This window comes from Triturus cristatus, chromosome 5_2 (assembly GCF_964204655.1).
Source record: "Triturus cristatus chromosome 5_2, aTriCri1.1, whole genome shotgun sequence".
Taxonomy (NCBI): domain Eukaryota; kingdom Metazoa; phylum Chordata; class Amphibia; order Caudata; family Salamandridae; genus Triturus; species Triturus cristatus.
In genome coordinates this window covers 17,750,776-18,327,491 of record NC_140588.1, presented here as the reverse complement: position 1 = coordinate 18,327,491, position 576,716 = coordinate 17,750,776, and the positions used below count along the sequence as shown (strand labels likewise).

The 576,716-nt window shown below is 48.3% G+C and overlaps 2 protein-coding genes across 3 annotated transcripts in view; both read left to right on the top strand.

The window, feature by feature from the left end:
• The window catches only part of MARCHF6 (membrane associated ring-CH-type finger 6), a 1,340,093-nt gene extending 1,226,776 nt beyond the window's left edge, over positions 1–113,317 (top strand). Inside the window, exons 25-26 of the mRNA XM_085606770.1 lie at positions 52,349–52,484; positions 112,954–113,317. Coding sequence (XP_085462896.1) covers positions 52,349–52,484; positions 112,954–113,044 — 227 coding nt within the window. The 3' untranslated portion in view covers positions 113,045–113,317. The remainder of the gene's footprint in view (positions 1–52,348; positions 52,485–112,953) is intronic.
• Positions 113,318–242,949: 129,632 nt separating this feature from the next.
• ROPN1L (rhophilin associated tail protein 1 like) lies at positions 242,950–559,027 on the top strand. 2 transcript variants are annotated; one of them, XM_085606573.1, is made up of 6 exons: positions 242,950–243,214; positions 393,963–394,086; positions 397,670–397,714; positions 415,726–415,887; positions 539,932–540,107; positions 558,774–559,027. In XM_085606573.1, exons 1-6 carry the CDS (start codon positions 243,084–243,086, stop codon positions 558,838–558,840), a joined length of 705 nt encoding a protein of 234 aa, XP_085462699.1. In that variant the 5' UTR covers positions 242,950–243,083; the 3' UTR covers positions 558,841–559,027. The 2 variants fall into 2 exon arrangements, with proteins under 2 accessions (XP_085462699.1, XP_085462700.1); XM_085606574.1 differs by lacking the exon at positions 397,670–397,714 and having other exon boundaries at positions 242,953–243,214.
• Positions 559,028–576,716: the final 17,689 nt, after the last annotated feature.

Here is a 576,716-nt window from a genome sequence, read left to right as displayed (position 1 = left end):
CCTTTAAGACGGTCTTTCTTGTAGCCATAACCTCGGCAAGGAGGGTGAGTGAGCTTCAAGCTCTTAGTTCTAAACCCCCGTTTTTAACATTACATGCTGATAGGATGGTACTCAGGACCAGGGCTGCTTTCCTACCTAAAGTAGTTACTCCGTTTTATTTGGGGCAGTCTATTACTCTCCCTGTTTTTTATCCACCTCGTAGTCCCTCCAAGGAGGAGGAAAGACTTCATTGTCTGGACCCAAAAAGAGCTGTGAGCTTTTACTTGGACAGAACGAAAGACTTTCGTTCGGACAATCAGCTCTTCGTGGGCTATGTTGGACATTCTAAAGGAAAAGCTGTGCACACGCGCACTCTGTCCAGATGTATCATCCTGACCATCAACATCTGCTATGCCCTGGCTGGTAAGGTTCCTCCCGAGGGTATTGGAGCTCATTCAACTAGAGCTAATTCTTCTACCTCTGCTTTGGCCAGGAGTGTTCCTGTGGCAGACATTTGTAAAGCCGCGACTTGGGCCTCCCTCTATACTTTCTCAAAGCATTATTGCTTAGACTCTGAGATGAGGAGGGAGGGCCACTTCGTGCGCTCTATCTTGCAAGACTTTTTGGTATAGGAAGGTGGACACCCTCCTCCGGGAGTGGGACTGCTGTGGGAATCTATTCACAAGGTGAGGAATCCACTGGCAGATGTATCCATCAGAAGAACAAGTTACTTACCTTCCGTAACGCTTTTTCTGGTGGATACAGTATCTGCCTGTGGATTCCTCACTGGCCCACCCGCCTCCCCGTTGTCCACCTTTGTATACCTTAAAAGATGTCTTGCTTGAGATGTTGTTATGCTTTGTAGCTTCTTTCTTTCTGGTACATTGGTAGGAAATGCTTGTTTTCTTTAGCTTTCCTTTTGTATATGTACTATGTATATTTGATTGTATATTGTATACTGTGTATACTTTGAATCTGTCGTTGGTCCACCTGTGCGCCTCGGAGGCACGGAAAAAATGTGTGGGACTGATGTCATCACACCGACGAGGCTCTCTTATGGCTCCGGTGACGTCATACGGAGTCGCGAGCAGAGCCGAGGTATTATGCCGTCCATGTCGGCGCAGAGAGCTGGGGAAAAAAGTTCAGTGGAATGCTGGCGCAGGGGATATTCACAAGGTGAGGAATCCACAGGCAGATACTGTATCCACCAGAAACAGCGTTACCGAAGGTAAGTAACTTGTTCTTCCCTTCATGTGCAGGCACCGCAACCAAGCTGACCGGTCTGCTGCTCCTGGGCTCCCACGGACTCTGAAAGGCTCAGCAACACAGGTGGTGGGCCTACAACTCCCTCAAGGCCTGCAATGTCTTCTGACCGGGTTTGAGGCCGGTATCCCTCGTCGGAACCGCAGGAACCAAACCCCTGTGCACCGCTTCGACTTGCCGTTGCAAAGGCTTTTTGGCTTCTTTCCTCCATGATCTTCAGGCTCCAAGTAGCCACAACCTCAAGCATCTCCTGTGACCAAGATCTTTGTCCTCACCGGATCGGTTGCATCGTGGGTCTGCATTTTTAATGAGCTGCTCGAGGTCCTCTTGCGACTCCAGTGCCTCCAACCTGTGGGTCCACTCGAGGGTCTTCTTTTGCTTCAGTGGGCTACCCTGATTGCTTGGGGCCTCCTCTGACTCCCCTGCTTGTGGTGAGTCCCTTGGACCTTCCTGGTCCCGGCACTGCACCTTTTTCGCTTGTCAAGTTTACAGTTGCCAAGGCTTGTTGGTTCTCCCAACGGACACCGACCCCTCAACTCTTGACATCCGACGTGGGACAGCTCGTGAACAGCTCCTGGTCTTCCACAGCGTCGTCTGGTCCACACAGCTGCAGCTCCAAGGTCACTGTCAATCCTTCTGCAGCACCCGACATCGGTAGGCATTCGTCTTCCGTGCCTCCTGGTCCCTCCTGAGTGGCATAGACTCTGTCACCTCTGCCTCCAGGTACTTCTCAACTTCAATCTACCTTTGGGTTCCACCGGACACTTTCACCTTCTTTGCCAGCTGCATCTTCCTGAAGTCCTCCATTGAGTTCGACTGCGGTTTCTGACGCCACTTCGCACCTATGCACCTGGCTTCTCTGATGTAGTTATCCTGGTTCCTATGGTATCCATGGGTGGGGTGTCTCTCCAACCTTCGGTCTTCCATGGGGTTTCTTCAAGGTTCACTGGGATGGGTCCTTCCGCTTTGTAATTGCAACCGCGACTTTCTCAGTAACTTGGATTGAGCATGCGGTCGTGTTCCCACTCTGCACACGGCCTCAGTGGGGTTCCTGGTTACTTCCCTCAGGTGGTTCCTTGGGTCCCCAGCACTTCTACGTCTTCTGGGTATAGTCTTAACTTCGGTCGTGGTTTGCATCCCACTGTTTTAGTATATGGTTTGGTCCCTCCCTGGTGACCACTGTTTATATTGTGCTACTTACCTGTTTCCTTGCAAAGTATTGTGTGCATTGTGTACATCTCCGGGTAGGAGATATTTGTATCTGTTACTGAGTGTCTTATAATAAATACCTATTTTTATAGTTACACTGTGTGGTTCTTTTTACTTAATCTATACCAATAGGATTACGAGCTGCTTCAGACTCCTTCTGGATTAAGCCTGAAGGCTGCTGTCCCAGCTATCAATTCAAGAGCTTTCCAAGGTTGTCTAAGACCACTAAAATCACCATATGGGTTGTCTGGATTAGTGCAGAGTGCTACACATGCATAAGTGAACACCATATACTAAGCCAGCCTCCTATATTGGTGTGCAGCGGTTGGGATTCAAGCTTGCATTGTTTTACCAGCTAATCTTGATGTGGATTAATTAAAAAACCATCACTAACATTAGGCATATATAATACAGCTTAGAATAAGTGAGTTCTACCGAACTTAGGGTTGGGTAGTTAAGGGTCTAGCACAACCCTTTCCCCAACCTTAGAGGCTTTAGTCTACACTAGGTTAGGTAGGTACATCACCACACTTAGGAACCATGTCTTTAGTTTGGGATGCTAGTGCACCCCAGTCTTCCAGATGCAGTGGTCTTAAGTTCCAGGAACTAAGGACCCTGTGTACTTCTAGGAAGTTAAAGACAAGTAGTAACCCTACCACTAAGCATCTCATAGAGTTGCTAATCCTTGATGATCTCCAGCACCCTGACAGGTTAGGGGAGCAGGACAAAGTGGGTGTGGATGCTCCCAAGGATGGAACAGGAGGGGGTAACCCCCACTAGCCCTAATTCTGACCATGATCAAGAGGAGTCTGAAGACTCCACCTTGATAAACTCTGATCCAGGGAATAGTGCAGATGGTACAGAAGGTGTCCCTAGAAGGTGGTCCCCCTTTATTCCTCCTGGGAGGGTTCAGAGCAGACAGAGGAGGTCTAGATCTTCCTCTGCTGAGTCCAATGCTTCAGGACAGTCCATAAGGACCTCAATCTCTAGTAAGAGAGAGGACTCCCTGGACCGGGAATACAAGCTGATCAAACTTGAGAAGGTGAGACTCCAGCTCAGGCGAGACCAGTTGGCCCTTGACAGGAAAGCCCTGGAAGTCCAAAAAGCTAGGAAAAATCTGGGACTAGAGTCCCATGGTGGCAGCCCTAGTGTCCCTTGTCAGTGAAACCTCTTTTGATACTAGGAACTTGAGCAGGCCAGCCCCTCCTTACCAGGAGAGGATTGACATCCAGAAATGGATCACTGCATTAGAGAGGGCCAGTTAAGTTCAAAGGGTCCCTCAAGGGCAATGGGGGTTATTCTGGGGCTCTCCGTTGCTAACAAAGGTAGAGATAAGTTCCTCACTGTTAGAGAAGAGGATGCTGACAATTACTCCTCAGTTCTTAAGAGTGAACTAATTGATGGGTTTGGCTTAACCACTGATGAGTATAGAATTAAGTTTAAAGACACACAGAAGGCACGTACCCAGGACTTGGTAGACTTCATTGATAGTGTTATTAAGGCTCTAGAAGGCTGGCTTCATGGAAACAAGGCAAAGGACTATGACGGATTGTACAATTTGATAATGAGGTAGCACATCCTTAATAAATGTCAATCAACTTTTGCACCAGTACCTGATGGACTCTGATCTGACCTCTCCCCAAGAATTGGGAAAGAAGGCAGACAAATGGGTCCGCACCAGGGTTAAGCAGAAAAACCATGGTAACGGAGGTGACCACTAGAAGCAATATTCTTCTAAATCCCAGGAAAAAGGTGGGAATAAGAGTAAAGATTTTAAAAAAGTGTCTTCACAAGGGCCCCAAAAACCTGCATCTGCGGGTGTGTCCTAAAATTCCAAGAAAAGCAAAAAGAAATCTTGGTGCTATTTATATAAGGAAAAGACCCAATGGCAAGGGATGCTGATTGTCCAAAGGCCAAGGAAACTTCTACTACCACTGCCCCTAAGGCACCTGCCCCCCCTCCACAAGTATAAGTGGTAGTACAGCATTCAAGGAACTAGTGGGGTTAACCTTGGGTGCTGAGATGGGTTTTGGCATAGTCAGAACTCCAGCTCAGGTTGTTTTGGTCTGTGATGGTGGCACTGACCCTGCCACCTTACTGGTAAGTCCTGCTAACTTGGGAAAGTACGGACAACAATCTTTGATCAATAGAAAGGAAGAAATGGCTTTCAGAGACAGAGGGGCTAGTGTCACCATTGTGACAGAGAAGTTTGTGTCCCCTGAACTAATCATACTTGGACAACAGTCCCAAGTTACGAAAGCTATCAATGTCAGGACTGATCCTTATTTGGCAGTTGTGAACCTCAGCTGGGGAGGGGAAACTGGCCCTAAAAGAGTTGTAGTATCTCCAGACATACCTGTAGATTGTTTGTTGGGCAATGATTTGGAAACTTCAGACTGGGCTGAAGTAGAGTTTAGAACTCATGCAGAAATGATGGGCATTTCTGCCAGTGTCTTTGCTGTCACCAGGACTCATTAACTAATAACAACAAACAAGGGAACCCTTACAGTAGACAGGGACCAAGCGTAGTAATGAGTTATCAGAGACAGTGGTACCTTTCAGAAATTAATACAAAGGTATAGCCACAATGCTGCAATCAGGATTGGGTCTAGATGTGTTCAATGCAAAAGATATTACAAGTTTATTAACAAGGATAAAAACACAATTGATCCAGAAAACATAAAGTGAGCTGAACGTGACAGGGTAACTGGAAATCAGCAGATTTCCTTACCTCAGGCATTAAGTTAAAAGGGACTAAGTGGTGAGAATAAACAGTCAAATTAGTCACAATAACAAAGACATCATAACATCCGCATAATTTACTAATACATATTGAAGTCAAGATGTGGGTGTCAACGACGTTTCGATCCCCAACATAGGTTATGGAATCATCATCAGGACTAGACGATCAAGGAATGCCTGAGAAGGTGCCTAGATAGGGCAGAGGAATGGGGAAGGAGGAGAACGAGGGGAATTGGGTGGGAGGGGGACGGGGGCAACAAGGGAGAGAGGAGAAGGGGGGGAAAAGGGGCGAAAAAACCCAAATTCAGTCAGGAAGCGACTGAGTACTGTGATGCGCTTACGACAAGGTGAATCGCACCATGCGGTAATTAGGAGGTGGCTAAGGCAATACCAAGGCGGCTACGTGGAGGAACGCGACTGGGACTAGGTAGTGAGTCCTGTCTGAATAAGTGAGGTTAAACAGAGGCGCTGACGCTTAAAATTGCGCAATATGTAGGGGGAGGTGCTTACGGTGAATAGTGAGCATAACTCCTGGAAAAGAAAGGAAATCCTAGTAACAGTCCTAGTAACAGATGGAGATTGGCAAGATTGCAGTAAAGCACGATGGGTCACGAACCAGAAGGCACGGGCCCGTCCAAAGTGGTTGGTGCTGCAGTGGCAGGGGTGAAAGAATACCTGAAAGGAAGTACAGGGGTGATTGAACCAGTGGGAACACGAGTGTGATGTGAGAGGCAGAGGTAGGGGAGGGCTTACCGGTGCGTTCCAGCAGGAGAGCACGGTTACAGAACCACACGGGTCGCAATGGAACCAGGGTGGTTGGAGGAGTAGGGTGAAAAAAAGGGAGGGGTGTCAGGGGTGGAGGTGGGCGAACGTGAGAGCCATGAATTGAGTAGGTACTCAACCGTTGAAAAAGATGAATAATTGGAGGTTCACAGGGGGCAACATCATGATGGCAATGCGGGAAATTACACCCGGGATTACCGACGTAGGAAGTGACGGGGGTCTAGAAAAAATGTTGAACAGGGGATTAGCAGAATGCAAGGACGGGCAAGAGACCGCCGAATGCGGGGGGACTGGTGTGCCCACTTGCTCACCTGCAATGTGATCTCCCAGCATGGGGGTCAGGGGCCGATGATACCTGGAGTCCTCGCACACTGGAATTAACCACAGGCCTGCCGTAGCGGTGGAAGAAGAAATAATCGTGTGGAAAGCTGCGCGTGCGTGAAAGAAATGCTAGGCTGTGGCTAGCTGGCTATGGCAGTCATCTTGGAAGAGGGACATGCAAAAGGAAACCGAGGAAGGAGATGCAGAGGAGTATTAAAGCAATGAAATGTAGGTTCGGCAGACCTATTAATAATACCAACAGAATTGGCAGAAGTCTATAATATTCCATTACAAAACATAGTGGATGGCATTTCTGGCAAACAACAATTTAATGGTACACATTGGGCAAAAAAGTGGTATATAAAGGTACTGTACATAAATAATGCAAAAAGGCATAGCTAGCAGCGTGCAATTAAGTGAAAGGTGGGATTTGAGCGTTAGCAATTACTGTAGGTTGCGTTGGGCAATTGGAACTTCCATAGACATGAAGTTCATATGGAACAGTCGAATTACAAAACATATCAGGCAGTATTAGGCACAACTTTGCATGGGGTAGGTACAGGCATTGTCAGGGTCCATACTGTGCAAATTACATTAGAAGGGAGACCAGTGTGGACCTAGGCAGACACGAAGAAGATCACAGTTCGAAGGCATGGTGTTCTGGCCACATACCCAACATGCGTACGAGTCATAGCTCTGTTTATAGTAAGTTGGTCCAGTCTTCCATGCGATTGAATCCAGTGTGGATGCTATAAGTACGCAAAATCCATTTAAATTTCTCCTTGTTGAGAATACCACTGATGTCCGCATTACGAGGAGGTTGTTGGATAACATTGATTTCTTGCCAGCATAGATCGTCCTCATTGTGGCCATGAGTGAAGAAGTGTTCGACTAATGGCGCATTGGGTGTGTGGCATCTCACGCAGCTGCGATGTTGGCATATCCTGAGTCTTATTTTTTGGGCGGTTTGCCCAATATAAATAAGATTACAAGGGCAAGTAATTGCATATATTACATTCTGGGTGTTGCAATTGAAAAAATTGGTTAATGTTACATCAATATCAACATCAATGTTACATCAATATTGGTATAGACAAAGTTCTTAGTATCGATTGTTAGATGACAAGCACTGCATCTCCCACATCTGTAGTGGCCCTGTGTAGGGGGAAGGCCCCACATCTCAGTGTCTGTGTAGTTTTCTTGGTGGTAAGTGCTGCTCTGACTAAATGGTCTCTTATATTCCCTACTTTTTTTAAAGGCAAACGGGGGTCGCTCAAATTTTAAATTACCAGCATTGAGTACCTGCCAGTGTTTCAAATTACATTTCTTGACTCTGTTGGGGGGGGGGAGAATGTGGTGACACATACAATTTTATCTTCATTATGTTTTAGGACACAGAAGAGTTTCACGGGGGCAATACCACGCGTGTTTCAAAGAATTCTTGACAAACAATCAATCAATTTAACTTTATTCGATTCATAGAAAGAATCCTAAAAGTTTGCAGTTCAATACAAATTTAAAAAGAGAAAGTTATTCAAATCATTAAAAACCATTTCAATTAAATACATTTACAACTTTAAGATGCATCAGTTAAAAACGTCCTTCTGGTAATCACAGACCTCAAAAACCTTGCCACTACCACACAAGTAAACAAATCCGGAAGCAGTTGTAAAAATATATAGGCCGGTCTACATTGTCTGAAGTTTAAGGATTTCAATAAAGGCTTGATAAAAATAGTCCTTAAATCAGAATAAAATGTACAAAAAAACAATACATGAATGGTTGATTGTCTGGAGATCTGGTCGCAAGGACAACATATTCATCGACGAGACCAATTGTTTCTATTAGGCAAACTAGGCAAGCGATGAAAAATAACCAGTCTGAAGCGTGTCAAAACAAATCTATGTTGGGCATTTAAAACACTGATTAAATACGGTTGTATCGTATAACAGGTCAATATCATTTGATTTTGTAGTGCGGTGGGCTTCACAAGTTCCAATGTTAATCTTTTTTCCTCCTGGTTGTTCAGACATACTCTCTTTAATGATTCTCTGGAAATATGCAGTAAAGATTCAAGCTTTGCATAGTATTCAGGGTGACAAATATCATGCATGAAATTTTTTACATATTTCAACCATGTTATTTTCATTGCATGATCAGCGCCACAGCAATCCTGTAAAATGGCTCTATTAAAACTTGTGTGATCCGATGTCCATAACTTGTGCCATAGGAGGACTGGCTGCACCCTAATCAGGTCCTCCAGGTAGGTTAAACCCAATTCTGCATGACAGGCAGCCCTAACAGATTTTTAAGGAACCAGTTTTCTACCAGCTGTAGAGACTCAACATCCACATGTCTCCACAATTCAGAACCGTACATAGCTTTTTTTTTTTTTTCCCCCCAAATATTTCACTCTTTTTAATACTCAATGCGGCCACTCACGTCATCTGGTATAACTCACGCACAAACAATGAAAAAAAAAATACACAGAAAAGGAAGGCAGCAGAATAAAAGCAATAAGAACACAGCAATATAACAACTTGTTTTACTTGATATAAAGTGAATTTGAGTACATCCTTTGTTCGATGCCTTTTCAGTGCAAGTGAACATAAAGGCAGCGGAGATATAAAAAGGGCATTCACGCCATTAAATCTACGCACCTCTTCTATTCTAATCACTAGACTATACAAGACCTGTTTCTAGAAAGCACATAACAGGGTATATGGCACTGCAGGAGACAGAGCGGCGGGATTGTATTCTCCCCACTCAGCCCTTGTCTAGGGATCCGGCTTGCCACTTTAGTCTGGGTGTGGATTTTGTTGGAGTGGAGGAGTACAGAGGGGCACTGACCTAGAAAGCTACATGAAGATCATCTGGTAGGCTGGTGGTGCCCATGAAAGGCTGATTTTTAATCAAGAACCTAACATGTAAAAGTTCACTGCCAGGCATGCCAGGAAAATGTACCAAATTTCCATCCTCCTGATGAACCTCTGTAGACTCAACTGAGCCCTCACCTGTGTCCAGCCTGTCTCCTCTGCACGAGTTACATGATACCTGGTAAGTGGCGCCCTGGGGGTAATGGGGGTAAGCTGGACAGGACTAGACGCTATAGTTCTGCCGGCATCAGCCGACTGTTTCGAGATTGTGATGTCAGAAATGTTTTACAAGGAGTGAAAAAGGACATGCAGTAGGGTACAGCACCATTTTTCACTGAAATTCCTCTTTTTTTAGTTTTGAAAAACAGACAAATAGAACATTAACTTTAACCTCAAGAATGTCAACTCTTTTTAAAGGGTTGACATTCCTCTTGGATTGCCATTGAAGAATAAAAACCTGCTTTTCATCTGAATCCACGAGGGCCCAGCAGTCTTTGGAAGGCAGTCTGCTTCAAGGCACGGAATAACTAAGCCATTCACTTCAGTCCGAGGCTTGGCAGCAGAGTTACATACAGGCACCTGCTGATACGCAGCTATCGAGACCTGCGACCAGAACAAGGCAATGTCATGGGAGGGGCGTTGTGACTGTTTGGTGCTCATTCCTAATTTGACAAAGTCACACAAAACAGCTGAACGCTCCTTCACTATGGGCCCTTCTGGGTATACTCTGCAGCCAAATCATACTAAATAAGAAACATTTATATTTTAAATTAGAATTATACAGTTTTCTTTAGTAATACAAAAAAATGATTGAATGCTGAATGGTTTGTAACAAAGTTTTTAGTGCTCCAGGTTCCACAATTTATTGTGGCTAATAAAGCACAAGAACATTTTTGATCATACAATGACACTCTGGTTTTCGTTACCCACAGAGTAAGCCAAGGGTAACAGTCGAGGTGCACATGCCACCCTCTCAACACCTCAGGCCCAGCTCAGGATTGGTTCTGGATTATTACACCAACTTGTTCGAGAACAGGCACTCTTGCAACATTTGTACTATGACCCAAACCTGGCTGTGGTGGTGAAGCGAGGTGCACTGTAATATGCACGGTATGTGTTTTGGGGTACTGAGATGCGCAAAATTTACTTGAAAGCATTACGCTGCAAATATATAGTATAAGAAAATAAACATTTTAAATTAAAGCAAAGCATGTGTAAACCTATACGAGTATACAGTGATTGGAATAACTATGACCGAAGGATGCGGACGGGATGCTGTGGAGTGGCTGGTCAAGATGGATCATGAAACACCAGTTTTCAGATTGGGCACGAAGCAGGCAAACCTAAAAGGATGCACAAAAGATAAAGTGTTGTTCAGGAGTCCCAAAAGGCACAACCGTGTCTGGCCGATGTTGGGCTTCCATGAGCTCCCACCTGGAAACAGGATCCTAAAAATAACGTAAAAATAAAGACTGAAGAACCACTTTGGTTTCAGAAAGGCCATGGCAATGATCAGCGAAAGGCGAAGTTGGGTTTATGGTTACACCAGACTGCTGATAAAAACAGCAGTGCCTCAGGTTAAACAAACGCTACCTGCAGCTTCAATAATCTAAATTTCCAACAAAGAAAATTAAAGAAACTCTGACAAGTTACAGCCACCTGTGTCGTACAGAGCTCTGGCAACAGTCCATAAAGCTTCTATCACTGTAGAGCGGAGATTATGAGTTCCCAGGCCACCTGTATGACCCTTTCCAAAGGACTGACGTGAAGGAATCAGCCCAGATATAGCATAGAAACAATTCTTCCAAACTTCTCCAAAGACAGCAACCACCATCCCGCCAATCATCCCACTGACACTGCGTGAACAGACTGTGACCTTTACAATGTTCCCCCTAGACATATCCCTTTGTCGCCACAGTCATCTGTGTGGTGGACTCCTATGTCCGGCTCCCAACAATCTGCAGCAGGCTGAGGAATATCTGCACGATGTCGGTGTAGATCTGCATAGCGCCGTAGATGTACTCCTCAGGGCTGATGGAGTTCTTCCCTTTGCCAAGCACCAGCTGGGTGTCATATACCAGGAACAGAGTAAACGCCACCGCGGCAATGCCGGCGTACACCATATGCAGCCAGTAAATGTATTTGAAAGCTAGAACAATGGCAGTTACGATTCCCGTCGTACATAGCTTTTGACCGGCATTTTGCGTTATAAATACTCAACATATCCCTAGGGAGTTTACGACCCAGTTTCCTGGAAAAGTTACTCAGACCGCAATTGATCTGAGGAACTGCATTCTTCTTAATTTTACTGCACTTTTCCAGTTACCATTACTATCAAACATTATTCCTAGATACGAAAAAGTTAGTGTTTGAGGTAAAGTCTTGTTTCCTATTAAAATGTTACGTCCCTTAGCTGACTTACGGCCAGCTTTCATTACAAACGTTTTACCTATGTTAGTTAAAAGACCCAGATTCTCCATAAAATTAACAAATTTATCTAAAAGATATTGAAATGCATTAGGTGTACGGGCCATAAGCACTGCATCATCAGCATACAGTAATAATGGTACTGGCCTGTTGCCAATTTGAGGCAGGTCCATACATGAGTCCACAAGGGTAGCACCCAGGCCATTGATATATAAATTAAATAAGAAAGGCACAAGCACACACCCCTGGTGGACCCCCTTTTTGATGTCTACTGGGCTTGTACATTCACCGTTCATACCATATCTGATCTTGGCAAAACTCATTGAATATAAATAACTAAGAAAGTTAATGATGGCACAGTCAACGCCCATGGAGGTCATAATAGACCAAAGTTTATCATGGACCACACAATCGAATGCGGTGGATAAGTCCACAAACGCCAAGAACAAATTACCCCCTTTTATTTGTGTGTATTTGCTCACAAACAGATTCAGGTTAATGGCCTGCTCTATGGTCCCAACACCCTGGCGGAAACCATATTGGAAGTCAGTCAAGATATTTTTACAGTCTGCCCACTCCTGTAGTCTGTCTAACACAATACGGCCCACCACCTTAACCAAAGAATCCAACAAGGAGATGGGTCTGTAGTGTGCGGGGCAGTTTCGAGCTCCTTTTTGAATATTGGTACAATATGTGATTCTGACCATGACGCTGGGAAACCAACTTCCCGAAAGGACTTAAAAACCAGGGTCACAAGGGGACCCCAGAGATCAATATTGTCCTTAAAGATATCAATCGGATTTCCCGTCAGTGCCGGGTGCCTTTCCTCCCTTGCTCGCTCTAAGGGCCCGTATCACCTCCTCCAGTGTGAAATTAAAATCAAAATATTGCTGTGAAAAAAAAAAGCCCAGTAGGGACAGCATTCGTCCCTATCATAGAGTTATCTTGTCTTTCTTCAGTTGGGCCCATATATAGTTTCGCAAAGTGGGCCATCCATTCTTGTTCTGTAATTGCTACCTCTATACTAGGCTTATCGTTGTCACAGAAAAATGGTGAATTTACCACACGCCAGAATAGTTTAGAGTCCTTGTTCTGGCTTGCCTCCTGCAGATGATCCCAGGCCTCCTCTTTCAAAATCATTTTGCGATGATTTAAAGCTTGCTTATAAGCCCGCCGGCAGTTCTGTACTACGGAGATATTCCTAGGTACCTCCTTCAAGGCCCGCTTTAACTTCCTGTGTGCAAGAGTGCACTCATAATCAAACCACCCGTGCTTTTTCGTGGCCCTACTAATCTGGTTAGTAGTCAACCCTGCACTAATTTCCTCCCTAATGTGACCAAAGGCCTTCACAACCGCGTTGGCATCCGCATTTTCGTCCAAACAGACCTCAAAAGCCCTACTCTGGTTTGTACATATTTTCTGTAGAAATCGAGATGGATCGACCATTGACCAGCGCAGGGCAAAGCCGTTTAGACGAGAGAGGGCTACATTTTCCGCTTCAAGGGTGGGTTGCCCTATGCCAGGCTCACCTTGAAAACTGATCTCCAGTGAGAAACTCTGTGGAAAGTGATCACTTAATGCGATGTTATGTAGTATAAAGTTTAAAACTAGGGCTGAGTAGCGATTGGAAAATAAAAGAAAATCAATAACACTCCTTCCTTGGCTACCATCAAATGTACAAGGTACAATGACCGGTCTGCCTCCAAATTCGTTGCGAAAACCTAGATCATATTTAAAAAGCAACTCATTGAGTTTCTCTCCGTACCCTGAATGAAAAAAATGGGTGACGTTGTCACCTTTTCCAGAAATCATACCACAAACTTTATTAGCGACAGATTGGCAAGGTTGAATGTTGAAGTCACCCCCCCAAAGCAGGATTTTTTCATTAGGACCCTTGTCCAGAATAGATTCCAAATCCTCATCAAGTTGACAGAGAGAATCTATTATGTCCAGGTCACGAGCATTATTGTAAAAATTAACTAATATCAAAGAAATGGAGGTTGTACACACGAACTGGACTATTTGATAAAACAACTTGGGTGGGTGTATGATAGCACTAGTTGAGGCCAGTTTATTAGATACGTAAACACAGAGGCCGCCCTTAGATCTTCCGTGGGTGGATGGAGTTGCTTTGGAGTGAAAGGTCTTATACCCATTAAGATGTATAGGGTTATTAGCCCAGGTTTCTTGCACCATCAAGATCTCAAAGGCTGTCATAAACTCCAACCATTCCGGATTACTGCATTTACTGCGTAGCCCCGCCACGTTCCAACTTACAATACTAAAGCTATTCCCTGGTGATGTTATCAAGGTCCTATTGTCATCAACAGTAGCAACAATATTATTTGCAGTTGGCATACATAGATCAATAGTATTGTGAGCCAAGTTGCCGGGAATGATTTTTTCTGCACTACACCTGTGGACACCCTGATCTTCACAGTTCCTGCTGGAAGCGTCATAATTATTACAGGGGGAGAGGCATTGAGAGGAGGACTGTTATTATATGGTGTAATTAAAGGTACACAGGGAATCATTATATTTAGCTGATGTAAGCTGTGTTTTTTTATAACCGAATTCATTACTATCACCTTCACCCTCCACATCTAAAAGGATATCAGCCGATGGCCCAGCACTGCACAAATTTCCGTCAACTTGTATGACATCGCAGGTATTTTGGTCATCTATCTGCTTGGGAGGAGCGGAGCTCAAAGTTAGCTCATGTGGGTGGCTTACAATGGGCTTACTCTGCACTACATGTCTAGGTGTCTGAGTCAATCTATCTCCTCCAGGGAAGAGAATTTGTCAAATCTATTGTGTAGTGGGATATTAGATTGAAGATGAATATTTGAGGGTGTTGGTCTCTGCTGTAATACTTGATGCTGGACATGAACTGTTGGAGGGTAGAAAAACCCTAGAGGAACTACGTTTATGCTTTTAGTTGTCACATGAACACTACCAAGTCTTCGCAAGATCACCCGTATTAAACTGGGCGATCTAAGTGTGAGAACTACACAATCGCCAGGTAGTGTTTTCTCCCTTGTCCCTACCCAGCCCACCCTTCTTACCATTTTGAACTCTGCAAACAGAGCTTCTGTAAGCCCAGTCTTTGTTCCAAGCCAACAGAGCGCCTTGTTCCTTGGTGCCTTCCAGGTTTCATTGGCTAGGGGAGTAAGAGAAGGTACATTTGCCAGTACTATTATGTATGGTGTGGCTTCTGGCGGCAAGTGCAATCTCGCCCCTTCCTTATTCTCACAATTCATGTGGGCTACATGAGGCCTAGGCAGTGGTTGGGAGCGGCTAGAGTTACTGTTTATTGAGGTTTCGGTGTATTTCATATTTATGATATTCTCATGCCCTTCAGGTACCCTTGCTAAGGCTTGAGAAATCTCTTCACGAGGGGCAAGAATTGTCCTTTCGTTATCCGATATAGGAGTAGGTATTACGATGGTGTTTGAATTATTCGCAGAACGTGCCCCTTGGTCTCTTCTCAATACATCCTCAATAGCAGAAACCCTATCCAATATTTTCTCGATGGGAACTTTAACTAGTGAAAATAAATTATCAACACCCAAACCCTCCCCTTTAGCATTAGCATCAGCCATATAAGAAGACACACTCTGAAGCACTTTTTGATCGTTCAACTTTAAGTTATTCAAGACCATGTCTATATGTTCTAGGCATTCGTTCATTTTAGCAAGATTAATGTCAATCTGATCTGTAAGCTGGTTTAGAGCATTGTCCAGAGCAGACTTGCCAACCTCGATAGACGCATTTAGAGGGATACCGGATATTAGGGGCAAGAGATCATCCGTCTGTGTGCTTATAGAGTTTGTTTGGATCAATGCAGGGTAAATATACTGCGGATCCTTTTGTACTTTACTCTTATGTATGTCCTTGCCTTTGCCCCGTTTACCCTTCGCTGTAAGGTCTTTTTTCGTCTGATCGCTCTGAAATTTGGAGGTTCGAGTCCTTAAGGCTATACTTGGCTCGTTGGAAGTGTCCATAGTGGGGGTCTGCGGTTCGTAAATAGATGTAGCCTGGGATGTCCCCTGCGGAGTAGCTGTCAAACAGGCTAAAGGGGTAGTTGAAGCAGCAATACCTAAAGAGGAGCACCTCTGCAGGGAAGAGGGATCTAAAGATAGCCTCCTCTCCGTAAGTTCAATTTCATGACTGATCAGTGATTCGGCCCTTATAATAAATGCATCCAGTGTCCCTTTCACCCCCACTGACCCCTTGCTTTTACTCATTGTATGAGGGAATAGGAGGATCAATAGAATGATCAATACCACCTCATCATAGATGGAAACAACATCCAGCTATGACAAAGGATATAATAGCACTGTGGTACCAGGCAAGAAAGGTCCTCGCTCCTTGGTCCTGTCCGTGCTGTCAGTTGTATGAGAGGGGGCCCTGCCCTGCCCTGTGTGAGAAGATGGCCTGATATATGATGTCACTAGTTCTAGTGTACACCCTGTATCAGTCCAAAGAACCCTTATGGTGATTGGTTGTAAAGTCAACCTTATAGACCAGCTATCCTAGTGGTAGCATGGACAAGAGCAGTCTTAGACTAAACTCTGTATGGCATGTGAAGCCAGCTGATATACCATTTGCAATCCCTTGAATACCAAATGAAAGGACACCACAACAGATATATTATAAAAATAGAATGTATTTATTCTAGTCAAAATACCCTCAGCACTCTTTATGAGATTCGAGGTAAGTACAACACAGTCTTATTTAAGCATACATAAGTCACACAGGTAAGTAATACAGTTAGGCCCTAGGGGCCACGCAAACCATATACTAAGTAAGTGGTAGAAGAACCACTGTCACGAACACAGGTTAGGTCTAGGCCTAGGGAATCGCTGGGTCTACACTATCCTATCAGTTGCTAGGCAGTGGGAGGCCCACGGGATTCAGGTGCAGAGTGGAAACACTCACGCGTAATGCGTTAAAGTCGATAGAAATAGTAGTATTTAGAAATTGAGTTTTAGGACACTTCGGAAGGAACTAGGAGTTAGAGACTTGGAAACTAGACACTTGGATAGTCAATACCCTTGTGAGCACCGGAGTACTCAAGTTACCTAGCCCACGGGCTGCGGGTGCATAGGTGTGAACTTGCGTCGGGTTTCGTCGTCGACTCTTATGGATGCCTGAAGAAAGATGCTGACAGGCAGTCAGTGAAGAGTGTCCGGTGGATTCCAAGGATGGAATCCGGAAGGAGGATACCTGCAAGCAGAGGGGACAGAGTCTAGATCACCAGCCAGGAGCCGGGAAGGAACCAGGAAGGAACCAGGCGATGTCGTGAAGATGCAGGTGAAGAGGTGAAACTTGTCGCAGCAGCCACGGGTACCAGGAGGCGTCGAGGACGACCAGAACCAGGAGTCGAGCTGTCCCACGAAGGCTCTTGCTGTCGGCGGCGTCGATGTCGAGTTGGGACACAACAAGTCTTGGCAAGCGCAACCCACGCAGAATGAAGGATTCGCTTCTGTTGCAGACCAAGAAGGTCTGAGGTGCTTCTCTTTCACAGGGAAGCAAGGGCCAGTCTGGAGGAGCCAAACCAGCGGTGAAAGTTCAAGGTTCGTCGTCACAAAGGCTACTAGCCAATGGGCAAGCAACCGGACAGACGTGTCGAGCAGGAAAATGCAGAAGGGCCCCACGCAGAACTCGTGGAGTGTGGAGGGCTGATCTTCGGTGCAGATGGTGCTCGGGGTTGGGGCTTCTCAATCCCCAGAGCACAACTTCGAGGGTGCCTCAGAAGCTGCGCTGGAAGCAAGTCGCCAATTTTCCCAGGTAGCCGGTCCCACGTCTCTCGTCGCCTCCACGGATCTCAGCTTTGCTGTGGATATGGATCAGGGTCGGAGAAGTCTGGAAGTCAAGGCGCTGGTCGGGCTCTGCAGGCGGTTCCTCGTAGAACTTCGGGCAAAGCAAACAGCAGGTCGCTTGATGGTGCCTGTTTGCACAGGGTGGTTACTCCTTGGCCACAAGGGAGATTCTTCAGTCTTCTTCCGTAGTCGAATGTCGAAGGTCCAGAGTTTCTGTTCAAGTTCAGTTATCAGGATAATCCAAAGTCCTAGGGACTCAGCTCCCACTCTTATACTAATCTGGGGGGCTGGGTTACCTGCTAGGTCCCTCCTATGGGTGGGACCAGGGAGGGGGGTGGTTACACCCCCTTCCCTTTGTCCAGTTTCGCGCCAGGACTGGGGCTGGAGTGCCCCAGCACCGGTTTGAACTGGAGTATGCATGGGACACCTTGTGTGCCCCAGGCATTGTCTCGTTTCATTCATCCCTCCCTGCCCCAATACACTAAGGCCTGTCTAGGGTGGTACTAGCACCTCCCAAGGCAGGAAACCTATTGTCCAAGCCTCCCTCGCTGGAAGGACTCCCAGCAGCAGGAGGTCAGACTTGTGTCTGTGGCAGCAGCATCCATTTTGTGATTCTGGGGCTCTGGTTAACTTTAACCGGGTAGTAGATCTTCAACATGTCTTCTCCCTCTAGAAGGGAGGAATACTATCCTTACCGCCAGAAATGGTGTGGGGGTAGTATTCCAAAGTGTTAGACACCTTACACGACATAATTTGATAAAGCCAAACCATAGTTACCATAACCACGAGGATTATAAGGCACTTTAAGAGTATAAGGGGACGCGCCTGTGACTGTTATTCATAGCAGGCAGACCTTGGCAGAGACGATAACGAGAGCGCCTGGTAAAGGGCTCCGCTTCTGTGTATGTTTTTGAAACCTAATCTGTCTTTAAATTGCTTATTTGCACATTGATTTTAAGCACTAATAATTTTGCACAGCCATTTGGTTAATGGTGATTTTAATTCATTTTTAATCACATCCAAGTCGCTCTTGCACAAACATTGATTAAACGCTGTTGATTGCACTGTACCTGACGATAGCCGCGTAGCGCTGTCGGTGTCTCCCCGGTCCACCACGGAACGTTCCGATTGAGTGGAGGGAGCAACACCCACCGGAAGGCTATCAGACTGCACTTCCGGCCAGTCAGTAGGGCAGTTAGCGCTCCAGACGCCAGCATATAAGGAATGAAAGGCGCGACGCGCAGCGGACGCGCCGCTGGCGCGCCGAAGGCGCTCCAAAGGCAAGCCCGTCTGCGCCCGTCCGCGCCAGGTCGCGGCCAGCGGCCAGTACCCCTAATAATGCAACTTCTGACCTCCATCCAAACATCCCGGTACTCATAAAATATTCCAAGACTGACCTCAAAACCATCGGACTTCAGTGCCTTCAAAGGAATCCTCATAGGATTTCATGTTCATTCCCAGCAGTCCTTGATGGTCCTGTCTCCTGCAGACACTGCAGATTCCAGTGCTCAGGTTATAATGATATCACCACGAAGGTACTACCTTCCCAACTAAAGCCTCTAAAAGTGTTACATAAACCTACACTAACTTGGAATTGCTTCCTGGCCAACGTGCGCTCATTACCCAAACATGCTATCAACATTTGGGATCTGTTGGCCTCTACCCTTCCCCATATTGGGTTTTTAACTGAGACGTGGACTAAGTCCCATTCTAATCCCGATATTGCTATCGCTCTACCCGAGGGCTATAGCATTCAAAGGCAAGACAGGCCTATCAGATCAGGCGGAGGTCTGGCAATAATATTTAAGGACCCTATTAAAGTAACAATCATTGAACAGCATTGCACTAACACGATGGAAATACTGATTTTCAGAATTGACATACATCCACAATTATGTTGGAAGGGTGCCTTGATTTATCGACCTCCGGGGCCTTTGTCCAACTTCTCATGTCGCCTACTGGAAGTAATTTCTCCGCATGTGATTTCCACTAATAATTTTCTACTACTCGGAGACTTTAACGTCCAGGGAGAAAATCTCAGCAATAAGGAAACTCATTCCTTAATAACAGACCTATCTACTTTAAATCTAAGTATAATAAACACCGATGTGACTCATCAGGCCGGGCACATGCTCGACCTTGTCTTTACCAACTCCCCGGATATCCGCTATAATGCGACGACCCCTCTTGAGTGGTCCGATCATTATCTGGTGGATTTTTCAGTCCTGAGTAAACAAGAATTAGGAGGTCATAAAACCAGACCCACCAGAGTATTCAGGCAGTGGCACAAAATCACTCCCCAAACTTTTCAGGATTCCTTTATCCCCCCACACTTTGATGGGTCGGAAGATATAGAGGACCAATTAACATCCTTGAATACCAACCTTATGGCAGCCATTAATCAGTTAGCTCCATCTAAATCACAACTAAACCCCCTCAAACGTGCGCAGGCCCCATGGTACTCACCTGCTCTGAAAACAGAGAAATCTCGGTGTAGAAAGCTCGAATGCATCTGGCGCCTCTCACACAATCAAACTGACAAAGACTTATTTAAAAATGCTCTGACAACCTATCACAAAAATTTGAAGCTTGCTCGAAAAACGCATATTGCGTCTGAGATTGACAACGCTGAAAATTCTTCCCGTACGCTCTATCAAATATTAAATACATTCACCAATCCCAAAGCTTGCAATGCCGACGTTGCTCCCTCACAACTCCTCTGTGATAACATAGCAAATTATTTAGTTCAGAAAATAGAAAAAATATACCAAAAAATTACCTCGACTACTGGGCTCTGCCCTAGTCAACCCCTTAGCTCTATCCCCGCTAAGGAGACATTACAAACTCTAGATACCTTCCCTACATGCACAATATTGGAAGCTGCCGCCCTTTTAAAAAGTACCAAATCTGGATCGCCTCTAGACCCCATGCCTGCCAAAATTGCAGCCACTCTGTCAACTTCTCTCGCTAGTCCTATTTGTGCAATCCTTAATAAATCCCTGGAGGAAGGTGTCCTTGCGGCCGAGTGGAAAGCAGCCCAGGTCATTCCCATTAAGAAAAACATGAAGCTGCCACCAGAGGACTTTACCAATTACAGACCTATTTCTCTACTTCCCCTCATCAGTAAACTTCTCGAAAAACATATTAACAAACATCTCTCTGAGTTTATTGAATCTACCCACTGTCTAGATCAATCACAGTCTGGTTTCCGTCCGAAACATAGTACTGAGACTACACTAGTGGAGGTCACTGACAACATCAGAATGGCAGCAGATAAGGGTCAGGCAGTGATGTTGGTCCTGCTCGACCTGTCGGCTGCCTTCGACACCATATCCCATCAAGTTCTTATCACGCGCCTGGAGGAGATTGGTGTAAGAGGCAAAGCACTGAGTTGGTTAACTGACTTCCTGACCAACAGGACGCAAACTATCAATCTGGGCCCCTATCGTTCGTCAACCACCGGTATCAGCAAGGGTGTCCCTCAGGGCTCCTGCTTAAGCCCTACATTATTTAATATTTATGTAGCCCCCTTAGCAGAACGCCTTAGACGGCTCGGGTTCTCCCCCATATCTTATGCCGATGACACACAACTTCTGCTGTCATTCGACAAAGCAAATCCACTTACCCAAGACATTTTTTTCTGAGGGCATGAAGGGCGTTGCGCATTGGATGAGGGAAAATTTTCTACAACTCAACACTGATAAATCAGAAATCATGCTGTTTGGAGAGGCAAAACTTAGATGGTCCCCTAGTTGGTGGCCAGAGGAATTGGGCTCTGCCCCGTCCCCTAAAGAGGTTGTAAAGGATTTGGGTGTGCGCTTGGACAACGATCTTACTCTTGAAGAACATGTAAACAGCACCGCTGTCACCTGCTTCCACACTCTCCGCATGCTGCGAAGGGTCTGTCCCTTTCTTCCTATTACCACTCGTAAAACCCTGGTCCAAGCATTGATAATTAGCAGACTAGACTACTGCAATGCTCTATTAATTGCAGCCAAAGAAAAATCTTTAAACAAATTGCAGGTGGTCCAGAATACTGCAGCTCGCTTAGTCAACAACGCACTTCCCAGGACCCCTTCAGCCCCCTTGCTTCGTGACCTTCATTGGCTCCCCATAAAAAAGAGAGTCAGATTTAAAATCTGCTGTATGGTTTTCAAATCCCTACACAACCTGGGTCCTGGCTATCTAGCACGGAAACTTGTAAGATATACTCCTACAAGACTGCTGAGATCCAGCCAACTTGCATACCTGCAAACCCCTCGCATTAAATTGGCGCGGATGGGAGGGAAGGCGTTCTCCCATCTGGCACCTCATTACTGGAATCTCCTCCCTCTACATCTACGTCAATGTACCAACCTAGTGGCCTTTAGGAAATTGTTGAAAACAGAACTTTTCTAATCGTACTCTCTTTATTGGTCAACCGGCAGTCCTAAGCGCTGAGATACCCCGTATGGGGTGATTCAGGCGCTATATAAAACCCATAAATAAATAAATAAATAAATGGTAGACGATATCATAGAACAGCTATAAGGACATGGTTCCGAAAGCTGCAGACATGCTCAGCTCATGCTAGAGCACCATCTCACATGTTACCAAGCACTCTGCCTTCAGGTTTGTTAAGGCCTGCCATAGGAGTGACTGAAAGGTTACCCGTGTGTCTATATATAAGGTAGGTATAGGAATACTACACCTAAGCAAGGGGTGATTACACGACCTTGCCCCAGCTGAGTGATCAGCCAGTTGTGTCATAATGGAAGACCAGCCAGGGGTGGCATAATACATGCTGCAGCCCCTGGTAGGTCTAGGGTACACCTATGCCCTGGGTACCTAAGGTACACTATACAGGGTCCAAAAAGGTGATCCTTATCAATTGGGTTATGTACCTAAAGCACATAGTGAATTTAGAGAGAGAACAGCTGGGCTGTGGGTCTGATTAGCAGGCCCACAGCCACATCTAAGTCGAAAACCAGTGAAGCAAGAGCAAAAAGTGGGGGTGAACATAGAAAGCAGACCCTACTCTCCTACACCCTGCCTCCTCCTGCCGCTGACAGGTACCTCCGGGCGCAGGATGGTGACTTTGCAGCGTGCACCGCTTGTGGTGCTGGATGCAATAATCCCTCAACAACTCCAGTGGCTCACTCCAATCCCGTCACCCTGGTGGCGGGGGCAGCGGCAGCGCTGCGGGTGAACAACAGCCAGACAAGGCCGAAAAAAGTTTTCCTTCTCCTTTTCCTTTCTCTTCAACAACTGGCCTCAAATTGTCCAATGCTGAGAATTTGTCAACATTATTGTAATCTTTACTTTAGTTTGCAATCTTTACTGCATCCAGTGCCACACTGCCGCCTCAGCTCCTCTTACTGCTCCTAATTATGTAATTAGCTCCTGTCAACTACCCAGGGAGCTTCTGTACCTTCTGTTTTGCTGTATAAACAGCCTCACTGCTTTCACCTTAAGCTTCAGGCCAGAATGTTTTCAGGCTGCACAATGCACAATGCTCACCACGCTCTTACCACCGGGGGACAGATGCAGCGCCAGCACCATTGAGCCTGCAGCCCTTCACCTTGCCTGCGGTCCTCCTTCCACAAATTTTTCGGATTTGGCAATAAGCCCGCAACTCTCAGGTCTGCAGAGACATTCTTACGGCAGCTCGTGCTTACAGCAGAGTGAAATACAGCCTAAGGATTATCCCTGTAACCGCGATAAATCACAACGGCGGCTCTCGGCAGCTCCGCGTTCTCAAGCGGTCACCATTCGAGCCTGCCCTGCGGTCTTTGCTGTGGTGGGTGGGGCATCGATCACCTGTGCTAACCAACCCTCCTGACGTCCAGAGCAATGAATTCTTGACAAGTTTGCAGGGATAGATAGGTTTTTAGCTTCCCTGAAGTAGTCCTCTTTGAGGAAACAATTGCGTCTAAAGCGCAACAATTGCGAGTAGGTTAAGGAATCTCGCAGTGCCCTCGGATGATGGCTATTGTTGGCTAACATGGTGTTTTTTCAGTTGTTTTGCAGTAAAGGGAGGTAAACAATCTGTCATTGTCCGCTATAATCATAAGATCAAGGAAGGCTACTTCCTTTCTGCTATGAGTCAAGGTGAATTTGAGGCCATTACAATGGGCATTGAGCCAACTTAGAAACTGAAAAAGGGACTCCTTATTACCTTCCCAAATCATGAAAATATCGTCTATGTACCTTTTCCACGTTAAAACGTTTGAGACAAATGGATTAAAGGGAGTCAGAATCTTTTGTGTTTCAAGCCAGTCCATATCTATAAAATGGCAAAGTTGGGCGCAAAAACTGCGCCCATGGACGTGTCCTTCACTTGTTGGTAGAAAGTGCCATCAAAGAGTAAGAAGTTATGTGAGAGGCAGATTTTCAATAAATGTACAATAAACGACGTAGGTACTGGGTCGGGACGTGGTCTCGAGTTAAGAACAGTACTAATAATATCAATGCCCTCTCTTGTGGGATGTTTGTATATAGCGACTCCACATCGAGAATGCAGAGTAAACAGTGTTCGGGATCATATGCAAGGTTCTCAACTAAATTAACCATCGCCATGGTGTCTTTTATATAGCATTGCGTGGTGGGAATAAACTCTTTGATAAAATGGTCAACATATCTGCCTAGTGGCTCCAGGACCGATCCACATCCCGATACAATAGGACGACCTGGTGGGGTCTCCAGTCTTTGTGTACCTTGGGGAGGGTGTAGATCACAGGTGTTCTAGGTGCTTTGACGTTGAGGTAAAAGAACTCTTTTTTACTAAGAAAATCTTTAACATGGTCCTCTTCAGTGATGTTGTGAATGAGGTTCTGGATATCCCTTGTGGGGTCAGATGCGAGTCTTAAGTAGTGGTCCGTTCTAGACAGCTGTCTCTGAATTTCGTGTTTGTAGGTCTCTGTGTCCTGGATTACGATCCCTCCCCCCCCCCCTTGTCTGCAGGTTTAAAAACCACTGTATCCTTCAGTTTGAGATTAGACAGGGCGTTTTTCTCTTGAAGTGGTAAATTATAGGGGATAAATAGATGTTCTTTCTCCAGGCCACTAATCTCTTTAAGGACCAGTTTTTCAAATGTCTGTATCTACTAGAGACATCTAGCCACAGATTCCTTAACTTAGAATATCCCCAGGCGTCAGACTGGATCCTGAAAAAACTTTGCAGCAGCACCTCTGCGTGCCGGGGGATGGCGCCACACGACACCGCCCTGACGTCGTCCACGTACGTGACGTCAACGAGGTCATATAAGTCCCTCCCAGCGCGCTGACATCAGTTTCCTTCTTTTCCGCGTGCAAAGCAGATCCGGAGTGAGCGGTTCCTCTGGCCTGTTTTCAGGCCTTGTCGACGCTTCGCGTCGGGGAACAGTGTGCAATGCCTTCGGGCTTTAAAACTTGTACTTCCTGTTTATGACAAATGCCCGGGACGGACCCGCATCTTATTTGTATGTGGTGTCTGGGCGAGCACCATGACTCCATGGACTGCAAGGAGTGCCAACACCTGAAGCCCAAGTCTCAGCGCTAGCGCCGTATGAAGCTTCTCTCCACGCGGTTGCCCAGGTCGGAGTCGTCTCGCCCCCCTGGCTTCTTCAACAGCAGGTCCCTCCAGCTGTCGTTTGGCGTCCGGGGCCGCCATTGGCCACTTGGTAAGTCGAGACGCTTGTCGCCAAGGTCTTCGACCTCCCTTTCTTCTTCTGTTGTTAGGATCTCTGGTTCCCGGAACGTTCCGGATGTGCGCTCCCAGCAGTCGACCTACCCACCCTTTCCGGGTGTGGGGGCGACTCTGGCCCAAATGGAGGCATACTCTGCACCTTTGCAAGCCTCCCTTGGGCCCTCGGGCGTCCTCGGGGCCTCCGCATCTTGTGGGCTCCAACGGTGTCGCCGATGGGTTCGCCCTCTGAGCCAATTGAGCCTCTACCCCCCAGGGACGTTGGAGATGTGGTACAGTTAGGGCGCGGCCCAGTTGTGTCCCCCTCTCCGGTCCACGTGGAGTCGTTAGGCCGCGGCCTGCCAGGGTCCCCCTCTATGACCCACGGCACCTCCGCCGCCCCGCATAGCCCCGCTGGGTTCCCTGCGGTGCCGCAGGTGGTTGCCGGTGCTCATAGCCCTGCTCTCAGCACACCCCAGGCTCCCGGTCAGGCGGTCGCCAGTCCAGAGTGGGGTACGGCGCCGTACCGGTGCCAGTGGCTCGTCTCCTCCTCCATTGCTTTCTCCGGAGTCGGAGCCTGTTCATATGCCCAGAGCCGGGCAGGCAGCCACCTGTCGGGAGCAGGGGTCGGCGCCGGGGGCTTGCCTCCTCGGCTCCGCCTCCATTGCTTTCTCTGGAGTCGGAGCCTGTTCATATGTCCCGGGTCAGGCAGGTAGCCACCTGTCCAGAGCCGGGGCCGGCGCCGTACCGGCGTCGGAGGCTCACCTCCTTGGCTCCGCCCCCGCTCCTTTCCACGGTGTCAGAGCCTGGCATGGATAAGGTGGAGTCGGCGCTGGGCCTGCACCGAAATCCTGCCTCCCCGGCGTCTGCTCCTTCCTCGGAAGGGCAGCTTATCATAGTCTCGGCGCCGGAGGGTACCGAGTCGACGCCAGACGTAGCCGAGTCGGCGTCTAATAATGCGGGGTTGGCGCCCACTCGCGTCGCTTCGGCGCCGTGTCGGCGCATAATTATGGACTCTTCGCCAGAGGCCTCGGGCGAGAGTTTGGCGCTGTCTTCTCATCCAACATCACCGGACGTACTGTTGCTGGTGCCCCCCCTTGGAATTTATTGAGCTTCCTTTGGAGCTCCCAGATCCGGCAGGCTCTTCGCCTCCCCCACATCCGGCAGGCTCTTCGCCTCCCCCACATTTCGCCTCCCCCACATCCGGCAGGCTCTTCGCCTCCCCCACATCCGGCAGGCTCTTCGCCTACCCCGGATCCGGCAGGCTCTTCGCCTACCCCGGATCCGGCAGGCTCTTCGCCTACCCCGGATCCGGCAGGCTCTTCGCCTACCCCGGATCCGGCAGGCTCTTCGCCTCCCCCAGATCCGGCAGGCTCTTCCCAGGAACAACGTTGGGATCCTCATTCTTCAATGGGACTCCCTTCTCTGGAACATTGGTCGCACCCTCACTGTCTGGGGAGGGTCCGTTTACAACCCTCCCCCACTGATGATGAGTTGTCCCCTCTACAGAGGGCAACCGAGGCCAGCGCGGCTTTTTTGAGGGTAGTCTCACTGGCCACCCACATTTCGAGCATGCAACCCCCTTCTGCCCCCTTATCTGTTGACCCCTTGCTTGAGGTCCTTCATTGGGGGTCTGGGACTGTGGAGCCGCTTCTACCTTTTGAGGCTTCCCTTTAAGATACCTGGGTCCGGCCGGCTTCAGGCGATCCGATGGCTGGTTCAGTGTTGCACCGCCACCGTCCGGCTCCGCATGATCCTGTCTGTCTTTTTGTACACCCTGATGTGCAAGGGTTTGTGTTGCAGACTGCTTTCCCCTCCTTGCCACCTCTAATGTTTCCTCCCTCTCGGGAGTCACGATGGCTAGAGTCATGGGGCAGGAACGTCTTTGCCTCCACTAGCGCGGCCCTAAGATCCTTGAATACAATGTGCGTTTTGGTAAGGGCTACTTCTGCACTGGGGGACTCTGCAGAGTCTTTGCATTCGGCCACCTCTGACGGTGCTCAGGTTGATCTCCTTCGCCTCCTACGGGATGGCCGCGACCTTGCCGAATTCACAATCCGCTCCGCTTTAGATACTGCGGATTCTTTGGGACGTGCTATGGCGTGCTGTGTTGCCTTAAGGCGTCGCGCTTGGTTACGAGACAGTGTCTTCCCCGAAAATAACCTGGAGCGACTGGTTGACTTGCCCTTTGAGGGGGATTTGCTGTTTGATGCTCATGCCAAGTTGGCAGTTCATCGCCTCCTTGCGGGCTTTCGTCTCCCCGCTTAGGTCGTCTTAGGCCTTTCTTCCATGCTGATACTTTTTCATTTCACATTCTTTAGCTGCGCTCTGTGTTTTACATGGGCGGTGAGCCTTACGTCTTCTTTTCCTGTAGTCAAGGATGATTACCCTTTTAGTGGCATCCCTTGGATGCGTTTTGCTTTGAGCTGCCGGTTGTTCCGTTCTCCACAGATTGCTGTGTCTGGTCCTCTGACTGTGGTGTTGAGCCTGTGGCTCAGTTCGGTAATGTCATACGGCTCGGAACTCATGTTCACGGGTTCGGTTCATTACTGCGCTCTTTTGGCCAGGCTTATTGCCCTAAGAGGTTTTCCCCATTGTTTGGGGTATGTATACTCCATGTGGGGTACTGGTATGCTATTATATAGCCTTGCTTATCCCACCTGGGCCTGGATACCCTGCGGGCTCCATGCATCGCTTGGTGATCCGTTATACGGCGTTCTATGTTTTTCCCTGGTGCCATATTCTGGCGCCATGGTTATCCTGCCTGTTGCCCGTTCCACCTCCTTGGGAGGTTTCTTGCTCTCCTCTTCAAAAACGGCTCCTACCTCACTGTACTAGGTATGCTCCAATATGGACATAATCATGCTCATGGCTTGTTCTGTCTCTACATATTTATATATTTATACTTCTACGTATACGTGCAGGTTGCTTTGGTATCCCTCTTACTGCATCGCCACCTCTTTTCAGGGCTGCAATGTGTGGGGGAGCTTTTTTGCCTTGTTGCAAGTTGCTCATAAAGTCCTCCTTGTTTCCGCTTACTGGGGTGATTTCCCACTTTGACCAATGCTCCACCTTTGGTGTTCCACACCGTACGTGCCTTTACTGGAGTGTTCTAAGGCTCCTTCCATTTGTTAACGCTGCGCCTGCGGGACAGCTCTTCTAATGATGGCTGTGGTCCCTGACTACTGCCTGCAAGTCTATATTGTGGGTTGTTTCTCGCTTTGGCTTCATACTGCCCGGTCGGGCACTCTTCAGCTTTTTGTGTAAATAGGGGCAAATTGCATTAATGTGCTTGAGCCTTCCCCTGGGTCCGAACTGCTTCTCCGATACCTCCGCCGACAGTTTGGACCCAGGAGAAGGCTCAAGCACATCGAGAAACAGGAATAATAACGCTACTTTTTTAGAGACGGACTAGGGACGACAAACAAATCGTGGCACGACCCGTACTCCCAGATGGTACAGCGCATCAGGAAACAGACAGACGAGACAAAGATATTACCAGTGGTAAGACCCCCTACGCAACTAACATCCAATATGGACTCCTCCACGACAAGGCATACACACAACAATCTTGACCATGACTATTCCCTTTTTTAACCTGTGCAGACACCAATTATCGGAAAAGGAGATTGCGTTACTTAGCTAAGGACTGTCCTTTGTCCATACTATTAAGCCCAACTATCTGGAGTTACAGATTGAACTCCTCAGGTTCTTTAGGAAAGGTACGCCTACAATCCTTCTTTCACGATAAACCACACTCCCCATTCACAGCACACACACCGTTTCAAAGCACCTGGAACACCTGTGATGTACACCCTCCCCAAGGTACACAAAGACACGGAGACCCCACCAGGTTGTCCTATTGTATCAGGATGTGGATCGGTCCTGGGGCCACTAGGCAGATATGTTGACCATTTTATCAAAGAGTTTGTTCCCACCATGCAGTGCTATATAACAGACACAATGGCCATGCTTAATTTAGTTGAGGACCTTGCATATGATCTTGAACACAGTTTACTATATACAAACATCCCACAGGAGGAGGGCATTGATCTTATTAGTACTGTTATTAACTCTAGACCACGTCCCGACCCAGTACCTACGTCGTTTATTGTACATTTATTGAAAATCTGCCTCGAACGTAACTTCTTGCTCTTTGATGGCACTTTCTACCAACAAGTCCATGGACTCAGTTTTTGCGACCAACTTTGCCATTCTGTACATGGACTGGCTTGAAGCACAAAAGATTCTGACTCCCTTTAATCCATTTGTCTCAAACGTTTTAACGTGGAAAAGGTACATAGACGATATTTTCATGATTTGGGAAGGTAATAATGAGTCCCTTTTTCAGTTTCTAAGTTGGCTCAATGCACATTGTAATGGCCTCAAATTCACCTGGACTCATAGCAGAAAGGAAGTAGCCTTCCTTGATCTCATGATTATAGCGGACAATGACCGATTGTATACCTCCCTTTACCGCAAACCAACTAAAAAACACCTTGCTAGCCTACAATAGCCATCATCTGAGGGCACTGCAAGATTCTTTACCCTACTCGCAATTCTTGCGCATTAGACGCAATTATTTTCTCAAAGAGGACTACTTCAGGGAAGCTAAAAACCTATCTAAAAATTTAACCAGCAGAGGGAATCCCCACAAACTTGTCAAGATTTATTTGAAACGCGCGTGGTATTGCCCGCGTGAAACTCTTCTGTGTCCTAAAACCAGAAATAATGAAGATAAAATTGTATGTGTCACCACATTTTCCCCCATCTCTAACAGAGTCAAGAAATGTATTTTGAAACAATGGCAGGTACTCAATGCTGGTAATTTAAAATGTGAGCGACCCCGTTTGCCTTTAAAAAAAGTAAGAACATAAGAGACCATTTAGTCAGAGCAGCCCTTACCTCCAAGAAAACCACACAGACACTAACTGAGATGTGAGGCCTTCCCCCTACACAGGGCCACTACAGATGTGGGAGATGCAGTGTTTGTCACCTAACAACCGATACTAAGAACTTTGTCTATACCAATATTGATGTAACATTAACCAATTTTTCCAATTGCAACACCCAGAATGTAATATATGTAATTACTTGTCCGTATAATCTTATTTATATTAGACAAACCACCCAAAAAATAAGAATCAGGATATGCCAACATCGCAGCCGTGTGAGATGCCACACACCCAATGCGCCATTAGTCAAACACTTCATCACTTATGGCCACAATGAGGACGATCTACGCTGGCAAGTAATCAATGTTATCCAACAACCTCCTCGTAATGCGGACATCAGTGGTATTCTCAACAAGGAGGAATTGAAAAGGATTTTGCGTACTAATAGCCTCCACACTGGATTGAATCGCATGGAAAACTGGACCAACTTACTATAGACAGAACTATGACTCATACGCATGTTGGGTATGTTGCCAGAACATCATGCCCTTGAACACTGACCTTCTTCGTGTCTGCCTAGGTCCACACTGGTCTCCCTTCTAATGTAATTTGCACAGTATGGACCCTGACAATGCCGGTACCTACCCCACGCAATGTTGTGCCTCATCTTGCCAGATATGTTTTGTAATTCGACTGTTCCATATGAGCTTCATGTCCATGGAAGTTCCAATTGCCCCATGCAACCTACAGTAATTGCTGACGCCCAAACCCCACTTTTCACTTAATTGCACGCTGCTAGCTATGCCTTTTTGCATTATTTATGTACACTACCTTTATATACCACTTTTTTGCCCAATCTGTACCATTAAATTGTTGTTTGCCAGAAATGCAATTCGCTATGTTTTGTAATGGAATATTATAGACTTCTTCCTATTCTGTTGTTATTGTCAATAGGTCTGCCAAACCCACATTTCATTGCTTTAATCCTCCTCTGCATCTCCATGCTCCGTTTTCTTTTGCATTTTCCTCTTCCAAGATGGCAGCCGTAGCCAGCTGGCCACATCACAGCATTTATTTCACGGACGCACATACGCGGCTTCCCACACGATTATTTCTTCTTTCACTGCTACGGCAGGCCGGTGGTTAATTCCCCTGTGTCAGGGCTCCAGATTTCATCGACCCCTGACGCCCATGCCAGGAGATCACATTGCAGGGGAGCAAGTGAGCATGCCAGTTCTCCCGCATTCAGCGGTCTCTTGCCCATCCTTGCATTCTGCTAATCCCCTGTTGAACATTTTTTCTAGACCCCCGCTACTTCCTTGTTCGGTAATCCCAGGTATAATTTCCCGCATTGCCATCATGATGTTGACCCCTGTGAACCTCCAATTATTCGCATGAGGTCATCTTTTTCAGCGGATGAGTACCTCCACAACTCATGGCTCTCACGTCCGCCCACCTCCACCCCTGACATCCCTCCCTTTATTTCACCCTACTCCTCCAACCACCCTGGTTCCATTGCGACCCATGTGGTACCGCGACCGTGCTCTCCCGCCGGAACGCACCGGTAAGTCCTCCCCTACCTCTGCCTCTCATGTCACACTCGTGTTCCCACCGGTTCCATCACCCTTGTACTTCCTTTCAGGTATTCTTGCACCCCTGTCACGGCAGCACCAACTACTTGGGGCCGTGCCTTCTGGTTCGTGACCCATTGTGCTTTACCGCGATCTCACCAAGCTCTGTCTGCTACTAGGACTTCCTTTCTTTTCCAGGGGTGATGCTCACTATTCACCGTAAGCATCTCCCCCTTCATATTGCGCAATTTTAAGCGTCAGTGCCTCTGGTTAACCTCACTTATTCAGACAGGACTCACTACCTAGTCCCAGTCACGTTCCTCCATGTAGCCGCCTTGGTATTGCCTTAGCCACCCCCTAATTACTGCATGGTGCGATTCACCTTGTCGTAAGCGCATCACAGTACTCAGTCGCTTCCTGACCTAAATTTTTTTTTTGCCCCTTTTCCCCCTTTCTCCTCTCTCCCTTGTCACCCCCGAACTCCCTCCCACCCCACCCCATTCCTCTCCTTCTCCCCTTCTCCTCCTTCCCCACTCCTCTGCCTTATCTATGTAACTTCTCAGGCATTCCTTGATCTTCTAGTCCTGATGATGATCCCATAACCTATGTTGGAGATCGAAACGTCGTCTACACCCACATATTGACTCCTATATGTATTAGTAAATTATGCAGAGCATATGATGTCTTTGTTATTGTGACTAATTTGACTGTTTATTCTCACCACTAGTCACTTTTAACTTAATGCCTGAGGTAAGGAAATCTTCTGATTTCCAGTTACCCCGCCACGTTTAGGTCACTAGGTTTTCTGTATCAATTGTGTTTTTATCCTTGTTAATAAACTTGTAATATCTTTTGCATTGAACACATCTAGACCCAATCCTGTTTGCAGCATTGTGGCTATACTTTCGTATTCATTTCTGAAAGGGACCACTGTCTCTGATAAGCCACCAGGACTCAGGCCAAACAGCTCAGCACTCAAGAGGCACTAGATCCTAGAAACATGGACCAGGTGCCATTTAAGAGAAGGAGCAGGAAGGGTAAGGAATTGCCCTCCTCTCAATCTCCCAGTGACGATCAATCTCATGAGGTAGATGATTTCAGCCCCTGTGAAGGGACTGCCCCAGAGGAACTTGGGCCTGACCAGGCAGAGTTATTTGGGGCAGGAGGCCCTTCTAAGGCAGACTTGAGTTTGGAGCAGCAGACCTGCCCCTCTCTTGAACCCCTCAGACAACAAGCTACTGATGAGGAAGGAGGAAATATCAGTGCAGTGGGTCCCATAGGATCTATTGGGAAGATGGACTCCCTTATTCTGAATTTGGAGGCCCCAAGACTGGTGCCAACAGGAGGTTAGTGATACCACAGAAGTTCAGGGGGTTTCTCCTCTCCCTAGCACATGGTATTCCTCTTGCAGGACACTTAGGGCAAAGCAAGACTTGGGACAGGCTTGTCCCTCATTTTCACTGGCTCCATATGTCGTCTGAAGAAACCATGAAGTTTTGTTGCTCCTGTGTCACTTGCCAAGCCAGTGGTAAGGCAGGCGGCACAACGGAGGCCCCTTCATTCCACTTCCAGTAGTTGGACTCCCCTTTGAAAGGGTGGGGATTGACATTGTTGGTCCCCTGAATCCTCCAACTGCATCTGGCACAGTTAAATACAAGTGGTGGTGGATCATGCCACTAGGTACCCAAAGGCCATTCCCCTTGGAACCAAAACAGCTCCTGTAGTGGCTAGGGCCCTCCTGGGAATCTTTACCAGGGTGGGCTTCCCTAAGGTGGTCTTAACAGACAGAGTTACAAAGTTCATGTCTAGTTATATCACTGCCATGTGGGAAGAGTGTGGAGTAAACTACAAGTTTATCACACTCTACCATCCACAATGCAATGGGCTTGTTGAAAGTTCAACAAGAGACTGAAGGGTATGATCATGAGACTCCCAGAAAAGCTTATGCGAAAATGGGATGGCTTACTACCATGCCTTCTCCTTGCCTACAGAGAGGTTCTCAGAATGGGGTTGGTTACAGCCCATTTGAACTCCTGTTTGGACTTCCAGTTAGGGGTCCATTGTGTCTTATTAAGGAAGGCTGGGAGCAATCTCTCAAACCTCCTAAACAGGACATTGAGGACTTTGTCCTTGGCCTGCGTTCACACATGGCTGAGTACATGAAGAAGGCCAGCAAAAACCTGGAGGCCAGTCAAGAACTCCAAAAAATGTGGCATGGCCAAAAGGCTGTCTTGACTGCTTACCAGCCAGGCCAGAAAGTGTGGGTGTTAGAGCCAGTGGCCACAGCAAATCTCCAAGACAAATGGAGTGGTCCCCACACTATCCTTGAGCAGAAGGGTGAGATCACCTACTTGTAGGACCTAGGCACTCCAAAAAGTCCCCACAGGGTACTTCATGTGAACTGCTTGAAGCCTTGTGTGGACATGGCTGACATGAGCTTGCTCATGGCAACTGATGAGGGACATGAGGAAGAGAGTGACCCTCTCCCTGATCTCCACTCTCAGAACCCTGTTGATGGGTCAGTTGATAGAGTAGCCTTGGCAGGCAGTCTCACTGACCAGCAGCACGCTGATTGCAGGAAGGTCCTCAATCAGTACAAACACAGATTCTCTCTGGCACTCAGCCAGGCCACCTAGTTTACCCATAAAGTGGACACAGATGGCAGCCGGCCTGTTAAGAGTAAAATCTACAGACAGGGATTGCATCAAGACAGAGGTCTAAAAGTGCTGGAATTGGGTGTCTTGGAGCCTTCAGATAGCCCCTGGGCTAGTCCAGTAGTCCTTGTGCCAAAACCTCACACCAAGGGTGGGAAAAGAGAAGAGGTTTTGTGTGGTCTACAGAGGCCTCTATGCAGTCACTAGGACTGATGCCCATCCTATTCAAATAGTACATTAACTTATGGCTTCAGTCATGTTTCTGAGTACATTTAAACTGACTGCTGGCTACTGGCAAATCAGAGTAGCTGAGGATTCCAAGCCAAAAACAGCATTTTCAATCCCTAGTGGGCATTATCAATTCATTGTGATGCCCTTTGGTCTGCAAACTGCACCTGCCACATTTCAGAGGTAAGTTAACAGAGTCATAACAGGCCTGGAAGCCTATAGTGCAGCATATCTAGATAATATTGCTGTCTATAGCTCCACTTGGGAGTATCACCTGGTCCAACTCCCGAATGTTCTGGAGGCCCTGCAGAAAGCAGGCCTCACGATCTAGGCAACCAAGTGCCAGATAGGGTATAGCACGGTTGTGTACTGGTGTCACCTAGTAGGTGGTGGCCAGGTTCAACTATTGGAGAGCAAAGTCCAGACCATTGTGGACTGGTTTGCTCCCACTACCCAAACTCTGGTCAGAGCTTTCTTGGGCCTCACTGGGTACTACTGAAGATTTGTCAAGGGATATGGGTCCATTGTGATTCACCTGAATGATCTCACATCAAAGAAAATGCCAAAGAAAGTTCAGTGGACAGTTAGCTGTCAAAAGGCTTTGATGACCTGAAGAAGGTAATGTGCACTGCTCCCATTCTGCAAAGTCCTGACTACTCTAAGACTTTCATTGTCCAGACAGATGCATCTGAGATAGGGATAGGGGCTGTGTTATCACAACGTAATGCAGAGGGCCAGCATAAACCAGTACCTTTTATCAGCAGAAGGTTGACCCCCAGGGAGAAATGTTGGTCAGCCATAGAGAGGGAGGCCTTTGCTGTGGTCTGGGCCCTGAAGAAGCGGTGGCCATACTTGTTTGACACTCACTTAATTTTTCAGACAGACCACAAGCCCCTCTTATGGCTTAAACAGATGAAGGGCGAAAACCCCGAACTTTTGAGGTGGTTCATTTCCCTACAGGGGATGGACTATATAGTGGAGCATAGACCTGGGAGTAACCATGGCAATGTAGATGGACTCTCCAGATATTTCTACTTAGAAAATGAAGACTCAACTGGGCAAGGTTAGTCTCATTTTGTTTCGTATGGGGGTGGTTGTGTAGGAAAGTAGGATCTGCTTTCATGGTCACCCCCACTTTTTCCTGGTGTCATTCTGGTTTTCTGACTAGTGTTAAAGGGGTCCTGCTAATCAGGACCTCAGTCACTGTGCTCTCTCGCTAAATTGGACTATGGTAAGTACTTTGGTACCTTCCTAATTGACTACTGGTGTACCCTTCTAAGTCCCTAGTATATGGTCCTAAGGTACCCAGGGCATAGGTACAGCAGGTGTCTCCCATGGGCTGCAGCATGTATTATGCCACCCATGAGAGACCATTCAAAATGACACAACAGGCCTGCTACAGCAGCCTGTGTAAGCTGGTGCTTGCACCACTTACTTAGATATAGGTTCACTATATCTATCTAAATCACTACACTTAAAAACCTACATATAGTGGACATCAAGTCAAGTACGAGATGTAGATCTATATTTTGGTTGCACCGAAACCGCTCATGTTTGGTATCAAACATGTTGGAATCCTACCCAAACACTGATTCCAGTATTGGATGGAGGAGCCCATGTACTTTAGGCTCCCCTAGGAAGCACCTTTGTATTCCTGGTACCTGCCTTTCAGGGTCTAACAGCAAGCTATTGCTGCTGCCAACCACAGACACAGTTCTGCCCTCCTGCTGCTGAGCCAGGTTCGAGCAGGGGAAGGTAGGACATTAGGTCTGCTGTTGTCTGGGAGGTGGTCATACCTCCCTGTAAGTGTATTGGGCTGGGGTGGGGGCACTTGTCAGCGCCACCAGACTGCTTTGAAGGGGACATTTGGTGCCCTCCTTGCATACTCCACTGGGAACCAGTTCAGGGAGCCGTTCGCTTCTGCTCTGGCGCGTAACCGTACAAAGGAGATAGGAAGATCCTCCCCTCTGTCCAGCCCCTCCTCTGGGAGGGACCCCTGAATCGTCCCAACCCTTTCCTATTGGGTACTTAAGGGCTTACCTGTGGTTGGCTCTTCAGATTCGTTGTGGGACAAGATTCAGATCCGAAATCACTTCTACTTGTACTGTCTGGGGCACTTTGTCCTTCATTGGATTTCGCTTTGGGAACAAAGACTGCATCTGGAAGACTCCAGCTGCTCCTGGTCTCATCGTCCTGCAAGTCTTCTGCGTTGTCTGTGCCTGTGCTGCATTCAATTTCTCCCAAGGTCTGTGGGCATCAAAGACATCCAAAGGAATTTCCCTAGGAGTGACAGAGTTACTCCCCTGCATCTGCAGGCACCGCAACTAAGCTGACCAGTCTGCTGCCCCTGACGTACTACAGACTCCAAAAGGCTCAGCAACACAGGTGGTGGTTCTGCAACGCCCTCTAGGCCTCACTGTCTTCTCAGCAAATTTGAAGTTGGTATCTCTCGTCAGAGCTGCTGGAGCAGTACCCCTGTGCGCCGCATTGACTTGCCGTTGCCAGAGATCTTCGGTGCCAAGAAGCTCCAGATTCTCCTGTTAGAAAGATCTTCGCCCTCATTTCATCTTCTGCACCGTGGGCCTTCATTCTTCTTGAGAATCTCAAAGTCCTCTTGAGACTCCTGTGCCTTCGGCCTGTGGGTCCTTTTGAGGGTCTTCTTTGGCTCCAATGTGCTCCCCTGCATGCTCAGGGCCTGCTCTGATTCTCCTGAACTTAGTGATTCCCTTGGACCTTGCTGGTCCCGACACTGCACCTGCTTCGCTTTCCTCGTCTGTTGCTGCTGCCAAGGCTTGTATGTGCTCCCGCCGGTCACTGACCCCTGACTCTCGACTTCCGAAGTGTGACAGCTCGTGAACCGTTCCTGGTCTTCCACAGCATCCCCTGGTCTTCACAGCTGAAGAGACAAGGTCACCTCCAACTCTCCTGCATCTTCGTTCATCGGTGGTCATTGGTCTTACATGCCTCCTGGTCACTCTCGAGTGGCATAGACTCTGTCCCCTCTGCTTGCAGGTACTCCTCTTCAAGAATCCATTCTTGGATCCCACCAGACTCGTTCACCTTCTTCCCCAGCGGCATCTTCACTGAAGTCCTCCATTGTGGTCTATGGCGGATTCCGACGTCACTTCACACCTATGCACCCGGCTTCCCTGATGTAGGTATTCTGGTTCCTGGGGTATCCAAGGGTTAGGTGACTCTCCAACCATCCATCTTCCATGGGTTTCTTCAGTGTCCTCCAAGAAGGGTCCTTCTTCTTGAAAACTGCAACTGCTACTTCCCCTTTGACTTGTATTGAGTACGCGGCCGTGTTTGCACTCTGCATACAGCCTCCATGGGTTTCTTGGGTACTTACCTTGGGTGGTTCCTTGGGTCCCGGCTCTTCTAAGTCTTCTGGATCCAGTCCCGACTTGGGTCGTGTTTCGCATTCCACTTTATTAGTATATGGCTTAGTCTCCCCCTGGAGTCCACTGTGTATTTTTGCTGCTTACTTGTTCTACTATTGAAGTATTGTGTGTATTGTGATTATATCTCCGGGTATGAGATGTACCAATGTGTTAGTGAGTGTTTATAATAAATAAATATTTTGTATAACTACACTGTGTGGTTCTTTTTCACGTACTCTACACTATATGATTAGTACTGGTAAAACAAGCTGCTTTACACTCCTGGACTAAGCCTGAAGGCTGCTCTCCACAGCTACCACTTAGAGTGCTTTCTATGATTGTCTAAGACCACTAAAATCACTATAAGGGTTGTCTGGATTAGTGCAGGGTGTTTCACTTAAATAAGGGTGCACCGTATACTAAGCTAGCCTCCTACCGACATGTTGTGCAAAGGATAACAACTTTTACCTGTTCCACCAAAAGCACACTCCACTAGAAAAATTGGTGCTTCTATGGCTTTTTTAGGAAAATTCCAATTGCTGATATTTCTAAAGCAGCAATATGGTCTACTCCACACACCCTCACAAAACATTATTTTGTGGATGTATCTGTACGCCAACAAGCAAATGTTGATCAGGCAGTACTTAAGACTCTTTTTCAGACAACTGCAATCCCCACAAGTTAACCACTACATAGGGAGAGGAACTGCTTTACAGTCTATGCATAGCATGTGTATCTACAGCACACATGCCTCGAACGGATTATGTTACTTACCCTGTAATCATCTGTTCTTGGCATGTAGTGATATAGATTCACATGCGCCATCCCTCCTCCCCAAATTTTTGTGTAGGTTGCAGTTCATACACTTTATTTCATACTAACACATGGCCATCTCAATGTTTACATACACAGCATTCTTACATTCTCACCAACCCACTACAAAACAATCTGAAGATGGCGTTGATGACCATGCACAGTATTCCCAGGAGGTGGAGACACATACCCTTGTGACTTGAAGAAAAGTTCTGGGAACAAAAACAACTTATCATCGAGTTCAACACTAGATGCCTGACTTATGAAAAGCATGTGAATCTACAGCACTACATGCCAAGAACAGATGCTTACAGGGTAAGTAACATAATCCTTTCCCTTTAGTGATGTTTTACAGATTATGGTTTGTTTCAGCTGATAGCCGGAAACCCTCTCTGTATCAGTGAGGAATTGGATGCTGCTAATGTGCTAAAATGTATTTTGAATTTGATGTTTTATGTCTTAATACAAGAAGCTTTGTTAGTATGCTAAAAGGAAGCATCTCTACGTGCTACATATACATGAGTGTGGTTATTCCAGTGATAGCCTTATTGTATAGTAGTATTGCATGAAATATCTGAAAGAGACAATTAGTTATAGATTCCTTACCTTAGAATTACCCCCAGACGTCAGACTGGATCCAGGGCATTTTTCATCAGCAGTACCCCTGCACGTCAAAAGGTGGCGTCGGTCGGCTCCATGTTAGTCATTGGCGTCGTGGTCACCGGGCTGACGTTGCGGTAGCTACTTAGACGCCACCCTCGCGCGCTAATGTCAGTTCTTTCTTTTTTTGCGCCAGCCAGCGCAGATCCCGAGAGAGTAGTACCTCCAGTCACTTTTTGGCTGACTTTTTACTTACTTTTGTCGATGCCATTTTTGAGTCTTCGACTCCTGGTACACGTCGGGGATGCCCGGTTTCAAGGCTTGCGGTTCCTGATGACTGTTGATGTCTGTGACGGATCCGCACAGCGTGTGCCTGTTCTGTCTGGAACCCGACCACGACTCTAAGTTGTGTTCCGACTGCCAGACCACGAATCCGAAGTCTTAGCGGGAGAGGTCCCGAAAGCTTCTCAAGGCCCGGCAGTCCGCTCCACTCCACGCCGCTCGAGGTCTCGGTCGCATGGGAGGTCGAGGGACCTGTCACGGAGCCACCACCACCACCACCACCAGTCCTCTTCCAAGTCTTCGCACTCCCCGGGTAAGTCGAAGCACAAGAAGAAGTCGAAGAAGCATCGTCACTCTTCGACTTCTCCCCTCTCCAAAGGATGCAGGTGGTGCCCCTCCCGCGGCTCCGCGTACGGAGCCCGCTGGGTCGACTCCAAGTTTTCCTCCCTTCCCGGGACCCGGTGTGACCCCTGCCCAGCTTCAGAGTTTTTACAAAGTGATGCATGCCATCTTTGGGCAGCCCGACTCCTTCGGCGCGCCTTTCGGGCCCCTCAAACTCGGCTGGGGGCCCTGAGCCTTCGACACCGGCGGCTTCGTTACCGCAGGGTCACCTTAGATCTAGGCCTGGATCCGGATCCGCGCCGGTCGACCTGACCACAACTCCCCCGTTGTCGATTCCACCAACACCACGTCCGCAGCTGACGCCGGTTGTGTCCCCAACCAGCGTCGACCCCGGCCTCCACCCCGACGTGGATACGGAGCCGGACCGACGTCGACCGACTCCGGTTCCGGCGCCGACGGTTACTTTTGTGCCCTTATTCCACCCTGGTTCTTTTAGGCCCGATTGGCAACCAGAGGAGGGTGAGGAGGACTAGAAGGGGTCTGGAGACCTTCTAACTGACCAGTTAGACTATGATTCGGACTGGCAAGAGGAGTTGGGGGATGCCAGTGGACTGGATACTTTTTTTTTTTTTTAAACCTTTTATTTTTCAATGAACATAACCGTACAGCTTGACATCCACATAACAGTTTACAGTAAATTGGAATGTGGCTTTCTATACATTCCTCTTATTTGCATTACAATTAACATGTATCACATATATTGCTCAAGGTTGCCTTTAGCACATATCCAAATATGATGCATTGATAGCCTAAAGAATACTGATAAGGAAAGAAAGAAAAAAGAAGGGAGAATAAAATAGAGGAAAGCAAGAAAATAAACGGCCAGCATAGGAATCCATTATCAATCAATAGCAGAACAGACATTGTTACTATAGCTCCAAACAGCCACAAACAGGGAGCACCAACTGTCTTGAAAGGCACTGCCAGGGCTCCAAAGGGACCCACACATATCACACAATATTTATGAGCCACCTGCAGGAGGTGAGTCTGTGCCCCCCGCCTCCTCTTGGAAGAGGAAGGTCTGAAGCAGACCCCAGATGTCCCTAGGTCTGGAGGCTATCGGCTGTGTCTCAGCATAGACAGACATTTGTTCCTGACAATATAAAATATCTGTTAACCACTCCTTTAACTTTGGGGCTCGTCCTCTACCCCACCGGCAAGCCACCCTATGCTTGGCTAGCAGTAGAGCTGTAGCACTGAATTCCTGTACTTTTTGGGTATTTGTGCAGTGTAACCCAACAGCGCTATCAGTGAATCTTTCATCAGCTTGCTATCTATCATTTTTTCGAGGGCCTCCTATATCTGCATCCAAAACTCCCACACCGCCGGGCACTCCCACGCCAAATGAAGAAATCCCGCCCCAGGCCTTCCACACCTGTCATTATCTGATAACTTCAATCTGTATTTTTTGGCAGGCGTATAATATAGACGCTGCAAAAAATTATAATGTATCACTTTTAATCTGCAGCTGGCAGAGATATGCCCAGTTTGTGTGCAGCAATACAACCATTGTTCATCCGACACTTCCCGTCCTAACTCCTCACTCCAATATGTACGTGCCGGGCTAATAACACCCTTTTGTTGTATACGTATGCATCGATATATACCCGATACCAGATGTTTACCGTCCGGAGAACTGAGCATGAAGTTGTGGGTGGTGTCCCACGTGCACTGGCAGGTTCATGAATGAGGCTGTTTAATGGAATAGGATTTGTGAGCCAATCTTCAGTAGCCACTTGTGTCATATATGCTGTAGTTCGTATCCAATGGTATGCATAATGGGCTTGCGCGCTTACATAGTAGACCTCGAAATCTGGTATATCAAAACTTCCTTGGTCATATGGCTTCGTAAGTACGGACCATTGAAGTCGTGACTGCTTACCTCCCCAGTGTAATCGAATCAGTTCAGTGCGCAGGGTTCTAAAGAAGAACGTCCCGGGATGGTAGGGAATATTAAGGAACAGGTAAAGGAATTGGGGAAGTACTATCATTTTGATAACGGAGGCTCTACCTGCAAACGATAGAGGTAAAGAGATCCAGCGCGTGACATTACTGGCTAGCCGTGTACTAGCCGTACCATAATTTAGTCGTATTTTTCTTCCTTATCTCTAGTCACCTGTATGCCGAGGTATCGGAGGTCAGAGTCGCACCACTCAAGGGGAAAATCCGGCTGGAACTTAGGAACCGCGGCTGTAAGAGGAAATATCTGCGATTTCTCCCAATTAATATTGACACCAGACAGTCTGCCAAAGACCAGAAACTCCCTTAGCAGGGGGTTGATATTGTGTTGGGGATCCCTAATGTATAATTTTACGTCATCGGCGTATAATGATATAAGGAGCTGACGCTGGTAACACCGAAATGCCTTATCCTGATGCTTCTGGCGTAACCGAGATGCCAGCGGTTCAATCGCTATAGCGAATAGTAGTGGAGATAACGGGCACCCCTGCCGGGTGCCCCGCGATATGGAAAATGCAGGGGACATGTGCCCATTTATCAACACCTTAGCAGTGGGTTGATGATACAACAATTGTATCCAGGAAATAAATAACTTAGGGAAACCCATCCTCTGTAACACACCGAATAAATAATCCCACTCCACTGAATGAAAAGCCTTGGTGGCATCTAAAAAAACGGCAGCGAGTGGGAATTCCGGTGCCACAGTCTATATCAGGGAAAACAGAGTGCATAAATTGTGTGTAGTGGACCTACCAGGGACGAAGCCGGACTGGTCAGGGAGAATAAGCTTGTCCATCAGAAGAGTCAGGCGATTGGCCAGAACTTTGGCTAAGATTTTTGTATCGTAGTTTATGAGCGACAACGGCCTGAAATAGTCGCAGGAGCTGTGGGGTTTACCTGGTTTCAAGAGGGACGTTATAAAAACTTCCCTCATCGAGGGTGTAAGTATCCCAACTTCTAGGGATTCCTCGAAGACTTCTTTAAGTACCGGCGCCATGATGTCTATGTAACTTTTATAAAATTCAGCGGGCAGGCCATCCAAACCAGACGCCTTCCCGTATTTCAAGGACATGATGGCATCCCTAATCTCATCAATCTCAGATGGGGCACTGAGGAATTCCCTATGCGCATCACTGAGCCAGCATAGCGCTACATCCCCCATGAATGCATCTAGGTCCACCGTGCCATGGCGCTGCGAGGTGTATACTGTGGCATAGTGTGAGGTGAACGCTTCGAGGATACCAAGAGTATCTTGGCAGAGCATACTCTCAGGCCTCTCTATTTCTAATATATGAGTGTTAAATCGCGGGCATCGTGTAATTTCGGCTAAAGCCTTCCCAGGACGCTCTCCCTCGCCGTACCTGCGAGCTACCCAGTAGCGTCCTTTGAATTTAACCTCCTGGGCAGCAGATTCTTCATACTCAGTTTTTCCCTGAAATCTTTTTGTATCTCACCTGTTTCTCCACTCGCCATTCGTTTTTCCAGCCTCTTCAAGTCCCGTTTGAGATTCCTAAGTGTTCTTTGTATGTCTCTCAATACTCCAAAACTTTTTGAAATACAATACCCCCTGATGGTGGCCTCAAATGCCTCCCAGATGACCTCCACGCTATCTACTGAGCCTTTATTACGAAGAAAAAAATCACGTATTTCCTCCCCAAGCTCAGAGTGAAAAACTATGTCCAGCAAGGCGTTCGTCTGCAATCGCCAAGTAGGTCTAGGCTTGTCATAACCAGGTAGGACAAGCGTAAGTCTTACAGGGCAGTGGTCTGAGTAGGTTCTGGCAAGATGTGTGACATTGCGAATGCCAGACACTAACCCCCTTGATAACGAGCAGTAATCTATCCTTGCCCATGTCCCAGTGCAAGATGTAAAATGAGTCCCTTCCGTCACCTGTGGGTGTGTGTGACACCACCCGTCTATCAATCCACCCTCTTCCATAATGTCCCGTAGCACTTCCTGAGACCTATTATAATGATGTATGGCAGCATTAGACCTATCCTGCGTAGGATTCAGGGCAACATTAAAATGCCCCCCCCAGATAATGTGAGTGGACCCCAGCGCTACGATTTTCCCCCACAGGGTAGTGAAGAATTCAGGCGTATCTACATTGGGGCCATAACAATTCGCTATCGTCACCGAGTCCCTGCCCAACCTCCCCCATGCAATCACATACCTCCCCTGTGGATCCTCCAGTGTACCAGCCAGTGCGAAGGGTGTCTGTTTTTTAACCAGTATGGCTGTGCCGCGTGCGTAGGAGGAGTAAGAAGAGAAAATTCTGGCACTCGCCCATTTGCTGGCAAATGTATTAGGGGATCGTGGATTTATGTGCGTCTCTTGAAGCATTGCCACTTGTCTAGATAGGCCAAAATCTGTCTGCATTTTCTTGGATCATTCAGCCCTCTAACATTCCAGGATAGTATCCTCAAGATCGATTTATCTTCCTGTGCTGACATGGCATCCTATTTCACGATATCGACTATCCTGCAACATTAAGTAGTGCAACATATGTCTAGGACATGAGTCACTTGTTCCTTCTATATAACAGATGGCAATGTTGTCAAAGCGGTGTACCGCCCCTACCCAACTTCCCCCCACCCACTGAAGAATCCCAATTATGCCAGCGTCAATCAGCCCCCCCCCCCTCCCTAGCAACAGAAACCCAGTTCAACATGTAACGTACCCAGCCCAGTAAGGAACGGGTCTAGAAAGAAACAAACAACCAAGGCAAAAGTAACCAATAGTGGGGGTACACCCATTAGGGGGAAAGTCTGCTGGGTGGCCCACGGGTACCTCTCGCCCATCTGGGAGACCTGCGCCATCTAGCAACTCCCCGCATAGGCAATGAGGGTGTCCGGCTATCCGTTGTGTCCGTGTCCTGGCCGACTGCACTACCACCATCATAAGTCCCAATTCACAATGTTGGCTGTGGACATCGTATGGTCTATTGTTCAGACATGTCAATGCTGTGATTATTGTGTAAATAGACAATTTCAGAGCGATCTTTCACCAATTCCTGAGGTGTTCATTCCACGTCCGACAGGTGCGCTTCTAAAGGGCCTTCGTGCTCGGATTGTGCATTCTTGCGTCTTTTGAGTGTCTTGAGAAAATCTTCCACCTGTTGCGGCTTCGTGTATATCGTTTGAGTACCCTGGTGAGTAACTCGGACGCGCGCTGGCTACAGTAGGGCATAGTCAATCTGAGCTTGCCTCAGCTTCTGTTTTACTGCAGTAAATTTACGCCGCTCCTCCTGCACATGCGTGGTGAAATCAGGGAACCTCGTAAAGGACACACCATTATAGCTTAATTGCTTTTTCTCCCTGGCCACACGCAAGACTGTGTCTCTGTAATTTAGTAGGCGCGCGATGATGGGCCTGGGCGCGCTTCCAGGGGGAGGTCGTGGGCCAAGGGTTCGATGAGCTCTTTCCACAATGAAGTGGAGGGATAGAGTTCTGCACCGATCACCGCGGTGAGCAGCTGTTCAACGTATTCCTCTATCTTGCCCGTGTTCGTGCTTTCTGGTATGCCCAATAAACGAACGTTGTTACGTCTGCTGCATGCTTCTATGTCTTCATTCTTGACAGCTATAATCTTCATCAGCTTATCCATCTGATTCAACGCGCTTTTCATTTGGGCCGCAGTGTCTTCGGCCTTCTAAATTCTTTGTTCCGCTTCTTTTAGGCGCGTTTCATGACCGACAATCTTGCGGGCAATGGCATCCATACAGGTAGAGTGTGTGCATCTTATCCGCCATAGTCGCGAAGCCCTGTCTCACTTCCGATAGGATCGATTTCACATCATTGCTGGGCTCCACGTGTTTATCTTGTAGCGTCTCTTCTACGCCGCTCTCCACCTCCGCTACCTGTTGACGAGTGCCCTTTTTTGCTTCAAAGGTGAGTCTCGGTTGGCACACGTCTGGCTTCCCCATCCTGCAGTAGGCAAACGTAGACAATTGTACTGGTAGGCTTGATACAGTTGGTAAGATGGTGGGGCGACCCTGCACCCAGATTCACTCTTGTCTATAATCTCCCGTTGCTGTAAAGCCAAGACCGTGTATTTATCGGCAGATCACAGCTGTGGATCCCCCATTTGTCCGCCCCTATGGCATCCAATAGGTATGCTTAAGCAGCGTTTCAGGCCCGTCTTGCGTCGTGCAATATATCGCTGCCTCTACCAACAAGGGTTCGAAGTTAATAAAAGAAATATTCTCTGCACTGTGCTGACGGGGCGCACCACTCCGCTTATGCCAGTTCTCCCAAGTCACAGTAAGCTCCAAGTGATTTTCGCGCCAACCGCCACCCACCGCCCGTGGCCACCACCTACTTCTCACCAATAAACAGGGCCACACAGTGCATGTCCTTCGTGCCTCTCTGGCAGTGTAGTGGCAGGATGTAAGTCCGACAAGGCGGTCTGGAGATCAGAGCAGTTCAGGACCCAAGTAATGAATGTTCCAATGCCCGTTAATATCAGAGCCTATTCTGCACTACCGGCCTCACCCACACCATCCAGAATGCTGCTCCTTCCCTCTGCATATAAATGGTTTCCCTGTGAGGTTCGTGCTCTTAGTAGTGCTGCCGAGACTTCCCTTCCACTGATGAGGTAACCGCCAATGAAGATCGCACCAGCTGCCGCCTGCCACTTATGGCTGCCGTATTCTCCACATCGTTAATTACGTTAATTTCTCGATTCCCCTAACGATCATTCTGGCAGTGTGGCGACGAAGTGCGTGCCCAGAATTACGATCAAGTCGGCAGGAGGCCCGTGCGAGGTCGCGCAGTATGCAGGGAGACTCACTGTTATGGTAGCTGCGGGTAGATGGCTCCCAGGCCTGTGCACCACATGGAAGCCGCGACACTCGCCTGCCCTCCGCAACCCAGTCACAGCACCAGGACTCCCCGAGGGCACACCCACTCAGCGTTATCCGAAGTCCGCAGCCTCCTCAGTTCTCAGCATTGACCGCTGCGACTAGCACCGATTGTGCTCTGGACTTCCAGTTTCCGCACCATATATTTGGCTAGTGCATAGCAAGGGCAGGATAGAGGATAATTAAAGGATTTTGTAGGCAGACTGCGGGAGCCTCACCAGATCGCAGCCATTCCGCTCGTGCACCACCTAGCGCCTCCCAGTGGACTGGATACTTCCCCAGACCTTGGTATGTTGTCTCCTCCTACCGTGGCTATGGAGGAGGGAGGTTCTTACTTACTAGGGGTGTTGCGTAGCGCAGCCAAGGCTCTCAACCTCGAGCTACCTTCTTATGGCGGTCAGGACTAATCTCAGACAGAGGTGTTCGAAAAAATAAAAAGGCAGCCGGGTTATGAGAGACTGCACTACCTAGGTCAGTCACGTTCGGTACAAATACTGCCCGCCTCAAGTGATCAACTGCCACTTGACCACAAATACAAACGTGCACATTGGGAGGATGAGACGCAATATATTTAGTGAACATTACAAAGCAAAATGAACAGCAATCAAAACAGTCCGTATTCTTCAGTTTGAAGTCTTTGTCTTTTATTTCAAGAGCGCTTGGTTTGCATCATCAAAGACAGCCAACGCGTTTTGCCCAAACAAAGGGCTCCTTCAGGGCAAAGAGTAATGTAGAATAGGTCACGCCTAGATGAGGCACCGACAAGCCATGGTCAGAGAAATGCGTCCCTGTTGGGACGAATTTGGGGCCTCAGGCTCAGTGGTCCGCCTATTATGACTTGGTTAACGCATAGGGTAAAGAGAATGTATCTTCAATAGTAATTTGTAAATGTATCCGGTGTTCAATCTCTCGAGCTGTGTCCGGCTTTCCTCCAAGTGTCAGCGGGGTAACCAACGTTGGTTATCCCGCAGAGACTTGGATGCCAGGCGGACCACTGAGCCTGAGACCCCAAATTCGTCCCAACACGGACGCATTTCTCTGACCACAGCTTGTCGGTGCCTCATCTAGTTGTGACCTATTCATCATTACTCTTTGCTCTGAAGAAGCCCTTTGTTTGGGCAAAACGCGTTGGCTGTCTTTGATGATACAAACCAAGCGCTATTGAAATAAAAGACAAAGACTTCAAACTAAAGAATGCGGACTGTTTTGTTTACTGTTCATTTTGCTTTGTTCTGTTTACTAAATATATTGCCTCTCATCCTCTTGACAGAGGTGCTTCAACTGGCTGCGAGCTCTTTGGAGCCCCTGCTGCCTTTCAATGAAGCCCTAACTGACATCCTTTTGGCACATGGTCCAGGCCCACGACAGGGGCACCTGTGGGCAGGATGATCGCCCGACACCATCCCCTGGCTCTGGGCGACCCCTCTTTTCTCTCCCAACACCCCTCCCCTGAGAGCTTGGTGGTCCAAGCCTCCACATCCAAAGGCACATTCCCAAACGCATCTACTGATAGGGAATCCAAACAGCTGGACCACCTTGGGAAGAAAATGTTTTCTTCCTCCAGCTTGGGACTGTGGTTGGTAAACACAGCATGTCTGTTGGGCCGTTATATCGACTCCATGTGGGATACGGTAGCGCAGGTGCTGCCCCAATGCCCGAAGGAGGCCCGGGCCGTACTCTCCTGTGCAGTTGCCGAGGGTAGAGACGCAGCCAGGTTTACCATTCGCTGTGTACTGGACACTGCTGACTCACTAGGTAGTGCGATTTCAACGTCGGTAGTCTTTAGACACTGCGCCTGGCTGAGGTCGACTGTTTTTTCAGGGGATGTCCAAGCTACCCTTATGGGCAGGCCCTTTGAGGGCCGTCACCTGTTCGGCGACAAGGCAGACAACGCGCTAGAGCTCTTTAAGGATATTCTGGCTACAACTAAGTCCTGGAGCCTCTCCACCTCCCACCCTGCGCAGTCTGCTTATCGCCCCTTTCATGGCTACGGAAGGGGTGCCCCGCCAGGTTCTGCCCAGAGCCACAGGCCAGCGCAAGCTGTTCAGCCCCTGCGCGGCCGGGGACTTGGGAACCACCGCCATGGGTCTGGGGGCCATCAAGCGGGCCAGTCCACCACAGCCCCCTCTGCAGCAGCCTCCAAACCCTCCTAGTCCGACCTTTCAGGGCCACCAATCGCCAGTGGGCGACAGCATTCGCCATCACCTTCCCCACTGGCACACCTTCACGTCGGACAGGTGGGTTTTGCAAATAGTCCGAAGAGGCTACTTCCTCCCCTTCGAGACTACCCCTCCATCCATGTCACCTCAGCACCATCACATGTCGGAGGATCATCTGGCCCTTCTCCTACAGGAAGTTGCAGCACTCTTGGCCAAGAGATCCATCAAGCGAGTTCTTGCCCCAGAAGTAAGTTGTGGTTGCTTTTCCCACTACCTTCTGGTGCCCAAGAAGGACAAAGGCCTGCCTTGGATCTCAGGAACATCAACCGCTTCCTCCGGAAGGAAAAGTTCAAAATGTTGATGCTAGCTCAGGGCCTGTCTGCCCTCTACCCTGGAGACTGGATGGTAGTGTTGGACTTGCAGGACGCTTATTTTCACATCCCGGTCCTGACGGCGTTACCTGCGGTTCACAGTGAGCCACGAGCACTTTCAGTTGACTGTGCTCCCCTTTGGCCTTACCAGCACCCCTCGGTTGTTCACGAAAGTGATGGCGGTGGCCGCAGTTTATCTGCGCAAATCAGGGGTTCCAGTCTTTCCCTATCTAGACGACTGCCTGTTGAAGGCGGGCTCACCCCAGGCTGTCGTCTCCACCTCCAGACTACGGCCAACCTGCTTTTGCTGGGGTTCACTGTCAACGTGCTGAAGTCACACCGGATTCCCTCTGAGAAGCTATTCTTCATCGGAGCGGTTCTGGACAAAACGCAGTTTTGGGTTTATCCTCCCGAGCAGCGAGTCCGGGATATTCGGGCTATGATTCCGATCGCTCAGCCTTTATCCCGGGTTTTGGTTACAATGACCCTGAGGCTGCTGGGCCTCATGGCCTCCTGCATCCTGCTGATGGATCATGCCAGGTAGCCTTTGCAGGCTCTGCAGTGGGACCTGAAGTTCCAGTGGGCACAGCATCAGGGGAATCTGTCCAATTGCGTTCAGATCTTGGAGGGCACTGCACATCGATTGCAGTGGTGGCTCACAAAGCAGTATTGGGTCAACGGCAGATTCCTCTCCCTTCCCCAACGAGAGCTCACAGTGGTGACAGATGCAGCACTGCTGGGATGGGGCTGCCACATGGGAGAGGCGGAGATCAGGGGCCTTTGGTCTCCGGCAGAGTCTGGGCTCCACATCAACCTTATGAGCTTTGGGCGATCCATCTTGAACTGAAAGCATTCCTTCCCCTCTGTCTGGGGAAGAGTGGTGCAGGTGTTCACGGACAACACCACCGCCATGTGGTACTGCAACAAACAGGGTGGGGTGATGTTGTGGGCCTTATGGCAAGAGGCTCTCCGTCTCTGGACATGGCTGAAACATCAGGGCATATCCCTGGTGGTTCAACACCTGGCAGGTTCACCGAACGCCAGGACAGACGAACTCAGCCACAGGTGCATGATGAATCACGAATGGCATCTTCACTCGGATGCGTCGCAAGGTCTCCTTCAGCAGTGGGGAGAGCCTTGGTAAGATCTGTTCACCATCGAAGAGAATGAGCAGTGTCAGCAATTCTGTGTGTTGGAATTTCCAAGGCGGCACTCGCTAGGCGACGCTTTTTGTCACGAGTGGAGTTGTGGTCTTCTGTACGCCTATACCACTTCTGCCCAGAGTACTGAAGATGATCAAGTGCGACTGGGCCCAAGTCATTCTTGTGGCTCCGGATTGGGCATGAAGAGTCTGGTATCCTGAGCTGTTACACATGGCCATCGATCCTCCGATCCAACTGCCTCTTCGGGAGGATCTTCTGTCACAGCAGCAGGAGATGGGCCTCCACCTCCTTACGTGGAGATTGAGCGGCGACAGTTGACAGTCTTCGACCTTCCTCCCGAAGTCTGTGATGTTATCTTGGCAGCTAAGTGTCTCTCTACTAAGATGGTTTACGCCTGCAGATGGAACAAATTTGTGGCATGGTGCGCAGCAAAGGCTGTGGATCCCCTTTCTGCCCCTCTTTCTGAGGTTCTCTTGTTACTCCTTTCTTTGTCCAGCAGGGCTCTGCTCTGGTCACACTTAAGGGCTATCTCTCAGCCATTTCAGCCTTTCTTAGGCTTCCTGATCAACCTTCTCTTTTCAGGTCCCCTGTTGTAAATCACTTCCTTAAGGGCGTTACTCATCTTTTTCCTCCTGTTTCCTTCATTGTGCCTCAGTGGGCCTTAAACTTGGTTCTTACCTACCTTAATGTGCGCTCCTTTTGAGCAGCTTCATAACTGTCCTCTCAGACTTCTTACTCTAAAGACTGCTTTTCTAGTTGCCATCACCTCTGCTTGCAGTGTGAGGGAGCTGCAAGCCCTTTCTTCAAAACCTCCTTTTCTGGCTGTTCATCCAGACAAGGTCGTCCTTAAAACCAGGCCTTCCTTTCTTCCAAAGGTGGTTACTTCTTTCCACATTGGTCAAACCATCACTTTGCCCACCTTCTTTCTGCCTTCGCATCCTTCTAAGGAGGAAGAGAGGCTACATCTGGATTCAAAACGTGTGTGTTCATTATATTTGGATTGCACCAAACACTTCCGGGTGGATGACCTGCTCTTTGTTGGCTACGTGGGTACCAAGAAAGGTAGGGCAGTGCACAAACGGACCATTTCTGCGTGGGTCGTTTTGTGCATTAAAGATTGCTATTCTTTGGCAAAGAAGGAACCTCTTGTGGGACTGTGCGCCCATTCCACCAGGGCGACGGCAGCTACCACTGCTTTGGGGCAGGAAGTCTCCCTCAATGACATCTATCAGGCAGCTATGTGGGCATCTCTGCACGCGTTCACGAAACACTACTGCCTGTACAGCCAGGTCCGGAGAGACGGCTTCTTTGGCCATTCTGTTCTCCAGGACTTTCTGGTGTGAACTTAGTTCGCAGACCCACCTCCAGGGTTGGGATTGCTGGGTATCTATTCTAAGGTAAGGAATGTATAACTAATTGTCTCTTTCAGTTGAACAAGTTACTTACCTTCGGTAACGATATTTCTGTAAGAGACGTATGTTAGTCTTAGATTCCTTACCGCCCCACCCATCCTCCCCATTCTGCGAACTGACTTCTATGGTCAGGGAATCCTTTTCAGGGCCCTAGTTCTGTGCACCAGTGGTCTGTGTCTTGCATGACTCTGCGCTTCTGGCGTGGAATGTCATGTAAAAGAACTGACGTCAGCGCACAGGGATGGTGTCTAAGTAGCTACCGCGACGTCTTCCCGGCGACCACAATGCCAAAGATGAACGCTGAGCCGACTGATGCCACCTTTTGCCGCGCAGGGGTACTGCTGACGAAAAATTCTTTGGATCCAGTCTGACGCCTGGGGGTAATTCTAAGGTAAAGAATCTATATCTAAACTGTCTCTTACAGATATATCGTTACCAAAGGTAAGTAACTTTTTTAACTGTTCGCTAGCATCATAATTTTTCTTTTTGTTGATTAAAACTGTGTTAGTTAAATGTTTGTCTTTTGTAGGTGTTGTTTCAGAAATGGAAAATCTAGTACAACGCCGCATTTATCCTTTTCTACTTATGGTGGTGTTTTTGATGGGAATCCTCTCCTTCCAAATCCGGCAGTTCAAACGCCTTTACGAACATATTAAAAATGACAAGTGAGTGCAGCGTTTTACCATATTTTCTCCTTTTTAATGTGCAGTTTCAAAATAGAATAAAATCACTTTATGTACAGTGAGATTAACGTTTAGGCTTTGGTAGCATTGAAGTGAAAAATTGGCTTTGGGTATAATATCTGTAGACTCCCTGCTTCATCTCAACTCTCACCAACCCTTCCAAGGTATTTACTATGAATGGTCTTTTTCTCTTGCATTTTCAGTTTGTACCAAACCATCTCATGTTGCCCAAATAATGAAAGAACTTGTAAAGTAATAACTTTTCTGATGCACACTTCTAATCGCTGATTCCTCATCTTGTGAATACCCCCAGGCGCTAGATTGGAGCCAAGATAATTTCTGTGCAGTTGCCTTGCACATCACTAGGTGACGGTATGCAGCTCTGCTTTGGGCCATCCCTACCCAGAAGTGCCATTGGGCCCCTACATAGTAGCCACTTCTGCTTGCCACATATTAGTTCCTTTATTTCTGTGCCTTCTGACATGGACCTAGAGCTCGCTCCCTCGATTTCTGTCCGGTCTGACAGGCCAAATATTTCAATATTTTCCGTAGGTTTTCCATTATGCAAGGGAAAAATCACCCCACCCACCAGTCCCCCCCCCCCCATACCCCAAAACAACAGGGTTTGAACTTTGTGGGGAATACCACAAAGAAATGTCAGTGACGGACCCTCTGAGTGCTCCTCAAAGGATTCAGCGTGATTCGACAAATGCTCTTGATGAATACGAAAGCAATCCGTGAGGTTAAGCTATATGTCGCAAATCGTCACTGAGAGGCTTGTAAAGTCTAGTTCTGTTCGAAGTCAGTGATGCGGATTCCTTCTCATTCCTGAAGTGGGTCCCACAACATTCTTCTTCCAAATTGAAGTCATCATGTAAGTGAAAGAAGAAGAAGCATACACATTCAAAACATAGCTCCTGCTTGCCCCACCACTCCCATCACTAAGATTCTTGTGGCCTCCAGTGTTACCTCCAAGTTGGAGTGTCGGACTCAAACTGATCGCGTATCAGCCTGAGCTCCCTGGTCCATCAGCGAAGACGCAGCAGGTCAGGCTTTCAAGGAGGCCATGCTGCGATTTTTTTTGGTACCCTTCCTGATCCCTCTAGAGTGCCTTCTATCCTTATGGTCAAAGGAGGCTTCCAGCCGGATAATCGCTGGAGGAGCCGTCCCAGGCGGTGCCTCTCAACCCCATCCAACGGTCAGCCTGACATATGATAGAGACTTCTAGCTACTGATTCCATACCTTTGAATTTCCCAGGTGTCAAGCTGGATCCAGTACATTTTTTCTGAGCAATACCCCTTGAGCGCACTGTTTGGTGGCTCCATTCGGCTCCGTGTGACGTCGTCCGCGTCGGTTAGGACACCATGGTACCTATATAGGCACCACCCAGATGCGCAGACGTCAGGTCTTTTCTTTCTGCACCAGGTAGGCGCCGATCCGGGAAGAGCTACCCCTCTGTCGCTTTTTAACAAGCCTTTTCTCAACTTTTAGTTGTATTAAAAAAAAAAAAAAATCCATTGTGTGCGGGATTGTATTCTAGACCTCCTGCTGAGTTGAGATCGAGCAGGGGAAGGTAGAACAATAGGTTTCCTTTCAGTGGAAGGTGTGACCACCCCAGACAGGATTTAGTGTATTTGGCTGGGGTGGGGGCACTTGCCAGCGCCACCAGACTGCTCTGAAGGGGACGTTTGGTGCCCTCCTTGCATACTCTATCTGATCGAGACTTCTAGCTGCAGATTCCTTACCTTTGAATTTCCCAGGCGTAAGGCTGGATCTGGAAACTTTTGCTGAGCAATACCCCTTGCACGCGCTGTTAGGTGGCTCCATTCGGCTCCGTGTGACATTGTCGGTAGTATCCGTTATGTTGCCATATAGGCGCCACGAAGGTGCGCGGACATCAGTTATATTCTTTATGCGCCGGTTAAGCGCCGATCCAGGAAGTACTTCCCGTCTGTTGCTTATTGGCAGATTTTTTCTGAACTATTCTCGAATTCGGGGGAAAAAATCCACTGTGTTCAAGGGATGTCTTTGAGGAAAACCTGTTTCAAACCACGCAATGCCTGCCACTGCATGATGTCTGTCACCGATCCCCACCTCGTCTGTCTCTGGTGTCTCGAGATTGACCACGACTCAGTCATGTTCGAACTGTTGGGCTATGGCTCCAAAGACCTTGCGGGAGCGGACTTTGAAGTTCCTTGCAGCCTGGCAGTCGACACCGTCCAGAAGGACTCTGTGGAGGTCCCGATCGAGGAAGAGGTCGTCGCTGGACCACTCCTGGAGCCCAAAGTCCTCTACGTTCCACTCGAGGTCTTCGGACACTCATGGAAGAGGCACAAGAAGAAGTAGTTGTCCAAATGGACTTTGTCTTCTTTTTTTGTGTTGTAATTTTTTTATGAATACTGAACAAACAAGCATAAAAGCGAGGTAGACTTGTGTATATGCAAATATTGGTTGCATTCACATGATCATCTCACTTCCGATGCAACATTAGATGGGCTCCCATAGCGTTCATATTTAGTTCCTACTAGTAACAACCATACTGTTTAAGCATTATGCTGGATAGGGATGGGGGGGGAGGGGTAAGAAGGGAGCCGAGGGGGGTATCTGAAAGAGACACGTTAGTGATAGATTTCTTACCTTCGAATATCCCCAGGCGTCAGACTGGATCCGGAAAGTTTTTGTCAGCAGTACCCCTGTGCGTCGGTAAGCGTCGTCGAGCGGCTCTGCATACATTGCTGGCGTCGTAGTCGCCGAGATGACATCGTCGCAGCTACATAGACGCGCGCCGACGTCAGTTCTTTCTTTTTCCGTGCCAGCAAACGCAGATCCGAGAGAGAGCGGTACTCCTAGTTAATACTTTAACTTGGTTTCTGAGAACTTGTTTCTCTTGTTTTGTCGAGTACTCGACTCCTGGTGCAGTAGGGATGCCCGTGTTTAAGTCCTGTAGGACCTGCTGTTCGAACATGTCGGTGGCGGACCCGCACGACGTGTGTCTCTTCTGCTTGGGGTACGCCCATGACCCCGAGGTGTGCCCCGATTGTCGGGCCATGTGCCAAAAGCTTTGCGGGAGCCTTCCCGAAAGTTATTGGAGGCCCGGCAATCGGTTCTGCACCGATCGAGGTCCCGCTCCTGTGGGAGGTTGAGGGACCGGTCGTGAAGCCGACATCATCTTCTGTCGCAACAATGGGGGACGGTCCTACACCCGAACCTGTCCAGCCTCCACCTCCTTGCGTGGAGATTGAGCAGCGACAGCTGATTCCATTTGACTTGCCTCCTGAAGTCTGTAATGTGATTCTGCCAGCCAGGCGTCCCTCCACTAAAACTGTATTCGCCTGTCGGTGGAAAAAATGTGTGGCATGGTGCACAGCGAAAGCTGTAGATCCTCTTTCTGCCCCTTTTTCTGAGGTCCTTTTGTTCCTTCTCTTTTTGGCCCAGAAGGGCTCTGCTTGGCGCACTATCAAGGGCTATCTTTCTGCTCTTACTGCCTTTCTTAGGCTGCTTGATCAGCCCTCTCTTTTCAAGTCCCCCGTTGTCAATAGATTTCTCAAAGGCATTACCCACCTTTTCCCTCCTATTCCTTTTGTGATGCCTCAAAGGGACTTGAACCTGGTTCTCACATACTTGATGTGCGCTCCCTTTGAGCCTCTTCATAACTGTCCTTTGCGGTTATTGACTTTGAAAACTGTCTTCCTGGTGGCCATCACCTCCGCTCGGTGGGTGAGTGAGTTCCAGGCTCTTTCCTGTAAACCTCCTTTCCTGGTGATTCATCCGGACAAGGTTGTGCTTCGACCACATCCCTCCTTTCTACCAAAAGTAGTCTCTGCCTTTCATCTCGGGCAAATTGTCACTCTGCCCACTTTCTTTCCGCCTCTGCACCCTTCAAGAGAAGAGGAGAGGCTTCACCGTCTGGACCCAAAACGTGCACTTTTGTTCTATCTCATCCGCACACAACAGTTCCGGGTGGATGACCAGCTCTTTGTTGGCTACGTGGGCGCCAAGAAAGGCCGGGCTGTGTGCAAGCAGACTATCTCCCGTTGGGTTGTCCTGTGCATTAAAGTCTGTTACTCTCTGGCTAAAAAGGAACCTCCGGTAGGACTGCGCGCCCACTCTACCAAAGCGACAGCAGCTACTACAGCATTGGGACGCGGTGTCCCCCTGCAGGACATTTGTCAGGCAGCCACTTGGGCCTCGCTGCATACTTTCACTAAGTACTATTGCCTTGACAGTCAAGTCCGGAGAGACGGCTTCTTTGGCTGTTCAATTCTCCGTGTCTTTCTGGTGTAATCTCACTTTGCAGACCCACCACCGGGGTTGGTATTGCTTGGGTATGTGTTCTAAGGTAAGGAATCTATCACTAGCGTATCTCTTTCAGATGCACAAGTTACTACTTGTGTAACAATATATCTGTAAAAGACATTAGTTAGTGATAGATTCCATACCGCCAGCCCATCCTCCCCGTTCTGCGAACTGTTCTCTAGGGTTCAAGTCATCCCTTTCAGGGCCCTAGTTCTATTGCACCAGTAGTCAGTCTCTGGCATGGCTCTGCGTTCCTGGCGCGGAAAAGTCATGTACAGGACTGACGTCAGCGCGCGTCGACGCGTCTAAGTAGCTCCGACGACGTCATCTCGGCATCTACGACGCCAGCGAAGTACGTGGAGCCGCACGACGACGCCTACCAACGCGCAGGGGTACTGCTGACAACCTTTCCGGATCCAGTCTGATGCCTGGTGATGTTCTAAGGTAAGGAATCTATCATTAACTAATGTCTCTTACAGATATATCGTTACACAAGTAAGTAACTTGTGCATTAACATGCCTGCATTCCTCCGCCAATTGACTCCTCCCCTTCCGTGGTGCATGTAACTACTGCCTCGCCAAGGTTCACATTCTGTTCCCTACTGTTTCCCCAGGGTGCCTGGGGGCGAGTGTGAGTTATTGAGACTGAGACAGCCGGAGACAAGGAAGCAGGGGCTGTGTGGGATGGACTTCATTTTCACCTCGAATGTTGTCCGTTGACGAAGGAGATAAGGAGCACCGACGCTCTAGGCACAGTTCTGCGAAGCTTCAGTCAGGGTCGACTGCACACCTCCCTCAATTTCCGGGAGCCGGAGAACCCCCTCTCAAATCAAAGAATCTGATAGTGACATCTAGCCGCAGATTCCTTAACTTAGATTATCCCCAGGTGTCAGACTGGATCCGGTAAACTTTTTTGCAGCAGCACCTTTGCGCGCCGGGGGGGGACGCCACACGACCCCGCCCTGACTTAGTCCACGTACATGATGTCAGCAAGGTCATATAAGTCCTCCCGGCTCGCTGACATCAGTTGCCTTCTTTTCCACGTGCAACGCGGATCCGGAGTGTGCGGTTCCTCTGACCTGTTTTCAGGCCTGCGCGTCCTCTGGCCTGTTTTCAGGCCCTTTTTCGACACTTCGCAAACAGTCAATCCTGTACTTGCTGTTCGCGCCAAATGTCCGCGACAGACCCGCATCTTATTTGTATGTGGTGTCTGGGCGAGCACCACGACTCCACGGACTGCGAAGTTTGCCAACACCTTAAGCCGAAGTCCCGGCGGGAGTGCCGGATGAAGTTTCTTTCGGCACGACTGTCCCGGTCGTATTCGTCTCGTCCCACGACCTCTTCAATGCAGTTTCGCCGTCGAATGCCCTCTGGGGCCCGAGGCCGTCATTCAGGACTGTCCCTAGCGTAGTCGTCTCATCCGACGACCTCTTCAATGCAGTTTCGCCGTCGAGGCAGTCATTCACCACTTCTTGGTAAGTTGCGGCGCAGGTCTCCTAGGTCCTCGACCTCCCTTTCTTCTGTTGTCAGGGGCACTGGTTCCCAGAATATTCTGGATGTGCGCCCCCGTCAGTTGCCCCCCCCCCCCTCTCTGCCCGGGGTGACTCGGGCCCAAATGGAGGCTTATGCCACGGCTTGGCAGGCCTCCCTTGGGTCCTCTCACATCCCTGGGGCGTCCTCGGGCCTCTGCTACCTGTGGGGTCCTCGACAGACTCGCCGGTGGGTTCGCCCCCGGCGTCAAATGAGCCTTTGCCCTCCAGGGATGTCGGAGATGTGATATCGTCAGGGCGTGGCCCATCTGTGTCCCAATCTACAATCCATATGGCGTCATCAGGGTGCGGCCCGGCTGGGTCCCCCTCTACGGCCCATTACACCCCTGCCGCACCGCATAGTCCCTGTGGCGTCGCAGGTGGTTGCTGGTGCTCAAAGCCTCGCTTTGTGCACACCTCGGCCTTCTGGGCAGGCGACCGCCTGTCCGTAGCCTGAGACGGCACCTTTCCGGCGTCCGCTTCTTTCTCCGGAGTCGGAGCCTGTTGCGGTTGAGGCTGAGGCGGTGCCAGTGCGGCCCTGGAGGTTTGCCCCCCTGGCTCCGGCACCTTCTCCTTCTTCGGAAGGTGAACTTGTTGCCTCCCCTGCTCTGCCTCCGCTTCTACCCTCGGAGTTGGAGCCGGTCCGGGTTGAGGCTGAGTCGGCGCCGGAGGCTTGCATGCCCGGCTCCGGCGCCTTCTCCTTCTTCAGAAGGGGAGCTTACCGTGGATTCTGGCCCGGATGGAGATGAGTCGACGCCGGACAAAGCTCGGTCGGCACCTACTAAAGTGGTTTTGGCGCTGCATCGACGCCAGGTTGTTGACTCTTCTCCGGAGGCGTCCGAAGAGAGTTTGGCATCACCCTCACGACCGGCGACGTCGGATGTATTTCTTACTGTGCCTCCCTTAGAGTATGTGGATCCGGCAGGGTCCCCACCTCCTCAAGAGCACCCGACAGGCTCCTCGCCTTCTCAAGAGCCTCATCAGGACCCCCATTCGTCCATGGGGCTCCCTTCAGTTGGGCATTGGTCACACCCTCTCTGTTTTGGGAGGGTTAGCTTACAGCCATCACCTACTGATTAGCTACTATCCCCTCCTCGGAGGGCTACTGATGCTGGTGCAGCTTTTCTCAGGATGGTCTCTTTGGCCACTCGGATTTTGAACATGCAGCACCCTTTGGCGCCCTTGTCTGTGGACCCTTTTCTTGATGTCCTTCACCGTGGGTCAGGGAGTGTGGAGCCGCTTCTGCCCTTTGAAGCTTCTCTTTATAATGCCCTTTTGGGCACCTGGGTTCGGCCAGCTTCTGGTGACCCGGTGGCTCGTTCGGTCTTGCACCACCACTGCCCTGCTCCACATGATCCGGTCTGCTTGTTTGTGCATCCCGACGTGCAGGGATTTGTTTTGCAAACTGCCTTCCCTTCCTTGCCTCGGCTATTGCGTCCTCCCTCCCGGGAGTCCAGATGGCTTGTCATGGGGTCGGAGCATCTTTGCCTCCACTAGTGCTGCGCTACAGTCAATAAATACAGTGTGTATCCTGGCTCGGGCTACCTCTGCCCTGTGGGACTCTGCAGAGTCTTTGCTCTCCACCAGCACGGAAGGCACTCGTGTTGACCTGCTTCATCTTCTCCGGGATGGCCATGACCTTGCTGAGTTTACGATCCGCTCCGCCTTGGATACTGCTGATTCCTTAGGCCGGGCTATGGCTGGTTCAGTCGCCCTATGGCGCCATGCTTGATTACGGGATAGCGTCTTCCCGGAAAATATACGGGAGAGTCCAGTTGATTTACCCTCTGATGGGGTTTTATTGTTGGATGCGCACGCCGACTCGGCTGTTCAGCGCCTCCTTGCGAGGTTTCGCCCCCCACCCCCTTAGGCCTGTGTTCCTCAGGCGTTTGTTCTGGGGTGATACCTTTAAATTTAGCATCCTTTTGATGCGTTGTGTTTTAGGCTGATAGTAAGCCACAGTTCTTCCTTTTGCATGGTCAGAGGTGATTACCCTTTCATTTCTCATCCTTTGGATGCATTATGCGTTTTCAACTGGCGGTTAACCTGCTGTGGCAGGGTTCCACAGATTGTTCCTCTGACTGTGGCTTACCCTTATGAACGTGTTCCCCATTGTTAGGGGAGTACATAGTCCATGTGGGGTACTTGTTTGCTGTTTTATAGCTCTGTTATGTCAACTGGGCCTACGAGTTCCTTTGGCCTCTAGGCGTTCTCTGGTGCTGTTCTCTGCCGTTGTACGGTGCTCAATGTGGTGCCTTGGCATCATCTTTACGTCATTGGTCATCTTGCTTCATTCTCCTCCCTCTGAGGTTTTCGGGGTGTTCATCATGCTTTAACGGCAGCTTCTTTCTGCCATTACGGTACCAGATGTGTTCCTTTGCAACAATGTCGCATACTCGGGGCTAGTTTAACCGTTTTTGCTATATATATCTATACAATTTCCATGAATACTCTTCTTCCTAACTCTTCACCTCTCTTAGAGGCTGCAAGGTCTGGTCCAAAGTCTCCATGTTTCAGGGACCTTTCCAGTGATGCATGCAGCATTACCAATAAGGCCCCTTTTTGCGTTCCGCTTGCTGGGGTGGTCCCACGGGTTTCCGCTGCTCCCTTCGTGTTCAGTTACTGAACGATTCTCTCTTCTGGACAAGGGTTACTTTCCTTCCAGTCAGAGGGTGTGGTCTAACATTCTGCGATTATTCCTCCGTTCTAAGCCTTAGTACTTTGGTGCCTCCGCTGCACCTTCCGTCGGCTGTGCTATTTTGTATCAGCTGGACATGCGGGACGGCTCTTCTAATGTCAGTCATCCTAGATCTACACCCTCCATTCTGTATTTCGTGTGTTGGTCATCACCTTGGTCTTACCGCGGGCTGGTCGAGCAGCCTTATGCGTCTTTTAACTACGCCACCTTATGGTCTCTGTAGCTGTTTGCTCTGCGCATGTTTCTGTGGTGGCCTGCATCAGCGAGCTTAAGATTGTTACTGTTCACCCCTGTTCCCCCTTTTGGGACTGGGTGTGCACTTGGCGTGTTTCTTGTCTCCGCCTGCAATTCCAGAAACATTGCTAATTTCAATCTCTTGACCTTTGGTTCTTGGCTGTAGGCTCTCCGGCCTTCCTTCCGTGGGCTAGCCTGGTAGGCTCTGGTTGCATCTCTTCATGTTTCTTCTCAACCTTTAGTCGGTGTTCACATAGTGCGCCATTACGCTGAGAGTGGTCCTTCTTTCTCTCTCTTTCTTTTGTTCTGGTATATGGCTGGTGCCGTTTCTACCTCTCATGCTTATACAGGTATGGTGCAGCACCATTTTGGCATTTTTGGGATGTCTTGCATCCCGTTATCTTTTGCTCTTTCGAGCTATTTGGGTTGCTGTCTGGCTGTTCCGCCACAGCCTTCTCCAATGTCTGTCACTCTGTTGCCAGCTCGAATGCTTGGCGCTTTCTGTTGTCCTGTCGCAGACCCACCTCCCCTTTGGGATATGGCTGTGGTATCTATTCTAAGTTAAGGAATCTGCGGCTAGATGTCTCTATCAGGTGTACGAGTTACTTACCTTCGGAAATGATGTATCTGGTAAAGACGTTGTCGCAGATTCCTTAACGCCTACCCAGCCTCCCCGTTCTGCGAGGACCTTGCCAAGTGGGGTTCACCGTTGGCCCCCCTTTTACAGTTGGCATTGTTTTTTTTCTCTCATAGTTGCTCACATTGTTGCGTCTCTGAGATTTGCCATAATACAGCTCACTCCCTCTCAGGGGTTTCTGTTACCATAATACAGTTGTCTCCCTCTCAAGGGTTTATTACCTGTAAAATGATGCCTTTTTGATTGACCTTCACCAGGAGATTCCTCTTCATTTCTTATTCTCTCCTGCTGCCTTCCCGCCTTCTCTATTGGCTCAGGGTTCTGGTCTCCTCTACAGTAGTCTTCTTGGGGATTTGTTCACCTCTGTTTCGGACCTCCATTACTATAGGGACAGTGCCAGACTTTTCATACCTTCCTGCCGTGCACTGTTCTCTCTGTGCTCCTTTCTTGCTGGATGGCACAGTTCTACATGGTACTAACAGTCTAATTTTGTCTGTTGTTCTGCATGGTAATAACAGTCTATTTCTGTCTGTTGAGATATTCTCCCCTTGTTGCACTTGGGAAGGGTCTTCGCTTAGCTTGCGAGGTTCTTTCTCACAGCTTTTTCACTTATATGGAGGCAGTGTCTAATTCTGTCTTTTACGATGGTGTCTTGCACCATCCTCCTTATTTATTTCTGGATTTTCATCCATCGCACTGTTCCCATACTTTAACAGTTTTTTTATTGGTGTCTCCGCGTTGTGTTGCGGAAAAGCTTCTCCGAAGAAAACGGACGTCAGCGCGGCCGGGAGGGACTTATATGATCTCGCTGACGTTACGTACGTGGACGACGTCGGGGCGGGGTCATGTGGCACCATCCCCCGGCACGCAGAGGTGCTGCTGCAAAAAGGTTTTCCGGATCCTGTCTGACGGCTGGGTATATTCTAAGTTAAGGAATCTGCAGCTAGACAACGTCTCTATCAGATGCATCTTTACAGAAGGTAAGTAACTCGTACGTTCTTCGAGTTCATGCGCTACGTATTTGAGTGAGATGACCCCTCTGGTGAGCCCTCGGGCCCCGCGGGGTCAGAAGTGGCCCATCGGATTCAATTAAATTTGCTGTGGCGGGTCTCAAAGATCTGATCACAGATCTGGTCAACACTGGTCATGCCACAGCAACCTCCCCCAGCGTCGGACTTAAAGTCGGTGCCTTCGGTGCCACCAGTGCCCATCGGTGGTACAAATCCCATCCTTATCCCCGACGACACTGAGTCGGAATGACATTGCTTGACACCAGTTCCGGCACCGATTGAACCCAGGGGTTCTATGTTGTCGCCTAAACACTTTGAGGATATGTTAGGCTTGGTAGAGAAATGGGAGGGGTCTATGGACCCTTTGGAACACTAGGATGACTGCATGGCAGTTGGACTGGTATTGGGAACTTGAGGAAGCCAGTGGACTGGATACTTCTCCAGATTCTGACATGCTCTCCCCGCTATAGAGGAAGGGGGCATCGTATACCATGGTGGTCAAGAGGGCAGCCGAGGTACTTAGATTCAGTTGCCCTCCTTGGAGGTCAGGACTAATCTCCTGACGGAAGTGCTTCAGCCAGGGGCTTACACCTCAGAATCCCGTTTGCCCTTTAATGAAGAACTAACTGATGTCCTTCTAGGCACATGGTCCAAGCCTAGCACAGGGTCTCCTGTGAATAGGACAATTGCACGCCACCATCGCCCAGCGCTGGGCGACCCAATGTTCCTCAGCCAACACCCCACCCCGGAAAGTTTAGTGGTGCAGTCGTCTACATCACAGGGTGCGTTCCCTTCCGCCCTTCCGGATAGGGAATCCAAGAGCCTGGATTCATTTGGGAAGAAAATGTTTTTTTCCTCCAGCCTGGCATTGCGGTCGGCGAATACCACATGCTTATTGGGCTGTTTCTCCCACTCCTTTTGGGAGAGGGTTGCACACGTGCTGCCACAAGTCCCAGAGGAGGCCTGGGCTGTGTACTCTCAGGCAGTTAAGGACGGGCGCGATGCAGCAAAATTCACTATAAGATGTGGCCTTGATACGAGGGATTCAATTTCCACTACAGTGGCCTTGAAACGTCACGCCTGGATTAGGACAACTGGCTTCTCGGTGATGTCCAGGCAAATTTGATGCGACCTATGCACATTCTTCCAGTGTCCAGCCGGACAGAGGAACATTTATTTGGAAAATTACAAAAGGTTTTAAACGAGATAAAGAAGCACGAAAGCAATGAAACAAGGGCACAATACCGTACCGAGTTTTCAACAAGGAAATGAGAAGAAGAAAAGAATAGCAGGCAAAATCTTTTGGGAGCAAACAAGGAGGCTTACAATAAAATAAAAAACTCAAGTGAGCTCAGACCAACAGAAACCACAATACATTTTACACAGTGGATAAATTGTGGTGCTGTTATGGAAAGTCGACGTTTCGATCCCTAGCTCCTAATACAGTGGGATCATCCTCAGGACTACAATTTAAAAAGTTGCCTGATATGAGTTATACGCCTATTGGAATGAACAAGGGAGAAAGGGGAGAAAAGGAAACATGGTCCACCGTTACAATAAGAAAAAGGAAGCATGTCAACATTTAAAGGCAATATACAAAAGCAACTGTGAGGTCCTAGGATGAAAACGTAGGGTTGTGACACATGCACTGACTGTTGATTAATGAACTAGCAACAGTGAGCAAGACAAAAGACTACGTATACATAGGAGAACCATTGGCGGTGACTTAAGCGCGAAAGGAATGAAGCGTTATGCTGGCCAACGACGAGTGAAAAAAACGGCGGTGGGAATTAGGCCGTGTTTGGACGGTCCTAGGAGCTTATTTGGACTAGTGAGGAAGCAGTTGTGAGGGGGTGAGGAGGGTGACGGCGTAATTGTGGATTGCTTGCCAGACAATTTATAGTGATTAAGGGTGGTGAATCTCTTGGCGTTATAGTAGTGATGGTGATCGTTGGTGGCTGACCTTCAATAGGGTAGTAGAGTACGAGGCGTCGTTGAGGTGGCGCGAGGCGTAAACACCGGTACTCGATCTTCAGTTGACCATCAGATGGCAGGGTGGTGATATTGGTGTTGCATGAGTATGCCTTTTTAAATAAGGAAGGAAAAATAGTTGGCCAACTGATTGATATGGCAAAAGCCACGGGTGAAAAGAAACGGAAATTTTATACCTTGGGGTGTTGAGGAGGCGCCGCTCGTGGTCAGGAGGGTGTCATAACCTGGCTGGAATCAAGGCAGAAAATGCTTCTGCAGCCACGGGAAGGGACGGAGGGCAGCAAGCGATGGCTACCGATATTTGGTTAGAGCTGTGGGGGAAGGAATCACGTTAGGGAAGGTGAATATGGGCCAATGATGTAGTATCATCTTCCTCAATTTGTTTGAAACCGGAGAGAACAAATTGAGGAAGACGATACTACATCATTGGCCCATTTTGAATGTAGGAAATCTAAATATAGATAAACCCTTGTTTGCATTCAAAAAGAATAAAAACCTGAAGGATCACCTGATCCGAGCCTCCCTACCTGTCTCTAAAAATGTTTCTACTCTCGATGCTGTCTGGGGTCTTTCCCCCGTCATTGGACATTTTAAATGTAATGGTTGTTGTTGGACTTGGCCCTTCTGGCAGGTTCACCCCTGAACTTTTTTTGCTTTTTACTGGTGACTTGGTGTGGTGATTTTTTGGTTTCTACGCACTTTCCCTGTGTCCCAGGGTAAAGTGCGTGCGCGCTCTGAGTGCATGTGGTGAGATAGGCCTGCCCTCCCATAGGAATGCATGGGGAATGTATGTGTCCCTAGTAGTTCCTGATGCGTGGGGTGTGCAGGCCCGAGTTTGGTATGTGCGGACTCGTGGGAGTGAATGCTGCGCGATGATGTGTGCGGCGTGCATGTACCTAGTGTGGAAGTGCCACTTCTAGAAGTGGGCACTTCTGTGTGCAGTGTGTCTGTCGCGTGATTGGCTGGTCATATCATGTGACGGGCTAGGGATTCCCCAGAGTCAGGATGAGTCACCCAGTGGTGAATGGGGAGATCAGCAGCTAGATGGGTGGGAGGAGTACACCTGGGTCCTGAATAGGGCAGGGTTTTCCACACACAATGCTGGCCCCGCCCCCTGTGGTGCGACTGACGACCCTAGCCCTGCCAGTGAATAGAGTGAGGGGCTGAGCACATCAAGGGTGCTCCCCAACCAGCTGCGACTGGTTTTCCCCCTCACCCTGAACCAAGAACAAAGACTTTTACTGTATAAAAAGGGGCTGTGTCCCCTTACAAGTTGTTCTCTTCCAGGATCCTATCTGAGGGGGGCTGCTGCTGCTGGAGGCCAGGAGGAACCGCCACTTAGGACTGCCTTCCTGCCTGGAGGGCCCAGTGAGCTGGCCCCTGGCCCAGCCTTGCCCCCCTGCCTACCTTCCTAGGGACTTTGCTGGACTTTGCACTTGTTGGTGTCCCTAAAGCGCCTGGGAGCTTTTGTTGATGTTTGGCGCTGAGAGCGCTTTTGCTTTGTTGCACATAGCGCTAGGGGCGCTTTGCTTGTGGCCCCCCTGCATCTGGAGACTTCACCAGTGCCTGCTTCGAGGCGCCTGGGGAGCGCTGTACCTATTTTGCTGAGTAGCGCCTGCCGTGTGACCGGCAGCGCGGCGCTACGACGATCTGCGAGGGAACCCCGACGTAGGGATTCCCCCGCTTCTGCCGGGTCTAAAGCGGGAGCCCACCCCGCATTGCAGCGCTCGTTGGCGGGTGCCCACCCCGCTTATATGTTGGTTTGAGGAACGGGAGCCTACCCCGTGTTGCCGGCATCAAAGCTTCCCGAGCCGCCGCGCTGCCCGCGGTGACCCGGAAGCCGTCTGGAAAGCCCTGAACGGGGGCGGGGACTGACTCGGAAGATCCAGGAAGCGGACGGGAGCCTACCCCGCGCTCCTGGGATAGCCATCGCCAAGAGGGAACCTTGGGATTCACCGCGGCAGCCCGGGTTAAGAGGCACGTCGGACCCAGCGATCGACCGCCCCTGACTGCACGGGGCTCCCTTGCCAGCGAGAGAAAGCCCCGACGGCGAAGAGAAAGGCCGAAGGGGAGCAGAGGGCCTCCCACCGTGACCGGAGCTGCCGTCCAAGTCCCGGTGAGTGGGGCCTGAAGGGGGGACCGTGTTAGCCCTCCCCAAGCACTGTGGGAGCCCGGTGAGGAGGGCTCCGTGGGGCCGTTGTTAGAGGGGGTGGCCGGCCCCCCCTCTCCTGCCAGTGGTTACTTCTTTTAGGGGGCAACACTGTTCAAGAGCGCCAGATCGCTCCAAAGCGGGGCCAATTGTTATTTAGAGTCCGTAGGGACTCCAATACCTGAAGGGGGCATTGTTCTTTGTTTCTGAGCGTGAGACGCTCCAACGTGCTGACAGTGGTTCCGAGCCCACGAGGCTCCAACGAGGCCAGCAGTGGTTGCGCAGAGCGCTCAGAGCGCTCCAACGTTGGGGGCATTTGTTTTGGGATTGAGTGGCCCCAGGTGGCAGCGGGCCACTCCCACCTTGCCCCTCAAAGCTGTTTAGAGCCTGCGAGGCTCAGGGGGCCACAAGTGTGACATATTAGAGCCCAGGAGAGGCTCCAACCCCCCCGCCATATTTGTTTAACAAGGCACAGTGGTGCCACTGCATCTCTCCAGTTGCCCAGCACTTAGTGGGCAACTGCAACGTTTAGGTTGTGGCCTCGGTGTTCTGGCTTGCGCAGCCTGCGCCGGCGCGCCCTGACTTTTCTGGACGCAGGGCGTCCTTGCCCCTACTAGGCCAGTTGGCCCAGGGACTGCCACAGTAGTGGCTAATGTGAGTTTGGGCGCCATTGTACCTTTTCTGCACCTCTGAATGTGTTTATGCGTCATGTGCTGTGCTTTACACCTCTGAATGTTATGCATCATGTGTTTATGTGCTTAGACCCCTACAGGTATTGTGATACTTAGGTGGTTGTTTTCTCCCTAGTACAGGTGGTGCTAGTGAGGTCCTGATTCCCTGCGCAATATTTGCCTAAGGTGGTTAGGGTTGCGTAGGTGGTACTTACCTGATACCAGTAGTTACTGGTTGGGTGCTACATGTTCTATTTTAGTGCTACAGTGATTGTAAGTGCTATGGTCTACAGTATTATTCCTATGTTCTAAAAAGTGCTAATTCCGGACAGTGGTCCATGTGGCCCTGTCCCCTGTACATATAATCCCTTGTAAATTCTGCCCGTGCCTGTTGGCACATTGTAGAGTGTGTGTTTTTATCTAATGTGTTGTGTATAATACAAAGGCTATTTTTATAGAATACCTTGTGTGGAGTTTCCTTTGTGGTGGGCCTTGGGTGTTGTTGCTGGGTGCGCGCGCAAACGCTTTACACATCGCCTCAGGGATAAGCCTGACTGCTCGTGCCAAGCTACCAAGGGGGTCAGCAGGGGTTATCTTTGGCGTGTAACTCCCCAGCCCTGACTAGAGTGGTGGTTTCTGTCTGGCTTTGGCGCAAGCCCTAGCCAACCAGAAATCCCATTTCTAACAGTTGTAATGTTTGTGCATTTACGGTTGAGGGTAAAAGCTTTACTTCTAAGGACATCACAGTACACAGCCATTCATTTTCCAACTGTAATACAGCGAATGTGATTTATCTCATCCATTGCCCATGTCAGAAAATCTATATTGGTCAAACCACACAAAGAGTTAAAACCAGGATCTGCCAACACAGAAGCCGCATCCGCTGCAGGACACCAAATGCCCCTCTTGTGGACCATTTCTCTGAGGCCAATCATAATGAGGACGACATCCGTTGGACAGTTCTTAAAGTCTTGAAATTACCCCAACGCGATGGAAATATGGCTCAGTTGTTGAACAGAGAAGAACTAAAATCAATCATCCTCTTTGACTCAATACGAAATGGCTTGAATAGAACAGAGGACTGGACAACGTTGCTCTAAAAAGCTCAACAGTTCTTTTACCAACATCTCATGGAACTTTGTCCCTTTCTTGCACTACCTTGAACCTGTTAATATGTACATGCAGTTCTACAGAACAGCCTCGCTTGTACTATTTTTTAATTTCAAATGTGTACAGTAAGATTCACAGAACTGTGCTACTCCGAATCACCATTTTGTCAATTATTGTAAGGATGTTTTTACAAATTCTGTACTCCTTAATCCTTTGCCCGAACGTTGCTTTTTTGCTTTCTCATGGTTTCATCAATTATTATGGTTCTGTCAATTCCTCAACTAATGAGCACAACCACCTCGTTCGCATACCTTACCCTCACAGTAGTTCACCACGTTTTCCCTGCACTTGCCCAAGCCATTTTGCTATATAGCTACCCATTCAACAATGGCCCCCACACTGGTCTGAGGCGTGACAACACAATTCCCCACTCCAAAATGGCCCCCGCACTTGCGCCGACATTCTCACTGAATACACAGTCCTTCCTCTATGTCCAATCAATCTCGTGGTCCCGCTATAGATAGCGTCCTCAAGCTCATTTCTCGCTCAAGGCTATCAACCCTTAACCTCAACAGTCCGGACGCCCACCCGTCCCGGTCTATCGAGACTCTTTTGAGGTAAGCCAGTCACTCCTGTGACAACTGAAGGCAATTTTCCAACCCTGCTATTCACCTTCCCTAACGTAATTCCTTCCCCCACAGCTCCAACCAAATATCGGTAGCCTTCCCGTGGCTGCAGAAGCATTTTCTGCCTTGATTCCAGCCAGGTTATCACACCCTCCTGACGCGACCACGAGCGGCGCCTCCTCCTCACCCCAAGGTATAAAATTTCCGTTTCTTTTCACCCGTGGCTTTTGCCATATCAATCAGTTGGCCAACTATTTTTCCTTCCTTATTTAAAAAGGCATACTCATGCAACACCAATATCACCACCCTGCCATCTGATGATCAACTGAAGATCGAGTACCGGTGTTCACGCCTCGCGCCACCTCGACGACGCCTCGTACTCTACTACCCTATTGAAGGTCAGCCACCAACGATCACCATCACTACTACTATAACGCCAAGAGATTCACCACCCTTAATCACTATAAATTGTCTGGCAAGCAATCCACAATTACGCCGTCACCCTCCTCACCCCCTCACAACTGCTTCCTCACTAGTCCAAATAAGCTCCTAGGACCGTCCAAACACGGCCTAATTCCCACCGCCGTTTTTTTCACTCGTCGTTGGCCAGCATAACGCTTCATTCCTTTCGCGCTTAAGCCACCGCCAATGGCTCTCTTATGTATACGTAGTCTTTTGTCTTGCTCACTGTTGCTAGTTCATTAATCAACAGTCAGTGCATGTGTCACAACCCTACGTTTTCATCCTAGGACCTCACAGTTGCTTTTGTATATTGCCTTTAAATGTTGACATGCTTCCTTTTTCTTATTGTAACGGTGGACCATATTTCCTTTTCTCCCTTGTTCATTCCAATAGGCGTATAACTCATATCAGGCAACTTTTTAAATTGTAGTCCTGAGGATGATCCCACTGTATTAGGAGCTAGGGATCGAAACGTCGACTTTCCATAACAGCACCACAATTTATCCACTGTGTAAAATGTATTGTGGTTTCTGTTGGTCTGAGCTTACTTGAGTTTTTTATTTTATTGTAAGCCTCCTTGTTTGCTCCCAAAAGTTTTTGCCTGCTATTCTTTTCTTCTTCTCATTTCCTTGTTGAAAACTCGGTACAGGATTGTGCCCTTGTTTCATTGCTTTCGTGTTTCGTTATCTCGTTTAAAACCTTTTGTAATTTTCCAAATAAATGTTCCTCTGTCCGGCTGGACACTGGAAGAATGTGCATAGGTCTTATCTAAGTCTATGTGAATATAGTTACATTATTTATGTTTAAGCTAAGGACCTTTGTTTTTTAAAAATACGCAATCACCCGAGGTCCAAAGCTACCTATATCGGGTACCCTTGTTACTTATACTGTCAGGCAAATTTGATGGACATGCCCTTTGATTGAACTCATTTTTTTGGGAAAAGGCAAATTCGGCCCTAGTGAGATTGAAGGACTGTCGATCTACAGCCAATTCCTTGGGCCTCTCTTCTACTCCTCGTGGCCAATCTAGCTTTTGCCCCTTTTGTGGCAATGGAACGGGGTTTCCAGCCACATCACCCCTATCCCAGCCACCGTCCTTCGCAGGCTTCCCAAGCCGTGCGGGGACGTGGACGCGGTTCATTCCGGCCTTTGAATGGAAGCCAGAAGTCGTCAGCTACCCTGCTCTCGGCAGCCACAGCCTCCAAGCACTTCTAGTCTGGTTCTGCAAGACCACACCACTCCAGTTGGCTGGAGACTCCATCGTCCCCTTCCCCCACTGGGGGTCCATAACATTGGACAAGTGGGTCTTGCAGATCATTCAGGAGGGCTATTCTCTGCCTTTCCTTTCTTTTCCTCCTCCCATTCTGCCAAATCAGGAACAGCTGACGGAGGATCATTTAAGATTGCTCCAGGAGGAAGTTACGGCTCTCTTGGCCGGGAAAGCTATAGAAAGGGTCCCGGTTTATTCGCTGTTATTCCCACTACTTTCTGATTCCGAAGAAGAACAAAGGGTTGTGGCCCATTTTAGATCTTCGGACCGTCCATCTCTTCCTCAAGAAGGAGAAATTAAAGATGCTTACTATAGCTCAGGTCTTATCTGCCCTAGACCAAGAAGACTGAATGGTAGCATTGGACCTGCAGGATGCTTATTTTCATATCCCCATCCTGCCGGGCCACAGGAGTTACCTGCAGTTCAAGGTAGGTGGCGAGCACTTTCAGTTCAGTTTTCCCCTTCGGCCTTACCAGTGCCCTTCGGGGGTTCACCAAGGTGATGGCGGTGGTCGCAGCTCATCTGCATAGGTTAGGGATGTCAGTCTTCCCCTACCTCGATGACAGGCTGTTGAAGGCGTCCTCGTCCCATGCTGTTGTCTCCCACCTTCAGACGACAGTGGACCTCCTGCATTCACTGAGGTTCTCTATAAAGGTCTCGAAGTCAGACCTGACTCCTTCTCAAACGCTCCCTTTCATCTTAGCTGTTCTGGACACAGTGCAGTTGCGGGCCTTTCCTCCCGAGCAGCGAGTCCAGGATATTCAGATTATGATTCCGATGTTTCAACCTCTGTCCTGGATTTCGGTGAGACTGACTCTGAGGCTGTTGGGCCTCATGGCCTCCTGCATCCTGTTGGTAAAGCATACCAGGTGGCGTATGCGGGCTTTGCAGTAGGACTTGAACTTCAAGTGGGCATGGTATAGGTGAAATCTCAATGATGTGGTTCAGATCTCGGAAGGAACTGCGAAAGATCTGCAGTGGTGATTGACGAACCCCGATTGGGTCAACGGCAGAACCCTCTCCCTTCCCCAACCAGATCTGAGTCGTGACAGATGTGTCACTTCTGGGATGGGGCGGCCATCTGGGAGAGGTGGAGATCAGGGGACACTGGACTCCGGCAGACCGGGATTCCACATCAATTTGTTGGAGCTCCAAGCCATTCAATTGGCCTTGAAAGTATTTCTTTGCTCTGTCAAGGGGAAGTTAGTGCAGGTGTTTACAGACAACACCACCGCCATTTGATACTGCAACAAGCAGGACGGAGTGGGGTCATGGACTTTTTGTTGAGAGGCCCTGCGTCTCTGGACATGGTTAGAACAGCAGGGCATAACCCTGATGGTTCGTCACCTAAAAGGTTCTCAGAATGCCATGGCGGACAAACTCAGCCGTCTATGCCTAGCGGATCACAAATGACGTCTCCAGTCGGAGGTGGCGCAAGGTCTCTTTTAGCGGTGGGGAGAACCTTGGTTAGATTTGTTGGCCTCTGAAGAGAACGTACAGTGTCCGCAATACTGCACGCTGGGGTTTCCAAGGCGGCTATGGCTCTGTGAGCTTTTCATCACGAGTGGAGCTCCGGCCTGCCATACTCCTTTCCGCCCATACCACTCCTGTCCAAGGTACTGAAGAAGTTCATGAGTGACTGGGCCCAAGTAATCCTTGTGGCTCTGGACTGTGCAAGGATAGTCTGGTATTCAGAGCTTCTGAAGATAAGCATGGATCTTCCGGTCAGGCTGCCCTTTCGGGAGGATCTTCTGTCGCAGCAGCAGGGCAGGGTCTTTAACCCAAACCTGTCAACTCTGTGCCTCCATGTGTGGAGATTGAGGGGCGGCAGTTGATGGCTTTTGACCTTCCTCCTGCAGTATGAATGTTATTTTGGCAGCCCTCCACTAAGACGATATACGCCAGCTGATGGCAGAAATTTTAATATTTTCCTGTACAGAAAGGTCTATTGACCCTCTTTCTGCTTCTCTTCACACTGTTCATTCTAACCCTTGCCCCACAGGGCTCTGCTTTTGGAAGACTCAAGGGTTATCTTTCTGCTCTGTCTGCTTTTTTGCTTTTGCCAGACCAGCCCTCTCTCTTTAGGGATCGAACTGTACATAGGTTGCTAAAAGGGCTGGCTCACTTGTTTCCACCCAGGCCCTTTGTTATCCTGCAGTGGCACCTTAATTTGGTCCTCACTTATCTTATGTGTGCTCCCTTCAAGCCGTTGCACAACTGTCCTCTTAGGCTGCTTACCATCAAGACATCCTTTTTAGTAGTAATTACATCTGCCCGGAGGGTGAGTGAGTTGCAGGCGTTCTCTTGCACGCCGCCCTACATAATGTCTTTTCTGGATAAAGTGGTGCTTTGCACCCGTGCTTTGTTCTTGCCAAAGGTTGTAACCCAATTCCATCTGGGTCAATCCATCACTCTGCCCATTTTCTTTGCTCCCCCGCATCCCTCTAAGGAAGAGGAGTGTCTCCACCGTCTGGACCCAAAAAGAGCTTTGTCGTTCTGCCTTGACCGCACAAAAGAGTTCTGGGTGCACAACCAACTCTTTGTGGGGTACATGGGAGCTGGGAAGGGCAGTGCAGAAAAAGACCATCTCTCATGGGTCGTTTGCTGCATTAAGATTTGCTATGCCCTGGCTAAGAAGCAGCCCCCTGAGGGATTAAGGGCCCATTCCACCAGGGGAAAGGCTGCGATTACGGCCTTGGCTCATGGTGTCCCAGTACTGGATATCTGTCAGGCAGCAACATGGGCATCTTTGTCCACGTTTGCCAAGCACTAATGCATAGAAAGTCAGGTCCACAGGGGCGGGCATTTTGCCTGTTCGATCCTACAGGACTTCATAGTTTGAGGAATTGGTCTGCACCCACTGCCGGGATAATCTGAAAAAAACAGTTAGTTATAGATTCCTTACCTTAGAATTACCCCCAGGCGTCAGACTGGATCCGGAAATTTTTTCGATAGCAGTAGCCCTGCGCATTGGAAGGTGGTGTCTGTTGACTCTGCGTCTGTCGTCGTGTTCGCGGGGCTGACGTTGCAGTAGCTACATAGACGCCGCCCTCACACGCCGACATCAGTTCTTTCTTTTTCCACGCCAGGAAGCACAGATCTGGAGAGTGCAGTACCCCTAGTCACATTTTGACTACGTTTTTTGCGACTTTTGTCGACTTCGTTTTTGAGTCTTCAACCGACTCCTGGTGCACAAGGGATGCCCGGTTTCAAGGCCTGTGGTTCCTGTACCCACTTATGTCGGTGCCTCTTCAGCTTGAAGCATGACCATGACCCCATGTCGTGCTCCGACTGTTGAACCATGGCCCCGAAGTCTTTGCGGGAGCGATCCTGAAAGCTCCTCGAGGCCCGGCAGTCTGCTCCCTGTTGCGCAAGGTCCCGGCCGCATGGAAGGTAGATGGATCGATCATGTAGTCATCATCACTCCTCTTTTAAGTATTCGCACTCTGGGTCAGGTAAGTCGAAGCACAAGAAGTCGTCGCAAAAGCATCGTCGCTCTTCGACTTCCCCTCGTCCGTCGGCTAAAGCGACGAAGGGTGCAGGTGGTCCCCCCCCCTTCAGGGTCGAATCCGGCCTTCCCTCCCTTCTGGGGACCGGGAACGAACCTTGCCCAGCTTTTACGAAGCCATGCATGCCATCTTTGGGCAGCCTGACTCTGCTAGCACGCCTTCGGGCCCCGCGGACTCGCTGGGTGGCCCTAGGCCTTCGGCCCCTTCGTCCTCGGCACCACAGGGCCCCCTTGGATCCAGGCCTGGATCCGGATCGGCGCAGGTAGACCTCGTTACGCCTCCACCAGCGCCTACTCCACCTGCACCACGTCCGCAGCCGACGCCGGCTGGACCCCCAGCTGGCGTCGAACCCGGCTTCTGCCCAAATGTGGACACGTAGCCGGACCGCCGTCGGCCAACACTGGATCCAGCGACAATGGAGACTTTTGTCCCTGTGTTCCACCCTGGCCATTTTCAGACAGATTGGCAGCCAGAGGAGGGTGTGGAAGACTGGGAGGTGTCTGGTGACCCTTTGACAGACCAGTTGGAGTACGATCCAGACTGGAGAGAGGAGCTGGGGGATACCAGTGATCTGGTACCTCCCCAGACCTAGGCATGTTGTCTACTCCTACCGTGGCTACGGAGGAGGGAGCGTCATACGCAGTGGTGTTACATAGGGCAGTCGAGGCTCTCCACCTCGAGCTACCTACGGTGGCAGTCAAGACTTGCCTCCTGACAGATGTGCTTCAGCCAGGAGCGAGCTCTTCGAAGCCCCTGCTGCCATTTAATGAAGCCCTCACGGACATCCTTTTGGGCACTTGGTCAAGGCCCAACACAGGGGCTCCTGTGGACAGGATGATTGCCACTGCCCAGCCGACCCCACTTTCCTCTCCCAACATCCCACCCCTGAGAGCTTAGTGGTTCAAGCCTCCACTACAAAAGGCACCTTCCCTACCACACCACCGGAAAGGGAATCCAAAAAGCTGGACCACCTTGGGAAGCTTGGGACTGCAGTCGGTAAACACTGCATGTCTGTTGGGCCGTTATACCCACTCTGTGTGGGATACGGTGGGGCAAGTGCTGCCACAGTGCCCAGAGGAGGCCTGGGCCATACTCTCCCGTGCAATCGCTGAGGTAAGAGACGCAGCAAAGTTTACGATCCGCTGTGGGCTGGATACCGCTGACGCACTTGGCAGGACGATTTTTACATCGGAAAGAAACACGTTAGTTATAGATTCCTTACCTTAGAATTACCCCCAGGCGTCAGACTGGATCCGGAAAGTTTTTTCATCAGCAGTACCTCTGTGCATCGGAAGGTGGAGTCGGTCAACTCCGCGTCCGTCATCGGCGTCGTGTTCGCCAGGATTACGTCGTGGCAGCTACTTAGACGCCCTCGCTCTCTGACGTCAGTTCTTTCTCTTTCCGTGCCAGCCAGCGCAGATCTGGGAAGAGCGGTACCTCAGTCATTTTTTTACTAACTTTTTCTCAACTTTTTTAGATGTCTTTTCTCGAGTCTTCGACTCCGTAAGTTGCACGACGGATGCCCGGTTTCAAGGCCTGCGGATCCTGCCATTGCATGATGTTGGTGACGGATCCGCACCGCCTGTGTCTATCTGAAAGAAACACGTTAGTTAGATTCTTCACCTTAGAATATCCCCAGGCGTCAGACTGGATCCGGAAGATTTTTCGTCAGCAATACCCCTTGCGCGTCGCTAGGCGTCGTCTGCGGCTCCGCGTCTGTCGTCGGCGTCGTGCGCCGGGATGACGTCGTCTGAGTACTTAGACGCCGCCCTCGCGCGCTGACGTCAGTTCTTCTTTTTTCCACGCCAGTAAGCGCCGATCCGGGAGAGCTACCCCTTTTAGTCTTTTTTGACTAAATCTTTTTGATCCTTTTTGATCCTGTCAATCGACATCTGGTGCCAGTAGGATGCCTGGGTTCAAGGCTTGTGATGATTGCCATCGACTGATGTCGGTGACCGATCACCACCGCCGGTGCCTTTACTGTTTAGGCTCCGACCACGACGCGGAGTCGTGCTCCGATTGCCAGGCCCTGACTTCGAAGGCTAGGCGGGAGCGGTCCCGCAAGCTTCTCGAGCTTTGCCACTCGGCTCCGCGTCGTGAGCGATCCCGGTCCAGGAGGAGGTCCAAGGATCGCTCGAGGAGCCGCAGCCGACGCCACCATCGATCGTCAGGCTCCAAGTCGTCGGGTAAGTCCAGACACTCTAAGAAGTCCAAGAGACGACATCGCTCTTCGGACTCCCCTCGCGCGACTCGGCCTAGGGTCCGGGTGGTTCCACCCCCGCGGCTCCGTCGGAGCCGCAGGCGCCGCGCAATTCCCCATACCCTCCAGTCCCTGGGACTGACGCGACGCCGGCGGAGGTCAGTGCCTTCCTCTCGGCCATGAGGAGGCTGGCCCCGCCGTCGACGCCCGCTGGCGCGCCTTCGGGCCCCGCGGACTCGACTGGGCGACCTTGCGGGCCGGCGGCTCCGGCGCCGTCGGAGACTCCGGTCCCGACGCCGCAGGTCCCCGCGGGGCCCATGCCTGGGCCCCCGTCGACGCCGGTTGACCTAGTCACGCCTCCTCCGCTGGCGCCGACGCCTGAACCACCGACGCCGCCGACGCCGGATGGCGTCGAACCCCAGTTTAGCCCTGTTCCGGACCCGACGCCGTTGCAGCGTCGACCGACGCCGCGTCCGGCGCCGCTTGAGCCTCATCAGCTCTACCGTCCGGCTCCGATCCTTCCTCCTGCGTATCAGGAATCGGATGACGGGGGCGACTGGGAGGGGTATGAAGACCCTATGGCTGTTCAGTCGCAGCTTTCACAGGACTGGGCAGAGGAACTGGGGGAGGCCAGTGGGCTGGACACCTCACTGGACACTGGATTCACTTCTCCTCCGACTGTGGCTTCGGAGGAGGGTGCAGCATTTTCTGTGGTGCTGCGCAAGGCGGCCGCGGCCCTTGGGCTTGAGCTGCCTGCCGTGGCTGTGAGGACTAACATCCTCACTGAGGTGCTTCAAACGGCCGCAAGCTCCACTGAGCCTCTGTTGCCGTTCAATGAGGCCCTCACTGACGTTCTCCAGGGCACCTGGTCCAAGCCCTCCACAGTCCCTCCTGTGGATAGGAACGTTGCCAGGCGCCACCGCCCTGCTCCGGGCGACCCCAGTTTCCTGTCTCAACACCCCACCCCCGAGAGTCTGGTTATCCAGGCCTCTACCTCCCAATCCTCCTTCCCGACCGCCCCGCCGGACCGGGATTCCAAGAGACTCGAGCAGTTTGGCAAGAAACTGTTCTCGTCCCTTAGTTTGGGCCTGCGGTCTTTGAACACCGCATGTCTCTTGGACCGTTATTCCCACTCCCTGTGGGATGCGGTGGAGGACGTGCTGCCCCTGTGTCCAGAGGAGGTCCAGACACGTCTTACCCAGGCTTTGGCTGATGGGAGGGATGCAGCACGGCACGCCATACGATGTGGGCTTGACACGACGGACTCGCTAGGTAGGGCGATTTCCACCACAGTGGCGCTTCGACCTCACGCCTGGATGCGGTCCACGTCATTTTCCGGGGATGTCCAGAACACCCTCACGGACATGCCCTTTGATGGCACTCGCCTGTTTGGTGAGAAGGCGGACAGTGCGCTGAACCGCTTTAAGGACTCCCGGGCTACGGCCAAGTCCTTGGGCCTCTCGGCTCCGCGGGCGCACACCTCCGCTTTTCGCCCCTTTCGTGGCCAAGGAAGGGGTGCCTCCTCACGTACGCCTAGCCACCAGCCGCAGAACCAACCTGCGCGCGGACGTGGTTTCCGCCGAGGCGGTTCTGGAGGACGACGAGGTCAGCCCACATCCACCCCGGCAGCATCCGCCTCAAAGCCTTCCTAGTCTGAGCTTTCAGGCCCATTCCACGCCAGTGGGCGGCAGAGTTCGCCATCACCTGCTCCACTGGCGGTCCATCACATCGGCAAGGTGGGTGCTGCAAATCGTCCGAAGGGGCTACTCCCTCCCCTTCGAGACGACCCCTCCAGCCATGCCACCGCAGCACCACCGTATCTCGGGGGATCATTTGAATCTTCTCCACGAGGAAGTTTCGGCCCTCTTGGCCAAGGGGGCCGTCGAGCGCGTTCCGAGCCCAGAAGTAGGTCGTGGTTGTTATTCCCACTACTTTCTGGTTCCCAAGAAGGGCAAAGGGGGCCTACGCCCTATCTTGGACCTCCGGAACGTCAATGCCTTCCTCCGGAAGGAAAGGTTCAAGATGTTAACTTTGGCTCAGGTTCTAGCTGCCCTAGACCCTGGAGACTGGATGGTAGCGTTGGACTAGCAGGACGCATATTTCCACATCCCCGTCCTGCCGGCCCACCGGCGTTACCTGCGGTTCACGGTGGGCCAAGAGCACTTTCAGTTTACCGTGCTCCCCTTCGGCCTCACCAGTGCCCCTCGGGTGTTCACGAAAGTGATGGCGGTGGTCGCAGCTCATCTGCGCAGATCAGGGGTTCCCGTCTTCCCCTATCTCGACGACTGGTTGTTGAAGGCAGGCTCGCCCCAGACAGTCGTCTCCCACCTCCAGACTACGGCGGATCTCCTGCATTTGCTGGGATTTTCCATCAACGTGCCGAAGTCACACTTGAGTCCCTCTCAGAAGCTCCTCTTCATCGGAGCGGTTCTCGATTCGGCGCAGTTCCGGGTCTATCCGCCGGAAAAGCGGGTCCGGGATATACAGTCCCTGATTCCCATCTTTCGGCCTCTATCCTGGGTTTCGGTCAGGCTAGTGTTGCGGCTTCTGGGGCTGATGGCCTCCTGCATCCTACTAGTGCATCACGCCAGGCGGCGCATGCGGGCTCTGCAGTGGGACCTGAAGTTTTAGTGGGCCCAGCATCACGGCAACCTGTCCGACCATGTCTTGATCTCGGAGGGCACTGCACAGCAGTTGCAGTGGTGGCTCACGGACCGCGATTGGGTCAAGGGCAAGAGCCTCTCCCTTCCCCAACCGGAGCATGTCGTAGTGACGGATGCGTCCCTCCTGGGATGGGGTGGCCATATGGGAGAGGCGGAGATCAGAGGCCTCTAGTCTCCGGCGGAGTCTCGTCTCCACATCAACCTGTTGGAGTTGAGAGCGATCCGACTTGCACTGAAAGCCTTCCTTCCCTCTGTCAGGGGAAGTGTCATGCAGGTGTTCACGGACAACACCACCGCCATGTGGTATTGCAACAAACAGGGCGGGGTGGGGTCGTGGACCCTTTGTCAGGAGGCTCTGCGCCTCTGGACATGGCTGGAACACCAGGGCGTCACCCTAGTGGTTCAACATCTGGCGGGCTCTCTGAACGCCAGAGCAGACGAACTCAGCCGCCGGTGCATGATGGATCACGAATGGCGTCTGAACCCCGAGGTGGCGCAAGGTCTCTTTCAGCAGTGGGGAGAGCCTTGGTTAGATCTATTCGCCACCGACGAGAACGCGCAATGTCAGCAGTACTGCGCGTTGGAATTTCCAAGGCGGCACTCGCTCGGCGACGCTTTTCGTCGCGAGTGGAGTTGCGGTCTGTTGTACGCCTTTCCGCCTATACCACTTCTGCCCAGAGTGCTGAAGAAGATCAAGCGCGACCGGGCCCAAGTCATCTTGGTGGCTCCGGATTGGGCACGAAGATACTGGTATCCCGAGCTACTCAGTATGTTGGCCGATCCTCCGATACGTCTGCCCCTTCGGGAGGATCTTCTGTCGCAGCAGCAGGGGACGGTCCTCCACCCGAACCTGTCCAGCCTCCACCTCCATGCGTGGAGATTGAGCGGTGGCAGTTGATGCCATTTGACTTGCCTCCTGAAGTCTGTGATATCATTCTGGCAGCCAGGCGTCCCTCCACAAAGACGGTATACGCCTGCCGGTGGAACAAATTTGTAGCATGGTGCACAGCAAAGGCTGTGGATCCCCTTTCCGCCCCTCTTTCTGAGGTTCTCCTCTTTCTTCTTTCTTTGGCCCAACAGGGCTCTGCCCTAGGCACCTTGAAAGGTTATCTTGCTGCCATTTCTGCCTTCTTGAGGCTTCCTGATCAGCCTTCTCTTTTCAAGTCCCCTGTAGTTACTCGCTTTACTCACTCGTTTCCTCCTGTCCCTTTCGTAATGCCTCAGTGGGACTTGAATCTGGTTCTCACATTTCTCATGTGTGCTCCCTTTGAGCCTCTTCATAATTGTCCTCTTCGTCTGCTGACGCTTAAGACTGCTTTTCTGGTAGCCATCACCTCGGCTAGACGGGTGAGCGAGCTCCAGGCTTTATCTTCAAAGCCTCCTTTTCTCTCTGTTCATCCGGACAAGGTTGTCCTTTGGCCTCGTCCCTCCTTTCTTCCGAAAGTGGTGACTCCATTTCATCTTGGGCAGTCTGTCACCTTGCCCACCTTCTTTCCGCCTCCGCATCCTTCCAAAGAGGAAGAGAGGCTCCACCGTCTGGACCCCAAACGTGCGCTCTCCTTTTATCTGGACTGCACAAAGCAGTTCCGGGTGGACGACCAACTTTTTGTTGGATACGTGGGTGCCAAGAAGGGGAAAGCTGTGCACAAACGGATCATCTCTCGGTGGGTCGTTTTGTGCATCAAAATTTGCCATTCATTGGCGAAAAAGGACCCTCCTGTTGGGCTGCGCGCCCATTCTACTCGGGCCACAGCGGCTACTACGGCTTTGGGACGAGGAGTCCCTTTGCAGGACATCTGTGAGGCGGCAACGTGGGCTTCGCTACACACGTTTGCTAGACATTATTGCCTTGACAGCCAAGTCCGGAGGGATGGCTTCTTCGGCCGTTCTGTCCTCCAGGACTTTCTGGTGTGATCTTGGTTCGCAGACCCACCACCGGGGATGGTATTGCTTGGGTATCTATTCTAAGGTGAGGAATCTAACTAACGTGTTTCTTTCAGATGAACAAGTTACTTACATCGTTACCGAAGGTATCTGTAAGAAACATTAGTTAGTTAGATTCCTCACCGACCCACCCATCCTCCCCGTTCTGCGAACTGACATCTAGGGTTAAGGTTATCCTTTTCAGGCCCCTAGAACTTTTTGGCACCAGTGTCGGTCTCTTGCATGGCTCTGCGTTCCTGGCGCGGAAAGCTATGTACAAGAACTGACATCAGCGCGCGAGGGCGGCGTCTAAGTACTCCGACGACGTCATCCCGGCGCACGACGCCGATGACGGACGCGGAGCCGCAGACGACGCCTAGCGACGCACAAGAGGTATTGCTGACGAAAAATCTTCCGGATCCAGTCTGACGCCTGGGGATATTCTAAGGTGAGGAATCTAACTAACTAATGTTTCTTACAGATACATAGTTTCCGAAGGTAAGTAACTTGTTCTTTTTGCCTGGAGCGCGACCACGACCCCAAGTCGTGGTCCGACTGCCGACTGCCAGTTGTTGATGCCGAAGGCTTTGCAGGAGCGGTCCCGAAAGCTGCTTGAACATCGCCATTCCGGCTCAAAGTCATTGAAGTCTTCGCACTCGTGGTCGGGTAAGTCGAAGCACAAGAAGTCGAAGAAGCATCGTCGCTCTTCGACTTCTCCTCGTCGGTCGGCCGATCTGACGAGGCGCGTGGGTGGTGCCATCCCCGCGGCTCCGCGCAGAGCCCGAAGGGTCGACTCCGAGCTTCCCTCCCTTTCTGGGACCAGGAGCGACCCCCGCCCATCTTCGTACGTTCTAAGAGGCGATGGATGCCATCTTTGGGCGGACTGACCCCGCCGGCGCACATTCGGGCCCCGCGGACTCAGTTGGTTGGCCTAGGTGTTTGCTGCCAGCTTCTCTGGTGCCGCAGGCCTCCCTTGGATCCAGGCCTGGATCCGGATCGGCGCCGGTTGACCTTATTACACCTCCACCGGTGCGGCTTCAGTACTGTGCCCGACACCGGTCGGCCCCCCGGCTGGCGTCGACCCCAGCCTCCTTTGCGACGTGGGCACGTACCCGGACCGGCGATGCCGGAACTGGCACCGGGTGGGGTTTTCATGCCCCTGTTCACTCCTGGGGCCCTTTTCCAACCACAGTGGCACCCAGAGGAAGTTGAGGAGGACTGGAAGGGGTCAGGTGACCCTTTAACTGACCAGCTTGAGCCTGAGCAGGACTGGAGAGATGAACTGGGGGATGCCAGTGGTCTTGACACTTCACCCGACCTTGGTATGTTGTCTTCTCCTACCGTGGCTACGGAGGAGGGAGCGTCATGCGCTGTGGTGTTGTGGAGGGCGGGCGAGGCTCTCAACCTCGAGCTTCCTACAGTGGTGGTCAGGACTAACCCCCTGACTGAGGTGCTTCAACCGGTGGCGAGCTCTTCGGAGCCCCTGCTTCCGTTTAATGAGGCCCTCACTGACGTCCTTTTGGGCACGTGGACCAGGCCCAACACAGGGGTTCCCGTGTGTGAGAAGTTGGCCTGATATATGATGTCACTAGTTCTAGTGTACACCTTGTATCAGTCCAAACAACCCTTATGGTGATTGGTTGTAAAGTCAACCTTATAGACCAGCTATCCTAGTGGTAGCATGGACAAGAGCAGTCTTAGGCTAAACTCTGTATGGCATGTGAAGCCAGCTGTTCTACCATTTGCAATCCCTTGAATACCAAATGAAAGGACACCACAACAGATATATATAAAAATAGGATGTATTTATTCTAGTCAAAATACCCTCAGCACTCTTTATGAGATTCGAGGTAAGTACAACACAGTCTTATTTAAGCATACATAAGTCACACAGGTAAGTAATACAGTTAGGCCCTAGGGGCCACGCAAACCATATACTAAGTAAGTGGTATAAGAACCACTGTCACGAACACAGGTTAGGCCTAGGCCTAGGGAATCGCTGGGGCTACACTATACTACCAGTTGCTAGGCAGTGGGAGGCCCACGGGATTCAGGTGCAGAGTGGAAACACTCACGCGTAATGCGTTAAAGTCTATAGAAATAGTGATGTTTAGGAATTAAGAGTTTTAGGACACTTCGGAAAGAGCTAGGAGTTAGAGACTTGGAAACTAGACCCTAGGATAGTCAATACCCTTGTGAGTACCGGAGTACTCAGTTTACCTAGCCCACGGGCTGCGGGTGCATAGGTGTGAACTTGCGTCGGGTTTCGTCGACGACTCCAAGGATGCCTGAAGAAAAGGTGCTGACAGGCAGTCAGTGAAGAGTGTCTGGTGGATTCCGAGGTTGGAATCAAGAAGGAGGGTACCTGCAAGCAGAAGGGACAGAGTCTAGGTCACCAGCCAGGAGCCGGGAAGGGACCAGGAAGGAACCAGGCGATGTCGTGAAGATGCAGGTGAGGAGGTGAAGCTTGTCGCAGCAGCCACGGGTACCAGGAGGCGTCGAGGACGACCAGAACCAGGAGGCGAGCTGTCCCACGAGGGCTCTTGCTGTTGGCGGCGTCGTCGTCGAGTTCGGACCCAACAAGCCTTGGCAAGCGCAACCCACGCAGGATGAAGGATTCGCTTCTGTTGCAGACCAGGAAGGCCTGAGGTGCTTCTCTTTCGCAGGGAAGCAGGGACCAGTCTGGAGGAGCCAAACCAGTGGTGGAAAGTTAAGGATTCGTCATCACTGAGGCTACTAGCCAACGGGCCAGTAACCGAACAGACGCGTCGAGCAGGGAAATGCAGAAGGGCCCCACGCAGAACTCGTGGAGTGTGGAGGGCTGATCTTCGGTACAGATGGTGCTCGGGGTTGGGGCTTCTCAATCCCCAGAGCACAACTTCGAGGATGCCTCAGAAGCTGCGCTGGAAGCTAGTAGCCAATTTTCCCAGGTAGCCGGTCCCACGTCTCTCGTCCCCTCCACGGATCTCAGCTTTGATGTGGATCAGGGTCGGAGAAGTCTGGAAGTCAAGGCGCTGGTCGGGCTCTGCAGGCAGTTCCCCGTAGAACTTGGGCAAAGCAAACGGCAGGTCGCTTGTTGGTGCCTGTTTGCACAGGGTGGCCTCTCCTTGGCCACAAGGGAGATTCTTCAGTCTTCGTCCGTAGTCGAATGTCGAAGGTCCAGAGTTTCTGTTCAAGTTGCAGTTATCAGGATAATCCAAAGTCCTAGGGACTCAGCTCCCACTCTTATACTAATCTGGGGGGCTGGGTTACCTACTAGGTCCCTCCTATGGGTGGGACCAGGGAGGGGGGTGGTTACACCCCCTTCCCTTTGTCCAGTTTCGCGCCAGGACTGGGGCTGGAGTGCCCCAGCACCGGTTTGAACCGGACTATGCATGGGACACCTTGTGTGCCCCAGGCAGTGTCTCGTTTCTTTCATCCCTCCCTGCCCCAATACACTAAGTCCTGTCTAGGGTGGTGCTAGCACCTCCCAAGGCAGGAAACCTATTGTCCAAGCCTCCCTCGCTGGAAGGACTCCCAGCAGCAGGAGGTCAGACTTGTGTCTGTGGCAGCAGCATCCATTTTGAGATGCTGGGGCTCTGGTTAACTTTAACCGGGTAGTAGGTCTTCAACATGTCTTCTCCCTCTAGAAGGGAGGAATACTATCCTCATCGCCAGAAATGGTGTGGGGGTAGTATTCCAAAGTGTTAGACACCTTACACGACATGTTTTGATAAAGCCAAACCATAGTTACCATAACCGTTTAAGATTATAAGGCACTTTAAGAGTATATGGTAGGCGATATCATAGAACAGCTATAAGGACATGGTTCCGAAAGCTGCAGACATGCTCAGCTCATGCTAGAGCACCATCTCACATGTTACCAAGCACTCTGCCTTCAGGATTGTTAAGGCCTGCCATAGGAGTGACTGAAAGGTTACCCATGTGTCTATATATAAGGTAGGTATAGGAATACTATACCTAAGCAAGGGGTGATTACACGACCTTGCCCCAGCTGAGTGATCAGCCAGTTGTGTCATGATGGGAGGCCAGCCAGGGGTGGCATAATACATGCTGCAGCCCCTGGTAGGCCTAGGGTACACCCATGCCCTGGGTACCTAAGGTACACTGTACAGGGCCTTAGAGGGTGATCCTTACCAATTGGGTTATGTACCTAAAGTACATAGTGTGAATTTAGAGAGAGAACAGCTGGGCTGTGGGTCTGATTAGTAGGCCCACAGCCTCATCTAAGTCGAAAACCAGTGAAGCAAAAGCAAAAAGTGGGGGTGAACATAGAAAACAGACCCTACTCTCCTACACCGTGGAAAGGATGATCGCCCAACGCCACCTCCCGGCTTCAGACGACCCCACTTTCCTCTCCCAACACCCCACCCCGGAGAGCTTGGTGGTCCAAGTCTCCACCTCCAAAAGCACCTTGGGCCGTTATTCGCACTCCGTGTGGGATACGGTGGCGCAAGTGCTGCCTCAGTGTCCGGAGGAGGCCCGAGCAGTGCTCTCCCAGGCTGTCGCCGCCGCCGGGATAGATGCAGTAAAGTTTGCAATCCGTTGTGAACACCGCCGACTCTCTGGGCAGGACTATTATAGCATCTGGAGCGCTTCATCGCTACGCCTGGATGAGATCCACTGGCTTTTCAGGGGATGTCCAGAACACCTTGATGGACATGCCCTTTGATGGGCGTCGCCTTTTTGACGACAAAGCAGACAACGCCTTAGAGCGCTTCTAGGACTCAAGGGCTACGGCCAAGTCTTTGAGCCTCTCCTCCCGTTTGACCCAGTCTGCTTTTCGCCCCTTTCGTGGCTATGGAAGGGGTGCCCTGCTACGTCCCACCCAGGGCCACAGGCCGTAGCAAGATACCCAACCTTCGCGCGGCCGGGGACGTGGGAGCCAGTGTTGTGGTTCAGGGGGCCAGCGGGCAGGCCAGTCCACCAACCCCCCCTCTGCAGCAGCCTCCAAAGCCTCCTAATCCGATCTTTCAGGCCCATCAAACACCAGTGGGCGACAGGATTCGCCATCTCCTCCCCCACTGGCGCAACATCACTTCGGACAGGTGGGTTTTGCAGATAGTCCTAAGGGGCTACTCCCTCCCCTTTGAGACTACCCCTTCAGCCATTCCACCTCGTTACCACCGCATGTCGGAGGATCATCTGGCACTTCTCCAGCAGGAAGTTACGGCTCTCTTGCCAAGGGAGCCATTGAGCGCGTTCCTGTCCCAGAAGTAGGTCGTGGTTGCTACTCCCACTACTTTCTGCTTCCCAAGAAGGACAAGGGCCTGTGTCCTATCTTGGAACTCAGGGACGTCAATCGCTTCCTCCTGAAGGAGAAGTTCAAGATGTTGACACTTGCTCAGGTCTTGTCTGCCCTCGATCCGCAAGACTGGATGGTAGCGTTGGACTTGCAGGACGCTTATATTTACTTCCCCGTCCTACCGGCCCACCTACGTTACCTGCGGTTCACAGTAGGCCACGAGCACTTTCAGTTTACTGTGCTCTCCTTTGGCCTTACCAGCGCCCCTCGGGTGTTCACGAAAGTGATGGCGGTGGTCGCAGCTCATTTGCGCAGATCAGGCATTTCAGTCCTTCCCTATCTCGACGACTGGCTGTTGAAGGCGGGCTCGCCCCAGGCAGTCTCCCACCTCCAGACTACAGCCGACCTCCTGCATCAGTTGGGGTTCTCCATCAATGTGCCAAAATTGCACCTGATTCCCTCTCAGAAGCTCCTCTTAATCAGAGCGGTTCTGGACACAGCGCAGTTTCAGGTCTATCCTCCCAAACAGCGAGTCCTGGACATTCGGGCTATGATTCCGATCTTTCAGCACTTGTCCCGGGTTTCTGTCAGAATGACCCTGAGGCTGCTGGGCCTCATGGCCTCCTGCATCCTGCTGACCAATCATGCCAGGTGGCATATGCAGGCTCTGCAGTGGGATCTGAAGTTCCAGTGGGCGCAGCCTTGGGGGAATCTGTCCGACTGCATCCAGATCTCGGAGGGCACTGCTCAACAACTGCAGTGGTGGCTAACGAACCAGGATTGGGTCAGTGGCAGGTCCCTCTCCCTTCCTCAACCCGACCACACTGTGGTGACTGATGCCTCCCTTCTGGGATGGGGCGGCCACATGGGAAAGGCGAAGATCAGAGGCCTCTGGTCTCCGGCGGAGTCCAGCCTTCATATCAACCTCCTGGAGCTACGGGCGATTCGTCTTGCACTGAAGGCATTCCTTCCCTCTGTTTGGGAAGAGTAGTGCAGGTGTTCACGGACAACACCACCATGTGGTATTTCAACAGACAGGGTGGGGTGGGGTCGTGGACCCTATGTCAGGAGGCCCTTTGTGAGAAGTTGGCCTGGTATATGCTGTCCACTAGTTGTAGTGGGCAAATGTACTAGTCCAAACAACCCCTTATTGGTTATAGATTAAAGACAACCTTTATTGAAAGCTATCCTAGTGGTAGCTATGGAGAGGAGCCTTCAGGCTAAGTCTTGAAGGAATGTAAAGCAGCTTGTTTTACCAGTCTATAATCTCTTGAGTTGCTAAATGAAAGACAGCCACACCAGGTATATATATATAAAATATATCTATTTATTTCTAAACACACCCTCCTAGTCTCTTTATGAGACTAGAGGTCAAAACACATAAGTTACACTTGAAATATGACCGTAAAATAGCACAAATACACGTCAGGCCCTAGGGGCGAGCCAAACCATATACTAAAATAGTGGTATAAGAACAACGACTTAACTTGACACAAGGGCTAGAGCCTGTAGAATCGCTGGGACCCCAAGGAACCACCTAAGGTAGTGACACAGGGGACCCACGGGGGCCCTGTGCAGTGTGAGAACACAGCTGCGAGCTCCCGTTAGCTTCTATGGGGAAAGTCGCGGTTAGATTTTTAAAGATTATGGACACTTACAAACGAGTCAGGACCAAACCCTTTGAGACCTAGGAAGTTTTAGGGCCAACACCCACGGGAGCACCGGAGTACTCGTGTTACCTCACCCAGGGAGGCCGGGTGCATAGGTGTCAAATGATGTCGGGTCGCGTCATCTATTTCAATGGGAGCTGGCAAAGAAGTGATGCTGCCGGGAAGATGCGAAGTGTCTGAAGAGATCCAAGCCTGAATCGAAGTCAAGAAGGACCTGAAAGCAGAGGGGACAGAGTCTGGGTCACTTGCCAGTGACCAGGAAGGCGATAGGCGGATGCCCACCAATGTCGGGTGATTTCAGGTGAAGAAGGTGAAGCTTCACTCTTCAGCCACGAGGACCAGGAGGCATCGAATACGACCAGGAGCTGGATTTGCGCTGTCCCACGAAGGATGTCAAGTGCTGCAGCGTCGGTTCCCGGATTGGACACAAGAAGCCTTGGCAACAGCATCCCACGCAGAATGAAGAAAGATGCTTCGGTGCAGACCATCAAGGTCTGAGGGACTCACCACTTGGTTGAGAGTCGGGGCACGTCTGGAGCAACCAGGGTAGCCCAAGGAAATCCAAAGTTACCTCCTCAGGGACCCACCAGTCGACGGACCAGGGATCGCGAAGGGACCTCGAGAATAAACACAAAATGGCGGCCCACGGGTCACTCGGGGTGACTAGGCTGACAATCATCGGTGAATTCTCTGCTCAAGGTGGGGGCTACAAGTATTCACAAGCACGACTTCAAGAGACGTCGAGAAGTCAATGCACTTGCAAAAGTGCACGGTGACCAGGAGTTCTGGTTCCACGCTACTCACGAGGGCTCCGGGTCTCAGCTTTGCTGGGGACTCGGGTCGGCCTCTGAGATGTCTGGAAATCCTCTTCCTGGGCTGCAAATACTAAGGAGTCCGGCGGGAGCTTCGGAGATGCAGACTGGAAAAATGCTTCGTTGGTGCCTGCCAAGCAGGGGAGTCACTCCTTGACCCCAAGGGAGATTTCTTCAGTCCTCTAGTCTTTAGTAGAGGGTCGAAGTTCCAGGATTCAGCTTCAGAGTTTCGTCCAGGGATATCTAAAGTTCTGGTTACAGAGGTTCCTTACTTATACCTAAGGAAAGGGTTGGACTAGCTCTAGGGACCCACCTATGGGAGGGTTTGGAAAGAGGGGTGGCTACGCCCATTTCCTTTGTCCAGTTTCGCGCCAGAGCAGGGGCTGGAAGCCTCTGAACCGGTTTGAGCTGGACTATGCACAGGGACACCAAATGTGCCCCCAGTGCAGGACTCCAAAGCACTCAGAGAGTGCTCCCACCCAGCCCCAATACACATAAGCCTGTTTGGGAGGTGGTTACACCTCCCTGTGACAGGAAACTCATTATCCAGGCCTCTCCTGTCGGAGTTTCGGTCAGCAGCAGGAGGCCAGACCTGTGTCTGTGGCTGCAGCATCCATTTTGTGACGCCAGGGCTCTATTAGATTTCTACCGGGTCTACCACTACAGTCATGTCTCTCCCTCTAGAAGGGTGGGATCATATTATCATATTAAGAACTGATGCGGCGGTATGATTCCAAGGTGTTTGACACCAAACACAACATGTTTCCGTGCAGCTAGTCCAAAGTTAGCATTAACCGTTTAAGATATAATGCTCTTAAGAGTATATGGTCAGGCTGCACCACTGACCGCCCCGCAGAAGAGATTCCGAAAGCTGCAGAGGGGCTCAGCACATGCCTGGGCACCCTCTCACACATAACCAAGCACCCTGCCTTCAGGATTGGTAAGGCCTGCCATAGGGGTGACTGATAGGTTATCATGTGCAGTGATAGGTGAGGTATAGTGAACCTATACCTCAGTAAGGGGTGCATGCACCACCTTACCCAGGCTGCAGTAGCAGACCTGTGGTGTCATTTTGCATGGCTTTCCAAGGGTGGCACAATACATGCTTCAGACCCTGGTAGGCCTCTGGGGTACCCATGCCCTGGGTTCATAGTATACCATATACTAGGGACTCACAAGGGTACCCCAGAATCCAATCTGGAGTGTACCTAAAGTACATGCAATCAATTTAGAGAGGAAGCAGCTAGGCTGGGGCCCTGAATAGCAGGGTCCCAGCCAGACTAAAGTCGAAAAACAATGAAACACCAGCAAAAAGTGGGGGTAAACACGTGAAGCAGATCCTACTCTCCTACACCCTTCGGTTCTGGTCATGGCTGGAACATCAAGGCATTTCCTTGGTGGTTTAACAACTGACAGGTTCTCTGAACGCCAGGGCGGACGAACTCAGCCGCAGGTGCATGATGGATCACGAATGGCGTCTTCACTCGGAGGTGGAGGTCTCTCTCAACAGTGGGGAGAGCCTTGGTTACATCTGTTCGCCACCAAAGAGAACGTGCAATGTCAGCCATTCTGAGAATTGGAATTTCCAAGGTGGCACTCGCTCGGCGACGCTTTTCGTCGCGGGAGGAGTTGCGGTCTGTTGTACTCCTTTCCGCCTATACCACTAATGCCCAGGGTGCTGAAGAAGATCAGGTGCGACCGGGCCCAAGTCATTCTTGTGGCTCCGGATTGGGCACGAAGAGTCTGGTATCCCGAGCTGCTCAACATGGCTATCGAACCTCCGATCAGACTGCCTCTTCAGGAGGATCTTCTGTTGCCGCAGCAGGGGACGGTCCTCCACCCGAACCTATCCAATCTCCACCTCCTTGTGTGGAGATTGAGCGGCGCCAGTTGACGTCTTTCGACCGGCCTCCATTAGTCTGTGACGTAATCTTGCCAGCCAGGTGTCCCTCCACTAAGACGGTATACGCCTGCAAGTGGAACAAATCTGTGTCTTGGTGCACAGCAAAGGCTGTGGATCCCCTTTCTGCCCCTCTCTCTGAAGTACTCTTGTTCCTTCCCTCTTTAACCCAGCAGGACTCTGCTCTGGGCACTATCAAGGGCTACCTTTGAGTCATCACTGCTTTCCTTTGGCTGCTAGATCAACCTTCTCTTTTCAAGTCCCCGGTAGTTAACCGTTTCTTGAAAGGATTAACGCATCTCTTTCCTCCAATTCCTTTCATTATGCCTCAGTGGGACTTGAATCTTGTACTGACTTACTTAATGTGCGCTCCCTTTGAGCCGCTTCATAACTGTCCTTTACATCTCTTAACTCTTAAGACTGCTTTCCTGGTAGCCATCACTTCTTCTAGAAGGGTGAGTGAGCTCCAGGCTCTTTCCTCAAAACCTCCTTTCTTGTCTGTTCATCCGGACAAGGTGGTACTCTGCACCCGTCCATCCTTTGTTCCTAAGGTGGTCACTGCCTTCCACATCGGGCATACCATTACTTTGCCCACCTTCTTTCCGCCTCCGTATCCTTCAAAGGAAGAAGAGAGGCTCTACCGTCTGGACCCAAAACGTGCGCTATTCTTCCATCTGAATCGCACAAAACAGTTTTGGGTGGATGATCAACTTTTTGTTGGCTACACGGGTGCGAAGAAGGGCTGGGCAGTATACAAATGCACCATTTCTCGATGGGTTGTGTTGTGTATTAAGGCTTGTTACTCACTAGCTAAAAAGGAGCCTCCTGTGTGGCTACACGCACACTCCACCAGGGCCACAGCACCCACCACTGCCTTGGGAAGAGGAGTGCCTCTGAATGACATCTGTCATGCGGCCACGTGGGCATCGCTGCACCTGTTCACCAAACACTACTGCCTGGGCAGCCAAGTCCAGAGAGATGGCTTATTTGGCCGTTCTGTTCTCCAGGACTTTCTGGTATGATCTTGGTTCCAGACCCACCACCGGGGTTGGTATTGCTGGGGTATCCATTCTAAAGTAAGGAATCTATAATGTGTTTCTTTCAGATGCACACGTTACTTACCTTCGGTAACGATATATCTGTAAGAAACATTAGTTAGTTATAGATTGCTTACCGCCCTACCCATCATCCCCGTTCTGCGAACTGATTTCTAGGGTTAAGGACATCCTTTCAGGGCCTTAGTTTTGTGCACCAATAGTCAGTGTCTTGCATGGCTCTGCGTTTCTGGCACGGAAATTCGTGTACAGAACTGACGTCAGCGTGCAAGGGTGGCGTCTAAGTAGCTGCCGCAACGTCGTCCCGGTGACCACGACGATGGATGCTGAGCCGACCGACGCCACCTTCCGACGCAAAGAGGTACTGCTGACGAAAAAACTTTCCGGATCCAGTCGGCCGCCTGGAGGTATAATTCTAAGGTAAGGAATCTATAACTAACTAATGTTTCTTACAGATATATCGTTACCCAAGGTAAGTAACTTGTGCGTCTCTTCTTCTTCTTTTGCTGCGAAAATTCTGTTCTTTCTGATTTACTTTCTGTGTTTGTTGAATAAACTTTCCAGATCAGCTTTCTATTGTATCTCTCTTTCTTATTTTTCTGGTCTTCCCTTGACGGACTGGTAGTACAGTCCCATTCCCTTTTTACCCTGGGTATCGTATACCTAAGTTTACTTCATCTGTGAGTGTCCTGCCTACTCTTCAGAGTGGCTGACAGTTGTATTTGGCTCCTTTCTCTCTGAGGTACCTCCAGGAGATTATTTTCTTTCCCTTTGGTCTAGCCACAGTTTCTGTAACATACCATGAACCATTGTAGTCGGTTCATACATATGCCGGATCTCTCTTTACTTGTCACCGGCTGGTTCTGTCTGAGAACGTTTGTTGGCTTAGTTTGCGGACCCACCTCTGGTGTGTTATGGCTTTGGTATCTAATTCAGTAGGTAAGGAATCAGCGGCTATATGTCTCTATCAGATGGAGGAGTTAGCTTCAGTAATGCTGTATCTGGTAGAGACATGCTCTAGCCTCAGATTCCTTACCGCCTTTCCCAACCTCCCCGCTCTGCGAACCTCCTCAAGTATGAGGTTCTCCATTTCATGGACTTGATTTCCACACCGATAGTTATTTTCAGTGTAATCCTCTGCCCTGGTTTTCACCAGTGCTGATGGTTCTCTAGTGTTCTGCTCCCAGCGGTTCTTTGCTGTGTGGTCTTAGAACCTGGCTTTTACCAGTGCTGACTGTTTTCTAGGCTTCTGCTTCAACAATCAGGTTGCTTATTGGCTTTTTCCCCAAAAAAACTATGAATAATAATAAAAAGCAAATAAGATACCTTCCAATTTCTTTCGAAGATATTGTATGATCTTTTTTTTAAATTCAAATTCTTTATTGAGTTTTCAAAAATATAACAGTATAAATGAAAAAGTAACACGTTTGGGATACTGAGCAAGCTGACAATTTGTGCTAAAGTTACAAACTAGCAACACATAAAATTATACAATCCACCAGAATTAGCAATCCAAACCATGTAGCCCCAATATGGAACAATGAAAAACTCAATCAATCAAAAGAAAAGAAATAAAAAAGCTAAAAAAGAAGGAAAAGCGAAGAAGAAAAAAGAAACCCCTGAGATATAGAAAGAAAGAAAAGAAAAGGAAAAAGAGAAAGACTATATGATGTGAAACAAGAGTCCTATGTTGAAGATGATAATAATCAGAGCATTTAATATAATAAACAGATATGACAAAGAATACCAACAAAACATGAGTAATCACGGAGGTTTGTGTGTGTTGAAATAAATGTCCAAGGATTTCCATAATGATCTAAACGGGGTTTCCATTTAGAGTTCTGTAGGGCAATATTGTCTGCCGCCCTAAGATGAGTAACTCAGATAATCCATCCTTTATAGAAAGTCTTGTGTGTCTTTCCAATTATTCAATACCATCTTCACTGCTTACATAAGTAGAAGGTCCAAAAGGGCTCTATCCGTATCAGAACATGAATCAATCAAGAACCCAGTAGTTAATACAAAAAACATTATTTTGAACTCACATTTAAATACTTTGAAAAGAAAAGCAAAAACCTTGTCCCAAAAGGACGACACAGCATCACAGTATAAAATAAGATGGGCTAAATCCCCAGTTTCCTTTTTACAATTACAACACAATGGATCCACGCGAATGTCAAGAGATGTAAACAACCTGGTGTCCAGAATGTTTTATACAAAAGCCAGTATTTAGTTTGAGATAAGACAGGAGAAATTTTATTTCTTGTTATCGAGTTTCAAATCTGTTGCCATGAAGACTCGGGTATTGGTTCAGTAGAGTGCGAACCCCAAAAAGTGATCAAGTTATCATTGAGCTTAGAAGATTGAGGGCGTAGAAGTTTGTATATATGTGACATTTGATGGCCTAATTTATTAATCTTTGCCACAAACATTGGTAAAGATGGGGGCACATTATGCAATTTGGCTCTAGTTATTGCCGCTCTTACTTTAAAAAAATTATAAAATTCGATATTATGCCATTTATAACTAGATTGTAGGTCAGTGTAACTGGATATAAGGAGCTTTCCAACTGGTATGGGAAAAATATACCCTTTTTAATCCAATTATCAAGCTTTAATGATTTCCCTTTGTATAGTATCCTGCGATTGTGCCATAAAGAGTCCATCTTGGAACCCCTGATACTCGCATCTAATTTCTTGTATATCAACAGAAGTGCCATTTTTGTGTTTTTAAAAATGGATTTAGATCTGTTTGGGTATATTTGGTTTGATGTAAGTGATGTCAGAGGATTAAGATCATCAAGAATGTCTTTTTCTATGTCTAACCACACTGGGCTATAATGAACTGGAGGTAAAATCCAATAGGAACCCTGTTTAGCAAGAAATGCAGTTTGGTACACTTTAAAATCCGTTAAGTTAACTCCCCCATAAGATTTGTCAAGTCTCAGTTTTTTAATGCCAGTTTGAGCTTTTTTGCCATCCCATAAACACTTTGTAAGAAGGATGTCTAATTTATGATGAAATTCCTCCGTCAAAAGAAGAGGGAGCATGTTTATAAGATAATTAACTAAAGGTGTAATCTTCATCTTTATGATTTTCAACCCTACCCCACCATGTTATACATTTTGGTGACCATGAATCCACGTTTTTTGTGATTTTTTTTTTTTCCTCCAAGGTTTTCTTCTCGTTATGATGTAGGGTGTCCTAATATTGCATCCAAATTCGATTCCTAAATATTTTATATAGCTTGGTTACCAAGCCAATCCCGAATCAACTAAAACCTCTTTGGTGCAATGCACATTCAAGGGTTTCACCTCCGATATATCTGTATTAAGTTTGTATCCTGAGTGTATGGAATATTCTGCAATTATAGACATCAAGGCCGTAATTGATGGACCTGGGTTTTCTGTCATAATTAGGATATTGTCCGCATAAACCACTAATTTAATTTGAATGTCTTTAAATCCTACTCCTTTTATGTCTGAATTCAGTTTAATATCCTGAATTAATGGTTCCAAAGCCAGCAAAAACAGAGATGGAGACAAGGGACAACCCTGTCTAGTGCCTTGATGCAGGGAAAATGATTCTGAGAGAGATCCATAAATAGCGATACGAGCCGATGGCGTAGATACAAGGTCATTACCATTTTTATATATGAATCCCCCTAATTAAATGAGTACATACCTTGTTTTAAAAAGGCCCATGAGACTCTGGCAAAGGCCTTTTCTGCATTTAATGTTATAGTAATAGCCGGGTCTGGTTTATGCACAGCATTTTCTAGAATATGACAGAGCAGACGGCTGTTGTCATTAGACATGCGACTTTTAAGGAAACCTACTTGAGAATTACTTATTAGAAATGGCAGAACATTATTAAGTCTCGTAGCTGAGATTTTTGAGTACATTTTACAATCAACATTAATAAGGGATATTGGTCTATAATTCTTTGGAAGTAGATGATTTTTCCCCTCCTTAGGTATGACAACTATGTTGGCTTCTGTCATGGAATCCATAGTTCGCCCTTCCCTGGCTATATTATTAAAAACTCGTAGCATAGTTGGTTGTAGTTGATCTGAAAAAGTTTTGTAAAATATGGCAATATGGCTGTAAAACCGTCTGGGCCCGGGGCTTTATTATCCTTCAAGGTTTTAATCGAAATCATAACCTCCTCTGCAGCAATTGGTTTCCCTAGTGCTAGTTTATCTTGTTCAGTCAATTGAGGTAACCTAAGTCTGTTCAAATATTGAATGCAGTTCTCTGAATTGAGGTCTTGGCCTGTTTTGTATATGTCTTCGTAAAAGGATTTAAAGGTGTTTAATATATCTTTCCTCTTTGTATGTACCTGATCCCTGGCATCCTTAATGGATGAAATAACACACAGATTAAGGGCTTTAAATTTATTATCCCATACTCCCTCTCGTTCGCTTAGAATTTTATTATATTCATATTTCTTTTGTGTAAGTGATGTGAGAATAGAGTTGTCATTCTAGAAGCTGGGGGCATGGGAGGACTCCAGGATTTTAATTTCAGATTCTAGTTTAACTAATTCAGCATTAACATGTTTGTTTGATTTTGTTTTAATTTCAATAATTATTCCCCATATGGTGGCTTTCAGAGCATCCCATAGAGTATTAACATTAGTGTTCGAAGTGTTGTTATGTTTAAGATAGTCTATTATATCCTCTTCAATTTTCTTTTTGTCCTCCGGTTTTGATAAAACATCATTATTAAAGTGCCATCTTTTTGGTGAAGGTTCATTATGGTTACCCGCTAGTTTGATGCTAATACACGAATGATCCGACACTGGAGTGGAGTAGAAAAAAAGGTATAGCCTCTGGAATCTGGGTGCTGAAGGCGCCATGCATCTTTAAGGTTAAATTTAGAGCATATGGTCTGAACTATGGTATGTGATCTGGTAGGGTGGTATCTACAATTGGATTGCCTATCAATTATTGGTTCCAATGGAATATTAAAATCACCTCCAACTATGATAAGATCCTCCGGGGGAAGATCCTCTATAGTTTTAGATATACCCTCCCAAAATTCTGGGTCATCCGTGTTGGGGCCAAATATATTCACCACATGTATAAGGTCTTCTCCTTTCTTTAAGTGGGTAACTAATAGTCTACCATCCCTATCGTGAGTTTGTGATTCAAATAAAATATTAGCTTTTTTGACTATCAATGTAATCACCCCTTTCCTTTTGTGATCTGCCGGAGAACAAGCAATTTGTGAAATCCAATTATGCTTAATAAACGTAGAATCTGATAGAGACGTCTAGCCGCAGATTCCTTAACTTAGAATACCCCCAGGCATCAGACTGGATCCGCCCTGACGTCGTCCACGGACGTGACATCAGCGGAGCCATATATGCCCCTCCCGGCACGCTGTCGTCCGTTTTCTTCTTTTCCGCGTTCGAACGCAGATCCTGGAAAACCAGCAGTTCCTTGGCCTGTTTTTTGGGCCTTCTCGACACTGTGGTGGGGGGGGGGACAGTGTGCAAATGCCTTCCGACTTTAAGGCTTTGTGACGCCTGTGCGCGTCAGATGTCTGGCACTGACCCACACCTCATATTTATGTGGTGCCTCGGCGTGCACCACGACTCCAAGTACTGTGACGCATGTCAACGAATGAAACCAAAGTCCTTGAGGGAGTGGCGCATGAAATTGCTGGCCGCACGGATGTCCGGTCCAGCTCCCTCCCGTCGCTGCTCTTCTTCTCGGGATCGGGCTTCTTCCGAGGATGCTCCCGCGACCGCTGTGTGACAACAGGTAAGCGTAAGCACAGGCATCGCTTACGGAGATCTTCTTCCACTGCCCATGCCGCTGCCACCCATTCCTCTCACAGTGAGCCGGGTAAAGGCATACGGCATCCTCCGTATCCAACCTTTCCGGGTGTTGGGGCTTCACGTGCCAAAATGGAGGCCTATTCTACGGTGCTCCAGGCTTTTCAGTCGCCCCCTCTCCCTGGTGCGTCTTTGGCTCCCACAGTGGTAGCAGGCACTGTTGTCGGGTCATCATCTGCGGACGTTTCCCAGGCACCGGCTGTGTGCGAGTCGACTCCGATTCTGGAGCCAACGCCGACAAGCCAGGGGCCAAAGCACGGCCCTCCCCGTCGTTCAGTGCATAGCCCTGTAGGGCTCCCTGCGCCAACGTTGGAGGCGGCTCCAGCAACACTGGCCTCGGCGCCGGCGACGCGGGCCTCGGCGCCAGCCTCTACCACAGGCTCTGCGCCGGCGCCTTGTGCTCTCTCCAAGGAGGTTGTCGGCGTCCCGGCGACTCCACTACGGCACCGATCGATGTCGGTTCAGGCGTCGAGCCGGCTTCCCTTGGTGGTTGATCCCCCCGACTCCTCGGGCGGCTGAAGGTCTCCCCATGGCGTCCGTTGATGCTGGGGCTCCCATTTACGCCTCCTCCTGTGGATCCTGGGGCTTCCCTGGACTCACCTGATCAAGGGGCCAGGGTGCAAGTTCCTTTTGTGGCCTGGCCTTCGGGCCAGTCTCCGCCTTCGCCACTCCTCATGTCCAGTGGTAGACTTAGCCTTCAACTGTCTCCTACTGACCGTTTGTTATCACCTACTCGGATGGCAACTGAATCTAGTGCTGCCTTCGCGCAAGCTATGATGGGGTTGCTGCTGTGCTTGGCCCACAGCCTCCTATGGTGCCTCTACTTTCTGATCCTTTATTGGATCTGCTCAATTTGGAGCCTATTGCCTTTGCTGCCCTTCGGGGACTCACTATTTAACACCCTGCGTGGCACTTGGTCCAGACCCTCTTCAGGTGACCCGGTTGAGCGGGCTATTGCCCGTAGGCACCGCCCGGCACCAGGTGATCCTCTTTGTCAGTCTCTTCACCCACCTGCTCAGGTCCTAGTTGTTCAGGCAGCTTTTGATTTGCAATCTTCACCCTCTTTGCCATTGTTACCTCCCACAAGAGTCTCGGTGGCTGGATGATTGTGGTTGCAGGCTTTTCGCCTCCTCTAGCGCAGGCCTCCGGGCTTAAAATATAGCCTGTGTGTTTACACGAGCATCTGCTGCTCTTTGGGACTCAGCTGCTCACCTTCTCCCTTCTATTCCAGAAGTGTCACGTACGGAATTGCTCCACATTCTTCTGCATGGAAGATGCATGGCACAATTTTCCCTTCAGTCTTCCCTGGATGCAACTGACTTTATGGGACGGGTCCTAGCTCGCGCTGTGGCTTTACATCGCCATGCTTGGCTGCGCGACAGTCGCTTCCCTGATCATATTCGGGATGCACTCCGAGATCTTCCGTTCAATGGAGTTGGTCTTTTTGACCTCCATGCAGATTCGGCGGTCTCCCATCTTTTGTCCGGCCTGCGATAACTCTTGTTGCCGTGTTCTCGGCGTTATTTTCCAGGACCCGCCGTGATGCACAGGTTGGGTTTCGGGGCTGGTTACTGTTCATGGCTGGTTAGCCATTTCTCAGTTTGTTCGGCACAGCCAATTGGCTGCTTACTTTCTTTTCAATCCTCCGACTGTGTGCTTAGCCCAAGAGGACACCCATACGGGTTTGCCTTACCCCATGTGGGGTATTTGTGGGCATTCGGTTCTGCCGTTGTCTTGGAGTCTTTGAGCAGAGGTCCTGCTCGAAGTCCCTTGTCTCTTCCTACAGAATTCCTCGGATAACTTGCCTTATTGCAAGTTGGATTGGTCTGTCTGTATGGCATCGGGATCTGGCATGGGCCCCGTGCAGTGTAGTGTCTATCTCGCACGTCTGGTGCACCGCCTGGTCGTGGCAGTTCTTTTGCACACGGCACCCTGTTTGCCGCTATGCGGCCTGTTTCTTATTACCGCAATGCAGTTTGCTTATTGTTGTTGCTTATTGGTGCACCTACACCTTCTGTTTGGTCCTCCAAGCTACTGGTTTAGCAGAGGTTGTCTGTCATACGTGGTGGCTGCTTATTCTATAGCAGTGTCCTTAATCCCTGCTTTTGGTGGCCGCTTATCCTATAGCAGTGTCCTTAATCCCTGCTTTTTCGGTATGGGTATTTCCAAGCTTTGCTTGGGTTCATGCTGTGAACTCTCCGAGGGGTGTCGTTTCCTTGGATGTTGTTTGTAGAGTAACAACCTAGGCAATTCTTGTAGATAGCAATAGTAGATATTTTCTTTTTAATAGTCAGACCAGTTTAAGCAGTAAGACGAAAAAATGAAGATTGTGATTCTTTTTTAATTATAAGTTCTGAATACATTCACAATTAAAAACAAATTTTATTCTATACATAGTAAAAAATCATAACAAATGATAAAATAAATTGTGGGTTACATGGGGATAAAAGATAAACAAATGTGGTGGCACAACTGTTTAAAGAAAATATCTACTATTGCTATCTACAAGAATTGCCTAGGTTGTTACTCTACAAACATATGTTACCCTGTCCTAGGAATTTTCAGGGGGTCCTCATTATCTGCACAAAGTTTCCTTGGATGTTGCCTCCTTCCATTCGGGGACCTTTTCGTCTGGCCTCACTTTTGCCAGGGTAGTGCCTCGTTTTTTCTCCCACTCTGTCTTGCAGGGGACTCTTGTTGGGTCACGTTTTCATTGTTTTAACGTTTTCCCTCCTGCTCTGGCTCCCATCGGTGCGCTTACCCGATGTGTTTGTGCAGGGTCTCTCCTTCTTACAGTGTCCGTGGGTCCGACCCCGGTCTACTTATTCTGCCAGTTCTTAAGGTGTCCGCCTGCCTGGTGCACTTTTTGGGCCGCTGCCTTCTTGCAGTTGGGTGCCTCTGGGCTGCTCTGTTGCCCTACACTAGGTCCTTGCGTCCTTCGTATGGCTCCAGGGTCCACACAACATGCTTGGGTTTCTTCCTATCTTCGCTCTGGTTGGTAACGCCTCACTGCTGGTAATCTGCCTTCACATATTATAGCACCATCGCCTGGTCCTGGCGTGTCTTCTACTTTAGTGCTACCGGCATATTGCGCCATAAATTGGCATTTTGCCACTGATGTCGCTCCTGTCTTACTGGTGCCGGTGTCCACAGAGCTCCTTTTTGCTGTGCTGTTGTGCATATTAGGCCGGTATGCGAGGTCTCTGTCCTACCGGCTGCAGTATCTTATGACTTGGCTGCTGTCGCTTCCTTCTCCAACACTCGCCATATCTGGGATATGGTTTCTTCTCCATGCTGGCGCTTTCTGGGTAAGGACCAAGCTATTGCTTCTGCTGTCCCACGTGCCTTTGCGGGTACAGGTTCCTCAGTGTTCTTTCCCACTGTTTTCTTGGTCGACCGGTACTTGTTTAGGCTTCTGTCGCCACTTCAGATCCTGGAAATCTTTCCCACTCTGGGTGGGTTCATCTCCCTCTTTCAAGTCATTAACTTTCACTTCTCAACGGCCATTCTGGCTCTGGACTTCTTTTTCTCAACCCACTTTCCATACATGGGTTCTTTCCTGCTGTTCGTGGCCGCTTCTATTGCCTTTGCCTCCCACTGCTTCTGCTCCCTTTAGAGCGTCATGCTCTGGTAGTTACCTGCGCTCTGTCCTCGTTATGGTGTTAAGTCACCTTATGGACCACTAAGTTCTTTCTAGAACTTCATGGGATTCAGTCGCAGACCCGCCTCCTCTGTGGGTATGGCTTTTTACTCTATTCTAAGTTAAGGAATCTGCGGCTAGACGTCTCTATCAGATATACGAGTTACTTACCTTTGGTAATGATGTATCTCGTACATCTTCTTTGGATAATTTTGTTTCTTGTAGTAAAATTATGTCCCCTTTGGTTTTAACTAAGTAATCAAATATTTTCCTGCGTTTAATAGGGTGGTTGAGCCCTTTAACATTTAATGAAATTGCATTGAGATCTTCTGCAAAAATCTGTGACCTAGATTGTACCATCATAGAAACAATTGAAAACGGGTTATTCTAAACTTGTTCCTTATAAAATAGTGGTTAATTTTCCCGATGAATACTAAATCATTATAAAAAAAAAAAACACATCATAGATATAAGCAGTCCTGGCAAAAAAAACACTATAAATGCCAATCATAGTTATGTAAGAAAGAACCCATAGGAACTCTTGTCTAATAGGGCCAAAGTCTAGCCCGACTAATATTAGAAAGAAGACAGCAGAAAGAAGAAAAAGGAAAACCCAACCACCTCTCAACCCCCCCCCCTCCCTCCCCACCCAACTTTGCAAACCTTGCATATAGGAGGTGCGACGACAGGAGCGTCAACCTGTCGAGCGGATGGTGACTAACATCAACATTAAGATTTTCCAATACTTGTATATGAAGAAAATAAATCTAAGTAGAATATCAGAACATCCTACAAATAAAACCGGTACATATGGAAGGCCATTAAATAGATAACAGAAAGGCTCTTCTTTTTAAGCATCTTATATCGCAATAAGTGTAGCAGTAATAACCAAGCTCTATGTCTGAAGTAAGAGAACACTGCTAGGAATAAAGATCTGACCTTAAGATCCTAAACATCACATGGTCTAAACAGCGAAAGAAATCAATGATGTATTTATGCAGTATAACAATCGCTGCCTAAAGGCAAAATAAACATTATCTGTAGGCCAGTTAATAGGATTCTGTGTGTATCATGATTTCCTTTTATTGGAAGATGATTGAGTAAAATCCATTTCTTGAGGTGCGGATCCCTCTAGAAAATTCAATAAATGTTTAGGGTCTGTTAAGTAGGGATGCCGATCATTAACTATGATTCTGAATTTACTTGGGCCTACAAAGGAGAATTGAATGTTCCTAGCTCTAAGCTTGTCTCGCAAGCTAAGAAACCCCTTTCTGATGTCCACTGTAGGATTAGAAAAGTCTTCCGTGAAAATTATTTTATGGCCATTCCTAGTCAGTTGGCGTCTTTTACAAGAATAGCTTCAGTGTGTTGAAATCTCAATGGCTTGCAGATGATAGGACTTGTTAGTTGACATGAAGGAGAGTTAAAAGTAGGTACCCTATGAGCACGATCCAGCTCGAAAGGATTTGAGAATTTTATACCAGTAAACTGAGGTATCCATTCCTCTAGAAAGGCTAAGCAGGAATCCGCTGAGTCTTCTGATCCTTCCGGAACACCTAAAATCCTTATGTTACCTCTTCTGTTTCTATCTTCAAGTTCATCTGTTTGCTTCCTAAGATTGGTTGTAGTGTCACTGAGGTATTTCATTTCTTTATTAGTTTTGATAGAAACGTCTTCAACATCACTGATTCTCTGCTCAGCTACTGCTACTTTAATATTAATTGCACTCAGGTCTGCTCTATTTGCCATAAGTCATAACTGCATAGTGTCTGTATTTTGTTGAGTAGATTTGGCTAGCTCATGTACATCAGCAAGTTTTTTAAGGATTATATCCATTTAATAAACTTGTCATTTTTGTTCTAATGGTTCAGAATGCTATATCATTGACCAAATGTCTTATTGCTGTTCCTCTTCGAACTCCTGTAAAGCGCTCGGATACCCTTGGGTCTAGCCAGCGCAATATAAAACCTTTAAATTATAATAATAATTGTACTACTAACGTCTGCTTTCACTTTGATGGGCGAATCAGATATTGTAGGTTCCCTTATGTTTTTTTTAAACTGCGACCTAGCTTCTTTTTCAGCCCTACTGATGATAATTAAAGGACAGCAAAAATTCCCTCACAGATTGAATATATTTGCACAAGAGAAGGTGTGTTAAATAAACTGCCAGCAATAGTGTACAGTGTAATCAATCAGTGACACGTTCACAGCCTACCAGACTGCTGAAATAAGCCACTGTTCAGACATGTGCCGCACTGGGTCACAAGATCAGTAGAACATGGGGGTGATCTGTCACACCTCGGTGACTGTTACCAGCTTTAACATCAACATATGGCTAAACGTGAAATACTTTGGTATGTTATAAGCAAGTCCTTGATTTAATCGAAGATCCCTCTTCTTGACTCAGTTACATATCTCCTGCATCACTCAACATAAGATGTCAGCTCAGAGCTTTTCAGCCAAAGGGACTTTAACTGGGGTCAGACCATACTAAAATGGTTTTCTCATAGACAAGCACCATGTCCACTTCAGGTAGTTACTATCCTTGAGGTAATGACTGCTGCAGAACAGTGAGTTATGTACGTAAACTAAAGATAAAGTGCTAGAGATTGTCCCACATCCGTAACATTCTTCAAATCAAATTGCATGCAAAGGTTTGGAGCACTGCTTCCCAGTTGTGCCGCTTCCTACAACTCTTTGGACGCTACTTCCAGTATTACATATATCCCTCACCTCATTCACCTCACTTCCTTCGCTCCTTCCAATGTATGGAAAAATGATCGGTCAACCGATGCATCAGCAGCCCCACCAAAAGCTGGAGCCAATAGGAGTAGCCAATAACAAGCTGGGACCGGGCTGAATACCAAAAGCAAACTACACAATCCTCAAGCAGGCAATCACCCGCACTTGGACTAGTTGATATTACCGCTCCGATCCTTTAAATGCGGTCAGCGTTTAAAATGGTGATCGCTAATTGACGCCACTCCAAGACAAAGAGAACGTCCGATGGGAGCGTTATGCTGCTATTTTAGGGTCAGACTGGGAGACGCGTAGTGCATTTGTTGTCTCTCTGGGCTAAATTAAAGGTTAAACACCTCACTGGAGCTCAGTTGACGATCCAGGGGTAAAAACCCATACTTCAGCAAGGCTCGACGTGTCCTTGTCTGTCCGCCGTCTTTTGCAGCCCACAGTTAACTTCATCTGCCATTTTGAGTCGCTGTGTGTTTTTGGGACACAAACTCGATCTAAAGTCAGTAAAATGCTACTATCGCATTTAAATAGATTCAGCCTTTGACGCAGCAAGTGTTCCAATCTCGAATCCCATATTCCTCCGGCATAAACACTGCCGTCATCCATGGAAATCGATTGTTGAAGCTCCGCATTCGACAGAGCAACTGGATCAGGCAGCCATCGGCTCTGCCGTCCAAGTCACGCCCCACAAGATATTGTATCTTCTTTGGCACACTGTTTCAATGGCATTTTCTGTAGTGGCTCGCATTTTGGGGCGGAAGTGTTCAATGAAGAAACCGATGTCAGCGCATCAGTGGTGGCTTATATGGACTCCGTTGACCTCATGTCCAGAGACAACGTCAGTACGGAGTCGCTTGACGCCCTCCACCGGCGAGCAGAGGTATTGCTGAGAACGTTTTCCGGATCCAGATCGGGCGCCTGGAGTGAATTCACAAGGTAAAGAATCTGTGGCTAGACCATGTCTCTTCCAGATACAGTGTTACAGAAGGTAAGTCATTTATCCTTTATTGCCAGTTTTTAATAATTGTAATATCCATTCCCATAAGGTGGCGTTGCCTTAATCCAACAGCTTCCATTTGAATATATAGTTTGGCAGTTTCACATTTTATTCGAGTCTCTTTGAAGATTAGAAAAAGTTATGGGAATGCTTTATGATTGTGTAGTTGTGGCATTACTGAGTATGGTTCCTGTACAAATCTTTGATGGGTTTTATTCTAATGTATTGTATTTGTTTTCTGTTTTTATGGCTCATTCCAATCCGAATAACAAATGAGTAATTGATTCAGGTTGTATATTGTTATTATCTAGTTGTAGTTTGATGATTCTGTCCGCCATGTACATCATTTGCTCAGACATTATTGAAGGAATAGTCAACTGCTGATAATGAACATCAAGTGAAAGGTCACATTAAGTAGTTTGGATGTGTTACCAGTTTGTCCAGCAAAGTTTGAGAATCTTGGCGCAGGCACGAATTACATAATAAAAAAATGAATCCAAATATTCCAGAACATTAGCTATTCGAGTTTTAGCTTTATTTAATCCTATATATAATACGATTTTAACGTGAATGTCCACCCCAATCTTCTCAACAGCTTTTTCCTGGGCTGGTGACTCCAAACAAACCCATGAAAGTATTATCGGAGTTAAAGTTTCCAGATTTCTTGTCCTAGCTCATCCTGTTTAACAACCACTCACTCAGTCGCCCTTCCTAGAATTTGTCAGCACACATGCCCTGTCTCTCTGAGTCCCATTAACTTTAAAAATGCCTGTAGGCCCACCCTGTGAAGTAGCCACAATCTGAAAGAAACACGTTAGTTAGATTCCTCACCTTAGAATATCCCCAGGCGTCAGACTGGATCCGGAAGATTTTTCGTCAGCAATACCCCTTGCGCGTCGCTAGGCGTCGTCTGCGGCTCCGCGTCCGTCGTTGGCGTCGTGCGCCGTAATAACGTCGTCGGAGTACTTAGACGCCGCCCTCGCGCGCTGACGTCAGTTCTTCTTTTTTCCGCGCCAGTAAGCGCCGATCCGGGAGAGCTACCCCTTTTAGTCTTTTTTGACTAAATATTTAGATCACTCTTGATCCTTGTCAATCGACATCTGGTGCCGGTAGGATGCCTGGGTTCAAGGCTTGCGACGATTGCCACCGACTGATGTCGGTGACTCTACTGTTTGGGCCTCGACCACGACGCGGACTCGTGCTCCGATTGTCAGGCCCTGACCTCGAAAGCTAGGCGGGAGCGGTCCCGTAAGCTTCTCGAGCTCCGACACTCGGCTCCGCGCCCTTCTCGATCCCGGTCCAGGAGGAGGTCCAAGGATCGGTCGCGGAGCCGCGACAGACGTCATCGCTCGTCTGGCTCGAAGTCTTCGGGTAAGTCCAAGCGATCTAAGAAGTCCAAGAGGCGACACCGCTCTTCGGACTCCCCTCGCCGGTCGCGCGACTCGGCCGAGGGTCAGGGTGGTTCCACCCCCGCGGCTCCGCAGGAGCCGCAGGCGCCGCGCACGTCCCCATACCCGCCAGACCCTGGGACTGACGCGGCACCGGCGGAGATCGCTGCCTTCCTCTCGGCCATGAGGAAACTGCCTCCGCCGTCGACGCCCGCCAGCGTGCCTTCGGGCCCCGCGGACTCGATTGGGCGACCTTGCGCGCCGGCGGCTCCGGTTCCGGCACCGTTGGGGGCTCCGGCCCCGACGCCGCAGGTCCCCGAGGGGCCCATGCCTGGGCCCCCGTCGACGCCTGTCGACCTCGTAACGCCTCCTTCGCCGGCGCCGACTCCGATTCCACCCTCGACGCTGACTCCGGTCGACGTCGTTCCCCGGTTCCCCGGTTCAGCCCCTGTCCGGACCCGACGCCGATGCGGCGCCCACCGACGCCGCATCCGACGCCGCTCGAGACTCACTATGTCTATCGTCCGGCTCCGATCATTCCACCTGTTTACCAGGAATCAGATGACGGGGGCGACTGGGAGGGGTCCGATGACCCTATGGCCGTTCAGGCTCAACTGTCACAGGACTGGGCGGATGAACTGGGGGAGGCCAGTGGTCTGGATACCACACCGGACACTGGATTCATCTCTCCTCCGACTGTGGCTTCGGAGGAGGGTGCAGCTTTTTCTGTGGTGCTGCGCGAGGCAGCCGAAGCCCTTGGGCTTGAGCTGCCTGCCGTGGCTGTGAGGACTAACATCCTCACTGAGGTGCTTCAGTCTGCAGCATGCTCCACTGAGCCTCTGCTGCCATTCAATGAGGCCCTCACTGACGTTCTGCAGGGCACCTGGTCCAAGCCCTCCACAGTCCCTCCTGTGGATAGAAACGTCGCCAAGCGCCACCGCCCTGCTCCGGGCGACCACAGTTTTCTGTCGCAACATCCCACCCCGAGAGCCTGGTTATCCAGGCCTCTACCTCCCAAACCTCCTTCCCGTCCGCTCCTCCGGACCGGGATTCTAAGAGACTGGAACAGTTTGGCAAAAAGCTGTTCTCCTCCCTCAGTTTAGGCCTGCGGTCTTTAAACACCGCCTGTCTCTTGGACCGTTTCTCCAACTCTCTGTGGGATACGGTGGAGGACGTGCTGCCCCTGTGCCCGGAGGAGGCCCGGACACGACTTTCCCAGGCTCTGGCCGATGGGAGGGATGCAGCGCGCCATGCAATCCGGTGTGGACTTGACACCACGGACTCGCTGGGTAGGGCGATTTCCACCACGGTGGCGCTTCGGCGTCACGCCTGGCTGCGGTCCACGTCCTTTTCGGGGGATGTCCAGAGCACTCTCATGGACATGCCCTTTGATGGCGCTCGCCTTTTTGGTGAGAAAGCGGACAGTGCGCTGTCTCGCTTTAAGGACTCCCGGGCTACGGCCACGTCCTTGGGCCTTTCGGCCCCGCGGCCGCAAGCTTCCGCTTTTCGCCTCTTTCGTGGCCAAGGAAGGGGCGCCTCCTCACGTCCGCAGAGCCACCGGCCGCAGACCCAACCTGGTCGCGGACGTGGTTTCCGCCGAGGCGGTTCTGGAGGACGACGCGGTCAGTCCACATCCACCCCGGCAGCATCCGCCTCAAAGCCTTCCTAGTCCGAGCTTTCAGGCCCATTCATCGCCAGTGGGAGGCAGAGTTCGCCATCACCTGCTCCACTGGCGTACCATCACTTCGGACAGGTGGGTGCTGCAAATCGTCCGAAGGGGCTACTCCCTCCCCTTCGAGACGACCCCTCCAGCCATGCCACCGCAGCACCACCGTATCTCGGGGGATCATTTGCATCTTCCGCGAGAGGAAGTTTCGGCCCTCTTGGCCAAAGAGGCCGTCGAGCGCGTTCCGAGCCCAGAAGTAGGTCGTGGTTGTTATTCCCACTACTTTCTGGTTCCCAAGAAGGGCAAAGGGGGCCTACGCCCTATCTTGGACCTCAGGAACGTCAATGCCTTCCTCCGGAAGGAACGGTTCAAAATGTTGACTTTGGCTCAGGTTCTAGCTGCACTCGACCCTGGAGACTGGATGGTAGCATTGGACTTGCAGGACGCATATTTCCACATCCCCGTCCTGCCGGCCCACCGGCGTTACCTGCGGTTCACGGTGGGCCAGGAGCATTTTCAGTTCACCGTGCTCCCCTTCGGCCTCACCAGTGCCCCTCGGGTGTTAACGAAAGTGATGGCGGTGGTCGCAGCTCATCTGCGCAGATCAGGGGTTCCAGTCTTCCCCTATCTCGACGACTGGTTGTTGAAGGCGGGCTCGCCCCAGACAATCGTCTCCCACCTCCAGACTACGGCGGATCTCCTGCATTTGCTGGGGTTTTCCATCAACGTGCCGAAGTCACACCTGAGTCCCTCTCAGAAGCTCCTCTTCATCGGAGCGGTTCTCGATTCGGCGCAGTTCCGGGTCTATCTGCCGGAACAGCGGGCCCGGGATATTCAGGCCCTGATTCCCATCTTTCGGCCTCTATCCTGGGTTTCGGTCAGGCTAGTGTTGCGGCTTCTGGGGCTGATGGCCTCCTGCATCCTACTAGTGCATCACGCCAGGCGGCGCATGCGGGCTCTGCAGTGGGACCTGAAGTTTCAGTGGGCCCAGCATCACGGCAACCTGTCCGACCATGTCTTGATCTCGGAGGGCACTGCACAGCAGTTGCAGTGGTGGCTCACGGACCACGATTGGGTCACGGGCAAGAGCCTCTCCCTACCCCTACCGGAGCATGTCGTAGTGACGGATGCGTCCCTCCTGGGATGGGGTGGCCATATGGGAGAGGCGGAGATCAGAGGCCTCTGGTCTCCGGCGGAGTCTCGCCTCCACATCAACTTTTTGGAGCTGAGAGCGATCCGACTTGCACTGAAAGCTTTCCTTCCCTCTGTCAGGGGAAGTGTCGTGCAGGTGTTCATGGACAACACCACCGCCATGTGGTATTGCAACAAACAGGGCGGGGTGGGGTCGTGGACCCTTTGTCAGGAGGCTCTGCGCCTCTGGACGTGGCTGGAACACCAGGGCGTCACCCTAGTGGTTCAACATCTGGCGGGCTCTCTGAACGCCAGAGCAGACGAACTCAGCCGCCGGTGCATGATGGATCACGAATGGCGTCTGAACTCCGAAGTGGCGCAAGGTCTCTTTCAGCAGTGGGGAGAGCCTTGGTTAGATCTATTCGCCACCGAAGAGAACGCGCAATGTCAGCAGTTCTGTGCGTTGGAATTTCCAAGGCGGCACTCGCTCGGCGACGCTTTTCGTCACGAGTGGAGTTGCGGTCTGTTGTACGCCTTTCCGCCTATACCACTTCTGCCCAGAGTGCTGAAGAAGATCAGGCACGACCGGGCCCAAGTCATCTTGGTGGCTCCGGATTGGGCACGAAGGTACTGGTATCCCGAGCTACTCAGTATGTTGACCGATCCTCCGATACGTCTGCCCCTTCGGGAGGATCTTCTGTCGCAGCAGCAGGGGACGGTCCTCCACCCGAACCTGTCCAGCCTCCACCTCCATGCGTGGAGATTGAGCGGCGGCAGTTGATGCCATTTGACTTGCCTCCTGAAGTCTGTGATATCATTCTGGCAGCCAGGCGTCCCTCCACAAAACCGGTATACGCCTGCCGGTGGAACAAATTTGTGGCATGGTGCACAGGAAAGGCTGTGGATCCCCTTTCCGCCCCTCTTTCTGAGGTTCTCCTCTTTCTTCTTTCTTTGGCCCGGCAGGGCTCTGCCCTGGGCACCTTGAAAGGTTATCTTGCTGCCCTCTCTGCCTTCTTACGGCTTCCTGATCAGCCTTCTCTTTTCAAGTCCCCTGTGGTTCAACGCTTTCTTAAAGGCATTACTCATACGTTCCCTCCTGTTCCTTTCGTAATGCCTCAGTGGGACTTGAATCTTGTTCTCTCACATTTCTGATGTGCGCTCCCTTTGAGACTCTTCACAATTGTCCTCTTCGTCTTCTGACGCTTAAGACTGCTTTCCTGGTAGCCATCACCTCGGCTAGACGGGTGAGTGAGCTCCAGGCTCTTTCGTCCAAGCCTCCTTTTCTATCTGTTCATCCGAACAAGGTTGGCCTCGTCCCTCCTTTCTACCGAAAGTGGTGACTCCCTTTCATCTTGGGCAATCTGTCACCTTGCCCACCTTCTTTCCGCCTCCGCATCCTTCCAAAGAGGAAGAGAGGCTCCACCGTCTGGACCCCAAACATGCGCTCTCCTTTTATTTGGACCGCACAAAACAGTTCCGGGTGGACGACCAACTTTTCGTTGGATACGTGGATGCTAAGAAGGGAAAGGCTGTGCACAAACGTACCATCTCCCGGTGGGTCGTTTTGTGCATCAAAATCTGTTACTCCTTGGCAAAAAAGGAACCGCCTGTTGGGCTGCGCGCCCATTCTACTCGGGCCACAGCGGCTACTACTGCTTTGGGACGGGGAGTCCCTTTGCAGGACATCTGTCAGGCGGCTACGTGAGCTTCGCTACACATGTTTGCCAGGCACTATTGCCTAGACAGCCAAGTCTGGAGGGATGGCTTCTTTGGCCGTTCTGTCCTCCAGGACTTTCTGGTGTGATCTTAGTTCGCAGACCCACCACCGGGGATGGTATTGCTTGGGTATCTATTCTAAGGTGAGGAATCTAACTAACGTGTTTCTTTCAGATGAACAAGTTACTTACCTTCGGTAACGATGTATCTGTAAGAAACATTAGTTAGTTAGATTCCTCACCGACCCACCCATCCTCTCCGTTCTGCGAACTGACATCTAGGGTTAAGGTTGTCCTTTTCAGGCCCCTAGACTTTTTTGGCACCAGTGTCGGTCTCTTGCATGGCTCTGCGTTCCTGGCGCGGAAAGCTATGTACAAGAACTGATGTCAGCGCGCGAGGGCGGCGTCTAAGTACTCCGACGTCATTCCGGCGCACGACGCCAACGACGGACGCGGAGCCGCAGACGACGCCTAGCGACGCGCAAGGGGTATTGCTGACGAAAAATCTTCCGGATCCAGTCTGACGCCTGGGGATATTCTAAGGTGAGGAATCTAACTAACTAATGTTTCTTACATCGTTACATCGTTACCGAAGGTAAGTAACTTGTTCTTCAGGGCCCGTGCTGTGATTGATAATAAATGCCACTAGGCATAGTGATTCAATTCTTCCTCTTCTATAGGAGTCTTCAGGTGATTTATCACCCACTGAGTGTGTGCCAGTCTGTACTACTAATGTACAGGCAGCGCTGCTCTCGGTGTGGGGGTGTACCATTCACAGCCTCTGCCTAAATGCCCTAATAATGCAGTCATGGACGTGGTCAAGTCAGTTTTGGGAACAAAGTGAATAAGACCCAGGCCACCAGCACTGCAACTGCAGCTGAAGGATACACGTGAAGTTCTCAGCCTACCAGCAGAAATGTAGTGCCACAGCAGCAGACACCGCCCTCCTCACCCCAGCAGCACCAGAGCAATCCAATGAGTGCCTGCCCGTGGTCACACCGACAGAGCTGATCACAGCCAGGGACAGGTGCTCACCAGCCTGCTACGAGTGTGATCTAATGCTGTCACACTTCATTTTCTATCGGCACTGTCTCAGTTTGTGGCAGCAGAACTAGGGCAGGGCAGGGCAGCACTCATGATTGGCACACCAAGCCCCAAATGGCTGTCCTGTAGGCTGATCCACAGTTTGAATGGCACTTCCCACAAAGCAATGTCTGAAGGTGGTTGGCCTAAAGTCCCTTTCCATGAATTCTATTTTAATGTATTACACATGAGCTCTGGCAGACAGCAAAAACTATCTTTATTCAAGACCTAAAAATATCAGTGATATTGAACAGCTGCACAGACAATCTGCCCTGTACTTCATTCCTACATGGTGCAATGGACGAGAGAAGTATTTAAAAAGTTTAAAAATCTTAAAGGAATCTAAAATGTCTATGAAAATGTTTTAGTAGGATAAATCCATTCTCCAATGTCCTTTGTCATTGTAGCTAGCTGCCATCTTGAATTAATAAAACGATGTATAATATAACTTTTGGATAGTCCGTGTTTGTGCAACCATAGTGCATCATACGTTTGGATGCACTTGCTGGTGTAGTATATGTATTGTGATGATTTACCACTGTTGATGCTATATTTTAACTCTAATCACTGTAGGTACCTTGTTGGACAGCGACTGGTGAATTACGAGCGGAAATCTGGTAAAACAAGTTCTTCACCACCATTCTCGCAGGCTTCACAGGAATAGAAGAATCTGACCTTCACATAAACTTTTTGAAATCTTTCTCCTCTGAGCAGTTTTTTTCTCCAACAATGTTCTGAAGGTTCAGATAGTGGTTACAAACCCTGCTCACCGATCTACGTTTTCCTGACATCAACATCTATCTGTAAATGTGTAAATAGGATCACATCACCTGAAAACTTTGGTTTCATAAAAAATGATTTATATTGTACAACTCTAAGGAGACATCAAGAAAGATCACAAGTGTATATTAATTTATTAAATCTGATTGTCACTTTATTCCGGACAGCTGTTTTGTGAATGTGGGGCTGGCGTGCAAAATGTTGCAAAAGATGAGGTTTAATATTAATGGTCACTTGGAAGATATTCACAGAAATTATCATTATTGAAGAATTTTACTGGCTCGGGTACTCTCAGTGCCTGGGTCTGTATATTTTTATTTTGGATATGGAGGGGGGGCAGGGGTACTTTACCAAAAATGAGAAACGCAAACATACTTGAGCTGTACGTTGGTGAGAGAATGTGATCAATGTAGATTGTCATTTATATTTTTTGTGTTTTAAAGGGTAGGATGACGGGGATCTGCAAAGGAACTAAATGACACCAAAGCTGTTGTTCATGTCTATTGACTGACAGCTATGTCTAATGTGTTTCTGGGTTGGTAATGTACAGTTTACAAGTAGATAACTGTAGGCAGGGTTTACATGGAGAAAAAATCCAATTTTGAAAATATAAATTAAATGTGCTTACTCAAAAATGAATTTTCTGACGCTGGTAGTCAGAAATGAGAGACATTAAACTGATAAAGGTGCCTCTAAGATCCAGGCTTTGGAGGAAAACATTTTTTAACCGACAACTTGAGGGAATATGGACTAGTCTTAATATACTCATTATATCACCCCCTTAACTCAGATCTGTACAACTTCACAAACCGCATCTGTCTGTGTTCTCATCTAACTTTATTGAGTAAATATATTCAGGTGCATCGGAAATCTCATGTGTGCGGGAGCAGGCTCCTGTCATATGCGTTGTCACAAACGCCCCACTGCAATGTGCACATCAAATATTATTGTGAACAAGAAAAATGTAAGAATGCCGGCTGACTGGAAATGTTTTACGAAACGATTTAGTGAAACGTATTTTTGCTTATGAGAAAATTGGAGGAAACTACTGACTGCGTCGCTCCTTGTTCACAACGTGTACAGAGAGAAAATCATGATTGCATCGCCGTATCAATTCATAAACCAAAGGTAACTTCTAAAACATGCTCGAGTGATATAGGCAGCAGTAGTACCTATTTGGATAATTCATACAGTATTAAAGTAAGTTGAAACTGCTTCTCTGCGTCCCAATTGTTGATTTCACTGATCAGTTGTTACACAGTAAAATGAAAATTAGTCTGTCAATCAGGACCTACAATGTATCCAATGTAAGCAAGAATTTTATTTTGAAGTCCTGCAGCGTCGCATGCAGACCCGGCTCTAGGATATTATCTGTAGGAGGGCCAGAAAGAAGCATGAGTGGGCCATGAAGATGAATAGGTACTGGCCAAAGAACAAAGTATTTGATCGATATGATATGTTCGAGGCATGTGAGGTGTAGATCACACGCTTTGCATACTCCTGCCATATGTGTTGGGTCTGGATGTTTGCAGTTTGTTTTTCTTCGAAGAAGTCTTTTCCAGTCACGAGGTAAGTGGTGACTCCTTTCGGTGATAGAGCGCATGGGCACCGACTTCATTGTTACATTGTTTTTTTTCCGCCATCGAGTTCGGACCTGAATTGTTGCGCTCCGGTTCAACACTGTTTCTTCGGTTTCCCTCGGTGTGCAAGACACTCGCCCTCCACGGTATTATTTTTGATCACGTATCCCATTCTCCGCGTATCGTATTTACTTCTAAAAAAACCTCTTTCGATCTGGAAGCTCGTGGAAGGCCATCGGGCATACCTGCGTCAGTCCGCCTCGCAGTCGATGGAACGGACTCCATTCAAATTCTGCCCTCTGTGGCACGTGAAGTTTCCGAGCACCGACTCACACAAAGTGTGCAACCTGTGCTTGTCTCTGGATCACAGAGAACAGGACTGCGATGCGTGCAAGGCTTTCCGCTCCAAGAAGACTCTTCATGACTGTCGGGTGGGTTTTGCGACATGCAGAGCCAACACGCAAGTTCCATTCCGGACCTCTTCGGAGAGGATTCGGAACAAGAAACTTAAGACGCCATGGGAGCCTAAGAAGAACAGGATCCCCTCTCTGACTACGGCTCCGAGGGGGACGACGAAATCCCGCAAGTGCAGCGTACCATGAGTACAGATCCTCCCTTGCCCAAAAGTCCACCTCCGTCCAAGAAGAAGGCTCCGGTCCAACACCCGCCTCCTGGCTATGGTCGGCACCGAGAACATGTTTCCGATTCCCTGCCATCCGTCTCGGCACCGAAACACACCCAAAAGCGGCTCTGAGCCGAGCCACCCGAAAAAGGCTCCGTTCCGAAACCTTTAGGATCGAAGTCAAAGCCAGGCTCCGGCCTGCCCCCTTTGTCGCCAAAAACACTTTTGGATCAGAAAATGTCAAGATCCAAAACCTCGGCAACAAAACCATCGGCACCGAAATAACTGAACGTGCTGATTCCATCTCAAGAACAACATTTTGATGCTCCGCCTACCAAACAGGTTCCGAAACAGAGACAGTTGTACATCCATCCAACTACTGGACATAGCACCACAAAAATGACCCTGAAAAGGAAACCTGACACAGAGGAGACCTACCACATTCTTTTAAAGAGGAAGAATGTCTGGAGTAATCCTTCTCCTCCTCTTCTATCTCCTCCTTCTCCTCAGCCTCAATCTTTAATAATTTCACCTGAGCACTCCCCACCACATACACCCGAAGATCAGGATGATGGGGATGGGGCTGGGGACAATGCACCATTACTCCCAGACCCATGGGCAGATTATAATACTGACTCTCCCACAGGGAATGATCCTGACTTGTACCCTACCAAGCCCTCTCCACTAGATGACAGCTGGGGAAAGCTGCCACCTACCATGGTGTACAGCTGCACAAAGAATCCCTTGAAGAGGATTTCCTTTTTGAAACCCTTAGCAGCACACAAAAGTCATCGCACACATTCCCCATGCTCAATGGTATGATCAGGCACGTTGATGACATATTTAATGACCCCGTCAGGGTCCGTATCCTTACCCCTAGGGTAGATAAAAAGTACAAGTCAGCACCATCTGACCCAGCGTACATAAAGGGACAATTACCATTGGACTCCCTAGTGGTGTCCAACGCACGTAAAAGGGCCAACTCCCAAACTGCAAGAGATGCTCCACCCCCAGATAAAGAATTGAAGCTTAAGGACGAATCGGAGAAAAGGGTAGCCTCTCAGGCAGCAAACTTCTGCCGTATCTCTAACACGCAAGCGCTGCTCGCAAGGTATGACAGGGTGCATTGGGACGAGATGGAGCATTTGCTCCATTTCTGCCCAATGAACGTAAATCTAAAGCACAAAACCTAGGGCGTTAGTAACAGCTCATTTCAAATAATGCAATCAGGTGCTCGCTAGATGCTGCAGACACTGCCGCTAGAGCTGTAAACACCAGCGTCCTTTTAAGAAGGCACACCTGGCAACGTATCTCAGGTTTTAAACCTGAGGTTCAGACTTCCATACTGAACACACCCTTTGACAAAGAACACCTCTTTGACCTGGTGGTAGATACCTCACTGAAAACAATGAAGAAAGACACTGAAGTGGCCAAATGCATGCAAGCCCTTCAACTAACACAATCACGTGGTTCCTTTTGGAGCTCCTTCTACCGTGGAGGGTCCAAAAATACCTCCTCAGAGACCACCACCATGTACAAGGGCAACAACCAACCCTCTGCCTCTAAGGGTTATTTCAGAGGGGGTTACAGAGGCAACAACGGCAAAGGTAGAGGCAGAGGCTCAAATACATGCACCTCCCCCTCCAAAACATAGCAGTGACTTCCCTACACTCGCCCCCCCGCCAACCATTTAACACCTGTCAGGGACGACGGCAGTCCATAACAGACAACAGGGTACTGGAAATTATCTGTTCTGGTTACTGCCTGGAGTTCACCAACCATCGTCCAAACATTCCCCCAAGGTCACACAAACTCTCACCGGTTCACCTATACTTCCTCAAACAAGGGGTTAAGTCTCTTCTTTTAAAAGTGGCTATAGAGCCCGTACCATCACAATAGTACGGGTTGGGAGTGTACTCATTTTACTTTCAAATACCCAAAAAAGACGTTTCTCTCAGACCAATATTGGACCTAGAAGAACTAAATCTTTACATACAGTCAGAGCATTTTCATATGGTAACACTTTAACAAGTACTAACACTTCTGCAAAAGGGCGACTTTCTGTCTACTTCAGACTTAAAGGGCACCTATCTCCATATTCCAATCCATCCCGCTCATCACAAATTTCTCAGATTTGGGATAGCGGTTCAACATTACCAGGTCAAGGTACTCCTGTTCTAAGTCACCACTGCCCTTAGAGTCTTTACAACGTGTCTGGCGGTAGTCGCTGCTCACCTAAGAAGACAACACATCCATGTCTTCCTGTGCTTGGATGACTGGCTCATCAAAGCCAGTACATATCCAAAGTGTCTCCAGCACACTTTCAGAACAATTCAGTTACTACATCAACTGGAGTTCAGTCAATGTGCTAAAATCACATCTCCAGCCTGCCAATACGCAAAACTACATAGGAGCCACATTGAATGCTTAAAAGGCTCTGGCGTTCAGGCTTAAGTTCTCCAGTTTCAATCCAATCACTCGCTTCCAGCTAGGGTGTATATGCAACTACTGGGAACGATGGCATCTTGCATCATGATTGTCCCCATGCCAGGCTGCACATGCGCCCCCTTCAGGAATACTTAAGAGAGTCAGTGGAACCAATCACAGGGTCTGTTAACAGAGCTAGTGTTGGTAGGCACCCGTACTCGTCGCTCTCTGCAGTGGTGGAACACTTAAAATGTATAAAAAAGAAGGCCCTTCATAGACCCGATTCCATAGACAGTACTAACAGTGGACCCGTCCCTCACTGGCTGGGGAGCTCATCTTCAGCACCACACAGTGCAAGGCCTATGGAGCCAACAGCAAAAGTTGCTCCACATCAATCATCTAGAGCTGCTTGCAATCTTTCTAGCTCTCAAGGCATTTCAAACTCACCTGGTTGACAAATGGCAAAGCTGTCTTAGTTTGTACGGACAACATGACAGCTATGTATTATATACAAAAACAGGGGGGGGGGGCGCACTCTCTCCAACTGTCCCACTTAACCCAAGACATCTGGAGTTGGGCCATTCACCACAAAATCTGTCTCCTAGCGGAACACCTCCCAGGAGTGAACAACAAGATCGCAGACCTCCTCAGCAGACAGAGGCAGCAAATACACAAATGGAAACTTCACCCTGAGGTTCTTCTCCCATACTTCCAAAGTTGGGGAGTCCCTCAGATAGATCTGTTTGCCACACACCAAAACGCAAAATGCCAAAGCTTTGCCTCCAGGTACCCACACCCGCTCTCCAAGGGCAGTGCACTATGGATGAACTGGTCAGGGATATATAGCCTATGTTTTTCCGCCTCTCCCACTCACTCCATTAGTGGTTCGGAAGCTCAGGCAAACATCCCTCACACTGATCCTAGTAGTTTCCACATGGGCCCGTCAGCCTTGGTTCACAACTCTGCTGGAACTGTCTCTGGTCCCGCATCAAAAGCTGCACCTAACATCCAGTCTCCTCACACAGAGCCATGGAGAAATCAGAAACCCAGATCCCAAACAACTGAACCTCGCAATCTGGCTCCTGAAGTCATAGAGTTTGGTTATCTGAACCTTCCACCAGACTTCATGGACATCATCATGGAGGCCAGACGGCCTACCACAAGAGCCTGTTACGCAGCTAAATGGAAACGCTTTGTTATTTATTGCAATAACAATCACATCAACCCTCTTAATGCTTCAATACAAAACATCATCTGCTATCTGTTACACTTGCAGCACTCAGCATTGGCTTACACCTCCATCAGGCTAAATCTCGCTGCAATACCTGCGTATCTACAAAATAGGCAATATTTATCGCTTTTCAGAGTGCCCATAATGAAAGCGTTCATGGAAAGACTTAAGAGGCATACCACCAAGACTCCCACCTGCCCCAGTGTGGAATCTTAACATAGTCCTCAAAAGATTATTGGGGCCACCTTTTGAACCCCTGTTTAAATGCGAGCCACAGTTTCTCTCTTGGAAAACTGCTTCTTTTCTCATTGCATTCACTTCACTGAGGAGAGTGGGTGAACTACAGGAACTAACCATAGAAGAACCTTTTTTCCAAATGCAAAGAGACAAAGTGGTTCTTCATACAAATCCCAAATTTCTACCTTAGGTAGTATCTGCATTTCACATAAATCAGTCGGTAGAATTACCTGTATTCTTCCCTCAACCTGATTCTGTTGCAGAACGAGCTCTACACACCTTAGATGTCAAAAGAGCTCTTTTATATTACATCAAAAGAACAAACTCATTTTGTAAAATCAAACAACTTTTTGTTGCTTTTGCACCACCACAAAAGGGCAATCCTATCTCCAAATCGGGTATTGCAAGGTGGATTGTTAAATGCATTCAATTTTGTTATGCAAATGCAAAAAGAACTCAAACTCTACCCCCTAGAGCGCATTCCACTCGAACGTTTGGGGCTACTATGAATTTCTTAGGAAACATCCCCATAGTTGACATTTGCAAAGCTGCAACATGGTCTACACCGCACACATTCACCAAGCACTATTGTGTAGATGTGTTAGTGAGACAACAAGCTAATGTGGACCAAGCAGTACTTAAAACACTATTTCAGACAACTCCAGCAAGTACAGGTTTGCCACCCCTTAGGGTGAATACTGCTATGTAGTCTATGCAAAGCATGTGATCTACAGCTCACATGCCTCAAACTGATAATGTTAAGTACCCAGTAAGCATCTGTTCTTGGCATGTATAGCTGTAGATTTACATGCGCCCACCCTCCTCTCCGGGTACTTGTAACTGCAGCAGTTTTTTCTTTTGTATGCATCCATAAGCATGGACATCGCTATTAAGTTGAGGCCCATGCGCACTATCACCGAAAGGAGGAATCGCCTACCTCGTGTCTGGAAAAGACTTCTTAGAAGAAAAACAAACTGAAGACATCCGGATCCAACACTAGATGGCAGGAGTATGCAAAACATGTGAATCTACAGCAATACATGCCAAGAACAGATGCTTACTGGGTAAGTAACATTATCCTTTACGTATTGGCATCTGTCCGCTTTTGACATTTTTAACACAATTAGCACACAAGGAGCTACTTACTTCGCTTTCTCTGATGTGCTTCTGGCTCTGGGGAAGGAGAGGGATGCTGCCTGTCAGAACTTTAAGATGCAGAACTTTAAGACTCCAACATACTCCTGGTCATGTGCATCAGCAAAATTGTTTCTGCTGCTGTAGAGGACCACGTGACTGCTTTTCATGTTTTTAAAAACGCTTTCAAACTTTCACTTTGCAAAGCATTGAAGTTTAAAAATACGATGCAATAAGCCCAGAATCATAATTCAGTTTTCAGAATATCCATGCTGGTTATTTGTGCATCATAGCAGCTAACAAAATCTGCTGACTTCACATCTCTCCCCGGCCTGAAAGTATCCTATGTCAATGTTGTTAAACATTAAAATAAGCAATTCAATAATGACCACGGGGCTGTACCCCCCTGTCAAACATTATGGTGGGGAAAAAATGTTTTTCATGTTCTTAACTACCTTGAATGGGCCAAGGTATTCCTAGGGTGAGCCTGGCCCACCCACCCACCTTCTAGAACTGGGCATGGTCATGTGTCTTTTCAAACAGTGGATGTTGCTCAAATGCAAGAGCTACAAAAGACGATATTCGCAGGGTGCCTGTTCTACATTGTGAGGCAGAAATAACAAGCATTGGTAAATGCATTAGGTTTCGCCTATGTGATTAATTTTGTTGTAATTTATAGATTTGTGAGTAGCTGCGCAATGTAAGTTACTGAAACTCCGTTGAAGTGTTAGGGGAGGTAAACCAGGGGATGGGAAGAAACATGTAATGAGGCCACATTTGAAACATTTTAAACAATAAAATTCCGCTCTGGTGCTTAATGTACTGCTTGTGCCTTGACAGATGTGTGCAATTACACTGTAAAATTACAGTGCAAAAACCTGTTCTATGTATTGAGGTAAATAAAATATGCATTGAAGATGCTTTTCCTAATCGGTTTCCTAAACCATTTCAAGTGTCAACGGTCAAGCTGGAATTAAATCACCAACAAGGTTGCCGAAACAATTTCCAATAAACACAACGGGTGGGCATTTCTGAGAGGAGTCCAATTTTAATCATGCAGCAAAAAAACACATTCAATTGTTCTGATTGCAGCTAATCAGTAACCCAATCAATCAGCTTTGTAGCGAATGTCTTTTCAATTTTAAGGTGAGGTTACAAGAAGAGCAAACACATTTAACACTTCATAGCTGGTTTCTGGGGAGCGCTAAATGTTTTCAGTAACATTTATTCTTAGCTAATGTATGTCATAAAAGCGCAGTTCCTACCATGATCCGATCCCACGAAGGGAGAATGAAGATTATTTTTTTACATTTTTGGACATGCTCCTAGTTCTTCGCTGCCCCGTTCTTGCTTCAGAAAATACTTCAGAACGCCTAGCCTAGGAAGAAACATAGTGCCTTGAACAAACACGCTTGAAATGCGTGCAGCTATGGGGAGATTAGGCAAACAAGCACAACGCAAGTGCTTGTTTTTAGGTCTCGTCTGAGCCAGCACGCGTGCGCTGCGCTGCGAAGCTTATTGTAAGGACTTCCATCTGGCACATCTTTTCCTTGTGTTGTTTTTTTTCCGGCCTCGCATTTGATTGGCCATTTGCGTAAGGCTTCCACAAAAGAAAGCACGCAAATGGCTGGAAGGCTCGGGTATGTCCCGCCTTCTCTTTTAATGTTCCCTCCCATAGCCTATGGTTCTCTGGAGCGAGCAGGGGCGCACAGGCTGCCAGCTGGCTGCTGCTCGCTCCTGAGCTCCCTAGGACTGCACTCCTCCCCTCCCACTCCATCAGGCCATGCAGTGTCACATGACACTTCTGCCGTGGCAGCTGCTCGCTCCGGGAAGAGACCGTAAGAAAGAGGAATACCTCTATTCGGAACTAGGGTCCTCACACACCCAGCAAGCTAGGTGTCATGCTTCATCATATGGACCTGCTCCTCGTCGGGCCGGCGCTGCAATGCCCGACGGGCACCCTAAAAAGGGGCTCTTTGGCGGAGATCTTTAGTTCCTGGCCGTATGATGCAGTGTGTGTGAGAGGAACCTAGTGGTGTAGATGTGAGTGCAGGTATGTGGGTTAAAACAAGTTGGAGAGTCCAGAAATATAATTTTATTAAGGGTGGCTCTCCACCTGACTAAAAATGAAAACAGAGTGGCAGCTAGCTGATATTATGATTCAGCTTGGCTAAGCTCCTCTGTGCTGGTCGACATGTTTCTTGCCCGGTGGTCCTATTGATCCGTGGCAATTCCTCAGGACCTATTTAGCTGTCTATGATCTACACAATGTGGTAAGTACAGTTGTTACCTACCACCTGTTATATGGAGAACGGTCTCGCCATATGCCTAGGGGAACCTATTGTGGTGTGATACCCTGCTCCTATCCGTGGCCGTGGCGCCACCGGGACACCAAGATTCTGGTGTCTTGAAGGTTGTTGCCGGAATGGGCTATCAACCTACCCTCGCGCCACGCGACCCGGGAATACTCCCGGATGACACCTAGCTTGCTGGGTGTGTGAGGACCCTAGTTCCGAATAGAGGTATTCCTCTTTCTTACGGTCTCTTCTCTGCACTCACACTCCCCTTCTCACTGAGGAACTGCATACTCTTTCTTTTCAATATGACTAATTGGGCATGTATGCTGGACCTTCTTAAATAAAAGCCCATCAGTCCCTCCTTTGTTAACATAGCTGCTCGCTCCGGGTCTTGTTTTATTCTGCCGCATCTCCCTTCCCGTGAAGTTGCGCAGAGCTCTACGTGCTAGTATTTCGTTTCTAGCCTTTCTCTTACTCTTCGCACGCAGACCACCTGGGCTGTACTGTAGCCTTTTCTCTTTTCCTTGCTCTCAGTTATTTCTTGCCTGCCGTCAGGTTTTGCTCCCCCTCCTCACTTCCTCTCTGATGCTGCGAGCTAGTGCGGCTTCCCCAGGGAAGCCTCGGCCCCTGGATGGAAGAAAACGAAGTTACAAATTTCCTCTGTGAGTTCTAGCATTGTGACAGCAGCCTCTCTTCACACGGACCCCCCAGCTGGCACTTTCAGCCTTGCCTCTGTCGCCAAGCCCCACGGACTTCATCTCCCAGCCCCTCTGTCTCTGACACTCTGTGCCTCAGACTTCCTTTGTCTCTATTTTCCCCAAGTGTCTCAGACTCTACTCCAGTGTGCACAATCTCTTTTCTCAGACACGATCATTGCCTCAGACTCTTTACCTTCATTTCTCTCGTATTCTGCCCACAGTGTGTCTCAGACTCTGTGTATCTGACTCTTTAACCAGCCTCTTGCGCTCTGTCTGTGTCAGACTCTGTCGCAGGCGCCCCTCATCTCGAAGACTCTTTATCCCCGGCCTGTCTTTCTCCCTCTTTGCCCAGTCTGTTGTAGACTCCCTGCTCCTCAGACGTCCTCCATCTTTCACTCTCTCCCAGCCCCAGTGTATATCATCATCTAGCTTGTCTCAGACTCTCTCTGTCGCAGGCGCTCCTCCTTTCTCAGATTCACCATCCCCGGCCTGTCTCTCATGCTCGGACTGTCTGCGCCTCAGTCTTTCTCCATATTCCAGACACTCTTTCCCTCGTCCCCTAGTCCGTCTCAGGCTCTGCATGCCACAGACATCAGTACGCAGACTCTATTTCTCAGACACACTCTGTGGCCTCAGACTTGTTATTTCTTTCTCTCTGTCCACAGTGTCTCCGAGTCGCTTTGTGACCCAGACGTTCCTCCTCTCCCAGACTCAGCCCCTCTCTCGTTGTTCCCCAGCCTCCCTCAGCATCTATCTTTGTCACAGACCCTCCTCCTGTCTCCAAATACCTCCGGCTCGCTGCCTCTCTTTGTACCCTCCGGTTATGCGTCTCTTTATTCATGACACTCCAGTGTTCGTCTAGTCGCTCTGCCCCTCTCGCTCTTTCTGTCCTAGACGCTCTCAAGCACTCTGTGACCCACCTCTCCACCACACATTGTCTTTCTCGCCCTGTCTCCCCCGTCCCCCCTCTGTGTGTGCGCGCCCCTCTGTTTCTTCTTTGACTGTGTCCCTCTTCTCTCCCTTATTCTCTTTTCAGTAGCCCCTCCCCCCTTCTCTGACTCGAGTTTCTTCGACTGGTCCTTTGCCCTGTGGTCTGTCTGTGACCCATAGTCACAGCGTTTCTGTCAAGGCTGCCCGGGGGGCCACGTAGTGGCCCCTCAACAGGGCGGCCGCCTTAGTGCCACAGGAAGGCACTGGAGTCGGCCTTCTAGTCTCCCACGGCGTGGGACCAGGGGGACTTCCGGCCGGCCACTTCCGGTAGTGGGAGGGGGGCAGGGGTGCTTATACTGTCCCCTGCCCACTAGGGTGTCTCTTGTCCGCTGCCCGTCTCGATTGGCGACGGCCACGGTGTAATTTGGCTCATCAGGCGGGCAGGCGGCATAAGGGTTGGCCTGCCCCGGGATCGCCCGTAAGATAACCCACCATGTTGGCATATTTGTTATGCAAATAAACCTGCAGCAATTTTCTCCACTAACAAGGTGTTGTGTGGTTTATTGATGTGTTTTTTCTGCATGATAACTGACTACTGTTGCCGATATTGGCACTATGCATTTTCTCACTATGGCTATCATCTCGTCAAAACACACACACGCTTTTATTGTGAACTCTCTTCCTCCCTTCAGCTCAATGTCTTTACCCTTATTTCCTGTACTTGTGCCCCTTTCTCCCGCTCCCTCACACACACACTTTCATAACAAAAATGCTTAACACTTTTTATTATAACTTCTCAACGTGATGCACGCAATGCTCTACAACATAGCCAAAAGTTCTGGATAAACGCAAGGTCCCATCAAAATAAAAATAAAAAGTCAAAAGAGGAGGATTGGTGTCATTTCGCTGACGCAAGAATGCTTACGCACGCAAGTGGAGAGTGATGCATATGTACCATTTACTTAAAATGTTATTTACCGATTTAAGATGGCGGACGATAGCGTGAAAGTGACAAAAAAAAACAGGTATTTGGGGTTAATGGAGGTATAAAGAGTAAAACCAGCACGAGGAAGAGCACAAAAGGGAGTGATCACAGAATCTCAAAGGCATGACAGAAACACAAAGCACGGGGCGAGAGATAGCAGTACACAGATGAGATACAGCAGTGCTAGGGGAGAAAAGCACAAGGATGAGCCAGCAACACAGAGCGGGGTGAGGGTACAGAAACACACAAGGGAGACAGCGGAAAAACAAGTTTATCTGTAGAGTGCTTAAGCACAAACAAGTAACACGGACAAGGTGAGGATACGACGCAAGGGCCAGAGTTGCTGACTCGAGAGCTGGGGATCCCAGTCCGAGTCTCCACGGCGCAACATCCTCTGATTCTGGGCAAATCACTTAGGGGCACATGCATCTAGGTAGGATTTTTGCGAGTCCTTAATTGCCAATATTAAGGAATCGCAATTAAGAACTCGCAAAAGCCTATGAATGTAGGAATCACTATAAAAATGGCGATTCCTAAACAATCCTTAATTGCGGCTGGCAATTTGCGAATCGCAATTTAGGAATGGCTCCCCATTGTAGGCCCATAGGAATAAATGGGAGGTTGCATGCGCAATTTGCGAGTACCAGTGGGTACTCGCAAATTGCGCATGCAATTTCAAGGGTGCAAAGGTGTCAAAAGGACAACCTGTTGCACCCCTGGAATTGTGATGTGCACCCATGTTGCAGACACACGTGCCTCAAGGGCATGTGTGCGCGCAACATGAAACTTTGAAAAATGCACATCTGAAAGAGACACGTTAGTGATAGATTCCTTACCTTAGAATATCCCCAGGCGTCAGACTGGATCCGGAAAGTTTCGCTTAGCAGTACCCCTGCGCGTCAGTAGGTGGCATCGTGCGGCTCCACGTCTGTCACTGGCATCGTAAGTGCCGAGATGACGCCACGGAGAGTACTAAGGCGCCACCCATACGTGCTGACATCAGTTCTTTCTTTTTCCACGCCAGCAAGCGCAGATCCGGATTGAGCACGTACCTTAGTCACTTTTTGACTACTAATTTGAGACTTTTTGTCTCCTCTCTTTTCTCCTGGTGCACGTAGGGATGCCCGGCTTTAAGTCCTGTGGGGCCTGTCGCCGGAATATGTCGGTGGCGGACCCCCACGATGTTTGCCTCTACTGCCTGGAGACTGCCCACGACTGCCGGGATTGTCGAGCCATGGCCCCCAAGGCCTTGCGGGGGCGGTGTAGGAAGTTGCTGGAGGTCCGACATTCGTCACGCTGCCGCTCCGGGTCCAGGGGCCGTTCCCGGGACCGCTCGCGGGACCGGAGCCGTCGCTCCTCAGGCTCCAAGTCTTCGCCTTCGGATTCCAGTAAGCGATGCCATAAAAAGAAGTCGAAGCGTGTTCGCTCTCCGACATCCCCCCCCGTCGCTCCCTGGAGACGGACGAGGGGGACAGCGGCTTTGCCCCGGCGGCTCCCCTGGAGCCTGGGAGTCCCGCGGCCTACCCGCCCTACACGGGTCCGTCGGCAACTCCTGAACAGGTGCAAGAATTCCTTGATACTTTGGACAGCCTTTTTAGGCCTCTGGCTCCCGCCGGCGTGCCTTCGGGCCCCGCGGTCCCGGGTCCAGATCCTGTTGGCCCGGCGGCTCCGCCACCGGCGCCAGCCTCGGTGCCACAGGATCCTGCACCAGTGGCTCCGGCCCCAGTGCCACGAGGTGCGGCGTTGCCAGCTCCGGCCCAGTCGCCGCCCTCTGCTCCACCCTCGGCACGTTCCCGACGCCGTTCGTCCCTGCTCCGGCTTTGCCGCCGCGACTGACCCCCTCTACGCCAGAGGCGGACGAAGACTGGGAAGGGTGTCTTCCCCCCCCCCGGCTTCGATGGAGGAAGGTGCCTGTTACACGATTGTCCTCCGTCGGGTGGCTGAAGTCCTCCCCACAGTGGCCCTCAAGACCAACCTCCTCACCGAGGTGCTCCAGACGGCGTCTACTTCATCGGAGCCGTTGCTTCCCTTCAATGACGCCCTTACCGACGTCCTCTTGGGCACTTGGTCGAGGCCGACCACGGGAGCCCCGGTGGACAAGAACATCGCCAGGCGCCAACGACCAGCGCTTGGTGACCCCGCCTTTTTGACTACTCACCCTACGCCTGAGAGCCTGGTCATTCAGGCCTCGACGTCACAGAGTGCTTTTCCTACGGCCCCGCCAGATAAGGACTCTAAACGGCTGGACCAATTTGGGAAGCGGTTGTTCACTTTGGCCAGCTTCGGGCTGCGGTCGGTGAACACCGCCTGCTTGTTGGGCCCCTACTCCCACGCGGTGTGGGATGCCGTTGCTCAGGTGTTGCCTCAGTGTCCTGAGGAGGTACAGGCTGTCCTTTCTCAGGCAATTGCTGAGGGTAAGGATGCGGCTAAGTTCACCATTCGGTGTGGGTTGAACACCACTGATTCCTTGGGCAGGGCGATTTCTACAACTTGGCATTGCGACGTCACGCCGGGTTGCGTTCGACTGGGTTCTCGCCCGATGTCCAGAGCTCACTCATGGACATGCCCTTTGATGGCACGCACCTGTTTGGCGACAAGGCTGACAGTACCCTGGAGCGCTTTAAGGATTCGCGGGCTACGGCCAAGTCCTTGGGCCTTTCTACTAAGAGTTCGGCCTCTCTTGGTTTTCGTTCCTTTCGTGGCCAAGGTAGAGGCAGTTAGGCACGCCCGTCCCCTAAGCCTGTGCAGAACCAGCCCCAGCGCGGCCAGGGTCGCGGTTTCCGCAGGGGCGGGTCGGGGAACCAGCGTGCAGGTCCGTCCACCTCCACTCCCGCTGCTTCCGCCTCCAAACCTCCTAATCTCCGCTTCGGGGAGCACCCCATGCCGGTGGGTGGCAGGATCCGGCACCACCTCCCTCACTGGCGTGAGATTACATCAGACTAGTGGGTGCTGCAGATAATCTGCCACGGTTACTCCCTTCCCTTTCAGTTTCCCCTCCTGCCATGCCACCTCAGTGCCACCGCATGTCAGGGGATCACTTGGCTCTTCTCCGACAGGAAGGCCATCAAATGCGTTCCTGGACCGGAAGTAGGGAGTGGTTGTTATTCCCACTACTTTCTGGTCTCCGGAAGGAGAAGTTCAAGATGCTGACTCTGGCTCAGGTCTTTGCTGCCCTCGACCCTGGAGACTGGATGGTAGCACTGGACTTGCAGGACGCATATTTTCACATTCCCGTCCTGCCGGCCCACCGGCGTTACCTGCGGTTCACGGTAGGCCTGGAGCATTTTCAGTTTGCCGTGCTCCCCTTCGGCCTTACCAGCGCCCCTCAGGTGTTCATGAACGTGATGGCGGTGGTTGCAGCTTATCTGCGCAGGTCGGGGGTTCCAGTCTTCCCCTACCTTGACGACTGGTTGTGAAGGCAGGCTCGCCCCAGGCAGTCGTCACCCACCTTCAGATTACGGCCGACCTCTTGCATTTGCTGAGGTTCTCCATCAACGTGCCGAAGTCGCACCTGAGTCCCTCTCAGAAGCTCCCCTTCATCGGGATGTTCTGGATTCAACGCTGTTTCGGGTTTATCCTCCTGAGCAGCGAGTCCGGGATATTCAGGCTATGATTCCGACCTTTCAGCCTCTGTTCCGGGTTTCAGTCAGGGTGACTTTCCGGCTCCTGGGCCTGATGGCCTCCTGCATCCTGCTAGTTCCACATGCCAGATGGCATATGCGGGCTCTGCAGTGGGACCTGAAGTTCCAGTGGGCGCAGCATCAGGGCAACCTGTCCGATCATGTCCAGATCTTGGAGGGCACTGCACGACAATTGCAGTGGTGGCTCACGAATCGCGATTGGGTCAATGGCAGATCCCTCTCCCTTCCCCAACCGGAGCACAGAGTGGTGACGGATGCGTCACCACTTGGGAGAGGCGGAGATTAGAGGACTCTGGTCTCCAGCGGAGTCCCGGCTCCATATCAATCTGTTGGAGCTTCGGGCAATCCGACTTGCACTGAAGGCATTCCTTCCCTCTGTCTGGGGAAGTGTGGTGCAGGTGTTCACGGACAACACCACCGCCATGTGGTATTGCAACAAACAGGGCGGGGTGGGGTCCTGGACCCTATGTCAGGAGGATCCTGCACCTCTTGACATGGCTGGAACATCAAGGCATTACCTTGGTGTTTCAACACCTGGCAGGTTATCTGAACGCCAAGGCGGACAAACTCAGCCGCCGGTGCTTGATGGATCACGAATGACGTCTGCACTCGGACGTGGCGCAAGGTCTCTTTCAGCAGTGGGGAGAGCCTTGGTTAGATCTATTTGCCACCGAAGAGAACGTGCAATGTCATCAGTTATGCGCGTTGGAATTTCCAAGGCGGCACTCGCTCGGTGACGCTTTTCGTCGCGAGTGGAGTTGTGGTCTGTTGTACGCCTTTCTGCCTATACCACTTCTGCCCAGAGTGCTGAAAAAGCTTTGGCGCGACCGGGCCCAAGTCATCTATGTGGCTCCGGATTGGGCACGAAGGTACTGGTATCCCGAGCTACTCAGTATGGCGATCGATCCCCCGATCCATCTGCCTCGTCGGGAGGATCTTCTGTCGCAGCAACAGGGGACAGTCCTCCACCCGAACCTGTCCAGCCTCCACCTCCATGCGTGGAGATTGAGCGGCGATAGTTGACAGCTTTCGATCTTCCTCCCGAAGTCTGTGATGTCATGTTGGCAGCCAGGCGTCCCTCCACTATTACGGTATACGCCGGTCGGTGGAACAAATTTGTGGCATGGTGCACAGCGAAGGCTGTGGATCCCCTTTCTGCCCCTCTTTCGGAAGTTCTTCTGTTCCTACTTTCCTTGGCCCAGCAGGGCTCTGCTCTGGGCACTATCAAAGGTTATCTTTCTGTCATCTCCGACTTTCTCCGGCTTCCTGATCAGCCTTCTCTTTTTAAGTCTCTGGTTGTTAACCGTTTCCTTAAAGGCATTACGCACACGATCTGAAAGAAACACGTTAGTTAGATTCCTCACCTTAGAATATCCCTAGGCGTCAGACTGGATCCGGAAGATTTTTCGTCAGCAATACCCCTTGCGCGTCGCTAGGCGTCGTCTGCGGCTCCGCGTCCGTCGTCGGCGTCGTGCGCCGGGATGACGTCGTCTGAGTACTTAGACGCCGCCCTCGCGCTCTGACATCAGTTCTTCTTTTTTCCGCGCCAGTAAGCGCAGATCCGGGAGAGCTACCCCTTTTAGTCTTTTTTGACTAAATCTTTTTTGATCACTTTTGATCCTTGTCTGTCGACATCTGGTGCCGGTAGGATGCCTGGGTTCAAGGCTTGCGAGGATTTCCATCGACTGATGTCGGTGACCGACCACCACCGCCGGTGCCTCTACTGTTTAGGCCCCGACCACGACGCGGAGTCGTGTTCCGATTGCCAGGCCCTGACTTCGAAGGCTCGGCGGGAGCGGTCCCGCAAGCTTCTCGAGCTTCGCCACTCGGCTCCACGTCGTGCGCGATCCCGGTCCAGGAGGAGGTCCAAGGATCGCTCGCGGAGCCCTAGCCGACGCCACCATCGATCGTCGGGTTCCAAGTCGTCGGGTAAGTCCAAACGCTCTAAGAAGTCCAAGCGGCGACATCGCTCTTCGGACTCCCCTCGCCGGTCGCGCGACTCGGCCGAGGGTCCCAGTGGTTCCACCCCCGCGGCTCCGGCAGAGCCGCAGGCGCCGCGCCCGTCCCCATATCCTCCGGTCCCTGGGACTAACGCGACGCCGGCGGAGGTCAGTGCCTTCCTCTCGGCCATGAGGAGCCTGGCCCCGCCGTCGACGCCCGCTGGCGCACCTTCGGGCCCCGCGGGCTCGACTGGGCGACCCTGCCTGCCGGCGGCTTCGGCCCCGGCGCCGTCGACGACTCCGGTCTCGACGCCGCAGGTCCCCGCGGGGCCCATGCCTGGGCCCCCGTCGACGCCGGTTGACCTAACCACTCCTCCACCGGCGCCTGAACCACCGACGCCGTCACCGGCGCCGCCGGCGCAGACACCTACACCTCCGCCGACGCCGCCGACGCCGGACGGCGTCCAGCCCCAGTTTAGCCCTATTCCGGACCCGGCGCCGCAACGGCGTCGACCGACGCCGCGTCCGGCGCCGCTTGAGACCCTTCATCTCTACAGTCCGGCTCCGATCATTCCTCCTGTTTATCAGGAATCGGACGACGGGGGCGACTGGGAGGGGTTTGAGGACCCTCTGGCTGTTCAGTCGCAGCTTTCACAGGACTGGGCAGATGAACTGGGGGAGGCCAGTGGTCTTGATACATCACCAGACACTGCATTCACTTCTCCTCCGACTGTGGCTTCGGAGGAGGGTGCAGCATTTTCTGTGGTGCTGCGCAAGGCGGCCGCAGCCCTTGGGCTCGAGCTGCCTGCCGTGGCTGTGAGGACTAACATCCTCACTGAGGTGCTTCAAACCGCAGCAAGCTCCACTGAGCCTCTGCTGCCGTTCAATGAGGCCCTCACGGACGTTCTGCAGGGCACCTGGTCCAAGCCCTCCACAGTTCCTCCTGTGGATAGGAACGTCGCCAGGCGCCACCGCCCTGCTCCGGGCGACCCCAGTTTCCTGTCCCAACACCCCACCCCCGAGAGTCTGGTTATCCAGGCCTCTACCTCCCAATCCTCCTTCCCGACCGCTCCGCCGGACCGGGATTCCAAGAGACTCGAGCAGTTTGGCAAGAAACTGTTTTCGTCCCTTAGTTTGGGCCTGCGGTCTTTAAACACCGCTTGTCTCTTGGACCGTTATTCCCATTCTCTGTGGGATATGGTGGAGGACGTGCTGCCCCTGTGTCCGGAGGAGGTCCGGACACGTCTTAACCAGGCTTTGGCCGATGGGAGGGATGCAGCACGGCACGCCATACGAAGTGGGCTTGACACCACGGATTCGCTGGGCCGGGCGATTTCCGCCACGGTGGCACTCGGTCGCCACGCCTGGATGCGGTCCACGTCATTTTCCGGGGATGTCCAGAACACCCTCATGGACATGCCCTTTGATGGCACTCGCCTGTTTGGTGAGAAGGCGGACAGTGCACTGAACCGCTTTAAGGACTCCCGGGCTACGGCCAAGTCCTTGGGCCTCTCGGCTCCGCGGGCGCACACCTCCGCTTTTCGCCCCTTTCGTGGCCAAGGAAGGGGCGCCTCCTCACGTCCGCCCAGCCACCAGCCGCAGAACCAACCTGCGCGCGGTCGCGGACGTGGTTTCCGCCGTGGCGGATCTGGAGGACGACGTGGTCAGCCCACATCCACCCCGGCAGCATCCGCCTCAAAGCCTTCCTAGTCCGAGCTTTCAGGCCCATTCCACGCCAGTGGGCGGCAGAGTTCGCCATCACCTGCTCCACTGGCGGTCCATTACATCGGACAGGTGGGTGCTGCAAATCGTCCGAAGGGGCTACTCCCTCCCCTTCGAGACGACCCCTCCAGCCATGCCACCGCAGCTCCACCGTATCTCGGGGGATCATTTGAATCTTCTCCGCGAGGAAGTTTCGGCCCTCTTGGCCAAGGGGGCCGTCGAGCACGTTCCGAGTCCAGAAGTAGGTCGTGGTTGCTATTCCCACTACTTTCTGGTTCCCAAGAAGGGCAAAGGGGGCCTACGCCCCATCTTGGACCTCCGGAACGTCAATGCCTTCCTCCGAAAGGAAAGGTTCAAGATGTTAACCTTGGCTCAGGTTCTAGCTGCCCTAGACCCCGGAGACTGGATGGTAGCGTTGGACTTGCAGGACGCATATTTCCATATCCCCGTCCTGCCGGCCCACCGGCGTTACCTGCGGTTCACGGTGGGCCAAGAGCACTTTCAGTTTACCGTGCTCCCCTTCGGCCTCACCAGTGCCCCTCGGGTGTTCACGAAAGTGATGGCGGTGGTCGCAGCTCATTTGCGCAGATCAGGGGTTCCAGTCTTCCCCTATCTCGACGACTGGTTGTTGAAGGCGGGCTCGCCCCAGGCAGTCGTCTCCCACCTCCAGACTACGGCGGATCTCCTGCATTTGCTGGGATTTTCCGTCAACGTGCCGAAGTCACACCTGAGTCCCTCTCAACAGCTCCTCTTCATCGGAGCAGTTCTCGATTCGGCGCAGTTCCGGGTCTATCCACCGGAACAGCGGGTCCGGGATATACAGGCCCTGATTCCCATCTTTCGGCATCTATCCTGGGTTTCGGTCAAGCTAGTGTTGCGGCTTCTGGGGCTGATGGCCTCCTGCATCCTACTAGTGCATCACGCCAGGCGGCGCATGCGGGCTCTGCAGTGGGACCTGAAGTTTCAGTGGGCCCAGCATCACGGCAACCTGTCCGACCATGTCTTGATCTCGGAGGGCACTGCACAGCAGTTGCAGTGGTGGCTCACGGACCGCGATTGGGTCATGGGCAGGAGCCTCTCCCTTCCCCAACCGGAGCATGTCGTAGTGACGGATGCGTCCCTCCTGGGCTGGGGTGGCCATATGGGAGAGGCGGAGATCAGAGGCCTCTGGTCTCCGGCGGAGTCTCGTCTCCACATCAACCTGTTGGAGTTGAGAGCGATCCGACTTGCACTGAAAGCCTTCCTTCCCTCTGTCAGGGGCAGTGTCGTGCAGGTGTTCACGGACAACACCACCGCCATGTGGTATTGCAACAAACAGGGCGGGGTGGGGTCGTGGACCCTTTGTCAGGAGGCTCTGCGCCTCTGGACGTGGCTGGAACACCAGGGCGTGACCCTAGTGGTTCAACATCTGGCGGGCTCTCTGAACGCCAGAGCGGACGAACTCAGCCGCCGGTGCATGATGGATCACGAATGGCGTCTGAACTCCGAAGTGGCGCAAGGTCTCTTTCAGCAGTGGGGAGAGCCTTGGTTAGATCTATTCGCCACCGAAGAGAACGCGCAATGTCAGCAGTTCTGCGCGTTGGAATTTCCAAGGCGGCACTCGCTCGGCGACGCTTTTCGTCACGAGTGGAGTTGCGGTCTGTTGTACGCCTTTCCGCCTATACCACTTCTGCCCAGAGTGCTGAAGAAGATCAGGCACGACCGGGCCCAAGTCATCTTGGTGGCTCCGGATTAGGCACGAAGGTACTGGTATCCCGAGCTACTCAGTATGTTGACCGATCCCCCGATACGTCTGCCCCTTCGGGAGGATCTTCTGTCGCAGCAGCAGGGGACGGTCCTCCACCCGAACCTGTCCAGCCTCCACCTCCATGCGTGGAGATTGAGCGGCGGCAGTTGATGCCATTCGACTTGCCACCTGACGTCTGTGATATCATTCTGGCAGCCAGGCGTCCCTCCACAAAGACGGTATACGCCTGCCGGTGGAACAAGTTTGTGGCATGGTGCACAGCAAAGGCTGTGGATCCCCTTTCCGCCCCTCTTTCTGAGGTTCTTCTTTTTCTTCTTTCTCTGGCCCGGCAGGGCTCTGCCCTGGGCACCCTGAAAGGTTATCTTGCGGCCATCTCCGCCTTCTTGCGGCTTCCTGATCAGCCTTCTCTTTTCAAGTCCCCTGTGGTTACACGCTTTCTGAAAGGCATTACTCACACGTTCCCTCCTGTCCCTTTTGTAATGCCTCAGTGGGACTTGAATCTGGTCTTGACCTTCCTGATGTGCGCTCCCTTCGAGCCTCTTCACAATTGTCCTCTTCGTCTTCTGACTCTTAAGACTGCTTTTCTGGTAGCCATCACCTCGGCTAGACGGGTGAGTGAGCTCCAGGCTTTATCTTCAAAGCCTCCTTTTCTATCTGTTCATCCGGACAAGGTTGTCCTTCGGCCTCGTCCCTCCTTTCTTCCGAAAGTGGTGACTCCATTTCACCTTGGGCAGTCTGTCACCTTGCCCACCTTCTTTCCGCCTCCGCATCCTTCCAAAGAGGAAGAGAGGCTCCACCGTCTGGACCCAAAACGTGCGCTCTCCTTTTATCTGGACCGCACAAAACAGTTCCGGGTGGACGACCAGCTTTTTGTTGGGTACGTGTGTTAAATGGTAGCGGCAGTTTCAGTCGATAACCTTTCAAGTATTTGCCCGGCGGTAATCGCCTCTCATACCACTCGATAATTTACCAATAAAAGAGGCAGGCGCCGGAGACTGGAAGGCAGGAAACAAAGTTTTATTCCGTCGGAGCAGAACACATCAGATCAGACAGCAAGGTATCGTCACGAGGTGCTCTAACTGCATCTCTGAGACCTGGTCTCTTATACACTGGTTTATTGCTTTATTACACATAGTACATTCTTGAGATTCCCTTGATGCATGGGGGAATATCCCCTGGAGCCCCGGTTCAGATCCGATCCCATACATAGATACAGTAGAAGTTCCCACCCTACCCGCAGTGGGAGATGGCTATCGCGCAGCAGGGAATTCCGCTAATTCCCGGGGGTGTGTGCAACCGGCCGGGTCTCAGGGGGTAGGGGCTTTGATCTATTGTAATCCCTTTGATGCGGGGTGTTTCCCTTACAGTAGGGGCAATAAACTGCATCCGCAGGGCTAGGTGATGGCCTGGGACCAGTTCGGACAATGGAGCGCAGAGGAAGGGGTTTATCAAAGGAGAGGCATGACCATGTATGGGATGTCGGTCGGATGTGGTTCCGTAGCAGGGTCGCGCAGAAGGAGAGGGTTTATGGCCTGTATGAGAGAGCGGGGGTGGCCGGCGCGCGGGGGATGCTCGCAGCGCTAGGGGAAAGCGCTGGTGATCGAAAATGAGCGGGGAGAGAGTGGGGTGCCTAAAATGGCGGCCGTGCATTCGCTGTGCGTGGCGCTGGGGAGAGGCAAGATGGCGCAGATAATGTTCAGTTTGCAGGCTAAATTTCCACAGTCCTCCCTTTTAACATATCTCGCCAGCTTGTCTAGTTCGGATTTATCCCCATAATACTGCGGACTTCCACCTCATAGAGGGCTTTCATCCGCTCTGTTTCAAAGTTCAAAGTCTTAGGGCAGATGCAGTTCATAAAAAGCGAACATAAAGGTGGCAGACACTGAATCCCCAAACAACATCCACATAGTATCACAATCGGTATTAGGATAAATGAAAACAGCCTCCATCCCCAACTTTTAATAGCGTCCCAAAACCAACTCCCCAGCGACCATTCTTCTTGCTCTTGATGGACCTCTGTGGACAGTCTGTGGACAGTCTGTGGAGGTGTTCAATTGCTTTGTAGACTGAGGGTGAGTTATCTGGTACGTAGGTACAACAGCTGGACCCAATGATGCGGCATGCTCCTCCACGATCAGCCAGAACCACATCTAGAACAAGGCGGTTCTGAAGAGCCACCAGGCGGACGGCCTGAAGCTCAGCGGTGTTGTTGGCGAGGGCGCCAGCTGTAATGTTCATTGCTGTTTCGACTGCCTGGGTTAAGTGCGGATGGCACGGCTGTTTGCCATCGGACCCCAGAGCGGAACAAGACCCTTTACTGCGTCCATGAACTGTGCTCCGGTGGAGTCGGCTTGTACAATGTCTTTGGCACGTTTCTGTCGGTGATGGTTTGCTGGAGCCACATATGTCGGGGGAAGGACGAAGGCGATGTAGCAGGTGCCTCCCCAACCTTTCGGGAGCCAGGTGTAGGCCTTAGTACCACAGACGAAGTACATATTCGGGGAGGCAACAAAGGAGGGTGGGTCAACTGAGTCCAATGTTCGGGTGATGAGGCAGGAGCTGTGGCCCACCAGCTGTGCCCCCAGGCCTTCGAGGCATACAGATCCAGTGATGTTGATGACAGACAGGGCCACTGTTAGGGTGGCGGCTGTCCGTTTTCGGAGGTAAGAGAAGGTGGGTCTGGCTGGATTGTTGAACACTTGCATTTCAACTCGTTCTTTGGCGGGGATGTCCATGTGAAAGGAAGTGTTCGATCTCAGAGGGCAGAAGAGGGCGGAGGTTCTACCAGTTTTGTTCAGCCAGAACCCATGGTAGAAGTGTGACATGGTTCTGCCGGAAGTGGCATTGTCCTTGTAGCTCTCCTGCAGGAGGATCAGCCAGGCGAGGCAGGAACCATGGACAGAAAAAGGTGAAGGGATGAAAGGGATTGAGTGCCCAGTGGCATGGGGCAGCAATCCACAGATCCAGCAGTTAGTGGCGTTGGTGGCAAGATTGTGTTGGTGGAGCAACTGCACAAAAGAGTTATTCCAGAACTCCTTACGCCTTTCTCGGAGTTGGGGTGAAAGTGAGATCAGATGGTGTTCTTTCGTGGTGGTAGGTTGAACGGTGGTCAGCAATGTCTTATGAGCGGGTGTGCTCTCCTCCATGATCCAGAAGGTGACCACGAGGAGAAGGCAAAAGAGAAGGGAAATGAAAAGTGCTATTGTCTTAAAGCTGTGCATTCGGTCAGTCTTTGGGTTTTTGCAGTGGATCTTCGGACGTCCGGTTGCTTCCATCATCTTCATGTCGGGCACTTCCATCACCTTCAAGAGACTCGGTAGCGGGCAGAACCACAGACTTTGTTTTAGTTTCTCTCCTGGTGGCCTTTGAGGTGACTAGGCTACCGTTCTGAGATTTCCACTTAGCCTGTGGTCTGCTTAGCCGAAGTTCTCTCCTTTCGTCGCAAGTTATACCCTTCTTTGGATGGCACAGTGGGATCTGGATATTCAATCAATTCAAGTGTCTCTGTATCCGGGCAGCGGCTCAGGGATGGTCGGTCTTTGTCCAGAAGTTCCTCTTGGGCGGTGATGTTGTCCGTGGTTGTCAGGGTCGGTGATACCTTCTTGCAGTGGTGTGCATGCAGCCAATTGCGTTTCCCCTCCACTCGAAGAGCTGTTCGGGTGGTGATCAGGACTTGCAGGGGGCCCGTCCACCGGGGCTCCAGACTCTTGGTGCGCTGGAAGTTACGCACTAAGACGAAGTCACCGGGTTGGATGTCGTGCCCGGGGCCCCTGGAAACATCGGGAATGGCGTGCAGCACCTGCTGATGGATAACAGACAACGTCTTAGTTAGGTTATACAAATAGTCAGACATGAGGACGTCCGGGACGTCGTGGATAGATGTTGGTTTTGGTGCAGTTCAAAGGTTCATGGGCCGCCCAAAGACTACCTCGTAGGGGGTTAAGTGGTGTTTGGTGGGGGTGGAACGCATTGATAGCAATGCTAGTGGGAGAGCGTCTGGCCATCTTAGTCCTGTGGTGGCGACTATTTTTGCTATCTTAAGCTTCAATGTGGCATTGTGTCGCTCAACCAGGCCTGCAGATTGGGGGTGGAAGACCGCATGGAATTTCTGTTTTATACCCAACCCTTTTAAGATGAGTTGGATAACTTCGGCTACGAAGTGGGGGCCGTTGTCGCTCCACAAAATTCGACAAAGGCCGTATCGGGGGAAGAATTCCTTCAGTAGTACTTTTGCGGTAGTCATAGCGGTGTTGTCATGGGTTGGGTAGCCTTCCACCCACTTGCTGAAGGCACACACAACGACAAGTACATACTTTAAACCTTGGCACCTTTCTAGCTGGACATAGTCCATTTGTAGGACTTCAAAGGGGTGATTGGGGACCCCAAACCCTCCCCGGGGTACAGCAGTTCCTTTCCCAGGGTTGTGTTGGAGGCATACTAGGCAATGTTGGACCAGACGTTTGGCTGAGTCTGGTATTCTGTCGTTGTGCCAGACTTTGGAGATGAGTTCGATCATGGGGGCAGACCCTATGTGTGCGGGGGAGTGTGCCATGGTCAGCATGGGGATCAAGTATGAGTCGGGTAGCAACCATTTGTTCGAGTCTTTAGTTCGCCAACAACCGTCATCGTCCTTCAACCCCACCCGGGCCCATTCAGTTAATTCGTGTGGTGTGCTGGCTAGTTGGATATCCCTAATCGTTTCCCTAGCATCCTTCCATTTCTCAGTTTGTGACCTGGTCACGTACATGCGGGTCGTGGACCTGTTCTCGGCTGTGGTTCGGGCAGTAATGTCAGCTAGTGCATTTCCCTGTCCTATAATGTCTGTCACCTTCTTGTGTGCCTGGCATTTGATCACAGCTAACCGTGTGGGGAGGAGGACTGCTTCGGTCAGGGCAGAGACTAGATCTCCATGCAGGATGGGTGTGCCATGAGAAGTCAAGAATCCCCTCTCTTTCCATAAGAGCCCAAAGTGGTGAACTACCCCAAAGGCATACTGACTGTCTGTGTAAATGTTTGCGGTTGTCCCTGCTGCCAGGATGCAGGCTCGTGTGAGGGCAATTAGTTCCGCCGCCTGTGCGGATCGCTGTGTGATGCGGGCTGTCTCAACAACTGTTCGAGCTGTGGTGACTGCATAGGCAGCTGAGGTGGTGCCATCAGGGAGCTTGATACATGAGCCATCCACCCACAGTTCTCCGTCAGGGTCCGGGAAGGCAGTATCCCGGAGGTCAACCCTACTCTTGGTTTGTTCGTCGGTGAGGGTCACGCAATCATGTATAGGGGATGCATTGGGGTCAGCGTCAGGGAGAGGTAGTAGAGTAGCTGGATTCAGAGTGGTGCATCGTTTCAATGTGATGTGGGGTGCAAGCAGAGTCAGTTCATAACCAGTCAGTCGTACGCTAGTCAGGTGTTGAGTCTTGGTTTGGTTCAGGAGGGTATCAACAGCATGGGGTACCAATACTGTGAGGGGGTTCGAGAGCACGATCCCCTCACTTTGCCGGATAGAGACAGCAGCGGCGGCTACTGCTCGAAGGCAGGCGGGCAAAGCTCTGGCTACGGGGTCAAGAGTGGCAGAGAAGTAGGCACAAGGGCGTTGCTTAGGGCCTATGGACTGGGTTAGGACAGACAACGCACATCCCTCCCTTTCGTGGGTGTAGAGGGAGAAAGGTTTAGTGTAGTCTGGGGTTCCTAGGACTGGGGCCGAGCAGAGGGCGTCTCGTAATTCTTTGAAGGAGGATTGACATTCGGGTGTCCAGGGGAGGGGGAAGGGGGTATCTTTAGCCAGCAGGGAAAGCAGAGGTTTTACGATAAGACTGAAATTTGGCAACCACTGTCGACAAAAGGAGGTGAGGCCCACTAGGGACCGCACTTGCTTCTGAGTTTTGGGAACAGGGGTTTCTAGAATGGTTTGAATTCGGTCAGGGGTAAGTTTCCCCCCGTCTTTGGATAGTAGGTGGCCTAGATACGTTACTTGGGGCTGGCAGAATTGCAATTTCTTTCTGGAGACCTTGTGACCGTTCTCCGCAAGGAAGCGGAGGAGGTGAATGGTGGCTGTGACGGCAAGTGGAGTGGTGTCGGCCGCCAAAAGAATGTCATCGACGTACTGTATCAACACCACTCCATCGGGTAGTTGGACTGCATCCAGTTGCCTCTTGAGGGCTTGGCTGTAAATACTGGGACTCTCAGTGTAGCCTTGGGGTGCCCTGCAGAATCTGTATGAACGGGCTTTTAAAGTGAATCCGAACAGGTAGCGGCTGTCTGGGTGGATGGGGATGGAAAAGAATGCGTTCTTGAGATCAATAACAGTAAAGATGGTGGCAGTGGATGGAATCAGGGTGAGGATGGTGGTGATGTCTGAGACCACGGGGTACTGGGGTATGACTACTTTGTTAACCTCTCGCAAGTCAACAATGAAACGGTAGGCTTTCTCATCCCCCTCGCCTTGCTTCTTTACAATGGGTAGGATAGGGCTGTTGCAAACATTACTCACTACTTCTTCTACCACTCCTGCCTCGACTAGGGACTCGATGATTTCCACCAATGCCTTCTCGCCTTCGGGTGATATCCGATACTGTGGAAGCTTTGGGAGCACTGCGTCCGGTCGGACGGTTATGTGTACCGGGTCGATCACCATGCGCCCTACATCTGAGTCGGTTTTAGCCCATAGATGTGAAGGTAATGTGTCGAGTAGGGACATGTCAGCATCGGTTATAGAGAGCATACGCCGTGTGTGACAGGGTCTGGACAGATCTGGGTTATCGTGTAGGATGACTCGAACTCCGTCTGGGGAGCATCTGATGGTAGCTCGAAAATGTTTTAGCAAATCAAGTCCCATAATAGCATCGGGGGTGTTGGAGGAGAGCAGAAAGGTCGTGTCAGTGGTGTTATCTTCTAAGTCAAAGGAGATTGGTGCTGATAAGGGGTTAGTGGAGGGCGTTCCATCGAAGCCTATTGAGGTTACATGTGAGCCAGACAAGGGTGCCCTAGGGATCAGTCGTTTGGATAACGCACTACGTGTCGCCCCAGTGTCTACCAGGAATGGGGATTTTGTGCCCAAGACCTTAGCAGTGACGTAAGGGCCTTGCTGGTCAACACGGAGTTCGACTGGATCCCTCCCTTGCCCCTGGCGGTCCTATGCGAAGTCATGGGTGCTTTCATAGTCGGACTGCTGACACTGGTTTTGTCGGGGGCGGTCAAAGGTGTTTGGTTTGCCTGGCCTGACGTTGGTTGCGTCGTTCGTGAGCCCTCGTCCCTGTCCTCTGTTTCTGGGGTCATATGCTGTGTCTCTGGGATCCCTATTTTTGTTTAGTTCCAGAAGGACCGGGCACTGGGATTTCCAGTGTCCGAACCCTCTACAGAACGCACATTGGTTCCCATCTAAGTCTCTCCGTCCGTTGTAGGGTGCAGGTGTATGGTCTCTAGGGGGTAGCTTTCTAGGGGCGGTTGGGTGGTAATTCTCTTTCGGGGGTTCCCTTCCTATGGTCACCCCTTGCAACTGTGCTATCATTACCCTCTCCTTCAGTTCCTTTTTCTTCTTCTCTGATGCCCTATCGTTCTCGTTTTTCTGATTTTCGTAGTATTGGGCCATCTGGAGAATCGCTGCGGGTTTGGAGGCTGCCCAGCTACTCTCGCTGGTCTGTAGTTTCTGGGAAATTTCTTGTGTCAAACCCTTCACATAATTCTGGACAAAGAGGTGATGTCCGGTTGCGGTGGTCATGTCTTGGCCACTGTAATCGGAAAACACAGTCTCGAATCGGGAGAAGTATTCAGACACATCCTCCTGGGGTTTCTGGCGGCAAGCCGTTACTATCGACCAGTCTACCTTTCTTTCTGGGATTAGAGTCTTCAGTTTTAGTACAATCTTGTCTGGGAGCTCTAATATGGCTTTTGGGGGTTTCTGTCCTGGTTCTCGCTGCTTATCTATGGTATCGAGTTGTACCCAGGTATATCCGAACGGCTCAGCGTGGTCAACTTTCCGGATTTGTTTCCACACATCAGCCGGCAGACATAGCCCAAAGAACAAGTCGATATCTGCTAAAGTCATAATCGTAGAACCTAAGGCTGTACCCAGTTCAGTGTAGAAGGCAGTCGGGTTCTTTCTTAAGTCGGGTAGAGTTTTTCTAAAGGTCAAAATGTCTTGCCGGTCCCACGGCTGGTAGACCCAGTTATATACAACCCTTCCCTTCGCATCTTGGTGGTTGATGTCGTCATGTGTTCCCAGACCTCGTGGGGGGACCCAGTAGGGGGCAGCTTCTTTAATGGGCATCATGGGATCTGCCCTCCCTTCCTGGGGCTTAGTTGCTATGGGGGTTTCTGCTTTGGTGGTCTGTCCATGTTCTTTAAGGTGTCGGTAGACCTCGAGTGTACGAGTGAAGAGGTTCGTAACGTCGCCCTCTCTTTCCTCTCCGATGTCTACCTTCCTATATAGGGCTGCTAAGCCTTCGGGACCTTTATCGTGGTATCTTTCCTCATACGCATTCAGGGCGTGATAACAGAGCCGTACGACGAAGTGTCGTCTGCGGCTGTCGGCATACGAGTTATACACGTCTGTTATATACTCCTCACTTTCTTTTCGCTCCACCAGTGTCCCTACTATCTTATCAATTCCTGCTCGTTCGTCCTTTGTTAATCGATTCATTCTGGTGGACTCTTTCTTTCCCATCTCATGGTCATCTAGCGTTGTAACCGACATTGGGTTCAGTACAAGAGGCTCAGCCGGCGCGGAGGCCGTGAGGACCGAGGCCCCTGTACTGCTTTCGCTCGTGTTCAGGGGTTGTAGGTGTTGCACTACTGACTGGGAGGGTGCATATGGAGGGGGCATGTAAATGATCGGGGGACCTAACAGTAATTCGTCATTCGTTCGCTGCTTGGAGGACAACTCAGGGTAGAGCAAAGAAGGGGTCCTAACAGCGTACTGGCCTGAGGTTTCGGGCTCCTGTCTTAGTTTAGTTTCCCTTCTCTCCTTTATGTCTTCTTCTAACTTTCTAGCGGCAAGGTGAGCTGCCTTTCGTAATTCCTTTTCTGCTTTTACTTCTTCCCTCTTTTTCCGTTGCGTTGCTTCTTTGCGCCACATGCCGATACTGTCAAGCATAGTAGGCGTCGTCTTATTGCTACGCAGAGCTATTTCTAGCGCTTCTATCTTATGGTCGTCGAAGGATCCCATCAGTGGCCACTGACTCTCGGGGTCCTTCTTTGTATATTTATGCCATAGCTTGGTATAAGCTACGGCGACTAGTCCATATTTAGTGAACATGTCCTTATTAGGGGTGCCCTCCAGTGGAGCCGGATGGTTCACCTCTAATAAGCGGTCCGGGCAGAACCAACTACCAATCAGTGGGGAGAAGATAGGCATGACGAGTTTCAACGGGGACAAAAGTCAGCACTACCTATCTTTTCACTACTTGCAAAGACTAGACAGAATATCTCTATTCTTCGTTATTTGTAAGCAGAGAATACCTCCAAAGAACCAATATCGAACAACTAGTGTTCGGACAATCAATCAATCAATCAATCAATCAATGGGAGATAAAAGATAGGCATGACGGGTTTCAACGGGGACAAAAGTCAGCATTACCTACCCTTCACTATTTGCAAAGACTAGACAGAATATTCCTATTCTACGTTATTTGCAAACAGAGAATATCTCAAAAAGCACTATTCTCCAAAACAATCAATGTTCGGACAATCAATCAATGGGGAGATAAAGATAGGCACGACGGGTTTCAACGGGGACAAAAGTCTGCGTTACCTACCCTTCACTATCTGCAAAGGGAGAGAGAGAGAGAGTATTTCTACTCCTCCCCGTTTGTAGACAGCGAATATCTCAAAGAGAACAATCAATGAGCACAATCAATGAGCAATACTAGTATTTCCAAAGCTTTAAACAATCAATCAATTATTTCGCATTTTGTCGTGTATCACGACCTTACCCGGACCGCGTGGACAGTTTCTCGTCTTCCGCCTCCAGCGCCCGATCGTCCTCTACTCTCCGTATTTGCCGCGGCACTCCTGATGGTTCCCAGTCAGGACCGTAGATCACTCGAGAGAGGTCTGCTCGGAACCAGTGAAGTTCGGATGATCGGCTGCCAGACGAGGGTCTATTGGGCAGGAGCTCTCCCGATCGTTGCAGTCGTTCACTCTGTCGTTGGGACCTCTCCCACTGGAACCACGTGTCGCTGATGGGCCCCACGTTTGGGACGCCAATTGTTAAATGGTAGCGGCAGTTTCAGTCGATAACCTTTCAAGTATTTGCCCGGCGGTAATCGCCTCTCATACCACTCGATAATTTACCAATAAAAGAGGCAGGCGCTGGAGACTGGAAGGCAGGAAACAAAGTTTTATTCCGTCGGAGCAGAACACATCAGATCAGACAGCAAGGTATCGTCACGAGGTGCTCTAACTGCATCTCTGAGACCTGGTCTCTTATACACTGGTTTATTGCTTTATTACACATAGTACATTCTTGAGATTCCCTTGATGCATGGGGGAATATCCCCTGGAGCCCCGGTTCAGATCCGATCCCATACATAGATACAGTAGAAGTTCCCACCCTACCCGCAGTGGGAGATGGCTATCGCGCAGCAGGGAATTCCGCTAATTCCCGGGGGTGTGTGCAACCGGCCGGGTCTCAGGGGGTAGGGGCTTTGATCTACTGTAATCCCTTTGATGCGGGGTGTTTCCCTTACAGTAGGGGCAATAAACTGCATCCGCAGGGCTAGGTGATGGCCTGGGACCAGTTCGGACAATGGGGCGCAGAGGAAGGGGTTTATCAAAGGAGAGGCATGACCATGTATGGGATGTCGGTCGGATGTGGTTCCGTAGCAGGGTCGCGCAGAAGGAGAGGGTTTATGGCCTGTATGAGAGAGCGGGGGTGGCCGGCGCGCGGGGGATCCTCGCAGCGCTAGGGGAAAGCGCTGGTGATCGAAAATGAGCGGGGAGAGAGTGGGGTGCCTAAAATGGCGGCCGTGCATCCGCTGTGCGTGGCGCTGGGGAGAGGCAAGATGGCGCAGATAATGTTCAGTTTGCAGGCTAAATTTCCACACGTGGGCGCTAAGAAGGGGAAAGCTGTGCACAAACGGACCATCTCTCGGTGGGTCGTTTTGTGTATCAAAATTTGCTATTCTTTGGCAAGAAAGGACCCTCCTGTTGGGCTGCGCGCCCATTCTACTCGGGCCACAGCGGCTACTACTGCCTTGGGACGGGGAGTCCCTTTGCAGGACATCTGTCAGGCGGCGACGTGGGCTTCGTTACACACGTTTGCCAGGCATTATTGCCTTGACAGCCAAGTCCGGAGGGATGGCTTCTTTGGCCGTTCTGTCCTCCAGGACTTTCTGGTGTGATCTTGGTTCGCAGACCCACCACCGGGGACGGTATTGCTTGGGTATCTATTCTAAGGTGAGGAATCTAACTAACATGTTTCTTTCAGATGAACAAGTTACTTACCTTCGGTAACGATGTATCTGTAAGAAACATTAGTTAGATTCCTCACCGACCCACCCATCCTCCCCGTTCTGCGAACTGACATCTAGGGTTAAGGTTGTCCTTTTCAGGCCCCTAGATTTCATTTTTGGCACCAGTGTCGGTCTTTGCATGGCTCTGCGTTCCTGGCACGGAAAGCTATGTACAAGAACTGACGTCAGCGCGCGAGGGCGGCGTCTAAGTACTCCGACGACTTCATCACGACGCCGACGACGGACGCGGAGCCGCAGACGACGCCTAGCGACGCGCAAGGGGTATTGCTGACGAAAAATCTTCCGGATCCAGTCTGACGCCTGGGGATATTCTAAGGTGAGGAATCTAACTAACTAATGTTTCTTACAGATACATCGTTACCGAAGGTAAGTAACTTGTTCTTTCCTCCCGTGCCATTCATCATGCCTCAATGGGACTTGAATCTCGTTTTGACCTATCTGATGTGTGCTCCTTTCGAGCCCCTTCATACCTGTCCTTTGCGTCTTCTCACTCTCAAGACGGCTTTCCCGGTAGCTATCACCTCTGCCAGAAGAGTGAGTGAGCTCCAGGCTCTTTCTTCCAAACCTCCTTTCCTTTCTGTTCATCCGGACAAGGTGGTTTTGAGGACCCGTCCTTCTTTCTTGCCAAAGATTGTCACGCCCATCCACATCGGACAGACCATCACTTTGCCCACCTTCTTTCCGCATCCTTCATGGGAGGAGGAGAGGCTCCATCATTTGGACCCGAAACGTGCACTTGCGTTCTATCTGAAGCATACACAGCAGTTCCGGGTGGATGACCAGCTCTATGTTGGCTATGTGGGCGCCAAAAAGGGTCGGGCCATGCACAAATGAACCATCTTGCGGTGGGTCGTTCTGTGCATCAAAGCATGTTACTCCTTGGCTAAGAAGGAGCCTCCTGTGGGGCTACGTGCCCATTCTACCAGGGCAACTGCAGCCACTACTGCCTTGGGACGCGGCGTTCCCTTGCAGGACATTTGTCAGACAGCTACGTGGGCCTCGCTGCATACGTTTACCAAGCATTACTGCCTTGACAGTCAAGTCCGGAGAGACGGCTTCTTTGGCCGTTCTGTTCTGCGTGACTGTCTGGTGTAATTTGTTCGCAGACCCACCACCGGGGTTGGTATTGCTGGGGTATCTATTCTAAGGTAAGGAATGTATCACTAACTTGTCTCTTTCAGATGCACAAGTTACTACTTGTGTAACGATATATCTGTAAGAGACATAAGTTAGTGATAGATTCCTTACCGCCCCACCCATCCTCCCCCGTTCTGCGAACTGGTTACTAGATTTAAGGTCATCCCTCTTGGGGCCCTAGTTTTCTGCACCAATGGTCAGTATCTTGCATGGCTCTGCGTTCCTGGCGCGGAAAGTAGTGTACAGAGCTGACGTCAGCGCGCATGGGTGGCACCTAAGTACTCTCCGTGGCATCATCTCGGCGCTTACGACGCCAGTGATGGACGTGGAGCCGCACGACGCCACCTACTGACGCGCAGGGGTACTGCTAAGTCGTAACTTGTGCTTTGTTGCATTTTTCAAATTTTTCGCAAATTACCGACCAGTTTAATTGCTCAGTAATTTGTGGCCCCAAACAGCGAAATCGCTATTTAAAAGTGGTCCTCGCATTGCATTTAAGGAATCGCAAATTGCGATTTCTTAAATGCAATCGCAATTTAAAAAATCGCAATTAATTGCGATTTCTTAAATGCCTTAAGTGCCTTACACCTTGATGCATCGCACAAGCCCTTTTTGCGGGCGTAAACGGACGATTTTTGCGCATCGCACCATTTACGCTCGCAAAAAAGGTTGATGCATGTGCCTGTTAATCTCTCCAGGAGATAAATTGGGGTATTTAAATGTGCTGCAAGACGAAAAAGCGAAACAAGGCAAAACTTTAGGAACAATTAGTTTGACCAAAGCGGATGTTAACAGTATTTCGGTTTCGGGAAACTGATAAGAGAAGCAGGTGAGGAACAAGCATTGGTAAATGCGGGAAAATATGCCACAGCCAATAGAAATTGAGGAAAAGTAAGTGGCACACAATGGAACCAATGAAAATCGAGGAAAGAGAGGACGTGGGATGTAAGCCCCTATTAAGTTTGTATTAAAAACAACAGATTTGTCAAGCACAGTGCAAGTGCTGTGCAGGCGAAACCTAAAACTGGTTCTTGCTGATATTTAAAAAGAGAAGATCAGTTAAATCGCAGCCTTCATTTTGATAGTGTGCTACTGGTGTGGTCTAGATTTCAGCATTTACTACTTGCGGGTACTGATTTTTAACATAATAGTATTCAAATTGGTACTGTTTGGAGTACAGAGCTTGCAAAACAAAATATTTCCTGCAATTTTGTTCATTTGAAATTATTCCTTTTAGATTTCCAAATATCATTATAAATGTATCATTCCTATAATCTGGAAATAAGTGAGCAAAGACTTATGCAAAATTGGATACAATTAAAAAAAAAAAATTAAGTATAAAATTGTATCGTTTAAAAAAGTTTTGATTTCAGTATAGTGCCTGAAAATGTCACTTGTATTGCATATTTCACAATTGAATTGAATTGAAGGGGCATTTATAAAGCGCATGGCTACCCTAGAGCATCCCAGCGCTGTAGCAACTCCCAGAGCAAGTGGACGAATTACGGGAACAGAAAAGTTTTTAAACATTTGCGAAACAGAATGTAATTAGATTCAGATCGAATGGTCAATGGTAGGCCATTCCAAAGCTTTGCAGCATTGTAGCCAAAACATCGTCCTCCACTACGCATTCGTTTTACAGTTGGCACGAAGGCCAGGTGTTTATTTTCTGATCTCAAGGATCTAGTTGGACAATAAAACTTAATAAGAGATCGAACAACTGGGGGTCCCTTGTTAGAAAGTGCCTTGTGGGCAATGCACAAGGCTTTAAAGTGGATCCTTTGGGGAGCCGGCAGCCAGTGGAGTGATGCCAGAGAGGGTTTGGCAGAGATCCACCTGGCAGAATTGGTGAGAAGTCGTGCTGCACAGTTCTGAATAGCTTGAAGTCTGTTAATGGCGACCACAGGAGCTCCCAGATATAGAACATTCGCATAGTCTAGGCGTGACAGAATGAGCGCCTGGACCACTGTTCTCCTAACAGTAGATGGGAGAAAATGGAGAATCTTTCTTAACATTCTGAGCAATCCAAAGCAGCTAGCGGCTACCTTATTCGCTTGTTTCTTAAAGTTCAGATCATGGTCTATCCAAACTCCCAGACTCTTAATTTGTGTTTTTGGAATCGGGGGGGGGGGGGCAAGACAGTTAGGCCAGCAGGGGGCTATCGATGTTGGGGGGCAATTTCCAAGAAACATAAGTTCCGTCTTGTCCCCGTTAAGTTTTAGATAAGAAGCATCCATCCATTTTGATACTTCTTGCAAACACAGCATGAGATTAGGAGCAGACTTATTTTCTTGGCTGAGTGATACCACTAACTGGGTATCGTCTGCATACGTAACAATCTGAATTCCATGGGGAATTACCAGTTCGGCAAGGGAACTCATGTACACATTGAATAGAGTGGGGCTCAGGGACGAGCCCTGAGGGACCCCACAGCCAAGAAGTAATGGTTCGGAAGCGACATTCCCATCGAAGACCACAAATGAGCGGTCCTCTAGGTAGGACTGTAGCCACTTTAAAGCCAAATCAGTAATTCCAAGGCTTTTAATTCTTTGGATTAAAAGCTGATGGTTCACGGTATCGAAGGCTGCACTGAGATCGAGAAGAATCAATGCAGCACAGCCTCCATTATCCGTGATCCTTCTTAAACTTTCCGTCACAACTAGCAAAGCTGTTTCCATACTTTGTTGGGCTCTAAAGCCTGTCTGAGTTTGATGGAAGCAATTGTTAGTTTCCAAGAAGGACGAGATCGTACTATTAACATACTTCTCTGCCAGTTTGCCAATACCTGGCAGTAGTGAGATAGGGCGATAATTAGACAGTAACACAGGGTCCAGATTAGGTTTTTTCAGTAAGGCTCTGACCATAGCTTGTTTCCATAAGAGGGGAACAGAGCTTGAGTCTAGGGAGGTATTAATAACTTCAAGAACAGTTGGAGCAATGGTTTCTAAAACTCGGTTTAAAATCGAAGGGGGGGGGGCAACATCTGACGGAGCTCCAGATTTAACCTGGTTGAAAATGTTCTGAAGAGTAGTTAAATTTATAGGGGGAAAAAACTTGAGTTGCTTAATGACAGCGCGTACAGCGGGCATTACCTGTGATTCTAAGCCGATGGGAAATGATTGATAAATAGCCTGAATTTTTTCATTGAAGAATTTAGCAATTAAATTAGTGTTGGAAACTATCCTTATCATTGCTAGGGGGAGCGGGGGGGATAAATTGAGATTTGGCGATTTTAAAAATTTCACGGGGGCTATTTTCAGCTAAAAGAATGACTTTTTCATAGAAAGCAGATTTTGCTAATTTTATTTCATCTTTATAGCTTCTAATTGCGCTTCTATAGTCCTCCTTCCTATCAGCTGTCGGAGATTTCCTCAAACGACGTTCTAGCTCCTTGGAGTTTTGTCTTGGGGCACGTAACTTAGGTGTGTACCATAAGTTATGGCGACCCCCTCTTTTTTTATGAATAGCTTTTTTGGGTAAAACCATGTCCAATGAGGATTGTAGCCAGTTATTAAGTTGGTCATTAGCAATTGTTGGATTAGAGTCTAGTCTAGGAACAGTTTCTTCTAGATGCTTTGACCAAGAATCATATGACAGTTTTGCCCAAGGTCGTACTAACTTGGTACTTTTTTTACCCATAAATCAGCTCCTTGGATTGTCCATGAAAAGGGGATCAAAGAATGGTCTGACCAAGGAAGAGGGATTGGATCAGCCACCCTTAGATTGGAGATGTTCGAAAAAATGGAGTCAAGAGTATGTCCTTTATTATGGGTAGGGTTGTTACTCAGTTGTTTTAGGTCCAGTACTCCGAGACCTTCAGTCATCTCCACTACTAATGGGAGAAAAACCTCATCTAGGTGGAGATTAAAATCTCCCAGAAGTGTAAATTGCGGGAGCGAACTAGCCAGGTTTACAATATTGTCAAGAAGATGTTTACAAAAATTGCCTGCCGGGCCGGGGGGGGGGGGGGGTTGGGGGGGGGGCGGGCGGTAGACTAAAATGCCGGAGAACGTATTCACCTGAGATAAGCTAATCGTGAAGAAGATTTCGCAGTTAGGTAATGGACTAGATGTGGTACGACATTTAAGACTGTCTTTATAAATGATGGCTAGTCCCCCCACTCTGCCTGTGGTCCTGTCAAGCCTGGATATAGTGTAACCTGGAGGTAATGCTTGAACAATCCCTGGACCCCCCTCTTCATTCAGCCAAGTTTCTGTCAAGAAAAGTAAATCAGGCCTTTCGTCATCCAGCAGCAGGCAGATTTCATTTGCATGTTTGGTAAGAGACCGACAGTCTACAATAAACATTTTGACCTTGTTCGTGCTAATGGGTACCTCCGGTACGTCGGGATTCACATCTAGTTTATACTTGCATGCGACACACGGGTTCATATGTTTCTCAGGTTGCAAAGTATGGGCACACTGCAAAATCAGTTTGGGTCTTAGAGATTTAAGCTCTATGGTGGAGTATATCCGAGGATTACTGGCCGGATGAAGTACTGGGTTTTTAAAACCCAGCGGTGCAGGGGAACACACCCTAAGACTTCGAGTTCTTCCTGTTTCAGACCCACAGAAACACAGAGTCTTCTAGGTGAAGTCAAAGATCGTATTTATTGGCTGCAGACCAATTACAGGTATCCGAGAAGTACAACACAATGTATGTTCTCAGGAGACTGCTTAAACTTACAGAAACGGCCATCTCCTTATACAAAATATCATGCTTCAGGCACACATTCCTCGTTTTACGATATGGTCATTCATATGTATTCATTACAAACGAAAAGGCAGAGTCATGATGACCATCCCACATTCCAGTTCAGCCAGCCCACAATTATTTACCCAGCGAGGCTCAGATCCCTCGTCAGATATCAGCAGACCCCAATAAACACGGGCACCTCCTGTTGGTAAAACAAGCCATAAAGCAGGAAGAGTTAGGTGTGAAAGAGATTAGCCGGAGGCTTGTGTGCGATGAAAAGGCTTTATGGTGTGTCAAACCCTGATGCTAATCACAGGTGGCCGTAGGACGGGGAGCTCGTGGGACCGGACTGACCTGGGGCGGTGGAGCCAAATCGCATAGGTCACAGAGAAGTCAATAGAAGGCACATGTGTTCTGAAGGCCTGTGCTTGTCCTTGATGTGTAGCCTATGTGAGGGCAACCATAAGATGGCCACCGTTCCAAGATGGAACCCACGAAGTCAATGTGTAATATCGTATACAAGGTGCATTTATGGATGAAACGTTATGCAAAACACTTGTACATACTGCATTGGCCATTCGCGGTTCGCTGATACCGGAATAGACAGGGTAGGGCCCTGCCTCCTACGCGGTCCCAAATTTTAAAGTACCACAGACCCTCCTTTTGCCCTTACATAGGCAATAACTCTACTCATATTAATCCGAGTCCAGGTCTATATTCATAAGGTCATGGAGATGTTGCTGTAGCATCATCCTATTACTTAGCTCGTCCCTCGATACAGGTTTCCTTACACATAATGTAGCACAGAGGCCACATATCGCGGGAGCACACTGTACACACAGACAGAACAGGAAAAGAATGGCTAAGATCATTCCAATGACCATCAGAATCTTCCAACCCCAGGCAGATATCAGTTCCCAGAACCACCCCATCAGTGACCAATCTCCTTTATCCACGTGAATAGATTCAGATATTTTATGCAGTTTGGAGATGGCTTGATAAACTGTTGGAGCGTTATCTGGTATGAAAATGCAACAGCTAGATTGGATGACCTTACTTACCCCACCACGGTCTGCAAGTATGACGTCTAGAACCATACGGTTCTGCAAAGTCATGAGGCGGTCCGCTTGGAGCTCAGCTGTCAAATCACCAAGGGCACCAGCCGTTACATTAACAGTGGATTCAACCACACGAGTCAGTTGTCTCAGGTTCCTACTATTGACCATCGGTCCCCAAAACGGCAGGAAACCCAAAAAGAAGTCTCCCGCTTCCTGACCGGCAGTATCCTCCTGACTGAAAACGCCTCTCACAACTCTGGTCTTGTGATAATCAGAGGCAGCAGTAAATGTTGGCGGTAGCAAGTTTGCAATATAACGTGCCCGAGAAATCAGGGGGCAACCATGTATATGCCCGGTCATTGCAAACAAAATATGTACCCTTGGCAGCCAAAAACGCAGGGGAAAACTGTGATGGAAAAGTGTACGTTTCAGTACAGTCACTTTTCCCCAGTTGAGCTCTTGGATTCTGGCCATTACCTTGTAAACAGAACCGACCTCTGTGGGGTACGACCCAAATTGGGGATGAAATTTTCCGCTGCCTTTCACCCAGACTAATGCTATACCCCGTCGCGTTCCAACCTACATAAGCTCGCAATTCATCCTTGGGAATAGATGAGTATGCGTCGATATCTCTGCTCATATCAGCAACTCCTTTTATTAAGGCCTTATTGTTCATGCTAGGTCTGATGGAACGCGGTTGTCGCGGGGAGTAGGCATCTAATGCAAAAAGAAACCAGGTCTGGAATGCCCAGGACGATCCATTATAGCTAAACGGCAGCACTAGATATGGGATACCCTTATTAATGGTATGTGGCATTAAACCACACACCCGGCAATTGGTTGTATTCATAACTAGCTGGTGCTGGTGTAGGAGTTGAATAAACGAGTTGTTTACGAACTCAGATCGTCTAGCTTGTTCGTGTTCAGGCAGAGGGTGGAAAGAGTGTAAGGAGACAGTAGGAGGAGGTATAGGCTGTACAGTGGGTGCAAATGGCACTTGAGAGGAGAAGAATACATAACCTACAGTAAACACCATCATACTGAATAATATAAACAGACATAATAATACAAAACGTTTGCTTTTCATTATTCTACATATTTTCGTCTTAAAGTTCATTTCCTCAGCGGGTCTCTCCATCTTGAAAAACTCCATCCTCTAATCGTGCCGCTCACGGCGGGTGAGTATCTTCTGCTAAGGAGTACGCCTGTCAGTCCAGGGAACGCCCCAGACCAACCAGAACCGTTGACCTAATGTCTTCGGCCTGTACCCCGAAGTCTTAGCACCCCGACCCTGCGGCTGAGCCCGGATGGTGGTTCGAAAAATCAAAATCAAAAAATCCTTCAGATGGGAGAGCTATAATATCAAAAAAAATAGTAGGGGAAGGGAATTTTTATTTGTCCATAGGCCTTGGTCTCAAGTTATAGCGGTTTCTGCCAGGTACTGTTTGGTCTTGAAACAAGAGTTCAGGCTCTGTGGTGTCCAATCGAGTTGACGGTGGCACAGCTTCCTGCAAAATATCGTCGCTTTCTCGTTCTGAAGTTGTTCCCTTTACACGTGCATCACTAAATGGCACAAAACGGGGGACAGTGTCAGTTTCAGAATCAGCAATACCCTCCTGGACCCACCGGTCCTATGGTAGGGGCAAAGGGATCCGTTTGCAGTGGGCGCCGTGTATCCAATTCTTTTTCCCTTTCACTCGAACCGCTGATCTTGTTGATAGAAGTACGAGGTGAGGGCCGATCCAACGGGGCTCATCGTTGTTTTTTCGCTGAAAGTTTTTTATAAGCACCCATGAGCCAGGGTCGATAGGGTGTCCTGGAGCTTCAGAGGCCTGGGGCAGAGTATCGTGCATCTGTTGGTGTAAAACACGCAATTTAGCCGTCAATTCATACAGATAGTCAAGCAGTACTGGATGTTCGATTTCACTGAATTTGGACGGTCTTGGTACACCCCATATGTTGGCTGGCCGGCCAAAAATGATCTCATAGGGACTAAGTCCCACTCGTGAATGCACAGTCATTCTTGTTGATAGGAGTGCTAGAGGCAGAGCGTCAGGCCATTTAAGACCGGAGCGCGCCTGGATTTTGGCCAATTTAAGTTTCAGAGTGCCATTGTAGCACTCTACTAATCCAGCTGATTGGGGGTGATTTGCGGCGTGGAACTTCTGCTTTATGCCCAGTCCCTCACACACATTCTTCATCACTCGACCCACAAATTCACTCCCATTATCACTCCACACCATTCTTGGCATTCCAAACCTAGGGAAAAATGTTTTCACAAGGGCTTTGGCTGTGGATAAAGCAGTGTTGTCTTTTAGGGGATATGCTTCAATCCATTTTGAAAAAAGCGCGAACAACAACCAGTACATATTTCAAATTGTTGCACCGTTCCATGTGGATACAATCTAGCTGCAGAACCTCAAATGGATATGATGGAGGTGCAAAATGACCAGCTGGAGTTGGGGTTCCCCTACCAGGATTGTATTTCAAACATACCATACAATTCTTGACCACATTCTCTGCACACTTGGGAATTCCAGAGTTCTGCCATACTGGAGCCAACAACTTACAGATTCCTTTCACACTGATATGTGCCATTCCATGTGCCATCGTAACCAATGGAAGCACATATGCATCAGGTAACAACCATCGCCGATGTTCTGACAAATCAACCCAACAACCATTCTCATCCAATTTACCCTTACTTTCTCTCCACTTGCTCAACTCTTTCTCTGTGGCTTCAGCTTGAAGGGACTTCACGCTCTCTATCATGTCTTCACACATTCCAACATCACCAACCCATCTTGCAGGGCCTGTGACCTACATTCGAGTTTTCACATCTTTTGCTGTTTCTTTTGCGATTTCGTCAGCAAATGCATTACCACGACCAACATCATCAGTGACCTTCTTGTGTGCACTGCATTTCATAATCGCAACTTGTAACGGTAAGGTCAGTGACTCAAGGAGATCATTCACCAACTGACCATTCTGAATTTTAGCTCCATGCGAAGTCAGGAACCCACGTTCTTTCCATAATCGCCCAAAACTATGGGCCACGCCAAAGGCGTACTGACTGTCAGTATATATGTTCACTTTCATTCCTTCAGACAACATGCATGCTCTTGTAAGGGCAATTAATTCTGCTGCTTGAGCCGAATTATGTGGTATGCGTGCAGTCTCGACAATCGTGTGCAAAGTCGTGATAGCATATGCAGCAGTCGTATCACCATTCGGAAGCTTGAAGCACGAACCATCCACCCATAAGGTACCATCACACTCCGTTAGGGGAGTATCTTTAAGATCCACTCTCCCTTTCGTCTCTTCATCTGTTCTGAACAGACAATCATGCTGCTCAATCTCATCTATGTCTGCTGGAAGCGGCAGTAATGTAGCTGGATTCAACGTGTTGCATCTCTTTATATGTATATGGTTTGCCAACAGTGTCAATTCATACCCTGACAATCGAGCACTAGTTAAGTGCTGTGTCTTGGTCCGGTTTAACAATGTGTCCACAGCATGTGGAACCATTACAATCAATGTGTTATTCATCAATAGTCCAGCAGACTGTCGAATTGACACAGCTGCTGCGGCTGTAGCTCTCAAACAACTTGGCAATGCCCTCGCTACAGGGTCCAAAGTTGACGAAAAATATGCGCATGGACGCGGTCTGTCGCCAAAAGGCTGTGTTAACACTGATAATGCGCAACTGTCCTTTTCATGAACATACAATGTAAAAGGTTTGCTGTAGTCGGGGGTACCCAACACAGGAGCTGAACATAATGCATCACGTAATTCCCAAAAACTTTTCTGACACTCTTCAGACCATGGGACAGGATTTGGTGTATTTTTACAGGTTAATGCTAACAAAGGTTTTGCCAGCAAAGAAAAACTCGGGATCCAGTGCCTACAGTATGAAGTAATGCCCAAGAAAGCACGCACTTCTCTCTGTGTTCTTGGCACGCTCAATTGTGCAATGGCTTGAATTCTTTCTGGGGTCAGTTTCCTTCCCTCCTTCGACAAGAGATGACCTAAGTAGGTCACTTCTTGTCGACAATATTGTAGTTTTGAGCGAGACACTTTGTGATGAAAGGCAGACAAATGACGCAACAATGACAATGTAGCTTCTTCACAAATCTTTTCAGTATCCGCGGCGATTAGCAAATTGACAACGTACTGAATGAGGGTAGCACCACTAGGTAGAACAAGTGCATCAAGCTACGCTTTTAAAGCTTGACTGTATATTGATGGACTTTCACAGTAGCCCTGTGGAGCGCGTTTAAAACGGAAGCTTCGACCTCCTAAACTGAAGCCAAAAATGTCCCTGCTCTCCTCTGCAATTGGGATGTTAAAGAAAGCATTCTTTAAATCGATTACTGAGAACCATGCAGCGGAGGCTGGAATCATAGTTAACAAGGCAGTTATATCAGGGACAACTGGAAACTGTGGTACAACAATCTTATTTACCTCTCTAAGATCAATCACAAATCTGTAAACAGGTGGCTGTGAAGGGTCCGTACGTTTTAAAACAGGTAAAACAGGACTATATGCAAACGTTGCCTCTTGTCTCTTCAATTACACCCTTTTTAATCAAATCACTGATAATTGCTAACAACACTTTCTGACCTTCATTGGAGATCTTGTACTGGGGAATGCGTGGCAATCTGACATTGGCCTTTAAAGTGATCACATATGGCGGTATTTCCAAGAGACCCACGTCATTGGGACCAATAGCCCAAAGGACATCCGGAAGGGATGACAATTCAGGTGGCAATGTATTCTTCGACAAGTACATTGGGGAAATCACTTCCTTACCCAATGTAAGTTGTACTCCTGAGGGAGAACAATATAGTGTTGCATGCAATCTTTTTAACAAATCCAACCCTAATAGATTTTCACCACAACCTGTCGTTAGGATGAGGGGTGCTTTTAGCTCACAAGGTCCAACAGAAAGGGGCATAGGACTAGAAATCGGGTTCCTAACTGGGGCGCCAGAAAAACCTACTGAAACATTCATTTCGCCAGACAAAGGCGCGCCAGGGAGTTTTGAATGCATAATGGAACTCTTTGCAGCACCAGTATCCAGCAGAAAGGGCTCTGACACACCCGCTGTGGTCACCTTAACATACGGTCCACTCTGATCCACTGGCACTGAAACGACTCCCTCTCTCTGTCTATGGCTGTCCTAGTAATCATTACCTTCCACATTGTCGTCTTCTGCATAATAGTCATTATTATAGTACTGAGCTGTATTACCAGTTGCATTGGCTTGCTGATCAAAGCTATTTATCGTATTTTGAGGCGGAAGAGGACGTGTGTTCTGGGGAACATTTCCACGCCCTCTACCTCTAGGAGCTTTTTTGACCACCTCTACCTCTTGCGCCATACGCATTATTAGTACGCTGCAACAATCTAGGACAACTATACTTAAAATGACCTTCTTCTTTACAATACGAACATTGATTGGGACCTAAGGGAACACGCGGTTGGGAATACTCGAACCTTTGCATGTTTCTCTGAAACTGTTGAGGTTGCTGATAATTACTCTGGCCACCACGCGGTGGGTAGGCCTGTTGTAACAGAACCTTCGTCTTCAATTCTTTCGTTTTCTTGTCTGCTCTATCCTTCTCATCTTTATCCCTATTTTCGTAATACTGTGCAGTCGCCAGTATTTGCGCTGAAGAGGAAACAGCCCAAGAACTCTCTGAATCTTTTAATTTCTTACACAACTCGGGAAGCAGATTATGCACAAATTTATCGACAAACAACCGTTGGCCACCTTCAGTACTCATATCTTGACCACTGTGGTCGACAAATGTTTCTTCAAACCTAGTGAAGAAATCAGACACCGTTTCATCTTTCTTCTGTTTGCATGCCGATAGTTTATCCCAATTCACACGCATCGCGGGCATTAAAGTTTTCATGTAGGTAATAATTCTACCCGGGAGTTCTGCTACTAGGGGCTCAGGTTTTGCACCACCAACTTGCCTAGTGTCTGCGGCAATGATATTAGCCCATGTGTTACCCAATTCTGCAGCGTGATCTACATTACGAATGGATCCCCATAAAGGCTGTGGAACAACATTCCCGAACAACATATCTATATCAGCTAGATTCATGACACACGATTCTGCAGTCTGTGATAACTCCTTATAATATCCTGCAGGGTTTTTACGGGGGTCAGGCAATGTCTGCTTAAGCGCTAACACTTCCGATCGCTTCCATGGGACATGTACTCAGACACGCTGAAAATGTGGCAAAACAGGTGGAACAGCATTAGCATCACCAGGTCTCCAAACTGGAGGGACCTCATGCGTTGGATATTGGCGCGCTTTTACCTTTTTCCCCACAGGGAATTCCTGTTCGAACAATGATTGTTGACAATCATCATTCCTGAAGGACAGTAAAGTCGCAACTGCTTTATCTACATCGGGACCCACAATTGTACCGTTTCCAAAATCAAATCGCACTCGACACAACTCCTGCGGGTTTGAGTTCGTACCGTGATCTTCCAATTCCTCACAGAGGAATTCACACATTTTCTCAAACACATACCTCTGTTTTGGGGCTTCCCATTGGTGAAAAACGTTAACAACTGACTCCACATCATAGAGTGAAGAAAAAACAATCCACCTACGTGCCATATGGTCTAATACCTCTTTCTCTCCGGAATCAGGCAGCTGACTACGCAACTGCTTACGTTGTAAACCAGGGGTCATACTAGATGACCCAAAGAGAGGCGACATTAAACTAGTAACTACACTAGCTATTCGTTGTCGTGCAGAAGGAGAAGCTGAGGCAAGAAAAACGGGTGCAGACACAGATACAGGGGTAGCAGTAGGTAGGGCACCAAGAGAGGCAGCTGATGTGCTTGGAAAAGTCGCAAGGGGCGCAGAAGGGGTAGGTAGCAAAATCGGCGGCCCTTGGGGCGGCTGTGCTACCGGGACAGGAGCTGGCTGGGGAGGAGCTGGCGGCTGCGGGAAAGCTTGCGGCAAATTAACTGCAGGCTGTGCATTTAGAGGTTGTGGAGGTGCCGTAGCATTTTGCGCATACGGGGGTGGCGAACTTAGCAAATGGGACATTAGGGAATCTTTTTCTTTCTCTTTTGACTCATCCTGTGGAAGGGGTGACAAAACTGGGTAACATTTATCGATCCCTAGTTTGCGCTGTCTATGTAAATGCTCATTCATTTGTTCCTCCTTATTATCTTTAAATTGTACAGCTGCTGGCATCATTGACATACCTTTTTCTCTGTTATTCCTTTTTGCTAGCTTAATTTCCTTCTGTTTGGCTTCCTTTCGCCATAGGCGGAAAGAATCAAACATCGCCGGCCGGGCTTTCTTTTTAAATAATTGAACTTCCAAATTATCTAAGATATCTGTATCGAAACTACCATATTGGGGCCATTTTAAAACACCGTCCTTTCTGGTGTATCGGATCCACACTTCATTATATGCAATGGGGCCCACGCCATGTTTTACATAAAGCTCATAAGTTGGAGTTCCAATTGGAGGAACCGGACACGAATCCTCTAATTGGGAATCCCTTTTACAACCCAAACAAAACAAACTTCCAAATATACTAGAACCAGGCATCTTCGCTCACTAGTCTAGTTTCAAACTTCAAAGGATTATCGAATACGATAATCTCGTGAATACACGAGTCCTCTGGCTTTGGCACTTGCAAGTTCCAAATCAAAGCGATCCCGAAGGATACCAAACAAACTGGGAGACGCTCCACTTATACTTAACTGAGGTATCGATGATCGATGGCGTCACCAGAAGACTCTCTCGATTGTTTCGCTCTACCAAATCGTCAAGGGTCCAAAACAGGGCGATTAATCAGGGCAGCAGTCCTTCGTAGCCGTCGGGACGCGGAGAACCTCGCAGAAAAGACTTTCGGACCACGTCGACATGCAGGGGTCGATGAAGTGGCGGCCTTCCTCCGGAATTTCCACACGAAGCTCCTCACGAACCTCTGGCTTGGACCGATACCGCTGAAATCGCCCCGAGTTGGGTGCCAACTGAAGTACTGGGTTTTTAAAACCCAGCGGTGCAGGGGAACACACCCTAAGACTTCGAGTTCTTCCTGTTTCAGACCCACAGAAACACAGAGTCTTCTAGGTGAAGTCAAAGATCGTATTTATTGGCTGCAGACCAATTACAGGTATCCGAGAAGTACAACACAATGTATGTTCTCAGGAGACTGCTTAAACTTACAGAAACGGCCTTCTCCTTATATACAAAATATCATGCTTCAGGCACACATTCCTCGTTTTACGATGTGGTCATTCATATGTATTCATTACAAACGAAAAGGCAGAGTCATGATGACCATCCCACATTCCAGTTCAGCCAGCCCACAATTATTTACCCAGCGAGGCTCAGATCCCTCGTCAGATATCAGCAGACCCCAATAAACACGGGCACCTCCTGTTGGTAAAACAAGCCATAAAGCAGGAAGAGTTAGGTGTGAAAGAGATTAGCCGGAGGCTTGTGTGCGATGAAAAGGCTTTATGGTGTGTCAAACCCTGATGCTAATCACAGGTGGCCGTAGGACGGGGAGCTCGTGGGACCGGACTGACCTGGGGCGGTGGAGCCAAATCGCATAGGTCACAGAGAAGTCAATAGAAGGCACATGTGTTCTGAAGGCCTGTGCTTGTCCTTGATGTGTAGCCTATGTGAGGGCAACCATAAGATGGCCACCGTTCCAAGATGGAACCCACAAAGTCAATGTGTAATATCGTATACAAGGTGCATTTATCGATGAAACGTTATGCAAAACACTTGTACATAGTGCATTGGCCATTCGCGGTTCGCTGATACCGGAATAGGCAGGGTAGGGCCCTGCCTCCTACGCGGTCCCAAATTTTAAAGTACCACACGGAGTCCCAGGGATTTTGGCCCCTGGGCCCAGCCAGGCGCAGACGGGCTTGCCTTAGGCGCGCCCGCTGCGCAGTCGCGTCATCAGTCCTGAAATAGCTGAGAGGACGTGACGTACGCGTTGGCGGCGGCAAGAACTAGAACGCTGCCCTTACTATTGGGAGCGTAAAAAGTGGCGAGTGCTATGTGCAAAAAGTAGATCAGCGGTTTAAAATTAATAAAATTCCCCCAAGGAGCATTGAACACAGCTCCTGCGCCCCACACACAAATACAGTACAATACAAAACAATGTCTTTCAATGCATAACCTAACTCTGCTTTGTCCAAACACCCTCCACTTCTTTAGTAAGTGAGAATCGTTTTATTCCATCTTCCAAATCATTTGGTTAAAAAAAATCCCCAAGATGTAGTGAAATAGAGTCTCCTTAGAGTGGAATTATAAATATGGAAACAGCACACATAATTAAGCACCCAGGCCAGAAAGCATGGGAACGTCACACATTACCACCCAGGCTGACAGAAGGCATGGAAATGTCTCAAATGGCATGGCACCTTGGCCAGAAAGCATGAAAAATTAACACAAAGGCCCTGACCTTGACATGACACATCTTTAAATAGCCTACTTAAGTGGGTGGCACAATAAGTGTTGCAGGCCCACTAGCAGCATTTAATGTACAGTCCCTGGGTACATGTAGAACCACTTTTCTAGGGACTTACAAGTAAATTAAAATTGCCAATTCGGTGTAAGCCAATTTTACCATGTTTGAAAGGAAAGAGCGCAAGCACTTTAGCACTGGTTAGCGGCGGTAAAGTGCCCTTGGGTACTCGTGGTGGCACTGACGTTGTTGGTTTCTACCCCTGCACCAGGGGTAATGAAGAAGGCAGGAGCCGTAAAGAAACTAAGGAGGGTTTTAAAGGGCCTATTAGTGTGTGAAATGCCTCATACCTGACGACTTTAAAAACTTTTCTCTATAAGAGAGAGGAGGAGGAAGGGGCATAAACAAGGAGAGGTATGGCTAGCGAGTAGCCTGAGAGCCACACAACTTTCTCTCCCCTAAAACTCTAGCAAAAGCTTCAGAGGCTACCACTAATTTCCTAGGGAGTTTGCAACCCCCTTTATGGACGTCAGCAATGCAGAGCCTACACACAAGCTGGATGGCTGCTCTGTGCAAGGGTTTCCAGCTCACCTTGTCTAGCACTATGATAACCACTCTTGCCGACCATGTGAAGGGAGCCAATAGTGTGACACACGCTCACACCGTGTGAGGTAGCAGTTCTAGCTTCCACATCTGATCTTGCCCTTGCTGCCCCTGGGCCCTTAGGAGCAAGTAGGAGGCTGTTGAAGGGCTTGGGCTGGGATCAGAGATAAACTCTGTGATGTCATCAGAGGATTGGTGATGTAATTTGCCTAACACTGTGCCTTCTGTAGAGAACTCTGTGCAGCAAATTTGTTACAGATTGGAATTGATGAAAGGCAGACCCAGCCTTTTCAGCTTTCTGAGGCCAAAAAACACGAATACTATTCAGCTGGCTATTCGGTTCCTTAGACATTGAATTAGAAACATCATAGAACACACAGGAATTGGGTATTATGAAACAGCAAGTCTCTTTTGAAAACTTCTATCAGATTACACACTGGGAACTGCAGTTGCCGTCACTGTGGCCCGATTGCATCTTTTAGAAGTGAACCATCCGCTGAACAGTGAACACACAAGTGCGCATTTTAACAGCGCAAACTCCTTTCTTGTGAAATACGGACTGAAATCCGAACAATTTTAAAAAAAAATGTAGGTCACGAATCAACTGAGCCAGCATCAAGGGCACGCACTGAGGGCTCCTAGAAATGTACACGTTAGCCTAAGCGGCAAGTGCCAGTGGCAACACCAGTGGCCAGTGGAAAACAAAACAAAAGGACTCACTCATGTAAAAAAGAAAGAAAAAAACACCAGAAAGCCCTGTTGTCTGCCTAAAATATATTTTTCAGCACAAGCACAGCACAAGCCCTAAAATATATTTCAAGCAGACTTGCTAACCACAACCTTTGCCCCAGTTACAGCCCCCAAGAGTCAAGCAGCACAGCGCCACCAAAGGGAGCACACGACATGTATCCTGCCTGCTGGCTCTGAACATTTCAGCTGGCCTGGCCCTGCTCGGAGTCTGACACACACACGAACAACAGACAACATTTGACCCTGATGAAAAATAAACCCATTTTTACAGAATCTGACCTAAGCTCATCAAGGTTTGAATTCAGTGCTGCACTGCTGGGGGCAATGGGGGGCCCGTGGGCCGTGGCAGGAGGAACCAAAGAAGGCAGGCCTGCTCACAAATAAATCCGCACTCAAGGTCCAGGGCTCTAGTGCGCTGTGTGCAGAACTGGGCTGGGGATTAAACAAAAAGGTATAGGCCAAGGCCGGGCCTTATTTGAGTGTTAACATGCATTTCCCGCCTCGAATCTCTGTTAACAGATCACCATCTGCTTTCATTTCATTTTGTCTACTCCCATTCTGCTTTTTTGCCTATTTTAACGGGCCACCCAAGGAAAAGGAAAAAATACGGTTTTATTTATCCAGTCCGCATCACTAACCCGCCCCAACCGTACACAGCCATTTAAGAATGCTGTTTTGTTTTGTTGAAGTCTGATGGGCATCTGACACCTATCTTGACGTCATTTCCTGGACAGCGCCTTTAAATTTGCTGTTCCCCAGTGGATGGCTATCATTGTTGTGTCAAAGGAGAGGATGTGGCGTAACAGCCAGAGTTGCCGACTTTGGAGCTGGGGAACCGGGTTCGAGCCTCTGCGTCAGCTCAACATTCTGTGATTCTGGGCAAATCACTTAATCTCCCCGTGCCTACCAAAAATGAATGTGTTTCCTTGTAATGTGACTGGTGCTCAAGTAAAGGGCTCCAATACATTCGGGATGCAAAAAATAAAATTAAAAAAACAAGTAACAGACTTCCTGCTCTTTCGAAGAATTCCTGTGAAGCAGAAGGTTATACGATACCATTTAGAAGCTGATAGTGTCAACAACACGTGCCAACAAATGTGATGTTATGATACATTTTAGAGAACCTGCCAAGTGGATGAACGTCATTCCTTGATTGTTTTGTGTACCTGTTTTGCAAAGGACATAAAGGGCTCTTTTTATTCGGAATAGTTTCTCTGCAGTAACATACAAACCTTTTTTTACATTTATGAAGTCAAGCAGCTGATAAATAGGGCCGCCTCGCTTATTGTGTCGCTGTGCGTGTTATTGAAAGTATTTGCCCTGTTTAAGGAGCATACCAGACTCAGAAACTCGCTGAAACTCTGAATTAGTGTATGAGTTGCAGGTAGCACAGCACAGTTCAGAAGTAATCGTGGCAGTGGAGAACCAGCTTTGAATTTGGCTGGACGCTCAAGCATCCTGTGATTCTGGGCAAATCACTTAATCTCCCCGTGTAAAGCGCTTTCATACCTTCGGGTCGAGTACGCACTATATAAAACGGCAATAAAATTATTTAATACCGCCGCATCAATCATACCTACGTACTTCCGAGCTATGCTGTTGTTCAGTTCATGTTCTAATTTACACAACTCTTCCAGTTTAACTGAAAACAGGCATAATACAGTTCTCTTCTGCTCTTGTGCACGGCACCTTGTTCATGATGAACCCCTGCGGGCCTTCGCTTGATCGCCTGCGCAGGCCCAGTCCAGAGCTGTGCACCTGTGTACGAAAGTAGTCACACTTTCTACAGCACTTGACATGTCATGAGCTAATGTACAACATTTCCAAGATTTGTCAGTTAGCTCATGAGGTGCAGGCCAGGCCCACAGTGCCATGATGAATCTATCCACCCCCCTCTATTCTCTACACCCTCCAGATGCCGACCCCTTATAGCCCATGTGTTGTCATCTGCCTGCTGGAGACAGGTAAAGGTAATGCTCATGTGAGCTGGTTACCTGCCAGGGGCAGGGCAGCCCCAGAGACCAGGACGCAGGACGCACTCTCAGCAAAGCGCATAGAAAAGAGAAAACAGAAATGGGGCGATGCGGCTGTGCAGAAAAAGCCGCCAGCCTCGTCGTTGTAGCGCTATGTTCAATAACTCCGCACATAACCTGAACAACATTAAACGCGCAGACACGCACACGATGTGAAATGATCTCTCCAATAAGCTGCCCCCCATAAATGACAATGGAGCTAATACAAAGAATGCACGCTTCGTTTCCTGTCCCACTGTGGCCCTCTGGTCTTAAGACTTCAGCTCTGCCCCTCCTGCGGTTTCCTACATGTACTTCGATCCTTCGGTTAGTTACCCGCGTTGACCCCGCGCTCCTACTGCACCTTCTGGCTTCTGCTGTGGTATTGTATAATATATTATCTGATTGCAAATAATTTGCAAAAATGCAAATGACACTCACCGACGGGTGGCAGACAGTCTGCAGCAGGGACACTGGGCCAGGGCCAGGGCTAGGGCTAGAAATAATTAAATTATGGTGACGGTGCCGAGAGAGGGCCTCTCTCGTCGTCTGGCTTAGTTCTCTGGAATGCGGGTCACGCGCACTTTTTATTGCGCGAGCCCTAATGTGCATGTCACCAACAGTCGCGCCTGCCACAACCCCACCACCCTCAGGTGGGTGAACTGAAGAAGACTACGAGACTGCGCAGACGGGGCGGCGGGCGCCGGGCAGACACATATGCGCACGCGCGCATGATCCACCCCCTAAAATGGCACTCGCACTCCAATGCATTATTTGATTAGCAGAAGAGATTGATTACGTTTTCGCGCGGAGCGAGGAGAGGGTGAGAGTCACGCAGACGCACGCTGTGCAGCAGCCTACAGTAGTGAGGAGTCAGTGACTACTGTACTAGTGAGTGTGTACAAACAATTGGCCCCAGCAACAAAACCGGCCCCCACCCCTGGCAGCCTCCCGGGGGAGTGCCCAGTGCCCAACATTTCCAGTCCGGCCCTGGTTCCTGCTCACAACTAAGAGGCACCAAAGCGCAGCCTTTCAAATGACTGCAGTGTTACGAGGCCCAGGAAGCAGCAGAGTTGCAGAGCTGCGGGGACCAGAGCAGGGAGGGACGGATCCCCCTCCCTTGGGCTAAATGGGCTTCAGAAATCTAATTGCTGCATCTGCATGATAACCGTGATTAGATGGGTTCTTAAAGTGCTCTTAGATGTGAAGTGAGCTCTGCCTCAATCCCCCCCCCCCCCCCCCCCCTCGCCCGCAAGAAAGAAAAGCAGGGTGTCCTGCGGGGCTCACAACAAAAGAAAGAATCATATCCCATCACCATCGGGCAGGGCTCACCTAGGAAGGAAGAAAGGAAGACAATGTCCACAAAATTCGAAAAAGCATATTTCGTTAACACAGAAACGTCAGTACATCAGATTATATCACTGCATTGAGATGTATTTAGTACAAGGGAGACTTTTTAAACTGAGATGCATTACTGCCCCTGCCTTGATGATAATGGTATTAGTGAAATAAAAGCAGGGCGACCGGAATTATGTTGCATGAAAGAACCACATGAGGCGGCAGAGTTTGCTAACTTATTCAGCAAGAAAAGTTAAATTATGTGGCATAACGTGGCCACATTTGGCGATAGTACTACCCCAATCATATTAACCATGTAATTACCATTAAGGCAAAGGTTTCATCTCATAGTACCAGTCTGACACCAAATACAGCAATAAGCAACAGGAAGATAACCAGTCAGCCTTTGCAAGGCCTTTCCACTGTGCAGCAGCAAGTGTTGCTGCGTTTTTAGTAACTTTTTAGCATTTTTGTTTTTAGTGTTTGTGCTAGAATGTTTTTTTTATGTCAATGCTGGGGACTATGCAGCAGATGGCTTTTGCGACGAATCCATTACGATGCAGAACATGCAGCGACCTCATACTTCAAGTGGCCCTGATGCTGAGCTGAGGCCGAAATTCAAGTCTGGCTCCACCATGATGAATAGTGGGCCGCTGTAGCTACTAGGCCTCATAGCCTCCAGTGAAAGCGTGGCTCATTTTGGGGTCAAGGTTCCAAGATGAACTTGAGCTGAGCTGAGCCAGCTCTCTGGCTCAAATTTTCAGTGGCTTGCATATAATAGCATAGAAATTAGAGTAATGTTAGGAGGTACCCAATCTATGCAAAAATGTAGGAACTGTTTGGAGAGTGGGGGTGGAAGGGGAGAGATGGCTGTAAAGTAGGAGAACCGCTGAAACAAGGTAACAGTCTAGGGAGAGAAGAGTGGTAAAGAGCAGTGTGTGGAAGGAAGATGTGGATCTGAGAGGGGCAGGGCCAACAAGAAGAGGCTGGGGAAAATGGAGAAATTGCTGTAAAGGAGACAGAAACAGTGAAAATAGTTCTGGCAAGTGAAGACGAGAGGATGGGTGGGGAAAATAGAGGAAAGGGGTAGAGCATTGAGGGGAAGGATAAATGTAAGAGTGCCAGAATCAGACAGAGTAGGTAAGCTGCTTCAGAAGATAGTGAGATAATAAAATGTGAAGAGGAAATAAGAGGGGGCTGAACCAGCAAGAGTGGAATAAGTTGGGAGGAAATGCAGTGAACGGTAGAACATGAAAGGGGGAGGTTGATATAAGTGAGACATAAAAAAAGTAAGAGGCTGGTTTTAGATGCACTTGGGGATAATCTGCTGAACATCGAGGGTATCCTCATCTCCCACACACTCCCTCCTTCCCCTCCTCTCTCATAGAAGACCAAGTCAAATGAGCCTAGACAAATGTATAGGTAGCCAGTAGGTTCATGGGGGTCGATCTTGCATTGGAGGTTGAAAGACCAAATGTCAGGTTAGGTACATGGGGATTGACTTGTGGATGATGGAAATGGTCTTCCATTCAATTATCTTTTTTAACCTTTATTCTTCATTTTAATATGAAAACAATATTGCCGCAGTGATAAGTCACAGCATACAGTAAGTAGACAAAGGAGCAGCGCCCCACATTGCAATAGGCAGTTTGATAAAATGCCCTTGGGGAGAGCAGCAGGGGCACTTCACAGGGAAACCGATACACACCTGCACCCCACTTGGGGGTTCCATCGAGTGTAGTACTCCTGTTCGGAGCCATCACTATCTCCACTAGTCTGGGGCCAAGACCCTGTCACCTAGATCCCGCCACACAAGAATATCGTCCCCACTTTATCATCTTGTCTACTAAGCTTCATAGGAATCTTTTCTGCTAACGACTATTCAGTCACGTCCCTGTGGTCTATCTCCTGGCGCACATTCCCATCGAGGTGATGGCCAACGTACGCCTACCAAGGGCCAGCACCAGCTGAAAGAGTTTATAGGCCATCTTGCGACCTTTAGGCCTTCGAATGTCCCCCAATAAACACCAATGCAGGGTTACTGTTGCCCGTAAGGAAGTTATATCTGTGAGTTCAACCACCACCCGGTTCCTAAAGTGCTGCACTGCTCGACAGCCCCAGGCCAAATGAAGAGAGTCAGCTTCCTTAGTTCCGCTACAAGGGTAGCTACTACTACTCCTCTCTCCCTTTCTCTCCCCCCTCCCCCTTCCTCGCCCCTGCCTCTCCCCCTTCCTTTCCCCCTTCCTCCTCCTCCTTGGTACGAACCCCCCCCCCCCCCAGTTGGGGGGCATCAGAGGTTGGTGAGCACCTGCCGCAGCTACATCGGCGGGAGTGGTCCACCCGCATTGCAACACCAATGTTCTTAGTTGGGGGGAGGGGGGATGGGGTTGGGTTGAATTGTGTATCATATTAATCTGCTCACTGTAAGGACAGTGCCTGCCACTAGAGGTACTGATTGATTGTCTTGTTCGCTTATAATCATTGACTAAGTTGGAAATGTTGTAATGCATAGATGGAGAGGCGGATCTTTGTAAGTTGGATACCAGATCTTGGACTAAATTCCGAAAAATGCACAGATGACGCATTGATATAGGATGCACATGTATTTTCTTTCTTGTTCTGTTCAATAAAGATATTTAAAAAAAAAACCAAGGGTAGCTACTAGAGCGAGCCTGTATTATCCACCAAAGAGTCTTGGAGGTCAGGTAAGTTCATTGCAACAAAATGATAACGTTTCAGCTTAAAGCTGGCATTACATGACACTGACTACATGAGAGCACAGAGCCAAGCATAATACTCATCTTCCATGGGCGCACCCAGGTCCTCCTCTCAGGCCGTCGGTCTCGTACCTGGCCACTCATCACATCTGCTCTCAAAGCTTTATATAACAAAGAGATCAGATGCCTAACCGACCCACAGGGTACCCAGAGTGTCAGGTGCCCCCGTGCAGCAGGAAAGGTGGTCCAGGTCGGCTTTTTTATTTTTTACGGAGCTATATATACCACGAACTTGACCCGGCATCGGGTATCAGAGCGCTTTACATAGCACCAGTTGCGTTACATTAGGACACATTCATTTTTGTTGGGCATGGGGAGATCGATTTGCCCAGAATCACAGGATGTTCAGCGTCATTGCGAGACTTGAACCCGGTTCCCCAGATTATAGGTCAACCGCCCTAGCCGTTTGGCCAACTCCTCTCCCCTCTCTGCCCAGTCAGCATTGTGCAGAAAGTGTCCCCGCCCCAGCATAAACTCTGCTCGTTCATCCTCAAGGGAAATAAAGTTCTCATTGGGGTACAGGCAGCCCACCAGCTCACAGCCCACCTCCTTCCCAGTCTGGAAGGACAGACTTTCAGCCATTTGTCAGACCAGCGCCAGTATCCACACCGGCAGCTCCTGGTGAAAAGGGGTGCTTCTCAACTCTAACGTGACTAGCTTTTGCCAAATTTGCCACACGACAAGCGGCAGGCGGTTTGGGAACCCAGTCCTTTCATCAATATCACTAGTTGCTGTCCTGCATCAATCATCCCCACCAGCAGGCATTTCTCCCAACTATCTCCAGGCTCCACCCAGCAGGTGTAGGAAGGTGGATATCTGACTATGGTTACCCCCAACTTTTTGCCTAGTGTCTAGCTGGTTTTTCGACTTACTTGGCCTGAGATCCTGCCATTCAGGGTCTCAGGCTGTTTGCTCTCTCTGTAAAATGGACTCCATGTACCTTAGGTACATACCCAATTGGTAAGGGTCACCTTATTGGACCCTGTACAGTGTACCCTAGGTACCCAGGGCATAGGTGTACCCTAGGCCTCCCAGGGGCTGCAGCATGTATTATGCCACCCCTGGTCTGGCCTTCCAATCAGACACAACTGGCTGATCACTCAGCTGGGGCAAGGTCGTGTAATCACCCCTTGCTTAGATATAGTATACCTATATCTACCCTTAAATAGACACATGTGTACCTATCAGCCACTCCTATGGCAGGCCTTAACAATCCTGGAGGCAGAGTGCTTGGTAACATCTGTGATGGTGCTCTAGCATGAGCTGAGCCTGTCTGCAGCTTTCGGAACCATGTCCTTATAGCTGTTCTATGATATAGCCTACCATATACTCTTAAAGTACCTTATAATCTTAAACGGTTATGGTAACTATGGTTTGGCTTTATCAAAACATGTCGTGTAAGGTGTCTAACACTTTGGAATAATACCCCCATACCATTTCTGGTAATGAGGATATTATTCCTCCCTTCTAGAGGGAGAGACATGTTAAAATCCTACTTTGCTGTTTAACTCTCACCAAAGCCTCAGCATCACAAAATGGATGCTGCTGCCACAGACACGAGTCTGACCTCCTGCTGCTGGGAGCCCTCCCAGCCAGGGAGGCCTGGACAATAGGTTTCCTGCTTGGGGAGGTGCTAGCACCTCCCCAGACAGACTTTAGTGTATTGGGGCAGGGAGGGCTGAAAGGCATGAGACATGCCTGGGGCACACAAGGTGCTCCATGCATAGTCCAGTTCAAACCGGTGCTGGGACACTCCAGCCCCAGCTCTAGCGCGAAACTGGACAAAGGAAAGGGGGTGTAGCCACTCCCCTTCCTGATCCCACCCATAGGAGGGACCTTGCAGCTTGCAGGTAGCCCAGCACACTAGCCCAGTATATTAGTAGCTAGTTGGGCCCTGCTAAATTAGATTATCCTGAACCTGCATCTTGAACAGAAACTCTGGACCTTCGACATTCGACGAAAGAAGAAGACTGAAGAATCTCCCTTGTGGCCAAGGAGTGGTCACCCTGTGCGAACAGGCACCATCAAGAGACTTACCCTTTGCTTTGCTGAAGTTCTACGAGGAACCGACTACAGAGCCTGACCCGAGCCTTGACTTCCAGACTTCTCCGACCCTGATCCACATCCACAGCCGAGCTGAGATCCGTGGAGGCGACGAGAGACGTGGGACCGGCTACCTGGGAAAAGTGGCGAGTATCTTCCAGCGCAGCTTATGAGGCACCCTCGAGGTTGTGCACCGGGATTGAGAAGCCCCAACCCCAAGCACCATCTGCACCGAAGATCAGCCCCCCACACTCCACGAGTCCTGCGTGGGGCCCTTCTGCATTTCCCTGCTTGCCGCGTCTGTCCGATTGCTTGCCCGTTGGCTAGTAACCTTTGCGACGACACACCTTCAATTTTCCACTGCTGGTTTGGCTCCTCCTGACTGGCTCCTGCTCCTCTGTAAAAGAGAAGCACCCCAGACCTTCCTGGACTGCACCAGAAGCAAGTCCTTCATTCTTCGTGGGTTCCGCTTGCCAAGGCTTGGTGAGTCCTAGTTCGACTTCGACGCCGCCGACAGCACGAGCCTTCGTGGGACAGCTCGCCTCCTGGTCGTCCTCGACGTCTCCTGGTACCCGTGGCTGCTGCGACAAGCTTCACCTCTTCACCTGCAATCTCCCGACATCGCCTGGTTCCTTCCTGGTTCCATGTGGTCACTGGCTAGTGACCCAGACTCTGTCCCTTCTGCTTGCAGGTATCCTTCCTTCTTGATCCCGACCTTGGGGATCCACCGGACACTCATCACTGACTGCCTGTCAGCATCTTTCCTTCAGGCATCCATAGGAGTCGACGACGAAACCCGACGCAAGTTCACACCTATGCACCCGCGGCCCGTGGGCTAGGTAACTTGGGTACTCTGGTCCTCATCAGGGTATTGACTATCCTAGTGTCTAGTTCTCAAGTCTCGACTTCCTAGCTACTTCAGAAGTGTCCTAAATCTTATTAATTCTAAACTGTACTATTTCTATTGATTATACGCATTACGCTTGAGTGTTTCCACTCTGCACCTGAATCCCGTGGGCCTCCCACTTCCTAACTGTTAGTAGGGTAGTGTAGCCCCAGCGATTCCCTAGGCCTAGGCCTTTCCTGTGTTTGTGACAGTGGTCCTTATACCACTTACTTAGTATATGGTTTGCGTGGCCCCTAGGGCCTAACTGTATTACTTACCTGTGTGACTTAATGTATGCTTAAATAAGACTGTGTTGTACTTACCTCGAATCTCATAAAGAGTGCTGAGGGTTTGACTAGAATAAATCCACTTTATTTTATATATATATCTGTTGTGGTGTCCTTTCATTTGGTATTCAAGGGATTTCATATGGTATAACAGCTGGCTTCACATGCTATTCAGAGTTTAGCCTAAGACTGCTCTTGTCCATCCTACCACTAGGATAGCTGGTCTATAAGGTTGACTTTACAACCAATCACCATAAGGGTTGTTTGGACTGATACAAGGTGTACACTAGAATTAGTGACATCATATATCTGGCCAACTTCTCACATTGGTGGGCAGCGGTTGGGATCTGAGCTTGCTGTTGTAATACCATTGTAATCTTGAGATACTAAATTGAAAGATCACATAAGATATTGTTTAGGTACATATAACATAGATTATAAATACTTAAGTCCTACTGGACTTAGTTGTTGAAGGGCCTAGCACACCCTGACTACAACTACTAGGGAGGTTTAGTAGATACAACTAGTGTAGGTAGGTGCACACACCACACCCTCACTAGAATCATGTCCCTGAATGGAGATCACACTGATACTCCCTCAGGAGAGGAGAATCCTGGACAGATTCCCTCTAGATATGATGCATTCACTCTCCAGGAGATGAGACAACTGTGTACCTCCAAGAGATTAAAACAGGGTTCCAACCCTACCCTTAGACAGCTAGTGGAGCTTCTGGAGGCCTATGATGCTGAAAGAGCTGCCAAGTATGGTGCCATAGCTGTAGATAAGGGCCTCCCCTCCACAGAAGAGACCCCTGACTTAACTGATACAGATGAGTTAGAAGAGACCTCAGATGAAGAGGGAGGTAGCAAGACCCCAGTCAGAAGACTTAGTCAGGCTAACTTAAGCTTGCATGGGAGCTTGCATGGGAGCTTCCTTTACAGGCCCCCAAGTAATCTTAAAAAGAGAGATAGGAGGGGTAGATCTCCCTCAGGGGACTCTCTCCACTCCTATCACTCAAGAAGCTCAAATGCTTCATCCCACAGGGGGATGACTTCCCCCCAGAGGAGAGAGCATCAGGCCAGAATGAGGGAAGCCAATCTGAGGATTGAAAGGGAAGAACTTGCCCTTGCCAAAGAGAAGCTTGCTCTGGCCAGAGAGAAAAAATTGTGTGGGTCAGAACCCACTGGTGGCAGCAACATTCCTAGAGATAGGGATAGGTCTTATGACCATAGAAACCTAAGCAAGATAGTCCCCCCATACAAGAATGGGGATGACATCCACAAGTGGATGACTGCTTTGGAGAGGGCCTGCAAAGTACAGCAGGTACCCCAGAGTCAGTGGGCAGCTATCTTGTGGCTCTCCTTTTCTGACAAAGGTAGAGACAAGCTCCTCACAGTTAGTGATGAGGATGCTGACAATTACAAAGTCCTGAAGAGTGCTCTGATAGATGGGTTTGGCTTAACCACTGAGCAATGTAGGTTGTTGTTCAGAGACACCCAGAAGACACAGACACAGGACTGGTCTGATTTTGTGGATTGTGCCACTAAGGCTTTGGAAGGTTGGTTAACTGGCAGCAAGGTGCAGGACTATACAGGATTGTACAACTTGATTATGAGGGAGCAGATCCTTAGTAATTGTCAGAACCAGCTTCTCCATCAACACCTGGTAGACTCAGATTTGACCTCTCCCCAAGAATTGGGAAAGAGGGCAGATAAATGGGTCAGGACCAGGATTAGGCCTAAAAATCAGGGTGGTGACCAAAAGAAAGATACCACCAAGCCTCAAGAGAAGGGTGGGGATACAACAAAAGAGAAATCTTCCTCAGGGCCCCAAAACTCCACATAGGGTGGTGGGTCCCAAGCTCCCTCCTCTACCACAGTTAAAAAGCCTTACTGCCATGAATGTAAAATTCCTGGGCATTGGAAAATTGACAGCAGTTGCCCAAAGGCTAAAAACAAAACTGTTCCTCCAATCACTCCTGTCACACCACCCATTACTGTCAGCAGTAATCCCCCAGGTGGTGGGAGTGCCCCCAAAAACGTGGTTGGGTTTTCTTGGGGAACACAGGGGGACCCTGGCTTAGCCAATTCCCCTACAGCAGCTACTCTTGTCTGTGATGGTGGCATGGGGTTTGCCAACTTCACTGCCTGTCCCAACACATCTGAAAGAAACACGTTAGTTAGATTCCTCACCTTAGAACACAGGTTTCCAAACTTTTCATGCTGGTGACACACTTTTTTGACATTCCTGCTTTAGTGACACGGTAATGCGAGCGAGCGTAGCGAGTGAGCCGGAATCACCACAGAGGTGTTCGGGGGGGGTTTAAAAAATAGTGGGCAAATGGTGCATTTTCAATCAAATTGGAGAAAGCAAGAAGGTTTAATAAAGCAATTGTGAATCTGTTTTTAACAAAGACAGTGACTGGCAAAACAGGGAGTAAGGTTAGGTTTGTGCCTGAAACAAGAATATAATCATGCACACATCGACACATGCCCCAGTGATTTACAGCACAAAAAGGGCACCCCCACAGCATATGGAGTGTTGGTTTTGGCAAACGTTTCTTCCTTCTTAAATACTAAAAAGAAACGTGAATCAAATTAGAATAATTCCCAGTTAAAAAAAACAAGGCAGTACATTAGATCAACTGTCGGTTGGGTTGTGGAGTTTTTGTTTCGCCACGTTATCAAAAGAAAACCTATTTCCTGTATTGGGCCAAATATTAAGTTGCTGGTGAGCTATTATATAATAATCAACTTTAAGCATGTTGGCCTTGTTTGTCATATTCTGTCCTTTTTTTTTTTAGGTCCCGTCTAGGCTGCGCATGTGCTGTCTCGAACAGCATGTTTTCAATCTGTGGGCTTCAGCCCGCCCATTGCCTTACCACTTGTTTGCTCCATCGTGCTCTCATATCCGTCGTTCCCGTTAGTCCATAGCATAAAAGCGTCATGCTTCTTCCTGTGTTTGACCCTCCCCCTGAACATGGACCAAGTGCTTGCGTCCTTCCACTACTCCTGTTATAGGAGCTACTATTTTCTTTGTCTTTGAGCACTCCACACGAGTGCTGGTGTTTTCACTCACTCCATCTCCTCCCGCCCGCCCCAACCCTGTTGATTCGTTTTCTTTGTAGATCGGCTTTATTATTCACCTCACTCACCGAGCCAGCAAAATGATAAGTGATGTTTACTTACCCCTTTGAGCTCATCCACTTACGCACAGATCAAGAAAATAAATGGCCTTCCTGCTAGTTAGGAGCTTGGGCCTCAGTTTTCTAAATGCACCTGTTTTAACTAGCATATTAATAATTTCCTAAACACCGCTTCATGGTTCGTTGTAAAGGAAATGTACTATGTACCTATCTACTAACTTACACTGCAAAGATCTCTTGCCCTCGCTTTTCAGTATTAGGGCACACAGGTGAACTTCATCATTACTAAAATGAGCAATAGCTGCTACATAGCGTCAAGAGATGCACATGCATCTCTTGGCACTATGTAGTAGACCGGGCACAAGTTGAGGGTAGACTGAGTCTATCCACTCTTTTCACAGGGTGATCGCAGTCTACCCTGCTATGAGATTGGGCCCCACAGAAATATGGTAAACTTGTCTTGGTGCAATTTTTAGACACCGGGACACATTCAACAGTGCCTGCACATTGTTTGCTTTTGTTCCAAGCAGCAATGTACAGACGGGGAAGGGGCTTATCAGATTCCAGCTGGGCCTATAACAAAGGTCGAAGTTAAGGGGCCATCAGGTCTCCTTTTCTTGGAGTATCCAGGCTGGGAGCTATCAGGAGCCTCACATCTAAATGAAATGGAGGAGAAACAAAGGCACATAGCTTATCACATCACATCACACAAGAGGCAGGCATGCTTTTGACTTTGTTCAGTTCTTTTATATAAGAGATATGCATGTGTGTAGGAATGTCAGATTTGTTAGTCTGTCCCAGTATTTACACAAACAACTTAAATGCCACTATTTTGTTTTGTTTCTTTTACAGCGCTATAGTGCTACTAATCCCATTGTAGTGTCAGAGTGCTTTATACATACACATTATACATTGACAATAAATGATGTGTGTAAATCAAGGGAGTGTTACATAAGATGGGGAGAGTTACAAGGTGTAGGAGCCACATGTCCTTCTTGGCTCACTGTGCTATATTAGAAGAATTACAATGTATGAACTGCAAGTAACAAAAGGATCTCTGTGTTCAAAGCGCTAACTCACTTGCCCATTTACATACAATAAAAATCTGTCATCTGCGCGTTACATAATGTGCTTTCCAGGAGACCTATTAACCCTCAATGCTACTTTGATCCAAAACTGGGACTAGACAAAACACAAACCTCTCCAGCAAATAGTTATTTTACCATTATTATTATTCCCTGAGCTTTACTGAGCACACAAAGATCTCTGCCACAGGTGCCTTAACCCCATGATATTTTAAAATACAGACTTTGCAACCAGTTGAGTAGAACAGATTTACTGCCGCATTTCTCCTTGTTGCCAGTTTCTTTGTGGCAGGATTTAAAAAAATAAATACATGTTAAGGCCCTGATTTTGCATCGGGGTTGCATAATTTTTTTGCACAACCCCGAAGCAAAATCTAATTTGTTAAATATTGTAATGAGCTCAAATGTACTTACGATAGACCTGCTAAACAAACATATAACTTTCATGTTTGGTTTCTTGTGCTACTGGCAGTGACTAATATTGATTTTTAGTTTTTGTTTTCAGCGGCAGTCATTAAAGCTGTGAGATAATTGAGAGGATTTGTTAAATAATTGATAGTTGTCATTTTGCTTTGTCGGGTTATTACCTGGTAAAAGTAATACAGTTGTTCAACTCATCGTTCAGTGGGAAAAGCCTGTTGTTTAGTTCAGCTTTTTGTAAACAGCAGTGTGCAGGGGTGAGAGTATTGCCTGAAACAGCTTGAAGCAGTAACTGCTAAAGAGCAGTGAACATGTTGCATTAGCCATGCGTTAGGGATTGTTTAATGACATGTCTTAACCAAAAGGGTTGGGGTGTTGGGTGTGTGTAAGTGAGAGAGGGACATGGAATAAGGTAGAAAAGGGCTGGTAAAAATGGCCCCATGGCCTGCGACCTCTTATTTAATTATCCTGATCAGGCCCGGCTCCAGGAATTTTTATTTGGGTGGGCCAAGGGTGCATTTGGGGGGGCCACTGCGGGATCGATTTGTCGCATATATGTCTAGGCAGGCCTGCTTCAGTGCCCTCCTTTATCTCTTCTTAGTCTTACAAGGCCCAGTAAAACGCACTCTTTTCCAAATCTCTTTCTAAATATTATCACTCTCAAAAAGTGTTTTTTCTATGAAATGTTCCTTTGATGGGAAAAGGAGGTTCCTGGGGTGGTAGTATCAGGCAACTGACACTACTCGGGCTCCCTCTGAGCGAGCCTTCAGGGAGAATCCCTCTTCATTACTACCTCCACCTGACCCCGGACTCTGCAACGCACTCCCTTACAGGCTTGATTATCCACTACTCCTCTCCAGTGCACCTTATCTCACAGCTGACCTTGGGCCCTAGCCCCATATCAGGCACCATCGGGCTCCACTTTCATTTTTCCCGGTAAAAACAATAGTAAAATCACCTTCAAACTTAAAACATTGAATAAAGCAGTAAATATAATTAGCACGCACTTTAAAGTATGTTCCACAGTAGCCTGTATGACCAGACTGCTAATTAAACAAAAACAGAAAGGCCATGACAGGGCCGGGTTTAGCGCTGATGCGAAAGTCTTTTTTGGCGCCACACTAATAACCTCTTTCTCCGTAAATACCTTTACTACCACCTTCCAACAGTGCCCCTCATCCCTCCATGGCCCCCCTATTGACCTCTTCCTCGGATTCCCTCACTGCCACACTCCACAAGTGCCCCTGATCTCCCCATAGCCCCTCCCCCTCGTGACCTCCTCCTCGGATTCCCTCACTGTCACCCTCCACCAGTGCCCCTCATCTCTCTGTAGCCCCTCCCCCTCATGACCTCCTCCTCAGACTCCCTCTCTACCACCCTCCACCAGTGCTCCTCGTCTCTCCCTAGCTCCCCCCCTCCACCCCATGACCTCTTCCTCGGATTCCCTCACTGCCGCCCTCCAACAGTGCCCCTCATTGCTCCATAGCCCCTCCCACCACCACCTCCTCCTCAGATTCCCTCGCTGCCACCCTCCAACAGTGCCCCTCATCTTTACGTAGCCCCTCTCTCATATGCATTTCATTTGTTGTACAGCGCTACTCATGTCAGTGTAGTGTGTGTCAGTACTTTACACCACGCACACATTATACAGAGACAATGAGTCATACAAGTATGTAAATCAGTCTACAGGGAATGTCACATAAGCCAATGAGGATTACAAGGTGTATGAATCACGTCATACATACTGGTGGGCAATATATTTTAAGAGGGTTTGGTGTGGGGAAACAACTTTAGGATTTAAAGAGTATTACATGGGGGTCAGCTTTACTGATAAAAATGTATATCTGCCCAAACATACTCATTTCAGCAACATTAGAATAATGAAAGACTGAGGAAGTTCTAACTATATCACAAAACAAAAATAAGCGAAGTTCTAACTACACCATTCATGTTTGTATGCAGCTCTTTGGTGACAGTTCATTGGTCACTGTCCTATGTTAGGATTGTAACTTCTGAACTGCAAGTAGCACAAGGATCTCTGTGACAAAGGCAGTAACCCACTGAGCTTCCACATAAACTACAGTTGGTCTGCATTTAAAAACTACGGACAGACAAACGATTGCCCTCCAGCAGGATCATTAATCACCAGCGTTATCTGGGCATGTTGTGTTGTCTTATTTTATCCTGCATCGGTCATGATAATGATAAAAAAATTGTTTAAATGAAGCACGCACAAAGTATGTGTCCTGCTGGTCCTGTGCACATTTTAAATCGAAAAACAAATAGTGACAAATTCTCCTACCTACTTTATTAGTCAAACTATGTCACAGCCTGGTGTGATAAACTGCTGCAGGGGTCGGGAAAGGTGACAGGAATAAACAAACTTCTTTTCTCCTGCACTGCATAGAAAAGGAAATATCCACGCAGCAGGACAGTCGGCAAGGTGACAAACAAAGGATTTGTCCCTTTCGCCATGTGGAGATGGAGGGGTGAAAAAAAAAACAAAGCCTCGTTAATGGTCTTGTAAAGACCTGTGAAGTACCCGGGTGCGGCTGCGATAATCTCAAAGCTGTCTGTGTGTGTGGGAAGCTGTCTCAGCCTGGGCGCGCGCACACAGACAGCTCTTTGAGCTCAATTCCGTTGCGCCCCTGCCTTCAAGCCCTCACTGCGAGGGCCAAGGCTCCTGTTGCGCGACACACCCACGAAGGTCAGGCGACACAGTAACGTGTCGCGACACATACTTTGGAAAGCTCTGCCTTAGAATATCCCCAGGCGTCAGACTGGATCCGGAAGATTTTTCGTCAGCAATACCCCTTGCGCGTCGCTAGGCGTCGTCTGCGGCTCCGCGTCCGTCGTCGGCGTCGTGCGCCGGAATGACGTCGTCGGAGTACTTAGACGCCGCCCTCGCGCGCTGACGTCAGTTCTTCTTTTTTCCGCGCCAGTAAGCGCAGATCCGGGAGAGCTACCCCTTTTAGTCTTTTTTGACTACGTTTTTTGATCCTTTTTGATCTTGTCTCGACTCCGGTGCCGGTAGGATGCCTGGTTTCAAAGCATGTGCTGACTGCAACCGCTTGATGTCGGTTACGGATCATCACCGCCGGTGCCTTTACTGTTTGGGCCTCGACCACGACGCGGAGTCGTGTTCGGACTGCAAGGCCCTGACCTCGAAGGCTAGACGGGAGCGGTCCGGTAAGCTCCTCGAGATTCGCCACTCGGCTCCGCGCCCCTCTCGATCCCGGTCCAGGAGGAGGTCCAAGGATCGGTCGCGGAGCCGCAGCCGACGTCATCATCGCTCGTCTGGCTCCAAGTCTTCGGGTAAGTCGAAGCACTCCAAGAAGTCCAAGAGGCGACACCACTCTTCGGACTCCCCTCGCCGGTCGCGCGACTCGGCCGAGGGTCTGGGTGGTTCCACCCCCGCGGCTCCAGCGGAGCCGCAGGCGCCGCGCAAGTCCCCATACCCGCCGGTCCCTGGGACTGACGCGACGCCGGCGGAAGTCAGTGCCTTCCTCTCGGCCATGAGGAGCCTGGCTCCGCCGTCGACGCCCGCTGGCGCGCCTTCGGGCCCCGCGGACCCGACTGGGCAACCTTGCATGCCGGCGGCTCCGGCCCCGGCGCCGTCGCCGGCTTCGGCCCCGATGCCGCAGGTTCCCGAGGGACTCGTCCCCGAGTCCCCGCCGACACCGGTCGACCTCGTCACGCCTCCTCCGCCGGCGTCGACACCGGTTCCACCTCCGACGCCGGCTCCGCTCGGCGTCGAGCCCCAGTTTAGCCCTGCTCCGGATCCGGCGCCGTTACGGCGTCGATGGACGCCGCGTACGGCGCCGTTAGAGACACATTATGTCTATCGTCCGGCTCCGATCCTTCCTCCTGTTTACCAGGAATCGGATGACGGGGGCGACTGGGAGGGGTCCGATGACCCTATGGCCGTTCAGGCTCAGCTGTCACAGGACTGGGCAGATGAACTGGGGGAGGCCAGTGGTCTGGATACCTCACCAGACACTGGATTCATCTCTCCTCCGACTGTGGCTTCGGAGGAGGGTGCTGCTTTCTCTGTGGTGCTGCGCAAGGCGGCCGCAGCCCTTGGGCTCGAGCTGCCTGCCGTGGCTGTGAGGACTAACGTCCTTACTGAGGTGCTTCAGTCTGCAGCAAGCTCCACTGAGCCTCTGCTGCAATTCAATGAGGCCCTCATTGACGTTCTGCAGGGCACCTGGTCCAAGCCCTCCACAGTCCCTCCTGTGGACAGGAACGTCGCCAGGCGCCACCGCCCTGCTCCGGGCGACCCCAGTTTTCTGTCCCAACACCCCACCTGGTTATCCAGGCTTCTACCTCCCAATCCTCCTTCCCGACCGCTCCGCCGGACCGGGATTCCAAGAGACTGGAACAGTTTGGCAAAAAGCTGTTCTCTTCCCTTAGTTTGGGTCTGTGGTCCTTGAACACCGCCTGTCTTTTGGATCGTTATTCCCACTCTCTGTGGGATACGGTGGAGGACGTGCTGCCCCTGTGCCCGGAGGAGGCCCAGACACGACTTACCCAGGCTCTGGCCGATGGGAGGGATGCAGCACGACATGCAATCCGATGTGGGCTTGACACTACGGACTCGCTGGGTAGGGCGATTTCTACCACGGTGGCGCTTAGACGTCACGCCTGGCTGCGCTCCACGTCCTTTTCGGGGGATGTCCAGAGCACTCTCATGGACATGCCCTTTGATGGCACTCGCCTTTTTGGTGAGAAAGCGGACAGTGCGCTGAATCGCTTTAAGGACTCCCGGGCTACGGCCAAGTCCTTGGGCCTCTCGGCCCCGCGGTCGCAAACTTCCGCCTTTCGCCCCTTTCGTGGCCAAGGAAGGGGTGCCTCCTCACGTCAGCCTAGCCACCAGCCGCAGAACCAACCTGCGCGCGGACGTGGTTTCCGCCGAGGCGGTTCTGGAGGACGACGCGGTCAGCCCACATCCACCCCGGCAGCATCCGCCTCAAAGCCTTCCTAGTCCGAGCTTTCAGGCCCATTCCACGCCAGTGGGCGGCAGAGTTCGCCATCACCTGCTCCACTGGCGGTCCATCACATCGGACAGGTGGGTGCTGCAAATCGTCCGAAGGGGCTACTCCCTCCCCTTCGAGACGACCCCTCCAGCCATGCCACCGCAGCACCACCGTATCTCGGGGGATCATGAATCTTCTCCACGAGGAAGAGCGGGCCCGGGATATTCAGGCCCTGATTCCCATCTTTCGGCCTCTATCCTGGGTTTCGGTCAGGCTAGTGTTGCGGCTTCTGGGGCTGATGGCCTCCTGCATCCTACTAGTGCATCACACAAGGCGGCGCATGCGGGCTCTGCAGTGGGACCTGAAGTTTCAGTGGGCCCAGCATCACGGCAACCTGTCCGACCATGTCTTGATCTCGGAGGGCACTGCACAGCAGTTGCAGTGGTGGCTCACGGACCGCGATTGGGTCACGGGCAGGAGCCTCTCCCTTCCCCAACCGGAGCATGTCGTGGTGACGGATGCGTCCCTCCTGGGATGGGGTGGCCATATGGGAGAGGCGGAGATCAGAGGCCTCTGGTCTCCGGCGGAGTCTCGCCTCCACATCAACCTGTTGGAGTTGAGAGCGATCCGACTTGCACTGAAAGCCTTCCTTCCCTCTGTCAGGGGAAGTGTCGTGCTGGTGTTCACGGACAACACCACCGCCATGTGGTATTGCAACAAACAGGGCGGGGTGGGGTCGTGGACCCTTTGTCAGGAGGCTCTGTGCCTCTGGACGTGGCTGGAACACCAGGGCGTCACCCTAGTGGATCAACATCTGGCGGGCTCTCGGAACGCCAGAGCAGACGAACTCAGCCGCCGGTGCATGATGGATCACGAATGGCGTCTGAACTCCGAAGTGGCGCAAGGTCTCTTTCAGCAGTGGGGAGAGCCTTGGTTAGATCTATTCGCCACCGAAGAGAACGTGCAATGTCAGCAGTTCTGCGCATTGGAATTTCCAAGGCGGCACTCGCTCGACGACGCTGTTCGTCACGAGTGGAGTTGCGGTCTGTTGTACGCCTTTCCGCCTATACCACTTCTGCCCAGAGTGCTGAAGAAGATCAGGCACGACCGGGCCCAAGTCATCTTGGTGGCTCCGGATTGGGCACGAAGGTACTGGTATCCCGAGCTACTGAGTATGTTGACCGATCCTCCGATACGTCTGCCCCTTCGGGAGGATCTTCTGTCGCAGCAGCAGGGGACGGTCCTCCACCCGAACCTGTCCAGCCTCCACCTCCATGCGTGGAGATTGAGCGGCGGCAGTTGATGCCATTTGACTTGCCTCCTGAAGTCTGTGATATCATTCTGGCAGCCAGGCGTCCCTCCACAAAGACGGTATACGCCTGCCGGTGGAACAAATTTGTGGCATGGTGCACAGCAAAGGCTGTGGATCCCCTTTCCGCCCCTCTTTCTGAGGTTCTCCTCTTTCTTCTTTCTTTGGCCCAGCAGGGCTCTGCCCTGGGCACCTTGAAAGGTTATCTTGCTGCCATCTCTGCCTTCTTGCGGCTTCCTGATCAGCCTTCTCTTTTCAAGTCCCCTGTAGTTACACGCTTTCTAAAAGGCATTACTCACACGTTCCCTCCTGTCCCTTTTGTAATGCCGCAGTGGGACTTGAATCTTGTTCTCACATTTCTAATGTGCGCTCCCTTTGAGCCTCTTCATAATTGTCCTCTTCGTCTGCTGACGCTTAAGACTGCTTTTCTGGTAGCCATCACCTCGGCTAGACGGGTGAGTGAGCTCCAGGCTTTATCATCAAAGCCTCCTTTTCTATCTGTTCATCCGGACAAGGTTGTCCTTCGGCCTCGTCCTTCCTTTCTACCGAAAGTGGTGACCCCCTTTCATCTTGGGCAGTCTGTCACCTTGCCCACCTTCTTTCCGCCTCCTTCCAAAGAGGAAGAGAGGCTCCACCGTCTGGACCGAAAACGTGCGCTCTCCTTTTATCTGGGCCACACAAAGCAGTTCTGGGTGGACGACCAACTTTTCGTTGGATACGTGGGTGCTAAGAAGGGGAAAGCTGTGCACAAACGGACCATCTCTCGGTGGGTCGTTTTGTGCATCAAAATTTGTTATTCCTTGGCAAAAAAGGACCCTCCTGTTGGGCTGCGCGCCCATTCTACTCGGGCCACAGCGGCTACGACTGCTTTGGGACGGGGTGTCCCTTTGCAGGACATCTGTCAGGCGGCAACGTGGGCTTCGCTACACACGTTTGCCAGGCATTATTGCCTTGACAGCCAAGTCCGGAGGGATGGCTTCTTTGGCCGTTCTGTCCTTCAGGACTTTCTGGTGTGATCTTAGTTCGCAGACCCACCACCGGGGATGGTATTGCTTGGGTATCTATTCTAAGGTGAGGAATCTAACTAACGTGTTTCTTTCAGATGAACAAGTTACTTACCTTCGGTAACGATGTATCTGTAAGAAACATTAGTTAGTTAGATTCCTCACCGACCCACCCATCCTCCCCGTTCTGCGAACTGACATCTAGGGTTAAGGCTATCCCTTTCAGGGCCCTAGAATTTTTTGGCACCAGTGTCGGTATCTTGCATGGCTCTGCGTTCCTGGCGCGGAAGGCTATGTACAAGAACTGACGTCAGCGCGCGAGGGCGGCGTCTAAGTACTCCGACGTCATTCCGGCGCACGACGCCGACGACGGACGCGGAGCCGCAGACGACGCCTAGCGACGCGCAAGGGGTATTGCTGACGAAAAATCTTCCGGATCCAGTCTGACGCCTGGGGATATTCTAAGGTGAGGAATCTAACTAACTAATGTTTCTTACAGATACATCGTTACCGAAGGTAAGTAACTTGTTCTTTGGGTAGGTACAGACAGGAGCCCTACATCAATGGTAGAAAAGCTGAGGCCTACAGAGACACTGGAGCTAGCATCACTATGGTGGCCCATAGGCTAGTTCCCTCTGAGCAGCTTTTGCCTGGTTTCTCCTACCAGGTAACTAACATTGATGGCAAACAGAACAGTCATCCCATGGCAGAGGTATGTCTCAGCTGGGGAGGTGTCACTGGCCCTAAAAGGGTGGCAGTGTCCCCAACCTTGCCTGTAGACTGCTTACTGGGGAATGACTTAGAACTCTCAGCTTGGGCTGGAGTTGAACAAGACACCCATTCCAAAATGGTAGGCCTTTCACAAAAGGGTAGTGGGGTTGTGCCAGCCACAACCCCTGTCCAAGTAGATTTCCTCCCTGAAAAGGTAGGAAGGGCAGTGGTAGCCACAGCCCAGGCAAAGACAGACTTCCCTGTAGAGATTGGCAGAGCTGTGACAGTCACAGCTCAAACCCAAACTGAGTGCCTCCCTGACAAGGTTGTCAGGACTGTAATGGTCTCAGTCCATACTCAGACTGACATAGGTGTAGTGAAGCCTGAAACTATGGATCGCTCCACACAAACAGAGAGTAGTGGGGAGGAAGAAAAGTCTCCCTCTCCCCAGACATTAGGAAAAGGTCAGCCTCCTCAGGGATCTGACCTCACCCCTTGTGAAGGAACTGCCCCAGAGGTAGCCAGGTCTAGCCTGGCAGAGCCTCTGATGTCAGTGGACCCTTCCAAGGTGGGACCCAGTCTGGTGCAGGTAGCCTGCCTCTCTCTACTCTGCCTCAGTCAGCCCAGGGCTGCAGAGGACAGGGAGGCCAGTGGACCCCAAGAGGGCCCCTGACCACAAGAACCTCCCCATCAAAAGAATGAGGATTGCCTGGCTAGTAGCCCTAGCCAGGTGATGGTTAAAAACATTCCTGAGGGATCTCCTTTACAGGTAGTTAGGGACCTCCCCCAGAGGGATTCTGTTGGGCACAGGCAAACATGGGACCTTAGGGCCCCAAACCTGACCTGTCCCTCCAGTAAGCCCACAAAAGGGACCCAGCCTCCAGCTTTAGGTAGCCAGAGGCTGACCCTGAGAGCACAGTGCAACTCAGTTAAAGAAAGAAAGGCATCCATGGTGGAGGATGATTGGAGGAAGCTGAGGCCTCACTTTGAGGACACTCACTTCAGTACTCCATCTCAACACCAGCCTTTTACTTTGCCAAGATACACCAAAGGTAGAGATTCCCTATGGTGGATACCCTATGATACCTTTAGGGTGAGGGATTCTTTAGTGGACCATGAGACAGGGGGTAACCATGCCAGTGCTGGTTCTTCCTTATATGGCCACTTAGGCAATAGAGGCTTACCTTGTCAAGGACAGCCTTATCTCCTTTCGTTTGGGGGGGGGGGTGTAGGAAGGTGGATATCTGACTATGGTTACCCCCAACTTTTTGCCTAGTGTCTAGCTGGTTTTTCGACTTAGTTGGCCTGAGATCCTGCCATTCAGGGTCTCAGGCTGTCTGCTCTCTCTGTAAAATGGACTCCATGTACCTTAGGTACATACCCAATTGGTAAGGGTCACCTTTATGGGAGCCAGTACAGTGTACCCTAGGTACCCAGGGCATAGGTGTACCCTAGGCCTCCCAGGGGCTGCAGCATGTATTATGCCACCCCTGGTCTGGCCTTCCAATCAGACACAACTGGCTGATCACTCAGCTGGGGCAAGGTCGTGTAATCACCCCTTGCTTAGATACAGTATACCTATATCTACCCTTAAATAGACACATGTGTACCTATCAGCCACTCCTATGTCAGGCCTTAACAATCCTGGAGGCAGAGTGCTTGGTAACATGTGAGATGGTGCTCTAGCATGAGCTGAGCCTGTCTGCAGCTTTCGGAACCATGTCCTTATAGCTGTTCTATGATATAGCCTACCATATACTCTTAAAGTACCTTATAATCTTAAACGGTTATGGTAACTATGGTTTGGCTTTATCAAAACATGTCGTGTAAGGTGTCTAACACTTTGGAATAATACCCCCATACTATTTCTGGTAATGAGGATATTATTCCTCCCTTCTAGAGGGAGAGACATGTTAAAAACCTACTTTGCTGTTTAACTCTCACCAAAGCCTCAGCATCACAAAATGGATGCTGCTGCCACAGACACGAGTCTGATCTCCTGCTGCTGGGAGCCCTCCCAGCCAGGGAGACCTGGACAATAGGTTTCCTGCTTGGGGAGGTGCTAGCACCTCCCCAGACAGACTTTAGTGTATTGGGGCAGGGAGGGCTGAAAGGAATGAGACATGCCTGGGGCACACAAGGTGCTCCATGCATAGTCCAGTTCAAACCGGTGCTGGGGCACTCCAGCCCCAGCTCTGGCGCGAAACTAGACAAAGGAAAGGGGTGTAGCCACTCCCCTTCCTGGTCCCACCCATAGGAGGGACCTTGCAGGTAGCCCAGCCCACTAGCCCAGTATATTAGTAGCTAGTTGGGCCCTGCTAAATTAGATTATCCTGAACCTGCAACTTGAACAGAAACTCTGGACCTTCGACGAAAGAAGGAGACTGAAGAATCTCCCTTGTGGCCAAGGAGTGGTCACCCTGTGCGAACAGGCACCATCAAGAGACTTACCCTTTGCTTTGCTGAAGTTCTACGAGGAACCGACTACAGAGCCTGACCCGAGCCTTGACTTCCAGACTTCTCCGACCCTGATCCACATTCACAGCCGAGCTGAGATCCGTGGAGGCAACGAGAGACGTGGGAGGGCAGTGAGCAAAGAGTTCAGAATGATATCTAAACAGAGCGGCAAGAGTACCATCTTGGAGATGGTTAGTCAGCCCATCAAGGACATTGGGAGCATATTCCAGAAGGCGACTGAAGCTCTCAGCGCTTTCAGCATCCTTCCCATATTGAGTGTGCAACCGTAATCCCCAGGTACCTGAATTGTGCTAACTCTCAGCGCAGACCGATGTCGTTTAGTTTCTCCACTGGGGTCCCAACTGGTGTCCTCAAGAGGGAACAGTAGGGACTTACTGTAGGAAGCTGACTCTGTTTATATTATACCAAAGTGAGTTATAGTGTGCACAGAGTCCAGGAGATCCAAGAGGCTAAATTAGATAATAACTAACGGCTCTCTTTGGGGTAGTGTGGGCGAGCAGTTCGGCTTATTAGGAGGGTGTGTTAAGCATTTATTGTATTCCCTCAATCAAGGCTGATGGCACACACTCGGAGACAGAATCCATACCAATTAGGTAAGTATAAAAAGGTATACCTATATTTTATTTTGTAGAACCAAGAGGATTTTGGCACAGGCAAGTCAGAAATACTTTCAAATGCAAGGCTGTACACAGAAATGCAGCTGTGGAGTGTATTGGAACCGTTTACAGGATCTGAAACAGTTCAAAATACAGTAGCATTACTTGGAGATATGCCGAGATGTTATACACCAGAGTTGGTCACTAACGGGTAAGTACGACAATTCTTAGTTAAAGCGTAATTACTTTCTTTTCATATAAAACAGTAAGTCGACAATGTTTTTAATAACAAAATTCGTAACATTGGTTCCTAGGGGAGAAAGAGTGTTAACGGTTTATAGGTAAGTACACGACTTACAAGTATGGCTTTTGGGGGTTAGGGCCAAGGTTCCCCATGGTCCAGTTAGGCACTCAAATTGCACCACCAGCGGCACTGGGGCAGCTGGGTGCCGAGTGCAGGGGCTCAATGTTAGCCAATGGGGCTAAGGCAGCCTTCGGTCGGGGACTGCTTACGAGTAGGACACTCGCTTGTGGGAGAAAAGCTCCTGGAGTTAGGATCAGCACTGCAGGGGCCAGCAATAAGCACAGGAGCTGCACCACCAGCAGCACGGAAGTGGCCAGATGCAGAGTGCCAAGGAGACATCGGGCGCCCTGTGGATTTCAATGGAGATGTTCAGTTTGGAGGCTTGGTCATGGAGGCTTCCTGGAGGTGACCACTGGCTGGAGAGGTCAGCTGGGTTCTTGGGGGAGGTCTGAACACTGCTGGTTGGGCCACCCAAGGCTGTGGGACACCAGGAGCAGAGGTGTCTTTTGGCGTTGGTTCTACTTACCATCTCTGATCGCGGTCGGAGGGACCCTTCAGGTTGATGCTGCAGGCGTCAGCTTGAAGCTTGAGGGAGATCGGTATCACCAGATCCCAGGTCAAGATCGCTGGGGAGGCCACCTTGTGGTGTTGGTCCACTCAAACTAGGACCGTTGTTGTCTGGTGCAGAACCGCAGAGCCGTTTGGATCCTGGTTCTGTTCTCGAAGTCTTTCCTTGAGCAAATCCGGTGCTCACGAGAGACATAGTCTGTAAATTGAGTGCAGGGCAGGTCCTCCTGGCTCTGAAGGGCTGCTTGACACGCCAGGGGTTCTGCTGCAGTCGGGTCAGAGTCAGGACAGGCCGGTAGGGCTCGGGCCAAAGCAGTTGGTGTCCCCTTCTTCCTGGGTCAGCACAGCTCTTCGGTCCTCCTTTCTTCTAATCTGAGGAGGTAAGGCTCAAGGTTGACCCTAGATACTGAATCTGAAAGAGACCATTAGTTATAGATTCCTTATCTTAGATTTACCCCCAGGCGTCAGCCTGGATAAGGAGAAATTTTTTCGTAACTATACCCCTGTAGGTCGGTAGGTGGTGTCTGTCGACTCGGCATTCGTTGTCTGCATCGTGGTCACCGGGATGACGTTGCGGTGCCCCAGTGCGCTGATGTAAGTGCTTCTTTTTCCGCAACAGCCTGCCCAGATCCTGAGAGAACTTGCCCCTAGTCTCTTTTTGACTAACTTTTTTTTTACTTTTGTCGACCACTTTTTTGAGTCTTGCGACTCCCAGTGCACGAGGGATGTCCAGTCGTCGGCCCGGTTTCAAGCCCTGTGACTCCTGTCACAAGATGTCGGTCACCGATCCCCACCTCATGTGCCTTTGGTGCCTGGAGCTTGACCACGACCTGAAGTCCTGCTCCCACTGCCGGGCGCTGAACCCGAAGTCTTTGAGGGAGGGGTCCTGAAAGCTTTTGGAGGCCTGGCAGTCCACTCTGCAGCGCTCGAGTTCCTGGTGGAGGGGAAAGGTCGCGGAGCCATCACCATTCGTCATCGAAACCTTCGCACTCATCGGGTAAGTCAAAGCACAAGAAGAAGGCGAAGAAGCATCGTCGCTCTTCGCCTTCTCCCTGTCCGTCAGTTGACGTGATGCAGACCTGGAGCGTCGTCGCTCCCTAGCTCTTCCTCGGGGCCCACTGGGAACGACTCATCTCTTTCCTCCCTTTCTGGGAGCCGGAGCGTCCCCTGCCCAGCTTTGTGCATTTTACAAAGCCCTCCACTCCATCTTTGGGCAACTTGACTCCGCCAGTGTGCCTTCAGGCACCGCAGACTTGGCTGGGGGCTCTAGGCCTTCAATGCCACCGGCTCCGGCGGTTGGTGAACACCTCATGTCTCTTGGGCTGTTGCACACACACTGTGTGGGACACGGTGGCGCAAGTGCTGCCACAGTGCTCGTAGAGGGACCGGGCCGTGCTCACGCACGCTGTTGCAGAGGGTCGAGACGCAGCAAAGTTCACCATCCCGTGTGGGCTGGATACCGCTGACTCACTGGGTAGAACGATTTCATCGTCAGTAGCCCTGAGGCGCTACGCCTGGCTGAGGTCCACTTGCTTCTCTGGGGATTTACAATCAAATCTCTTGGACATGCCTTTTGATGGCCATCGTCTGTTTGGCGACAAGGTGGACAGCACACTCGAGCTTTCTAAGGACTCTAGGGCTATGGCCTGATCCTTGGGCCTCGCAGCCACCTCTCGCCCCATGCAGTCTGCCTTTCGCCCTTTCGTGGATACGGAAGGGGTACCCCACCACGTTCTGCCCAGAGCCACATGCCTGCACAAGCTACCCAGCCTCTGCACGGCTGGGGACGTGGGACCCAGCGTCGTGGGTCTGGTGGCCAGCGGGTGGGCCAGTCCACCAATGCCCCCCCCTGAAGCAGCCTCCAAGTTTTCCTAATCCGAACTTTCATGGCCACTGGTTGCCATTGGGTGGCAGTATCCGCTATCACCTCCCCGACTGGTGCATCATCAAGTCTGACAGGAGGGTTTTGCAAATTGTCCGAAGGGGCTACTCCCTACCCTTCAAGACTACCCCTCCCTCCATGCCTCCAACACTCCATCACATGTCGGAGGATTATTTGGCCTTTCTCCGCCAGGAAGTAAATGGACTCTTGGCCAAGGGAGCTATTGAACAGGTTCCTGTGCCAGAAGTAGGTCGTTGTTGTTAGTCCCACTACTTCTTGGTACCCAAGAAGGACAAAAGCCTGCATCCTATCTCAGGGACATCAACTGCTTCCTCCGGAAGGTGAAGGTCAAGATGTTAACCTTGGCTCAGGTCTTGTCTGCCCTTAACGCTGGAAACTGGGTGGTAGCATTGGACTTGCAGCACGTGTACTTTCACATCCCTGTCTTGCCTGCCCACGGTAGGCCATGATCATTTTTAGTTTACCGTGCTCCCCTTTGGCCTTACGAGCGCCTCTCGGGTGATCACAAAAGATCATGGGTTCCAGTCTTCCCCTGTCTCGACGACTGACTTGAAGGCGGGCTTGCCCCATGCTTTCGTCTCTCACCTCCAGACTACAGCGGACCGCCTGCATTCGCTGGGGTTCACTATCAACGTGCCGAAGTTGCACCCGATTCCCTCTCAGACGCTCCTTTTCATGGGAGCGGTTCTGGACACAGCGTAGTTTTGGATGTTTCAGCCTCTATCCCGGATTTCGGTGAGAATGACCCTGACGCTGCTGGGCCTCCTGCATCCTGCTGGTGGATCATGCCAGATGGCATATGCAGGCTCTGCAGTGGGACCTGAAGTTCCAGTGGGTGCAGCATCAGGGGAATCTTTCCGATGTTATCCAGATCTTGGAGGGACTGTAATACAGTTGCAATGGTGGCTCACAAACCAGGATTGGGTCAGCGACAGATACCTCTCCCTTCCCCAACCAGAGCTCACAGTAGTGACGGGTGCGTCACTTCTGGGATGGGGTGGCCACATGGGGGCGGCAGAGATCAGAGGCCTGAGGACTCTGTTGTCTGGCAGAGTATGGGCTCCACATCAGCCTTCTGGAGCTCCTGGTGATTCGTCTTACACTGAAGGCATTCCTTCCTTCTGTCAAAGGAAGAGTAGTGCAGGTGTTCACGGACAACACCACTGCCATGTGGTACTGCAACAAACAGTGCAGGTGGGATCGTGGGCCCTACGTCAAGAGGCTCTTGACCTTTGGACATGGCTGGAACATCAGGGCATATCCCTGGTGGTTCAACACCTGGCAGGTTCCCTGAACGCCAGGGCGGAAAAACTCAGCTGCCAGTGCATGAAGGATCACAAATGGCGTCTTCACTCGGAGGTGGTGCAACGTCTCTTTCAGCAGTGGGGAGAGCCTTGGTTAGATCTATTCGCCACCGAACTGAACGCGCAATGTCAGCAGTTCTGCGCGTTGGAGTTTCCAAGGTGGCCCTCGCTCGGCGACGCCTTTCGTCGCAAGGGGATTTGAGGCCTTCTGTGCGCCTTTCCACCTGTACCACTTCTACCCAGAGTGCTGAAGAAGATGAAGCGCAACCAGGTCCAAGTCATTCTTGTGGGCCTGGACTGGGCACGAAGTGTCTGGTACCCCGAGCTCTTGAGCATGACCATCGATCCTCTGATCAGACTGCCTTTTCCAGAGGATCTTCTGTCGCAGCAGCAGTGGACAATCCTGTGCCCGAACCTGTCCAGTCTCCACCTCCTTGTGTGGAGATTGAGCGGCGACAGTTGACAGCATTTGACCTTCCTCCTGAAGTCTGTAATGTCATCTTGGCAGCCCGGCATCCCTCCACTAAAATGGTTACGCCTGTAGATGGAACAAATTTGTGGCATGTTTCACAGCAAAGGCTGTGGATCCCCTTTCTGCCCCTCTTTCAGAAGTTCTCCTCTTCATTCTTTTTTTGGCCCAGCAGGGCTCTGCTCTGGGCACCCTAAAAAGCTATATTTCTGCCATTTCGGCCTTTCTTTGCTTTCCTGGTCAACCTTCTCTTTTCAAGTCCCCTATCTTTAGCAGATTTCCGAAAGGCATTACTCATCTCTTATCTCCTTCTCCTTTCGTAATGCCCCAGCGGGACTTGAATCTTGTTCTTCCTTACCTTATGTGTGCTCCCTTTGAGCCACTACATAAGTGTCCTCTTCGTTTCCTTACTTTGAAGATTGCTTTCTTGCTTGCCAGGGTGAGTGAGCTTCAAGCCTTATCTTCCAGACCTTCCTTTCTTGCTGTCCATCTGGACAAAGTAGTCCTTCGTACTAGGCCCTCTTTTCTGCCCAAAGCGGTTACCCCATTTCACATAGGTCAGACCATCACATTGCCCACCTTCTTTCTACCTCCAAACCCTTCCAAAAAGGAGGAGAGACTCCACCGTCTGGACCCAAAACGTGCGCTGTCTTTCTACCTTGACCGCACTAAAGACTTCAGGGTGGACGATCAACTTTTCCTGGGTTATGTGGGCACCAAGAAAGGTCGGGCGGTGCACGAACTTACCATCTCTCGATGGGTCATCCTATGCATTAAGATCTGTTATTCTTTGGCTAACAAGGAACCTCCAGTAGGACTGTGCGCCCACTCTATCAGGGCGACGGCAGCTATTACTGCTTTGGGACATGGAGTTCCTCTGTTTGACATCTGCCAGTCAGCCACGTGGGCATCCCTGCACACATTTACCAAGCATTACTGCCTGGACAGCCAAGTCCGGAGAAACTGTTTTTTCAGCCATTCTGTTCTCTGTGAACTTAGTTCGCAGACCCACAGCAGGGGTTGGTATTGTTGGGGTATCTATTCTAGGGTAAGGAATCTATAACTAATGGTCTCATTCAGATGAACAAGTTACTTACCTTCGGTTACGATATATCTGTAAGAAACATTAGTTAGTTTTAGATTCCTTACCTCCCCACCCATCCTCCCCGTTCTGCGAACTGATTTCTTGGGTTAAGGATATCCTTTCAGGGCCCTAGTTTTGTGCACCAGTGGTCAGTGTCAGTAACTTACCTTCGGAAACAATGTATCTGTAAGAGATATGCATTAGTTATAGATTCCTTACCGCCCCATCCATCCTCTCCTTTCTGCGAACTGACTTATAGGGATAGGGACTCCCTTCCGAGCCCTAGTTTTGTGCACCAGTGGTCAGTGTCTTTCATGGCTCTGCACTTCTGGCGTGAAAAGTAGTGTCAGAACTGACATCAGTGCGCGGGGGTGGCATCTAAGTAGACACTGTGACATCGCCCCGGCGACCACGATGCCGACGATTAACGTGGAATCGACCAAGGCCACACACTGACGCGCAGGTGTACTGCAACGGAAAAAAATCTCCAAATCCAGTCTGACGCCTGGGGTAATTCTAAGGTAAGGAATCTATAACTAATATGTGTCTCTTACATATACATTGTTACCGAAGGTAAGTAACTTGTTCATTTAGGGGTGTGCAGGTCGGGACTAATGGGTCTCTTCCTTGGGGAGAGAACACCCCCTATTATGCCACCCTCCAATGGGAGGGGGCATGAGCTTCCTAATTGGCTGGATCCCCTCTTCTTCAAGATAGAGGGGACTGAGATGTGAGCTTCACCTTGCCACCCCCACCTGAGGGGTGGGCTTGGCAAAGGCGGGCACACCTCTCCTCCTAACTCTGTTTTTCCACTGATTTTCCCACCCATAGTAGGGGTCATAACTGGTGGGAGCCAGTTGCTGGGGGGCAGTAAAAGACAGGGACAGCTTACAAAGGTGGCAGGCCTTTAAACCTTCCCCTTCGTGGACCCATCCCAACCTGGGGGAGGAGGCATGACACCTCTGCCCAGAATGGGCTTTGTTTCTGGACCCATGGAGGGGAGACTCTCTAACCAGGGGCGCAGAAACCTGTCTGCTGGTGGCAAATGGCAGGCAGCCATTCAGGAACTGTGAGAAGTTGGCCTGATATATGATGTCACTAATTCTAGTGTACACCTTGTATCAGTCCAAACAACCCTTATGGTGATTGGTTGTAAAGTCAACCTTATAGACCAGCTATCCTAGTGGTAGCATGGACAAGAGCAGTCTTAGGCTAAACTCTGAATGGCATGTGAAGCCAGCTGTTATACCATATGTAATCCCTTGAATACCAAATGAAAGGACACCACAACAGATATATATAAAAATAGAATGTATTTATTCTAGGCAAACCCTCAGCACTCTTTATGAGATTCGAGGTAAGTACAACACAGTCTTATTTAAGCATACATTAAGTCACACAGGTAAGTAATACAGTTAGGCCCTAGGGGCCACGCAAACCATATACTAAGTAAGTGGTGTAAGGACCACTGTCACGAACACAGGATAGGCCTAGGCCTAGGGAATCGCTGGGGCTACACTATACTACCAACAGTTAGGAAGTGGGAGGCCCACGGGATTCAGGTGCAGAGTGTAAACACTCACGCGTAATGCGTAAAAGTCGATAGAATTACTAGCAGTTAGAAATAAGCAGTTTTAGGACACTTCTGGTATAGCTAGAAAGTCGAGACCCGGAAACTAGACCCTAGGATAGTCAATACCCTTGTGAGCACTGAAGTACCCAAGTTACCTAGCCCATGGGCTGCATGTGCATAGGTGTGAACTTGCGTCGGGTTTCGTCGTGGACTTCTATGGATGCCTGAAGGAAAGTTGCTAACAGGCAGTCAGTGAAGAGTGTCCGGTGGATCCCAAGGTGGGGATCAAGAAGGAAGGAACCTGCAAGCAGAAGGGACAGAGTCTAGGTCACCAGCCAGGAGCCGGGAAGGAACCAGGAAGGAACCAGGCGATGTCGTGAAGATGCAGGTGAAGAGGTGAAGCTTGTCGCAGCAGCCACGGGTACCAGGAGACGTCGAGGACGACCAGGACCAGGAGGTGAGCTGTCCCACGAAGGCTCTTGCTGTCGGCGGCATCGAAGTCGAGTCAGGACCCAACAAGCCTTGGCAAGCGGAACCCACGCAGGATGGAGGACTTGCTTCTGGTGCAGACCAGGAAGGTCTGGGGTGCTTCTCTTTCACAGAGGAGCGGGTGCCAGTCTGGAGGAGCCGGACCAGCAAGTGGAAAACAAAGGTTCGTCGCCGCAGAGGCTACTAGCCAACGGGCCAGCAACCGGACAACACGTCGAGCAACACAGGTGCAGAAGGGCCCCACGCAGAACACGTGAAGTGTGGGGAGCTGGTCTTCTTTGCAGATGGTGCTCGGGAGTGGGGCTTCTCAATTCCCCAAGCACAGCCTCGAGGGAGCCTCGGAAGTTTCGCTAGTCAGGTACTAGCCACTTTTCCCAAGTCGCCGGTCCCACGTCCCTCGTCTCCTCCACGGGTCTCAGCTTCGCTGGAGATGTGGATCTGGTTCAGAGGTGTCTGAAAGTCTCGCCGCTGGTCAGTCTCTGCAGTGGATGGTGCCTGGTTGCCCAGGGTGGTCACTCCTTGGCCACAAGGGAGATTTCTTCAGTCTTCTTCCTGAGGTCGAATGTCGAAGGTCCAGAGTTTCTGTTCAAGTTGCAGATTCAGGTTAATCTAATTTAGCAGGGCCCAACTAGCTACTAATATACTGGGCTGGGCTACCTGCAAGGTCCCTCCTATGGGTGGGACCAGGAAGGGGAGTGGCTACACCCCCTTTCCTTTGTCCAGTTTCACGCCAGAGCTGGGGCTGGAGTGCCCCAGCACCGGCTTGAACTGGACTATGCATGGAGCACCTTGTGTGCCCCAGGCATGTCTCATTCCTTTCAGCCCTCCCTGCCCCAATACACTAAAGTCTGTCTGGGGAGGTGCTAGCACCTCCCCAAGCAGGAAACCTATTGTCCAGGCCTCCCTGGCTGGGAGGGCTCCCAGCTGCAGGAGGTCAGACTCGTGTCTGTGGCAGCAGCATCCATTTTGTGACACTGAGGCTTTGGTGAGAGTTAAACAGCAAAGTAGGATTTTAACATGTCTCTCCCTCTAGAAGGGAGGAATAAAATCCTCATCACCAGAAATGGTATGGGGGTATTATTCCAAAGTGTTAGACACCTTACACAACATGTTTTGATAAAGCCAAACCATAGTTACCATAACCGTTTAAGATTATAAGGTACTTTAAGAGTATATGGTAGGCTATAAGGACATGGTTCCGAAAGCTGCAGACAGGCTCAGCTCATGCTAGAGCACCATCTCACATGTTACCAAGCACTCTGCCTCCAGGATTGTTAAGGCCTGCCATAGGAGTGGCTGATAGGTACACATGTGTCTATATATAAGGTAGGTATGGGAATACTACACCTAAGCAAGGGGTGATTACATGACCTTGCCCCAGCTGAGTGATCAGCCAGTTGTGTCATAATGGAAGGCCAGGCCAGGGGTGGCATAATACATGCTGCAGCCCCTGGGAGGCCTAGGGTACACCTATGCCCTGGGTACCTAGCGTACACTGTACAGGGTCCAATAAGGTGATTCTTACCAATTGGGTATGTACCTAGGGTACATGGAGTCCATTTTAAAGAGAGAGCACACAGCCTGAGACCCTGAATGGCAGGATCTCAGGCCAACTAAGTCGAAAAACCAGCTAGACACTAGGCAAAAAGTTGGGGGTCACCATAGTCAGATATCCACCTTCCTACAGGAACCACACCAGGGCGCCTCGTATTTTCACAGGGCAGCTCTAAGATGCGTGCTTTTTACTTTAAATCCCACACTGGCATCAATGTGTGTTTAATGTGCTGAGAAGTTTGCAACCAAACGTCCCAGTTTTCAGTAAAGCCATTATGGAACTGTAGAGTTCTTAATGACCATCTCCCAGACCATATACTCTTTATGGCTTTACTGCACTTACAATGTCTGAGAATGGACTTAGACATTGTAGGGGTATACTGCTGATGCAACTGTACTGTTACCTGTGGTCTAGTGCACCCTGCTAGAGGGGTGGCTTACCTGGGCCATAGGCAGTGGATTGCAGGCATTGCACACAGGTATGTGTGCCATAACGACTCTTCACTTTTCTCTTCACCAAAGAATGCAGCCTGATAATGCACTGTGTGGTGTTAGGGTGCAGGAAGCCTAAGGGTGACACAATAGGTACTGCAGCCCATAGAGGCCTACCCTGGTCACAGTGGCCTTGGTACCCATGGTACCTTTTACAAGGGGCTTACCAGTGACCAGAGATGTGCTAATTGGGGGTACAAAGGTACAGCTATGGGACAGAACACAGGTCCTGAGAACCTGATATGCAGTGACCCAGGGCACAACAAGTCAAAATGCATCAGATGTCATGCAAAAAGTGGGGTGTAACCATGCAAGGGGCACTTACCTACACTTACCACGGTTAATCAGCAGCACTGACTAGGTCCCAAAGCAGTCTAGAATGCACATCAGGATCTCAAGGGATTCCCGAGCGGAGCAAAGGTAAAACAGAGCCTCATCTGCATATAATGATATTTCTGATAGAGACTTCTAGCTGCAGATTCCTTACCTTTGAATTTCCCAGGCGTCAGTCTGGATCAGTAAACTTTTGCTGAGCAATACCACTTGTATGCACCGTCGGGTTTCTCTATTCGGCTTCGCTTGACGTCGTCAGTGTCAGTAGCGTCGGTTTTGACATTGCAGTACCTATATAGGCACCACCCAGGCGTGCGTACATCAGTTATTTTCTTTCCGCACCAATTAAGCGTCGATCCAGGAAGAGTTACCTCTCTGTCGCTAATTGACAGGTTTTTACTCAACTTTTGTCGAGCTCGAATTTTTTTCCATCTTCGTGTGCAAGGGATGTCTTTAAGGAAGACCGGCTTCAAGCTGTGTGGTGCCTGCCACCACATGATGTCGGTTACCGACCCCCACCTCATCTGTCTCTGTCGTCTTGAATACGACCACGACTCGAAGTCATGGTCGGGCTGCCGGGCCATGGTTTCGAAGGCTTTGAGGGAGTGGTCGATGAAGCTCCTTGCAGCCCGGCAGTCAACACCGATCAAGGAAGAGGAGGTCGCAAGACTGTTCCCGGAGCCCTAAGTCCTCTTCGTCCCACTCGAGGTCCTCAGGACACTCTGGGAAGAGGCATGAGAAGAATAGCAAGTTCAAGCGGGTTGATCTTTACCTCCGCTGTCATTCGTCAATGAGAGCGGTACGGAGCACCAACGCTATAGGGCACAGTTCAGCGGAGCCTGGGTCGACTTCTGCCTCCCTTCATTTCCGGGAGCTGGAGCAACCCATGCTCAGATAAGAGTTTTACTTGGCCATGCGCCGCTTATTTGAGTGGGCCAACCCTGCTGGTGAGATCTTGGGCCCTGCGGGGTTGGAAGACATTCCATCGGGTTCGACACCTTCTGCTCAGGCCACGGCGCCAGTGGGCCTCATGGATCCGATCCCAGACGACGCTGGTTGTGCCAACATGACTTCCTCTGGCATCAGTGTCAGCCCCATCCTCATCCTTGATGACATAGAGCCGGAACTTCGTCACTCAATGAAGATTCCGGCGCTGATTTATGATACAGTCAACTAGTCCAAGTACATCTGGGCACTTACAAACTGCCGGGGCTGCAATACCACCCTCATGGAAGGAAGCCGAGGTTATTCTGGTATTCAAAAAAGGGCGACCATTCACAACCATCTAACTACAGGCCGATCAGTCTGATAGTGCACAAAAGGTCTTCTCCCGTGCCCTTCTTATGAAGATCACAAATTGGATGGAGGAAACCAACATTCTATCCCCCTTCCAAGCAGGATTTAGGAAAAGTCCGCACCATCGACCAGGTCTTTCAATTTTTACTACTTGCCTAGCAAACAGTCACCATAGAAATGGGTAGCCTCTACTTAGCATTTAACAACTTGAAGTCGGCCTTCGATCTTATCCCCAGATATAAATTATGGAAAGTGCTGCAAGAGCTGGGCCTTCCGTCATCGCTCCTTGAGCTGGCCATTCGCCGCCATGAGGATTATTTTGTGAGGGTCTGCTGGGGAGATCAAGGGCAGCTAACAGACCCAATTAGACTCGACAGAGAGGTGAGACAAGGCTGCGTGCTGGCTCCTACCCTGTTTTCACTTTTCATCAATGGGGTGGTAAATTACCTAGCAGAAGTCCCAGCTGACGTCCCCTCTTTGGGGAGCACCAAAGTGACTACTCTACTATTTGCAGATGACACGCTGCTGGTCTCAAAGACCCCAGTGGTCTCCAACTGCTGTTAGACCGCTTCAATACTTTGTGTGTTGAGAGGCCTGGAGGTCAATATGTCAAAAACAAAACTTCTATTGATGAACCCCCATAAATCCTTTAAAGGAAAACTATCAATTGGAGGGATTCCTCTCTAAAGAGAGTAAGAAGATTTGATTACCTGGGCGTTACTCTCTCCGATGAAATGGTCTGGAAGCACCACATAATGAAGCAGATTCTCCAGCAGACGCAGACTACTAGGGCTCTGTAGAAGGAGCACAGATGCCCTCAGTCTAGACCAATAGCAGCGCCACTGCAGATTTATGATCACAAAGTAGTGCGCTCTGCCCTGTACAGGGCTGAACTCTGGGGGTTTGAAAACTTGGAGGGTCTACTTACCACCAAGAATAAATTCCTGAGAACCCACAGTTCTCTTCCCCAAAGATTTGATATGGGCAGACCATCCATTGTTAACAAAGCACGACTTCGCCCCTTTGGATACGTCTGAAACTTACCCCAGAACTTTCCGACTATGCTACTGGAGTTGATGATGTTTGTAAACTAGATCTCTTCAACAAAATTGGGTGGTTTACTAAAGTCAAATCCCTACTTACAGCAATAGGTCTAGGAAATTCATGGGATGTTAAAGACCCCTGTTTTCTACCAAGTTAAGGGGCTGGTCAAGTCGCAATACTGGAACTGGTTCAGCCTGTCTACTGTATCAGATCCACTAGGCGGCCGCCTCACATCAGAATTCTTGGATTTAAAAATCCAAAGCACACACAAGCAATATATGGAGGTCATTACGATCCCTCAGGATAGAAAGCTCTGAATCCAATTTAGATTTGGATCTCTTCCTGTTAATTCCTTCATATCTGCGTGCCATCAACATACATCTATGCAGCTGCATTGCCCCGGCTGCCCCAGATCCGTTGAGTCTATTGCACACATGCTCTTCGCTTGCCCGCTGTACAATTTCCTGAGGCGCAAATGGTTGTCACTCGTTTGCAGGTTGTTGGGAACACGATGCCACCAAGAAGCGTTGCACATCCTAAGATCTGACTCGACCACCAATTGCGTGTGCAGTAGCCAAGTTCCTTTGGAAAATGTGGAGAATTAGAAGGCGCACACTAAAGATGTAAATTGTTGATCTTCTGCGGTTTCTACCCCTTCTTCCCAAACCACCTAATGGGAACAAGGCTGTATCACTAGGCATTTGCAACATAGCGCAGAGTCCCACCTTTTTCAATGTGATTTTTAGTGGGATTTTAAATGCACAATTTTGGGGCTTTCCCCGTGTTAATTGAACTTTTTATCCTTATCAATTGATCTTTTTTTAATTGGTTTTACCATGATTGTTATACCTTTTTCAACAACTTATTGTAATTGTATGTAGCAAATGTATGTAGCAAATGTTTTTAATGTACTCAAATTTGAAGTTCCGGACTGTAAGAACTTGCACTTTTTTTCGGTCGTAACAAATTCACTGTAATATGGCATTGTTTGCAATCTTGCAATTATGTACTGTTAGCACGAATAAAGTTTGAATACAGATTGAACCCAGGGGTTCTATGTTGTTGCCTGGGCAGTTTGAGGATGTGCTAGGCTCAGGAGAGGAATGGGAGCAGTCTATCCATCCTCTGGAACTCCAGGATGACTCTGAGAAGCAGTTGGACTGGTATGGGGAAGTTGTGGAAGCCAGTGAACTGGACACTTATCCAGATACTTGCATGCTCTCTCCGCCAACAGTGGCTACGAAGGAGGGGACATCCTATGCCATGGTGGTAAAAATGGCAGCTGAGGTCCTTGGACTAGAACTGCCCTCAGTGCAGGTCAGGACTAATCTCCTGATGGAAGTACTTCAACCTGAAACTTTCACTTCCGAACCCCTTTTGCTCTTTAATGAGAGAGACTTACAGACGTCCTTCTAGGCACATGGTCCAAGCTTAGCACAGCGAATCCAAGAGGTTGGATGCATTTGGGAAGAAAGTGTTTAATTCCTCCAGCCTGGCATTGCGGTCGGTGAATACCGCATGCTTATTTGACTGTTTCTCCCACTACCTTTGGGACACGGTTGTGTAAGCGCTGCCACAAGTCCCGGAGGAGGCCCGGGCTGTGCTCTCGCAAGCAGTCAGGGATGGGAGAGATGCAGCAAAATTCACCATACGGTGTGGCCTAGATAAGACAGATTCACTGGACAGATCGATTTCAATGACAGTGGCCTTAAGGCGCCACGCCTGGCTTAGGACAATTGGCTTCTCTGGCGATGTCCAGGCCAATCTGATGGACATGCTCTTTGATGGAACCTGTCTTTTTTTGGAAAAGGCAGATTCGGCCCAGGTCAGCTTCAGGGACTCTCAAGCTACAGCCAAATCCTTGGTCCTCTCCTCTACTCCTCGTGGCCAGTCTTCCTTTCGCCCTCTTTGTGGCAACAGAAAGGGTTTCCAGCTGCTCAGCCCTATCCTAGCCACCGGCCTGCACAGACTGCCCAAGCCATGCGAAGACGTGGATGCAGTGCATTCCAATCGAGGAATGAAGGCAAGAAGTAGTCAGCCACCCTCCCCCGGCAGCTTCAGCCTCCAACCACTCCTAGTCTGAGTCTACTAGACCACACTAACCCAGTTGGCAGGAGAATTCGTCACCATCTCCCCCACTGGAGAGCCAAAACATCGGACAAGTGGGTTATGCAGATCATCCGGGAGGGCTACTCTCTGCCTTTCCTTTCTTTTCCTCCTCCCATACTGCCAAATCAGGAACGGCTGAGGAAGGATCATCTGAAATTTCTCCAGGAGGAAGTTACAGCTCTCTTGGCCAAGGGAGCTATAGAAAGGGTCCCGGTTTCAGAAGTAGGCAGTGGCCGTTATTCCTGTTATTTTCTGATTCTGAAGAAGAAAGGGTCCCGGTTTTCAGAAGTAGGCAGGGGCTCTTATTCACGCTGCTTTCTGATTCTGAAGAAGAACAAAGGGTTGCAGCCCATTTTAGATCTTTGGGCCGTCAATCTCTTCCTCAAGAGGGAGAAGTTCAAGATGCTCACTCTAGCTCAGATCTTGTCTGCCCTAGACCAAGAAGGCTGGATGGTAGCGTTGGACCTGCAGGATGCATATTTTCACATCTCCATCCTACTGGGCCACAGATATTATCCGCGGTTCAAGGTAGGCCACCAGCATTTTCAGTTTACCGTGCTCCCCTTTGTCCTTACCAGTGCCCCTCGGGTGTTCACCAAGGTGATGGTGGTGGTCGCAGCTCATCTGCGCAGGTTAGGGGTGTCAATCTTCCCCTACCTCAACGACTGGCTGTTGAAGGCGTCCTTGCTCCAGGCTGTGGTCTCCCACCTTCAGAGTACGGTGGAGCCCCTGCATTCGCTGAGGTGCTCTATAAACGTGCCAAAGTCACACCTAATTCCTTCTCAAATGTTCAATTTAATCGGAGCTGTTCTAGATACAGTGCAGTTTCGGGGCTACCCTCCTGAGCCACGAGTCCAGGATATTGTTATGTTATGTTATGTTATGATTCTGCTGTTTCAGTCTCTATCCTGGATTTCGGTTCGACTGACTCGGTTGGGCCTCATGGCCTCCTGCACCCTGCTGGTAAAGCATGCAATGTTGTGTATGCGGGCTCTGCAGTGGGACCTGAAGTTCCAGTGGGCACAGCATTGAGGAAACCTTACCGATGTGTTCCAGATCTCGGAAGGAACTGCGAGATCTGCAATGGTGGTTGACAAACCGCGATTGGGTCAACGGCAGGCCCCTCTCACTCCCCAAGCAGAGCTCACAGTCATGACAGATGCGTCACTTCTGGGATGGGGCGGCTATCTGGGTGAATTGGAGATCAGGGGACACTGGTCTCCAGTGGAGTCTGTGCTCCATATCAATTTGTTGGAGCTTCGAGCAATTCAGTTGGCATTGAAGGCATTTCTTCCCTCTGTCAAGGGGAAGTTACGTAGGTGTTCACGGACAACACCACTGCCATGTGGTACTGCAGCAAGCAGGGCGGGGTCTGGTCGTGGACCCTTTATCGAGAAGGCCCTGCTTCTCCGGACATGGCTGGAACAACAGGGCATAACCCTGGTGGTTCAACACCTGGCAGGTTCTCTGAACGTCAGGGCGGACAAATTCAGCCATCGATGCCTAGTGGATCATGAATAGAGTCTCTAGTCGGAGGTGGCGCAAGGTCTCTTTCATCAGTGGGGAGACCCATGGTTATGTTTGTTCGCCTTCTAAGAGAATGCGCAGTGTCAGCAATACTGTGCGCTGGAGCTTCCAAGGTGGCTATTGCTCTGCGTCGCCTTTCATTGCGAGTGGAGCTCAGGCCTGCTGTATGCCTTTCCGCCTATACCTCTCCTGACCAGGGTTCTGAAGAAGATCAGGAGCAACCATGCCCAAGTCATCCTTGTGGCTCCAAACTGTGCAAGAAGAGTCTGGTATTCAGAGCACCGAAAATGAGCATCGGTCCTCCGATCAGGCTGCCCCTTCGGGAGAATCTTCTGTCGCAGCAGCAGAGGAGGGTTCTCCACCCAAACCTGTCAACTCTGCTCCTCCATGTGTGAAGATTGAGCTTCAGCAGTTAATGGCTTTTGACCTTCCTCCTGAAGTATGTAATGTTATTTTGGTTGCCAGGCGTCCCTCCACTGAGACATTATACTCCTGTCGGCAGATATTTTTATTCTATTGTACAGAAAGGTCTCTCTGGAGGAGAGATTCAACAAGCCTTGGCAATGGCAAGTCGACGCAGTGCACAGGGGTACTGTTTCAGCAGTTCTGAAGAGGGATACTGGTCTCCAACTTGCTGGGAAGGCAGATCTGGCCTTGAGGGAGTTGCAGAACCACCCCCTGTGTTGCTGAACTTTTGGGAGTCCGTAGGAGCTCAGGAACAGCAGACTGGTCAGCTTTGTTGCGGTACCTGCAGATGCAGGGAAGTGACTACTTCACTCCAAGGGATATTCCCTAAGGTGTCTGTCCACAGTCCTGGTGAAAAACCAGTATGCAGCAGACTTGCAGGACGACGAGACCAGGAGCAGCAAGTGTCTTTCCAGTTGCAGTCTCTGTTCCCAAAAGCGAAGTCCAGCGCTGTCCAGAATGCCCAGACGGGCGAAGTTGAAGTAGAATTGGATCTGAATCTTGTCTCAAGACGGATCTATGGATCCACCCATAGGTAAGCCCATAAGTACCCTAAGGAAAGGCTTGGGGTGATTCAAGGGCCCCTCCCACAGGAGGGGCTGGACAGTGGGGAGGATACTCCCATGTCCTTTGTCCTGTTTTGTGCCAGAGCATCACGCTGGTTTGAACTGGACTATGCAAGGAGGGCACCAATGGGCACTTCTAGCCATTTCAGTGGCGCTGGCAAGCACCCACCCTGTCCCAATACACTTAGTCCTGTCTGGGAGGTGGTCACACCTCCCTGTGACAGTAAACCTATTGTCCTGCCTTCCACTGCTCAAGCTTAGCTTAGCAGCAGGAGGGCAGAATCGTGTCTCTGGTCGGCAGTAGCATAGCTTGCTGTCCGGGTCTAGAAGACTGGTACCGGGAGCACTGAGGGCCTCCCGGAGGAGATTTACAGTCCAGGAAATTATACCTCCCTCACCGTTTACAGCGTAGGTATATGATTCCAACATGTTTGATACCATACACGACCGGGTTAGTTACAGCCAGTTTAGAGTTGATCATCGAGTAATGATGCATGTATCATAATGGCTCTATGTATCATAATTAACCCTGGGCGTAGTTTGCGTAGTAGCGCTACGCATAGCTACGCAAAGTGCACTTCGCACTACGCGAGATACGCGTAGCACTACGCGAACTACGTAGTGCACTGTTCGCCATGATTGCACAGTGCCGGATGCTTGTCCGCACTGTGCAGTCATTGAAAACGGCATCTTGCACAGTGCGAGCTGTCGTTTTCTGCCACTCATGTAGATTTTTACTCGAGCGGCAGCTTCCTCAACACGGACTGGTAGTTTCTCATCGTGAGCGGTCACGAGCATACGTGACTACTCGCAATGAGAAACCTGACCTCCCCGCGTTGAGAATCTCACCGGGAGGTTTATTTTCCACGCTCGCGATCGGCAACTTGATGTTGCTGATCGCGAACGAGGAAAAAGTCTTGCCGGGATGTAATTTTGCTCTCTCACGGTCGCCAACTTGACGTTGAGGACCGCGAGCGAGCAAAAAATGCCAACTACGCTACGCGTTTTTGCACTGTGCTACGTGCAATTCACGTAGCGCGAAGTAGCACAAACTACGCGAGCGTAGCGTAGTTGTCCGCCCAGGGTTAATCATAATGACTGATCAACTTACAACCTAGGAGAATGGACTCCGAAGATTTTAGGGGTGTTTTGCTCATGCAGGGGTACCTTCACACTTGGAACCGAGCCCCCTGCTTTCAATATTGAAACGCCTGCCTTAGGAGTGACTTATAGGTTTTATGTGCTGTGACCTCAGATATAAGGAAACTTATATTTGACGTAAGTGGTGCTAGCAACAGCTTATTCAGGCTGCAATGGCAGGCCTGTAGTCACAATTTCAGTGGTCTCATGAGTGGCATAATACATGCTTGAGCTCCTGGGATACCCCTGGTGTACCTATGTCCTGGGTACCTGAGTACCATATACTAGGGACTTACAAGGGTACATCAATAGCCAATCTGGGGTGTACCTAAGTACTCACCATGTCCAATTTAGGGAAGAAGCACAGAGACTGGGGTCTTGGTTAGCAGGATCCCAGTCAGACTGGTCGGTAAAACATGACACCAGCAAAAAGTGGGGGTGACCATGAAAGCAGATCATACTTTTCTACAATCCTTGCATCATTCTTGCCTAAGGTTGTGACACCTTTCCATCTGGGTCAATCCATCATGCTGTCCACCTTCTTTACTCCCGCATCCCTCTAAGGAAGAGGAGCGTCTCCACCGACTGGACACAAAAAAAGCGGCGTCGTACTTCCTCGACCGCACAATCGAGTTCCCGGTGGACGACCAACTCTTTGTGGGGTATGTGGGAGCTAAAAAGGGGTGGGCGGTGCAGCAAAGGACCATCTCTCGCTGGGTCATTCTCTGCATTAAGATCTGCTATGTCCTAGCCAAGAAGTAGCCTCCTGAGGGATTAAGGCCCCATTCCACCAGGGGAAATGTTGCGACTACGACCTTGGCTCGGGGTGTCCCAGTCCTTGACATCTGTCAGGCAGCAACATGGGCTTCCTTGCACACATTTGCCAAGCACTACTGCCTGGACAGTCAGATCCGCAGGGCCGGGCATTTTTCCCGTTCGGTCCTCCAGGACTTCTTAGTGTAAGGGATTGGCCCATAACCCACCGCCGGGATGGTATGGCTTTGGTATCTAATTCATAGGTACGGAATCTGCAGCTAGAAGTCTCCATCAGATGAAGAAGTTACTTACCTTCAGTAACCCATTATCTGGTAGAGACTCTGGTTGCAGATTCCTTACAGCCCCACCCATGCCTCCCGCTTTGCAGACTAATTTTGTAGGGCTAGGGTTACTCCCCTTTTCAGGGCCCTAGTTTTGCACACGACTACGTCAGTTACTCCATGGCTCTGCGCTTCTGGTGTGAAAGAACGAAAAGTACTGACGTCTGCGCGCCTGGAAAACGCCTATATAGGTACCGTAAGTGTCGTAAGCAACACTGCCGACAACATCACACAAAGTCAAATGGAGCCACCTGACGGTCCCTGCAAGGGTTATTGTTCAGCAAAAGTTTCCGGATCCAGCCTGACACCTGGGAAATTCAAAGGTAAGGAATCTGCAGCTAGATAGAGTCTCTACCAGATAATGTGTTAACGAAGGTAAGTAACTTGTTCATTGCATTGGTTGGATGCAAAAAAGGCTCTCTGCTTTTACATCAATCACTGTGTGGATGGTCAGCTCTTTATTAGATTCACTGGGGTGAAAAAAGGTAATGCAGGGCAGATGACGACCATCTCTCACTGGATGCTGCTCTGCATTAAGATCTGCTACGCACTGGTTAAAGAGCAGCCTCCGGAAGACTGGCATGCTCCTTCCACCAGAGCCAAGGCTGTTACTATTGCATTGGCAAGTAGAGTACCTGTCCTGGACATTTGCCAGCCAGCTATGTGGGCGTCCCTCCATACGTTCACAAAGCACTACTACTTAAGCAGCCAGGTCCATTGAAACAGGAACTTTGCCCACTCAGTCCTGCAGGACTTTTTGGTTTGAAGTAGTTCGCAGACCTACCATCTAGGAGGTACTGCTTTCGTATCTATTCAAAAAGTGTGAAATCTGTGGTTAGAAGTCTTTATCAGAGGAAGAAGCTTCTTACCTTCGGTAGCACGCTATCTGGTGGACACTCCAGCTAACTGCAGATTCCTCACCCACCCTCAATTTCACCCCGTTCTTTGAACTGGAATCTTTTCCACTAAAAAAGACCCAAGTTAGATTTCTGCACACTGACCACAATAGTTTGGCTCCATGTCTGCAGAAAAGTCAGCAAGCAATTGAAGTCGGTGTGCATGGGTTGCATCTGTATACGCCTATGTAACTCACTTTTGGTACGTAATGTCGTTGATGCAGAGGTGCCGGCGCCACCTGCAGGGGTATTGCTTAAGATTTTCTGGATCCAGTCTAATGCCTAGGGAATGTGAGAAGCTGGCTTAGTATATGGTGCTCACTTATTTAAGTGTAGCACCCTGCACTAATCCAGACAACCCTTATGGTGATTTTAGTTGTCTTAGACAACCTTACAAAGCTCTCTAAGTCATAGCTGTGGAAAGCAGCCTTCAGGCTTAGTCCAGAAGGAGTATAAAGCAGCTTGTTTTACCAGAACATAATCTTATCGATATAGATTAAGAGAAAAAGAACTACACAGTGTATTTATAAAAAATAGGTATTTATTATAAAGTACTCACTAACACATACATTCACTAACACATCCAAATATCTCCTACCCGGAGATGTACACAATGCATACAATACTTTGTGAAGTAAACAGTTAAGTAGCACGATATACACAGTGGTCACCAAACCATATACTAAAATATTGGTTTGCGAACCACGACCCAAATCAAGACAATATCCAGATAACGTATAAGTGCTGAGGACCCTTGGAACCACCCAAAGGTAAGTAACCAGGTACCCCACAGAGGCCATGTGCAGAGTGGGAACTCGACTGCGTGCTCCATTCAAGTCAATGGGTAAGTCATGGTTGCAATTTTTTAAAAAAAGGACCCTTCCCAGTGGACCCAGAAGAAACCCTGTGGGAGACAGAAGGTTGGAGAGCCACCCCACCCATTGATACTGTAGGAACGAGTATACCTACACCAGGGAAGCCGGGTGCATAGGTGTGAAGTGGCCTCGGAAACCACTGTCAAACTCAATGGAGGACTTTAGGGAGATGCAGCTGGTGAAGAAGGTGAAAGTGTCCGATGGAACCCAAAGGTGGATTCAAGATGTGAAGTACCTGCAAGCAGAGAGGAGAGTGTCGATGCCATTCAGGAGTGACCAGGAGGCATGCAAGACAAATGCCGACCAATGCTGGGTGTTGCAGGAGAGTTGACGAGGACCTTGGAGCTGCAGCTGTGTGGACCCGGCAAAGCTGTGGAAGAACAGGAGCCGTTCACAACTGTCCAGTGTCCAATGTCGAGAGTTGAGGGGTCAGTGTCAGTCGAGAGCACCAACAAGCATTGGCAACTACGAACAAGGTGGCATGTGAAAAAGGTGCAGATTTAGGACCAGCAATGCCCAAGGGACTCACCACGTGCAGGTGAGTCGGTGCAGGCCCCAAGCAAACAGGGGAGCCCACTGGGATCAAAGAACTCCCTTGAGAGGACCTGAAGATCTCTGGAGACAAGAGTCGCCCAGCCTTAGCAATGGCCAGCCGACACAGTGCACAAGGTCTCAGTTCCAGAGGTGCTGTCGAGGGATACTGGCCTCAGACTTGGTCTGAACGCAGTGCAGGCCTTGAGGGAGTTGTAGAACTGCCACCTGTGTTATTGAACCTGTTGGAGTCCGTAGGAGCCCAGGATCAGCAAACCGATCAGCTACGTTGTGATGCCTGTAGCTGCAGGAGAGTGACTCCTTTAATCCAAGGGACATTCCTTCAGATGTCTTTGATGTCTACAGGCCCTGTGAGAGACCTGTATGGAGCATGGACACAGACGTTGCTGAGGAGTCTTCCCGTTGCGGTTTCGGTTTACCAAAGCGCAGTTCGATGCGGTCAGTTTGACTCCATCTGCACAACACAGTCAGAGTGTCCAGACGGTTAAAGATGATGCGGAGTTGGATCTGAATCGAATCCCACGACGAATCTAGGGACCTACCCACAGGTAAGCCCTTAAGTACCCCAAGAAAAGGGTTGGGATGATTCAGGGTTTCCTTTGCAGAATTCAAAATGGCTAGAAGAATAAGTTGGATTGGGAGAGGACGCAAGAGCCTTAATGGTGACTGCGTGGTACTGAATTTTAAAACTCCGTACTTGGTACAAGCGAAATTAGGTAGAATAGGGAATCATCCCATTACAACCCAAGGAATTAATCTGGTCCATTTGGGTTACTTTTATCAGCCTGCCTTTAACTATAATAACGTTCCCAATGGCCATCATGAACCTTATCGAGGCCCTTTCTATAATGTCCCAGTATCCAATCGATTTGATATACTGCCGAGCTTAGAAGAGGGAGATTGACTAACAGCAGTAGGCATCAGGCATGACATGAAAATGGTAAACACCCAACCTATCAATCAAATATTATGTTCTGATACCCAACTTTTACAATCAATAATTTGTCCGGTTAACATTCAGCCTATTACATTAGATTTGTCGTCACCGACCAGTAGGGCCCTTAATATGCCAGCTATCAATGATGGGACAGAGAGAGATATTCCCTTACCCCCCTTGATGTCTCTATATCTTTCCGAAATAGCATGATGACCGAGTTGAATACTGACCATAAGGGGGACGAGCTGTGCCACGTAATGTTTTGGAACGTGGCAGGTTTAAAAACCAAGGTGAATAACTGGGCTTGGTCTGAATTTGTTGAAAACTTTGACATATTTAGTCTTCAAGAAACCTGGGTGGGAGACCCTATTCATATCAATGGCTTTAAAACATATAATTCTGCAGCAATCCCTTTGGCCCATGGGAGATCAAAGGGGGGCCTATGCACGTATATCTCTAACCGTATGACTACTCGGAAAATTGCACTGAATGTAACTGCCTCCCGAAGTCTGCGATGTAATTCTGGCAGCCAGGTGTCCCTCCACTAAGATGGTATATGCCTGCCGATGGAACAAATTTGTGGCATGGTGCACAGCAAAGGCTGTGGATCCCCTCTCTGCCCCTCTTTCTAAGGTTCTTCTGTTCCTTCTTTCTTTGGCCCAGCAGGGTCTGCTCTGGGCACTATCAAGGGCTATCTCTCGGCCATCTCTGCCTTCCTTCAGCTTCCAGATCAGCCTTCCCATTTCAAGTCGCCGGTTGTAAATCGTTTCTTGAAAGGCATAACTCATCTCTTTCCTCCTATTCCTTTTGTTATGCCTCAGTGGGACTTGAACCTGGTTTTAACTTATTTAATGTGCACTCCCTTTGAGCCACTTCACAACTGTCCTTTGAGGCTCTTGACTCTCAAAACTGCATTCCTGGTGGCCATCACCTCTGCCAGACGAGTGAGTGAGCTCCAAGCGCTTTCTTCGAAGCCTCCTTTTCTCTCTGTGCATCCGAACAAAGTTGTCCTCAGGACTCATCCATCCTTCCTGCCCAAGGTTGTCACTGCCTTCCACATCGGGCAGACCATCACTTTGCCCACCTTCTTTCCACCTCCGCATCCTTCGAAAGAGGAAGAGAGGCTCCACCGTCTGGACCCAAAACATGCACTTTCCTTTTATTTGGATCGCACCAAACAGTTCCAGGTGGACGACCAGCTCTTTGTTGGGTACATGGGCGCCAAGAAAGGTCGGGCCTACACAAGCGGACTATCTCCCGATGGGTCGTCTTGTGTATCAAGGCATGTTATTCTCTGGCAAAGAAGGAGCCTCCAGTGGGGCTGTGCTCCCAATCCACCAGGGCGACTGCAGCAACTACTGCTTTGGGACGTGGAGTTCCTCTGATTGACAATTGTCAGGCAGCTACGTGGGCTTCGTTGCACACCTTTACCAAACACTACTGCCTTGACAGTTAAGTCCGAAGAGACGGCTTCTTTGGCTGTTCTGTTCTCCAGGACCTTCTGGTGTGATCTTGGTTCGCAGACCCACCACTGGGGTTGGTATTGCTGGGGTATCTATTCTAAGGTAAGGAATCTATAACTAACGTGTTTCTTTCAGATGAACAAGTTACTTACCTTCGGTTACGATATATCTGTAAGAAAACATTAGTTAGTTATAGATTCCCTACCTCCCCACACTTCCTCCCCGTTCTGCGAACTGATTTCTTGAGTTAAGGATATCCTTTCAGGGACCTAGTTTTGTGCAAGTGGTCAGTGTCTTGCATGGCTCTGCGTTTTTGGTGCGTTAAGTTGTGTACAGAACTGATGTCAGCACGTGATGGCGGCATCTAAGTTGCTACCGCGACATCGTCCCGGCGACCACGATGCCAACGACAGACGCGGAGCCGGCCGACGCCACCTTCCGACGCACAGAGGTACTGCTGACGAAAAAAACTTTCCCGGATCCAGTCTGGCACCTGGGGGTTAATTCTATCTAAGGTAAGGAATCTATAACTAACTAATGTTTCTTGCAGATATATCGTTACCGAAGGTAAGTAACATGTTCTTTAAGTGCAGTGACCTCAGATATAGAGAAACCTATATATTTCGTAAGTGGTGCTAGCACCAGCTTACACAGGCTGCAATGGCAGGCCTGTAGTCACAATTTCAGTGGTCTCCCATGGGTTGCATAATACATGCTTCAGCCTATGGGAAACCCCTGGTGTGCCTAGGCCCTGGGTACCTCAGTACCATATACTAGGGACTTGAAAAGGTACACTAGTAGCCAATCTGGGATGTACCCAAGTACTCACCGTAACCAATTTAGGGGAGAAAGCACGTAGACTGGGGTCCTGAATAGCAGGATCCCAGAACAGACTAGTCAGAAACAGCATAACACCAGGCAAAAAAGTGGGTGTAACCATGAAAGCAGATCTTACTTTCCTACAGACCTACAGGGAATATTCAAAAGGTGGGGGATCTGTGGCTAGATAGTGTTTCTACCAGAGCGTTACTGAAGGTAAGTAACTTGTCCTTTCGAGCTTTATTTATTGTACACTTTAAATAAGAGATAGCTGAAAGAAACATGTTAGTGTTAGATTCCTTACCTTAGAATATCCGCAGGCGTCAGACTGGATCCGGAAAGTTTTCGCTGGGTAGGTGGTGCCGTGCGGCTCCGCGTCTGTCGCTGGCGTCGTATGCACTGAGATGACCTCACAGAGACTACTTAGGCGCCACCCATGCGCGTTGGCGTCAGTTCATTCTTTTTTCCGCGCCAGTAAGCGCAGATCCGGTTAGAGCACGTACCTTAGTCACTTTTTGACTATCTTTTTGAGACTTATGTCTCCTGTGAATTTGAGTCTACTCTGGTTCACGTAGGGATGCCTGGATTTAAGTCTTGCGGGGCCTGCCGTCGCAATATGCCGGTGACGGACCCCCACGACGTCTGTCTCTACTGCCTGGAGAGCGACCACGACTCCCGGTCCTGTATGGACTGTCTGGCCATGGCCCGAAGGCCTTGAGGGAGCGGCGCCGGAAGCTGCTTGAGGTCTGGCACGCGTCCCAGAGCCGTTCACGTTCCAGGGGCCGCTCCAGAGAACACTCGCGGGGCCACCATCATCGCTCCTTGGGCTCCAAGTCTTCACCCTCGGATTCTGGTAAGAGATGACACATAAAGAAGTCGAAGAAGCGTTGTAGCTCTCCGACGTCCCCCCGTCGGTCCCCAGATGCAGACGAGGGGGGCAGGGGTTCTGCCCCTGCGGCTCCTTCTGAGCCTGGGAGTCCCGCGGCCTACCCACCTTATCCGGGTCCGTCGGCGACTCCCGCACAGGTGCAAGAACTTCTTGTTACCATGGACCGCCTGTTTAGGCCTCGGGCTCCCGCCGGTGCGCTCTTGGGCCCCGTGTCAGGATCCTGTTGGGTCGCCGGCGGCTCCGGCCCCAGCACTGCAGGATCCTGCGCCGCTGACTCCGGCCACGGCGCCACATGGTCCCACGCTGCCGGCTCCGGCCCCAGCGCCACCCTCTGCTCCGCCTCCAGCACCGCAGTGGATGCCATTTCTTCTGCCCCTGCCCAGGTTCCAGGACAATTTTGTCCCTACCTGGGATCCGCATTGGGACACGGCGCCGGTTCGGCCCCGTCCAGCGCTGTTCCCGGTGCCGTTTGTTCCTTCCTCGGTCCCTGCCGCCGCAGTCTGTATCACATACGGCGGAGGTGGAGGACGACTGTGAGGGGTACGAGGACCCTCTTGCTCGTCAGAGTGACTGAGCAGGACTGGGTGGATGAGTTAGAGGAGGCCGGCGGTGATGTCTCCTCTGACCCGGGGTTTGCCTCTCCTCCGCCTACCATGGAGGAGGGCACTTCTTACACGGTGGTGCTCCTTCGGGCAGCTGAGGTCCTCAACCTTGATCTCCCTACGGTGGCCCTAAAAACTAATCTCCTCACTGAGGTGCTACAGACGGCGTCCACTTCGTCGGAGCCCCTGCTGCCATTTAATGACGCCCTCACTGGCGTCTTATTGGGCACTTGGTCGCGGCCAGCCACAGGGGACTCTGTGGATAAGAACGTCACCAGGCGTCATTGCCCAGCGCCGGGTGACCCTGCCTTTCTGACCACTCATCCTACGCCCAAGAGGCTGGTCATCCAAGCTTTGACGTCCCAGAGTGCCTTTCCCACGGCTCCGCCAGATAAGGACTCTAAGAAGCTGGAGCAGTTCGGCAAGCAGTTGTTCTCTTCGGCCAGCTTAGGGCTGCGGTCGGTGAACACCGCCTGCCTATTGGGCCGCTATTCCCACGAGGTGTGGGATACAGTTGCACAGGTGTTGCCTCAGTGTCCTGAAGTGACCCAAGCTGTGCTGTGCCAAGCTGTTGCCAAGGGTAAAGATGCGGCTTAGTTCGCAATTCGGTGTGGTTTGGACACCGCAGACTAACTAGGTAGAGCAATTGCTATGACTGTGGCGCTTCGTCGCCACGCCCGGTTGAGATCTACCGGGTCCTCGCCAGATGTCCAAAGCTCACTCATGGACATGCCCTTTGATGGCACTTGCCTGTTTGGTGATAAAGACGACAGTGCATTGGAGCGTTTTAAGGACTCGCGGGCCACGGCCAAGTCCGTAGGTCTTTCCACGAAAAGCTCAGCCACTCCTGGTGTTCGTTCCTTTCGTGGCCATGGAAGGGGCGCCCAGGCACGTTCCTTCAGCAAGCCTGTGCAGACCCAGCCTCAGCGCAGCCGCGGATGCGGTTTCCGCAGGGGCGGGTCTGGGAATCAGCTTGGGGGTCAGTCCACATCCACCCCTGCCCCAGCGCCACCCTCTGCTCCACCCCTGCTGCTTCTGCCTCCAAACCTTCCTAATCCGAGCTTTGTGGAGCACCCCATGCTGGTGGATGGTAGGATCCGCCACCACCTCCCCCACTGGCGTGATATCACATCGGACAAGTGGGTGTTGCAGATCATCCGCATGGGTTACTCCCTTCCCTTTCAGTCCTCCCCTCCAGCCATGCCACCTCAGTGCCACCGCATGTCAGGGGATCACTTGGTACTTCTCCAGCAGGAAGTCATGGCCCTCTTGGCCAAGGGGGCCATCGAGTGCGTTCCTGGGCCAGAATTAGTGAGTGGTTGTTATTCCCACTACTTTCTAGTCCCCAAGAAGGACAAAGGGGGCCTGCGCCCCATCTTGGACCTCCGGAACGTCAACTGATTCCTCCAGAGGGAGAAGTTCAAAATGCTGACTCTGGCTCAGGTCCTGGCTGCCCTCGACCCTGGAGACTGGATGGTAGCGTTGGACTTGCAGGACGCATATTTTCACATCCCCGTCCTGCCAGCCCACCGGCGTTACCTGCGGTTCACGGCAGGCCAGGAGAATTTTCAGTTTGCCGTGCTCCCCTTCAGCCTTACCAGCGCTTCTTGGGTGTTCATGAAAGTGATGGCGGTGGTCGCAGCTCATCTGCGCAGGTCAGGGGTGTCAGTCTTCCCTTACCTCGAGGACTGGTTGTTGAAGGCGGGCTCGCCCCAGGCAGTTGTCAACCACCTTCAGACTACGGCCGACCTCCTGCATTTGCTGGGGTTCTCCATCAACGTGCCGAAGTCGCACCTGAGTCCCTCTCAGAAGCTCCCCTTCATCGGAGCGGTTCTGGATTCGATGCTGTTTCGGATTTATCCTCCCGAGCAGCGGGTCCGGGATATTCAGGCTATGATTCCGATCTTTCAGCCTCTGTCCCAGGTTTCAGTCAGGATGACCCTCCGGCTTCTGGGCCTGATGGCCTCCTGCATCCTGCTGGTGACACATGCCAGATGGCATATGCGGGCTCTGCATGGGGACCTGAAGTTCCAGTGGGCTCAACATCAGGGCAACCTATCCGATCTTGTTCAGATCTCAGAGGGCACTGCACGGCAATTGCAGTGGTGGCTCACCAATCGTGATTGGGTCAATGGCAGATCCCTCTCCCTTCCCCAACCGGAGCACACAGTGGTGACGGATGCGTCCCTCCTGGGATGGGGTGGCCACTTGGGAGAGGCAGAGATCAGAGGCCTCTGGTCTCTGACGGAGTCCCGGCTCCATATCAATCTGTTGGAGCTATGGGCGATCCGACTTGCACTGAAGGCATTTCTTCCCTCTGTCTGGGGAAGTGTGGAGCAGGTGTTCATGGACAACACCACCGCCATGTGGTATTGCAACAAACAGGGCGGGGTGGGGTCCTGGACCTTCTGCGCCTCTGGACATGGCTGGAACATCAAGGCATCACCTTGGTGGTTCAACACCTGGCAGGTTCTCTGAACGCCAGGGCGGACAAACTCAGCTGCCGGTGCTTGAAGAATCACAAATGGCGTCTGCACTCGGACGTGGTGCAAGGTCTCTTTCAGCAGTGGGGAGAGCCTTGGTTAGATCTATTCGCCACCGAAGAGAACGCGCAATGTCATCAGTTCTGCGCGTTCGAATTTCCAAGGCGGCACTCGCTCGGCGACGCTTTTCGTCGCGAGTGGAGTTGCGGTCTGTTGTACGTCTTTCCACCTATACCACTTCTGCCCAGAGTGCTGAAGAAGATCAGGCGCGACCGGGCCCAAGTCATCTTGGTGGCTCCGGATTGGGCATGAAGATACTGGTATCCCGAGCTACTCAGCATGGCGATCGACCCCCCGATCCGACTGCCTCTTTGGGAGGATCTTCTGTCGCAGCAGCAAGGGACGGTCCTCCACCCGAACCTGTCCAGCCTCCACCTCCATGCGTGGAGATTGAGCGGCGACAGTTGACAGCTTTCGATCTTCCTCCCGAAGTCTGTGATGTCATTCTGGCAGCCAGGCGTCCCTCCACTAAGACGGTATACGCCTGCAGGTGGAACAAGTTTGTGGCATGGTGTTATAATGTTACTCACTGTGTTTGCTCATGTATTTCTATGACATCTGTGGGTTCTAGAAGGGTGACAGCTGCTCTGACTTCATGTGGAATTGTGGAGGAGTGGAGCCAGAGGCAGTTGGGTGGATGAGCTGTATTGAACCTCTTTTCTGAAAATAAATACTATGAAGGAACTACTTCTCTTCCATGTCTTCATTATGAAAATGTACTTTTTAACACTGGCGACGACTGGGATCTGAAACAGCTCAACTCCAAGAAAGGACAATTTTTTTTTTTTCTTTTAATTCTACAAAGAAAGGACTTAACATCTACCATTTTCTACAAGGAAAAGTTAACCTCATCTCTTCTACGTGCGTCAATCTAGGCGAAAAGAACTTTCTGCGCATTCTTCAGTGAGAAGTAAGACTGTTCCTTAACATTTATGGCTCCTTTCTGTCTTAAATGTCCTGTAAATAACTGCTAAGTGCTCCCTAATTAACTGGGTGGATGATTGAAGAAACGTTTTTGTTTTAGTCCAAACGTTAATGGATCCAGCCTGTTAATTGCGCTTTCATCGAATTTGTGAATTTTTTCTTCGTGCGTTTTTTTTTCTCTTCTCATCCCCTCGCTAAGCATAGCGTCAAAGCCCTCCAATAGCCTCTATAACGTTGCATTTTCCGTATTTTTCTACGTTTTATGCACATGTACAGTTGGTGGCTTACTTTTGAATCTGTCCCCGAGGCTTTGCTCGCGCTGCGAGACTCGCGCTGTGGCACCTCTATGCTCGTTGTCAAGGGAGCATTGTTTGAGCGTCTCTGCTTTCGCCATCTTCTGTGACACGCTCTTCTGTTACGTCGGGAAGTTCACACGCCTCCCAATGCGACGTAACCAACGCGACGTAATGGATCTTCAGGAAGTTTATTTTGGTTGCTGAGCAACGAAGCTCAGACGCGAGCGATCCGCAACTCTTCGGCGGAGTTTGGTTGCTGAGCAACGAAGCAACACAGGAAGCGTTCTTCAACTCTTCAGCAAGACGACTGGCGAGAATACATTACGGTTCATTTCATACTGATTTCCCACGCTGATGTGCACAGCTTTGTGCTCACAGCTTCTTTGTGGTTGTCGATCCACAACTCCTCGGCAGAGTGACTCTCAAGGATATATTCCATGTTATTTATTGCTGGGTACTACGCTGATGTGCACAGCTTTGTGCTCACAGTTTCTTCCTTGTTTTCCACATGCAATATTCACACTGATGCGCACAGTTTGTACAATTTTAAGTCTTAAGGAGACCTGTTCATCCTTTCTACGTTCTGCACGCTGATGTGCACAGCTTCATGTATCTTTTAAGACACGTTTTTTTTTCTTTTTCAACGCTGATGTACACAGTATAGTGCTCTCAACTTCGTTGCTGGTTTTGTCCTCTGGTCTTTATTGAAGTTTATTTTAACAGACTTGTGCTAATTCTACGCAGATGGGCACAGTTTTTACGACGTTGATGTGTAAGCAAATATGGGTTTTACAGTATTTGTGTTAGACATACACAATATTTACAAGTAGTTTTTTTTTACAACGCACAACCCGTTTACGTACATATCATTTTGCATTGTTTTTTTTTCTCGTCCTTGCAAGGTCAGCTCAAGGGTAGTCATGCAAAACGTCACTGCTGCTCCGTTTTTTTTGCAGACACCTGGTGATCCTCCAATAAAATGGTCAAAGTGGAAAAAAGTTTTCGAGCGATATGCTCGGGTTTGTGGTACCTCCCTTAGCATTGAAAGGAAAACAGCCTTGCTTATGCACTGTCTTGGGTCTGAGGGCCAAGATGTTTTTGACCACCTTCCATGTGTCCCTACTAGTGCAGCTGCTGGCCTCAATGAGTTTGAAATCTGCATGTATAAGTTGGACTCTCACTATTTACCCAAAGTCAGTACTATACTGGAACGCTACCATTTTGGGAAACGAATGCAGAAGGAAGGGGAAAGCATTGAAAATTATGTCACAGATTTGAGAAGGTTAGCTTCAACCTGTAAGTTTGATACGCTTATTGAGGAAAGAATTAGGGATCAGTTTATGTTGGGCTGTGTGTCTGAAAAAGTGCGTGATGAGTTATGGTTGAAAGATGAGCCGACCCTTGATGAAGTTCTTGTTGTGGCTAAGAGAATTGAACATTCAGTAGAATGTTAAAAGGAAATCAAAAAAGATCTTAACAAAGATGTTTCAGTTGTTAGTACGGAGATGAGTTCTGTTCCTGATACTAAATTGAAAGATACTAAGACAAAGTTTCAAACCAAAGGTAAACAATTACAGAAACCTCGCATACAGTTTGATAAAGGGAATAAATGTTACCGCTGTAACAATACTGGCCACTGGGCGAATGATAAATCTTGCCCTGCACTAAACGCTGTTTGTAGTTATTGCAAGAAAAGAGGGCATTTTGTTGTAGCTTGTAAGATCAAATCTTCCAAGCAAAGTGTCCATGAAGTAAACTATGAAAGTTCTTGTGATCAACATGATTTTGAATGTGGCCAAATTGTTGTTCAGATAGGGGGTGAGGGACCCTTGGATTATATTCTGGTGGAAGGTAAAAGAACAAAAGTCTTATTTGATTCTGGCGCAAAGATCACAATTGTTTCTTCAAAATTTTTTGATGATTATTTACGTCAGAATGTGAACTTACTAAAGGCAGATATATACCCTACTGCATATGGTGGAGAACCCATTGATTTAAGGGGGTATTTCATTGGGTTGATAGAGTATGAAGGTCGTTACACTTCTGGGAAGGTGTACGTTTCTAGAAAGGGTGATAGCATCATCAGTTGGTGGCATCAGAAAGATTTGGAGGTTATGTTAGATCCAAATAGCACTCCTTCTATAATCCTTAAAGAGAGAAAAGTAGTGGAATCTGTAGGTCATACTTCTTCTTTGCAGTCTCAACTTATGGAAGAGTTCCCGCGTTTTTTGGTAATCAGCTTGGGTGTTTGAAAGGGTATAGCCACAAGATAAAATTAGTCCCGGGTTCCATTCCAGTATCTAGCAAGGTACGCAATGTGCCATTTAGTGTCAAGGATGAGATGTTGAAGGAATTAGAAAAGCTGAAGTCACAGGGTATCATTGAGGAAGTGGAAGGCACTTCTTGGTTGGCTCCGGTTGTGGCCGCGAGGAAATCTGATGGCTCTCTAAGATTATGTGTGGACCTCAGACAACTCAATAAGTGTGTACTTGTGGATAAATACCCGTTACCTAACATTTCTGAACTTCTAAGTATGGTGCATGGGGCCAAAGTCTTCAGCACAATTGATTTAACGTCCGCTTACCATCAGATCATGCTCGATCAATCTTCCAGGGATCTGACTGCGTTTGTGACACCTTTTGGAACATTTAGATTCATGAGACTCCCGTTTGGACTAGTATCTGCTGCTTCTGTTTTTCAGAGGGTTATGGAAAAGATTCTAGTTGGCATACCTGGGGTCTGTGTTTATCAGGACGATATTTTAGTGTATGGGTGTGATGAATCAGAACATGGTTCGAGAGTTCGTTCTGTGCTGAATGGTCTCTCTGATCACAATCTTACCATCAAGTGTGAGAAGTGTAAATTTGGTCTGGACAGGATTGATTATTTGGGTCACACGATTACTGCGGATGGTGTTACTCCTAAAGCTGAACTTGTTAATACCATCAGAGACCTAACTCCACCGTCGTCAAAGGAAGAGCTCATGCGTTTTCTAGGTATGGCGGAGTATTATAATAAGTTCATTAAGAATTTTGCAGAAGTCACTTATAATATGAGGAATTTGCTTAAGAAAGGCGTCAAATTCTTGTGGGATCAGTCGTGTGATAATGAATTTGTTGAATTGAAGGGCAAATTACAAGCTGCTCCTAAACTTAGGAATTTTGATCCATCTAAGTGTTCTATTATTTCTACGGACGCGAGTCTCAAAGGGTTGGGTGCTGTTTTGTATCAAGGGGGTACCAATCCTGACAATACCATAATGTTTGTTTCTAGAAGTTTGAAAGGAGCGGAATCTAGGTACTCGGTGATTGAGAGAGAGGCGCTTGCTGTGTATTGGGCCATTAAGAAGTTTAAAAAGTTTCTTTGGGGCAATTCGTTTGTAGTAAGGACAGACCATAAACCCCTATGTGAGGTGTTGACTAGTAAAGGGATTGACTCTATTTCACCAAGGATATCTAAGTGGATTGTTGGCTTACAGGGTTTTGACTTTACTGTGAAGTATGTTCCTGGCTCAGAAAATTTTGTTGCTGACACACTCTCGAGGCTAGTTCCTTTTAACCCCTCTGATGGTCAAGATGATCCAAATTTTGGTCGACCTCATGATTTTGTGTGTGGAATTGACTATAAAGTCATTTCTCAGAGTCAGTGGTCTGCTGCTTGTCGTGAGGATCAAACATTTCAGGATATATTTGATCTTATTCGTGTTGGGTGGCAGTACAAGGAACAAGGGGGGCCATTGGTGAAATACTTTTGGTCAGTGAGAGATCAGTTGTCTGATTGCCAAGGGATATTATGGAGAGGTCATAGACTTGTTCCCCCTGTGTCATTAAGGAAGGAGCTATTAGATCTAGCTCATGAGGCACACCTGGGTATTTCTAAAACTAAGGAAAGGATACGGTCTACCTATTGGTGGCCTGGGATGGATACTCAAATTGAAAGGTTGGTTAGGGAATGTGTTCAGTGCTCACTCAGTGAGAAATCTTTAAAGATCAGAACTCAACCGATGGTGAAGAGATCACGTCCGAGTGGTCCGTGGAAGGACATTGCTCTGGATATTTTGGGTCCTGTACATGGGGATGGTTCTGATACCTTTGTCATTGTGGTGATGGATTTATTTTCAAGGTGGCCAGAGATTTCTTTTGTAAAGAATATTAACACCAAAACTGTAATTGACTTTTTGAAAGGCATAATTTCTAGAGAGGGTATACCTGAATCTCTTTTGACTGATAATGGAGTGCAACTGGTGTCCAAAGAGATGGAGGATTTTCTTACTAATTGTGGTATTGTCCACAAGAAAGCTGCTCTTTATCATCCTGAATCCAATGGGACTGTTGAGAGATTTAACAGGGTAATAAAGGATACAATTTCATTAGCTAAGCAAAATTGTCTTAACTGGAGAGAGGAAGTTTCTAAGAGAGTTTGTGTATTTCGTTTTGCACCACATTCTACTACTGGTAAGTCTCCTTTCCTTTTATTCCGTGGTAGGCAACCTGATACATTTTTAGAACCTCCATGGGTGAACAAATTTCTGGTAGACAAAGGTGTGACTCCTGATTTAAGCTCTTGGAAGAGCAAGGAGGATCACATTTGTCTAAAAAGCAAAGAGAATTTTGATATGAGACATGCGGTTAAGCCCACTAAGGTGAAGGTTGGTGATTTTGTAAGAATCAAGAAACCTGGCTTTGGTGATTCTGGTTCTAAATTTTCGAAACCTTTTAAAGTGGTCAAGATTCTTGGCAATGCAATCAGGACCTCTGATCATAAGGTTTGGAACCTCAGCAGGGTTGCGGTGTGTGGTGATTCTACTCATGGAGTTGTTCCATGTGACAATACTGGTAGAAAAGGCTTTGTGGATGGTCCTAACAGGCCTAAGAGAGTTATTCGTGAACCTTCATATTTGAAGGACTATGTTACTTGATTGCTATGTCATTACTCTTATGTTTAGGTAGATTTTTTTTATTTGAGGGACCCACGGGTCTTTTACCTAATATGTTTTAACTTTTACATTCATGTAACCCTTTGGTACTTTAAAGGGATATGTTATTTAACTTTTGTTTTACTTATGTTTTTTTTAGTTTTTGTTGTGTTAGTTGACGGAGGGAGATGTGTTATAATGTTACTCACTGTGTTTGCTCATGTATTTCTATGACATCTGTGGGTTCTAGAAGGGTGACAGCTGCTCTGACTTCATGTGGAATTGTGGAGGAGTGGAGCCAGAGGCAGTTGGGTGGATGAGCTGTATTGAACCTCTTTTCTGAAAATAAATACTATGAAGGAACTACTTCTCTTCCATGTCTTCATTATGAAAATGTACTTTTTAACACATGGTGTGCAGCTAAGGCTGTGGATCCCCTTTCTGCCCCTCTTTCTGAGGTCCTTCTGTTCCTTTTTTCTTTGGCCCAGCAGGGCTCTGCTCTGGGCACTGTAAAAGGTTATCTTTCGGCCATCTCCGCCTTTTTACGGCTTCCAGATCAGCCTTCTCTTTTTTTTTTTTTTTTTTGAAACCGTTTATTGCAATCTCAAGAATATACAAGTATGGGCCTACAACCTTCCGGCCGGCCGCTAGAATGACAGGAGCATATGACATACGTTCAAAAACACTTGGCCTTGCAGAGAAGCAGAATCAGGAGGTATCAACGTCGTGGGCCACATCACTCTGACCCCACAATACGGTTTCATTTTATACAAACAACACGAAAAATCACACCCGCAAGGCAACCCGCAATCGAAAGTAACAGCACGTGCTCCCCGAATGGGGGACCCCAGCCATCCACAGGAGTCTAAAGAGGGGAAGGGGAACAGATCGAGGACTGGGGTAACTCTGTGCCCGGGGCTGGGGAAAGGAGTCAACTAAGGGGACGGGGTTGGCGAGGCAGCAGGCAGCAGTGGTGGCGCGCAGATACCCCCGCGGTAGGCGTTCCAGGGGCCCCACACTTTCACCCATGCCCCAGGCTTACCCCTCGCCACATACACCACCTTTTCTCGGAACATGCACCAATCCATGTGTTCTTTCCAGGCCGACACCGCCGGGGGCCTCTGGGATCCCCACAGTTGAGCAATGTCACGCTTAGCAATCATATATCCCAGAGTCACCCATCGCGTCTGCGGAACCGAGTAGTCAGTCGGTTCCCACACATTCAGCAGGCATCTCCTCGCTTCAGGCAGCAGCGCGACATGCGTGACCACTCGTAGGACCTCATGCACACCACGCCAGAATCGCTCCACCTTCGGGCATTCCCACAAAATATGCAAAAGAGTAGCCAAAGCACCACACCCACGCTTACACAACCCATCCTCAGCATAGCCCATACGCAGAAGCCTTGGCCCCGTCATGTAAACCCGGTGGAGTATCTTAAGCTGGACGAAGCGAAGGCGAGCCGGTATGGCCACCTCCTTCGGAGAGGCCACCGCGGAAATCCAGTCCTCGTCGTCCAACTCCAGCCCATCGGCAACCCAAGCCTCGCGGAGGCCAGTCAGCAAGCCCGATCGGTCATTAATCAATTTTTTGTAAATAAGGGAGATCGTGCTGTCCGGAACGTGGCCGTCCAGCACCCTATCCTCCAGGGGGGAAGACTCCGGGATGGAGGCGACGTCTGGGAAGACGGAGCCCAGTGCGTGACGGACCTGCAAGTACCAAAAGTATTCACTGCCCTGCAGCTGAAACTCCGTCTGCAGCGTCTCGAATGTTTTAAATCCCCCCCTCGTCCAGAGATCCCCCACTTTACTGATGCCTATCGTGTCCCACCTCTCGAAGCCCTTCGAGGTCCACAGGGAGCCCAATCTCTCAGACGCGTACAACGGTGATGCCCGGGTCAAACGGTCCTTCCACCCCATAGCTGCGTTAGCCGCGTGCCATACTCGCACCATGACACGCGTAGGTCCCGTTAGGCGGGGGCCGGGCGCGCCAGAGTAGAGCGCTCGATTATAGTCGCCACCAGGCAGGAGCATCTTGTCCATTTCAAATGCCGGGTTTAAGGCGGGCCCGTAAAGGCCATGGTTAATTGCAGCTAGCTGGGAGGCCCAGTAATACCGTTTAATATCCGGGAGGGCAATCCCCCCGTCGTACCATGGGAGCGTCAATTTCGCCAGGGCAATACGCGGCCTCCCGTCCCAGAACAGGCGGCGCTGTAAACTCTCCACCTCACGGAAGTAGCGCGCTGGGACTAAATCCATAGTGTTCTGGAGAGCGTACAGGAAGCGTGGCAACGACATCATCTTAAACAATGCCGCCCGGCCGAGCGGCGAAAGCGGCAGGCGCCGCCAACGCGCGACGTCCTCCTTCAAGCGCTGGAGGGGGGGAAGCAAATTCCGCTCGTAGCGGGCCTCCGGGTCCAGAGTAATATAAACACCCAGGTACCGAAACCCCTGAGAGGCAATCTGGATCGGACAGCCCAGCGGGAGGACGGGAGCCTCCCCGGAAAGCACATACACACATGATTTAGCCCAGTTGATGACAAGGCCTGAGTTGCGGCCGAATGAGCGCAAAACATCAACCAGGACAATCAGTGATTTACGCGGGGAGGCTAGGTACAAAAGGATATCGTCAGCGTATAGGGACACGCGGTCCTCATACTCGGGGGTCCAACGGAGACCACGGATGGAAGGGTGCCACCGCAGCCACTCCGCCAGGGGTTCCAAGGCCAGCGCGAACAGGAGCGGCGACAAGGGGCAGCCCTGTCGCGTGCCCCGTCCCAGCTCGAATGGGACCGATACTCTTCCATTCACCACCACCTGCGCCAAAGGGCCCGAATACAACAATTTGACCCAGCTGATGAACCCCGGGCCAAATCCAAACTTCGCCAGCATCGCCCAAATGTATGGCCACTCGAGCGTGTCAAACGCCATGGTGGCGTCTAAGGACGCTAATACGGCCGGCTCCCGCACAAACGGGACACGCGCGAGCACCCCGTGCAAGCGCCGCAGATTGAGGGCCGTGTTGCGATGGGGAATAAAGCCGGACTGGTCTTGGTGGACCAGATCGCCCACCACGCCGACCAGCCGGTTGGCTAGCACCTTGGCGAGGATTTTGGGCTCCGCATTCAAGAGCGAGATGGGCCGATAGGATGTAACCCGGTCCCGGGGTCTCCCTTCCTTGTGGATCACCACGATTGTAGCCAGACGCTGGTCCGGCGGGAGGGAGCCCAGCGAGTGGGCCGCCAGGAACATCGCGCGGAGATGGGGTGCCAGTACATCCGGTCGCAGCTTATACAACTCGATAGGGATGCCGTTCGGGCCCATGGCCTTGCCGGATGCGACCGAGCGTATGGCGAGGGCAATTTCGTCGGAGGTGGGAGCGGCATCTAACGACACCCTGTCCTCCACCGAAAGGGAAGGCAGCGCGATATCCCTAAGCAGGGCATGGGAATCCTCCTCCGAGCAGGGAGAAACCGGGGAATACACATCGCGGAAATAATCCGCGAAACAAGAGACAATGTCTTCTGGCTCGGTGACACGCACACCATCCATCCTCTCAATCAGCGGGACCACACGACTCGCTCTCTCCTTCTTATCCAACCACGCAAGCAGTTTACCAGCCTTATCACCCACATCATACAGTCGCCCCTGTTGCTCTCTACTGAGGCCCCTGGCCGCCTCCGTGACGAGGGCCCTGTAGGCCGCCTGCTTAAGTTGTAGGACATGTAGTGCAGCATCCGTCACCCCACCCTCTAGATCACCCTCCAATTCAGCAATTTCGGCCTCCACCCGGGTCACCTCCTCCTGCTCGCGCCTCCGGGCATGGGAGATAACGGAGAGGGCCTCCCCTCTAAGAACTGTCTTGAAGGCTTCCCACAGGGAGATAGCCGAAGGGACGGACCCCACATTCTCATCAAAATACCGCTGCAAGGATTTAATCAAATCAGCGCGAATGGTGGGGTCGCGCAGGTACCAGGCGTTGATTGGAGCTACCCTGCCCTCCCCCCTCGGGAAGACATCAAAGTGCAACAGGAGCGGGGAGTGATCTTAAATACCCCGCGCCAAATGGCGTACCTCTCCTACCCTCCCCACATAGGCCGCAGGGACAAGGACATAATCAAGCCGAGAGAGGCTACCATGGGCACCCGAGTGGAAAGTGTACTGCAGCTGCGTGGGATGTTTTAAGCGCCAGCAGTCCACCAATCCCAGTGTATCTAGAAAGCCGGACAGCCACGCCTGCGCCCGGGGGAGGTCCCTAGGGGGGTGGCGATCCACGGTCCCAGAAACCACCGCATTGAAGTCCCCCCCCAACCACCAGAAGCCCCCCCGGAAGGTCAAGAAGGAGGCGCCCCAGGTCTGCAAAAGTGGTAGACTGTAACCCCGGTGGGACGTACACTGATACAAAGACAACTACTTTGCCCTCCATTCTCCCCACTAAGACAGTGTAGCGTCCCCTCTCATCATGGCGCACCTAGTCTATTTCCAACGGGAGCGAGTTCTTCACCATGATGCCCACCCCCCGTGAGCCCGACGTGAAGCCCGAGTGGGCCACCAAACGATAGCCACGCCGATTCATGGCACAAAAGGAATTACCAATAAGGTGTGTCTCCTGCAGAAAGACCACATCTGGCGAAGTTCGTTTCAAATACTGCAGGACCACACCTCGCTTGATCCTATCCCCCAGTCCATTAACGTTCCAAGACAATAAAGTCAGATCCCTACCCCCCATCACGTACAGCAGCCATCATTCGTCCCCCTGAGAGCACCTTAAAAACACCAATACAATAAAGGGTTTGCCTTGCGGTAAAAACAAACAACACCCCACCCCAACCCACCCATCCCAACAAAACTCCCCCCTCCCTGCACCCCTGCATGAGCCCAAACAGCCCCCCCAAAGTGCAGTGTGCCTGTCGCCCCATAAATGATTAAACTAACTAGTCCCCCAGAGGAGGAGGGAGAGCCCCCAGGAGACCCCGTACTACCTCCACAGGAGGGGAACTTACACGAATCAGTCAAAAGTGACGATAATGTTGTCCAGAGCGAGGCCTACTATTAGTCCCTCAGTCCTGATCCGGCGAGCCCTCCCCTCCAACCGCGCCCCCCCCACCCCCCCGGCCCCGATCCCCGGGCAAAGAGTCCAACCAGTCCCCGGCCGCTTCGGGACGATCAAAAAAGTGCGTGCGGCCATCCACCTCCACCCGCAACTTAGCTGGAAAAAGCATCGCATACTTGAGGTTCAGGTCCCGTAGACGACGTTTAACTCCGAGAAAGCTCAGTCTCTGCTTCTGGACCGCTGGGGTGAAATCAGGATAGAAGTTTACGTCCATATTGTCGAGTCTGACCGGTCCTTGTAGCCGAGAAGTCTGCAGGATAGCGTCTCTGTCCCGAAAGTTGAAAATCCGGGCAATGAGAGGTCTCGGAGGGGCTCCGGCCTTAGGTCTTCCTCCGGGAACCCTGTGGGCACGTTCCACCGCAAAGAATTTACTCAGCCCCCGGGGCTGGAGATGGGTGAGAATCAGGTCCTCCACAAACAGGTCCGCCGCCGCCTCCTCACGTCCCTCCGGCACCCCGACAATGCGGACATTGTTCCTCCGGGCCCGACCCTCGGAATCTTCCAGTCGACGATCCATCAGGGCGCTCGCCTGGCCAAGCCGGCGCACCTCCTTTTGGAGGGCCGCTACGTCCGTTGTGAGGCCCGAGGTAGTGTGGGCCAAAGAATCGACCCGGTCATTGGTCTTGGATAAATCGGCCCTTACCAGGCCAACATCCACGTGGACCGAGTCAATCTTCTGCGCCAGTGTGTCAAAGCGCTGGTCCACCGAGGCCTTCATCTCGGCGATAGCGCCCATGACATCTCGCAGGGTCAGATCCGCGGGCAGAGCAGGAGCATCAGTCAGGCCCTCAGGGGACCTACGCGGCACCTCAGGAGATCCCTTCTGGAGGGTGTAGCGGTCCATGTTGTTGGACTGATGGGCTGCGCCACGGCGGGTCGATTTCACCTTTGCCCGGTCGCCATCTTGCTTTGTGGACATGGTTTCAGTCCCCAAATCGTGCCAATCACCTCGGAAAAGGCCGACAAACCAGTTCACGGGCTCCGGGGGGGGGGCAACCACAGGTCCGCAGGACGGATCACAGCCGGCGGGCCGGCAGGGCACCCCAACGAGGCCACACCACCGCACACCGCCCGGCAACCCAACCTCGCCTACGCAGCAAGGAGGGTGCAAAAGCGAAAGTGAAAGTGCGGGGTACGCGAGTCGCCCGGCCCTGCCCGCCGCTGTAGATCACTTTGTCTCCGGATCGCCCCACAACTCCAATCCGGGGGGCCGGCGTGGAGAAGGCCGCAAACCTCACTCGGTGCTCCCGCCGGTGTCCGAGGTCCAATTTGGAAGCGGAAAACGGGTGACACCTCAGCTCGGGCTCACCAACACAGTCCCCTCATCTAGGACAGGATATTGTCAGGATTTATGTAGGAGGTCACGGAGGTCCTCGGGAGCCTCGCACCTACGCGGCCATCTTGGTTGCGCGCTAGGCTCCTCCTGTCCAGCCTTCTCTTTTTAAGTCCCCGGTTGTTAGCCGTTTCCTCAAAGGCATTACGCACACGTTTCCTCCCGTGCCGTTCATAATGCCTCAATGGGACTTAAACCTTGTCTTGACATATCTGATGTGCGCTCCCTTCGAGCCCCTTCATACTTGTCCTTTGCGTCTTCTCACTCTCAAGACAGCCTTCTTGGTAGCTATCACCTCTGCCAGAAGAGTGAGTGAGTTCCAGGCTCTTTCTTCCAAATCTCCTTTCCTTTCCGTTCATCCGGACAAGGTGGTTCTGAGGACACGTCCTTCTTTCCTGCCAAAGGTTGTCACGCCCTTCCACATCGGGCAGACTATCACTTTGCCCACCTTCTTTCTGCATCCTTCAAAAGAGGAAGAGTGGCTCCACCGTCTGGACCCAAAACGTGCACTGTCGTTCTACCTGCAGCGCACACGACAGTTCTGGGTGGATGACCAGCTCTTTGTTCGCTATGTGGGCGCCAAAAGAGGTCGGGCTGTGCACAAGTGGACCATCTCTCGGTGGGTTGTTCTGTGCATCATGGCCTGTTACTCGTAGGCTAAGAAGGAGCCTCCTGTGGGGCTGCGTGTCCATTCTACCAGGGCGACGGCCGCCACTACTGCCTTGACACGAGGCGTCCCCTTGCAGGACATTTGTCAGGCAGCTACGTGGGCCTCGCTGCACACGTTTACCAAGCATTACTGCCTTGACAGTCAAGTCCGGAGAGACGGCTTCTTTGGCCCTTCTGTTCTCCTTGACTTTCTGGTGTGATCTTGTTCGCAGACCCACCACCGGGGTTGGTATTGCTGGGGTATCTATTCTAAGGTAAAAAATCTATCACTAACATGTCTCTTTCAGATGCACAAGTTACTACTTGTGTAACAATATATCTGTAAGAGACATTAGTTAGTGATCGATTCCTTACTGCCCCACCCATCCTCCCCGTTCTGCGAACTGATTTGTAGGGTTAAGGTCATCCATTTCAGGGCCCTAGTTTCTTGGCACCAGTAGTCAGTTTCTTGCATGGCTCAGCGTTACTGGCGTGGAAAGTCGTGTACAGAACTGACGTCAGCGTGCATGGGTGGCGCCTAAGTAGTCTCGGTGACGTCATCTCGGCGCTTACGACGCCAGCGACAGACGCGGAGCCGCACGACGCCACCTACTGACGCGCAGGGGTACTGACGCGCAGGGGTACTGCTAGCAAAACTTTCCGGATCCAGTCTGACGCCTGGCGATTATTCTAAGGTAACAAATCTATCACTAACTAACGTCTCTTACAGATATATCATCACACAAGTAGTAACTTGTGCGATTGTGCCGATGTATCTTCATAAAATGTCCTGAAACAATGCTGTGTATTTTATTTGTGATTGCAATGTATGCTCAATACTTTGTCACCACTGTCACTGCCTTTTGTTATGCTACTGTCACATAAATTCAATAAATAAAACAACAAAAAATCATAAACAAAAAGACCTGACAGCAGAGCCTTCTAATTACCAGCACCTAACCGGTTTTTACCCTCTTTAAGTAATTATGTCTTATATATTAATTAAGAGCTGTGTGCACACTAAATAGTACCCACCGTCACAGTACTTGTTCCCTACAGGAATTTAACAATTCAAAACAAAAGCACAGGTGTACCACTCAGAATTTTTTTTTATCAAGAAGGACAAGTATAACGTCCATATCCAGAAAAGAGAGTTCTTCAATTTTTTATTTTTTATTTCTCTTTTATTGTTTCATTTTCATTTCACGTAGATAAAACACAACACAACCAACAGACAACGTGTTTCGTCCTTGTGCAGGACTTCTTCAGGGCTTTTAGATACAAACAAATAAATATACAAATATAAAAATACCACTTGTAACAAGTATAAGACAATTAGTAGATAAAAACGTTTGGGCTAACTTCCTGCCCATATACACAACAAAGACAGACTAACAACATATTGACCAACTATAAAAGTTCTTATTTACATCAAACAACCGATACATTAATACATATTGTTCCTTATCAAAGAATGAGGATCCTAATGTCCCAGCCGGGACCAAATTAACCAAAACAACCTCATTTTTATATATTTGTACACTTCATTATTGATACATTATAATCCATTATCAATAGATACAGAAAAGGAGAAAGGAACAGAGTGTAATTACCTATCGGGGATTGAAAGGAAAACGACAAGTGTAGGAGAGTAGGATCTGCACTTATGTTGCCCCCACTTTTTTTCTGATGTATACACTGGTTACTGGCTATAGTCTGGCTGGATCCCTGCTAATCAGGGCCCCAGTCTCTCTGTTCTCTCTACACGACTTGGTGTGCATATTAGATGCACTAGTGATTGTATACTGTGGCACATTATGAGCCCCTAGTATATGGTACCTTAGGTACCTAGGGCATGGGTACTTCACAGGCTACCAGGGGCTGCAGCATGTATTATGCCACCCCTGGGAAGCAGACACAATCTGACACCACAGGCCTGCTACTGCAGCCTGTGTGAGGTAGTGTTAGCACTCCTCACAGAGATACAGAGATATAGGTTCCCATATCTCACCATACACACACATATAAACCTATCAGCCACCCCTATGGCAGGCCCTATCAATCCTGAGGGCAGGGTGCGTGGTTTACAATGTGAGGGGGTGCCTCTGCCTGAGCAGGGCCCCTCTGAAGCTACCAGAGTCTATTCTCTATGGCTGTTTGTGGATACGGTTAAACCATATACAAGTGCATTAAAATGCTAACTTTGGAATGACTGCATCAAAACATGTCGTGTTAGGTGTCAAACAACTTGGAATCATACCCCCACATCAGTCCATGATGTGGGAGCATGATCCCACCCTGCTAGAGGGGACGACATGTAAAACTATAGAAATCCTATAGAGCCCTGGCATCACAAAATGGATGCCACCAGCACAGACACTGGGCTGCCCTCCTGCTGCTGACAAACTCGCAGTGGAGGAAGCCCAACAAAAGGCATCCTGTCATAGGGAGGTGTCACCAACTTCCTGACAGGATTTAGTGTATTGGGGCTGGGTGGGTGCACTCCTAGAGTGCTTTGAAGTCCTGCACTGGGGGAGCAGTAGGCTCCTCTGTGCATATGCCAGCTCAAACCGGTTCAGGGGCTACCTGCCCCAGCTCTGGTACGAAACTGGATAAAGGGAAGTGGGTGTAACCACCCCCTACCCTGACCCTCCTAGAGGAGTGGTCATAGAGCTAGTCCCTCCCCTATCTTCACTATAAGATAGCAAGCATTGCCATTGCAATTCAGATAACCCTGGATGACGCTCTACAAAGAAGAATCCTGGCCCTTCGACGTTCCACTACCTTTGGAAGATAGAAGAATCTCCCTTGGAGTCAAGGAGTGACTCCCCTGCTTGGCAGGCACCAAAAACCTTAATCCACAGTTGCAAACTTTCCCGCTCCCGCCTGAGTTCAAAGTCCCTGCTGCCCCAAAAGTGGATTTCCTGACTTCTCGACGCCCATTGTGAGTCCCCAGCGAAGCTCTGGCGAGTGGACCCCACAAGTGATGAGGAACAGCAATACTCCGGGACCATGCACTATTGTCGAGTGCAAACCCTAAACAACGTTCTACGAATTTGTGCATTAGACCATTTGTGGCCCAATCCTCCAGCAGGTCTTGCACCAAAAATCAGCAGCCTACCCCGTCCCGAGTGACCGTGGGCTCCTGTGAAGCATTTCCTGAGGAGGCGTCTTTGGGATCACTTGCCCGTCAGCTAGTGGGTCCCCCGAAGACTTTTCTATTGACTCAAAGGGCTCCCCTAGTTGCTCCAGGCCTGTTCTCAGTTACCCTTGCTGGGTGAGTCCCTCAGACCTTGCTGGTCTGCACCATCGACTTTCTTCAGTCTACACAAGACTTGCAGTTGCCAAGGCTTGTTGGCTCCAATCCGGTTGCTGACACCGCCATCAGCCGCAGACGTCGTGGGACACTCCGAATCCAGCCGTTGGTCATCATCGAACACTCCTGGACCTCGTGAGCGAAGAGTCAAAACACCATCGACGACCTGAAATCACCCGACATCCGTGGTCATCCATCTTCCTGGCCACCGGTCACTGGCAAGTGACTTTGAACACTGTCCCTTCAATTTTCAGGTCTTCTACATCTTGAATCCAGGCTTGGATTCCACCGGACACTTCTTCAGTTGACGCAAGCAGCAAGTCTTTTTTGGTCTCCATAGAAAACAGCGACGCGACCCGACACCAAAAGACACCTATGCACCCGGCTTCCCTGGGTGAGGTAACTCGTGCACTCCGGTGCCCTAGTGTGTGTTGGCCCTCGAAGTACTTACCTTGTAAGTGGCTTGCTTGTAGTCTTCCTCGAAGTACCCTAGAACTTTAAAAATCAAACCGCGACTTGCGCCATTGTAATCAATAGGGAACCCGCAGCTGTGTTCACACACTGCACGCGTCTCCCGTGGGCCTGTTACTTACCTGCTAACACTGCAATAGTGAAGCCCCAGCGATTCCCCAGGCCCTAGGCCTTGTCATTTTGCAAGTCGACATCCTTATACCACTTTCTTAGTATATGGTCTGGTACGCCCCTAGGGCTCCAGCCATATTTGTGCTTAATTTGTTGTGAAACGTTGACATTTGAATGTGTACCTGGTTTCTAATCTCATAAAGAGATTAGTAGAGTGTGTCTAGTAATAAATACATATATATTTGATATACATACCTGTGTGGTGTCCTTTCATTTGGTAATTCAAGAGATTATAAGGTAAAACAAGCTGCTTTACATTTCTCTAAGACAGCCTGAAGGCTGCTCTCCACAGCTACCACTAGGATAGCTTTCTTTAAAAGGTTGTCTTAAACCTATCTACCATAAGAGTCGAATTGGACTGGTGCAAGGTGGCCACTATAACTAGTGACCAGCATATGCCAGGCCAACTTCTCACAACAAGGAAAGGAAGAGCAGAGCAAACAGAGATTTAGAGGAAGGATCCATGTCCTAATCAAGATACAGGATACCATAATGGCAGGCCTAAAGGGAGAATATGAATCCCGCAGCTTTACCACTAAGATCAACCCCATATTAAAGGGGCGACAGAGGAGGCAACAGAAGATCAAAGAGCCGTTACAAGTGAGGTGCAAGAAAGTACCCACCACTAGATTAGATTGGTGTCAAGCCCCTCCATACATTTTTTTGGTTATAGGATTCCCTAAGAAGAGCTGTTCCCCGTCCAGTAGAATCTACAAAAAAATAATAAAAATAAATAATACATAAAGGCAAAGATCAAAGGTGATTGCAAATTTGATGATAGGCACGTCAGATAGAATTGCGAGTCCAATGAACCTTTCACTTACATTGTATCAGAGAGTCACGCCGTCTATATAGAGGCAACGATCAGATGATAACTAAAACAGGCACGTCCCACTGTGAGGGTGTCCCGCTCCGCCAGTTAATGTAGTAATGATGCTCAATGTAAATAATATGAGAAGTTATCTAAGGTGAAAGAAAAATAAGATGAGTAGGATAATGCCCATCCCACAGAAATATAACAACCATCATTGTCAATTGTGCTGATTAAACTTGCTGTGGCCAAGTTAGGTTTTACTCATCTTATTTTTCTTTCACCTTAGATAACTTCTCATATTATTTACATTGAGCATCATTACTACATTAACTGGCGGAGCTGGACACCCTCACAGTGGGACGTGCCTGTTTTACTTATTATCTGATCGTTGCCTCTATATAGACGGCGTGACTCTGATACAATGTAAGTAAAAGGCTCATTGGACTCGCAATTCTATCTGACGTGCCTATCATCAAATTTGCAATCACCTTTGATCTTTGCCTTTATATATTATTTATTTTTATTATTTTTTTGTAGATTCTACTGGACGGGGAACAGCTCTTCTTAGGGAATCCTATAAGCAAAAAATGTTATGGAGGGGCTTGACACCAATCTAATCTAGTGGTGGGTACTTTCTTGCCCCTCACTTGCATCGGCTCTTTGATCTTCTGTTGCCTCCTCTGTCGCCCCTTTAACATGGGGTTGATCTTAGTGGTAAAGCTGCGGGATTCATATTCTCCCTTTAGGCCTGCCATTATGGTGTCCTGTATCTTGACTAGGACATGGATCCTTCCTCTATATCTCTGTTTGCTCTGCTCTTCCTTTCCTTGTCATTTTCCTTTCAATCCCCGATAGGTAATTACACTCTGTTCCTTTCTCCTTTTCTGTATCTATTGATAATGGATTATAATGTATCAATGATGAAGTGTACAAATATATAAAAATGAGGTTGTTTTGGTTAATTTGGTCTCGGCTGGGACATTAGGATCCTCATTCTTTGATAAGGAACAATATGTATTAATGTATCGGTCATTTGATGTAAATAAGAACTTTTATAGTTGGTCAATATGTTGTGAGTCTGTCTTTGTTATGTATATGGGCAGGAAGTTAGCCCAAATGTTTTTATGTACTAATTGTCTTATACTTGTCGTAAGTGGTATTTTTATATTCGTATATTTATTTGTTTGTATCTAATAGCCCTGAAGAAGTCCTGCACAAGGACGAAACGCGTCGACTGTTCGTTGTGTTGTGTTTTATCTACGTTAAATGAAAATGAAACAATAAAAGAGAAAGAAAAAAGAAAAAATAGAAGAACTCTCTTTTCTGGATATGGACGTTATACTTGTCCTTCTTGATTAAAAAAAAATTCTGAGTGGTGCACCTGTGCTTTTGTTTTAAAACAACAAAAAAGTTAGCATCCCAGAACACAACACTCTAGTCCCCTCAGGGAACCGTTGAAACAGATTGTCAATTTTCATTTTCTCACTCATGCATTTCCATAATAAACAAAACAAAGACACAAGAACAGTTTACAATATTTATTAAAACTATTTTGCTCTATTATAAACCATCTGCACTGCAACTAGAAAACATATGCAGCCCAACAGAGTGAGGAGCTTTACAAGTAAACTATAAACAATAAGAAGCCCTACCATGGTGAATTATATATGTGCCTCAGCCTTCCCTCACTATGGAAACCCTGGGGCATATTTACAAGGGGATAGCGCCACCAGAACGTCACTTTTAGTGGTGTTCTTGGGGCAATATCACCTCCTCCTTATTTACAAGGCGACGTTAAGCCACTTAACCTGGCTTCACGCCACCTTGTAAATAAGGCCCCTTTTCGCGCTTCCCTTAGCGTGAAAGGGGCGTGCAATAGGTGTTGCATTGTGCGTTCCGCACCAACACCCATTGCTTTTTGACTCTGCCCCATATTTACAAGGATGGGGCTGCATCAAAAACTAAGACCAGGTAAAACCTGATCTTAGGATGGCTATAACATGAGAAATAATTAATTTCTTCTCGTATTTTGCTCTTTGTATGTAGAAACAGCAAATTGCCTTTAGAGATTGTTTATGTGCAGTAAGGTGCCCCTTCATGTACATAAACATTCGCCCCTGCAGCGCAGGCACCCTTGCAACATGGTGCTAGGCAACTTTTTTAGCGCCAGTGCTAGGGAAAATGCAGGGGTGTGCCGTATTTTAAAAACTACAGTGCATCCCTGCGTTTAAAAAATGTCAGAATGCGTGTCACCAATTGTGGAGCAACACCGCACTCAAGACATTTTTTTTGTAAATATCCCCGACAATTTTATATTCTAGATCTTTGGGATTAGTGGTGAAGCCCATACCTGTCATGCATAAATAGCTGTTCTACATCTCAAGACCTTTTCTCTGCTAGAATGTCTTCTCTCTGTTTTTAAAATGGAACGTCTCGGTGTATATGTTATAAGGTGCCTTCTTGAATACAGCAGATGTGAATGAATGTTTTATCTAAATGTCAAGCTACGATTGATAACTGATCACAGAAAGACCGGGCACAATGTTATTTGACCCTGTACAAGATGTTCAGACAGAGTCTGAACCGATAACAAAAACATGTGCTGTTTTTCTAAAATAATGTGGCACAAAAAATAAACGTGCTAAGCGTAATGTGTGGAAGGCAAAGCAGCTTGAATGTGGAAGCAAACTAAAATATGAGCAAACTAAGTGGGCCCTTAAGTAACAAGCATTTGCAATGCAATAGGTCTCGCATTTATACGAGTTTGAGCTATTGGCATTGTAAATGACAGTGCCTTTTATTTATGTTTTAAAAAAACCAAACTTAAATAAAAAGCATTGTCATTTACAATGCCAATAGCTCAAACTCGTATAAATGCGAGACCTATTGCATTGCAAATGCTTGTTTGTTTATCGCAAACAGTAAATATCTGGGCTCTAGAACTTCTAACGCGACACCAGATGCAGCTCACGTCTGCAAAAAGTTTGCTAAGCAAAGGGATAGAGGGGTCATAAACCCCCCGCCCCCCACTACACTTCAAAAGCAAAGACAAGGAATTCTTCGGTCGAGCAAAGGGACCCCATAAAACTTGTGCTTATCTCATGGAAGCACATTCCTCAAGACAAGCAGAACAGAGCAGGGAGTCCTCAGCAACAACACAGATTGTTTGTTTACTATTACCAGGGCTCTCAGAGTGAGTCCAGCCTCTTTTCCCAGGAGAAGAGCACGTGCAGCCCTTTCACCCAGGTCAGGTGACTAGAGCCGTATGTGTCTGTACGTGTGTCTGTGTGTCTAGGTGCGAGTGTGTAAGTGTGTTTGGGTGTATGCGTGGTGCGTGTGTCTGCCTCTCTGAGTGTCTGTAAATGTGTCTGCTTGTGTGTCTGCGTGTCTAGATGCGAGTCTGTATCTGTGTATGAGTGTGTGTCTGGCTCTCTGAGTGTCTGTCACTGTGTCTGCCTGTGTGTCTGCTTATTGTGGATAGTCGTAAATGCACCAACTGTGTAATCTAATGTCTTGAGTTTAGGCGCGAATGTTCCTTCTCAATTATTGTTCAAAATGCCTGCGCATCCTTTCTTTTGGTGTTGGGGCGGAGGCAATGTGGGTGAAGTGAGGCCCCCTGTGGTACTACTTTTGTTAATCACACGAGGGTTATTCACTCAGCATGAAGACAATGAGAAAGGGGCCTGACTGGTGGTAGCATGTGATCAAATACAGAAAGCGCCCCCGGCTTTGAAGTGACTGGCTTAAGCACACAGGGGCATGGTGACGTCACAGACACTGGGGTGGAACTCCGTTTCAAGCAAGCATTGCCGAAGCCAATACGTCGGCCTGGCATTTTGAATCCTAACTAAAACATCGTAGAAAAACTGCTACAGTGAAAAAACTATGGAAAAAAAAATCGATTACGTTCTCTATATAATGCAACTATGAGTTAAAGCATTTAATGTTTGATGATTCAATGTACTTTTCAGTTGTAAGATTAGCCCTCGTGAACTACAATATAAACAATCCATAGGATGCCGACTGACGCATGAGATGAGAGCAAAAGATAAGAATCTGGGCGGAGCCAAATCCCACTCTATGTATATATTCAAAGTATTAGAGTACTGGTACCGGTAGTTTCGCAGATACCTTCACTATCAAGACAGACCCTAAAAGCATTGATGAAGCCAATATATATGACTTGTGTATAGCGCACAACATGTAGCCACTCTTTCATTCACACATACAGACACAGATGTCACACAGTCACCGATCACATACAATGATCATAGAGCCATACATACACTATGTGACAGACAGAAAAATAAAGAACTGATGGACGGTGTCAGATGGATAGATCCAAAACGGATGCTGGAGAGACGTAAGCTTATTCCGGAGCCCCAAGGCAGTGAAAATCACATTTGAGGTAGAGATAGAAGTGTAGGTTCAATACCCATTCAGTCCTTGGCCTCTGTTTGTTACAATCACTCCTACTGGGTAAAAGAATATTTCAGTCTATGTGCCTATTCCATTATTTGAAGTCTTTGGAAAAATCACCTGTGGGTAACTGCAGTGCACTCGGCATGCCAATTTCATCCATAATACCTACATTTATTAAGTACTAACTCGTGTCACGTTTATGTTTGACAAATTGCTCCATGTATGCCAAGCAAATTAATTAAATCCTCGGCTTTCGTTGCACAATGCATTGTTGTCATAAATATTAATTCAGTTAGTTAACTTGAAGCAAGATATAAACTCCCAGATGTAATATTTTGTTAAGATTTGGTAACTGAACGTACAACACTAGAGACGTGTTTTACGTAGAGTAATCTGACGACGTTTGCTACACTGAGCTCTGCACATATTAATTGGATCAGATTTAATATTCCAGAAAATATTCCTTTTTTTTTTATGATGATGACCCTTCGACTTATTTGCCCTTTACTCCTTTCGAAGAAATTGCTTTGTTCTTGACCACGTAGGGTGTGAGTTCTGTCCCGGGGATTGCAAACGAAAGTGATTGTTGTTGAGGATGACCAATCGCTGCATTGCAATGTGCTGAAGGTCTTACAAGTCAATAGAAAGTCTGATTTCATCCCGCCAGTTTGTCTTTTGTATCGTGACAAGTAATTAGCATTTTTAATGACATGGCAGGGAGCGTTGTCACGCCTGACTAATGAAAAAGCAATAAACGATACAAAAATCACACTAAACGTAACATTGCACTAACACCCAACTAATTTTTTTTCATGGTATACTAAAGTCGTGGGGTGACAACTGAGGTGTCTAATATGGCTTCTTTCATCTACTGAAACGGCCTGAAAGGGGGCTCCCCTGTGGAAGAATGGCTTTCTAAAGCTTGCAAACGCATCTTCACAGACAGCAGATCACTGCAGAACTAACGTACGAGGACAAGGAAGAGCTGCTCAAATACTTCGGCGCTCTGTCTGTAAGAGTCTTCTCTGATAAAGGACGGCTGGTAGGTGCATGAATTGTAGCCTGGCCTTTAAGTGGGTCGGGTCTCATGGCTAGTCACATAAAAAAACAGCGAAGTTGACCTGAAGGTATTGAAGTGCTGTACACGAACAGCAGTTACATTACAGAAATACACATTAATGTTTTTTTTTTTTTTTTGGTAGGCGCAGGAGAGTAAGTGATTTGCTCAAAATCACAGGATATCGAGCCGATGCTGTGACTCGAACTTGAATCCCCGGCTCCAAGATCAGCAGCTCCTGGTCGTTAGGCCACACCCAGGAAACATAAGTGTTGGTGGCCCCCACCGACAACCACCGGCTCAAATTAAGCCCCCCTGCTTTACCTTATTTCAAAGCGAGCTCCTCGCGCTCCCTGAAGTCTGAGATACGTGCAGTGTTTAACTCAGAGCTGCTAAACGAGGCGTGTGTGCTCCGTGAAAGACACAATTCTGGCGAAAACCACAAGTGTTTCCATCTGTACTCATTAGCCAGCGCCACAACACTCGGAAATCAATGCGTAGGGTGTTAAATCTGTCTTTGATATGATTAAACTGCGCGCACTTAGCCAAGTTTCCTTTCAAAATGGTAAACAAAGAGAGGTAATAAACGATTGTATGAATGCTTCCCATGGAGCGCATTGAACTGTGATATGCGCACACAGTTTACTATCTCTGAGCGGGTGATAAAAGAAGTCGTAGGGTTGTACCGAGGGAAGAAAAATTAAAATAAATTCAGTTCAGGGGTCAATATATTCCAGTTTTGTTGAAACGTCAGTTAATTACTCGGCTATAATAAAAGTCCCGTCATTTGCGTTTATTTGAAGCTGGTTTTGCCGTAGTGTCAGCATTACTGAACCCTATATCTCATGATGTTCGGCTTCACGTGGCCACAAAGCGTTTTTTTTTGTTAGTAACACACAGTGCCATCAGGTACTTGACTGACAGCATTGTGCTTGAAGGTATATTCCTTATGGAGGTGTGTGCCCAACAAAAATCACTCTAGGTAATATGAAATGAATAAAAGATGGTCATTGTATCCCCGTTGCTAGCATCTTGCTTGAATGAATTACATTTGTCTGTGTTTACCCTACAACACACAAAACAAGACAAGCCCGGCGGAGCGTGGGCGCGAGCGCTTGGGGGCGGGGGAGCGGACCCTTTGAAGTGCTCAAAGGAGCCAAAGCTATAGAGAAGGGAGGAGGGAGGGGGGAGTGGGAGCAGCTGTGCACGTGCATGTGATCGTGCACTCAAGGTTTAGGCCAGCCAAAACTGTGGGTAGCACTTTGAAAATCCCACATATAAAATGTCTCTTCGAGCCTTTGGCTCGCGAGACCTAAAAAGGAAACACACAACAGCATGGAAAGCTATGATTCCAGCTGTGATTGCCACTAGCGATTAGAGTTTGCACTGCCATTCTAGGGAACACTAGGGGTTATGGACAGTGGCGGGGCTAGTTTTTTTTCGAGAATCAGGGGCAAGAAAAATGTATCTTCATTGCAGTTCATATAGGAACTGGTTCAGGGAACTGTGACAGTTTGGGAGTATTATCTCTCGTGTCCGCCACGTTATTATCGGACTCAAACTGAGCACTAAGTACACACTTCGGAATTCCACAAAGCTCACAATAACAATTAGTATGTTAATGCTGAGCCAGTGTTTTTACTTTTATTTTAAAATGGTGCCCTAACTTCTGCTAGCTGAAATTGAAATTAAGTGGCAGTAACAAACAGGACTCAAAATGGCTGCTACGGAATACCTTACTTAGAATTGTTTTACTCTTGATACTGATCACCAGCACGAGACTTGGTGTGCGTATTCTGCGATTGCCGTTATAAAACCAAATACACGTGGGTAAGGCACCGAATGCACAGGGAAGAAAATGTGGCGTTACAATGTGTAACGTATTATTTGTGCACGCCTTCGCCTCTCGACGTTGCCAGGAAGCTGTGGAAATTGAAGGACGGTTGCCATGCGACTCGGATACAACAGAGCCCGGAGCTCCGCCCATCCGAACCCAGGCTATCAGTATACTGAGTCGTTTTTAGGTCGGGGACTTTCTGTTATTGTACCGTGAAATCCAGGCTTGCCCCGAGGTGAGAGGCTGTGGTGGTCCCAGCTAATACACAAATCATGCCTCCTCCGGAAACCATGTTCTGTGCGCAGCAAATCAACATTCCGCCTGAACTCCCAGATCTCCTGAAGCAATTTACCAAAGCTGCTATTAGGACCCAACCGCATGATGTCCTGCAATGGTCTGCTGCGTAAGTATAACCTGACAGTTTTTTTTCACTAAGTCTGCGGCACACTGGCAACAAAGCAAAGACAAAGTTCCTGCTAGTCGGTCATGATTACGAACATTTGAGTAGCACAGTTTAACAGTGACATTAGCTAGGCAGACGGCATTTTTAGGTGGTAGCTTACATCTTGGGATTCACATTTGCGTGCTTTCTGTTTGCTGGATTTATTTGTTTTAGGCTGTCCAGCTTGAGTTTGTCCCTTCCCTTACTCATACTCTATTTACTGTATTCTCCCACCAGAACTGAATTTAAGAAAACATTCCTTTAAATCTTGTCACATTTGCTGTGCAGTCAAAGACCGAGGTCAGATGTCGTGCTCTGTGTTCCAAAGGAGCTTGGTGTTTACTTTTCTTCTTCTGACTTCCAAGTGAGAGGATTTATGGGACAATCATGCTGGCTACTCGGGGTGTGCTGTACCATGTTATTTTTTCTGTCACAAAAGAAAATTTTAATGTCTCTAAATTAACTGCAGATATTTCAGATTATGAAAAGCTAAATGAAGCCCATTTTTGGGTAATTTCGAAGTGGGTGGGAACAAATATTTAATCAACTCAAGACTCTAAATCAGTGGTCTTCAATATTTTTAATGCTGCGCCCCCCCCCCAAGTGGGGAAAAAAATCGGGGCCCCCTCAACATTTTTCACAATTATTTTGTTAAATTGTCAATGTTTAAATATGTCTATACATATTTAAACATTGCTGTTACATTCTGTTACTGTTTTAAAAATGCAATAAAGTACATCATTACCAAACATACTATTCCGGCCAGGCAGGTGCCTTACTAACATGTACTAGTATCCACAGTGAGACTATTAAAAGTGGGGGTGGAGGGTTTGAAGAATATTTATTTTCTATTCCCTTTTGACACCTTCTCCCAGCTAGGATAGAAATGACAAAACGTTAGTGATGGCCCATTAAAAAGCGGCTTGGTGTCACTCATCTTTTTCCATCTTAAAACAAAGCACAGTTATCAGCACAATGTTTCTTTTGGCCAGAGCCTTGCACCTTCAACCCGCCCCACCTGGGATCACTAGCGACCCCCAGTTTCAAGACCCCTGCACTGCACTAGATGATGACATTTCCACACATTATCGTTTGTGTGCTGTATACTTTTATCAGTGCGCTACCACACCATGCATACTCCATTTTACCCCACTCCACTCTGCAACATTTCACAACATTGCACTCTGCTCTGCACCACTACACACTACACCACTCCAAACTGCGTCACTGCACTCTACTCTAAACCACTTCACTGATGCTGCTCTACTCTTACCTACTCTACTCTAATGCACTCTACCCCACACTACTCTAAAATGCACCATTGTCTTCATCACTGCACTCTATGCCAATCCCCTGTGCACCACACACTCTACGACCCGGGGGGGGGGGGGGGTCTAGTACCACCACTCCAATGTATGCCCATCATCCTGGCCCCCCAAAATGCAGTGAGTTCACCATTACCTGGAGTGAGGCCCTTCCCACCGGCACCATCCCAGTAGCGGCCCCTTCATTATCTCACAAGCATTTATAATGGGAACACCTGCCATAGTGACACATAACCCTGACTGATCATCTCATACTGACCATACAGCATACCCACTTAAATCACAGTGGCTGACAGTTGGGTTTTTCATCTAATGCAGTAGCAAGAATACATGTCTAGGCATCACTTAGAATGACAGTACTTATCATATCTGGTAACAGGTATAATGCAAGTCATTTAAAGCCCCTAAAAGGCCTCACAGTTATAATCACAGGATTAAGCATTTACAACCAGGGACCCTTGCAGGAATACCTAGCAACATAACCCCAATTCACTTATCATTTCACATATCACATGTGACTTCCAGTCCCCAAAAGAAACAACATTATGTAAATGCACCACTTGTGCAATAACACCTTTCCACCCCTAGGGGGTGTCACCCAATGACAATCCATGTTTAGCCTCGCACACTTCAGTGCAGTCCTAATCATCAGTGGACCTTTGCCAGCAAATGGGGGTGACCCCAACCTCCTGGGGCCACCACATGCAAAAACAAGCTGGTTTTCCTGAAGGCTCATCATGCCCCGCAAGGCATTCTGAGGCGCTTCCCCGCTGCTCATGGGAGGGCTGCGCTGCCTTTGTGGGTGGCCTCACGCCGCATCAGCACTTCCCAGGGGTTCCAGTCCCACCCGGGTACCCCGCATCCAGGTGAGTGTGGAGGGCAGCTTGGGGAGCCCCCATCCCCCGGCTGCTCTCGCCGGCTCCCTGCCTGGCCAGCCCTCTCGCGTGCTGCCGCGGGAGCCGGCCTTTCATTCTGGGGCAGACAAGGAGGCTGCAGCCGGTCGGGCTGGGCCTCGGGTGAGTGCGGCGGCACTCCCCCCCCTCCTTTCTCTTGCCTCTAGGGAGTGCGACAACACTCCCCCTCCTCTCTTCGGCATCCGGGGCCCAGGAAAGGGTCCTGGACCCCACGCACCTTCACAGGGAGCACAAAGGCGCTTCCTGGCTTCCACCTTCACAGGGAATGCGATGGTGGCTCCCGACTTTAGTTCTTGTTGAGGGCCACGGTAGGCTCCTGGCACCCCCTGGGGGCAATTTCACGGAGAGCGCAACAGCGCTCCCTGACTTTACTTCTCGGGGGGCCAGGATAGAGAGCCTAGGCCCCTTAGCCACCTTTCCGGGGGCGTGGCGACGCTCCCCAGCATTTCCTTTTGGGGGCAGCCCCCGGGACCTGATCCACCCTAGGGGCACATCCAAGACCGGCGGCAGAGCCCTACGCGCTTCGTCATTGGTTTGCTGAAGGGTCAAAGGTCGCCTACTTTCTGGGAGGGCATATCTTGACCTCCATGCAGCTGATTTTCACCATCTTGGCCTCTTCTCACTCCTGGTGGCCAGCCCTAGCCACCTGGAGCACTTTTCACCACCCTCCTCACCTCCAAGAGGGTGACTCTGCGAGGAGCTGTCTTCACTGGCTTCCTGCGGCAGCCTTTCACCTGGCTTGCCTTCTGGGCCTCTCTTCTCCTGTGCAGAGGCCCAGGCTTCTCCTCACTGGCCCTGGACTTCCTCAAAGGCGCATCCAGGGTCCTGGGACATCAGGGGGTTCCTCTTTCCAGCTGCCCATGGCGCCAGGCTCCAGCACCAGTCTTCCTCAGCAAGACCACACCCTAGGAGAGCTCCTCTTCCTGTGCAAGACCTTTGAAAAGAAATTGGAGGGGACTGGCATGAAGGCACTTCTTCCCTATCCTGCAGTGACACATCACCTCACTGCCCTTGTTCCCTCCTTCCTGCACAGGCCTCTGGGATACTTCAAAATGGCATCATCCAGGGGTCTCATGCCACATGGTCTCTGAAAACCCCCTTCCCTTTACTGACTTCAAGGCCCAGGCCCGGGTGACATCTGCTGATGGATAATATGCAGCTTCACCCCCATCTCTTGCTCCTGGAGAGAAGTCCTTCGCCCTTGGAATGCTTACAGTGAAGGGCTAGACCTCTGATGCTACAGCTTGGGGAGGAAGGTAATTAATCCAGCCTGGCCGGGTCACACCCGGCCAGGCTCTGGTTATGAGCTAAGTCAGAGGAATATGACATTTCTTGATGACCCATAAGCAGTACAAATATGGCTTTAGACTCAGCTGAATACTTTCTTTTTACACAACTTTCAGTGTACTTTGGTGTGTGTCTGGAGTTTGTGGGCCCTAGGGAACTGAAACTACCCCATGTGGTCTCTGTCTACACAGGAGAGTACTGGAGTGTTCCTACAGTAAAGCACACTGAATTCCCCTTACATGTGTCTCCCCCCATTATAAAGCCTATGCCATGTCACCACCCAACTCTGCATAATTCCTGCCACACCATTCTATCTGTACCTGCTCCTGGGCTGCGCATGACAGGAATCTCCCCCGCGCAGCCCTTACACGGGTTCACACGCGTGTGCACATGTGTCTACATGTAACCAGTGCGGTGCCCCTTACCTGGGCTGCAGCGCAGCGGCCTTCTCTCACAAGGCAGACACCGGCGAAATCCACATACAGTCTACTTCCTCATGAGTTCACTATGGGTGAGTCCCAGCTTATGAGGCTCCCCCCACAGTAAAAGCTCAAAAGTTAGGTGTTCAAAAAGCGAAAAACCGGGCGGCTCAGATTGTCAGAACCACCTTCCAACAGCCACTCTACTCTACAACAGTCTATTCTACGACACTCCACTCATTTTTAATCTACTCAACACCCTTTCACTCTACAACATTCTACTCCCTCCACAACACTCGACACTCCTCCTCCACTCTATACCACTCCACTTCACTCTGTGCCACTCCAGGACTCTCTACACCAGTCCATAGCACTCCATTCTATTTCACTTTATGACACTTCAATCCACTCTCCTACCGCACTAAATATTAGCCAAGCAGAATAGAAGTCACGCTGGTCTCCAACATGTCTAAAACATTTTGGCAAAGTCAAAAGCTCTTGCATAGGTGAGACCTATTGACTTTGCCAATGCTTGTTACTTAAGGTCCACGTTGCGGAAAGATGCCTACAGCCTTCAGGTCAATTGATTACAACGTTCTACACATAACGTTAAAGAATGCAATGGTTTCTACAATTTATAGATTAGTTATTCTATTCAGGTTAAACTTGTCATTTCTGTTTATATCTTTTTTATGAGGGAACAGTGTTGTTGTTCCATTACATTTTAATGTGGTCTACATCCATCGGTAACTAGTCATCAGTCTTGTGAGATCTTGCATTTTTCATGATAGTAGAGTGTTACAATAGACTTGTAAACCAGACCGAAATATTAAGCATACTAACAGAACATACTAAAACATCTATTATCAAAATGTAACAAGTAGTGGCAAAACCAGCAGGCCTGACTTTAACTGTGTTACTAATAGTGCTTCTTCATTGATTAATGAGTTTGTGTCTGTGTATGTGTGAATGGATAACAGCAGAGTGGGTCAGCGACAGAGGCTCTTGCTTTGATGTGGATGATGACTGATAGGGTGCCTTGCTCCATGAACATTGTGGTGCAAATTCAAGTTCAGACGCTGTCCACTAATGATTTTTTAGTTTCAACTGAAGCTGACATCAAATCTCAGTACATTTCAATAGCGTGAAGCACATTTGGCTTTTCGAGGAAGACAGAGTGATTACGTTTCCAAACCATAGAGGTTTATTAAAAGATCTGCAAACTTACAAACTCAAATCATCAGAATTAGTTGTAATTTAATAGCCAATACTTAAATGCATTAGTACATTCAAACCAATCGAAAATCATATTAACAAAAACAAACTGTTTTAAAGTTGTCTAAAGTAGACTAGAGCTAAATCAGTTCCCCCCATAAAGAGTACATACTACATTGTTAAGCTAAGGGAAAGTCAGGGATATTTGGGCAGAAGTTGAGATAAAGTGATTCTGCCAGAAAGCCTCTGAAAGGCAATAGTAAGCGTCTACTCACAAGCAATGAAAAAGGGAGTTCTCTCCCTTTTTATACGAAATTTTTGAGTTTCCTAAATAGGGATTCCTACAGAATCCCTATTTAGGAAATGTAAAATTCGCAATTTCCTAATAATGATTCCTACAGAGTAGGAGCTATTAGGAGATCGCAAATAGGAGATGCTACTGCATTCCCACCCATGGGCCAAATAGGAAATGACTTGCATTTCCTAAATTGCGATTTCCTTATAGGAAATTAAAACTCAAGGGTGTATCTGTGCTTAAGGCACCCCTAAAATCGTAGTGCACATGTAAGTAAGTGCACGTCACATTAACAAATGCATTTTTTAATATATTTTTTAATTTGAAGATGTTTACCATCGACTCTGAGTCAATGGTAATATCATTTCCTAAATGCCCAATCTGCATTTAGGAAATGCTTTATACATGTGCTTTAGGAATCGCAAATAGGTAATGCCTATTTGCATTTTCTAATTCACGTTTGGAATTTGCAATTTCTTCTGGGTAGAAATCAAATATTGCGACCGTTTTTTGACCTTTGTACATATGAAAAGGCTGATTTGCCTTTTTTTAACGGGCCCGTTAAGAAATGCAAAAATCTTTTGCACATTCAGCCCAAAGAGTCGGGTAAAAAGCTTCTGCTAACAAGTACAAAAGGTATCTGAAACTGCGTCTACATTACATTAGCTTAAATGAAATATTTTCTAACATTTCCCAACACCTCCACATGAATCCCATGAAGGCACCCAATCAGGTTAGAATACAAAAAGATAAAGCAAATTTATTACTTCCTCAATCAAGGCACAATGAAGCCTTTTTGAACATCCTCCAAACTTTCAGTTATCTGAAATATAAATAGATGCATTCGGTCCAAGATGTTCTCCACAGGTGCTCATTGCTGCATGCCACAAATACTGCTTGAAAGTAAACCTTCACATCACTGATGGTCTCCAGCATTCAGAACAGGTGCAGCACCAAGGCTGAGATTTCACGGAGCCTAATGCACACACATTCACAATCGTTTTGAAGAGGTTGGCAGCTGTGTGTCTTTCTAGAGTATAGTTACTTAGGCTGTGGCGAGGTTGCTCCAAATAACAATAACCTACTGGGTTACTGCAATTTCTCAATATATGGAAAACTGAAGAATCAACTCAGGCCTGCTGACGTAGATTATCACCTAACTGAGAATGGTGTCAGAACTTGCATTTTCACTCACTCATCCTATCAGTGAGTTAAGCATGCTCTGTAACCTACATGTCACGCCTTAAATGTACATACTCTGTGAGCAAAGAAAGCTTGTACAACTCTGCCCTGCTGGGTTTGTTCTGTGGGAAATGGAAGATTTCACTTACATCTTCTGTGAGAGAGGGAGGCTTGCCTTACTACTGCCATGCTGAGCCCCATTCCTTGAATCAGCGAAGCTTGCACTGCTGATCCCCGAATTGCACTTGTCCTGTGATGAGAAAAGCCTGTGCTGATGCTACCCTACTTTATTAAACTCGGGGCAAAACTAGTTGTGGTGCACTGACCTACAGACCCTGGTTCCATTTACAGCTACCAAACTGTGTGACCCTGGGCAATTATTTTTCCTCCCCCTGCCTCTTTTGAAGTGATGATCGCATTTCAGAGCACCTTCAAATAATCCAGTTCACGATGTGCACTGTGCAAAAGCCTTCCTTGCATATAGTTAAATAGTCCATAATGTTTCTTCATCTTTAATAACAATAAAGGCCTTTCATAGGAGATGCAAGACAACCAACTTTCCTCTTTGGTCAATAATAAAATTGTCATTGCCCGTTACTTATCAGTAATATTCATTACTCTGAGTTCCACGTCTTCCTCGTTACAGTCCTCCTGTCAGAGTTTACTCCATTCATGCAGAACCTAACCACCAAACTTGACTTCCCTTCCCATTCCAAGATGGCCCCCGTACCCCAGAGTACATGTCCCCTTCTTCTTGGGAAGAACTTCCTGTAATAACCAAGCTTAGACCGAAATCAGTGGACCACAGGGAGAGGCGATGGGAACTCGGGACTGTGACGAGGAAGACAAGGACTCAGAGAAATGAATATTACTGGTAAGTAACCAGGCATTACCTCCTCGTCCATTTTCCTCACGTCGGAGTATGTACCCAAACCCACCACTGATTTTGTAACAAACCACACCAAAAAAATGCAAAACAGGTGCAGTTTAATGAAACAAAGCATACAGAAATCATGCTGCAGGAAAACGTCAGAGCTCAAAACAGCGGTACCATAGTTGGAAGAGACATCTCGAGCCATGAGTAAATGTTAGTGGGGCATGAACGTGTGGGGCTGGGCCCAAGTGGCAGCAAAACAAATGTCCTGAATGGAAGCCCCCTCAAAGGATGCCAAGGAGGCCAAAACCCCACTAGTAGACCTCCCAGGGAAAGACTCAAGGACAGTCAAGCTGGTCGCCCAAGGATTAGGAATGTGAAATGGCCAACTTAATCCACAGGGACAACGTAGAAAGGGGTGACTTGCAACCCCGCCAAACCATTGGTGACAAGCAAGGCATCTGACTTGCGGAACTCTGCAGTGCACCACAAATAAACAGAAAGAGCCAGATGAACATCCAGTGAATGCAAACGCATTTCCTCATCAGAAACGGGAGACTGAGAAAAGGTGGGCAAAACAATATCTGAATCCTAATGTAAAGAAGACACCACCTTGGGAAGGAAGGTGGGACTAGGCTGAAGCACCAACTTTATTTTTTATTTAAATTTCTTTATTAAACAACCGTCAGCAGAGTACAAGTGATGCCATCATCAGGTACAGCACATTACATTATTATTGTGCAAGTAATAGTACATATGAAGATGTACAACATATGAAATGCAAAGACAACAACAGATCTGCATGGCATATATTAGGCATTTGATGACAATAGGGAAAACAGGATGTATCACTCAGTGTATGATGATATATGCAACAATACAGAATCATGTTACCCATCCCAGACATCACAAGAATAGCAAAAGTATCCCTGGATCACGTGTCAGGTACGCAGGCTTAGGAATCAACAGTGAAAGGATGTTCCAGCAGAAATGACTTCAGCGGGCCTCATATATCCCGGGGTCGTGAAGAGCGAGGTAATAAGTCAGCATACGTGCAAATTTGTTCTTGCCAAAGGATCATATCGCCCAACCATTCCTTAAATTTAGGCGCACGGCCACGGCCCCACCTGCAGGCCACGCGGCGTTTCGCCAAAGACCAGGCTGAAGGAAGCAAACATTCTGTGTGTGGTAGGGATGGGCGCAGTATAGCCTAGGAGCGCAGTGAGTGGGGATCTAGGAAGGGGTGCGGTGATCATGGAATCAAGAGCATCAAACACCAGCTGGCAGTAGTCGTACACCCCAGGACATGCCCAGGCAAGGTGAAGAAAATCTGCCTGCTCCGCCTGGCACCTAGCGCAGCTGTCAGAGTCGCGCAGCCCGTATCTGCGTAACCGCACGCGAGTGTGGTAATAGCGTTGAAGATATCGGCAATGGATAATGCGTAGCCTCCTGTTCGAGGAGACCTCCCCAGTCTGTTTACAGCAATAGGTCCATTGCTCATCAGTGAGTTCTTGACCCAACTCCACTCCCCACTTAGCATGGGAAGTACAAGGCAAGTATTCATAATCAGCTAACAGAGAATGGTATAGTACAGACATCAGATGACTAGCGTTCTTCGCCTAAAGCACCCGATGCAGAGGCAGCAGGGTAGGGGGCCCTGAGGGGAAAGTGGAGTGGCACGCTCGTACCCCATGTCTCAATCAGGGATGTATGTCGTTACAACGCACACTTTTACAACGCATGCACTTACAACGCATTTTTTACAACGCAACATCCACTACAACGCATTCCATTACATAGCATGACACTACAACGCATGTTTAAAAACTACCTTTACAACGCATTCCATTACATCGCATACTACCTTTACAACGCATACCATTACAACACATAGTTAGGGGTAAAAATTACTATTCTAACTCCAGGGGGTGCAACAGTAGGGTAAGTGTTGGATTGCGTTGTAATGGTATGCATTGTAAAGGTGGTATGCGATGTAATGGAATGCGTTGTAAAGGTAGTTTTTAAACATGCGTTGTAGTGTCATGCTATCTAATGGAATGCGTTGTAGTGGATGTTGCGTTGTAAAAATTTCGTTGTAAGTGTAGTGCGTTGTAACAGTTGCGTTGTAAAGGTTGTTCACCCTCAATCAGGCATACAAAAATGTGTCCATGATAGAGGGTGGAGGGTCATGACATAACTGCTGTAGAGTGCAAAATTTACCGTTAACAGAGAGGTCCCCCCAAGTGCGAATGTTACGTGCACGTGACATGTTCCTAAAAATGCCTTCTTGCAGCAGCGCCACTTCAGGGTGGTAAGTCAAAGGAAGGAAAGGGAAATAGAGATAGGGTGCAGACGTATGTGCTAGAATGCGAACCCAGGCCGCATTTGTGCAATCAATTGAGGTTGGTTCTTTCTCACAAGGTGCCACTCTGGACAGTATAACACCATCTAACGGGATGGGATCCGCTAACCAATGCTCAGTGGCTACGTGACTGGTATAACGGGGGAGGTGGAACCAATAGTGAGCAAAGTGTGCCTGTGCACTGATGTAGTACAGCTCAAAGTTTGGAATGTCCAAACCCCCCTGCTCATACGGTCATGCAAGTGTGCCCCATTGACTACGGGGTTGTTTGCCCCCCCCCCACTAGTCTAGCCAGTTCCGACTGAAGGGTGCAGAAGAAGTGGCGCCCGGGGTTATAAGGAATATTAAGGAATAAGTAAAGAAATGTGGGTAATATGACCATTTTGATAAGGGATATGCGGCCCGCCTTAGTTAGGGGTAATGCTATCCAGCGAGTAATGCAACTAGTAATGTGTTCCATGGCGCATCCATAATTTAGGCGCATGAGTTCGTCGCGGTTCGTCATGACCTTGATCCCTAGATATTTGACCTTGTCCTCGCACCACACTATCGGATAGTCCATCTCGAAGGGGGTAGCAGCACTCGTCAAGGGGAAGATTTGCGATTTGGACCAGTTTATGTTTATGCCTGAGAGGCCACCGAATCTTACAAATTCGCGCATAAGTGGGTTCAAAATTTTGACGGGGGTCCTTTATATAAAGGGTGACGGCATCTGCATATAGGGATATAAGGATAGGGCATAACAGGCAACGAAGACCTACATGTTGGTAGTGCTGTCTAATCCTCGCCGCCAGTGGCTCCATAATAAGGGTAAAAAGGAGGGGGGAGAGGGGGCATCCCTGGCGGGTGCCGCGGGATAGGGAAAAGGATGTGAGGCTCGCCCGTTAATCAGTACTCTCGCTGTGGGCGATGTATACAGCAGACGGATCCAGGAGAGGAAACCGACGGGTAGTCCCATACATTGAAGCACAGCGAATAAATAATCCCACTCCACAGAGTCGAAGGCCTTGGAGGCGTCTAAAAAAGACTGCCGCCAGTGCCAGCTTGGGATCCACCGTCTGCAAGATGGAAAAGAGGGTGCAGAGATTGTGTGACGTCGCCCTGCCTGATATGAAACCCGACTGATCGGGAAGGACCAGTTTATCTAGCAGGAGGCACAGACGATTCGCCAAGAGCTTAGCAAGAATCTTGGTGTCAGTGTTCAGCAAGGACAGCGGTCTATAGGACTCGTATTGGTCGGAAGGCTTACCTGGTTTTAACAATGAGGTGATTAGAGCTTCCATCATGGAAGGTGGAAGGATTTGGGCCTCTCGGGCTTCAAGGAAGACTTCTTTCAACACAGGAAGCAACTGTTCGAGATATAATTTATAAAAATCCACAGGTAGGCCGTCAGAGCCCGGGGCCTTGCCCAACCTCATCTGCATAATAAGCTCCCTGAGCTCATCGTCCTCAAAAGGCGCGGCCAGAAACTCACGTTGTGAGTCCCCTAACCATCCCAGAGTAATGTCCCCGAATAGGGGTGTGAAGTCTGGCGGGGAGGTGCGTTGCGTTTTATATAAGTTTTTGTAAAATGAGGTAAAAGTGTGCAATATGTCTTGGCTATCCCTATATCTTACGCCGTCCACGCCTACCACCTCCAACACAAAGCTGGAGAAGCTAGGCTGTTTAATCTCTGTGGTTAGAGCCCGACCAGGTTGCCCCCACTCCCCGTATCGGCGAGCTGTGAAGTACTTGTTACGGAATTTCACTTCTCGATCAGCATTTTTTCTCGAAGCAGTGCTCTACGATTGCCAGATCCCTCCCTCCAAATGTCCATTTCCAGCTGCCGTATCTCGACCTCCAGGCGTTGCAAGTTACGTCTAATGTCGCGGAGGACACCACAGCTCTTAGACATGCCTATGCTTCGAATGGTGACTTTAAAAGCCTCCCAAAGCGGGGACAGTGGGTCCACAGAGCCCTTGTTCCTGTCGAAAAAATCTTTGATTTCTTCCCCCAGTTCAGCCTGGAAGACTGTATCTAAAAGGGACTCCGGGTGGAGACGCCAGAAGCGAGGGGTGACTACTGCACTGGGGGGGACTATCTCAAGGCACACAGGGGTGTGGTCAGAGTATGTACGAGCAAGATGAGTGACAGATTGAATCCAAGGCACCGTGCCTCGGGAACAAAGCCAGTAATCAAGCCGAGACCACATGGTGTGACCAGAGGTGTAATATGTGCCCTCCCTCCCAGTGGGATGCATATACCTCCAGGCATCCACCAGCCCGTGTTCTTCAAGTATCCACAGCAGCGTGTCACGTGCCTTTGTGTTATGGTGAGGCTGAGGGTTGGAACGATCCGCTGCCGGGTGTAGTGCTATATTAAAATCCCCCCCATATCACATGTGTGGATCCCATATCTAATATACGGCCCCAGAAAGTAGAGAAATATTGTGGGTCGTCATGGTTAGGGCCGTAGCTACACGCAAGGGCAACTGACTGTGTGCATAAAGTACCCCACACTATACAACTGCGGCCAGAGACGTCACAGTATGTGCCTCCTAGTATGAATGGTGTATTCTTTTTAATCAGAATGACAGTACCTCTAGAATAGGTAGAGTAGGAGGAGACTTGGGGGCGAACGGGGGTCCAGATGGGTCTCCTGAAGCAGTGCAATGTGCACCTGGTGCCGATCTAAATATGCCAGAATCTGACGCCGTTTACGGGGGTCACAGAGACCCCTGAAATTCCAAGTAAGCAATTTTATGCCTAGGGCCTTAGGATGTGTTTCCATAGGAGATTTAGAAAAAGGAAATGTCACATAAACAATTGTAAAGCAATGTGATGCGTATCTGTGTGTTGAAAAACATGACAAGTAACTTGTGCAATATGCATGACGGTACAGTTAACATAAAACCACCAACCCCCAGCCCATAGCCACCCCCCCCCAACCCACCCATCCGCAAAGAGTATCGATGCAGGAGCAATAGAAAACAGTCATCAGCATTTGTAACCCTGCCCACCCACAACAGAACCCCAATCGTGCCGGTACACCACCTCCCACCTGAAAAAACCCAAAAGAACTCAAGAACTACATTATCCCAGAAAAACTGGCGTAGAGCCATTGAACGGCAGTACAAAAAAATCAAAAGGACTAACATGCCAAGGGGAGCTCCCATAAGGGGGGGCGCCCGGTGAGCACGAACCCCCTCCCATGTCCAGCAACGCTATGTCACATACCCAAGAGGAAAGAGGAGAAACATGTCCTCTCGCCAAAGGGGAGACCAGCGGCGTGGGGGGGGGGAGGGGTACCCGGTGAAACAGTAAGGGCACCTGTCCAATGTACAGAGGTGTGACTGCAGCATATGCACCAATGAGAGTCATGACAAACAGTTCTACCCAGAGCACTTATCTGAACAGGAACAGTCGCCAAATTCAGGAGAGTGATTTGCATGGCATGCGCTGTGTCCTCGTGTATGGTGATCATGAATGCATTGTGCGCCTCGTAAGCTCAAAGCACAAAAAAACCAAGGACGTTCGGTGACCGAAATGCCTGGTGAGAGTTCAATTGACGGTTGGCGAGGAGGGTCTAGAGTCGGGATCGCGTCAAGGTGATCTTTTAGCCAGCTTCTTCAAGTAGTCGTCGACTTGTTGCGGATTCACACAAATGATGTGTTTACCATCGTAAAAGATCTGGAGCTTTGCAGGGTAAAGGAGTGCATATTCAGTATTAGCCTTCCGTAGCTTTTGCTTAGCAGGTAAAAATTTCCGCCGTGCCTCCTGAACTGCGAGGGTGAAATCCGGATAGACTGAAAAAGCATTGCCTTCAAATTCCAGAGTTTTCGTTTCGCGAGCTTTTAGTAGTGCCACATCATGGTCTCTGAAATTTAACAGTCTAGCGATAATAGGGCGAGGAGGGTCACCCTGGGGCGGGCGCGGACGTGGCCCCAGGGACCGTTGGGCACCCTCCACGACCAGATGGTGTGAGAAGGAGTCTGTGCCAAAGCATCCTTTCAGGAGACGTTCAACGTAGTCTTCCATACGACCTGTGTTGGTTGATTCGGGTATACCAACTAAGCGGATGTTGTTGCGTCGGCCGCGGGCCTCAATGTCCTCATTTTTAGCCGCGATAACCTTCAACTTATCTATGGTCGTGATGCGGTCTTGAAGTTGAGATGAGGCGTCTTCTGTCTCGGAGATGCGTCGTTCGGCCTCTTTGAGTTGTCCATCGTGTTTGTCGACTTTATAAAGAAGAAAATCAACACGGTTGTTCATGGAGTCCATTTTCCCAGACAAGTCTGCCAAGCTGTTCTGCACCGCTAGGAGAAGCGTCTTAACTTCATCCCCGGATGATTGCGAGGCCGTTGGACCAGATGCCATGTCGGATGGCTCAGAGTCAACAGAGGTCGAGCGTGTGGTAGCTTTCCTGGAGTCAAACATCAACCGAGGCTGGCGGGCGTCATTCTTCCCCATAGCCACGAGGCCCAAAAAGGGACGAAGGAGACCGCAGGATCGTGTTGGCCAGCCGCGCTGTGCGTTGCCCCCCCGCACACCGAGCGAGACCCTGGAGGAAAGACGTCTGGCTGGCTGTTCAGCTCACCCTTCCGAGTCTAGTTGAAGTGCTGTTGGCGTAGCTTCACGTATCTGTGCCGTCAACAGCCAGCGAGGAGCCATGGGCGACTTATTGTGGATGGACTGACAAAGGCCAAAACAAGAGCTATGAGCAGTGCAATAGCGGAGACCAGGCCCTGCGTGCACTGCAGACTAAGATGATGGCTGAGGGCCTGCACAGTAGATGTGTCAGAAGAGACAGCGAGGGGGGGCCCCCTGCATCAACAGAAGAGGGGATTCACAGTGGTAGCATGAAGGCTGGCAGCAGATTAATGCTCACAGGTGTCAGAAGGCACAGGGGCCAGCCACACAGAGAGTACACCCCTCCAGACACAGCCCACCACTCATAAAACAGCAGAAGGGTGACCATAGAGGCCAGATGTCAGGGCGTAGACTCAATGATACTGGGGTGATCACAACGCCTCTGGAGGCACACAAGAGTCTCAGCAGGGGGGGGACCGATCAATGCCTCCCCTCCGCCTCACAGCAGCAACAGGCAATGGGTGCAGCAGCCGGCAGAAGCAGGCCAACCTCCAGGTGGCGGCGATGCAAAGACGGCGCTGAGGGGAAATGGCAGTTCAGAGCGCCTCACGGGGCACAAGCAGAGCGACAGCAATAATCCTCCCACGCCCAAGGAGGAGCAGACGCCACGTCCTGAAATGGCGGGCGCCCGCCGCAGGTAACAACCAACATGCACCCCAAGGAGGGGGCCGAAGCGGAGCCACCACATGCGCCGCTGCAGGTCCAGGCATGATGCGCGGCTTACCTCCGCAAAGCGGGCAGATGTAGCGAAGACGAAGGAGGCACAGGTCAATGCCCAGTTGTCCCGCCAAAAACCGATGTCCAGTTGCCTCAGAGGCCAGAGCTGCCTAACCCCTCATGGAAGACCGAGGGGTCGCATAGTGCATGCGGCCCAGCAGCACCAGCACCAGTGAGGGCTCGCAGGCCTGTAGAGTGTTCTGCGCCACAGCTCCCCAAAATACAAAGCAGAGGCTGCGAGTTTTCGCATAGGAGCTCCGTAGGATCTCGGGTGCCAGCAGCAGGTGTCATCAGGGAAAAAGGGCAGGTATAAATGCGGATTTATGACAGATTTCATCACCGGGCGTCCAGAGCTTCACAGATGTGCGGCCATCTTGGCTGTGCGCCACCTAGCGCCCCCCCAGGCTGAAGCACCAACTTGTCTGGAAAAAAACAAAGGAAAGTAGGGAAGGACTGCAAAGCCCAGATTTCTCTAACCCGCCTCCCTGAAGAGATGGCCACCAGAAAGACCACTTTGGCAAAGAGAAATTGGAAGGCCACTGACTCCAATGGCACAAAGGGAGCACCCTGCAAAACCAAAGGCAAGTCCCAAAGCGGCACCGGGAAATGCACCACCGGCCATCAAAGAGAACAACTTTGCAGCAAATGAGCTGCCAGAGGATTCGCAGCCAACACTGACTCCCCCCAAAACATCTGAACAGCCACCCATTGACTTTGGAGGGTAGAAACATACAGACCCTGCTGCAAATCATCCATAAGGAACTCCAAAACTGCAGGAGGCTTCCATGAAGAAGATAGCCCACCATCCTGACCCCAGACAGTAATATTCTGCCAGTGGCGTTCATACGTCGTATGGGGAGACAGCCGCTGAGACTGCTGGATGAGCTCTGCCACATCCAAAGTGCAACCCCGCTCTAAGTGGGGGTGCTGTTTAAGTGTCATACCACCAGCTTCAACCTGCAAAGAGAGTTCAGAGGAAGAAGAGGCTGGCACAGGGGAGGCGGAAGGAGCGCAATACCCATGGGGCATGACAGACAGACGGAGAAGACAAGTAAACCGAGTATAACGAGGGTCAAGCGGACGCGCCGTGATGCCATGCACATTACTCTGGTGGGACCATTTTGGAATCAGGCAGGTGCCACGTGCCCTCCGATTCCAGCGTATCATCACCAAAGGCCCCTAAACAGATGCTGCATGAGTGTCTCACACCCAGGAACATCAGGGCCTAAAAGAAACAAATAAAACACATTGAAGTCCCATAAAAGTAAAAAAGGAAAAGATTGCTCACCAAATTCCTTCGAGGTCACCATAGGTTGCACAGTACACCACAGACTTCCCTCACGATCTCGCATGCCCAGCACACGAGCGCAATCACCTCAAATGACAGGAACTGCTAAAGAAGGCCCACGGAAAAACAAACAAATGAAAAATAAAATACACCTGAAGTCAAGATGGCAATCGGCTGCAGAATAAAGAAAATAGGAAGTCCTTCCCAGGAAGTGAGGTACTTGTACTCAGGAGTATGGGGGCCATCTTGGAATAGGAAGGTAAGTCAAGTTTAGTGGTTAGGTTCTGCATGAGTGGAGTAAACTCCGAAGTGAGGACTGTGAGAGGAAGATGGATGAGGAGGTAATGTGATATCCACCCTGGATTTGAATTGCACAACGTCTAAGCAGGAAACCTGGTTTCAAACCGATCATCCAAGTTTGACTAAACAGTGTGACCCTAGGCAATTACTTGTCTTCACTGTGCCTCCTTTCAATGATCATCACGTTTGAGAGAACTTTGAAATAGTTCAGGATGCACTCTGTACAATAACCTCTCTAGATTATGGTTTCATAGACCATAATTGTAATTGTATTTATATAGCGTTTACTACCCCTGATGAGGCGTTGAATGTTGCTCCATTAAAAAAAAAACTTTACATAAAAGAAACGAGACAACTGACATGCTTCTTGAGTCATTAATAAAATTGTCACAGCGGAGTGGATGTGGTTCTCTAATTTTAATAAATATCACGCAGTGCAGTGACATAATCTAAGGTGATAATGTGAAACAATCCAAAATACAATTTTTGTATGTAAACTTTTTATAAATTAAGTGACAATTAGTAACACTTGCAGTAGATTATGTCTCCTTAAAATGCATGCAAACACATTTCATGCCATTACAACTGAGTTGTTACAACGACCACGTTGTTACAACGCGAACCAGTACATCGCAAGTCATTACAACAACTTGCTGTAGGGGCCCAGCTGGACGTAGAAATAGTATTATTTACTATTCCTAGTCCGGTTTCTGCAAAAGCAGAGAAGGTGTTGGATTATAAATCCAACTTCAGCACGCCCCCTACAGCAAGTCGTTGAAACGACTTGCAATGTAATGGTACGGGTGGTAACTATGCGGTCGTTGTAAAGACCCCGTTGTAAAGGTACCTCTTTGTGAAGACCGTGTTGTAAACGCTGTTTTCCTTCGCAGCAGGACAGGCAGCTTGGGGTCACCTAAGACCTGTTCTCCTCAGCCTTCATGCCACTGTTGTTCCAGAGAGGCTGCAACACAGACAGGGCAACAGAGAATTTTGGGCCCTAGCCATAACCACCTCATTTCCAATACTCTATTGGCGCTGGTAGAAAAGTAGGAGATGCTTTGGTGTTGGGCGAGTAATACGCAGTCTCAATGCTTTTGCATTACTGCTGTCCACAACCAGTCAGCTGTGGGTGTGGCTTTGAAGCGTGAGTTTGGCTTCTTTCAATGCCAGGCTTTGATTAGTGATGTGTCCTGTGAAAAATACAAAACATATATTGAATGGCGCAATAAGTCAACAAAGAAGATATGACCAAATAATTCATGCTTCTGAGGTGCTTGAACTGAAGTTGTTGATTGAGTCACTGAGAGATGAGGTGGCTGCCCTCAGATGGGAGGTTGCTACTCTAACTGAGGGGGCAGCATGCAGGAAGGAGGTGTGCAATGGGCCACTTTTAGCAACCCCTTCAGTAGAGGTCAGGGGCACAGTGCCTTACTCTCAGGGGGGATTGCAGAGCCACCGAATAAAGTTACCCCGCACAGTACCTTATACCAACCCCCAGACAGCCCCAGGAATCACCATCTAAATCTTATATATCCATTGGCAACTAGAAACACACAGTCAGGTACTGTCCATGTCAGGGCCCGATCCAGAGCAATAGATAGAGGTGAGGTGACCCTAGATGAAGGCCATACTCCTAGGCCAAGGTGCGGAGAGATATGGGAAATGGGGTCAGTAAGGGATGGTATTTACACGAGGCAGAGTGTTCAGGATGCCCAAGATATGGTTTACCTCACTGAAGTGCCCAAACTCTCTCGGGTTGGGTCTGAAGATCATGACTCACTAAAAAATAAAGTTGTTTATTTGCTGAGATCCACCCGCCATTGTTACTCGATAATTAGAGACAACATTAAATATGCAGGAAGACTCTCCTTTCCTGGGGCTGACACGGACACGATTGAAGTCAGGTTCTTTGATAAGAATATGGTAATTGGACTATTGGCGATAGATTCACGTACCATTCCCCCGGCCAATACCTCTATCTCTATTAGGTATAGATGGCCTTCAAGGTTGGAGCTAGTGCCCCATAGACTTACCGGGGAAGGATCATGCACCAGCCCTTGTGGAACAGGGTTCGGCCAAAGGTGACTACAACCCGGTGAAAGAAACCTAGGTAACTCAGGGCCCTCGTTGAATTTTCCCCCATCAGAAATGTTTATACCTAGAAGTTCAGCATATAACACTGAGCATTACACCGGGCCCCTGACTGTAAATGAAACCACCAGTACAGTCCCTATTGGTGGCACGCTAGCAGAAGGTAAGGTCTCTGTTTCTTCTTCTGTAGATGAGCCCCTGATCGCCTATGAAATCTATGGTATGGCCCCTAAACCCACAATAGAAGGTGGGGTACCTGTCTCTTCTAACCTAAGCATTCTAGTTTGGAATGTGGCTGGGATCCTCAAGCTGCAATCAGATCCAGATTGGTGTAATTTTGAGGACACCTTTGATGTAATCCTGTTTCAGGAAACCTGGAGTTTGACCATCCCTTTTAGAAGTGGGTTTTCTGCCTACGCTATTGAAGCTAGCAGGAAAGAGCAGGGTAGACCCTGGGGAGGCCTAGCAGCTTGGGTAAAAAATGCCTTGGGGTCCAAAGTTAAGCTTCTTTGTGTTGATTCACAGGACATCTTGGCCCTCGAGCTGACCCTGTTCAGTGGCTGGAAGGTCAGAATTTTTTATGTCTACAATAGAGCGGACCGTGCCTCGGAGGAAACTTATATTATTTATATATTAGACCATTCTCTGACCAAGTACACCGATAGTGTCCCAGTATTGGTGGCAGGTGATTTTAACTGTACTTTTGAACCCCTTGCTTCTGCCCCTCCAGACCTAACTGAGGACTGGGATCATGAGTGATCAATCCCAACCTTAGATCTACCAAAAGCAAAGTGGATGAAGAGAGGAGGCCAGGTTCTTGCCCTTACTCTACCGTACGATTTAAGAGCAACAACTGGTAGAACTAGGTCGGACCCAAATGGGGAACACACTTTTAATAGACCCGGTCACACCAGTAGAATAGATTATTGTTTAATTACCCACAATCTTTGGCCCTTAGTGGAAGATATGGTAGTGGTGAAAAGATCAGAGAGTGACCACAACCCCCTTGCTCTTGTCTTTACTAAACTTGGCCCCCCACAGACAGCCATAAAGGGGTGCCATGACTAGGGTGTGCTCTCGGTCACAAACAACCAAAGAGCTGTTAAGTGGGGCTGGGTGGAGGAGCATTCAGCTAGAAGCAGTGAAGAAAAAAAGCAAGGCAGTTGATCAAGGAGCTGGTCAAGCTACCTCCTAAGGATGCAGTGGAAAGCCTGGGGCCCCGCCACAAGCTGTTCTTTAGCGAGATAAGGGACACACTTAGTTGGCCACCCATAGTGCAGGGGAAGGGGGACAACGCAAGAGACTAAGAGTCCCAGGTATAACCAGGATTGCAGGAAGGCTGAGGGGGCACTTATCGATGCATTAAAACGTAGGGTGTGTGCGGAAATTGCATCCTTTAGAGCTGAGTATAAAACGGCCATTGGCAGAGCTAAAAAGGCTTGGGAGGGTTCTCTCTGGGCTTCCTTACATACTGCACTGATGGATAAAGACCCCAAGGCCTTCTGGAGACAGGCAGCATACTGGCTAAAGGGGACAAGGCAAACCCTGGAATACACTGTCCAGGCCGAAGAGTGGGTTGCCTATTTTAGCCCTCTCTATGATAATGATACAAATGAAGGTAATGAGACTAGCGAAATGAGGGTTGATTCTCTGGGAGGGGAAGGTGAAGCTTTGGTCATCTCCATGGAGGAAACTCAAATAGCAATCTCTTCTTGTGTGCCAGCAAGAGCCCCTGGTCCAGACAGAATACATAATGACCTGTACAGAGAGGATAAAATGCTCTGGGGTTCGTACATAAATTTGGTAACGAATTTGATCTTGTCTGGTGCCCCTATTCCATCATCATGGCAGATTGCTGAAATAGTGCCCATTTACAAAAAAGGGGATAGATCCAAGCCGATGAGTTATAGGCCAATAAGCCTCATAGACTCCCTTCAAAATAGTTTTTGTAAACAGGTCGTAGGAAGGATACAGGACTGGATGTGGAGTCCCAAATCCTGAGCGATTTCCAGGCAGGGCTTCTTACGAAAGTCAGTACCCTGGATCAGGCCTTCTTTCTTATCTGCATTTACTGGAAGGAAGTAGTCGTTAAGGGGGGCAAACTATATGTGGGCTTTGTCGATTTGCACACTGCATAAAACCTAGTCCCCCGAGCTAGGCTTTAGAGGGTCTTAAAAGAGATGGGCCTCCCTGCTAATCTTTTAAACATTTTAATTAGACTCCATTCATCCAACACAGCACAGGGTGGGGCGTGAACCAAGTAACAGAAACTTTCCCTGTCCAACGTGGAGTGAGGCAGGGTTGTGTGTTGGCGCCCACCCTGTTTACTCTTTTCATCAATGGAGTTGTTGATTATGTAGACCGGGACGGCTGTGATGCCCCTAAAATTGGTGTTAGAAGAGTACCTGAACTGTTGTTTGCCGACGACACGCTTCTAATATCCAACTCGCCGCAGGGTGTCCAGCAACTCCTGAAGGATTTTATAAGGTTTTGTGATGACAGGGTCTTGATTTTAAATGAGACAAAAAACCAAGTACATAATTTTTAATAGAGGGAAAAACAAACCAACAACTAGATCTGTGAGGTCTGGTAGCTCCAAGTTGGAGAAAGTGGAAGTCTTTGATTACTTGGGCATCCGCCTTACTCCATCGATCAACTGGGGGGCACATATGGAAAAAGCAAAGTTAAAATTAATCTACCAATGTGCCCACATCAGCAAAATACATAGGAAGGCGGAATCTCGTCAAATTGCCTCAGCCCTCAAAATCTACAACACCAAGGTTTTGGGAGGAGTTCTTTATGGTGCTGAGCTATGGGGCACGGGCAATCAATCCCCCCCTTACAATTGTTGAAGACCGCTTCCTAGGATGACTGGTTGATCTTCCTGTTAGTTCTCCTTTGAAACTTCTGTACTTGGACCTTGCCCATAGGCAGTTGCAACACAAGTTGAATTGTAAATTGCAAATGTTCTGGTTTATGCTATGGACAGTGGAAGAGCTGGAAACTTATCGAGAGACTATGAAGGATCTTCTGAAATTCTCTAAGGCACCATCGATTAGGTGGTTCATCTCCTTAGGCGAATTACTGGGGAGGCTGGGGATGGAGACCTTCTGGACCAATCCAGAAAGTATGGTGCAAATCTCGAGGGTGAAGCTGAAAGAATTATATTGGGAAAAGACACTGGCAATGGCCCTGGCAGAACCAGCGAATAGTTTGACAAAAGACTTTCTGCTTTTTAAATCCATCTCTTTGTTTGAGTCAACTATAGATGAAATCATTCCAACGTTGGCACGCAAACTTTTATTTACAGTTCCGTTACAAGACTCTGCCCACCAAATTATTTTTCTTTAAGTGGTGTTCTAGTGCTTCTTTTGATGTCTTGTGGCCTGCATGTAAAGCTCGCTCAGAATCACTTGTCCATTTACTTTTCTTTTGCCCCCATTATTTATCCCTGAGGAAAAAAATGGATTTTTCCATTGTGTAGACTTTTTGGCTAAACTATCTTGAGGTAATGAGAACATTATGCATTGATACCCGTAGACCAATGGTTTTTGGCCTCTCAAGATTCTGGTATGCAGTGTGGATCAGGCGTGGAAAGCTACTTGCATGAAGCACTTTATTCTTCTAGGAATTGCTGCATTTTGCTCTTTGCACATCTACCTAATGAAATTGTTTTTAATGTATGTATTCTTAAATGCTTATATTCCTGTTTTTATACTTGTGCTGTGTACTTTTTAGGATCCTGGTGATCGTAATAACGTTTTTGATGATGATGATGATGATGATGAAACGTAGCAACCCTGTAATTTGTTTTTTAACTTGGCCCCAGGGAAATCTCGAATGGGGTGACTTGTGTGGCTGTCACCAGGTTCTGTTACTCAGAATTCCTTGCAAACTTCAAAGTTTGTCTAAAAAACAAATTTTCCTCACATTTCTGTGATGGAAAGTTCTGTAATTTGCAAGAAGCCACATACTTCCAACCACTCAGCATTCCACTAAGTCTCCCGATAAGAAATGGTACCTCACTTGTGTTGGTAGGCCTGGTGCCTGTGACAGGAAACGGCCCAAAACCCAACATGGACACATCTCATTTTTCTACTGAAAACAGACCCTTTTTTTGCAGTGTGCCTAGCTGTGGTTTTTTAGTGCCTCAGCTCAGTCCACACTTAGAGAAATCTAGCAAACCTGTCAATTATTGAAAACTAGACATCCAAGGGAATCCATGATGGGGTGACTTGTGTGGCTCTCACTAGGTTTTGTTACCCAGAATCCCTTGCAAACTTCAAAGTTTGTCTAAAAAACACATTTTCTCACATTTCTGTGATGGAAAGTTCTGGAATCTGGGGAGAGCCACAAACTTCCACCCCCCACCCCGTATTTCTCCAAGTCTCCTGATAAAAATGGTACCTCACTTGTGCGGGTAGGCCTAGTGCCCGCAACAGGAAATGGCCCAAAATCTACTGCGGGGACATCCAAATTATCGATCATAAAACGACCTGGTTTTGCGAGGGAGTAACCTGTGTTTATAGACCCAGGCTCGGCGGCCATCTAGGGAAACCTACCAAACCTAGACATTTCTGAAAACTGGACACCTGGAGAAGTCCAGGGAGATGTGGCTTGCGTGGATCCCCCGATATTTTCTTACCCAGAATCTTCTGCAAACTTAAAATGTTGCTAAAACAATTATCATATTTTCCTTACATTTCTGTGTGGGAAACAGTGGCGTAACATAAGCCCCCGCAGCCCACATGGTGCAGGGGGGCCCCAAGCTCCAGGGAGCACCCTCTGCAAAAGTGCTTGGTGGTGGGCCAAGGAGGGGGGGCCCCAGCCATGTACTTTGCAAGGGCCCCCCTCAAGTTTTATTACGCCACTAGTGGGAAAGTTGTGGGGTCACAGGGCCGACACAACTATCCTACCTTCGAGTGTTCCCCGATAAAAAAAGGTACCTCACTTGTGTGGGGGGCCAAGTGCCTGCGACAGGGAAGGGGCCAAAACATATTGTAGAGACATTAAAATTATTTGTCATAAAACAACCTGGTTTTGCAAGGGAGTAACCTGCATTTTTGGTCCCTGACACAGCGGCAATGTAGGAAAACATACTAATCCCAGACATTTCTGAAAACTAGATACCCGGTCCAGGGAGGAGTGGGTTGCATAGACCCTCCAACGTTTTCCTACCCAGAATCCTCTGAAAACCTCTTATTTAACTACAAAAATTACATTTTCCTCACATTTTTATTTGGGATCACTGCGCCGGCATAAATATTCTACTATCCATCGGTTACCTCAGTCTCTCGAGTAAAATGATACCTCACTTGTGTGGGTGGCCAAAGCAGAGTCAGCCTAAAAATGAATATATGAAATCAAATTGTGCTTATCAACTCACTGTGATATCCCCTTAATTGCTACACATGTTTAGCCCTTCACTGTCACAAGCACTTGGCGACCAACACCTGTGAGGTATCATTTTATTTGAGAGACCGAGGAGTCCCCTGGTGGAGAATGTGCCATATTAGTGTAGTCTTACACTCAGGAATAACAGTACATATGTTTCTCTGATGGGTATTGTTGGTCTAAATTTTCAATGTGATTTATTTTATCGCGGTTACCCCTGAGGAAGGGCAGTTTGTTTCCCGAAATGCATTGGGTTATACTATTTACGTTGCGCTTTGAGACCCAGTGAATCCCAATATGTTTTGGAGAAAAAGCCTGGATAGGCATGTGTTGAACTCATTGTTAAATTATGCAGCGTGAACATGGATTTCAGATTAAATTGGAACTAAATAAAATGGATCAAGAACGATAAAGTCTTCTGAATTGATTTGCTAGTAAATTTGCATTTTCGCAGTGCACCCTGGGTCTGGCGACCTGACTATTTTCTATTACGGTTTAGGGGCACGTATGGAGCTCGTCACAGGGTCGCATGCTTTAACATATCTGAAAGAAACACGTTAGTTAGATTCCTCACCTTAGAATATCCCCAGGCGTCAGACTGGATCCCGAAGATTTTTTCGTCAGCAATACCCCTTGCGCGTCGCTAGGCGTCGTCTGCGGCTCCGCGTCCGTCGTCGGCGTTGTGCGCCGGGATGACGTCGTCGGAGTACTTAGACGCCGCCCTCGCGCGCTGACGTCAGTTCTTCTTTTTTCCGCGCCAGTAAGCGCAGATCCGGGAGAGCTACCCCTTTTAGTCTTTTTTGACTAAGTTTTTTGATCCTTTTTGATCTTGTCTCGACTCCGGTGCCGGTAGGATGCCTGGTTTCAAAGCCTGTGCTGACTGTACCCGCTTGATGTCGGTTACGGATCATCACCGCCGGTGCCTTTACTGTTTGGGCCTCGACCACGACGCGGAGTCGTGTTCGGACTGCAAGGCCCTGACCTCGAAGGCTAGACGGGAGCGGTCCCGTAAGCTCCTCGAGATTCGCCACTCGGCTCCGCGCCCCTCTCGATCCCGGTCCAGGAGGAGGTCCAAGGATCGGTCGCGGAGCCGCAGCCGACGTCATCATCGCTCGTCTGGCTCAAAGTCTTCGGGTAAGTCGAAGCACTCCAAGAAGTCCAAGAGGCGACACCGCTCTTCGGACTCCCCTCGCCGGTCGCGCGACTCATCCGAGGGTCAGGGTGGTTCCACCCCCGCAGCTCCAGCGGAGCCGCAGGCACCGCGCAAGTCCCCATACCCGCCGGTCCCTGGGATTGGCGCGACGCCGGCGGAAGTCAGTGCCTTCCTCTCGGCCATGAGGAGCCTCGCTCCGCCGTCGACGCCCGCTGGCGTGCCTTCGGGCCCCGCGGACCCGACTGGGCAACCTTGCATGCCGGCGGCTCCGGCCCCGGTGCCGTTGCCGGCTCCGGCCACGATGCCGCAGGTTCCCGAGGGACTCGCCCCAGAGTCCCCGTCGACGCCGGTCGACCTCGTCACGCCTCCTCCGCCGGCGTCGAAACCGGTTCCACCTCCGACGCCGGCTCCGCTCGGCGTCGAGCCCCAGTTCAGCCCCGCTCCGGATCCGGCGCCGTTGCGGCATCGATGGACGCCGCGTACGGCGCCGTTAGAGACACATTATGTCTATCGTCCGGCTCCGCTCCTTCCTCCTGTTTACCAGGAATCGGATGACGGGGGCGAATGGGAGGGGTCCTAGGATCCTATGGCCGTTCAGGCTCAACTGTCACAGGACTGGGCAGATGAACTGGGGGAGGCCAGTGGTCTGGATACCTCACCAGACACTGGAGTCATCTCTCCTCCGACTGTGGCTTCGGAGGAGGGTGCTGCTTTCTCTGTGGTGCTGAGCAAGGCGGCCGCAGCCCTTGGGCTCGAGCTGCCTGCCGTGGCTGTGAGGACTAACGTCCTCACTGAGGTGCTTCAGTCTGCAGCAAGCTCCACTGAGCCTCTGCTGCAATTCAATGAGGCCCTCATTGACGTTCTGCAGGGCACCTGGTCCAAGCCCTCCACAGTCCCTCCTGTGGACAGGAACGTCGCCAGGCGCCACCGCCCTGCTCCGGGCGACCCCAGTTTTCTGTCCCAACACCCCACCCCCGAGAGCCTGGTTAGCCAGGCTTCTACCTCCCAATCCTCCTTCCCGAACGCTCCGCCGGACCGGGATTCCAAGAGACTGGAACAGTTTGGCAAAAAGCTGTTCTCCTCCCTTAGTTTGGGTCTGCGGTCCTTGAACACCGCCTGTCTTTTGGACCGTTATTCCCACTCTCTGTGGGATACGGTGGAGGACGTGCTGCCCCTGTGCCCGGAGGAGGCCCAGACACGACTTACCCAGGCTCTGGCCGATGGGAGGGACGCAGCACGACATGCCATCCGATGTGGGCTTGACACTACGGACTCGCTGGGTAGGGCGATTTCTACCACGGTGGCGCTTAGACGTCACGCCTGGCTGCGGTCCACGTCCTTTTCGGGGGATGTCCAGAGCACTCTCATGGACATGCCCATTGATGGCACTCGCCTTTTTGGTGAGAAAGCGGACAGTGCGCTGAATCGCTTTAAGGACTCCCGGGCTACGGCCAAGTCCTTGGGCCTCTCGGCCCGCGGTCGCAAACTTCCGCCTTTTGCCCCTTTCATGGCCAAGGAAGGGGTGCCTCCTCACGTCCGCCTAGCCACCAGCCGCAGAACCAACCTGCGCGCGGTCGCGGACGTGGTTTCCGCCGAGGCGGTTCTGGAGGACGACGCGGTCAGCCCACATCCACCCCGGCATCATCCGCCTCCAAGCCTTCCTAGTCCGAGCTTTCCGGCCCATTCGTCGCCAGTGGGAGGCAGAGTTCGCCATCACCTGCTCCACTGGCGTACCATCACTTCGGACAGGTGGGTGCTGCAGATCGTCCGAAGGGGCTACTCCCTCCCCTTCGAGACGACCCCTCCAGCCATGCCACCGCAGCACCACCGTATCTCGGAGGATCATTTGAATCTTCTGCGAGAGGAAGTTTCGGCCCTCTTGGCCAAAGAGGCCGTCGAGCGCGTTCCGAGCCCAGAAGTAGGTCGTGGTTGTTATTCCCACTACTTTCTGGTTCCCAAGAAGGGCAAGGGGGTCCTACGCCCTATCTTGGACCTCTGGAACGTCAATGCCTTCCTTCGGAAGGAACGGTTCAAAATGTTAACTTTGGCTCAGGTTCTAGCTGCCCTAGACCCTGGAGATTGGATGGTAGCGTTGGACTTGCAGGACGCTTATTTCCACATCCCCGTCCTGCCGGCCCACCGGCGTTACCTGCGGTTCACGGTGGGCCAGGAGCACTTTCAGTTCACCGTGCTCCCCTTCGGCCTCACCAGTGCCCCTCGGGTGTTCACGAAAGTGATGGCGGTGGTCGCAGCTCATCTGCGCAGATCAGGGGTTCCAGTCTTCCCCTATCTCGACGACTGGTTGTTGAAGGCGGGCTCGCCCCAGGCAGTCGTCTCCCACCTCCAGACTACGGCGGATCTCCTGCATGTGAGAAGTTGGCCTGATGTATGATGTCACTAGTTCTAGTGTACACCTTATATCAGTCCAAACAACCCTTATGGTGATTGGTTGTAAAGTCAACCTTATAGACCAGCTATCCTAGTGGTAGCATGGACAAGAGCAGTCTTAGGCTAAACTCTGAATGGCATGTGAAGCCAGCTGTGATACCATATATAATCCCTTGAATACCAAATGAAAGGACACCACAACAGATATATATATAAAATAAAGTGTATTTATTCTAGTCAAACCCTCAGCACTCTTTATGAGATTAGAGGTAAGTACAACACAGTCTTATTTAAGCATACATTAAGTCACACAGGTAAGTAATACAGTTAGGCCCTAGGGGCCACGCAAACCATATACTAAAGAAGTGGTATAAGGACCACTGTCACGGAAATAGGATAGGCCTAGGCCTAGGGAATCGCTGGGGCTACACTACACTAGCAACAGTTAGGAAGTAGGAGGCCCACGGGATTCAGGTGCAGAGTGGAAACACTCACGCGTAATGCGTAAAAGTCGATAGAATTACTAGCAGTTAGAAGTTAACAGTTTAAGGACACTTCTGAAGCAGCTAGAGAGTCGAGACTCGGAAACTAGACCCTAGGATAGTCACTACCCTTGTGAGCACCGAAGTACCCAAGTTACCTAGCCCACGGGCTGCGGGTGCATAGGTGTGAACTTGCGTCGGGTTTCGTCGTGGACTTCTATGGATGCCTGAAGCAAAGTTGCTGACAGGCAGTCAGTGAAGAGTGTCCGGTGGATCCCACGGCTGGGATCAAGAAGAGAGGATACTTGCAAGCAGAAGGGACAGAGTCAAGGTCACTAGCCAGTGACCACGTGGAACCAGGAAGGAACCAGGCGATGTCGTGAAGATTGCAGGTGAAAGGCGAAGCTTGTCGCTGCAGCCACGGGTACCAGGAGACGTCGAGGACGACCAGAACCAGGAGGCGAGCTGTCCCACGAAGGCTCTTGCTGTCGGCGGCGTCGAAGTTGAACTAGGACTCACCAAGCCTTGGCAAGCGGAACCCACGAAGAACGGAGGACTTGCTTCTGGTGCAGACCAGGAAGGTCTGGGGTGCTTCTCCTTTGCAAGGAAGCGGGAGCCAGCCTGGAGGAGCCAAACCAGCAGTGAAGATTTCAGGATGCGTCGTCACAGAGGCCACTAGCCAACGGGCAAGCAACCGGACAGACGCGGCAAGCAGGAAAATGCAGAAGGGCCCCACGCAGGACTCGTGGAGTGTGGGGGGCTGATCTTCGGTGCAGATGGTGCTTGGGGCTTCTCAATCCCTGGTGCACAACTTCGAGGGTGCCTCAGAAGCTGCGCTGGAAGATACTAGCCACTTTTCCCAGGTAGCCGGTCCCACGATTCTCGTCGCCTCCACGGATCTCAGCTCGGCTGTGGATCAGGGTCGGAGAAGTCTGAAAGTCAAGGCTCTGGTTGGGCTCTGCAGTCGGTCCCTCGTAGAACTTCAGAAAAGCAAAGGGTAGTCTCTTGATGGTGCCTGTTTGCACAGGGTAGCCACTCCTTGGCCACAAGGGAGATTCTTCAGTCTTCTTCTTTCGTCGAATGTCGAAGGTCCAGAGTTTCTGTTCAAGTTGCAGGTTCAGGATAATCTAATCTCCTGGGGCCCAGCTACCACTCTTATCCAAATCTGGGGGGCTGGGTTACCTGCTAGGTCACGCCTTATGGGTGGGACCTGGGAGGGGGGTGGTTACACCCCCTTCCCTTTGTCCAGTTTCGCGCCAGGACTGGGGCTGGAGTGCCCCAGCACCGGTTTGAACTGGACTATGCACGGGACACCTTGTGTGCCCCAGGCATGTCTCATTCTTTTCATCCCTCCCTGCCCCAATACACTAAGGCCTGTCTGGGGTGGTGCTCGCACCTCCCAAGGCAGGAAACCTATTGTCCAAGCCTCCCTTGCCGGGATCACTCCCAGCAGCAGGAGGTCAGACTCGTGTCTGTGGCAGCAGCATCCATTTTGTTATGCTTGGGCTCTGGTTAACTCTAACCGGGTAAGTAGGTTACAACATGTCTTCTCCCTCTAGAAGGGAGGGATAATATCGTCATCCCCAGAAATGGGATGGGGGTATTATTCCAAAGTGTTAGACACCTTACACGACATGTTTTGATAAAGCCAAACCATAGTTACCATAACCGTTTAAGATTATAAGGCACTTTAAGAGTATATGGTAGGCTATATCATAGAACAGCTATAAGGACATGGTTCCGAAAGCTGCAGACAGGCTCAGCTCATGCTAGAGCACCATCTCACATGTTACCAAGCACTCTGCCTCCAGGATTGTTAAGGCCTGCCATAGGAGTGGCTGATAGGTACACATGTGTCTATATGTAAGTTAGGTATAGGAATACTACACCTAAGCAAGGGGTGATTACACGACCTTGCCCCAGCTGAGTGATCAGCCAGTTGTGTCATAATAGAAGGCCAGGCCAGGGGTGGCATAATACATGCTGCAGCCCCTGGTAGGCCTAGGGTACACCTATGCCCCGGGTACCTAAGGTACACTGTACAGGGGCCAATAAGGTGATCCTATCCAAATGGGTTATGCACCTAAAGTACATAGTATCAATTTAGAGAGAGAACAGCAGGGCTGTGGGTCTGATTAGCAGGCCCACAGCCACATCTAAGTCGAAAACCAGTAAAGCAAAAGCAAAAAGTGGGGGTGAACATAGAAAGCAGACCCTACTCTCCTACACTGCATTTGCTGGGGTTTTCCATCAACGTGCCGAAGTCACACCTGAGTCCCTCTCAGAAGCTCCTCTTCATCGGAGCGGTTCTCGATTCGGCGCAGTTCCGGGCTTATCCTCCGGAACAGCGGTTCCGGGATATACAGACCCTGATTCCCATCTTTCGGCCTCTATCCTGGGTTTTGGTCAGGCTAGTGTTGCGGCTTCTGGGGCTGATGACCTCCTGCATCCTACTAGTGCATCACGCCAGGCGGCGCATGCGGGCTCTGCAGTGGGACCTGAAGTTTCAGTGGGCCCAGCATCACGGCAACCTGTCCGACCATGTCTTGATCTCGGAGGGCACTGCGCAGCAGTTGCAGAGGTGGCTCACGGACCGCGATTGGGTCACGGGCAAGAGCCTCTCCCTTCCCCAACCGGAGCATGTCGTAGTGACGGATGCGTCCCTCCTGGGATGGGGTGGCCATATGGGAGAGGCGGAGATCAGAGGCCTCTGGTCTCCGGCGGAGTCTCGTCTCCACATCAACCTGTTGGAGTTAAGAGCGATCCGACTTGCACTGAAAGCCTTCCTTCCCTCTGTGAGGGGAAGTGTCGTGCAGGTGTTCACGGACAACACCACCGCCATGTGGTATTGCAACAAACAGGGCGGGGTGGGGTCGTGGACCCTTTGTCAGGAGGCTCTGCGCCTCTGGACATGGCTGGAACACCAGGGCGTCACCCTAGTGGTTCAACATCTGGCGGGCTCTCTGAACGCCAGAGCAGACGAACTCAGCCGCCGGTGCATGATGGATCACGAATGGCGTCTGAACTCCGAAGTGGCGCAAGGTCTCTTTCAGCAGTGGGGAGAGCCTTGGTTAGATCTATTCGCCACCGAAGAGAACGCGCAATGTCAGCAGTTCTGCGCGTTGGAATTTCCAAGGCGGCACTCGCTCGGCGACGCTTTTCGTCACGAGTGGAGTTGCGGTCTGTTGTACGCCTTTCCGCCCATACCACTTCTGCCCAGAGTGCTGAAGAAGATCAGGCGCGACCGGGCCCAAGTCATCTTGGTGGCTCCGGACTGGGCACGAAGGTACTGGTATCCCGAGCTACTCAGTATGTTGACCGATCCTCCGATACGTCTGCCCCTTCGGGAGGATCTTCTGTCACAGCAGCAGGGGACGGTCCTCCACCCGAACCTGTCCAGCCTCCACCTCCATGCGTGGAGATTGAGCGGCGGCAGTTGATGCCATTTGACTTGCCTCCTGAAGTCTGTGATATCATTCTGGCAGCCAGGCGTCCCTCCACAAAGACGGTATACTCCTGCCGGTGGAACAAATTTGTGGCATGGTGCACAGCAAAGGCTGTGGATCCCCTTTCCGCCCCTCTTTCTGAGGTTCTCCTCTTTCTTCTTTCTTTGGCCCAGCAGGGCTCTGCCCTGGGCACCTTGAAAGGTTATCTTGCTGCCATCTCTGCCTTCTTGCGGCTTCCTGATCAGCCTTCTCTTTTCAAGTCCCCTGTAGTTACACGCTTTCTAAAAGGCATTACTCACACGTTCCCTCCTGTCCCTTTTGTAATGCCTCAGTACGACTTGAATCTTGTTCTCACATTTCTAATGTGCGCTCCCTTTGAGCCTCTTCATAATTGTCCTCTTCGTCTGCTGACGCTTAAGACTGCTTTTCTGGTAGCCATCACCTCGGCTAGACGGGTGAGTGAGCTCCAGGCTTTATCATCAAAGCCTCCTTTTCTCTCTGTTCATCCGGACAAGGTTGTCCTTCGGCCTCGTCCCTCCTTTCTTCCGAAAGTGGTGACCCCCTTTCATCTTGGGCAGTCTGTCACCTTGCCCACCTTCTTTCCGCCTCCGCATCCTTCCAAAGAGGAAGAGAGGCTCCACCGTCTGGACCCAAAACGTGCGCTCTCCTTTTATCTGGACCGCACAAAGCAGTTCCGGGTGGACGACCAACTTTTCGTTGGATACGTGGGTGCTAAGAAGGGAAAAGCTATGCACAAACGGACCATCTCTCGGTGGGTCGTTTTGTGCATCAAAATTTGTTATTCCTTGGCAAAAAAGGACCCTCCTGTTGGGCTGCGCGCCCATTCTACTCGGGCCACAGCGGCTACTACTGCTTTGGGACGGGGTGTCCCTTTGCAGGACATCTGTCAGGCGGCAACGTGGGCTTCGCTACACACGTTTGCCAGGCATTATTGCCTTGACAGCCAAGTCCGGAGGGATGGCTTCTTTGGCCGTTCTGTCCTCCAGGACTTTCTGGTGTGATCTTGGTTCGCAGACCCACCACCGGGGATGGTATTGCTTGGGTATCTATTCTAAGGTGAGGAATCTAACTAACGTGTTTCTTTCAGATGAACAAGTTACTTACCTTCGGTAACGATGTATCTGTAAGAAACATTAGTTAGTTAGATTCCTCACCGACCCACCCATCCTCCCTGTTCTGCGAACTGACATCTAGGGTTAAGGTTATCCTTTTCAGGCCCCTAGATTTTATTTTTGGCACCAATGTCGGTCTCTTGCATGGCTCTGCGTTCCTGGCGCGGAAAGCTATGTACAAGAACTGACGTCAGCGCGCGAGGACGGCATCTAAGTACTCCGACGACGTCATCCCGGCGCACGACGACGGACGCGGAGCCGCAGACGACGCCAAGCGACGCGCAAGGGGTATTGCTGACGACAAAATCTTCCGGATCCAGTCTGACGCCTGGGGATATTCTAAGGTGAGGAATCTAACTAACTAATGTTTCTTACAGATACATCGTCACCGAAGGTAAGTAACTTGTTCTTTAACAGGCCTTTGAGCATCACAAAATTTTGGTGTGCTTTCAATCTAGCCACATCCTCCACCGCTGCTTCTCTAGGAAATCTTGCCTGTTCCAATACAAAAAGGCTTCCTAGCAGAGACTGCTGAAACTGATAAAAGGTCATCTATCTTTGACTGTGGAGAACAAGCCTTGAAAACAGGAAAAGCATTGAAGGTTCATTAATGGATAGCCAACTTCTTATACCAATCATATGCCTTTCGAACGGCAGTGTAAGGTTCCAACCTCTGATCTACTCTATCTATACTACCCATGTGCTTATTATAGTCAACAACCTGACCCCAAACAGTCACAGGGGAAGTACTTTCATCACGGATGGTAGTCAGCATGTAGACATCTCTATTGTCAGAAAATTTCACAGCTAGAAGTTCATTGCTATTCAAGACACTGCCCTGTCCCTTATCAAGTTTTTTACAAACAACCTCTTTTTGGTAACCTTTACGATTAGAGCGGATTGTGCCACAAGCAACAGTGTCCAGTTTGAACGATTCTCTGAACAATTGCACACCAGTGTAAAAGTTATCTACGTATAAATGGTGACCTTTGTTAAAAAGTCCTCTACCGAGTTCCCACACAATGTTCTCACTAACTCCAAAAGTGGACCGACTACCAGGGGGTCAATGCTGGAATCTCTACCGGTATACACCCTGAAATTAAAGACAAATCCAGTACTACTCTCAGACAGCACATACATCTTAATTTCAAGTCTTGTTAGCAGCAACAGACGTGGAAAATCATGAAGGAGCAAGGTTGGGCCAGCAAGGTCCAAGGGACACCCCAAGTGCAGGAGAGTCTCAGCAGGCATCAAGCAAGCAGGAGAGCCTACTGAAGCAAGAGAAGACCCTCGAGAGGACTCACAAGACAAAGGCACAGGAGTTGCAAAAGTACCTCGAGCAGTTAAAAATAATAATAATAATAAAATCATTTATAAAGCGCCTGGTTACACCAACTGGTGTGTCCTCGCGCTAGGAGCCACTACAGTAAACAGGAGCAGATATGAACACAGGAACCTCATAGCTGGAAGAGCCGAGTTTTCAATCCTTTACAGAAAGTGTTTTCCGATGGCTCTGCTGGGAGAAAGAGAGGTAATGTGTTCCAGTTTTGGGCTGCCAGATAACCAAATGAGCGTGCACCCTTTCTTGCTCCTGGGTTTTAGGGACTTTAAGCAGGTGAGCCCACGTTGATCTAAGTTGACGTGTTGGGTAATAGGGGGTAAGAAGATCATGGAGATAACTGGGTCCCTTGCCCTGCAGACTCCGGTGGCAAAAGCACAGGGCTTTAAAAATAATTATTTTATTAACAGGCAGCCACTGCAGGCAGTCAATGGCTTTCACAGAGGAAGCTCTCCTCGGTAGATTGAGAACTAGGCGGGCTGCCGCATTATGAATGTGTTGCAGCCTATGGATACATTTTTGCTGTTGTTCCAAGATAGAGGACATTTCCATAGTCCAACTGGTATGTAACAATTGAGTGAACCAGGGTTTTCCTGGCTGAGATGGGGAGGATATACAAAGTTTTCTTCAACATTTTAAGGATTCCAAAACATTTCAATGTAACCTTCCTCCGTCTAGTTTTCCACAGACAGAGGCCAACGGTGCAGAGGATGTGGTGAGGACAAAGATCTTGGCAGGAATAGATGCTGGAGGCTGGAGCTTCTTATAGCCCCAAGATCTCAGTAGTGCAGAGTCAACAAGCCTTGGCAACGGCAAGTCGACATGTTGCACAGGGGTTCAGTCCCAGCGCTTCTGACGAGGGATACTGGCCCCAACATTGCAGAGAGGACAGATCAGGCCTTGAGGGAATTGCAGAACCACCACTTGTGTTGTTGAGCCTTTTGAAGTCCGTGGGATGTCAGGAGCAGCAGACTGATCAGCTTCGTTGCAGTGCCTGCAGATGCAGGGGAGTGACTCCTTCACTCCAAGGGAGATTACTTTGGGTGTCCTTGATGCCCACAGGTCTGTTGAAGAGCCTGGATGAAGCACAGACGAGGAAGAGGTCATGCAGAACAGTGAGACTAGGAGCAGCAGGAGTCTTCCGTGATGGAGACTCGGTTCCAGGCGAAGTCCAAGTGTCCAGACAGTCGAAGAGTGACGTGATTTCAGGCTTGAGTCTTGTCCCACGACGAATCTGAGGACCCACCCACAGGTTAAGCTCTTTCATACCCTAAGAAAGGGGTTAGGATAACTCAGTGGTCCCTCCCAGAGGAGGGGCTGGACAAAGGGGAAGATACTCTCATATCCTTTGTCCAGTTTTGCACCAGAGCGGGAGCCAAGGGCTCCCAGAACTGGTTCTAACTAGAGTATGTGAGGAGGGCACCAAATGTGACCTTCAAAGCTGTCTGGTGGTGCTGGCAAGCACCCCCAGCCCAATACACTAAGTCCTGTCTGGGAGATGGTCACACAGCCCTGTGGCAGGAAACCTATTGTTCTACCTTCCCCTGCTCGATCTCAGCTCAGCAGCAGGAGGGGTGGATTGTGTCTGGGGTCGGCAGCAGCACTAGGTGGCTGGCAGACCCTGGAAGGCTGTTACCGGGAGTACTGGGGGCTTCCTGGAGGAGCCCCCTAGTGCATGGAATCATACCTCCAACATCGGTAACGGTGTTGGGATTTGATTCCGACATGTTTGATACCAAAACATGCCCAGGTTCGGCACAGCCAATATATAGTTAACCATCACTTAATGACGCATGGCCGCTATATAAATCAAAAATAGTTGACCGGACTTAAAAAACCTGGAGAATTGACTCCGGGGGTTTGTAGGGGGTGGCCTGTTTATGCAGGGCACCCTCACACCTCTGACCTAGCATCCTGCCTTCAAGATTGAAAGGTCTGCCTTAGTGGTGACATGCTAGCACCAGCTTACACAGGCTGCAATTGCAGGTCTATAGTCACAGTTTGAGTGGTCTCTCATGGATGGCATAATACATGTTGCAGCCCATGGAAGGCCCCTGGTGTATCATATATTAGGGATTAGATGGGTACACCAGTAGCCAATTATGGGCATACTAAAGTACCATGACAAATCTAGGGAGGAAGCACAGCGGCTGGGGTCCTGATTAGCAGGATCCCAGGCAGACTAGTCCAAAACATACTGACACCAGCAAAAATTGGGGGTAACCATAAAAGCAGATCCTACTTTCTCCAATAAATATACCTTTATTATACTTACCCAATTAGTCTGGATTCAGTCTCTGTGTGTGTGCGCTTTCAGCCTCTGGATAAGCCTAACTGTTCACCCACACTACCACAAAGAGAGTACTTACCTAATGTAGCCTCTGCTATACCTCTGGGGACTCCCTGGACTCTGTGCACACTATACCTTACTTTGGTATAGTATATACAGAGCCTGCTTCCTACATTGGTGGACCAGCGGTGGGATGTAAAGCCTTGCATTTACTAGACTAACTTAGTCAACCTCTGATCACACAACAACAATTTAAAAATTGACTTCATTTCAACTAATATTTTAATTGACTATTTTTCAAAATTACTAAAAGACTTGATAGGGCCTTGAATTAAGTCCCTGTAGCCTTTTTGGAAAAAGTAAAAGTCACTTAAGCTAGGGGGGAAGTACTTAGAATCTTTTTTGTGTAGGTCTTCTAAAAAGAACCCTAGTTTAGGAAAATAATGAGCAATACAGGGAATATGGCTGAGGAGCTCAACCTCACCCCTTGCTCCAACCTAAGGGTTAGGGAGCTAAGACTTCTATGTAAGGCTAGAAAAATAAGAACAGGGTCCACCCCTGACAGAATAGAACTCTTGGAGTTTCTGTCAGAGTATGAAAAGGACTGCCCCTCTTCTTATTAGGAAGATTTACAGGGAGGTAGTGAGGGGGATGAGGTCTTTAACCCTCCACCTCAACTACTTAGGGAGGAAGGGAACTTCAAGCTCCCGACCTTCAAGCCAGGGAGTGAAGGGTCTAGAACCTACAGAGGTAGGCTAGACTCTGTACAAGACAGTGAAGACAACTTTACTGAAAAGGACAACCTTTTAGCAAGGTTGACCAAGAGACTAGAGCTAGCGACTAGGCTCCTAGCTCTAGAAAAAAGAGAGCAGAAATGGGCATAGAACCCATCAATGGTGACAGCAATAACAATAACCAAGAGAGAGAAGGATCCCATGATCCTAAAATCCCCAAAGGGATTGTCCCTAAATTTGAGGATTGTGATATTAGTAAGTGTTTCACAGCCTTTGAGAGGGCTTCTGCAGCCAGAAAAGTGAGGGAGACTCATTGGGGGCACTTCTGTGGGAACTGTTCTCTGTTTTGTGCAGAGACAGATGTCTGACCGTTACTGGGGCAGAAGCAGAATCCTATGAACTCATGAAAAGAACCCTGATTGAGTGATTTGGACTCACTACTGAGGAGTACAGAATAAAATTCAGGGGGGCTGAAAAATCCCAGAGTCTGTCCTGAGTGGAATTTGTAGACTACTCAGTAAAAATACTAGATGGCTGGTTTACTTGAAGTAAAGTGCAGAATTATGAGGGACTTTATAATTTGTTTATGAAGGAACTGCATCAATGAAATGTTGCATCAGTATCTAGTAGACCTAGGTCCAATCTTTCCCCAAGAATTGGGAAAGAAGGTGGGCCACTGGGTCAAGACAAGGGTGACCAAGACAACCACTGTGGGTGATAAAAAGAAAGGGGGTACAAAGCCTCTCCAGGGGAAAGTGGGTGAGAAACCCAAAGTCAAAAATCAGAAGTCTTCTAAAGACCCCCCAAATCCTGTCCAGGGCGGTGGGCCCAAGATCTCTTCCCAGCCCACTATTGGGTACAAGGGGAAAATATTTGATCCTGCAAAGGCCTGGTGTTTCTACAGTTACAAGAGGGAACACTGAACTGGAGATCCTGGCTGTCCCAACAAGAATACCCCTAGCCCTCCTCCAGTTTCTACTGGTGCGGTTAATCTCTAGATGGGATCAGTAGTGTGCCCAGAGCAAATCTGGGTTCACACTGAGGCTGATTTAGTCTCTAAAGGGGATGAAGGGTTAGCCACTTTGTCTGTCTGGCCCTCTAATTAAAAAAATACCTGCAGTGCCCCTTAGTGAATGGGACTAAGATAAAAGCACTGAGGGATACAGCTGCCAGTGTCATCATGGTGAGAGACACACTGGTTTCCCAGAACAATACCTGACTGGAACCAATGCTGACAGTGTATGGTGACATTAGACTGGGGGGAGGTTGCTGGCTGAAACAGGTAGCGGTCTCTCCAAAGCTCACAGCTGCCTGTCTGCTTGGAAATGATCTGAAAACCTCACCATGGGCTGCAAATTACTGAGATAGTGTATGTGAAAACTAGAGCACAATGCCCAGCAGAGGGTGAAAAAAGAGAGTTGGAGCCTGAAATGGTGGCCCAACCTCCCAAGGGAAACGGTAGGAAGACTGGTGAAACAGCTTCCCCAAAGCACACAGCTCAGGACCCCTCTCCTCAGGGGGAACTGATCCCATGGAACTTGAACCTTATGAGGTAGAGCTCTTGGAGCCAGGGGCTCTAGGGAACAGCTGTGCCATGGGCAGCAGGTCTTCCTCTATCTTGAAGGCCTGAAGCAGCAACCTGCTGCACAGGAGCAGGGAGATGTCAGTGACTCCCACAAGGTCTATTGGAAGGAAGGACTCCTGTACACTGAGGCCAGAGACTCCACACCTTGTGCCACTAGGAGAGTGGTAGTGCCTCAGTAGTAGAGAGAGTTTTTGCTCATTTTAGCTCATGACATACCCCTTGTTGGCCAGACCAAAACTTAGGAAAGATTGGTCACCCACTTCTTTTGGTCCCAGATGTCCCTAAAAGTGAAAGAGTTTGTAAGCTCCTGTGTTACCTGTCATGCCAGTGGCAAGGAAGGAGGACCCCTTTAGGGCCCCTTAATTCCACTACCAGTGGTTGGGGTCCCCCTTGAGAGGGTAGGTGTGGATATAGTGGGTCCATTCGAGCCTCCCACCCCCTCAAGAATCAAAGTCATACTGGTGGTAGTGGATCATGCCACCAGGTATCCTAAAGCCATTCCCTATAGGACTACTACAGCCCCTGTGGTAGCCAAGGCCCTCATTGCTGTCTTCACCAGAGTATGGTCTTGTTAGACCTGTCAGCCCTTTGGGTGGTCCCTCCTCATCATTATTTATTTTGTCCCACTTTTGCCTCAAACCCTGTTAGAATTTTTCCTTTTTGGGAACCACCAGACTTTTTAGTGTTGATGCAGATTCAGGGAGCCATTTTATCTACCCCTGGAACTTCTGTCTGAGGGCCTGGAGCACAAAATGGTGGCCACCTGTGACATCATCAGAACCCACTGGAACCTACTAGAACCTTCTGCAACATTCTGGAGCCCTGTGACAGTTGGAGGCGGTTTAGAATGTTGGGAAGCTAAGACAGAGAGTTGGCAGTTGGAGCTGGCAGTTGGCACCTGACTGGTGAAGAGTGAGCAGCCGAAACCTGAAGGAGGAAGGAGTGAGGCAGCAGGGGTGGAAACTTGTGCCTGGAGTGGGGTCCATAAACCCACCCTTGATACTAGTCCCTACTGACTGAGCCCAGCCTGAAGCCCTGTGTGGGAAGAAGCAAGAAAAACCATCTTAAGGACCTGGACAGCAGGAACAGGCCTTAGAATCCAAGAACAGCAAGATCCTGACCTGGATACTGGTTTCCCTGGAGTCCGACGTCGAGAAGCCTGAGACCCGGAGCCCGAGGTGGAGAAGCGGCGCTGACTGGAAAAGCAGACGTCGTACCCGGAGCCGCCAGAGGTCGAGAGAGGGCGCCGACGGAGGTCGTAGAGAGTACCAGAGGTCGAGGAGGAAGTCACCCGAGGTCGAGTGAGCGGCGTCGACGGGGGAGTGAAGTCCACCCTCCGGAGTCGCCGGAGACCGAGGTGAAGCGTGCCGGAGGTCGGGAGTGGAGGTCGCACTCCGGAGTCGCCGGAACCTGAGGAGAGGAGCACCGGAGGTCGGGAGTGGGGATCGCACTCCGGAGCCGCCGGAAGTCGACATCGAGTCAAGGCCGGCCGACGTCATCGAACCTGAGGTCGCCATCGGACCGGAGCCGCCCGAAGTCGACATCGAGCCAAGATTGCCCGACGTCATCGAATCGGAGGTCGAGATCGAGCCGAGGCCGCCGACATCGATCCGGAACCGCCTACCGGCGTCGTCAAGAACTGACATTGCGCCGAGGCCGCCGACATCGAACCGGAACCGCCTCACGGCGTCGACACGACTCCAGCGGCGTCGGAGCTTCAGAAAAAGGGCAGTAAGTGGAATAGAGGGCGCCTAAGGCCCTGTGGAATCCTAAGAGACTACTCTAGGGGTTAGAGAGGTGCTGGAACCAGCTTGATTGTGCCAGGGGTGAGCTGAGACTAATTCAGAGGGGTTGTGTAGAGTGAGAGAGCCAGGTCTCTAGTATTCCCCCTTGATCTACCTCAGTTTAGGCCTCAGCCTTGTCCAAGGCAGGGAGTAGACACCCTCAAGCCATCCACCTAACCACAAGCCGTGCCTGGGCCAAATTAGCCCATAGTAATCTCAAATGTGAACTGATTCTATAAGTGTCACTGTCAGCTTTTAATTATTTATTGAGAGCACTGTATTTGTTGTATTTAACCTATTTATTGCTCCACTGTATTTATTGTTCCACAGTATTTATTATCGCACAATATTTATTGGTTTGCAGTATTTATTGCCTCAGAATATTTAATTGCCTGTATGTTTTGCACTTATATTTATGCCTTAATTATTTATGATCACCCCTATTTATTGAACCATTAAGCCAGTATTTATTTGACCTGCACTATTTAAAAAGCCTTGTATATTGTGATTGTGTTATTATTTATCTAATCAGCAACTAAGAGAAAAAGAGGATAAACAGAGATATTTTCATAATTTTTACGGTGTAGAGTCGTTTTTGGAACGGATGCACGCATGGTTATTGTATGGGTATGTCGTATGCTTAGCACGGTGCCTGATTCCTGACCACTCGAGCCAAGCTACCACTGTGTATGTCCTGGAAAGACCCCGTTACCACCAACCTCTTCAGGCGTGGGAGTGGGGGATTTCCAACATAATTGGTGTTCAGTGGTGGGATAGAGCTGTGCCTACGTATACTCAACAATAACTGTGGGTAGTCCATAGGCCTACACCGGGAGTTTTCTCAAAGCGGCCTTCCTAATTGTGAGTTTTTGTTTTTCCAAATTTACTCTGGTGGTGGGAGGAGGTATTATATAAGGTACCCCCCTGCATTGTTACTGCAAATAACTGTCCTCTGACCTGAGTGGGCAAGATGGAGTTTGTACTGGAGAATTTAGAAACGTACACTGTGGCCCAACTCAGGGAGTTTTGTCAGCGGGAGGGGGTGTATTGTCCCCCAGGAGCAAAGAAGGGTGCACTCCAAACCAGCTTAAGGGCTTGGGGGGAGGCACGCCGAGAAAGCAAGGCTGAGGAGGAGGACAGGGATAGAGAGCCCGACAGTGAGGGAGCTGGTTTGTACCAACCTGAGGTGGGGAACCTGTCAGCAGGGCCCAGGACACTTTCCAGGAAGGGCAGCAGTGCCTCTAGCGGTGGCTTGTCTGAAGTGGAGTTAACAGACCGGAGGGAGAAAAGACAGCTCACATGGGACTTAGCAAGGCTGGAGAAAGAGAAGGAGGAACAGAGGATGGCTCATGAGATAAGGCTGAAAGAGATAGATCTTCAGATCCTGAGAATCGGGGCACACCCTGTACCTAACGGTGGCAGCGAAGAACGAGAGTACACCAGGGAACCCAAACCCTACCTGCCAAAGGACATAGTAGCTAGCTATGGGGTGGGTGACGATATCGCCAAGTGGCTAGCGGCCTATGAGGTCTCGTTAAGGGCCCATGGGGTTCCAGAGAAGTACTGGGGAGCGGGATTGTACAAGTACATGCCTCCAGCTGGTAGGGATGCTTTATTGGCCCTCGAGGAGGATGAGCAGACCCACTACCCCACCATGAAACTGGCGCTCATAAGAAAGTTTGGACTAACACCCGAAAAGTACAGACAGAAGTTCAGGGGTAGTCACAAACTGGGCACACAGAATTGGGTGGACTTCCTGGACTATGCAAAGAAGGCACTGGAGGGTTGGATTCAGGGCAGTGAAGTGAGGAACTACGAGGGGTTGTTTGATCTAGTACTGAAGGAACACCTGCTCGAGAAATGTTTCCCTGAACTGCGTCAACACCTGGTGGATAGCAAGCTGACCAGTCCCCGGAAGCTTGCTGAGGAGGCGGACATTTGGGCTAGTACCCGGGTGTCCACAAGGGGGACTGGAGGGGATACTCAAAAGGCCGGACAGGGCGCCCCCCAGAAGAAAGAGGGAGTGCCCTACCCTTGAGGGGCTAAGGCGTCAGGCCCAAGCCCAGGCAGCAGGGAACGTTGAAGGGAACTACAGTGTTTACTGGGAGGATGGCCTCCTCTACAGTGAACCCAAGGCACCCCTACACGGATCGTCACGAGCCTTGGTAGTCCCTCAACGTTATCGAGCCTTCCTTCTGGAGTTGGCTCACGAGATCCCATTGGCAGGACACCTGGGGCAAGACAAGACCTTTGCCCGTCTTGTCCCACACTTTTATTGGCCTCAGATGAGAGTGTCGTCCGATACCTACTGCCGGACATGTGTGTCTTGCCAAGCCAGTGGGAAAACAGGGGTGAAGCTGAAAGCTCCCCTGGAACCACTTCCTGTCGTTAGCACCCCCTTTGAAAGGGTGGGCATCGACATTGTGGGTCCGTTAGATCCACCTACTACAGCTGGTCACAGGTTTATCCTGGTCCTGGTGGATCATGCCACACGGTACCCAGAGGCAATACCTCTGAGGACCATAACAGCACCTGTTGTGGCTAGGGCCCTAATGGGAATCTTTACCCGAGTGGGTTTTCCCAAGGAAGTTGTGTCCGACAGGGGGACCAACTTCATGTCAGCGTACATGCGGGCGATGTGGAAGGAGTGTGGAGTGACATACCGGTTCACCACTCCTTACCACCCCCAGACCAATGGTCTGGTGGAGAGGTTTAACAAAACCTTGAAAGGCATGATCAGAAGTCTGCCTGAAAGCCTGCGGAGGAAATGGGACGTCCTCCTACCCTGTCTACTCTTTTCTTACAGGGAAGTGCCACAGAAGGGAGTGGGCTTCAGCCCCTTCGAGCTTTTGTATGGGCACCCTGTACGTGGACCTCTCAACCTGGTGAGAGACGGATGGGAAAGAACTCCCAGAAAGCTTCCCCAGGACGTGGTGAGCTACATGCTGGCCTTCCGGAGCCAAATGGCTAAGTTGTGGAAGCAAGCTTCTGACAACTTGGAAGCCAGCGAAGCAGTGATGAAGGCGTGGTATGACCACAACGCTCACCCGGTGGAGTTGGAGCCTGGCCAGAAGGTGTGGGTGATCGAACCAGGAGAGCTTAGCGCCCTCCAGGATCGCTGGTCAGGACCCTTTGAGGTGTTGGAGAAGAAGGGTAAGGCTACCTACTTGGTGGACCTTAAAACCCCTCGTCAGCCCCTACGGGTGCTGCACGCCAACCGCCTCAAACCCCACCACGAGAGGCCCGAAGTCATCTTGATGATGGTGACTGACGGAGGAGAGGACGTGGAAAGCGAGCCTCTCCCCGATTTGTTTGCGTCTCAAGAAAAGGATGGGTCGGTGGAGGGAGTGATCCTCTCCCCATCTCTAACTCCTGAACAGCGGGAGGACTGCCGCCAGGTCCTGGGACAGTACTCTTCGTTGTTCTCCCTTGTCCCGGGTAGGACTCACCTGTGCGTCCATGATGTGGACACAGGAGACAGCCCACCTGTGAAGTCCAAGATCTACCGGATGTCAGACAAGGTGAAGGCCAGCATTCACAGTGAAGTCACTAAGATGCTGGAGCTAGGAGTGATCGAACCTTCTAGCAGCCCCTGGTCCAGTCCGGTGGTACTAGTACCAAAAGCTGCACCACTGGGTGCCCAACCGGAACTGAGGTTCTGTGTGGACTACCGGGGACTGAATTCAGTGACCAAAACTGATGCTCATCCGATCCCTAGGGCGGATGAATTGATTGACCGGCTGGGAGCTGCCCAATACCTAAGTACCTTTGACCTTACTTCTGGGTACTGGCAGATCTCTTTGACTGATGGAGCAAGGGAAAGGTCAGCCTTCTCCACGCCCAATGGCCACTACCAGTTCTGTGTGATGCCCTTTGGGCTCAAGAACGCACCTGCCACGTTTCAGCGCCTGGTAAACCAGATCCTCACCGGAATGGAGAGTTTCTCTGCTGCTTATCTGGATGACATAGCCGTCTTCAGTAACAGCTGGGAGGATCACTTGCGTCACCTGCAAGCTGTTCTCCAGGCCCTGAGACAAGCTGGATTGACGATCAAGGCCAGCAAGTGCCAGATCGGGCAGGGGTCGGTAGTGTACCTTGGACACTTGGTGGGTAGGGGAGCGGTGCAACCCCTCCAGGCGAAGATCGAGGCCATCATGGCCTTGGAACCCCCCAAGACACAGACTGAGGTCCGAGCTTTTCTGGGCCTCACGGGATACTACCGCCGCTTCGTGAAGGGGTACGGAACCATTGTAGCCCCCCTCACGGAGCTCACGTCCAAGAAACAACCTCGACGGGTAGTCTGGACGGAGGCTTGTCAGCAGGCCTTCGTGAAGCTGAAGAAAGCCATGTGCGAGGCCCCGGTCTTAAGGGCCCCAGACTTTTCCAAGGAGTTCATTGTCCAGACAGATGCATCAGAACATGGCATTGGGGCAGTGTTATCACAACTCAATGAAGAGGGTCTGGATCAACCCGTGGTCTTCCTATCCCGGAGACTACTTCCCAGGGAACAGAAGTGGAGTGCAATAGAGCGTGAAGCCTTTGCAGTGGTATGGGCTCTGAAGAAGTTGCGGCCATACCTGTTTGGCTCGCACTTTCTGGTTCAGACCGACCACAGACCCCTTCGTTGGCTGATGCAGATGAAGGGGGAGAATCCCAAGTTGTTGAGGTGGTCTATTTCCCTACAGGGAATGGACTTTCAGGTGGAACATCGGCCTGGAGTGGACCACGCCAATGCAGACGGTCTCTCAAGGTATTTCCGCCTTAGTGATGAGAACTCCCAAGGGGTTGGGTAGCTCTCCCCACTTTCAGCTGGGGGGGACGCGTGTTAGACCTGTCAGCCCTTTGGGTGGTCCCTCCTCATCATTATTTATTTTGTCCCACTTTTGCCTCAAACCCTGTTAGAATTATTCCTTTTTGGGAACCACCAGACTTTTTAGTGTTGATGCAGATTCAGGGAGCCATTTTATCTACCCCTGGAACTTCTGTCTGAGGGCCTGGAGCACAAAATGGTGGCCACCTGTGACATCATCAGAACCCACTGGAACCTACTAGAACCTTCTGCAACATTCTGGAGCCCTGTGACAGTTGGAGGCGGTTTAGAATGTTGGGAAGCTAAGACAGAGAGTTGGCAGTTGGAGCTGGCAGTTGGCACCCGACTGGTGAAGAGTGAGCAGCAGAAACCTGAAGGAGGAAGGAGTGAGGCAGCAGGGGTGGAAACTTGTGCCTGGAGTGGGGTCCATAAACCCACCCTTGATACTAGTCCCTACTGACTGAGCCCAGCCTGAAGCCCTGTGTGGGAAGAAGCAAGAAAAACCATCTTAAGGACCTGGACAGCAGGAACAGGCCTTAGAATCCAAGAACAGCAAGATCCTGACCTGGATACTGGTTGCCCTGGAGTCCGACGTCGAGAAGCCTGAGACCCGGAGCCCGAGGTGGAGAAGCGGGCGCTGACTGGAAAAGCAGACGTCGTACCCGGAGCCGCCAGAGGTCGAGAGAGGGCGCTGACGGAGGTCGTAGAGAGTACCAGAGGTCGAGGAGGAAGTCACCCGAGGTCGAGTGAGCGGCGTCGACGGGGGAGTGAAGTCCACCCTCCGGAGTCGCCGGAGACCGAGGTGAAGCGTGCCGGAGGTCGGGAGTGGAGGTCGCACTCCGGAGTCGCCGGAACCTGAGGAGAGGAGCACTGGAGGTCGGGAGTGGGGATCGCACTCCGGAGCCGCCGGAAGTCGACATCGAGTCAAGGCCGGCCGACGTCATCGAACCTGAGGTCGCCATCGGACCGGAGCCGCCCGAAGTCGACATCGAGCCAAGATTGCCCGACGTCATCGAATCGGAGGTCGAGATCGAGCCGAGGCCGCCGACATCGATCCGGAACCGCCTACCGGCGTCGTCAAGAACTGACATTGCGCCGAGGCCGCCGACATCGAACCGGAACCGCCTCACGGCGTCGACACGACTCCAGCAGCATCGGAGCTTCAGAAAAAGGGCAGTAAGTGGAATAGAGGGCGCCTAAGGCCCTGTGGAATCCTAAGAGACTACTCTAGGGGTTAGAGAGGTGCTGGAACCAGCTTGATTGTGCCAGGAGTGAGCTGAGACTAATTCAGAGGGGTTGTGTAGAGTGAGAGAGCCAGGTCTCTAGTATTCCCCCTTGATCTACCTCAGTTTAGGCCTCAGCCTTGTCCAAGCCAGGGAGTAGACACCCTCAAGCCATCCACCTAACCACAAGCCGTGCCTGGGCCAAATTAGCCCATAGTAATCTCAAATGTGAACTGATTCTATAAGTGTCACTGTCAGCTTTTAATTATTTATTGAGAGCACTGTATTTGTTGTATTTAACCTATTTATTGCTCCACTGTATTTATTGTTCCACAGTATTTATTGTCTCACAATATTTATTGGTTTGCAGTATTTATTGCCTCAGAATATTTAATTGCCTGTATGTTTTGCACTTATATTTATGCCTTAATTATTTATGATCACCCCTATTTATTGAACCATTAAGCCAGTATTTATTTGACCTGCACTATTTAAAAAGCCTTGTATATTGTGATTGTGTTATTATTTATCTAATCAGCAACTAAGAGAAAAAGAAGATAAACGGAGATATTTTCATAATTTTTACGGTGTAGAGTCGTTTTTGGAACGGATGCACGCATGGTTATTGTATGGGTATGTCGTATGCTTAGCACGGTGCCTGATTCCTGACCACTCGAGCCAAGCTACCACTGTGTATGTCCTGGAAAGACCCCGTTACCACCAACCTCTTCAGGCGTGGGAGTGGGGGATTTCCAACAGGTCTCATAAGAAGGTAGTATCAGACAAAGATTCTAACTTCATGTCTGCATACTTAAAACACATATAAGTTCACAACACCTTACCACTCAAAAACCAATGGCCTTGTTGAGAGATTCAACAAGACATTGAAATGGGAAATGGGACTCCCTGAAAAGCTCAAAAGTAGATGGGATGTTTTGTTGCCCTGCCTGCTTTTTGCCTACAGAGAGGTGCATCAGAAGGGAATAGGGTTTTCACCCTTTGAATTCTGTTTGGCCACCCTGTAAGGGGACCACTCTAGCTTTAGTGTTTCCTAATGTGTATCATGTAAATAAGATAGATGATAAAGGAGAAGTGTCTCATGGAAGAACTAAACATCATGCTTCACAAGTAGGTATTAACCACTTGGATGCCACGGACGTAATGGTTATGTTCTCAGCAAAAGCGTAGCAGGATTAATGGTGATGCACGTCTTTAGAGTGACATTCTTTAAGGCTAGGATAATCTGCTCATACATAGTCAGCCTGCAGTTTATCATGTATTGTGTTCTTGTGCGGGCCAACAAAATCTCAACTGAATGGGGAAACATGACCAAGAGCGAGTACACCATGCCGACACCCTCACACTGCTTTATGCTGACACCAACTGCGGACACTGCCTAAGGCATCCATGCAATGCTGTGGCAACAGGTTCAAGTGTGGCAAAGAAGTAGGCAACGGGTTGTTGGGGTTCACCGTGGGTCTGTGTTAAAACAGAAAGGTCACACCCTTCACTTTCACCGCAGTAAAGTACAAAGTTCTTTTCATCATCAGGGATTTCTATGGCCTGCGCACAGCAAAGTTTTTCTCTCAGCTCCAGGAAGGCATTCATGTATTCATTGTCCCAGGGGAGCTGATCAGACACATTTCTGATGGATACATCTGCCAGTGGATTCCTCACCTTGTGAATATCCCCTGCACCAGCATTCCACAGAACTTTTCTTTCCCAGCACTCCACGTCGACGTGGGTGACGTCACAATGCATCGGCTCCGCTCGCGACTCCGTACGATGTCACCGGAGCCATAAGTAGCCCACGTCGGCGTGATGACGTCAGTTCCCTTTTTTCCGCGCCGTCGACGCGCAACGTTTTTTTTCCAGTGCTCTCTAGCTACTTTGTAGTTTAGCTGTGTTACTGTTTAAAATTCGGTATGTCTGCGACGAGGAAGTCGGGCTTTAAGCCCTGTAGGGAATGTGGAGGTCTGATGTCCATGACTGATCCGCATCAAGACTGCTTGTGGTGCCTTTCTTCGGACCACGATGTGGAAGATTGTGCGTGCTGTAGGAGGATGAATCCTAAAGCGCTGAAGGAGAGGAAGACTAAACTCTTTATGAAGAAGATCGGTGAGGAGAAGAGAGGGAGAAGAAAGGAGAAGTCGAGGCGGGAGTCGTCGACTTCGAGGTCGTCGAAGTCGAAGAAGCATCACAAAAAGAGAAAGCATTCTTCTCGACGTCGGTCCTCGAAGACCAGGAAGTCGAGATCGACTTCGCCCCGTCGGCGTCGAAGCAAGGACTTGTCACCTTCTCCTTCTCCTTCGAAGTCTCCGAGAGGTTCTCCTTTGCTGAAGCGGGTTCCAGCTCAGTCCCCGGCGCAGTCACCGGCTCCGTCTAAGGCGTCGACTCCGGTTCGAGTGTAGTCGGAGGTCTCTATGGATGAACAGGAACAGGAAGAGCCTGCTCCGGTGCCTGATGAATCTGCGGCTCCGGTGGAAGACACTGCGGAGCCGAAGAAGGGAGGCCCAGAGGGTTTTGGAGGAAGGAAGATATAGAGCAGAGGTGGAAGAAGGTGAAGTCGACACTTCTTCGGATGAGTTTGAGGGTATAGAAGAAGCAAGTGGTTTGGATACGACCCCAGAGTGGCAACATACTTCTGCTAGATCTTCTCCACCTCAGGAATTGGCACCCTATCATGTGGTGATTAAGAAGGCTGCAGATCTCTTAGATTTGCAGCTGGCCTCTGTGGAGTACAAATCAAACTTGCTTACGGAGGTGTTGCATTCTCCGACGTCAACTACGGAGCCTTTGTTGCCCTTCAATGAGGCCATCTTGGAGCCGGTCTTGGAGGTGTGGAAGAAACCTCTTTCATCTCCGGCGGTTTCCAGACAGGTGGCAAGAAGGTACAGGGTTGCACCTGGGGATCCTGATTTTTTGTCTACACATCCGTCTCCGGAGAGCCTAGTTGTGCAGGCTTCTTGTTCAAAACATGCTTCGGGTGCTTTCCCTCAGTCTCCAGCAGATAGGGAGTCCAAGAAAATTGATCAAGCTGCTAAAAAGTCCTTCTCTTCAGGAAGTATGGCGCTGAAATCATCTAATGCCACATGCCTGCTGGGGCGTTATGTTCATGCCTTGATGGACTCTATTAAATCTTTGGCCCCTAAATTGCCTGAGGGGGATAAGTCGTCCTTCTTGGAGGTTGTTGCGGACACTCAGGCAGCTGCCAGACAGGTGATCCGGTCAGGGCTGGATACGGCGGACTCGGTGGGGAGAATTATGGGGTCATCTATAGCCGCAAGAAGGCAGGCTTGGCTCCGTTCCTCTGGATTCTCGGCGGATGTTCAGGCCACATTGGTTGATCTGCCATTCGACGGACAGAAACTGTTTGGGGAGAAAGCAGACTCTGCTCTTCAACGATTTAAGGACAGCAGATTGACGGCAAAGTCCTTGGGTCTGCAGGCACCTGCTAGGGGTTCAGCTTTTCGGAAGTTTAGGGGTTTCGGAAGAACATCCTTTCGCTCCTTCCGACAGCCCCAACAGCAGCAGCAGCAGCAGCAACAACAGAATCCCCTCTATAGGTCCTATAGAGGGAAGCAAAGGGGTCGGAGAGGTTCTGGTCGTAACCCCTCTTCTTCCTCCTCCTCCTCTGCTCCCAATGAGGCTTCAGGGAAGCAGCCCTAGATCCCCCATCCCGGATCATGTAAGTCCTGTGGGGGGTCGGGTGTCCTACGTTCTACGGGGTTGGAAATCTATTACAACAGACCTTTGGGTTTTGAACCTCGTAGAGACTGGGTACGCCCTTCCCTTTCGGGAGTTTCCTCCCCCTTACCCTCCTTGCCAAGGTTATTGCTCGGAAGACCATCTGCTTCTCCTACAGGAAGAGGTTCTAGCCTTGCTTCAGAAGGGTGCAATAGAGGTGGTTCCGGAGCAGGAAAGGGGTCAGGGATGCTACTACCGGTATTTTCTGATTCCCAAAAAGGACGGCAGATTGCGATTCTGGACCTCAGAGTCTTGAACTTTTACCTGAAACAGGAGAAATTCAAGATGCTGACCCTTGCGCAGGTTCTTCAAGCGTTGCAGCAAGGAGACTGGATGGTGTTGCTCGACTTGCAGGACGCGTACTTCCATGTCCCAATCCTGAAGTCGCACAGGAAGTATCTCCGTTTTACGGTTGGGTCGCAACATTACCAGTTTGCGGTCCTCCCGTTTGGTCTTACTACCGCACCTCGAGTCTTCACAAAGGTGATGGCAGTGGTAGCTGCTCATCTCAGGAGGTCGGGGATTCCGGTTTTCCCCTACCTGGACGACTGGCTTCTGAAGGCAGAGTCCCCAGGGATGGTGCAGCGTCATCTGCAGGTAACATCTCAGCTGTATTTCGACTTGGGTTTCTTGATCAATGTGCCCAAATCTCACCTGGTGCCCTCTCAACGCGGCCTGTTCATAGGGGCGGTACTGGACACTACTGTCTGTCGGGCATTCCCTCCTCCTCAAAGGGTTCTCGACATTCAGGAAATGGTCCCTTTATTCCACAATGGAGCGGTTGTTCCAGTTCTGAAGGTCCTTCGCCTGCTCGGTCTGTTCGCCTCCTGCATACTGTTGGTCAACCATGCACGCTAGCACATGAGGGCGCTCCAGTGGTGCCTCCGCTGGCAGTGGTATCAGCACAATGGAGATCTCAGGGAGTCGATCAGGATCTCCGGAGAAGCTGCAGCGGATCTCTCTTGGTGGAGCGTGGAGGGCAGTCTGTCCCAAGGAAAGCCCTTCCATCTTCCTCCATCGGTGGCCACAGTGATAACGGATGCATCCACCCTAGGGTGGGGTGCTCATCTGGGGGATCTGGAGATCAAGGGTCTTTGGTCTCCAGAGGAGAGGTTGCTTCACATCAACCTTCCGGAATTGTGGGCGATTCGTTTGGCTCTCAAGGCCTTCCTCCCTTCCCTTCGCGGTCAGTCTGTTCAAGTCTTGACGGACAACAATACCGCGATGTGGTATGTCAACAAGCAGGGAGGTGTGGGGTCGCGTTGTCTCTGTAGAGAGGCTCTGCGTCTCTGGTCCTGGGCTCAGGACCATCAGATTTGTCTGGTGGCAAATCATCTGGCCGGGGTGCTGAACGTGCATGCGGACAGTCTCAGTCGGCAGTTCTCCGCCGACCACGAGTGGAGGCTCCATCCGGAGGTGGTTCGTCACGTCTTTCGGATGTGGGGGACACCTCGGGTGGATCTGTTCGCCACTTGCGAGAACGCGCACTGCCCGTCGTTTTGCAGTCTCCAGTATCCGGTGCAGGGGGCGTTAGGGGATGCGTTTCAGTTGAGTTGGGGCTCACAACTCCTTTACGCATTTCCCATACCCCTGATTCCTCGGGTTCTGAGGAAGGTTCGCCAAGACCGGGCCCAAGTTATATTGGTCGCCCCGGATTGGCCAAGAAGGGTGTGGTATACAGATCTTCTCCACCTCTCCTCGTGCCCTCCGCTCCGTCTCCCTCTGAGGGCAGACCTCCTCTCGCAGTCGGAGGGGCAGGTTCTACACCCCCACCTCCAGAGCTTACACCTTCATGCCTGGAGATTGAACGGGGCAACCTGAGTTCCTTCTCTCTCCCGCCAGATGTGGTGGATATTATTTTATCGGCCCAGCGACACTCCACCAAGTCCATTTACTCCTACCGGTGGTCCAAGTTTGTAAAATGGTGTGGAGAGAGTTCCATTGACCTTTTAAAAGCACGTCTTTCGGAGGTGCTCCAGTTTGCCCTTTCCTTGGCTCAGCAGGGCTGTGCTGTGGCCACGTCAAGGGCTATCTTTCGGCCTTATCGGCTTTTCTATGCCTTCCTGATCAACCGTCGCTATTTAAATCTCCGGTTGTTCTGAGGTTTATCAAGGGCCCTACAAACATGTTTCCTCCCACTCCTTTTGTAATGCCTCAGTGGGACCATAATCTTGTTTTAACCTTTCTGATGGGGTCCCCATTTGAGCCTCTACATAGCTGTCCGTTGAGGCTGTTGTCCTTTAAGGTGGTTTTTCTTGTAGCCATAACCTCGGCAAGGAGGGTGAGTGAGCTCCAAGCTCTTAGTTCAAAACCCCCTTTTCTCACATTACATGCTGAAAGGATGGTTCTTAGGACCAGGGCTGGTTTCCTGCCAAAAGTTGTTACTCCGTTCCATTTGGGGCAGTCTGTTACTCTCCCTGTTTTTTATCCTCCTCCACATCCTTCCAAAGAGGAGGAAAGACTCCATCGCCTGGACCCGAAGAGGGCTGTGAATTTTTATCTGGACAGAACGAAGGACTTTCGTCTTGATGATCAACTCTTCATTGGCTACGTTGGTCATTCGAAGGGTAAAGCGGTGCACAAGCGCACGCTATCGAGATGGATCATCCTTGCCATCAAGATCTGCTACGCCCTGGCTGGTAAGACCCCTCCTGAGGGCATTAGAGCTCATTCGACTAGAGCTAAGTCATCTACATCTGCTTTGGCCCGGGGTGTTCCTGTGGCAGATATTTGTAAGGCCGCGACTTGGGCCTCCCTCCATACTTTCGCAAAGCATTATTGATTGGACTCTGAGATGAGGAGGGAGGGCCACTTCGCGCGCTCTGTCTTGCAAGACTTTCTGGTATAGGAAGGTGGACACCCTCCTCCGGGAGTGGGGACTGCTGTGGGAATCTATTCACAAGGTGAGGAATCCACTGGCAGATGTATCCATCAGAAGAACAAGTTACTTACCTTCGGTAACGCTTTTTCTGGTGGATACAGTATCTGCCTGTGGATTCCTCACTGACCCACCCGCCTCCCCGTTGTCCACCTTTGTATATCATGAAAAAGGTTTTGTTGATATGTTTTTATACTTTCTTGTACATTTGTAGGAAATGCTTGTTTATTTAGCATTCCTTTCCTTTGTATACTGTGTATATGTGTTGGTATATTGTATACTGTGTATACTTTGAGTCTGTCGTTGGTCCACCTGTTCGCCTCGAAGGCACGGAAAGAATGGGTGGAACTGATGTCATCACGCCGACGTGGGCTTCTTATGGCTCCGGTGACGTCGTACGGAGTCGCGAGCGGAGCCGATGCATTGGGACGCCGCCCACGTCGACGTGGAGTGCTGGGAAAGAAAAGTTCCGTGGAATGCTGGCGCAGGGGATATTCACAAGGTGAGGAATCCACAGGCAGATACTGTATCCACCAGAAAAAGCGTTACCGAAGGTAAGTAACTTGTTCATTTGTGTGTATGCTTCTGTTAAGGCTTTGCCACTAGGGAAAAGTTGGGAATCCACTGACAACAACAGTTCACCATATCCAGGAACATCCCGACTTTTTTCTGTGTTGTTGGGGGATTCATTCTCAGGTTTGTAAAGATTTTCTCTTAGGACACTTTCCTAGCAGTTGTGTAACAAAGGCCCCCGCAGCACCCGTAGTGCGGGGGGGGGGGGGCCTGAGCTCCAGGGGGCCCCCTCAGCACAGTACTCTGGGCGAGAGTTCCTGAGTGAGTCTGGAGGAGGGCCCCTCTGTGTACTTTGCAGGGGGGCCCTCAAGTTTCATTATGCCACTGTTTCCTAGCACCTTACTCAATGTGATGTCTCAGATGCAGAACTTCCATCTAGCAGTACTGCAAATTTGTAGGGGACACCGTGTGCCTTCTCTGCTAAGTGGTGCAACAAGGCAAAGGTGTCTTGCTTGCATGCATTTTGGGTTGTTGAATCTACCAGTAAGTTGTCAATGCACTGGACCAGAACTGAGGTGCATGGCATCCTCACGGTCTCCAGAATGTTCTTTAGTATCTAATTGAAGACTGAGGAGTTCTCTGAATAACGTTGTGGGGCCCTGCACCATGCCAAATTTTTCATCTAAAAATCTGAAATTGAAAAGGAACTGACTATCCTCGTGTAGATGAATGGAAAAGAATGCTTCACACAAATCAATAAACGAGAACCATTCAGCATCACAAGGGATTTGGAAAGGTATCATGGCAGGATTCAATACCACAAGACAAAATGAGCCAGCGATCTGGTTCACATTTTTTCAAATCTTGAACTATTTTCCACTTATTATTTGGCTCCTGCAAATGCATCACAGGTGAATTGCAGGGGATCCCTAATATCTCCGTTAGGATGCCTTGCTCTAGAATGGATTCAATGACAGGCGTAATTCCAGCCACAGCCTCCGCTGTGAGGTTGTGTTGGGTCGTTTGGGGATACTCTGCATTAGGCTTTATAGTTATTTTAACGGGTTCAACATCTTTGATCAGACCAATAGCTTTGCCTGTAAAATCCCCGACTTCCTCTTTCACCGCATCTCATAATTATTTGGAGGTAAGACTTCTCTCATTAGGACTGGGACTAACCCAATGGTTTCTCGTGTTTCTTCAGTTTGAAGTCTCTGTCCTCATTGTGGGTCTGAAGCTCAACATCTGTCCGGTATGCAATAGATTACACAATTGACTTTGCACAGTAAATTCCTGCCCAATAGATTGACTGGACTCGAATAACATAATACAAACTGCTGGTCTACTTCAAAACGCCCTATTTTCAGAAGAACTTTAGCTGACATTTGTCTTGTACTTTGTTTGCAGTGCCTTCAACTTGGACTTATTTTCCTGAAAGGGGTAGTTTAGGTATATTTACCATTCTAACAGTAGAGCGGGTATCTACAGTATCAATAAATAATTATACGGGGTGGCCATTGACCTCTCCAGCTACACATAGCCCTCTCTGGTATACCTGTAGAACTGCACTAAGCACAAAACCCTCCTACCCTCTCAGTCACCGCCGTGCTTGATCAGACTCCATTCCACTGGAACTGTCAAACACGGGGAACTGTTGGAGACTTTAAATATGTATGGACGAGCCCTGCTGAACCTCCGGGTTGCATTGGTATCACAACCATGTATGTCATTAAAATATGATTTTGCATTCAATTTGGATTCAGTCTACAATCGAGTTTCCATCTTGTTATATTGCTACGTCCATCTCTGAATTTTGACCAACAGCCATCCCTGGGGCTCTGCTTGCAGAGCAACATTTCTATTCTGCATCATCTGACCACCTCCTTGGTAACCAACTCCTTGCATTCCTGCAACAACACCAGGACTATATCCTGAGCTCGCCACATAAGGACATTCTGACATATTTTCTGCACCAGCTGAGTTTGTGCCAATATGTATATCTACCTAATCTTTTTCTGCTTTGCCTCCAGATCATCGCTGCAATATATCACATACCTCAATATCTCATCAAGAGACTTTGATTGACAACAAATCACATTCTGCTGTGTATGGGCACTGATTTCTGAATTTAAACCAAGAATGAACTGTGACAGGAAACCACTAAGAGTCTCCCATTTTGGATTTTTGATGCTGTTCTCCTGTCAGAAAACGTGCATGGGACCTCTCATACTGGGCATGCACAGATTCTTTAGACTCTTGGGTAGTTCTGGTTAACTTAAGCTAAGCCAATCAAATTCCTTCTGCGGGACCTTTGTTTCAAAAAAGATAATCACCAGCTTATACTTATCCATGATAACAGGGGAAGGGGCATGGGTTTTAGCATCTCTCAGCGGTTCAGCAGCTAGCCAAGCGACGGCCACCTTGCATTCTGCCCACAAAGCATTAGGGACCACAATGTCAAAGAAGGTATTTAAGTCCTCCCAAAGCACCTTTGAAATCTTCAAAGACCTCTCCACTTGAGTAGACCATAGGTCAGGATTCTCTTGCAACTTTGGAAACTGATTTGTAAATGTGAAAAGATCACCACGACTCCAAAGTTCATGCACATATCCAAACCATGGACCTCTCTCAGTGGGTATGCGTTAATGTATGTGTCACTCTGACTAAATTCCCCTTCCGCCCCACCTGTATCTTATTTTTGTTCCGTTTTCTTTCCTGTTTACACCATCGGTGGTTCTTGTGCTTCTGTGTGTTACCTCATCTTGCTGCATCCAACTAATTCCCTATCATGCAACTTCAATCCTGCAGTCCTCCTACCCTTCAATTCTCCTTTAATACCGGACTTTTATTCATGTCCCCTCCATACACCAATGATTCACGAGTTTCAAATGCCTGCCTTGCAGCCTCCCTACTCAGACCCCCCAGGATATTGCGGCATTGATTTGCAAATTTAGCGGCACAAAAATTGAAATTTAGCGGCACAAAAATGGAAATTTAGCGGCACAAAAATGGAAATTTAGCTGCATTATTGCGGCACTTTATTTTACTCGTAATCATTCCTTTTCAGCCTTAAATCAATGTAAACTGATTTAGCAAGGTATTCCACTGTGAAACTGGCATGTTTAAAGTGTCTGAGGCTCTACAGAAGCACAGCTCCAATTTGCACCTCGTGAGAGGGGGCCCTATTACTCCCTAGGGTGTTCTAGCACCCATGTATGCACCCCTGCCGGGGCACCGCTACCTCCTGGACCCGTCCATTTTAAAAAACAGTAATTTCTATCACCCTTTTTAACAATGAAAATATATTGATAATACCAATATGACCCATACAGGAAGTCCTGGTTTGCTGCTAGAGCGCTTTCCTAGAAAGTAATACAGTGAATTAAGTGTGGCAATTTAAGTGACACTTTGTGAGTGGACAAAGGCAAAGAAATTCATTAAAGAAACTATCCTCTTTTCTGAAACCCAATGGCCTAAAAGGAGCCTTAAAATCTCCCCAGCAGTTCTGAAGCTCTGCTGCTGGGTACATAGTTGCCAAGGTTTCAGATTGGTTTGAGTGTTGTAAAAAAAAAAAAGGCAATTAAGTAATTGCTGTTCATAATAAATCATGATAGCATCAAAGATGGTTCAGAATCTTTTATTTCGCAGACGAGCAGAACCAATGAGGGGCTAATAAAACCATTACCAGTAAACCTAATTTCACAAGTCAGAGATATTCCAGTTGGACAGGAGATAATAACCAGGTTCACACTCATGAATGTTTTCATACACATTGCTCTTCCGGAAAGTGCCTGTTCGTGAGAAAATGATTTTCTTCCTGAATTTGACTAACCTTGCACCTGGCTTGCGTTTAGGGCGATTAAATTATAAGTACTTGGGTGTGCTGCCCTCCGGTGGTTGTTCACGGAAATTCCTTTACCCTATCCGCTATATCTAATGCCGTTTTTTTGGTCACGTAACGTAGGCATGTGATTTGATGTAGTTTGAATAACGCAACTCGCTATGAGATCGCTTGCTTTTCCAACGTGATAACGAAATCATTATAATTTCAGGCACAAATGTCTTCTATCAAAAAGGTGTTACGCCATGGAATTTTCCAGACTAAATTTAGAACAAACGGGCAGTGCAATCTCGGACTTTCCTGATGCAAGTCTATATCCAGTCAGGAAACACACTTCAATAGGCGGTCATCATGACCCAGCGTACAATGATTCCCCCATACCAGGAGGAAGCAGGTATTGGACGGCTGGACGGCGGCACGTACTGACATATGCGCCCACAGCCAATGAATGAGCATTGTTTGTTTTGCTGACACTTTTTTTTATAAATTTCGCGGCAATAATTGCGAAATTGCGAAAAGCTGCAGGGTCTGCCTCCTCAACACGCATTGGCAAAGCCAATAGGTTTTGCCTATGTGAAATCTATTTGCTTTCTCAATATATTTTTGTAATAACCAAATTGTATTGATTTTTCCATGTACACAATAACAAATCAGGTGACAAACCACCTGTGAGGATAGTATCCAACATATAGATAAAGCCCATAGGTAACATCAAATGCCCTCCCAATCGAAGCCCTGATGGGCTATCCATTTCCCCCAGATCCTCTTGTGCTTCAGTGGACACCCTCTCGAAGTGTAAATCAGTTTCTCGAGTTTGACCCCCCCCCCCGCCCCCCCCCCCCCCCCCCCCCCCAGTCAATTGCTGCTCTCCAGCCCACCACTGGCGAGGGGTGGAGGAGCACGGGTGTTTGGCAGTGTTTCTTTTGTCAAGTCCTGTCCCAACACCTAGGAGGATGTGATCTCCCCTCAGTCCCCCCCACATCCTCAATGATACGGAGCATGGCCACCCTTCTGAATCATCCAGGAAAGGGTCGTCAATACGCCCCTTCAGTCACTCTATAAATGGGCACTCCCATATCATATGATAAAAGTGAGCTTCTGTGCCCATGCAGTGGCTGCAGGTTGGGCGGCCAATACGCCAGCCTGCCACAGCCGTAGGGGTGTAAGAATCCAATGTAGAGGTACTTAAGCTGGTCGAGCCGGAGTCTGGACGGTAATACTAAAATTCTGGCGGACATACATACATACATCTCTCCAGTCCGGTTCAGCCAGGGTTCCCACCCATTCCTCCTATCAAGTATTTAGCTCTCTATAGTGGCTTGGGGGTATTGGTGGCTAGGGTTTTATGTATCTTGGGGACACCTTTCCCTATTACTGCCATTAAGAGGCAAGCTTCTAGGGAGTTGTAGTCGGGCATGGTGTCATCGAGCTTGCGGTGAGAGTAAAGGGTGTGTCTCAATTTTAGGTAGGGGGAAATTGGGCTTTATATAATGGGTATTCCTCTTGGAGGGTTTGGAAAAACTTTAGATGAGAGGTCTGTCATATGGCTTCCACCTTGGTGATCCACAGGAGGTCTCATTTTTCGAAACCCATTAGCAAGGCTGTGTCGTGTAGCCAATTACCTGTGCAGAGGGGGGTTTCAAGAGTGATTTTCCAGTCGCATCCAATCCATTTTAGTGCAGAGCGCCAGGACCAGAGGACTGCCTTAGTGACAGATGTATCCGGCTGTGGTGTTTGGGCCTCAGGCCCACATGGTGATGATTGAAGGACACTGACACTGAGCAGTATAGTGTGATAGCTGGCCCAGGGCACGTGCGCCCGGCACCTTTTATTGACAGGGTCATCTGACTGGTGACGCCTGGGTGTCTAGTGTGGGTTACATCAGCAGTGGAACACTAGAATGTATCCAGCCGGATACTACATCCCTCCCAAACTTTAATGGAAAAAAACCAAGCATTGGCATAGCCAATAGGTCTCGCCTTTGGGACCTTATAAGTGTTTAGCCATGCAACAGTTGCGTAACTAAATACTTATAAGGTACCAAAATCGAGACCTATTGGCTATGCCAAGCGGCCTTGCGGCCGCGAAAGTGAAAGTGATCACGATTGCGAGCGTGATCGTGATCAACATCAAAGCGGCCTTGCGGCCGCAAAAGTGAAAGTTATTGCGGTAAAACGGAGCGCGCGCACCCGCACACATGCACTGTAGCTCTAGGCTGGCATGGTAGCACTTTTTGGAGCCCTCTCAATAAGTCTCGCCAGACCCGCGCATGCGCTGGGTCAGGCGAGACCTAAAAAACGAGAGTCCAACCTGTAATAAAACACGTAAATACCACAGAGCACCAAATGAGTCTATACAGGCCGTCAGCCAGGCAGCACTGGGGCTTCGGACCGCATGGTCAGGATGACTTCATCCGCCTTGGCGAAGATTGTTAGACCGGCCTGGTCTCGTGGTGTGGGAGTCTATGTATAAAAGTTCAGTGTCAATGCATCTGGAGATGCGGTGAAATCCACTATGGATTCAGAGATGATCTCAGTGAGCGAGGCCTTCCTGTGGGGGTGACGCGCTTGGGACCCTCCTTACTCCTGACTGCTGAGCGACGTTCGACTTGCCTCTCTCGCCTGGTCTCCTCTGCCACTGGAGCCTCTTGGATGGCTTTCCTTGCTGGCTGTCATGGGACCTTGCGGACCGTGTGGGGCTTCGCTTGAGCCGCGCAATGGCGTAGCTGAGGAACTGCCAACGGATTCACAGCCAAGTCGCTCATGTAGCCTCCGAGGACGGTGTTGTTGTCTGGGCGTCCTCGCCGTCTGGACTCGGGTTCTGCGCCTTCCTCTGGCGATCTTGTGGGTGACCAGTCTTTTGCCTTGACCTTCGTGTTTCCTGCGCCTGGCGTGGAGCTGCGGTCGACACATCTATACTACTCGGATTCCCTTCGCACGGGAACTCAGTCGAGGCCCTTGTCCCCTGGACTGCCACGTGACCGCGTGGGCTGTGCGGGCCATCGTTTAGGCCACGCTTAGGGGTTGCTGCAGAACTCCCAACAGGGCCACGGCCAAGTCTTGTGTAGTCCACAAGGGCGGATCTTCCAATGGCCGTGTGTGCTCGACTTCGCCAGGCTGTAGGTTGACTGGGGTGCACAGACTTTTCCTCGGTGAATACCCCCCCCCTTGAGCTCCGGTTGTTCGGGGTGTGTGTGGATTCACTCGGGTGGTGCGATGCTCCTTGGTGATGATGCACCTGGAAGGTGGTAACAGACTGGTGGTTTTCTTCAGTGGGCAAACAGGTGGCGATCTTCTGTCGGGGTGGCCTTAGGGAGTGAGTAGGACTTCAGGGACTTTGTGGCACCGTTCTGTTGTCTTCAGGATGTGCACTGTGAGGTGTGGTGCTATTGATACCAAGCAGCCGGTGACAGGTGAGAGGACGGTCGAACTGCAAAGCGTCGGGCCAGTACGCAGATCGCGCTGCTAGCGACTTATGGTGGGTCCTCCCGCGGAGCTGGCTCCAATGACGTCTCTGCACCCCAGTGGCTGCCTTGTGTGGATAAACATCTTCCTCAGTGCTGGTGCAAGTCCTTGGTCCTGTCGCTCTTCTCTGTTCCATCTTGCGTGTCTGTGGTGGTTGTCTGCCCTGTGGCGTCATGCCACTGTTCTTTCCTCCTTTGCGGAGTGGTGTCCTGCCACCTGTCTCATGTTTGCTCCACATGGACATCTCACTGGTCGCCTTGCTCCTGGGACGGTCTTTCCCTTCCTTTTGGGGACTTGTAACAGGTCTGTCCTGTCCGTAGGACTTGCAGGTGCTTCTTGGGGACTTCCGTTGGCACCATCCCCTCCTCAGGGATTTCACGGGGTCACTCTTCTCTTCGCTCGAGGGCGTCGTGCCTGCGCCTCGAGGCTGCGCCGTCTTGGTGGCTGCTTCTTCCTTTCTTCCGGTGCGCTTGTCCGGACTGGTCACTCTGCATGACAGGCTCCTTTGTTGCTGTGCACTGTGACGTCCGGTCATGTGTCGCTGTGCTGTCGGATCACCTGTCGCTGTGGCAGCCTGCCACATGAAGTGTGCAACTCCTCTCTTGTACATCCGGTCACGTGTCGCTGTGTTGTCGGATCACCTGTCGCTGTGTTGTCGGATCACCTGTCGCTGTGGCAGCCTGCCACATGGAGTGTGCAACTCCTCTCTTGCCTGTCTTGGGTCCCTGCCGACTCCGTCTTGGGGCAGTGCGAGGGAGGACACTCTGTGTTGCCTTCAGCCCACTGCGGGGCTTCGCTGGGGTGGTGGAGACGTGGATGCTCTCCTACTAGAGTTTAGCAGTGTTTCCTTGTGGAGATGTCTCTGTCTCCTGGGAGCTTTTTTCTGGCACGTGGTGTGCCTGAGGTGTAGTTTGCGGTGGTGTTTGTACACCGGAAGGAGCAACTGACACGATCTCTGCTCCGGCGGTGGTGTTGGGCAGCCACGTGTGGTGCGCGTTCTGCACCAATCTTATCTTGTGCTGTCGATGGGGACAGCTCCTTTCACACGTTGCTTTTTCTGGCTGGTCGTCCACTCTTGCTAGTGGGGGCTTGTGTTGCAGCGTCTTTGTTGTTAGTGCTTGAGCTTGGTCGGTATTGCTTGAGCTGGAGAATCTTCAGGCTTTCTGGGAGCGCTCAGTGCTATGCAACAGTCTTTTCCCCTTCGAAGGTCTGAGCGGCCTGTTGGGGTGGTGCGCAACGCACCCCGTGTGAGAAAGTGCCATCTTTCTTGCATGGTATGCCCCCACTTTTTGCTGAATTGCTGATGTACTTTGACTGAGTGTGCCCTGGGCTCTGCCAATCACGTACCCAGGGCCTGTGTTCCTTTCCTAAAAACTGCATGAAGCCTAAACCCAATTGGCATCTCTGGACACATGTCAGCCCCTGGTAAATGGTACCCTAGGTACCCAGGGCCTTGTGACCAGAGAAGGCCCCTAAGGGCTGCAGCACTTATTGTGCCACCCTTAGAGGCCCTGTACCCTGACACACACACACTGCCTTTGCAGGCTGAGTGTCTTGGTGCAGAAAAAAACAGAGAGTCGACATGGCACACAACCCTGTGTGCCATGCCCACAAACACACTGCCCTGGCATACCTCAGTCACCCCTTTAGCTGGGTGCACTATGCCAGTGGTGTGGGTACAAAGGCATGAGCCCTCTACCCCTACAGTACCCAGGTCCATTCCTGGGCACTGTAAGTGCAGTACTACCATTAAGAGTATATGGTGCTGTTATTATGTGGTAAACAAAAATCTTCTTTACCGGACTGAATTTCATACGGGATCTTGAAATAAAATAAAATAGCTCAGAATAACAAGAGGCAGAATCCGTGGTATAAGAGTTTCTAAATGGGTTTTATTCCATCAAAAATGGCCGACTCGAGTCGCGGCCTTCAGGTTCCGTCACCACGAGGGTTCAGGAAGTGAAGTACAATACTTTATTGACAGACATGCATTTTTATAATAAGTACATTACAATGAAACGAATGTAGAAGGCGTAACATTTGATAAGAAAAGTGACAAAACAGGTACGTAATCGAAACTAGGCGTAATAAGGAATAAAAGAAACATGATTGGTTAGGATTATCAGACATAGGTGGATCTATAAGATAATACTTGGCATAGATGCGCGCGCAGCAGCATGACGTGTGATTGACGTGCAACTAGGGGGTGAAGGGGACTTGACATTTAGCTCTACATGTGGAGACGAGAAGTCTGGGGGGTCAAGTCAACCTAATCCCAAATCATATCTAACATCCTATGTTTAAAGAACTATGTTATCCACAAGGAAGGACTCTCGGACAGAATCTAGTCTATACTGACTGTGTGCGTGCACAAACGCCTAAGTGTCTATATGAGATGCGAGGGGCAGAAAACTTTCCATGGCAGCAGGGCTATGAATCACTTGCAGGAGGACGGAAAGGCTGAGTCCTTTGCTTGTGAGATAAAGGAAATGTTTACCTAAATCACTAGACAGGAATGCATCGGCTGAAGAGCAAAATAGATAATTCGAAGGTGAAATACAGCTTCTTGGCAGGCAGGCGAAAACTGGCCGAGGCAGGCACCGTTAGCTGCACAGGGAGTAGGGCAAAGTTCATGGATACAGATGCGAGCTCAAGCTGAAGCTGTCAAAGACAGAGAGCAGGGAAAGGCTTTGAGGACAGAATCGGGCCTACTTGCCTGAACTGTAAAAATGGAGTAACTTAGCCATATAAAGTCGGTGGCCTTTCATACTTAGGAATCGAATATCCAGCCCATCGATGGCGGATCTGACAGAGAACATGTCGACGGTAGACACACATATGTTTGCGTCTTAGAAACTGGAACTAGAGGGAACATACATGTACTTGTAACATGCATATAGAACCGTTGGGGTCCAAGATAGGGGACATAACTGATCAGGAAAATCCACATTTCCACATTCCCTCCTTGTCCCCTACTTGCCCTTCAAGAGATATCAATCTTCATCATTCCATCGATTTGCTCATGGAGCATCATTTCTTCTTCCTTCTTCTTCCGGCATTTTGAACGAGAACTGTGATATGGAATGCATGATGTGGCACACAGACCACAAATCGCTGGTCCACATTGCAGGCATAAACAACAACTGAAGAGCATAAGAAGGCCAATACCTAGGAAGGATAGAACTCTCCATCCCCAGGCTGATATCACACTCCAAAACCACCCGGACCACGTCCAAGTGCCTGGATTTTCGTGTATCTGGCTTACAATCTTATGAAGGCGTGTTATAGCTTTATATACAGATGGCGAATTTTCTGGTATGAATATGCAGCAGCTGGATCCGATGACCCTGCAAGCTCCGCCCCTATCGGCCAGGATGACGTCAAGGACAAGACGATTCTGGAGAACAACAATTCTCATCACTGATTGTTCCTCTGTCAGATTGCCTAGGGCGGCTATAGTCTCATTTACTACAGCTTCAAGAGTCTTGGTGAGTCTACGTATCAGCTTACTATTTGATATTGTACCTATATAGGGAAAGATACCTTTATTGAAATCTGCATACTTGTCCCATGCCGTCTCAGTATAATCGACAACTGGGAGATCTCTTCGCTCTTTATTGTGTACTAAATGAACATTTCGATAATAATCAGGGGGAGCTAGAAAAACAGGTGGCAGAAGGAATGCTATGTAACAGGTACCATCCCAATCTAGAGGCAAACGCATATATGCAGTCTGACCACATATAAAGTAAGAATGGCGAGAAGCTCTAAATGAAGATTTACCTTGATCACTATATTCTACTGTAGTAACGCATTGGCTATGGCCCATGTGTATGGAACCAACTTTTCTCACACATAATTCACCCTTAACTGGAAATACTGACATAGTGGGCAGAATTAGTTCAACTTCGGATTTGACATTCAAAATCATAAGATTAGGCGTAAAATTACCTAATTTATACACTTCATTTTCTAAATCAGTTCCTGTTCTACTGGGGTGACCCTCCTTATTAGGGTGACAGACTTTGAATAAAACTAGATTCAGATTTCCCCATATCCAATGTTGTTGATAAACTGCTGTGTCTGGGTCTATGGAATTTAATAAACTAAACCATGCTCCACAGGAGCCATTGTGTGTGAACGGATGTGGAAAGAAAGGCAGAACTCCTTTGTTATTCTGATAGGGAGGGAGTCGGCCACACACCCAACAATTGGTGGCATTACTAGTCTGATGGGAATGATGTAACATACTAATGAATGTGTTATTGCGCAGCGCAAGTCTATAGGACAACTCATGTGGGGGGAATTCACTAAAAGAATGTTCATCAGTTATATTGAAAGCACGTTTAGAAACAGGATAATACATATGCAACAATATACTTGCAGTAACTAAAAAACTCAAGAAAAACAAAATTAATAAAGTCACAATACAGTGGTTACGCAGTAATTTACAATAAGCATGTCGTTTCATTATGATTCTGGACTCTACATGATTCAGACCTAAGGGATACATGTCGGGACAGATTCAACCGCTTCACCTTGGAGAGGACTTAAACAATCAAATCGTCCGACAGTTTAGATCTGGACCTGAGTTTCTGCTTGTAAAGTTCGGTGCTACTGGCCTCAGCCAAAGGTAGCTTTGAGTCAATGGGGGAAGACACACGGGGAGTACTGTTTGTGTCAGGAGGAAGTCCATGAAATTTCTTTATATGGCTGGAATGCACCCAGCCTTTTCTCCCTTCGATCTTCACAGCTGTTCTGGTCGTCAGCAGGACCAACTTAGGACGCCTCCACCTTGGCTCCAGTTGGGTTTTCCGATCAAAATTCCTGACGAGAACATAATCGCCGGGAATTACATCATGAGGTTTCACCTCGGTGTTGTCGGGAAAAGCTGCGACTACCTGTGAACGACAAGATTGTAGTGCAGACATCAAGGAAGCCAGGTAATCTGTCAGCATATTACAATCAACATCAGTTATTTTACGGGGTATAGGCGTCCCCCACATATTCGGTGGTCTACCAAAGATCACCTCATAAGGGGATAGCCCTGTTCGAGAGTGTGCTACCATCCTCATGTAAAATAGCGCAACTGGTAAAGCTACTATCCAGTCCACACCTTTCTCCTGACATATTTTAGACAGTCTGATTTTTAAAAGTTGATTATGTCGTTCCACGAGACCTGCTGCCTCGGGGTGTCGGACACAGTGGAATTTCCACTGATATCCCAACAAAAGTGAGACATGTTTCATTAATTCGGATGAGAAAGGCTGGCCGTTATCTGAATATACAACACGTGGTAAACCGTACCGTGGGAAGAATTCTCGAACTAGCTGCTTGGCAGTAGTCGGGGCAGTGTAATCTGATACGGGATACGCCTCTGTCCAACGGGAGAGAGCGCAGACAACTACGAGAACATATTTGAATCCTCGACAACGTTCCATCTGAATATAATCCATCTGGAGGACTTCAAAAGGATGGTCAGGAGGCTGAAATCCACCCTGCTCTACGGGAACACTCTTTCCTGGATTAAACTGACAACATATCATACAGGTACGAACCTTTTGTTTAGCTGCTGCTCGTAAATGTTTGTTGAACCAAATGTGCTGAATGCTGTCTAGCATAGCCTTCTCTCCTAAATGTGCTGGACTGTGAACTGTAGCTATAATGGCTTGAACCATGGAATCAGGGAGAAACCATACAGATTTCTCCTTCGTCATCCATCCTTGATCTGTCTGGATCCCTCCTAGTTCAGTCCACTTCTTTATTTCTTCTGCTGTGGCATGTGTCTGTATATCAATTACGTCAAGTGCGGGATCCTTAATTGTCATACACTGTGTTGGTGTCTGAACTATTGGCTTTGTCATGTCTAATGTGCGATTCTGAGCAGTCTGTTTAGCTGTTCTGTCAGCTAAATCATTGCCTTGAGAAATGATATCAGTAACCTTCGTGTGTGCTTTACATTTCATAATCGATATAGCAGTGGGTAGATGTATTGCGTTTAACAAAGCATGAATGAGGGGTCCGTGCTGAATGTGGGCACCATGGGAAGTTAAATAACCTCTCTCTCGCCACAACACGCCGAAGTCGTGTACAACTCCGAATGCATAACGTGAGTCAGTGTATACATTAACTTTCTTATTTGTGGCTTGAATACAGGCTTGTGTTAGAGCAATAAGTTCTGCTGCTTGGGCGGACAAAGTATCTATACAATTTGTCTCAATAACTTCAGTGTCTGTTGTGACTGCATACGCGGCCACTAAATCTCCTGTACTTGTTCTCATGCACGATCCGTCTACATACAACGTCAGGTCTGGATCTAACAACGGAACGTCTGTCAAGTCTTGTCTAGGTTTCGTCTTTATTTCAATGATTTCAACACAATCATGAGCTAGTGGGTCTGTTCCAATTACAGGTAATAGTGTAGCAGGATTCAATGTATTACACCGTCGGATCTCTATGTGTGGTTGAAACAATGTCAATTCATAACCGGTAAGTCTTGCTATGGTCAAGTGTTGTGTTTGTGTTCGGTTCACAAGAACCTCTACTGCATGTGGTACTTGTACTGTCAATGGATGTCCTAATACTATGGCATCGCTTTGTCTGATTGCTAAAGCTGTCGCTGCCACTGATTTCAGACATGCAGGCAAAGCCTGAGCTACGGGATCTAATGTACTGGAAAAATAAGCACATGGCTTGCGTGATCCTGCTTGATCCTGAGTGAGTACTGACAAGGCAGTACCTTCGCGTTCTGTAACAAAGAGTGTAAAATGTTTGCTATAACATGGTGTTGCTAAAACAGGTGCTTGACATAAAGCTTTCTTTAAGCTTTCAAAAGCTTGTGTATGTTCCTGAGTCCAAGGGAGAACAGTCGATGTGGCTGCCTCCTGTGTGGTTAACTGAATGAGTGGTTTTGCTAGAAAAGCGTACTGAGGGATCCACTGCCTACAATATGAAGTGAGGCCTATGAAAGCTCGCACCTCCTTTTGTGTCTGGGGTATTGACATGTTAGCAATTAACTGGATGCGATCTGGTGTAAGCTGCCTTCCCTCCTTGGACAGCGAGTGACCAAGATAAATAACTCGCTGGACACAGAATTGCAGCTTAGAAGGAGACACCTTGTGCCCCTTGTCGGCTAGGAAATGTAAAACTGTCAGAGAAGCTTTTTCACATTCTGGCTCGCTTCTCGCTGTGATCAGCAGATCATCGACATATTGAAGCAGTGCAGTATTGACTGGCATGTGGATACTGTCAAGTTCTCTCTTCAGTGCTTGGCTGTAGATGCTGGGGCTTTCTGTGAATCCTTGGGGAGCGCGTGAGAATTTAAAGCTGCGCCCATTTAAACTGAATCCGAACAAATATTGGCTTTCCGGATCTATTGGGACGCTGAAAAAGGCATTCTTGAGATCGATTACAGTAAAGAATGTTGCTTCGGAATCAATTGCTGTCAACAATGATGATATATCAGGGACCACAGGGAATTGTGGTACAATGCACTTGTTTAGTTCACGCAAATCAATAACCAATCGGTACACTGGTGGGGCAGTAGGATCAGTTCGTTTAAGAATCGGAATTATCGGTGAATTACATACATTGGAGTCTGTTTCTACAACTACTCCCTGGACAATCAGCTCATCAATGATTTTCAGCAAAGCCACTACAGCATCATGCGGTAACTTGTATTGTCGCATTCGTGGTAGTACCACTCCTGCTTTCAGGGTGACTCGATAGGGTGTAATGTTCATGCAGCCAACATCCGTAGGGCCTTGTGCCCATAGATGTACTGGTAAAGTCTGTAGTCGGGGATCCATGTCTCTAGACACATAGTGACCTTTAAAATCACGTAAAAACAACCTTACTCCTTCCGGAGAACAACATATTATGGCTCCTAGTGCTTTCAGAGTTTTAATTCCTAACAGATTTTCTGGGCATGATTTAGTAAGCAATAAATCTGTAGTTCGTGTCAAAGGTCCTATCGTAAGTGGTAGAGGCTGTGATACTTCATTAACAATAGGTTTTCCTGAAAAACCAAGGGAAATATTTTGAGAGCCTGAGAGGGGTGCCCCTGGAACTTCACTACGTTTTATGGTTGTTCGACTTGCCCCTGTATCGAGTAAGAATTTTCTATCTTGACCTAATAATTCACTATGTACATAAGGTCCTTCTTGATCTACAGGAATCTCGATAAGCGGTAAGTCAACTTCCCTCTCTAGGCTTGTTCATGCGTAACGCTGATACTCAGGGTATTCATACTGTGCAGTCTGATACATTTGTCGTGTTGTGGTTTGTGTGGCAGTAGCAGGCAACGGCGGTGCAGCTGGCACAAACTGTATGGGTTGCTGTGAGGCTGGCATGGACTGTTGTTGAACTGGCATGGACTGTCCATGCTGCATAGCTCCTTGTTCATTCTGATCTTGTCTAACTAATCGTGGTCTCTCCTTTGCAATACCTGTAGCTATATTACGTTTCAGGACTGGACAATCGTGTACATAATGGCCCAGTTGTTTACAGTAATTGCAGCTTCCTTTTACAGGAACTGCAGAATCACCAGAATGTGTCACACCCTTTTTGTGACCATCTGCTGGTACTGTCTGAGAAACTAGCATTTTCATTTTTGTATCCTTCATGCGTCTATGCTCGTGTTCTTGTTCATCCCTAATTCTATTGTGATGATACTGTAACATTTGTAGCATTTGTGACGGAGTGTTACTTTGCCAGGTACTCTCGAATTTCAATATTCTATTCTTTACTGGAGGCAATGCATTTTCCACTAATTTTGTCACAAATAAATGTGGATATGAGTCACTACTTGCTTTTATACCACTATTTATACCAAAACATTTTTCAAATCGAGCATAATAATCGCTTGTGTCTTCATCTTGCTTTTGTTTGCAGGCTGTGATTGCACCCCAATCTTCCTTTTTTGTAGTTAATAAACGTGGCAGTACCTGTACTAGTAAACCTGGTAACAGTTTAACTTTATCCCCGAGCCCTGAACCTGCAGTTCGGCCCCTTTCTTCCTCTGCTAATGCTGTCCAGTCTATCTTTTGGTCACCCACTTCCCACTCTTTTTCTTTCAGTTTTTCATAAATGCCAGCAGGCAAAAGCACCTTTAATATCGTCATAATATCAGGAAAGGTGTACTCTCCCATCAGTAACATGTCTTTAATTTCTCGGTGGAAACCCGCTGGGTCTTTGTCATGACTAGGTACTACTTTCTTCATTTCCAATAATTCCATTTTTGATATGGGTGTGTAAACAAATACACGGTGAAACTCATTGTCTTCGCCTTTTATTGGGTGCACTTCTCGTAGGGGATTTTGTCTATCCATATAGTACGGCGCTCTTTCTCTGCGGGGCAGCGAGAGAGAATCCGGACTTACAAAAAGGACATACTGCTTACGTGACACTAATATCTCTTTAATTAGCTTGTTACTAGAACCTCTCCATCTGTTTGTGAGTAGTTCCGTTAATATATCAGGTAAAGGACCAGGGTCAGCATGTTGGCTCTTATATAATATGAGGAGTTGCTGAATCATATAGATTCCAGCTAAACGTTGTTCATCTGTACTGAGATTAAAAAACGTGTGTGCTACGGTCTCATCACCGTATTTTTCAGGACTGTCAATCCAGTGAACGGCTGATCTGGCTAACTCTTGCTCATCCATGGAATCGAGGAAGTGGTAACCCCTTCGTTCTCGTAATATTTTATCTGCGGCTTGAAACGAATGTTCAGGAGACTTCAGATTTATTATAGGCGTCGGATACGTTCTGCTATTATTTGGGCATACTGAGTGTATGGGATCAGAAAAACATCTAGTATTTTCACAGGATCTTCCTCTGCCTACATAAGCTATGGTCTCTGACTGTCTTGCGGAATTCCCTAATTCGGACATTTCATCTTGCTCAAACTCGTCTGTTCCCAATCTCTCTTCATGAATACGCTCTATTTCTTTACGGATTTTTCGGCACATGGCTATTATACAATTTTGCTTATCGTGTCTCCCTTCTGATATATTCTGACTCCATTTTGTAAGAATAAGCATTGCATTCGGGTCTACCCCCGGGCGGTCTTGATTTCTGATCACACAGTTTATGAGGAAACGTAACAGTTCCCCCTGTATTTCTACTTTCTGGAATTCCATAGCTCTGTTAATACATCCTGGATCTCGTCCTGTTTGAACAAAATGATATATGTTATCTAGATGCGTAGTCATTCCTGGTAACCTTGCTAAATACTCTGCGGCTCGCCTGATACGTAATGATGCCAGGACCATTTCGTCCTCTTTACCAACCACTGGGTCATATCTACAATTTACAAGGAGTTCCTTAAGCGTACGTTCACTTACGAATTTAGGTGTACGTGAATGTGCTGACTCTTGAAAAACAAGTTTATTTATTCTGGGTGGTGTAAAGGTAATGCTAGCACCTCCCGTGGCCCCATCTGGGGCGTCGGGTGTGAATGGGTTCGTTGAACGTGACACAGCAACTATGGGTGTCGATACCCCTGTAGAATCGACTGCGGAGACAGATGCGGAAACAGATGTGCTTGCTGACGCTTGCGTCGGGACTTGCTGTTGCACGGGGACAGATACCTGATCCTGACGTTGAACCCCTACACCAGACGGTCTATGTGGTGCGGCGTTAGCATATTCGGGAGCTGCGTCGTCTAGATATGAGGAAAGAAAAACATCTTCTGCGGTTCTGGGATGCCCTTTTGGATGTACCTTAATTGGAAATAATGGGGGTGGCAAGTCTTTTGGCATTTCTGGAGCAGCCTTAGGTAGTCCTTCGGCTAGAAGGGGATACATACCATTCATAAGAGCATTTCTTTGTCTATTTACTTGTTCTGATTTCACTCGGATACCTTCCTCAATTAATAGACTTTCTTGAGCTTTATTTGAACTTTCTTTACTCCTCTCTTCTTGTCTACGTGCTTTTTCTGTTCGTCTATGAGATTCTTTACGCCATAACTCAACAGCGTCTTTCTGTGACTGTCTGACCTTTCTTTTCCATAACTCTTCCTCCACTTTCATGATGCACTCTGCATCCCAGGTTCCCGCTACGGGCCACCTTTGACTTTCCGGCAATCCCTTGGTATAGTCTACCCATAGATCAAGAAACAATATGGCATCTAAGCCATGCTTATGGTACATAAAATGCCCTGGAGTGTCCCTAGGAGGAATAGGAACTGCTTCTTCAAGCACCCCTTTTCTGGTAGTAATCTGTCTTAACTTCGAGAAGAGCGGCATATTGACAACTGATCTGATACTTACTCTTGAACTCACTTAATACGAAAAACACAATAATGAACAGTGAACAATGAACACTCATTCATACCACAATATTTGAACACTTTAAACATTAAACATTAAACATTTTAACAACGACCGACAATGATGACAGTCTGCCTAACTAATCACCACGCTGAATTCTTGACAATAACTGCATACTTCGGAATACTTGATATACTGCTAAACAGTACATATACACTGCTAAACAGTGCAGACCGGATTTGTGTACCCAAATCCGTCTTGACCGGCACAACCTATGTGCGCGTCAACACGCCTCCCCGGCGATGGTACTCACCGAGTAGCTCCTTGAAACGGAAGGCCTCAGAGAATGGATAGGACTCGATGACTGCGGACAGCGGACCCTCTGGACATCGGGATTTCGAAATAACTGGTGGGCCTCTGTATACCTCGGATCTTGCTCTCTCAGCTAGGCTCTGGTCGGGATACTTCGCACTTCTCACCGCCTCGTCTGGGTTGATCGCAGCCTCAGTCGCCCCCGCTTGACCGGAGGGAGCTTACAGGAAATCCTGCTGGTACGCGTTTATGGTCCGTCCAGCTGTGGCAGGAGACCGGGCCTGCAACGCACCGCCGGCGCGTGAGATGAGAAAGTGTCCCTGTTCGGGCGCCATTATGTGGTAAACAAAAATCTTCTTTACCGGACTGAATTTCATACGGGATCTTGAAATAAAATAAAATAGCTCAGAATAACAAGAGGCAGAATCCGTGGTATAAGAGTTTCTAAATGGGTTTTATTCCATCAAAAATGGCCGACTCGAGTCGCGGCCTTCAGGTTCCGTCACCACGAGGGTTCAGGAAGTGAAGTACAATACTTTATTGACAGACATGCATTTTTATAATAAGTACATTACAATGAAACGAATGTAGAAGGCGTAACATTTGATAAGAAAAGTGACAAAACAGGTACGTAATCGAAACTAGGCGTAATAAGGAATAAAAGAAACATGATTGGTTAGGATTATCAGACATAGGTGGATCTATAAGATAATACTTGGCATAGATGCGCGCGCAGCAGCATGACGTGTGATTGACGTGCAACTAGGGGGTGAAGGGGACTTGACATTTAGCTCTACATGTGGAGACGAGAAGTCTGGGGGGTCAAGTCAACCTAATCCCAAATCATATCTAACATCCTATGTTTAAAGAACTATGTTATCCACAAGGAAGGACTCTCGGACAGAATCTAGTCTATACTGACTGTGTGCGTGCACAAACGCCTAAGTGTCTATATGAGATGCGAGGGGCAGAAAACTTTCCATGGCAGCAGGGCTATGAATCACTTGCAGGAGGACGGAAAGGCTGAGTCCTTTGCTTGTGAGCTAAAGGAAATGTTTACCTAAATCACTAGACAGGAATGCATCGGCTGAAGAGCAAAATAGATAATTCGAAGGTGAAATACAGCTTCTTGGCAGGCAGGCGAAAACTGGCCGAGGCAGGCACCGTTAGCTGCACAGGGAGTAGGGCAAAGTTCATGGATACAGATGCGAGCTCAAGCTGAAGCTGTCAAAGACAGAGAGCAGGGAAAGGCTTTGAGGACAGAATCGGGCCTACTTGCCTGAACTGTAAAAATGGAGTAACTTAGCCATATAAAGTCGGTGGCCTTTCATACTTAGGAATCGAATATCCAGCCCATCGATGGCGGATCTGACAGAGAACATGTCGACGGTAGACACACATATGTTTGCGTCTTAGAAACTGGAACTAGAGGGAACATACATGTACTTGTAACATGCATATAGAACCGTTGGGGTCCAAGATAGGGGACATAACTGATCAGGAAAATCCACATTTCCACAGTATATGGTGCTGGGAGGTCATCATCACGAACTCCACAGCACCATGATGGCTGCACTGAAGACTCAGAAGTTTGATATCAAACTTCTCAGCACATTAAACCCACACTGATGCCAGTGTGGGATTTAATGTAAGATGCACAACAGAGGGCAACTTAGAGTTGCCCCCTGAACCTAACCTACAATCCACGTCCTGTCTGAGGGCCTGCCTAGGCTGCCACCCAGTAGACATTTTGCTGGACCCCTGGGTAGATCCATCCGCTCTCTTGGGCATGCAACAATGCACATCCTGGGCGAGGTGCTAGGTCTCCTCCCCCGGGATGGGCAGGGGAAGCTTCAAAGGCATGCCACCTTTGTGAGCTTCTCCAGGCCACTTGCTGTACTCAGCAACTGGCCCCCACCGGTTCTGACCCCCACTCTGGCGGGAAGACTGGCGGGAAACCCCAAAGGAGGAAAGGGGGTGTGCCAGCCTCTGCCAACCCCACCCCTCAGGTGGGGAGGCGAGGTGAAGCACATCTCAGGGCTCTCGCCATCTTGAAGATGGGGAGCCCTGCCCAATCAGGACTAGGCTACTGCCCCCCTCCCGCAGGACAGTGACAGGATAGGGGGTGTACCCACCCCAGGGAAGGGACCCATTGGTCCCTGCCCTTTACCTAACTGTAACACCCCTAAATTTAGTATTTAGGGGCACCCTGAACCTTCCTTCCTCAGATCCCGAATCCGAAACAAGCAAGAAGAACAAGAAACAAGAAGACCTGCCATGCAGCTGCTAACAAGAGGAAGACACCAACTGATTTGGCCCCAGCCCTACAGGCCTATCGACCCTCGAACCTGCTCCTGCTAAAACCCGGCGTCTCCAGTGGTCAGCAACCTCAAAAACCCCGGAGGACCTGACTGCCTTGTGACTCTAAAAAGACTGGGACTCCCACGAGTTGTGGTTCTGCTCAAAGCAAGTAACAAGCCCCTGGTGCCAACCAGGAACCGCAACTCCTGCACACTCTGCACCCACCAAGCCTGGCCTGTGCCGGAGTGGACAAAGACCGCGAGGACGTCCCCCCGGCGACTGTGACCCCTAATCCAGCACCCAAGGACCCACCTCGATGCTCCTGATGACGCCTGCAGCCTCAGAACCAGGGACCCCTCCAACCGCGACCAGCTGAGGATAAGATTTCCCGATGCGAAAAGACACCCCTGCACCCGGCGCCCTGTGGCCCCCTGTGCCCAGCTCCTGGGTGCCTACCTAACCTACAGCTTCCCAACTTACCTCTCGAAGTGGTGGTCGCACCTGAAGAATCTTCGTCCCGAGCTTGCAGCCTTTGTTCGTCATTGAGCTTCTCCATTGAAATCCATTGAATGCCCGACGGCTCAAAAGCACCCTGCACCCAGCTGCCCGAGTGCCCCTGGGAGTGCAACATCTATCCTATTCTACTTCCCCACTTGCCCTGATAAAGTGATCAGGAGCCAAGCTCCCACAGCCACCAACCAAAGGCCCCCTGCCCGCCATAGGCTAACATTGGGCCTAACTCTCTCTGCACCCGGCTGCCCCTGTGCCGCTGAGGGTGTAACAACTGTACCTACCTGACCCTGGGAGACCCCTGAGTCTATGCCCAGAACCTTAACTCTGCCAGTCAAGTACTTACCCAAAAGCCGATAACTCACTTTTCCTCCATAGGGTAACATTGACTGGTTTATCTTGGAAATTCTTCTAAGTGTCGAGTTTTGAAACTTTAAAATATTCACCTAAAATCAGCCGAATAACTAAAACGAAATTACTCACCTGTTATTCAGGAGAGATCCCAGTGCTGGATCTTGGTGCCCAGCACTGACCCTGAAAAGTAATTACAACTGTACTTACCGCTAACTTGATTTTCCTCCATAGGATAACATTGCCTGGTTTTTACCAGAAATTCTTCTAAGTGTCGATTTTTGATACAAACAAATATTCCTTAAAAATCGCCTTTGTAACAAAAACGATTTCTTTCAACTGTTCACAGGAGATGCACCAGTGCTGAATCCAGGATCCAGCACTGAGTAAGAAAAAGTAACGATAACCCTACTTACCTGCTAAGTGAATTTCCTCCCATAGGATAACATTGGTGATTCTATGTGAAAAAGTTTCCAAGTGTCAACTTTTGAAATACAATAACATTCCTTAAAAATCATACCTGTAACCAAAACATATTTACTCTCCTGTTTCCAGGAAATGTCCCAGGACTGAATCTAGGATCCAGTCCTGTGGTTAGAAAAGTAATCCAAAAAGTAATTAATTGCATTTACTAAGAAATTCCCATTGAGCTCAATGTTATAATTGTGTTTGAATTGTGTTGTTATCTTCTTTTGGTTGCAGTTATCAATTTTGGAATGATTCACCAATTTCTTGCATATTTTAAACATCATTCACTATTTTCTTGGAGTACTTTTTTTAAATGTAAAAGCAAAAATGGCATTTGCAGGCAGTCAACACAACTGCAGGCATTGTCTGACTGCACCACTTACAAGTGTCAATTTTCTGAAGTCAAAAACACAAAGATGTGAAACATGTAGCTGTTAGGGGGAAGCAGGGAAATGCATCCAACGCAGTGACTTCTTCTAAGCATCCTCTTGGTGTTGACTCTCCTCATTCAGACAGTTATGAATACCCTCTGAAGTTATCAAACTACTTTGCTTCAATCTCATGTAGAAAATTCCTTCCCTCGGGTGTTCCCACACCTTAAATGTGCATGGTTATTTCACATCCATTATACAGCTTTCTAAATACAGACCCTAGTGTTGATTAATTTGATTGCAAAATCCTATTCAGTGACTTCTGTTAATGCTTTCAGTTTAAAGGGTTCTTAAAGCTGATCCTGTCTTTGCTGAGGTACTGCCACAAGGCCATTTTTATTGAAGTCCAGACAAAAGTCTCCTCTTGTACACTACCTAGTGGTCTTTGGGAATATTCCAGATCATGTACAAGAGTGGGACGACTTTGCTGATTTAGGAGTGTCGTAGAATGCTACAAAATCTCCAGCTTCTAAAGAGGACATTGACAGGCCAAAATGTATCCAAATAATGTTACATTAACATTCTACAGATTTGGTTAGATGGCAGTCTGAAATTAAAAATGTACCTTATTGGTTTTAAAACTTGCAAAAAAACATCATGAGAGCAATGGTATGTTAAACCAAAGATTTGTAACTTATCTTGTGGTTATACTCCTGTCCTATCAGCCACTTATTACAAAGACTGACATTCACATCAAACTTATAGGTTGTCGATAAGGGATACGTTGAGGAGGAATAGCTGTCCCTTGCATGCTCAGATAAGTCTTCTGCGAATACATTGATACTTTTTGTAATGTTAGTCTATCAAGAGGGTCTAGTGCTAGGCTGATATAACTGCACATTAATTAGTTGCCCCCAGTGTCCTACAGCAGTTCAGCTACAAAGAACTATGTGCATATATTTGGTAAATATTGAACCATTCTTTTGAAGAAGGCATACCCACTACATTAAAGAAGCTTGAATCACACCACTTCTTAAAAAGAATGGCTTGGAGATGTTTGATTCACCCTAATTGCCACACAATTTGCAATATTCCTTGACTCCCTAATTTTTTTTAAAATTTGTTTATTCAGGTCAGCAAGTCAATGACAATACAGTTATGGGTGCTCCAAGCTTCCGCATCAGCGGGCTGTGTCCGAACAAATCAAGTACTGTAAATCAGCGTGAATGCAATATTCAGTTTTCATATTACACCCAAATACATTTTTTACATAACCAAAACCAACACAAACTCCGGTACAGATGGAAATCAGCAGTGCACAAACAGTTTACACGAGGCAATTCAGGAGCGATACCTGCAAATGGGGCAATCTATATCAAGTGGCACACAGCAGTGACGAACTTTTGTATGTATCGGACCCAAGCAGGACGCGACCCACGTGGTCCCAGCTATATCCCCACTAGCACACGGCCCGGCCCGGCAAGGTGAAATACCCCACCCCTCCCCCTGCCCCGTCTCCATTCATGCACACTTAGTCAGCCACCGACAGCTGTAAAATAGGCTAGAGCCCAATATACTAGGCCAACCCCACCCGGCCCCCAGCCTCCTCAACCCATGTCGTCCGTAACTGCCCCTGCCGGGGAACGTGAAGAGTCGGGGGAACCCGCCCCCTCCCGGGTCCACGGCAGAAAGGGCTCCCAGATGTCCCTCGGACGGGAAGCGGTCGGCATCGACTCCCAGTAACATTCTAGCTGTGCATTTCCATACGTAACATCTTTCACCCATTCTGTAAATGTAGGCACGGATTTACGGCCCCAGCGCACCGCCACCTGCCTTTTAGCATAAAGGAGCAGTAGCGCGTGTAGTTTCCTGGTCTTAGGTGGGGTATTTTGGACATATCCCAGCAGCCCCAGAAGTGGCGTCGGCGTGTCGGTTCTGTGGAGGATTTGATTGATGGCCGTGAAGATATTCACCCAGTATTCCTCCAGGCGCGGGCAACTCCATGCCACATGCAGGAAAGTGGCCCGCTCGGCCCCACACCTCCAGCAGTTGTCATCCTCCCTCAGGCCCATACGATGCAGCGATCGTGGTGTGCGGTAGTACCTGTGTAAGAACTTGAAATGCACCAGGCGCAGCCTGTAATTAGGTGATAGTTCCTTCAATTGCCCACAACAAAAGGCCCATTGCTCTTCAGACAAAGGGGTCTCTAGATCCTCGTTCCACACAGTGAGCGAGGTAGGTACCACGACAGGGGCCTGCTCTTGCATACAGTTGTAGAGCCGGGACACCAGTTTTTTGGGAGAAGCTCTCGAGAGTAGGTTTTGTAATGCCTGGAGTTGTGGGGGTTCCTCCGGGAATTGAGGCCACAGCGTTTTGCAGGATTCTCTTAGCTGGTGTAGGGTAAAGAGATCAATAAAGGTCCCCTGTGAGTCAGACTCACCCTCCACTGGAACCCCGAAGGTGCCCCCCGGGTAGATGTCGGCAAAGGTGTGCAGTGTTTTTCCTCTGATCACCACGGCCCCCCCTCTGTCAAGCAGGCAGGGAAGCAAGGGGTTGCCCCTCAGGGGGGCGGCCGGCGCATACAGGAGGGGGAGTCGCGCCCGCCGTCTCAGCTCCCGCCATGTCCAGCGAAGCAAGGCTACCGTGTCCACATCCCCGGAGGGGCGGGACGGCTTTCCGTATACTGCCACACTCAGGGGTAAAGGAGCAGCAGCCGCCGTCTCCACTGCAATATGCGGTTGGTAGGGTGTGGGGAACACCCAGAAGTGCAGAAATTGCGCCTGCGCGCAAAGCGCGTATAATGCCATGTCTGGGGCCCCCAGTCCGCCCTGTCGCAACGGGAGAGTGAGCAGCGCCCAGGAAGATCGCGCCTGGCCCCCAGCCCAAACCAGCGTCAACAGAAGTGACCGCACCCGTGTGTGGAAATGCGTCGTCAGGGGCAAGGGTACATTCACGAATAGGTATAAAAACTTAGGAAAGACCACAATTTTTACGAGGGCGATCCGCGCAACCAGAGACAGGGGGAGCTTATTCCAGAGTTCAACTTTCCCTTCCAGCCAGTCTACTGCCCTGCCGAAATTCAGCAACCACAAGTCGTTCAGGTTACGGCTGATCCAGACCCCCAGGTATTTGACCGAGTTAGTTTCCCAGCGCAGGGGATAGTCTGAGGTCACCTCCAATGTGGCATCCGTCAGGGGGAACGCGACAGACTTGGACCAGTTAATCGCCACACCCGCCAATCCCTCGAACCGCACGAATTCCCTCAAAAGTGGGCTCAGGTTCTCGGCGGGATTGGTGACATATAACGTCACATCGTCTGCGTACAGGGAGATCAGCAGGCTGCGAGAGCTGAAGCCTATACCCCGGGCGGTATGGTGTTGGCGGACCCGAGCCGCCAGAGGCTCCATGGCAATGGCAAAAAGTAGAGGGGACAGAGGGCACCCCTGCCTGGTCCCGCGTGATATGCCAAAAGGCTGGGAGATCAGCCCATTCACCCGCACCCGTGCTCTTGGAGCGGCATACAGGGGCCTAATCAGGTTTATGAAGAGGGGACTAAATCCCATTCTCCCAAGAATCCGAAACAGGTAGGGCCACTCTAGCGAGTCAAACGCTTTCGTTGCGTCAAGGAAAACGACCGCCGCCTGTACAGAGGGGTGTAGGTGGTGTAATACTGAAAATATCGTTCGCAAATTGTGGGACGTGGCACGGCCGGGGATAAACCCCGATTGATCGGGCAGCGCCACCATCGGTAACGAGGGTTGGAGCCTGTCTGCAATCAGTTTAGCGTAGATTTTGACGTCTACGTTAATAAGGGAGAGCGGACGGTACGAGTCTAGCAGTTGGCTATCCTTGTCCGGTTTCAGCAGCGTGATTATGAGTGCCTCTCGCATCGAGTCCGGCAGGGAACCAGTCTCCTGGGCCTCCGCAAATACCGAGAGGAGCCTGGGGGCAAGTTCGTCCACGTATGTTTTATAGAAGGTGGTGGTCAGTCCGTCCGGGCCAGGGGCTTTATGCGCGGGCATGCTCTTTATCACCTGCGCCACATCCCGGGCAGTGAACGGGACATCCATGTAGCGGCGGTGGTGGTCGTTAAACCAGACAAGGGCGATCGAGTCAAGGAAGGCATCTAGGGACTCAGGAACTGTAGTCTGTCTAGAAGTGTACAGGGTCGAGTAGAACTGGGCAAAAGCAGTCAGGACTGCATCGTGCCCTAGCCGGAGCTCACCCCCCACGTCCTGTATGGAGGCTATAAAGTGGGACTGCGCACGCGGGGAGATCAGCCACGCCAGGGTCCTGCTAGGTCTATCCCCTTCCCCGTACCGACGGGCCTCCGCCTGTTTACCCAGGAATTTTACCTCGCGCTGCGCCTCGGTTTCGAACTCTAGGAGCTTGGCCTTCATTTGGACCGCCAGTGTAGGCGACGGGTCAGCACAGAATCGTACCTCTAAGTCCCGTAGTTCCCTCTCCAACCTGCTCAGGATCCCGCGGTTGGCCTTGAGAACCCCGGCCTGCCTGGAAATACACTGGCCTCGGATCACCGCCTTAAATGCGTCCCAGAGGGACGCCTCGGTAGCCACTGACCCCGTGTTGGTTTCAAAATACTTCACAATGTCCTCCCTGATTTCTTCGGTGAAAGCAGAGTCTGTGAGTGCATGCTGGGGTAGCCGCCAGGAGAACGCGCGGGTAGGGGCATCAGGTACCCGGATCCCTAGCAAGCAAGGGGCGTGATCTGATAGTGACCGTGCTTGAATGTCTACCTCAACCCCCCAGGTCGCTACATCCGGCGAGACCAACCAGTAATCCAGTCGGGACCATGCCGCATGCTGGCTCGTTATGCAAGTCCCCACAGCATCAGCGGGGTGCCTATCTCTCCATATATCCGACAGCAATCCCTCGGCCATGATATTGAAAACGGCTTGTCGCGCTCTGATGTGGGTTGGCCCACCCGCCCCCCTACGATCCATTGCGTCCACCAGTGCTACATTAAAATCCCCGCCCAGAATAATCGTGGAACAATCCAGTATCACAATCTGAGCCCATAGTTCCCTGAAGAAGTCGGGGTCATCAACGTTAGGTCCGTACACTGCAGCCAATAAATCTCCCTCCCCTGCAGCACACCGTGTGTGATAACATAGCGGCCCTCTTTGTCCAATACAGTGTGGTGTTCCTTCCAATCCAACCCGGCCCGTATGAGTATGGCTACCCCTCTAGCATAATTCGAATAGACAGCGGAGTACACCCCCACCCAACGTGAGTGTTTCAGCCTATGTGAGGGTGTGGAGGACAGGTGCGTCTCCTGCAGAAAGCAGATATCTATCCTGTGTCGGGCGAGATACCCCTGCATTAGCCGAGCCTTTTTGTAGTCCCCAAGCCCTCTAATGTTCCACGTCAATAACCTAACGGTCGTCATCCCATCAGTCACGTGATGTCTCTACGCCCTCGCCCCTGCACTGTATCACCATCACAATGTATAGCCCGTGCCCTGTGTGTGGCAACAGTGTGTTGAAATGCCAAGAATTATATCCATCGTACCATAACATGTTAAACTTTAGCGAACCCAACTCCCCCCGCCGCCCTCCACCTTCACCAACCCCCCAATCAGGTTATGACAGATCCCCACCATGTACACGCAAAACGTATGTGCACATGCAACCCACAAACAATGGGAGACACCCCATGGGGCGTGGTGCTCCAGACGTACTCCCCCGCTTTCACAGGGTGGCTACACCATAAGCAACCCACCACACATCCGAGTCCCTTGTCCTGTCGAGGAGTTCCAGTTCTGGAATGAAATTGCACATACCAGGGATAGGCTTCCCTCGGCACCCCGGAAACATGAATCCGGCCCACAGGAGCGATCACTGGCGGGAAGAAGACAACCCATCACGTAGAACACACAATGAACAACATGGGTGGCACTTGCCGCCTACTCACGCCCTGGTCAGTCATTGTCACTCAGGCGATCGTCTACCATCTCCGCACGTGGCGACGTGCGTCTAGCCGCAGCTCCGCCGAGCCGCTTAGCAAACTTCAACGCCTCCTTTGCCTCGGTGAAGTAGTGAGTGGTGCCTTCGTGTGTCACCTTCAGCTTGGCTGGATATAACAGTGCATATGGGATGGTAGCCTGTAGTAGCAGCTTTTTGGCAGGCAAAAATTATTTCCGGGCAGCCTGCACCAGAGGAGTGAAATCCGGGTAAAAGGAGATATTATTACCTTTATGCTCGATTTTCCCCTTTTCACGTGCAAGGCGTAAGATAAGGTCCCTGTCTTGAAAGTTCAGGATCTTAGCCAGGATCGGGCGCGGCGCCGCCCCCACCGGCGGCTTCTTCCCCAGCGACCGGTGTGCCCTCTCAACCGCGAACATCGGGGAAAGCGCCGGATCAAAAAGCTCGTGGAGCAGCTCCGACACATAGAGCTCCATCTTGCCCATGTTCGTCGTTGCTGGGATGCCCGTGATTCGAATGTTGGATCTGCGGGACCTGGCCCCTAAATCATCAGTCTTGGCCCTGAGGAATGCAAGTTCCTTGTCCACAAACGTGAGGTGTTGTTTGGTCTCCCGTCTGAACTCACAGCATTCAGTGCGTTCGTTCTCCAGGCCGTCAAGTCGTGATTCGTGCGAGTCCACCTGTTGCTTGACAGATTCCAGCTGTGAGGCCATGGCGTCTAGTTTGGCATCAATACTCTTCAGGCTCGACCGCACCTCAAGCATCAGCGCGCGGTATTCACTTTCAGGCCCCGACCCCTGCGAGGTAGATTCCGCCGTCTCCTGTTCCGCTGCCTGCTGCTTGGCCTGGCGTTTGTGGTCAAATGTGAGCCGGGACTGCTTCGCCTCGTTTTTCCCTCCCATGGCGTCTGGCCCGCCACGGACACCTGTAGGGAGGTGCCCACTTAGGCAGTCCGGTATGGCAGTGTATCCCAGACAGCGCCCCGTGCGCCGGGATCAACCCTCGGGGTGCAGCCCTCCTGCCTCCACTTCACTCCTATGGCTTCAGAACAGTTGGGGCGCAGCGTGTAATCGCACCCGCCAGCCGGGTCCAAACAGACCCCTCCTCGCCGGGCAACGCGGGTGTGGTGCGATGGGCCACAGGCAGCCCAGCCATCTCACACCCGTGGCGCCACATATAGTCTCACTGCCGCCCCCTCCTCATCCGCCGGTGTCCACAGGAGCCTGACTGTCCCGGCTTAGCCGCACCCGGCGCGACCAAGCCGCGTCCCCGATCCGACAGTCTCCGAGTCCGGCACAGGGACGGTGCGGTGTGTTAAGGCACCACCGTGGCCTCTCGCGGTTCCAATCGCCTCCAGGCCGCCCGCAGCAGAGCCCGTTACAGTCTATAGCATGTGTCCAGCAGTCACCGCAGTGCGAGCCCCATCCGCAGGTCACCCCGCAAAGGTTGCCGCCTACCCTCACAGCAAGTGTGTAGGGGCGCGGGCCAAGCTACAGTCCGGTGTCCACCAGGCGCCGCGCCGGCCAGGCTCGCGGCCGCCCCCGCTAGTGTTCACAAGATGGCGCCCGCGCCGCCTGGGTCACCTCTTTCCTCGGTCGGGCGCAGGCAGGCCCGGCAGCGCTCCACACAGCGCGGCAGGCGGAGCACAGTGGCCGGGCTCCCAGGTGATTCCGCTCCTGCGGCGACGGACTCCTCCCGTCCACTCTCTCCAGCTCCGAGGAAGCAGCCGGCCACCTCGCCCCAGGCCCGCACAGCCCCGGCCTCACGCAGCCGCAACCAGCCGCCCCCGACCTTCACAGCAGCGGGCTCGCACCAGAGGGTCCACGCGGGTAGGGAGGACAGGGGCACAGCTCGGCACCACGGTTTCCAGCAGCCTTCAGATGACAGATGGCAGCGCTGCTCGCTGTGCGACACCCTCCGGTGCAGAAAACGGGACTCTTCACGTGCGTGGGAAGGATTATTTCAGGATTAATTCATGCAGCCGGCGGAGCTCGCTCACAGAGCGGCCATTTCGCTGCCCGGTTGGCCACGCCCCCCTTGACTCCCTAATTACTTTGGAGAAGGTGACTGCAAATTTCTTTCTCATAGACTGAATGATGGACTTCCATCCACATAATATTACTGAATCAGCTTTGGCTGATGTTCACACTGTCACCGTTAAAATTGTAGATTGATAGGAATCTATGCTTTTGATGCTGCTGGATCTCTCTGCAGCCTTCAACACCCTGAAAATTCTTGACAGTTCCAAATGGATGGAGAGGTTTGACTGGTGTGGCAGGAGTGTGAGGGCCATCCTTGAAGTGTCTAAACTGTTTCCTCACACAGAAGAAATCTTGTCTAATAGTAGGTCATCAACAAGGTGGCACAATGACAGCAGTTGTGGGGGTTCACAGAACCCATGTTTATCTTCAGTTGTTTTACACACACACACACACACACACACACACCCACACACACCCACACACACTCTCACACACACACACACACACACACACACACTCACACTCACACACACACACACACACACACACACACACACACACACACACACACACACACACACACACACACACACACACACACACACACACACACACACACACACACACACAGCTTAGTACATTAAGGCCCTGTTTTCACAATCATACTGATGACACTCAAGTGGAATTCATGCCCTCTAAGGATCCTTGTGTGGATAGACAGAAGGTAGCAGGAGTGTATGAAGCCATTAAGGAATGTTTGAAGGAGAAAAGGTTAAATCTAAACCCATTTAAAACAAAATGTCTACTCGTTGGTACTGATTATTGGTTGATAATTGTCAAGTAGGTTTAAACAAGGTTGAGGTGAATGACAAAATGAAGACTTAGGGAGTATATTTCAACAAACGGCTGTCAGTGATTGTCAAGTCTATCAGTTAATACAGTCCTTGCTTAACCATCTCAAGCATCTACTGTAGGCCTGTCAGCCTTAGGGTGGTTTTTCCCCAAACATTTTGCCTGTTTGCCTCACTTTTTGCTGGTCTGTTGTTTGTGGCCTTAGGACTCATGGCATTTTACCACTGCTAACCAGTGCTAAAGTGCATGTGCTCACTCCCCTAAAACATGGTAACATTGCTGTATCCACAATTGGCATATTTAATTTACTTATGCATCCCTCATTAAGTGCATTATATGTGACCAGTGCCTTCAAATTAAATGCTACTAGTGGGCCTGCAACACTGATTGTGCCACCCACTTAAGTAACCCTCTAAACATGTCTCAGGCCTGCCACTGCATAGCCTGTATGTGCAGTTTCACTGCCATATTGACTTGCCATTTAACCCCTTCAGTGCCCGCCCCTTTCCCCGCCCAGTGCCGGCCGTTGCATTGGCGGGCGGGGTCTATGACGAGCTGGACTCGTCATGGGCACAGCGCCACCGCGGCCCATGACGAGTCCAGCTCGTCATGGGCACTGAAGGGGTTAAAACCTCTTGCCAAGCCTTAAACTCCCCTTTCATTGTACATACGTCACCCCTAAGGTAGGCCCTAGGAAGCCCATAGGGCAGGGTGCTGTGTATGTAAAAGGCAGGACATATACTTTTTCGTTTTACATGTCCTGTTAGAGAAAAAAGTCTAAATTTGTTTTTCACTACTGCAAGGCCTACTCCTCTCATAGGTTAACATTGGGAATTCCTTATTACATTTAATAAGTGTAATTTCTGGTTGAGAGGTAGTGGAAGAGCAATGTTTGGTACTTATGGACTTGTAATACTAAATCCTCTTTAATGGTAAAGCTGGATTTATGATTACACCTATCAAAATGCCACTTTTAGAAAGTTAGAACATAAAGATAAAATAGACCCCAATAACTTCCTATATTACAACAGCTTTCACCAGAGTTCGTTGAAGATGCATCTACCTTACTCACTACTTTTAAGAGTCAAAAGGATTGTTCCTGACCCCAGCAAGTTCAACATGGGAAAGAACTGCATGATTAATACATTTGCACAGTGAGGTTACCCTGATACCATCATCAATAAAGACATTGAACGTGTTAACACCAAAGCCAGATCACAACTTTTAGTTCCTGACAGTTCTCAGCAAGACATGAGTAGAATGGTATACGTTTTGAAATACTCTACCAGGAGCATCAAACTCAAGAAAAAACTAATTGACCCATGCTTCAAACAGAAAACGATTTCTGAGGGATCTCCTGTCAACTTCCACTTTTTCCATTTGAAAGAGCAAAGAACCTCAAAGAACTACAAGATAACAAGGAAGGCTTGAAAGGAAGGACTGAGTACAAAGGGACAGTTCCTTGATTGAACTGTGGTAACTGCACCAACATCATAAAAGGCGCCACCACCACTCACCCGTCGAAAGGAACCAAAATTAAACTGTACACCACAGCTAGCTGTGATTCAAAAAAACTTATTTACTTATTGAAATGCCCTTGCTGTCTTGCTTATGTAGGCAAGACAGAATTAAAAATCAAGACTTGACTGATTGAGCATAAGCGCAATATCTGTAACAACGATGAGAAGTCTACAGTGGCTGTGCATTTTCATACACACGGACACAATATCAGTCAATTGAGGTTCACCATATTGCAATTCGTCCTGATATGGGAGGGGGTTGACAACAGAAGAAACCAGCTACAGTGAGAGATATATACTGGATTAAGACACTGGACACTTTAATACCCAAAGGACACAATGAGCGCATGGAGTTTAGCTGTTTTATTTTTTTATAAGTTAACCAATATACATCTTGAGGTAACATGATTCATAGCTCTTAGATATTTATGGTTTACATCATCTAATCAATGATCAATTTCCACATATTTTATTTGAACTATGGAGTGTTTAATTTTAAAGGAACTTTGGCAAATTGGGTTACTTACCGAACCAGGGATTTCAGTAGTGCAGCAAATGGATGCTTCTCCCGGACTGGAGGTGTGCAACCCATTTACTTTTAGAAAGTTGGCCTCTTTCTGGTCTTAAGTCCTGTGTGCCTGCTGCCTGTCTTCAATACACGTCTGGGGTAGGTGACAGATGGGCCTTGTTCATTCCCTCTAGACCGTCACACACCAAGGGTGTTTAGGTGTGCCTAATGGGCCATTCACATCCTGGTGAGGTCTCCTGGAGCAGGATGGGAGAGAGAAGCTGACACACCTGAAAGGGCTGTGTCCTTCTCTCACACACAGGACTACTTACTCTCCTGGAGGGTGTCTGGAGCTAGGACAGAAAGGGAAGGACATCCATGCACTTCAATGTCAATGCCCCTCTTTGAAGTCACCCCCACTTCACAGGCACCACTGGGTTTAAGAACTGGATGTCTGACCCTAGCAACTCAGTACACTTCTGGACCTGTGATACTCTGCCAGGAAGAAGGACTACTGTGCTGCTGAAGGACTGCCACTCTGATGGACTGCTGCTCTGAAAGAACTGCGTTTCTGCTGTGTTGACCTACCTGCTGCCCTCTCTACCTGGGTGAGAAGAATTGGACCTACACCACTTGAACCCAGAGTGACTCCAAGGACATTTCTGTTTGCCTCCTGTTCTGAAGTCTCAGGGACATCAAAGACATAACTCTATTTCACCAACCAGCACCTGGACATATGGTGCCAATCCAGTCCTGGGCCCTTTGAAGTGGGTTTTCTGTGCTGCATCATCAAAATTCCATGCAATGCAGTCTTTGCGCTGGTCGAAGCTGATGCATCTTTTTCAACGCCCATGCATTGTCACTTTGAGGACATCACATCACTGGCTAAACAACCCGAGGACAATGCATCACCTTTATCACAAGAGGTTGGTGATGACGCATCCCCAAGCTGCGCGAATCGGAACCAATGCATCACCTACAATCCTAAGGATTGACACTGAGGCACTGCCTCCAGCTGCTCCTTGCATCTTTCTCCTCGTCGTTGACGTATCCTTCGTGAAGGTACTGTTTGCAGCGGACCCTCCGTGCCTCTTGTATCTGACCGCGCTCCATCGTGGTTGGCCTGACTTTTCAGATTTGACCTGGTTCAACGCGACCAGATAGCCCTGGTTGGCGCTCTAAGCTTTTAAGCCCTATATTGCATTTAATATTTACAAATTCATATCTCTAGTTCTACTTATTGGATTTTGTCGTTTTGGTCTTCTTTTGTTCAATAAATTAGGCCCTATTTTCTCTCCAGCTGTGGTATATTTGTGTGTGTGTGTTTTCACAGTTTTACTGTTTTAAGTGTTGCACAAATACTTTACACATTGCCTCTTAAGTTAAGCCTGACTTCTCTGTGCCAAGTTACTAGAAGGTGAGCACAGGATACTTTAGGGTGTGCATCTGATATAGGATTGTGCTCCCTACTTGGAGAGGGTGCATACCTCTGCCAACTAGATACCCAATTTCTAACATCTATGCAAAAAGCAAAATCTTTTCCCCAGTAGCAGTGTCAATAAATATGGGAACATGATCAAGACATTGTGTGATGATAATAATTTGCTTATAGCTTATAAAGCAGTCAGACAAGGGAAGTAACATGTTATTGTGGCCTGAGAGTATGAGGAAGAAGCTTATTGACAACTTCAGAATTGTAAGTTTAAGGAAATTACTACTATGCAGCATTGCAAGGAAGCGAACCCCAGGTTTCTGATGGATACATCTTCCTGTGGATTCCTCACCTTTTGAATTACCCCAATGTGCAGCATTTCACAGAAACCTTTCTCCTGAACTCTCCCACATCAACGAGGACGTCACAATGGAACAGCTCCACACACGACTGCATGATGTCATCAGAGCCTAAGGAAGACCTCATTGGCATGCTGATGTCCGTTCTCTTCTTTCTGCGTCATTGACTCGTAATTTTTTTCCCAGGCTCTCAATTTCTGGGAGTTTTCATTGTTACTGTTTCTGCGACTTTGTAGCCGTTGAAGATGACTCCTCTAAGAAAGTCAGTATTCAGGGAATGTGGGGGCTAGATGACAATCACTGACATGCATGAAGATTGTTTGTGGTGTCTGTCCTTGGATCATGATGTCAGGACATGCACTTTGTGTAAGAGGATGAATCCAAAGGCCCTGAAGGAAAGGGAGGCCATGTTGTCATGGCCAAAGCCAAAAAGCAGAAGAGGGGTCGCAGGAGATCTTGGACCCAATCAAAGTCGCCGACACTTCATGCTTCGAGGTCCTCCAAGAAGCACAAGAAGAAGCAGTGCCATGGTTCTCGGCATCGTTCTTCGAAGGACGCGACTCTGAAGTTGGTGTCTCTAATTTCTAGGCATCATCTCAAGGATGAGATCTCTCCAACTCTTTCAACAGGGTTGTCTCCGGCTCTGTCTCTGGCACTGAGGACTGTTACTCCTCCGACTCCGAGGAATGTTACGCCTCCTCCGACTCTGAGTTCTGCTACTCCTTCTCCGGCACCCAGAACACAGATTTCACGGCTGGAGACAAATTTGGTACCTCCACGTATGGCTCCAGAGCCCTTTGTTCTGGATCCAGCATATCCAACATTCTCTGGGATCGGATGTGTCACACTTTTTAAATGCAATGTTTAGCGCTTTCGCTAGGGCTTTAAATCCTTCTGGTGCGCCTTGTAGGAAGGTAGGATCATTCCGCATGGTTACCCCCACTTTTTGCCTGGTGCTATTCTGGTTTTTGACTAGTCTGATTGGGATTCTTCTAATCAGGACCCCATTCTATCTGTTTTCTCCCTAAATTGGTTTGTTCAGTACCCTTGTCAGTCCCTATTATATGGTACCCATGTACCCAGAGCATAGGTAACCCAGAGGTCTCCCATGGGCTGCAGCATGTATTGTGCCACCCATGAGAGACCATTCAAAATGGAACTACAGGTATGCAATTGCAGCCTGTGTAAGTTAGTGCTTACACCACTTACTAAAGATATAGGTTTGCTATATCATGGGTCACTGCACTTAAAACCTATGTCACCCCTATAGCAGGCCTTTAAAATCCTGAAGGCAGGAATGCTTGGGTCTGAGTGAGAGAGTGCCCCAACATGAGCAGGATACCCCTGCAGCCTACGGAGTCCATTCTCCTGGGTTGTCAGTGAAGCAGCCATATACTATATAGAGGGGCATCATATAATTACGCGATGACCATCTCGAAAGGGCTGCAACGACTCCCATCATGTTTGATATCAAACATGTTGGAATCATACCCGCACACCATAAACTGTATGGCAGGTTTGATTCCACCCCTCATAACTGAGCTTTGTGAGGTTTCTGGTTTTCCCGGTACTAGCCTTCTAGTCCTGGACAGCACAAAATGGTTGCTGCCGACCAGAGACACATTTCTGCCCTCCTGCTGCTGAGCCAAGCTCGAGCAGAGGAAGATGGAACAATAGGCATCCTGTCACAGGGAGGTGTGACCACCTTCTAGACAGGATTTAGTGTATTGGGACTGGGTGAGTGCACTTGCCATTGCTTGAAAGTCTGCATGTGGGGCACATTTGGTGTCCCTGTGCATAGTCCAGTTCAAACCAGTTCTGGGAGCTGTTGGTTCCCGCTCTGGCACGAAACTGGACAAAGGACATGGGAGTATCCTCCCCTCTGTCCAGACCCTCCCCTGGGAGGGTCCCTGAATCTTCCCAACCCTTTCCCTAGGGTACTTAAGGGCTTACCTGGGTGTAAGTCCCTAGATTCGTCATGGGATAAGATTCAGAACTGACACCACTGCACTTCTACCGTCTGGGCACTCTGGACTTCGCTTGGGCCTGACTTTGTCTCCCTTTCAGTCTGCTGCATTGTCTGTGCCGGTGCACCATACAGTATCAGTGCAGGACCTGTGGAGCATCCAAGACACTTGAAGGAATCTCCCTTGAGGTGAAGGAGTCACTTCCCTGCATTCGCAGGCACCTCAACACTGATGACCGGTCTGCTGGTCCCGAGCTCCTGTGGACTCCGAAGGGTTCAACAACACATTTGGTGGTTTCCTAAGTCCCTCGAGGCATTAGCTTTCCTCTCACCGAGTTTGAGGCCAGTATCCCTCGTGGGGGCTGCATTAACCGAAACCCTGTGCACCGCGTTCTTTTGCAAGTGCAAATGCTTGTTGGCAACTTTTCCACAAAAGTATTGGGCTCCACGTAGCTTCAACCTCCATCAACTTCTTCTACAAAGATCTTCAGCCACACCGCCTCGTGGGCCTGCTCCTTGGGTGAGCTGCTCGAGGTCCTCCTGCGACTCCAGTGCCTTCGACCTGTGGGTCCATTTGAGGGGCACTTCTGTTTCCTTTGGGATCCTCTGATTGTTTGGGGCCTTTCCTGACTCCCCTGCTTGTGGTGAGTCCCCGGACCTTGCTGGTCCCTACTTTGCACCTCCCTGACTTCCTGTGTGGGTTGCATTTGCCAAGGCTTGTTGGTGCTCCCGCCGGACACCGACCCCTCTGCACCCGACATCCTTCGTGGGACAGCTCGTATCCGGGTCCTGGTCATTCTCAGCATTGCCTGGTCCTTGCAATGCAGAGTCAAGGTCATCGTCATCTTTCCTGAAGCACCCGACACTGGAGGGCATTCGTCTTCCAGGTCTCCTTGTCACTCTCGAGTGACATAGACTCTGTCCCCATGACATAGACTCTGTCCCCTCTGCTTTCAGGTACTCCTCTTCAAGAATCCATGTTTGTGCACCTTCTCCTCCTCCAACAGCAGCACTTTCATGAAGGCCTCCATTGGGTTTGACAGCGGTTTCCAACTCCCTATGCACCCGGCGTCCCTGGTGTAGGTAACACGGGTACTAGTGTATCCACGGTTAGGGTGGCTCTCCAACCTTCGAACTCCCAAGGAGTTCTTCAGGGTCCGTTGTGAACGGTCCCTAATCTTTAAAATTCCAACGCGACTTGCACATAAAATTGTACGGAGACACGCGGTCGTGCACTCACAGTGTACACGCTCTCTGTGGGGTCCCTATCTACTTACCTTGGGTGGTTCTGTGGGTCTCCAGTGGTTCTATGTCCTCTTGACATCGTCCTGACTCGAGTTGTGGTTCTTATACCACTTTCTTAATATGTGGTTGTTTCCCCCCCTGGAGTCCAATGTGTATATCATGCTACTTACTGCATTTGTGAATGAATTATTGTGTGCATTGTGTTTATCTCCATGTGGGAGATACTTGAACATTTTAGAGAGTATTATATAATAAATACATATTTTTATAAATACATGGTGTGGTTCTTTTTCACTTAATCTCTACTATAAGATTGCTTTCTGGTAAAACAAGCTGCTTTACACTCCTTCTGGACTAAGCCTGAAGGCTGCTCTCCACAGCTACCACTTAGAGAAAGTTCTAAGGTTGTCTAAGACCTCTTAAATTACCATAAGGGTTGACTGGACTGGTGCAAGGTGTCCACTCAAATAATTGTACATCATATACCAGGCCAGCTTCTCACACGCCTGCTGACCACATGAGTCCATAAACTTACTCTCTGGGAGGGTTTCCCCCTCATTTGTCCCAGGCACCATTCATGCCCTTTATGCCTGTGGCACCAGGAAGTTGGCATCCACCTGCACGGAGGTTGTTGATGCCGTTACAGTTTCTGGAGGGTTGTGTTCCATTGGATGGTTCTTCTCTGGCACCGTCTGGATCTGAACCGGCGTCCTCCCGTCCTTCACAGGAAATCCTAGTGGTCCAAGCTACGGAGGTCCAAGGGCATTTTTTTTAACTGCTGACGGACGCTCAGGCTGCTGCCCGCCAAGTAATCCAATCTGGGCTAGACACCGCGGACACTGTAGCCAGAGCAATGAGGTCATCTGTGACGATAAGGCATGCCTGGTTACGAGGCTCAGACTTTTTGCCTGATGTTCAAGCTACGTTGCTGGACTTGCCTTTAGATGGGTCCCACTTGTTTGGAGCTAAGGCAGATTCTGCGCTGAAGCGCTTTAAGGATAGCAAGGCAACAGCAAGGTCCTTAGGACTTCAGGCCCAGTCCAGGGACTTTAGACAGTTCCACAGGTCTCTTGGCTTTGCGAAGTACTTGTCCTTTCATGGCAGACAATAACCACAGCAGCAGGCAGATCCTTTGTACAGCTCCTACAGGGGAATGGGCAGAGGTCGTCTAGGGGTTTCTGCCCGGCAACAAGTCTTCTCCTCCTCCACCTTCTCCTTTTCTGCCTCTCCAATCGTTGTGGCAGGGAAGCAGCTCTAGCTCTGCCATCTTAGAGCATGCTTGTCCCGTGGGAGGACGGGTGGCCTATTTTCTACCTCTTTGGAGGCCTTTCACTACAGACCTCTGGGTTTTAAACATCATAGAAAATGGTTTGCCATACCCTGTTGGGAGTTTCCCCCTCCTTTTCCTCCCCGTGAGGGCCTTTGCTCGGAAGAGCATCTTCTGCTTCTCCAGCAGGAAGTGCTGTAATTGCTGCAAAATTGTGCATTTGAGATAGTTCAAGAGCAGAAAAGAGGTCAAGGGTGCTACTCTTGATACTTCCTCATTCCCAAAAAGGATGGTCATTACCAACCGATTCTCGACCTCATGATTTTGAATTTTTACCTCAAACAGGAGAAGTTCAAAATATTGACCCTGGCTCAGGTTCTTCTTGCGTGGGAGAAGGTAGGTTGGATGGTGTCAATAGATATGCAGAATGTGTATTTTTACATTCCCATCCTGAAGTCACATCGAAAGTATCTCCGTTTTACGTTAGGGTCTCAACATTACCAGTTTGAGGTCCTTCTGTTTGGCTTACTTCCTCACCTCGGTCTTCACAAAGTTGATGGCGGTTGTGGCAGCACATCTCAGAAGGTCCGGGATTCCTGTGTTTCCCTGTGTGGATGATTGGCTGCTCAAAGCAAAGTCATCAGATCTAGTGCTGCATCATTTGCAGGTAACAACACAGCTGTTGTTCAGCTTGAGTTTTTCGATAAATGTACCCAAATCTCACCTACTGTCCTCTCAGTGCAACCTGTTCATAAGGCCAGTACTGGACACTACTGTAAGGTGTGCCTTCCCACCTCCACAGAGGATTCAAGAAATACAGGCTATGATTCTACTTTTTCAGATTGCAGCATCTGTTACAGTTCTGAAGGTCTTGCGTCTGCTCGGTCTGTTTGTTTCCTGCATTCTGTTTGTCAGCCATGCATGCTGCAAGGATCAGTGGACTGGACAAGATTTAGCCTGACCTAAGACTTTAAAAAAAAGAAATGCAATCTTTTAGATATACATATCTCGTACAATATGTTACACAGTTGTTGGTATTCCACAAAGCGACAACCGAACAGTCTTTTACAGCGCATTCAGAACCAGGTGATATACATAAGCAATTTCCCTGCAGGGTTGACGCTGATACTTTCCTGGACCTAAGACTTTTCATGGTGCATGGCACTTCTTGCTGTTAATATTTTACTCTTTTTCGGCCGCATGTTTCCCTGTCATGGCTCTCTCGAGTTCCTTGTTAGGCTATGACTCGGCAAAGGTCCGTCTAATGCAATGTTTCGGGTCTCTTCTCTACCTCGGGGTGTCCTTTGTACAGTGTCCCTGTCTTTTTCATCTTTTCTCTGCTTCATCTCTGAGAGGATGTTATGTCTTGTTGTATCTGGAATGTTTTGTTTTCCTTGCTTCCTATAGACATTGTTCATTTGCCAATTCTGATTACGACCACAGAATTTTTTCTTGCCTTCTGCTTGTTCTGCAGGTGTCGCCATCTTCTCATTCCTCATTTCGATTGGTGTTGTGGCTAACTTTCATCTAAAAGTTTCCTTCTGGAATGTGTGTTCCTTTGGCGTTGCAGTTCCATTCTTTTGAGGATTGGTTTTTAAGGAGACTGAGGTATTCTTTACCATCCTATTACTGAAGGTTCTTTTACCTCCTCATTGAATGGGATAGGGATATGATCGCTCAAAGGTCTGTTGTACCATTTCCACCTTAACAGTGAATTTTCTATGATTGGAGGTATATTTTTCTTTCAAACTTTTTTCTCTTCCTTTGGAGGATGGGGTCTATATTCCCATTTTTAGCCAAGAATACATTGTGTCCAGGTTTGGGACATTTCTTTCTGATCTGACTTAAATCCTTGTTGTGCTTGCATGCAATGCCATCCATTGCATTAATCTTTTCCATTTCACAGGGCTTGATCCCTTTTTGGCTATAATGCTTCATCTTAGAAACGTCAGTCAGGATATATATATATATATATATATATATATATATATATATATATATATATATATATATATATATAATCTACTGGCGGTCGCCAGTAGATAGTTATAGTTAGGACCGTGTTTCCATAGGAAATCCACAACATTCTATTTGGAATAACTTTGGCGCTGATTGATGAATCCTCGCAAAATTTTCAAAATAGGTGGGGCGCTCCGCTCCGCTCCTACCCTGAAAGTCTCGGGGGGATTCGTCAAGCGGGGGCTGAGAAAAAAGGGGGGTCCCAAAACGCGTTTTTCCCATGCATTTTTCCATAGGGACCTTTAGTCCAAGGTACAGCCCAAACGGCTGAACAGAATTACTTTAAATTTGGCAAAGAGGTAGTTCTCAGGTCAGGTATGTGCCTTTTGCATATCTGGAGTCAATCTGTTCAGTAGTTCCTGAGAAAATTGCAGTTAAAAGTACATACATATCAATATGCGCGCTCCGTGCGTGCACGTTGCGCGCACGGTGACGTGCGCGAGCGCAATTCTGATTGGTTGTTAGATGTCAGTAAACATTCGAATCGGTCAAAATCAGGAAGTGTCGGCCACCATTTTGTCTCTCGCAGTCTGAGGCAGTGAAAAACAAAAGTGGAGAACATGAAAAGGGGGCAGGGTGGACAGTTCCTGACCCCCTAGCCTTTGTCAGGGGGTCACTGAAGGACCTCCAAGGATGAAATTTTTTTTTTTTTTTTCCCAAAAACCGCGGTGTGCGCGCACTGTGCCTGCACGGCACGCACCACGCATCGTGGGTGTTCGGTGCGCGAAGAGCACCGAGCGCCCACTGTGCGCGCACGGTGCGCGCACGGTGAAGAACCTGAAAAAAAAATATTAATAAATACATAACTTAGCATTTAAAAAACCGTACAAATTCACTTAAAAAACCATAGGTTTCACACACGTTATAGTTAGGAATTAGCATTTAAAAAACCTTTCAAATTCACTTAAAAAACCATAGGTTTCACACATGTTATAGTTAGCTGGACATTTCCCTCATAAAAAAACAATGAAATTCCCCCGTTATAGTGAGTGCAGGACACTATAACTCACGCGACCGCAATCCTCTGCTGATGACGTCAGATATTACATCACTGATTACATATGTGTCTTTCTGAAAAATAAATATTTGTAATATATGTATAGCTAAAGATTAATGGAAGAAGACATGGGTAAATAGGTGTCTCAATACAGTGATGTAATATCTGACGTCATCAGCAGAGGATTGCGGTCGCGTGAGTTATAGTTGCCTGCACTAACTATAACGGGGGAATTTCATTGGTTTTTTACAGGGGAAATGTCCAGCTAACTATAACATGTGTGAAACCTATGGTTTTTTAAGTGAATAAATATATATATATATATATTTTTTTTTCACAGAAAAAACCATAGGTTTCAGGGGTGTTATAGTTAGCTGGCCATTTCACTCGTACAAAACCATAGAAATTCCTCTGTTATAGTTAGTTCTGCTAACTATAACTCGCGCGCCCGCAATGCACTGCTGATGATGTCACATATTGCATCATTCATGACATGGTCAGTGACATCACTGATGACATGTCAAATGACATCACTGATGACATCATCCAGTGAATGTGGTTTAATTTGAAATTTAAATATGTATTATATATATACCAATCTATATTGAAGATTGAGTGGATATATAACTGTCTGGAATGAGAATTTAGTAGCTGTCTTACTGTCTGTATAAGTGAGTAATTAAAAGTGTCTCACTTAATACATGGATTAGTAACTAAACTATGTGAATGTGTGCAGCACTGTCTCTGTTGTTGTATAACATGCTGCATCAGTTGGTCACTAACTACATAAGTGTGTATATTAGTTATTGATTAGTTGGGTGAGTATATGTATGGGACACTGAGTTTGTGTGTGGTTGGATGGGGTGTGTGTAGCTCTATGCATAGATGTGTGAATGGTTGATTGACTAGGTGTATAGGTTTAAGAGTGCATGTGGAAACAGTTGTTTGGGTGACTGAGTGTATTTATTTGTGTGTTTGTGAATTATATATGTTTAAGTTGTACATCTTCAACAAAGTAAAAAAAATAAAAGGCATTGTATGTGAGAGTTGGTGTATATAAATAAGTTTGTGTAAGAGTCAGTGATTGTGAGAGTAACTATATGAATGAGTGTATAAATGTAATGGTGATTTTTTAACATATTAACTGAGTTACTATGTGTTTGAATAAATGAGGTGTTATTGGATAATTGTGTAAGTGAGTAAATGTAAGTGTGATTAATTTTTTTTCATGAGTGAGTAGGATGACTGCATAACCGACTAAGATGACTGCTGATGTGTCAATGTCTATATATGTGTATAAGTGCATTTGATAGTGTTCTATTAATTAGTGACTGCATGTATAAATGATTCTGTTGTTGAATGGGTAGTTGTGTGTGTAGACTTAGGAATCAGTGAGTGGGTATGTAGTAACTGGTATTGGTGTGTCAATTGTTTCCAATATGGTACTCTGTATTTTACAGTGAGTGATGAAAGGTTATACTAGTGTATGATGAGGTGTATCAGATTGTCACATGGATGATGTCATTAGTGATGTCATTTGAGATGTCATCAGTGATGTCATCAGTAATGTCACTGACCATCTCCTGAATGATGCAATATGTGACATCATCAGCAGTGCATTGCGGGCGCGCAAGTTATAGTTAGCAGAACTAACTATAATGGAGGAATTTCTATGGTTTTGTACGAGTGAAATGGCCAGCTAACTATAACACCCCTGAAACCTATGTTTTTTTCTGTGAATTTCTAAGGTTTTTTAAATGCTAATTTCTAACTATAACGTCTCTGAAACCTGTGGTTTTTTCAGTGAATTTCAAAACTTTTTTAAATGCTAATTTCTAACTATAACGTCTCTGAAACCTATGTTTTTTTTCAGTGAATTTCAAAGGTTTTTTAAATGCAAATTTTTAAGTGTGATAGTAGTTATACCTATTTTTTTGTACTGATTTTCTACAGTTTTTAACTGTTTATTTATAAATATTTTATTCATTAAATAACATTACATATTTTTCTGAAAATTGCAACAACAAAAAATAAATTCAAACTGATATATTGATTAATTTTCTTGTTTTCTTTTTTTATTTTAATACATTTATATTATTTTCTTTATAAAAAAAAAGTCGCACACTCAAAGCGTACACATCACGGTGGGTGCGCGCATTCTAGCCACCATTTTAGAAAAGTCGGGAAGGATCCGCGTACTGTGTGCGACGGCTGCGTGTTTTTCAGTTACATCATATACATTCAATATTACGTGATGTGCGCGATTGGTATGCGACCAGTCCGCGACTCCTGCTCACGCGCATTCGTGACACATGCGCATTGCGGTACGAGATGCTTGCGCAGTTGCGGGTCCCGCATGACGTCATATACGTGCTGGGTGCGTGACTCCTGCAAAAAAATGTTATGTTCCAAAATGATATGCATGTGTCTTTAATATACATATTAGGGCAAGCGATTATCTAAGATATTCATAAAAATATCATATTTGTACCTAATAAACTTATATTATTTTTAAATATATTTTCGCGAAGTCGGGTGCGTGCATCGTGAGTCCAGAGAACCAGGTCAGCAGAGCTGCTGTAGAGCCAGAGAAACCAGGTTAGCAGAGCCGTTGTAAAGCCAGAGAACCAGGTCAGCAGAACTGCTCTAGAGCCTAAGAAGCAGGCCAGCAGAGCTGCTCTAGAACCAGAGACCCAGGTCAGCAGAGCTGCTTTAGAGCCATAGAACCAGGTCAGCAGAGCTGCTCTAGAGGCCGAGAACCAGGTCAGCAGAGCTGCTTTAGAGCCAGAGAACCAGGTCAGCAGAGCTCTTTAGAGGGCGAGAACCAGGTCAGCAGAGCTGCTTTAGAGCCAGAGAACCAGGTCAGCAGAGCTGCTCTAGAGCCAGAGAACCAGGTCAGCAGAGCTGCTTTAGAGCCAGAGAACCAGGTCAGCAGAGCTGCTTTAGAACCATAGAACCAGGTCAGCAGAGCTGCTTTAGAGCCAGAGAACCAGGTCAGCAGAGCTGCTCTAGAGGCAGAAAACCAGGTCAGCAGAGCTGCTTTAGAGGGAGAGAAACAGGTCAACAGAGTTGCTTTAGAGCCAGACAACCAGGTCAGCAGAGCTGCTCTAGAGCCAGAGAAACCAGGTCAGCAGAGCTGCTTTAGACCCATAGAACTTGGTCAGCAGAGCTGCTCTAGAGGCAGAGAACCAGGTCAGTAGAGCTGATTTAGAGGGAGAGACCAGGTCTGCAGAGCTGCTTTGGAGCCAGAGAACCAGGTCAGCAGAGATGCTCTAGAGCAAGAGAACCAGGTCAGCAGAGCTGCTTTAGAGCCAGAGAACCAGGTCAGCAGAGCTGCTTTAGAGCCAGAGAACCAGGCCAGCAGAGCTGCTTTAGAGCCAAAGAACCAGGTCAGCAGAGGTGCTCTAGAGCCATAGAACCAAGTCAGCAGAGCTGCTTTAGAGCCAGAGAACCAGGTCAGCAGAGCTGCTCTAGAGCCTAAAAACCAGGTCAGCAGAGCTGCTCTAGAGCCAGAGAACCAGGTCAGCAGAGCTGCTGTAGAGCCAGAGAAACCAGGTCAGTAGAGCTGCTTTAGAGGGAGAGAACCAGGTCAGCAGAGCTGCTCTAGAGCCAGAGAACCATGTCAGCAGAACTGCTTTAGAGCCATAGAACCGGGTCAGCAGAGCTGCTTTAGAGCCAGAGAACCATGTCAGCAGAGCTGTTGTAGAGCCAGAGAACCAGATCAGCAGAGCTGCTCTGTAGCCTAAGAAGTAGGTCAGCAGAGCTGCGCTAGAGCCAGAGAACCATGTTAGGAATCAGGCCCAGGTCCGATACTCCTCAGGATTCGGGCGACGCTATATGGGGTCCATCTCTCGACGTCACCAACTTCCTGCACGAAAGGCACGGAAGACTGGAGCAGTCAAGCGAGGGAAGGGAAGGATGGGAACAGCGGGGAGTAGAACCTGTAAAGAAAATTAATAGACAACAAAAAATACAATGCAGTAAATAGACTTCTACTCTCAGTAGGTCTCACTAATTTGCATTCACTTCTCTGAACAACTGAATACTATCTGGGCGCTCACATACACACCAAAACCCTTATTACTGTCGTGCACCACTTTAAATCCATTCACACCATCAAAGTACATGATGTTTGATTTGCCTTTTTCCTTGGTAAGGCATGAGCCGCCCTGATAAATTGGATATATTGGTATGGCGTGAAATAGATCTCTGGCCGAGTACCCTCTTACTCTCAGAAGGTACCCAGAACGAGAACACAAAGTTTTGCCTTTCAAAACGGCTTTACGGAAACTGACTTCCGCTTCCAAGAACAGCCGCTGTATAAATGCCAATCCGCCTAAAAATGTCAAACTGCTCCTAGAAACAAACGATACAACTTAAATGAATTTCGAAATGAACTTCGGACTTTGATTATCTCATAACTCAATCCCAATCGGAATATAACACTCGCTGAGATACGTGCTAGAATTGTTGGCAGGAAACTAAGGTCAGAACCCACGCCCCCATTTCCCCCGGGTGCCAGCCAAGCTTCAAGAATACTTGCGGTTGGTTTATCTGTCCGCTCTAGTCCGTAAACCTCGCACCGCTGGAGGCGTCCTTTCTCTCTCCTCGGAAAATGAAGCGACAAAGCCGACGGCCCTGCTTCATTCAGCAGCCACCCGGTCTCGCCAGCAACAATCCTCTACTGCCGCTGAGATGCCGAGTCCTCGGCCGACAACACCAACTCCTTGACTCCAGAAATCCGCGGCGTGGAACACCACCCACGGGAAACACCGGGCTGCGAGCATCCGCTCGTCAGTTACTCTCCTAACGTCAATTACGCACAACGTTGCGCGTATCAGAGGCGATTTTAACCCCTTGGCTCCTCCCCCTCTTTTCGCTGGGTTGTCTGGGAGGTGTAGTTTTGCAGGCGCATGGGGGCCGAAATCATGACAAACCAGGTCAGCAGGCCTGCTGTAGAGCCAGAGAAACCAGGTCAGCAGAGCTGCTTTAGAGGGAGAGAACCAGGTCAGCAGAGCTGCTTTAGAGCCAGAGAACCAGGTCAGCAGAGCTGCTCTAGCTGACACTGACTGACTGACACTGACTGATTGACACTGACTGACACTGATTTACTGACACTGACTGACTGACTGACACTGACTGACTGACTGACACTGACTGACTGACACTTATTGACTGACACTGACTGACACTGATTGACTGACACTGACTGACACTGACTGAATGACACTGACTGAACGACACTGACTGACACTGACTGACTACTCTACTACTCTACAACTCACTCTTTACTACTCTCTACTACTCTCTCTCTACTACTCACTCTCTACTACTCACTCTCTACTATTCTACTAATCACTCTCTACTACTCACTCTCTACTACTCTCTGCTACTCACTCTCTACTACTCTCTCTCTACTACTCACTCTCTACTACTCTCTACTATTCACTCTCTACTACTCACTCTCTACTACTCTGTACTAGTCACTCACTACTACTCTCTACTATTCATTCTACTACTCACTCTCTACTACTCTCTACTACTCACTCTACTACTCTCTACCACTCACTCTCTACTACTCACTACTACTCACTCTCCACTACTCACTCTCTACTAGTCGCTCTCTGCTACTCACTCTCTACTACTCACTCTCTACTACTCTACAACTCTTACTACTCTCTCTACTACTCACTCTCTACTACTCACTCTCTACTACTCTCTACTGCTCACTCTCTACTACTCTCTACCACTCACTCTCTACTACTCTACTACTCACTCTCTACTACTCTACTACTCTCTACTACTCCCTCTCTACTACTCTCTACTACTCCCTCGCTACTACTCTCTACTACTCACTCTCTACTTCTCTCACCAATTCACTGTCTACTACTCACTCTCTACTACTCTACTACTCACTCTACTACTCTCTACCACTCTCTACCACTCACTCTCTACTACCTTCTACTACTCACTGTCTACTACTCTACTACTCTCTACTACTCTCTGTACTACTCACTCTCTACTACTCACTCTCTACTACTCTACTACTCTCTCTACTACTCACTCTCTACTACTCCCTCTACTACTCTCTACTACTCTCTACCACTCACTCTCTACTACTCTACTACTCACTCTCTACTACTCTCTACTACTCTCTCTCTACTACTCACTCTCTACTACTCACTCTACTACTCTCTACTACTCACTCTCTACTACTCACTTTCTACTACTCTCTACTACTCACTCTCTACTACTCATGCTCCACTACTCACTCTCTACTACTTGCTCTCTACTACTCTCTAGTACTCACTCTACTACTCACTCTCTACTACTCTACTACTCTCTCTACTACTCACTCTCTACTACTCTCTACTACTCACTCTTTACTACTCACTCTCCACTGCACACTCTCTACTACTTGCTCTCTACCACTCACTCTCTACTACTCTCTACTACTCTCTTCTACTCACTCTCTACTACTCTCTACTACTCACTGTCTACTACTCTACTACTCTCTGTACTACTCACTCTCGACCACTCACTCTCTACTACTCTACTATTCTCTACTACTCTCTACCACTCACTCTCTACTACTCTACTACTCACTCTCTACTACTCTCTCTCTACTACTCACTCTCTACTACTCACTCTACTACTCTCTACAACTCACTCTCTACTACTCTACTTCTCTCTACTACTCTCTGCCACTCACTCTCTACTACTCTACTACTCACTCTCTACTACTCACTCTACTACTCTCTACTACTCTCTACCACTCACTCTCTACTACTCTACTAATCACTCTCTACTACTCTCTACTACTCTCTCTCTACTACTCACTCTCTACTACTCACTCTACTACAATCTACTACTCACTCTCTACTACTCTCTACTACTCACTCTCTACTATTCTCTACTACTCACTCTCTACTACTCATGCTCCACTACTCACTCTCTACTACTTGCTCTCCACTACTCTCTACTACTCACTCTACTAATCACTCTCTACTACTCTACTACTCTCTACTACGCTCTCTACTACTCACTCTCTACTACTCTCTACTACTCACTCTTTACTACTCACTCTCTACTACACACTCTGTACTACTTGCTCTCTACCACTCACTCTCTACTACTCTACTACTCTCTACTACTCACTCTCTACTACTCCCTACTACTCACTCTACTACTCACTCTCTACTACTCTCTTCCACTCACTCTCTACTACTGACTGTCTACTACTCTACTACTCTCTGTACTACTCACTCTCGACTACTCACTCTCTACTACTCTACTACTCTCTACTACTCTCTACCACTCACTCTCTACTACTCTACTACTCCCTCTCTACTACTCGCTACTACTCTCTACTACTCACTCTCTACTTCTCTCACCTATTCACTGTCTACTACTCACTCTCTACTACTCTACTACTCACTCTACTACTCTCTACTACTCTCTATCACTCACTCTCTACTACCTTCTACTACTCACTGTCTACTACTCACTCTCTACTACTCTCTGTACTACTCACTCTCTACTACTCACTCTCTACTACTCTACTACTCTCTACTACTCTCTCTACTACTCACTCTCTACTACTTACTCTACTACTCTCTACTACTCTCTATCACTCACTCTCTACTACCTTCTACTACTCACTGTCTACTACTCTACTACTCTCTACTACTCTCTGTACTACTCACTCTCTACTACTCACTCTCTACTACTCTCTACTACTCTCTCTACTACTCACTCTCTACTACTCACTCTAATACTCTCTACTACTCTCTACCACTCACTCTCTACTACTCTACTACTCACTCTTTACTACTCTCTACTACTCTCTCTCTACTACTCTCTCTCTACTACTCACTCTCTACTACTACTCTCTACTACTCACTCTCTACTACTCTCTACTACTCACTCTCTACTACTCATGCTCCACTACTCACTCTCTACTACTTGCTCTCTACTACTCTCTACTACTCACTCTACTACTCACTCTCTACTACTCTACTACTCTTTACTACTCTCTCTACTACTCACTCTCTACTACTTTCTACTACTCACTCTCTACTACACACTCTCTACTACTTGCTCTCTACCACTCACTCTCTACTACTCTCTACTACTCACTCTACTACTCACTCTCTACAACTCCCTACTACTCACTCTACTACTCACTCTCTACTACTCTCTTCTACTCACTCTCTACTACTCACTGTCTACTACTCTACTACTCTCTGTACTACTCACTCTCGACTACTCACTCTCTACTACTCTACTACTCTCTACCACTCACTCTCTACTACTCTAGTACTCACTCTCTACTACTCTCTCTCTACTACTCACTCTCTACTACTCTCTACAACTCACTCTCTACTACTCTCTCTCTACTACTCTACTTCTCTCTACCACTCACTCTCTACTACTCTACTACTCACTCTCTACTACTCATTCTACTACTCTCTACTACTCTCTACCACTCACTCTCTACTACTCTACTACTCACTCTCTACTACTCTCTACTACTCTCTCTCTACTACTCACTCTCTACTACTCACTCTGCTACTCTCTACTACTCACTCTCTACTACTCTCTACTACTCACTCTCTACTATTCTCTACTACTCACTCTCTACTACTCATGCTCCACTACTCACTCTCTACTACTTGCTCTCTACTACTCTCTACTACTCACTCTCTACTACTCTACTACTCTCTATTACTCTATCTACTACTCACTCTCTACTACTCTCTACTACTCACTCTTTACTACTCACTCTCTACTACACTCTGTACTACTTGCTCTCTACCACTCACTCTCTACTACTCTACTACTCTCTACTACTCCCTACTACTCACTATACTACTCACTCTCTACTACTCTCTTCTACTCACTCTCTACTACTCTCTACTACTCACTGTCTACTACTCTACTACTCTCTACCACTCACTCTCTACTACTCTACTACTCACTCTCTACTACTCTCTCTCTACTACTCACTCTCTACTACTCACTCTACTACTCTCTACTGCTCACTCTCTACTACTCACTCTCTACTGCTCTCTACTACTCTCTCTACTAGTCACTCTACTACTCACTACTACTCACTCTCTACTACCATCTCTCTACTACTCTCTACTGCTCTCTACTACTCACTCTACTACTCACTCTCTACTACTCACTCTCTACTACTGACTTTCTACTACTCTCTCTCTACTACTCTCTACTACTCACTCTACTACTCTCTACCACTCACTCTCTACTACTTTACTACTCACTCTCTAGTACTCTCTCTCTACTACTCTCTCTCTACTACTCACTGTACTACTCTCTACTACGCACTCTCTACTACTCTCTCTCTACTACTCACTCTCTACTACTCTCTACTACTCACTCTCTACTACTCTCTACTGCTCACTCTCCACTACTCACTCTCTACTACTCGCTCTCAACTACTCACTCTACTAAGCACTCTCTACTACTCTAGTACTCTCTCTTACTCTCTTTACTTCTCACTCTCTACTACTTACTCTCTACTACTCTCTACTACTCACTCTCTACTACACACTCTCTACTACTTGCTCTCTACTACTCGCTCTCTACTACTCTTTAGTACTCACTCTACTACTCACTCTCTACTACTCTCTACTATTCACTCCACTACTCACTCTTTACTACTCTCTACTACTCACTCTACTACTCTCTACTACTCTCTACCACTCACTCTCTACTACTCACTACTACTCACTCTCCACTACTCACTGTCTACTAGTCGCTCTCTGCTACTCACTCTCTACTACTCACTCTCTACTACTCTACAACTCTCTACTACTCTCTCTACTACTCACTCTCTACTACTCTCTACCACTCACTCTCTGCTACTCTACTACTCACTCTCTACTACTCTACTACTCTCTACTACTCCCTCTCTACTACTCCCTCGCTACTACTCTCTACTACTCACTCTCTACTTCTCTCACCTATTCACTGTCTACTACTCACTCTCTACTACTCTACTACTCACTCTATTACTCTCTACTACTCTCTACCACTCTCTCTCTACTACCTTCTACTACTCACTGTCTACTACTCTACTACTCTCTACTACTCTCTGTACTACTCACTCTCTACTACTCACTCTCTACTACTCTCTACTACTCTCTCTACTACTCACTCTCTACTACTCACTCTACTACTCTCTACTACTCTCTACTACTCTCTACCACTCACTCTCTACTACTCTACTACACACTCTCTACTACTCTCTACTACTCTCTCTCTACTACTCACTCTCTACTACTCACTCTACTACTCTCTACTACTCACTCTCTACTACTCTCTACTACTCACTCTCTACTACTCATGCTCCACTACTCACTCTCTACTACTTGCTCTCTACTACTCTCTACTACTCACTCTAATACTCACTCTCTTCTACTCTACTACTCTCTACTACTCTCTCTACTACCCTCTACTACTCACTCTTTACTACTCACTCTCTACTACACACTCTCCACTACTTGCTCTCTACCACTCACTCTCTACTACTCACTCTACTACTCTCCCTCTACTACTCACTCTCTACTACTCTCTTCTACTCACTCTCTACTACTCTCTACTACTCACTGTCTACCACTCTACTACTCTCTGTACTACTCACTCTCGACTACTGACTCTCTACTACTCTACTACTCTCTACTACTCTCTACCACTCACTCTCTACTACTCTACTACTCACTCTCTACTACTCTCACTCTACTACTCTCTCTCTACTACTCACTCTCTACTACTCACTCTCTACTACTCACTCTACTACTCTCTCTCTACTACTCTCTCTCTACTACTCTACTTCTCTCTACTACTCTCTACCACTCACTCTCTACTACTCTACTACTCACTCTCTACTACTCACTCTACTACTCTCTACTACTCTCTACCACTCACTCTCTACTACTCTACTACTCACTCTCTCCTACTCTCTACTACTCTCTATCTACTACTCACTCTCTACTACTCACTCTACTACTCTCTACTACTCACTCTACTAATCACTCTCTACTACTCTACTACTCTCTACTACGCTCTCTACTACTCACTCTCTACTACTCTCTACTACTCACTCTTTACTACTCACTCTCTACTACACACTCTGTACTACTTGCTCTCTACCACTCACTCTCTACTACTCTACTACTCTCTACTACTCACTCTCTACTACTCCCTACTACTCACTCTACTACTCACTCTCTACTACTCTCTTCCACTCACTCTCTACTACTGACTGTCTACTACTCTACTACTCTCTGTACTACTCACTCTCGACTACTCACTCTCTACTACTCTACTACTCTCTACCACTCACTCTCTACTACTCTACTACTCCCTCTCTACTACTCGCTACTACTCTCTACTACTCACTCTCTACTTCTCTCACCTATTCACTGTCTACTACTCACTCTCTACTACTCTACTACTCACTCTACTACTCTCTACTACTCTCTATCACTCACTCTCTACTACCTTCTACTACTCACTGTCTACTACTCACTCTCTACTACTCTCTGCACTACTCACTCTCTACTACTCACTCTCTACTACTCTACTACTCTCTACTACTCTCTCTACTACTCACTCTCTACTACTTACTCTACTACTCTCTACTACTCTCTATCACTCACTCTCTACTACCTTCTACTACTCACTGTCTACTACTCTACTACTCTCTACTACTCTCTGTACTACTCACTCTCTACTACTCACTCTCTACTACTCTCTACTACTCTCTCTACTACTCACTCTCTACTACTCACTCTAATACTCTCTACTACTCTCTACCACTCACTCTCTACTACTCTACTACTCACTCTTTACTACTCTCTACTACTCTCTCTCTACTACTCTCTCTCTACTACTCACTCTCTACTACTACTCTCTACTACTCACTCTCTACTACTCTCTACTACTCACTCTCTACTACTCATGCTCCACTACTCACTCTCTACTACTTGCTCTCTACTACTCTCTACTACTCACTCTACTACTCACTCTCTACTACTCTACTACTCTTTACTACTCTCTCTACTACTCACTCTCTACTACTTTCTACTACTCACTCTCTACTACACACTCTCTACTACTTGCTCTCTACCACTCACTCTCTACTACTCTCTACTACTCACTCTACTACTCACTCTCTACAACTCCCTACTACTCACTCTACTACTCACTCTCTACTACTCTCTTCTACTCACTCTCTACTACTCACTGTCTACTACTCTACTACTCTCTGTACTACTCACTCTCGACTACTCACTCTCTACTACTCTACTACTCTCTACCACTCACTCTCTACTACTCTAGTACTCACTCTCTACTACTCTCTCTCTACTACTCACTCTCTACTACTCTCTACAACTCACTCTCTACTACTCTCTCTCTACTACTCTACTTCTCTCTACCACTCACTCTCTACTACTCTACTACTCACTCTCTACTACTCATTCTACTACTCTCTACTACTCTCTACCACTCACTCTCTACTACTCTACTACTCACTCTCTACTACTCTCTACTACTCTCTCTCTACTACTCACTCTCTACTACTCACTCTGCTACTCTCTACTACTCACTCTCTACTACTCTCTACTACTCACTCTCTACTATTCTCTACTACTCACTCTCTACTACTCATGCTCCACTACTCACTCTCTACTACTTGCTCTCTACTACTCTCTACTACTCACTCTCTACTACTCTACTACTCTCTATTACTCTATCTACTACTCACTCTCTACTACTCTCTACTACTCACTCTTTACTACTCACTCTCTACTACACTCTGTACTACTTGCTCTCTACCACTCACTCTCTACTACTCTACTACTCTCTACTACTCCCTACTACTCACTATACTACTCACTCTCTACTACTCTCTTCTACTCACTCTCTACTATTCTCTACTACTCACTGTCTACTACTCTACTACTCTCTACCACTCACTCTCTACTACTCTACTACTCACTCTCTACTACTCTCTCTCTACTACTCACTCTCTACTACTCACTCTACTACTCTCTACTGCTCACTCTCTACTACTCACTCTCTACTGCTCTCTACTACTCTCTCTACTAGTCACTCTACTACTCACTACTACTCACTCTCTACTACCATCTCTCTACTACTCTCTACTGCTCTCTAATACTCACTCTACTACTCACTCTCTACTACTCACTCTCTACTACTGACTTTCTACTACTCTCTCTCTACTACTCTCTACTACTCACTCTACTACTCTCTACCACTCACTCTCTACTACTTTACTACTCACTCTCTAGTACTCTCTCTCTACTACTCTCTCTCTACTACTCACTGTACTACTCTCTACTACGCACTCTCTACTACTCTCTCTCTACTACTCACTCTCTACTACTCTCTACTACTCACTCTCTACTACTCTCTACTGCTCACTCTCCACTACTCACTCTCTACTACTCGCTCTCAACTACTCACTCTACTAAGCACTCTCTACTACTCTAGTACTCTCTCTTACTCTCTTTACTTCTCACTCTCTACTACTTACTCTCTACTACTCTCTACTACTCACTCTCTACTACACACTCTCTACTACTTGCTCTCTACTACTCGCTCTCTACTACTCTTTAGTACTCACTCTACTACTCACTCTCTACTACTCTCTACTATTCACTCCACTACTCACTCTTTACTACTCTCTACTACTCACTCTACTACTCTCTACTACTCTCTACCACTCACTCTCTACTACTCACTACTACTCACTCTCCACTACTCACTGTCTACTAGTCGCTCTCTGCTACTCACTCTCTACTACTCACTCTCTACTACTCTACAACTCTCTACTACTCTCTCTACTACTCACTCTCTACTACTCTCTACCACTCACTCTCTGCTACTCTACTACTCACTCTCTACTACTCTACTACTCTCTACTACTCCCTCTCTACTACTCCCTCGCTACTACTCTCTACTACTCACTCTCTACTTCTCTCACCTATTCACTGTCTACTACTCACTCTCTACTACTCTACTACTCACTCTATTACTCTCTACTACTCTCTACCACTCTCTCTCTACTACCTTCTACTACTCACTGTCTACTACTCTACTACTCTCTACTACTCTCTGTACTACTCACTCTCTACTACTCACTCTCTACTACTCTCTACTACTCTCTCTACTACTCACTCTCTACTACTCACTCTACTACTCTCTACTACTCTCTACTACTCTCTACCACTCACTCTCTACTACTCTACTACACACTCTCTACTACTCTCTACTACTCTCTCTCTACTACTCACTCTCTACTACTCACTCTACTACTCTCTACTACTCACTCTCTACTACTCTCTACTACTCACTCTCTACTACTCATGCTCCACTACTCACTCTCTACTACTTGCTCTCTACTACTCTCTACTACTCACTCTAATACTCACTCTCTTCTACTCTACTACTCTCTACTACTCTCTCTACTACCCTCTACTACTCACTCTTTACTACTCACTCTCTACTACACACTCTCCACTACTTGCTCTCTACCACTCACTCTCTACTACTCACTCTACTACTCTCCCTCTACTACTCACTCTCTACTACTCTCTTCTACTCACTCTCTACTACTCTCTACTACTCACTGTCTACCACTCTACTACTCTCTGTACTACTCACTCTCGACTACTGACTCTCTACTACTCTACTACTCTCTACTACTCTCTACCACTCACTCTCTACTACTCTACTACTCACTCTCTACTACTCTCACTCTACTACTCTCTCTCTACTACTCACTCTCTACTACTCACTCTCTACTACTCACTCTACTACTCTCTCTCTACTACTCTCTCTCTACTACTCTACTTCTCTCTACTACTCTCTACCACTCACTCTCTACTACTCTACTACTCACTCTCTACTACTCACTCTACTACTCTCTACTACTCTCTACCACTCACTCTCTACTACTCTACTACTCACTCTCTCCTACTCTCTACTACTCTCTATCTACTACTCACTCTCTACTACTCACTCTACTACTCTCTACTACTCACTCTCTACTACTCTCTACTACTCACTCTCTACTATTCTCTAATACTCACTCTCTACTACTCATGCTCCACTACTCACTCTCTACTACTCATGCTCCACTACTCACTCTCTAGTACTTGCTCTCTACTACTCTCTACTACTCACTCTACTACTCACTCTCTACTACTCTACTACTCTCTACTACTCTCTCTACTACTCACTCTCTACTACTCTCTACTACTCACTCTTTACTACTCACTCTCTACTACACACTCTCTACTACTTGCTCTCTACCACTCACTCTCTACTACTCTCTACTACTCTCTTCTACTCACTCTCTACTACTCTCTACTACTCACTGTCTACTACTCCCTACTACTCACTCTACTACTCACTCTCAACAACTCTCTTCTACTCACTCTCTACTACTCTCTACTACTCACTGTCTGCTACTCTACTACTCTCTGTACTACTCACTCTCGACTACTCACTCTCTACTACTCTACTACTCTCTACTACTCTCTACCACTCACTCTCTACTGCTCTACTACTCACTCTCTACTACTCACTCTCTACTACTCACTCTCTACTACTCACTCTCTACTACTCCCTCTACTACTCTCTACTACTCACTCTCTACTGCTCACTCTCCACTACTCACTCTCTACTACTCGCTCTCAACTACTCACTCTACTAAGCACTCTCTACTACTCTAGTACTCTCTCTTACTCTCTTTACTTCTCACTCTCTACTACTTACTCTCTACTACTCTCTACTACTCACTCTCTACTACACACTCTCTACTACTTGCTCTCTACTACTCTTTAGTACTCACTCTACTACTCACTCTCTACTACTCTCTACTATTCACTCCACTACTCACTCTTTACTACTCTCTACTACTCACTCTACTACTCTCTACTACTCTCTACCACTCACTCTCTACTACTCACTACTACTCACTCTCCACTACTCACTCTCTACTAGTCGCTCTCTGCTACTCACTCTCTACTACTCACTCTCTACTACTCTACAACTCTCTACTACTCTCTCTACTACTCACTCTCTACTACTCTCTACCACTCACTCTCTGCTACTCTACTACTCACTCTCTACTACTCTACTACTCTCTACTACTCCCTCTCTACTACTCCCTCGGTACTACTCTCTACTACTCACTCTCTACTTCTCTCACCTATTCACTGTCTACTACTCACTGTCTACTACTCTACTACTCACTCTATTACTCTCTACTACTCTCTACCACTCTCTCTCTACTACCTTCTACTACTCACTGTCTACTACTCTACTACTCTCTACTACTCTCTGTACTACTCACTCTGTACTACTCACTCTCTACTACTCTCTACTACTCTCTCTACTACTCACTCTACTACTCTCTACTACTCTCTACTACTCTCTACCACTCACTCTCTACTACTCTACTACACACTCTCTACTACTCTCTACTACTCTCTCTCTACTACTCACTCTCTACTACTCACTCTACTACTCTCTACTACTCACTCTCTACTACTCTCTACTACTCACTCTCTACTACTCATGCTCCACTACTCACTCTCTACTACTTGCTCTCTACTACTCTCTACTACTCACTCTAATACTCACTCTCTTCTACTCTACTACTCTCTACTACTCTCTCTACTACTCACTCTCTACTACCCTCTACTACTCACTCTTTACTACTCACTCTCTACTACACACTCTCTACTACTTGCTCTCTACCACTCACTCTCTACTACTCACTCTACTACTCTCCCTCTACTACTCTCTTCTACTCACTCTCTACTACTCTCTACTACTCACTGTCTACTACTCTACTACTCTCTGTACTACTCACTCTCGACTACTGACTCTCTACTACTCTACTACTCTCTACTACTCTCTACCACTCACTCTCTACTACTCTACTACTCTCTCTCTACTACTCTCTCTCTACTACTCACTCTCTACTACTCACTCTCTACTACTCACTCTACTACTCACTCTACTACTCTCTACTACTCACTCTCTACTACTCTCTCTCTACTACTCTACTTCTCTCTACTACTCTCTACCACTCACTCTCTACTACTCTACTACTCACTCTCTACTACTCACTCTACTACTCTCTACTACTCTCTACCACTCACTCTATACTACTCTACTACTCACTCTCTCCTACTCTCTACTACTCTCTATCTACTACTCACTCTCTACTACTCACTCTACTACTCTCTACTACTCACTCTCTACTACTCTCTACTACTCACTCTCTACTATTCTCTAATACTCACTCTCTACTACTCATGCTCCACTACTCACTCTCTACTACTCATGCTCCACTACTCACTCTCTAGTACTTGCTCTCTACTACTCTCTACTACTCACTCTACTACTCACTCTCTACTACTCTACTACTCTCTACTACTCTCTCTACTACTCACTCTCTACTACTCTCTACTACTCACTCTTTACTACTCACTCTCTACTACACACTCTCTACTACTTGCTCTCTACCACTCACTCTCTACTACTCTACTACTCACTCTCTACTACTCTCTACTACTCACTCTCTACTACTCCCTACTACTCACTCTACTACTCACTCTCTACTTCTCTCTTCTACTCACTCTCTACTACTCTCTACTACTCACTGTCTGCTACTCTACTACTCTCTGTACTACTCACTCTCGACTACTCACTACTCTACTACTCTCTACTACTCTCTACCACTCACTCTCTACTGCTCTACTACTCACTCTACTACTCACTCTCTACTACTCACTCTCTACTACTCCCTCTACTACTCTCTACTACTCACTCTCTACTACTCTCTCTCTACTACTCACTCTCTACTACTCTCTACTGCTCCCTCTACTGGTCACTCTACTACTCTCTACTACTCACTCTCTACTACCATCTCTCTACTACTCTCTACTGCTCTCTACTACTCACTCTACTACTCACTCTCTACTGCTCACTCTCTACTACTCTCTACTACTGACTTTCTACTACTCTCTCTCTACTACTTACTCTGTACTACTCTACTACTCACTCTCTACTACTCACTCTCTACTCACTCTCTACTACTCACTCTCTACTACTCTCTCTCTACCACTCACTCTCTACTACCTTCTACTACTCACTGTCTACTACTCTACTACTCTCTACTACTCTCTGTACTACTCACTCTCTACTACTCACTCTCTACTACTCTCTACTACTCTCTCTACTACTCACTCTCTACTACTCACTCTACTACTCTCTACTACTCTCTACCACTCACTCTCTACTACTCTACTACACACTCTCTACTACTCTCTACTACTCTCTCTCTACTACTCACTCTCTACTACTCACTCTACTACTCTCTACTACTCACTCTCTACTACTCTCTACTACTCACTCTCTACTACTCATGCTCCACTACTCACTCTCTACTACTTGCTCTCTACCTCTCACTCTCTACTACTCTCTACTACTCACTCTACTACTCTCACTCTACTACTCACTCTCTACTACTCTCTTCTACTCACTCTCTACTACTCTCTACTACTCACTGTCTACTACTCTACTACTCTCTGTACTACTCACTCTCTACTACTCACTCTCTACTACTCTCTACTACTCTCTCTACTACTCACTCTACTACTCTCTACTACTCTCTACTACTCTCTACCACTCACTCTCTACTACTCTACTACACACTCTCTACTACTCTCTCTCTACTACTCACTCTCTACTACTCACTCTACTACTCTCTACTACTCACTCTCTACTACTCTCTACTACTCACTCTCTACTACTCATGCTCCACTACTCACTCTCTACTACTTGCTCTCTACTACTCTCTACTACTCACTCTAATACTCACTCTCTTCTACTCTACTACTCTCTACTACTCTCTCTACTACTCACTCTCTACTACCCTCTACTACTCACTCTTTACTACTCACTCTCTACTACTTGCTCTCTACCACTCACTCTCTACTACTCACTCTACTACTCTCCCTCTACTACTCTCTTCTACTCACTCTCTACTACTCTCTACTACTCACTGTCTACTACTCTACTACTCTCTGTACTACTCACTCTCGACTACTGACTCTCTACTACTCTACTACTCTCTACTACTCTCTACCACTCACTCTCTACTACTCTACTACTCTCTCTCTACTACTCTCTCTCTACTACTCACTCTCTACTACTCACTCTCTACTACTCACTCTACTACTCACTCTACTACTCTCTACTACTCACTCTCTACTACTCTCTCTCTACTACTCTACTTCTCTCTACTACTCTCTACCACTCACTCTCTACTACTCTACTACTCACTCTCTACTACTCACTCTACTACTCTCTACTACTCTCTACCACTCACTCTATACTACTCTACTACTCACTCTCTCCTACTCTCTACTACTCTCTATCTACTACTCACTCTCTACTACTCACTCTACTACTCTCTACTACTCACTCTCTACTACTCTCAACTACTCACTCTCTACTATTCTCTAATACTCACTCTCTACTACTCATGCTCCACTACTCACTCTCTACTACTCATGCTCCACTACTCACTCTCTAGTACTTGCTCTCTACTACTCTCTACTACTCACTCTACTACTCACTCTCTACTACTCTACTACTCTCTACTACTCACTCTCTACTACTCTCTACTACTCACTCTTTACTACTCACTCTCTACTACACACTCTCTACTACTTGCTCTCTACCACTCACTCTCTACTACTCTACTACTCACTCTCTACTACTCTCTACTACTCACTCTCTACTACTCCCTACTACTCACTCTACTACTCACTCTCTACTTCTCTCTTCTACTCACTCTCTACTACTCTCTACTACTCACTGTCTGCTACTCTACTACTCTCTGTACTACTCACTCTCGACTACTCACTACTCTACTACTCTCTACTACTCTCTACCACTCACTCTCTACTGCTCTACTACTCACTCTACTACTCACTCTCTACTACTCACTCTCTACTACTCCCTCTACTACTCTCTACTACTCACTCTCTACTACTCTCTCTCTACTACTCACTCTCTACTACTCTCTACTACTCCCTCTACTGGTCACTCTACTACTCTCTACTACTCACTCTCTACTACCATCTCTCTACTACTCTCTACTGCTCTCTACTACTCACTCTACTACTCACTCTCTACTGCTCACTCTCTACTACTCTCTACTACTGACTTTCTACTACTCTCTCTCTACTACTCACTCTGTACTACTCTCTACCACTCACTCTCTGCTACTCTACTACTCACTCTCTACTACTCTACTACTCTCTACTACTCCCTCTCTACTACTCCCTCGGTACTACTCTCTACTACTCACTCTCTACTTCTCTCACCTATTCACTGTCTACTACTCACTGTCTACTACTCTACTACTCACTCTATTACTCTCTACTACTCTCTACCACTCTCTCTCTACTACCTTCTACTACTCACTGTCTACTACTCTACTACTCTCTACTACTCTCTGTACTACTCACTCTGTACTACTCACTCTCTACTACTCTCTACTACTCTCTCTACTACTCACTCTACTACTCTCTACTACTCTCTACTACTCTCTACCACTCACTCTCTACTACTCTACTACACACTCTCTACTACTCTCTACTACTCTCTCTCTACTACTCACTCTCTACTACTCACTCTACTACTCTCTACTACTCACTCTATTACTCTCTACTACTCTCTACCACTCTCTCTCTACTACCTTCTACTACTCACTGTCTACTACTCTACTACTCTCTACTACTCTCTGTACTACTCACTCTCTACTACTCACTCTCTACTACTCTCTACTACTCTCTCTACTACTCACTCTCTACTACTCACTCTACTACTCTCTACTACTCTCTACCACTCACTCTCTACTACTCTACTACACACTCTCTACTACTCTCTACTACTCTCTCTCTACTACTCACTCTCTACTACTCACTCTACTACTCTCTACTACTCACTCTCTACTACTCTCTACTACTCACTCTCTACTACTCATGCTCCACTACTCACTCTCTACTACTCACTCTCTACTACTCACTCTACTACTCACTCTACTACTCTCTACTACTCACTCTCTACTACTCTCTCTCTACTACTCTACTTCTCTCTACTACTCTCTACCACTCACTCTCTACTACTCTACTACTCACTCTCTACTACTCACTCTACTACTCTCTACTACTCTCTACCACTCACTCTATACTACTCTACTACTCACTCTCTCCTACTCTCTACTACTCTCTATCTACTACTCACTCTCTACTACTCACTCTACTACTCTCTACTACTCACTCTCTACTACTCTCTACTACTCACTCTCTACTATTCTCTAATACTCACTCTCTACTACTCATGCTCCACTACTCACTCTCTACTACTCATGCTCCACTACTCACTCTCTAGTACTTGCTCTCTACTACTCTCTACTACTCACTCTACTACTCACTCTCTACTACTCTACTACTCTCTACTACTCTCTCTACTACTCACTCTCTACTACTCTCTACTACTCACTCTTTACTACTCACTCTCTACTACACACTCTCTACTACTTGCTCTCTACCACTCACTCTCTACTACTCTACTACTCACTCTCTACTACTCTCTACTACTCACTCTCTACTACTCCCTACTACTCACTCTACTACTCACTCTCTACTTCTCTCTTCTACTCACTCTCTACTACTCTCTACTACTCACTGTCTGCTACTCTACTACTCTCTGTACTACTCACTCTCGACTACTCACTACTCTACTACTCTCTACTACTCTCTACCACTCACTCTCTACTGCTCTACTACTCACTCTACTACTCACTCTCTACTACTCACTCTCTACTACTCCCTCTACTACTCTCTACTACTCACTCTCTACTACTCTCTCTCTACTACTCACTCTCTACTACTCTCTACTACTCCCTCTACTGGTCACTCTACTACTCTCTACTACTCACTCTCTACTACCATCTCTCTACTACTCTCTACTGCTCTCTACTACTCACTCTACTACTCACTCTCTACTGCTCACTCTCTACTACTCTCTACTACTGACTTTCTACTACTCTCTCTCTACTACTCACTCTGTACTACTCTACTACTCACTCTCTACTACTCACTCTCTACTCACTCTCTACTACTCACTCTCTACTACTCTCTCTCTACCACTCACTCTCTACTACCTTCTACTACTCACTGTCTACTACTCTACTACTCTCTACTACTCTCTGTACTACTCACTCTCTACTACTCACTCTCTACTACTCTCTACTACTCTCTCTACTACTCACTCTCTACTACTCACTCTACTACTCTCTACTACTCTCTACCACTCACTCTCTACTACTCTACTACACACTCTCTACTACTCTCTACTACTCTCTCTCTACTACTCACTCTCTACTACTCACTCTACTACTCTCTACTACTCACTCTCTACTACTCTCTACTACTCACTCTCTACTACTCATGCTCCACTACTCACTCTCTACTACTTGCTCTCTACCTCTCACTCTCTACTACTCTCTACTACTCACTCTACTACTCTCACTCTACTACTCACTCTCTACTACTCTCTTCTACTCACTCTCTACTACTCTCTACTACTCACTGTCTACTACTCTACTACTCTCTGTACTACTCACTCTCGACTACTGACTCTCTACTACTCTACTACTCTCTACTACTCTCTACCACTCACTCTCTACTACTCTACTACTCACTCTCTACTACTCTCTCTCTACTACTCACTCTCTACTACTCACTCTCTACTACTCACTCTACTACTCTCTACAACTCACTCTCTACTACTCTCTCTACTACTCTACTTCTCTCTACTACTCTCTACCACTCACTCTCTACTACTCTACTACTCACTGTCTACTACTCACTCTACTACTCTCTACCACTCACTCTCTACTACTCTACTACTCACTCTCTCCTACTCTCTACTAATCTCTATACTACTCACTCTCTACTACTCACTCTACTACTCTCTACTACTCACTCTCTACTACTCTCTACTACTCACTCTCTACTATTCTCTAATACTCACTCTCTACTACTCATGCTCCACTATTCACTCTCTACTACTCATGCTCCACTACTCTCTCTCTAGTACTTGCTCTCTACTACTCTCTACTACTCACTCTACTACTCACTCTCTACTACTCTACTACTCTCTACTACTCTCTCTACTACTCATTCTCTACTACTCTCTACTACTCACTCTTTACTACTCACTCTCTACTACACACTCTCTACTACTTGCTCTCTACCACTCACTCTCTACTACTCTACTACTCTCTACTACTCACTCTCTACTACTCCCTACTACTCACTCTACTACTCACTCTCTACTACTCTCTTCTACTCACTCTCTACTACTCTCTACTACTCACTGTCTGCTACTCTACTACTCTCTGTACTACTCACTCTCGACTACTCACTCTCTACTACTCTACTACTCTCTACTACTCTCTACCACTCACTCTCTACTGCTCTACTACTCACTCTCTACTACTCTCTCTCTACTACTCTCTCTCTACTACTCACTCTCTACTACTCACTCTCTACTACTCACTCTACTACTCACTCTACTACTCACTCTCTACTACTCTCTCTCTACTACTCACTCTCTACTACACTCTACTACTCTCTCTACTGGTCACTCTACTACTCTCTACTACTCACTCTCTACTACCATCTCTCTACTACTCTCTACTGCTCTCTACTACTCACTCTACTACTCACTCTCTACTGCTCACTCTCTACTACTGACTTTCTACTACTCTCTCTACTACTCTCTACTACTCACTCTGTACTACTCTACTACTCACTCTCTACTCACTCTCTACTACTCACCCTCTACTACTCTCTACTGCTCACTCTCCACTACTCCCTCTCAACTACTCACTCTACTAATCACTCTCTACTACTCTACTACTCTCTCTTACTATCTTTACTTCTCACTCTCTACTACTCTCTCTACTACTCGCTCTCTACTACTCTCTACTACTCACTCTCTACTACACACTCTCTACTACTTGCTCTCTACTACTCGCTCTCTACTACTCTTTAGTACTCACTCTACTACTCACTCTCTACTACTCTCTACTACTCACCCTACTACTCAGTCTCTACTACTCCACTACTCACTCTACTACTCTCTACCACTCTCTCTCTACTACCTTCTACTACTCACTGTCTACTACTCTACTACTCTCTACTACTCTCTGTACTACTCACTCTCTACTACTCACTCTCCACTACTCTACTACTCTCTACTTCTCACTCTCTACTACTCTCTACTACTCTCTACCACTCACTCTCTACTACTCTACTACTCACTCTCTACTCCTCTCTACTCCTCTCTCTCTACTACTCACTCTCTACTACTCACTCTACTACTCTCTACTACTCTCTCTCTACTACTCACTCTCTACTACTCACTCTCTACTACTCATGCTCCACTACTCACTCTCTACTACTTGCTCTCTACTACTCTCTACTACTCATTCTACTACTCACTCTCTACTACTCTACTACTCTCTACTACTCTCTCTACTTTTCACTCTCTTCTACTCTCTCTACTACTCACTCTTTACTCCTCACTCTCTACCACACACTCTCTACTACTTGCTCTCTACCACTCGCTCTCTACTACTCTCTGCTACTCACTCTACTACTCACTCTCTACTACTCCCTACTACTCACTCTACTACTCAGTCTCTACTACTCCCTTCTACTCACTCTCTACTACTCACTGTCTACTACTCTACTACTCTCTACTACTCTCTGTACTACTCACTCTCTACTACTCACTCTCTACTACTCTCTACTACTCTCTACTACTCACTCTCTACTACTCTACTACTCACTCTCTACTACTCTCTACTACTCTCTACTACTCTCTCTACTACTCACTCTCTACTACTCACTCTCTGCTCACTCTCTACTACTCACTGTCTGCTACTCTACTACTCTCTGTACTACTCACTCTCTACTACTCTCTCTCGACTACTCACTCTCTACCACTCTCTCTACTAGTCACTCTACTACTCTCTACTACTCACTCTCTACTATTCGCTCTACTACTCTCTACTGCTCTTTACTACTCACTCTACTACTCACTCTCTACTACTCACTCTCCACTACTCTACTACTCACTCTCTACTACTCACTCTCTGCTCACTCTCTACTACTCACTGTCTGCTACTCTACTACTCTCTGTACTACTCACTCTCGACTACTCACTCTCTACTACTCTCTACTACTCTCTACCACTCACTCTCTACTGCTCTACTACTCACTCTCTACTAGTCTCTCTCTACTACTCACTCTCTACTACTCACTCTCTACTACTCTCTACTACCTACTCTCTACTACTCACTCTCTACTACACTCTACTACTCTCTCTACTGGTCACTCTACTACTCTCTACTACTCACTCTGTACTACCATCTCTCTACTACTCTCTACTGCTCTCTACTACTCACTCTACTACTCACTCTCTACTGCTCACTCTCTACTACTCTCTACTACTGACTTTCTACTACTCTCTCTCTACTACTCTCTACTACTCACTCTGTACTACTCTACTACTCACTCTCTACTACTCACTCTCTACTCACTCTCTACTACTCACTCTCTACTACTCTCTCTCTACTACTCACTCTCCACTACTCTCTACTATTCACTCTCTACTACTCACTCTCTACTATTCTCTACTACTCACTCTACTACTCTCTACCACTCACTCTCTACTACTTTACTACTCACTCTCTAGTACTCTCTCTCTACTACTCTCTCTCTACTACTCACTGTACTACTCTCTACTACGCACTCTCTACTACTCTCTCTCTACTACTCACTCTCTACTACTCTCTACTACTCACTCTCTACTACTCACTCTCTACTACTCTCTACTGCTCACTCTCCACTACTTGCTCTCAACTACTCACTCTACTAATCACTCTCTACTACTCTACTACTCTCTCTTACTCTCTTTACTTCTCACTCTCTACTACTCTCTCTACTACTCGCTCTCTACTATCCTCTACTACTCACTCTCTACTACTCACTCTCTACTACACACTCTCTACTACACACTCTCTACTACTTGCTCTCTACTACTCGCTCTCTACTACTCTTTAGTACTCACTCTACTACTCACTCTCTACTACTCTCTACTACTCACCCTACTACTCACTCTCTACTACTCCACTACTCACTCTACTACTCTCTACCACTCACTCTCTACTACCTTCTACTACTCACTGTCTACTACTCTACTACTCTCTACTACTGTCTGTACTACTCACTCTCTACTACTCACTCTCCACTACTCTACTACTCTCTACTTCTCACTCTCTACTACTCTCTACTACTCTCTACCACTCACTCTCTACTACTCTACTACTCACTCTCTACTCCTCTCTACTACTCTCTCTCTACTACTCACTCTCTACTACTCACTCTACTACTCTCTACTACTCACTCTCTACTACTCACTCTCTACTACTCTCTCTCTACTACTCACTCTCTACTACTCACTCTCTACTACTCATGCTCCACTACTCACTCTCTACTACTTGCTCTCTACTACTCTCTACTACTCATTCTACTACTCGCTCTCTACTACTCTACTACTCTCTACTACTCTCTCTACTACTCACTCTCTACTACTCTCTCTACTACTCACTCTTTACTCCTCACTCTCTACTACACACTCTCTACTACTTGCTCTCTACCACTCGTTCTCTACTACTCTCTGCTACTCACTTTACTACTCACTCTCTACTACTCCCTACTACTCACTCTACTACTCAGTCTCTACTACTCCCTTCTACTCACTCTCTACTACTCTCTACTACTCACTGTCTACTACTCTACTACTCTCTACTACTCTCTGTACTACTCACTCTCTACTACTCACTCTCTACTACTCTCTACTACTCTCTACTACTCACTCTCTACTACTCTACTACTCACTCTCTACTACTCTCTACTACTCTCTCTACTACTCACTCTCTACTACTCACTCTACTACTCTCTACTACTCACTCTCTACTACTCTCTCTCGACTGCTCACTCTCTACTACTCTCTCTACTAGTCACTCTACTACTCTCTACTACTCACTCTCTACTACTCGCTCTACTACTCTCTACTACTCACTCTACTACTCACTCTCTACTACTCACTCTCCACTACTCTACTACTCACTCTCTACTACTCACTCTCTACTCACTCTCTACTACTCACTCTCTACTACTCTCTACTATTCACTCTCTACTACTCACTCTCTACTATTCTCTACTACTCACTTTACTACTCTCTACCACTCACTCTCTACTACTCTACTACTCACTCTCTAGTACTCTCTCTCTACTACTCTCTCTCTCTGCTACTCTCTCTCTACTACTCACTGTACTACTTTCTACTACTCACTCTCTACTCACTCTCTACTCCTCTCTACTGCTCACTCTCCACTACTCACTCTCTACTACTCACTCTCTCCTACTCTACTACTCTCTCTACTTCTCACTCTCTACTACTCTCTCTACTACTCTCTACCACTCACTCTCTAGTACTCTCTCTCTACTACTCTCTCTACTACTTTCCACTACTCACTCTCTACTACTCTACTACTCACTCTCTACTACTCTCTCTCTACTACTCACTCTCTACTACTCACTCTACTAATCTCTACTACTCACTCTCTACTACTCTCTCTCTACTACTCACTCTCTACTACTCACTCTCTACTACTCATGCTCCACTACTCACTCTCTACTACTTGCTATCTACTACTCTCTACTACTCATTCTACTACTCACTCTCTACTACTCTACTACTCTCTCTACTACTCACTCTCTACTACTCTCTCTACTACTCACTCTTTACTCCTCACTCTCTACTACACACTCTCTACTACTTGCTCTCTACCACTCGCTATCTACTACTCTCTGCTACTCACTCTACTACTCACTCTCTACTACTCCCTACTACTCACTCTACTACTCAGTCTCTACTACTCCCTTCTACTCACTCTCTACTACTCTCTACTACTCACTGTCTACTACTCTACTACTCTACTACTCTCTGTACTACTCACTCTCTACTACTCACTCTCTACTACTCTCTACTACTCTCTACTACTCACTCTCTACTACTCTACTACTCATTCTCTACTACTCTCTACTACTCTCTCTACTACTCACTCTACTACTCTCTACTACTCACTCTCTACTACTCTCTCTCGACTACTCACTCTCTACTACTCTCTCTACTAGTCACTCTACTACTCTCTACTACTCACTCTCTACTACTCGCTCTACTACTCTCTACTGCTCTTTACTACTCACTCTACTACTCACTCTCTACTACTCACTCTCTACTACTCACTCTCCACTACTCTACTACTCACTCTCTACTACTCACTCTCTACTCACTCTCTACTACTCTCTACTACTCACTGTCTGCTACTCTACTACTCTCTGTACTACTCACTCTCGACTACTCACTCTCTACTACTCTACTACTCTCTACTACTCTCTACCACTCACTCTCTACTGCTCTACTACTCACTCTCTACTAGTCTCTCTCTACTACTCACTCTCTACTACTCACTCTCTACTACTCACTCTACTACTCTCTACTACTCACTCTCTACTACTCTCTCTCTACTACTCACTCTCTACTACACTCTACTACTCTCTCTACTGGTCACTCTACTACTCTCTACTACTCACTCTGTACTACCATCTCTCTACTACTCTCTACTGCTCTCTACTACTCACTCTACTACTCACTCTCTACTGCTCACTCTCTACTACTCTCTACTACTCACTCTGTACTACTCTACTACTCACTCTCTACTACTCACTCTCTACTCACTCTCTACTACTCGCTCTCTACTACTCACTCTCTACTACTCTCTCTCTACTACTCACTCTCCACTACTCTCTACTATTCACTCTCTACTACTCACTCTCTACTATTCTCTACTACTCACTCTACTACTCTCTACCACTCACTCTCTACTACTTTACTACTCACTCTCTAGTACTCTCTCTCTACTACTCTCTCTCTACTACTCACTGTACTACTCTCTACTACGCACTCTCTACTGCTCTCTCTCTACTACTCACTCTCTACTACTCTCTACTACTCACTCTCTACTACTCACTCTCTACTACTCTCTACTGCTCACTCTCCACTACTCGCTCTCAACTACTCACTCTACTAATCACTCTCTACTACTCTACTACTCTCTCTTACTCTCTTTACTTCTCACTCTCTACTACTCTCTCTACTACTCGCTCTCTACTACTCTCTACTACTCACTCTCTACTACACACTCTCTACTACTTGCTCTCTACTACTCGCTCTCTACTACTCTTTAGTACTCACTCTACTACTCACTCTCTACTACTCTCTACTACTCACCCTACTACTCACTCTCTACTACTCCACTACTCACTCTACTACTCTCTACCACTCACTCTCTACTACCTTCTACTACTCACTGTCTACTACTCTACTACTCTCTACTACTCTCTGTACTACTCACTCTCTACTACTCACTCTCCACTACTCTACTACTCTCTACTTCTCACTCTCTACTACTCTCTACTACTCTCTACCACTCACTCTCCACTACTCTACTACTCACTCTCTACTCCTCTCTACTACTCTCTCTCTACTACTCACTCTCTACTACTCACTCTACTACTCTCTACTACTCACTCTCTACTACTCTCTCTCTACTACTCACTCTCTACTACTCACTCTCCACTACTCATGCTCCACTACTCACTCTCTACTACTTGCTCTCTACTACTCATTCTACTACTCATTCTACTACTCACTCTCTACTACTCTACTACTCTCTCTACTACTCACTCTCTACTACTCTCTCTCTACTACTCACTCTCTACTACTCACTCTACTACTCTCTACTACTCACTCTCTACTACTCTCTCTCTACTACTCACTCTCTACTACTCACTCTCTACTACTCATGCTCCACTACTCACTCTCTACTACTTGCTATCTACTACTCTCTACTACTCATTCTACTACTCACTCTCTACTACTCACTCTCTCTACTACTCACTCTTTACTCCTCACTCTCTACTACACACTCTCTACTACTTGCTCTCTACCACTCGCTCTCTACTACTCTCTGCTACTCACTCTACTACTCACTCTCTACTACTCCCTACTACTCACTCTACTACTCAGTCTCTACTACTCCCTTCTACTCACTCTCTACTACTCTCTACTACTCACTGTCTACTACTCTACTACTCTACTACTCTCTGTACTACTCACTCTCTACTACTCACTCTCTACTACTCTCTACTACTCTCTACTACTCACTCTCTACTACTCATTCTCTACTACTCTCTACTACTCTCTCTACTACTCACTCTCTACTACTCACTCTACTACTCTCTACTACTCACTCTCTACTACTCTCTCTCTACTACTCACTCTCTACTACTCGCTCTACTACTCTCTACTGCTCTTTACTACTCTCTCTACTACTCACTCTCTACTACTCACTCTCTACTACTCACTCTCCACTACTCTACTACTCACTCTCTACTACTCACTCTCTACTCACTCTCTACTACTCTCTACTACTCACTGTCTGCTACTCTACTACTCTCTGTACTACTCACTCTCGACTACTCACTCTCTACTACTCTACTACTCTCTACTACTCTCTACCACTCACTCTCTACTGCTCTACTACTCACTCTCTACTAGTCTCTCTCTACTACTCACTCTCTACTACTCACTCTCTACTACTCACTCTACTACTCTCTACTACTCACTCTCTACTACTCTCTCTCTACTACTCACTCTCTACTACACTCTACTACTCTCTCTACTGGTCACTCTACTACTCTCTACTACTCACTCTGTACTACCATCTCTCTACTACTCTCTACTGCTCTCTACTACTCACTCTACTACTCACTCTCTACTGCTCACTCTCTACTACTCTCTACTACTGACTTTCTACTACTCTCTCTCTCCTACTCTCTACTACTCACTCTCTACTACTCTACTACTCACTCTCTACTACTCACTCTCTACTACTCACTCTCTACTACTCACTCTCTACTACTCTCTCTCTACTACTCACTCTCCACTACTCTCTACTATTCACTCTCTACTACTCACTCTCTACTATTCTCTACTACTCACTCTACTACTCTCTACCACTCACTCTCTACTACTTTACTACTCACTCTCTAGTACTCTCTCTCTACTACTCTCTCTCTACTACTCACTGTACTACTCTCTACTACGCACTCTCTACTGCTCTCTCTCTACTACTCACTCTCTACTACTCTCTACTACTCACTCTCTACTACTCACTCTCTACTACTCTCTACTGCTCACTCTCCACTACTCGCTCTCAACTACTCACTCTACTAATCACTCTCTACTACTCTACTACTCTCTCTTACTCTCTTTCCTTCTCACTCTCTACTACTCTCTCTACTACTCGCTCTCTACTACTCTCTACTACTCACTCTCTAGTACACACTCTCTACTACTTGCTCTCTACTACTCGCTCTCTACTACTCTTTAGTACTCACTCTACTACTCACTCTCTACTACTCTCTACTACTCACCCTACTACTCACTCTCTACTACTCCACTACTCACTCTACTACTCTCTACCACTCACTCTCTACTACCTTCTACTACTCACTGTCTACTACTCTACTACTCTCTACTACTCTCTGTACTACTCACTCTCTACTACTCACTCTCCACTACTCTACTACTCTCTACTTCTCACTCTCTACTACTCTCTACTACTCTCTACCACTCACTCTCCACTACTCTACTACTCACTCTCTACTCCTCTCTACTACTCTCTCTCTACTACTCACTCTCTACTACTCACTCTACTACTCTCTACTACTCACTCTCTACTACTCTCTCTCTACTACTCACTCTCTACTACTCACTCTCCACTACTCATGCTCCACTACTCACTCTCTACTACTTGCTCTCAACTACTCTCTACTACTCATTCTACTACTCACTCTCTACTACTCTACTACTCTCTACTACTCTCTCTACTACTCACTCTCTACTACTCTCTCTACTACTCACTCTTTACTCCTCACTCTCTACTACACACTCTCTACTACTTGCTCTCTACCACTCGCTCTCTACTACTCTCTGCTACTCACTCTACTACTCAGTCTCTACTACTCCCTTCTACTCACTCTCTACTACTCTCTACTACTCACTGTCTACTACTCTACTACTCTCTACTACTCTCTGTACTACTCACTCTCTACTACTCACTCTCTACTACTCTCTACTACTCACTCTCTACTACTCTACTACTCACTCTCTACTACCCTCTACTACTCTCTCTACTACTCACTCTACTACTCTCTACTACTCACTCTCTACTACTCTCTCTCGACTACTCACTCTCTACTACTCTCTCTACTAGTCACTCTACTACTCTCTACTACTCACTCTCTACTACTCGCTCTACTACTCTCTACTGCTCTCTACTACTCACTCTACTACTCCACTCTCTACTACTCACTCTCCACTACTCTACTACTCACTCTCTACTACTCACTCTCTACTCACTCTCTACTACTCTCTCTCGACTACTCACTCTCTACTACTCTCTACTATTCACTCTCTACTACTCACTCCCTACTATTCTCTACTACTCACTCTACTACTCTCTACCACTCACTCTCTACTACTCTACTACTCACTCTCTAGTACTCTCTCTCTACTACTCTCTCTCTCTGCTACTCTCTCTCTACTACTCACTGTACTACTTTCTACTACTCACTCTCTACTCACTCTCTACTACTCACTACTGCTCACTCTCCACTACTCACTCTCTACTACTCACTCTCTCCTACTCTACTACTCTCTCTTACTCTCTCTACTTCTCACTCTCTACTACTCTCTCTACTACTCTCTACCACTCACTCTCTAGTACTCTCTCTCTACTACTCTCTCTCTACTACTCTCTCTACTACTTTCCACTACTCACTCTCTACTACTCTACTACTCACTCTCTACTCCTCTCTACTACTCTCTCTCTACTACTCACTCTCTACTACTCACTCTCTAGTACTATCTCTCTACTACTCTCTACTACTCACTCTACTACTCACTCTACTACTCTCTACTACTCACTCTCTACTATTCTCTCTCTACTACTACTCTCTACTACTCACTCTACTACTCACTCTCTACTACTCTACTACTCTCTACTACTCACTCTCTACTACTCACTCTCTACTACTCACTCTCTACTACTCACTCTTTACTACTCACTCTTTACTACTCACTCTCTACTACACACTCTCTACTACTTGCTCTCTACCACTTGCTCTCTACTACTCTCTGCTACTCACTCTACTACTCACTCTCTACTGCTCCCTACTACTCACTCTACTACTCAGTCTCTACTACTCTCTACTACTCTCTGTACTACTCACTCTCTACTACTCACTCTCTACTACTCTCTCTACTACTCACTCTCTACTACTCACTCTACTACTCTCTACCACTCACTCTCTACTACTCTACTACTCACTCTCTACTACTCTCTACTACTCTCTCTCTACTACTCACTCTCTACTACTCTCTCTCTACTACTCACTCTCTACTACTCTCCACTATTCACTCTCTACTATTCTCTACTACTCTACGACTCACTCTCTAGTACTCTCTCTCTACTACTCTCTCTCTACTACTCTCTCTCTCTACTATTCACTGTACTACTTTCTACAACTCACTCTCTACTACTCTCTACTACTCACTCACTCTCTACTCACTCTCTACTACTCTCTACTGCTCACTCTCCACTACTCACTCTCTACTACGCGCTCTCTACTACTCACTGTCTACTACTCTACTACTCTCTACTACTCTGTGTACTACTCACTCTCTACTACTCACTCTCTACTACTCTCTACTACTCTCTCTACTACTCACTCTCTACTACTCACTCTACTACTCTCTACCACTCACTCTCTACTACTCTACTACTCACTCTCTACTACTCTCTACTACTCTCTCTCTACTACTCACTCTCTACTACTCACTCTACTACTCTCTACTACTCACTCTCTACTACTCTCTCTCTACTACTCACTCTCTACTACTCTCTACTACTCTCTCTACTAGTCACTCTACTACTCTCTACTACTCACTCTCTACTACTCTCTCTACTACTCTCTACTGCTCTCTACTACTCACTCTCCACTACTCTACTACGCAGTCTCTACTACTCACTCTCTACTCACTCTCTACTACTCACTCTCTACTACTCTCTCTCTACTACTCACTCTCTACTACTCTCTACTATTCACTCTCTACTACTCACTCTCTACTATTCTATACTACTCACTCTACTACTCTCTACCACTCACTCTCTACTACTCTACTACTCACTCTCTAGTACTCTCTCTCTACTACTCTCTCTCTACTACTCTCTCTCTACTACTCACTGTACTACTTTCTACTACTCACTCTCTACTACTCACTCTCTACTACTCTCTACTACTCACTCACTCTCTACTCACTCTCGACTACTCTCTACTGCTCACTCTCCACTACTCACTCTCTACTACTCGCTCTCAACTACTCACTCTACTACTCACTCTCTACTACTCTCTCTACTTCTCACTCTCTACTACTCTCTCTACTACTCTCTACTACTCATTCTCAACTACATTCTCCCTACTACTTGCTCTCTATTACTCGCTCTCTACTACTCTTTAGTACTCACTCTACTACTCACTCTCTACTACTCTCTACTACTCACTCTACCACTCACTCTCTACTACTCTCTACTACTCACTCTCTACTACTCCACTACTCTCTACTTCCCTACTACTCTCTACTACTCTCTCTCTACTACTCACTCTCTACTACTCTCTACTACTCACTATCTACTATTCTCTCTACTACTCACTCTCTACTACTCTTTACTACTCACTCTCTACTACTCACTCTCTACTACTATCTCTCTACTACTCTCTACTACTCACTCTACTACTCACTCTACTACTCACTCTCTGCTACTCACTCTCTACTACTCTCTACTACTCACTCTCTACTACTCACTCTCTACTACTCACTCTCTACTACTCTCTACTAATCACTCTCTACTACGCACTCTCTAATACTCACTCTCTACTACTCTCTACTACTCACTCACTGCTACTCACTCTCTACTACTCACTCTACTAGTCTCTACTACTCACTCTCTGCTACTCTTTCTATTACTCTCTACTACTCTGCTACTCTGTACTAGTCACTCTCTACTCTCTATTACTCACTCTCCACTCTCTACCTCTCTCTACCTCTCTCTTTACTACTCAGTCAAAGAAGTCTTTATTCGATTCGCATCATAAAAGACATACTACACATATTAAACAATTCGACTACAATGCAATTCATATACAATACAAAACAGACTGTAAAATCTTTAAAATGTTACATAAAATAGTAGATTAAAAATAATCACAGCATGTTAAAAAATACGATAAAATGCAAATAGGGACGCACCATTTAGCCCAGGGACCAAAATAAATACTAATTTGTGACAGCTAACAACACAGATCACGACTTAAGTTTCCTAGCCCTAAGGATCCATGCCCAACTGATAAATTTGGCAACACCAATTACTATAGGTTTTGATGTATCTGTTTTCAAGATTCTACTAGCAACCTGTGCAGAACGGGTACTCATTAATCTGCAGACGGGTCGAAGCCAGATACGTCTAGGAAGTTGGTAAATTGGGCAGCAAAAGAGGAAGTGATCCATAGTTTCAATCATGTCTACACAAAAGGGGCATTTGTCACTACCAAGAGGACTCCAACTTTTGGTGAGTCCTCGCAGTGGTAGGGCGCCCACTCTGAACTGGTGATACAATTTACGATCAAGAAACTTCAATATGGTATCCCAGTAGCTTTCGTAGACAGACTCGTCCTTAAAAACTAGGAAGGTAACAGTCATCGTGGAACCTATAAGGGAAGCACATCTCCTGTTCTTAATATAACTCCAGTACTCATCCTTAAGGACCTTTTTTGCCGGGAAGACTTCTGTATCAGGGTTAACCCATAGGTCACGCATCCCGAGATCAAACAACAGAGTTTTGATGCTAGACAACCAGGGAATCCTATGCGACCCCACCAGCCCTTTGATCTCCAGGAGGGCTTTTGCATAGTTAATTAGTTCAGGAGTCGTCCACAAACGACGCCAAAACGCCAGGGGTCTGTACCCAGCCCAGTCCTCTATAGGTTGAATTCCCAGATCATACAATAGGGGGATGCGCGGGGTGGATTGGGGGAGCCCGATAGCTGACCGAAGGAATTTATTCTGGGCGATCATCAACTTAGACAAGTTATTAAAACCCCAGATCTCGGCTCCATATAAAATTGCAGGTAAAATCTTGGAGCCATAGATCTTCATGAGTGGAGCTATTGGTTTTGTTAGAGAGAGTTTGTGCTCTTTCAGCAAAGCTCCTCCCAGTTGAGCTTTTTTTTTGTACTGCGTCTATTAAGCTAATAGGTCTATAATTGCCCGGGGCAGAGCGATCGCCTTTCTTATAGATCGGCAGTATCTCTGCCCCAAGCCACGAATCGGGGACAGCAGCACCACCCGCTAGGGCATTAGCCAGCAGGGTCAAGTATGGAATCCATACATCTTGCTCCTGAATAAATAAATCGGCAGGGATACAGTCTGGTCCTGGGGCTTTGCCTCTCTTAATCGATCGTAAGACTAACTTAACTTCACCAGGGGAGAATTTTAATGTGTTTTCAACACCTGGAGGACAGAAGATCTGCTTGTCCATCAAAGCGCCAACCTTAAACTGTTCCTCAACACCCAGACACACCTCCGCCTTAACCCGCCGGGGGCCGCGAAAAACCATAAACTTGGTCTTCCCAACGTTTATCTTCAACTCATGCTCGCGGCAAAAGATCTCGAAGCGAGACAGGGCCAGCTGCAAACCCTGTCTCGTCTTCGAGATCAAAAGGGTGTCATCCGTGAACATGAGCAGGGGAATCTTCATTCCTGCCAAGGTAGGTGCATCAGTAGGGCTATTTGAGAAATAATTTACAACCCCATTGATAAATAGTGAAAACAAGGTGGGAGCGAGTACACACCCTTGTCGAACACCTTTGGATACTTTGAATCTATCAGTCAGCTCCCCGGGTTTACCCCATCGGACACGGGCATACGTGTTTTCATGAATGGTGACCAAAAAAGAGACCAGTTCTTTTGGCATGCCCATATCCGAGAGTACTTTCCATAACTTGTCCCTCGGCACAAGGTCAAACGCAGACCTTAGGTCTACGAAAGCCGCATACAACTTGCTTCCCCCCAGAAAAACAACCTTCCAATACAGAAGTACTACCCTGAATACTTGGTCCAGGGTCCCAGTGTGTGATCGAAACCCTGCCTGAAGAGGAGACAACACATCAGAGTCGGACAACCAAATTTGGATACGACCCAGAACGAGGCGGGCAATAATTTTTTGTACTGCGTCCATTAAGCTAATAGGTCTATAATTGCCCGGGGCAGAGCGATCGCCTTTCTTATAGATCGGCAGTATCTCTGCCCCGAGCCACGAATCGGGGACAGCAGCACCACCCGCTAGGGCATTAGCCAGCAGGGTCAAGTATGGAATCCATACATCTTGCTCCTGAATAAATAAATCGGCAGGGATACAGTCTGGTCCTGGGGCTTTGCCACTCTTAATCGATCGTAAGACTAACTTAACTTCACCAGGGGAGAATTTTAATGTGTTTTCAACACCTGGAGGACAGAAGATCTGCTTGTCCATCAAAGCGCCAACCTTAAACTGTTCCTCAAAATACGCTACCCACTGTTGTGGTTCTACTTGATTAGAGGGGCGGATATCTGTGGGGGAATGACCCCATTTAAGGAGATGCCAAAAATGGACCATGTTACGGTCGTGGCAAGCCTGATATAAATCCCTCCAGCGTTCTTCATCCCAGTTTTGCTTGGCCTTAGATTGAGCGGTTTTGTAAACAAGTCTACATTTTTGGATGGTAGAAAGAGAGCCAGATTTAATGGCCTCTTTCAGAGCACTTTGGGCCAATCTACAATCCTTGTTGTACCACGTACATGGTCTCAACTCTTTACCCCTGCCAGTGGCGGGAAGACGTTTCACAAAAAAGGATTTAAGCTCGGCAAAGAGTTTGTTGTGGGTGTCCCGGATATTATCCTTGATCAAATTTTGAGATTCCATTTGATTAAGTGAGGCCAGGGTACTATTAATTAATTTTCTGATGGCCACTCGTGAGGATTCACAGGTGGCGATTTTCGGCCATCTCACCCTTCTGAGATCATTAGTAAGGATGACATCTATAGGGGAACAGCCATCTGAGAGGGTGGGGGAGACTGCAAAGCTATTATCCTTGATACACAGTGCAAGGGGGTTGTGGTCGCTCTCGACTCTACTTACTACCACCATGTCGTCTATGAGCGGCCACAAATCCAAACTGACTAATATATAGTCAATTCGGCTCCCTGATCTACCATTGTCAAATGTCATCTTCCCCATCCTATCAGAATTAGTTCGCCCATTAACTGCTCTCATGCCCTGATTTAAACATAAACCCTTCATAAAAAGGGCAGCATGAGACCATTTGCTTACTGGTTCCAACTCTAACATGGGAACACCCCAAGTTGAGTCTTCTTCCTCGGTGAAATCCCCACATTTGACCCCCAAGGGCTCGAAACAAACATTAAAATCTCCAGCCACAATCTTATTAGTGAACATAGGAGCGGTCTCTAGATAATTCTCCAATAGATGACATGTGGGAGAGCATTTGCCTCCCGGGAGACCTCTTACATAGATATTAATTATAAGAAAATTGAGGCCGCTACGGGATTTGACCCTGATAATCAGAATATCAGGACTGTCGATTGGAACCTCTGTCACGGTGACACCTTCACATTGACGGACCCAGGTGGTTAAGCCCCCCATGGGTCTGCCTCTATGACTCTTAACAGCGGGTTTGTGGAAGTTCAGGAACCCTGTACGAAAGTGGGGAGACAGTGCCCAGGTCTCCTGAAATGCCCATATTTCAAACTCATCAACGAAGTCAGCCCAATCAGGAATATCAAGCCTTGACCCCAGCCCAGCAATGTTCCAGGAGCCCATTTTTAGTGTAGACTTTTCGACCCTGGTTTCAACTGCTTGACCTGAGACAAACTGGGGGTCGATCGTTTCAACAGATGGTAGCAAATTAAGACCAGATGAATTAATCAAACAGGAGCGATCTTTAGGGGAGGGTGTCTTAATGATAATATCCTGGCTCAGATGACAAATAGGACCCATCAACCCTGGAGCAAGCACTGAGATATATAAGGAACCATCCATATGTCAATCATTATCCTCCATTGTAGAGAGAATTTCAAAGCGATTAAAGGTCGCAATAAGCATATCAGACCTGGCGGGAATTGTTGGAAAATTACAATTATCCCGTAAAGGATGTATAAAGCCTGGCCTATAAAAGAAGCCCAGAGGGAGGATCCTAATTGAGTTAGGAGCTGGGGGGAGGTGATGGGCTACTTCCAGTATGTATTTAACTAGAGCAGGAGACTTAAAGCTTAACACAACACAATCCCCAGGAAAAGACTTGTGGGACTGACCAATCCAATTAATGCGCCTAACCATATTAAAATCGTCAAATAGGGCCTTACTATTTCAAATTTTGGAACTCAAATAATGAAGGGATTTGTTCTTAAGGTTGGACCAGTGTTCGTAAGATCCTTCCAGGAGAGGTGGAACGTTTGCCAAGATGATCGTATAAGGGGTGGCTTGGGGAGGAAGATGTAGACTAGAGGGCAGTGAAGAGAGCCCTGCTCCCACCCCTTCAATGCCAACCCTGTTAACTAGAGAAGGGTGTCTTTGCAGGTCATGATGAATATTAATACCCCTGTCGGTAACAACTTCATGACCTAAGACGGTATCATTCTCTTCCCCTATAGATGGTAGCAAAGGCATAGCCCCCACTGGCCTTGATGGTCTAGTACTGCCTGCCTCATTAGGCACCTCCACTGGCGTTACCCCGTTCAACGGCGTAGGGGGCCCTGGGACTGAGATCTTATTGCCTGGAAATCTAGCTTCCAATTGGTCCAACCTGTTGGCTACAAGGTCTAATTTTTGATGTACAGGGACAAGGAGACAAGTTAAGTGATCTTTGAGGCCAACAAGAAGTAAATCCAGAAGAGGTTGTAACTGGGCCTGGCTGGAGAGAATAGTATTGTGGTCCAAGTGACGCCCTTCAACAGAGGGCCCACTGGGCTTAGAAGGAAGCGACTCAACAGTAGGTTTACTCTTTCCTTGACCTCTCTGTGATTTGTTAGTAACTTCTTTTTTATTCCCTTTAACTTTATGGGCCAACCTCCCTCTTGTTGTAACCCTGGAAGGACTCTGGGTGGAGACATAACCCTGAACAGGAACCAAAGACTCCTGCACAGGGGTAGCGTGTGCAGGAGGAGAAGAGTTACCATCTATTGGGCTGGAATGAACAGAGGCAGGCGAGCCAGTCTGTATCTGGGCACATGGGAGGGAGGAGTTGGTAGGATCTAGGGAGAGTCTACGTTCCACCGCTAGAATCTCAAGGTTCAATGCTGACTCTGCTCTTATCAAATAATCATCAAGTGTCCCCCCCGGCTTATCACCAGCCCTCCTTTTAGACATACTACTGAGGCGAATAGGGCCAAACTTCTTTGCGAGCACCCCGCCTTCCCTTGGAATAACACAGCAGCTTGGCATAGTACACAACTAAAGAATGGTAACAAGTCACTCTGGCAACTCACAGTTCTTGTATTGAGCCGCCCAGACGCCAAACCCCTCACGGCAGCGTCGCAAGGCACTGTGGCTGAACAAGTCCCACCACAAATGTTAGGGGGTAGGCCCAGCCCAGCCTTATCCGGGCTTTGACGGGCAAGGACGGGCCCGCTCTTGGCCCGGGCTTTGCCCGGGCGCTGCCCGCGCGCGTCCCGCGCTGCGGTGAGCGTCCTGGGTTTAAGAGGGATTCCCCTCAGCTGTTCAAGATCGCGCTGCGGCGCTAGGCCTTCTGGGGGTTGTGGTCTAGATGGTGCAGCCGGCCAAAGCTGTTTCCTTCGTATCCCCTGAGGCACCAGCACGAACAGACTAAGAACAAGGGCAGCAGCACAGGATAGAACCGTTCCCCTCACGATATGCCTGGAAACTCCTTCGCGCGTCCCGCGCTGCGGTGAGCGTCCTGGGTTTAAGAGGGATTCCCCTCAGCTGTTCAAGATCGCGCTGCGGCGCTAGGCCTTCTGGGGGTTGTGGTCTAGATGGTGCAGCCGGCCAAAGCTGTTTCCTTCGTATCCCCTGAGGCACCAGCACGAACAGACTAAGAACAAGGGCAGCAGCACAGGATAGAACCGTTCCCCTCACGATATGCCTGGAAACTCCTTCGCGCGTCCCGCGCTGCGGTGAGCGTCCTGGGTTTAAGAGGGATTCCCCTCAGCTGTTCAAGATCGCGCTGCGGCGCTAGGCCTTCTGGGGGTTGTGGTCTAGATGGTGCAGCCGGCCAAAGCTGTTTCCTTCGTATCCCCTGAGGCACCAGCACGAACAGACTAAGAACAAGGGCAGCAGCACAGGATAGAACCGTTCCCCTCACGATATGCCTGGAAACTCCTTTGCGCGTCCCGCGCTGCGGTGAGCATCCTGGGTTTAAGAGGGATTCCCCTCAGCTGTTCAAGATCGCGCTGCGGCGCTAGGCCTTCTGGGGGTTGTGGTCTAGATGGTGCAGCCGGCCAAAGCTGTTTCCTTCGTATCCCCTGAGGCACCAGCACGAACAGACTAAGAACAAGGGCAGCAGCACAGGATAGAACCGTTCCCCTCACGATATGCCTGGAAACTCCTTCGCGCGTCCCGCGCTGCGGTGAGCGTCCTGGGTTTAAGAGGGATTCCCCTCAGCTGTTCAAGATCGCGCTGCGGCGCTAGGCCTTCTGGGGGTTGTGGTCTAGATGGTGCAGCCGGCCAAAGCTGTTTCCTTCGTATCCCCTGAGGCACCAGCACGAACAGACTAAGAACAAGGGCAGCAGCACAGGATAGAACCGTTCCCCTCACGATATGCCTGGAAACTCCTTCGCGCGTCCCGCGCTGCGGTGAGCGTCCTGGGTTTAAGAGGGATTCCCCTCAGCTGTTCAAGATCGCGCTGCGGCGCTAGGCCTTCTGGGGGTTGTGGTCTAGATGGTGCAGCCGGCCAAAGCTGTTTCCTTCGTATCCCCTGAGGCACCAGCACGAACAGACTAAGAACAAGGGCAGCAGCACAGGATAGAACCGTTCCCCTCACGATATGCCTGGAAACTCCTTCGCGCGTCCCGCGCTGCGGTGAGCGTCCTGGGTTTAAGAGGGATTCCCCTCAGCTGTTCAAGATCGCGCTGCGGCGCTAGGCCTTCTGGGGGTTGTGGTCTAGATGGTGCAGCCGGCCAAAGCTGTTTCCTTCGTATCCCCTGAGGCACCAGCACGAACAGACTAAGAACAAGGGCAGCAGCACAGGATAGAACCGTTCCCCTCACGATATGCCTGGAAACTCCTTCGCGCGTCCCGCGCTGCGGTGAGCGTCCTGGGTTTAAGAGGGATTCCCCTCAGCTGTTCAAGATCGCGCTGCGGCGCTAGGCCTTCTGGGGGTTGTGGTCTAGATGGTGCAGCCGGCCAAAGCTGTTTCCTTCGTATCCCCTGAGGCACCAGCACGAACAGACTAAGAACAAGGGCAGCAGCACAGGATAGAACCGTTCCCCTCACGATATGCCTGGAAACTCCTTCGCGCGTCCCGCGCTGCGGTGAGCGTCCTGGGTTTAAGAGGGATTCCCCTGAGCTGTTCAAGATCGCGCTGCGGCGCTAGGCCTTCTGGGGGTTGTGGTCTAGATGGTGCAGCCGGCCAAAGCTGTTTCCTTCGTATCCCCTGAGGCACCAGCACGAACAGACTAAGAACAAGGGCAGCAGCACAGGATAGAACCGTTCCCCTCACGATATGCCTGGAAACTCCTTCGCGCGTCCCGTGCTGCGGTGAGCGTCCTGGGTTTAAGAGGGATTCCCCTCAGCTGTTCAAGATCGCGCTGCGGCGCTAGGCCTTCTGGGGGTTGTGGTCTAGATGGTGCAGCCGGCCAAAGCTGTTTCCTTCGTATCCCCTGAGGCACCAGCACGAACAGACTAAGAACAAGGGCAGCAGCACAGGATAGAACCGTTCCCCTCACGATATGCCTGGAAACTCCTTCGCGCGTCCCGCGCTGCGGTGAGCGTCCTGGGTTTAAGAGGGATTCCCCTCAGCTGTTCAAGATCGCGCTGCGGCGCTAGGCCTTCTGGGGGTTGTGGTCTAGATGGTGCAGCCGGCCAAAGCTGTTTCCTTCGTATCCCCTGAGGCACCAGCACGAACAGACTAAGAACAAGGGCAGCAGCACAGGATAGAACCGTTCCCCTCACGATATGCCTGGAAACTCCTTCGCGCGTCCCCAACTCCTTCGCGCGTCCCCAACTTTACTACTCTCTACCTCTCTACCTCTACCTCTCTACCTCTACACCTCTCTCTACGTCTCTCTACAAGCACTATATATATGCAAATATATGCATATGCATTTATATATATGTATGTGTGTATATATATTTACATACATATATAAATATATATATAATCTGCATATCAATATAAATACAAATATAAATGCATGCATACATATACATATATGCATACATATGCATGTTATGTACATGAAAGTTTGAAAAACACTAATACAAGCAAAGCTAAAAAGCCACCTAATTACAAACAGAATTGCTTTAACTTAAACGAGGGTGAGACCTATTGCATTTTCAATGCTTGTTTACTTTGGTTCTATCAAGAAGACATTCAGATGTGACACACATTTGCCATAAATTCTGAATGGTAGCACTCTAGTTGCTCATTATATCAAGTCTCCTGCTGGTATTCAAAGTGCATGTTTCAGTCTGCATGTCAGAATTGTTTAATGAAATAGAAGAGGATTTGAGAAGTCAAAATGTGCCCTATTTTTTCTTGCTGCAGCACTAATCATAAGTTCTATGGCAAAATGAACCCCCTCATTTTGTTCCTTTGCAAATTAAGGGGCCGATTCCGATCCTGTATTTTTTTTTCCGGTCCGACTCGTATCTGTAAATTTTTCCATACAAATCGTACAAGTCCCGTCCGACCCGTGAAGTACGATTCGTACGGGAAAAATACAACTTTTCCCAATCCGATTTGTACGGATTGGCCCGATCCTTACAAATCGGATCGGGAAAAGTTGTACCAGACGGACCCGGACACTTTTCCGTACAAATTGTAAAAATGCAGTCCAACCCTACTAGTGCGATCTGGACCGGCTTTCCGATTTACGATTTGTACGGAAAACATCCCGTACACGGGGAATGCCATTACCCGCTACGAAGCGAACTTTGTACGACTCGTATCCCGGGAAAAGTTGTTCCCGGGGTGCGAGTCGTACAGGGGTACGAGTCGTACAGGCATACACCCCGTGCGTTGTGTATGTACAGTGCGTACCCCAACATCGCGTATGTACTGTGCGTACCCCCAACATCGCATACCCCAACATCGCGTACCCCAACATCGCGTATGTATGGTGCCTGCTCTAGCTGACACTAACTGACTGACACTGACTGACTGACACTGACTGATTGAAACTGACTGACTGACACTGACTGACTGACTTACACTGACTGACTGACACTAACTGACTGACTGACACTGACTGACACTGATTGATTACTCTCTACTACTCTACTACTCACTCTACTACTCACTCTCTACTACTCTCTACTACTCTCTACTACTCACTCTCTACTACTCTCTACTACTGACTCTCTACTATTCACTCTCTAATACTCACTCTCTACTACTCTCTCTCTACTACTCACTCGCTACTACTCTCTACTACTCTCTACTACTCACTCTGTACTACTCCACTAATCTCTACTACTCCACTACTCACTCTACTACTCTCTACTACTCTCTACTACTCACTCTCTACTACCTTATACTACTCACTGTCTACTACTCTACACTACTCTCTGTAATACTCACTCTCTACTACTCACTCTACTACTCTACTACTCTCTCTACTACTCACTCTCTACTACTCACTCTACTACCCTCTACTACTCTCTACCACTCACTCTCTACTACTCTACTACTCACTCTCTACTCCTCTCTACTACTCTCTCTCTACTACTCACTCTCTACTACTCACTCTCTACAACTCACTCTACTACTCTCTACTACTCACTCTCTACTACTCTCTCTCTACTACTCTCTCTCTACTACTCACTCTCTACTACTCTCTACTACTCACTCTCTACTACTTGCTCTCTACTACTCTCTACTACTCACTCTACTACTCACTCTCTACTACTCTCTACTACTCTCTCTACTACTCACTCTCTACTACTCACTCTACTACTCTCTACTTCTCTCTACCACTCACTCTCTACTACTCTACTACTCACTCTCTGCTACTCTCTACTACTCACTCTCTGCTACTCTCTACTGCTCTCTACTACTCACTCTACTACTCACTCTCTACTATTCACTCTCTACTACTCACTCTCTACTACTCTCTCTCTACTACTCTCTACTACTCACTCTCTACTACTCTACTACTCACTCTCTACTCACTCTCTACTACTCACTCTCTACTACTCTCTCTCTACTACTCACTCTCTACTACTCTCTACTATTCACTCTCTACTACTCACTCTCTACTACTCTACTACTCACTCTCTACTACTCACTCTCTACTCACTCTCTACTACTCACTCTCTACTACTCTCTCTCTACTACTCACTCTCTACTACTCTCTACTATTCACTCTCTACTACTCACTCTCTACTATTCTCTACTACTCACTCTACTACTCTCTACCAAATGAAAACAAAAAAAGTAATCAATATTTCAGTTTGAATGTTTACAATTCTTTTGTGCTATTTTCTGAAAAATACATAATGTTATTTAATGAATAAAATATTTATAAATAAACAGTTAAAAAACTGTAGAAAATCAGTTAAAAAAAATAGGTATAACTGCTATCACACTTAAAATTTAGAATTTCAAAAACCTTTGAAATTCACTGAAAAAACCATAGGTTTCAGAGACGTTATAGTTAGAAATTAGCTTTTAAAAAAGCTTTGAAATTCACTGAAAAAAACATAGGTTTCAGAGACGTTATAGTTAGAAATTAGCACTTAAAAAAACCTTAGAAATTCACAGAAAAAAACATAGGTTTCAGGGGTGTTATAGTTAGCTGGCCATTTTACTCGTACAAAACCGTAGAAATTTCTCTGTTATATTTAGTTCTGCTAACTATAACTCGTGCGCCCGCAATGCACTGCTGATGATGTCACATATTGCATCATTCATGACATGGTCAGTGACATCACTGATGACATCTCAAATGACATCACTGATGACATCACTGATGACATCATCCATGTGACAATCTGATACACCTCATCTTACACTAGTATAACCTTTCATCACTCACTGTAAAATACAGAGTACCATATTTGAATCCATTGACTCACCAATACCAGTTACTACATACCCACTCACTGATTCCTAAGTCTACACACACAACTCCCCATTCAACAACAGAATCATTTATACATGCAGTCACTAATTAATAGAACACTATCAAATGCACTTATACACATATATAGACAATGACACATCAGCAGTCATCTTAGTCGGTTATGCAGTCATCCTACTCACTCATGAAAAAAATGAATCACACTTACATTTACTCTCTTACACAATTATCCAACAACACCTCATTTATTCAAACACATAGTAACTCATAGTTAATATGTTACAAAATAACCATTACAATTATACACTCATTCATATAGTTACTCTCACAATCACTGACTCTTACACATACTTATTTATATACACCAACTCTCACATGCAATGCCTTTTATTTTTTTACTTTGTTGAAGATGTACAACTAAAACATATATTCGCTCACTCACCAACACACAAATAAATACACTCAGTCACCCAAACAACTGTTTCCACATGCACTCTTAAACCTATACACCTAGTCAATCAACCATTCACACATCTATGCATAGAGTTACACACACCCCATCCAACCACACACAAACTCAGTGTCCCATACAAATACTCACCCAACTAATCAATAACTAATATACACACTCATGTAGTTAGTGACCAACTGATGCAGCATGTTATAAAACAACAGAGATAGTGATGCACACATTCACATAGTTTAGTTACTAATCCATGTATTTAGTGAGACACTTTTAATTACTCACTTTACAGACAGTTAGACAGCTACTAAATACTCCATCCAGACAGTTATATATCCACTCAATCTTCAATACAGATTGGTATATATATAATACATATTTAAATTTCAAACTAAACCACATTCACTGGATGATGTCATCAGTGATGTCATTTGAGATGTCATCAGTGATGGCACTGACCATGTCATGAATGAAGAGTCGGTCAGACAGTAGAGAATACAAACCAATTAGTTTATTACTGATACGCTGCAGCGGAGCCCAGTCTGACCAGTCTCCTGAAATGACTGCCGAGGGACTGCCTCCGTCCACACGGTAACACAAAATATACATTTGCAACACCTCTAAAGTCCTGCCCAAACTGGAATTTTCCAGCTCAGGCCATGGTGAACAAAGAAGGCAAACAAGGAAGTGCATGGCACAAGGCCGGGTACATGCTATCTCGACCCCAAGGCCGCTTGGCCAGTGCCTACCATTCTAAGATGTGGGAACGGGTTTATCTAACAGCAAAGGTATGCAACAATAGATCATACATTCTCCAACCTTGAGAAGTACAAGCTGGAGGTGCTGAGGCAGCCTTTCTGATGAGGCAAGCATTATAAGACAGGAGCTCGATCTCGTTACGAAACAAGATGGCTCCAAGAAAGATGGCGCCATGAATAGTAACTTAGCACGGAATAGAGTATAAGCATTGCAAAGGGAACACTTCAAGGCTGTGCATTACGGGGAAAACATTTCAAATCTAACACTGGGGAAAATTCTAAGATAAAGAATCTGTGGATAGATCCTTTCTCTACCAGATAAGGTGTTACCAAAGATAAGTAACTTATTTGTTAACAACGTGAAAACTCACAACAAACATGTAGAAGAAAACGGGCAGAAGAAAAAATGATAGTCATATGTCCTCTTTATTCTTCTTAAATGCAGACAATTCATTGGAGTTTAAGCCTCTTGGTGTCCAACTCAATAATATATCTGTTTTCCAACCTCCTCAGTTCTAAAGTTCTGTTACCATCCCTGTTGTTTTTGTAATTTTCATCCTAATATCTCAAGACATTATAAGGATTGTCCTTATGGCAAATGACTGTAAGTGGACTTTGGAGCTGGAATATATGGAGGCAAGTCGCACCACCAACAGGGAGCCGCCGATTACTGTCGACAGTCATCATTACTGGTGGAGCTACGGCCATTCGACCAGCTCCTGCGTCGAGTGCTGCGGAACCTTGGGGTTTGACGAGGGCCCCCCCCAGAGGAGACTCTGTCAACAGCGCAACATGCTATGGGGCTTGGAATCTGCATTGTGCATCAGAGAGGGACAGTAAATATTTACCTGGAACTGTGAAACAACTGTGGTTTTTGGGGGTTATGCCTATGTGAAGGCCGGTGGGAATGTGATGACCAGGTATCCCCCTCCCCCTTGAACACTCTCGGACTTTAAATCCCATAATACATCTCAGGGGAAGGAACATCTTTTCCAAGGAAATGAGTCCTCTTTTGATGCCTAGCAGCAAGAACCAATGAAATTACTTCTACCTGTTTAAATTTCCATCAGGACAGGTTGCGCTGTCTTTAAACAAGCAGAGGAAGGCAGAACGCCGAAACGCGTCCTTGTAATTAAAAAATCTTCAAAGGGGTCCCGTGAGTGCAGCATGTTTCTTTTTTGGAAACGTGAGCTTTTATTTAAATGTGGACCCACTTCCACATGGTTGCACCCGTCAGTAAGAGTGCACATGTTGCCTGTAAGTGGACTTTGGAGCTGGAATATATGGAGGCAAGTTGCACCACCAACAGGGATCCCGGGCACCGCCGCCGACTACTGTCGACAGTCATCATTACTGGTGGAGCTACGGCCATTCGACCAGCTCCTGCGTCGAGTGCTGCGGAACCTTGGGGTTTGACGAGGGGCCCCCCAGAGGAGATTCTGTCAACAGCGCAATATGCTATGGCGCTTGGAATCTGCATTGTGCATCAGAGAGGGACGGTAAATATTTACCTGGAACTGTGAAACAACTGTGGTTTTTGGGGGTTATGCCTATGTGAAGGCCGGTGGGAATGTGATGACCAGGTATCCCCCTCCCCTTTGAACACTCTCGGACTTTAAACCCCATAATACATCTCAGGGGAAGGAACATCTTTTCCGAGGAAATGAGTCCTCTTTTGATGCCTAGCAGCAAGAACCAATGAAATTACTTCTACCTGTTTAAATTTCCATCAGGACAGGTTGCGCTGTCTTTAAACAAGCAGAGGAAGGCAGAACGCCGAAACGCATCCTTGTAATTAAAGAGTCTTCACAGGGGTCCCGTGAGTGCAGCGTGTTTCTTTTTTGGAAACGTGAGCTTTTATTTAAATGTGGACCCACTTCCACATGGTTGCACCCGTCAGTAAGAGTGCACTTTGGAGGTGGAATATATGGAGGCAAGTCGCACCACCAACAGGGATCCCGGGCACCGCCACCGACTACTGTCGACAGTCATCATTACTGGTGGAGCTACGGCCATTCGACCAGCTCCTGCGTCGAGTGCTGCGGAACCTTGGGGTTTGACGAGGGCCCCACCCAGAGGAGACTCTGTCAACAGCGCAACATGCTATGGCGCTTGGAATCTGCATTGTGCATCAGAGAGGGACGGTAAAAATTTACCTTGGAACTGTGAAACAACTGTGTTTTTTAGGGTTATGCCTATGTGAAGGCCGGTGGGACAGTGATGACCAGGTATCCCCCTCTCCCTTGAACACTCTCGGACTTTAAATCCCATAATACATTTCAGGGGAAGGAATTTCTTTTCCGAGGAAATGAGTCCTCTTTTGATGCCTAGCAGCAAGAACCAATGAAATTACTTCTACCTGTTTAAATTTCCATCAGGACAGATTGCGCTGTCTTTAAACAAGCAGAGGAAGGCAGAATGCCGAAACGCATCCTTGTAATTAAAGAGTCTTCAAAGGGGTCCCGTGAGTGCAGCGTGTTTCTTTTTTAGAAACATGAGCTTTTATTTAAATGTGGACCCACTTCCACATGGTTGCACCCGTCAGTAAGAGTGCACATGTTACTTGTAAGTGGACTTTGGAGCTGGAATATATATATATATCTTCAAGGGACGTAGATGTGGAGTTAAGAATAGCAAATCTAGACTTACCTATTTGCAATTACCTTCTTGACATTTTGGTCCTGGATACTTTTGACACTGTATTCAATATACACAATATTTGTGTTTTTAATTATCTGTCAGTGATCCCTGTTATTATATATAGTTACAAATTTATTGTTGTGGTCTCGCCCTTGCCTGGAGTTAGTAGTAACTAATAAATCATTTCTGTCAATTTTGTTAAATATAAGTACTTCAGATTCTAAATATTCTTGGAATAACCTCTTTCCCTAAATCGGTCCAATATTATGGTTTGTTCTTTGACAAAAGCTGTATCACCGCTACAGTTTCTTCTTGCCCTGAGCAGTTCACCATAAGAAATACTTTGCATAATTTGGTGGGTGTTACCGATAGTTGGATTCCTGTACAGAAATGTGGTTAACTTGTCTCTAGACACAGTAACTTTAAGATCTAAGATTGCAATAGTTTGTTAAACGTCAATCTTGAATCTTTAACAGATGATGGTCAACACATTTTTCCACCACATCAATTTCACCCTTCCAATTAAAACATCATGGATCTCGTTCAGAGAATGCCATGATTGTCCTGATCCAGAACACTGTTGACCTGCTCCTCCTTCTACCAATCCGTAAAAAGGTTGCCACAAATGAGGGCAGTGTGGGCCCCCAACGCTGCTTCTGGCCCATTGTTTCTACTCCCATGGGAGTTTTGCTTTTAGTTGTTTCCTCCTCTGCTTCTCTGGCACCTCCTCTTTCTTTTCCTCTTCTTCTTGATTGATCCTTCCCAGTCTGTTGCTGACATATTCCCCTATGGATAAAACAAAAATCATCTAAAAAAGTACTGTTTGTGAGATTCCTCGAGGTGCTGCACTCCGACATATTGCAATCATCACATTGTTCTGAACTCATCTCCGATATTGATTCCTCTTGTCTTATTTGGTTGCAAATGTGTTTGTCATCCCTCCTTATGTTGTCATATTTCCCAAATGTGAAGATTATTTCCATTTCATAGTCTGCTAAATATCTGAGAAGTTTTCAAATTAATCTATTCCTCAAAAGTTTCTAATCTTTTGTTTATGTTTTACAAGAATTTGACAAGATTTTCTTTACTGTCACGTTTCCTAAGTACCTCCATTAATATCTCAGTCTTCAACAACAAACAGTCCCTGCGCTTCTATGCATATTTAACTAGGATTAGTAACATCCCTTTTGGGCAATTATCAGAATTAATTGCCCACACATGCAATATATTTGGGGCCATATTTTCATATGATGGAATGGTAAATATACTCAGACTACTTGGTTCTCTTCACATTCTAAGGATTTCTGAAGCAACAACACTTACCAGAATTTTTTGAACTCCTGTTTTGACAGTTTCTTCAATTTTTTATTTTTTTGTTTGAGAGACACTTTGTTATCATTTTGAGTCATTCTGATTGTTGTCTCAGATAATAATGGTTTAGCCCCAGTTTTTTTTCAAATATCCCATTTCGATCTCATATTTTATTCCCCCAGTGCAAGTCATAATGAAGTTGAACATAAATTCGCTCATGCCACTGATTGTTGTGCTTTTTTTGAAACGCAAAAGCTAAGAATATATTTTCCTTGTTTTTTCCATCTATCTGTTATACTAAGTGGCACACTTGGGCTTTATTTCTAATATTTTTCCGAAGTTTTTCTTGATTTTGATCAGGGTGATTTCTCAGAATGTAGATATATGTTCCCTATACTGGATTGTTCAACAGAACTATGGGGATGAGGCACTACTTTAGTTGTATTTATGATTGTTAGCCCACGTGGGCTTTATTATTATTATGATGTTTCTAATGGGATACCACTTTTTGAATATACACACCACTGAGCACTAATGCAATATATGCTGCCTAGGTTTACTTTATTTCAAAGCATCGCCATTTATTTCAGAGCATTAAGGTTTTCTGTACGCCTTTTGCTGATTTACCAATTAGATGATAATGATGACAGACCTGATACAACCTTGTAATTGATCAATCATGTGACCACGCTTTGATCGTATATCTTCATCATCATCATCATCATAAATCTTTATTTGGTTTAAATCACATAAACCATAAAATGAAGTCAATAAAAACATATAAAATGATAAATATTAATAACATGTTAACACTAAAATAGTACATTTCATTCATATTGCTCCAACAGCCAATATTTTAAATGATTTAAAATTTCCCTCACTCAATTTGTCACTCTGTGGGGGGGGGGTTTAGGACATTTAGTAGAGTTAAAAATCCCCCACCCACATCCTAAAACTTTCACTAGAGCTAGTCTTAAGGAAGGCATCTAGATCTTCCTCCAGATCACGAACTGCCTCTGCACAGCTTGTATCAAATTTTTTATTTTAATAGTGTTTGACTAAAATGTCAAGGTTGGGATCTATGGAAATGAATGCAAACTGATAATACAGTGAGCCCACAAACACCTTTTTTTTTTAACTTTAGATGGAAATAAAACTGAAGTTAAGGTAAGAAGGCCACCCTTAGCTCTGCCTGTGGTGGAAGGAGTTGCGGGGGTCACAATGGATAAAGAGCCTTCCACATCAATTTCACCAATCATCCAGGTTTCCTTCCTGTATGCATATGATCTGCGTTTTTTCCATACCATTCTTCCATACAATGGAATTTAATGCAGCGTATTTGCTAAACCCGCAATATTCCATGACCAGAATGAAACCTCAACATGATCCATGACAGGAGAAGCACAACATGGGACAGTGCCAGTCATCTGTATATCTTATTTTTGACGCAGAGAATTTAGACTGACATCATATTGCAACATACTTTTGTTTACTGAAGTCAGTTTGATGTATATGTTCAGTCTTCGATCCATTCTTACATTGATAGTTATTGCACTTGCATTTTATCATTTACGTTAAGTGAAAATAGCATGATTCATGATGGTGGCCATATTCTGATCTTTAAGGAGTGGAGAGGCATTCTTTTCTTTATTTCTATCACTTGTATGGAGCACTTAATAATCTGCTAATATTTGTATATCCTGTTACCAGTGACAAAGGCGGAAGCGAATCGTGCCGGGTGTTTTTATGCCATACCTTGATTTGGATTACATTTGGTTGTGCAGTGTCTGCTGGAGAGTGTCTGCTTCTTCAGTTTGTACTGGGAGCAATAATTTGTAATACCAGTTTCTCACAGACAAGCGTACACCATCGCTGTTAGGGCTGAATGGAGGTGGTTGGTGAGATATAACATTTTATATATCATTATATGAATAATAAAAAAATCTAAATTTGATTTGCATTTGTGTATGCAGGTATTTCAATGCTTTGTCAAGAGGAGAACCGCTTCCTGTGAAAGAGAGGGCCGAAATGCCAGTAGCAACTCAGAAAACGGATACCGGTCTCACACCAGGGCTGCTTAAAATCTTACATAAACAGGTAGAAGCAACCTATTGAAAAGAAGGTGTAATGGTATTTTTGCTTTAAGTTTGTAACCCTCAAACGCATGAAACATTTGTTGTGGAATTGGCTGTCTTTATTATAGTTTCTGAGTGGGCAGAGCTAGCTGAGAGGAGTTACCTCTGGTGTGCCTCTATCCTTGGGTCAGAGAGAGGCTGAGAGATGCACTTGGTGGGTAAGCTGGACCTTGCTGAAGATTGCAAAGGGGTCTGGAGTCCCTGGAGGCTGCTTTGAGGCCTCTTGATTGGAACCGTTGACTTGATGTGCGCTTGCACTGTGAAGCGTTGGCAAGGAGTAGGTGGGCAGGTTGGTTTCTGACCTCTGGCCACCATACTGTGGCACTGGATACATTTGATGCTGTGCTGTAGTCGACGTGAACACCTGATTGTGTTTTATGATGCTGCCTAAGGAGAGCAAAGCGAAGGCTGCTAGACGTGAAATTTATTTGTTATGCCTTAAGACAGTCTTTACAGAAAAAATCCCAGGGAATCGACTTTGAAGCCCACTCTGTAACAAGGAGAAAGCTTGATGATGTCCATTCTATAAACCACATTGAGGCAAGAATGGTCTCCTGAGGGGTCGCATAACTGAAGCAGAGCATAAGGTGGCGTCCTTAGACTACAAGGCTGTGGAGATGAATACGTAATAGTAAGAGTGCAGGGGCAGATCCTATAGAACTCAATAGTTTGTGGAGTATGCCATCCCAACTTATACCCTGCTACAGTCTAAAGGCGAACATTTAGAGAGGAACGCAAGAACTGACAGTGTTCGAATCTTCAAGAGCTAATTGCTAATAACACAGTGTTGTGTGATTTCTAGTATTTTTCTGATATTTTCTTGATCTTGGTCAGAATGTTTTCTCAGAATGTAGATATATGTTCCCTTTACCTGATTGCTCAGCAGATATATGTGGATGATGCGCTGCCTTAGTTGTATTTATGGCTGTTAGCCCATGTGGGCTTCATTATTATTATGATTTCCCTTTTAGGCCACAGCTTTTTGGACATTCACATCTCTGAGTACTAATGCACTATTTGCTGCTGAGATTTAATTTATTTCAAAGCATCGTCATTTAATTCAGAGCAGTAAGGTTTTCTGCATGTCTTTTTGTTGATTTACCAATCAGTTGGCAATGATGACAGACTAATACAACCTTGGAATTGAACAATTGTGACCGTGTATTGATTGTTCTTACTGGCTTCTTGTCAGCTCACCCATTTTTGAAGAGCCTAGTAGGCTAGCTTCTTGCTCCTCTAAGCTGACACCAGGTTATATTCTCTCTACTCCAGCCAACAGGGAATCAAAGAAGATAGAACCGTTTGCCAAGAAAATCTTTTTGTTGGGAGAATGGCACTCAAATCTATTAATGCCACCTGTCTTCTTGGTAGATATGTACCTGCTCGATGCATTGCACACAGGCAGTTGTTTCCACTCTTTTAAACGACCTGTAAGCACACTTAACAGAGCTGATTGGGGAGCATAAGGGTGCCCCGAAGCAGGTAATACAATCTGACCTGGATACTGATGATTCAATAGTAAGAGCTGTGGGAACATCTAGCTCCCTACGCCATCATGCCTGGTTACAAAATGTCGGGGTTTTGAAAGACATGCAGACCACACTGATGGATCTCCTGCTTGCTGAATCTCGATTCTTCATTGCCAAAGCCGACTCTGCACTAGAAAGATTCAAGGACAGCAAAGCCATGGCAAGATCCCTTTGTCTCCAAACACAAACCAGAGAAAAACATTAATTTCTGAAGTTTCGTAGCTTCAGCAGGGGTTTTTTAGGTCTCGACCTTGCTATCGCATAAGCGATCGCTAAGCGAGACTATAGAAAGCGGGTTTGAAAAGTGATCCCAAAAAGCGGATTGCATTGCTAGCACGTGCACAATCACGCGCATCGTGCCGCCATGCAATCTGCCTTTTGGGAGCACTTCAAAGGGTCCGCTCTCCCGCCTGGAATGCGCTCCCCCGCCCCCAACCGCGCGCGCGCCATGCTCCGCCGGGCTTGTCTTTTTTTTTCCGTCTTTTTTTTAAACTTTACGCGCGAGGCACGCGTGCGGCCAATGCTTGTTTGTTAGGCTGCTCGTGTCTTTGGGCTGCTCTCTTTGTACGCAATGCTAGAGACCGTCTTTTTTTGTTTTTTAAATAAAACATAGTTTGCGCTTTTCCGAAACGCTACAGTATACATGTTTCTAGACTCTTCTCCTCCATCCCATGTCTCAGCTCTGGCTCCCCCTCTCTTTCATTCAGCCAGCGGGCTGCAGCCTGAGTCAACGTCGCAGAAGAGCAGCGGAGCCAGGCGGAGGAGGGTAATGAGGGACTTCAAACAGTGTGAGGTCTGGACATTTTTTTTTTTGTAGCAAGGGCTCAAATTACATTCTCAGCCGGGGATCAGAATGGAGTGGACACCCATGGTGAGCATGTTTCGGACGTAAAAATATGGACCTTTACAGTGGCTTTGTCTGTGAAAAGTAGATTACCCCCCCCCCCCCCCGTTTCCCTCCAAACAGTCCTGCGTTTCTTCTCATCCCGTACCCCACCCTGCTCATTCATTTCATTCTACCGGCTGGCTTGTTGCCAGCATTCCTTTCTGTGGCGGAGGTCCTGCTGCAACGCATCTCTGTAGTCTCTTTACGAGCATGGCTGCTAAGCTGTAAATGGTAGAGCCTGCTTCTTTCCATTCCCCACTCCTGCATCCCTCTCCTTCCATAGGCGCCGGGTTTCAAACACACTCTTCTACTTCCTTAAAATGACTTTAAGAGCCCCAGTATCGGACTGTAATGGGGCAGAGCAAGGAGATTACATGGCTGGTGCTTCCATAGCAAAAGTTTAAGAAACAACCTCAAGGCACCACCTATTGGCGATAGTAATGTGATACAAAATACCAACAATTTGCCATTTCAACGTTTTTGGAAAGTGCTCTAGAAGGCAAATTTCTATCCTGCCTGCAGTGCTAAAAATCCTTACCCTGTTCCTGGTTTTCGATGTGGCACATTAAAGCTCTTGTAGGCAGGTGCTTTATGATGCTGCCTTAGTGGGTGCTACAATTCAACTCGGGCTTCACACATGGCCCTGTTGCTAAGGCAGAGGAAGCACCAAAATAATGCCAGGGACTCTGAAAGTACCAACAATGCCAGGTACTTGTTGCAATTTATAAATCACTTAGACGGCACACACAACAATCTGCTGTACCTGTCGCTACTTTACTGAAAGGCAGTGTACTTTTTGTTTTAATGAGGAGAGAAACCCGCAGAAAGGTTGCTTCTAAACTTGAGTGCGAGAGGGGGGCGGGAAAGAACATTGCATATATCTCTGGGGTGTAGAATCCCAGTAAACACCGGGAGCTTTCCTTGTGGGTTTCTTGTGTGTGGTTCTGTATTCTTCTCGAACGCTGTTGCAGGTGAGCATAAACTATATCTCACCCTCGTATCCTGGCAAGTGGAGGTGATCGGCATCCTTTTGAACTAATGGGGGATCCATCTGTGAATATCTGATGTTCTATCGTGGTCGCATTGTTTCACCTCTGGTTGCTAATGACGTATCATTTTTGTATTCATAGATTATCATTTTGGGGTGTGCGAACTATCCGTGGGGTAAAGGCGAGGTAGGTAGGTGGTCGTTTGTTAATGTTGCTTTGTTGTGGGGTACTGAGAACAGTTGGTGTATCGCTTATGGTGCGTGTGGATAATGATATGTGCGCTCTTGGCTTATTCCTTTTTGTTATATGTATTGTAAACAACTTTAAATAGATTCTAAGTGTATATATTGGGGCAAAATACAGGGTGTCTCATCTGCGTTCACTCGCACCAGGTTAATTGGGAGCCATCCAGTTATGTTAATTATTGTTTACTTTTTAACAAAATGCTCCGATCGTGTAAAGTATATAGCAAAGACATTAATAAAATCTTGGGAAGTAAAACAAATAGCTATAAATCAGACATCTAACATTTACATTTTACTAATGTTTAAAGCAAACAGTTTTCTGCATTTTACTTACGGGTTTTGCAGGCATTGTGCTCAAGTCGCTGCTGGCAAAAGCCTATTGAAATTCACTCCCAGCCCTTTTCCTGTTTAATTTTGTTTTATTTATACTTGCATGCTACTGTTACCTTTTTCACCTAAACCTAAAGTGCTACAATATCTTCGAGTCAGTAATAACAAGCATTTGCAATGCAATAGGTCTCGCAGTTACACCAGTTAAAGCTATTGGCATTGTAAATGACAATGCCTTTTATTTATGTTTTTAAAATGAAAACAAATATAAAAGGCATTGTTATTTGCAATGTCAATAGCTCAAACTCGTGTAAATGCGAGACCTATTGCATTGCAAATGCTTGTTTTATTTTGAAGATACTTTGTCCTATTTTAAGTGATGTTTGTTGGATGATTTGCATTGGAAACATTTCAGGGCTCAGCTCATTCAAGGTCTCTTAGAGCCCAGCCAGACCCTTGGTTCGGCTGTCCCTGTACAATTCTTGGCTGCCCCACCACTACATTTCTCTTCTGAATGGTTAACCTGCTGCATCATTTGTTCACACAGCAGGCACTTTCTTAAAGAGATACACAGAATTCCACAAAATAATCAGAGCATCACAAGAAGAGATGGACTGTTAACACACACTCCCTACACGCTGAAAAAAGTCTAAATACTTTTGCCCCCTTTCATACACACTTGTCCCTCACATACTTAAAAGCCTATTTCATGCTCTCTGAATCACATCTAGTTTCTCACAAAAACACAGTGCTACTTTTCATTCTCAGAGTCACACCTACGTTTGCAAACCCACATACTTATTGTTTTTTCTTCCTGGTACTCACACATTCTCTGTCACACACAGTGCCTGACGTTGGAGACCATTAAAAACTTTATTAGGTGCAGCACAAAGTCGAGGGTCTCATTTTGTGTGATGTACATATTCGGTATTGAAACCTTTTCAGAGACTGTCACAGGTGTGTCTGTCTCATTGGAGCACAGATACTTAGGAGGTGATTTGGCTGCTGCAAATCACCTAAGTTTATAGTTATATAACAAATGTTTATCAATAAATGGCACACTGACGAATCAGCACTAGTGCTGCAGTTTTTTTTAAAGTATGAATGCATTGATTTAATCTAAAGGGCCGGGTTTTTGTTTCATGCAAATCCCTTTCATTTAAATTGTTGATGGGCGAAGATTTGCGCTCGTTTAAAATAATGGGCATGCTGACAAGCTGTATGCCCTGAACAATGTGGTCCACACTCACGTCCATCAGGTTTTTTAGTCACCTTCTGACCCCCTCTGAAAGGGACCCTGCAGCGATACTCCACCTTTCTCTCCAGAGAGGCACACGCAGCTCTGTGTTCTACTGAAGACAAGCAGCTGTGCTGGTGCTTTTGAACCAACTCAGCCCAGGCTTCAGCTCGGTTTGAAAGGCGCTTTAACCCATTGCAGATGCAAATGAGCTATTGATGGACAGAATGCAGAACAATGTCATACATTCACCCCAGTACAGAGATCTGCGCCTACATCCATCCTTATTTTGCTCACCATGCCATTCCAGTTTGGACCCAGCCATATGCAAATCAGTCTTGACCCTGTGCCCAATGGCAACAGTCCAGCCCGAACTGCCAGGCCAGGTCCTCCCTGGACTGAAAACAAGCATCCTAGGACCGGTTTCGGGGTTTCACCCCTCTTCAGCCAGGATAGCTTGATTCCAGTGGCATGGAGAGCACGGGACTCACGTCTGAGCATACCCGTCCCACTCGGTGTGACAAATGCAAAAAGAGCTATTGATGGACAGAATGCAGAACAATGTCATACATTCACCCCAGTACAGAGATCTGGGCCTAAATCCATTGTTTTTTTGCTCACCATGCCATTCCAATTTGGACCCAGCCATATGCAAATCAGTCTTGACCCTGTGCCCAATGGCAACAGTCCAGCCCAAACTGCCAGGCCAAGTCCTCCCTGGACTGGAAACAAGCATCCTAGGACCGGTTTTGGGGTTTCACCACTCTTCAGCCAGGATAGCTTGATTCCAGTGGCATGGAGAGCACGGGACTCACATCTGAGCATACCCGTCCCACTCGGGGTGACAAATGCAAAAAGAGCTATTGATGGACAGAAGGCAGAACAATGTCAGACATTCACCCCAGTACAGAGATCTGGGCCTAAATCCATCGTTTTTTTGCTCACCATGCCATTCCAGGTTGGACCCAGCCATATGCAAATCAGTCTTGACCCTGTGCCCAATGGCAACAGTCCAGCCCGAACTGCCAGGCCAGGTCCTCCCTGGACTGGAAACAAGCATCCTAGGATCGGTTTCGGGGTAAATGAAGAACTTTAGGTACACCTCTAAGATATTATACTGGAATAGAAGCATCAGTCATCTCCTAATTAAACACTCACCAGAGAGAAAAAGATTTTTTGAAAAAACATCTGGAGATAAAATGATGAAAGTAGCGCAACAACACGATCCATTTCCAAAAATGGCTAAAAAACATTGAATAACAGCAGAAATACTCACTAGAGAGTAATAGAATTGAATGGACAATAAAGGACAATAAGCACACAATGCCATAAAAAGAACAAAATGTTAAATGTTTTTATATCACAAAGTTTTGAGCACCCGAAAAAATGGATTCCGAAAAGGGCCTCTCCCTCGGCCCCTTGGTATACAGGAGAACTCAGGGGAAAAAAACTGCTATGTAAACAGGCCGAAAGGAGTTGGCGAAAGAACTATGCCATGTCGGAAAAATCCGAGTATAAATTAACCATCTCCAAATATAAACAAGCTCTGATGGCTGCCAAAAAAGAATACTTTAGTACCCAAATCATTAATGCTAAATCTGACACCAAAGAGCTGTTTAAAACGGTTATTAAACTTTCTAATCCTAGGATGCCAATTGACTCCGCTGATCCGGACTTCTGCAATACCATTGGGGCTTTTTTTCAATCTAAAGTTGAGTCAATTTTTATCTCTCTGTCAGATTCAATTGAGTTAAATGGTGAAAAAACGGTAGTCCCCCATCTCCCTGCTACCACCTTGGACTGCTTCTCTCCTCTGCAAATTGAAGACACCGTGAAACTTATGAATTGCATTAAATCTGGTGCCCCGAGCGATCCCTGCCCCACATGGATCATTAAACAAATAGCCGATACTACCTGCAGGGTCCTGACACCCTTATTAAATGGCATAATTCAAGCTGGCCTTTTTCCAAATTCTTGGAAAAAAGCCTCAGTACTTCCGCTACTGAAAAAGCAGTCCCTCGATCCTAATGACCCGTCGAACTATCGCCCCATCTCCAGACTCCCACTTCCAGCTAAAATTCTGGAAAAGGCCATAAACAGGCAACTTAGCGACTTCCTCCAGCTTAACAACCTGTTGGACTCCTCGCAATTTGGCTTCAGAGCGCTCCATAGCACCGAGTTGGCACTCTTGAAGTCCACAGAGGAGATCAGAGAGGTTATGGATAAAGGAGGTAACGCGATGCTGATTCTCCTAGATTTATCTGCGGCCTTTGATACCGTGCATCACATGGTACTACTTAATCGGCTATCAGAGATCGGAATCACAGGGCAAGCGTGGAATCTGCTCAACTCCTTTCTCAAGGATAGGGTACAAACCGTTGAACTCAAAGGTAACACCTCCGAACCCTTTTCCCTGCCGTGTGGGGTGCAGCAGGGATCATCTCTTAGTCCCACCCTCTTTAATATTTACGTGGCACCCCTGGCTGGCATTATTAGAGATTTTGGATTTCAGCTTACCTCCTACGCGGATGACACTCAAATTGTACTGTCAGTGAAGGAGGGAGCTGAAAAAGAAACAGGAGCACGATTCGCAGACTGCATGGGCGCGATCTCCAGATGGATGTCGGCTAACTGCCTCAAACTGAACTCAGCTAAAACTGAGGTTCTTAGGTTTGGCAACAACCCCTTGATGTGGACACCAGATTGGTGGCTAGCGGACCTTGGTCTCTGTCCCACACCCTGCAGTAAAGCAAGAAACCTGGGTGTGGTGGTAGACGAAAAACTCAATATGGGTGACCAGGTCAGCAAGGTGATATCCGGATGCTCGCTGATATTGAGAATGATCAGGAAAATTAAGTTCTTTCTCTCCGAGGGGAACCTTAGAACTGTGGTGACTGCATTGATATTATCACGTCTTGACTATTGTAACAGTCTTTATGTCAACATTCAAGCACAGCACCAAAATAGGCTCCAAACGATTCAGAATGCAGCAGCCAGACTTTTGACGGAGACCCCGAGGTCGGTCTCGGTTAAAGGAGAACTCAAAAAGCTACACTGGCTCCCCACGCATCTGAGATCTAGATTTAAGGCATTATGTATTGTGTTCAGAGCCTTGGCAGGGACAGGGCCTCAGTTCCTAAGAAACAAGTTTTGCTGGTACAGCCCTACTAGATCTCTCAGATCAATGGGCGCAAAACTAGTGAAAACCCCCAGTTTCAAAAAAGTCAATTGGGGAGGCAGAAGCTTTGTTACCAGTGCTTCCAGAATCTGGAATGAACTTCCTTTCTTTTTAAGAAACTCCCCTGACATCAGTTCGTTCAGGAAGGGTCTTAAGACTTGGTTCTTCTCTCAGTTTTAGTCATGTCTTTATGTTGGGTAGTCAATGCTTAGCGCCAGGACACCGGAATGGTAATCGTGCGCTCTATAAATTTTAATAACATAACATAACATAACATACACTTCACTAAGAAACTTGCAGCTACAAGTTCTTGATAATCAACTACACTCACCACAATGCACTGCAACACAAACAGGAAGTAACTGTGTGTATATTGAAATAAAAGATGCCCATCTTAGGTCTCGCCTGACCCAGCGCATGCGCTGGTCTGGCGAGACTTATTGAGAGAGCTCCAAAAAGTGCTACCAGGCCAGCCTAGAGCTACAGTGCCTGTGCGCGGGCGCGCACGCCGCGCTTTACCATGATTACTTTCACGGCTGCTTTGATGTTTGATCGTGATCGCGGTCGCAATCACTTTCACTTTCACGGCCGCACGGCCACTTGGCATAGCCAATAGGTCTTGCTTTTGGGACCTTATAAGTATTTAGTTATGCAACTGTTGCATGGCTAAACACTTATAAGGTCCCAAAGGCGAGACCTATTGGCTATGCCAATGCTTGTCTTATCAGGGCCGTTAGCAGTTTGCACATCAAAAACCACAGCTGCAACAGGTGAACCTCCTCTACAAACAATATGGAGGAGGAGACAAAGGCCGAACACACATTATCCCTGTCCCTGCCTCCCTCCTTTTCCTTCTTCTTCTTCTCCAGCCACTGCAGGGAAACAGCCCTAGTTCTATCTTATCTAACCATGCACAGCCCATTGGAAGACGGGCATCCTTTTTTCCACAAGCTTGAAGTTCTATTACCTCAGACCTTTGTGTTTTGCAAACTGTGGAGAGAGGGTATACCCTACCCTTCCAACAAGCACCCCCTCCTTTCCCCCCAGTCCAAATGTACACCTGCCAGACCATCTGCAGGTCCTCCAACAAGAAGTTAAATCATTGTTCCTCAAGGGCATAGTGCAGTTGGTTCCAGAGCAGGAACAGGATGAGGAATGCTACTCACCGTTCTTTCTAGTCTCCAGAAAAGATGGCGCCTCCACCTGATCCTAGACCTTAGGGTTCTGAACGGGTTCCTCAAGAAGGAAAAGTTCTAAATGATTTCCCAACTCAGGTTCTATTTGTGCTGGAAGCAGAAGACTGGATGGTGTCTGATGACCTCAGGATGCCGATTCCAACATCCCTATCATGCAGTCAAACTCGAACTATTTTGTCTTCACGGTCGGATCTGAACATTAAGAGTTTGCGGTACTTAAAAAAGGAAAAAAGATTAGCGCCCAATAAAAAAAATAAAAAAACATAAAAAAGATTAGTGCCCACTGCTCTCCCCAAGCAATCAGTAGCATCAAGGCCGTCCCAAATTGCATACTTGGCTTCATCCTAGCTGTCCTGAATGATTTGAGTCACAGAGGCCTGTAATTTCTCTGGCACCAATTGCAAGAAGTTGCTGCCCAGGTCCCAGAGGCCATGCTTTGCTATGCTGGTGCACCACCAGACTCTCAGGGGTAGGATGCTGCATGAGGAAATCTGGGCCACCAAGCATCAATCTGTAGCATATGGCCTCTTGCCTGATCACTGATGGGCAAGAGCAAGGTGTAGGATTCACCTCTTCAGGAACACAAGAGGCAGAAGAAATGAAGTAGTGACAGTCTTTATTAAGTTGTAGACAACAGAGACCCCATCCAGCACCGGAGACTGTCAACTGTCAACTGTCAACTGACCAGTTCCACAGCCTTCCTTAGCAACCTTGGGGTTCCATATTCCATGCATGGTCACAAGGCAACTTGCTCTTAAAGCAAGACACTACATCACCTCCCCCACAATATACAACAATATAACACAGGAATGATGATGTATGTAGAGGAAAAGAAAATGTGAAAACATGAGCAAAAGTATAAATACAACATAACGTGATATCAAATTAGCAAAAAACATAGCTCTGAAATCGCAGGACCTTACACAAAGTCTTGCAATTTGGCAGGACGTCTGACTGCCCTATGAGGTCTTGAGCTCCTATCTTCAGGAATCAAAGCAGAGGTGGAAAAAGTGGAATCAGACACATCTGTGGAATGACATCTAGATACCCTGTTCAGATTCCACACTCTGTGGTCACTGGTCTTAATGGCATTCTTAAAAATCTTGATAACCTTAAATGGTTTACTAAATTTGGAACTACCTGTACACAAGCGGGGAGACTTAATTTTGACCCCATCTCCCACAGAAACAACAGTTTCTTTCACAGCTTTGCGATCATCAAACCAAACCTTTTGCTTTGCCAGCACCCACCTCTCCTTCTCTTTCCATCCTTCCACACACCCAACATTGTCATCAACGATAGATCTCTTAGAAAATACCCATGAGGGACAAACCTCAGTGTTTGCCACTCTTCCCTTGAACAGGCGGTAAGGGGAAACCCCTGTGGAAGAGTTTTGGGTAAACCTATATTCTCTGACTTTCTTTCTCATTGCTAGTTCCCAGTTTAATCCTGACACATTGGCCTGCTGTAAAGACTACTTCAAGACTTTCACAAACCTCTCAACAACACCATTACTTTCAGGATGGTAGACAGCTGCCCTCTTGTGCTTGATACCTCTGGAAGACAAGAACTGTTCAAAGATCCTGGAGGTGAATTGGACGCCATTGTCTGACAACAAAGAAGATGGAAAGCCTTCCCTCTCAAACAACTCGTCCAAAAAATCAATAACGACACTTGACTTAATTTCGGGCGTGAGTGCATATCTATACAAACCAATACATACCGATCACATGTATTCCTTTTGACTGGCCCCAGGTTGTCTATGGCAATGTCAGACCAAGGCTCATCAGACTGCTTCCTTGTTACCACGGGCTGTGTCCTACACTTTAATATCTTATCGCTACCAGCACACTCTATGCAATTCCTAACAATCCTCTCTACATGAGCATCAACACCAGGCCACCAATAAGCTTCCCTAATTCTCTATTTGGTCTTGACAATTCCCATGTGACTGGCATGAGCACTCTTCAGCAACCGCTACCAAAGATCGCGAGGAGGAACCAACTTACTGACCCTCAAGAGAATACCGTCAACAACAGACAACTCCTCCTTGACCTGCCAGAAGCCCTTGAGTTCTTCACCACAGTCTTTTTTTATCACACCACACACCCACCACACACCCAACACCTTGGATACCACCTTTTGCATCAACTCATCCCCGGCCAAAGACTCCTTCCATTCATTTTCAGAAACAATGCTTTCGCTAATGAGGCAGACATCAACTTCTTCCTCAGTTCCTCACCACCGAACCATTCACCTTCCCCAGGAACTTCGTCCTCATCATCATGAACATCACTTAACCTAGATAGACATTCAGCCAATGTGTTACTAGCCTCAGGAAGGTAGCAAACCATAAAATCAAATTCCTGTAGAGCCACAACCCATTTTCGAATGCGGTGAGACACTAAATCAATGCCTTCAACGGTTTTTGGTCAGTTAACACTGAGAACTCACAGCCCAAACTTGCGCATGGCCCAAAATATAGCGAGTGCCTCTCAATGACTGAATAATTGCACTCTGCAACTCTCAAGGGTCTGGACAAAAACAATATGGCTTTCTCCTCACCATCAAATTTCTGAAGCTGCACTGCACCAAGACCCTTAGAACTGGCATCGGTCATTAAATAAGATGCTTTCTTAGGGTCAAAGCTACCTAGATCAGGAGGTTCAACAAGTCTTTCAAATTCTGAAATTCATCATCACAGGACTTGCACCAAACAAACTCACACCCTTTTTAAAAAAGATTCCTTAAATGTTCCGTAACACCAGCAAAGTTGGGAATGAACTTATGATAAATTTCAGCCATCCCTAAGAATTTCACAAGTTTGACCTTATCTTGAGGAACCCTGAGATTGCTAATAGTATTAACCAGTGCAGGCTTTGGTTTGATGCCATTAGCCGACAACAAATGCCCTAGATATTCAATCTCTGCCACACCAAAGCGGCACTTGTCAGCTCTTAAGGTGAGACCTGCATCACATAATCTTCTTAAGACAACTCTCATCCTGCTATCATGCTCTTTGGTGTCAGCACCAAACACTAGGACTTCATCTTGGTAGATTTTCACATCATCTACACCCCTCAAGATTCGCTCCATGACCCTCTGAAATACAGAAGCGGCGGAAATGAGGCTAAAGGGCATCCTAAAGAATTAAAAATTTCCCGAAAGGCGTCACAAAGGCAGTGAGATCTTGAGAGATGGGATGTAGTTTGACCTGATGGTAGGCGGAGGTCAAATCAAGGGATAAGAAATGTTTAGCACCGCCTAATGAGGACAACATTTCACTGATGTTGGGTAGAGGGTAATAGTCAACTACCACTGCCTTGTTGAGCTCCCTCAAATCCACACAGAGTCTGGCCTCGCCATTGGCCTTGCGGGCCATAACAATTGGAGAAAGCCACTCTGTGGCTTTGACTTCTTATATGATGCCGTTGGCAACTAACTTCTCCAGTTCAATCTTCATGCTTTCCTTTGCTAAGAGTGGTACACTACGAGCTTTACCTTCTTTTGGTATAGATTCACACCTAATCTTGATGTAATGTAAGTTGATCTTGAGACACCCAAGTTTACTGTAAAACACCTCAAGAAACTCCTTGACTCATGGTTTCCACCCATCACCAACTTGACTAATAGATGGAATCTCCTTCAAGCACACAGGAGGATTCTCATTGGGGTCCAGGAACACATGTAAATCACATTGATGGAACCAGCTTATGAGTGAATCTCCCTACATAGATACATACACTTTTCCAGGGATAATTCTACCCTTAAAGTTGATTGTTCCCCCAAAATAACCCAATAGAACGATTATTTCTCCGCCTTACCCCCTTGGCCTTATATCAGGTTTGGACAACTTAACTTTCTTCACTAAATTTTGTTCAAAGAAGGACTTAGGGATCAATGTCACCTTGGCCCCTGAGTCAAATAACATCTTTACTGGTGCATCATTAATTAGCACCACCTCCATAGGACCATTACTACCAGAACCCTTAATTTGACAGATGTTTACCTCCTCTAAATCTGAAACATTTTCATAGAGATCTACTTCCCTGACTTTCTTCAGATCTTTACTTCATCTGCAACATTTTCGTAAAATGGCCCTTGCGTCCATACACACTACACGTAACCTTCCAACCAGGACAAGCTTTAAAATTAGCCATATGTCCAGGATTGCCACACCTTAAGCACTTGCCAGAGAATGGTTTGGATAAAGAAGATTTGTTCTCTACCTTAACAGGGATTTTGGGTCTAGTTACTTTTTCTTTCTCAACAACCAAAACACTATTTCCATTACACTTTTTTAAAGGTTAATTTTTACGAATTGTTTCAACACAGGCCTTTTAGTGTTCATGAGTCTTCGCTATGGTAAGGACCTCGTGTAGCGAAGGATTGTCCTTCTGCCACAAGTTATCTCTGGCTTTATCGATACTACAGCCCAACATGAATTGGTCTCAGAGACGTTCATCCAAAGATGCCTCAAAGTTGCACGTAGCAGCAAGTTTGCGTAATTCAATGTACTGCTCCACTGATTCTTCCTGCCTCTGCATCCTTCTTCCAAAATGGTACCTTTCAAGAACAGTGCTAATCTTTGGCAGGTACTGTAAATCCACTTTTTTATTGAGATCTCAAATTCATTTAAATCTGTGGCATCACTATTTGAGAGTTCGGGAAGGTGCTCAACAACCTCTTGCCGTTCTGAACCCAAGCAACGCATTAAAAGTGAGGTTTTCCTTTCAGAGCTGAGAGATGTACCACGAACTCTTGCGTAGTGGGTAAAAACCTTTTTCCATTTCATCTAAGGAAGAGCTGGCTCCCCAGGGGAAGATAAGAAAAAGGGCGGAGCGTGTACGTTTTGCATACTGAAATGAGTTGAAGTATACAATACCAGAAGAAAGCAAAAAAAACAATGTTAACAGGAGCACTAAATAGTGAACTTAATGATGTCCAACAATCAATGGAAACCAATCAGATCAATATAAACAACTGTGCGCTTAACTGCAAACTCTTTCAGAGAAAACTTGAAAACTGGTATGTAACAATGCAGGCTCCTCCACCACATAGACACTTTATACTATCGCCAAATGTGGAATAGTTGTTACAACTTGTCGAAACATGCGCAGATTGCGAGACCTTCCCACACAAACACTGTCACTTTGGCAAAATTTAGAAATAAAAAAATGATTGAATATAGTACCTTTAGAATTTGCCAGTAAGTTGTGTGCGTCAGCGGGTGTAAAAACGCACAATGCACCAATAAAAATGACGAGTGAAAGCTGTGCGTGCCAGCGATAAAACGCCGCGGCACGCTTAATGTGCAATCCAGAAAATTATCCCAATTTGCAGTATCTTAACAATTTGCCAGTAAGCTGTGTGCGTCAGAGAGTGTAGTAACTCACAGCGCACCAAGAAAATTGACGAGTGAAAGCTGTGCGTGCCATCGGTGAAACGCCGTGGCACGCTTAATGCGCAATCCAGGTAATCAGCCCAATCCAAGATGACGCTGACAACGCAATGTCGTCACACGTCAATGTTGAGACAGAAATTCCTTTGTTGTCTTGCAACAGCGTGTCTTAGCAACCTCTCAACTTACGTGAGGTGACGTAGTCTGATGGATGCTTCGTCACTGACTTCGCGTGCTACAGCTGGAGTTTCCAGCATGCGATGGCTTCACGCACCGCTGCACTACAGAAGATCTGAGAGTGGCCTTTTCTAGAAAAAAATACCAGAACGCGATGTCATCAGGTATTGCAGCGAGCCCCACAGCGATATCAAAGTGTAGAACACATCCCATCCTTGTTGCCAAATGTAGGATTCACCTCTTCAGGAACACAAGAGGCAGAAGTAATGAAGTACTGATAGTCTTTATTAAGTTGTAGACAACAGAGACCCCATCCTGCACCGGAGACTGTCAACTGTCAACTGACCAGTTCCACAGCCTTCCTTAGCAACCTTGGGGTCCCATATTCCATGCATGGTCACAAGGCAACCTGCTCTTAAAGCCCAAGTACCCATAAGTGGGTCAGTCACAGTTTCATTAAATGGAAGTAAAGGCTCAGATAAGGCTTGCCCTGGGTGCAAAAGCTCAGAAGGAACATTTATCTTGTCTTCAGTAGAAGGCAGCTGTAGACCTAGAACCTAAAGCGCACCTCTTATCACAACTACAAATGAAGCACTTTCTTCCATTGGAGGTCCAAGGTGAGATGTCAATCCTGTAGCATGGGAAGTATTAAGCCCTCTGTCCTCCTGAAAATCTATGTATACACTGCTGTCATCGTAATGTGGGGGTAAGTCGTCCTCATTATCACCATCCTCATTGTCAGATGGTGGTAAACTTTGGTCAGAATCTGAGCCAATAAAAGGTGATGGAGCCTTGGAGGCTCGTTGAAGGCTCCATGGTAGGGGAAGCATTTTCTCTGAGCCAGAATTTTAGAAACCAAGTGTGCTGGGGTGAAGTCATAGCGCTGTCTCAGTCAGGGTCCAGATGGATTTGGCTCAGGGTCGGACACCGGGAGTCAACAGGGGATCCATCTTCAGCACCAGCAACGTCTGTACCAGCGTTAATGAAGAGAAAACTGGCACAGGTCTTGCAGCCAGAGTGGAAGTTGGCACTGGAGTTGGTGCGGGACCCAAGGTTGGTTCAAGGGGTACAGATAGCACTGAGCGCAAACACACCAGTTATAACCCAGCTAGAGGCCCCTGTGGGTCCTAGGGGCCTTAAGGTGTGCTAAAGGGAGCCAGTAGAGTTCCAAAAGTATGCAGCGTGGGCTCCTTAAAGGCCTCAATGTAATGCAGCATTGTAGGAAAGTAGGATCTGCTTTCATGGTTACCCCCGCTATTTGCTGGTGTCAGTATGTTTTTTGACTAGTCTGACTGGGATGCTCTAATCAGGACCCCAGTCACTGTGCTTCCTCCCTCAATTTGACATGGTAAGTATTTCTGTACCTCCACAATTTGCTACTTGTGTACCCTTATACATTCTGAGTATATGGTACTAAGGAATCCAGGGCATAGGTACACAAGGGGTCTCCCATGGGCTGCAGCATGTATTGTGCCACCCATGAGAGACCACTCAAACTATGACTACAGGCCTGCCATTGCAGCATGTATAAGCTGGTGCTAGCAACACTTATGACAGATATAGGATTTCTTATACCTGAGGTCACTACACTTAAAACCTATAAGTCTCCCCTAAGGCAGGCCTTTCAATCCTCAAGGCAGGGTGCTGGGTCATACATGCATGGATGCCCCTGCATGAGCAGGATACCCCTAGAAACCCCAGAGTCGATTCTCCTTTGTAAGTTTGGCCAGCCATTTAAATACAGATAGTGGCCATCCGTCATTAGGCGATGGCTAACTATGTAGTGACTGTGCCGAACCTGGGCATGTTTGGTATCAAACATCTTGGAATCATACTCCAATGCCATTACTGGTGTTGGAGGTATGATTCCATACACTGGGGGGCTCTTCCTGGCAGCCCCCAGTAACAGCCTTCCAGGGTCTACCAGCAAGCTAGTGCTGCTGCCGACCCCAGACACGATTCTGCTCTCCTGTTGCTCAGATGAGCTCGAGCAGGGAAAGGTAGAACAATAGGTTTCCTTTTTTCACAGGGTGGTGTGACCACCTCTCAGACAGGACTTAGTGAATTGGGCTGGGGTGGGGGCACTTGCCAGCACATTTAGTGCCCTCCGTGCATACTGCGGTTTGAGCCAGATAAGGGAGCCCTTGGTTCCTGCTCTGGCATGAAACTGGACAAAGAACATGTGAGTATTCTCCCATATGTCCAGCGCCTCCTCTGGGAGGAACCCCTGAGTCATCCTAATCCCTTTCCTAGGGTATTTAAGGGCTTACCCGTTGGTGGGTCCTCAGATTCGTTGTGGGAAAAGACTCAAGCCTGAAACCATGTCACTCTTTGACCGTCTGGACACTTGGACTTTGCTGAACTTCGCCTGGAACCGAGACTGCATCACAGAAGACTCCTGCTGCTCCAGGTCTTGCTATGCAAGTTTTCTTCATCGTCAGTCTCTATGCTTCTTCCAGGATCTTCAACAGACCTGTGGGTATCAAGAACACCCAAAGTAATCTCCCTTGTAGTATCACTCCCCTGCATCTGCAGGCACCGCAACAAAGCTGACCAGTCTGCTGCTCCTGACGTCCTCCTGACTTCGAAAGTTTCAGTAACACTGATGGTGGTTCTGCAACTCTCTTGAGGCCTGACCTGTCCTCTCTGCAATTTTGACGCCAGTATCCCTCGTCTAAATCGCTGAGACTGAACCCTTGTGCACCAAGGCTTGTTGGCTCTGCACTCCACAGATCCTTGGGCTACAAGAAGCTCCAGCCTCCACAATCTCTTCCTGCAAAGATCAGCATCCTCACTACATCCTCTTCACTATGGACCTTCATCTTTGATGAGCTGCTCGAGGTCCTCTTGCAACTCCTGTGCCTTCGGCCTATGGGTCCTCTCGAGAGTCTTCTCCTACTTCAGTGGAATCTCCTGCTTGCTCGGGCCTGCTCTGACTCTCCTGTTTGTGGTGAGTCCCTCGGACCTTGCTGGTCCTAACGTTGCTCCTTTTATGCTTTCCACGCCTGTTGCAGCTAGCTGCCTAGGCTTGTTGATGGTCCTCCGGACACCGATCCCCTGGTTCTCAACTTCTGACATGGGACAGCTCATGCCCTGCTCCTGCTCTTCCTCAGCGTCGGCTGGTCGTCACAGCTGCAGCGACACTGTCACCATCATCACTACTGAACCTTCCGACATTGGTGGGCATTGCTCTTCCGTGCCTCCTGGTCACTTCTGAGTGCCATAGACTCTGTCCCCTCTGCTTTCAGGTTCTCCTCTTCAAGAATCCACCCTTGGATTCCACCGGACTCTTGCACAATCTTTGCCAGCGGCATATTTTCTAAAGTCCTCCATTGTGGTCTACAGCAGTTTCCAACATCACTTCACACCTATACACCTGGCTTCCCTGGTGTAGGTATCCTGGTTCCTGAGGTATCCACGGGTTGGGTAACTCTCCAACCTTCTGTCTTCCATGGGGTTTCTTCAAGGTCCACTAGGAAGGGTCCTTCTTATCCAAAACTGCAACCATGACTTTCCCGTGGACTTCTATTGAATACGCGGCTGTGTTTCCACTCTACACACAGCCTCTGTGGCATTTCTGGGTACTTACATTGGGTGGTTGCTTGTGTCCCCAGCTCATCTGAGTCTCCTGGACCAAGTCCCGACTTTGGTTGCAGTTCTAATCCCACTTTTTTAGTTTATGGTTTAGTCTTCCCCTGGAGACCAGTGTATTTTGTGCTACTTACCTTATTTGCAATTGAAGTATTGTTGTGTATTTGTGTTTATTTCTCCATGTAGGAGATATACCAATGTGTTAGTGGGTGTTGTGTAATATATATACAACACATTGTATATATATATAGATATATATATATACTCTCTCTCTCTCTCTCTCTCTCTCTCTCTCTCTCTCTTTTGTTTAATCTACACTACATGATTGGATCGGGTAAAACAAGCTGCTTAACACTCCTTCTGGATAAGCCTGATGGTTGTCTAAGACCACTAAAATCACCATAAGGGTTGCCTGGATTAGTGCAGGGTACTTCACTCAAAATAGCAGTATTGTCTGAGCATTGAATGTTCCCCTCTGTACAGATCTATTTGATCCTTCACCCCGTGAAATTAGATAATTGGTGGCTCTCTCGAATTTCTCCCCGTCCCGTGAAATTCTATCATATGTTGCATCCATTGTCAAGTTCAAATCCCCCCTATGATCACTATGGAGGTCGGGCAGGTAGTAATCCAGTTCTCCATCTTGTCCAACATCATGGACTGTAGGCCTGGTGGGAAATACCAGGAGGCCATTGTGAAGGTTTGGCTGTTCCAATCCCCTGTTATTGCTGCATTGCAGCTCTGGGTGTCAATCAAGCACTAATAACTGTCAGGGGAAGCATCTTGCGGGCCAATATCCTCACCCCCATGGATCCCCTAGTGAAACTTGTGTTGATTAAAACCTTGTGTTTCACTCTGTCCAGGAAGCTGCAGGTGTTACCTGCTAGATATGTTTCCTGACACATTATGGCTGGGTTGTGTCGAGTCAGGAATGTATTAACTATTCCCCCCTGTTTCACTCTGTCACCCAGGCCATTTACGTCTGAGTGTCATGTCGTCCTTCCATCCATGCTGTCAGCGGCTCTTAAGATGGCATCTCTGTCTCTTAAATTAAGAGGTCATGCTATAATTGAGCATGGTCGGCCCCCTGGCTTGGGGGGGGGGGCTCCCAGTGTGGGATGTGCACATTCGAGGGGTGCCGGAATACACTGCATAACCGCAGTGTGGTTTTTTACCTATCCCCAGATAATGGGGCCTTACCTGACACCGGGCACCACAACATATATTTTTACTTGCGGCAAACTTGCACGCTGATCCTTCGATTCTACAGGGAGAAACTTAATTTGGTTATCTACATACTGGGAGTTTATAATATCCCCACCAACAGGGATGGAGCAATGAATATACACCATCTATGAACTAGTACACATTTCGGAAACTTAAAATAAGGAGCCTTGGTGAAGTTGCAAATGCAACAAAACACGTGTTGACTACGTTTCGTGAAGGCTAATGTGAAGAGCCATCGGAGTTACAATCAACTACTTGTTAAACAACAAGACTGAAGAAACCAGGATTGAAGATTGCATTACTATAATCGTTATATAAGTCTTTACTTGTGCCAGATGAATGTATATTGTTTTACAAGGAACCTCGGATAGTTCTTATTTATGAATGTTGGGTGAACAGTCATCCATCATGTGCACCGTAGTTACAGAGTATGTGCAACAATACTTCGGTGGTAATCCCAAGTGAGCGCTTTGGTATCCTCTTTTTCACCCCCTTGTGCACGTTTCTTTCTGTGTCTGGAAGTCAGACCCTGGATTGGGCCAGTTTTCTCTCTCCCCAGATGTGGTCACAGGTGGTAGGTGCTATGGGGGGAGGCAGGGCAGGACTGGTAACCGAAACCGGCCCTGGCAAAGTGCTCGGCCGGCTCCTGGGGGGGGGGGGGGGGGGGGAGGTGGGGGGATTGCTGCCCAGCTGTTTGCAAGGGCCAGTTTCGCCGATTTTTTTTACAGGGGGCCACTATTGCCGGCCCCTGGTAACAAAAACAGCCTCCCAGCGGCCCAAATCAGGCCCCCATCCTTGGAGCCCACCGGGGAATTGTCCAGTGCCCGCTACGGCCAGTCCGGCCCTGGAGGGTGGAGGGGGGAGCATAGGGCTTCTCTCCTGTCTGTCATCCTTGGCACCATGGAGGAGTAGGGCAGGTTCCCTCCCAGCCGGATGGTAAGGTCGTGGCTAGCAGGCCCTGAGAGTCCGCAGTGTGCTGTTCCCTACCTGCGTGACCACCGGGCTCCGGTGATACGGGGGATTATGTGTGGTCCGCAGCGGTCGAGGCTCATGGTCCCCACTTCCACAATAAGTTGTTAGAATGCCGCCACTCGGTGGAGGCCTGCAGTTGCCATTTTAGACTCGCATTGGGAGCTGGTTGACCCAGTCTTATTACAGGATAGTTCCGTTCTCCTGGGGTTACCACTGGCTGCTGACCGCTGCCTGGTGTCGTGTCAGTAATTGTGGACCACGCATTCCCGGGGACTGGTGGATAAATGCCAGCCAATGCCTTCACTGGCCAAATCTCATGCCAGATGTGGCTTCTTCGTTCGGCGTCGTAGTCATGCCCCCACTTTAAAAACATTTTTATTTATGTGGCAAAGGAGTTGACACTGGTTGTAGCCATAGCAAAGTCCATGAAACACACACAAAAATCAACCACTGTGTGTTCCAACAGTTTTTAGTGTCACGTCTCAAACGTTTTCTATTTTAAATCACTAAACAATTAGATAACTTGTTAAAACCTACTATTGCAAAATGTACGGTTTAATAATTTTGCATAGTTGCTGATTTGTTTTTTGAAGGTGAAAACAAATCCATATTTTACAATGCTTTTCTCTCTTTTTTTTTTTAGCTCTCTTCCTATCAATATGTACAGCTAAATGAGCTGGAACAGAAATGGAAAGACTTGTGCTTACCCATGGAGCAGCTAAGAAGTATTCTAGCTCTGGATAACTTTGGCATGGAGGTGGAATGGATTCGATTTTTTGCATTGGGATGTAGCACCCTTGGAGGCGTATGTATTGGCAGGAGGCCTATTGTATAAATGCGTCTGATTATCTTTTTTTAATGAATATTTAGATTAGGTAATCTTTCAGGTAAAATGTTCACAAAACTAGTTATTTACGTTAATCTTTAGTCTGTCCTTTAAAATTACAGCAGAAACCTTCATTGTAGCACATATATTTCTCATGATTAATTGGAGAAAGACAACCCCAATATTCAAATTGGACTAGCAGGGCAGAGAGGTCTGGTTGTCCAAGAAAATAAAGACATAGATAGGAGCAAAGGCCAAATTGAATGGAAGTATTGGGTTGCATATTTCAGCAAAGTGAGTTTTCTCAGAGAAGGGGAGTCTATGTACTATATTGCCCATAGGATGGCAACGCCTGTTATGACTCCTAGAACTGGAGTTGCAGAAATGACAAGTGGGGAGAGCCATTGCACTGAATTCATAGATGGGTAACGGGGAATGACAGGGATGTTTTGCACAGAGGAGTTCTGAGAAACTTCACCTAGACAACAAGAGCAAAGCCTAAGTTCTGTATGATGTTACTCAGAATCCAAAGTGAAAAACATCCGTGTTATTTACTTTTTACCCATTTGTAAATTGACGTTATACATGCCCCCCAAATTTTCCTCTGCTGCTTTCAGCATCTACACAGGGGCAGAGAAGTAATGAATGAGCCTTGCAAAACATTATCTCTTCTTCCAAAGATGAAGCAAATAGCTGGTCTCCTGCCACCCACCCTTACTATCATTACTGCCTTTCCTCCCCTTAAACTCCTGAAGCTGTGCTCTCCTATCTCTATCCAATAGAGCAGAGGGCCAGTTCTGCACTCGAAAGGCTCTGTGGGGAGCCCTGTTAGAACAGCCTGGATTCCTTTATGACGTTTCAATTCAGAATTAACCTTTTCTCCAATGTTGCTATATCATAGAAGTGAATAACCAGGTTTTGCATCCAGTTATTCATGAAAGAAGCTTCCCTTGGAAGCTGTAGATAACAGTAATGCTTATTGATGAGAAGTAATGAAAAGAGTTAAAGTGCTAACAACCTTTAAAGCAACAATTTCAAGAAAGTGACTGAGTATTAATCAATGCATTAATTTGTTGGAATACTATATATGGAAAAGGATATTTGAAAAAGAGAAAGAGAAAAGAAAACAAGAATAAAAAGAAAGAAATAAAAAATTTGAATTGGAAGATATTCTTTGGGCTGCATCTCTTGGATTACAATATTTAATTGTTTAATAACGCATTATTATTCCGCTCCTTCCTATATTGGTACTTTATAACCTTTAAAGCTACAAAGTGCTGTGCAGGAAAAGAAAAAGGGTCGAGTTAAATAGAGTGCAAGTGAGACTGGCTTACAGTTGAAGCAGAATCTTATCGTTTGCAAGAGGGCAATGTTTTCATTGGCGAGGAGTGTCTTGACTTTCTTCCGTAAATGGTGGAAGACATGAAGATTGTTGAATCTGTGTGGGTATGAAGTTCAGACCAATCGTGAACAGGAAGACAAAGCCTATCTTACGGTTATTTCATTTCTGACATTTCTAGTTTCAGGCCCACAGACAGTGTATAATGTATCTGCTGCATGGGATCTTGATTTTGTCAGTCAGGTAGGGTGGAGAGATTGGCGAGAGGGGCTTTAATGTGACATCGCTGATTATGAAGGTGACTGGGGCTTGCAGGTGGAGACTGTTATTCCTAGCCATTGCCTCAATGCGGGAGAGCTAGGACTAGGACGTGAATGCCATTTTTGCTCAGGGAGTTAAGGTTTGACTGTGAAAACATGGTGCCTGGCTCGCTTCGTCTCTTTTGTGATGTGGATGTAGAGATTGGAGCAGTGTGGATACTAGGAGATTTGATGCTGTTACTGAGTTCAGAGTGTGGTGCTGAAGCCATTGCTGTTCATTCTAGTGTGTCATTTTTGTACTTTGGCTTTTTTGTTCATGGTGATGATCAGGGCACAATCAAAAGAGCTCTGCTTTGGTTAGAGCAAGGTACCTCCATGTTGTAGTTTTTGCAGGACTTCAACATTGTGGCAGTTGAATTAACATACATAACCTTCTAGCACATTGCAGCAGAGCACTCAATGAGGTGGCTGGTAAGAATCTTGACTTACTTCTCCAGTGGACAGTCAGCCAGAATCTTTGCATGCTTCTCCACTAGGAGACTAGTCAGGAGCAAAGCTTGGTTCTTCAAAGAGAGCCTGTGTGTTAAACGTCAATGACAAGCAATAATGGGTGGCCCTTCAAATAGCCCTCCTTACTGAGATGTTTTTAGTAAAACAGATTTAGCTGTATGGAGGTGCTTTCTTATTCCATATAAATCTAAAAAATATTTTTCTGTATGAACTTCAATATATCTATGGGAAATGAGTGGAAAAGTCCTAGCCGGTTTCAACCATCCAGACAGCAAGTTCACTTTAATGTAATTAATCATTCCTAAATTAGAAATCCCCAGCTTGCACAATCTATATAAGTATTTGTATAGACCAAAGATGTGGGTTATTTGCTATGGTGAAGAGGAAAATAATACTTAAATATTCTGTTCTGTAAGGAGTCTAAATGAAGCTCAGCTTTTGGGATTTTTTCTCTTGCCTCTGGATTGGTTGCTACTTTATCCCTTAGACGTTTGTTAATTAATTTTGAATCCCTGAAACTTATTTTTTAGTGAAAAAACCCAACAAACAAACTTTTGTTGTTGGCATATATTGCCATCTTGCATAACTGAATGTTGTATGTTGGTGTTGATGTGGGGATTCAACAGTTTGCTTTGCACCAATGGCTCAAAACAGAGAGCAAAAATCATTTAGGACAGTGGATATTCCTGTGTTGTCCCTCTGGACCGTGTCATAGATTCTGAGAAGCTGAAGTGAATCTTCAGTTTATTGGAAGGCTGGATACAGTTGAACTTGATCGTTATTAGAAGAGTTTTATGTGGAAATCTCCTGTCCACTCTGTCAAACACCTTTTCCAAGTCAAGCATGACAAGGACTGTTTAAGTATTGTTATGACTGACTTTATCTAAAACATTGAGGGTAAGTCTTACATTGTCACCATTTTGGTAATCTTTTATAAAGTTCATTTGGTATAGAGAGAGGCCTCTTGGCCTGATATTGAGTCCAGCGGCGATGATCGTGATGACAATGTGAGCCTTCAAGACTTCAAGATTTGTCATATTTCTCTGGCTCAGCACATAATCAGATTCCTGGCCATTGTCCCCCCTATTCGGCCAAGTTTAAACAAACGCCTCCCACGCAAAAGGAGCAATTGTTAGACCTGGCACCATTGGCGTGAGTCTCCCTTCCTTTTTTCGCTGTGTCTCCTCTGTTTTTGCTGGTTATAGATGCTCTGGGCGCTGTGCCGCTGCCATTCAGTGCCACAGCGCGAATGCTCCCTTTGTAAAGATAACAAGACGAAGGGCCCTTGTGGCCCGAAATGCATTGGGTGATAAGAAATAAATACCTTTGATGAGCCAACTTGTTGTGCATGATTCATTTCAACGTGTCGCTGTCGAAGGCCCGGAGGGCATGCAGGAGACATTTGAATATGTAAATATAATGGATCATGTTGGAATTGCGCTGTTCCCGCCGTGATGGTGCAAGTATGGATGAACTGTGGATGAAGGTTTCGTGATTACAGTTTGGTTTACTTTAAAAATGAAGATTATGGTAAACAGCAAAAAGAAGAAAAAAAAGTTGTGTATGATATGGAAATATTCCTGTTTCTGCAGTGCGACAGTTTGGAGCGCAATCGCGCGTCCTTTTGGAAACCCCTTTGTAAAGATGACATATGAATTGGTACATCCATGATTGGCTTATTCAGTTTACCTGTTAGTCCCTAGTAGCGTGGCCGGTGTGTGCCCAGGGCTGGTAAACCGAATGCTGCTGGTGGGCCTGCAGCACTGGTTTGTGCCACCCACAGAAGCAGCTTGTAAAGTGTGTCTCAGACCTGCCACTGCAGTGTCTGCGTGCAGTCCAGAACTGCCATCTTGGCTGTGAAGTGCACCCGCTTCCCAGCCCCTAAACCTTCCCTTGGCATCATGTAAGCCCCCCTTATGATAGGGCGCATTGTATGTGTAAGGTAGGACATGCCCTGTTGTATGTAGCATGTCCTAGTAGTGAATTACACCCAATTTCGTTTTTCACTACTGTAAGGCTACCTGTTCTCCATAGGCCAGAATGGGAGGTCTGGGCTATTACATCCTATAGTCCTAACTGACCCACAGAACATGGTAGAAAAACGAATTTAGTATGCCTGAGCTCAGAATATTAAAATACATCTTTTAGTGAAGGTTATTTTTATATTCTGGGTTTGAAACTACCACTTTTAGAGTATAGGTACTTTCTTGCGTAAGCCTTCCAGTTGCCCTGCTATTATGTGTATTGGCTGTCTGGTTTTGGAGGGACAGGGCAGGCTGAGTCAGACCTGGGTTGAATAGAGCGACCTGCCTAGGTGTGAGGGGAGGGGTAGCTCCTGCACTTGAATAGGGCTGTGCCTGGCAAGGTGAAAGCTGGCTCCACCTCCCACTGTGCGTCTGAGGCAGACCCCCTCTTTCTGAAAGGAAGGATGCAGCCTGATCAACAAAGTGCTCCAGGGCTGGGCAAAACTGGTTCTGGCTGGGTTCAGAGGCTTGGGACCCCTAAGAACAAAGACTTTGGGGGTATAAATATTTGTGCACAAACCCCTACAATTGGTATTGCTCCTGGATAACAAGAAGAACCTCTGTCCGTGTGGCTACAGGAATCTGCAAGAGAAGGACTGTCCTTGTGCCTTGTGTGCTGTTTCTGGGACTGGCCTGCAGCTGTTACTACTGGACTTCAAGAAGAGGAAAGGAACTTTGATTGGACTTTTATTTCTTTTGCTACAGCAACTACCCAAGGGCTAGGAGAGAGCTAGCCTTCTGCTGGAGTCTCAGGCACATCAGACTCCACCATCAGCCTCCTGTTTCCTCCCAGCGAGGATTACTATCTGCAGGTGAGGCTCCTGTGTGTTCCAGGACCTCTATTTCTACTGTTCAGAAGAGAGCGCTGAAAATCGTCGCTAAACTCCATTAGCGAGCCGCTGCAGCTGGTGAGCGTGAGAAAAATCGCCGCTCCGCTGACGCCGAGCGCTCGCTAACCCCGAAGATCATCGCAGCACCTGTCTGCGGGCCTGAAAAACGCCCGCTATCCGAAGATCGTCGCAGCACCTGTCTGCGGGCCTAAAAACGCCCGCTATCTGAAATCATCGCAACAGGATCATCGCAGCGCGGACGCCGAGCGTTCGCCATTTTCCCCGCATCGAATCCGGATCGTCGCTCCCTCGCGGAGCGCCATCTTTGTCAACGCAGCAAGATCGCACACGCAACAGGCTCGGTGCATCATCCTCCCTTCGCGGCAAGGATTTCATCGCATCACCGGCTTAGCGTGAGGAAGTTTGTCGCTTTGTCCTGCCCGCAACCCAGCGCATCATCCTCCCTCGCGGTAAGGATTCAACGCATCGCTGGTTAGCGGGAGGAAATCTATCGCTACAGCTCCTTAGCGACATTTTTGTTGCTTTGCTCCAGGAACCAGATACTTTGTGAGTAAAAGGGTCGCAGAGACCCCTGCCTTGAACTAAACATCATTTTGTGCATCCTGAACTATTTTTCCTTGCAGCATTTCTAAAGTAATTCTATTTTTATAGTATTGTGGATTTTTACTGTTATGGGTCTTGTGATTAAGTCTATATAAAAATACATATTTTTCATAACTACTTGAGTGGTGTCCATTTGTAGTGTTCCTCATTATATTACTGTGTATGGTCATAAATGCTTCACACACTGCCTCTGAGATAAGCCTAGCTGCTCGTGCTACGTTACCGCAGGGTTGAGCAGGGGTTGTCAAAGGGTGTAGGCTGCTTACTCTGACTTAGGAAGAAGGGTCCTTACTTGGACAGTGGCCAGCCATTGCCAACTAGAGACCCCCATTTCTAACATTGGTGGTCAGCGGTGAGGATCTGGACTTGCATTTATGATTGCATACAATAATTATAGTGTACACTACTAGTGAGTGCAGACCATAACACAACCACGTACGTTTTTGAGATTTTTGATTCTATTTTTGATCGATATTGCCAGTTATTATTACAATGGCCAAGCCCAGATCCAATGCCTCTGAGGATCTCTCCTGGGAAGAAGAGAAATTAGACACCTACAATGCCAAGCAGCTCAAATATTTTTGCAAACGCTTCACAGTCCCTATCACAGGTCTCACTAAAAGGGAAGAGTATTACAAGGCGCTGAAGGCCTGGTTAGAAGCCAGGGATGCCCCAAAGAATGTAGAATAGCCTGTGGAGGGAGGAGAGGATGCAGGAGAGCGGCAGGACGAAATTGTAGATTTGGTAGGGGATAAAGCAGTTTCCAGCCCGGGCACTAGTGTGTCCTCAAGGGGCCTGACTCCAGAAGAGATGGAGGACAGGGAGAGAGATAGGCGGCATAATATGGAGATGGCTAAGCTTAAATTGGATGGTCAGAGAGACCTAGAGAATAAGAAGTTGGAAGTTGAGATAATGAAGATGAAATTTGAACATGAGAGAATTTTGAGGGAGTTGGAGATTCAGGCCAAGAGTATTGAGATCTCCCCCTCTGGTGGCAGCATACCGGTAGTGCATACTGAGAGTAGAGTATATATCCCTAAAGATGTTATTAAGGATTTCCATAAAAGTGAGGATATTGGGCAATGGTTTGCCGCTTATGAATTAGCTATGGTGTCCCACCGGGTCCCTGAGAAGGATTGGGGAGCGGGGTTGTGGGGACGCTTTGTGAGTGAGGGGAGGGATACCTTGTTGGACCTACCCCCAGAAAGTAGAATGATTTATGCCCACATGAAGGAAGCTTTAAATACCCGCTATTGTTTGACCCCTGAAATGTACAGGCAGAGATTTAGAACTTGCAAGAAGATAGAGGGTACCACGTGGGTAGAATATGTGTCTTTTTTTGGCAGAGCAATGGAGCGCTGGGTAAAAGGCAGCAAAGTAGAAACTTTTGAGCAACTGTATGACTTGATTGCATGGGAGCATTTTTCTAGTAACTGTTTTCCTGAGCTACGCCAGCATCTGATAGATTGCAAGCTGACTTACCCTAGGAAGCTTGCTGAGGAGGCGGACCGCTGGGTGAGCACCCGGGTTCGCAAGGGTCCAGTGGGAGACTTCGCCAAAGGTGGGCAGGGTCCCCAGCAGAGAGGTGGTGGGGACAGGGGTAAACCAAGGGAGTTCCACCGAGGGCCCCAAGATAATTCCCAAGGGAACCAGGCAGTGGTATCCCAGCCTCCCCCGGATAAGAAGCCCGTGCCTCCAACAGGTAATCCTGTTCCAAGGAGGCCCCCTACTTGTTTTAAATGTGGCCAGGTGGGCCACAGATACTTTGACCCCCAGTGTCCCCAAAAGGATACTCCTGCACCACCCTGTGCACCGCCCCGCCAGCTTGCTAGTGTAGCCCTGGGGGAGGAGGAGATGGGTGCCCCCGGTGGGTGGGACCCCGTAGAGTTGACCCTTGTCTCACTAGGAGACTTTGAAATGGTTCCTAAGCCTGCACTGCCTGATAACACTAAAAAATACAGGCAGTGGGTAACCATCAATGGCCATAGAGTGGAGGCTCTGAGGGACACAGGAGCCAGTGTAACTGCTGTCAGCTCCCGGTTGGTGTCCAAAGAGCAGGTTGTGCCCCATGCATTCTACCCAGTAGTGTCTGCAGACAACACAGAGAGCCACTGTGAGGTGGCTCGGGTTCCCTTTGAGTGGGGGGGGGTCTCAGGAACTCTTCAGGTAGCTGTGAGGCCCGCCATGCCTGTGGACTGTCTGTTGGGCAATGATTTGGAGAACTCCCCGTGGGCTACGGTGGAGAAGAGAGCTCACTTGCAAATGTTGGGACTGCCTGAGTGGGCATGTGCTACCACTCGGTCCATGGCAGCCAAAGAGAGTATTGAGAAAGACCTGGAGCCTGAGAATATGGCCCAGGTCCCTGCCTTAGAGGGAGGGGGCAGGGGGCGCGGGAAACCGGCCCCCTTGGTTCCCACGGCCCAGGAGGGAGCAGACCCTGAGGGGGATGCCCTGGGGCCTACCGGGGAGCAGATGTACCGACCTGGGGGACCTGCCTGAGCTGACCCAGTGGCAGCAGGAAGGGGGGCCCACCAGGGAGGAGTTTTGTGAACAGCAGAGAACTTGCCCCTCTCTTGAGGGTATGCGGCAACAGGCTGCAGCCCAGGCAGCAGGTGATGTGTCCGGTTCACATCTGATTTATTGGGAGAACAGTCTCCTGTATAGCGAGCCTAAGCATGCTGAGCCGGGGTCAGCCCGTGTGCTGGTGGTACCCGAGTGCTTCAGAACCTTCCTACTGGGGTTGGCTCATGACATCCCATTGGCCGGACATCTGGGGCAGACTAAGACCTTTGAAAGGCTGGTCACCCACTTTTATTGGCCCCAGATGCGCAGGAGTTCAGATACGTATTGTAGGACCTGTGAGACTTGCCAGGCAAGTGGGAAGAGTGGGGGGAAGATCAAAGCCCCACTCCAACCCTTCCCAGTTGTTAGCACCCCATTCGAGCGAGTGGGCATCGACATTGTGGGGCCTCTGGACCCCAAGACAGCCATGGGTAACAGGTACATCCTGGTCTTGGTGGACCATGCCACCCGGTACCCTGAAGCCATCCCGCTCAGGACAGTGACGGCCCCCGTGGTGGGACGTGCACTGATGGGGATCTTCTCCCGTGTGGGGTTCCCCAGAGAGGTGGTGAGCGACAGGGGGACCTACTTCATCTCCCAGTATATGAAGTCCCTGTGGAAGGAGTGTGGGGTGACTTACAAGTTCACCACTCCTTACCCCCCCCCAGGGTAACGGTCTGGTTGAGAGATTCAACCGGACCTTGAAGGGCATGATCATGGGCCTAGAAGAGCCCCTGAGGTGTAAGTGGGACGTCCTCTTGCCATGCCTGTTGTTTGCATACCGTGAAGTGCCACAGAAGTCCTTAGGGTTCAGTCCCTTTGAACTGCTCTATGGCCATCCGGTAAGAGGACCTCTGAGTTTGGTCAAGGAAGGCTGGGAGCAATCTCCCAGGAAACCTCCCCAGGATGTATTTAGCTACATCCTGGCCTTCCGGAACCAAACTCGGCGTTTCAGAAAAATTGCTGAGGCAAATCTGGAAGCCAGCCAGGAGGAGATGAAACGTTGGCACGACCAGAATGCCACTCTGGTCGAATTTCAACCTGGTCAGAAGGTTTGGGTACTGGCCCCAGTGGAGCCTTGTGCGCTCCAAGATAAGTGGACCGGTCCCTTTGAGGTGGTGGAGCGCAAAAGTCAAGTTACCTATTTGGTGGACTTTAAATCTCCCAGGAACCCCCTGCGGGTCCTGCATGTGAATCGCCTGAAGCCCCACTTTGAGAGGTCTGAAGTGGGCATGCTCCTTGCCACAGATGCAGGGATGGAGGAGGAAAGTGAGCCTCTTCCTGACCTCCTGTGTGCAGGAGAAAAGGATGGGTCAGTGGAGGGTGTGGTCCTCTCCACCACACTGACCCCTGAGCAACAGTTAGATTGCCGCCAGCTGTTGGGGCAATTCCCTGATTTATTTTCCCTGGTGCCTGGTGTCACTGACTGGTGCGCCCATGAGGTGGACACCGGGGACAGTCCTCCTGTCAAGCACAAGGCTTACCGAGTGACTGACCGGGTAAGGGCCTACATCAAGGAGGAGGTCTCCAAAATGTTTGCTCTAGGGGTGATTGAGTCCTCTAGCAGCCCCTAGTCCAGCCCCGTGGTCTTGGTACCAAAAGCTGCAGCGCCTGGTGACACTCCAGAACTTAGGTTCTGTGTGGACTATCGAGGTCTCAATTCGGTCACGAGGACCGACGCGCACCCCATCCCCAGAGCTGATGAGCTCATAGATCGGTTAGGGGCTGCCCGGTACCTCAGCACATTTGATCTAACGTCTGGGTACTGGCAGATCGCCTTAACTGATGGGGCAAAGGAGAGGTCAGCATTCTCCACCCCGGATGGGCACTACCAGTTCCGTGTGATGCCCTTTGGAATGAAGAATGCCCCTGCCACCTTCCAGAGGTTGGTCAATCAGGTGTTGGCTGGGCAGGAGGATTTCAGTGCCGCCTACCTGGATGACATTGCAGTATTCAGTTCCTCGTGGGAGGACCACTTACACCACCTCTGGGAAGTGTTGATGGCGCTGCGCCGAGCAGGCCTCACAATCAAGGCCAGTAAGTGCCAGATTGGGCAGGGTTCGGTGGTGTACCTAGGACACCAGGTAGGGAGTGGCCAGGTGGCACCTCTACAGCCCAAGATTGAAACCATCCTGGCGTGGGAGCCCCCAAGGACCCAGACCCAGGTGAGGGCCTTCTTAGGACTCACGGGTTATTACAGGAGGTTTGTCAAGGGGTATGGCAGCATCGTTGCCCCCTTGACTGAGCTGACTTCCAAGAAGCAGCCCAAGATTGTGAACTGGACTGACACCTGTCAGAAAGCTTTTGATGCCCTCAAAACTGCCATGTGTACAGCGCCCGTGCTCCTGGCGCCCAACTTCGCTAAGGAATTTATTGTCCAGACAGACGCTTCAGAGCATGGGGTAGGGGCTGTTCTGTCACAGATGAATGAGGAGGGACTAGACCAACCCGTAGCCTTCATCAGTAGGAGGTTACTTCCACGGGAACAGAAGTGGAGTGCAATTGAGCGTGAGGCATTTGCTGTGGTCTGGGCACTGAAAAAGCTGAGACCATACCTTTTTGGGACTCACTTCCGGGTTCAGACAGACCACAGGCCCCTCAGATGGTTGATGCAGATGAGGGGTGAGAATCCCAAGTTGTTAAGGTGGTCCATTTCCCTACAGGGTATGGACTTTACGGTGGAACATCGCCCTGGTACAGAACACGCCAATGCTGATGGTCTGTCCAGATTTTTCCGCCTTAGTGAAGAGAACTTCCAAGGGGATGGGTAGTTCTCCCCACATTTCAGCTGGAGGGGACGCATGTTAGACCTGGCACCATTGGCGTGAGTCTCCCTTCCTTTTTTCGCTGTGTCTCCTCTGTTTTTGCTGGTTATAGATGCTCTGGGCGCTGTGCCGCTGCCATTCAGTGCCACAGCGCGAATGCTCCCTTTGTAAAGATGACATATGAATTGGTACATCCATGATTGGCTTATTCAGTTTACCTGTTAGTCCCTAGTAGCGTGGCCGGTGTGTGCCCAGGGCTGGTAAACCGAATGCTGCTGGTGGGTCTGCAGCACTGGTTTGTGCCACCCACAGAAGCAGCTTGTAAAGTGTGTCTCAGACCTGCCACTGCAGTGTCTGCGTGCAGTCCAGAACTGCCATCTTGGCTGTGAAGTGCACCCGCTTCCCAGCCCCTAAACCTTCCCTTGGCATCATGTAAGCCCCCCTTATGATAGGGCGCATTGTATGTGTAAGGTAGGACATGCCCTGTTGTATGTAGCATGTCCTAGTAGTGAATTACACCCAATTTCGTTTTTCACTACTGTAAGGCTACCTGTTCTCCATAGGCCAGAATCGGAGGTCTGGGCTATTACATCCTATAGTCCTAACTGACCCACAGAACATGGTAGAAAAACGAATCTAGTATGCCTGAGCTCAGAATATTAAAATACATCTTTTAGTGAAGGTTATTTTTATATTCTGGGTTTGAAACTACTACTTTTAGAGTATAGGTACTTTCTTGCCTAAGCCTTCCAGTTGCTCTGCTATTATGTGTATTGGCTGTCTGGTTTTGGAGGGACAGGGCAGGCTGAGTCAGACCTGGGTTGAATAGAGTGACCTGCCTAGGTGTGAGGGGAGGGGTAGCTCCTGCACTTGAATAGGGCTGTGCCTGGCAAGGTGAAAGCTGGCTCCACCTCCCACTGTGCGTCTGAGGCAGACCCCCTCTTTCTGAAAGGAAGGATGCAGCCTGATCAACAAAGTGCTCCAGGGCTGGGCAAAACTGGTTCTGGCTGGGTTCAGAGGCTTGGGACCCCTAAGAACAAAGACTTTGGGGGTATAAATATTTGTGCACAAACCCCTACAATTGGTATTGCTCGTGGATAACAAGAAGAACCTCTGTCCGTGTGGCTACAGGAATCTGCAAGAGAAGGACTGTCCTTGTGCCTTGTGTGCTGTTTCTGGGACTGGCCGGCAGCTGTTACTACTGGACTTCAAGAAGAGGAAAGGAACTTTGATTGGACTTTTATTTCTTTTGCTACAGCAACTACCCAAGGGCTAGGAGAGAGCTAGCCTCCTGCTGGAGTCTCAGGCACATCAGACTCCACCATCAGCCTCCTGTTTCCTCCCAGCGAGGATTACTATCTGCAGGTGAGGCTCCTGTGTGTTCCAGGACCTCTATTTCTACTGTTGAGAAGAGAGCGCTGAAAATCATCGCTAAACTCCGTTAGCGAGCCGCTGCAGCTGGTGAGCGTGAGAAAAATCGCCGCTCCGCTGTCGCCGAGCGCTCGCTAACCCCGAAGATCGTCGCAGCACCTGTCTGCGGGCCTGAAAACGCCCGCTATCCGAAGATCGTCGCAGCACCTGTCTGCGGGCCTGAAAACGCCCGCTATCTGAAATCATCGCAACAGGATCATCGCAGCGCGGACGCCGAGCGTTCGCCATTTTCCCCGCATCGAATCCGGATCGTCGCTCCCTCGCGGAGCGCCTTCTTTGTCAACGCAGCAAGATCGCACACGCAACAGGCTCGGTGCATCATCCTCCCTTCGCGGCAAGGATTTCATCGCATCACCGGCTTAGCGTGAGGGAGTTTGTCGCTTTGTCCTGCCCGCAACCCAGCGCATCATCCTCCCTCGCGGTAAGGATTCAACGCATCGCTGGTTAACGGGAGGAAATCTATCGCTACAGCTCCTTAGCGACATTTTTGTTGCTTTGCTCTAGGAACCAGATACTTTGTGAGTAAAAGGGTCGCAGAGACCCCTGCCTTGAACTAAACATCATTTTGTGCATCCTGAACTATTTTTCCTTGCAGCATTTCTAAAGTAATTCTATTTTTATAGTATTGTGGATTTTTACTGTTATGGGTCTTGTGATTAAGTCTATATAAAAATACATATTTTTCATAACTACTTGAGTGGTGTCCATTTGTAGTGTTCCTCATTATATTACTGTGTATGGTCATAAATGCTTCTCACACTGCCTCTGAGATAAGCCTAGCTGCTCGTGCTACGTTACCGCAGGGTTGAGCAGGGGTTGTCAAAGGGTGTAGGCTGTTTACTCTGACTTAGGAAGAAGGGTCCCTACTTGGACAGTGGCCAGCCATTGCCAACTAGAGACCCCCATTTCTAACAGCAATCAATAGCGATTGACTCAGTTAATGGGAAAGGAAGGGGTACAGAGGAAATCTGCATCTTGCCACACTGCACCTGGGCTAGGACAGCCCAGTCCTATTGGAACAAAGGAGGAAACCCAGGTTACTCGAGCCTACACAGGAGAGGCTTTCTTTTTTAAGTTACGGTGAGAAGCAATCAGGCAACTGTGTCAGCAACCAGTGGTTCTGAGGCCCTCGGAGGAGCTCTTTCCAGAGACAACTTGAAATCACCATTTTGGATTGTTCCAGAATGCTGTGCAGGAGGGTTGAGACAGGGGATGAGGGATGATGTGACGTCGTAGGATTTGGCCGGGTGCCTGGCCCCTCAAACTAGCCAACCCCACTTAAAAGCCCCTGTACAAGGGAGAGATAGTTGAGAAGACCCTGAACCTAGAGGTGACGACAGCAGAAAGGGTGCTCAGCTTTAAGAAGAAGCCACCTGATGTCCTGCAAGGATGGACTAAGGACTTTTACTACAGCTGGCCTCTAGGTCTAGGATGTGTCTTTCCAGAGAGTATAGCACTGGCCCCCTTATGCACACTGAGTACCAGTTGGGGGAAAGAACCTGGACTCCACTTACCCCCTCCCAAGGTGCCCTCAAAATGCCAGGAGGTGGAGGGACTTCGCAAGATCAACCAGAAGAAGAATGCCAAGCAGAGGAGAAGGCTTGCGCAGGGAGCCAGAAAATCCAGCTTCCCTCTCAATGCAACCTTCTAGAGGCCAGAAGGCCTGATAAAAATGCTCCTGGTGGCCTTGCCTGGCCACCGGCAGCAAAACAAGCCCAAGATGAGGAAAATTAAACCAACAGGGCCAGAGTTATGCCGCTTAAAAGGTTTGTCCTGTTACAGAAATGAAACACAAAAACAGATGGCATGATGCTCCGCCGCTATACTCTAATTTCATCAGCCCCTGGCGTGGGCCTGGGTGCAGGGCTCAGTGGATCTCTGGGAGAATAGGCATGTATGGGGCCACCCTCCCCGAGCCCTCTTACCACCCCAGGCAGAGGGTGTTGTGTAGTTCCTATAGTACCCATGCAGGACCTGCACGTTTGGATAACATAAACTGTGGGATTGGTGGCAGACTGGTTCCGTACACCCCCACTGAGAAATGTTTGCCTATTTGCATTTAGCTATCTCACAGTGCCACTAGTGTCTCCTCTTACCGGGGAGAGATTCGTTTCTGGCAACCTTAGAACATGACAACCCTGATCCCTCAAGATCGTGGAAACAATGTAATACTTTTTGCTCAGTCACTCGTGCTCATTTAGTTTATCTCAGAGATACACAGAATAAACAGTCTGGGCGTTTCAATAAGGGTTTATTGAACAGTTGTTATTCTCGTGTAAAATATATGAGCTGCAACAACCATTAGACAGTAGCAGAGATATATGATTAGCAGTACGGTGAATATAAAAGGATAGTACAGTTCTACCATCTTGCAATAAGCATGAACAAATATATGAATATAAAATGCATTATAAAAGTGCGCCTACCCCTACGATGCCTATCTAAATGAACCTAAGTGTACTTAGCATGTGAGTAGGTGTGAAGCCAAGAATCCCTCTAGGATTTAGTTGAACCCCATTACCTGAAGTGTGAGAATGTAGAAGCCCTTCTTGATCTCGAGTTGGACACCCTGCGAGTGATGTTCAGACCACCGTCAGCTGGAGCGTCTGCATGCAGGAGCCTCAGCGTCCCTGGTCAGTGTGTCGGCCTGGAAGTCTTGGTTCTTTCTAACTAACACGAGGTGCTATATTTATACAGGATGTATCTAAGGTTCCTTTGTCCCTTGTTACTTGTATTAGCCATTGTAGGGTATGAGGATGACGTATGGGATGAACAGTGTATGTAGATATGGGGAGGAACGTGGTATAGTCCCAGCCTGGTTTCTAAGAACCCTTATGAATATTCATTCATACTGTGTGAGTCTATTGATGGAGTTCTAGGACTCTATTGTTTAGGAGAAACCCTCCTTTTGTAGCCAGGAGTAGAACTAGGTAAAGGTTCAATCCTAAAAGGCTCGTTACAGTGTAGGGGAGGTAATGTAGGTGAAGGGGTATGATGTTACCTGGGCCTATATTAGGGTACCTATATGAAACATAGCAAGGGCTGGCACGTGGTATAAAGGTCCTGGGGAGCTCAACCCATGGGACCAGAGGAGGCTGTGAGAGCCACTATGCCTACTTGTGCCGTCTCCCTTCTCTCTGTGCCCTTGAATGGAAAGGGCGTGGGAAGGCCCAACACTGCAGCAAACTGCCTGCATGGATGTGGACAGGAGAATGAGCTTGGCTGTCCTGTGCCGTTATCGGACAATGTTAGTCAGGGAGAGAGCCGCTCGCACAGCTAGCAGTGGGCTCCTCATGCTGCTGCTAAAAGAACAAAAAGGCATGAGACGCCCTGGGTGGGACCAGGGCACCACTTACAAAAAGAACCCAAAATAAATACTTGTGGTGTAAAGCCGCCTTTCCTGCTGTACGGTTGGAGAAAAGGCACTTATTGGGTATTCAGGAAAATGGGCCTAATGTGCCCCATAATGCCCTGCTAACCCTTATTTGCACATGTTTTGTTACTTGTGTTGGCCCCCAGACTGAGCAGGGGTAACACCAATGAGTTTTAAAGTTTTTTTTTTTTGGGGGGGGGGGGGGGGGGCTGCAATGAGCACAAAAGCCCAAAGAATGTATTACAAAATAGCTTACTCTAAGTCTCCAGTGGCTGTATAAGCATGACTCCAGGAGAGGTTTATAATGTTTTTAAGCACTCCTAGAGCTGGAGCTTTTTCTCTTGGGCTCTAGAATATGGGGATTCATAGGGGTGGGTCCTCTGGTTGTATTTTGTGGCATGTAGAGTATGTAGAAAGCCTCAAACACATGTTGTTTTGAGTTCAAATGTTTTATTAACAACCTAAATATTGAATGATGAATGTTTAACAAATGCTTATATCTGATTGCACTGTTTCGATTTATTTAATGTATAGTGTCATATTGAAACATGCTTTGGTTCATTTTATTAATGTAGTGACACCCTGACAAAGTCAGTAGGCCTGTTTTATAGATATTGACACCCCTTATAATGTTTACATTGACAAAGTATAATGTGGTAAATGTGGTCCTATTCCAGGGGATCCTCATCAGTAGTCGTAAGCACTGAGGAATCCTGGAGCACTTTTCAAAATTGTATATATAAAATATATGTATATATTATGTTATATTGATTTGTATAGTGCAATAATCAAACAAGAGAGTATCCTGGTGCTTAGGCTGGTGTGCAGGTTTGTTGTCCCTAAGGTTCTTATACGCAGAGCCAGTTCTTTAGTCTCTTGCAGAACTGAAGAGGAGGCTCTGATAAAATAAATAAATAAATACATTCCAGCATCTGTAAAGCATGCAGGTACCTCAGGCAAGGTGTCCCGGCGCTGGGGGCCGTTGGGAAGATTAAGCGAGCTATTGCCCAGAGTCTCAAGGTGCTGGGCTAACCTGCCGCCGATGCCGAGGATGGAACTGTGAGCCCCAGTGTTCTGGAGTCAAACACCCTGGCAGCTGCACCACACCTCTGTGTTGAGGGAGGTCACTCTATGTCTGCGGTGTGATATTAGAGAATGATCGACCTCCAGTTTCGCTTTTGTGGATGCAGGGAATATGTGCAAGAGAGTGAGGCAGAGCATAGGTGTCTGGTGGATTGCAGAAAGTGTATATGGCTGTTCAGGCATTACGGTCCTGTTTTGTGTAGGGCTTTGTATGTGTGCATGAGGGAATAGAGCGTAGACCTCTACCACTCTTATCAACCCCTGTTAAAGATAGAGCCAGAGATAATACCATTAAACACGACTGTGGATATGTTACCATCACATAACACAGCAAGCCACATTCATCCAGTCACATCTGAACATCCCAATAATTGTTGTTTGGCTTAGTAGCGTAACTGTCTGTGATCCAAACGACCTTTGGCGGTATGAGGTTCCAGTGTAATGCTTCTTACAAGGACATCTGTGGGACCATAGTAACCAGTAGTACCCGGTGAGAGAGTTCCACACCCTTAGGAAGCGTAGAGGCAAATCCCCCCGCCGGCCGACAATGCTGGCCGATCAAGACTCTCCCCGCCTGCCGATAATGCAGGCCGAGTAAATCCTGAGCGCTTAAGCGCTGCCAGCCAAGAAACGCCAGCCTCCGCACGAGCAGCCGCTCACCAACGGAGGATGGCTCTGGGACAAGGAAATCAAGTGGTGCAAGGCACCCTTACCGGACCAAGGCTTCAACGACTGGAACTGTGGCAGCAGGAAACGCCCAAAGCTTTGAATTTCCGACAGCGACACGGGAATCAGCTTCCTGTTTTATGCCGTCCTCTCGCGACGTCGGCGTGACGCGCGAGGGGTTCTGGGTAGCGTAGTTCACGTCGGCTCAGCGGACGGCCGGCGACGTGTTCCATCTCTAGAGACGTGCGCTCGCAGGGATGGGGCTATGACAGGTATTCTTCATTTCGGCCAGCGCAGCCATCCACAACACTGGAGTCAGACAGAGAGCGTGGCCATCAATCCCAAAACCTCACTTCGCCATTCTATGCCGCTCCAGCACCGTTTTTCAGCAACAGTAGTGTTATATTCTCCAAATTGGTCATTGTGATTTTACATATGCATTTGTTGAGATGCCTTGGAATGCTGACCGCTTCCTAGCAACCTGTCTTCTCTGTGTGGTGAGTGGAATGTAGGGGACAGAGAGGAGAAGGCAGTTGCAGAGGAAGGTGGCTAGTGCTTCCAGGGGTCGCTCCTGTGATCTGAATAAACCATCTAAAACCTACTGAAGAGTGTGGTCTCCTCAAAACTGGCGACGAGAGTGGGATCTACTATATAAAGTAAGGGACACAAGTGCAAGAGGCTTCATTACAACGAAATCTTGTGGAGGAACATGCTTCGAGTGTGAGTGACCCCTGGACTATATTTTTTTTTGATTATGACACAAGCTGACACGGTGTCCATCTAGCCAACCTAGTATCTATCGTTACCATACTCGATCTGGGTGCAGCAGTTCGTGTTTCTTCATCCCTGCTTAAAGGGAATTGGCACTTATTATTTGAAATTTGTGTCTGGGCGTTTTGAGGACTGAAGCGGTAACTATGCATATGCAGTGTTTTCTCATTTGGAAGGTTCATGAGAACGCATGGAACGTGCTGTGATGTGACCAAGTCTGTGGGCCAAAGTTTGTTTTCAATCATAGTATTCGGTTGGAAAACGGAAAGTACGTACGCCTACCTGGTCTGCCGCTCAGTTTAAACATCGCCATTCTCGAAGACGCTGCATCGCGGACACGCTGTGTGACGCACGACCTCTGTGTTGTGCAAGGCGTTCCGAGCGTTCGACATCCACGCAATACGTGCCGCCATATTGAAGTAGGCACGTATCTGAATCAAATGCAACATTGATGATACGTATGCCTCTGCAACCCGGAAGTGTGCCGCCAATGTGTTTAAAGTGTGCGGTCTAGACTTGTATTGCTCCCTACCACACGCGCATCAGGAAGTGCTGAATTCAAGCTTTCAGCGTTTTTTTTTCAATTGTTTATTGTCCATTCCAACCTTCTTCGGTGACACACTCATCGATACCAGTGTGTCACATTCTACACAGTGTGTAAGTAGCCACTGTCATTATAGATAATCGAGACATTATTGGCCTGTTTTGTATTCACAGCATAGCCAATCAAGAAGCCACATCTTGGACAGGAATGGTTCATCATTAAATATGCAGCAGGTGCAGCGTTTGTTTTAAGTGAGTCATCAATAGTGACATAAGCACATTACACATTAGTGCATACCAGTGCAACAAGGACAGAAATGACGACGCAAACAATTCCAGCACCACCATTTTTTTTGCAAAATCCTGGTCAGCCATGTATGATGTGGGAACATTGGAAAGAGACTTTCGAGACATATTTAGAAGCTATAGGGGGTGATGTGTATGTCTCAAAAAGGAAGTTAGCAATTTTGAAACAATTTTTAGGGTTAGAAGGTAGAAATGTGTTAAAAACGTTACCTATGGTAGAAGCTAGCATGATCAAAGTGAACACAGATGACGAAGCGGGTGGGGATAGTAATATCGATGTATATGATATTGCGCTGAAAGCTTTGGAAGAGAATTTCGGAAAAAAAGTGAGTGTGGTGGTTGAAAGGCACAAATTTTTTTCTCGTGCACAATTATCTGAAGAAAACATTGAGCAGTTTGTTGCTAATTTAAGGATGTTAGCTGTCACTTGTAAGTTTAACGACATGAGGGATGATCTGATTAGGGATCAATTGATTAACAGAATGTCGAATCTCAAGATTCAAGAAAAATTGTTAAACTTAAAAGATCCTTCTTTAGATAAAACATTATCTGTTGCTAAAAGAATGGAAAATACATCTAGATACGTTAAAGAACTTAACTCGTTATCTAAAAAAGTTGCACATGATGAAACTGTACATAACATAAAAGGAAGTTTTAAAAAACCGGTTGAGAAAACGGTTCTAGAGAAAAAGCACGATGTAGTAAAAACCAAGCCAAGAGTTTGTTTTAGGTGTGGCAGTTCTAAGCACACAGCTGATGCCAGTCATTGTCCTGCAGCTAAAAGCAGATGTTACAAGTGTAGAAGATTTGGGCATTTTGCTAGATGGTGCAAAAGCTCTGTACCTGTGGTAGTCTCTAAGGCCGTTAACATGGTGAATGAAACAGATAATTCTGAGAAGGAGGAAACTTCATTCGATAGTGATGATGACAATGTAGAGGTGATGGTCATAGAGTCAAACCAAGTTCTTAAGTGTGAGGCTAGCAAGAATGATAGTTATTGTCCTCCAAAATGTACAATTAGAATCAAAGACAAAGATGTGCAAGTCTGGGCTGACTCGTGCTCCCCATTCACTATCGTAGACAAATTTGTATGGGAAAACTTGGGAGGAAAATTGGAGGATTTACAACCCACTGATGTCATCCCAGAGGGATATTGTGGCGAAAAATTACCAGTTGTGGGTTATACTGAAACTGAAATGTGTTTTCTTAATAGGAAAACTACAGCTAAATTGTATGTAGTACACAAGGGTAGATCACTTTTAGGCTGGAGAGAACAAAGAGCTCTTGACATAATATTAAATCCTAATCATCCACAACAGGTACTATTAACATCCACAGGGAACACAACTGACTGGGTCACCAGGTTTCCTGAATTATTCAGTAAAAAATTAGGATGTTTAAAAAAATTTAAACATCGAATTATTTTGAAAACTGATGCCATTCCCAAGGTGCATAAAGTTAGGAACGTTCCGTTCATATTAAGAGACAAGCTTAAGGATGAATTACAAAGACTTTGTAAGGACAAAGTAATTGAGCCCATTGAGGCATCCGAATGGTTAAGTCCGATAGTTTTGGCCAGGAAACCTAACGGAAATATTAGAATGTGTATTGACTTGAGGGACCTGAACGAAAACATTTGGATAGATCGACACCCTCTTCCTCGTATCAATGAAATGTTAACAAGAGTAAAGGGAGGTACACATTTCAGCACGTTGGATTTATCCAACGCATATCACCAGGTATTATTACATGAAGATTCAAGACATGTCACATCATTCATTACACCAGAGGGTGCTTTTCAATTCATTCGCATGCCATTTGGTCTGGCATCGGCTTCGGCCGTATTTCAAAGGGTGATGCAGTCTATATTAGCTGGGCTGCAAAACGTTTTAGTGTTCCAAGATGACGTTTTAGTTTGGGGGTGTGATAAGACCAGTCATGACAAAATTTTAGAACGAGTTCTTAGGAAACTTTTGGAGTCTGGGCTCACCATTGCTTTAGAAAAATGCAAATTTGGTGTAAGTGAGGTTGAGTATTTAGGCCACACTTTGACATGCGATGGAGTTAAACCTAAACGAAGTTTGGTTGAGGCTATAGAAAGAGCACCTGCTCCCAGTGACAAAGACCAACTTAGATCGTTCCTTGGACTTGCTGAATATTACTCAAAATTCGTACATCATTTTTCTGAAAAGGTACACGAATTAAGGAAATTAATGAAAAAGGATGCCAAATTTGAGTGGTCTGAAGCATGCCAACAGAACTTTGATGATATCAGAAAAGATATTTCCAAAGCGGTTACCTTGAAACCTTTTGATCCAGAAGATCAAACCATCATTTCCACTGATGCAAGCAATCAGGGTTTAGGTGCAGTACTAAGTCAGATACATAATGGCAAGGAAAGAGTTGTGGCTTTTGCTTCCCGCACTTTAAAAGGTGCAGAGCACACATATTCAACCATTGAAAAAGAGGCTTTAGCATGCTGGTGGGGAATACAATATTTTCGAATTTTCGTGTGGGGAACTAGATTTAAATTATACACGGACCACAAACCTTTGGTGGATCTTTTTTCCACCAGAGGAGCAGGAAAGGCTACTTCCAGAATAGCTAAGTGGTTATATCGTCTTCAGGAGTACACTTTTGAAATTAAATATATTCCTGGCGCAAGGAACATAAATGCCGATTGTATATCTAGGTTACCCTTAGATGATATACAAGACGAAGAGGATGATGAATGGATGGTAGCGGAAGTAAAAGATGTTTGCAGTGCTATCAGTGAAGAGGACTGGAGGGAGGCTCTTGATAAAGATGAAGTATTAATCAAAATCAAGAGTGTTCTAAACCGTGAACAAGGGTGGAGACTACATAAAGGGTTAGAGTCCTTCAAATTAATTTGGTCAGAGTTAAATGTAGTAAATGAGTTACTTTGGAGAGGTAGTAGGTTGGTAGTACCCGTGACATTAAGAGAAACATTATTAAACATCATGCACGAAGGTCATGGTGGGATGTCCGCCATGAAAAGGAGAGTGAGGGAGGATTTTTGGTGGCCTGGCATGGACATACAAATTGAGCGATATGTTCGTGATTGCATTGCCTGTGCATGCAGTGACAAGACCCATTCCTCCCAGGAGACTACTATTGTGTCATCAGCCATACCTAAGGGTCCTTGGGACAAATTGGCGATTGATATATGTGGACCTTTTGATGTTTTAAATGTGACTGAAAGATTTGCCATAGTGATGGTTGATTATTTCTCTAAGTGGCCAGAAGTAGCTTTTGTGAAAGAGGTTAAGTCCAGTAATGTCATTTCATTCTGTGAGGACATATTTAGAAGGGAGGGGTGCCCTGCTGAGATTGTCACAGATAATGGTCCTCAATTTATCTCAGAGGAATTTGAAAAATTCCTTGTCAGGTGGGGAATCAAACACACCAGAACACCTGTGTATCATCCAAGGGGAAATGGGCTTGTGGAACGTTTTAACAGAGTGTTGGTGGAATGTATACAATTAGCGTGCATGAGTGGTGAATGTTGGAGGCGACAGGTAAAAGACATGTTATGGTCGTATCGCACTACCCCTCATTCGGTAACTAAAGAGACACCTTTTTCGTTACTCAAGGGCAGAGTACCATGTTCTGTAGCTGTTCCAGCCTGGATGAACAAAGCTGGGAAATACGAGGCAGACATAAAAAAGGTACAACACAGAGTAGAAGAATACCAAAAGGCATATTGTCATAGGCACAATAAAAATATCATAAAGCACAAGCGTTCGTTCAAGCAAGGAATGTTTGTAAGAGTATGGTTAGGTGACAGATCTAGGAAGGGTTGTTCCAAGGGGTCTAGTCCCAAAGAGGTTGTACTTGTGAAAGGAAACAGTTTGAAGCTGTCAGACGGTAATTGGTGGAACACCAGAAAAGTATCACCATGTTCTGATACCGAAAGAGTGGCATCATCTAAAGGTCACCATGATGTTGTCACTAGTAAACCTGTTCCTGATTTAGGGGATGTACCTGCAAATAGAATTAGTTCTGGGCGTATACGTGTATTGCCAAAAAAATATGAGGATTATATATGTTCGTAATATATTGTATCATTATATTATTTATTTTCTTTTTGTTGAAATGTTCTTAAAAAGGGAGATGTGTTATATTTTCCAAATTGGTCATTGTGATTTTACATATGCATTTGTTGAGATGCCTTGGAATGCTGACCGCTTCCTAGCAACCTGTCTTCTCTGTGTGGTGAGTGGAATGTAGGGGACAGAGAGGAGAAGGCAGTTGCAGAGGAAGGTGGCTAGTGCTTCCAGGGGTCGCTCCTGTGATCTGAATAAACCATCTAAAACCTACTGAAGAGTGTGGTCTCCTCAAAAAGTAGATGCGTGCTTCAGCAGTTAAGGGACTTGGCAGCATTACCAACATATAGCCCATACCATTACACATAGCGTCTTCGCTCCGATCATTGATACCAACAGCGCAGCTTGCGATCCACTTATCCCTCTGTTTCAGTCAGCATTAGCTAACTGCGTGGCAACCATTGGTGACTCAGTGCCCTCGTGTATTCGTCTCATACGTTGTGCCCCTCACCATGTGCGCCCCGCAGGTACATCGTTATCAAGCGGTGCCAGCGAAGCTCACCCAGATCCCAGCAAGGCACATATTCCCAGCAGTGCGGAGTAAACCTGGGGCACCTCAAAGGCAGGGCCGGTCCATTCCCGGCCGTGCTTTTCCTCCACCGAGTAGTGGCGGCCGCCATTTTGTGTCAGTGTCCGATTCCTCACCGCCCAGCAGCCTCGCTCTTACCGTGCCATTCCCGGAGCCCTCCTTGTCAACGCAGTACTAGCGCAATCCACAGCTGCACTGCGCCACCACAATGTCAGCGCCAGTCCTCCCCGCACTTCGTCCCCTCACTAGCCGTGCTTGCTTCGCTTAGAGGATGTCTCCGGACGCCGCCATCTTGTCTGCCTCCGATCCAGCCACCGGTCCGTTTCTCCTGCTTGATCTTTTCCACATTTATGGCGCACTACATGCCTGCCGCTCCCCTTCAGCGCCTTGCCACGTTATTCCGACCTCTTATTTTCTCCTTTGCGGTCCGTTTTGACACCCGCACGCTCTTCCCACTAGATCATTGTCCTGACTGGCGGAGCTGTCTTAACAGGCAGCCATACCGCAGTGCGCCCTCTAGCGCCCCCCGACTTTGTTCACGTTGATTCATTATAGAAACATTAATACCTCGATTACAAATATGCCCAACAAATCCCAACCCCTGAGCAAATCGCTATTTGAACTGAGTTCGGAATTAAGAGTTGTGTGGATTTTATTGCACTTGGATTTTATCAGCAGCGACCATTATCTCATCCAACACTGAGGCACTGTAAAAGAGGACTTGGGGCCTGATTTAGAGTTTGGCAGAAGGGATTCTCCGTCACAAACGTGAACATTATTGTCTGCTGTATTTATAGTGTCATAGGATATAATCGAATCATACTACGGCGGACGGGACACCTGTCATCTTTGTGACAGAGTATCCCTTTTGACAAATTCTAGATCAGGCCGTAAATGTTCCAAAATAATGGTTCATACTTTTTTAATGTGATTGAAAATTGTTAAATCATTTTTGGTAGGCAGAACATTTTTGATGTCCGGTCCGGTACTACAATTTTCTTCTTTTAAACATACTTGATTGCTGTCTGAATCATTTGGAGCCTTCTCATTTAGTTAGCAGAAAGACCCAGGTATTAGGGTGATAAATCATGGCATAAAAATAATAGGTCAATCTTGCTTCTGGACGGCACAGTAAAACTGATGGGCTGTCTATTATTAAATAGACTAGAGGACTGGGCCACTGAAAAAAATATATGAATACGGTACAATACGGCTTTGAGAAAGGGAAAGGGACCCTGGGCCAATGCCTAAACCTGATCTTGATTGCAGCTAAGTATACTGTAGCTAAAAAAGGCAAAATGTATATGGCATTTATAGACCTCTCGTCAGCATCCGATTGTGTCTCACGTCATAAACTGTGGAGGATTATGAAAGAAATGGGCGTAGATGAGACTTTCATATCCTTCATGCAACAATTGTATTCTCAATTACCGGCGTATGTACGGTATGGTAGTCAGGGGGAATGCACAAGATGGTTTTCTCTTCTTAGGGGAGACAGCCAGGGCTGTGTCCTGGCCCCTTTTCTATTTTCTGTTTACACAAACAGTGTTGAATCTGCATTGGTAAGCTCCACAACAGATGTCTCCATGGTAATTAACATGTGTATACCCATACTGTTATATGCAGATGATGCAGTATTGATAGCAAGGACTGCAAAATCCTATTGACGAGTATGCCCTATTTATGGCTTCATTAGACCTTCTGGTCAAGGAATCAAAGAACCTATTTTCTGTTTTCGGGGAAACTGACCAAAAGATCTCCTTCTTTTCATATTGCTGGCCGTAGCGTTGAAACTACCAAAACCTTTTTATATTTGGCTGTTTTATTTAATACCTAAGTGCTGAACATGGCAGGGTTAAATTCTGCGCACAACCATAAAATAAGAAAGGTTCCCTAAATTGCTCTAAATGCTCCCAAGGATAAAGGGGAAAAGGCCACCCACATTCCAAAGAATTATGTGGACTAAGAAGTCCCAAAATTATAAGTAACAATCAGTCTTTATCCTGAGCATAATCAATAATGTCCAAGAGTTCGAGAGTGGATGGTGGTTGAAGACCGTCTTCTTTAATTCCATGTATTCATTCCATATCTCATGATAGTCACATCCAGTAATACAATTGTTACAGTTTAGTTGGTTCAATGGTTGATACAGTCACAGCCAGGTGATAGATGTAGCCAACACATGTTTCATCATTGGGCCATCACCCTTGGACTTCCTCAGGGCAATACTAAGTAGAAACAATTGTATAAAAATTCCAATAGTTGATAGTTCCTTGTTCTAATTTCCAAAACCTATATCTCTAAGCTCAGATCAGTATAAAGTAAAGTACTTTTGGCATTTATTAAAGGAAGAATGTATTCATAGTCAATTGCATATCCAAATCTTCTATAAGTCACGACCGGCATCGTCCGGCCACATAATAGATACCATAGTAAGTATTGTGCCAAAAGTATCCTGCGGTCTGAGTCCTGATGAAGTTCTAAAATAGCTATGGAACGAAATGCGTTGGCTGGATTTTAATGTTTTCAATGAGGAATACCAATAAAGAAGAATCTTGAAATATCATACTGGATGTTGGACTTTTTTCCTGGTGCACCTCCCTATAGGACAAAAGTATCTTGATCTGGACTACAGCAGCACTAAACGGTGGCAAGTGCTGGGAGTATTGTGCACGGGAATTGTTTATTGGCCAGAATTGGAGTTTGAGGTGCAGCCTCTATGGTCTGCCGCTGGAGCTTTTTGTATATATAATGATTGCATTATTCCCTGTTCTATTTAAGTATGTTGTGCTATCTGGCATAGTGTGGGATGACATATTGTGCAAAACATTGAATTTAGGAGACACTGGTCCTTATTTAGATTTTAATGGTTGGTCCCTCAGTCCTCCAGGATAGTGTAGGCATTCATTCTGCCACCCTTACAGAAGAAAGACTGCCAAGTTTAGAGGTCTTTGCCAGGCAGGTGAAAATCTCTGTGCTTTAATTCTCAGCGGCTTAGTTGAAGGCACTGAAACTTTCCTCAGTTGCCACTATATTTAATGATGCTGCTCAGCACTGTTTTTAGCGCTTCATAAACAAACTCCCAACGCAGGTGTTTTCTCTTAAAAAACTAAAGATACAGCCCCAACACTTTACAAGTTTTCTTCCAGTCTGTAGAGGTCATTGTTAGGTTTTGCTTGTGCTGTGCTTGTGAAATCTATTGTATTTAATATAAATCTTAAAAGGGGCTTATATCCCGCTCTCACTTTTCATTGGTTCATGTGCTTGCCCTTAATATTTCTCTGTTTCTATTGGTTGCCGCTTGCTATTTCCTGTTATTTTTCCTGTATTTTTCTTACCAGTAACGCATGGCCAAAGTACTCCCATTAATTCGCTTTTGGCGAACTTTTTTTTTTGTCTTCCTCCCTTTACCTAAACTCCCTGTGCCTGCACACATTTCAAGTGTGCTTGTTTGTTTGTCCGATGTCTCCCCGTGTCAGCATGCATTTTAAGTGTGTTTGTCTGCTGCATGTTTTGAAGGACAGGAGTTATTTTTCAGGAAGCCATGAAATACAAACACTTCTGGGAGCACTGATCAGAACACTGGCCATCTTGTCACTGGATAGAGGCTAATCCGTTGGAGAGGAGGAGATGTTTCTTCCAGGGCAGAGGCACCTTTGCCAGGGCTTTTGGTCCTGTTCTTACGGCTGCTACATCAGTTCCTCCTCCCTCCCCCACGGACCTGGTATTGCTCTTCTCATCCTTGGTGAAGAAAACGTTTTAATTCAAAAATAGAAAACGAACTGAGAACCCTCACTGAAAGCTGAAAAAATAGAAGTTGAGGGATGACCGTGTTGTTTTAAAAACCATGCCCTTTTTAGGCACAGGGCTGGGAGCTGAGCAAGGGTCTAGGTTCAAGGCTGGTGGTTCAGTATGCATCTGGTTTTCACCACAAGCATGCGAGACCAGTTTTCCTCACATTTTCTGCTCACCCCAGCCTCCAATATCTCTTCCCTTTTATCTGTGCTGATAAGAGTAAAGCGTCAGAGGTGTCACATGAGAACGTTGATATTTGCTAGTTTTCAGCTTCGATTAGCAACCCAAGGGTAGAGTGCCAAGGCATCAACGACCAAATAAATAAAGGCAGGTCAACAAAGAACCCAGAAGCAGCTTTCAGAATGCAATAGTCTTTTAGTAAATCATGCCAGTCAGTTCAGCAGACAGGCGAGGACTATCTCAAGGCTGCTGTGTGTAAACGGGTTTGCAACAGTGTTTTACACTGTTTTCCTTTGTCTGTAAAAATGCTGCAACCTTAGCACGTTTCTAGCACTTTTAAATGCGGGTTAATAAAATTGTTGCTTTCGTTTACCAACAATAGAATTGCATACTTCCTGAATTCCATACAGCGTACACCGACCTCACTGTACTTAGACTAAATCACACTTACGAGCCAGATATGACGGTGTAGAGTCCTTCTACTGCAAAGAAGAAATATTCTGCATGGCTTTGTGGAAGTGTGCTGCCTTTCTTTTACCCGGTCCTATGTTGTCCGACCGTGGACTCAACAATCTGCGCCATCATTGACGTTTCTTAGAGATTAACCCTGCACCCCAACAAGTGTTTCCCCACATGATTTCCGCTGACTAAATATGGTGTCCAATCATGCAAGCAGTTAACGCATATATCAGGTTTGAACTTAGAAAGATGTAATAATTGCTCTCGTTAATCACAGCACCCACCCTTGCGGCATGCTGCGGGCGCCCAATGTCGTCACCTAATTTGTAGCAGAGGTATAACGACGGTCGATATGGATGCAGGTTTTGGCAACACCATTCTAATTCAGCAGCGCAAGACTTTCTAGCTCCACCCTCTGTGTGTCGTTGTGTGATTTACTGAGTTGATGTGGCTAGAAGGTGTACGCTGGGATGGTCTGCGTGGCTGCTCAAGATGTGATTTATGCAACCTAAGGCTTTTGTCTCGTACATCCATACAATTCACCTGATTGATCCCCAATGCAGGTCAGGAGGCCCTTGAAAACCCGGCTAATCCTGCTCTGGATTGTGCCTTTCCTCCTGTTATCTGTTAGTGCCCTTGGGCATTATCAAGCGCTAAAAAATCGTAGATAAATATCAATTTAGTGTTTTCATTGCAAGCACCAGGAGCTGATGCTGAGACTCAAACTGGGTCCCCGTTCCTTCGTCAACAGCTCTGACTGTTACGCCACATCCTCTCGCATCAACTACGTATCTTTGTGTTTATTGATGCTGTGACAGGATATATGATGGTGTTTCTGACATCCATGTATAGGAATCTCAGTGGGGTTTCCATAGCTGCAAAGTTTTTTGCTTGCTTATTCGTGACATTTTACCAGCTTCAGTGTGCTTAGGCGTGACATTTTAATGCCAGAGGAGGGACACTTTAGGTAACATTTTATTATGAGTGGAATATAGCATTTATGGCCATACAACATGATTTGTTTCAGAAATAACTTCCTTTTCTGCTGAACGCAATTCACCAGAAGTACTTTTGAGGGGTATGAAATGAACAATGCTTGAACAGCTTCCTTCGATTCCATGCACGCTTTGCCCGTACAACCTGTTGCAGTTGAATACAGGTGATGATGTATACATGGACACCTTAGTCAATCAATAAATCTTTATTTCGGCAATATTTCAGCCATAAAAGAACAGATAAAAAATATATACAATAAAAACATACAGTAGTGGTGCAATAACTACAATTTCAGGGTGTAATATAGACCAAAACTACTAACCACTGTTTGAAATTAAGAAACTCCTTTTGATCCAAATAGTATGCAAATACTTAGAGAGTGCGAACACAATATGCCCTGCAGTGTCAGTTTTGAAAATCCTTAGTGCATCAGAGCATTTCCGGAAGCCTAAATTTCTACAAATTGGTACTATCCAGTACTTCCGGGCTCTACTATAGAGAGGACAGAAAAATAAAATATGGCATTCATTTTCATTATCCATACCACAGCCTGGACATTGGGAGGTCCCTGACGATGACCATTTGCTGGTAAGGCACGCAATAGGAAGGGAGCCAAACCTCCATTGTATATAAAGCTTCCTAGCCAGAGTAGGGTAAATCACATTCAAATAATCTTCATATGAATATACAATTTTAACCTCTAAGAATGCTTTTACCATCGAACCATTCTGCGAGTCATGCAACCAAACACTGGAGCAACGAGATCTGTAGTACTCTGTAAATGAATTCCCTGAAATCTCACTACAGGCTATTGCCGGTTTGAACCACAAATCCGCAAGACCCATTGTCAATAGTTCTTGTTTGATATAAGAGAGCCAGGGAATATGCACTGCTTTACTTAGACATAATATTTCTTGGAGTTCAGTTCTGTACTGCAGAAGTTCGGGCGTCAGCCATAGCCTCCTCCAAAACCTAAGAGGTTTAATGGCTAATTCCTCCTGAATAGGAGGTAGACCCAGATCAAGCCTTAGCGGTAGAAGGGGTGTACTTTGGGGAAGCAGGAGCAGCTGCCGCAGAAATCTGTTCTCTACTTTGGTAATTTCAGGTCTCTCTGCATGCCCCCATAGTTCCCCTCCATACAATGCCGCCGCTCTTGCCCTTGATTTATAAATTTCAAGCCCAGGGCTTATAGGCTTATATGTGGAGGTATTTGTCATTTTTAGTATTCCCCCAGCTATTTGGGTCAATTTAAGTTGAGATTTGGCCAGATGGGGACCCCAGGAGAGATTTTCACTTAATGTGATGCCTAGATATTCGAATGTGTGGACTCTCTCCAGTGAAACCGAATCCAGGGTGGGTGGTGGTCTGGTGTGTGATGAGGGGTGAAAGATCATAAATTTTGTCTTGTCTACGTTTATCTGTAGACCATGTTCACAGCAAAAGTTGTAGAAACCGTTCAGTATGCGTTGTATCCCCATGGGTGACTTAGATAATAGCAAGGTGTCGTCGGCAAACATTATAGCCGCGACTTTCTTGCCTGCCAATCTGGGTGCATCATTGTTTGGCACTGCATCCAAGTAAGATATCATCCCATTTACATATAAACAGAACAAGGTGGGTGCCAGGACACACCCTTGCCTGACACCCTTGTTTACCGGAAACCTAGCAGACAGTACACCCCCTCTCCCACACCTGACTTGTGCAAAAGTTTGGGTGTGCAACCTCACCAATAGCCCCAATAATGAATTCGGAACTCCCAAATCCTGCAAGACAGCCCAAAGTTTACCCCTGGGGACAGTATCGAACGCTGAACGTAAGTCTACAAACACCATGTAGAGGCTGCCACCCTCTACCGTCACAGTCTTCCAATACAGCATTATTAAACGGAAGATCTGGTCCATGGTGGATGTTTTGCTCCTAAAACCAGCCTGATATGGGGAAAGAATTTCATACTCATTGATCCACTCCTGCAAACGATCTAGAATGAGACGTGCAAATATTTTTTGGGGGACATCAATGAGGCTAATGGGTCTGTAATTGACGGGGAGCAGGGGAGAACCCTTTTTATAAATCGGTATAATTTCTGCTCCCAGCCAGGTGTCCGGAACCTCAGCACCATACAGAATGGAATTAAATAGAGCACATAAATACGGCGCCCATATCTTTGGCTGTTCTTTAAACATGTCCCCAGAGAGTTTGTCAATGCCTGGTGCTTTACCCATCGTCAATTTTGCAAGAGCATTAGAGACATCCTCTAGGGAAAATTCCAGGGCCTCATCATCCCCTGGAGGGAGAGCATGGAAGGGCAAGAGATCTAAATCGGAAGTTGCTGCATAAAGGGATTTAAAATGAGATTCCCACACCCCCGCATCTAGATTAACTTCAATCGCGTTACGGGGTTGATCACACCCTGTATTCACGATGGCCCAAAATCTCCGCGCTTCCTTATTGGCAAGTGCGGAGGCTAAATTCTCCCATTTCTCCCGATCCCAGTCTATTTTAGCCTGTTTCATAACTTCTTTGTAGGAGTGCCTAAGGGCACGGATGGTTAGCTTATCACTACCGATTTTGATGGCATAAATCAGGTCGGATTTAGCTCTCCTACACATGGCATTATACCAAGACATTAGGGAATTCCTAGACTTACTAGAAGTAACAATAGGGTTAAAAATGCCTGCCAGAGTGTCGACCAATTCCTGGTGGACAGTAATCAGGTTCATGGGTGTACCGGTAAGCAGCCCCTGTGCCCAGATATCACTTGCCATTGTAAGAAAAGGAAGGATGAGTGTGTATAAACTTGAGAGAGCGTCCCTCCTCTCTCGCAGGTTCCCCCACTTGACCCGCCTCCTATTATTGGTAATGACCAGGCCAGGGTCAGAGGTCGGTTCAGTATGGCTTTTCAAGATATTGGGGGATTCCATTTTCAGCAACAGTGCGTTGTGGTCGCTGTCCGTTCTATTCAGTACCTCCAGATCCACTATCTTTTGCCACAACCTGGTCTCAACCATGACATAGTCTAGATGGGATTCCTGATCTTTTTTATTATAAGTACACTTGGAGGGAATATCTGAGGACTTCCGACCATTAACCGCCCTGACCGAATGATGAAGAGTTAAAGTCATAATCTGCATGGCCAACGGGGTCCAGGCCTTTGCGTAATTAGACTTACAGGGAGGGATTCCCCAGAACTCATCCTCTCCCGACAATGCCCCCTCATTCAGCCCTTGCAGGGGCTCGTAGTGGCAATTAAAATCTCCTGCAATCACATAGTGAATATCTTGATTTAGAGATTCAAGGAAAGCTGATAGTTCCCCAATGGTCTTAGATTCCTTTGCCAATACAGTTGGTCGGGAATATACATTCACTACCGCCAATTTATATGAGGAGGGCCATGTCATAAGGACACATAAAATGTCGTCCGAGTTTGTTTGAATCGGATCCACCCTGCACCCCAGATGTATACCAACCCACGTTGTCAGGCCACCAGAGGGGCGGCCATTACCACCCCAACGGGCTGAGATATTGAAGGCCACAAACCCCAATCTATGAGCCTCCTCCCTAGCCCAAGTCTCCTGGAATAAGATCACGTCAGAGGTATCAATAAAGGTACCCCATTCTGGACAGGCTAACTTGTTTTTCAGACCCGCCACGTTCCATGATATTAAGTTCATAAGCTGAGGGTGGCACGGGGGATTTGGTGAAGAATCTGATTGATAAGATGGGCACCTCTGGAGCTGTAGTTCAATAGGCCACGATGGAACAGCACTAGTGCTATCTAAGTTATCGGGCAAGCACAGAACACCAGGAGACAGTGTGGTTTTCTCTGGGGGGAGACTGTTGGTAATCCCCGTAGTATCAGAGGAGAGCCCCTGGATACAAGTTGACAGATTGCTTTCCCCTCTTACCTCAATTAACTCAGGACCCAAAATGTTACCCCCCGTTGTTCCCTGTGCTACTTGGTTATACCTGGGCAGTCAGTCAACCTGATCCAGGAGACTGTATCTGTTTGAGCAGGGGGTATAAGACCATTTCAGGGCGTATGGATCTCGCCTAAATTTCCCATCGCCTCCCCTGCGCGAATGTGGGATATAGGTCCAGCCATTTCCCTCTGGCCTCGAATGTCCAGATGGGTAGAAGAAGGAGAGGGGGCGCACCCCTATTTTTGTATCAAAGCGGGATGTTTCCCACTTACAGATATAGTCTACTGTCCTGACGTCCCGGAAATTGACTATAACGCAGTCACCAGTTAAATTTTTAGGGGTACACCCCACCCAGCCCACCCTTCTAACCATGATGATCTCACTTTTAACATGAGGGGGCAGCGGCCTATGGGTACTTAGCCAGTGTATTGTCTTGTTTTTCAAATTAGTGAAGTCTTCGCTGCTAGGGTCACTAATTTCTGGTACCCCTGTAAGGACAACCAGATAAGGGCTTGCTTCCGGGGGCAGATCAAATCTCGGGGTAAACCCAAGTACCTCTCCCTGGTTTCCCTTCTGCACCATCCTTCCATTGTCACTCTCTTTAGCCAGGGAGGCCTTTCCCGTAATATGATTGTTTAAATTTTGCTTATCAGGGGGCCTAGCTTCGTGTTGTACTTGTGGAGGGTTAAGTGTAGTAACAGGAACTACCTGGGGTACAAGATGCGAATTAGTAGCTGGCCGAATATCTGGGCTTAAAGAGGAGGAGATGTCATTCACTACCCCTCCCGCCCTACCATTAGGAATGCAATTACAGGAACATGTGGGGCCTACTTTATTGTTGGCACCATCTATGAATCCCCTCATTTGCTGTTCGAGCTTTGTAAAATGGGTCACTAGGCTATCTAGCCTTTTTTCCAATGGACCAAGGAGAGTGCGCAGCAATGTATCTATTTTGTGTAATGTTGTTGCCTCCCCATCTACGTTTGACGGTAAAACAGAAAAATCAACATGTGCCTGACTGACGGGATCCCCATGAGGCTTCAAATGGGTCGTTAATGGGAATAGGGTGTGACTTCCCGGGCCTTCTGTGACCACATTCGAAGTCTCTACGACTGTATTAATTCGCCGTTTTACAGGTTTAACTCCCCCAGTTTTAGTTCTAATTTCATTAGAGGCTAGCGCGACGGAAATGGGAGGTATTTATCCGGAGAGGTGCAGCAGGGGGAGGGCCAGGGAAGAGGACCCAGCTGCGCCGATGTTGCTCCAGGCGCTGGGGAAGCTGGTCATCGCAGTCCCGCCCTCCTCTGGAACCGGTGATTATGTGAGGCGTGAAGGCAGCAGCAATAGGCAGGCCAGTGGTCAGGGCACACAGAGTTCTTCGCACACCACGAGTTTTTATCACCGAGTGGCAGCCGCGGAGCGGGTGCCGCGAGTCACTGCGTTGATCAAGGGGGAGGGCCAGGGAAGAGGACCCAGCTGCCCCGATGTTGCTCCAGGCGCTGGGGAAGCTGGTCCTCGCAGTCCCGCCCTCCTCTGGAACCGGTGATTATGTGAGGCGTGAAGGCAGCAGCAATAGGCAGGCCAGTGGTCAGGGCACACAGAGTTCTTCGCACACCACGAGTTTTTATCACCGAGTGGCACCCGCGGAGCGGGTGCCGCGAGTCGCTGCGTTGATCAAGGGGGAGGGCCAGGGAAGAGGACCCATCTGCGCCGATGTTGCTTCAGGCGCTGGGGAAGCTGGTCCTCGCAGTCCCGCCCTCCTCTGGAACCGGTGATTATGTGAGGCGTGAAGGCAGCAGCAATAGGCAGGCCAGTGGTCAGGGCACACAGAGTTCTTCGCACACCACGAGTTTTTATCACCGAGTGGCACCCGCGGAGCGGGTGCCGCGAGTCGCTGCGTTGATCAAGGGGGAGGGCCAGGGAAGAGGACCCAGCTGCGCCGATGTTGCTCCAGGCGCTGGGGAAGCTGGTCCTTGTAGTCCCACCCTCCTCTGTTACCGGTGATTATGTGAGGCGTGAAGGCAGCAGCAATAGGCAGGCCAGTGGTCAGGGCACCTTAGATCTAAGAGCTCGATGCAGGACACAAAGATGTCCGTCGTCTTTTTCTTGCTGTCTCAGCCTAACGGTATTAATGCTATTATGAATCGCTAGCTCCCACTAGTGTGGTAGTATAACACTGTTCCTCGTGATTACTGCCTCTCAGAAAGCAGGTACATGCATTTATACGTGGATGGGAGCGTGTTAGTTGATGAAGCCTGACAAAGATAGACAAAGGGTAAGTATGGAGGGCAGCTACAGTAGCAGAGCTTGACTATCTGGGTCCTGGCATATCAGACAGTGATAGCATAGCCCAACAGCCTTACAATGTCATCAGCATAGCTTTCCCTTTCTACCTCCTGCTGTTTCTCACACAATTGTTGGGCATGTGGGAACAACAATGCAGCAACTACATTGTTCGAAAGTTATCTAGGCTGTATTCAAGCTACCTTTTGGCCTGATGCTTCGAATAAAGCAACTGGACATCACTAAACTCTCAAGCTTCCCAGGTCCATACATGAGTAGCTCACACAGGTCAGTATGTTTTTTGGGCTTTCTGGTATTTGGAGTCCTTGTATCACATTATCAACTCAGGACTTCCTGTACAGTTATGCATAAAGCCCAGACAGGACTACATTGACCTGAAAAACGTAGCAAAAGATTGCACCCTTTCTCTTGCCACACTACCCTGAGCTGCCAATTTGCCAGATGCATCCAGTTCTGGTTTTGACTTTGTATTCTGGGAGTGAAAACTAAAGAAATACATTATTTTATAACCATCATATTGAAAAATAAAAATTGGAGATGATGATCTAATAATATCTGATGTAGAGCTAGCTTATTGAAATGTCAGACTGCTCTAGATTGTTTAAACAAAGGTTTTTTTGTCCGAGGCACAGCAATAGAGGCTGTGTGACTTAGCCTTCAGTTCCCAAGGACCGAATCTTCTGCACTAATTTGATCAAAATGAAACTCTAGTCAATTGTTTATACAATTCTATTAATAACCAGTGGTAAAATTGCACAGTTTAATAGTGTATGATTTACCAACCATAAAAGGATGAGAGGCTAAGTTGCCTTTGCTTTGCAAGTTCAAAACATGCTTCAGATCGCACCAGATGTCAATGGCTAACTCGCTGATCCACATAGTTTTTCTCTTTAAATCTTATCTCTTTAAACCTGATCTGCTAAATACACTGCCTTTGTTTCTCATCTGAGAGTCAGGACAATGGCACAAGGTGAATATCAGGTTAAGAAAACAAAGATGCACACACATACACAAATAAATAGGTAGAGCTAAACAAACAAGAGCATTGCATAGAGAGATAAGCAGAGGCAGATAGGCATGTAGATAGGTTGACAGAGGCCCGCAGAACGGTATGAAGAGTGCCCGGATACCTTCCCGGATGATAGTGCTCTATACAAATCTGCATAACATCACATAGTAAACACACAGGTTAACATGGCCATTTACATGTAGATGGACATATACCTGCATATATAGACATACTAATACATGTAGTCAGATGTGCATATACACAAAGAGAGAGATACTACTTCATACATAGAGAAACAGCTTCATACGAGACAGACACATTTTCTTTCGTTTAAATCTTTTTATTATATTTTCTTTTAGTTCAAGAAAACATTAACCAGTACAGTAATTGCATGTATCCTTCACATGCCCAAGATCACATGCAGTATTCTAAATCGAGCAGAACATCCACCATTCCTGGCGAAATAAATATTAATTGTACAAACATTAGGAAAAACAATCAGTATTCTTCATATAAAGTATCAAACTGTAGTGCAACCTATAACAAAACCAGAACCATTTGTGATTCCTTAAATAAATGTAGATACTGCAGCTGACTACACGTTTAGCACCTCAATCATAATGTCCACATAGTAATAAGCTCCTGTGGAGGTAGCCTCAGAGACCTGCTGCAGTTGGGTCTCACTGGAAATCCAGAAACATAAATTGGAGAAAAATGGAGGAAGCACCAGGGATGAAGTCACACTTTAGTCAATATAGTCTTTTCAAATTTCTTTATTATTCTATAAGATAAAAGACGACAGGACAGCAGCCAACGCGTTTCGTTCCTTTTAAAGGAACTTCATCAGGGCAAAAAGTTCCTGTGCGGACAAAGTCCCACTCTGTATGTCAAGAGGATAGTCAGCCCCATGATGCGGACAACGTTAAATCTAATTCCGGCCAGAGTAATCTAAGGGATGTCGGTACAATATTTTGACTTAATAGAAACAGGTGAAGTCTGCCTTTCGCCCCTTTCGTGGCTATGGAAGGGGTGCCCTGCTACATCCAACCCAGGGCCATAGGCCAGCGCAAGCTGTTCAACCACAGCGCGGCAGGGGACGTGTGAACAACCGGCATGGTTCTGGGGACCAGCGAGCGGGCCAGTCCACCACAGCCCCCTCTGCAGCAGCCTCCAAACCTTCCTAGTCCGACCTTTCAGGGCCACCAAACGCCAGTGGGCGGCAGGATCCGCCATCACCTCCCCCACTGGCACACCATCACGTCGGACAGGTGGGTTTTGCAGATAGTCCGAATGTGCTACTCCCTCCCCTTCGAGACTACCCCTCCCTCCATGCCACCTCTGTACCACTGTATGTTGGAGGATCACTTGGCCCTTCTCCAACAGGAAGTTTCGCCACTTTTGGCCAAGGGTGCCATCGAGCGCGGTCCTACCCCAGAAGTAGGTCATGGTTGTTATTCCCACAACTTTCTGGTACTCAAGAAGGACAAAGGCCTGAGTCCTATCTTGTATCTTAGGAACGTCAACCGCTTCCTTAGGAAGGAGAAGTTCAAGATGTTGACGCTCACTCAGGTCTTGTCTGACCTCGACCCTGGAGACTGGATGGTAGCGTTGGACTTGCAGGACGCTTACTTTCACATCCCCGTCCTGCTGGCCCACCGGCGTTACCTGCGGTTCACAGTAGGCCACGAGCACTTTCAGTTTACGGTGCTCCCCTTTGGCCTTACCAGCGACCCTCGGGTGTTCACGAAAGTGATGGCGGTGGTCGCAGCTCATCTGCGCAGATCAGGAGTTCCAGTCTTCCCCTATCTCGACGACTGGCTGTTGAAGGCGGGCTCACCCCCAGGCTGTCGTTTCCTACCTCCAGACTACGGCCGACCTCCTGCATTCGCTGGGGTTCTCCATCAATGTGCCAAAGTCACACCTGACCTCCTCTCAGAAGCTCCTCTTCATCGGAGCGGTTCTGGACACGATGCGGTTTCGGGTCTATTCTCCTGTACAGCGAGTCTGGGATACTCGGGCTATGATTTCGATCTTTCAGCCCCAATCCCGGGTGTCGGTCAGGATGACCCTGAGGCTGCTGGGCCTCATGGCCTCCTGCATCCTGTTGGTCGATCATTCCAGGTGGCATATGCGGGCTCTGCAGTGGGACCTGAAGTTCCAGTGGGCACAGCATATGGGGAATCTGTGCGATTTCACCCAGATCTTGGAGGGCACTGCACGACAATTGCAGTGGTGGCTCACGAACCAGGATTGGGTCAATGGTAGATCCCTCTCCCTTCCGCAACCAGAACACACAGTGGTGACAGACTGTAGGAGAGTAGGATCTGCACTTATGTTGCCCCCACTTTTTTTCTGATGTATACACTGGTTTCTTGCTATAGTCTGGTGGAGTCCCTGCTAATTAGGGCCCCAGTCTCTCTGTTCTCTCTAAACGATTTTGTGTGCATATTAGATGCACTAGTGATTGGATACTGTGGCACCTTATGAGCCCCTAGTATATGGTACCTTAGGTACCTAGGGCATAGGTACTTCACAGGCCTACCAGGGGCTCCAGCATGTATTATGCCACCCCTGGGAAGCAGACTCAATCTGACACCACAGGCCTGCTACTGCAGCCTATATGAGGTAGTGTTAGCACTCCTCACTGAGGTATAGGTTCCTATATCTCACCGTACACACACATATAAACCTATCAGCCACCCCTATGGCAGGCCCTATCAATCCTGAGGGCAGGGTGCTTGGTTTACTATATGAGGGGGGGCCTCTGCCTGAGCAGGGCCCCTCTGCAGCTGGCAGAGTCTATTCCCTGTGGCGGTTTGTGGATGCGGTTAAACCATATACTCTTGACGTCAGCGTAGAGAGCTGGGGAAAAATATTCCGTGGAATGCTGGTGCAGGGGATATTCACAAGGTGAGGAATCCACAGGCAGATACTGTATCCACCAGAAAAAGCGTTACCGAAGGTAAGTAACTTGTTCGTTTGGTGTCAAACAACTTGGAATCATACCCCCACACCAGTAACTGGTGTGGGAGTATGATCCCACCCTTCTAGAGGGGACGGCATGTACCCACTGTACTAAAACGACAGAAATCTGAAAGAGCCCTGGCATCACAAAATGGATGCCACCAGCACAGACACTGGGCTGCCCTCCTGCTGCTGAGTGAAACTCGCAGTGGAGGAGGCCCAACAAAAGGCATCCTGTCACAGGGAGGTGTCACCACCCTCCAGACAGGATTTAGTGTATTGGAGCTGGGTGGGTGCACTCCTAGAGTGCTTTGAAGTCCTGCACTGGGGGAGCAGTAGGCTCCTCTGTGCATATGCCAGCTCAAACCGGTTCAGGGGCTACCTGTCCCTGCTCTGGCGCGAAACTGGACAAAGGGAAGTGGGTGTAACCACCCCCTACCCTGACCCTCCCAGAGGAGTGGTCATAGAGCTGGTCCCTCCCCTATCTTCACTATAAGATAGCAAACCTTGCCATTGCAAATCGGATAACCCTGGACGACGCTCTACAAAGAAGAATCCTGGCCCTTCAACGTTCCACTACCTTTGGAAGACAGAAGAATCTCCCTTGGAGTCAAGGAGTGACTCCCCTGCTTGGCACGCACCAAAAACCTTAATCAACGGTTGCAAACTTTCCCGCTGGAGTTCGAAGTCCCTGCTGCCCCGGAAGTGGATTTCCTGACTTCTCGACGGCCATTGTGAGTCCCCAGCAGAGCTGTGGCGAGTGGACCCCACGAGTGACGAGGAACAGCAATACCCGGGGACCATGCACTATTGTCGAGTGCAACCCCTTCACGACATTCAACAAACTTGTGCATTGGACCATGTGTGGCCCAAGCCTCCAGCAGGTCTTGCAGCGAAAATCAGCAGCCTACCCCGTCCCGAGTGACCGTGGGCTCCTGTGAAGCATTTCCTGAAGAGGCATCTTCGCGATCCCTTGCCCGTTGGCTTGCGGGTCCCCCGAAGACTTTCTTAACGACTCAAAGGGCTCCCCTGGTTGCTCCAGGCCTGCCCTCACTTACCCCTGCTGGGTGAGTCCCTCACCATCGACTTTTTGCAGCGTGAATCTTTCTGGATTCACTATGCTGTGCATTATTCCGCGATCTTGTGGTTGGGTCCGGATTCGTAGTCTTTTCTTTGTTTTTTTTTTTTTTTTGTAGCCCAGGTGGGCGTCGACGACCACCATTTGGTGCACCTCCCGTGACGTCGTCGTGCTTCCTGCGGAAGTCCCACCTTTGGGGCGCCATCTTCAGATTCTTTTTTCCGCCGTTGGGTCTGGATCGTCATCGGGAAGCTCCAGAATTACACTCGAAGGAAGAAGAAAGAAAAGCGAGTTTCGTCGATAAATACTAGAGGATATCACAGGAAAGGAAGAGATTTCATCAGGAGCGCGAAGAAAGGAGGTTCAGCGCCCTTTTTCTTCGACGACCTTGGAGAATGCGCACTCAGAGGCCCTGAGCGCAATGGACAAGGCGCCATTCAAGTTCTGCCCAAACTGCCACCACAAGTTCGCGCAGAAGGACCAGCATCCGGTCTGCAACCTCTGCCTACCGGTCGAACACCAGAGTAAGGACTGCAACGCCTGCTCAGCCTTCGCGCCGAAGACGCTCAGGGTGAGAGTTCGGCAGAGAAGAGCCAACGCCAGCATGGATGGCAAGGGTAAGGCCCCGTCGCTCTACGATCTGGGCCTCTCCACGGACGACGAGGACAACGTCGCCGAGACAGCCGAAAACTTCACGGTCGTAGAGACCGACAAGAAAAAAGAAGACGAGGTAAGAGAATCGTCGAGCGCAAAACAGAAAGTACCTCAAACACGAGGGTGACTCGAGAAAATCAGAGTCTAAGTCCACGAAGGGAGCCCCGGCGCCGAAAACTTCGACGACCAAAGGGGGAACCATGGACAAGAGGCCGAGCGGATCCTTAGAAAAGGACTCCCTGGTGCCGAAAGACGCCGAAAAGCAAGGGTCGTCGAAGACAACCCAGGAAACGGGCCGATCGACGCTGAAAGAACGTTCGACGTCGACGCAAGTTTCATCGAAAAGACCCGCGGTCGACGCCGAAAGCATCTCCGAGATGGAGAAAAAGAAGAGGCGGCTCGAGGCCGAAATGGAGAACATCCTTCAAAGGAAGAAGGAGTTCGACGCCAAGATGAAGGAATTCAAGATTCCAACGGTTTCATCGGCGGACGTCGTCGAGGTCGAGGACGAATTCGACACCGAAGGACTAACAAGGGATCTCGAAGAGGAAGAAGAGGCCTATTATGATGGAGAAGCCGAGGAAGAAGACCAACAGTCGTTCTACGACTCGGCGCCATCTACCAGCCACGACATCGAATGGCAGGATCTCGACACCGAAAACCCGGAGGAGCCCGTGGACACGTACCCTTCGAGGCCTTCGCCACCCGACGACATCGGGGTGTACAATATGGTGGTCAGGAGCGCAGCAACAGCCTTCGGCGTCAAACTCGACGAGGAGAAGCCGAAAGTCGATTTTCTCCTCGAGACCCTGCTCCCCATCCAGACAAGGAGCCAGTTCCTCCCCATGCTACAAGTGTGATGAATCAGGGGAGAGAAGCCTTCAAGGAACCAGCGACCTGCCGGTCGATCACGCCCAGGACAGAGAAGAAATATAAGCACTCTTCCCTGGACCCCCCCTTACATCAAGGGTAGCGTGACCGCAGACTCCATCATAGCTTCCACGGCCAGGAGAAGGGCCAGCGTACCAGCAACTTCGGGCCCACCACCTGATAAGGAGAGCTGGAGGATAGACCTCACAGGAAGAAAGGTCGAGAGGAACGCCGCAATGCACTGGCGCATGGCGAATTCCAATGCACTCCTCAATAGACACCAGTACCAGCACTGGGACGAGATGAGGGAGCTAGTAAAGCACCTCCCCGAAGAATACCGCCAGAGAGCCTCACACCTGATAGACGAAGGCAAGAACATCGCCAACTCCTGTATAAAGACGGCGTTGGACGGGGCAGAGACTTCAGCAAGACTCATGGCCATAGGGGTCACTGAGAGAAGGCATGCATGGCTAAGAATCTCGGGATTCAAACCGGAGGTGCAGAACAACATCCTTGGCACCCCCTTCAACGGAGAGACACTGTTCGGAGCAACAGTGAACGAGAAGCTCACCCAGCTGAAAAAAGAAAACGAAACGGCGAGGTCCATGGGGGCCCTACAGCTGAGGGGAATGAGGCGAGGCAATCCCTCGAGGAGACCCTACGGTAGGGGAGGAAGCCAGCAGGGGCCGTCGCACCAGACGTTCCAGCAGGGTCAGCAGGGTGAAAGTCACGGACAAGGTCAGCAGAAGCAAAACTGGCAGTACCAGCCTCGGGGCCAGTCCTTTCGCGGGAGAGGGAACGGACGTGGCCAAAGGAGGAGAGGGGGCGAACAGCCCTCATCAAAGTGACTCAGCACGCAAGAGAACGCCTACCCTCATCATGCCCCCAAGGGTGAGGCGCAAAAAAGTAACATCAGGGGGAAGAGAATATTCAAAAGCCTACGAGCATACAACACCAGTAGGCGGAAGACTGAGGTTCTACCTTCAGGAGTGGCGGCGTATAACCACAGACAAGTGGATACGGAACATCATGCAGTACGGATACTGCGCAGATTTGGAGAAAAGACCTCCAAACAGGAAACCAAAGGGAAGACAGAGATCGGCCCAAGAACTGGCACTACTCAGAGAAGAAACACGGAAACTTCTAGAAAAGAGAGCCATAGAGGCAGTGCCGTTCAGAGAACGCAACAAAGGGGTCTACTCAAACTACTTCGTGGTCCCGAAAGTAGACGGAAACCTCAGACCCATCCTGGACCTGCGTTACCTAAACAAGTTCATCAGAACGCAGAAGTTCAAAATGACTTCGCTGCAGGAGTTACTGCCCCAAATAAGAGACGGGGACTTCATGGTCACCGTGGACCTCAAGGATGCCTACCTTCACATCCCAATAAACGGAAGACACAAGGGCCTTCTAAGATTCAACATTGAACAGGAACACTACCAGTTCACAACCCTGGCCTTCGGATTAAAATCGGCACCAAGGGTCTTTACAAAATGCCTGTCGGCGGTCGCGGCCCACCTACGAAGACAGGGAATCCATGTCTACCCCTACTTAGACGACTGGCTGGTCAGGGCAAACTCACGCGAGAAGTGCGAGAGGCACGCAAAACGCGTAACAGACACCCTCACGAATCTGGGGTTCTCGATCCACTGGGGCAAGTCATCGCTGGAACCGGAACAGGTGAAGATTTTCCTGGGGGCGAAAATCAACTCCCTCAACAGTACAGTAGTGCCCAGCTACAGGAGGACAGATGCACTACTGAAGGAGACGCGGCTCTACCAGAAGGGGCGAGCTCTGACAGTGAGGGCTGTGAGCAAGATGATGGGGATGATGGCGTCGTGTATCCAGCTGGTGCCGAATGTACGCCTGCACATGAGACCATTCCAGGAATGGCTACAACAGCAATGGTCACAAGCAAACGGAAGTTGGGAGGATCTAGTGGTTGTTACGCACGCAGTGCAGGAGGAGATAACTTGGTGGAACAGAGACAACATGACAGCAGGGAGAAGCCTGACACCACCAATCCCAACAGTGACCATTACCACGGACGCATCGCAAAAGGGATGGGGAGCGCACATGGACAACCTCAGAGTGAGGGGTCTGTGGGCTCCAGCAGATGCGGTTCGCCATATCAACTACCTCGAGTTGAAAACAATCCTGCTAGCCCTGAAGGCATTCCAGAGGCACCTGTACAACCAGAGGGTGTTGGTCCAAACAGACAACACCACGGCAATGTTCTACATCAACAAACAAGGGGGGACACAGTCGTTCCCTCTCTCCTCTCTAGCTCAGGAGATTTGGAGATGTGCCATACCTCTCAGGATTGATCTACTGGCAATCCACCTACCGGGAAGGACAATGTGGAGGCAGACTGGCTAAGCAGGCAGACCTCGGCATCGCACGAGTGGGAGCTCAATGGCCAGGAAACGGAGAAACTCTTCCGGAGATGGGGAACTCCCACAATAGACCTATTTGCAACACGCCACAATGCAAAATGCCAAAGCTTCGCGTCCAGGCAACCAGATCAGCAATCCCAGGGAAATGCCCCATGGATAAGCTGGTCGAGGACATTTGCCTACGCCTTTCCACCGATACCCCTGTTGCACAGAGTGCTCGACAAGTGCAGAACCAGAAACATGACTCTGATCCTAGTGGCTCCGCAGTGGGCGAGGCAGACATGGTTCTCACAAATTCAAGAAATGGCACAAGGCAATCCATACAGATTCGAGAGGAGGAAGGACCTGCTCTCAATGCAAAACGGAGAGGTCCTGCACCCAGAGCCAGAGACCCTCAACCTGGCGGCATGGCTCCTGAAGACCTAGAGTTCGCACACCTAAGATTGCCGCCGAGCACTATGCGAGTGCTACGGGAGGCGAGGAAACCAACTACACGAAAATGCTACAGCGCAAAATGGAAGAGATTCACTGTGTGGTGCCGGAAAAAGGGCCTGCAAAACAGAATGACAAGAGACTCAACAGTACTGAGGTACCTCACACACCTTCTAAAGAGTAACCTCTGCTCGAGCTCCCTAAGGGTACACCTAGCGGCAATCGTGGCCTACACCAGAGGTGAAAAGGGTGGAAGTTTCTTCACCTCGCAGGTGGTGAAGAGATTCATGGAAGGAGCCAAAAGGATGGCCCCCCGAAAAGGTTGCCGCCGCCGGCATGGAATCTGAACGTGGTTCTGACGGAGCTCATGAAGGCACCGTTTGAACCCATTCACAAGGCCACACTGCAGATGTTGACGATGAAAACGGCCTTTCTGGTGGCCATAACCTCATTACGCAGGGTGAGCGAGCTTCAAGCACTAACACTACAGGAACCCTACATTCAGATTCACAAGGATAGAATAGTCCTGAGAACAGACCCACACTTCATGCCCAAGGTGGTGTCGGCGTTCCACATGAATCAGAGTATTCAGATACCAAGTTTCTTCCAAAACCCGACTTCAAACGCAGAAAAGGCCCTGCACACCCTCGACGCAAGAAGAGCGGTGATGCACTACATTGAGAGAACCAAGGAACTCAGGAAGTCGAAGCAGCTGTTTGTGTCCTTTGCTACTAGCTTCATGGGTAGGCCAGTGACTAAGGGCACCATCGCTAGGTGGATTGCCCTCACTATTCAATTCTGCCACAAACAGGCTGGACAGGAGCTAGCGGAGGGGCCTCAGGCTCACTCCACAAGGAAGAAAGGGGCCACCGTGGCCTTCCTGGCGAACACGCCCATCCAGGACATATGCCTCGCGGCAACTTGGGCATCTGTGCACACGTTCACAAAACACTACTGCGTGGACATTCAGATGAACAAGGAAGCACAGGTTGGACAAAAGGTGCTTCAGCACATTTTCAACGACCAACGCTCATCTACCACCCAGCCGCCACAAAATTAGGAAAACCGCTACAAAGTCTATGCACAGCATAGTGAATCCAGAAAGATTCACGCTGCAAAACGAATAGTTTCTTACCTGTAGGTGTAGTTTTTTTATTTTTTTTTATAAAAACCTTTATTCATCAAAAATCAGGGACACAGCTATTCAGCCGACAACCCGGAGGTTCGGCAGCTTCAAGAGAGCAGTACAGAGAAGCGTCCACAGTGCATAAAAGGAGAAGCAAAAAGGTTCTATTTTAAATAAACACAAACACAAACCAAACCCAAGCAAGGCGAAAAACACTGAATACAACTGGTGATTGCCCCTCAGGGGAGACCGGACCCCCCTCGTCTATCAGTCACAGTGCTGTGATAAGAGGAAAAAGGGGAAAAGCAGAGACCCAAGAAGTCAATTAACAATCAAATATATGTACAGAGCTGGAAAGAATGCTAAGGAGAGAGCTGCTCCTCGGGGGGATCCAGATCAGGGGCAAGACATATGCCCCCCCTATATTGGTTCCACCGCCCCCAAATGGCATGCCACTTCCGAGGGCGCCCTCTAGCGCAATATACCGTCTTTTCCCTGAACATACTCCAGTCCATGTTTTCCTTCCACGCAGCCAATGTGGGGGTCCCGCGGAGCCCCACAGGCGCGCGACGTCTCGCTTAGCCACCATGTTACCCAGAGTCACCCACTGGGTCTGTGCCTCATCGTGATCAGTAGGTCCCCAAACATTCAGGAGACAACACCGCGCCTCCGGCTGCATAACAATGCCCGTCACCTCCCCCATTACCGCATGGACTCTCCTCCAAAATGACGCCACATTCCCAAATGATATGCAGGAAGGTACCCACCATACCACAGCCCCTCCTACATAAGCCCTCCTCAGAAAATCCCATATGAACCAGCCTTGGCCCCGTAACATAGACTCTGTGGAGTATTTTGAGCTGCACCAGCCGCAGACGCGACGGGATCGCGACCTCCTTAGGAGAGGAAACCGCAGACTGCCAGTCCTCGTCATCCAGCTCAAGTCCGTCCCTAGTCCATTGGTCCCGCAGCCCCAATAGCAGGTCCGCCCGAACATTAATCAATTTCTTATAGATAAGAGAGATCGTACTCTCTGGCATACGGCCATCGAGGATCCGGTCCTCCAATGGAGAGGACTCAGGCACCTTCTCACCTTCTACGAGAACTGACCGCAGGGCATGACGCACCTGAACATAGCGGAAAAACTCGGATTTCCCCAACTCATACTCCTTCTGCAGCTCTTCAAAGGACTTCACCCTCCCCTCAATCAGCAAATCTCCAACCCTGGAGATACCGATCAAGTCCCATTTCTCAAAACCTTTCGTATGCCAAAGCTTCCCCAATTTTTCAGAGTCAAACAACGGGGTAGCAAGGGTGAGCCTGTCCTTCCAGCCCAGCGAGTCAGTCGCCAACTTCCACACCCGCACCGCCACCCCAGTGGGCCCCGTGAGGGACGAGTCCAGCGACCGCGAGTACAACGCTCTGTGATAATTACCGCCGCGCAATAACCATCGGTCCATGGCGTAGCCGGGGCTTAGAGCCGGACCATAGAAACCATGATTAATCGTGCTCAACTGGGTGGCCCAGTAATAGCGTCGAATGTCCGGAAGCGCAATACCCCCGTCGTACCACGGAAGCGTCAACTTAGCAATCGCTATGCGCGGCCGCCCATCCCACAACAACGATCGTTGGAGGCTTTCGACCTCCCGAAAGTAACTGGCCGGTACCCAGTCAAGAGTATTCTGCAAGGCGTAGAGGAACCGGGGAAGAGACATCATTTTGAACAAGGCGGCGCGCCCGAGGAGGGAGAGCGGCATCCTCCGCCAGCCCGCAACATCCCGCCACAAACGCGCCAGGGGAGGGAGCAGGTTCTTCTCATACCGCAAAGTGGAATCAGTGGAGATAAAAATCCCCAGGTACACGAAGCCCTGCTGGGCGATCTGGATCGAACAAGTTCGCGGGACAGGTGGAACATCGCCGCTCAGAACATACAGATATGATTTACTCCAATTGATGATGAGACCCGAGTTCTTACCAAAAGATGTCAGAACGTCACAAACCACTGTAAGCGAGTTCTTGGGCGAGGCGAGATGTAACAGGATGTCATCGGCATAGAGCGAAATACGGTCCTCGTGATCGGGCGACCATCTAAGTCCACGTATATCCGGGTGCCAGCGTATCCACGCCGCCAGCGGCTCGAGGGCGAGGGCGAACAACAAAGGCGACAGGGGGCAACCCTGCCGGGTGCCCCTCCCAAGCTGGAACGGAGTCGACGCGCGCCCGTTTACCACAACACTCGCAAGGGGACCCTCATAAAGCAACCTCACCCAGCTCACAAAACCAGGGCCAAAGCCGAACTTGGCAAGCACGGCCCACAGATATGCCCATTCCACCGTATCAAAAGCCATCGTGGCATCAAGAGACGTAGCAGGAGGGGGCTGGGCGCGATGGAGATCCACGCCTCCACGCGCACCTGAGGATTCCCGGCTCCTGGCTCCTCCCTTTCTCCTCGAGCAGTGCAGCTTCGGCGGCGGTTGATGGCGGCTGATGGCGTGAAGCGGTTGGCGTTTGGTGTCGGAGATACGATGGCGGGGAGCAGCACACTGTTACTAGCCTGACGGAAAGCTTGTTTCCATCATTCTGTTCCGGGCGGAAAGCAGTTCGGTCCATTCAATTCTGAGAGGTCCTACTTCTTACACATTGCTGTACCCTGGGCGTTTTCAGCATACCAGTGCAGTGTTCTCAGCATTATTTCAGCCCAGTGCCTGTGCCTGTGTCTAGCATTGATGCTACGCCTGCGGGTCTTTGGATGCGGCAGCCACGGTGAGAGTAAGCTGAGCTGCAAGCAGCAGGGGCGCAGCAGGAGCGCAGCAGGAGCGCACCGGCAAAAAAACATTAAATTCTTTTTCCTGCTTTCTCACTTCAGTACTTGCTTATCGTAGCAATACTTGGCGACAACGATTAAGGCCTCTATTTCCTCTACCTGCTTTTGGGATGGGGAAGTTGTTGAATACACGCAAGGCGAAGGCTTCTCGCATTCAGGCTAAAGAGGCGCGGAACGCCGCCAAATTAATAAATAGGGGGTGCCTCGGTGATGGCAAGGCAAAGGAGAGAAGTAATAGTGCGGGAAGTTCGGAAGAGCTCGAGGAATCTATCTGTGAGACTCCATCTCCAGTTTTGAAAGCATCTCACTGCACAGAAATCGCAGGCTCCTCGTACATCAAGGATGGGTCATCTACGCAGGCGAGCCCAGTGGAGGGGCGTAAAGGTACTAAATCATTTCCTCTCTTTGAAAAGAAAAATGTCGCGTCTGCCCAAGTTTCTCCTGCTCTTTCTCTTTCAATTATTCACCCTCCTAATTCTTTGCCTAAATCTAACATAGGGGCACCCCCTATATTATCTATGCTTTCTACGCCTTCGTCTAGAGACAATCCCTCAGCACATTCCCCAACAACTACGGCGGATGCTTTGACTCTGGGCGGGATGGGTACTGGGACTCTATCTATTGACAAGTCTCTGAATCCCCTCGCTAAATTTGTCTCCAATGTCTCTAATGTGGACCACTTCAGTCTTTTGCTTGATTTAGATACTGAGACCGTGGGGGAGATTAAGATGTCAGTCAAGGATATGTTAAATGTAATCCTCGATGAGGTTAGAGAGCTGAAGAGGTTTCAGAAATCTGAGCTTGCTTTAATCCACCAACGTCTGGACAAAATGGAGGATCTCTTTTCCACATTCCCCGCTCGATTGCAAGAAGCTGAAACCCGCATTTCTAGTTTGGAGGATCAAATGATCAAGGTTAAACAGGACACAAATCAGCTCTCCCTCACTTCACGTGCACTTGAATCTAAATTGGACGATTTAGAGAACTATAATCGTCGATCTAACCTACGCATAGTGGGGGTTCCGGAGGGTCTTGAAGGGTCCAGCACGCTGCAGTGGGTCACCTCTTTTTTGAAATCTAAAGTGATCCCTAATCATGAGGGCGACCTGACTATCACGCGAGCACATCGCGTTCCCGCTCAACCTTTCCCAAATTCTTCTCTTCCTCGAACAATTCGATTGAATTTCTCGGACACACGGATTAAGGAGACTATTCTTTCAACGGCAATTCAGAAAAGACAATTTTTTGTCAATGAAACTGTGAAGTGTCGCATTTTTTCAGACATGTCTGCGTCTGCTGCTCGCAGAAGAAAAGAGTTTGTCCAGATGCTACAGTTATTTAAAGCTAAAGGAGCTCAAGCCACGATAGCGCAGCAATCCAAACTTAAAGTTTTAGTGAAGGGCAAATTCTTTATGTTATCTGATATCGCAGCAGCACAGGAATTACTCCGGGACATTTCCAACTCTTCATGAGGTTAAATTTGGGAAAATTTGGGAAATCTATGGACTTTATGGATTTTGTTTTTGTGGTTTTTTTTCTTTTTTTTTTTTTTCTTAAAATATAGATTGATAGTTGTGACGGATATGCCTTGATGGGGAAACTGTCCTGTTTTCTTCCTGTTGGGTTTTGAGTAGGGGGAGGGGAGGATCAGTTGCACAGGATGGAGTGCGGAATCCAGGGGGTCCAGGGGGTGCAAGATGTCACCCGAATGGCAGGGGGTTGGAACCATTGGTCCGCGTGGGCTGGGGAAATCTTGGCCAGTGGTGGGGGTGGGGGGGGGGGTCACGGAGGTGATGGGGTTGGGGTTGTCTGTGTATGGGAGGGCTCCGGGGGGGGTGGGGTAGCTGGGGTTGTGGGTGGTGGTGGGTGGTTCGAAACAAAAAGGAAACTGATGGTGTCTGTTTATCTTTCTGTATTTTTTTTTTTTTTTTTTCTTTCTCATTTGTCAACATGTATTTATTGTATCCAGGGTGCAAAAGCGGTACGGTGATAATTCTTCGTAGTCAATTCAATTCCGATTTCAATGTCTAACAAGGATAGTTTGAAGTTCCTTTCTCTTAATGTTAATGGCTTGAACAATATTAAGAAAAAGCGCGCTTTGGAAGTTTGGTTAAAGGCTGAGAATCCCTCCGTTATTTTGTTACAGGAGACTCATATTCCCTCTTCCAAGCTCGATGGGTTTTCAATGTTCAAATCCTGGGCTTCGTTTCGGTGTTTCGCATCTTGCGATGTATCTCAGCGAGGGGTGGCTATATTTTTGAATAAGAACTTATGTGCTGATATCATTCAATCACAACAGGGAGGCTTAGGACGTTGGTGCTGGGTCTCATGCAGAGTTAAAACCAGGCAGAAACCTTTTATCTTTGTATGTTGCTATGGACCTCTAATAGACGATGCCAGTTTGTACGAAGACTTGTTCCAATCTCTTTTGATGGTCCCAGGTGATATTGTCATTGGTGGGGATTTTAATGTGTTAATGGACCCGCATTTGGACACATCACCTCAATCATCCAAACAACTTAAACCGAAAGTCTTTCAAACCATTTCACATTATATCAAATTACTCGATCTCTCTGATCACTGGCGGGCTGATAACCCCTCTAAAAGAGATTATACCTGCTGGTCGGGTAGATTCAAATCCTCATCCCGCATCGATTTTTTCATAGCTTCTCGCAATCTTAAGCTCGGCTTTTGCAATACGCTGTTTAACGTATTCTCAGACCATGCTCTGCTTATTAGGGAGTTCACCTTTGGGGATCTTAGAAGATCCCCCAAAAGATGGGTTCTTAATCGAGCTCATCTTAATGACGATAAATGGGTCTCTGATTTAAAAAACATGATTAAAGAATTTATAACTCTTAATATGGGCACCGCCCCCATAAGTATTATCTGGGACGCCCTAAAGGCCTTTATTCGCGGAATCATCATAGGGAAAGATGCGGCCATTTCAATTGTATCCAGGGCTCAAATCAAACTACTGGAATCTCGTATACATACACTGTGCGTTCTAAGGCAACAAAATCCCTCACGATCGGTTATAGAACAATTAAATGAAGCTAAACAAAAATACACTACTTTTTTATATGAGCAGGGCGAGGTTTTTTTTCGTACTCAATATCAAAAAATATATGAAGAAAGTAATTTTACTGGGAGATTCTTGGCCTGGCAGGCCAAAGAACAAGCCGCATCTAATTTAATTAGGGAGTTAAAATGCCCGGTTTCGCATCAATCTACCACCGATCCAGATAAAATAGGTGCGATAATGCATCGTCATTATCAAAATATATATTCTCATCAGCTTAAAATCAATCAGCCTAAATTAAACTCCTTTTTACGGCAGGCTGAGATCCCTTCTCTTTCTCATTCCGAAGAATTAATTATGGCGGATGCATTCTCTCCGGAAGAGATAGAGGCGGTGGTAAAAGATCTTCCATCAGGGAAAGCCGCTGGTCCGGATGGACTACCTGCAGAGTTTTTCAAGGTTTTTTTTCTCTCTTTTTCTAATCTGTTTCTACTTTTGCTTAACTCCATGCTATCTGGAGCCTCAATTCCTGACTCTTTCCGTGAGGGCACTGTGGTCAGCTTTTTGAAGAAGGGGAAAGATGCTACCGATCCTAACTCATATCGACCCATTACTCTTTTAAACTCGGATTACAAGATCGTCACTAAATTACTGGCTATTCGATTTAACCGTATTTCTTCTGATCTGATTCATATAGACCAAAACGGTTTTATTTCCGGTAGACAGCTCATGACTAATACTCACTATCTGGCAGAAGCTTTGGATTACTTGGAGACACGGAGGATCCCCGCACTTATTTTGTTATTTGATGCAGAAAAAGCTTTCGATTTGGTGGTTTGGGAGACACTTTTCATTATTTTGCAGCACTTCCATATCCCATGTAACATTATTAATTTTATTCGTAATCTTTACTCGGGTGCTAATGCTAATATCATCATTAATTCACATTCGGTTGGATCTGTTTCAGTTAATCGTGGAACCCGTCAGGGGTGTCCTTTATCACCTATTCTTTTTGCTTTTTTTATCGAACCTCTCGCAATAGCTATTCGTAAGTCTGTAGAGATTTCACCCCCAATTCCATTTATGTCTAAAATTAAACTTTATGCAGACGACATCATGCTACTTATTAATTCCGATCTGCAGTCTCAAGTTCAGGCATTTCAGATTTTTGAGCAATTTGAGTCTTTTGGGGGCTACCGGATTAATAAAAAAAAGACTGAAATTTTGATTTGTGGCAATCATACTCCAGAATTATATCCCGATTTACGCGGCTGTATTAATAATAAACCTAAAAGATATCTGGGGGTGTTTTTTTCCTCTTCAGTTACAGATCTTTTCAGTTTGAACTTTGTTCCCCTTCTTCAAAGGGTTCGCTCAATGCTAACCCGCTGGAATAAATTACCTTTATCATTATTGGGTAGAGTCGCCCTGATTAAAATGTCTATTTTACCATTATTTAATTTCTTGTTTTCAACAATTCCGTGTTTTCTCCCAGGGTCTTTTTTCTCGAAAATAGAATCCTTATTTTCAAGCTTTCTCTGGGCACATAAAAAGCCCCGGATTGCGATGACTACTCTTTATGACGGTTTAGATAATGGTGGCCTAGCACTTCCAAACATTAGAGATTATTATTTTGCCTACTTTGCTCAGTATTTAACTCGTTTCAAGGTCCCTACTCCGATCCCAAATTACTATATTAGTTTTTTCTTCGATTTAATTTTTTCGGAGAGTCAAATATCCTTCCCTCTTCAAATACCTAAATCCCCAAAATTGGTTCGGTATAAAATATTAGCTTGGTTTTTCATGAAGCGTTCGGCCATGACTACCAGATATTCTCTCTCTCTTTTCAATACCTCCTCTTTGCTGACTAATTTACTCTCCTCAAGAGGGCAGGGGGTAAGTTCGCATTTAATGCGCTATTGGACTAAGGCCGGCTTTAGCAAAGTGGGCGATTTTTTACATCATTCCAGGTGGTTAACTCCGTCCGAGATGCGCCTACTACTTTCTAGCAATTTTTTGTTAGCCGGGTCTTATAATATAATTTATAAACTTTTGCAGCCATTTGCACCCACCTCCTTTCATCAGATTTCCCCTTTTAACAATGACCTTTTTTTCAATAGTACTTTAATAAGGAAACCTGGTGAATGGAAACGCCATCTGGCTCAGATTAAACAAGACGATTTAGGATCCAAAGTAGTTAAAAAATGGTGGGAACATGAAAAACAGGTTTTATCTTTAACGACGTGGTGGACTATTAATAAATATAATTTTTCCACATTACGGGGAGCCAATTGGCGCAGAATGATATTTTTTGGGAAATGGCTCCTCTACTATACTCCGGCGGTAATTGCCAAAATGTTTAGTAATTTTATACCGATCTGCTTTCGTTGTCAAAGCTTTACCCCCGCTAATTGGACACATGTCATAGCTGAATGTTGCATGGTCAAAAAGTTCTGGGGAGATATTTTTGCTTTCTTATCTTCGATTTTTCAGATTCAGATATCTGTAAATTCTATTTTGATGCTTCATGGTTTTGATCAGAATCATAATCTCTCTGTCGCACTTGCCAAACTTCTATTCATTTGTATGGTTGTGGCTAGATCATTGTTACTTCAGAACTGGCGATCAACCCAGATACCATCTTTTTATGAATGGCTACGTAAAATGCGCAGAGTCAAGATCAGTGAGCGCAACTATGCGGCGAGGATTGGAGGGGGGAGAAAATTCGAAAAAATTTGGGGGAATTTCTTTTGACTCTCTTTGTATTAAGGTTATTTTCTTAACTGTTTTCGTTATTTTAGAAGGATCTTGGTTTATTCTTTTTGAGATGTTCTGGTTTTTGTAACTTTATTTATTTTTTTTTTTTTTTGTATTGTACTTAAATGTTGTATGACACCTTTCAGTTTCAATAAAAAAATATAAAAAAAAAAACCAAAAAAAAAAAAAAGAGATGCCACAATAGCTGGTTCTCGCAGCGTGCTCGCCCTGGCAATCACTCCATGAAGACGCCTAAGGTTTAACGCAGTGTTACGGTGTGGGATAAAACCCGATTGATCCGGGTGGATCAAGTCTCCAAGCACCCTGACCAAGCGGCCCGCCAGGATTTTAGCCAGAATTTTCGGCTCAGCATTAAGGAGTGATATTGGCCGATAGGAGGCACACTTGTCCCGGGGTTTACCATCCTTATGTATCACAACAATCGTCGCCAGTCGCTGGTCCAACGGAAGGGACCCACTCCCCCGCGCCTCCACGAACATGGCGCGCAGGTGAGGAGCAACCCTATCCGGGAACAGCTTATACAAGTCAATCGGCAAACCATTTGGGCCTGAGGCCTTGCCCGAGTTCAGCGCGCGGATAGCACCCGCCACCTCATCAACTGTTATATCTCCATCGAGGTCATCTCTATCCACGTCAGAAAGGCAGGGCAGAGCGATGTCACGCAGGAGGTCACGCGAATCCTCAGTTGGCCTATGCGAAACCGAGGCGTAAACCATACGGAAATAATCCGAAAAACACTGTACTATACCCTCGGGATCAACAACCACCTCTCCCCCCTCTCTCGTCAGCTCCGGCACCACTCTATTAACACGTTCTTTTTTGTCCAGCCACGCTAGGAGTTTCCCGGCCTTATCGCCAACATCGTACAAGCGACCCTGCTGTTCCCTACTGAGGGTCTTGGCGGCATTCGCCACCAGGTCCCTATATTCCGCTTGCTTCAAGCTCAGATTATGCAGTGAGGCCGCTGTAACCTCCCCCTCCAGGGCCACCTCTAAAGCCGCAATCTCATCCTCAACCTGTATAACCTCGCCATCTCTCCGTCGCTTGGCGGCCACTACCAAGGAGAGAGCCTCCCCCCTCAACACGGTCTTAAATGCTTAAAAGGTGTATTGGCTCTGTGTGGGGTGCCGGAGCCTCGAGCAGTCTACCAAGCCGAGTGTATCTATAAAGTCTGGAAGCCACTTCTGAGCCCCCCCGGTGTCCCTGGGCGGGTACCTATCCAGCAACCCAGAGCCGACAGCATTAAAGTCTCCCCCCACCACTAGCATACCCTCCGGGAGGTCCAACAAGGCCCTACCCAGATCTGCAAACGTGGAGGCCTGCAGGGCGGGAGGGACATAAACCGAAACCAACACCAACGTTCTTCCCTCCCACCTCCCCGCCACCGCCCCAAACCTCCCCCTATCATCAACAATGGTGGAGTCAACCTCGAAAGGTAGTGAAGCTCTGACAAGGATGCCCACACCCCTGGAACCCGAGGAGAATCCCGAGTGAGCGATGAATTTGTAACCTTTTCTATTAAGAGCATAGCAAGTATTACCTATAAGGTGTGTCTCCTGCAGTAGGGCCACATCCGGCAAAGACCGTTTCAAGAACTGCAAGACTATCCCCCGCTTAATACGATCTCCCAAGCCATTAACATTCCAGCTAATAATATTTAAGCCCCTACCCCCCATCCCCACACACAAAGAGGCCCACCCCACACCCGAAGAGCCACCATTGAACAACCCTGACGACCATTACTACGCCTTGCAAAAACAAACCCCCAACAACAACCCCAAAATCCCAACTCTCCCCCCCACCCTGCACCCCTGCTGCAGCTTACAAAGCCCCCCCAACTTGCAGTGTGCCTGTCGCCCTACCATAACACAAAACTACAAAAAGTACCCTGAGGGAGGAAAGAGCTCCCATCTTCCTCCCGCAACCCTCCGTATTACTGCAATCAGCTCAAGTCATTGTCCGGAACCAAAGCAAGTCAGTCTGGCTCCAAAGGCATCAACCCTGCCCATCCCGGTCACCCTCCACGTCTGTGGCAGCATCCCCGCCAGTCCGTCGTCGGGGCAAAGCGTCCAACCAGTCTCCGGCCATAGCAGGCGACTCGAAGAAGAAAGTCCGGTCCTCATACACCACACGTAATCTGTCAGGGAAAAGCATAGCATACTCCAGGTCCCTCTCCCGAAGACGTCTCTTCACCCCCAGGAAACTCTGCCTTTGCTTTTGCACCAACTGGGTGAAGTCAGGATAGAAACTCACTGATGCGTTCTGAAAAGGGACCGGTCCCGTCACCCGCGATGCTTGCAGGATAGCGTCCCGATCTCGGAAGTGAAAGAGCCGGGCGACAATCGGTCTCGGAGGGGCTCCCGCCTTGGGCCTCCCGCCAGGAACTCTGTGAGCCCGCTCGACTGCAAAAAACTTCCCAAGGCCCTTAGGCTTCAGATGGTTAAGCACCAAGTCCTCCACGAGCAGATCTACGGAGATCTCGTCCGAGGATTCCGGGACCCCAATAATGCGCACGTTGTTGCACCTGGCCCGGCCCTCAAAGTCCTCCAGCCGGCGGGCGGAAAGGTCGTTCTCGGCCCGCAGCTTACGAACTTCGGTCTGAAGTTCAGAGACATCATCAGCGAGGCCTGTGGTCTTGAGATCAAGGGATTTAACCCGCTCATTGGTTTTGCCCAAATCCGCGCGGATCAGGTTGACATCCACCAAGATAGTATCCACTTTATGCGCCAGGGCATCAAACTGTCTCCCAATCGAGGCCTGCATCCCCTCGAGCGCACCCATGACATCCTGCAACGAGAGCTCCGAGAGCTCCGAGGTCGGGGATGAGGCAGCCTTCTGCACGTCCAGCGACTGGCCCGATCCACCAGGTGATCCCTTCTGCTGGGCATAGCGATCCATATTATTGGATTGGGTATAGGCTCCCCGCCTGGTAGCCTTGGGTTTCAGCCTATCCACCTCTGCTTTACCCGACATATCTGGCACCGAGCAATCCGGTGCAAAGAGACGACCCTCTCTCAGTCAGAGGGAACAGGAGAAGCCAGATCTGCAATAACCAGCCAGAGTAGGGCGCAAGGCGTCCAGAGGATAGTAAAGCATCAGAAGGCACTCCCGGGCCAAGGCAAACAAAGGGCGAGAAAGTGAAAGTGAAAGTACGGCGTTCTCCGTCCGCCAGTTCACACCTCGCCAGGCCACTGTTATTCAATTAGTGGCCGGGCTTCCTGCCAACGCCAGCCCCTGGCATCCCTCGGAGATAGGCCTCAATCTTCCGCCGTGCACAACTCCGGTTCCCGGTGGGCGATCCGAACCCGGGCAGCATCAATCGCCTCAGCAATGAGTCATCTGCAAGATGCCGTGCATATAAAACAGGATTTAAGACAGGATAATCGACGGAGGGCGCGTGGGTCCCGGGAGCTCAAAGCTCACGCGGCCATCTTGGTCAAGCGCTAGGCTCCTCTTGTCGGTGTAGTTTTGCAGCTTGAAGATCTTTCTGGATTCACTAGCGAACCCACCCACCTCCGCCAGGAAGATGAGGCTGGAGGAAGAGGGGGTGAAATGGAAAAGATCACATGGAATGAAAAATTACAGAAAAATGGACAAGAAGAATTAATCAATCGCCTAGGGTTAAAAAAAAAAAAAAAGGGAAAAAAAGAACCCGAAGATGGCGCCCCAAAGGTGGGACTTCCGCAGGAAGCACGACGACGTCACGGGAGGTGCACCAAATGGTGGTCGTCGACGCCCACCTGGGCTACAAAAAAAAAAAAAAAAAAAAAAAAAACAAAGAAAAGACTACGAATCCGGACCCAACCACAAGATCGCGGAATAATGCACAGCATAGTGAATCCAGAAAGATCTTCAAGCTGCAAAACTACACCGACAGGTAAGAAACTATTCGTTCTTCAGTCTACATTAGACTTGCGGTTGCCAAGGCTTGTTGGATCCAATCCGGTTGCCGACACCGCCATCAGCTGCAGATGTCGTGGGACACTCCGAATCCAGCTGCTGGTCATCGTCGATCCCTCCTGGACCTCGTGAGCGAAGAGTCAAAGCACCATCGACAACCTGAAATCACCCGACATCCTTGGTCAGCCATCTTCCTGGCCACCGGTCACTGGCAAGTGACTTTGAACACTGTCCCTTCAATTTTCAGGTCTTCAGCATCTTGAATCCACCCTTGGATTCCACCGGACACTTCTTCAGTCGACGCAAGCAGCAAGTCTTCTTTGGTCTCCATAGAAAACAGTGACGTGACCCGACACCAAAAGACACCTATGCACCCAGCTTTCCTGGGTGAGGAAACTCGTGCACTCCAGTGCCCTAGTGTGTGTTGGCCCTTGAATTACTTACCTTGTAAGTGGCTTGCTTGTAGACTTCCTCGAAGTACCCTAAAACTTTAAAAATCAAACCGCGACTTGCTCCATTGTTATCAATAGGAAACCCGCGGCTGGGTTCACACACTGCATGTGTCTCCCGTGGGCCTGTTACTTACCTGCTAACACTGCAGTAGTGAAGCCCCAGCGATTCCCCAGGCCCTAGGCCTTGTCATTTTGCAAGTCGACATTCTTATACCATTTTTTTAGTATATGGTCTGGTACGCCCCTGGGGCTCCAGCCATATTTCTGCTTAATTTATTGTGAAACGTTGACATTTGAATGTGTATCTGGCTTCTAATCTCATAAAGAGATTAGTAGAGTGTGTCTATTAATAAATACATATATATTTGATATATATACCTGTGTGGTGTCCTTTCATTTGGTAATTCAAGAGATTATAAGGTAAAACAAGCTGCTTTACATTCCTATGAGACTTAGCCTGAAGGCTGCTCTCCACAGCTACCACTAGGATAGCTTTCTTTAAAAGGTTGTCTTAAACCTATCTACCATAAGAGTCGAATTGGACTGGTGCAAGGTGGCCACTATAACTAGTGACCAGCATATGCCAGGCCAACTTCTCACACAGACGCATCCCTTCTGGGATGGGGCGGTCACATGGGAGAGGCGGAAATCAGGGGCCTCTGGTCTTTGGCAGAGTCAGTGCTCCACATCAACCTTCTGGAGCTTTGGGTGATCTGTCTTGCACTCAAAGCATTCCTTCCCTCTGTCCAGGGAAGAGTGGTGCAGGTGTTCATGGACAACACCACTGCCATGTGGTACTGCAACAAATAAGGCGGGGTGGGGTCGTGGACCCTATGTCAAGAGGCCCTCCACCTCTGGACATGGCTGGAACATCAGGGCATATCCCTGGTGGTTCAACACCTGGCAGGTTCACTGAACACCAGGGAGGACAAACTCAGTCGCAGGTGCATGATGGATCACAAATGGCGTCTTCACTCGGAGGTGGTGCAAGGTCTCTTTCAGCAGTGGGGAGAGCCTTGGTTAGATCTATTCGCCACCGAAGAGAACGCGCAATGGCAGCAATTCTGCAGGTTGGAATTTCCAAGGTGCCACTCACTAGGCGAAGCTTTTCGTCGTGAGTGGAGTTGCGGTCTTCTATACGCCTTTCCGCCTATCCCACTGTTACCCAGAGTGCTGAAGAAGATCAAGCGCGACCGGGCCCAAGTTATTCTTGTGACTCCAGATTGGGCACGAAGAGTCTGGTATCCCGAGCTGCTCAACATGGCCATCGATCCTCCGATCCGCCTGCCTCTGCGGGAGGATCTTATGTTTCAGCAATCTTATGTCTCAGCAGCAGGGGACGGTCCTCCACCCGAACCTGTCCAGCCTCCACCTTCTTGCGTGGAGATTAAGCAGCGGCAGTTGACGTCGTTTGACCTGCCTCCCGAAGTCTGTGATGTCATCTTGGAAGCCAGGCGTCCTTCCACTAAGGTGGTATACCTGTAGATGGAATACATTTGTGGCATGGTGCACAGCAAAGGCTGTTGACCCCCTTTCTGCTCCTCTTTCTGAGGTTCTCTTGTTCCTCCTTTCTTTGGCCCAGCAGGGCTCTGCTCTGGGCACTCTTAAAGGCTACCTCTCAGCCATTTCAGCCTTCCTCAGGCTCCCCGATCAGCCTTCTCTTTTCAAGTCCCCTGTTGTAAATAGCTTTCTTAAGGACATTACTCATCTTTTTCCTCCTGTTCCCTTCGTAATGTCCTCTCAGACTTCTCACTTTGAAAACTGCTTTTCTGGTGTCCATCACCTCTGCACGCAGGGTGAGTGAGCTGCAAGCTCTGTCTTCCAAGCATCCGTGTCTGGCTGTCCATCCGCATAAGGTCCTCCATACAACTAGACCTTCCTTTCTTCCCAAGGTGGTTACTTCTTTCCACATTGGCCAAACCATCACTTTGCCCACCTTCATTCCGCCTCCACATCCTTCGAAAGAGGAAGAGATGCTCCACCGTCTGGATCCAAAACGTGCGCTTTCTTTCCACTTGGATTGCACAAAACTATTCCGGGTGGACAACCAGCTCTTTGTTGGTTACGTGGGCGCTAAGAAAGGTCGGGCCGTGCACAAATGGACCATTTCTGGGTGGGTCGTTCTGTGCATCAAAGCCTGTTATTCTTTGGCTAAGAAGGAGCCTCCAGTGGGGCTGCGCGCTCTTCCACCAGGGCGACGGCAGCTACTACTGCTTTGGGACGAGGACATCTGTCAGGCAGCTACGTGTGCATTGCTGCACACGTTTACAAAACACTACTGCCTGGACAGCAAAGTCCAGAGAGACGGCTTCTTTGGCCGTTCTGTTCTCCAGGACTTTCTGGTGTGAACTTGATTCGCAGACCCACCTTCGGGGTTGGTATTGCTGCGTTTATCTATATTAAGGTAAGGAATCTATAACTAACTGTTTCTTTCAGATGAACGAGTTACTTACCTTCGGTAACTATATATCTGTAAGAAACATAGGTTAGTTATAGATTCCTTAAGGCCCTACCCATCCTCCCCGTTCTGCGAACTGACTTCTAGGGTTAAGGACATCCTTTCAGGGCCCTAGTGTTGTGCACCAGTGGTCAGTGTCTTGCATGGCTCTGCGCTTTTGGCGTGGAAAGTCGTGTACAGAACTGACATCAGTACGCGAGGGTGGCGTCTAAGTAGCTACCGCAATCTCATCCCGGCGACCACCTCGCCGACGACGGACGCGGAGTCGACTGACGCCACCTTCCGATGCGCAGGGGTACTGCTGACGAAAAACTTTCCGGATCCAGTCTGACGCCTGATGGTAATTCTAAGGTAAGGAATCTATAACTAGCCTATGTTTCTTACAGATATACCGTTACCGAAGGTAAGTGTAGGAGAGTAGGATCTGCCAGTAACTGGCGGGGGAGGTATGATTCCACCCTTCTAGAGGGACTTATGTGAAACACCGGTACACCAGGTACCAGCTTTCTCGACCTGGGCATCACAAAATGGATGCTGCCAGCCACAGACACGAGTCTGCCCTCCTACTGCTGAACTGAGCTTGAGTTGAGTGGGTACACTATGAGAGTATTTGAAAATCTGCACTGGGGGCACATTTGGTGTCCCTGTGCATAGTCCAGTTCAAACCGGTTGTAGGAGCCATTTGCTCCTGCTCTGGAGTGAAACTGGACAAAGGACATGGGTGTAACCACCCCTCTGTCCTGACCCTCCCATAGGTGGGTCCCCAGAGTTTGTCCCACCCCTTCCTTGGGTATAAAGTAGGAACCCTGACTACAGGACGTTAGATTTTACCTGGACTAAACTCTGCTACAGAAACCAAGTACTTCCACGGTCTACGCTGGATGACAGAAGAATCTCCCTTGGAGTAAAGGAGTTACTCCCCTGCAGCAGCAGGCACCTTAGCGCATCTGACCGGTTTGCATCTCCCAAGCTCCTGAGGACTCCGAAGATTTCTGCAACACAGGGGGTGGATTCCCGAGCGTCTCTGAGGTCAATCTGCTCTCTCAGCAATCCTGAGACCAATATCCCTTGTGGGGACCGTGCAACCTGAACCCCTGTGCAACGTGTACTTTTACAGCAGTATATGCTTTTTGGAGATCCCTGAGGCTGTGCGTTGGGCTACGTGTAGTCCTGACCCTGAGCAGTTTTTCCACCTAAGAATTCTTTGCAATCCCTGGCCCGTTGGCCTGTGGGTCCCTGTGAAGGTAACTTTGACTTTCCTTGGCTTTCTTGGTTGCTCCAAATGTGCCCTGACTCTCCATTGCTTGGTGAGTCGCCAGTACCTTGCTGGTCCTCACCGTAACCTGTTTCCTCTGCCCGCGCGGGTTGCCGTTGCCAAGGCTTGTTCGTGTTCGATCCGTACACTGACCCTCCAGCACTCGACATCCTTCGTGGGACAGCTCACCTCCAGACTTTGATTGTCGTCTACATCTCCTGGTCCTCGTGGCTGCAGAGTCAAGCATCTTATCTTCTCACCTGAAGCACCCAATATCGGTGGGCATTCGTCTACTGAGCCCATGGTCACCCTGAAGTGAACCAGACTCTGTCCCCTCTGCTTTCAGGTTCTTCTCACCTTGGGTTCCAGGCTTGGATTCCACCGTGCACTTTTCATCTTTCCGGCAGCAGCACTTCTTCGCATCACGCCATTGAAAACAACGAGGGTTTCTGACACCACTTGACCCCTATGCACCCGGCTCCTCTGGGATAGGTAACACGGGTACCTTGGTACTCACAACGGTGCTGGCCTTCGAACCTTCTATGTTCCAAAGGGTTTGCTTGAAGTCCTCTCCAAAGTGTCCTTAAAATGTAATTTTCCAACCGCGACTTACCCATAGGGTTGTACGGAGCTCGCGTCTGTGTTCTCACACTGCACCCGTCCTCCGTGGGTCCCCTGAGTCACTACTTTGGGTGGTTCCTTGGGGTCCCAGCGATTCTACGTGCTCTAGGCCCTGTGTTTAGTGAAGTCTTGATTGTTATACCACTTTTTTAGTCTATGGTTCGGTCTCACCCTGGAGCCCGATGTGTTTTGTGCTATTTACTATCGTTCTATTGATTTAATATCATGTGCTTTGTGCTCTAATCTCATAAAGAGGTTAGTAGAGAGTGTTTAGTAATAAATACATATATTTTATATATCTCTTGTATGGTTCTCCTTTCATTTGGTCATTCAGGAGGATCCACATAAGCGGCACACAGAGCCCGCTTTTTCTCTTAACCAGGGTGGAAGGTGTTGTATACAGGGTAACAGCCCCAGTCTGTACTTCATGAAAGCAATTTTTGTTTTTTTGTCGTATCCCAGATTGAAATAGGCTTGAGTGGCCGACTCTGTATATGTCTTCAGTGTCATCCAACCCTGGGCCCTTTTTGTCAATGAGGCCTTGTTCTCCAACAAAGAAAGATGTTTCATTATCTTCCACACTAGTTTTTTTAAGGTAGTAGTGGTTGTTGATGTTTCCCAAAGCTGACATTGGCCCATCCTGTTTAAGCTGCTGTAAAGATATTCTGCAGCAGATGTTTTAGTGTGTTGTTATATTTCCTTCCATAGCTGTTCATTTAGTGTGCCATGCGGAGCTCTTCGCACTTTGTCCCACGCAATGATGAAGGCCCCTTGTCTTGCAACTGTTTGTTTTTGGACACCATATTTAAGCCTAATGTGCACCGGCGAGGTATGTTTGGGCAGTCCAAAGATGACCCTGTATGCTGTTGTTATTGCGGTGTCAAGTATTTTAGCTTCTCTGCCTTTCTGAGCCTCGCTGCCATAGGTGATTGTTGGCAGCAGTTTCGCCCGAACTACCTCAATCAAATTAGTGGACAGCATATACCAGGCCAACTTCTCACATTGGTTTGCAGCGGGTGGGATTCAAGCTTGCTATTGTTTTACCAGATAAATCTCATTGAGTGATTAACTGAAAACCAATAAAGGTATTAGGTACATATAAATCAAGATTAGAATACGGTAAGTTCTACTGAACTTGGAGTTGGGCAGTCAAGGGTCTAGCACATCCTTTCTCCAACTCAAAAGAGTTTAGTTCCCACTAGGTTAGATAGGTGCCTATACCACATAACACTAGTATGTCTTCTAGGCCGGAAGCCAGTGGGCCTCTGACAACTAGATATGATAGTGTCTCATTCCAAGAATTGAGAAATATGTGCAAATCTAGGAAACTGAAGACAGGGAGGGGTGCTAGCACTCAACGCCTCATAGAGATATTACCTCTGGATGACCTCAGAAAGACTCCAGGGTCTGATGAGGCAGGAAAGTTGGGTGGGACAGGAGATGAAGACGGAAGTGAACACTTCTTTGATCTGGACTCAAACCCTGGCCAGGAGGATCAAGATGATTCTAACCTGGAAAATCCAATTCTTCCTTCAGGTGCGGGAGAAGGCCCCAGTGGCCCTCCCTTTACACCACCAGGGAGAGTACAAAGTTTACCTAGAAGATCAAGATCTCCTTCTGAGGAATCTAATCATTCAGGTACTTCTGTAGAGACCTCTACTTCTCATAAAAGAGACTCCTCTTATGAAAAGAAGTGCCAATTACTTGAGTATGAGAGGACCAAACTCAGGATCAGGAGGAAACAATTGGCCTTAGACAGGGACTCCCTAGAGCTACAGAGAGCTTACAGAAGGTTGGGGCTAGAACCTCATGGTGGCAGCAACAATGTCCCTAGAGGTAGAGAATATACTCATGATCATAGGAACCTGAACAGGATAGTCCCTCCCTATCAGAGTGGGGATGACATCCACAAATGGATAACTGCACTAGAGAGGGCCTGTAAAGTACAAAGGGTTCTCAAGAGCAGTGGGCAGCTATCTTGTGCCTCTCCTTTGCTGACAAAGGTAGAGATAAGGTGCTCACTGTAAGAGAAGAGGATGCTGATAATTACACATTCCTGAAGAGTGCTCTCATTGATGGGTTTGGCTTAACCACTGAACAATACAGGATTAAGTTCAGAGATACCCAGAAGGCACCCACTCAGGACTGGGTTGACTTTGTAGATTGTGCTACTAAGGCTCTGTAAGGCTGGTTACCTGGCAGTAAAGTGTGTAATTTTAAAGGATTGTACAATTTAATTATGAGGGAGCAGATCCTTAATAATTGTCAAAATCAGTTATTGCATCAGTACCTGGGGGGCTCTGATCTGACCTCTCCCCAAGAATTGGGAAAGAAGGTAGACAAATGGGTCAGAACCAGGGTGAGGCAGAAAACCCAGAACCAAGGTGGTGATGCTAAGAAGCAAGATTCTAAAACCTCAGATAAGGGTGGGGAAAAAGGTTAAGACCAGAAGTCTTCTCAAGGGCCCCAAAAGTCTTCATCTGGGGGGGAGTCACAATCAAACAAGGGTAAACGCAAAAAGAAACCTTGGTGTCATATCTGTAAACTTAAGACCCATTGGACAAATGATTGTTCAAAATCCAAGGAATCTACTCCAGCCACCACGGCCCCTAAGGCAACTGTTCCCCCTAGTTCAGCTCAGAGTGGTGGTACACAGAATAAGGGTGTAGTAGGGTTAACCCTGGGATCTGAGATGGACTCTGGCCTAGTCAAAGTTCCAACTCAGGCTGTGTTAGTCTGTGATGGAGGCATGAATATTGCCTCCTTATTTGTCAGTAATCTGGGCAAATACAGACAGCAGCCTTTGATCAATGGTAAAGAGGCCATGGCATTCAGGGACACAGGTGCCAGTGACACTATGGTGACAAAAGATCTTGTGGCCCCTGAACAAATCATACTTAGTGAGATGTACCAAGTGACCAATGCAAGCAATGTCAGGACAGACCATTCCTTGGCAGTTGTGAATTTCACCTGGGGAGGGGTAACTGGTCCTAAGAAGGTTGTGGTAAGTGCAGACCTCCCTGTTGAATGCTTATTTGGCAATGATTTGGAAACTTTGGCCTGGGCATCCCTGCAGATGTGTTTGCCATGACTAGGTCACAGGCAAAAATGTCTTCCACCGAACAGGCCCTGGATCCTGGAATAATGGACCAGGTGCCTTCCAAGAGAAGGAGCAGTAGGGGTAAGGCAGTGTCTTCCCCCCTGCCTCAGAGTACAGATCAGTCTCTTGAGGGAGATGATCTTAGTCCTGAAGAAGGAACTGTCTCAGAGGAACTTGAACCTCATCAGGATGAGTTATTGGGGACAGGGGGCCCTTCCAGGGCAGATCTGAGCGCCAGGTGCAGCTGAGCTGCCTCTCTCTTGAACCCCTCAGACAGCAAGCTGTTGCTGAGGCTGCTGGGAGTGCCAGTGGGTCCCAGAGAATCTACTGGGATGATGGACTCTTATACTCAGAGGGTAGAGACCCCAAACCTTGTGCTACCAGGAGGTTGGTTATACCTCTGAAGTTTAGGGGCTTCCTATTGACACTGGCACATGATATCCTATTAGCAGGACACTTAGGCCAAAGCAAGACTTGGGACAGACTTGTTCCTCACTTTCATTGGCCTCACATGTCAGAAGACACAAAGGAGTTTTGTCGCTCCTGTATCACTTGGCAAGCCAGTGATAAGGCAGGTGGTACTACAAAGGCCCCCCTGATCCCAGTACCTATGATGGGGGTTCCCTTTGAGAGGGTAGGGATTGACATTGTTAGCCCCATGGATCCTCAAACTGCATCTGGGCACAGATTCATACTAGTGGTGGTGGACCATGCCACTAGGTACCCAGAAGCAATTCCACTTAGGACTACCACAGCTCCTGTTGTGGCTAGAACCCTCCTGGGAATCTTTTCCAGTGTGGGTTTTCCTAAGGAGGTAGTATCAGACAGAGATGCAAACTTTATGTCTGGTTACTTGACTGCTATGTGGAAGGAGTGTGGAGTAAATTACAAATTTACCATCCCTTATCACCCACAATGCAATGGGTTAGTTGAGAGATTCAACAAAACCTTCAAGGGCATGATTAAAGGTCTTCCTGAAAAGCTCAGGCATAGATGGGACATACTTTTGCCCTGCCTTCTCTTTGCCTACAGGGAGGTTCCTCAGAAGGGGATTGGTTACAGCCCTTTTGAACTTCTATTTGGACATCCAGTTAGGGGTCAGTGAAGGAGGGATGGGAGTTACCTCTCAATCCCCCTAAACAGGATATTATGGACTATGTACTTGGTGTCCGCTCCCGATGGCTGAGTACATGAAGAAGGCATCCAAAAACCTTGAGGCTAGCCAGGAATTGCAAATGGTCTGGCATGACCAAAAGGCTGTGTTGACTGTTTATCAGCCAGGACAGAAAGTATGGGTGTTGGAGCCTGTGGCCCCAGCAGCCCTCCAAGACAAGTGGAGTGGCCCTCATACAATCATTGAGCAATGGGACGAGGTTACCTACCTGGTGGACCATGGAACTCCCAGGAGCCCCATAGGGTATTCCCTGTGAACAGGCTCAAACCATATGTTGACAGGGCAGACATGGGCTTGCTCATGGCTACTGATGAGGGACAGGAGGAAGAGAGTGATCCACTCCCTGACCTGCTCTCACAGAACCCTGATGATGGGTCAGTTGATGGTGTAGCCTTGACAGGCAGCCTCACTGACCAGCAGCAAACTGATTGCAGGAAAGTCCTGAATCAGTTCAGACATCTGTTCTCACTGACTCCAAGTCAGACTACCTGGTGCAGTCATGAAGTGGACGTAGGTGACAGTCTGCCTGTTAAAAATAAGATATACAGGCAAACTGACCATGTCAGTGACTGCATCAGGACTGAAGTCCAGAAAATGTTGGACCTGGGAGTAATTGAGCCCTCAGATAGCCCATGGGCTAGTCCAGTAGTATTGGTACCAAAACCTCACACCCAGAATGGTAAGAGAGAGATTAGGTTCTCTGTTGACTACAGGGGTCTCAATGCAGTCACTAGGATTGATGCCCATCCAATACCCAGGGCAGATTAACTTATAGATACTTTGGCCTCAGCCAAGTTTCTGAGTACATTTGACCTGACAGCTGGCTACTGGCAAATCAGATTAGCTGAGGATGCAAAGCCAAAAACAGCATTCTCAACCCCTAGTGGGCACTACCAATTTGTGGTGATGCCCTTTGGCTTAAAGAATGCCCCTGCCACTTTTCAAAGGTTGGTGAACAAAGTCCTTACAGGCCTGGAAGCCTATAGTGCAGCTTATCTAGATGATATTGCTCTCTTTAGCTCCACCTGGGAGGATCACCTGGTCAAACTGAGAAATGTTTTGGAGGCCTTGCAGAAAGCAGGCCTCACTATCAAGGCCACCAAGTGCCAGATAGGGCAGAGTCAGGTTGTATACCTAGGCCACCTTGTGGGTGAGGGTCAGGTTCAACCATTGCAGAGCAAAATCCAGCCCATCATGGACTGGGTTGCTCCAACCAACCAGACTCAGGTCAGAGCTTTCTTGGGCCTGACTGGGTACTAGAGGAGTTTGTCAAAGGTTATGGATCCACAGTGACACTTTGAATGACTTAACTTCCAAAAGAATGCCTAAGAAAGTTCAGTGGACAGTTAGCTGTCAAAAGGAATTTGATGACCTGAAGCAGGCCATGTGCACTGCTCCCAATCTGCAAAGTCCTGACTATTCCAAATAATAAAGGGGCCGATTCTGATCCTGGATTTTTATTCTCCATACAAATCGGATCCGTATTTTTTTCCATACAAATCGTACAAGTCCCTTACAACCCGTGTAGTACGATTCGTACGTGAAAAATACATACAAATCGGCCCGATCCTTACAAATCGGATCGGGAAAAGCTGTACGACACGGACTTGTAAAAAAGACCATACAAATTGTAAAAAGGCTGTCCAAACCGTCAAGTACGATTCATACCGGGTTGTCAGCATACGATTTGTATGGAAAATGGCCTGTATACGGGGAACGACTCGTACTGTTTTTGGGGCATACAGGGGCCGATTCCGATCCTGGAAAAACGCTTTACAAATCGTGGTATGGAGCGTTTTCCCCATACAACTCGTACTTGTAAGGATTCCCCTACAACCTAGGAAGTACGATCCGTACAAATAGACGCTCTCCATACAAATTGTAAAAAAGACCATACAACTCGTTTTTACAAGCGATTCCGATTCGGATTGCCCTGTACGCGACGTTCACATGTATTCCCGGCAGCAGTTTACAACCCGTCAAGTACGATTCGTACAAACAGCACTCCGTACGGCTCTTTTTTTACAGGAGCCAAAAAGTGCCGGAAAAACATTGTATGCCCCGAAAACAGTACGAGACGGACCCTACATGTACGCACCGTACAAGCACCGTAACCCACAATCGCTTGTTTACACACCATACCCCAAACTTGCGTATGTACGGTGCGTACATGCGCGATGTTGGGGTACGCACCATACACACGCCTCGCATGTGGGGGGACCCCTGTATGCCTCATACCCCTATACGACCCGTACCCCGGTACGAGTCGTACCCCCAGAACGAGTCATACCAGGGTACGAGGCGTAAAGGGGTTCGCTTCGTTGCCCGGTACGAGTCGTTCCCCGTATACAGGCCATTTTCCATACAAATCGTATGCTGACAACCCGGTACGAATCGTACTTGACGGTTTGGACAGCCTTTTTACAATTTGTATGGTCTTTTTTACAAGTCCGTGTCGTACAGCTTTTCCCGATCCGATTTGTAAGGATCGGGCCGATTTGTATGTATTTTTCACGTACGAATCGTACTACACGGGTTGTAAGGGACTTGTACGATTTGTATGGAAAAAAATACGGATCCGATTTGCATGGAAAATAAAAATCCAGGATCAGAATCGGCCCCAAAATGTATTACCGGCACTTTTTGGCTCCTGTAACAAAAGAGCCGTACGGAGTGCCGTTTGTACGAATCGTACTTGACGGGTTGTAAACTGCTGCCGGGAATACATGTGAACGTCGCGTACAGGGCAATCCGAATCAGAATTGCTTGTAAAAACGAGTTGTATGGTCTTTTTTACAATTTGTATGGAGAGCGTCTATTTGTACGGATCGTACTTCCTAGGTTGTAGGGGAATCCTTACAAGTACGAGTTGTATGGGGAAAACGCTCCATACCACGATTTGTAAAGCGTTTTTCCGGGATCAGAATCGGCCCCTAATTGTTCAAACTGATGCATCTGAGTTGGGGGTAGGGGCTGTGTTATCACAACTGAATGAAGAGGGTCAGGATCAGCCAGTACCTTTTATTAGCAGAAGGCTGACCCCCAGAGAGAAAAGATGGTCAGCTATTGTCCTACGTGCTCTAGGCCCTGTGTCTAGTGAAGGCGTTGTTGTTATACCACTTTCTTAGTATATGGTTCGGTCTCCCCCTGGAGCCCGCTGTGTATTGTGCTATTTACTATTGTTCTATTGATTTAATATTGTGTGCTTTGTGCTCTGATCTTATAAAGAGAGTTAGTAGAGAGTGTTTAGTAATAAATACATATATTTTATCTATCTCTTGTGTGGTTCTCCTTTCATTTGGCCATTCAGGAGGTTCTGAGCTTGTAAAACAAGCTGCTTTACATTCCTTCGAGACTTTTTTTTTTTTTAGCAGAGTTTTATATAGCGCAAACTTGACCTGAATCCAATCAGGTATCAGAGCGCTTTACATAGCACCAGTTACGTTACATGAGGACACACATTCATTTTATTTTTTTGTTAGGCACGGGGAGATTAAATGATTTGCCCAGAATCACAGGAGGTTTAGCGTCGTTACCGAGACTCGAACCCAGTTCCCCCAGGTCCAAGGTCGAGCGCTCTAACTGTTAGGCCAACTCCTGAAGGCTGCTCTCCACAGCTACCACTAGGATAGCTTTCTATAAAGGTTGTCTTAAACCTAATCATCAATAAGGGTTGTTTGGACTGGTGCAAGGTGCCCACTTTAATTAGTGGACAGCATATACCAGGCCAACTTCTCACAGTAAGTAACTTGGTCATCACATCCAGTCCTTCAGTTGCCTCTGAATAACCATCAGCCACACTTTAATAATCTCCTCTGACTTATGCTCCTTGCCACTCCGTATTTTGTAAACAATGTAAACAAGGCTCATCTACTTTTCTTCCCACCCATTGTCTCCTGTCCTTTTCTTCACATCTTCACTTCCACAACCTTCAAGACAACTTTGTATGCTGTCCAACCATCACCTGTCTATACCAAACTTAACTTACCTTACCTAAATTCTATCTACTGCCCTCTACAGATTAATGATACACATGCCTCCCCATTCATCCTTACTGGGTCAAATTGCTACTCTACATTCTTGAATAAGTACATGATCCTACTATTGCAACTTACTCATAACCTCTGTTGCCACACTGGTCACAGCAACTACAGGAGCAGGCACCTGAGCAATTATCATACTAATCTTCATAACAAACAACCACACTGTGGTCCACTACGACTGCAGACTGCATGAACCTCCTCCACAACATCATCTCTCCCAAATCGTCATTATTATTTCAGCTTCCATAATTTCAGGAGCAGTTTCCATAGCAAAAACTCAACTAAAGCAGCAGGTTGACCAGTGGATATCTAAGGGCCTTATCTAACTATGTCCCCAACAACAACGTCTTACTCTTCTTCATCAACAATATAAGCTCTGCAAAGCGAATCATCGAAATTATTATAAGAGCTATCTACCGACCACTGATGACGTAAGGCACTAAATCCTTGCACCTCACCTGTACAATATTCTTATAATCCTATTTCTGATACCATACTGGCTAGAGGAAAAATCTTGGAGGAATCACAGGACTATTATCAATGCTCTCAGAACTACAGACAAGGCCAACATTACACCGTCACCCTTTACTGCTCCCTGTACATGAGAAATTAACGCCATTAGGTAAAGAACCAGGGACTATGCCTCACCAGCCTGCAAAACAGTCACCTTCCTTGTTTATTAATTAACTGCAGGCTGCTAATCCAAAAACAAAATACAAACTTGTGAACGCCTAGCTGATCTGAACATGAACTTCTTTCAAATACACAACTTCCAGACTAAAAATGAATTGAGCAAACAGGGAGGCACCAGCTCAAGTCCTCTATAATTTGACCAACAAGGTCTGTTTCACGTGTTGATAACTAGCGATCTAACAATCACATGTCTACATTTTCAAGATGTTGAAAATACCGAGGTGGACAAATTGAGCAGAATGTTCAAAGAAAACCACTAGTAGTCCCATTTCAATGAAGGTTGTACCACATGAGTCATTAACATGCAGGTAATATTTCCTTCCTTTACATCTGAAGCCACAACAACGCATGGGACACTAAAATGTAGGCTGGTATAGGTAGTATATGTATATATGAATATATATATATATATATATTATCTACTGGCGGTCGCCAGTAGATAGTTATAGTTAGGACCGAGTTCCCATAGGAAATCTGAAAATTCTCTTTTGAATAACTTTGGCGCCAGTTGACGAATCCTCACGAAAGTTTCAAAACTAATGGGGCGCTCCGCTCAGCTCCTACCCTGAAAGTCTCGGGGTGATTCGTCAAGCGGGGGCTGAGAAAAAAGGGGGGTCCCAAAACGAGTTTTCCCCATGCATTTTCCCATAGGACCTTTAGTCGAAGGTACAGCCCGAACGGCTGAACAGAATTACTTGAAATTTGGCAAAGAGGTAGTCCTCAGGTCAGGGATGTGCCTTTTGCATATATGGTGTCAATCTGTTCAGTAGTTCCTGAGAAAATTGCAGTTAAAAGTACATAAATATCTATATGCGCGCACGCGCGCACCGTGCCGTGCGCGAGCGTAATTCTGATTGGTGGTTAGATGTCAGTCAACATTCGAATCGGTCGAAATCAGGAAGTGTCGGACGCCATTTTGTGTGTGGCAGTGAAAAAGAAAGGTGGAGAACGTGAAAAGGGGGCAGGGTAGAGAGTTCCTGACCCCCTAGCCTTTGTCAGGGGGTCCCTGAAGGACCCCGAAGGGTGAAAAAAACATTTTATTTTTTTTCAAAAAATCGCGGGGTGCGCGCACCGTGCGCGCACGGTGAAAAACCCTTAGGAAAAAAAACAAAACATTTTAAACGAGCCATTCCATATTACAGGATACAGTCAATCTATAACTATGTAGTTTATTGTAAAATAAATATATAAAAAATATAATAATACATACATAAATTAGCATTTAAAAAACCTTACAAATTCACTAAAAAAACCATAGGTTTCACACACGTTATAGTTAGAAATTAGCATTTAAAAAACTTTGCAAATTCACTTAAAAAACCATAGGTTTCACACACGTTATAGTTAGGAATTAGCATTTAAAAAACCTTGCAAATTCACTGAAAAAACCATAGGTTTCACACATGTTATAGTTAGCTGGACATTTCATTCGTAAAAAACCATTGAAATTCCCCCGTTATAGTTAGTTCAGCTAAATATAACTCTCGCGACCGCAATCCACTGGTGATGACGTCACATTTTACATCACTGTATTCACTAAGATACTGTTAATAAGTCAGTTATACAATTAATTTGACAAAAAAAACATCAATTTAGACACTTATTTACCCATTTATTCTTCCATTAACCTTTAGATATACATATATAAAAAATATTTATTTTTCAGAAAGACACATATTCACTGGATGATGTCATCAGTGATGTAATCAGTGATGTCATTTGAGATGTCATCAGTGATGTCATGAGTGATGTCACTGACCATGTCATGAGTGATGTAATATGTGATGTCATCAGCAGTGGATTGCGGTCGCACGAGTTATATTTAGCTGAACTAACTATAACGGGGGAATTTCAATGGTTTTTTACGAGTGAAATGTCCAGCTAACTATAACATGTGTGAAACCTAGGTTTTTTTCAGTGAATATATATATATATATATATATTTTTTTTTTTTATATATATATTCATCCAAAAAGCTCCGAGCTTTAAAGCAGCACTCCACAAAGGTGGGTTTTGACAAAACCTTTTAATTTTGAAAGCGGCGTGGATGACCCAATCAATCCTTCTCCCTGACGCGTTTCAATGCTTCAAGCGCCTTAATCATAGGGTGGCAGTTGGTAAAACCCACCTTTGTGGAGTGCTGCTTTAAAGCTCGGAGCTTTTTGGATGAATATATATATATATATATATATATTCCAACACACAACTTTACCAGGCGGCCGAATGCTTCAGCGGGTGCTTCCGTCACGGTAGGTGACTCCGTCTTGTTCCACAACAACTTCCAAACACACGGAGCACATATATACACATAACCTTCTGGTGATAGCCGGTAGTTAGTTATAGTTAGGACGACCAACGTTTCTATAGGTGAGAGCGTTTTTTTGTTTTGCCAATAACTTTGGTGCTGTTTGACAAATTTTCACAAATTTTTCAAAAACTTCCCCTTTTGGTTCAGCTGCTGTGTGGATAGCTTCGGGTTGATCCGTCGAGTGGAAGCTGAGAAAAAGGAGCGCGGGGGCCAAAGCACATTTTCCCCATAATATGTCTATGTGGATTTTTCTTCTTTTGAACATGATTACAGCCTGAACCGCTGAACAGAATTATAACAAATTTGGCCGAAAGCTAGATGTTGGTCCAGAAAGCGTGCTTTTTGTGATTTGTTGTAAATCCGTTAAGTAGTTTCAGAGGTTTTTAAGTTAAAAAAAATACAGAAATCTGGGAACACAGAATCCTACTGAAACCCTACTGAAATTTGATTGGCTGCCAACACTTCCAACTAGGAAGTGTTGGTAGCCATCTTGTGACTTGGTTGAACCAAGTCACAGAAAAAAACGTAACAAATGAAAAGGTGTTGGGTAGAAACACCCTGACCCCCAAGGCCTCATGGGGGTTCCCCACAGGGACCCTGCAGGGCCAAAAAGCATTAAAAGAAACAAATTGGCAGGAGACACGCTGGATCCATGTATTCGTTAATTATCGGTCCCCTAGGTGGGCCAGGTCCCAGGGGCATTATGCAAAAATAGGAGGGAGGGTGCACAGGCTCCCCCTCCTGGGGATTATTAGGCCCCGGGGACCACCACCTCACAGGGGCTTATTTATTTTTAAATGGGGGGCCTCATGGCCCCCGCAGCCCTGGGGTCCACCCCCGGGCTTTATACTAAAACAATGCAGGGACTGCATGGACACCCCCGTGGCCCCAAAGCTGCCACCGCCCCAGGGCTTTAATTTAAAAAATGCTGGGGGCCCCCTCCGCAGCCTATATTTGCCTAGTTCTATAAGTAACTTCACTTCATTCAACAATTATTTCAACAGCCACCACCCCGGGCATTTGTTTACATTGAGGAGACCACCACCTCCCCGGGGCAAAATCTAAAAAGGAGGGGGGCCATGTGGCCCATCTTCTGGAGCCATACATGACCATGGGAACCGCCACATTCCAGGGCCAGCTTCTGCTACCTCCTGAAGTGCCCACCCTCAGGAGGTAGCTATTTGCAATGGCTTGACAGGAGCTTTACTGCTCCCCTAATCCATAGCAAACTCTCCTCTGCTTCTAGTAAGCGAGAGAAGAAAAAAATGCTCTCACTTACTAGAAGTGGGGCTGAATTGCATTTGGACAGAGGGAGCTGTATGTTCAGAAGCGCTGTCTGTCCAAAAGCAATAGCGGCTCCCACAGGATGTGATGAGCCTGCAGTGACCGTGGGGGTCTTGAGGCTCCCCCCACAGTCCATAACATGAGAAACTGGCTCCCCTGGATGGGACCAGGGCACCCAGTATTGTGGCCAGGCCCTGAGGTCCCTGGGACTAAAATGTTCCCACTCCCATGTTTTAAAAGAAATAAAGGGCAGGCTTCAGGGAATGTGGTACCGGGGCCAAAATCGGCCCAGGGAAGGGGGACCACCCACCTAAACCAAAGGTTACAGGGACGCTATAGTTAAGAAATAGATTTTGAAAAACCTTAGAAATTCACTTAAAAAAACAAATGTTACAGGGTCATTATAGTTAGGCTCAGATTTCACTCCTACAAAACCAGTGAAATTCGGCAGTTAGGGTTACCTGATGTGATCATAACTTATGCCCCGCAATTCACTGCTTATGAACTCACATATAACATCACTCATAACATCAGTGAATGTCTTTTTTAAAAATCTTTTTTATTAACAATGCTCATGAGACCATACAGTAGAAAGTAGTGCCTACATACCACATTGGGAGATATCCCAAGAGTTAACAGGAAAATAAACGTTGGAAGACAACAATCAGCAATTCCCAACTCCCCTACCCCTCCATGACTGCCACAGATTCTCTGCACTTCCGCCAGGGTTACATCAGTGAATTTTTAAGTATTTTTTTATTTCATTGGTTGAGGAATGAAGTCCCTTTGGTTTCTGAGGCTCTTTGGGGGACAACAAGCCCTCCTATTACCACCAGTAAGTCCCACACAGCAGAATTGCTAAGAGGTCTTCAGAGGCCACTGCCCCTTTCTCTTCAAAACGCACCTCGTGGCGCACTGCTGGTTTGGGGGATGAAATCCCCTTGGATGCTGAAGGTCCTTGGGGGCCAACGAGCCCTCCTGTAAATCCCACAGAGCACTATTGCAGAGAGGACTTCCAACACCACACCTCCTTTCTCTACTACTCTGCAAACGCACCTTCTGGGGCACTGCTGGTTGGGGAATTAAGTCCTCTTGGCTTTAGAGTGCTCTTGGGGGCCAAAAAACCCCACATGGGAAGCCCACATGTTACCCACAGTAAGTCCCACACAGTGGAATTGCTGAGAGGTCTTTGGAGGATATGCCCCTTTCTCCACCGCTCTGCAAATGCACCAGCTGGTGCACTGCTGGTTTGGGGATGAAGTGTTCTTGGATGCTGAGGGTTCTTGGGAGACCGAAAACCCCCCTGTTACCTCCAGTAAGTCCAACATAGCAGGATCCCTGTGAGCTGGTTGGAGGCCTGTCCCCCTTTCTCTACCACACTGCAAACGTGACTTCTAGTTAAAGAAAAAACACAACAATTCACTTAAAAAGCCAAAGGTTACAGGGACATTATAGTTAGGAAATAAAATGTAAAAAATCTTAGAAATTCACTGAAAAAAACAAAAGTTACATGGACGTTATAGTTAGGAAATAGAATTTAGAAAACCTTAGCTATTCACTAAAAAACCAAAGGTTACAATGATGTTATAGTTAGACTCAGATTTCACTCGTACAAAGCCAGTGAAATTCAGCAGTTATAGCTACCTGAGTTAACTTACGTATGCCCCAATGCACTGCTTATGACCTCACATATTACATCACTCATGCCATGGTCAGTGATATCACTGATGACATCTCTAATTACATCACTGATGACATAATCTACAGAACCACTCACACCCTATACAACCTCTTGTATGCCCACTCACACACACAGACAACCACTCACATACCATACACAGACCCATACCAGTACTCACACAACCATTCATTCCTCCGTAGAGCCACTCATACACCCACTCATTCACTTGTACAGCCACTCATGCAACCATTCACTCACCCATACAGCAACTCATTCAACCAGTCACTCACCCATATAGCCAGGCACATAGCCACACACTCACCCATACAGCTACTCACATACCCACTTATTCACCTACACAGCCGATCATTCGCCCATACAAGCACTATAAACACTCATTTACACACCCACTTACATACTCATTCACAACTCCATACAAGCAGTCACACTTCAACTCACTCATACAGCTATTCACAAAGACACTTACTCTCTAGTACAGCCATTTACACACAACTAACTTAATCAAACACCCGCTACTACACACTCACCCATACTGCCACTTACACACCCAGTCACTCACTAATACAGTCATTCACATATCCACTCACTCACCCATGCAGTCACTACACACCCACGTACCCACCCTTAGAGCCATTCACACCGCCACTCACTCACTCACTCACTCACTCACTCACTCACTCACTCACTCACTCACTCACTCACTCACTCACTCACTCACTCACCCATACAGTTACTGACACACCTACTCAATCACCAATACAAGCACTGACACAGCATCTCACTCACCCACACAGCTACTCATACACCCACTTATACACCCATACAGCCACTCACACAAGGATACATACAGCCACACAGCCACTCACATAATATATGTGAAAAGTAGTATAACTCAGTAGTAGTGCACCTAGTTGTTAGAAATTGGATTTCTGGTTGGCTAGGGCTTGCGCCTAAGCCAGGCAGAAACCACCACTCTAGTCAGGCCAAGGGAGTTACACACCAAAGATAACCCCTGCTCACCCCCTTGGTAGCTTGGCATGAGCAGTCAGACTTATCCCAGAGGCAATGTGTAAAGCGTTTGTACAACACACACACAGCAGTAACATACTAGGCACACCACAAAAGGAACTCCACACAAGGTTATGTATAAAAATAGCCTTTGTATTGTCATAAACACATTAGAATAGTAATCACACAATATACACTGTGCCAACTGGCACTAGACAATATTTACCGGGGGATTATATACACATGACAGGGCCACTTGGACCACTGTCAGAACCATCACAAAGTGAGCCTAGTAAATGTAGAACATATAATAACCGTAGAACACAACCAGGAATTACTGGCAAACACTGTACTCAGCATTATATCCTGAAACACAAATCATATTATGCATAGTATCCCATCAGGCGTAAAATACATTATGTGCCAACCTCATAAGCCTAAACTTATTAAACCATAACCTTCTAATCATAAATCACACTAGGGGCATAAATCACAGTAGATAGTAACCTCATAACATAAACCACAGTAGAGGTATAAATCAGGGTGCATAAATCACATTTCCTGGGCACCACATAAATCACTTTTAGGGCCTGGCACCCTATCCTCCTAACACAGTCCCCCCTGGCCAACTGGCCTTCTCAGAGGGCTCAAATGCCCTATGACCCAAATGTCAGGGCGGCTGCTCATGCAGCAGAATCCCAACAGTGCGCCAATGCGCAGGCCTAAACGTGGCAGCTGCTGCTAATTGCGGTGCAGCTGTGCAGGCAAAACTGTGGGCACTGGAAAAACGGCGCTGGGCTCTGGGTGCACTCACCCCTCCTCTAGCTAAAAATCACTGGCCCCCTCGTGGCAGCTACCCCATAATCCATACGTACAGCTGGGATACCAGAACATGCACCAACCGTGCCTGGGGAGCCTCTTCTACCCCGGGCTCCTCTGGGTGCAACTCAGGCCTCCAGTAGGCACCTATTGTACCTGACATGGGCTTCACTCACCGGGACTTCTCTCCGACTTCAGGGCGATCTGGAGCTGGCTCGTAGGGAAGCCAGGAGCATCCCTAACTCTCGGTGGCTCAGTACACGAGTGGAAGGCAGGAACAGCTGAGGGGAGCCCACAAGGCTCCAGTCCCTCATTCAACGCCAGTCACCACAAAAGAAAGACACGCGGGGCTCTCCCTTTCCTCATGGGAGCCCTGCTCGGGCATATGCCGACTTTCCGGTTTTAGGCCCCGCCTGCAGGGAAAACTCCGGAGCCTCCTCAGCCACGCGGACTGTGTGCTGAACGCCCCTCTTCCTGCCAGGCAACGCCTGACTTCTGGCGAGGGGCACGTCCTGCTCTATGCTTTTGTTCTGGCTGTGTGGGCCCTGCCCATAGTCAAGCAAAGGCAACGCTTGACTTCCGGGTCACCGAGCGGTCGCGGCAGACGTTTCTTTACTCCTTCTGCGGTGGCAATACGGGGTAGACTCCCGTTTTAAATGAAGACACTTGCGGGGTGGGCACCCGGTAAGTGTATATAAAACAAAAAGGCAAAGATGCGGGTGGGCACCCGCTCCGCTGGGCAGGAATGTGGAGGAAGCTCTGCGCTGCGAAGCCCCAGCCTTCTCCTCTTGGGCAAATCAAAATAAAAGCACTCATGGGGCGCTAGCAAGCAGGCAGGCCAAAGAGTCCTTGGTGCTGGGGATACCGCAGCACAGCGTAGCGAGGCAGGCCAGTACACAGGGACCCCCAGGAGACAGCAGCTGGTTCCCGCGGCGGTTCCTCCTGGCAGTGAGTCCCCTCCAAGTAAGCACAAGCACACCACAGCTTCATGGGGGTCACAGCCCCTATATTTATACTTCATTTTCCTTTGTCTGTAGTACAGGGCATGGGGGAACCAGATGCAACTGGTTCAGGGGGGAATTGGAGCACTTTGTTTTCCAGGCTCCTTTTCCACTTTGTCAGGTGGGGAACTCAGTGATCAGTTGTCATCTACCGCTAGCCTTCATCAAACCTGTCAAGTTTTTAAGAAAGACACAAGTATTGACTGTAATATTTGGATTGATTTTTTCTTCCTTTCATGTACATATTATATGTGTTTATTTACTCATTTTTTACATATGTATATTTATACAATTGATCAAGACTAAAAAATACAACAAAAAGAGATTTAATAACTAAATAAGATATTTTCATTATAAGAAATAAGATAATGTCTCAGTCAGTTGTTACTAGTGGCACATCTTGTGGATAAACCTGTTTTCATGATGCCTAGAATGTTTTAACCCCAGATTTATTTGAAAGCTTGCAACTGTTTCTTTACCTAATGGCTCAGTGATCAGACACACCACAGGGGGTGGAGCCAGCATTGTACAGGCTAGGCAAGGACCTATTCAGGGTCAGGGGATTACTCCTCCCACTACTCCCAATGCAGATGTCCTATTCAGCCTAGCGCTGACTCACCCTGCCCCTCCTGGAGCCACACACACCTCCCAGCCCGGTCACTCAAAAGCCAGACATGCAATTCACATCAGGCAGGCAGACACATAGCACACAGAAATGCCAACTTTTAAAAGTGGCATTTCTAAAATAGTCATAATAAATCTGCGCACACCATTGCGCAGCATTTATTATTACTATTCCAACCATACTAAACTTGACCACACTGCTCCTCTCATAACAGGAATTACCACTGACACACTCATCAGGGAACCCCCCAGTGCATTCCTATGGGAAGGCAGGCCAATCTCACCAATTGTAACACAGAGCGCGCACACACTTTACACTGGACAGCCGCGCTAAAGTGCCCAGAGTCCTAAAACCACTACCACCATGTTGGAAAAAAGGCTACGTGGAACGTAAAAGGTTTAGGGATAACCCTGCGAAAAGGGCCAAGTCCAACACAACCCCCTTCCAGCCAAAACGCAGGGTAGACCAATCACCACCTTGATGGGCTTCCCTGCTTTGGGCAATAGAACACGGACGCGGCCCGCAACTGCAGGGACACCTTCCGGTTCTATGCCACTCTGGACCCATGTGGTTCCCTCTGTAAAAGCTCTCAGGACCAACTAGTCCACCCCACTGGTACTCCCTAGCTGTCTGCGGCTAGGACCAGGCCCTAGGCCACCCAGATGTCCCTGGTCCTTGCCAATCCACAGAGTGGGGGGTAGTAACCCCTGGCGCATAGTAGCCATTCTCCACTCTTCCTCTCAGTGGAGTTCCCAACTGCCACTAAATCTCCAGCCTAGGGTCCGCACACTTAGATTGACACGAAGTCATGGGTGAGGATCTCCTCCCCCTACCTCTTCTTCTGGGGTTCCGTACTCCCCTCCTATGAGAGGCAACCTCAGAACCCAACTCACCCACCAGTTCAGAACCTCTCCAGCAACTGGTCTAGCAACCTGGGCTCTAAACCCTCAGGCTGCACCGGGGTCAGAAGCGAGAACTTCCTCCCTCTGTACCCCCTTCAAGAGCCTTGCACCCTCCCAACTGGAGTGGTTCCCCTATAAGCCACATCGGTCAGGACACTGCTTACAGTTGTCCTTCCCTCCAGGTCAAGTATACCCTGAACCTGGCCTCCCAACCCAGGGACTGAACCCTTTGGTTCGACAATTGCCCAGTGAACCAGGACTTCCTGGGGAGTACATATACCCTCCCCGAGGGTGACACATAACTCATGTGTCGTGTGACAGTCTGCCTGGCGTTGATCTCCAACCCCTGTCCATCTGACAGTGCGTGAAGAACCCCCAAAACAGAAGTGGTGCTAACATGGTCACTCCTAGGAGACTCAGCCCTTCTGGCTGGCCCCTGACCCACTGGTTCACCCACTGGGGACTCTTTCCCCCTCTCACCCCTCATTCTGGACCTCTTCACCCTCTACTCAGGAGTGACACTGCCAGACACCAGAACTGATGAAGGCCTTATTACAGACACCCCCAGCTCAGCTAACACAGGGAGATTCCCCTCAATGGACGGTCCATCAGGACAGACTAGGCTCCCTACCTGGTGTTCCCTTAATGAACCATCCAGTCCTGGACACTGAGGTTGGGGCACTTCGGGACACAGCCCAGTCTCACTCCCACTCCTGCGAGACAGGATGTGAGGTTCTACAACCTCCTCACTATAAGGGGACCTATCTGGGCTACTCTGACCCACTTCCACCATGCTGGGTTGGAAGATACCTGAACCACTCCTCTTATGGTGACTCCCTAATGCCTCTTCAGAACCTCTGGCAACCACCCAGAGGTCTGCTTCCCGTGCAAGCTCCCTGGGATCAGAGGACTCACACCCCAACAGGTGTTGGCGCAACCCCGGAAAACAATGACTGAACATGTGCTCTTTGACAACCAGATTGGACAGTCCTTCAAAATCAAAATCATCTGCCTTGCTAACCAACACCCATTCGTCCAGCGCATCACAACATTCATCCACAAACTCCCCCCAAGACTGGTGAGACAGTTTCTTACTGCCCCTGAATCTCAACCTGTACTCCTCCTCCTGGGAACCAGGTACCATACTTTGGGAACTGGGACTTCCTGCACTGGACTCCATATTGCTGCACCACTGGACCCCACCCTTACTGGGGAATCCAGACAACTAAAACTGCACTTAGGGGATAATCTACCCCCAGAGCTAATTTCTCCCTGGCGAAGGCCCTCTCAGCCTCCGCCATCCTCTCCTGCGCTAGGACCCTCTCAGTCTCTAGCTTTTTCTCCTCCACAACCAGCTGCGCTGTCTCCTTGGCATGCTCTAACCTGAGCTTCTCCAAAGCCAGCTGATGTTCCCTTTCTTCCGTCTTATCTACCCACTCCTCTGGGGACAGGGAAAGGGATGGGGCGCTGCCCCTGGCACTGGACCCAGCAAGGGTCTCCCTATCTATGGGGTCCACAATATCTACAGGCGTTCCCGCCCTGAAATTTTCTTCCTCCTCTTCAGACTTCTCAGGCCCTCCCTCGAAACCACCACTTAGGTATGCAGAGGGATAATCAGACAGGGGAGAACACTGAGAGCCCTGGGGGCACCTAAGGGATGCTTCATAAAGGAACAGCTTTCTGAGGATGTTACCCACTATTGGTAACCCCCTCTTTCTGCAGAATCCTCTAACTCCTCCCGAGTGTACTCCAAAAGGTCATCCTCATTATAAATTAACCCCATCTTGGCAAGATACACAACCCGCAGTGCAACACAAGAGACCTAGACGTCTGAGCTGAAGCAAGAGTACATAATTCAAAAATGACACTTTTTAGGAGAAAAAATAAAACTCAGAAACAATAATCCACAAACATGTGATTATCTAAATGCAGAGCTTGTAGAGCAACTAGTTGCTGCTGTGGTACTGCGCAAACGCAAGTCCTATCCTCACCGCTGATAAATAATTTTAGAAATGGGATTTCTGGTTGGCTAGGGCTTGTGCCTACGCCAGGCAGAAACCACCACTCTAGTCAGGGCAAGGGAGTTATACGCCAAAGATAACCCCTGCTCACCCCCTTGGTAGCTTGGCACGAGCAGTCAGGCTTTTCCCAGAGGCAATGTATTAAGCGTTTGCGCAACACACACACAGCAGCAACATACTAGGCACACCACAAAAGGAACTCCACAAAGATTATATATTAAAATAGCCTCTGTATTGTCATAAACCCATTAGAATAGTAATCACACAATATACAGGGGATTATATCCACATTGAATGAATCTTTATTGTTCAATTAATTAAAATTGTTACAATATTCTATCAATGATACAAAAACTTGTTTAAAATCTCACACAATTAGTTAAGAATGAAAAGTCGTTTAAAAAAAAAAAGACTATTAGGATTATTGTCCTATCTAGCAGTAAGGTGTTGTACGTTGGACTTAAGGAAACGTTTTATCTTAGTCTCTCATGCTTGATGACCGACTGAGTACTGTTATAATTCAGTTTTCCAGTTTCAGTTTGGCTCGGATTGCGTCTGTGAATTTCCCTAGTCTGGTTGCAATTTGAGGTGTTTTAATAGAGAAGCCCAAGTTGGAAACTTCCCTGCAACTTTGTAGGCCAAGCAACCTACAGATGGGGAGAACCAAGCGCTGCCGCTCACTGACTAACTTTGGGCAACAGCACAACAGATGGAGCCAAGATTCACGGTGGTAATTGCAGAGTCAGCAAGCCACTGAATTGTCCTGCCGGGCCCAAGTTGGGTTAAAATCTGTGATGGGCAAAGCAAGAAGTCTCATGTAGGTGATTCTTCCCCGAGGCAGGACTGTCAGAGCTTGCTCCAGGTAGGACTGCGCTTTTCCCATGGTGTATGAGGAGTCCAGCGGGGAAAGATTGAATTGGTGATTCAGGCTTTCCAAGTCCCTTTCAAAAGATTAGGGGCCCGATTCACAGAACTAACTTAAGACAAAATCCTAAATTTACTACCATTTTGGTATTCACAGAAGGCACTTTCTCATTCTGGTATTCACAGAAGGCACTTACTCATTTCGGTATTCACAAAAGTTAGGAGTCCTAACTTTAGGACTCCTAAATGCCTTCTGTGAATACCGAAAGTCTTAAAGTTAGGATTCTTATAAGTTAGGAACTTATGCCCCGCAATTCACTGCTTATGAACTCACATATAACATCACTCATAACATCAGTGAATGTCTTTTTTTTAAATCTTTTTTATTAACAATGCTCATGAGACCATACAGTAGAAAGTAGTGCCTACATACCACATTGGGAGATATCCCAAGAGTTAACAGGAAAATAAACGTTGGAAGACAACAATCCGCAATTCCCAACTCCCCTACCCCTCCATGACTGCCACAGATTCTCTGCACTTCCGCCAGGGTTACATCAGTGAATTTCTACGTTTTTTTTATTTAATTGGTTGAGGAATGAAGTCCCTTTGGTTTCTGAGGCTCTTTGGGGGACAACAAGCCCTCCTATTACCACCAGTAAGTCCCACACAGCAGAATTGCTAAGAGGTCTTCAGAGGCCACTGCCCCTTTCTCTTCAAAACGCACCTCGTGGTGCACTGCTGGTTTGGGGGATGAAATCCCCTTGGATGCTGAAGGTCCTTGGGGGCCAACGAGCCCTCCTGTAAATCCCACAGAGCACTATTGCAGAGAGGACTTCCGACACCACACCTCCTTTCTCTACCACTATGCAAACGCACCTCCTGGGGCACCGCTGGTTGGGGAATTAAGTCCTCTTGGCTTTAGAGTGCTCTTGGGGGCCAAAAACCCCACATGGGAAGCCCACATGTTACCCACAGTAAGTCCCACACAGTGGAATTGCTGAGAGGTCTTTGGAGGATATGCCCCTTTCTCCACCGCTCTGCAAATGCACCAGCTGGTGCACTTCTGGTTTGGGGATGAAGTCCTCTTGGATGCTGAGGGTTCTTGGGAGACCGAAAACCCCCCTGTTACCTCCAGTAAGTCCAACATAGCAGGATCCCTGTGAGCTGGTTGGAGGCCTTTCCCCCTTTCTCTACCACACTGCAAACGTGACTGCTAATTAAAGAAAAAACACAAAAATTCACTTAAAAAGCCAAAGGTTACAGGGACATTATAGTTAGGAAATACAATTTAAAAAATCTTAGAAATTCACTGAAAAAAACAAAAGTTACATGGACGTTATAGTTAGGAAATAGAATTTAGAAAACCTTAGCTATTCACTAAAAAAACAAAGGTTACAATGCTGTTATAGTTAGACTCAGATTTCACTCGTACAAAGCCAGTGAAATTCAGCAGTTATAGCTACCTGAGTTAACTTACGTATGCCCCCAATGCACTGCTTATGACCTCGCATATTACATCACTCATGCCATGGTCAGTGATATCACTGATGACATCTCTAATTACATTACTGATGACATAATCTACAGAACCACTCACACCCTATACAACCTCTTGTATGCCCACTCACACACACAGACAACCACTCACATACCATACACAGACCCATACCAGTACTCACACAACCATTCATTCCTCCGTAGAGCCACTCATACACCCACTCATTCACTTGTACAGCCACTCATGCAACCATTCACTCACCCATACAGCAACTCATGCAACCAGTCACTCACCCATAAAGCCAGGCACATAGCCACACACTCACCCATACAGCTACTCACATACCCACTCATTCACCTACACAGCCGATCATTCGCCCATACAAGCACTATAAACACTCATTTACACACCCACTTACATACTCATTCACAACTCCATACAAGCAGTCACACTTCAACTCACTCATACAGCTATTCACACAGACACTTACTCTCTAGTACAGCCATTTACACACAACTAACTTAATCAAACACCCGCTACTACACACTCACCCATACTGCCACTTACACACCCAGTCACTCACTAATACAGTCATTCACATATCCACTCACTCACCCATGCAGTCACTACACACCCACGTACCCACCCTTAGAGCCATTCACACCGCCACTCACTCACTCACTCACTCACTCACTCACTCACTCACTCACTCACTCACTCACTCACTCACTCACTCACCCACCCATACAGTTACTGACACACCTACTCAATCACCAATACAAGCACTGACACAGCATCTCACTCACCCACACAGCTACTCATACACCCACTTATACACCCATACAGCCACTTAGAGGTATAAATCAGGGTGCATAAATCACATTTCCTGTGCACCACATAAATCACTTTTAGGGCCTGGCACCCTATCCTCCTAACACAGTCCCCCCTGGCCAACTGGCCTTCTCAGAGGGCTCAAATGTCCTATGACCCAAATGTCAGGGCGGCTGCTCATGCAGCAGAATCCCAACAGTGTGCCATTGCAGGCCTAAACATAGCAGCTGCTGCTAATTGCGGTGCAGCTGTGCAGGCAAAAATGTGGGCACTGGAAAAACGGCGCTGGGCTCTGGGTGCACTCACCCCTTCTCTAGCTAAAAATCACTGGCCCCCTCGTGGCAGCTTCCCCATAATCCAATGGTACAGCTGGGGCACCAGAACATGCACCAACCATGCCTGGGGAGCCCCTTCTGCCCGGGGCTCCTCTGGGTGCAACTCAGGCCTCCAGTAGGCACCTATTGTACCTGACATGGGCTTCACTCACCAGGACTTCTCTCCGACTTCACGGCGATCTGGAGCTGGCTCGTAGGGGAGCCAGGAGCATCCCTAACTCTCGGTGGCTCAGTACACGAGTGGAAGGCAGGAACAGCTGAGGGGAGCCCACAAGGCTCCAGTCCCTCATTCACCGCCAGTCACCACAAAAGAAAGACACGCGGGGCTCTCCCTTTCCTCATGGGAGCCCTGCTCGGACATATGCCGACTTTCCGGTTCCTAGGCCCCGCCTGCAGGGGAAACTCCGGAGCCTCCTCAGCCGCGCGGACTGTGTGCTGAACGCCCATCTTCCTGCCAGGCAACGCCTGATTTCTGGCGAGGGGCACGTCCTGCTCTATGCTTTTGTTCTGGCTGTGTGGGCCCTGCCCATAGTCAAGCAAAGGCAATGCTTGACTTCCGGGTCCCCGCGCGTTCTTTTCTCCTTCTGCGGTGGCAATACGGGGTAGGCTCCCGTTTTAAATGAAGACACTTGCGGGGTGGGCACCCGGTAAGTGTATATAAAACAAAAAGGCAAAGATGCGGGGTGGGCACCCGCTCCGCTGGGCAGGAATGTGGGGAAGCTCTGCGCTGCGAAGCCCCAGCCTTCTCCTCGTGGGAAAATCAAAATAAAAGCACTCATGGGGCGCTAGCAAGCAGGCAGGCCAAAGAGTCCTTGGTGCTGGGGAGACCGCAGCACAGCTCAGCGAGGCAGGCCAGTACGCAGGGACCCCCAGGAGACAGCAGCTGGTTCCTGCGGCGGTTCCTCCTGGCAGTGGGTCCCCTCCAAGTAAGCACAAGCACAGAACAGCTTCATGGGGTCACATCCCCTATATTTATACTTCATTTTCCTTTGTCTGTTGTACAGGGCATGGGGGAACCAGATGCAACTGGTTCAGGGGGGAATTGGAGCACTTTGTTTTCCAGGCTCCTTTTCCCCTTTGTCAGGTGGGGACTCAGTGATCAGTTGTCATCTACCGCTAGCCTTCATCAAACCTGTCAAGTTTTTAAGAAAGACACAAGTATTGACTGTAATATTTGGATTGATTTGTTCTTCCTTTCATGTACATATTATATGTGTTTATTTACCCATTTTTTACATATGTATGTTTATACAATTGATCAAGACTAAAAAATACAACAAAAAGAGATTTAATAACTAAATGAGATATTTTCATTATAAGAAATAAGATAATGTCTCAGTCAGTTGTTACTAGTGGCACATCTTGTGGATAAACCTGTTTTCATGATGCCTAGAATGTTTTAACCCCAGATTTATTTGAAAGCTTGCTACTGTTTCTTTACCTAATGGCATGGTGATCAGACATACCACAGGGGGCGGAGCCAGCATTGTACAGGCTAGGCAAGGACCTATTCAGGGTCAGGGGATTACTCCTCCCACTACTCCCAATGCAGATGTCCTATGCAGCCTAGCGCTGACTCACCCTGCCCCTCCTGGAGCCACACACACCTCCCAGCACGGTCAGTCAAAAAGCCAGACATGCAATTCACATCAGGCAGGCAGACACATAGCACACAGAAATGCCAACTTTTAAAAGTGGCATTTCTAAAATAGTCATAATAAATCTGCGCACACCATTGCGCAGCATTTATTATTACTATTCCAACCATACTAAACTTGACCACACTGCTCCTCTCATAACAGGAATTACCACTGACACACTCATCAGGGAACCCCCCAGTGCAATCCTATGGGAAGGCAGGCCAATCTCACCAATTGTAACACAGAGCGCGCACACACTTTACACTGGACAGCCGCGCTAAAGTGCCCAGAGTCCTAAAACCACTACCACCATGTTGGAAAAAAGGCTACGTGGAATGTAAAAGGTTTAGGGATAACCCTGCGAAAAGGGCCAAGTCCAACACAACCCCCTTCCAGCCAAAACGCAGGGTAGACCAATCACCCCCTTGATGGGCTTCCCTGCTTTGGGCAATAGAACACGGACGCGGCCCGCAACTGCAGGGACACCTTCCGGTTCTATGCCACTCTGGACCCATGTGGTTCCCTCTGTAAAAGCTCTCAGGACCAACTAGTCTACCCCACTGGTACTCCCTAGCTGTCTGCGGCCAGGACCAGGCCCTAGGCCACCCAGATGTCCCTGGTCCTTGCCAATCCACAGAGTGGGGGGTAGTAACCCCTGGCACATAGTAGCCATTCTCCACTCTTCCTCTCAGTGGAGTTCCCAACTGCCACTGAATCTCCAACCTAGGGTCCGCACCCTTAGATTGACCAGAAGTCACGGGTGAGGATCTCCTCCCTCTACTTCTGGGGTTCCGTACTCCCCTCCTATGAGAGGCAACCTCAGAACCCAACTCACCCACCAGTTCAGGACCTCTCCAGCAACTGGTCTAGCAACCTGGGCTCTAACCCTCAGGCTGCACCGGGGTCAGAAGTGAGAACTTCCTCCCTCTGTACCCCCTTCAAGAGCCTTGCACCCTCCCAACTGGAGTGGTTCCCCTATAAGCCACATCGGTCAGGACACTGCTTACAGTTGTCCTTCCCTCCAGGTCAGGTATACCCTGAACCTGGCCTCCCAACCCAGGGACGGAACCCTTTGGTTCGACAATTGCCCAGTGAACCAGGACTTCCTGGGGAGTACATATACCCTCCCCGAGGGTGACACATAACTCATGTGTCGTGTGACAGTCTTCCTGGCGTTGATCTCCCAAGCCCTATCCATCTGACAGTGCGTGAAGAACCCCCCAAAACAGAAGTGGTGCTAACATGGTCACTCCTAGGAGACTCAGCCCTTCTGGCTGGCCCCTGACCCACTGGTTCACCCACTGGGGACTCTTTCCCCCTCTCACCCCTCATTCTGGACCTCTGCACCCTCTACTCAGGAGTGACACTGCCAGACACCAGAACTGATGAAGGCCTTATTACAGACACCCCCAGTTCACCTAACACAGGGAGATTCCCCTCAATGGACGGTCCATCAGGACAGACTAGGCTCCCTACCTGGTGTTCCCTTAATGAACCATCCAATCCTGGACACTGAGGTTGGGGCACTTCGGGACACAGCCCAGTCTTACTCCCACTCTTGCGAGACAGGATGTGAGGTTCTACAACCTCCTCACTATAAGGGGACCTAGCTGGGCTACTCTGACCCACTTCCACCATGCTGGGTTGGAAGATACCTGAACCACTCCTCTTATGGTGACTCCCTAATGCCTCTTCAGAACCTCTGGCAACCACCCAGTGGTCTGCTTCCCATGCAAGCTCCCTGGGATCAGAGGACTCACACCCCAACAGGTGTTGGCGCAACCCCGGAAAACAATGACTGAACATGTGCTCTTTGACAACCAGATTGGACAGTCCTTCAAAATCAAAATCATCTGCCTTGCTAACCAACACCCATTCGTCCAGCGCATCACAACATTCATCCACAAACTCCCCCCAAGACTGGTGAGACAGTTTCTTACTGCCCCTGAATCTCAACCTGTACTCCTCCTCCTGGGAACCAGGTACCATACTTTGGGAACTGGGACTTCCTGCACTGGACTCCATATTGCTGCACCACTGGACCCCACCCTTACTGGGGAATCCAGACAACTAAAACTGCACTTAGGGGATAATCTACCCCCAGAGCTAATTTCTCCCTGGCGAAGGCCCTCTCAGCCTCCGCCATCCTCTCCTGCGCTAGGACCCTCTCAGTCTCTAGCTTTTTCTCCTCCACAACCAGCTGCGCTGTCTCCTTGGCATGCTCTAACCTGAGCTTCTCCAAAGCCAGCTGATGTTCCCTTTCTTCCGTCTTATCTACCCACTCCTCTGGGGACAGGGAAAGGGATGGGGCGCTGCCCCTGGCACTGGACCCAGCAAGGGTCTCCCTATCTATGGGGTCCACAATATCTACAGGCGTTCCCGCCCTGAAATTTTCTTCCTCCTCTTCAGACTTCTCAGGCCCTCCCTCGAAACCACCACTTAGGTATGCAGAGGGATAATCAGACAGGGGAGAACACTGAGAGCCCTGGGGGCACCTAAGGGATGCTTCATAAAGGAACAGCTTTCTGAGGATGTTACCCACTATTGGTAACCCCCTCTTTCTGCAGAATCCTCTAACTCCTCCCGAGTGTACTCCAAAAGGTCATCCTCATTATAAATTAACCCCATCTTGGCAAGATACACAACCCGCAGTGCAACACAAGAGACCTAGACGTCTGAGCTGAAGCAAGAGTACATAATTCAAAAATGACACTTTTTAGGAGAAAAAATAAAACTCAGAAACAATAATCCACAAACATGTGATTATCTAAATGCAGAGCTTGTAGAGCAACTAGTTGCTGCTGTGGTACTGCGCAAACGCAAGTCCTATCCTCACCGCTGATAAATAATTTTAGAAATGGGATTTCTGGTTGGCTAGGGCTTGTGCCTACGCCAGGCAGAAACCACCACTCTAGTCAGGGCAAGGGAGTTATACGCCAAAGATAACCCCTGCTCACCCCCTTGGTAGCTTGGCACGAGCAGTCAGGCTTTTCCCAGAGGCAATGTATTAAGCGTTTGCGCAACACACACACAGCAGCAACATACTAGGCACACCACAAAAGGAACTCCACAAAGATTATATATTAAAATAGCCTCTGTATTGTCATAAACCCATTAGAATAGTAATCACACAATATACAGGGGATTATATCCACATTGAATGAATCTTTATTGTTCAATTAATTAAAATTGTTACAATATTCTATCAATGATACAAAAACTTGTTTAAAATCTCACACAATTAGTTAAGAATGAAAAGTCGTTTAAAAAAAAAAAGACTATTAGGATTATTGTCCTATCTAGCAGTAAGGTGTTGTACGTTGGACTTAAGGAAACGTTTTATCTTAGTCTCTCATGCTTGATGACCGACTGAGTACTGTTATAATTCAGTTTTCCAGTTTCAGTTTGGCTCGGATTGCGTCTGTGAATTTCCCTAGTCTGGTTGCAATTTGAGGTGTTTTAATAGAGAAGCCCAAGTTGGAAACTTCCCTGCAACTTTGTAGGCCAAGCAACCTACAGATGGGGAGAACCAAGCGCTGCCGCTCACTGACTAACTTTGGGCAACAGCACAACAGATGGAGCTAAGATTCACGGTGGTAATTGCAGAGTCAGCAAGCCACTGAATTGTCCTGCCGGGCCCAAGTTGGGTTAAAATCTGTGATGGGCAAAGCAAGAAGTCTCATGTAGGTGATTCTTCCCCGAGGCAGGACTGTCAGAGCTTGCTCCAGGTAGGACTGCGCTTTTCCCATGGTGTATGAGGAGTCCAGCGGGGAAAGATTGAATTGGTGATTCAGGCTTTCCAAGTCCCTTTCAAAAGATTAGGGGCCCGATTCACAGAACTAACTTAAGACAAAATCCTAAACTTACTACCATTTTGGTATTCACAGAAGGCACTTTCTCATTCTGGTATTCACAGAAGGCACTTACTCATTTCGGTATTCACAAAAGTTAGGAGTCCTAACTTTAGGACTCCTAAATGCCTTCTGTGAATACCGAAAGTCTTAAAGTTAGGATTCTTATAAGTTAGGAACTTATGCCCCGCAATTCACTGCTTATGAACTCACATATAACATCACTCATAACATCAGTGAATGTCTTTTTTTTAAATCTTTTTTATTAACAATGCTCATGAGACCATACAGTAGAAAGTAGTGCCTACATACCACATTGGGAGATATCCCAAGAGTTAACAGGAAAATAAACGTTGGAAGACAACAATCCGCAATTCCCAACTCCCCTACCCCTCCATGACTGCCACAGATTCTCTGCACTTCCGCCAGGGTTACATCAGTGAATTTCTACGTTTTTTTTATTTAATTGGTTGAGGAATGAAGTCCCTTTGGTTTCTGAGGCTCTTTGGGGGACAACAAGCCCTCCTATTACCACCAGTAAGTCCCACACAGCAGAATTGCTAAGAGGTCTTCAGAGGCCACTGCCCCTTTCTCTTCAAAACGCACCTCGTGGTGCACTGCTGGTTTGGGGGATGAAATCCCCTTGGATGCTGAAGGTCCTTGGGGGCCAACGAGCCCTCCTGTAAATCCCACAGAGCACTATTGCAGAGAGGACTTCCGACACCACACCTCCTTTCTCTACCACTATGCAAACGCACCTCCTGGGGCACCGCTGGTTGGGGAATTAAGTCCTCTTGGCTTTAGAGTGCTCTTGGGGGCCAAAAACCCCACATGGGAAGCCCACATGTTACCCACAGTAAGTCCCACACAGTGGAATTGCTGAGAGGTCTTTGGAGGATATGCCCCTTTCTCCACCGCTCTGCAAATGCACCAGCTGGTGCACTTCTGGTTTGGGGATGAAGTCCTCTTGGATGCTGAGGGTTCTTGGGAGACCGAAAACCCCCCTGTTACCTCCAGTAAGTCCAACATAGCAGGATCCCTGTGAGCTGGTTGGAGGCCTTTCCCCCTTTCTCTACCACACTGCAAACGTGACTGCTAATTAAAGAAAAAACACAAAAATTCACTTAAAAAGCCAAAGGTTACAGGGACATTATAGTTAGGAAATACAATTTAAAAAATCTTAGAAATTCACTGAAAAAAACAAAAGTTACATGGACGTTATAGTTAGGAAATAGAATTTAGAAAACCTTAGCTATTCACTAAAAAAACAAAGGTTACAATGCTGTTATAGTTAGACTCAGATTTCACTCGTACAAAGCCAGTGAAATTCAGCAGTTATAGCTACCTGAGTTAACTTACGTATGCCCCCAATGCACTGCTTATGACCTCGCATATTACATCACTCATGCCATGGTCAGTGATATCACTGATGACATCTCTAATTACATTACTGATGACATAATCTACAGAACCACTCACTTCCTATACAACCTCTTGTATGCCCACTCACACACACAGACAACCACTCACATACCATACACAGACCCATACCAGTACTCACACAACCATTCATTCCTCCGTAGAGCCACTCATACACCCACTCATTCACTTGTACAGCCACTCATGCAACCATTCACTCGCCCATACAGCAACTCATGCAACCAGTCACTCACCCATAAAGCCAGGCACATAGCCACACACTCACCCATACAGCTACTCACATACCCACTCATTCACCTACACAGCCGATCATTCGCCCATACAAGCACTATAAACACTCATTTACACACCCACTTACATACTCATTCACAACTCCATACAAGCAGTCACACTTCAACTCACTCATACAGCTATTCACACAGACACTTACTCTCTAGTACAGCCATTTACACACAACTAACTTAATCAAACACCCGCTACTACACACTCACCCATACTGCCACTTACACACCCAGTCACTCACTAATACAGTCATTCACATATCCACTCACTCACCCATGCAGTCACTACACACCCACGTACCCACCCTTAGAGCCATTCACACCGCCACTCACTCACTCACTCACTCACTCACTCACTCACTCACTCACTCACTCACTCACCCATACAGTTACTGACACACCTACTCAATCACCAATACAAGCACTGACACAGCATCTCACTCACCCACACAGCTACTCATACACCCACTTATACACCCATACAGCCACTTAGAGGTATAAATCAGGGTGCATAAATCACATTTCCTGTGCACCACATAAATCACTTTTAGGGCCTGGCACCCTATCCTCCTAACACAGTCCCCCCTGGCCAACTGGCCTTCTCAGAGGGCTCAAATGTCCTATGACCCAAATGTCAGGGCGGCTGCTCATGCAGCAGAATCCCAACAGTGTGCCATTGCAGGCCTAAACATAGCAGCTGCTGCTAATTGCGGTGCAGCTGTGCAGGCAAAAATGTGGGCACTGGAAAAACGGCGCTGGGCTCTGGGTGCACTCACCCCTTCTCTAGCTAAAAATCACTGGCCCCCCTCGTGGCAGCTTCCCCATAATCCAATGGTACAGCTGGGGCACCAGAACATGCACCAACCATGCCTGGGGAGCCCCTTCTGCCCGGGGCTCCTCTGGGTGCAACTCAGGCCTCCAGTAGGCACCTATTGTACCTGACATGGGCTTCACTCACCAGGACTTCTCTCCGACTTCACGGCGATCTGGAGCTGGCTCGTAGGGGAGCCAGGAGCATCCCTAACTCTCGGTGGCTCAGTACACGAGTGGAAGGCAGGAACAGCTGAGGGGAGCCCACAAGGCTCCAGTCCCTCATTCACCGCCAGTCACCACAAAAGAAAGACACGCGGGGCTCTCCCTTTCCTCATGGGAGCCCTGCTCGGACATATGCCGACTTTCCGGTTCCTAGGCCCCGCCTGCAGGGGAAACTCCGAAGCCTCCTCAGCCGCGCGGACTGTGTGCTGAACGCCCATCTTCCTGCCAGGCAACGCCTGATTTCTGGCGAGGGGCACGTCCTGCTCTATGCTTTTGTTCTGGCTGTGTGGGCCCTGCCCATAGTCAAGCAAAGGCAACGCTTGACTTCCGGGTCCCCGCGCGTTCTTTTCTCCTTCTGCGGTGGCAATACGGGGTAGGCTCCCGTTTTAAATGAAGACACTTGCGGGGTGGGCACCCGGTAAGTGTATATAAAACAAAAAGGCAAAGATGCGGGGTGGGCACCCGCTCCGCTGGGCAGGAATGTGGGGAAGCTCTGCGCTGCGAAGCCCCAGCCTTCTCCTCGTGGGAAAATCAAAATAAAAGCACTCATGGGGCGCTAGCAAGCAGGCAGGCCAAAGAGTCCTTGGTGCTGGGGAGACCGCAGCACAGCTCAGCGAGGCAGGCCAGTACGCAGGGACCCCCAGGAGACAGCAGCTGGTTCCTGCGGCGGTTCCTCCTGGCAGTGGGTCCCCTCCAAGTAAGCACAAGCACAGAACAGCTTCATGGGGTCACATCCCCTATATTTATACTTCATTTTCCTTTGTCTGTTGTACAGGGCATGGGGGAACCAGATGCAACTGGTTCAGGGGGGAATTGGAGCACTTTGTTTTCCAGGCTCCTTTTCCCCTTTGTCAGGTGGGGACTCAGTGATCAGTTGTCATCTACCGCTAGCCTTCATCAAACCTGTCAAGTTTTTAAGAAAGACACAAGTATTGACTGTAATATTTGGATTGATTTGTTCTTCCTTTCATGTACATATTATATGTGTTTATTTACCCATTTTTTACATATGTATGTTTATACAATTGATCAAGACTAAAAAATACAACAAAAAGAGATTTAATAACTAAATGAGATATTTTCATTATAAGAAATAAGATAATGTCTCAGTCAGTTGTTACTAGTGGCACATCTTGTGGATAAACCTGTTTTCATGATGCCTAGAATGTTTTAACCCCAGATTTATTTGAAAGCTTGCTACTGTTTCTTTACCTAATGGCATGGTGATCAGACATACCACAGGGGGCGGAGCCAGCATTGTACAGGCTAGGCAAGGACCTATTCAGGGTCAGGGGATTACTCCTCCCACTACTCCCAATGCAGATGTCCTATGCAGCCTAGCGCTGACTCACCCTGCCCCTCCTGGAGCCACACACACCTCCCAGCACGGTCAGTCAAAAAGCCAGACATGCAATTCACATCAGGCAGGCAGACACATAGCACACAGAAATGCCAACTTTTAAAAGTGGCATTTCTAAAATAGTCATAATAAATCTGCGCACACCATTGCGCAGCATTTATTATTACTATTCCAACCATACTAAACTTGACCACACTGCTCCTCTCATAACAGGAATTACCACTGACACACTCATCAGGGAACCCCCCAGTGCAATCCTATGGGAAGGCAGGCCAATCTCACCAATTGTAACACAGAGCGCGCACACACTTTACACTGGACAGCCGCGCTAAAGTGCCCAGAGTCCTAAAACCACTACCACCATGTTGGAAAAAAGGCTACGTGGAATGTAAAAGGTTTAGGGATAACCCTGCGAAAAGGGCCAAGTCCAACACAACCCCCTTCCAGCCAAAACGCAGGGTAGACCAATCACCCCCTTGATGGGCTTCCCTGCTTTGGGCAATAGAACACGGACGCGGCCCGCAACTGCAGGGACACCTTCCGGTTCTATGCCACTCTGGACCCATGTGGTTCCCTCTGTAAAAGCTCTCAGGACCAACTAGTCTACCCCACTGGTACTCCCTAGCTGTCTGCGGCCAGGACCAGGCCCTAGGCCACCCAGATGTCCCTGGTCCTTGCCAATCCACAGGGTGGGGGGTAGTAACCCCTGGCACATAGTAGCCATTCTCCACTCTTCCTCTCAGTGGAGTTCCCAACTGCCACTGAATCTCCAACCTAGGGTCCGCACCCTTAGATTGACCAGAAGTCACGGGTGAGGATCTCCTCCCTCTACTTCTGGGGTTCCGTACTCCCCTCCTATGAGAGGCAACCTCAGAACCCAACTCACCCACCAGTTCAGGAACTCTCCAGCAACTGGTCTAGCAACCTGGGCTCTAACCCTCAGGCTGCACCGGGGTCAGAAGTGAGAACTTCCTCCCTCTGTACCCCCTTCAAGAGCCTTGCACCCTCCCAACTGGAGTGGTTCCCCTATAAGCCACATCGGTCAGGACACTGCTTACAGTTGTCCTTCCCTCCAGGTCAGGTATACCCTGAACCTGGCCTCCCAACCCAGGGACGGAACCCTTTGGTTCGACAATTGCCCAGTGAACCAGGACTTCCTGGGGAGTACATATACCCTCCCCGAGGGTGACACATAACTCATGTGTCGTGTGACAGTCTTCCTGGCGTTGATCTCCCAAGCCCTATCCATCTGACAGTGCGTGAAGAACCCCCCAAAACAGAAGTGGTGCTAACATGGTCACTCCTAGGAGACTCAGCCCTTCTGGCTGGCCCCTGACCCACTGGTTCACCCACTGGGGACTCTTTCCCCCTCTCACCCCTCATTCTGGACCTCTGCACCCTCTACTCAGGAGTGACACTGCCAGACACCAGAACTGATGAAGGCCTTATTACAGACACCCCCAGTTCACCTAACACAGGGAGATTCCCCTCAATGGACGGTCCATCAGGACAGACTAGGCTCCCTACCTGGTGTTCCCTTAATGAACCATCCAATCCTGGACACTGAGGTTGGGGCACTTCGGGACACAGCCCAGTCTTACTCCCACTCTTGCGAGACAAGATGTGAGGTTCTACAACCTCCTCACTATAAGGGGACCTAGCTGGGCTACTCTGACCCACTTCCACCATGCTGGGTTGGAAGATACCTGAACCACTCCTCTTATGGTGACTCCCTAATGCCTCTTCAGAACCTCTGGCAACCACCCAGTGGTCTGCTTCCCATGCAAGCTCCCTGGGATCAGAGGACTCACACCCCAACAGGTGTTGGCGCAACCCCGGAAAACAATGACTGAACATGTGCTCTTTGACAACCAGATTGGACAGTCCTTCAAAATCAAAATCATCTGCCTTGCTAACCAACACCCATTCGTCCAGCGCATCACAACATTCATCCACAAACTCCCCCCAAGACTGGTGAGACAGTTTCTTACTGCCCCTGAATCTCAACCTGTACTCCTCCTCCTGGGAACCAGGTACCATACTTTGGGAACTGGGACTTCCTGCACTGGACTCCATATTGCTGCACCACTGGACCCCACCCTTACTGGGGAATCCAGACAACTAAAACTGCACTTAGGGGATAATCTACCCCCAGAGCTAATTTCTCCCTGGCGAAGGCCCTCTCAGCCTCCGCCATCCTCTCCTGCGCTAGGACCCTCTCAGTCTCTAGCTTTTTCTCCTCCACAACCAGCTGCGCTGTCTCCTTGGCATGCTCTAACCTGAGCTTCTCCAAAGCCAGCTGATGTTCCCTTTCTTCCGTCTTATCTACCCACTCCTCTGGGGACAGGGAAAGGGATGGGGCGCTGCCCCTGGCACTGGACCCAGCAAGGGTCTCCCTATCTATGGGGTCCACAATATCTACAGGCGTTCCCGCCCTGAAATTTTCTTCCTCCTCTTCAGACTTCTCAGGCCCTCCCACGAAACCACCACTTAGGTATGCAGAGGGATAATCAGACAGGGGAGAACACTGAGAGCCCTGGGGGCACCTAAGGGATGCTTCATAAAGGAACAGCTTTCTGAGGATGTTACCCACTATTGGTAACCCCCTCTTTCTGCAGAATCCTCTAACTCCTCCCGAGTGTACTCCAAAAGGTCATCCTCATTATAAATTAACCCCATCTTGGCAAGATACACAACCCGCAGTGCAACACAAGAGACCTAGACGTCTGAGCTGAAGCAAGAGTACATAATTCAAAAATGACACTTTTTAGGAGAAAAAATAAAACTCAGAAACAATAATCCACAAACATGTGATTATCTAAATGCAGAGCTTGTAGAGCAACTAGTTGCTGCTGTGGTACTGCGCAAACGCAAGTCCTATCCTCACCGCTGATAAATAATTTTAGAAATGGGATTTCTGGTTGGCTAGGGCTTGTGCCTACGCCAGGCAGAAACCACCACTCTAGTCAGGGCAAGGGAGTTATACGCCAAAGATAACCCCTGCTCACCCCCTTGGTAGCTTGGCACGAGCAGTCAGGCTTTTCCCAGAGGCAATGTATTAAGCGTTTGCGCAACACACACACAGCAGCAACATACTAGGCACACCACAAAAGGAACTCCACAAAGATTATATATTAAAATAGCCTCTGTATTGTCATAAACCCATTAGAATAGTAATCACACAATATACAGGGGATTATATCCACATTGAATGAATCTTTATTGTTCAATTAATTAAAATTGTTACAATATTCTATCAATGATACAAAAACTTGTTTAAAATCTCACACAATTAGTTAAGAATGAAAAGTCGTTTAAAAAAAAAAAGACTATTAGGATTATTGTCCTATCTAGCAGTAAGGTGTTGTACGTTGGACTTAAGGAAACGTTTTATCTTAGTCTCTCATGCTTGATGACCGACTGAGTACTGTTATAATTCAGTTTTCCAGTTTCAGTTTGGCTCGGATTGCGTCTGTGAATTTCCCTAGTCTGGTTGCAATTTGAGGTGTTTTAATAGAGAAGCCCAAGTTGGAAACTTCCCTGCAACTTTGTAGGCCAAGCAACCTACAGATGGGGAGAACCAAGCGCTGCCGCTCACTGACTAACTTTGGGCAACAGCACAACAGATGGAGCCAAGATTCACGGTGGTAATTGCAGAGTCAGCAAGCCACTGAATTGTCCTGCCGGGCCCAAGTTGGGTTAAAATCTGTGATGGGCAAAGCAAGAAGTCTCATGTAGGTGATTCTTCCCCGAGGCAGGACTGTCAGAGCTTGCTCCAGGTAGGACTGCGCTTTTCCCATGGTGTATGAGGAGTCCAGCGGGGAAAGATTGAATTGGTGATTCAGGCTTTCCAAGTCCCTTTCAAAAGATTAGGGGCCCGATTCACAGAACTAACTTAAGACAAAATCCTAAACTTACTACCATTTTGGTATTCACAGAAGGCACTTTCTCATTCTGGTATTCACAGAAGGCACTTACTCATTTCGGTATTCACAAAAGTTAGGAGTCCTAACTTTAGGACTCCTAAATGCCTTCTGTGAATACCGAAAGTCTTAAAGTTAGGATTCTTATAAGTTAGGAACTTATGCCCCGCAATTCACTGCTTATGAACTCACATATAACATCACTCATAACATCAGTGAATGTCTTTTTTTTAAATCTTTTTTATTAACAATGCTCATGAGACCATACAGTAGAAAGTAGTGCCTACATACCACATTGGGAGATATCCCAAGAGTTAACAGGAAAATAAACGTTGGAAGACAACAATCCGCAATTCCCAACTCCCCTACCCCTCCATGACTGCCACAGATTCTCTGCACTTCCGCCAGGGTTACATCAGTGAATTTCTACGTTTTTTTTATTTAATTGGTTGAGGAATGAAGTCCCTTTGGTTTCTGAGGCTCTTTGGGGGACAACAAGCCCTCCTATTACCACCAGTAAGTCCCACACAGCAGAATTGCTAAGAGGTCTTCAGAGGCCACTGCCCCTTTCTCTTCAAAACGCACCTCGTGGTGCACTGCTGGTTTGGGGGATGAAATCCCCTTGGATGCTGAAGGTCCTTGGGGGCCAACGAGCCCTCCTGTAAATCCCACAGAGCACTATTGCAGAGAGGACTTCCGACACCACACCTCCTTTCTCTACCACTATGCAAACGCACCTCCTGGGGCACCGCTGGTTGGGGAATTAAGTCCTCTTGGCTTTAGAGTGCTCTTGGGGGCCAAAAACCCCACATGGGAAGCCCACATGTTACCCACAGTAAGTCCCACACAGTGGAATTGCTGAGAGGTCTTTGGAGGATATGCCCCTTTCTCCACCGCTCTGCAAATGCACCAGCTGGTGCACTTCTGGTTTGGGGATGAAGTCCTCTTGGATGCTGAGGGTTCTTGGGAGACCGAAAACCCCCCTGTTACCTCCAGTAAGTCCAACATAGCAGGATCCCTGTGAGCTGGTTGGAGGCCTTTCCCCCTTTCTCTACCACACTGCAAACGTGACTGCTAATTAAAGAAAAAACACAAAAATTCACTTAAAAAGCCAAAGGTTACAGGGACATTATAGTTAGGAAATACAATTTAAAAAATCTTAGAAATTCACTGAAAAAAACAAAAGTTACATGGACGTTATAGTTAGGAAATAGAATTTAGAAAACCTTAGCTATTCACTAAAAAAACAAAGGTTACAATGCTGTTATAGTTAGACTCAGATTTCACTCGTACAAAGCCAGTGAAATTCAGCAGTTATAGCTACCTGAGTTAACTTACGTATGCCCCCAATGCACTGCTTATGACCTCGCATATTACATCACTCATGCCATGGTCAGTGATATCACTGATGACATCTCTAATTACATTACTGATGACATAATCTACAGAACCACTCACACCCTATACAACCTCTTGTATGCCCACTCACACACACAGACAACCACTCACATACCATACACAGACCCATACCAGTACTCACACAACCATTCATTCCTCCGTAGAGCCACTCATACACCCACTCATTCACTTGTACAGCCACTCATGCAACCATTCACTCACCCATACAGCAACTCATGCAACCAGTCACTCACCCATAAAGCCAGGCACATAGCCACACACTCACCCATACAGCTACTCACATACCCACTCATTCACCTACACAGCCGATCATTCGCCCATACAAGCACTATAAACACTCATTTACACACCCACTTACATACTCATTCACAACTCCATACAAGCAGTCACACTTCAACTCACTCATACAGCTATTCACACAGACACTTACTCTCTAGTACAGCCATTTACACACAACTAACTTAATCAAACACCCGCTACTACACACTCACCCATACTGCCACTTACACACCCAGTCACTCACTAATACAGTCATTCACATATCCACTCACTCACCCATGCAGTCACTACACACCCACGTACCCACCCTTAGAGCCATTCACACCGCCACTCACTCACTCACTCACTCACTCACTCACTCACTCACTCACTCACTCACCCATACAGTTACTGACACACCTACTCAATCACCAATACAAGCACTGACACAGCATCTCACTCACCCACACAGCTACTCATACACCCACTTATACACCCATACAGCCACTTAGAGGTATAAATCAGGGTGCATAAATCACATTTCCTGTGCACCACATAAATCACTTTTAGGGCCTGGCACCCTATCCTCCTAACACAGTCCCCCCTGGCCAACTGGCCTTCTCAGAGGGCTCAAATGTCCTATGACCCAAATGTCAGGGCGGCTGCTCATGCAGCAGAATCCCAACAGTGTGCCATTGCAGGCCTAAACATAGCAGCTGCTGCTAATTGCGGTGCAGCTGTGCAGGCAAAAATGTGGGCACTGGAAAAACGGCGCTGGGCTCTGGGTGCACTCACCCCTTCTCTAGCTAAAAATCACTGGCCCCCTCGTGGCAGCTTCCCCATAATCCAATGGTACAGCTGGGGCACCAGAACATGCACCAACCATGCCTGGGGAGCCCCTTCTGCCCGGGGCTCCTCTGGGTGCAACTCAGGCCTCCAGTAGGCACCTATTGTACCTGACATGGGCTTCACTCACCAGGACTTCTCTCCGACTTCACGGCGATCTGGAGCTGGCTCATAGGGGAGCTAGGAGCATCCCTAACTCTCGGTGGCTCAGTACACGAGTGGAAGGCAGGAACAGCTGAGGGGAGCCCACAAGGCTCCAGTCCCTCATTCACCGCCAGTCACCACAAAAGAAAGACACGCGGGGCTCTCCCTTTCCTCATGGGAGCCCTGCTCGGACATATGCCGACTTTCCGGTTCCTAGGCCCCGCCTGCAGGGGAAACTCCGGAGCCTCCTCAGCCGCGCGGACTGTGTGCTGAACGCCCATCTTCCTGCCAGGCAACGCCTGATTTCTGGCGAGGGGCACGTCCTGCTCTATGCTTTTGTTCTGGCTGTGTGGGCCCTGCCCATAGTCAAGCAAAGGCAACGCTTGACTTCCGGGTCCCCGCGCGTTCTTTTCTCCTTCTGCGGTGGCAATACGGGGTAGGCTCCCGTTTTAAATGAAGACACTTGCGGGGTGGGCACCCGGTAAGTGTATATAAAACAAAAAGGCAAAGATGCGGGGTGGGCACCCGCTCCGCTGGGCAGGAATGTGGGGAAGCTCTGCGCTGCGAAGCCCCAGCCTTCTCCTCGTGGGAAAATCAAAATAAAAGCACTCATGGGGCGCTAGCAAGCAGGCAGGCCAAAGAGTCCTTGGTGCTGGGGAGACCGCAGCACAGCTCAGCGAGGCAGGCCAGTACGCAGGGACCCCCAGGAGACAGCAGCTGGTTCCTGCGGCGGTTCCTCCTGGCAGTGGGTCCCCTCCAAGTAAGCACAAGCACAGAACAGCTTCATGGGGTCACATCCCCTATATTTATACTTCATTTTCCTTTGTCTGTTGTACAGGGCATGGGGGAACCAGATGCAACTGGTTCAGGGGGGAATTGGAGCACTTTGTTTTCCAGGCTCCTTTTCCCCTTTGTCAGGTGGGGACTCAGTGATCAGTTGTCATCTACCGCTAGCCTTCATCAAACCTGTCAAGTTTTTAAGAAAGACACAAGTATTGACTGTAATATTTGGATTGATTTGTTCTTCCTTTCATGTACATATTATATGTGTTTATTTACCCATTTTTTACATATGTATGTTTATACAATTGATCAAGACTAAAAAATACAACAAAAAGAGATTTAATAACTAAATGAGATATTTTCATTATAAGAAATAAGATAATGTCTCAGTCAGTTGTTACTAGTGGCACATCTTGTGGATAAACCTGTTTTCATGATGCCTAGAATGTTTTAACCCCAGATTTATTTGAAAGCTTGCTACTGTTTCTTTACCTAATGGCATGGTGATCAGACATACCACAGGGGGCGGAGCCAGCATTGTACAGGCTAGGCAAGGACCTATTCAGGGTCAGGGGATTACTCCTCCCACTACTCCCAATGCAGATGTCCTATGCAGCCTAGCGCTGACTCACCCTGCCCCTCCTGGAGCCACACACACCTCCCAGCACGGTCAGTCAAAAAGCCAGACATGCAATTCACATCAGGCAGGCAGACACATAGCACACAGAAATGCCAACTTTTAAAAGTGGCATTTCTAAAATAGTCATAATAAATCTGCGCACACCATTGCGCAGCATTTATTATTACTATTCCAACCATACTAAACTTGACCACACTGCTCCTCTCATAACAGGAATTACCACTGACACACTCATCAGGGAACCCCCCAGTGCAATCCTATGGGAAGGCAGGCCAATCTCACCAATTGTAACACAGAGCGCGCACACACTTTACACTGGACAGCCGCGCTAAAGTGCCCAGAGTCCTAAAACCACTACCACCATGTTGGAAAAAAAGCTACGTGGAATGTAAAAGGTTTAGGGATAACCCTGCGAAAAGGGCCAAGTCCAACACAACCCCCTTCCAGCCAAAACGCAGGGTAGACCAATCACCCCCTTGATGGGCTTCCCTGCTTTGGGCAATAGAACACGGACGCGGCCCGCAACTGCAGGGACACCTTCCGGTTCTATGCCACTCTGGACCCATGTGGTTCCCTCTGTAAAAGCTCTCAGGACCAACTAGTCTACCCCACTGGTACTCCCTAGCTGTCTGCGGCCAGGACCAGGCCCTAGGCCACCCAGATGTCCCTGGTCCTTGCCAATCCACAGAGTGGGGGGTAGTAACCCCTGGCACATAGTAGCCATTCTCCACTCTTCCTCTCAGTGGAGTTCCCAACTGCCACTGAATCTCCAACCTAGGGTCCGCACCCTTAGATTGACCAGAAGTCACGGGTGAGGATCTCCTCCCTCTACTTCTGGGGTTCCGTACTCCCCTCCTATGAGAGGCAACCTCAGAACCCAACTCACCCACCAGTTCAGGACCTCTCCAGCAACTGGTCTAGCAACCTGGGCTCTAACCCTCAGGCTGCACCGGGGTCAGAAGTGAGAACTTCCTCCCTCTGTACCCCCTTCAAGAGCCTTGCACCCTCCCAACTGGAGTGGTTCCCCTATAAGCCACATCGGTCAGGACACTGCTTACAGTTGTCCTTCCCTCCAGGTCAGGTATACCCTGAACCTGGCCTCCCAACCCAGGGACGGAACCCTTTGGTTCGACAATTGCCCAGTGAACCAGGACTTCCTGGGGAGTACATATACCCTCCCCGAGGGTGACACATAACTCATGTGTCGTGTGACAGTCTTCCTGGCGTTGATCTCCCAAGCCCTATCCATCTGACAGTGCGTGAAGAACCCCCCAAAACAGAAGTGGTGCTAACATGGTCACTCCTAGGAGACTCAGCCCTTCTGGCTGGCCCCTGACCCACTGGTTCACCCACTGGGGACTCTTTCCCCCTCTCACCCCTCATTCTGGACCTCTGCACCCTCTACTCAGGAGTGACACTGCCAGACACCAGAACTGATGAAGGCCTTATTACAGACACCCCCAGTTCACCTAACACAGGGAGATTCCCCTCAATGGACGGTCCATCAGGACAGACTAGGCTCCCTACCTGGTGTTCCCTTAATGAACCATCCAATCCTGGACACTGAGGTTGGGGCACTTCGGGACACAGCCCAGTCTTACTCCCACTCTTGCGAGACAGGATGTGAGGTTCTACAACCTCCTCACTATAAGGGGACCTAGCTGGGCTACTCTGACCCACTTCCACCATGCTGGGTTGGAAGATACCTGAACCACTCCTCTTATGGTGACTCCCTAATGCCTCTTCAGAACCTCTGGCAACCACCCAGTGGTCTGCTTCCCATGCAAGCTCCCTGGGATCAGAGGACTCACACCCCAACAGGTGTTGGCGCAACCCCGGAAAACAATGACTGAACATGTGCTCTTTGACAACCAGATTGGACAGTCCTTCAAAATCAAAATCATCTGCCTTGCTAACCAACACCCATTCGTCCAGCGCATCACAACATTCAGCCACAAACTCCCCCCAAGACTGGTGAGACAGTTTCTTACTGCCCCTGAATCTCAACCTGTACTCCTCTTCCTGGGAACCAGGTACCATACTTTGGGAACTGGGACTTCCTGCACTGGACTCCATATTGCTGCACCACTGGACCCCACCCTTACTGGGGAATCCAGACAACTAAAACTGCACTTAGGGGATAATCTACCCCCCAGAGCTAATTTCTCCCTGGCGAAGGCCCTCTCAGCCTCCGCCATCCTCTCCTGCGCTAGGACCCTCTCAGTCTCTAGCTTTTTCTCCTCCACAACCAGCTGTGCTGTCTCCTTGGCATGCTCTAACCCGAGCTTCTCCAAAGCCAGCTGATGTTCCCTTTCTTCCGTCTTATCTACCCACTCCTCTGGGGACAGGGAAAGGGATGGGGCGCTGCCCCTGGCACTGGACCCAGCAAGGGTCTCCCTATCTATGGGGTCCACAATATCTACAGGCGTCCCCGCCCTGTAATTTTCTTCCTCCTCTTCAGACTTCTCAGGCCCTCCCTCAAAACCACCACTTAGGTATGCAGAGGGATAATCAGATAGGGGAGAACACTTAGAGCCCTGGGGGCACCTAAGGGATGCTTCATAAAGGAACAGCTTTCTGAGGATGTTACCCACTATTGGTAACCCCCTCTTTCTGCAGAATCCTCTAACTCCTCCCGGGTGTACTCCAAAAGGTCATCCTCATTATAGATTAACCCCATCTTGGCAAGATACACAACCCGCAGTGCAACACAAGAGACCTAGACGTCTGAGCTGAAGCAAGAGTACATAATTCAAAAATGACACTTTTTAGGAGAAAAAATAAAACTCAGAAACAATAATCCCCAAACATGTGATTATCTAAATGCAGAGCTTGTAGAGCAACCAGTTGCTGCTGTGGTACTGCGCAAACGCAAGTCCTATCCTCACCGCTGATAAACAATTTTAGAAATGGGATTTCTGGTTGGCTAGGGCTTGTGCCTACGCCAGGCAGAAACCACCACTCTAGTCAGGGCAAGGGAGTTACACGCCAAAGATAACCTCTGCTCACCCCCTTGGTAGCTTGGCACGAGCAGTCAGGCTTTTCCCAGAGGCAATGTATTAAGCGTTTGCGCAACACACACACAGCAGCAACATACTAGGCACACCACAAAAGGAACTCCACACAAGGTTATATATTAAAATAGCCTTTGTATTGTCATAAACCCATTAGAATAGTAATCACACAATATACAGGGGATTATATCCACAGTGAATGAATCTTTATTGTTCAATTAATTAAAATTGTTACAATATTCTATCAATGAAACAAAAACTTGTTTAAAATCTCACACAATTAGTTAAGAATGAAAAGTCGTTTAAAAAAAAAAAAGACTAATATTAGGATTATTGTCCTATCTAGCAGTAAGGTGTTGTACGTTGGACTTAAGGAAACGTTTTATCTTAGTCTCTCATGCTTGATGACCGACTGAGTACTGTTATAATTCAGTTTTCCAGTTTCAGTTTGGCTCGGATTGCGTCTGTGAATTTCCCTAGTCTGGTTGCAATTTGAGGTGTTTTAATAGAGAAGCACAAGTTGGAAACTTCCCTGCAACTTTGTAGGCCAAGCAACCTACAGATGGGGAGAACCAAGCGCTGCCGCTCACTGACTAACTTTGGGCAACAGCACAACAGATGGAGCCAAGATTCACGGTGGTAATTGCAGAGTCAGCAAGCCACTGAATTGTCCTGCCGGGCCCAAATTGGGTTAAAATCTGTGATGGGCAAAGCAAGAAGTCTCATGTAGGTGATTCTTCCCCGAGGCAGGACTGTCAGAGCTTGCTCCAGGTAGGACTGCGCTTTTCCCATGGTGTATGAGGAGTCCAGCGGGGAAAGATTGAATTGGTGATTCAGGCTTTCCAAGTCCCTTTCAAAAGATTAGGGGCCCGATTCACAGAACTAACTTAAGACAAAATCCTAAACTTACTACCATTTTGGTATTCACAGAAGGCACTTTCTCATTTTGGTATTCACAGAAGGCACTTACTCATTTCGGTATTCACAAAAGTTAGGAGTCCTAACTTTAGGACTCCTAAATGCCTTCTGTGAATACCGAAAGTCTTAAAGTTAGGACTTTTCTCAGTTTAGGAGTAGTAAAGTTAGGACTCCTAACTTTAGGACTCCTAAATGCCTTCTGTGAATACCGAAAGTCTTAAAGTTAGGATTCTTCCCAGTTTAGGAGTAGTAAAGTTAGGACTCCTAATTTTAGGACTCCTAAATGCCTTCTGTGAATACCGAAAGTCTTAAAGTTAGGATTTTTCTCAGTTTAGGAGTAGTAAAGTTAGGACTCCTAACTTTAAGACTCCTAAATGCCTTCTGTGAATACCGAAAGTCTTAAAGTTAGGATTTTTCTCAGTTTAGGAGTAGTAAAGTTAGGAGTCAACAGAGGGAAAGGCTTCAAGAATAAAAACATCTACCTGCCTGAGCCATTGGGTCAGTTTCTCTCATTTCGCCGGCTGGAAGTAGTGAGAGTTTACTTTGTGATGTGTATATATATATATATATATATATATATATATATATATATATATATATATATATATATATATATATATATATATACATTATCTACTGGCGGTCGCCAGTAGATAGTTATAGTTAGGATCGTGTTTCCATAGGAAATCTCAAAATTCTATTTTGAATAACTTTGGCACCGGTTGACGAATCCTCGCGAAATTTTCAAAACAAATGGGGCGCTCCGCTTAACTCCTACCCTGAAAGTCTCGCGGTGATTCGTCAAGCGGGGGCCGAGAAAAAAGGGGGGTCCCAAAACACGTTTTCCCCATGCATTTTTCCATAGGACCTTTAGTCGAAGGTACAGCCCGAACGGCTGAACAGAATTACTTGAAATTTGTCAGAGAGGTAGTCCTCAGGTCAGGGAAGTGCCTTTTGCAGGTCTGGTGTCAATCTGTTCAGTATTTCCTGAGAAAATAGCATTTAAAAGCAAATAAATATCTATACGCGCGCACCGTGCGCGAGCGAAATTCTGATTGGTTGTTAGATGTCGGTAAACATTCGAATCGCTCGAAATCAGGAAGTGTCGGCCGCCATTTTGTCTCTCGCACTGAAAAGGAAAGGGGGAAAAAAGGTGGAAAACGTGAAAAGGGGGCAGGGAAGAGAGTTCCTGACCCCCTACCGTTTGTCAGGGGTCACAGAAGGCCCCCCCCAAGGGGAAAAAAACATTTTTTTTTTTCAAAAAATCGCCGTGCTCCCAAAGTGGGCGCACGGTGCGCGCATGGTGAAAAACCTTGAAGAAAAATAAATAAATTAATAAATACATAACTTAGCATTTAAAAAAACGTACAAATTCACTTAAAAAACCATAGGTTTCACACACGTTATAGTTAAGAATTAGCATTTAAAAAACCTTGCAAATTCACTTAAAAAACCATAGGTTTCACACAGGTTATAGTTAGGTGGCTATTTCACTCGTAAAAAACCAATGAAATTCCCCCGTTATAGTTAGTTCAGATAACTATAACTCGCGCGACCGCCACTCTATCACAAGGATGATGTCATCAGTGATGTCATGAGTGATGCCACTGACCATGTCATGAATGATGTAATATGTGACGTCATCAGCAGTGGATTGCGGTCGCGCGAGTTATAGTTATCTGAACTAACTATAACGGGGGAATTTCATGGGTTTTTTACGAGTGAAATATCCACCTAACTATAACCTGTGTGAAACCTATGGTTTTTTAAGTGAATATATATATATATATTATCTACTGGCAGTCACCAGTAGGTAGTTATAGTTAGGACCTATTTTCCATAGGAAATCCGCAACATTCTATTTGGAATAACGTTGGCGCCGATTGATGAATCTTCGTGAAATTTTCCAAACTTTTGGCCAGCTCTGGTCGGCTCCTATCCTGAAAATTTCACGGTGATTCGTCAAGCGGGGGCCGAGAAAAAAGGGGTGTCCATAAACGCGTTTTCCCCATGCATTTTCTCATAGGACTTGTTGACGCAGCTACAGCCCGAACTGCTGAATGGAATTACACCAAATTTGGCAAAGAGGTAGTCCTCAGTTCAGACTCGTGCCTTTTGCTTAAATGGTGTAAATCCGTTCAGTAGTTCCTGAGAAAATTAGAGTTAAAAAGATAGATATATCTGGGCGGAGCCTAACTACACATCTCATCGTGAGATCTGATTGGCTGTCAGTACTTCATCCAAGAAGTGTTGGCAGCCATCTTGGGACCAATATACATGATAGCACCTCATTAAAAAGCATTGCAGTTAATAGAAGGTTTTAAGACTTTAGTTACATTATAAATCATTTGTTGATGGTACCATACTCATTTTAGGAATTATGGTGTGTTCTAAGGTGATTTTACCATGTGAAAAAGCCTTCTGCTGTGATATCACGAAACGCGTCGTAATAAACACCCTTGGAGCCTTCTTGCGTGTCCTGTTGTCCGCTTACTGAGAGCGCGCGAACATTGACTCTCTGAATTGGATTTATAATACCGGCGAGCTCCGCCGGCGTGCGCGCCACCTTCCCTGGGTCCCCCGGCTGTCAGCAGGAGCAACTCGGCGAGAATATATATATATATATATATATATATATATATATATATATATATATTACCTACTGGCAGTCGCCAGTAGGTAGTTATAGTTAGGACCTATTTTCCATAGGAAATCCGCAACATTCTATTTGGAATAACATTGGCGCCAATCGACGATTCTTCGTGAAATTTTCCAAACTTTTGGCCAGCTCCGCTCCTATCCTGAAAATTCCACGGTGATTCGTCAAGCGGGGGCCGAGAAGAAAGGGGGGTCCCAAAACATGTTTTCCCCATGCATTTTCCCATAGGACCTGTTGACGCAGCTACAGCCCGAACTGCTGAACTGAATTACACCAAATTTGGCAAAGAGGTAGTCCTCAGTTCAGACTCGTGCCTTTTGCTTAAATGGTGTAAATCCGTTCAGTAGTTCCTGAGAAAATTAGAGTTAAAAAGATAGATATATCTGGGCGGAGCCTAACCACACATCTAATCGTGAAATCTGATTGGCTGTCAGTACTTCATCCAAGAAGTGTTGGCAGCCATCTTGGGACCAATATACATGAGAGCACCTCATTAAAAAGCATTGCAGTTAATAGAAGGTTTTAAGACTTTAGTTACATTATAAATCATTTGTTGATGGTACCATACTCATTTTAGGTGTGTTCTAAGGTGACTTTACCATGTGAAAAAGCATTCTGCTGTGATATCATGAATCATGTTTGAGAGAAAACTATTTTCTCATGCTTTTCCCACAGAAGTTTGGAAGGTGATCTATAAGCTAAACTGAGAGCATATTTTCTGTAAATTCACATTATCTTTCTCAGTCATGTGAGAATGAAGTCTGACATTCTCAGTAAAACATGTACATCCAACAAGGGAAGAGACTGTCAGTTGATTCCTTTGTGTTCTACTGCAGCTTCCCAGAGTGTTCTAAAGAACAACTAGATCGCTAACAGTCATACTTATGACAAACGTATTGCACACCTGAAGCCATCTTGATTGGAACAAAGTGGTAACTCTTAAAACATTTAATTTAAAAAGGAACAAAATGAGGGGGTTCATTTTGCCATAGAAAGTATGATTAGTGCTGCAGAAAGAAAAATTAGGGCACATTTTGAGTGACTTCTCAAATCCTCTTCTATTTCATTAAAAAATTCTGACATGCAGACTGAAACATGCACTTTCAATACCAGCAGCAGACTTCCCTGGTGAGCAGTAGCTTTACTACAGTGATCTAATAAGCAACTAGAGTGCTAACATTCTGAATTTATGGCAAATGTGTGACACATCTGAATGCCTTCTTGATGGAATCAAAGTAAAAAACTGAAAGTATTTCATACTGAGGAGACTGTAGGAAATTAGGAAATTAGGAAACTTCATAACAAATAAGTCTCCCAAAATGGCAACCAGAGACAAAAGAGCCCAAATGTAACCCAAATATCACCCAGATGTAGCCCAAGTATAGCCCAATGACAGAATGTCCCAGAGTGTTCTAACGAACAACTAGAGCGCTAACAGTCTTACTTATGACAAAAGTATGGCACACCTGAAGCCATCTTGATTGGAATAAAGTGGTAGCACTTAAAACATTTAATTTACAAAGGAACAAAATTAGGGGGTTCATTTTGCTATAGAAAATATGATTAGTGCTGCAGAAAGAAAAATTAGGGCACATTTTAACTTCTCAAATCCTCTTCTATTTAATAAAAAAATTCTGACGTGCAGACTGAAACATGCACTTTGAATACAAAAGAGCCCAAATGTAGCCCAAATATCACCCAGATATTAGCCCACATGTAGCCCAATGACAGAAGTGTGCAAACCACTTATTTTTGTGTATTTGCAGTTTTATATATTGCAGACTTGTCAGGTATTGGAGTGCTTTACATGAGCATTGGTTACATCACACAAGATCAAATTCATTTTGGTTGGAGACATGGGGAGATTAAGTGATTGGACCAGAATCACAGAATGTTGAGCTGAAGCAGAAACTCCAACCTGATACCCCAGTTGCAAAGTCTGCAGCTCTGGAAGTAACACCACATCCTCTCCCCTATGTGCAACATTTTATCAAGTGGTCAACTGGATAAAAAAACATAAAGATTACAAATAATGTAAAAGTTCTTTGTCACTATTTTAAAACTTAGAAAATATGTCCTCATTTTAGATTTTTAGAGCACTAACCATAATTTTGATGCAAATAAGACCCTCTCATATATGTAATTTCTAAAGGAAATACTCTAGGTATTACAGTTTTGATTACATCAAGATGACGTCAGGCGTTCCACACTTTTCTAATAAATATAGAATGTTAGCAATCTAGTTGTTCATTGGGATACTGTTGAGAGGCAGAGGCCAGGGGCACGCACTCTGAAAATTGAAGGCAGGTAGGAGAGTGCAGAGGCAACAATTTGAACACACTGGGCAGGCAGGAAGGCAGTGGCAGCACAACAGACTATAGAGGGCAGTGGAAAGGGGGGCAGGGGCAACAAAACACAATACAGGACTGGCAAGAGAGGCTGTGGCAATATAATAGACCATTGTGGGCAGAAGGAAGAGGCAGTGGTAGTACAACCATACATGCCATCAGACCCGTTTCAGCCAGGAAACGTCCAATGTTTTTAAGCTCAAATGGGCTTTATTTGATCTGTCTCCTGTCTACAATCTCCTATTTTTCAATGTAACTCAAAGGGGAAAATCAATACCCCAGTTTTTTTCAAAATCTCCCTCTTACCAAGATCAAAATGTTCGCAAGTATGGTACATTGGATCATGGTAGGCAGGAGGAATTGGGGTAGGGACATGGACTCAGATAACAGAGGACAGGAGGGACATGGAGAGGTGCACCAAACTGACCCTACAGGGCAGGCATCAGGGTTTGCAGCAGCACAATACACCACACAGGGCATGCGGGACGGGAGTGCAGCACAACAATCCATAGAAAGCAATAGGGAGGGGACAGGACCATGCACATGGACAACAGAGAACAGAGGGGAAAGAGGCAATGGTAGCTAGCTGTCCATAATGGACAGACAGTAGAGAAAGCTGCAGCATAACAGACCATAAAGGGCAGGAGGGACGGATCAGGGGCATTACAATGGAACAGACAAGCCAGGAGGGAGGGAATAGGGGTCTGCACATGGAAACAGAGGACTGGGGGCAAGGGGGCAGGGCAGGAGCAGCAAGATGACCATGGAGGTCAGGCAGGATGGGCACTAGAAACAAGACACACCATGGAGAGCAACAGTGAGACTATGATGGCATACACACAGACCATGGAGGGAAGGTGGGAGGGGGTCAGGGGCAGCTAGCTGACCACACAGGGAAGGTGGGAGGGGCCATGGCAGCACAGAAGACCATGCATGGCAAGCGGGAGGGTTAGTGGCAGCACAATGGCTATGATGGGCAAGCAGGATGGTGCAGGGGCATGCACAAAGGACCATGGAGGATAGAAGGGAAGGTCAGGACCTGGGCACAGACAAGAGAGTTCAGGGGAAGGGGCCTCACAACAGACCACGCGGGGCAGGCAGGAGGAGCAGTTGCAGCACAACAGACCAGGGAGGGCAGAAGGGTGTAGCAGTAAAATGGACCATGGAGGACAGGAGGAAGGGGATAGGGGCATGGCATGTGGACAAGCAGGGTGGAGTTGGCAGAGACAGGTTACAGTCATCTGACAATGCTAGGCAGGTGGGAGGGGAGTGGCAGCTCAACAGAACACTCAGAGTAGATAGGAGTGGCAGGTCCATGGAACATGGTGGGCAAAAAGGATGGAGCAGGGGCATGCACAAAGACATCGGAGGGCAGGGGGAAGGAGAATAGGGGCAGCAAGCTAAGCACAGAGGCTAAGCAGGAGGTCAATGATGGGCCATAGAATTTGGCAATGGAGGGCAGGAGGAGTGGACTGGTACATCATGCTAAATGGAGGGCAGTGGCTGCACATCAGACCATGCATGGCAGGAGCGAGGAGGCTAGTCCATGGATTCAGACAACAGAGGATAGGGAGGAGGTGGACGGGGCAGCAAACTAACTGTTCAGAGAAGGTGGGTATTAGGAACTTTATTGTTTTTAAAATGTTTGTCTGTGCAAACTACTTAAAATATGAACAAGTATGCAGCATAATCTCACTTTTATTCATGAAGAAGAGGACGTTCGTGACTGTGACTGCAGGCTCACTTGGCAGAAACCCCCCCTGACCCTCCACCCCCATCGCAAAATGTAATGCCCGTGAAAAGGGTAGGTGGACGCAGTGTTATATAGAACATAGTCCTGAGAGCACGATTGAAAATGAAAACTAGATATAGTTTATGGTATAAACTATGCACCAAAAAGTGTGATATAAGATGAACCGGGGCGTGAAATGTATCATGCAATACATTGTGCGCAATGACAGATTCATTGGAGAGCGCGAGATAGCACAGGCACTAGCGCGTGCTATGCGATATGCGCTTTGGAGTGTAATATGCACAGGGTAGTGTTGTGTAACCTAACTAGTCTCTAAAGTTGTAATATGAAATACGTGCTGGGGAGTGTAACGTTGCATATGCACTGTGACAAAGATATGGATCTCAGATTGTAATATGTATGGCATAGCGCTGTGCGTTATAACATAGGCATCGAGGAAGGCACATTAGATGGGGCAATATAACCCGTGCGAAGGCAAGTGTGGCATGACATATTCACGGGGTGGTGTTACAGTGCACATGGGCTAGAGAGTGTCATAGCATACGCACTAGCTGGTGGAATACAACACAGAGGTGTGTGGTACTCGGCGGGCACTGGTGGGTGTAACACAGCATTGGGCTCAGCCAGGAGCACGCTGTGACTCTCAAGTGAGGTTCATCTCCTTTCCAGAGAGTAAAATAAAAAGTATTACACATCCGGCAGTGGATGTGTGTTTTATTAACCGTGAGGGGGGTTTGTTGCATAGTTTGGTCGAATTTTTGTCGAATCCCCTTTGAATGGCTTGGTGTGCGTGTGTATTAAATGTGTCCGTCAATAGCTACCCATGTTTTTTTTTTTGTTTTTTTTAAAATTCTTTTTATTGGCATTTGCACAAGTTATCATATAACACCAAAAGGAAAGGATCTTTGTGATACAGTACATTTTGCATTATACCAAGGTTAGGAAGGAGAAGGACACAAAGAAAATCCCCATTACCTTAAGTACAGTTTCAAAAAGCCATCATTCCTTTGCCTCATATGGTTTATGTAGGGATCTGTGCCAGAAATCCCCCCATTCATAGTTTCAAGGGGGTTGACAAGGTCCGAATGTCTCCTTGACTCTCTTCTTTACATGGCAATTTCAATAAGGCCAAAACCCTCCGTATATGCTCAGAATATTCCTTATTGAGCTCAATCCCTTTATAGGGTAACCAAACCATCAAACAATAACTGAATCCCGCCAGGGGCCTACCCCTATCCCATGGTCCTCTAGTGACATACATTACCCTCAGTGTGGATCCCCCCCAACAAAGGCGGGGCGGTGCAGGGGGGGGGTACAGAAAACAAGAAAAAGCAAAGAAAGTAAAAAAAAGGGAAAAATAACCCAGCAAGAGGGAGAGAGGCAAGGAAATACCCATATCACCCCGTCTCAAGCCCAGGGTCCGCCCAACCAATGGTCCCCCCGCTACTTTTCCCAACCCCTTTCTGGTCCTCCAGTGTATCCAGCTCTGCATTATCACTCCTCTCTGGATCATCCCTAGACTCCCATACCTGGACAATGGCTCCCCAGCGCTCGGCAAGCAGTTTGCGCCTCTTTGTGATTCTGTCTTCTGTGATAAGGGCCTTCTCCTGCGCCCTTGCCCACCGTGTGACCTCTGCTCCCCAGAGCATTATAGACGGGGTAAATTTAGCCTTCCACCTAAGCGCTATCTGCCTCTTCGCCAATAAAAGCGCTAAATCTACAAACCGGTGCCCCCGCTTGCGAGACTTTGGTCTGGGATAGAGACCCAGTAAACAGACCTCTGGGGTACAAGCCAGAGTCCCATCCAGCACTTTGTTGACCTGTGCCAGGACCTCACCCCAATACACAACAAGCTGGGGGCAAGACCACATCATATGGTCAAAATCTGCGTCTAGGGCTGCACATCTAGCGCAGGAGAAGTCCGTCCACGGGTAAATGGTATTCAGCCTATGCGGGGTCAGGTATGTCCTGTGGAGCACATTAAACTGTAGCACCTTAAATGCCGTGTTTCTAGACACCTTCTTGGGGCTTCGTATAACTTTCTGCCATTCTCGATCTGTGAAAGGCCTGCCTATGGAAGCCGCCCATCTCCCCCTAAGGCCTCCCAAGTCTTCTGGCGTCAAACCCCGTATTGCCAAGTACAGCCATCTGATCAGGTGGCCCGCCGAGCCCAAAGTTGCCACCGCTTCCAGTGCCGAGTTTGGATCTAGTCTTAGCCTATGGTAATTCAGGAACTGTCCCGCCGGGAGCTCATGGTATTCCAGGAATTCCTGTAGTGGGAGCCACTCACCATCCCTATAACAACCCCCAATGGTGTGTATCCCTGCCTCATACCACCCAGTCACTTGTCAGTGGGTAAGCGGTGATCCTCTTTCCGCCTGCGGGATACCTGTGATGGGGATACCTGGAGCATACCGTGTTTGGGCTCGGGAACGTGTCACACAGCGGTCCCAGCATTTCACCGCCACGGAAAGTAGTATCCCCATAGGTAGTATCTTTTGCCGCTTATCTAAAAGTCGAGGATATAATCGGGCCGGAGCCGTCCCCGTCGGTAGCGATATAGTGTCACTGTCTTTACCGCTCAACCAGCGAGACAGCCACTGCAGCTATGCCGCCAGATAGTACCCTTCGAAATCTGGGGCTCCGAGTCCTCCAGAAGCCAACGGCAACCTCAATGTTTGCAACGATACCCGGTTCCGGCCACCATCCCATATAAGAGAACGCAGGAGTTCATCTAATGTCTGGAATCAAGCCCTGGGGATCAGCACTGGAAGGTTCACAAAGTGATATAACAACCGGGGTAGCATCACCATTTTAGAAAGTGCCAGGCGGGCCATAAGGGGCAACTTTAGTGAGCGCCAGAATGTGACCTGGGACCTGAGGCTTCTTAAAGAAGCCCCCAGATTCCCGTCGAACATATCCATCTGTGTGTGGTATATCTGAATCCCAAGGTATTTAATGGAAACCGGTGCCCATACCAATGTGTTCGGCACTGTCAAAGGTCGAGGCATGCTAGGCCTAAGCGGGAAGACAAAGGTCTTTCGTGTATTCACTCGTAGGCCTGAAAAGGCTGCGAATTCCCCAAACAGGTCCATGATCATCCGGACTCCCGTAGAGCCGTCTCTCAAATAAATCAGGACATCGTCCGCGTATAAGGAAATGATATGATTCTCTCCCTCTATTGGTATCCCCACTCTCTCCGTATGCGTGCGGCCAGAGGTTCCATGGCGAGTGCGAAGATCAATGGGGATAACGGGCATCCCTGCCTAGTCCCCCTAAAGATGGGGTAGGGGGACGAGATGGTGCCTCCCGTCCGTACTCGTGCGCTCGGGCTCTTGTAGAGGAGCTTAATCCATTGCAACCAGCCGTCTCCCAGCGGCATCTCCATCATAACTGCGAATAGGAAGTCCCACCGGAGGGAATCAAAGGCTTTTTCCAGGTCGATGGCTATCACAACGGTATCCGGGAAATCGCCAAGGGAGGGGTGGAACATCACATGATAAAGACGTCTCAAGTTACTTGACGTCGATCGAGCTGGAATAAAGCCACACTGGTCCGTGTGGACCAGTTGCCGCATATGGGGGAGAAGTCTCAACGCTAAGGCCTTACTCTGGATCTTAAAATCCATATTCAACATGGAAAGTGGTCGGAAATCAGATAATTGGGCCTGATCCGAATTTGTTTTCGGGAGGGGAATCACCAAGGCTTCCCTAATCGAGGGAGGTAACAGTCCAGCTTCCAGAGCCAAAGCATAAACCCGTTCTAATTGAGGAGCCAGTATATCAATATACATAGCATAGAATTCCGCGGGCAGGCCATCCGGCCCGGGTGTTTTCCCCTTCGCCATCTCTCTTATCGATTCTTTGATAGCTCCTACCCCCAGTGGAGCAGCCAGTTGAGTCTGATAGGTACAGTCCAGCTGAACTAAACCTTGAGTCTCCAGGTACCGCTGCATTGATGCAGCGTCACATGGGTCAGGGTCATCGTATAAGGCCTTATAATACATCCGGAAGGCTCCATTGATATCACCTGGAGAGGTTAGTATCTGGCCTGTAAGATCCATAACACTGGTTATGGGGGACCCCCTGCTCTCCGGCCTAATCAACCACGCGAGTAGTTTGCTAGCCCTTCCCCCTTGTTGTGTTGGTCAAATTGCAAAATAATGTTTCCAAAACAGTGCACCTAGTCAAAGAGTCTTCTTTTAAAATCTTTTACTTCAAATTATTTCACAATTGCATAGCCATGCCTATGCCCATCTTCTTTTGGAATACGTTTAGACCAGCAAAGATATAACTGAACCTGAGAAGGGGGTAACACAGCTTTTGTCAATTACTGGCCTATCAGATCAAGTCTAGTCTCCTTCAACAAATCCATGGCAAGGTGGATAGTCTTATGTATTATTCCGTATTATCATACAGCTCACAAACCTCCTTCTGGAAGGCAAACGGCTCATTCCACGAGGGGACAAGTGACCACTAAATTCCGTGGAGTAACTCACAATTGAAATTCGACCCACAATTATGTACTCCTATAAAAATGTGGTCCCCTGAATTGATACCCAAGCAGACTAGGCTTATTTGCATGATCTTTTGGTAAGTCCATGCTTTTCCTATCTTGAGTTGTTCTTCTCATCAATGAGGGACACATTTTCAAGATTGTTTGATTATCAATGGCTAGTCTAACATGGAGAAGCGAATGTTATTTGTTGTAATCCTAGTTCTCCAAAACTGTTCACATCCAAGTTAGTGTACAAAAGTGTGTGTTCTGTTCTATTCCAGTGGGATTCTGGCTCCCTCTGCCCATGAAAATAGACAGAGCATCTGTAATGCAGTGCCTTATGGGACATCGGTCAATTGCCTTCCCTAAGCCTGTACTGCTGCATTTACAGCTAATAGAAGCTGCTGCCTCTCGGATCCCATTAAGCATCATATTGTTATGTTTTAATAGAATAATATTTGCAAAACCAGAATTCTGATTCCAATTTGAGACTGGTTCCATCGTGAAATAGCTACTTATCAAATAATACCACACAAAAACTATGTTACTTTTACCTGCAAATAGGTATAGAAAACTTTTGGGGGTGCCTTCTGCTGCCAGCGGATCTTGCACGGTCCATGGTATGATAGCCTACCATCTTCAAAGCCAGCCAAGTGGCGTGAGGCAGGATGACACAAAAGGTTGTAAGTCTCCACAACGCATGCCATTACATCGCACTCCATTACAACGCAAACTTTAATCATGCATATACCTTTACAACACATGCCTTTACAACACATTTTGTTGTAAAAGCATGTTTTGTAAAAGCAAAATGTAATTGATATTTATATCTACATTATACCTTTATGTTTCCCTGTAAAATAATTATAATTTCTTAGTAATGGCATGCATAGTAATGCATGAAAATATATGTAAAACAAATATAATGTACTTACTTTTATATATGTTATTATATCTTCCACACACAATGATGTCTGTTGAAATATATAAAACCATATATATAAATCCAACAACCCCTCAACCTCCTACCCACCCTAAAATTGCCAATGCTACCCCAAACCTCCTACCCACCTTAAACCCTAAAACAACCCTTGCCACCCCAAAACCTATACCCACCCTAAACCCTAAAATTGCCCTTGCCAACCCAAAGGCCATACCCACCCTAAACCCTAAAATTGCCAATGCCACTCCAAAACCCATACCAACCCTAAACCCCAAATTTACCCATGCAACCCCAAAACCCATAGCCACCCTAAACCCTAAAAGTACCCATGCCACCCCAAAATCATCCTAAACCCTAAAATTACCCTTGCCACCCCAAAACCCATACCCACCCTAAACCCTAAAATTACCCTTGCCATTCCAAACCACCTACCCACCCTAAACCCTAAAATTGCCCATGCCACCCCAAAACCCCTACCCACCCTAAACCTTATAATTACCCATGCCACCCCAAAACAATTACCTACCCTAAAGTTACCCATGCCATCCCAAAACCCATAGCCACCCTAAACCCTAAAATTACCCTTGCTACCCGAAGCCCCATACCCACCCTAAACACTAAAATTACCCTTGCCACCCCCAGAACTAAAATCCACCCTAAACCCTAAAATTACCCTTGCCACCTAAAAACCCATAGCCGCCCTAAACGCTTAAATTACCCTTGCCACCCCAAAACCCATAGCCACCATAAACCCTAAAATTACACTTGCCACCCCAAAACCCATGCCCTCTCTAAACCCTAAAATTACCTGTGCCACCCCAAAACACACACCCACCCTATACCTTAAAATTAGCCATGCCACCCCAAAACCATACCCACCCTAAACTCTAAAATTACCCAGGCCACCCCAAAACCCATACCGACCCTAAACCCTAAACTTACCCATGTCACCCCAAAACCCATACCTGCCCTAAACCCTTAAATTACCCATTCGACCCCAAATTCCATACCCACCCTAAACCCTAAAATTACTCATGCCACCCCTAAACCGTAAAATTACCCTTGCTACCCCAAAACCCCTACCCACCCTAAACCCTAAGTTTGCCTATGCCACCGCAAAACCCCTACCCACCATAAACCTTATAATTACCCATGCCACCCCAAAATCCTTACCCACCCTAAACCCTAAAATTACCTATGCCATCCCAAAACCCCTAGCCATCCTAAACTCTAAAATTCCCCCTGCTACCCCAAAACGCATACCCACCCTAAACACTAAAATTACCCTTGCCACCCCAGAACCCAAATCCACCCTAAACCCTAAAAATACCCTTGTCACCCCAAAACCCATAGCCACCCTAAACCCTAAAAATATCCTTGCCACCCCAAAACCCATAGCCACCATAAACCCTAAAATTACCCTTGCCACTTTAAACCCCATGCCCACCCTAAACCCTCAAATTAACCGTGCCACCCCAAAACGATACCCACCCTAAACCCTAAAATTACCCATGCCACCCCAAAACCTATACCCACCCTAAACTCTGAAATTACCCATGCCACCCTAAAACCCATAACCACCCTAAACCCTAAAATTACCCATGCCACCCCAAAATCCATATCTGCCCTTAACCCTTAAATTACCCATTCCACCCCAAATCCATTCCCACCCTAAAACCTAAAATTACCCATGCCACCCCAAACCCTAAAATTACCCTTGCCATCCCAAATTCCATAGCCACCCTAAACCCTAATATTACCAATGCCATCCCAAAACCCCTACCCACCTTAAAACCTAAAATTACCCATGCCACCCCTAAACCCTAAAATTACCCATGCCACCCCTAAACCCATACCCACCCTAGACCCTAAAACTATGCTTGCCACCCCAAAACCCATACTCACCCTAAACCCTAAAACTACCCTTGCCACCCAAAACCCCTACCCACCTAAACCCTAAAATTAGCCAAACCACCCCAAAACCCATGCCCACCCTAAAATTACCCATACAACCCCAAAACCCGTACTTACCTAATACTTATATTAGAAATGCATATCCCTTTACCATTCACGCTTTACAACAAAAAGTTTGTAACCCTTGTGTTGTAATGACATGCAGGGTAACAGCCGTGATGTAATGACTGTTCCCCGAAACAAAATTGTGGAGCATCATAGTCCCCTCAGAAGGCTGAGAGACATGTTGTATTTTTATCTGCAGGATAGGTTGGAATGTAGACTAGGGTCTTTATGGGCAGTTAATGCTTTAATTCCCAGTCTATCTGTGTATGGTTGTGGAGGTACCCAAATAACATTATGTTAAATGTAAAGATTGTCTCTTCTTATTTACAGAGATTGGTAGTTGTTTATTGTATAATATGGACTGCTCAGTGTGCATCTCCTTTGGGGATCCTACATTTTTCCTTCCTATTACCCCATAATCCCCCACACGCCTTCATTCCCCTCTCCTCATACCCATACTCCCATTTTCCTTCTTGTCATTTAAGTATTGAGCAGGGTACTTATCTTGGCAGTCGGTAGACCTTTTCCCTTAGTGCATATGTCTATGTTACCCCCCCACGTTCTACTTGTTCAATGTGTCTTGACTGTTTGCACTGGCTAAACTAATTCACATGGATGTAGCCTGACTCGCGTAGATTACTGCTATTCATCTGTATAGTGCCCTTCTCTTAAACTTGCACTTATTTTTTACCATTTTAGTTACTAAATTTTAAAATTTTTCCTTTATTTCTACTAAAAGGTTGCAAAAGAACTCTTGATTTGGTGCTCACTATTATCTCTGTTTGTTTTTGGGGTACTTTTATAGTCCATAAGAAGTGCGCTGAAACATGCATGTGAAATTTTAACTGAAGATCCAGAAGGTGGGCCTGCAAGAATTCCATTTGAGACGTTCACGTATTTGTACCTGTATTTGGCTGAGATTGATGGAGAGATCACAGTATCTCAAACGGAGTCGGTTCTAAACACTCTTCAAGAAGAAGTGTAAGTATGATCTCAGAAAGTGTGAGAATTGCACCAGTAGATGTGTTTCTGTTACATTGTTTGCTTGTTCCCTTTGGTACTTTCTGAACTAGGAACTCATGGACAAATGAAATATTTAATTTAATGCTAGCAAATGTGATGTAGTCTAGTCTAGCATTTCAGTATAATGTTAAAATGGTATGTATGTCTTGGAGAATGTGCAGCCTGAAGCCAAGACCACAAGGACAGTCACATGCTTTTTTCCATCCTTGACTTAGAGTTTTTTCCTTTTTTAGGTCTCGCCTACGCAGCGCGCATGCGTTGCGTAGGAGGACCTTTAGCCGTTGCTCTGCTCTTTTTGGAAGCACACACTCGTGCTTGTGGTGGCATCCAGCTTGCGGGAGCGCACAAATTTGTTACCTAGAGCCAGTTTATAATGTAATTGAGCTTTAAGCTATGCCAATCTGAGCATTCCTACATCAATTATAGAAAATGTTTCCTATTGTAACAGGAATGTCAAATGCAATAAAAACAATGCTTCAAGCAGCAGGGCTGGTCTCTGGTAGCAGCAGGACAGTCCTCTGAGGCACAAAGCAGGCTTCAAGCAGCAGGGCACTCCTCTGAAATATGAGGCAGTCCTATGGGAGGCAGAGGCGTAACACAGGCACCCGCAGCTCCCGTGGTGCAGAGGAGCCCCCGTGCTCCAGGGGCCCCCTCACTCAGCAGAGCAAGCAAGCCTCTTTATGAATTAAATGGTGCACGGCCTCCTCATTAATTAAATGGTGTGCGCACGGGCCAGGGACAGAGTGTTTCATCAGCAAAGGAGATTAATTCCTGCCGTGGCACGGGTGACGTCATATCCTGCTACCGGTTGTGGGAGGCTGGCTAGAGGTATTTGCAGCAAATCATGGCGCTTGCAGCAGAGTTGCCTGCTTGCACCGTTCCGCCGCATCATGCTCAGCTATCAGAAGAGCTGCAATTAAAATCAAGCACCCCCCCCCCCCCCCCTCGCGCCACGGAAAGTTTATTTGCCGTGAGACCGTCCTCGCCACAGAAAGGCGAGCCAGGCCGGTAATCTTTCTTCATTCCTCAATCCCCTCAACAAGTTGGTTCCACCGCCCGATTCATGCCATGTCTGTTCCAGTGCCAAAGACAATGATCTGTCTCCTGACGAATCATGACAATGAGGTAACGTGTGTCAATTTATTTCAATGTAATAGAGTTGGTTTACGCTTATCTCACCCAAAAAGTCAAATACAAACATGGGCTGCAGCTTGTGCGCACTGTAAACACGGGCATCTGCAATGTCCTTAAAAAGTTATTAGTAGAGAAACACTTAAGGAAAGAGTGGTCAGTGGTCCACTGCAGGTCTCAGGTTTGTTCCCCTCGCTCACTGCTGAATATATAGTGTTAAGAGGCGTGCTTTCCTGAATTGAGTTGGAATAAAATGCGATCCGGACCGTGGACATTTAAAGAAATTTTATTTCAGCAATATTGAAAGCGGGGACAGGATTACCTGTATTTATCGGCAGCCAGGTGATTTTCGAACAGATTAAAAGTAGTGAGGCTGCTGGTGTCGCATGTATGGAAATACAGCTGCATATTAATTTCAAGTAACTGTGTGCTTAGGGTTAATTATAAAGCACTCTGATACCCCATAGGGTCTTGTTCGTGCTATAGAAAATGTCATAAGAAAATAAACGAGTACTTGGAGACTGAACCTCAGAATGCTCAACTTAAGCACCACGAGGCCTGCTTCACTAGATAGCCAGAGGCCTTCTGAGCAGCAAAAGCCTTAAACTGGAGCTAACAGTCAGAGACAGGGGTCTTGTGCACACAGAGTCTGAGCCATGGGGCTGGATGAATGAGGCGCGCTGCACAGAGTTTGAGGGCTGGGCGCACTGTATGCAGTCTGAAGCTTGCTGCACACAGACATCCAGGCTCATGTAGGCAGAGTCTGAAAGATGCGGCCTGAGGCATGCTCTCTAAGGTCTGCTGCACCCAGTTATACCATACATACAGACGCAAGCCTCCTGCACCCATACATCATAGCACACAGTTCACTGTGCACACAGATGCAAGCCTCCTGCATGCGCAGTGCAACATGCATAGCCACACTGTGCATTCAGCGTAGCACACAGTTAACTGTGCACACAGACGCAAGCCTCCTGCATGCACATAGCACCGTGCACAACTACACTGTGCACACAGACACAAGCCTCCTGCACCCATACAGCATAGCGCACAGCTACACTGTGCACACAGACGCCAGCCTACTGAATCCATACAGCATAGTGCACAGCTACACTGGGCACACAGTTGCAAGCCTCCTGCATGCACATAGCATCGTGCACAGCTACACTGTGCACACAGATGCAAGCCACCTGCACGCAAACAGCATCACACAGCTGCACACTCTGTGGTGCCCACTGCTACACACAGAATGAACCTGCAGTCTATATACATAGAAAGTAAGGCCTGCAGCCAAGAGGGGCAGTGCAATAATTGCTGGACAGTTTGAGGCCTTCTACACATGGGGCAGAGACCTGATGCGCTCAGTGCTCCGAGTCATATTGAGAACGAGGGCACACCAAACTCAGCAGTCACTAGTCTGTCTGCAAAGTTGTGTCATTCATTTAATTTACTTTTATAGGAGCGCGTGGGTTCTCATATTTGTTTCCCTTGCCTTCATTGCTTGATTTTGCTCGTGAGAAAGTTGTTGAATGTCATAATTACACTGAAATTAAGAAAATGTCACACATGGCAATCTGAAACCTTGGCAGCTATACAGATGTCTCCGCTTCTGCGCATTTTCAGGGTGGGGCATAGGGTGGTGCTGGTGACCAATGCCATTCAGTCATGCACATTGCGCAGCAGCGCAATTAAAAGTGCGGGTGACGAGTGAGGTGAGGCATCCCAGGACCCGGTCAGACTACTGAGGATGACCGTCACCGTGCGGCGCCCCCCGGCCATAATTTAATTATTACTAGCCCCTACCTGGCTAGCCTTGCCTTAACCCTCTTCTGCTGCCCGCTCGCACCTGCCACTTAAGCTGCAGGCCAGGCCTCAGGTGAGTCTGTCTGAGCCGAGGCAGGAGTGGTCTGTGGTGGCGAGGAGTCTCAGTGGGTGGGTGGGGTGGGAATGAAGCCATTCGCAGCTTCTTCCTCCCGAGCCCCTGGATGCCTATTCTTTCTACCCCTTTTAATCCCATCTCCTTAAACCCTTTAGTCCTGTAGCCCCACTCGCTTTAAACATTTTTTTACCCCCTTAAGTCCTCCATTCCCTCTGTAGTCTCTGCAGCCATCCTCACCCACACCTCCTACAATGATGGCCTTAGATCAGGGTATAGCGCACTGTCGCCACATGCCTAGGAACTAGATACTTTGGTGGTGAATGAGGAGGAGGTGGGTAAATGTCCAGAGCAAGGGTGTGTGCAGTGCAAGTCTTCCCTTGTACAGTACCTCCGTACAACGAAACTAGGACTTGGAGTTTTAGCAATCCAGGAACTGAAGAACTCTGCCACTGCACCCGTGTTTCCCCCTTCTCCCCCACTATGGATGCCAAAGCAAAGTGCTAAATACTCATGTATTAAGGGAGGTACAGGGTACTCCCACAAGGACAAACACATTGGGGCAATATGGTCAGGGGTCACACATTCAATCACATAGAGACACAAACGCTCCCACAAAACCCTAAAAGGTCTTCCAAACACCCTGCCTTCAGATTAGTTGGATCAGTCCATAACCTGAACTCCCCTGGTGGTTTCTCTCACCAGGTATCTAGACCACTATGTATGCGAGTCCCTGTGGGGTCCTTACCACTAGGGGGGCTACCCGCGAGGAGAACGGGGAATCCTCACATTGGCAGCCAGTGCAAGCATGTGTATCATGATAAAGGAAGCTCTGCCTTCTGTGCCTTCTTAAGATGGCGGATCTGGGGAATGGGCTACCTGTTATATCTACTTCTAGAATACCAGTGCCGGTGCTGCCGGGGCTTATAGTAGCCACCCCGGAGAAGGGCACGGCGTTTACCCAGTGCTTTGCCCACTACCAGGTTTGGAGCAGTGCTTAAATTGCAGAAAAATAAGTGCCAAGGTTGTCGTCAGGAGGACACTGCACCTTGCACTACACATTCCCCCTGCCAGCGCCACCAATGATAGTGACAGCACAAGTACTAACATTCACGCTCTTACAAGTGTGACAGTTCGGACTGTTTCAGGCCCCAAAACTATAAGAATTTCTTGGGTGGCAGGAAATATTCGATTTTAATGTATAGTGAGTGTTGGAAACCCACTCCCACTCTAGAAGGGGTGGTGGTGGTCTTCCGGACACACTGTGGTAGCTTGGCTCGAGTGGTCAGGAATCAGGCTCCGTGCTAAGCATACAACATACCCAAACAATAACCGTGCGTGCATCCGTTCCAAAAACGACTCTACACCGTAAAAATTATGAAAATATCTTTCTTTATCTGCTTTTTCTCTTAGTTGCTGATTGGATAAAATAAATAACAATCACAATATACAAACTTTTTAGAAAGGGCAGGACAAATAAATACTGGCTTAATGATTCAATAAATAGGGGTGATCATAAATAAAGAAGGCATAAATACAAGTGCAATATATACAGGCAATTAAATATTCTGAGGCAATAAATACTGTAACCAATAAATATTGTGCATCAATAAATACTGTGGACCAATAAATACAGTGGAACAATAAATAGGTTAAATACAATAAATACAGTGCCCCTAATAAATACTTAAAAGCTGACAGTGACACTCATGGAATCAGATCACTTTTGATTCCTAAGGGCTGATTTGGCCCAGGCACAGCTTGTGGGGATGTGGAAGGCTTGGGGGTGTCTACTCCCTGGCTTGGTCAAGGCTGAGGCCTAAACTGAGGTAGATAAAGGGGGAAAATACCAGAGACCTGGCTCTCTCTCTCCACACAACTTCTCTAGATTAGTCCCAGTTCACCCCTGGCACAGTCAGGTTGGTTCCAGCACCTCCCTAGCCCCTTAGAGCAGTCTCTCAGGTCTCCACAGGGCCTTAGGCGCCCTCTACTCCACTTACTGCCCTTTTTCTGATGCTCCGACGCCGCTGGAGTCGGGTCGATGCCGTGAGGCGGTTCCAGCTCGATGTCGGCGGCCTCGGCACAATGTCAGTTCTTTGACGACGCCGGCAGGCGGATCCGGTCTCGATGTCAGCGGCCTCGGTTCGATCTCGACCTCCGATTCGATGGCGTCGGGCAGTCTTACTCGATGTCGACTTCGGGCGGCTCCGGTCCGATGGCGACCTCGGCTTCGATGACGTCGGCCGGCCTTGCCTCGATGTCGACTTCCGGCGGCTCCGGAGTGCGATCCTCACTCCCGACCTCCGGTGCTCCTCACAGGTTTCCGGCGACTCCGGAGTGCGACCTCCACTCCCGACCTCCGGCACGATTCTCACAGGTTCCGGCGACTCCGGAGTGCGATCCTCACTCCCGACCTCCGTGACCCTTCACCTCGGTCTCCGACGACTCCGGAGGGCGGACTTCACTCCTCCGATGACGCCGCTCACTCGACCTCGGGTGACTTCCTCCTCGACCTCTGGTACTCCTCACGACCTCTGACGGCGCCCTCTCTCGACCTCTGGCGGCTCCGGGTACGACGTCTGCTTTTCCAGTCAGCGCCGCTTCTCCACCTCGGGCTCCAGGTCTTAGGCTACTCGACGTCGGACTTCAGGGAAACCAGCTTCCAGGTCAGGATCTTGCTGTTCTCTTGTTTCTAAGGCCTGTTCCTGCTGTCCAGGTCCTCAGGATGGTTTTTCTGACTTCTTCCCACACAGGGCTCTAGGCTGGGCTCCGTCAGTAGGGACTAGTATCAAGGGTGGGTTTATGGACCCCACTCCAGGCACAAGTTTCCACCCCTGCTGCTTCACTCCTTCCTCCTTCAAGTTTGTGCTGCTCACTCTTCACCAGTCAGGTGCCAACTGCCAGCTCCAACTGCCAACTCTCTCTCTTAACTCCCCAACATTCTAAACCGCCTCCAACGGTCACAGGGTTCTGGAATGTTCTGGAAGGTGCTAGTAGGTTCCAGTGGATGCTGGTGATGTCACAGGTGGCCACCATTTTGTGCTTCAGGCCCTCAGACAGAAGTTTCAGGGGTGGCTAAAATGGCTCCCTGAATCTGCATCAATACTACAAAAACGAAAACAAATGAGGGAAAAAGGGCCAAGTCCTACATAACCCCCTTCCAGCCAAAAGCCAGGGTAGACCGATCAATGCCTTGATGGTCTTCCCTGCTTGGGGCGAGAAAAGGTGGACGCAGGCCCGCAACAGCAGGAGCACCCGCAAGTTCTCCTCCGCTCTGGAACCCAATGGTTCCCTAACGAACCTCCCTGGACCAACAAAACCACCCCACTGGGGCTCCCTAGCTAGTTGTGGCCAGGACCGGCCCCTGGGCCGTCCAGATGTCTCTGGCCCGGGTGATCTCGCGGAGTGGGGGGCAGTAGCCCCAGGCCTGTAGTGCCCGTTGACCACTCCGGTCCTCCTCCTTGCAGTCCTAAACTGCCTCTGGTCCTTCCTCCTGGGGTTCACACCCTTAGGCTGACCAGCCTTCAGGGGCGAGGCTCTCCTCCCCCTAACTCTTCTCTGGGGTTCCTCACCCTACCCTGCGAGGCACCCTCAGACCAACACTTCCTCCTCAGTCTAGGGCCTTGACCCCTCAACTGATCCTTCAACCTAGGGTCTAAACCCTTAGGCTGAGTCGGTGCCCGAGGCGAGACCTTCCTCCCTCTGCACCCCCTTCCAGATTTCAGCACCCTCCTAACGGGAAAAGTACCCCTGGAAGTCAATTTCGGGGGGACCCGGTTAACAGAGGCCCCACCCGCCAGGTCAGGCAACCCCTGAGCCTGGCATCCCAGCCCAGGACCTAAACCCTGAAACTGGACCAACCCCAGAACCTCAGGCGCGCTGGTTACAGTTGCCCTGGGTCCTCCTGACACTAGGGGCTCCCCTGCACTGGAGGGCACATCGGAACAGCCTAGGCTCCCAACCTGGGGCTCCCTTGCGGAACTCTCAAGGCCCTGAGACTTCGGTTGGGGCACCTCGGGACACCTCCCCGTCTCACGCCTTCCTACAGATAGGTCGTGAGGCCCTACAACCCTCTCTCCCTGGGACCTAGCTGGGCTATCTGCCACTTCTCCCACCTCGCTGGGTTGGGAGATCCCTGCACTACCCCCTTCAGGTTCCCACCCCAATGCCTCCTCAGACACCCTGGTGATGTCATCCTGGGGTAAATAAACTTCTAGCTCCTGTGGAGCTTCCGGTATGCTGCCACCAGTGTCCTCGCTGGACACACTCATCTGGAGGGCACGCAGCTCCAACTCCTTCATCCGAAGCTCGTGCGCCATCCTTCTCTCCTCCATCTCTTTCTCCAGCCTTGCTAAGTCCCATGTGAGCTGTCTTTTCTCCCTCCGGTCTGTTAACTCCACTTTAGACAAGCCACCGCTAGAGGCACTGCTGCCCTTCCTGGAAAGTGTCCTGGGCCCTGCTGACAGGTTCCCCACCTCAGGTTGGTACATCTCAGCCCCCTCGGGGTCAGGCTCTCCATCCCTGTCTTCCTCCTCAGCCTTGCTTTCTCGGCGTGCCTCCCCCCAAGCCCTTAAGCTGGTTTGGAGTGCACCCTTCTTTGCTCCTGGGGGACAGTACACCCCCTCCCGCTGGCAAAACTCCCTGAGTTGGGCCACAGTGTACGTTTCTAGATTTTCTAGTACAAACTCCATCTCGCCCACTCAGGTTAGAGGACAGGTTTTTGTGCAGTAACTATGCAGGGGGGTACCTTTAATAATACCTCCTCCCACCACCAGAGTAAATTTGGAAAAAACAAAAACCCACAATTAGGAAGGCCGCTCTTGAGAAAACTCCCGGTGTAGGCCTATGGACTACCCACAGTTATTGTTGAGTATGCGTAGGCACAGCTCTATCCCACCACTGAACACCAATTTATGTTGGAAACCCACTCCCACTCTAGAAGGGGTGGTGGTGGTCTTCCGGACACACTGTGGTAGCTTGGCTCGAGTGGTCAGGAATCAGGCTCCGTGCTAAGCATACAACATACCCAAACAATAACCGTGCGTGCATCCGTTCCAAAAACGACTCTACACCGTAAAAATTATGAAAATATCTTTCTTTATCTGCTTTTTCTCTTAGTTGCTGATTGGATAAAATAAATAACAATCACAATATACAAACTTTTTAGAAAGGGCAGGACAAATAAATACTGGCTTAATGATTCAATAAATAGGGGTGATCATAAATAAAGAAGGCATAAATACAAGTGCAATATATACAGGCAATTAAATATTCTGAGGCAATAAATACTGTAACCAATAAATATTGTGCATCAATAAATACTGTGGACCAATAAATACAGTGGAACAATAAATAGGTTAAATACAATAAATACAGTGCCCCTAATAAATACTTAAAAGCTGACAGTGACACTCATGGAATCAGATCACTTTTGATTCCTAAGGGCTGATTTGGCCCAGGCACAGCTTGTGGGGATGTGGAAGGCTTGGGGGTGTCTACTCCCTGGCTTGGTCAAGGCTGAGGCCTAAACTGAGGTAGATAAAGGGGGAAAATACCAGAGACCTGGCTCTCTCTCTCCACACAACTTCTCTAGATTAGTCCCAGTTCACCCCTGGCACAGTCAGGTTGGTTCCAGCACCTCCCTAGCCCCTTAGAGCAGTCTCTCAGGTCTCCACAGGGCCTTAGGCGCCCTCTACTCCACTTACTGCCCTTTTTCTGATGCTCCGACGCCGCTGGAGTCGGGTCGATGCCGTGAGGCGGTTCCAGCTCGATGTCGGCGGCCTCGGCACAATGTCAGTTCTTTGACGACGCCGGCAGGCGGATCCGGTCTCGATGTCAGCGGCCTCGGTTCGATCTCGACCTCCGATTCGATGGCGTCGGGCAGTCTTACTCGATGTCGACTTCGGGCGGCTCCGGTCCGATGGCGACCTCGGCTTCGATGACGTCGGCCGGCCTTGCCTCGATGTCGACTTCCGGCGGCTCCGGAGTGCGATCCTCACTCCCGACCTCCGGTGCTCCTCACAGGTTTCCGGCGACTCCGGAGTGCGACCTCCACTCCCGACCTCCGGCACGATTCTCACAGGTTCCGGCGACTCCGGAGTGCGATCCTCACTCCCGACCTCCGTGACCCTTCACCTCGGTCTCCGACGACTCCGGAGGGCGGACTTCACTCCTCCGATGACGCCGCTCACTCGACCTCGGGTGACTTCCTCCTCGACCTCTGGTACTCCTCACGACCTCTGACGGCGCCCTCTCTCGACCTCTGGCGGCTCCGGGTACGACGTCTGCTTTTCCAGTCAGTGCCGCTTCTCCACCTCGGGCTCCAGGTCTTAGGCTACTCGACGTCGGACTTCAGGGAAACCAGCTTCCAGGTCAGGATCTTGCTGTTCTCTTGTTTCTAAGGCCTGTTCCTGCTGTCCAGGTCCTCAGGATGGTTTTTCTGACTTCTTCCCACACAGGGCTCTAGGCTGGGCTCCGTCAGTAGGGACTAGTATCAAGGGTGGGTTTATGGACCCCACTCCAGGCACAAGTTTCCACCCCTGCTGCTTCACTCCTTCCTCCTTCAAGTTTGTGCTGCTCACTCTTCACCAGTCAGGTGCCAACTGCCAGCTCCAACTGCCAACTCTCTCTCTTAACTCCCCAACATTCTAAACCGCCTCCAACGGTCACAGGGTTCTGGAATGTTCTGGAAGGTGCTAGTAGGTTCCAGTGGATGCTGGTGATGTCACAGGTGGCCACCATTTTGTGCTTCAGGCCCTCAGACAGAAGTTTCAGGGGTGGCTAAAATGGCTCCCTGAATCTGCATCAATACTACAAAAACGAAAACAAATGAGGGAAAAAGGGCCAAGTCCTACAGTGAGTTAATAATTTACTGTGTTGGGGTCATCTCTAAATTAGCCAGACAGCGCCACCTTGTGGCAGACTGTCACAGGGCCCGGTGCTGACAATAAAGTGCCGGTGCCGAGCATTGGAAACCACCGGCTCAAATTAAGCACTGGTTTGGAGGCTCAAATGGTGACTTCCATGTCACACCCATGTAAAGTGTGCATCTCAGGGCTCTTGGAGTGGTCTTGCCTGCCCATGTCTGGAATGGAGAAGGGCTCCGACCCGCCTCAAGAGATCACCTGTTACTGGCCTAGAGTCCACCTGTCCAATTCTTGGAAGTCTTCATGTCCTTCCCTATCCTGGGGTGACCTTCCACACAAGGCCTGCAGCCCTAGGGGTGCAGACCACTACCCTTGCTAGAGGTGTGCTTTCACTCCTGCTTAGCCTTCCTGCCTCCCACTGCTCACCCAGGAAATACCACCCAGACAGTGTTCAGAGGCACGCATCAATGTGCCTGGCCGTCCGCTCTCTCAACCTTGGCACAGTAATTTCACCTCCATCGGGCCGTTGTTAAAGAAATTCTACGCGCACAGCAATTGAAATCTTAAAGGGGTTATTAACAAAATAAAAATGAAACGTCTGTGAACCACAGATTAATTCAGCCAGAGAATTCGCTCGCAATGTGTGTTGGAGCAAGCTCTGCAGCAGTTTAGAGAAAGGACACACAGGTCTGATATAAAGGCATTAATGCAAAGGAGCATACACATGTCTGAAGACTCAGATCATGAGAAAGGAAGAACATTATCTTTAGAATGATACGAGTATGTAAGCATTTCCGCTGAGCAAAGTAATCAACAATTTTTCGTCTCGGGAGCCGAGATGTCAGGAGGAGGCTTGAAATACAAGAGGTGGGCATTTCCTTCAGACATGTTAGCTTGAGCTGAAAAATGGCTGAAAGGAGATACAGTTATGCTAATCAATATCATACCCCGCCTCTCTCCTGTTTACCAGCCCAGCATCATCGTCTTTGTTGTAGCACATTCTGATGACCAAGTTATAGATAGAGCTACACACCCATAGGGGCAGCAATTACATGTTATGGTACGTTATTTATGTTTATAGAATGCATTCTATGGAAAATATGGCCCACGGCCCAAATGCCATGTCTGTGCTTAGTTAGATGTAAGCAAAATGTTCTATTTAATGTGTTGTGTTGGAAGTTTGTGTGTGTTCCATGCTATTGAAAAGTGTTCTTCGGGGCCACATTGCCGCCAGCTGTATAGTATATCTGCGCTATGTGGGGTGTATGCAAGGTCTGTCCAGAGCGTTCTGTTTAATGCTTGCGTGTGTTTTAAACTGCTTACAATGCTCTTGGGAGCTGTGTGCCATCCATCTATATAGTATTTCTGAGCTATGTGCTATATAAGCTCTACCCAGTGAGCGCTATTACATGTCTGAGTGTGATGTACATTATTGAAAAGTTTTGTTGGATGCTACAGTGCACCACAACAGTCAGCTGTATGCTCTATCTGAGGTGCACAGTCAACATCTCTTTGTTAACTAGTTACCGAGGCTTAGGTTTTTTCTGGTTCTAGTACCCCCTGGGTCCCCACTCTGCCTATTCCTTGCATTTGAAATTTACATTTACTATTGTAGTGTGAGAATGCATTTCATGAAAAGGAATATAAAGTAGGGTTGCCAAAAGAAAATGCCAGCTATGTGTTTAAAGAGCCTGGAAAGACCTTGTCTTAGCACTAAATAGGGTTATAAATAAAAAAGTATGTATTCATTTATAATGTGACTTTTCTGTCTTTGTTCCCTTTAATTATCAGTCATGGATCTCATCATTCAGGCAGCCCTAGAACACAATTAAAGTGCATTCTATTTATATTTGCTGTTCGAAGTATGCACAGATAAGTGCTGAAAATACGGCTTTAGGTGACTGCTTATTTTTGTCGGTGGGGCAAAGTGGTGGTAGGTGGTGAGCCGGGCCGCTGGGGGAGCCCTCATTGTGTTTTGCAGTGGAGCCCCCTCAAGTTTTGTTACGCCACTGACGGGAGGGGTTCTATGCAGGTCCAGGAGTCTACTGAAGAGTTGGTCTGAGCGTACAATATTTATACTTGGAACCAGCATTTGAAGTGGGAGAAGCTTCTAGACTTGCCCCCACATTTGGGTGTGGAGACTTCCTTCTTCCCCTGCCCAGGCTCCAAGAGGTCTAGTCTGGTAAAAGACTGGTGCCAACTTCTCTGTGAGTGTGCTGAAGGCAAGCCCTTGACATGTAAGTGGGGCACAGAACAGTTCCACCCCTCCCATCATGACAGAATAGTCCTTCCTGCCAACACTAGTCCCCCTTTGTCTCAATGTCTGAGAGGAATACATAAAGGCCACCTGCCCTTTTAATCACCTAGGTTTTTTGCTGGATAAAGGATTGAAGCTTAAAGATCAAGTGAATAAACTCACATCTGCTCATTCTTCTCTCTGAGGCTAGTAATAAAATTGAAAGATTCTTGCCATCTGAGCTTTTAAAGACAGTAATCATTGCACAGGTACTTTCAAGGCTCGGTTATTGAAATAGCCTATATCTTAATATTTTATCAGGATCTCTAAATAAGCTTCAGACTTTGTGGAATGTGGCTGCTCCTTTTCTCTTTAAAATTCCTACATTTGAATCAGTCAGAGGAGCCATCAGGAAACTTCACTGGCTCCCAGTCAAACAACGTGTCAGTTTCAAGGCACTTTGCCTGGCCTACAAATCGTTGCAAGGACAAGGGCCAGCCCTGTTCAAGGAAAAGCTCAAATTGTATACCCCAGGGAAGACACTACGTTCAGGCTCAGCTATGAACCTTGAAGTCCCGTCCCCTTCAGGAGGACAACCGGGGGGGAGCTTTCCCAGGACCACAGCATTGACCTGGAATAGCCTACCTTTGGAACTTAAAGCCGCTCCTCCGCTATTTACCTTTAGAAACGTCCTGAAAACTTGGCTTTTCTCTCAGGATTTTGAGATATTAGAATATCTGCAAGCACTACCTCTCCTGCAGTGTTACCTGACTCTATAGCCCCAAGACACCCCTGGGCAGGAACAGAACTTTATAAATCATTCTCATTCATTCATTCTTTCATTGAGTAGAATGTTTCAGAGTAGAGTGGAGAGGTGCATGGTGTGGTGCAGACGTGTAGATTAGAGTGGCATGGATTAGAGTGATGTAGAGTGGATTGGCATAGAGTGCATTGACGTAGAGTGGAGTGGTACAAAGTAGAATGCATTGTCATAAGGTCCACTGGCATAGAGAGCAGTGTGGTAGAGTAAAGTGACATAGAGTGGTGTGGCACAGAATGGAGTGGTGTAGAGTGCAGTGGTGAAGAGTGCAGTAGTGCATAGTAGAGTAGTGTGGGGTAGAGTGAATTGGCAAAGAGCAGAGTGGTGTAGAGAGACGTAGAGTGAGGTGGGATAGAGTTTAGGGGTGTAGATTGGAGTGGAGTGACACGGAGTAAGGTGGAGTGGTGCAGAGTAGCGTGGAGTGGAGTAAAGTGGAGTATGCACGGTGTGGTAGCGCACTGCCATTACAGAGAATACATCTTCAATTGAAATGAACATTGCATTTGCACAGGCATACAGTTTTTCTGCTAAAAAATATACAGCCGACAAACGATAATGTGTGGAAATTTTATCAGTTAATGTATTGATTTGTTTTATTCATATTCAAAATATTTGTTTCCATCACACTTCAGAATTACCCAAAAATGTGCTTCATTTGCGCATTTCTAATTCTGATATATTCTGAAATATCTTCACTGTTCAGTTACAGACATTTATACTTTGTGCTAGAAAAAAATAACATTGTCTAGCCATTGTCAAGTACACCCCCAATAATCAGCATAATTGTCACATAAATCCTCTCACTTTGAAGTCAGAGGCAAAAAAACTATATGGCAAGTTCCTTGGAAGACAGAGCCTGACACCCGACCTCTGTCTTTGAAAGCACAGCAAATATAACTAGATAAGAACAAGATTTAAAGGCCTGCTTACAGAAATCCAGTACTGGTGGGAGAATACAGTAAATAGGGTTTGGGCCACTCTGTACACTGTACTTTATACTTTTGACGAACAATGCATCTGTCCAGTCTGGTAGCTGGTTGACCCCCGTGGCCCTGATTTTTAGGTCGAGCATTTGAGACCTCTTGTATAAACTTTAGTATATACATATATGTGTATATACGTTGTGGGCTCTGGAGATCAGGCCTAGGACTTGTATGCTTCCTCTTAGGGGCTTTTATTTCTGTATAACTGCCTCTATTTAACTGTCTTGATAGAAAATGACTAGTAGAGGTCAGTAAAATACCAGATTTGCTTTCTGCTCAGGGACTTTCTATTTTAAATTTTTCTGGCAACTGCCTCTATTTAACTTTCTTGATAGAAAACGACCAGCAGAGGTTAGTAAAATACCAGAATCACTTTAGCATTCTCTAGATTCCAGTCCATAGAAATTGTCTTCCACGAACACCCGACGTCAATTATTTTTTTTCCAAATCTTGTATTCTCAGTGATATGACTACAGAAGGCCCTGATTTTATATTTAAAAAGAGCTTTGGACTACACCATTTCCCGCTGAAAGGCAATATTTCTCTCCATGTGTGGCATGTCACACAGTTTGGTGCTTACTTTCCCTCCATGTTAAAGAACCGTAGATGTTTCAGCACCCAGGCTAATGTGCTGCATAGCTAAATACATATAAGGTCTGTAGGAGAGTAATATCTGCCTCTTATGTTGCCCCCACTTTTTTCTGATGTTTACACTGGTTTCTGGCTATAGTCTGGCTGGGACCCTGCTGATCAGGGCCCCAGCCTCTCTGTTCTCTCTAAACGACATGGAGTGCATATTAGGTGCACTAGTGATTGGATACTGTGGTGCCTTATGAGTCCCTAGTATATGGTACCTTAGGTACCAAGTGCATAGGTACTTCACAGGCCTACCAGGGGCTGAAGCATGTATTATGCCACCCCTGGGAAGCAGACTAAATCTGACACCACAGGCCTGCTACAGCAGCCTGGGTGAGGTGGTGCTAGCACTCCTCACTGAGATATAGGTTCCCTATATCTCTCCTGAACACACATTTAAACCTATGCACCCCTAAGGCAGGCCCTATCAATCCTGAGGGCAGGGTGCTTGGTTTCCATGTGAGGGGGTGCATCTTCCTGAGCAGGGCCCCTCTGCAGCTCTCAGAGTCCATTCTCTGGGACTGTTTGTGAATGCGGTCAAACCATATACTCTAAGTGCATTATAACCTCGCGGTAAATGCTAACTTTGGAATCGCTGCATCAAAACATGTTGTGTTTGGTGTCAAACGCTTTGGAATCATACCCCCACACCAGTAACTGGTGTGGGAGTATGATCACACCCTTCTAGAGGGATAGACATGTACCTACTGTGGAAACACGGTAGAATCCTGAAGAGCCCTGGCATCACAAAATGGATGCGACCAGTCACAGACACTGGGCTGCCCTCCTGCTGATGACCGAAACTCGCAGTGAAGGAAGCCCAACAATAGGTATCCTGTCACAGGGAGGTGTGACCACCTCCCAGACAGGGTTTACTGTATTGGGGCTGGGTGGGTGCACTCCTAGAGTGCTTTGAAGTCCTGCACTGGGGGAGCAGTAGGCTCCTCTGTGCATACACCAGTTCAAACCAGCTCAGGGGCTACCTGCCCCGGCTCTGGCGTGAAACTGGACAAAGGGAAGTGGGTGTAGCCACCCACTCCCCTGACCCTACCATAGGTTGGGTCATAGAGCTAGTCCCTCCCTTCCTTCCAGTATAAGTTAGGGAACCCTTGCCATTGCAAACTAGATACCCCTGGACGACGCACTGAAGACGAATCTCGGACCTTCGATGTTCCACTACCTCTGGAAGACTGAAGAATCTCCCTTGGAGTCAAGGAGTGACTCCCCTGCTTGGCAGGCACCCAAAACTGCAATCAACGGTCGCAAACTCCACCGCTCCCCCCAGAGCCCAAAGTCCCTGCAGCCCAGGAAGAGGATTTCCTGACTTCTCGAAGGCCATCGTGAATCCCCAGTGACGGTGAGGCAAGTGGACCCCACGAGTGACGAGGAACCGCAATCCCTGGGTACCGTGCACTATTTTCGAGTACAACCCCTTCACGACGTTCTACGAACCTGTGCTTTGGGCCACTTGTGGTCCAAGCCTCTAGCAGAAATCCCTCCGAAGATCAGAGGCCTATCCCGTCCTGAGTGACCGTGGGCCCCCGTTGAGTGGATCCTCCTGAGGCGTCTTAGCGATCCCTTGCTGGTTGGCTTGTGGGTCTCCTGAAGACTTTCCTACAAATTCAAAGGGTTCCCCTGGTTGCTCCTGGCCTGTCCTGACTTACCCTTGCTGGATGAGTCCCTCAGACCTTGCTGATCTGCACCGCTGACTTTTTGTCCTTTCCACAAAACTTGCTGTTACCAAGGCTTGTTGGCTCCAATCTGGTCACTGATACCGCAGTAAGCTGCAGACTTCATGGGACCTGCCGAATCCAGCTCCTGGTCGTCGTCGACGCCTCCTGTACCTCGTGCTGAAGAGTCAAGACACCCGTGAACTACCTGAAATCACCCGACGACTGTGGGCATCCATCTCCCTTGCCCCGGGTCACTGCCAAGTGACTTTGAACACTGTCCCCTCTGCTTTCAGGTCTTCCTTCTTCTGAATCCAGGCTTGGATTCCACCGGACACTTCTTCTGTTTTCACAAGCAGCAAGTCTTCATTGGCTCCCAGTGAAAACGACGCCGCAACACCAAAAGAGACCTATGCACCCGGCTCCCCTGGGTGAGGTAACTCCAGCACTACGGTGCTCCTGTGGGTGTTGGCTCTAGAACTACTTACCCTGTAAGTGACTTGCTTGTAGACTTTCCCGAAGTATCCTTAAACTCTTCATTTTCAACCACGACTTGCACCATTGAAGTCAACGGGGATTTGTGGCTGTGTTAACACACTGCATGCGTCCCCCGTGGGTCATTTACTTACCTGCCTTGGGTGGTTTTGTGAGGTCCCAACGCTTCTGAAGGCCCTAGGCCTTGTCCCTTTGCAAGTCGTTGTTCTTAAGTCTCTTTTTTAGTATATGGGCTGGTACGCCCCTAGGGCCCCAGCCATATTTGTGCTTAATTTATTGTGAAACGTTGATTTGTGCATATGTTCCTGACTTCTAATCTCATAAAGAGATTAGTAGAGAGTTGTTTAGTAATAAATACATATATATTTGATATATATACCTGTGTGGTGTCCTTTCATTTGGTAATTCAAGAGATTATATGGTAAAACAAGCTGCTTTACATTCCTCTAAAGACTTAGCCTAAAGGCTGCTCTCCACAGCTACCACTAGGATAGCTTTCTCTAAAGGTTGTCTTAAACCTACTACCATAAGATTCGAATTGTACTGGTGCAAGGTGTCCCCTTTAACTAGTGAACAGCATATACCAGGCCAACTTCTCACAAGGTCCCAAAGGCGAGACCGATTGCATTGCAAATGCTTGTTTCTGTAAAGCAACCTTTTTTAAAGTGCATAGCAGCGTGGGTCTATTGCGTTAGCACACTGCACAACACCAAGGTTGGGGAGATGGCTTCTTCATGGGAGGGTCCTCACTACGGAACTCTTTGTGGGCAGCACCTTTCATTACTGCCTCCTGGACATTCAGTCACTGTAAAGTAGCTTTTCTATTAGCTGCCCCTTTCTTCACAACATAACCAAAGCAAAGGTGCTTGTATTGGCGACATGAAGCTCCTGTCGCACAACTTCTTCAGGATTCTGACACTGAGTCTACATAATTTTGAAAACCAAAATATCTTATCTTGTTATATCGTAAACTCTCATCTCTGAGTCTACTGACAATGCGGTACTGTGAGATATATTTTTTGTTCTGACATTAGAGAAGACCTTTTTATTTAAACAAACCTATATATAATACACTTACTTAAAGGTCTTTCAGCCATCTCTTTTCCTCCACTTTGTCCGTGTGTCATTCACATTTTTGTTCCACTCAACACAGCATGCAGCATGAGGCATGTGGTCTGCTCTTGCCGAATAGGCACTCAAACACAAACACTCCGTTTTATAAAAACATTCACAAACATTGGCAGCCAATGCAAGAACAATTGGCTTTGCTAATGCTTGTTTCAAAATGTTGCACTACTACAGTTTCCCATGTATCAATGGGGGCATCAAGTGAAGAATATCATAATTTCTCAAAACACCGGCAGACGATATCAAACAAAGAAGCATTCTTGATTGCTTATTTTCGGTCATTGTTAGTGATGCAGGAATGGATACAAAGAACCTTTTTTTTCGCTTCCCGGCTCCTTCAAAATGGCGGTTTAATAGCTTCAATGGAATTTAGCTCTATAGCATGGCCGGTAAGAAGCTCATTTACCTTCAGGGCCAGTCAGAGCACACAATATGCAGTCATATGTTTGTGCTAGCTTAATTGTATGACACATTGTACATTTTATTTGTTTTCACCATCCCTGCTTTTTAAATCATTTTATGGCACCCATGTCTTTTAAAACACACTATGAAAATGTCTTTTATATATTTTGTATTCTACCCTTCTTGTGCTGTGTACTTTTAAGATCTTTGTGATCGAAATAAAGTTATAGGATGAGGATAGCTTAATTTACCCTCATTTATTGATGATCTCCATTACCCAGTTTGCATTATCAGGTGTGCTTGTTTCCTCCTTTGCTACATTACCGTTTCATGAAACCTTCACAATAGTCAAATTGATTATGACCTTTCTTTTCTCCCCAGGGATCGCCAGAATGGAATGGTGCAACCCAGAAACTTCATGAACGCTTTATGTCCACCACTTTCTTGACGTGCTCTTTCCAATTCCTGCACAAGGATGGTACATGGAACAAAGTGTTATTGCTTCTTTACTGTCAGAAAACGATATTATCTGGCTGGAAACGCATAGCGTATCAATGACATTTGAGAGTCCAGTTTGAAATTAAAAGTCAACTTTGAGTTGTTGTATTTATTATAATATTAAAGAGGTATTTAGAAAAACTTTTCTTTCTCCACAACTTTGATTGTCATTCTGATTTACTTTTATTTTAGCCTGCCTGACATCAGTTGTCTGATGTATTCCACGGGAATATACGACGTTACTTCGCATGCGTTTAGTACGCTTGCCATTACTACGCGGTCGTTAGTACGACCGCTTTTTTAGTTCGCATTCCTTTCCTACGCAATTCGGCACAACGAATTGCAGTAGGGGGTGCTGGATGTTGGAATAGTATAATTTACTATTCCAACTCCAGTCTATGCGGACACTAGGGAAGGTGTTGGATTTTAAATCCAACACCTTCCCCCCCCTAACGCAAGTCGCTGTACCGACTTGCGTAGTAAAGGTTTTCTAAGTAACAACGCGTGCGTACTAACGTCCACGTAGTAATGGCATGCGAAGTAACGCATGCTAAGTAAACGCTGTTTACCATTCCACGGAGGTTTTAAAAATTAGTTGGGCTTTTTCAGTGCTTAATTTGTAATAGAATGAGTGCCGGTGTACCATCATTCCCAGCTCCCCATCGGTATGCACTCCCCCGCGTTTCTGCGCATGCGCATCATCCCACGCAACCGCACTATGCTCTTTCTCGTCATTGCATGTATTTTTAAGCTCCCTGGTCTTCTGCCTTTTTAGTGCGCATACGTGTCATTTTGCGCATGCGCACTGCGTAATTTGTCATTCCATTCGAAGCTCCTGTGGCAGCGTTACCTCACCACTACCAGTGATTGTGGAGAGTTATCATGCTACACGGACCAGACCCGGGCGTTTAACCCTTGAGAAGCCCAGCCAGAGGACTCAAGAGACTGTTACAGGTACTGCGCACTAGGATATTTGTTTATTTTGAACCTCCCCGTGGCAGCGTTACCCGTGGTCATGAAGAGCCTTAGTGTCAGTTGTCCTAAGTGGTCGGATCGGCAGTGCACGGCGTGCCCCTATTTTTTTTCCCATTAAATTGAATGCGCAACACTACAGCTATCCTGTTATTTAATTCATGTCACTTCACTTACCACCTGCTTGTGGGCAGGCCTCTGGGGCTGGGCAGGTGGTCCAGTAGCTCGCAAGCCCCTTCGACTGTGAGGAAGCACTCCCATCGGCCCAGAGAGCAGACCGGTGCGCTGAGGGCGTGGGAGCGCCATGTTCGGGTAGCTTCTTCACAGCGGTATGAAGATCGTTGCCACCTCAGTAGAAGGCATCTCTTAGTGCCTTGGTGGGGTGTGCAGATCGTGGACACCTCTGTGGAAGGCGTCTCTTACTCCCTCGGTGGGCCGCCTCAGTGCACTGCGTGGTTGCTGCTGTGGGGAAGCAGGAGGCGGTAAGCTGAGGGGAATGCAGGTGAGGTAGACGGCTAAGTGCGCCGGGGAGAGGGGCTCATCGGGCCCTGCATGTCGCCATTGTACTATCTGCAAGGATGTTGGTGCGTGGGTCACCCTAGTGATCACAGTACCCAGGTGTGCTGTTTAATCCCTGCTACAGGGTCTTTTTATTCACAGACCTTACGTAGCTCTGGCCAAAACACTGCCCCGTGCCAACTGGTGATATTGGTGTCCTCCCCAGTGCCCCCCGGTCCAGTCTGCCATCCGCCCTCGACACTACAGGGCTAATCCTTAAACTCCCCATTCAAATGGACCTATCACTCTATCGCCCCCTCCTTTTTTTTTTGTCAAAGTTGTTTTTTATTGCAATGAAATAACAGACACAAACATAAAGACCCAAAAAAAAAAAAGAGAAGACATGCGACAATTCCGCCATAATTCCCACGCAGGGGAGTTGCACAAGATGAGGGGGGGCCACCATGACTAACCAAGGTCCCGTTGTCCGGCCCGGCAAGGTAGGTGCGTGAAAGAGGATATGAGTGGCCAAGACCGGCTCGCCGACTCGGGTGCATTACAGTTGGACAAAGTCCGCCCTACCAAAATGGACACCTACAGGAGGACCTCCAGGGCCGGCTCATCCAAGTCCCGCATTTCGGGCTCGTCCCTCTCGGATTCTGGACTGTCACAATAGTCATTCAAACCAAAAAGAAAGCAACCAGGGAAACTCCCCCCCCACTCTCGAACAACCCCCCCCTCCCCCAACCCTCCAGTGGTGGAAGCACACACTCACACATACCGTTGCCGGCTTCCTGCACTATTCAGACTTGAAACAGATGTAGGGCTCTAATCGACGGTGGGCACACTGCAGCTGGTAGCCCCCGAGAGAGGAAGCGCACTAAGGGTCCCCAGCGGAAGACAAAGTTCTTAAAATTCCCCAAAAATACGTCCGCCATCCGCTCCATGCTCAACAACTTCCACAACCTCGCATGCCAGAGAGAGATCGCTGGGGCTTCCCTCTTTTTCCAGGCCGCTGCCAGAGTAATTTTCGCCGCTCCAGTACAGAGCCAGAAGATTTTTTTGTCCGCTCGGGTCAGATGCTCTAATAGCGGGTCTCTAAGGCCCAACAGCACTTGCTCCAAGGAGTCCACGATAGGATACCCCAGGATGTCTTTAATTTGGGCCATGATCTCCTCCCATTAGGGGCGGATAATTGGGCAGTCCCACCAGATATGCCGGAAGTCCCCCAACAACCCACAACCTCTCCAACATCTGTCCGAGGTAGTAGGGAAGATGCGATGGAGCTTGGCAGGGGAGAGGTACCAGTCCATCATGGTTTTAATATGCGCCTCCCGCAGCTCCGTCGAGTGATTGTGTCTGGCCAAATCACGCCACAGATGGGACCACTCCTCGTCCGTGATGGCACGACCAAGGAGATCCTGCCAGTGGCCCATATAGCGTGGCCTAGGCGTGGCAGTTGTGGCAAGGAGGTGGCTATAAATGAAGGAGATAGCCCCACGCATGGCCGAGGTGCGGGAGAGGAAGGCTTCAAAGGGGGTAGGCGGCCGAGTTGCCGCCTCCCGTACTGACGGGGATAAGGCCTAGTGTAGCAACTGTCTGTGGCGGAACCTTTCCGTTTCGGCTATCCCGTAGTCCCGCCCACAGTTCGGGAAAGTCAACGGGGCGAAATCGTGGAACAAGTGCGTGAGAGCCAAGCAGCCTCCCTGTCTCCAGGCATCAAAGGGCCCCTCTTTAAGCGCGGGCATAAAAGCCGGGTTGAAGTGTATGGGAGTGAAGGGCGATGGGAAGGTGGTCCACCGCTCATCCCCGGAGACCGTATCCCAAACCTTAAGGGTGGTGCCGGTAGGGGTGCTAAGATAAGCATTCTTGGGCCTATCCCCCTTAGGTTTCCACACCAGGTCCCAGATCCTGCGGCCCGCCACACTCCTATCCATGTGCAGCCAATGCTTTTCCGAAAGTGGCTGGGTCCACTCCACCAAGACCCTCAATTGCGCTGCCTTGTAGTAGAGTTGCATATCGGGGAGACCCATCCCTCCCTCCGCCCGTGACCGCCGAAGAGTGGCAAAGGAAAAGCGGGCCCTGCCCCCCTGCCATACAAAGCACAGCATGAGCTACTTTATGCGGCGAAAAAAGTCGCCGTCTAAGACAATGGGGAGAGCCTGGAAGAGGTATAAGAGCTTCGGGAGGAGTGTCATCTTGATCGCAGGAATCCTGCCCATCCAGGAGATAAACAGCGGCTTCCAGCGCTGCAGCTCCGCCTGAATAGTTGCCAAGAGCGGGGGGAAGTTAGCCGCGTATAGCTTGCCCACTGTGGGGGTCAAACGGACCCCCAGATACATCAGCGAGGACTGAGACCACGGCAGGGGCGAGAGCGGGCGGAGCCGTTCCACCTCCGCCGAGGAGAGCGTAAGGTTGAGGATATATGATTTACTATAGTTGACTTTAAACCCCGCTACGTCCTCAAAGTGCGCCAGGGTAGTCTGCACATGAGGAAGAGAGTGCGCCGGATCCGCAAGAGAGAGGAGGACATCGTCTGCGAAGAGGGAGATCTTATGTTGTTCCCCCGTGAAGGGCAGGCACCGGATATCTGGCTGTTCCCGGATTGCCATTGCGAGAGGCTCGATACTCAGGGCGAACAGCAAAGGGGAGAGAGGGCAACCCTGTCGCGTTCCCCGCGAGTGCGAGAAGAAGGGGGATAGGTGCCCATTCACCGCCACTCTAGACCGGGGGCTGCTATAGTTGGCTTTGAGCATGGTCACAAATTTGTCAGAGAAACCAAAGGCCTGCAGAGTGCGAAACAGGAACCGCCAATCCACCCGATCAAACGCCTTCTCGGCGTCCAGTCCAAGAAACACCGCCGGGATACGAAACCGGTTGGCCTTCTCAATAAGGTGGACCACTCGTCTAATGTTGTCATGGGTCTGCCTCCCCTTGATGAAGCCGGACTGGTCTGGGTAGATCAGTGCCGGAATCAGATCCTGCATGCGCGACGCCAAGATAGAGGAGTAGAGTTTAGCATCGAGGTTGAGGAGGGCTATCGGTCGAAATGATGCGCAAACAGAGGGGTCCTTTCCCGGTTTGGGGATCACTGAGATAACCGCCTCCGCCATGGAGTCCGATGACACTCCCACCTGGGCCATCTCATTAAACAGGTGAACCAGAAACCCACTGATCTCCACCGCAAAGGTCTGGTAGAACAGGGCCGTGAATCCGTCCGCGCCAGGTGCCTTGTGGGGCTTCAAAGCCTTGATGGCGTCCAGCACTTCCTCGCTAGTGAAGGGGGCAGATAGCAGGTCGTTCCATTCGGAAGAGACGCGGGGAAGCGGGAGAGCGCTCAGGAAGTCCTCCTGGGCAGCGGGGTCCAAGTCGTCCCCTGAATATAGTGTGGCATAGAAGTCCCCAAAGAGTGCCGCTTTGGTTGCGTCGTCGTGTTGCAGCGAGCCGGCGGCATCCCTTATGCCCCCTATGTATTCCCTCTCCCGTTTGTGATGTAACTGACGGACCAAGTGTCTCCCCACCTTGTTCCCCTGGGAGTAAGAAAGATGGCGGAGCTTCAAAAGGGTGAACTCTGCCCTATTGTTGTAGTGGGCTCGAAGCTTGCCCCTGATAGCCGTGAGAGAGCGCAGCGTCAGCCTGGACGGATTGGTTTTATGTGCCTTCTCCAGTGTGGAGAGCTCCCCCTCCAGTGCCTCCCGGTCCGCTCTCCGCAGCTGGTTGAGTGCCGCGTTGAGGGCCAAGCAGCTCCCTCGGATCGACGCCTTGAAGGCGTCCCAGGTAGTGAAAATCGACGTGTCCCGCACCGGGTTAAGCTGAAAGAATTCCCTGATTGCCTTGGGAAGGTCGTTACAAGAAGACTCATCCCGCACCACTGATGCCGGAAAAAACCATCTACGCGGCGCAGACCCCTCAGGAGCCCACTGAAAGCCCAGCGCAAGTAAGCTATGATCGGAAACAGAGAGGGGGAATATCTTCGCGTCTCTCAGGGACCCCCGTAGGGATTGGCTGTAGAAAACGTGATCCAGGCGGGAATAGGAGGTGTGTACGTGGGAAAAAAAGGTGTAATCACGGGAGAGGAGGTGTAGAGACCGCCACCCGTCCCGCAGACCAAGCTCCTCAAGGCGCCGACGAGTCTCCTCAGAGAAGAGGCCGGCCTCAGCTCTCCGCTGGTGAGAACAGTCCAAGTCCCTGTCCCAGACTAAATTGAAATCACCCATCAGAAAGAGGCCGCCCTCCACAAAGTCTTCTACCGAAAGCAACAGTTCCAGGTGGAACCGATTTTGTCCAGTATTGGGTGCATACACCACTATGAACGAGCAAGTTTTGCCAAGGAGCACTCCCTTCACAACTAGCCATCTGCCCTCCTTATCGCTGCGCACCCCCAACGGTTGGAACTGAAGAGTCGAGCGGAACATCAGGGCTACGCCTCTATGCTTGGACCCCGCCGAGGACCTGTAGATAAGAGGGAATTGCCTATGCTTGAGACGGGCCTCTTCACTCCGGGCCAGGTGCGTCTCCTGGAGCCCCACCACATCCAGGTGGTGGTCCAGGATGTATTTCCAGACCTTTTGGCCTTTCTGTGGCGAGTTCAGCCCCTTCACATTCCAAGTCCCTAAGGTAACAGGCATCCTATCACACTCCCCTCTCCCTTCTCCGCTAGCTCTCCCCCCATTCTGCACAGCCATCTCGCATCTCCACCAGCACGACCAACCCTCCCTCCCCAGTTTCGTGCCCGCAGCGCCTCTCGGGGCCATCGCTCACGGAGCATAACTTCGGAAATTACCCGGTCACATCCCGGGTTGTCATGCGGCTCACCGGGCCCATCAGCCAGTAAATGCCCCACGCCTGGACATGGCAAAAAGACCAAAGACCCAGTCCAATTCCACCCCCGACTCCCCCGCCCGCAGCTGAGTAGTACACCGTCACTCATATCAGGACCTCTCTCCATACCCCACCCAACAGACAGCCCGCACCTCGCTCGCACACTCTCCCCCTGGCCTCCACCACTGGACCCTCCCACCCCCAACCCCAACCATCTCAACCCCCCCCACCCCTCCCTCATCCCGGGAACCACCCCAACCAGGGACCCCCCAACGAAAAACAAAAAGAACCTGAGTATTCAAGAACCCCAAAGCCGGGACCACTGTGGTTATCCCCCAAGTCCCTGAGGCGGTGTCTCCGCCCCCATCCCTCCAGTAAACAGGTCCAGGGTGTCTCCTCACAAAGTACATCAATCCCCAGTGGTACCTGAAAGGAGGACGGCCCTCCGGCACCGATCAAACTGAGGCCTCCCGGGTGGCTAGGCAGCAGAAGAAGAATCCTGCATGGCTGCCTCTGTCACGTTCGCCACCGAGGCCACCGCAGCGTCCCTCTCCTGTACACTGGTCTCAGGGTCCGGCCGACCCGGGGCAGCCGGGCGCCCCACTCGTTGCCAAGGGAAGGAGCGCCGACGCCGCCCCGCAGGCGAGCCCCCATCTCCCAGCGAGGGGGACCCGTCCTCCAAACCAAGGAGATCCCTGGCAGCCTGCAGAGAGCGGAGCTGAACCAACCGATTTTGCCATCTAAAAATCAGCCGAAACGGATGCCCCCATGAATAGGTGATGTTCTGGCTTCGCAAGAAGGACGTTACAGGGCGAAAGTCACGGCGTTTCTGCAGCGTCGACGCCGCCAGATCTTGAAAGAGCTGGGGACGGTGGTCCCGATAAAGCAGTGATGGAAGCCCTCTCGCCTTCCGGAGTATTCGCTCTTTAAGCTGAAAGTCGTGGACGCAAACCAAAATGTCCGGGGGAGGAGCCCCTGTCCCTCTTGGCAACCCCACCCGGTGCACTCTGTCCATCCGTACTTCGCGGGCGTCATCCTCTCCCAAAATCTGCAGAAACAGGCCCTCTACATAGCCCCTCAGGTCCCCAGCCTCCCCGTCCCAGGGCACCGAGCGAATGCGGATATTATTCCGCCGGGACCGGTTGTCTAAGTCCTCCGCATGGGCCTGGAGGTCAAAATTCTGTTCTGTGAGCCGGAGAACATCTTGCTGAAGTTGATGAACATCGCCAGCGAGCCCCAAATCGTGCTCCTCCAGGGTTGCCACCCTCTCTCCAATACCATCCACATCTCGCCGGACCTCCCGGAGGTCAGAAGCCAGCTGGGAGCGGAGGCTAGTGATGTCCTCCTTGATAGCATTAAACAGTTCCAGCATAAAGGCCTTGGTGACAGGCGCATCATCATCAGGCGGTTTAGAGGGGGCGCCGGTCCCCGTTGCGAACCCTCTCGACCGGTTTTGCCCCCACGGGTCTTACTAGACATCGTGTCCTGGGTTCGGTAGCTCAGTGCCCCTCACCGGCAGGCTGCGTGGCACCACCGCCGGTACTGCTTCAGCACGTGCCCCCACAGCCAGGGGAGGGCAGTCTCCGGACACGGCCACTCCGCAAGTCACGCCCAGGCACCGCCCGGCTCGCAGTCGTAGGCCGAATATCCCAGCACCAAAGCCGCTCCACCACACTCCCGGCCACAAGGCGGCTCTTTGATCGGCCCCCGTCCACTCTCCGCCACTCGGGCACACAGCCGGGAAGGTTGCGGGGCGATGGTCCCTCCAGAAGTCGTCGGGAGGAGTAGCGCCCACACTCCGGGTCCCAGCACGGGCCCACCGGGTCCCCACGGGGAGCGCCTGGGTCCAGGTGGCAGCCCCGCCGTCCTCGGCTCCCCCGGCAGTCCGACTGGGCCAGCGCAGGCCCTCCAGCTTCACTGCGGCAGAGCGCGCTCGAGCTCCCACGCCTCAGAGCCTCCCAGGCGCCGATTGACGATGGCACCCCGTGGCCGCAGCTCAGCGTCAGCCTCCGCTGCTTGCAGAAGCCTCGGGGGATCGAACACCCCGCCTCACGCCACCTCCTCGGGCTGGTTCGATCGGGGCCGCCTCCGGTTCCACAGGTCTTCGCGTCGGCGAGTTTCTCAAACTTCGCCCCTCTTACCCAGGTGGGGATTCATGCCTCCTCGGTGCCCACAGCTGCAAGCCCTCGTAGGCTGGGGCATTCCGCTCTCGCCTGCCCGGTGTCCGCGCCTCCTTGCTGCCGCCAGGGCAAGTGCCTCCCCCGCTGGCAGCCGAGTTCCACCGCGTCGGCCTCGCGCCGCAGGCGAGGTCCCGGCTCCTCCCTCGCCAGCCGCCTCACAGGCCCCCGACGTTACGGGTCCGCCAGCGCCTCGGGGGAATCTGCCGGTGGCACCAAATTGTCCCCGCCACCGTCGGACATCAAGTGCTACCGCCACCAGGTCTTGGAGGTCCCCGGGAGGCCGCTTATACAAGGCTATGCTGGTTCGGCGCCGGAGGGACCTAGGAGAGCGTCCTACTCCGCCGCCATCTTGACTCCGCCCCCCTCCTATTTTTTATTTAAAAAATGCGTCCCAGAAAGGCAGAAATTGGTAAGGCCTATTGATAAGACTCAGCCATCGCTGGCCGTTCGGGGACGGGCGGGGAGGGCTGAGAAGGAAAAGGACTGTCTCTTCCTTCTTTCCCAGATCAGACAAGGACAGTCTCAACTTCTGCCGCTGGCCATCCCTCCCCATAATTCTGTCTCGCTCCTTACTTAGTGAAAACCACTGACTCTTACCCTAAATATTCTCTCCACCGTTCCCCTGTTAAATGGACCCAAAAAAGAAAAACACTTGTTGGAAATGTTCTCTTTTTATGACATTTTTGATTTCCAAAGTGCAGCCTGGAGACGGATAGAAAAAAAGGTTCAAAATAATTAAATAAAGCAAGCCAGAGTGGTCGCAAAGTGGCCAGATTGGTGTTTATTCACACCCAAACACATTAGTGCCACTGTACAGAGTTTGCAAGTGAAGCGCTACTTTTTTTTTTTTTTGGTCTTTTTGATTGAACAGTATTGTTTTCCCCATAGTGCACCATTCCTGGAGGTACTCCAAAACTAAGTTGATGCGGGGAGTGGAAATCGTTTAATGTGATGTGTCAGCTGTTTTTCTTACTTTAGTTTATAAAATGTGTACCGCTGCTCTGTTCAGGGATGTGGTCTTTTTAAACCATACTGCTGTCATGTTAACCTTTCAGGCAAAAATACTCATTGATTTCTGAATAATGTAAAAAAAAAAAGTTCACCTCGTTGTTCCTGCTTACATTACACTCGCTTTACTTAAACTTGCATTCAGTATAAGTGTTTACTTTTTCGAAGGCTGTTGTTTGTTTTTTTCCAGGCAGCATTTTTCTTACTCTTGTCTAGTGCGTAATTTGAATTGAGTCGTATCTAGGTGTTTATAGCGGGGCACAATAGGGTTGTAGCTAAAAGAACTGCAAGTTTCTCTCAGTGGGGCAGTATGGTGTTCAGTGGGGGAGAGGATGTGGCACTATGGCCAGAGTTGTTGAATTTGGAACTGATGAATTATGGTTCAGCCTTCATGGCCAGACCACTACCCAGATGGAGCACATTCCTATGCTAGACTTTTGAAGGTCCCACTAGACCTTAGAAGCGCAACTGTCATAGCACCAACAGGTGGACCCTAGCGGTGGCAAGTGTGGGTTAACCTTGAAGGCCTGTCCACTAAAATCCATACTGCAGTTGACCTGCAGTCTTCCGGGCAATCCTACGAAGCAGCACACCCTAGAGCAACAGTGACTGTCACTGAGGTCACAGGACCATTGATGCCAGTCCGCCTCACCCATTGGTACCTCCATTGGCATTGTTTCAGCAGTAGCAGTGCAGCTCACCAGGGATTGGCAATGCAGGATTTGAACACACACCAATCTAAGCTTGCAAGCTTCACGCTTCATGCACAAGCACTTTTAACTAATTGTTCTAGCAGGGAAGCCAGGAAAAAATACTAATACTAATTCTGGTCATGACTTACTATTGGCGATACCTGAGGGCTTTACGCTATACAGACAGGACAGACTAGGACGCAGAGGGGGAGGGCTAGCAATTCTCTGCAAGGTCTCACTTTCCTGCGCTATCAAAACCCTGTCAGAGCCCTTGGACTCTTTTGAGGCAATGTATTTCTGCATTTCGTGCTCTCCCACAGTTTCCTTTACGGGCATCCTTGTCTACAGACCGCCTGGTCCCAGGGCCAGTTTCTGTTCCGAGCTCTTTAGAATTCTGGAGCCCTATTTTGGCAAATCACATATTACCATTCTTGGGGATTTAAATTTGCATCTGGATGATCGGGGGGTAAAGGACACCTCTCGGCTGTTGGATTCGTTGGAAGCCTGCGAGTTTATCCAGTTGGTGAAGAGCTCAACTCACCGGGCTGGGCATATACTGGACGGGGTATTCACCAACGATGCTAGACTCTCAGTGGGTTCCCCCTTGCCTTTGGTTTGGTCAGACCACTTGGCTATACCTCTGGAATTTGCATTGCCTTCTGGAGAGTGCCCTTACCCTGCTGCTACTAATAGAGGTCCTAAAAGAAACTTCAGGAATATTACTAATGAAGCCCTTGCTCCTTTTATAAGAGGTACTGAGTTTTCGTCTGCGCGAGATGCGGGTGAGGCGGCTCAAGACCTTGCTAATTCCATCACTATAGCGGTTGATGAGCTAGCCCCCACCTCTCTGCGATATGTGGCTCGGCGGAAACCCTCTGCGCCTTGGTTTACGGAGCCTTTAAGACTCCTAAGACAAACCTGTAGAAGGAAGGAGAGAAGATGGCGCAAGTCGTGGGATACCTCCGACAGAGAGGAGCACAAACGGCTGTTACGGGAGTACAAAGCTAGAGTGATTAAAGAGAAGCAGGAGTTCTTCTCGAATCTTACGACCTCTCTTACTTCATCTAAGGAGTTGTTTAAGATTGTGGACTCTCTCTGCTCCCTTCAGTTACCCGATCCTGTTGTTGGCTCACAGGAGCTGTGCAATAACATCTCGGAGTTCTTTTATAAGAAAATTGCAGACATTCATCTTGCCTTAGAAACTCAGAGGAGTACGCTAGGCAATCACTCTTCTTTTGATATTAAGATCTCAGAATCTTGGACGAGAGATCCAACTAAGACTCTCACTCACTTTCCGCTGCTCTCCCTGGAGGGGCTCAATCTCCTGTTAGACAGGACTAAGTCTGCCTCCCCTCTTGATCCCTGTCCCTTGAAAGTTCTAAAGGATTGCAGGGTCATTCTCTTGCCTCCGCTGTTGGAAGTTATGAACGGGGCCATGGCCCAGGGTACTTTTCCCTTGGCCTGGAAAAAGGCTATAGTGAAGCCCCTCCTTAAAAAGCCTTCCCATGATCCTGGATCACTTAAAAACTTTAGACCTATATCCCTGTTACTTGCCCCAGCTAAGATGCTTGAATTTTATCTGAACGTTCATTTATCCACTTTCCTAGATGCTTCTGAGTTCCTGGACAGTTCTCAGCATGGCTTCAGGAAATCTCACAGTACAGAATCTGCCCTCACCATGGTGGTCGATAACATTCGCCGTAAGGTAGATCTTGGTCAGACAACTGTTTTGGTCTTATTGGACCTTACTGCAGCGTTCGATACCTTATCTCCCTCCAATTTAACATCTCGTTTGGCCGAGGCAGGGGTGGCAGGGCCGTCCTTGAGTCTTCTTGACTCTATTTTACATCTTAGAGAACAAAGAGTCATGCTTGGTGAGTTCCTCTCCCCTGCCAAATCTTTGCAATGTGGGGTGCCCCAGGGGTCGGCCTTAAGTCCGACTCTATTTAACATCTATGTGGCCCCCCTTGCTAGACTAGTAAGATCGCAGGGGATGGAGGTGGTGTCTTACGCTGATGACACGCAAATCATGGTGTCCTTGGCCCACTCTGTGAGTACATCTGCGCTCGGCTTTAGATCATGCATGCAAATGGTGGCGGAGTGGATGATCTTGAACTCCTTAAAACTGAATGGCGATAAAACTGAAGTCATGGTCTTTGGTAAGGACCAGGATATTTGGTCTAGTGAGTGGTGGCCTTCATCTTTAGGAACCTGCCCCACTCCCTCCCAATCGGCCAGGAACCTCGGCGTTATATTCGACACCTCGCTGTCCATGAATCTTCAGGTCAACAGAACGGTGGCCACATGTTGGGGAGTTATTAAGATTCTTAAAAGAATCCTACATTACTTGTCCCCTCAGGCGCGTAAGCAGACCGTGATTGCTCTGGTAGGCTCCAGGTTAGACTACTGTAACGCACTGTATGCGGAGACCAATAAGTACCTTGTTCAGCGCCTTCAGATTGTGCAGAATGCGGCGGCCAGATTTGTTTTGGCACTTCCAAACGCATCTTCTGCTACAATGGCTAGGAAGAGCCTGCACTGGCTTCCTATCTACTATAGGATTTCATTTAAACTCCTCTGTCTTACCTATAGAGCTCTTCTGGATGGTTCCTCAGATGCTTTAGGGTCTTTGTTAACCCGCTATGTTCCCAGTAGGCGTCTTCGCTCCTCAGACTCTAATTTGTTGGTAGTCCCTCGCTCCAAGAAGGTTAGATGGGGCAGCAGAGCTTTTTCCATCGCTGCTCCGCTATCATGGAATACTCTCCCTTTGGAGATTAAGTCCCAACCTTCTCTGGCACTTTTCAAAAAAGCCCTTAAAACCTGGTGCTTTTCTAAAGCCTATCAGTAAGTTCTTTCCTCTTTTATTTTAGCTAGCTTTTGGTTAGGCGCCTTGACGCCCATTGGGCTTAGTAGCGCGGTACAAATTTGATATCATTCATTCATTCATAGGTTTTCTGATTTTACATTCCTCATTCAGCCACTAGAGGAGCATGTCTTGCCCTCTTATAGTTTATATTTAAGGTTAATTTTAATAATGTGTTTTTATTTAATTGGTGGCGCTTTAGTTTACAGCATGTGTGACAGCCAAAAGCCACATGGAAGCTCAGATTATTTGAGCTCCGGCTGAAAGCTCTCAGTGGCTCGCACACATTTTAGTTTAATCTCACACCACCTGCACTCGGTGGGAACGTGGATACTGCCAAAGAGTTAATTAGCTTTGCTGCTTGTGACCAAAAGGGGAAAAGTAGGCCAGGAACCAGATTTTATAGGGAACACTCACCCAGAACAGTCTGGTGTGTACTGGGTGCAGTGAAACTACAAATACTGGTCCTGCCACTGTGGGACGGATCACATAGACCCCCCCCCCTATAGTCATGTGGTCTGTAAATATAATTCATTACTTCACAAAATTCTATTTCTTTGCAATGTTTGTAGATTGTCCGGTATTTTAAGCCATCTTTGTCATTGTTCTTAATTTTCCACTTTTCCTTTTGATTGTTTAGGACTCCCAGCTATTGCCACCCCTGTTTATTTATTTTGTGTCCTGTACCTGACAAATGGGAGCATTTTGATGTTGTTGCCATGTTTAGTGCTCCCGTACCGAGGGGGTTGGGACACAGGGCGGGAGCGTGGCCTGCTGGTAAATGGATGGTGCGTGCATTCTTTTAAATGGAAAACTCCGGAGAAGGGCGACTGGTGAATAGAGGCCTGGGGAGGAGGGATGTGACGTCTCCCTCATTGGAAAGTTTTTCATTGTTTTATTCTTCATAGGCTATTCAATACTCTAGTGATTCAGTCGCACACAGAATTTTATTGAGCGTTTGACTTGCATCAATGGTCTTTCTTTCTGTGCATTAAAAAGCCTAATTGTTTCCTGAGGAAAGCATGCATTCCTGAATCAGACTTCATGACCCAGTGTGTAATAATTGTATAGCTCTTTAATCCCTGGCGGCACAGCAGCCCGGATAATGTGCTGCACGTCTGAACACTTATAAGGTCCCAACAGCGCAACGTATTGGCTATGCTGATGCTTGTTTACTCCAGTGAACACCGCAAAGCGCTGATGACCTACCTGATGGTCTTTGGTACAATCTGCATAGAAGGTCCGCACTCTTTTGTGCTCAATGTACTCCACCAGGTGACACATTTGTCCCAACAACTGGCTTTATTAATTTTAGTTAAGGGATGCATGGCTGCCAAGAGGATATCAACCACCTCTGGAGTAAGATCAAACGTGTTCAGCTGTCGCCGCTCAATCTCCATGCATGGACATGAATTTTGCAAATGCCTAGGCTGAGAACCCTGCCCTGCTACTGCAATAGCAGGTTCTCCCGTGGACACAGCCACATCAGAGGACAGATACTCAAACCCAGGAATTTTGAATACCATACCCTCCGTGCCCAATTGGGGTCCTCTGGGTCCAAGTTATCCAAGTTGGTCCTAATATTCTTGAGCGTGAGACAGGAGTGGTATCGACAGGAAGGCAAACAGGAGCCCCACATAAGGCGGAACGCATGTCTGAGTGAGAGATGCCTTGGAAACATTGGTCTGCGGAGTGCTGACATTGCTCGTTCTTGATGGTGGCAAACAGATCAAGCCAAGTTTCTCCCCATTCGTGGAAGAGAACCTGCCGTTGCCTCCAGGTGTAATTGCCGCTCGTGATCCGCTAGGCGCTGTCTGCTGAGCTAATCTGCCAAGACCTCTGGCCTCCTGGTCAGAATACTGCTTTTCCCCTCATGCAGCACCACCGCAGAGTGCCTGCCCCCAGCTCTGCAAGGGTGGTGCTCGAGGCTTCTGTGCCTCCTCCCACTCGTCTCCGCTTATTATTGTCTTTTAATTAAATTTTCTTGTCCTTTTCATGTTCTTTTTTGCCTTTTTCCTGTTCCTTTTGTTTTTCTTGCCAATTCCCCCTTCTTTTTTCCCTGCGTTTTTCGCCGCTGCTGCCCCCACGTGTTGCCGCTCCCGCCTCTCAGCTGTGCCACCCTCCCCCTACTTAGTGGTGGCAGCAGGCGCACCAAAAGCAAGCCGGTCTGCACCCGTTCGCGTCCCGACCAGTGCCAGGGACCCTGGTCCTCCGACCCACCAGCACTACAGCTTCCCGGCCCTCAACGCCAGCCAAGACAACTGCAAGCATTCTTCACTTATCGACACACACGGACCTTTTACCTGCTGCCACTGTTGACACTTCTTCGCCTTCACTGAGACCCAGGACCCACCTCAACCCACCCGCCACAACTCCACCGCACCCCAAACCATGCAATGCATCCTCCTCAACGTCGGCTCCCTCCACAAACATATCGTTGACCTCCTTGACAGCACCTCCACTGACGTTGCCTTCCTCGTAGAAACCTGGACAAGCGCCGTCTTGGGACACTGGGATCGCAATCCCCGGAGGCTCCAAGATCACCCAGAAGGACCGCCGCGGAGGAGGCATCACTATCGCTCACAAATCCAATCTCCGACTGAGCACCTACACTGACGGGCCCACAGATATGATGCAACACCTTCACTTAAAGATACAGACCAACCCGACCACCACCTTCCAAGGCACGACCTCTAAGGACCCGCACACCTTTCTCCGACTCCATCACTGACATCACCCCGCATGACATCACCTCCACCGACCTACACCTTGCAGGGACACCTCAACTTCCACATTGACAACCTCCAAGACCCCAACTCCTCCTCCCTCCTGGACAACCTCAACGTCGGATTTAAACAGATCGTACCAGAACCCACGGCCTCAGCAGGACACACCCTCGACCCCATTTTCACAGCAGGAAACTCCATCCCCTTCAGCCACACCACTAAACTCCCATGGTTGGACCATCCTTGCGTCCACTTCACCTTCAAAGCCAACATCACTCACAAATGTCCACACCAGCTCCTATGCAGCAATTGGAAACCACATCCCTGATGAACAGCTCTCCTCATCCCTCATCCGCTCTGCTCCCACCACCGTGGACGACGACCCAACCACGCCATCTTCCACCACAAAATTATGACAACCTCCAGGACAACCTCACGCGGAACCTACACCCACCATTCCCTACACCATGCATCCTACACTCAACAGCTGGACCACCCTCTCCATCAATGACACCCTGAAGACTATGAAGTCAGCCCACTCCGGGGCCCCACTGACCCTTGCCTCCACCACATCTCCCACAGAGCTGCCAACATCATTGACCCCATAGCTTCTACGAATCATCAACCGCTCCTTCAAGACCTCCTCCTTCACCGGCGACTAGAAACACGCCAAGATCAACTCTCTCCTTTAAAAAACCCTCAGCGGACCCCACCAACCTCAAAAACTTCAGACCAATCTCCTTACTCCCTTACCCGGCAAAAGTCATTGAAAAAGCCTTCAACAGCCAGCTTGCCTCCTTCATAGAAGGAAACAGCATCCTCGACTCCTCCCAATCTGGCTTCACGTAAAACCACAGCACCGAAACCGCCCTTCTCGCTGTGACAGATGATATCTTCTCCCTCCTCGACAGAGAAGTGACTGTGGCCCTCATCCTCCTGGACGTCTCCGCAGCCTTCCACACTGTATCTCACCACACCCTAGCCCAAACACTACACGATGCAGAAATCCAGAACAAGTCCCTAGACTGGATCCGCTCATTCCCATCCGTCAGTATGCAGCAGGTCAGACTCCCACCCTTCCTCTCGTATCCCACATCGACTATCGGCGAAGTTTCCCAAGTGTCCTCCATCAGCCCCACCCTGTTCAACATCTACATGGCCCGCTCGCACCCATCGTCGGTTCCCACGGACTCAAAATTGTATCGTACTCAGATGACACCCAACTCATCCTCTCACTATCCAATAAACCCAATATCTCCAAACACAACTTCCAAGAAGTAATGGAAGCTGTCGCCAGGTGGATGAAGAACAGCTGCCTACAACTCAACACGGAGAAAAGCGAAGTACTCCTCATAAGCCCACACCTAGATGCCTGTAATGACACCTTTTGACCCCCACCTTCTGGAACCCTCCCTCCCCCACCACCACACACGCAACCTCTGAATCATCCTGGACTCAAAATGAACCGCACATTTCAACGCCTTCTCCTCCTGTTTCCACACCCACCGTTCCCTATGAAAGACCTTCAACTGGATTCCTCTTGAGCACGAGAAAACTGTCATCCACGCCATCATCAGCAGCAGTCTGGACTACGGCAACGCACTCTACGCTGAGATCAACAAGAATCTTACCCCAAACAAAACGTCCAGACCGCCTCCGCTAGACTACTTCTCAACCTACCTCGCAACTGCCACATCACCCAACACCTGCGGACACTACATTGGCTCCCCATTGCGAAGAGAATCCCCTTCAAGCTGCGCCCACAAAGCCTTCCACAACACCAGACCTACCTATCTTGTTCTACGCACCCCAAAGATCCCTCCGCTGAGCCCAGCTCTCCCTTGCTACGGTGCCGCTCATCCAGAAGACTAGAACAGGACGCAGTTCCTTCTCCTTCCTTGCGGCCAGGGAATGGAACATCCTCCCTCCTCACCTCTGACAAACACCAACACTCTCCAAGTTCACGAAGGACCTCAAGACCTGTCTCTTCGACTCGGTGAACATCCGGGACCTGCACGTACAAGCTGCCCCTCCCGACTGCCTCGAGACCCTTCGGGTGAGTAGTT

What these genes read in the sequence shown, in the direction of transcription:
- ROPN1L (XM_085606573.1), top strand. Translation starts at nt 243,084, where the DNA reads ATGCCTCCTCCGGAAACCATGTTCTGTGCGCAGCAAATCAACATTCCG. An exon ending in GTCCTGCAATGGTCTGCTGC is followed by an intron (nt 243,215 to 393,962) that starts GTAAGTATAACC and finishes TTGTGTATGCAG; the next exon opens with GTATTTCAATGCTTTGTCAA. An exon ending in GATGTAGCACCCTTGGAGGC is followed by an intron (nt 415,888 to 539,931) that starts GTATGTATTGGC and finishes GTACTTTTATAG; the next exon opens with TCCATAAGAAGTGCGCTGAA.